Below are 510,062 nucleotides of genomic sequence, written 5' to 3' on the forward strand. Positions count from 1 at the left end.
GGCTATTGGTCTATAACTGGAGGAGAGAGTCCTATCCCCTTTCTTTTATATAGGAATAATATAAGACATTCTCCAGCTGTTAGGAAGAAGATGTACTTTAACAATGTCTTTAAATAGGAGAAATAATATTTTGGCCCATAAGTTTGAATTCCCCTTCATGACCCAGTTGCAAAACAGATTCGGTCCTGGTGCCCTTGATGGTGAGCTCTTTACAATGATGTCTTCAATTTCTTTTACACAAAATGGAAAGTTCCATGTGGCATTTTCAATAACTAACGGCACAACCCATGCCACTCTTGGGGGGCAATTAAGGCTACTGAAATTACTTTCCCATTTCTCTGAGTTTATACATGAAGCTTGGGTCTTAATTTGATCTTGCCCACCATTATTGACCAAAACCCAGAATCTACGGGTACTTACCTCACACAGTGAACTGAGCATAGATTCTGCATCTCCCTGGTAGATTTTTGCACGCAAAGATCTTAATTTATTTTTCCATTTGTTTTTTATGGCGTGGAATTCCCTAGATTCCAGCTCAGTAAGGGAGATTGCATGACATTTACAGAATCCACAGAGTTCATGATTTTTACCCAGCTTGAGTGATTTCATTTCTTCAGAGAATTAATGTTTATGCCGTTCTTTACTTTGAGCCTTTTCCTTTATACCCGCCTTACCTCTGATTACTAATTCAACATAATTCTGAAAGGTATTGTGACAATAGATCTTTTTTTCAGCATGCACATTATTTTGAAAATCGGCCTGGAATAGTATATTAGCTTTCTCAATATTTGTTTTGTGCCACGAGATTCTGTTCAATTGTACATTCGCTGCGACCTGGATGCTCAGATTTTGTGCCACACCTTTATCAGTGTCTACCAGAAGGGCCATCTTTAGCATTGTATGATCACTCTCTTTCGTGTCAATCAAACCAAAGTCTTGAACAAGATTAAAAGTATTCATATAAATGAAAACGTAATCTATGGTGGATGACCATCGCCCATTAGACCATGGTGATTTGTCCGCGGAGTCATCCAATAATTCATTCACATTTGACATACCCCATCCTACCAACAAAAGGGCCCAAATATCCCCCTGGAGACATTTCCGCTGGTCAGTTCTTCCACCAGTCAATCGTCCAAACCTACATTCATTATTCCCTTCGTCTAAACATATTTCGGAGTTGAAGTCCCCCAAGAAAATAATGTATAGCTCCTTGTTCATTTCCTGACATTCATGAATTACCACATCTATTTCATCGATATTAGCCTTTAGGTCGCATTCAGGTTGCCAGTATATGTTTATGATTAGAAGGAGCATAGGAGAATTTTTGCAAGCTATTTTCACCAAGACAGCTATACAACCTTTGTTTATGTTGTACTCCTATTCAGTAGTGAGGTCTGTATTATTCCTAATCGCGATTAATAGCCCCCCAGACGGTCTCCCCTTAGATTTTATTATGGCGGGTTCCTGAAAAATGGTAAAGCCATCCAAATGAATTGCGGTACCTGCCCAAGTTTCTTGTAGACATAGAAACAAATGAGTCAAGTGTCCCGCACACGTAACATGTGAGTACGCAGAGCTCGCAATCCCCTTGAGTTCCATGATAATAATGTGAGTTTCACGGTACTCTACGACGTATCCTTCATACATTGGATCTTAGAAATTGATTCCCTCAAGGTTGATGCCAACCACCTCAACTCCGCCACCTCTTCTGAGTGTGACTCAGCAGAGTTATCTCTAGCTCCTTCTCGATCATTTCTCATCTGCATCTCTCTAGGGAAACCTCCCCTCTCTCCTTCTTGAAGTTTCTTTGAGCCTTGACTAAAGTTCACTATATCATATCCAAAACGTTGCAACGCCACTCCTTTAGTGAGGGCAAGTTCGTATGTTGCCCTTGAGTGAAATACGATCCTGACACAATCGTATCTTGTTGGATGAATGTAATCGATGAGTTTAATGTCGCTAGAAGTAATTAGAGAGAGCCGGGGGATCTCGTTAAACAATGACAGTATCCTATTTCTGTTTAGAGGCGGATGTTCACCTATTGTGAGCATAAAATTTAATATACCTCTAGGGTCATCGACAAATTTCGGCTCCCTCCACTCTCTTGGGTCTTCTGGCCAAGCACTGGATAGACCTGGGTCTAGTCCTTCTGTCCTCTCGTGCCCTCCTAACTCCCCCTCCCTATTCTCTCCTCTCTCGCTCTCCCTCTTCACTTCCTTATGATGACTATAGTCTCTATCTTGTTCAAGACCCTGCTTTATATTTCACAATTCGGCTATCTCCCGAATCCTCTCTTCAAAACCCTTCCTCTCATTTTGGGGCTTGTTTGTTGTTATCCCCCCATAATTGTGATCCCCCATCCTGTCCCTCACGCTATCCTGTATAATTGCTAGGGTAGACCCTTGTTTGTGCATGCTCTCCCGAGACTCTTTGCCCTCATCGTTGGTTAGAGCATTTAATCCCTGTTCCGTCCATTTCCCTGGTTCCTCTTCTTCAACATTCTTGTCCCGAGGAGACCTATGCTCTACTTCCTCCGACCCTTGTTCGTCGGATAATAGAGATCCAGGTGGTAAAGGGTGTCCGTGCTTAGATGGCATTTGAACAATTTTGAAGAGTGCCTCTTGTACCAATTTTTTAATATCTTCACTGTGTTTCATTGGCGGCACACTGTTGTTAGCAGCCTCAATAACAAACCCTCCACTCAGCTCTCCTTCCTCGGGCTGCTTTGAGCTGCTACTCTCGTTGGGGCAGTCTTTTGCCTGAATCGCTGTTTTATCCTCTTCTACGGTCCCTGCAATTTTCTGCACTTTCTCAACATTTGTTTTTTGCATATTTTTAATAACAAAAAACTGCTGAATACTCCTTTCTTCCTTATATCCTTCTCCTTTACTTCCATTCGGTTTCTTTGAGTCTTTTTTCTTGTTAACTTCATTTTTTCTACATTTAGAGTTGCCCTTGCCCGTTGTTCCTTTGTGATTCATGGCTTCTGAGAGGGTGATCTTGGCTTCTCCATATTCCTGACCGTTTGTCACCAAAGGAGTGTCTTCTGTGCGGTCCTTCTTAATTATTCCTTGTCTATCCGTCACTTCCTTCACTTCCAAAGCTATTTTGCTTTCTTCGTTTAGCTGGGTGAAGTCTAGGTGACCTGCCTCTGATGATATACAGCATATGTCTTTAAAGTTTGTGTTAGTATTTTTCATCTTGGGGGATGGTTGATTTTTGGATTTTTTGGTTTCCGTTGTATTAACCCCCTCCTCACTCTTCGCTCTTCTTTTAAGGGCCCTTACCCGCATTTTCTTTTCTCTTCGAGTGATAACATACACAAACGGGGTCTCTACTTCAGGGGATGCCTCGCCCACAGCGTTCTGTCTCTGTTCTTGCGTTTTGGCCTCTTCATTTTCCATCGCTTCCAAAAGTGTCGAGGGGCTATCAGGCTTGTTCCCTGCTAGCTGCTCTGTATTGCTTAATGGAGTATTTTCTAGTTCCCCCAATTTTTTTTCACTTTGATTTTCAGCTTTTAAAATTTTTTCCTGATTGATTAATATCAATCTTTTTAATTCATTCAATTTTCCCATATTAATTCCCCTTCTTTCACACATGGTTCGTTCTTTGTTTGGGTGCTTTGATTATGGGTAATAATTTTTTCCCTTGGCAGATTTGTAAGGGATTTTTTTTATGCTTAAAGCGTGTACGAACCCTTCCAACCTACTTAGTTTTTCTGTACATTCAATCATCATACATCTTAGTTCCTGTATCTCCCCATGCGTCCTTTCGTGCCCTTTATCTAGAAGATTCAAGATCCTGGTTAATACAGGAAATGACTCGGGTTCATGCATGTTTTCATCCGCCTCAATTTCCTTGCTCTCCCATTTCCCCACCCTTAAACAAGCCCATCGATGTGCCCTTGATGTTCTCACAGGCCTCCTCCCTACTTTCCATAGTAGATTTGTGTAGATACACATTTTCAAGTCCTCCTCCTCTCGCCCTAGCTGGCGTTGAAGGGCCAGTTGAAAGCCTGACCCTCCTATCCAGTTCAGCAGACACCACAGGTGCCAGAAAGGACGTGTCCAGCATGGGTGTAGTGGGCATGGAATCATCCATGTTTAGGGCTGAGGGTCTTACAGATAGTTCTTGCACGCCTAGAAAACTTTTCTGCTGCGATCTCTTCAACGAGATCTATCTTTTGAAAATACTCCATTTGGGCCTTTATCCGGTCACTTACAACGTTGGGTAGGGGCGGGAAGTCAATTCCACTTAATTCCCATTTATCTGTCTCCCCCATCCTCTGCATGTCCCTAATGTCTTCCTCATTCATTCTGGGGGAACAGGGGTTTGTCGTTGGGGCCTTAATTGTTTCTGTAAACACAAAAGTCCCACTTGCAATAATTGTATTCTGCCTCTCAGTTTTATCTCTTTTATTTAGCCTCTTAGAATATGTTTGGGTCTCAAGTAGTGTGGGTGTCGTGCCACTCCTTAGAGTTCCCACCATGCTCCAGATGAGGGATAAACCTCTCACTTAGGTGTCTGTTCTCATTAGCATCTACTCTCTTGCCCGTTGTAACGTGTTTCCCCCTCACAATAGTAGCAAACTATTCACTGCAATCTTCTTTCTAGATTTAAGGTAAGTGGTCAAGTGCTGGGCAACTGAGAACAAGCTAACCCTGCCTATTTACATATTGACTACCAAAACACCACCAAATCACGAGCATCTATTACAACATAACTCTGATCCCTCAAACACACGCAGAGCTACAAATCAATTTTACACTCCTTTTTTGGACATAAAGTCACATATGAAACAGTAAGAGAACATTTCCCCGCCCACTAAATTGTGGATACAACAACCAGGCTCCTAATAGCAAGCAACATACGCCAATGGTATCTTGTGAAAATAGGTTTAGCTACCTGGTTTTGTTTACCCAGTGGGGCTTATGGATCAGGCACTGTCCAGATGCATGGGCAGCATGTACATATACACGACATCTCCCTCAAAAGGTCTTTCTAAGTGCATCCCCCAGAATCCCTAATTTACCTGATATTGAGGCAGATGCACATATAGTATGGTCACCTCCAAAGCCGCACAGAGTCAATATAATGGGGTGTTCCCTTTCAGAAGGATTTGTGGCCCCAGCGCCCCCACGCGCACCGTGAACAGTCAACAGTACTTCCGTGTACTTCATGGTGTGCGCGCGCGAGTGCGCTGGGGCAACGTGTTATAAAGCGCAGGCGCAGGCGTCGGCAAGCCAGGGGCGGAGCCATGTGCTGAAGACACATCTTAAAGGAGAAACAAAAACATGTAAAAGCACGTTTATGTTACGTGACTACGAGCAAAAGGATTAGAGAAGGGGCGTAATGAAAGCGGCCACGTGGGGACATCAAGTAGAATTCAGCAAACACAACGTGCATGTGTCACGGAAACACAACGTGCGTAAATCATACTGAAGCGTAGATTGATTCAGTCTATAACAAAGTTCAACTCATGAGCACCCGTGAGAGACAGTCACCTCTTTTGCTTTGTCCAAAGTCAGGCAATTGGTGTAGCGGTAGAGGATTGTAGATACGGCTCCGGCAGCACCCGCCAACAGTCAGTGTACTTCACGGTGTGCGTGCGCGGGTGCGCTGGGGCAACGTGTTATAAAGCGCAGGAGCAGGCGTTGCCATGCCAGGGGGCGGAGCCACGTGCTGAAGACACACCTCTTTTGCTTTCTCCAAAGTCAGGCAATTGGTGTAGCGTACAAAGACGTCCTCCAGTCTTTCACGGAGGCAAGATTGCACTTGTTAGTCCGGCGAGTTTTAAAACACAGTAGAGGATTGTAGATACGGCTCCGGCAGCACCCGCCAACAGTCAACAGTACTTCACATTCTTCGAAAATCAAAGTAGACAATTTTGAGAGATTTTGGAATAAATAGTACACCATGGAAAACCAAAAAAAACAGGTTTATCAATCATTATTTCTCAGTATAAAAAAAAACATTAATGAGACTTCTCCATTAGTGTTCCTATTTTCCAGATCGGTGGCCTGACGAATTTAGTGATCTTTCATGGACAGAACTAAAGTTACAGAGGAAAGACATTTTGCATTCTCATATGTAACGTTTGATGTGACCTTAATGATGGAGTCACAGCGCTATTTGGATTAATAGACAACTCATCACACAATGTTATTACCCTTGTGGTATAAAGTGAAAGCAACGCCATTGTATGACAAGACTGGAGGAGAGCATTATGCTTATTCTCCTTTATTACTGCTTAACAACAGCTTTTCAAATTGAACTTTATTTTATTTTTTTTCAACAGTATATAACTGACATAAAAAACAAACTTTATCCAATATGGATCTCCAAACCAAGTCCAGATTGAGAACCCACTACAACTCCCATGAGGCCTTAGCTGGCCAGTAGTCCTAGCCTCAGTCTCGTCCTCCAATGAGGATTCCCCTAATAGTATAAGTCCTTCCAGCTCAAGGTGCCTTCCTCTTCTTTTTTGCTGCTTTCACAGCTAAGTACAGTTTCTACCTCTTACATTTCATATCTTAATGAATTTGGTTATTTATCTTTAATATGGCTGTGAGTTATTCATAACATATTTACTGTCACAGGAATGTGCTGCGTTTAATCTGGCGGTAGAGTGCTTTTAAGAGCAAGCGTACACATATTGTAATTCATGTCTGAATTTATACTCAGTGACTATTGGATTAACAGTTCTGAGGAGAGAACCGCCCGTGAGCGTTATCGCTCGCTTTAGGGCTCGCCTCATCCTCATATCGAGCCAAACGCGTAATATGCCCCAGAATGCCACCGGAGCTGCAAACTGCTGAAGGTGGCTGTGGCGTTGTCTAACACGCCCGGAGCATTATCGCGCATGCGCAAAACATGTCACCTTTCCTCCAACGGTCGCGGATGATTACGAGAAGCCACGCAACACTGTTCTGTAGTCCGTACACCCATGGGAAACACCGTATTTGAGCGTTTGAATTCACATCCAGAGGCAGCACTTCAATTTAATACAAAAAAATTATATATTATAGTGAACACACAGTTCTATGAGGACTCCTGAACAAGCTTTCTGATTTCAGCACAGGTCATGTACTGCATACCCTCCAGACACAAGGCATACATCCCCTGAGTGCAGAAACAACCATGGCATGTGACAGGGATGATGATTATTGGGAGGAATATGAGGAGCAGGAGGCAGAGCTGCAGGAGGAGGAGATGGGCCTGTCACTCAGCTTCAAAAGACTTTTAGGTGATTCCCTGTGAGAGCAGTAGCTCAGGGAATGCAACCTATACAAGAGAGACTTCAAGTCCTCGAAAACTTACTGGGCACCAAAGCTGGCTGGCAAGATGATCCAGGTGAGGGGACCTCCACTAGACCTCTGGAGAAAGCTAATAGGGGGTGTAAAGCGGCCCAGAGTAGAAATCACTCTTCTACCCCCCTGAGCTCTGTCAGGGGAATAAGAGAGAAGCCCCAGGAAGCAGCTGATGCTTTCAATAGATTGAAAGAGGCCTTTCTGGCAAAATCAGCAGTGCCCTGCCTCATACCCTCTGCCCCAGGGGCGGATAATATAGTGGAAGCTCTTTCATCATCTGAGGAATGCGGACCTGAGGAGGAGGACTATGATGATAGTTTGAGCAAAGAGAAGGTAACAGAGCAACCCAAGGCAGCCTGTACCAATAAAGTCAGCGCAGTGGACAGTACCCCGGAAGATGACATATCCGATATGTTCAAGCCAGATGCAATTAGACACCCTAGGTCCACGGAATGGACCCCATCTCCATGAGTGGCAATATATATGGCACAGAAAATTAGGAAGCCATTAGAGAAGGAAATAAGGTTCCGGCTCAGATCTGAGTGCCCCAGACCAGAGCTCAGTGGGAAAGTCTCTGAGACTCTGGAGCTAGACCCTAAAATGCTTACCTTTGTCACCAAGGCGAACAAGGATGTCAGGAAGGGAATGGACTGCGCATGGAGATCTTGTCAAGACAAGGTACTACACATAACAGGGCCCATTGCAAAGATCATGGACCTAGCGGAGAGAGCAAAAGATACTGGAGAGCCAGTAGATCCTTTTATCCTAGCAGGCTGGGCTCAGCGAGCCGTATGTTTACTAGGGAACACAAACTCTGTCATATCAGCTTAACGGAGGAGATCTATGCTGCTGAAAATAGACTATAAGATAGGTGACTTGGCCTTGTATGAAGCGGGAGAAGGCGCTCAGGGTCTGCTCTTCGGAGACACATTTGTAAAAGAAATGAGGAGGGTCGTGGGAACCTATACGGCCCTCAAAAAAAGTGCGAGCTTCGATCAGAAAAGTTTTCCCTGGATGTGTTTTTTCCAGGACGGGTCGACACAGAGGCCGCTCGACTGGTCGCTTTAACTCTAAAAGAAGGCCGTTGGGTACGAGAGCCCAATACTGGGAATCGCGTCAACAAGACGCCTTTTTTCCAAATAGAAGCAGAGGCTTCAGAGGGAGAAGAGGCAGAGGATACTTCAGACACCAGAATAACAACTCAGTTGTGAGGGCGCAATGCGACATATCCGCCTGTAGGAGGCAGAACCTTGCTCTTTATACACAATTGGCGCAAGCCTTCGGCAGACGCATGGGTACTACAGACAACGCAGGGCTATCAGCTAGAATTCATATGACCTCCCATGCAGCAAAGTCCCCCACCGCGCTTACACAGCTGAGAAGCGGAGGCAGAGTTACTAGACAAGGAGCTGCAAGAGCTAGTGCAGAAGCAAGCCATAGAAAGAGCACAGCCTCATTCAATAGGTTTCTTGAGCAACATGTTTTTAGTGCACAGGAAGGGCAAAGTACGGCCAGTTATAAATCTAAAGGAACTGAACATCTGGCTAGTTTACAGCCTTTTCAAGATGGAGGTGATCCATCTTTTAGCAGATCTTCTCAGGAAGGGAGACTGGCTAGCACGTCTAGATTTGAAAGATGCTTATCTGAGGGTTACCATGGCTCCTCAGGACCGCCATTTTTTTCAGTTTATATGGAAGGAACAAAGGTGGCAGTTCAAGACCCTGGCCTCGTATCTGTCCCTTGGGCGTTCACCAAGCTGATGAGACCCCTCACAGCAGCTCTAAGAGATGAGGGGTTTCGAATGATCATCTATCTAGATGACATTCTCTTTATGGCCGAAGACAAGGAGAGGTTACTGAAGCAAGTCCAATGGACAATATCATTGATTTCATGGCTGGGATTTCTGGTCAATACAGAGAAACCAGCCCTAGTACCATGCAAGAGAATCGAATTTCTAGGTATCATGATAGACACAAGGAAAGCCATGCTAGAGCTCCCTGGGCCCAAGATCAGAGCGATAAAGAGAGATCTGAAGGCAGCTCTGAAGAGACCAGTTATATCGCATCAGAATCTAGCCAGGATAGTTGGACTTCTTGCAGCCTCTATCCATGAGATATTCCCAGGACCCTTACATTATCGAGCTCTTCAGAGGCTCAAAATAAGATACTTGAAGAAGGGATGGAGGTATCATCACCTAGGCCCTCTAGACGAAGACAGCAAGACAGAGATCCACTGGTGGCTCAGCAACATGGAGGCCTGGAATGGTTGAGCCATATTCGGAGATCTACCAGAGATAGTTATAGAGTCAGATGCCTGCAGGTCGGGCTGTGGAGCAAGATGCGGCCTCGTAGAGACGGGGGGAAAATGGTCACAAGAAGAGCTAATACTGCACATCAACTGTGTAGAGCTTCTAGCAGGATTGTTCACAGTCAAGGCTTTTACCAAGGATCAGGCGAACTGCTGCATCCTTCTAAAGATGGACAATATCTCAGCGGTAAGATATATCAACAAGCTGGGAGGCACGAAGTCCAAGATGTTAGCAGAGCTAGCCAAAGATTTTTGGCATTCATGCCTAGAGAGAGAAATCGCAGTGAAAGCAGAATATCTTCCGGGAGTGAAGAAATCAGGAGCTGACTGGAACTCCCGGTACTTAACAGACTCCAGCAACTGGAGGCTGCATGAATCAGTCTTTGAGAAGTTGCAGGGAAAGTGGGGCCCTTTCAATACAGATCTTTTTGCCTCAAGACTGAATGCCCATCTGCCAAACTACTTCAGCTGGAGGCTGGACCCAGGAGTGACAGGGACAGATGCGTCCCTGCACAGCTGGAAAGGTCACACACATTATGCTTTTCCCCCATCGTGATGCTGGCGAGGGCTATAGCAAAGACCCACAGGGACAGAGCGGATCTAGTCGTGGTGGCACCAGAGTGGAAATTGCAAGCCTGGTTTCCAGTTCTGATGGAACTTTCCATGTATTTCCAGCAGAGGATTGCCCACATAGTGGATCTCCTAGTCTATCCAAGAGGCACGCCTCATCTTCTGATACAAAACAAGACTCTGAACCTCATAGCCTGCAGAATTTCAGGTGCAGATGGTGTTTGCCAGGTCTTTCAGAAGAAGCCACAGAGCTTATCAAGGTATCATGGGCTACATCCACAATTCAGAGCTATAGTTCTGCTTGGCAAACCTGGGAGATATGCTATAGGGGGAGGAGTATTTCTCCCCTTTCAGCTCCAATAGAGCATATTCTGAACTGCTTAGCGTCTCTAACATCTAGCGGAAAGGCTTTCAGGACTGTGGGGGTGTATAGCTCATCCATCTCAGTGGGGCACAATCTAGTAGATGGAGCACCAGTTGGGGAACATGCAGCAGTAACACGGCTTCTTAAGGGAGTGAAAGTGAGAAGGCCTCCATTACCCAAATATTCAGTTCTTTGGGAGGTCAACAAAGTTTTGCAGTTATCTGAGCAGTGGCCAAGAAATGACCTCTTGTCGCGGAGACAGCTATCAGGGAAGCTGGCTACCTTACTCTGTTTAGTTTCTTGCAGAGGATATCATACTTTAAGGCTCTAGAAATTGACAGAAATATCTTTTTTTCCGGAAGGCGTTGCTTTTAACCTTGCGCAACGCACTAAGACTAATTCTAAGGTCATCACTTATCCCTATTTCCCTGATAACAGCAAGCTCTGCGTAGCACAGTGCATTTTTTTTGTTGTGTTTAGTTTATCAAATAACCTTTAGAATTTTCAAGTGCAGATACAATATAAAAATTAAATAAAAGGAATTTCATTCACATTCACAATTTCATAATGATTGATAAAACATATTATGCATAGAGAACAAACAGGATTTTAAAAAGGAAACAACAACTACTTTACAGAGGGAATATATATTGGTTGAAGTATCTTATTGGATAGATCTTCACTCAATGTTTGCAGCATTAAATATGAAAGCTTTTCTTAATTTATACAGTAGCAAGCAATAACTGTTCTTCTATCACTTCAAGGATTTTCGTTAATCTGATAACTAAATTGATACTATTTCCACACATACATGTGTTCCATAATGCGCTTCTATATATATCTGATCCTGAGTACCAATGAATCCCAAATTCCATTATTCTCAACAGCTCAAAGTTAGTGCAGAATATTACCAGATGTTTCAAGGTCTCAACCATTTTTGAGACACCACAGAAGCGATATTCACTACTTCGGATTCCAAACTTTTCCTTATATGTAGTCCAATTTTATACACGATCATAGGTGCAAAATTGGTTTAATCTAAAGCGCAAAATAAACCCCTTGCAGCCAAACCAAGAAATTGGAGAATATATCTGGGTAAATAACCAAATTTCCTTCTAAAATGTGCATATTCTTTATAAGCTTTATAGTTACCAATTCGATCTGACTGGAGACACCAGCTCCGCAATTGGAATTTTCACTTGTTGGAAGATAAGCAAGCCATAAGATCTTCTTGAGATATAGGAGGTCATTACGACCTTGGTGCTAGGTGCACCAACTTTACCACCATGGTGTAAACTCTGTTTACACCATGGTGGATGGCGGATTTACCGCCCCATTCCAAGGTGATTGGGGCGGTAAATCCCCATTTCCCATTTTCCCTTCCCCATTCCTATTTTTGCCCCATAGGGCATAATGGGAGTGGGGAAGGTGCTAATTACGCCGCCGTAAATTACGGTGGCGTAATTAGCACCATGGCAGGTTAGCGCCATGGATTTTAACGCCTGCTAAAAGCAGGCTTTAAAATCAGAATCAGGCGTTAAGGGTTAACGGTGGCGTTAAACCTTAACGCCTGAGTTGTAATGAGGGCCATAGCAATTAATTCTAAGATGTCATCCATTTATTTGGGATAAAGAGGGTAACAACCCTGAAACAATCAAGATATTCAAGTCCTCGTAGAGAAAGTTTTTCAGAGATAACATCTTACTGTAATTATTCAACAACCTCAAATTTCATTTGGCTGAAAGCGGTAAACGTCCTAGTTCATGCCAAATTATGTCATTAGGGATTGAAATTGACAGCCCTAACACCTTTTTCCATAATTTTCCCTGAGCAATGACTAACAGGTCATCAATCTATGCAGTACAAATATCAAAAATATACAAAATACATGGTTCAATTTTTAGCAGGTAAAATTGAATAATTGAATAATTGAATAATTGGGAGAACAGAAAAGGTACAGTATTTTCGATAAATGATGCACATCTGGGCAGTCAAAGACTTAAGTTTTTCACATAGCAACTCATTCCACCATTTCTTTGAATTCTGAAATATTGTATTCCCTTCACAACTTGAAGATCCACCATACCAATTGACCAATTAAATGTTTGTACTTTTTTCAGAAAAAATGATAATCTGTGATTTTGCCTGGTTTAGCTTCAAGTTAAGGGATTCAGCAAATTCATAAAAAGAATTCAATTTGTTCTGAAATCCAAATGGAGTTCTATCCAACAATAGCAGATCATCCGCAAAACTGATACTATTTAATTTAAGATCGGCTAAACAGGCGGGATAAGTTGTTAAATCCTTCCAATACCAATCAAGATCCGAGAGATAAAAATTGAATAATACTGCTGCTAAAGAGCAGCCTTGTTTTAACCCAACTTCAGTTTGGATAGGTTCTGTTAGTGTACCAAGTTTATTCAGATGGACCCTATAAGTGGTCCTTGAGTGCAATAGTGCAATTAATGATAATAAATGCTCCGGGATTCCACTCCGGATCATTTTATTCCACAACATTTCTCTTATCAAAGTGTCGAATGCTGCACTCAAATCGAGTGCCGCCACATATACTAATCCTACATCCTTTCACTTTGTTTGACACTATAAATGAGAAACAATAGTAGCGTTCAGTGGACAACCCATTGATTTCTGGAACCCTATTTTAAATTTAGACAGGATATTTTCATTGTAAAATCCTGTAATTCTTTTAGGATTAATTGGGAAAAGACCTTGGAGGAGGCATTTGTTAACGCAATTGGTCTGAAGTTCGAAGTATCGTTAATGCTGCCTTTTTTATAAATGGGACAATAATTGCTGACCACCGGAATCTGTTTGGTGCCAAAGATATTGTCAAATTTGGTTTTTAGGATCCATGCCCATAAATACGGGTTCATTTTTATTAGACAGGGGGGATCCCATCAGGGCCAGATGCTTTATAATCCTTTAATTTAGCTATAGCATCGACAATATCCTCCATAGACCAAGGACAACACTCTAGAATTAGTTCTGAATAATCACGGGTGCGTTCAATGCAAAATGCTATTGGAAGTTCTCATTTCTTAGTAATATAATGCACCCAAGTGGAGGCTACAATAGCTGGTTCATTTTGATTTTTAATCGGGGCACTTAGAGTTTTGATAAGGGTCCAGATCTTTCTTGTGTCATGTGCTAAGATATTATACATCGTGCGCTGCTTATCTTTAAGAGCAATGTCATATCTAAGTTCTTTGATCTGACTTTTGTATAGAAGAAGAATAAGATTGTTTTCAATGGTATACAAATCAGAACCCAATTCCAATTTAACAAAATGTCGTAGTTTAGCATTTTTGTTAATCTTTAGTTGGTGAATTTGTAAATCAAAGGCGTGTCTATGTTCCTTAGGAGTGAGAATCGACTTGGTGCCCCGGGCCATATTCATTACATGCGTATGAATACAACTACTGATTTGCCTCTCCATCTCCATATCCACACCTGTATAATACTTCCCATTAATATAAGTCTCATACATGTAGACAGATTCCATCTAATGGAGATTCCAGGTCTTTCAATCTCTATTCGTTGAAGCGTCAAATCTGTGAAAAGTCGCCAATTAGGGAGACTCAATTTTATAGAAATAGCAGAGTGATCCCCAAACCCACAGTCCGTAATTTGCACTGGCTCACAACTATCGAGAATAGATGTTGAAATAAAAAAATGATCTATGTAGGAACTAAAATCACCTCACCTCCAAGTTGAATGGCAATGGTTCGAAAAAGGCGGGACCAGCTGGATATCCCATCCTAGGAGGTATCTCACCCACTTCTGTCCATTCTTAACCATCGGCAGAACCTTTCTATTACACAGACTCTCATTAATAACATTGGTTTTATAACAAGTGGAGTTGAAATCACCTCCTATTACAATCCCCACTTGATTTGTTCTGACAAATATACTTTTGAGTAGTACATCTAATGTGTTCACCATTTGCTCCTAAGTAAATAACCTATTCCAATAAATGCATAGAATTACTATAACTAGATCCGTTGATTTCTGAGGGTTTAGTTGTATTGCCATCACACCCACATTCTCATATAGTAATACTGGATCCAATTTACATTCATTATTGACCAGCACTGCTAAACCACCAGAAGGTCGCCCCTTTAATCCTTTACTGGCCTGCTGGGTGTAACAGCCATAACCTGCAATGTCGAAGTGTGCTGTATGCATGGTCTCTTGAAGAGGAATAACCTCAGGGCGATTTTTTTAATCATTCTTACCAAACCAACGTAAAAAACGTGCTAGCCCACAGAATTCCATGACATTATAGTAAAGGGTTCCTCATTACGCTAGTATATCCGAGTTTCTCTTTGCAGGTGGAATTTCAGTTCCACTTGCTGCAGGTGTGATACCGTTAAGCGCAGCCGCTAATGCAAGTATTTTCTTGATTGTGTCTGCATTCATATTTAGCTGGGGACCATTTAGCATTGCTTCACTTTTTGTGCTCTCATTTTCAAGGGGTGTTACCAAGAACTTCTCAGCATCATTTTCATTCTGGAAAATACAAGGGATAAGACCTATAGTGGCATGATTTTCCCTCTGTTCCAATACCATCCTCATGATGATCAGAGATTGGAAACCACAAATCATGTGATGATTATAGTTTGTAGCAAGGCGACTCCATTCTATATCTTCAGAGAATAGGGTGCTTAGGGGGGAGAATTGGTTGGAATGTTTTGAGCATGAATGTTCTCTTTAAACTGGTTCTACCATTTATTGCAACATTGCTTTCCCAACCCATAATTATTGGGTTTCCTGAAGCCAGTGTCTCCTTGTGGATGGCATTCCCTTTTCCCAACTCTAAGTTACTCTTTTCTTTTGTCACTCCTTGCAGTACTTTCTGTTCAATCCCCTTTGGGATAGAATTTCGACCTAACTTGTTAAAGGGAAATTGTTTTTTTATTTGTCCTGTAGATGTAGGGTCTACCTCCTGGGATCCCTCCTCCATCTCTACCCCCCATCTCCACTTCCTCTCCTTGTTTATACCTTCCAACCATTGCGATCATCCAGGGCTCACAATTTTGCTCATCTATTGATCTAATAGGGCCGCTTGGGCCCACACTGTTAAGGGGTTCCTTACATTTATTAGCAATTGTTTTCTTATTTTTCACTGTATATATTTGTGATGAGGCTGTTTGAACACCTGAGATACCTACATCTAAAGGTGCGATCTGCCCCTTTTTCTGTGGCCGAAGATTTAACTCATCAGGGAAATTCACCCCAAATTGCCTGGATGCCACAGTCAGATGTTTTGTCTTTCATGTACACCTTTTCGCTAGTTGTGGTCCCCCTCGATGGAAAAACCTGCAATGGAATCTACCTATCGCCACTCCACACCTCCCAGAGTTATGAAGGTATTGAAACTAACTACCTTCAATTTTTGCTTGGTAATTTCAAACAAAATTTGACAATCAGTCAATACCTGTCTTTCTGAGAGAAGGACTACTTCCCTCGACGATTATTGTATGACATAATCAACCGCAAATCAAATTTTAGAACACATAATAATATTTACATGGTGCACACTTTGGACTGAGCTCTAGCTCACCTTCTGTACTGGGATAACCGCAATGGTCTTCTTTAAATTTGACCCCAGTAACATTTAGGTTTATCACTGATGTCGACCATCAAACTTCATCCAAATATGTTAGAGCAGGTTTTATTTTCAATCAAAAACTGGAACTAAAATGAGAGTGGAAACGCCACCATACTTAGAATTACCTAAGTGATGGTTACCCAGCAACCTGCTTTAGTTCATTACACCTCATACCTTTCCAATGTTACCTTTGATTGAATCTCTGTAAGAAATAGACGTTTTTGACTGTTTCTATGGGAGAGCACCCAATATGTCAATGAGCCCCTGACATCGACCGATAAAAGTAAATATAATTATCAATCATTTAATTCAGAGAGCAACATTTTACTAGTGCACATAATAGTCATTGTAAACCTAGTGTTATCACATCTGATAGATTTGTTTAATCAGCACGCTTGAGGGTTTGAATATTTGCAGACCCTAACTTAGGCAGAAAAGCTCTGTATGTCGTTATCACAGAGGGCATGTCTCCAGAACATTAATTATGTTATGGGCAAGACACATCCCGATTGCAGGCCTATTCCTCCTTGAAGGTTGACCGACTACCATGTAACCTGACACATACAGACGGGCCCCGGCAAAGGGCCATTGCCGTGCAAAGTAATTAGGCCAATAGCAATCAGCAAGTTGCTCTATCAGCAGTGCCAGCAAAGCAGTACACAACTTTTGCATAGTCTATATAGCCAGAAGAGTTGGTACCATGCAGTTTGCAGGAGCAGACAGAACATATCTAAATTTAGGACCAAGACATTGTATTCAGGAGATCAAATCAAACTTTTATATTCTGGAGAGGTCTGGTGAAAGAAATCTGTGTGGATTTTTGTCATATATGGCCAACTCTTGTGTGACCCAATTAAGTAGGTCTTCTGAAGGGACTGATACCACCTTGACACAATCTCCAGAGCTGCACTTTGATGGTAGACTTCCAAGCAAGGGAGGCCAAAGCCAGCATGTGTGGCCAGTGTCTTGAGTGTATGCATTGACTGTGCATGGGTCTTCTCATGTGACTGGTAAGATATTCCTTAGGCATTCCACTACTTGGTTTACAATTTTATTTTGCTCTCTGATGAGCCTCAGGATGGGTTTGTTTCAGTGATTTTATAATCTGGCAGGCTGCCGACCTCATTCCCATTCTTCATGATCCAGGGGAATTCTTTATTCAGAGCATCCTGTCAGCAGGAAGAAGGTTTTTCATGAACAAATGGTTAATTCAATGTGTTCTCTATTCTCTACTGCTGGCATGTCTAGGGCTACGTCAAGAAGGAATGGCGCTAACCGACACCCCTGCTGTGTTAGGATATGGTTTACTCTTCCTCTTGAGTTGCTTCCCAACTACATCCCTGTAACCAGGACTATTAATTCCTCACAGTTCATGAAAGTGAGTCACTCGAAAGGGAATCTCCAGCTGACATGTTTGAGGTACTTCTCATCATTCTTCTTCTCAGGGCCACTACAGGTTTGCTTGAAGTGGTTACATAGAATGGCTTGGAATCTGGTGTGTTGTTGGATGTCCCTGTTCTTTACATAACTAGCCTCCAACCTGACTCGTAATGAGGTCCCCAGCAAAGGGCTGCCATTATCAAGCATAACTAGCCAGGTTTGTAAGAGTCAGGGCGATATGCCTTCTTACCTTCTTGTAAGTATATTCATCATGATTTTTGTTTGTTTGTTTGTTTGTTTGTTTATTAATTTCTAATGCGCACCAAACCCAGAGGTAACAGGGTGCAGCAATAAGAAGGTGCAAGTCTTACAAAGTTTCAAAGTGGTTGACAATATAACATCTTGAATGTACGGTTAAAAATTACATATAAGACAGAGTGTAGGTATGAGTGTTCAGATAACAATGATGGGCAGCATGGTGTAGGCAGTTGTGACAGTTCAAGCTAGCCTTCAGTCAAGTTGAGATAAGTAATATAACTCCTTCTAAAGTGTAGGTAGAGTTGGACAGCTCTCAACTCGTAGGGCAAGGAGTTCCAAAGTTTGGCAACCTTCACAGGAAAGCAGTTACCATCAATTTTGGTTTGTCTGAATCTCGTTACCATAAGACCATTCGTATTACTAACTCTCGTAGGCCTGTTGGAGGTTCTACTCCTCAGTTTGTCTGTTAAGTAACTAGGGGCAGCATTGTTTGAAGCTTTATGTGTCAGGGAGGCGATTTTTAGCTGTATTTTGTTATGGGTAGAGAGCCACTTGTATTGATGTCCCGTCGAGGCCATGTGTGCTCTTTTGTTAATGCCTAGTGCGGCTCTTAGCGCGTTATTTTGCAGGATTTGTAATCTCTGGATAATGGCTTTATTAATGCCACTGTAGAGAGCATTACAATAGTCTAACCTGGAGAGAATTAATGCTCTATCCAGGATGATGCAGCTGTTGTTTGAAAGGAAGGATTTACCAGCTCTGATAAACTTGTACGTGTAGGCTGTGGTAGATGCCAGGGATTTCACTTGTTTATCGAAGGACATAGTAGAGTCCATGTAAAAGCCCAGGGTTTTAACCTCTTTAAATACTATAATGGTATTTCCATCAATAGTGAATGATGTATATTCATGACCTAGTTTAGTGATGTCAGAAGGGGTCAATAGAATGATCAATTCTGTCTTGTCATCATTCAGGCAGAGGCCATGGGTGGACATCCATGACTGAATGATGAGATAGACCCTATTCACCAATGCCAGGTCCTTACCATGATCCCTAGAAAGTGGAAGGAGATTCTGTGTATCATCTGCATAGTTAGTGTAGGTGATACCCAGAAGGTCCAGATCATCGAACAGAGGTTTGGTGAATATGTTGTATAGAGTAGGAGAAACGCATGAGCCCTGGGGTACACCGCACATGATCTGGGTGGGGTCTGCTGCTGCCGATGGAGAGAACACTCTCATGGTTCTATTGCTCAGGAATGATTCTATCCATTGGATAGCATCTATGCAAAAGTGGGCTGCTGAATCCAGGTGGCTGCAGAGGACATTGTGATCTACCAGGTCAAATGCAGCTGAGAGATCAAGTAATAGGAGCAATGCTGTCTTCCCTTTGTCTCTCAACTCATCTATCTGTGTTTTCAGATCAATCAAGGCAGTTTCTGTCCCGTGAAGCGGGCAGAAGCCTGATTGTCTGACCCCTAAGAGCATTTGAAGTTCAAGGTGTTTTTGAATCTGAGTATAGGAGATTGTGTCCAATATTTTAAGTAGAAATGGTACAGTTGTGATAGGGTGGTAGTTGGTGGCAATAAGTGGATCTAAGGTTTGCTTCTTTAAGAGTGGGAGAACCCAGGATTGTTTTAGGTTGGCTGGGATGGTGTTCGAGGAGAATGATTGATCAGTTTAGATATAAACGTAGAGAGGTCTCTGGCAGCATCTTTTATAATATGTGCTGGGCAGATATCTCCTTTGCAGTTGGTTAGTTTGAGGATAACATGTTTTTTCTACCTCTAAGACCGACGTTTTGGAGAAGCGGAATCTATTATTCTGATCAGTGGTCAAATTGTTAGGTGGCAGAGCGTTAGCAGTCTGTGGTAGATTCAGAGAATATTTCTTTAGTTTTATTTTATTTTGGAGATTGTTTATTTTGCTGGTTAGTGCTTGTTGAATATCTGAGCACCAGATCTTGTTTTTGTTACATATGTCAGGTATAGGGGTCAGGGACTCTTTTAGTATGGTAAACAATTCTTTCATACTTGAGTTAGATTTGGCAATGCGTTCATTGTAAGAGTTTGGTTTTGCCAGACAGATTTCGTTTTTGTAGTGCGCTGAGGTAGTGGTTAACTTATTTTTATTCTCACTGGAGGGGCATAGTCTCCAGGCAGTTTCACACTTTCTTTTCAGTAGATGTAGGTCCTTTAATTGGGGAGTAATTGTGGAGTGAACCACTTGTTGAAGTGATCTTAGTTTGAGGGGGGCAATTGTATCCAATGTGGATGGCATGATTTTGTTATATTCATGCACCAGGGTGTTCGGGTCAAGATTTTCAGGGAGAGAATTTAGGGTGGGAAGAATGGCAGGAATCGCATTGTCCACTGTGATATTCTTTTTATTTCTGGTTGGACAGGGTGGCGCCTTTTGCAGGGCCATATGTTGGGGTCTGGTAGTTGATAATGTGAATGACACAAGAGAGTGGTCGGTCCATGATTGTGGTGTGATAGAGGTAATAGTACCTGTGCAATTGTAATCGGCTACCCAGTCTATGGGTCTGCCCTTAATGTGAGTGGGTTTGTTTACTTTTTGCAACAAGCCAAGTGCATTGAGGGAATTGGCTATTTCTAGGGCATGCTTATCTGCTGGATCATTAAATCCTAAATTAAAGTCACCTAGCAACAGTAGTTGGGAGGTGGGTTTAAGGTTGTTGGCAAGTATACTATGCAAGTCCTCCTAAAATGTCCTGAGGCGACCAGGGGGTCTGCAGATTAGGTGCATAGTGAGTGATTGGGAATTGTTTAGCGGGTGTTTGGCAGAGAGGATTTCGCATGATTGCATGGTTTAGTGAGGGATTAGTCTCAATAATAGACTCTCTCTAGATATGATGGCTATTCCGCCACCTCGGGTTCCATCCCTATCTTCTCGGGAGATAGTGTAGCCATCTGGGATAGCTAGCATAAGTGAGGGTCCTGCGGCATTATGTAGCCAGGACTCTGTTATAGCGAGGAAGTCCAGGCTACCTTCTGTAATCAGGTCAGCTATGTCTATAGCATGGGCCACGAGGGATCTCACGTTGAGAAGAGCTCCTTGAAGGGGGAGATCCTTTATTTTGGCTGAGGTCTGGAGGGGAGTATAGGTGTCGGCAACCATAGGCTTGGTAGTGTATGTCATGGTCTGATTCGCAGTAGCACAGAGATCAAATGGGGAAATAAGCCGGTTGGTCCTATTAACGGCCATACTACGGTGACAGTTTGTTTTCTTATTTGTAGGTGGTAGAGATCTGGTAAGTAGTTCGTGCAGTTTGGAGAGTCTGGCTCGCAGTTTATGGTTTCTATTGAGCTTGGTGCATGGGGCAGTAGCATACTCTCCTGAGCCCATATCCAGGATATGTTTAAGCGGGGCAGGGCTAAGGTTATTTGAGCCCATATTTTACAGGCTGTTTGGGACTGATTTGGCATTAGCTAAAATGATCTTGCTAAGGTGGTCTGCGATACTGGTGACAAGGAGTATAGTGGCAGCAAAAATGAGATAGGTAGTACTTTATCCTAACATGTTTACCAGGGAGGAAAAGTATAGCAGAGAATGGAGAGGGGTGTAACAAGAGCAGAGGCAGGTGTCCTAGGCCCAGAAGTAGTTTAGGTATACTGTCAAGTGCAGTCAGGTGGGAAGCTGAGAGCAGGCACGTATTACAGATCACAGGATGTTACAAATAGGACAAATATGGAGCGTATGGAGTTCAAATGCAAGTTATAGTCAATGCAGGTCACAGGATGTTACAAATAGGACAAATATGGAGCGTATGGTGTTCAAATGCAAGTTATATTCATGAGCCATATGCCGGGCATATGTGCAGCGGGCAGGTATTCAATCCGTAAGCACAGGTGCATCAAACACAATATTTAGCACATTCAAGTGCAATATACATGGAAACAAATATTCAAGAACTGGGCTCGCAATTGAATGCCTGTGATATCTGGCCTAGTAGACATAGGTGCGTGGCGTAAGCATAGTGCAACGTGAGAACATTTAGTGGTAGGCTTGAAATAGGCACAGAGATGCAGTTGGCAGAGTGCGCATGAATGATGCAATTCTTACAAGTATAAGGGTGCACAGTAGAATTGAGATACAGTAAGGTGTATTAAAGATGAACGATTGGTAATTAGAACGACTATGTTGCATGGGCATTAGACGGTGTAATGTACACATTCTTGCTGGGTACAGCCGAGACTGAGTGAATGATTATGCTTGTACTAAGACTCTGTGTACACAGCTTCACTCACAGTACAGTCTTATCTGGGGCAAAGACGCAAAGTCCATGGGAACGCGGGAAGGCAGAACGGAAGGAAGGTAGGGGCGGTATCATGTTGGAAGCCCAAAGCAAGTTACTTGATGGGGTTATGAGGTGTTGCACACACCATGTGTGCTGGCGGCAATTATGGATGTCCATATGGCATACTTAGTAGCGATTGCAGGAGGTGATCGGAGAGAGTAGAAGTTAATAATTTGGCGGCAAGAAGGTACGTTGCAAATGCATAAGGTGACAGGCATAGCTTAGGAAAGTCGGCAGGCTTCTAAGGTAAGGTGAAATATCTTACCTTTGATATCTATTTTGATCAGACCAAACTGCTCCTCATCTCTTCCTGATTTCAATGAAATTTATATAATTGATTTAATTCATGCTTTACCGAAAAGTCCTGTAATCTTCCCATGGATACAAACTAAATCCTTTTGCATTAAATGGAATTTCCTACAAAATTCGGATGAAAGGTCCTGAGGGCATGTCCATTTATTCTGTTACAGACTGGCCAGGTTATTTAATCTTTGCTTTGCTGGATGAAGAAATTGAAGAGATGGAAATTGTGTCTATGAAATTGTGTGACGTATTTTGCAGTGCAGTTTTTTAAAGGATTTTGGAGAAGTTCCATATATCTGCTGCAGAGCTATTCTATGCCTGTCATGTCTTGGTGATTTGTGGTTGACCATACCATTAACCTTTGTGCAAATCAACATCCACATCTGCCTACGGCATCCATACATTTATGACAGAGACAGACGAGATGCCTTTCTGGTTGTTGTGTGTAAACCTGTATTAATTTCACAATTGCATTTCTACGTCTTCTCTTTCAGGAGTACATTTTTTACATCTTTGTGATGTTATCTCTCCAGCAACTTCTATTCCTTCCCAGACACTCTTGCTTCATGTGGGCGTCTTACCAGTTGATTGTGGTTGCATAATTTATGAACTCTTACTCAAGCCCATTTTTATTTGTATTTGGTATGAGATGAAATACGTTTTTTTGCTGATCTGACCCCCAACAATTTTCTTTTTTTTGGACTTTATTTTTCCTGTAACGTCATTTTATGTTCTTAAATCGTATTGTGTTTCTTGGAACTTTGTTTAAAGCTAGATGCTTTCATGATGTCCTTTGGTCGATTTGTTTCAATTTATTATTTTTCTTTTCTCGATTCAACGTCTAATTAACTTTTCTTGATGAAACAATATTTTGAAAACGTGAAAGATGCAATACAATTTAAACCTGTAAATAAATATTCATAGCTCAGGTTTTTAAGGTTTGCATATTTCCTTATAAATTGAATATGTTGTTTTGTTGAAAAAGTATAACACAATTGAGTGAATATCCAACTGGCATGACTCTTTTGGCATACTGTCTGCAATAAGCCTGATAGCCCTTGAGAGCGTATAATTCTAATTGTATGTTTTGGCTGCTTCTTGGACTTAGGTAGAAATATTCTTGGATGGCCTCACTTAGCTTTGGCACATATCCACATGGCTACATTCATTCGCCATAGTAGGCAATTTCTGTCGTCATCAACCATGGCAAGACATAAGGATATTGGACAGGATTCTGATACAACCTGGTGGCCTATTTCTGGGTACTGAGCTCTTTCTACAGCTGACTTTAATATAAGAATGTGTGTCGGAGTGAGGGTTCTGAGGTTCCAAGTAGAAGGTGCAATCCCTCTCTATGCGATAGTTTAACCACCATATGTATATGAGTTTCAGTTTCTTTCTCAATGTTCTGCCAATCTTCTCATCTATTGTCACTTGGGAGCTGAAGACTACACATATAGATCAGACTTGATTTAGGTCTACTGCTAACACAATGTTAGTGTCTTTCTACAAGTTCAGTTTCATCCGCAGATAGGCATTTTAGAGGAGTAGTTCAGTGTTGCTTAGCAGCATATGATCTGACTTCATCACGTTGAACATTTTTGTTCTTGTAATTAGGCTTTTTATGTAGCGGTGAATGTAAAAGTTAATATGGTAAAGTCTCAGTCCATTCTTTTATCATCAATTATAACCGTACACTGAGGGAATATGTTGCAGGAAATCATGCCTGACTTCCATTAATGCTTTAAAAATGCCATACATTACATTACAGTCACTATCCAACACTTTTACGCATGTATGCTAGGCCTGGAGTCCGACAGGTGTGCGTGTATCAAGGACAGGGTAGGATGGGGAAAGGTGTTACAAGGAAGGGGTTACTGCGTCTCAACCTTCGGTGTCCCACTTCCACTCCCCGAAGACCCCTCATCCAGGTGATCCTCCCCCACTGGTCCACCCCCAGGAACTGGATGGAAAGTGATTGCTGTGTCCTGGCCCACTGGATGACAGATCCCCAGGGACCAATAAGTGAGACATCTCGGGTTTCTCACAGTACGTAGGGTAAATTCATAGAATTGTGCCTTTGTAAGGCAATGATGTTTATTGCAATTATGACATGATTTAAAAGTGAAGTCAAATTTATGCCTTCTGTACAAGTTAATCATGAAGGAATCAATAACAAATTAAGTTGGTTCTTTGGGACATAACTTTGGAGAAATTGAAGGTTATAGGAATCAAGCTGATGATGTCATAAATTGGTTGGTGATCAAAAAAGATAAGTTGATAAGCTTCTGGGGGAAGGTGAGAAAAGGGAGAATACCTGTGAGGAGGAACAGCTGGAAATGAGCCTTCTTGGCAAGGGCCATGATGTGTGGAGCGAAGGAGAGAGTGGAGACACAGATTACCCCAATGTGTTTTGCCTCACAAGGGAGTAAGGGCAAAGGACCCATGGAGGACGGCCAGAGTGAGAGAGGAAAGTGGGAGCAGGGGTCTGAATGAGAAGGATCTCACTCTTACTGGCGTAAATGCAAAGATTGTTAGAGTCGCACCATGCCTGAATAGCAGACAGTCAGGGATGAGCAAGGAGGATGCCAATGTTAGTGTTACATCCCATTGCCGTTGCTGGTTGGTCCGGGGCACATGGAAAATAGCGCATTGCACGCCAACAACTCAGTGATGCGCTACACTGGCCAACCCTCCAATGGCCACCTCCAATCAAAAGATGGCCGGCATGCATCAATGACCTCAGGTGCACCAATGGGAGGAGAGCCTTCATCCGCAAACAAATACAGAATTCACAGCCAGCTCCTCGCGTTGCAACTTTGTTGCCCCAACGCTAGTTTCTCTGTGTTTTGTGTCGAGCTACCTTCTGAAAATTACACTGTAATTATGGTCACAGTGGATGCCTTTCCTAAAATTACAGCAGGCCAATATTACATGTGACCCAGTGACTGCTGAAACGGCCTTGCTCCACGCCCACTTCCTTTCCACTCTGCGTTTGTTTTTGCTAGCTTCCAATGCCCCTTTTCCTTTTGCTTCTTCACATGTTCACTATATTTTTCCACCTCTTTCCCACCCTCTCCCTTCTTTCCTTCCAAACCGTTGCCTTCATTTTTTTCTTCTATTTCATAATTGTGTCCTTCCACTTTTCTTTCCTTCCACTTCTCTTTTTTCCATTCCATTCTTTTTTTCTCATTCCAATTATTGCAATAAAAAACACAGGAGAGGTGCATTTGATATGGCAATCACAGGAGATATGGGAATCCAAGTGATGCACAGAGTGTCCCCTTGAATACTTCAGATTCTATGGTACTAAAGATTTAAAGGGGTCCCAGCATGTGCATTGGCACTGCAAGCGCATTTTGCTATAAAGAACCTGCCCCCACTTCTATTTATGAAATATATCTACATTTCTAATCTAGGCGATTGGTTAGAAAACTATGCTCACCTTGAACAACTAAAAAAATATCAATTTGTGAAATACATTCTGTATACATACAAAAAGCCCTAACAATATCGAAATTCATGCCCAAGAATAAGACTCAAACAATTTATCTTGCTAGTTGGATTAACCATCTCCCAGTCTTGGAAAACACTGGAGTAATAAATAAATTAACTAGATCTGAGCGCTGCTGTAGAACATGCGCAGATAAAGAATCAATTGATTCAGGGAAACATGTATTGACGTGCTGCCCGAGGATGCAAAACGCCTCTAAAATGTATTATGAGAAGTATATACATAATATATATCATATATATAAATTAGTAAATCTCCTGGTGGCGGAATCTTAACTCGATAAATCTGAAGTGCTTAATGGAAATGTATTATGTGTGTCAAGTGATTGAGACTCTATTAGGTATTTCTATCTGATTATAATTGATGTGCTTGATATTTGATCTTGAGTACATCAAGCTTATTATGGAATTTGAAACGTAGTATGTGTACCATGTATGTATATAAGATAATTTATGGTATATTTTACTGTATTTGAGTAATTATGATATGACTTTGTAAGTTTTATGAGTATTATCTGTTTTGGATATGTGAATTATTTTTTATTAGAATATGTATATATTATTTGTAGTTATGTGAAAAGTTTATTTATAAACTGTTTTATCAATCTGAATAGTATGTTTTCACAGGCTGAAAACCTGCCTCTCGCCTGCCTCTTGCTAATCCAGTCTTGTATGGCCTGTGCAGACCTGAAGCTCAACCCCTCCAAGACCGAATTTCGACTCCTCACCAACACAACTGAACACCCAGATATACATACTTTTCTATCAACCATGAACCCTGAGGGATTCACATCCAAGCTCACCTCCTGCACCAAGTCCATCAGGATCCTCAGCAACAAACAACATCAACAAACACCTCTCCTTCAAGACAAACATAGCTAGGACAACTCAGGCAGCTTGGTATCAGCTCTCCCTCTTGCTGAAAGTGAAGGAAGCCTATCCTCCATCTGGACAGCTTTAGATCCACTGTTCAAGCACTGGTCCAATCCCACCTTGATGGATGGAATGCCTACACACAGTTGCACGCCTCATCAATGGTCTATGCAGATATGACTCCATCACTCTGGCACTTATTGACCTTCACTGGCTACCACTGTATGTAAAAATCACCTTCAAGTCTTGTTGCATCATCTATAAGGCAATCACCCTCAAGTCACCCAGTTACCTTACAGAGAAACTGAGCATCTCCAGCAGACAGTGCACCACCAGAAGCCAGGACACGTGCAGGCTTGGAATCCTCCACTGCAAAAAGGAAAGTTCCAGAAAACAAGCCTTTTCTGCCTACACTGGAAGACTATGGAACCTCCACCCTGTTAGCATCAGCCTCACCCCCACACTTCTACAATTCAGAAAATAACTCAAGACCAACCTCTTCAAGGAGTCTCTCCTCCTCAACACCTACGCCAACATGTTGCCCCTGAACCAGCTGACTCACTAGACGCCATATGCCCCTCTCCTCCCCAACAACTGTACAGCTGTACCCCTCCTCTGTGCCCCTCTGTATCCCACACCCATTGTATAGCTGTTCTGTTACCTGTGAAAAGCACCTGGTTATGCATATGTACTGTTGCATACCTGTGTAAAGCGCTCCATTGTGTATCTGTGATGTTGAATAGCTCTCTAAAGCGCTCTGTTGCTTCAGGAAGCTAGGTATGTGCTCAATAAATACCATAATAATAATAATAATATTAATATTTTAAATAATAACTCAACAAATTAAAAGTGGTCCACTAACTTTCAATGCTGGCAAAGTCACCCATAATGTTCCATAAGCTTGCTTAGAGAAAATAGAACCTGCCTGCAATTAGGGATAGCTCAGGGGCAGCGAGTTTGTCTTGGACGCAAGACAACACAGCACAACACAGGTCTGAATCCTGATCCCGCGCTTAGAAACCACTCACTGGCATTATGCATGTTATAGATGAATAATTATAATCTTCCCAATGTTTAGATTTAGAATACAAACAAACATATGAAAGGGAAATCTGAGTAACTTTTCTAAGAAAAATTTTAACATCTGCTACAATGCAAACATACACATGGTCCTTGACTGTCAGATTCACAAAACAATCTCAAAATTAATTTTGAAACAATACAACTTCCTTATTTTCTGAAACCATCACCGGCAAGTGTTGGAAAAATATTGTTTTTTTTTTTTCCATAGGGTTGATTCAACTCTAAAATGTTGGACTTTATTTTTCCTGTAACGTCAGCTTGAATATAACTGCATGCATAATTGGTAGAGTTGACTTGGTTGCACAAATGCTAAAGGCTTGGGTTCAGGGTAGAAGCTTTTATTTTGGAGATCAACATATTTTGCTGAATAAAAGGGTCATACAAGCATACGATTTTTAAAATGTAGGAAAAAAAAAAATCAGAAAGTTAATTTTAAGTTCGTCAGGAATCCACTTTAGGGAGAATGCTTCGATTTTTATTTATTTTTTTATTTTATTGTTTAAAGCGCGGACCTTGCTTGAGAGCAGTGGAGCGCTGTACAGTGTGTGAGTAACCATGGTGTGAGCTGACATCTTTTAACAGTAGTGCAGTACTATAAGTTAGGGTATATGCATCAATCTGTACTTCGATTCGGATTAGTCCTTGGTCAGGTGTTGTTGAGAACACCGCATTTTGAGAAATTTGTGAAATTGGGGAATTGTGTGGAAATTCCGAGCCAATACCAGACCTGAATTCCAAAGGGTGGTTGTGCGACAAGAGAAAGATTGTTTGCGGGTCCTACCTTTGCGAGTGAGTTGTGGTTCTAGCTGGTCGATTTACTTTGCAAGGAGCATGTGCCGCCATATATGTGGAGCTTACCAGCCAGGTGCGCTGGTGTGCTACTTGTCACAGCTTTGTAGACGACACATGCATTATTGAACAATATCCTGGCCTGGAGAGGAAGCCACTGTAGTTGGTGTACAACAGTGGTGATTCAGTCATATTTCTGCACACCAGTAATAAGACTTGCTTCAGTGTGGCAGTGGACTACTTTTAGGGGAGCCAAGTGAGCTGCTAGGAGTCCCGTTAGAAGGGCATTCCCCCATCAATGTGCGAGATCACAAGGGAAAGTAGTCCTGTGGTGGGATGAAGAGTTTGATTTTGTAACAAGTGGAGATTTGGAGCCAAGAAATTTGGGCCTTCTTGGCAATGTGTTTCTGAAAGAGCAGGCTGCTGTCAATGGTGAGGCCTAAGGATTTTGCAGAATCTGAGAGTTGGGGACCAAATCCTCTTAGGTGCATATCATTGAGCCACTATTGGACAGTCTGTTGTTTAGTTGTGGGAACAATGGGGATGAATTCACTCTTGGATCTTGGATGGGTAAAGTTTGAGGTAGGCATTCGTCATCCAGGACTGGATGATTGCTAGGTAATCACGAAAGCGACTGATGTTCAGTGGGATTTTTACTCTCATGTACAACTGGCTATCGACGTTGTATAGATAAATGGTTATAGTGGGACCTTGAAGAGTGTGTCCAGAGGCTCCATGCAAAGGTTACCAAAGATTAAAGAAAGGATGGATCTTCGGGGACTCTGTAGGAGACTGAAAGTGGTTTAGAATGCAATGTGTTCATCTTGACGGCCTAGTATCTGCCCAAGAGGTAGGAGGTAAACCAATTCAGGACAATGCCAAAAATCCTTTCCTGTTAGCAAAGAGGGAGAGGAGGACACAGTGGTCAGTGTTGCCAAATGCAGCCAAGAGATCAAGGAGTACTCAGAGGCATATGTCGCCCGTATCTATGATTTTTGATGGCATCATCTATCGCTTGGATGGTGGCTGTCGTTATGATACACTTGGGGTTAAACCCCAACAGATAGTCATTGACAAGGTGATGTTGTTATATTATGGTGAGTAATTGTGTATCAACTACTTTTTCCAATATTTGTTCTAATAAAAAGGAGATTTGTAATGGGCCTTGACATCTAGGTATAGGGTCTGTTTTTTCAAAAGAGGTCGTATGAGACTGATCTTGAGAGTGTCTGGGAATTACCCTACTGTGAGCAATGAATTAATGATATTGAGGAGAGTGATAACAATAAACAAAAGCCACCAAGCGACATATCATTCTATCTAAAGCATACATACCACTGATTGAACATCGTAAATATTTATCCAGGACAGAAAGCAAAAACAAAGAGGTGATGGCTGGAAGGTTTAGAATGAATCTTAACCTCTGACATTGCTCTGGGCAGCCCTCCAGACCATTGTTCTTCACCTGCCAAGCCATTAAAGAAGAGGAAAGACCATATGCAAATCAGGCTTGGTCCCACCCCAAAAGGGGCAGTCCAGCCCAAACTGCTAGGTCACATCCCTTCAGCACAGGACCACAAGCAACCCCAGACATATTTCAGGACAGAAGAAATATCATAATCATGAATGTAAGCGGCCCATCATACAGTGAGCCACGGGATGTGCTTAGGACCAACATGTTAGCATGTCTACAAAACAGTTGGTCAACAAACCTGAAGATTATCATAGAACAAACAGAAAAAAGACATTTCAGGTCTTTGAAAAAAAAAGGGCTGGGTAGAATCAGCACATCAGGACAAGAAGAGCCTGATTGAACAGTGGATACAGAAGCAAATAGGTTCCACAATCCTTGCACCGGAACTTTATGAGCTTCGCTGCCTAAATATCATCTTCTTCAAGTGCCTCTTCTCCTTTTGTCCACCCACCCCAAACAATATGAATCACGATGGCTGTAGTCGCAGATCAGGAGTGAGGCACAAAAAATGACACAAATACCTAAATGAGGTTGCTTAAGCAGCGCTGCACATAACCACATTGCATATGTATCTAATCTTGGTACCCTTCCCTCCTAAATATCAGTGACACAATGTCCAATGTTACCTTAGAGTGTATACTTTCCTTCTCCCATGTTCCAACTTCTATTTCCCCATAAATACCACCCACAGTCCTTCATAGTATTCACTTCCTCTTTGCATTATATATGTTATAGTATTAACTCTGTTGTTTTTTTAGACTGAATCACCGAATGTCATAGGCAAAGCTTATTTTTAATAAAACCACAACTCCTTGCCATTTCCCACTTCATTTTCAAACGCATACTATACTGTTATTCAACTTAAAACAATCTGTAACAGTTCAGTGTTAGATATTCCTCACTTACATTTCCTGATTTCATGTACAAACTATGGACCAGGAACCTACACAGATTTGTATTGTCATTGGTGCTTGGAAGACTTAAACGCATAAATACGTACACTTGAAGAAACATTGTATACAGTTGGCCTCATAGCAAGAGTTTACTGATCTCCAGTAGGCTGCTGTTTGTTGGCCACATTTCATCGCATAAGATAGCCCTTTGTATTCATTTCAGGTTTGAACATGATGACGTAACATTTTGGGAGAAATATGCAAAATAGCAAAGAAGAACCTGAAGACAAAATAGCAAAGATCTCCATGGCTACCACAAACTTGCCCTTGGTGCTGAGATAGGCAGGAATGAATGAGATCCAGACGCTGAGGAAGGCAAGCATGCTGAAGGTGATGAATTTAGCCTCATTGAAGCTGTCAGGGAGATTCCTGGCTAGAAAAGCCACTAGAAAACTGATGGTGGCAAGAATCCCAATATATCCCAGCATGCACCAGAATGCCACAGGAGATCCATTTTTACATTCTGCTTGTATTGTTCGAGGATAAGTGTCATATACTAGGAAAGGTGGTGAGAGAATTAACCAGGTGGCACACAGAAGAACCTGGATGAGCGTACATCCACCTACAAACATATAAGACAATTGGGGTCTGATCCATGCCCTCAAGTCACTGTTTGGTTTGCTGGCATTAAATGCAAGAAGCACAATGAGGGTTTTAGCCAAGATACAAGAGACACATAAAGTGAACGAGATCCCAAAGGCAGCTTGGCGAAGGAGGCACTTCCCTTCACTTGGGAAGCCAATAAATGGTAATGAGCAAAGGAAACACATAATCAGAGCCACAAGAAGAACATAGCTCAGGACACGGTTATTGGCTTTGATGATGGGAGTATCTTCATATAGGATAAAGAGTCCAAGGATGGCCAAACAAGAGATGGACAAGACAATACCAATTATTGCCAGTGATGCACCTAAGGGTTCTTCATAGGACAGAAACACTATTTCCTTTGGAAGGCATTGATCTTGTGTCTCACTGGGCCAGTGCCCTACTGGGCATTGGCTGCACTCAACTGAATCTGAAAGCAACAAAGAAGTTAAATTCGTAGAGCACTGGAGTGACACTGTTTTGAATGTAATGTAATGTTCTCTGTGTCATTGTTTACTCACCACTTCTGTTAGAAATCTCCCCCTGAGGGCAAGGGATGCACACAAAGCAACAGACAGGTTTGCCTTCTTTAGCAGCTTTCCTAAATCCAGGTAAACAACTGGGACTGCACACCGATATAGGAATCTGAAATGCAAAATACTTTGGTGTATTCAAATATTAAGACTATTTTCAATAACAGAGTATAATATTTTTCGATTTTCGATTTAATTGATTGATATATATGAATTTCCTAGGTGAATTCATACTCTGGGCCCATTTATCAAAACGTTTTTTATGTTCTGTGTTCAAAGCATCCAGTATTTTGGAATACCAGGTTTTTTTCCGCATTGAGGGGAATGTTCTCCACTCAAAACTGCATGCTATTGTACCACCTGCAGTTATATGGCATTCCCCGATGGAGTCCAATGGCTTTTGTTCATGTAGGCCTTCACATAACGTCATGCTGATCATATGCGGTAACAGTCTACCAAACTTGTAATGAATTCCTTAGTGATGATAACTCTTGATGACTGAAATGTGCTTATGTACCCATCTCCTGTACCTACCTTGGACTGATTTGGCCTGTCGGATCCTTCCTATTCTTACTTTCTATGTTTAGGCCCTGCCTCTTATCCTTCCTATGTGCTGGTAACTCTTTCTGGCCTGGGATACACCCAACTCTAGTTGTTTGGAGGTTCCTCTGACTCATTACTGTTTCCTCCTGATGTTATCAACTACTTGGAATTGCTGCTAACTCACCCTTATATGCTTCTTCCTTCGACTCACTGCCACATGCTCCTCCTCCAAACTATGACTGCCTCCTGATGTTACCACATGCTTAAATGCACTAACCCCACGTCAAAATGTGTCCTCCTCTGTCAGCCTACAACCAACAAATCCTGATGTTACTACCGTCGCCCCCACTCACTGCCACCTCTTTCTTTTGTTAATAGTTCCCCCAACTTACATTAACCTCCTGTTGTTCGCCTCTCCTATAGCTCTCTAACACTTTCTCCGAGAGTTATGACCTCACCATCCATTCCTGCTCCCTCACGCCCCTGTCCTCTCCTTTATCTCAAATCCACCCCTTCAAACGCTCCCCAGCCACCTATCACAACCATCTCCAAGAACCCACCATTACCAACTGAGTCCTCAGGTATTTAGACTGATAGTGCACCCCTTTCTAGCTGGGTCCAAACGTAGAGTCCACATTTGTGCCTTCATATAAGGAAAGACTTGGCATTGGATACCTATCCTATGACCACTTGAGGATGTTTAGAGTGTAGTGGGTTGGGTTGAGGCTCGAGAGGCTGTTCAACATTCTGAATGTTAGTCTTCCCTTTATGTCCATCCCTGAATCTGGCAAAGATGGGTTGGGGTGATTTATAAAACTAGCATCCATATAGGATAGGCAGTGATGCTGAAACATTGCATCTCTGGCATCTTTTCCTCTGACCCAAAATCAATGGGTCGGGCTTTTCCATTTCCAGTTTGGTTATTATGATATTGTTACAATGTATCTGTGAAACTTCAATGTTCATTGCACGGCTTCCTAATGTCAAGATGTAACTACTTGTATGGAATGTGCAAGGCTATAATAGTATTCAAATACCTGTTACTGCTGTTGGTGACTGGGAGTCCTTGGTTTGAAAGGGGAAGGAACATGTTCCCACATTAAAGGTGCAGGATGCCTCACAGAAACATGCAGGCTCTGTCAATGGGGGGTTGGGTTGTCATTACTCCTTGAATGTGCTAGGTCACTGAAACGGGTCAGGGTTGGCTTAGGTCCCCACCCTAAAGTGGTTGCAAGGCACATTCAGTCCTGCAGGCTCTGTAACACTACAAATGCCTTTGTGATTGATACTTACCATGCACTAGAGGCCATAGCAGGCCTACAACAAAGTTGTTCCTGGGTACATAAAACATCTGAATGTACCACATGGAGTAAACTTTAAAGTGTGGTGCACTGTTTTAGTGCAGGGGGATTCCTGCACTGTAAATTATTTGATGCCCAAATAATTTACAGCAGACACCATGACTGTAATGGGGATTCACTGGATTTCCCACAGGAATTTATTCCTCCTGTGGTAAACCCAACACTTGGTGTTGAAGTGGAAGATTTGCCATCGGCATTTTTCTGGCTGAACAAATTCTCCACTTCAAGGCACAATGTGTGCTCTCCAGTCCAACAAGACTGGAAGATCCTAGATTATGTATCAAGTAAAAAAAGTGAGATTGTAAGTCATCATACATCTGAAAGAGAACCTACTAAGATGAGTAGCACATTTAAAGAACTGATACTGACATCCTCATTGTATGGCAGGAGAGGTAGAATTGTCATTTTATTTAATACATCAATTCTGTATAGTTTGCAGCTGGAAAAATAAATAAAAAGAATGGCCACTGCGGACTGCAAAATATAGTCGGTTTTCTCTTTCCGTGGTGGCCATAGTAAACAAAAAAAAAATGGCCACCACGGAAGTTGAGAAAGGACTACACGTAGTCCCTTCTTCCTTTCCATGGTGGCCATTCAAGTAAATGGAAAATAAATTGTCAAAAAAATGACCACCATTGAACAGGGAGAAGGGACACCCAGGCGGTAAGGGGTTTACGGCGGCGTAAACAGCGCCGACCCTTACCGCCTGATTCCGAGGTCCCTTAGCGCCATGGAGGATTTAACACCGGGTTTTAGCAGGTGTTAAAATCCATGGTGCTAAGGGACCTTGTTGTTAATTACGCCACCGTAATTTACGGTGGCGTAATTAATGCCTTCCCCACTCCCATTATGCCCTATGGGGCAAAAATGGGAATGGGGAAGGGTAAATGGGTTAATGGGGACTTAGCGCCCCGCCAACCTCGGAATGGGGCGGTAAGTCCGCCAACCACCATGGCGTAAACGTAGTTTACGCCATGGTGGTAAAGGTACGACCCAGGCGGTAACTTACCGCCTGGGTCGTAATGAGGCCCATATGTGTAAACGTAACCCGCGCCAGGTACTAATCTTCAACTCGTACTGCTTTTTTCAACATTTGAATTTAAAGGGGTGGTTTTGGAAATTTTATGTGAAGCACTGACATTGATACTGCCAAAGCCAGTCAAAGACCCCCGCTGAATTCCAGAACAGTCGCCATTATCTTATTAATTAACAAAAATTCGAATCTATATGCTAGTTCGCTGTCCACGATCCTTTAAACATTATGGATTCTCCTATGAACGCTGACAGCTTTTTCAAAAACTCATATGATAGACTCTACATAATGCCAGGCTGATGTGCCAGGTGATTGCAAGTGGCCAGCCCATCCCTGCAACCAGAACAAATGTGACTGAATGTATTGAGAATTTCTGTTTAAGACTTTGGAGGCTTTTGGGTTTGTACTAAAGTACATGACTATGGCTGACACATTTTATGCCTCCCCTTGTGCGCAATAATAGTTGTGTGTTTTCAATCCACGTATTTCTCACTGTCTGATGGCAGCAAGCAGGGTAGCACCCTGCACCTGATCTTATTTATAGTGTTGCTCTAACCGGTGCATATACATTTACATTCAAAGTATTTTGGTGTGGAACATTGAGGTGAACATGCCTACACTCGGTGAACCATCATCCTCTATGTCTCACAGCCAGAGCAGTCACAAACAGAAGTTTCCCATTAGATCATGCTCCTCTTTAAATAGAGCAAAAACTGAGATTTGCCTTCTGACACCATTGTGCACAACACTGCCATGCTTGTTTGAGTTTCTCTGCTTCACTATCAAGGATATAGTCAAGCTTAATTAATTTGCTTTCTCCCAGGGATTTTTGGAACATATTCCAGATGCCCCCCACATTTATCTCAGCTGATTGGATGCCTCCAACCTCCCCCCTTCCAAAAGTCATTTTCCATAACATTGACACAACTACGTTTTTTTGCGACAAGGGCACCAGTGCAGACTAGTGTAGAAGATGCTCATGGCATCTAGAAATAATAGGGTTGTAGAGATTCCAGACATATCACAATATCACAAAGCTTCCTCGTTCAGTGGGTGATGTCATGGCCTGAGGTCCCCATAGTTCCAAGATGTTAAAAATGCACATTTTTTCCTGTCGGCCATCCTAACAGGTCTCGGTATTCTGGTTCCTGACCTAAACCCAATCCTAAAATTGCAATGGCGCCCTTTCAAGCTACCAAAAATGCTTCCTTGAATTACTGTTGCACTTTATGGCTGCATCCCTATGGGGGAATTCGAAATAAAGATAGGAGGGAAATACCCTAAATCGGCCAACTAGGCAAAATAGGGGTTACAAACAGTGAGGTGTTACTACGCAACTGGTGAAAGGTTCTCTTTTGATGGGATTAAGTCTGGCTTTGGTATCCTGCTTTCAGAAATTGTCTCAACATAAAACGTGCTGTCCTACGTAGAGTGTAGAAGCTTCCGGGCCATGTGTTGTGCTGGCCTCAAGGATACTTTCCAGATAAAACAGTTGGATGTCGTTGGCACTCTATCACAGTCTGTGTGGATCACAAGTTCGAAGGCATAGTGGAAACTTGGAGATATGGCCAAGTTAAGTAAGGGTGGAAAGGTTTCAGGCCTCAAAGGAAAAGTTGTGCTGCAATATCACTTTCAGAGCCTCTTCCACTTGGGTTCCATGTTGTTATGCCAACATATATTACTTCGAGGTAATTTACTTCAAAGGCATTACTTCAAAAATGTTCTTCGTTTAAATTCTTCAAATTTGGTGGTCTCCCAAATCCCCCTTTCCCTTCACTACCAGACCTACCCTAAACCCCTCCACACCCCTGTTTACCCCTTAACCCAGCACTATATGAAGTAATGCCTTAAAAGTGAATTACTTCGAAGTAATGTTGTGCGTTTAAACAATGCGATACCTTCACTACTGCATTTCAGAACAAACATCTATGCCCTGCATTGGTGGCACTGTGTGGCTACAAAAATCAAGGTTGCACGATTAGAAATTTTGCTGGCCCCGAGATGTGACAAATACCACACTAGAACACATGCTTTTTAAATGGAGTAAGCTGAAATCATGTATGGGGGTGATTACTAGTATCCTCCAGCTTCTGGGCAATATTACACTAGACAACGTCGTTTGGAGGACAGCAGTCATACACAGGACAATGCAGCTCAGAGAGAGGACGCCTTAGTTATTCTACTGCCTACAACTGTAAGAAATATCTTTGGGCATCCTGGAAATCAGTGTAACACATCACAGTGCACAAGTGGTGAGCCCGTGTAGGCATAAGGAGAGGCAATACATTGCAGTTATTTTCATCAAGCCAGAATCCCCCGTTTGATAAAATGTGTGGCCATCGGAATTAAATTGGGGACCCTTATTAACCTAATTTTGTGTATGCTTTCTTCACTGTCCATACCTATATAATTGGATACCATGTGTGATCTGCCTTAGATTGTTTGGGTTGCTCATTGATAGGTCAATGGTAGAATGCTGCTGTCTGATGCATTTTTATTTCTAGAGCATGCCCCTGTGATTTCCTCATTGTAGGGATATTTAGTATGTGGGGGATTGGTCGATACACTGAACAATTGCAATTCTAAGATAAATGCCTGCAAACTCATCAGGGATTGATTTATGGAAGATTCACTACATATGCAGATGATTGCTTTGTGAGCCTCTAATTCATTCTGCCATCCTTTCCCCTTTCTCCCTCCCTCCCCATCTATCCTTTGCCTTCCGCCTTCCCTCTCTCTCTATGAAGGACCTAGGGGCAACATTTGAAGGCAATGGGTCTCATCACAAGTCTGGCTGTAATTGGCTATTTATGATGCGCTTAATACCCAGAGGTCTCTGAACGCAGAGCCGGCGATCAAACCTGTATTGTTCCACTTGGGCTTGCTTCCAAGGGGAGAGTGTTGCCCCTGAGCTATCCTCCCTGAGAATTACCAACAAACCATATTACTGCTACCTCCACTCAGTCTTGTGGCATTACCACAGGATTAACAATGACAGTAAAATGGTGTCAATCCCTATTTTTGCGGTCCATAGGACATATTTCTGCTAGTTTTAAATATTCCACTTTACCGCATTAACTCAGCGGTGTGGTAATGTCTAGATGCAGGTGCAATGCCCTGACATGGAAAGAGGTATAGGCTGCAGAACTTGTATTATCTAAGAAAGATGTCATTTAGGGCCTCATCACGAGTTGGGCGACTGGGATACTGCCCAACTTTATTTGCCTTAGAGCCCACCCGTCTGGCAGTATTACCACCGGATCAAGGGTTGGGTGCTAAATGTTACTTCCCATTGCCCATTGGGTCCATTTTCAGTGCAATTACTGTGTGGCAATACCGCTGTTGGTAATTGCAACACAAATGGGCATTTTCTCTGCATGTTTACCCCCAGCTCTAAGCTGGGGGTAAACATGCCAGACTTGTGATAGGGCCAGCCCTTAAATGCAGCAGTAACACTGTAACGCCACATTTAAGGTCTACAGCAAAACTCGTGATGAGGCCCTTAGTGTCAGTATTCATCTTTTTTGATAGGCAGTTCTGCGCACATGTCGTTTGTATTTAAGATTTGACACTTTAGAAAGCATCATAGAGCTGTACACGATGAAAAAGGATTAACAATGTGATAATGCCACATACTATAGGTGGAGGTCAGAGCTAGGGCATGTGTGATATGTTTTGCAGCTAGGAGTAGTGACCATATAGTGTTATGGTTTTATTAGGGATGTAGAGCAACTTTTGACATTTGTTAAAAGGCAGCTAGAGTGCCCAAGAGCAAGATAGGGCACACTGTAGAGATGTAGTAACATAAGGGCTGCATGCCGCGGTAGCAAGAGCGCTGCAATTTTGGAATAGCCCTCGTAACAAACATCAACTACAGAATTAGGCTGTTTGTTGGAGCTTTGTCTTTATCCATTTAATTAGAATGTATGCATCCTTCCCCCAGCGAGTGAGGGGCGCCACGCAGATACCAAGTTAATTGTGTCAGGTTGAGCAGCACAAAGGAGCTGGGAATGGAAAGTTGGTCATAGGCAATTAGAATAGGGATGCAGCTGCAAAGGACGTACTCTATGAGAACAGGGCTTTGTAACAGGCACTGCCAAGAGGTCCAGCTAGATTTGGATCAATAGTGTCTCAAATGAAAAGTGAACGGTCCATTTTAACTACATGCGTATAAAAATTCAGAGAATATAAATGTGAGAAATGAATTCCCAAGAATAACGCCTCGACTGTGTTTTTTAAAGAGTGCGTGGTTCCTGAGAGTGATAGTGTAGGAGGCAGTGTTAGGGGTGCAGCGTGTTCGCAGGCGTAAGTCGCAAGAGGTGATGCCTAAGCAATACAGCTGCAAGGTCAGGGAAACCATTTGGTCGAGTCAAATTGTCTGGTCACATGAGGAAGCCATTGTATTACCAGGTGGTGCTGACCTCATTATTCACACTAGCTCCATGATTGGATCCTTTTGGGCTATGCACATCAGTTTTCCCAAGTTGTCTTCATCAATACGGAGAATACATTATTGTAACAATTTAACTTGAGTATGATTTATTTATTTTACATTTATAAAGCGCTCACACAGCCCGCAGGCATCGAGACGCTGTTACAGGAATTGTTTGTTTTTCTTAGTTGCGTAATTATGTTTTTTTTTTTTGTCTTAGTTAGGCATTTATAACGCGCTTAAACACCCAGAGGTTTCTAAGCGCGGACCCGGGAATCGAACCTGTTGTTGCTTCGTGTCGTCTTGCTTCCAAGACAGGCACGCTGCCGCTGAGCTGTTCTCCCGGGACGGGATGATGAGCCAATCGCATCACAGTGTTTTCTGCTGACTGCACAATTAGGTTATCTTGTAAGGCATTGTATTTAGACATGCACGACCAATGGGGAAATGAACCATAGAGGATGTATACATTTTGGTATAGGTTTACTGTACCGCTGTACTTCTAATGAGGCTCAATTTAATTATCTAGAGTAGCAACAGGCCATGTAGGCTTACTGAATGATATCCCCTCCACTTCCTCACCCTACTCCTGTAACCCCACACCCAACCACTTTGGCTTGGTAGGGGGATTATCATGGTAGGCTTTAATTTGCATAATGTGTGTTTCTTAGTAATTCAATATTCTGTTGCATGACTACATGATGCCTGTTTTGTATTGTACTGGATATGTGCCAATTTACTTTTCAAACGTTAGATAGAACACACAAAATGGTGACTGAAGTCCATACGAAAAATCACATCTAATGCAAAGTCTGACCATTCATTTCAATACTACTTCTTCAAATGTGTCCTGCCAAGTAGGATCTGTGAGTTTCTAGACAGGACCAATTCTAGCTGCTAAATTATTTCTCTGGATCAGGATAGTGAATGCCTACTTCTTTGTTTAGCAAACCAAATAATACCTATCACAAGGCCATTCAGTTTATCAAGCAAAGTCTCCAGTGCAATTGCCAAAAAGAGTAAACAATATTATGCAGGTTTCATATTTTGTATCTGTTAGTGCATCCTACTAGTGCCAAAATTACATTCTGTAACCTAATACAATTTCCCAGGAATGGGCTGATGATTTATATCATAGAGGTTCATATTTGATGCAAATACTTGAACCCAAAAGAATGTTTAGATGCTGTTGAAAGGCGATCGTGAAGGAATAGCAGAAGGAAAGATGTAGCCAATGTAAATCAGAATAAATGACTAATTATATTACCAGCCATCTGTGAAAATCTAATGACCCCCTTCAGTGTTCTTTCTAGACATGGTTTCTAGTTCTGGTTACAACATATATGTGCCACAATTCGTTGCCACAGTAACTCAGTTTAGATACTATCAGGACAGAAATACAACAGCTCCCATCACCTGCCAGATCAGATACAGTGGAGATCTAGGGCACACCTGTCTAGTCCCACAATATGTGATAACACCTATAATGATATTATATATCATATACAATACAATAAAGAGTCATAGCAACTGGACTGGTAAGCCTATCGGATCCAGACGGGGCTACAGCAAGTCTCATTTCGATTCAATTTCACTCGTGATTTAATGATTTTAGCTATGCAGTCGGTCAGGAACTTGAAAATGCATTTTTATAAAAACGTGTTGAAGGTGTAATAGATTGCTAAGATGCATGATACCTAGAGTTTCTCCCAGGCCTTAGGAATATCACAATGCAGAATATTCGAGAAGATTACTATCTGCAAGCAAATTGGTAAACAAATAACTCATCACAGAGACCAGGCTTATGGTAACTGGAATCATACTGCTGATCTAATCAATCCATTACAATTGTCTTTCTACAAATTATTTAATCTTCCCTGTGGGTGGATTAACAGTCTCTTTGTAGGTAAAGCCTGCTATAGAACTCCTGATGAAAGAGTGACACTCCTGCTCTGTCCACAGATCATTCTCTAGATATGACTGCCTAATCTCATGCTACAGTTAGGATGATTGTATTTTATGAATGCTGCCCATACCCTGGAATGTATCACAAGTATTCATAGGATTGATAAGCACTCATGATCGGAATATGCTACTGCTCTTGAAGCAAATGTTCAGCTCATGTTGCTGAAGCCAGTCTCAAACCTAGATCCATCTCTGACCTAGATCCATGTTAATTTGTTCCTCTAAATGAAATAATTGACTAAGAGAAAGAACAGAAAGACTATGGGCCTCATTACAATGTAGGCGGTAGAGTGATAATGGCGCCGGTAGAGCTGCCGGCGCCATTATCACTCTACCACCTCATTACGAGGTCTGCTAGCGGGTGCCGCTAAGGAGGTCTGGTCAGACCAGACGTATTTAGCGGCACCTGTGAGAAGAACAGGATGCTAACAACGGACCCGTCATTAACATGTCCATTGTTAGCATCCTCCCCATTCCCATTGAGCCTTATGGGGGGTCAAATGGGAATGGGGATGTACCAGGTCCGGGTCCCGAGAATGTGAATTACCGGGCCCGCAAAAGTCGGCATGGCCCTGTAATTCCCTATATTTGGGACCCGGTACCCGGTTTGGGGGTAGCCATGCCGGTAAGAATGGCATGGTTACCTCCAACCTTGTAATGAAGCTCTATGTCATTCAGCGTAATGTGTGCATGTACTGGTACTAAGACCTGCAATTCCCTGCACAGAGAACCCTCTCAGTTCTTGGAATTACTAGAATAAGGCCAATGTGTGCTGAAAATAGCATACAAGAGTGCATTGTGTACCTCGTTATAATACAAAGTTGAATGTGCGATCTGAAAAGAAAAAAACCTGAGCTGTCACTATTACTGAGTTATATGTTTGATTCACTTCTATCTGAGATGTTTCAGGCATATTTCAGAGAGAATATAACGTTTTCTGACTTTGCACGTAAAGAAAATATGGTGCCACAGAATAACATATTTTAAATATTTACAATATTGTTCAATCAGTTGATCTAAATCTTTTAAATAGAAGAATACTGCAGTAAACTACATTGGGGAACACAATTCCTTTGTGAGAATAACTTTAACAGCAGCTATATTGTATGTTTAAAGATGGACTAATTATTTAGGCAGACTTGTTGTTCCTCTCAGATTGGCAAATGGATCAGCAAAAGAGTTAAATTAGAAAGAAAGGGTGGGTAATGCCAAGCATTGAAGAGAACTATGAATAAAAAATGGTACTCCTACCAACTGACATTCCTAATGGCCATGACAGATACTGTATCATCATTGCTGGAGTTGTTACCAACTAAGTCAAACAGCTATTGTTCTGGGATTCATCTGAAATTCTATTTGACAAATGAAAAAATCAAAGAGAAGTCAAAATCTGCAAGTTGTTTGTACCCAGTGATCGATAAGACCTTTTGGTAAGATGGCATACCTGACTGTTCCCTGCCCAGTGGATAGCACCTTCATCGATGACCAGGCTGTGCCATGAAGTGGTGTTCGCTTCATAGCTTCCCACCTTTGTTTGTTTGAGGTTGGTGTCTGAATTCACATGCCAGTTTATCACATCATAATGTGCAGGTGGGTTTCCTCTTGTATCAAAAAACAACTCTGAGCCATCAGCATTTTGAATGTGAACATTCTTAATATAGTGGAGAACCTGGAGAAGGCAAATAAAGAGAATGTTCAGCTGTCATAATCAATTTTCAAGCAACAGGAATATTGGAGTGAAACGATGTGTGTTCTCAATAGACACACAGGTTTTCACACTCGTTTTTGTGCTGTCACAAAGACGAGTAGGATCAACACAAAGCAGACATAAGGAAGCATAGTTAAACAGAGTCTATAACACATTGCTACAAGATTGGGCCACAATAAATAGCCGATGTAAAAAGGGGGAACAACATCATCAGGATGACTTCTCCTTGGGATGAACAGTTGCATTTATAACTTTCTAGAGAAGATTATTAGTTATCAGTTCACAGTCACTTGCAGACCAGTGGTAAATGTTATCAGTGCTTCTTTCTTGTCTCCTGGTTCCTTAGGTTCTAGTTTTCTGCTTCTCATCCTGGTTCTAGTGGAAATTCCCGTTAATGGATCTAAGGGCCTATGTGTGCCTACACAGAAGCCCTCACCAAAAGCAGAGGCTGGAGTTTGGTAAAGGGAGGAAAAACTACAAGATTGCCCATACAGAGACAGGTAATGTGATCATCACTACTTTATCTTGCTTGGCACATCCATTTATTAGGGACCAAGGTATGTCCTCTGAACCTCCAACCTAAATGACTAATAATCATCTTGTTCTTTAAGGGATATCTCCTAATCAACCTCCTCTCTTCACCATTTCACAGTCATATCATTCCTCCTGTGCCACTGCTATGCCATGCCATCTGATATTGCCTTCACACCACCAGCTCTGCCCCAAAGCAGGATTTAGGTGTGCCCTCTCTTGTTTCCAGCCTTCTCTGTTCCCTGCTACTCGGTTTGGTCCAATAGCTCTTCTATACGTATGCCTCCTGTGTTGTGGAGTTCACAGATCAATATTTGCAAATCTCTGTTGTGTGTATATTCCTGAGCCCAAAATATAAGCACAGGATATTACTCATTGAAGACCCAGTACAGCATTAAACAGAGCAAAATGTAGTTAAGTGACTATGTGAAAAGTGATAACACCAATCAAAGTTATATAGATTTAATTTTAACATAGACTGGCTGAAATGAAAGAATCTAATTGAGTTGTATGTTTCAATTCTAACTGAAAAACATGCTGGGGAAACCACAGGGTCTATCATCTGGTTGGGACCTGCTAGAACAGTATTACATGTAATGGTCAGGCCAGAGTTCATTTACACCACTCTGAAATGTTCCTCCTGTGTATGCAAGGCATATGTTTGAACAAGATAAACAAAATAAATTCACACCAAGCACTGACAAATGAGTACAAATCATCAATTTCAAAAGAAACGTTGTAACCCAGTTCATCATCCATCAATGTCAAGGATGCATTAGCTATGAGAGATGAACAGAGGGGAATAACATGCAGATGCACTGCAGAACAGACATCTGCCTAGTATTAGTCGAGGTGAAAGGTTATTTGGATATGCACACCAATTTAATGAATCTGCTATCGATAGCTGTTACCTGGAAAGGGACTATTTAGGTGATGTGTCATCTCTGCCCTGTTATGGAAAACAGATTCAACCACACACCAAATAAATAAATGCATTTAAAATTAAAAGAAAAATACTTAAAATGTTTTCAAACCAAATAATGCAGTGCATGACAATGAAAGCTCTGATTGATCGATCTGAACTTTGTATGCATTATAGATAAAAGTATGACCTATCATATTATCTCATTAAGTTGGGGTCATCATGTTTCAAATTGTCCTGGAAATTGTGAATTGTTAGCAAGGTAGCATAGGTGAGTTAGATATTAGAGTATCAAAACAAAATTAGTATTTCCTCATAAGGTGTACAGCATCCCTCTCACCTTTTTAGTAAGTGGTTGGCAATCCAAACCTCTGACAAACCAGGGATGGGATTAGAGGAATATAACAGGATACCCATAGACGGGAGAGGTGGAATATGGATTTGGGTGATGAAGACTAAGGAGGGGAACAACTGGAGATTGCAGAAAAAAGAGACTCATTTATCCAGAGAGAAGACTTATGCAGAGAGGATAACAGCCCACAGAAAGATGACCAGTCAGTACAGGAGTATTGACTTCCAAGTAAGGCACCTGAATTGAGTGCCTAAGGAATGACATCTGCCTGACCGGGTCCTTGGCTGGCCCTCTCAAAACCAGGAGCTGCATATTAAAAAAGGTAAATAAAAGGAAACCTCTACCAATTACCTAAATTGGCCTACTTGATCAGGGATAAATCTAGGAAGGTAAAAGGTCTAGGATTGCATGGAGGTGCAATCTGAAAACAGGGAGACAGTGGTTAAAGTTCAATTGTTCTATTTTCTGTGTTCCTTATATATATCAAATACAAAGTGAGTTTTGGTTATTTTAAGGATCAGACAACTTTGCAGTCAAAAACGAAATCCAAATCTGAAAGCATTTGGCTTCCATTATATGGTGGTATTGCTTGTTAAGTTAAGAATTATTCGCAATTATTGGCAATTATTCAATTATTCTTTGTTAAGTTAAGAATTATTGGCAAATACAGGCAGTGCTTTAAATTGTTTGAGAGTCCTTTGGGCCACGGTATCATTGCAAGTACCATCTCCTAGAAATATATAATAAGGCTGTAAATGCAGCCGGAGTGAGTCATTGGGCCTCATTGTAAGTTTGCCGGTCCAGTAGTAATGGTACTGGTAAGCTTTCTGGTACCATTTTGTTACCGGACTGCCAAACTACGAGGTCCGCTCCCGGGTGCCTTTTTTTTCGCCCACCAGGTCTGACCTAGCAGGCGGAACTGCACCTGCAAGCAGACCATGTCGGATGCACCGGTATTATTTACAAATGGTGCCTGTGCATTGGCCTGCCCATTCCCAATGAGCATATGGGGCTCAATGGGAATGGGGAGTAATGCATTCCGGTGACTGGCAATGGGAAATACAGGGTCCGCCAGGGCTATAATGGCCCCGTATTTCCCCATTGCCAGGCGCCGGAAAAATTTGCAAGTTCGGCGGCAGCCTACCAGTTTTACCAGCCAGGCTACCGCTGAACTTGTAATGTGGCCCAACTGTATATGTTGGATGTTGTACAAGGTAATACATGCTGAAATCATTATTTATATTCCTGAAAAAGTGTGCAAACTGTGCAAAGTGCAGTGCTCTGTATCCCCCTGTCTAAGACTGAGTCAGGTGTAATGTGGGAGGAACTAGTGTTTTCAACTAAGTATCTGTTATGGAGAATAGTGCATATACAGCCCAGAATATAAAGAGAATGATAGTATTATATTCAAGCCCTTTTAAAATTGTGCATGCACCTAGATTGAAAGGTACACATACATGTTAAAGGAAAGCCACACACAAACACACTCACATGTTTACAGATGGTGAGCAGAACAAATCCTTGTTTAATGAGAGCCACTTGTACATACATATAGAGATCTGCACACCCACATTCAGACATTGTAGGATACATGTGGTTTCCGAACAGAGCCTATAGATTCCCAGGAATATTACCTGTGAAATCAAGCATACATGTAATAATGCAAACAGATCAGCTTTTGCATGTGGCTTAACACATAGTCCTATGGGAGCTGGTTATTGATGATATGTTAAGTGGCCTCTACATAGTTAATAGATTCACTATCGCATACCTGTATAGTGAGGTTGATGGAGTAAAACAATCTTTGATTTCTATTTTAATTCTTTAAATTTAATTTTTATTTTTATTTCGTTATCATACTTGTCTCGATGCTGGAGAAAATTAATTGTTTAACCATATTTGCATCATGTACAATGTTCAAATGAGAGAATAGTCATCTTGACAAAATAGTTAATGCCTATCAGAAATGTTAGAATGCATAGTTTCTTTTAGATAGTCATAATATTTAAAGGGAAGAATTTGTGATTGAAAGTGAATGTCTTTATGCACATGTGCTAGGGAGATTCAAATAGGCAGCTACAATTTTATTTGTACTGATCATTTTTTTGCATATGTGTATACTGTAGTGACCTCCAGGGTACTGCTGGGGACTAACTCTGTTTCATCTGCTTCCATTTTTCTTTGTCAAATACATTTAAATGTTTGACTACCTCACTGTTCTTTGACCCTGGAGCTTGTAGTTGGGAATCTATAGATGGGAACATGGAATTGATATGTCACATCTGCATGCACCAATATTAAATGTATATAAATGCTCAACACTCTCCTTATTATTGTCTCCCAATTCTTCCTGAGATTATTTCCCACTTTCAATGTGATTTTCATTCCTCTCTTCTGATGTTATCTCCTACACTTTTGCTCCATCTCCTTCCACCTACCTTTTACCTCACTCTACCCACTTCTCTTTCTGCCACTATGTAATTCCTTCTAAGTGCTTTCTTACAACCTCCCTTGTACTGCTCTCTCCTCCTTCTCTCTGTTTTCACTAAGTAACCCTTTCAATGCTTCTTTTGCAATGTCCTCCTCCTGTTCCTTCCAAAACCTTCTCACACAATCTTTCTCCCTCCTTCCTGCCAACTCCTTAAACCATCCCATATGAAGTTCAAATGTGTTCATACCACAACCAGAGGACTCCACTTATGTCTCTTCCATCCTTCGTATTATATTATAAAGTGTTTTTATTTATTTTTTTACGGGTAAGCTGGCGCGAATGTTAGGACATATAAATCACTGGTGCACACTGATTTTGTGCAAAGATATCCCCATTCACCTAATTTACATAATGGCATATCACAAGATATTGTTTTACATTCAGCTGATACAGCTTTTCACCCTTACAATTCAAAAACAATAAGCCTCTGGGACCTTTTCGTTGAATGTTTACAAGCAGAAATATGATTCCATATGCCATTTAAGCAGTGTAATGTTTTTTCTATTTTACACAATATTACCTGGTAACAGAACATCGAAATCCGTTCCTTTCAGCTCAGAGCTGAGGCATTTATGACCCCATGGTGCTGCTGGCAAGGGGCATGTATGGCCATGTCACACCTCCTTCAGTGATTCCAAAACCTGCCTTTTATAGCATATTCTAGGCCTTTCAAGATGTGAAGTTGCATCTCCCTATGAGGACCTCGCTGATGGTGAGGTATGATTATTTGAGAGGGGACTCCTGCATGCCACTTCCCAGAGCAAATACACTGTATTCTTAATTAATTTTAGCCTAAGCTCAGAGACGGATTGAAGTTGTAAATGGGGAGCTTTTACTTTATTTCGCAGGCCTGTTTCTGAGGACAAGGCGGCAATCCGCATCATAAAATGTAAGGCCAGTGTTCACACTTTTCTCATAGGAAAGACAGTCATCCCCCTTCTTGTTGCACTGTTTCTGTAGCTGTGGGATGGAAGGCCATTTGGTTGTCCAGACCTATGTCGGTTCGGTCTACAAATGCATCTTTTACAGTACTTTTCTTTTCCCCCTGCTTTTATATTTCCACAAAAAAGGGCAACATTACTACATTTTATTTTAAATACAGTCCTGTACACATTTTGAACATCTATAGGTTTTATAATACTGATTGTTAATCCTGTAAATGAAAACAGACTATGCCACGCCTCCATTTGATTATTGTTTTACTTTCACCTAAAATGTTGTGCTTTTCATTCCAGACAGGACTGTTTTTCCATTTAAGAAGGTTGCTGGATACTTTCTGGTAACTGGTAGAACTTATTTTATTGCCATGTTATTTACTTTGGTCATATACGCTTGAAGATGGGGTGCAAATATCACACATTTTATCACTTGTGTCTTTTTCAAATGCTTTGTGCAGGTTGCATCTTACATGTGTTTTTCACATGATGATTTTCTTTCTTTGCATACTTTTCTTCAGTATAGAATTACCTACATAACCGCAATGCCTAGTCAGCTTTGGAGCTTTCCAGTGCCAACAAAAAGGCCACCCTTGTAGCATATCAAAATACCCACCATTTAAAAGTAACACTATCTAATGCAGCTGATTAAGTCTAGGGAACAGCACTCTGTCTTTGGAGATCAAGTGCACAATTATTAAATAAATAAATAGACATGCCCAGTTATTTGGCTACAGTGGTCCTATATGGAGTGTAGTACTGATTGAGCGTTATAATCAGTCAAGGCTCACCTACTTGAAGAATAGCTGCAACTTCTATAAAAGGCTCAAATACATCCCAAAGTGTCCTGCATGCACATCACTGACATTCACTTGTGGGCTGTCCATTTTTTGTTATCCAAAAAATACACCCTAAAATAGTTGAACTCTCTCACTATCAATATAACTGCATTGACATCTCAGTCACATTCTTGCTTTGCCCACACAATCATGATTTTAGACTTAATTGGATTTATTTTTAAATGCAAAATGGTCTAAAATATCTTGAATGCTGTCAATAACTCACAGAACACGATTTCAAATTTGCCCAAAATAACAGCATCATCCATGAACAAAAGAACCGGAACTGGGTGTTTACCTATTGTTTGTTTAGATAATGCACCATTGTCTCACCCTCGTTAATGTTACATGCTTTAGTTCTCTGGCCACTTAGGCCAAATCTGACCCATACCTCATTGTTCGTGTGAATTGCTATTGTGCATGCTAAGAGATGTTCAGGATCGCTATATCTGCAAGTATTTTCCAAAGCTTCGTATTTTTAGCCAGGTCAAAAGCAATGCTTAAATCTCTTGAAGGTGAGATGTCATTTCACTTTCTTAATGTCATGCTTTTGCAGATCAAAAAATACAAGGTATGACATTGATTAATAGTCTGTTATACAGAACTCTCCCAAATATTTTTGCATGACTAACAATTAGGGAAATTGGTCTGAAGCAGACAGGTGACCTCTAAGGGGAACTTCTGAGTTGGACTTGATGATTCTACAAACCTGAATCAGGATGGCACCTCAAAATACAAGGTATGTTTGGGAAACATCCGGGAAATGTCCTCCGGCATTGCACATGGATTGCTGTAATACTTTTCTGAGTAGTACAAGAGGGAGCATGTTAAAGATAAGGATGACACAGTAGTGGGTTGATTTGAGAGATTATGCAATTCCTAAAAGTGGGAAAAATGGTTAACGTGGAGGTGCGTGTGCCTAATGCAGACAGGTCATTTCAGTTCCATGCAAGTGCTTTCCAATTGCTTGTTTGGTCCTGTATATCTGCCACATTATGGAATAGTCATTTTAAGGCCCTCAAATTCTTCAAGCTTGAATACGAGGCAGTCTTGTCATGTTTGTATTAGGCCTGGCATTACAAATTAAACATATTCGTTTTTTTCTTTGGAGCACAATATGTTCACTTTTTCCACAAGTGAGGTGTACCATTCCAATATTGCCACTTTCTCTGTAGGCAAATTCAGAATTTTTTCTATTTCCGACAAAACAACACATTTCATTACAACCCAGGCGTTAAGGGTTAACGGCGCCGTAAAAGGTGTCGGCGCCGTTAAACCCTTAATGCCTGATTATGAGGTCCCTTTGCGGGTGGCACTTTAACGCCTGCTTTTAGCAGGTGTTAAAAAACCAACCCGCAAAGGGACCTAGGAGCTAATTACGGCACCGTAATTTACGGTGCCGTAATTAGCGCCTTCCCCAGTCCCATTGAGCCCTATGGGGCAAAAATGGGAATGGGGATGGGCCATGGCGGCATGGGGAATTACCGCCCCGCCAACCTTGGAATGGGGCGGTATTTCCACATTCCACCATGGCAGACTCATTACAACACCGGCACCAACCATGGTTTAGTGCCGGGGTTGTAATGAGGGCCACTATCATTTATCCCTAATCTCCAGAGAATCTATTAGACCAGGAGAAATTTCCAGAGACATAATTTTCGATGAGTCTTCAAAATTTAGAAGGACTATTAAGGGATTATGATCATGTTCAAGTTACTGTGTACAGCTACTTGGACATTGATTACTCTATAGCACAAGTTCAAATTAATAACCACTGAGTCTACTAGAGAAGATGTCATTCTGACAGCAAATGTGGGTGCTGCTAGTGCATTCAAAGTTGTTATGCTGTTTAGTGATTTCATGTTTTGACGTGTAATGATCTCAGGCCGTGTATGCAAACAGTTCCAATACCTACATGCCATTCTAGTCTGTTTTCAGTGTAATCTTTGATGTCATGGGTGTTAGTCTTGGCAGTGCATGTTGGTGGCGTGAGTTATGGTTGCTTAGCTTACCATAACTGGCAAATTTCTCGGGTTTTTCGATTTTACTTGTAGCCATAATATGGATAGGTTTTTATTAATGCAAAGTAACTATAACGTCCCTTTAACAAAGTTTTTGCACTGAATTTGATAGGTTTGTATTGGCGCAACTTAACCACAATGTCCATTTAACAAAGTTTTTTCACTGAATTTCATACGTTTTTTACTAGGACCCCTTAATTTGTATAGATGTACCATACAGCATACTGAACCCCATGGCCCCATGCTGATAACCAAAGGGTCTACAGACTATGCGACTTCCACAGACCTCTGGCAGCATCCACACTGCCCAAACCCTAAATGGTTGTTTTACAATCCATGCGGCAAAAGAAACTGAATATTTTTAATGAGTGACACATAAGTGAATTATAAGGAAAAATGAAGTAGGTCTACAAACTCTGTACTTATAAAAGCAGCAGTGCAATTGTATAGGGTGTTCAACATAACGGAATGCAACAAGGAGAAAAATGACCTGTGCTTCCAACAGTATTACCTCAGTGCTGCTTTACATACAAGAAGCAACTGTGAGCAGGACAAGTGCAAAGTAGTGACACCAGAACCGTACTAAAAAGTGGTAAGTACGCTATATTGTTTCCTATAACTGTGCAATTTGTTCTGAGTACGTAACTAGTAACTTGCACAGAAATGGCAAGCACCCTGGAGTGGTTTGAGGAGAATTTGTTGAATGAAATGAGTGAAGATAGTAACTATAATGGTACACAGTGCCATTTGAAAAATGTGAGAATTAATACACTTTCCTTCACATTGCTTCACATGTAACTGAAACATGTTTTTTGTTCAACAGTACATATGGGAAATGAAGCACATAGGTACCCAAACTGACAATGCAGCCAATGAACTAGTGAGCCTGGGGACAAAAATGGATGAATTGATGTACAGTTTTGGCGACTTAAAATAATTTGTACAAAGCCATATAATTGGAAATATAAAGTACCACTGCCCCACTTGCACCTGTACCCCTTCACACTTCCCGCTGTCCCAGCCTACCATCCCCCCAAATCCCCTGTAATTAAAAACGATGAGACCTCAATCCCTTCCTACCCTGATGACAAGCCTATAGAAAACTCCAATTCCCCTGATTATGTTTCCATTTCCGCTACCCCTTACCTTTCCTAATTGTGTGTACTTGTGTGTGTAAATAAAGTTATGTTTGTATACTGTTGCTGTGTGTGTGTGTGTGTTTTCTTTTTTAAAAGCCCGGTTAGGAGTCCCCGGACAGCGCGACTGTCCGGCCTGTCCGTAATCAAAATGGAGGTGTCATACAGATGCTGCACCTTTCCGGGAGATCAGCGATCAAAATGGAAGTGTACATATGACTCCGCCCCTGTCTGGGATGTCCGCAATCAAAATGGAGGTGTCCGTAGGACTCTGCGCCTGTCTGGCATGTCGGCAAAGCTGTGACAAACCTTTAATTAGTTTGAGGACCCCACCCCTTTCCTGCGGACACCTGGCTGCATGTGCATCACATTACACTCTTGTCTGGCATGTCGGCAAAGTTGTGGTGTACTTTCAATTAGTTGGGGGAGCCCAGCCCTGTCCGCCGGACACCTGGGGGCATACGCATCTCGTCCCTTGGATCCTATGAATAAAGGGCCTGTCTGGCATGTCCGCAAAGCAGTGACATACTTTAATTAGTTTGGGGAGCCAACCCATGTCCGGTGGACACCTGGCAAATGCACATTTCATCCCCCGGGTCCTATGAACAACAGGCTTCTCAGTTATGTCCGCAAAGCAGTGACCTACTTTAATTAGTTTGGGGAGCCCAACCATGCCCATCAGACATCTGGGCACATGCGCATTGCACCCCCTGGGTCCTTTGAACAGAGCGCCTGTTCGGAACTGTCCGCCGCAAGTGTGTCACACTTCTAATTAGTTCAGGGACCCCAATCTATTCCGTAGTACACCCAGCACATGTGCTCAATGGATCCTGCGCAATAGGTGTCCTACGGACAGCCGTCCCATGTGACCGCACCCACGCTGAGCGTCGACCCTTATTTGTGTACAGGGTCCAGGCCCCCGAACAGCAAAAAGGTGCTTTTTTGAGCAATTCAACGTGTTTTACTGTGAAACTTCACCCTTGCAGAGGTCCCAGACCATGCCCCTAGAAATCTGGACACTTTATGGAACTTTTTGAGCCCAGCTCGGGGTGCGAAGTGTCCGCACAGTGCATGACTGTTCGCAGACCACTCCTCAGGATCCCTATAAAAGGCAACACCCCAGTACTCCTCCTCATTTTGTTTCTGGCTGACGAGGACTACTGCTGCAGGTTGCTGTTTAGCTGTTTGGCAGATTGCTGTGTTCTTGCTGTTTTGCAGATACTTTTACTTAGATAATGGCATCCATGTCTACCTCTGCCTCAGGCATGAGATTGCAGAGTGGGAACAAGAAGATGATGAGGATGACGTAGTGGAAGTCCCCGCTACCAGCTGCAGACGTGAGTCTTGGGTGTGGAGACTTATTTCTGCTGTTTGGAGGGTAGCCAAGGGGCAAGCAGCCAAGGTGCGCTGCAATGAGTGTGGTACTCATTCGCGGCAAACCTGGGCTGTACAGTTATGCACCACCTCCATGCGGAGACACCTGCTATCCAGCCACAAAGCAGCAGTCCGAAGGGTTGTCCCCTTCGAACAGGGTAGTAGGTTCAGTTCCACTGCAGCATCCTCGACATCTGTTCCTGTCACCACAAGGGACACTCCATAGGAGCAGCAGATCCCTGGCTCAGCCTCGCTGGCCATATGCACTGCAGTAGATCCTTACCTTACAAAGATCACTGTTGTGTGTGTGTACAGCAATGCAGTATTCTGCAGGGGTGAGCAATTCAGCAGGCTGTCGTCTGGGAACACGAAGGAAAGTGCCCCCTACCTTGATGAGGCCCACCCAACATCTTCCTCTCTCCATCTGCCCTTTCTTATCTTTGTGGTTGGTGCCCCTTCCCTACTCTCCCTTCCATCCCTTGTGTGTCGTGTTTAAAAAAATCCCAAAAAATCACAAATCACAAAAATAAGAAAACATCTCTTTTCAGAGCCACCTTTCACAGTTCAAAAATAGAAGGGCCAATGAAATGGTGCAGGCCCCTGCTCACCCTGCGAAGTCCACGCACAGTCCGAAGACTTTTAAAAAAGGTAGGGGATGGCACCATCAGAAACATTGCATTCTTTTCCGGGAGAAAGCAGTGGCTCTGAAAATAGACTTTTTGGTTTTTGTTTTTGTTTTTGGAAGGTTTGAAGTGGTCAACACCTACTGCACAAGTGCTTGCTATACTTGCAAGAAGGGCTAAAAAGCTGTTTGGATATTGTGTCAAAAAAGGTAATTGCCAGCATCAGTAAGATGGACGCCATCTCTGCGGAAAATGTTGATGCTACGAAGCGTAATGTTTTTGTTGTGCAAAAATGCACCTGTCTTTCTACATTTGCAGACCAAATCATGAAGAACGCAGCTACATCTGTCGCTGGACAATGCGCACAAAAATTACTTGAGAGTTTGGAAACATGTCCATGACTTTCCCAAGTGCCTCCTTCATCACAAATTGCACAGAGATTCGAGTAACGTGGCCTACACTGTTCCCTCCACAATGTACAACAATAATAACTGGATGATGCTGTGTCACCAAAGTGGCACAAATGGAAAGCAAATCCAGCAACTTCATGTCACACACTCCATACCAGTGCACATCCACATGAGGGAATCCAAGATGTGCAGGCTCTCCACAGTGCTCTGCATACACCTGCAACCATTGTATCCGAGAGTCCCCGAAATCTGGACACTCTGCCTCCAGAAACACACAGCCATAGCCACATTCATCTACACTCCTCGCAGCAAACAGGGCCTCTCCCACATTTCCTTCTTGCACACCACACCCAGGGAACCTTCTTGACAAATCCCCAGGCCTCCACTGTCCCATTTCCATGCCTGCCATCTTTAAAAGTACTAGATGTGGCAAAGAGACATTTTTTTTTTAGTTGCTACTGAACAAACACCTTTGTTTTCTATATTTGGGGGGATTTTTTCTCTTCTTTTCCTCCTTACTGCCTTACATCAATCTCTGCAAAGCATCCCTTAGACAGCGGATAAAAAGAAGCATTTCCAAGAATGGACAACGAAACACCTTCTGCAGTAAAATAGTTCACACTAAGGGAGTCAATGTTGTCATTGGGGAAAACAGACATCTCAGCATGTTGCAAAACTATACCTATGCCTCTATTAACAAGGCACCTTCAAACATTTTGCTGGGGATTAAAGACATTGGGGTTGTTCCACTGTGCTCTTGGTAGTAACTCAGGAAAAAAAAACACCTTTGCAGTAAGGAAAAGCAGCATTAGTTCTTCCACCAACAACTTCAATACAGGGACCAAAATTGGAGCACTGATTTTGCAGGTCACTTATCATAAGTGGGCTAAATCAAACAACAGCATTCAATTTTGTTAAAAGGAGATCTCCTGGAGCCATTTTAAAAGGCCGACCACAGGATCCAAGCATCTGACACCAAAGGACCACCAGAGAGCCGCAGGAGGAGTGCTGCTGCAACCAGCACTTTCCAAGCCAAACGCTGTGTTTCAGCTCTCAAGTCTTCAAATCAACTGGGAAGACCTGAATCTGGGACCTTCCTCCTTTGAACTGGTGCGACCAACCAGTCTGAAGCCCTTCTCTGCATCCATTGCCATTTGAAGGTTGGTGTCCTCAACCGGTCTGCATTTGTCCTGTGCCGAAATGAAAATCATGCAGATTTCCATAGGCTCTTTGCGGCCTCAAAGCTGAAAACTTGCATACTCAGTGCTCTGCTGGTACCTTACCAAACCTTTTGTCTCCCACAACAAGAAAGGGCCTGCTGGATCCCAAAGTCTGACCATGCTGCTTCCATGGGCATGCCGGCCCTGTTCTGGTCACAACAACAGCCACTCCTGTCTGCTGCTCCTTCGGGGTCCTCCTGGTCCTCCTGCACTGTTGGAACCACATTTGAGCCTCCTTTTCCTTGTCCTGGGGTCTCTGGCTGAGCCTGACCTAACAGTCACTGGAAGCCTTCAATCCGCAGCCTTTGAACCGCCTGCAACTAAGCCTACAGTTAGACCTCTTTGACCTAACAAATTGCATGTCCCGTGACGTTGCAAGTCAAGTCCGGGGGTTGACATACCTCACATTGCTTTACGTACCCTTGTGCCTTTTGACTTGTACTGGTGCAAGGCCTTTAAGGTAAAAGTAGCCAGGTGTGGATTGTCCTATAGGGAAGTCTGGAGATCTCCGGGTAGGCCTCTGCACCCTGGGCCTCTTTGTGGTACCTTATTTTATTTCCAAATGTTCTCGTACGAAAAGGGGTGGGCATGCTGAACATTTTTAATGTGGGGCCACTTTGAAAATGATTTCCAGGGCCTCTTTTGGTTCCCAGTCCACCACTGAGCGCGGAGGCAAGTCTGATGCTGATGGGGAGGATGTTCCATCAGAATGGGGTGTAGGGAGAGAAGGCTTATTTTCTCGTACTGTCCTTTGTGCAGCAGTGAAAATATTCACATGCTATGAAGCATTCTGTACTCTGTGTCCCTGCAGTGCATTATGGGTACTGCTATTTTCTATCGCCATGCATTTTTGGCCTTGCCACTCTCCTGTGCAAACAAGCATGGCTAATATCATACCGTATCTGATATGGCTGTTCATATGACATTCTGCTTCCTCATTTTTTTCCTTTGATCTACCCCAGATCAGGCAATGATGTGTACTTAAGGCCTAAATAATCATGTGTCAGGCAATTAGCCAAGACTCAGTGATTGTATTGCAGCAAAGAGTGTGTCAAACATCAGCAGATAATACAAATACTGATGATGAACACAATATCTTGCAATGCACTTTTGCCCATTTTTCTGATTCCTCTTGCTGTGATTTCACTTCTTCTAATGGCGTTTCCAATGAGTCCAATGAATATTAAAGGCTGTGCTTTTTTATGCTTACTGTGAAGTCCATTCTTGTGATTTCAGCTCAGGGGATGTCAATCAGAAGATCTGCATATCAAGTCACCTGCACTTACATTTTTGCCTAGGACCTCACAAATCCTTGCCATGTAATCAAATGCATTATCTGCTTCACCAGGGACAGGTAAAGAAAAAACCTCCACCCCTAGCCCCCAAAAAACTACTTTAAAAAAATCAACTACTTTTCACAGCCCAAACACACAGTGAAACCGACGTGTCAGCTCTAACTTAATAAAAAACAGATGGCTTCCCATACATATTGTTGTGGGTGTAGATGTGTAGATGGCTATAACAAGAACATTCTTCATCAGACTCAGTCAGATCTCCATCCGTTCTCTCAGTCACGGGAGTGAGGGATGGCTTAGTTCATGTAACAGATGGTTACGTTTCACCCAAGCCTTGATGTCCTTGTTGTATTGCTCTGTAGATTAAGTTCTCCCTGGATCCGGATTCACAGAGAACGGTATTACCCAAATTGTTTGTTTACAATTGTTCGAATGAACAATTGACCAAATTTAAAGGGTCACAATTGACCTTTTCACAATTGACCGCATATATATATATATATATATATATATATATATATATATATATATATATATATATATATATATATATATATATATATATGGTTTTGGGTGGGTTTGGGTTGGGTGGGGGGTTGCGGGGGCTTTCCCCCCGCACATATGTTACAATTCGGTCAATTGTGAAAAGGTCAATTGTCATTCGAACAGTTGTAATACGAACAATTCGTATACAACCCAGAGAACAGCTTAAACTGTACCCTCATGTGACACTTACCTGGTGCACTGCAGCAACCTACCTGCACCTTGGGGACAGTGTATCGATGAACAATATCTGCACCTCTAATTGAGAAAATGTGTTTGCATTTCTGCAGTGCGCACCCGCCTTTTATGGTCTGGCACGATGCGGGGCACATGGCACAGCAATAATCAGGCAGACGCGGAGAGCTGCGAATCACGTGCGTCTATATTAAACATTCAACTGCCCTTCCCCGCCCCCTCCCGCGTCACTTCCCGTTCCTCCCGCTCTCTCTGTCCCTCGCGCCCCCGTTGTCCTGGAGTCGTCAATGTGACATCTCCCACCTTTTTAAACAGTTACCAGACCCTTTGCAACGGGCGGCCGTCTGAAGAGCCTCTAGTCCATTTCCTCAAGCCACCAACGAGGTTGTTGCAGCCATGCCAGACCTGACCTTGGCGATGCACCACTTTCAGTGTTTCCTTGTACTTCGTCTGGTTCTGGTTCATCCGAGTCCCACTGGTCCCTAAAGTAAGGGTCATCAGATTCATAGTCTAGATGAGCCTGCACTCTCCCACTCAGACGTCTGGCTCCCGTTTGTGGAAGTTCCTTGAAATGGGACGAGTTTCTTGTGACAGGTCCTCCTGACCCTTGGGCGGTGATCATGGACCCTTTCTTTTGCGTGATGAGAAGGGAATCCTCTCAAAAAGCAGCCGTGTGCTGGTGGGTTGGCGGTTGACGTACTGCCACCACGTCTCATATCTCTATTTGGGATGTCTGCGCCGTCTGCCGGTGTCGGCGTACTCTTTCATTCAGACCTTGGCTGCTTCATCTCGCTCTCTGATTTCTGGGTCTAGGGTGGGACGTGGGCTGATTGTTTCAGCTTGGGGGATGCACGTTTGCATGTTTCGCCCAAACATTAGCTCGGCAGGGGTCTAATCTGTCGTGCTATGAGGTGTCCCTCTGAAGTCCCTCATGAGCTGGTTCAATACCTGTTCATATGGCTGTCCTGTCAGGCGTGGGACTTGTAGGGCTCGCTTGAGGTTTGCCATAAATCGCTCAATCATTCCATTGGCTTGGGGCCATAGGGGAGTGATCTTTCTGTGTTGGAATCCGAGGTATTCTGCGAAATGGGTGAATTGATGCCCGCAAAACAGGGGCCCGTTGTCTGTCTTGAGCACCTTGGGTACTCCATAGGCTGAGAACATGTGGTCTAGAGCTGGGATGATGTGATGGGTAGCCGTGCATGATATCAGCCGCACGTCCGGATATCGTGACTACTCGTCCATCACGGCCAAGATGTACTTTTCTCCTTCGATGGGTCCAAACCAGTCACCGTGACTGCCTCCCATATTTTCTGCAGAAGCTCTGACAAGAGCAGCGGTTCTGGGTTCCGATTTGGTGTAATGAGGCCGCATGTGGGACACGCTTTTAGGGCGGCCTCTACTAGGGTGTCCATATGGGGGAACCATACCATTTGGCAGAGCATGCATTTGGTGGAGACCATGCCCCTGTGGATCTTGTTGGATAGATTAATGACCTTCGCTCTCATGGCTTCGGGGATCACTAATTTGCAGTCTTTGAGCAGCACAAGCTTCCCACACTGCCAGCTCTTCTTTCACTAGTAAGAGCCGTTCCACGTCCTCTCTTACATGGCCTCCTGTGGTGTTCCTCCTTTCTTTGGCTCTTCACCACTGTCCAGACTCTAGTCCTTCACAGATGATGCGACAGGCTGGGTCACTCTCCGTTCTCTGGCGAGTTCTTCCATATTGACTCCCACTGGTGTGGTCTGGTGGACAAGGTATCTTAGGTATCTGTCAGCCACTGATGGTTCTGGTTTGCTATACCCCCGTGGTCTTCTCAACAGGAAGTCACCTGGGTTCTCACCTTTTCCTGGCCTGTGGATGATATCAAACGCATAGTCTTGTAGTCTTAGCCAGCACCGGACAATTTGCGGAGGCATTTTGGCTTGCGGATTGCCGTACAGAAATAGTATGGCTTGATGGTCCATGACGACTTGGAATGGTTTCCCTTACAGTAGCAGATGGAAATGCTTGCACGCCCATACGACGGCAAGCCCTTCCTTCTCTGCTTGAGAGTACGCCTGTTCGCTGGTGGACAGGCTGCGGCTGGCATAGGCCACTGTGTGTTTCTGTGAGGGGTCCAGTGGATCAAGTTGCAATAGGATGGCTCCTAAGCCCACGGGGCTGCCGTCGACCGTCAGCTCAGTCTTCCTGTTGGGGTCATAATATGACATGTTTTCCGCTTTCGTGACTCTCTCCCTTATTATTTCTAAGGCCTTTTGTCAGTCGCCGGTCCACTCAAATTTTTCGTCCTGATGGGTTAACCTCCTTAGCGTTTCGCTGACCGACGCAAAGTCCCGAATATATCAGTTGCAATAGCTGGCCAGGCCCAGAAAGGTTCGAAGTTCAGACACATTGGTTGGGGCGGAGGAGTCATTCAGGGCCGCAACCTTGTCCGGGTCTGGGGTCATTCCCGATTCTGGGAAGACATGACTGAAGAATTTGAGTGTGTTTTTGCGGAGCTCACACTTGTCCTTGTTTAACGTGATATTGGCATCATGTAGGGCCTTACATACCTTCATTAGTGTTGCGTCGTGTTTGGTCACGTCGGCTCCAAAGACTAGGATGTTGTCTGAATAGTTAAGACAGTTCGGGATATGCGTAATAATATTGTGAACCTCTGCCTGGAATGTTTCTGCTACCGAGGACACCCGAAAGAGGCCGACGTGAGTGGCAAAATTGTTATGGTGCGGCTCTCGGGATGTAGTACCAACTGGTGGTACCCCTTTTGCAGGTCAAGCTTGGAGAAGACTTTCGCCCCGTTCAATAAGTGAATCATGTCTGTGATCCGGGACGCAGGGTATCTCTCCCTTTTGATGGCTTGAATTGGGCGTTGCATGTCTACATGTAGCCTAATGGCCTCAGATCCCTTCTTGGGGACTAGGACGATTGGAGATACCCATGTGGTGGGCCAGTGGCCTTTTCGATAATGTCTTGTTCCAGCAGTTTCTGGAGCTCGTCCTCAACTTTCTTTTGAATGTTGACTGGAATTCTGCAGTACGATTGAGCTACGGGGCGTAGGGAGCTGTCCATGTGGAGTTGATTTGCCAGTTTTTGAGTTTTCCGATTCCTTTGAATATTTTTGGGTATAGATTGTTTATCATTTCTACCAGGTATATGTATTTGTGGACCATTATGTGTAGAGTATGTGTATCAGGCCCATATCAGCGGCCGCCTTAAAACTCGAGATGCAGCCTCTGTCTGTCTCTCTGGCTAGAACATGCATCGGAACCCACATTTCCTGCCCTTTGTAGCGGCAGAGCCCACTGAATTGTCCCAAGCATCTCAAGGGTGTATGCGTAGGCGTATATGTCAACAGTAGCTGGATGGAGCTTGGGTTTTTGGGGAAGTTCAGAGTAGATCTTTTCACTTACCACATTGACGGTGGCTCCGGTGTCTATAAGAAACTCAGTTGGTCTCTCTTGTAGTTTAATGATGAGTGTCGGACTGTGAGCTGTCGACGTGGAGTTGCCCAGGGCGTAGACGTATGCCTTCCTCTTCTGGTCACTCCCCGATGAGCTGGGGTCAGACTCGGTAGGGGATTGTTCCACCAAGTATCATACGTGTCTTCTCGATCTACGTTCGGGTCGTGCGTGCATTACAAACCGCCTTCTTTCTCTCCTTTTCTGTCAGTCTTCTCCAGAGTCGCTGTCTCTCTGGTCACCCAGGGTTTGATTCTGGGTGTTGGAGATGCTTGGGGCTGGGTTGGTGTTAGACGATCCCCCGTATCGACTTCTCGGACGAGAAGTTTTGTCTTTGGGTTGGTCTCTCCATCGGTCTTGGAATAGCCTGCATACTGCCTTGAAATGTCCTTCTTCGCCACAGGAAGTGCAGTGTTGTCTGACTGTGGGGCATGTTCCTTCATGTGGGTACTTGAACCCGCACTTGTAACAGAAAAGTTCTTCCGACTTATTCTCTTGCTGCAATCTGTTTAGGTTCTCTCCGGCATTGGTGTTCCCAAATCTTTCTACTTGGGAGTCAATGGCCCTTTCAACCCTTGCTAGCACTAGGATTTCCTCCAATGTCCGGGATTTCTGGAGTAGCTTCCTGCGGAAGGCTTGTGATTCACACCCTGATATGATTTGTGACCTCAGGGCCTCAGTATTCGAGTAGTTTGCGAAGTCGCAGTGTTTTAGCTTGGTGCGTAATCGCATCACATATGCATCAATGGTCTCCCCTTTTGCCTGTTTGGTGCTGTGAAACAAGTGTCTTTCGTAGTCAACATTGGTGTGCGGCACAAAATAAGCTGCCAGCGTGTCTTTAAGATCTTGAATGGAGTCTATGAAATCTTGGGGCATTTCGTCGATGATGTCGCGTGTGGCAGAGCCTAGAGCTAGTTTTAGGAGGCACACTTGCCTTGCGTCAGCGACGGGTCCTGTAGCTCCCATGTACAGATCGAAGTCCCTGATCCATTTGGTCCATCTGGGAACCATGTTGCATGTGTCTGTCACGCAAATGCTCCTGGCATCTGGGCTGCCAGTGTGACTGGTAGCTAGTACGGCATGTGATCTGGTGTTGGTGCCGCTGGCGCTGGGGGCCCATTCCCTTGAGATTGAGCCCCTTGTCCATCATCTTGACCTGACATTCTTTTAGGAAGTGTGTTCACTTACTGGATCTGTTGCTAGTAGTTCTCTCTTCTTGATGGCCGCCGCTGGGGCATGAGCACCATCCATCAGGGCTGTGGGGTCTGGGTGAGGTCTCCTATGCAGGATCTGGCTCTGCCTCTCACTGACGTTGGATGGCCGCCTGGTGTGGCACAAGCACCATCTGATTGTTCTCTACCTCTTTGAGGTAGCCACAGCACCACGTGTGCAGCCACCCTCGTCACCATTGTTATGGTCTGGTGAGAGGCGGGGCGCGTGGCGCATCAATAATCACACGGACACCGGGAGCTGCGATTCACGTGCTTCTTTATTCAACATTCAACTTCAACTGCCCTTACCCTCCCCCTCCTGCGTCACTTCCCATTCCTACCGCTCTCCCTGTCCCTCCCGCCCCCGTTGTCCTAGAGACGTCAACGTAACACCGCCCTTGCATCAAAAGAGATAGGATTGTTGGTGTTATGGGGGCTTTGATGAGTGATGACGTGACGCTGTGAGGAATGGCGGCGTGACGCTGTGTACCTTGCTTCACTGCTCCTTATTAGATGCATTGCTGCCAGTGACAAATGACAAACGGAAAACTAAGAGGCTCCTTTTCAATACGAAATAGCTTGCTCATAGCTTAACTTCCGTACTTCCTCACCCAGCACACATAAATTGGCTTACCAGCACTGTTTTTCTGTGATGAACATCGAAGGACATGTTGCATAGAGTCTGCTTTCTGTTATCTGCAAATGACAATGTTCATGAGTACCAGCGATGGTATTTCTCCAAGAATAGGCTTTGAGTGTTATAAGTTTTCTTACTGTTTCAATAATAATCTGGTCTGATATTAATGTGTTCCTTCCTTTCTCTTTTGCAGGTCAATTTATCCTTTCAGAGGGTGAAACTCCATCGAGGTTATGAACAATCACAACGCGCACTGCAGTCTGTTGTAAATGAGCGATGATAGTAATTTCTTGAACGTTCTATGCTCACTGTAACCTTGCTAGAAATGCGCAAATGTGCTTGTTTTAGTGCGCATTTAAGATTCAGGAATAGTTGTCTTCACAAATCCTGTTTTAGTTCCGGAAGATGTGCGCACTGTAGTTAGGTGGTGCGCCAGAGAAGCAGGCCTGTTAACTTCAAGGGTTGGTTATGCGCAGGAGCGGCATCACGAGTAATTCTAAAAACATGTGCATTGCAACTTGGGCTGATAAACTGAAGCAGTGAGGGTTCGCGTGGGCCACGATTCAGCTAATGATCTGGTGTTGGTGCCGCTGGCGCTGGGGGCCCATTCCCTTGAGATTGAGCAACTTTCTGGGCTGCACGGAATACAGAGAACAACCCTTTGACTTCATAGGTGCCTAAGCCACTTACTCCTTGATGGCTTATACTCTGGAATGCTCAGAGAACGAAGCACGTTCTGAAAGTTTACAGTCTGAAATGGATGAACACAGGCTTACGTCAGATACTTCTTATGGGACCTCACTGGGATTCATATGGTGGGGTTGGGTTGGGGTTTATATAGTCCAAACTTCTGTAGCACTTCACTGCTTGTTACTGCTTGACTCTTTAGGACCAAACAGAAGCCATCTTGGTGGTTTTTCCAATTGCTAAACAGGCATCCATCTTAAAATGATGGTGGTGCAATAGGCATGCCCATGTCATCAAGATTTTAGATGCTGGAATTGTAAAAGCAAAAAGAGAATATCGAGGCTGAGTACCACAAAAGGAAATACACCAAACACGGGCTAACAAAGATACACAGATCTTTATTATACAACTGAACAGTTTTCAAAGGAGCAAAGTATCAGATAGCTATCTGGCCCTCAGTACATCACAGCGAATACCAGCCATTTCGGTGTGAGAAGTGAGTGGGGCTGTACATCAGAACACTCACTCTTTTTATACAATTTTCTAACATGATGTCCAGCCCATCTACAGGTTAATCATTCCTCGGGCTAGGGGTTCGTGCCGCGTTCACTTCTAATTTTTTCTCCTAAATGCAAATGGATTATTCCTAGTTTATACAGAAATAAGTCACAATGGCAGCAGTGTACCTTTGGATTTAACATTAAGCCTTCATACATATTTCATACAATGCAGTTTACATGACCCTAACATTTGGCCTGCGGGCAGTTTAGACATTAACTTACATATGGAGGTCAGGACGGCCAAGAAACAAACAGAAGAACAATGTCCACCATTTTAGAACTCAGGGTGACTTTGGAGTGAGAATCAAAATGGCGGATGAACCTAAAATGGCGGCTAAATCGATCTAAGGTTGGAACTTTGCAACGCGGATTTCTTCGCAGAACGACTGGGCTTAGGCCAATACATACAATAAAAGAGACATGATATAATATCCCATTTAACAAACCCTCCTTTTGGCCTAAGCTAAGCGCTAAACCACTTCTAGTCACTTTACGAGTAACTCCACATCTCAATATCCATACATCCTGAATCACTATCGGAGATATCAATTGCCATAAGATCAGATACTAAGATTTATTTTAGCACGTATTGCTTGGAGATCTTTTCTGGGACGTATACCTTATGTCCTAATGTACCCATCGCTTGTGCGCAACATCCTCCTAACATCAAACATATACCAGAAGACATTGTATACAACAACAAAGAAACAACAGAATACCCAAAATAATCAGCAAGACCAAAAGTAATTTCCAACCCCAGGATCGCAAGACGTCCCAGAACCAAGCACTAAGATCCCAGTTTCCCTCGGGAACATGCACTTCTGAACTTAGGACATACAGATTCTGTATTGCCTTAAAGATAGTTGCGGAGAAATCTGGTACGAAAACACAGCAAGCGGACCCCACCAATTTACATACCCACCACGCTCAGCCAGGATGACATATAATGCTATCCGGTTCTGAAGTGATACTAACCTTATTGCTTTGTGTTCTATAATCATGTTATAGAGTATGTCAGTGGTCCGGTTGATGGTCCTCTCCAGTACTCTCGCTAGTCTCCTGATATCTTCAGAGTTTATTATTTGCCCCCAAAATGGCACAAAGGATTTAGCTACATTGCCCAGAACTTGTGCTGAAGTGTCACCATACTCGCCCCGTCTTGGACGAGCCTTTGAAATCTGTACAGTACTTGCAATGAATACCCCGGGTAACAGAATCCCTAAATAACAAGTCCCCTGCCAATCCCTGGGTAACCATGGAAATGCTACATTACTGCAAACGAAGTAGACAGGTTCGCCTACATACAAGGATCTGTCCGCGCACAATATTGGCGCAAGCTTTAAAATCACCCATTAACCGAGTACCATTCCTTTGTATGCAGAAAGAAACTGAATTGGGGCTATGGTTAACAGCGTAGGAAGGAGGCGTGGCATCCTTATTGCCTATAGGATCCGTCTTGGTAGAGATCAAAGATTGAAAAGGATGGGACACTCTATCAGAAGGCCTAATAGAAGTAACATTAAGATTACTCCTATTTGCAAAAAGCGGGCATCCCAGGGACGTCCGAACACTTTTTTCAAACAAGTTCAAGTAAGTCCCATCGAAATTCCCCGAGATGCTATTGTTCCATTGGCCAAAGAATAGTGGTCTAAGAGAAGCATAGCAAGCAGTTGTCAAAGGTAAAGGATGAATATACCAACCTAACCCCTTATCCCCGTGTTGCGGTAAATGTGAACAGATCCAACAATTAGATTTGTTAAAAATGGCATGTGTAGCATTCCTGATGAGTAATAGTGTGTTGTGATAATTCTGTCTGTGCTGAGAGTCTCTAGGAGTATGCAGATGCATGAAAGGAGGAGAAGCAGTAGGTACATTTTCAGTAGGTAACAAATTCTCAAACGGATGTACTTCTTCTAGATACCAGAAACCTAAAACTACTGACTATTGTGAAACCAATTAACATTATCACAAGACAGCAATACGTTTTCGGGGCCCACACAGTGGATTGTCAATTTTCGCAGCAGGTCACACATGTTCTTATCTGTTCTGTGCGTGCGGGAGCAGTTGCAAGCATTGTATTCTTCAAACAAAAGCACAAATGTTATTTGCTGGCGTCCTCCAGGCCGAGCGTTTTCTTAATCTTTCCACAAACCCTAGCCTACTGAATCCCCTTATGTACAAATGATCGGGCCAAAAAGACAAGCCCTTCAATGATTTTCCTTGATGGCACAGCCAAACCGTGCAGTAAGTTTATTTCCTCGGACGCAGATCGTACCTTGTGGTCCCTGGTACTGAGTAATCTGTGAACAACGTGTCGTCACTTCTCACTGGAAGTGGCGAATGAATGGAAGCAAGATCAGAAACAAGAGCAACTTCCGGAAACAAAACTGTTGGAGAGTGTGAAGATGAAATGGCTGTTTCCCTAGACCTCACGGGCTCAGGGAGAATCTCTGATGCACTCTCGATACTGGCTGCTGCATCGTGATCGTTGGTTGCAGCATTGGTGAGGGGTTCTGCATCTTCTGTATCGTGGGGCACTGAGTGTGGAATCCTCTTGGTGTGCGACGCGTGTATCCAATGCTCCCGGCCTGCTACCTGCACCTCAGTCTGTGTGACCAGCAAAACTTGGAAGGGGCCCACCAGCAAAGTGCGAGGCAAGAAGATCACTCAAACGATTTCGTGAGGATCCACTCTCCGGGTCGTATGCTGTGACCGGGGCCCTCGTAACGTACAGGTAAAGCCTCTCGCACCTGATGATAAATCGAATACAGATTTTTAGTTAACTGGCCACAATAGTCAGAGAGAAGTACATTTTCGACGTCTCGTAAAGGACGAGACTTCAGAACATTCCAAATATTAAAGGGCCTACCCATAACCACCTCAAAGGGTAAAAGCCCAGTCTTAGTTTGAGGGGTTGTTCGCATAGATAACAACACGATCGGTAAGGCGTCCGGCCATTTTAGTTTGGTGCCGGCACACGTCTTAGCAAGCTTGTTCTTGATGATGCCATTGTGTCTTTCTTCTAGTCCAGCACTCTGAGCGTGTCTAGCCGAATGGAACCGTTTATCGATCTGTAATCCTGTGCATATCTGCAGAATTACAGCAGCGATAAAGTGTGGACCATTGTCCGACCAGATGACTCTCTGCATCCCAAATCTTGGAAAATATTCCTTTAACATAGTCTTTGCCGTGGTCATAGCTGTGGCATCTTTGACAGGATAGGCTTCAATCCATTTTCTGAAAGCACAGCTGACGACAGATAGATACTTGAAATTGTTGCAACGCTCCATCTCAATAAAATCAAAATGAATAACCTGGAAGGGGACGGAAGGTGGACCAAAACTACCCCTAGGAGTTGATGTGCCCTTTCCCACATTATGATGCAAACAAATCATGCACCCCTGAACGAAGCGTTCAGCTACTTTAGGGATTTTGTCATTTACCCACACATATTGCAACATTTTAGTGATTTTACATGCACATATATGAGTGGAACCATGAGCCATAACAACCACCATCATAATATATGCGTCAGGCAGTAACCACTTTCCTTCAACTTTGTCCAACCAAACACCCATCATCATCCAGTCTCCCCAAACCGTCAGCCCACTTCTTAGATTCTTCTAATGTGGCATCGGCTTGGATACCCCTTACGGAATCAATACCCTCATCCAAAGTACAGGCATTTGTGCCTTCTCTTGAAGTATACATTTCTGAAGAGAGATCAGTGGCAGTCTGTTTGGCTATCTGGTCAACAAAAACGTTCCCTTTTCCTACATGACCTATAATCTTCCGATGCGCTGCACATTTTATGATAGCTAGCTGAGTAGGGAGTGCAAGCGCTGAAAGTAACCGTACTGTCAAGGAGCCATGTTTAATTTTTGTACCATGTGAAGTCAAGAAACCTCTTTCTGCCCAAAGTCAACAGAAGTTGTGAACCACCCTGTCAGTATATATGTTTACTGTAAGCCCTTCGGAAAGTTCACAAGCACGGGTCAATGCTATAATCTCTGCCGCCTGCACAGAGTTATGCGTGATTCTCTTTGTTTCCACGAACATGCTCAATGTAGTGATTGCATAAGCAGCTGTGGATGTACTATCCGGATGTTTGAAGCAGGAGCCATCGCAAAACAGCTCCCCTTGTTGATTATCTTTCAGATCGATTCCACCCTTTGTCTCTTGTTTGGTAGTGTAAAGGCAGTCAGGTGACTCTTCGTCACTACAAGCAGTACCTTGCGGGAAAAGGAAAATTTCAGCCGGATTAAGAACACAACACCTCTTAATTTATATGTGCGGTGCAAACAAGATCAATTCGTATCTTGTTAATCATGCCGTGGTGAGGTGTTGTGTTTGTGTTCTGTTTAATAGAACATCTACAGAGTGAGGTACCATCAGAGTTAAAGCATGACCTAGGACCATTCCCTCGCTCTGTTTTACGGACACAGCAGCAGCAGCGAGAGCTCGCAAACATCTTGGCAAAGCGCATGCTACAGGAACAAGGGCAGAAGAAAAGTAGCCGCATGGCCTATTCTTCCCTCCATGTTCCTGCGTTAATACAGCCAAAGTACATCCATCACATTCATGCACATACAACACAAAGGCCTTTTCATAGTTTGGTGTGCCCAAAACTGGTGCAGAGCACAATGAAGTCTTGAGCAAATCAAATGCTTGCTGGTGTTCCAAGTTCCACGGTAATGGCGAAGAAATGCCCTTCTTCATCAAAGCCAACATTGTTTTAATCACTAGTGAGAAATTGGGGATCTCCTGCCTACAGTAAGAAGCCATACCTATCTAACTTCCTTCTGCGTATTTGGGACAGACATGCTAGAAATGAGTTTTATCCGTTCAGGCGTCAACCTTCTTCCTTCCTTTGACAGGAGATAGCCTTAATAGGAGACCTCCTGACAACAGTATTGACATTTTCAAGCAAACGCTTATGTTCCTGTTTAGCCAAATGAATAAACAACAACACAGTTCCCTTCCTTACAAGCGCTCTCTGAGTCAGCAGCTAAAAGCAAGTCATCAACATATTGAAGCAGTGTACAAGTAGAGGGCAACTCAAGGGTATCGAGCTGCTCTTTCAAAGCCCTACTATAGATACTAGGACTTTCCGTGTAACCTTACGGTGCATGGGTAAAGGTAAACGAACATCCCCCTAGGGTGAACGCAAACAGGTATCTACTGTCTTTGTGTATAGGAATACTAAAGAAAGCGTTCTTTAGATCCAAAACACTAAAATGAGTAGCTGAAGCCGAAATCATGGTTAATATTGTCATCACATCAGGCACAATTGGAAATTGTGGATGAACGATCTTATTGATGGCACGTAAATCAATTATGAAATTAAAAGGAATTGCATTATCGCCTTTTTTGTACACGGGTAAAATCAGACTATTGCACAAACTACCTGCAATTTCCTCAATCACCCCTCGATGCACAAAATCGGAGACGATGCATTTCAAAACTTGCTCACCATCGACTGAGATCTTATATTGGGGAATATGTGGCAGCTTTACTCCATGTTTCAAGATAATCTTAACAGGTTCGAATTGCAAGACACTGACGTCATTATCATCAATAGCCCACAAATACTCCGGAACATGACTAAATTCCGGCGGCAAAGGTCTGGTCAAGAATTGAGAGGCAGAAAGTTGCTGTGGTGAAATCGTCAAATGCACTCCATCAGAATAGCAATGAATTACCGCATTTAAATCCTTCAACAGATTCAACCCCAACAAATTCTCTCCACAATTCATAGTCAAAAGGAATGGACAATGGTCCGAAAATGGACCCAAGGTAATCGGTACCGGCGAAGAAACCGGACAGACAACTGGTGTGCCAGAAATCCCTACAGAAACATTGGTTTGCCCTGAAAGTGGAATATTTGGAACCCGTGAATGGTCAATGGAACACTTCTGTGCCCCTGTATCTATCAAGAAAAGATGTTTCCTATTTCCAACTAACATCTCAACGTAGGGACCTTTCTGATTAACGGGAATAGACGTTGGTTCCAAACCCTGTTTCGGGCAATCCTAGTGAAACAGAATGTCGTCAAAAGGAAGTTCTTCAGAGAGGTAAGCAGCAGAAAGATGATAAAAATGTTTCTATTATTCACACTCAATGCCTGATTGTCCTGCGAAAAAGATTGCTGTGAATCCTGTGAAAACTGACCTCTACCAGGACTCCCTAAACCTGGGTGACCTCTGGATGGTCTACCCATATTTCCAAATGTGTTATTTGACCTCTGCTGGAGGATCGGCCATTGTGCACGCCAATTACCCTCTTGTCTACAATAAGCACACTGGTTAATGTTTACAGGACCCAAGGGCGCATTTCCCTGCGGAACGTACTGACCTCTAAATTGAGAATTACCCCCTCTAGGGCCTCTAACAATTTGCTGCAATAGTACTTTCGTCTTGAAGTCTCCTTTTCTCTTTTCAACTCTTTCTTTTTCGTTATTGACACGATTCTCATAGTAATGAGCCATGTGCAATACTTCTGATTGAGACTTTTCTTGCCAAGTGCTCTCAGATGACATAATTTACGACTGGATGTCAGGCAGCCATCCACGCATAAATTTGTCCACGAATAATCTTTTACCAGACTCTGTCCCTAGGTCTTGTCCACTGAAATCTGAAAACACCTGTTCGAACCGATTAAAGAACTCAGTAGCACCCTCAGACTTCCCTTGGACACAGGCCGTAAGCTTGTCCCAAATAATTCTCTTTTCAGGAATTATAGTTTTCAATTTCGTAACTATTCTGTCAAGCAAAGTTAGTATTACCTGAGGCGGCCTTTCGCCAGCTAGCCTTTCTCCATCGAGTCTAACCATGTTAGTCCATGTATCTCCTAGCCCTGGTACATCATCTACAGTTCTAATCTGTTTCCACAAGTCAACAGGCAGGAGTACAGCAAATAACAAATCAATATCACTTAAGGTGAATACCGATGATTGCAAGACAGACTCTATTTCTTTGTAGAACCCTGTCGGATTCTTCCTAATGTCGGGAATAGATTGTTTAATGGTGTTCACTTCCTGTCTCATGAACAGGACATGAAAAAACTACGACACATAATGTGCAGGAATTTCATAGGCTTGCGCACTTGTTCCATCATCCGCTGGAACCTCGACTTTTGGGACAAATGTCGGAGGGACCTCTCTCATAGGCAACTGAGAAGTAGGCAACTCCGAACACTTACTAAGCAACAGAGCCAAATCGAGCGCTAAAGCAGCTGAAGAAGTGTCAAATGAAAAAGCCCTCTTATAAATACTCAATAACTCTGCGGGACAACAAATCTTCTTCTTTACAAACTCATCCTGTAGGTACTCTACCATTACCTGTATCACTTTACTCTGCATCTCTGGCGTATACTGACTATAAGTCTCATATACTTCTACGGGAGTTATCGACATATCTGAGATCCATCTAATCGCATCTTTCATACAAATTCGTGTTTCCTCAGTTATCGATTTCCGACAAGGAAGGAAACATTTCTGTACGAACATAACGTCCAAGCTATCACAATATTCATCTCCATTCTGTAACCTTTCCAGCTCCCTTCTATACTCAAGAATCCTCTCAACATGCTCTATCACCTTCTCTGCAGTATCTCTAGAGAAAGCTAAAGTATTCAGATCCCTCAATCCTTGTGGGAGATCTATGTCATTCAGCCTGTTCCACATTAGACATAAATGAATTCCTAATCCTTCACTAAAAACGTTTTTCTCAGGAAGATTGTCTATATTAGAAAGTGTGGCAAAAACATCAGCTTGTTCACCCTTCTCCATGCAATGCTTAGCCCACGCAGTTAACTCACGTTTTTTCTCCTGCTCCCCGATCTACTACAAGCGGTGTCAAACCACTTGGAAGAGGGAGGGTAGGTTTGAACATCAGGGAACAGAGGTGCTATTACTGGTACAGCAGGCAAAGGTGGAGGAACGGGACGAGGAGCAACGACAAGAGGAGGAACAACGACTGGAGGAAGAGGAACAGCAGGAGGAACTATGGGAGGAGGAATAACAGCAGGAAGAGGAACATATGGAGGTGGCGCAGTGGCACCAGGCCTTCGTTTAATAGTTTATCGATAAATTCATCAGATACATGAAAGTCTTTAGAAGGGTACATTTTCTGAATCCCAAGTGAAAAAGCCCTATCCATATTCCTAACTGACTCAGACTGTTTATTTTGGTCGTACAACACCGCTTTTTGGCATTCGTCATATGACGGCGCACGTACTTTTCTCTATTCTTAAACTGCTGCAAAGCTTCTTTCTTCCAATTCTGTAATGCATCAAATGCTGCAGGTCTAGCCTTTTTCTTCAATAGTATAGATTCTAAGTATTCAATGCGAGGGATTTCAAAACTACCAATGATTGGTCACTGAAGTTCGGAAGCATGTCTAGTTTGTCTGTGCCAAATATCATTAAATACTATACTACCAATGCCATGCTTACAGTTCATAGTACACGCCGGCGACCCCTTCATTGGTGCCGGTCGGCCAAATTCCAAAGATTGTCTATCCTTGCAGAATAATGCCCTGAAGCAGGCAGACAATTTCCCAGGCATATCAGAATACTGGTGTTACCTGGTCAATAATTGAACTTGTGAGTGCAATACGCCAAAACAAATTATCAAGATACTTAAGAATCGGGTCACGACTCACCTGATCAAATCCTAAGGAGGTTCAATCTGATTACAAAGTTTTCTAACAAAGATTTCCTCATGGTTGGTGATTTCGGCAAATCTGCCCGCCTCGATATATGGACCCTCGTCAAGATGCCGACTCGGACCATGTGCTCACCGTCCAGGGATCGGGTCGTGCAGCGCTGCTGAGGTGTCGCTTCTCATCCAAGAAAGGGGCCCCCTTTACAGCGTCCAATCCCGATCCGATAGCCGTGTCAACCTTCAACGAGCTGGCATCAATCTTGAGGGTCCCTATTCGGGCGCCATCTGTAAAAGCAAAAAGAGAATATCGAGGCTGAGTACCACAAAAGGAAATACACCAAACACAGGCTTACAAAGATACACAGATCTTTATTCTACAACTGAACAGTTTTCAAAGGAACAAAGTATCAGATAGCTATCTGGCCCTAGTACATCACAGCGAATACCAGCCCTTTCGGTGTGAGAAGTGAGTGGGGCTGTACATCAGAACACTCACTCTTTTTATACAATTTTCTAACATGATGTACAGCCCATCTATAGGTTAATCATTCCTCGGGATAGGGGTTCGTGCCACGTTCACTTCTAATTTATTCACCTACATGCATATGGATTATTCTTAGTTTATACACAAATACGTTACAATGGCAGCAGTGTACCTTTGGATTTAACATTAAGCCTTCGTATATATTTCATACAATGCAGTTCTGCAAGTGTTCACATTCAGTATTTAAACAACATTGTACTTAATATATGCTCGCGGATCAGTTTCGTTGGCACAGGTAATCTTTGATCTACAGGTCAACGAAGGACAAGGTCTCCTTACATGACCCTAACATTTGGCCTGCGAGCAGTTTAGACATTAACTTACATATAGATGTAAGGATGGCCAAGTTACAAACAGAAGAACAATGTCCACCATTTTAGAACTCAGGGTGACTTTGGAGTGAGAATCAAAATGGCAGATGAACCTAAAATGGCGGCTAAATCGATCTAAATCGGAACTTTGCAACGTGGATTTCTTCGCAGAGCGACTGGGCTTAGGCCAATATATACAATAAAAGAGCCATGATATAATATCCTGTTTAACAGAATGCTGCAAGATGTTCCTAGCATAGTCTTTGATGATGGATTCCTGACAGCACTCCTCCTCATACCCCCTCTACAATTATGTCTCTGGGTTTTGCTTTGTTTTGACATTCCCTATGGAAACATCTCACCAGTCTTGGAGCATGAACATTTGTAGTCCCAGGTTCTATCTACAGACCTGTAACCCTTCCAATCAATGACATAGTACAGATTATTTCTTTTTTTATCAGCTTATTGTTTGTATTGAGTTTTAGCCTGATGTGAATGTTGGTTAGTGTGTTGTATTGTGTGTAGAATGGTGTCCTGAAGTTGCTTCACAGCAGGCATTCCAAAAGCTTCTGGGTATGGTGTAAACGGATGTGTAAGGGTGCATGCAATGCATGCATGAGATAGTAGAGTGCATACCCGTTAGAGTTATGAGTGTAGTTGTAGTGAGCATATTCTACTACCCAAAGGAGGTCTACCTTATCCTGCTCTGTGTAATACAACAAACATCAAAGATATTTTTCTAAAGTCTGATTAGTTTGTTTAGTCTATCCATTGGTGGAAAGACACATATAAATTTGAGCTAATGAGCAACATCTCTTCCAGAATTTCAATATGAAGTGACTGCCTGACAATTTGCTGCAGGAAAGTTTGCGCTAGCACCCCTGCCATCGGTATCCCCTTAAGTGCAATGAAAGGGGCCCTCTTTGATAATAGATCTACCACCACTAGTACTTTATTGTAGTCATGCTTAGAGGGCAGGTCGTTTATGAAGTCAAGAGAAATAGTGTACCATGGTGTCGGTGGGGTTGGCATGGGTTGTACAAGACCTTGAGGTTCCTTCTGAGAGGATTTTAGTGTTGAGCACACACATCACAGGTTTCTATGTGATGGATAACTTCCTGCGGCACGGTAGGCTATCAGTAGTACAACTTGATTTGATTGTATTTGTGATAGCTGCTTCATACTTTGTACCAAGTTATGGTTGTTTGCACAACAGTCGCTCTCGAAAATATGGCAGTCCTTGTCTTCTTTGTCTTTCTGTGTTTTCTTCCACACAAGCTTGTCGGTTTTTAGGTGGCAAAGCCATGCAAATAACTTCTTGCAACGTTATGAATTCAGGAGTAGCTTTAATGATCCCAGAAATCGTCTGCGGTGGGTTAATATTCATGGGTTGTGGTGCTCTATATACTTGGTTGATTTCTTCTTTTTTCACATCCCAGTCTTTATAATGCTTTAGCTTTTACATTGTGTGATCCAGGTCAAGAGGCGTTGGTGAAATCGTATTAAGCCCCAAAAAGTACTCAATGGAATTGTATAGCAGTTTGGGCCTGTACTGTTCTCAAATATTGGAGGTTTGGATGATTCTTATAAACAGCTACCTGATGTTTTACCCCTAAGAGTTGGTAACTCCACTCCTTGAATGCTGCTTTTACGACTAAATGCTCTTTGTCTGTTATTGCATAGTTTCTTTTTGCAGGGGTAAACCTCTTCGAATAAAAGGCTACTGGGTGTATCTGACCTGACTGTGAGTCCTTTTGCACCATAACTGCCCCCATTGCTACACTAGATGAGTCCATATTTATAATAAAGGGCAGCTCAGGGTTTGCATGTACCACCAAAGAGATGTCTGGAATAAATCGTCTATAGAAATTGGCAAAACCAATAGAGCTTTGAACTGTTTTTACTGATATTGATGATGGTCATTGGAGAATTGCTTCTGAAGAGAGGGTCCCAAGGATGCCCCTCATCACCTGATATTCAATTCACAACGAAGAGCCAGAAATGCTCACGACTCCCATCTTATTTCAGATGAATCCGGAATGCACCAATCATTGACAAGTACATAGAAAGGTATCCTCTCAGCCAGCCATACAGACCAATCATGTACGCGTCTTCACAGGTATAGGAGAAGAAAAAGAGTTTGTGGACACAATACCCTTATGGACAGTCTCGACTAAACCACGATGCTGACGTCATTATTGACACCACAATGTAGCAGTGTAAGACATGAAGCACAATCACAGTTCTGCACCACTTTACACAAACACACACTTGTATACATGAAGAACTTGCTTACACAGCTTTATAGCCAACAGACAGATACATATACATATTGTCAATGCTTTTATCATTTTGTGCATAGCCAAATGCAGTAATGCAGAACCGCAAGGCACAAAAGATCCTGAACAAGCTTGCTGATGCTTCTAACAATGATCAAGTGGACATGCAGGAGTATACATGGAGCCTGATACAACCACATATCACTAACCTATACGGAAGCTAACATAACATGGACAATGCAGAAACTGCATTATAAAGGTTAGGAAAATTACAGCAGGTCTCAATCCACTGAGCATTAAACAATCAAAGCTGATTCAGGCTGCACAGAGAGCAAGGGAGGCTAACAGCCAAGGTCAGATATATTCAGACACATTTCACTCTCCAGACGACAAGGTGACCAACTGCAGAGAAACTGAATAAATCCTCATAAATGTGAGCTAAAGAGCTCATATTTGTGGGCTCAAAACACGTGATACAGCCAAATGAGACAATGGTCATTCATCTGTGGTGGGAAAGTGGAGCTGATCACAGCAAATCAGACGCAGACACCAATATGTGTTGCAAACGTGAGGTTTGAGTTCTCATAGACAAAGGTTGTACACACAAGTTACAATACAGACACATACACGTTCACATCACATTTCCGAAGATGAGAACTAAGTCAAGTCCCAGGCCTGGGGATATCAGCTCTAACCAATCATAGCTTAGAAAGCCTGGGGTAGATGGCAAAGGGAATGAACCAATAGTGAGCCCATTACTCTGCAACCTTGTAATAGATAGATTCTTGAGGATGGGACAGGCCGGCCACCTGGCATGCAAGGACCAGTAGAATAACCAGTAGAATAACCCCTATAGGGTCATCCTATAGGTTATAGTACTCTCGAAACCCAATCTCTTGTGATGATAGGTTTTTCAGGGAAGGGCCCAGGTAATGATGACATCCTTTTACAAAACTATGCCGCAAGCCATGAGGAGCTGAGATGTACCGGAGATTTCTGATTTCCTTGTATTAATCTTGCCGTTGGCTGAGTCCTCCAGTTATTCTGAGGAGGGTGTTGGGCCCTCAAAGTCAGACGGACAACCAGCCATACTCCTGCATACATGGGAGTCCATGCTCCTGCATACGCTTGAGATCCTGGGAGTCCATACTCCTGCATACGCTCGAGATTCACCTTCACATGACTAACATGTTCCTCGTGGTTGGCTGAAATATATCAAGGTGTCATCTATGTATACGATTGCGCACCCATCCAATAATTCCCACAAGATATAATTCATAAAGTACTAGAACACGACAGGCGCATTACAAAAGCTGAAAAGCATTACTTGGTACTCAAAGTGTCCATATTCAGTCCAGTTCCACCAGACACCCTTTGGGAACCAGGTGAGCATAACATTAGTATCTATTTGAATAGCACTTTTTGTAAGTGAAATTAATTCCCTAATGTTGGCATTCATTTGAATGGCAATTGTCTGTAAATTAAATGTATTCCTTTACGTGACAAAGAGTTTGTGGATTCTGACAAAACCTAAAGGCGAAAATATAGATAGTTTGTTCACTTGTTGCGATGTTGCACGTGCAGATTTTCTGTACAAGATTAGAGTTCATCTTAAGCCTGTCAGATTAATTGACATCCATTTGATATATACACTGTCTTTAATGAAACACCATATTAGGAAGTACTAAATGTTTATAACTTATTATACATTTGTTAGTCTGGTTTTAAAGAAAATATGTATTGATCTTATAAAGAGTTTGATAATAAAAAGAAACATTTAAAAAATAAATGTTTAGCCAACACTGATTCCTTGCTTCTTCCATTCCATGTGACTTAGGGTCCTTTTTGCACTAGAATTAAGATAAAGTAGTGTTGTTCCGTGAGACGTCATTTCTGGTTTTGTTCATGCATTTATTTAATTACACAATGTTTTAAAGTATTTTTATCGAAAGTGCTTGTCAAGGAATAAACAAAATGGTACAAAATGAAGGTGATAGATCATGAATCAAAAGCCAATACAACAAAGATGCTTCCAGGAAAGGTTTAGGAGACAAAATGTAAGAGATGGCGTTTCAGGGGTTTTTTGTATTGAAAAGGAGTAACACATGAGGAGATAGGAAAAGGCAAGGAATTCCAGAAAAAAGGAGCAAGCAGTTGGAATCAATGGAACTGAGAAGAAGGACAAGAGGCCGGAGAACAGAAATGCAAAACTGGAAAACAGAACATAGATATGTAGAAGAAGAGTACAAAGAAATCAGAGAACATACATATTAGAGAGTCTAGTCAAGGATAGATTTGAAAACTAAGAACAAAAACTGAAACTCAGGATGCTGTTTGCTTGGGATCCATCGAAGCCGAGCCAGATAAGGAAACATACTGGCAGTCCAAGGAAGACAAAACAGAATGAAAACAGAAGAATAAAGAATGGAGCACAGTGGAAGAAGAACATAATTAGGTAAACTGATGTAGAGGGACCAGAAGAGTTAAGACGTGATAATATTAAGGTTTGAAGAAGAGATTTTGTGGATGAAAAGGTAAGAAGAGGCATCATTTTCCTGATGTTATATAAATGAAACCGACAAAAATGAACGATATAAGAAAAAGTAGGGTTGTAGAAAAAAGAGAAGAATCAACAATAAATCCAAGATTTTGAGTCTGAGGGGAACAAGATAGTTAAGGGAGGGTGATGAGATGGGGTTGCAGGGAAGAAAACTATTTCTGTGTTTTTGGGATTCAAAAACCTAGAAGCCATTGGTAATTGAACCACAGAATGACAAGAAGAAAGCTGATGATGAATTTTGTCACTAAAAGAAAAGGGGATAATCTGAGTCTCAATGGCATACAAATGAACTTGAAAACTAAACTACGATGAAAACAGTCAAAATAAATACAGATCAAGACTAAAGCCCCGCTCTTGATATGGGTGGCAGGGGGAGAAAGTAGATTAAGATTATAGGCAAGAGGCAAAAAAAACAAAGGACAGGAAGAGGAACCAGATGAAGAAACACGAATATGAAAGTCAACAGAATTTAAGGAGTAGCAAGATTAGAGATAATAGCAAACAAGGAAGCAAAATCATCATAGAAGCATCGTTGGGAACCTTTGAGGCAGATAAATACCAGAACAGTAAGCAGAGTCTGACTGGGACAAGAAATAGGACAGGACACCCAAAAAGAAAGTGTCCCACCCATCACCTCAAAAAGTGTCCCACCCCTTTCCTCAAAACAGTGTCCCACCCCTTGCCTAAAAGAAAGTGGCCCTCAAACCATCATCCGTGAATCGCATCGCGTCAATTCACAACCTTACGGTCATGATGGGGAGGCCCTGGTCTCGTGCTGTGGGCCATGCTGCTCCAGAGCTTCTGGTTGCATGTGGGTAGTAGTCTGCATGTGTGAAGTGCTGCAAGTGATATTTTGGGATAAGATGGTGGGTGGTCCACTGCATGTATGGGTGGCTGGGGGATTTGGCGGAGGCGGGACCAGCGGCATTCAGAGTGCGGGTGAGTCTGATGGCGGCAGTATGTGCTACAAGAACATTTTGAGTAATTTGAGCAGTGGATGGGGCCCTAAAATGTCAATGTTGGTTGGGTATTGATTGACTGCTCAGAGGCATGCTAAACCCTATGGCCATTGCCACCCGGTTCCTGCCCTTCCCCAACCTAAACACTGCCTCATGGGAACTCGTTGAGCTTTCTTTAATCAAGCGGTAAATGTTAAACATTGCACTCAAAGGGCCTGCCAGTGTTTTTTTCAAAGCAGTCTACTGAGAGTTAATGACTTAATTGATTATATAAATGTGCTTTTGATGTAACAAAAATGCCTTAACGAGATCTGACTTCAGCCATTCGATTTATAAGCAATATCTGCATCCTTTACTGAAGTCATGTTAAAAACAATCATTGTCACACTCAACAGTTTTTGCTTGTGTAAGTATTAGGCATCTGCCAGGCAATGCAATGATGTCCACGTGCTCACACCATTTTGCAACTGCTTCCATCAATGGCCATTTAATTCCAATACCGAAATACCTGGCAAGACCCTTTCCCATGCTTACACATTATGGGTGATGACAGACGTATATATTTTGAGAACCCCAGCCAATCCACAATGTTGTGAGGCTATCACAAAACGGACATTTGCGTAAACATCTTGTTTGCTTTTATCTTCATAAGATAGTTGTGATTGTTGCAAAAACCTTTCGTGAGGCAGTACCTGAGATTGCTGGTGGGATCAGTACCACTGGGTGTTCAGTTAGCACCAGACAGAAAGGTCCCAATGAGCTTATGTTGCCCCTTGAACCCAGAAGCATAGAGATAACCGGATATATGGAAACGGGGGTGCAGAGAGTCTTAAATGTGTGGGTTTCAACAACAGCACTGTATCCCTCAGATGGCATTGCCTGGGTTTACAGTGCCCCCGGTGGCCCCATGCTTGCATTCTGCTGCACACCTGTGTGCTTAGCTTGCCTGCCCCTGGGTACAACATCCCTGGTTTCACATTAACCCTGTGTACCCTTCTGTTTACATGCCTCCCGTGCACATCTGTACTCCCATTGCCCTGCATACACTCCAGGGGTTCACCCCTGCTCTCATCTGCACGCATACCCGTGCCCCCCCCCCATATGCACGCCCTTTATTTTCTCTGTATGCCTGTGCACTGAGCATCACGCCCCTGGTGCCTTGACCCCCGGTGCCTTGAATCTCCATGCCCCCCTGCACCTAGGCCAGCTGTGACCTACCTCCACGATGAAGGTCCTTTCCTCCCCGCAGACGGACATCACCCAGAGGCAGACTTGCAGGCAGCAGAGCCTGGTGCCCCCGGACTGCCGCCTCCGGCCCCGCTGCTGGAGCCCAGCATCGGCCATCATCTCTCCCCGCTCTCAGCATTGATGGTGAGGGAGGGCCTCACATCCCGGGCAGGTGAGGCCTCGCGCCGCCTGCTACCCACATCAGCTCTCTCCACCGGTGTTTCCCGGCCGCAGCTACTCGATCCAGCGATCCTTCTGTCCAGAAAGGGACGTTGACCTGTAGTGATGTCACAGGTATGCTATCAGTACAGCAGTGACTGCTCCATGTGAGTGTGCCTGTAGAGTGATGTCACCTTAGTGATGTCACAGGTGTGCTATCAGTACAGCAGTGACTGCTCTATGTGAGTATGCCTGTAGAGTGATGTCACCGGTAGTGATGTCACAGGTGTGCTAGCAGTACAGCAGTGACTGCTCCATGTGAGTGTGCCTGTAGAGTGATGTCACCTGTAGTGATGTCACAGGTGTGCTAGCAGTACAGCAGTGACTGTTCAATGTGTGTGTGCTTGTAGAGTGGCAGAGGTAGTGATGCCACCAAGGTGCCTGCATGGAACGCTGTAGATGGTCCTTGTGATTGTGCCCGTAGAGTGACCTGCACAAGGAGAAGTAGTGATTCCTGCAGGATATTGGTGACTGGTCCAAATGAGTCCGCTTGCGCCCAGAGATATAAATATACTGCAACCTGTTGGAATCATGGCTGTAGATGGTCCATGCGAGTGCGCCTGTAGAGTGACCTGCGCCAGGAAGTACAGCGATGCCACAGATGGGCCTGCAGGTCATTGGTGACTTCCTTTGGGGTTACCTGTACCAGGAGGATAATTGACGGTCTACAGCAGTGTGTTTCGTAACGATACTGTAACCTTTGGAAATGTGTCTGTGGCTGGTCCATAGGTGTGTGCCTGTAGGGTGACCTGCACAAGGCAGTGCAATGATGCCATACACGTGCCTGCTGGACATTGGTTGCTCCATGTAAGAATGTGCCTGCTGAGGGACCTGCACCAGGCGCAGATGTGCCTGCTGGATTTAGCGCTGTTCCATGGGAGTCAGCTGCGTCGGGAGAATAATTGATAGTCTAGCGCTGTGTGCATCATGCCTGTGGCCGGTCCATCAGAGCGTCCTGTGCAAGCAGCTGCACTTTGAGCAGCTTCATTGGCGCAGCGTGCCTGCCTGTTAACTGCCAGTGAGAGAGCCGGCACCACCCTTGATCACACAGCAGATGCCCTTTGCACCAGCGCCTCCAGCAGCCCGTTCCAGCCAGTGCCAGTCCCAACCAGGAACCGTCTTTCTGCCAACATGATGCCACTGGGGTGTTTGCGTGTGCACTGCCTGTCTACTGGGCTTTTTCCCTCTCTGCCCCACACGGCCAAACCTCCCTCGCGCTCGCTCCCTACTCCCGACGCACTCCCTCTCTCTCTGTTTACTGCTATTCACTGGGAGGGGGCAGCCCAGCCCTGCCGCTCCCTCCCAGTGTTTTTCTGCTGGTGCCATGGTGTCGCGGGCTAGCAGGGCCGCAAATAATCTGTAAGTTATGTACGTGTACGTGTCTGCCAGAGTCGGGCCCAGGCATGGGCTTCAGGAACTGACCCAAAGGGCCTCATCATGATTTCGGCTCAGCCAGGGGCCAAATGGCAGATGGGTCAATCCGACCCTGACAGTAAGAGGAAAAGGAGCAAAAAAGGAGAGATCATGGAATTCAAAGGAGGAAAAGGATGGAATAAAAATGGAAAAAGGGGCAAAAATAATTCCAGTCCCACTGTCAGGACAAGTGAAACAAGGATCATGCTTAAAAAGAGGAGCAAGATGATGCATAGAAAGTCAAAGTTATGTGAGAGTAATAGATCAAGTACAAGATCAGTTTTTGACACAATGGAGTCAGCGATCCAGAGGTCACAATGAATAGATGAAGAAATACTAGTAGAGAGATCAGGATATATAATATTACAGTGTCTTACAGTACCTGGCGGGCAATGGCAGCAGGATTTTGACACAAGAACTGGTATGTTAATGAAGGAATGAAGAGTAACAAGGAAAAGAAGTGGATGCCAGAAAAAAGACATAATTCAGGAGAGGAGATTGTATCAGGCATGACCAGAAAAAGTCAACTGAATAGATGAATAGGTCCAGTTGGGAAGCAGAGCAAACAGGGGCAAACAGGGCTTCAATGTGCCCTTAGAATATCGACACTTTGACAAGGCCACCCGGGTGAGGGTCATCGTAGCAGGACTCCATGAACAGGATAGAGGATGAGTCACGTGGAGATGGCCTGGTCAGAGGGGGCGGGCCACTTGCTGCGAGTTGGAGGGTCTCAACAATTGCAGCAGAGTCAGCACTGCTACGATCAATTGACAAGACACATGAAGGTAACGTGGTCAGAGCTGCGCTGGGTCTCTTGCTGCGTAATGGAAGGCAGTGAAACAGCTGCACAGTCCTCTGTTAGGCACTCGATCCATCTCTAAGTATCACACGGGGCAAATGGCGATAGAAGGCTCCCTGAGTGAGTAGGTGTGGTCCTTTGGGCATGGCTCCAAACATGAGATAAGTCTCATGGAGTTGATGCAGACACAGGAGTGGGATGGGGCCGGAGGGTGGGTCAACAGCTGCAGGGCACTCTGTAAGGCACCCGATCTACAACCAAGAGTCATGCTGGGCAAATGGTAAAATGAGGTTCCCTCTCCAAGAGGATGACAGCTTTTAGGCATTGATCACGTTATAAGTCACATTGAGATGATATGACCACAGGGGGGCGGGTCCACTCGCTGCAAAATGGAGGTCAGTGACAACAGCTGCCGGGTCCTCTGTAAGGCACCGGACCCACCACCAAGAGGCATGCTGGCCAGTTGTTAAGAGAGTGACATGTGGATCTCTCTACCCACTCTTCCACAAACAGAATCAAATCACCTGAAGTTCAGAAAGAATTTGAAGACATGCTTGAATCACATCTCAAACAGCTGATCTTTTCCTTTTATAGTGACAAATACCCGATGTGAAAATAATGAATTTGCTTGCAATGTAGCGGAATGCAAAACACCATATATTTCTTCACTGAATAGAGATACTTATGAATAATAACATAAAAAGGTATGAGCTCAAATTTGGAGTTGGGTGTATTTTTTCATCCCAAATAATGCCAACTCACCTGGAGGACAATGCAGTCCACCATCCTTATTCTGAGCTACATTTGTATTGGTATAAGTAGTCTTTAAAACACTGGGACAATCAGAGGTGTGATGAAATTATTACTGCTGTGTAGGAGCACAGGAATGAGCAGTCCCTCAAGGTTGGTACTTGGTCATCTTCTCTTCTCTCTTTATATTGCTCTTCTCCCTTATCTCCTCTTTCCATCTTTCTTTTCATAATACGCCGATGACACTCAGATCTTTTTCTCTTTTTCTTCATTTGCTTCTGCTCTCCACTCTATTTTTTCAAACTGTCTTTCTGCGGTTCAGCACTGGATGTCCTCTCATTTTTTATATCTAGACCCTTCTAGAAGTGAGGTTCTTTCCTTCTTATACTATTCCACTTAGTCTTCACCCTCCATCTCTCTCTTTTTGTCCATTTTCTCTTTCTTTCTCACTTTCTGTGCGTAAATTGGGCGTTATCTTTGATCCTTCTCTCTCATTTTCTCTTCACATTTCTTCTGTTGCCCGCTGTTGTCGTTATGCACTTTTCAACATCTGTGGTTTTCACTCTATCCCTCTTTTCATGCCACAAAACTTCTTCTTTTTTCTCTTGTCCTTCCCGAATTAATTACTGCTCATCTCAATTGCTTGGTCTTCCTGCCTCACCTCACATCCTCTCCCTCTTCACTCACTTATCAATTCCTTGATGTGCCTTCTATTTTCTTTACCCATCCGATCTTCTATTACACCCTTCTTTCTATTTCATTAGTCCCTTTTGAATCCATCTTCTCTATCACTTTCAATTGTTTTCAAATATACCCATGGTCTGGCCCCTTCTTCTCTCTCTGCTTTACTTTTGTTTTTACGTCCCATTTCGCCCCCTAAGATCACAGAATGTATTTCTTTAAACTCTTCACAAACATCCTTGCTCTTCTTATCTTTTTTCCGTTTGTTGGCTCTCATATCCCCCAAACATTGGAACTCCCTTTCCCTCTCACTTTGTTCTGCTTCATCTCTCTGTATCTTTCAATAAACCCTCAAAACTCATCTTTTATCTTCTCTTGTCTACTAATCATCTGTCTTTTCCCTCTTCCATTTTTACCTATGTTTACATTTTAACATGATTGTGCTGTTTTTTTTATATTTTTTGTTCAGCGCCGTTGGCAAAAGGTGCTCTATAAATTCAATACAATTAATGAAATAAGTCTTTTAGCTTACTGTTGTTTTCCAACTAGCTAACAAAGGGTGGTTGTGCTCTTATAAAACTTTAATTAATCTGGGATGATACTGCTTCCTTCTTGGGAACCGTTATATCATGCCTTCGCTCCGCCAGCCCCATCCTCTCTTATTTCACTCTAACCATGTCAAAGTTTGCCAGCTATTCTCTGAGCTCTGCACAGAATTGTAATTTCTGTGGATTCAGCCTTTTGAGTTTTCTCGAGTTCTTCAGGTCTGTGATCGTTCAAAGGCATGCTGTGGCTTCAATTTACAGGGAAGATGGCCCAATTGCACCCTTGCTTCTATGATTAGCGAGCTATATTTCATGCTGCATTTACCTTACACATTGGTTCTGTTCGTGTTCTTCATGTCTGTGGATGCAATCTTAGTTTTCTTCATGTCTAAATGCATATATTACCTAATGTACTTGTTCCTCATGTGGAGAACAGGTTTGCTTTGCGTCTAATGCATGTACTATTACTGTTACAACGTTAGTTTGGATGCTTTTATCCTCTTCAGCTTATATTATCTCCAAACCATGTTGGACCAGTGGGGGATAAGGGCAGAATGGCTGTCTCAGCAAGCAACATTTCTCACCTTTGCAGTATTGGTGCAGTGGAGGGGCAGAAGCTATGAATGATGCATTAATCTGCCTCACTGGTAATTGACAGCATATGAATGGCACAAAGAAACATGTAAGCAGCTCAAGCGCAGCACTATGGGACCTAGTCAGCTTGTAGGTTTTGTCGAGCATTCAGTTCAAAAAGGTGAAATATCATTCTAGCTTCTCTTGTGCTTCTGGTTTGCTGTGATTTCCAGTCCAGGGGCTCCAGGAAAAGGTGAGCCCTTCCTGATTTGCAATCCCAGTTCAGGGAAACTGGATGGCACACAAACCTCACCTCCACTAAGAAGGCTGATTCCAGTGCAGCTAAAAGAGTGTCAGGCCTTGGCACACAGCAGTTCACCACAATTGTTCTTTTTAGATGGCTGGGGGACAGATCTTTTCCCTGCCTTTGATGCCTTCTGTCATCAAATCCCAGTGAGAGGACTTTGAAATGGACTGCATGCCCAACAAAGGTCCAACAGTGTGTCTGTCTTCCTTTTATTCGAGTCCAGGAATGAAAAAATAGAATGAGGGGGTCATTCTCTCTTTTAAAGGCAAAATGCCACAGAGAATTAGTTCAAAGCCTGCCTGGAAAGTGTTCAATCCCCATTCCTGTGACAAGTGTCCTTTGCCGTATGACATCACACCTAGAGTGCCTTGCTTGCAGGAAATGGAGGTGACAGAGAAGTGAAAAGAACCATTACTGAAATCAAGATCACGCCCTGCTTCTACAGACCCATCTGCACGCTCTCTCTACTCTAACACTACCCTCTTCCCATGTTTGCTGGCTTCATGGGCATGTGTGTGATTTGCACCCTGGTCTGAGGCTGGCTTTGTTTTGTCCGTGTTGCCTCTGAATCTGCATTCCCATGGTACCTCCTGGCAGAAGCTTCTATGCCCTGGGCAAGGTCATGCTTGAGGAATCAAAGGGGAAGTATCCTGGCTATTGTTTTACTGAGCAGTTGTGGGTACAGTAAGCATAGAGACCAATAAACATTGGTCCTGTCATAGGTAGCCCTGCAACAGAGTTGACAATGGTGTGACATCAAAATGAGCTGGCTTAATAATGTGGTGTCCTTAGCAGTCAGCATACCGCAATGAGGCATGGCTTACATTTCAAGAATTAAATGCCACCAGATTGTTTAAGCAATACACATATCAGTAGTTCAATCAGCGCTGTAGACAGTTACATTTCTAGATCTGCCTGCAGTGACCTTGTGTGGCAGCATCTGTTAGGCAAAGAGCGATGGTCCGGAGGGTTGCCCAGAGCCAATACCTTGTGGTCTCGTGCAGAAGTGATGTTTCCAAGCAGTTTGGGATGGACTGCCCCTTTTGGGATGGGACCAAGCCTGACTTGCATATGGTCTTTCCCCATTTCCAATGGCTTAGCAGGCGAAGAACGATGGTCTGGGGGTTTGCCCGGAGCAATGCCAGAGGTTGGGATTAATTCCAAAGCTTCCAGTCATCACCTCCTAGTTTTGTGTAAGTCACTCCAAGTGGGATGGGTATGCCCAGAAGTGGGTCCCGTGCCTGCTCGGCCTAGATACCCAAGCTATTCCTCACTGATGAGGCCCAAGAAAGAAAAAAACATATATGGGGATGCTTGTGGTCTCGTGCAGAAGGTATGTGACCAAGCAGTTAGGGCTGGACGGCCCCTTTTGGGGTGGGACCAATACTGATTTGCATATGGTCTTTCTCCTTTTGTAATGCCATGGCATGCGAAGAACAATGGTCTGGAGGGTTGCCAAGTGCAATGACAGAGGTCAGGATTAATTCCAAACCTTGTACTCATCACATCTTTTGTTTTGTGTAAGTCACCCTGAGTGGGACGGGTATGCCCAGACATGGGTCTCATGCCTGCTTTGCATAGACACTGAAGCTACTCCTCACTGATGAGGCCAAACATTGCTGTAACTTGTTTGGGGATGCTTGTGGCCTCATGCAGAAGGGATGTGAGCAAGCAGTTCGGGCTGCACTGGACCTTTTGGGGTGGAACATTGCCTGAATTGCATATGGTCTTTCCCCTTTTATAATAGCTTGGCAGGTGGAGAACAATGGTCTGGAGGGTTGCCCAGGGCGATGCCAGAGGTTAGAAATAATTCCCAACCTTCCAGTCACCCCCTTTTTCCTTTTGCAGAAACACAGCTGACCTTTGAACCTGCACCGTGGCACAGCAGAGATGGGGCTTTCATGTCAGTAGAGTGGTTACAGCAAGGCACCAGTATACTTGGAATGGAGGGAATTTGCAGAAATACTATGTTTATTAATTCTAATTTAAAAAGCATGGGAATTAACACCTGAGCCAGATGGCATTCTGTCACAGGGAGGCACACTAAAAATATTAATATTGCAAATGGACTTCCATAAAAATCTGCTTCTGATGAAAACATGAACACATCTGCCTCTGCTGACATTTTTTGATTCCCAAATAAATCAACAACCAACTTAGCGCAAACATGGTATTCAATATCAGGGGGCAACTCCAGAGTGCACAACATAAAATGCTTAGAGGTTAAACTTGTCATCCTAGTGGATGAAGATGTGAAAAGGTGACCACACCATTTTGGCCCCTATCATACAAAACAGCCATGGGACCACATGGCCAAGAAGGTACCAACAGTGGCATCCCAATGAAGTGAATAGGTATTGGAATCACTTTCCTAAGAGCGTCTGTTCCTTTGTCTCTAAGCGTAGGATGGGTTCAGCCACAAAATGCAGCATGGTTGAGCCGCTGGCTTTTAGGCCACGGTTACAGCAAGGTGACTGGGATCTTGGATGCAGCATCCATCTCAGGAATCAGGTATTAGGATGGCAAAGTGTGGCGCATGATACATAACAGATGCTGGTGAGTGCACGCATCCCATTTATGTACTCTGAATGTTGTCACTCAGACTCTGTCAAAGTGTGCCTGTCACATATACAGGATTGCTTTACTGGACACACATCTCAAGGCCAGATGTGAGACCCCTGGAATGTTACCAGGAGATTTGTCAGCCCTCATGGCCCATTAAACTTAGAAACATCACGCTAAATGTGTGCAGCCTAAGTTACTCAGTAGTCTGATTAACATTTAGTCAACCAGGTATATATATACATTGGCTGTAACTTGCAACACATTATATTTCTCTGGTGAATACAGATACTTACGAAGAAACATTAATAATAACATAAAAGGTATGAGGCCACATTTAGAGTCGGGTGTGTTTTTTTCATCCCAAATGCCCTTCAACAATAATACCAACTCCACTGGAGGACAATGCAGTCCACTATCCTTATTCTGAGCTACTGATGTATTGGTGTAGTATGTAAAACACTGGGCCCATAAGAGGTGTGATGACATGACTACTGCTGTGCAGGAGTACAGGAATGAGTAGTGGCTCAACCGCTTACTCAGCCCTACAATGCTACTACTATTTCAGCAGTGATCCCAATCCTAAAGCTGAAAAAGGCACAGCCGAAAAGCATACCTCCCTCGCAATGTTTGGTACTGCAGTTTGAGAACAGGGAATAGCTTCAGGATTTGTTTGAAGTGATAGCAGTAACAAACCAAATAGAAATAGTACACATGTAAGAATGACCAATCAATGTTCGATAAAGAATAGACTTAAACAATAAAGTTACAAATATCTAACTAAAACACAAACAAAAACCCTGTAAAGAAGCACATAACGGTTAAATACATTGTCTCTCTAAAAAGTGATTGTTTGGCATACTACTTGATGAGTGGTATCACGCTAAGGATTTTGATAGGTTGGCATATTGCTAACCAGCCTTAGGCACTAGACAGGTCATCAAGGTATGAGCCAGACATAGAGTAGGTGGAGAGAGGCCCATAGAGTGTTTCTCCTTCAATTAAAATGTACCATCTGTCATTCTCAGGCCATGCGACTAGACAATTCCTTTATTCTTGGCCTTGTGTAGCTCCTCGCGTCTATGTGTGATTTTAGGGAGTTTCGCAGGTGCCATATATGTGTTTGTTTCTAATAAATGGTCAGTGTTCTCCAATTATGGGTTGCGTGCAATGGGACAATGTTTGGAATAGATTTTCCTCTAATATTGCAGTTTTACCTAATATTAATGTGTGTGTAGTGTTTTCTGCTCGTTTAGCTTGTGCTCACCCTACTGATTCTCCTTATAATCCTCTTCCCTCTTATCTTATCCTTCAATTATATCCTCATCTTCTCTCATATCTCACCTCTCTTATTAACTCCTGATTTGCAACTTCTTGCTTTCCTACCACTTTTAAGTGGACACTCATTGTTCCCATTCTGAAAAAAACCCCTCTTGACTCTTCTATTCCTGCCAATTTCCATCCTATCTCTCTTCTGCCTTTTCTTTCTAAAATTCTTGAGCGGGCTGCTTATGCTCAGGTAACCCGCTATCTGGATCTTCATTTTCTCCTCCCTCCTCTTCAGTCTAGCGTGCGTCATTCTCGCTCTTCAGAGATTACTCTTCTACATGTCTCAAATCCTCTCCTCTCTGCTCGTCACTCCAATCGCTCCTCTATAGTTATTTTTTAGTTGTCTGCAGCGTTTGATACTGTTGATCACTCTCTTCTTATTTCCTCTATATCTACCTTGAGTATTTTGGGGTCTGTTATTGCATGGTTCCGTTCCTATCTTTCCCAATGGTTCTACTTTGTAAATTGGGCTTGGCTCTCTTCTCCATCACTCCCTTTTCCATGTGCTGTCCCTCAAGGTTTGGTAATTAGTCCTCTTCTTTTCTATCATTATACTGCTCTTCTCCCTTATCTCCTCATTCCATCTTTCTTTTCACAATACCCTGAAGACACTCAGATCTTTTTCTCTTGTTCTTCCTTTGATTCTGCTCTTCACTCTATTTTTTCAAACTGTCTTTCTGCTGCTCATAACTGGATGTCCCTTATTTGTTATATCTCAAATCTTCTAGAACTGAGGTTATTTCCAATTTCAACTATTCCTCCTAGTCTTCCCCCTCCATCTTCTCTTTCTTTCTCACCTTCTGTGTGTAACTAGAGCATTATCTTTGATCCTTCTCTCTCATTTTCTCTTCACATTTCTTCTTTTGCCCGCTGTTGTCATTACACACTTTTCAACATCTGTCGTGCTTACCCTATCCCTCTTCTCATGCCACGAAACGTCTTATTTTTTGTCTTGTCTTTTCCCAAAATTGATTACTGCTCATTTCAATTGCTTGTTCTTTCTGCCTCCCATCTTCTCCCTCTTCGCTCAGTTTACAATTACTTGATTTCCCTCCTTGTTTCATTACTCCCTTTTGAATCTCGTCTTCTCTATCACTTTCAATTGTTTTCAAATATACCCAGAGTCTGGCCTCTTCTTCTCTCTCTACTTTACTTTCGTGGTACATCATATTTTTCCCGTTAAGATCACAGAATGTATTTCTTTAAACTGTTCCCAAACCTCCTTGTTCTTCTTATCTTTTCCGTTTGTTGGCTCTCCAAGCCCCCAAACATTCCCCTCTCACTTTGTTCTGCCTCATCTTTCGGTATTTTCTAATCAAACCTCAAAGCTCAACTTTTATCGGTATGCAGTTTTTTGGGGGTGGGGGAGGGTAAAAGGCAGCAGAAATGGGGGGCTTGGGCGAGCCCCCAAATAATCAATAAAAAAAGAAATCAACTTGTTTTGTTATTCAGGTGTCGTTTTAAATGTATGTCATTATTTAGGGTGTTGTTGTAAAGGCATGGAACTCTTTTATCTTCCCTTGCATCCTAATCCTCTGGCTTTTCCCTCTTCTGTTTTACCTATGTTTACATTTGATCATGATTGTACTGTTTTTGATATTTTTTCTTCAGCTCCTTTGGCGAAAGGCGCTCTAGAAATTCGATAAAATGAGTGAATTGCATGAGTCTTTTAGCTTACTGTTGTATTGCACCTGACTAGCGAAGGCTGGTTGGACTCTTATAAAACTTTAATTAATCTGGGAGGATACTGCTTGCTTCTTGGGAACCGTTATCTCATGCGTTTGCTCCTCCATCCCCATCCTCTCTTATTGCACTCTAACCATGGCACTATTTGCCAACTACTGTCTGAGCTCTGCACAGAATTGTAATTTCTGTGGATTCAGCCTTTTGAGTTTTCTCGAATTGTTCAGGCCTGTGATTGTTCTGAAAGATTAAAAGAATATTGAGGCTTAATACCACATAATAGAAATACGACAGTCACAAGTTCTACGGTACAAGTACACTTTATTTTAGCAGAACAGCTGTCTGGCTCTCAACACCCCACAATGTGTGCAAGCAGACACCGTGAGATGAGAGAGTTCTGGACACTTCAAAAACATGTGTATTTATACATTTTTCTCCCAATCCCGGACACATCGTCCAGCCCCTCTTCGTATATCACATTTACCTAGGGTACATAACCTTTCCACATAACTAATACATGTTAAAACATTCTTGAATAACTGGTTGTTTTCTGTTAAACACTTCATATGTTTTTCAAACATTGAACTCAAAGGTAACAGTTCTTATTTCATTTACTTATTTGTGTCTACCATTTGTTCTTAAGTTTAAAGTCAGCCTAATTTCAAGGAGCGAAAAAAAAGATTTCTGCAAAAGCACATGTTCAGCTATTCATCATTCTGTTTCGCTATTTGAATGGCAAAGACACTGTTGTTACAGATGGCATCTAAATCACTGATTAGCATGGCTCTTGTTTAGCTCCAAGGTTTCCTTAGTGCAGGACAAACGTCCACTTTAGCAGCTTCAACATGCTTATCAATGTTGACACAGTACAAAGTTAATTTTGTTCTGCTGCGGCTGAAATACAAATTCTAACATAGGACAGAAAACAGGAGTTAATCAAAATGGCAGATAACTTAAAATGGGGGCGTAGTCAGCCTATTTCAGGTTAATTCAAATGTGATTTTCAGTGCGATGTGAATGTGCTTAGGCCAACGTTCACTATCAGGCGGTATTCATGCAAAATATACTTTTACAAACCCTCCTTTTGGCCTAAACCAAGAGCTTCACTCAAACATTAGCATCAACCGAAAACCATGTATCATCGTCTGAACATCCTGAGTGTCATGATCTCTGCTTCCAAAAGGTCAGGGTTTTCCCAACTCCCTTGGAAGCAGATCCATAACCCAGGTTCCGAGTGCCAACCAGTCCCAATTGGGACCTTTTGGACCCAGTCCTGGCGCCAGTGGCACCAGGCTCATAAATATGCCCAGTCCCAGCGCTGGAAGCGCCGGGCTCATAATGCTTGGGTGGATTTACCTGCAGCAGACCATGCTGCTTACTTGCCTGCCAGTTGAGCATCTGATCCTCTTCTGTTTGGAACTACTTTTCCTGTTGGGTGGGGCAGGAGCCACTCCCTAGGTTCAGAACACTGGAACTCTTCTGGAAAGCAGGAACTCTTTTCTTACCTAGGCGTGGCTGTGGAAGGAGACACCTAAGCACTACAGGAGGCTATTTAAACCACACCCGATGGATGAATCTTGCTTTGCGTTATTCTGCATCCTCTACAGAAGAATGCTCATCGTGTCTTCTGCATCTGATCCTGGGCCTAAGGAAAAAGGCTTACCATCCTGAATCCAGTCTTCAGCAACACCTATAAAGACAAGAAAGAACAGGTTAGCATTACGGTCTTCAGTGACAGCGCTTCACTTACCTGGTCCATCGGCTGTCACCAACGCCTCGCGCTGCATTCCGGCATCTGAAAGACAAAGGCTTACCTACTCTTCGTGCGCTCCGGAGGTCTTCGGCGCTGCATCCCGCATCTGAAAGACAAAACAAGGTGCGTTTAAAGACATTGGGGAACTTTAATACTCACGTGCCATTACTCCTTTCCACATCTAACCCAGTGGGTATTCCGGCACCCTGCAGCCGCTCCGAACTTGTACCTGCAAAATAAAAAGACAGTTAGAGCGCATCGTGAAGCAGGCAAAAAGCGCTTACTTACGTGCTTCCAGGCGCTTCTATTCATCACACGGGCTCCATCTTCAACTCACTTCAGCCCGTCATCCGCCATCGCCGGAACCTTGCAAAACAAGAGACATCATTACTAAAGACTTTTAAAGACATTAGGATTACTCGAAACTTACCGTTCGTGCAGTAAACGACGGACAGCAGTCCCCTGAAGTCAAGAGGCCTGCTCCCCTTATCCAGTGAAGAAACTGGTTACAGCACCCTGCCCCGAGGCAGATGGAGAGCACGGCGTTCACTTACCTAAGACATCTTACCCTTCGAGTCAGACATACAGTGCACAGAGGTCCAGCCCAAAGAGCCAGCCGTGTGTTACACATCACCTTTGAAGATACGGTATGCGCCCAGTCAAGACCAGCGCCTCTACGGGAATCAGGTGAGCGTTACAGAACGCAAAGCCTACCGCAAAACTCCCGTCCAGGCGCTATGGAAACCTCGGATACCGACCAGCTAGCCCAGTTACTTGGGGAACTAAGGGCAGAAGTGCATGCAGCCTGTCAGGAAACGAATGCTCTAAGAAGGGAACTGATTATTTCCAAGGAGCGAACAGATGATCTCGCTAGACAATTGCTACAGTCACAAGCCGGACATACCCCGTTACCCGCATCTGGGGGAAATCTACCTTCTACATCCTCTATGAATCCAGTGCAGATCAACCTACCTGGGAATGTACCTCTGGCTCCGCCCAAACGATTTTCTGGTGACCCAAAGAGGTTTGCAGTATTTATCAATCAGTGCCGGTTGCATTTCTTATGCCGGCCAGCAGCCTTTCCAACTGATCAAGCTAAAGTAGCTTTCGTGCTTTCGTACCTTAGTGGCAATGCGGCAGACTGGTCGATCCCTCTAGTAAATCAAGATGATCCGGTCCTCCATGATTTTCAAGCTTTTCAGCTCAGTATGGAAAAACTGTTCGCAAGACATGCACAGGGGCAGGCCTTGGACAATGAGCTTCTTTCGTTGCGACAAGGTAATCAAGACCTTTTGTCTTATATTGCGTCTTTCAACAGACTGATAGTGGAAACTCAATGGCCTGAGGACAAAAGGATTACGCTGTTTTATAGAGGTCTACGTGGAGAGCTCAAAGATGTGTTAGCCCAAGTAGTGAATCCCACACAAGATTGTTCGGACTATATAGACTTAGTCGTTCAAATAGATCACAGACTGCAGAACAGGAAGGCCGATCGTTCCAAGTTTGATGCTCGAGTATTTTCCAAACCGCCAACTCCTTCCAAAGGAGTAGACGCCGGGGAACCCATGCAAATAGGGGGCCTGAAAGGTCCTCTAACACAAAAGGAGCGGGAAAGGAGAAAACAGTTGCAATTATGCCTCTATTGCGGAAACTCAGGGCACTTTCTTCGAGACTGTCCGGTGAAACCTGCCAAGAAGGCAGTAGGAGCTGCAGTTACCAAAGTTACAAACTCTGAGCAGGGAAACGACCTCGCCCGACAAGAATAGAGGTCCTCTTGCCGAGCGTGAAAACCAGTTCCATGACCTCGCATTTCGTGATACCTATGGTCCTCATTAGCCCTGATAATCCGGATCGATTACATGCAATTGAAGCTTACGTCGACAGCGGTGCCATCGGCAATTATGTGGATCATGAAATGGTTTTGAGGATGAATCTAACTCTTTGTCCCAAGGCTGTAAAGGACGTCATTACTACGGTGGATGGTACGGAGATAGCCTCCGGACCAGTAACGCATACCACTCAAGAAGTGACGCTAGTAAGTCAAGATGGACATCATGAGATGATTGTGTTCGATGTGATCAAGGCCCCTCAGTTTCAGATTATTCTAGGAATACCTTGGTTAGAGAAACACAATCCTCTGATCGATTGGCGAGCCAGAATGGTCCAGTTTCCAGAATGTGTCTCTACTTGTCACCCTCCACCTGGTGTTGCACTGGCAGCAATTTCTTCAGAGACTCCCCAGTTACCTCCCGAATACCTAGAATACCAAGATGTTTTCCGGAAGGATCAGGCTAACTCTCTACCTCCTCATAGGTCTTATGACTGCCAGATAGACCTGATACCTGGATCTACTCCTCCTTGTAGTAGAATTTATGCCCTCACCGAGCCTGAGAACCTTCACCTTCGACAATACCTGGATCAATACCTGGCAAATGGGTTTATTCGTCCTTCCAAGTCCCCTGCTTCTTCAGCTTTGTTCTTCGTTCCAAAAAAGGAAGATGACCTCAGAACTTGTATAGATTATCGCTCCCTGAACCAGATCACCGTCAAGAATAGATATCCGTTACCTTTGATCCCTCAACTCCTGGACCAAGTCAGAAAAGCATGCATATATACAAAGCTGGATCTTAGAGGAGCCTACCACTTGGTACGAGTAAAAGAGGGCGATGAATGGAAGACGGCCTTCCGCACCAAATATGGGATATTTGAATATCAGGTCATGCCCTTCGGACTTTGCAATGCCCCGGCCGCCTTTCAATATGTTATGAACGATGTCCTCAGAGAGCTCATAGATGTGTGTGTTGTTGTTTACATTGACGACATCCTCGTTTATTCTTCATCGGAATCTGAACATCGGAAACACGTGAAAATGGTCCTCGAAAGATTGCGTCAACACAAACTTTTCGCTAAGTTGGAAAAATGTGTTTTCAACGTGACTGAAGTTGAATTCTTGGGATTCATATTATCACCTAGCGGAGTGCGTATGGATTCAAAGAAGGTCGATGCAGTTCTCAAATGGCCATCACCATCCTCCGTAAAAGGTGTGCAAAGCATGTTACGCTTCGCTAACTTTTACCGCAGGTTTATCCCCGAATTTTCTCGAATAGTCTAGCCCATCACTGCCTTGTTAAAGAAAAACAAACGTTTTGAATGGTCTACCGAGGCAGAACAAGCTTTCCAGGATTTGAAGACTAAATTTATCTCTGCACCAATCTTAAAACACCCTCGCCCCGAACTCCCCTACATCGTGGAAACTGATGCTTCAAGCCTTGCCATGGGGGCAGTTCTATCACAAAAGGACCCGGTAACCAATCAGTTGCATCCCGTGGCATTTTGGTCCCGCAAATTCTCGCCTCCTGAAATCAATTACACGATTACTGACAAGGAACTTCTGGCTATCAAGTCTGCCTTTAAGGCTTGGCGGCATTATCTGCTGGGGGCCCGACACACCGTTACTGTGATTACGGATCACCGAAACCTGCAATATTTGAAAACCGCAAAAGCCCAATCCTCTAGACAACTCCGTTGGGCATTATTCTTTGCCGAGTTTGACTTCATAATTACCTATCGACCTGGTACAAAAAACGGTAAAGCTGATGCCCTTTCTCGGATGGGAGTGGAAGAACACTTGATCAACCCTAAACCTGTACCAATCATTCCCGAACAAAGAATTCTGGGTGTAATCGCCACACAATCCATAGAGGAAGTTAAGGATAAAGCCAGGCAACTTGTAACTCCAGCAGACATACAGAATTGGCATCTGCAGGGAAAGGACTTTGCAGTAAAGGACAACTTATTGTATTTCCAAGAACGATTATACCTGCCCAGCACAGATTTACAGAAAAAAGTAATCTCTTGTTATCACGATTCTTTAATGGAAGGACATCCCGGTATGGCCAAGACCTCAGAAAAGATCAAGCGCTACTTCTGGTGGCCGTCTTGGAAAAAAGATATCAGAGACTTTATAATGTCCTGTGGAGTATGCGCCCAAAACAAGAGTCAAAAGGAAAGACCAGCAGGCCTCTTACGCCCTATTGACATCCCACCTCGCCCTTGGCATACGCTTTCTATGGACTTCATCACCGATCTACCTCCATGCTCCGGATACAATACGATTCTAGTAATCGTGGACTTATTCTCCAAGATGACGCATTTAATTCCGCTCAAAGGCTTGCCAACAGCAGCAACTCTGGCCCGAGAATTTCTCGAAAACATCGTCCGACTGCACCGTTTTCCTTCGGTTCTAATTTCGGATCGAGGTAGTCACTTTATTTCTCATTTTTGGAGAAGTTGCTGTCGGTCGGCTCAAATTGATGTGAGACTATCGACCAGTCACCACCCTCAGACCGACGGACAAACCGAGAGGACCAATCAAACTCTGGAACAGTATTTACGCTGCATGCTGCAACAAACTGAAAAAACTTGGAAAGACATCCTTTGGATAGCCGAATATGCCTACAATAACTCTGTCCATTCGGGAACTGGGAAAACCCTGTTTTTTCTTTTATACGGCAGTCACCATCGAACCTCGGAGTTGGATCCCCTCCAAGATCTTGAATCACCAGCAGTAGACTACCTGCATTCTACAATCACCCAAGCCTTTAAGGAAGCTGTTTCTCACCTTCAAAGGGCTAAAGAACAATACAAGAAGGGAGCAGATCAACATCGGAAGGAAGCCCCTCAATATCAAGTAGGGGATCAAGTCTGGTTATCCACCAAATATCTACCTCTAAAAGAGCCACGCACATTCAACCCAAGATACCTTGGTCCCTATTCCATCACTACCATAGTAAACCCAGTAGCGGTCAAGTTGGACTTGCCCCCGCACATGAAGATACATCCGGTCTTCCACATCTCTCTATTAAAACCCGTGCAACCTCAAACCCGACTAACTAAATCTCCAAAACCTATCCTAGTTGATGGAGAACTCGAGTTTGAAGTCAAAAGCATTCTGGACTCCAAGATCTCCAAATCTAAACTATTTTACCTAATTGACTGGAAAGGCTACGGCCCCCAAGAGAGATCCTGGGAACCTGCTGAATATGTCCACGCTGTTCGCCTAATCAAAAGATTTCACCGAACATTTCCTGACAATCCAAAACCCCCGGAGAAGCCCGGTTTGGGAGGGGCCTTGAGGGGGGCTACTGTCATGATCTCTGCTTCCAAAAGGTCAGGGTTTTCCCAACTCCCTTGGAAGCAGATCCATAACCCAGGTTCCGAGTGCCAACCAGTCCCAATTGGGACCTTTTGGACCCAGTCCTGGTGCCAGTGGCACCAGGCTCATAAATATGCCCAGTCCCAGCGCTGGAAGCGCCGGGCTCATAATGCTTGGGTGGACTTACCTGCAGTAGACCATGCTGCTTACTTGCCTGCCAGTTGAGCATCTGATCCTCTTCTGTTTGGAACTACTTTTCCTGTTGGGTGGGGGAGCCACTCCCTAGGTTCAGAACACTGGAACTCTTCTGGAAAGCAGGAACTCTTTTCTTACCTAGGCGTGGCTGTGGAAGGAGACACCTAAGCACTACAGGAGGCTATTTAAACCACACCCGATGGATGAATCTTGCTTTGCGTTATTCTGCATCCTCTGCAGCAGAACGCTCATCGTGTCTTCTGCATCTGATCCTGGGCCTAAGGAAAAAGGCTTACCATCCTGAATCCAGTCTTCAGCAACACCTATAAAGACAAGAAAGAACAGGTTAGCATTACGGTCTTCAGTGACAGCGCTTCACTTACCTGGTCCATCGGCTGTCACCAACGCCTCGCGCTGCATTCCGGCATCTGAAAGACAAAGGCTTACCTACTCTTCGTGCGCTCCGGAGGTCTTCGGCGCTGCATCCCGCATCTGAAAGACAAAACAAGGTGCGTTTAAAGACATTGGGGAACTTTAATACTCACGTGCCATTACTCCTTTCCACATCTAACCCAGTGGGTAATACGGCACCCTGCAGCCGCTCCGAACTTGTACCTGCAAAATAAAAAGACAGTTAGAGCGCATCGTGAAGCAGGCAACAAGCGCTTACTTACGTGCTTCCAGGCGCTTCTATTCATCACACGGGCTCCATCTTCAACTCACTTCAGCCCGTCATCCGCCATCGCCGGAACCTTGCAAAACAAGAGACATCATTACTAAAGACTTTTAAAGACATTAGGATTACTCGAAACTTACCGTTCGTGCAGTAAACGACGGACAGCAGTCCCCTGAAGTCAAGATGCCTGCTCCCCTTATCCAGTGAAGAAACTGGTTACAGCACCCTGCCCCGAGGCAGATGGAGAGCACGGCGTTCACTTACCTAAGACATCTTACCCTTCGAGTCAGACATACAGTGCACAGAGGTCCAGCCCAAAGAGCCAGCCATGTGTTACACATCACCTTTGAAGATACGGTATACGCCCAGTCAAGACCGGCGCCTCTACGGGAATCAGGTGAGCGTTACACTGAGTCGCTATCCTCAAAAACATTGATCGCCATAAACTCCTTTATAGCGATGTCCTGCATTACCAAGGCATTAGTAATCTTTCCAGGCATTTGTGTCTTAGGTTCTAGTTTACCAACCGCTTTTGCACAACTTCCCCCTATCATAGAACAAATGACAGGAAGGCACTGTATGCAACAGCAGCAAAACACTACAATGCAAGGATCACCATTAGAACTGTAATTTTCTAGCCCCAAGATCACAACAAGTCCCAGAACAATGTGTCAATATCCCAGTTTACATCTGGAACATGTACTTCCGTACTTAAGGTGTGCCATTTCTTAATTTGCTTAAATATGGTTTTATATGGCCGCTCTTTGACATATTGGACAATCTGGGTATCTCATACACAAATTATGCAGACGACACCCGGATCCTTATCCCTATGCAGGGTGATTATGAGAAGATACCAACCTCATAAACAAAATATATCAAATTATACAAACCTGGATGGCCACCCACGGCCTATGTCTTAATGATGAAAAAACTGAACTCTAAATCATTGGATACACTAGTAAACTAAACAACCTCCCCCACCTCTACAAAACCATTACCATTGAAGGTATTAAAATCAAAGTTGCCAAGTAAGTTAAAGCCCTAGGCTTCTACTTAGACTCAGCTCTTAACCTTAGCAATCAAGTAAATGCCACTGCGTCTGCAACAAGCTACACATGCAAACTAATCTACGCTTGTAAACCATTTCTGTCGATGGAAAACTGTACCACAATTGCACAGGCATTAATTTTATCAAAACTTGACTACTGCAGCACACTTTACCTCGACACTGGTAAACATAATACCAATAAACTTCAAACCCTGCAAAATAATGCCCTAAGAACAGCCTTAGGCATTCCCAAAGGCCAGCACATATCTAGCCAAAAGAGATCGGCCAACTGGCTAGCATTCAAAGACAGAATTAAACTCAAAACACTAAACCTAACATACAACTGCCTCAACAACAAAGCACCTGCATACCTTACAGAGAAATTCACTAAGCATACATCTGAATGTCCTATCAGAAATAAACAATCTAACAGTATCTGAATCCCTAACTTGAATCTGGAAAGAACAGGTGGTTCCAGCTTCCCAGTACTAACAGCTCAACTGTGGAATTCCATACCGGACCCCCTAAGAGCCTCGCCTTCCTACCTCTTCTTCAAAACCGAAGTTAAACTTTGGTTGCATACCAATGACTGCTGATGCTTGATTGCAGGACATGGTCTTATGCAACTATACTTGGGTACTCCCAGCATAACTACTAGAATTTCTAGACTTGAATTGTATATTTTTTATCAATGCACCTGTGTTGCACATGTATATACTATTGTAAATCTCCAGATTGTTTTTACTTTTTATACTCCTGTGTGTTGTTTTATGATGCAAATGTAACCTTAAATCTGTAACTGTAACCCAAGCCTTCAAAAGCGCCCAGATGCCTGACGGCCCGGCATGCTCTATAAATAAATAAAGAATACAAAAAGTAACTTTGCCTGTCTCCCCCTCTTATTGTATGCAGCAGAGGAATGATGAGGGACTGGCTCAACAGTGGATACTTGTGGATTTCTTGTGAGCACAGAATCCTAGCTGTACTTTCCTATTCTAGTACATTAATGTAATGTCAGCAGGCCCTAAATCAAAATCCTGTTCTCGTGATCGCAGATTGTACCTTACAACTCCAGGTACTGAATGATCGGTGAACAAAGCGTTGTTGTTTCCTGAAGAAGATGGAGAAGCAGAAACAAGATCGATCAATGGTGAAGAAGAAAATGAAGAAGCAGCAATCTCCCCACACCCCACAGGCTCAGGAAGGACTTTCATGACACCCTTGGTGTTGATCAAAGCAGGCTCGTTGTGAGCTTCGGGATCATCAATTCCCTTCTCCTATCCTTTGTCATAGGGCAGAGGAAAAGGAATACTTCACATATGTCACATGTTTCCAGTGTTACTTTCCGGTCACTCGTACTGCAGTTTGCGTAACCTAATGGATCTGGTGTGGTCCTTTCCAATGAGGTGCAAGGCAGGTGCCCCTCTCGAAATTCTTCACCACGATCCACTGACCAGGTTGGAGTCGAAGACCTGGACCCTCATATTTTACAGGGAAGGCTGCTTGTACCTATTGGTGAATCAAACGCAAATTTTGAGTCAACTGATCACAATAGTCAGACAAGAGCGGATATTCAATATCTTCCAACTGCTCGGCTCTTGGAGCATTGCATACATTGGCTGTTCTAGCCATGACAATCTCATAGGGGGAGAGCCCTGTCTTTGATTGTGCGATCACCTGCATTGATAATGAGGCTATTGGCAAACCATTAGGACATTTCAGATTGCTGTGCGCACACACCTTGGCAATTTTGTTCTTTAGAATTTTGTTATGGCGTTCCACAAGGCCGGCACTCTGCGCATGTCTGGCTGAGTGGAACCGTTTATCAATCTGTAATCCCGCACATACTGTGGACCATTATCAGACCAAATTACTCTCTGCAAGCCAAATCTAGGAAAATATTCCTTAAGCATGGTCTTTGTCTTTTACATTGCTGTGGCATCTTTCAATGGGAAAGCCTCAACCCATTTGCTAAAGGCACAGAATACAACTAGAAAATATTTATAGTTTTGGCAACGTTCCATCTCAATACATTCAAAATGGATCACCTCAAAGACATGGAGGGGGGGACCAAAACTGCATTTCGATGTCGGTTTCCCTTCCCAATGTTATGTTGCAAACATATCATGCAACTTGTGACCAAACATTCAGCAGTTTTCTGGATATTAGTATTATACCAGACGGGATCTAACTTTTTGCAAATCTTTTTGGCACATATGTGTGTTGGGCCATGAGCCATGGTGACCATAGCAGTGACATCGGCATTGGGTAGCATCCATCTTTGCTTTCCATTATCCACCCAACAACCCTCACATCTAGACCTGCTGGGCCCTCAGCCCACTGTTTAATTTCTTCTGGGGTAGCTTCAGCCTGAATTTCTTTTATACAGCTAATCCCTTCGTCCATCATACAAGTATCAGTAACCCATCTTGTTAGATCGAGCACGTACACCTTTGAGTGCAAATCAATAGCAGTCTGTTTGGCAATTCTGTCAGCGAAAGCATCCCTTTTCCTACATCATCCGTCACTTTCTGGTGCGCTGCACACTTCATTAATGCTAGTTGCGTAGGAAGCGCAAGTGCTGACAGCAACCAGACTATCAGAGTGCCATGTTGAATTTTTGTTCCATGAGAGGTCAAGAATCCTCTCTTAGCCCATAGTCGACCAAAATTATGAACCACCCCAAATGCCTACTGACAATCTGTATATATATATTTACACTAAGCCCTTCAGAAATGTCACAAGCTCTGGTTAGCGCAATAATCTCTGTGGCCTGCGCACAATTATGCAGAATTCGTTTAGTGTTTAACGTGGTGATTGCATAAGCAGCGGTGGATGTACCATCCAGAAGTTATAACAGGAGCCATCACAGAATAGCTAACCTTGTGAATTCTATAAGGGTATATAAATTAAATCTATTCTGCCCTTAGTTTCTTGTTCTGTAATAAAGAGGCAATCATGTGACATTTTGTCACTGCAATCCTTCTCTTGTGGAGAAGGCAATAGTTCAGCCGGATTCAATTGACATCTCTTAATTTGGATATGCAGTTGTAGTGTGGGGGCTGAACAGAGGACACAGGGCAGCAATGGATATACGAAATTATGTATTTATTAAAGTATAACTATACAGGGAAAGAGGAGGGAGGCAGCTCCCCCTGCGAGAGCTGGGATAATGTCTATCTTCAAACAGGGTTCTATATTCCAAACTACCAGCAAAGAGTTTGTGCTTACTCCACCGACAAGGAGTAGAACACATGGAACCATTACGTAGACAGGCAAGTCTCTCCTCAGTCAGGCATGTTTCCTTTCTTCATGTACTTGGGATGCTACAGCGGTGGAAATAGAATCAGTTTGCATCTTGTTAATCGGGATGATGTGAGATGTTGCGCCTGCGTTCTGTTTAAACATCTACGGAGTGGGGTACCATCACGGTTAAATAATTACCTAAAACCATACCCTAACTTTGTTTTACGAATGCAGCAGCAGCAGCAGCTACAGCTATCAAACATCTTGGCAACGCGTATGCAACAGGGTCTAACGTGGAGGAAAAATAGCTGCACGCACTATTCTTGCCCCCATGTACCTGTGTCAAAACAGCCAAAGCACATCCATCATGTTACTTCACATACACAACAAAGCCTTTTTTGTAATTTGGTGTGGTTAAAACTGGTGCTTAACACAGTGCAGCCTTAAGCAAATTAAAAGCATTCTGGCAATCCATGTTCCACACTAAAGGCAAAGAAATTTCCTTCTTTGTTGGCACCATCATAGGTTTTATCAACAAAGAAAAATTCAGGATCCACTGTCTAAAATATGAGGCCATGCCTATTAAATAGATGCTTTGTATCCATTCAGGTGGCAGTCTTCTTCCTCCTGTCGACAATACTGGAACTTCTTCAATGAAGCCTTATGCCCATGCTCTGCTAAATGAATAAGCAGTGACACGGTGCCCTCTTTGCTAGCAACTTCAGAATCAGCAGCTAGATGTAGATCCTCAACATATTGCAACAACGTGCAAGTGGAAGGTAACTCAAGCATATCTAGCTGTTCTTTCAAGGCTCTTCTATAGATGCTTGGACTCTCTGTGTACCCTTGCGGCACACTGGTGAATGTGAATGAGCGTCCCCCTAGGGTGAACGCAAACACATATCTGCTATCAACATGCACAGGGATACTAAAGAAAGCATTTTTCAAATCCACAACACTAAAATGTGTAGCCATGGCTGGAATCATAGTCCGAATTGTGGTAATATTAGGCACAATTGGAAACTGTGGAGCAACAACCTGATTAATTGCATGCAAATCAATAATAAAACAAAAAGTAATCACATTATCCCCTTTTTTATGAACTGGTAAATTTGGACTGTTACACACACTTCCCTCAATGTCCTCAATTACACCTTGGTGTACGAAATCAGAAATAAAACTCTTCAAAGCCTGTTCACCTTCATGGGAATTCTTATACTGCAGAATATGCGGCAATTTAACTTCTGGTTGCAATGCAATTTTAACAGGTTCAATTTGTAAAGTTCCAATGTCATTATCATTAACTGCCCATAAACATGTCGGACCTTATTCAATTCAATTGGTAAAGACATAGACAAAAATTGTGGAACAGAAGTTTGTTGGTGAAAAATCGTTAACAACACTCTATCTGGAGAACAGTAAATCACAGCATTCAATTCCTTTAATAAATTCAATCCCAACAAATTTTCAACACAGTCAATAGAATTTGGATAAGAATCAGTGAATGCTCCCAGTGAAATTGATACTGGCAGAGAGACCAGACTTACCACTGGCATACCAGAGAACCCTACAGACATGTTGTCCTGCCCTGGCAGTGGAATAACTGGAATTCGTGAATGATCAATAGAACACTTCTGTGCTCCTATATCTATACAAAAGAGATACTCCCTATTCCCTACCTTCATTGCAAAGTAGGGCCCTTTCTGATCAACGGGAATAGGTATCGCTTCCAGACCCTGTTTCCGGCTGTCCTAAAGGAACAGTATATCGTCAGATCCAAAATCCTCCAAAAAATATACATTCGAAAGATTATCAAAAATATCCCCACTAGTAACACTCTGTTGCTCATTATCTTGTGATGGTGTCTGTTAATTATGTGCAGACTGACTTCTACCAGGAACCCCTATCCCAAGACGGTCTCTGGATTGTCTACCCATGGCACCATATGTGCTGTTTGATCTCTGCTGAAGGATCGTACATTGTGCTCGCCAATGACCCTCTTGTCTACAATATGCACAGTAGTACATATGCACAGGACCCAGTTGTGCGCCACCCTGTGGTGTAAATGGACCTCTGAACTGTGTATTCCCACCTCTGGCTCCTCTAGCTATTGGCTGCATTAACACTTTACTTTTCAGGTCTCCCTTCTTCTTTTCCACCTTCTCCTTCTCTGTATTAACCCTATTTTCATACTGCTGAGCCATGTGTAACACTTCAGATTGTGAATTCGCTTGCCATGCATTCTCCGAAGTCATTATCTGTGATTGGATTTCAGGCAATAATCCACGCACAATCTTATCAATGAACAGCCTCTTTCCTGGCTCGGTTCTTAAGTCTTGACCACTGAAATCCGAAAATACTTGCTCAAATCTGTTAAAATACTCAGTTGCACCCTCTGATTTCAATTGCATGCAAGCCGTAAGCTTATCCCATATGATTCATTTGTCAGGAACCAGAGTTTTCAATTTAGTCACTATTCTATCTGGCAACATCAGTATCACCTGTGGTGGTTTCTCACCGGCATTCCTTTTCCCATCTATTCGTATTAAGGCATCTCATCCCTGCTTGATCATATAAAGTCCTAATCTGCTTCCACAAATCAGCAAGAAGGATCACAGGAAACAACAAATCTATATCACCCAGCGTGAAAACTGCCGAATGCAAGACAGATTCAATTTCTTTATAAAATCCTGTTGGATTCTTCCTTATATCTGGAATTGATTGCCTAATGGTATACATTTCCGGTCTAGAAAACTGAACATGGACAAACTGTGAGACATAATGTGCTTTAATAGTAGTGGCAGGTGTTCCTGCTTCAGCATTAGCTGGAATCTCTACTTTTGGAACAAATGTCGGAGGAACCTCCCTCATTGGCAATTGTAAAGTAGGCAAATCCGAACGTCTATCAAGAAACAAGGCTAAATCAAGTGACACAGTAGTCAAACCAGTATCGGGCAAAAAAACTCTCTTTGAAATAACCATCAAATCTGCGGGACAACGTTTCTTTCTCTTCATAAATTAATCTTGCAGATATTCTACCATCACCTGTAACACTTTCCTTTGCATTGCTGGAGCATACTGACTAAACGTGTCATGTACTTCAATGGGAGAAATTGAAACATCCGAAATCCATCGTCTCTTGTGCAAAAGCGCATTTATTCACTCATTGGTTTCAATAGAGGAAGAAATCACTTCTGCACATATGAAGCTTGCCGTTCATTACCATCCATTTCATCTTCCTGTAATCGATCTAGCTCCATTTTAAACTCAAATACCTTCTCTACATGGTCATATACTTTCTCTGCAGTGTCCCTTGAGCGGGCAAAGACATTCAAATCCCTCAACCCCTGTGGGACATTCATGTCTGTTAAATCACTCCATATATCAACTTAATACTTTCCCACTCGTTCTATCAAAATATTCTGTTCAGGAATACCCCCTTGGTCAGGAATCACAACTAAAACAAATGATTCATCACCCTCTTCGATGTACTTTTTAGCCAATCTATACAATTCTCTGTTTCTGACTTTACATACTTTGCCACAAGTCACTATACTTGGATCAGCTTCTGCCCCTTCAACCACTACAGATGGAGCAGAACCACCTGGCAAAGAGTCTATAGATAGTGGAGGCTATACTGCTGGCGGTGCAGATGGAGCTATGGGAATGGCAACTGTCGGCAAAGGTGGAGGTGCAGGAGGGAGAACAACAATGGGAGGAAGAGGAACAACAATGGGAAGAGGAGGAACAACAACAGGAGGAGGCACATAAGGAGGTGGTGCAGTTAAAACAGTTCTACGTTCATTCAATATTGTATTAAGTGACTCCTCTGATGTATGAAAATCCTGAGAGGGATATATCTTTTGCACATCTAGTTAAAAAGCCCTATCCATATTTCTAATGGATTCTGACTGTACCTGCTGATCATGCAACAATGCTTTCTCAGCATTCGCCATGTGTCTACGTGCATGCTTTTCTCTACTTTCGAGTTGCTGCATAGCTTCTCTCCCCCAATCTCTAACTGCATCAAATGCTGCAGGCCTAGCATTTTTTCTCAACAATACAGATTCTAAATGCTCTAGGTGGGCAATTTCAAAACTACCATGGACTGGCCACTGAAGTTCAGAACCACGTCTGGTCTGTCTGTGCCAAATTTCATTAAATACTATAGTTCCTAGGCCATAATTACAATACATAAAATAAGCCGGTGACCCATCGGGTGGCACCGGTTGGCCTTGTTTCAAAGATTGTCTCTCTCTGCGGAATAATACCCTGAAACAGGATGATAATTTCCTAGGCATATCAAATCACTGTCTTTACCTGACGTTGTTTGTATTTGCAAAAACAAAACTGCAACCAATAACAGGACTTTTAAGAATCGGGGCACGACTCACCTGATTTCAAACTTCAAAGGGGTCAGATCGGATTACAAATCTTCATGGCTGGTGTTTTCACGAAACCGGCCTCGATACGGGGACCCTCGTTGTGATGTCCTACTAAATGCTCCTCACCGTCCAGGGATCGGGCGTGCAGTATTGCAGAGGAATCGTGTCTGTCTTTGCAGGGCCCCCGTCACACTCTGATCCCGCTCCGACAGCCTCGTCTTCGTCTAGCGATGTGACATTAATCCTGGGGGTCCCTATTCGAGCGCCATCTGAAAGATTAAACAAATATCGAGGCTTAATACCACAAAATAGAAATACACCAGTCACGTGTACTAAGGTACAAGTACACTTTATTTTAGCAGAACAGCTGTCTGCCTCTCAACACCGCGCAATGTGTACAAAAAGACACTGTGAGATGAGAGAGTGCTGGACATTTATAGTATTTATACATTTTTCTCACAATCCCAGACACATCGTCTAGCCCCTCTTTGTGTAATACATTTACCTATGGTACATATCCTTTCCACATAACTAATACATGTTAAAACATTCTTGAATAGCTGGTTGTTTTCTGTTAAACACTTCATATGTTTTTCAAACATTGGACACAAAGGTAACAGTCCTTATTTCATGTACTTATATTTGTCTAACATTTGTTCTTAAGTTTAAAGTCAGCTTAGTTTCAAGGAGCGAAATCAAAGATTTCTGCAAAAACACCTATTCAGATATTGATCATTCTGTTTCGCTATTTGAATGGGGGAGACACTGTTGATACAGATGGCATCTAAATTACTAATTAGCACGGCTCTTGTTTAGCTCCAAGGTTCCCTCGGTGCAGGACAAACAATCCACCTTAGCAGCTTCTGCATGCTTATATCTATGTTGACACAGTACAAAGTTCATTTTGCTCTGCTGGAGCCGAAAACACAAATTCTAACATGGGACAGAAAAAAGAAGTTAATCAAAATGGCAGATAACTGAAAATGTGATTTACAGTGCGATTCGAATGTGCTTAGGCCAATGTTCACTATCAGGCGGTATTCTTGCAAAATATACTTTTACAGTTTAAACACATGCTGTGGCTTCCATTTGAAGGAAGATGGCTGCCCAAGTACACCCTTGCTTCTGTGGTTAGCAAGCTATATATGTATGTTGTTCATGCTGCATTCACCTTACACATTGGTCTGTTAGTGTTATTCATGTGTGTGGATGCTATGTTAGCTTTCTTCATGTCTAAATGCATAATTTACCTATTGTAATTGTTCCGCATGTGGATAGCAGGTTTGCTTCATGTCTAATGCTTGCATTATTACAGTTAAAACGTTAGTTTGGATGCTTTTACCCTCTTTAGCTTATATTATCTCGAAACCATGTTGCACCAGTGGGGGATAAGGGTGGAATGGCTGTCTCAGCGAACAACGCCACTCATCTTTGCAGTATTAGTGCAGGGAAGGGGTAGAAGCTATGGATGACATATTCATCTGCCTCAATGGTGACAGCATAGGAATTGCACAACGAAACAGGTAAGCAGCTCAAGAGCAGCACTATGGTTGCATGGTCAGCTTGTAGGGTTGTCGAGCATTCGGTTTAAAAAGGTGAAATATGATTCTAGCTTCTCTTGGGCTTCTGGTTTGCTGTGATTCCAACACCAGGGGCTCCAGGACAAGGTGTGCCCTTCCTGCTTTGCACTCCCAGTTCAGGGAGATTTGATTACACCTAGAGATGTTCCATCACTTCCAGTGAGAAGGCTGATTCCAGTGCAGCTAGAAGAGTGTCAGGCTGTGGCACACAGCAGTTCACCACAACTGTTTGTGGAGGGATTGCTGCTGACAGATCTTTCCTCTTTCATTGATGCCTTCTGTCATCAAATCCCAGTGAGTGGACTTTGAAATGGACTGCACGCCCATCAGAGGTCCAACAGTGTATTTGTCTTCCTTTTTTTGTGTCCAGGAATGAAAAAAAAGAATGAGGTGGTCATTCTCTCTTTTAAAGGCAAAATTCCACAAGGAATTAGTTCAATGCCTCACTGGAAAGTGCTCAATCCTCATTCCTGTAAGTAACAAGTGCCCTTTGCCGTATGACATCACACCTAGAGTGCCTTGCTTGCAGGAAATGGAGGGGACAAAGAAGTGAAAATAACCATTACTGAAAGCAAGATCATATGGTGCTTCTCCAGAGCCATCTGCCCGCTCTGTCTACTCCAACACCACCCTCTTCCCATGCCTGCTGGCTTCATGGGCATGTGTGTGATCAGCACTGTAGTGTGTGGCTGGCTTTGTTATGCCAGTGTTGCCTCTGAATCTCCATTCCCAGGGTACCTACTGGCAAATGCTTCTTTGGCTTGTGGCAAATTCTGAAACTTTCTGCTTGGGGAATCAAAGAGGAAGTATTCTGGCTATGTTTTCACTGAGCAGTTGTGGATAGAGTAAGCATAGTGATCAATAAACATCTGTCCTGTCATAGGTAGCCCTGCAACAGAGTTGACACTGTTGTGACAGCAAAAGTTGCTGGCTTAATAATGAGGTGCCCTTAGCAGTCAGAATGCCACAATCAGGCCTGGCTTACATTTCAAGAATGAAATGCCACCAGATTTTTTAAGCCTTACACACATCACTAGTTCAATCAGCGCTGTAGATAGTTACATTTCTAGATCTGCCTGTGGTGACCTTTGTGCAGCATCTGTAAGGCGAAGAACGATGGTCTGGTGGGTTGCCTAACAGCCAATGCATTGTGTTCTCGTGTACAAGTGATATTTCCAAGCAGTTTGGGCTGGACTGCCCCTCTTGGGGTGGGACCAAGCCTGATTTGCATATGGCCTTTCCCCATTTGCAATGGCTTTGAAAGGGAGCATTCCGTGTGACTCATGTAACTCAAAATATTATTTTCATTATGCGTCTTGTTCTTGTGACCCTTTTCCCCAACAATCACCCTCAGGGAAATACTAGAGGACATTAGTGATCGACATTTCTATCCCCCCTTTACCCAATCATGTACCTATACCAATTCTGAATTTCCCTAATTTTGTTTCCCACTCTGATTCTCTTTCCTTATCTTCGTTCTTTGGAATTTAAATTCATGTAAATAAGTGTAGATTTTTTTTAAACAGAATTTGGTGTCCGCGGACCTTATACCTAAATTCAAAGTATATGAACAATCATACATTTAAATTTGTTATTAATCACAGGTCATCAAAATGTAACATCTTGATATCTTGACCTGAGACACAGCTTTCACACATTCAAAAAGTGGTCCTCCGTACAAAGAAGTGGTTGGTTTAAATGTAACAACACTTCTGGAACTCAAAAGCAAAGGTTATCAGCAAACCTCACAAAAGCCCACTTAATATTCCTTTCTTCATCTATATATATATATATAAAACGCTACAATATGTTTCTGTACTCAGCTGATGCAACTTATTAGTGATAGTTTGCCCTCTGCTATCCAAATGCACCTCTGTGTGCCTTCCACTTCAACAATAGCTATCATTTTACCAAACAGAATGAGCACAGTTCTACACAGTCACCTTCACCTTCCACAAGTGCAAACATTCAGAATAATCTCAAGTTACTTCTTTCCCCACACTTCTTTTCAAACAGGGCACGGTGCTCCAGTGCCAATGAGCAGTTAATTAACCGCTCAATGTTTCAGTCTCCCAATAGCGAAACACTGTAGGACGAATGCCCCCTCACGAGCTAAAACTAAACGTATGTGCTGTAATTATGCTACTACACAATCGTATGCCATCACAGGGACTCCGCTATGGAACAAGGTTGACAATTATGGCTCTACAAAGACCTATTACGATGGCCTGTGTAATCGATGGAACTTAGATACTGTTCTTATACCATGGACCTCTCTTCCTGGAAGCAATGATAATTCCAATTTTTAAGAAAGGGGACAGAATTTACCTTATGAATTACTGACCGATATTGACCTTTAAGATATGCTAGAATGACGTATGTTACACCGTGAACGGCTAAATAATTATAATTTAAATTCATATTTACAATAATATACAGTTCGGTGCTGGACTGCCCCAGGGCAGGACAAAGACTGATATGCTTGGGATATTTCTTCTCTGTGAAAGATAGTGAGCTAAAGACTCTGGGTAAGGCTCTTGTAACCAGGACTCATGTCTGGCAGAGAGTCTCCCAGGATCCCCCTTGTTATTAGCATATTTCAAGTAACTTTGGGTCTCACCCTAAGTTACTAGGGGAATCCAGACGTGGACCCCTTGCTCACTATTCTTAGAGAGGCACAGCTACACCCTACTGATGAGGTTCAACCAGACCGAAACATGTGTATGGGGTTGCAGTTGGTACTCTTGTTCAGAGGAGATTTGCCTAGCATTTCGGTGCTGGACTGCCCCAGGGCAGGACAAAGACTGATATGTTTGGGATATTTCTTCTCTGTGAAAGATAGTGAGCTAAAGACTCTGGGTAAGGCTCTTGTAACCAGGACTCATGTCTGGCAGAGAGTCTCCCAGGACCCCCCTTGTTATTATCTAAGTATTTAAACCATCCATACTGTTGTTATAGTACTTTCTACTTATACACAATCTGTTTAATTGTATTGAGCTGGCTGGAACAAGCTGGTATTACTGGACCTCTCTTAGCATGGTTCACATCATTTCTTGATAGCCAATCTCAAACAGTTTCCTTTCAATTCAATCATGTTTTTCTCCTCCTGTGGAGTTATCTTGTGGAATTCTGCAGGGGTCAGCTTTGTAGCCCCCTCTCAACCTGTATATCCGTCTCCTAACTGACCTCATTGAGTAATGCAGATTCCTGTTTTATTCATATGCTGATGATACACAGTTGGTGTTTCGGCTGGACTCCTCTCAAGCAGCGCCCCCTAAGAAATTGCAGGACTTTTTGGAGCAAGTAGGCAGCTGGATGTCGGTTAATTTGCTGAAAATTAATGGAAGCAAAATGAAAGTTTTGGTGGTGGGTCCTTGGGGAATGTATCACCTTTGGAACTCACTCTATTGGCCTCAGTCTCTTGGCCCCTGTTCGGTTCCCTGTGCCTCAGTTAAAATCCTGGGGGTTAAACTCTTACCAAATGGATTGCACAAGGCCCAGATTTCTGCAATCGGTAATGCAGGTTTTGGGAGACTGAAGGCTTTGAGGAAGATTCTCCCTTTGCTTCCCCCAGCAAATCATTGGTGACGCCCACTATAATGGACTCATTGGACTATTGCAATGGTATATACCTGGGACAACCCAAGTACCAGATCCAACAGATGCAGGTGCTTCAAAACTCAGCAGTGCAACTGGCACTCATGACGCCTCACCAGAACCCCCTCACTAGCGCTTCTGTACCGTCTGCACTGGCTGCTAGTGGGCGCCCAAAATGAATTTAAGATTCTTTGTGTTATCCATCGAGCTGTACACTATGTTGGCCCCCATTATTTAAGAGTGAAACTAGAAAGGTACTGCCCAGTGAGAAATGTGTGCTCAGCATCCAATCCGCTTCTCAAGAACTCCAAATATCATCGAAAAGCGATTGCGTGGTCAAACTTTTACAGTGCTGGCCCCCAGCCTGTGGAATGCTCTCCCGTTTTCTTTGAGAACACTTGCTGAATATCTTCCTTTTAGAAGAGCGGTGAATACTCATCTGTTTTAAATTTCCCTTCTCCCTCCTCATGTCAGAGTATGAAGTATTGAGGGTTTCTGGGCTGTCGCCCCTCTTAGTGCCTAGATGTCCTCTGGCTTTAGTCTGTGCGCTATACATTTTCTAACAATAATAATAATAATAATAATTTACTTTCCAAAAATATCACAGTCTGAAAAAATGGAGATAAAGATAATCAAAATGAAATCCAACTTCGATTTTTTTCCAATGACACAATGGACCTCATTAGGAGTTTGGCGGCAGCCTTGCTGGTAAAACCGGCAGGCTGCTGCCAAACTCCTTAAAATATCTGGCACCTACAAATGGGCAATTACTGGGGTATTCAGGCCCCGCTGGACCTCGGTAATTGCCCTTTTGCGGGTGCTGGTACCAGCAGATCCCCATTCCCATTTGAGCCCAATAGGGCTCAATGGGAATGGGGATGCCTGTATCATCTGTACGGTTCATATAGGCTTGGTGCTATATGCCGGTGCTATAGGCTTGCTGTGCTCGCGGGTGCCTTTCATTCCACCAGGTCAGACCTAGCAGAATGAAAGGCACCAGCGAGCACAACTCAGATTTTGCCTGTCAGAATACAACGGTACCGGCAAGCTTACTGGTACCGTTGTATCCGGACCGGCAAACTCGTAATGATGCCCATTGATTAGAATATATTAATACAACAACAGTGTACCACACACAAATGTTATAGAAAACAAAGTTCATACAATGTACTATTTATGAGTGTAAAAAAGTGGATGTATGCATACAATTAAAGTATATGTATTTTCCATAACAGGTTCTACAACTAACTATACTTTCTCTTCTTTGCAGACAAAGAAACACACAGATGATACTTTGTGGCCATGTCCACTATTTGTGAACATCAATGAAATGTATCATTCCTTCCACAGGAACGGCAATGGCAATTAAAAATATATCATCCATTGTGATTGTAATCAGAGTAAGCATGGCTGTGGCCATGCCAGTGACCACATTCATGCTTAATCTTACTACTACCGTACCCAAACTCCTGAAGCCGCATTACAAAAGTATTCCGATTGATTCTCTAAATAGCATCATCAATTTGATCCATTGTCATAGTACTCAGTCAATCCAATATATCATCTCTTCTGTACATAAGGCCACAGTCATGCTTACTCAAACAACTGCTATCCAACACTCCAGAACTCCCATTACAGAACTGTTGGGAGGCAGACAAATATGTCATCCATAGCTTCTGGCCCTCCCGCTGCCAATGCCGCACAATTGATAAACATTACTCACTAAGACAACCGTTCCACCCTTATCCCAGGCAGGTACAGTAGGATAACGAAGTAACCTAAGCTAAAGATGGCAAAACAATCAAACATACATAATAACAATACATTTGCATTAGACACGAAGCAAATGTGCACTCTGCCTGCAGAACAAGTACAATCAGTAATACACTTATTCATGAAGAATACTAACAAAGCATCCACTAGAATGTAACATAACCAATCTATAAGCTGAATGTAAGATGAAAGACACACAAATACTGCTCACTAAAACACAAAAACAAGTATAATGGGGCAGCAATCTTCTCCAAAATGGAAGCCGCAGCACGCTGAGAATTCAAAATGCTAAATTCACAGAAATACAGATCTGTGCAGAGTTCAGACATTAGCTAACAACTGAGACAAGGATAAAGTGAAATATGGGAGAAAAGGAACGGCGGAGCAAATGCATGGGATAGTAATTCCCAAGATGCAAGCAGTATAATAATAATAATAATAATTATTATTATTATTATTATTAATATTATTATTATTGTTATTATTGTTATTATTATTATTATTATTATTATTATTATTATTATTCTTATTATTATTAATATTATTAATAATAATATATTCCAAGATTAATTAAAGTTTGTAAAAAACACAGATGACCTTTGTTAGCAGTCAAACTATAAGCCAAAACACTCCTTGAAGGATAACTCAAGAGTATCTCCAGCGGCAACATAAAGCACAACACATTAATGTTAGGTACATTCTTAATAAATACAGGATAAATCTAACCCGAACACGGTCCCATCACACGTTACCCACAATTGGAAAACATTGCCTAATCATTAGAAGCAAACACAGATAGGACACCTGCCATACTCCCTACATACATACAATGACATGGGGCACTGCACACGCGCAAGTACAAAGAGATCACCCTGGTTCATGGCCTAGACATACGGGATGGTTCACTTTTTTAAGTGGAAGAAAAGCAATCCCCTACTCTTCATCTGGCTCATGTCTTGATGACCTGTCAATTGTCCATGGTAGGTTAGCAGCAGGCCACCCTATCAGAGTCCTGGTGTTATGCTGCACGTCAGGTTATGTGCCAACCAACCCCTTGTCACAGAGAGAACATAGTTTAACCTTTATCAATATATGGGTGGTCTCAGGAGGAGCCATCAGACAAGTATATCCCAATTAGATGTTTCAACCATGTAGAGTGTATATGTAGCCACCACCACTAACCATTCCCCATTCCCCAGAGTTTTTCGTGAACTCATATAATGTGAGAATGTCCTTTATGATGAGGTTGTACTAATGAAATCATTGTTTGTAATGGATGTGCAGAGAGCGGTGAGATTGCAATACTTCTATACTGTCCCTGCTTTATTTGACTGATAAGTAAGCTGGATTTTGCCTTGAACTTTGTCTACCTTATCTTTGAGTATGATTTGGATTGACTCCAGGTCCTCTGGGCTATTAGGAACTTTTTTGAGCTGATTTCACAACACTATTAAACCCAAACCAACAAATACTGTAAACAAACAATAAAAAATTCACCAAAAGAATGTCACACATCCCCAACATATCAAAAGCAGTTTGCTAACTCTGCGAGTGCCACAAACAAGGGAGGAGTCTGCAATCAATGCGGAAAACATCTCTTTTCTTTTATCCAAAAACGTGTGTTCATTTCTTTCCTTATCTACCCCCCAGGAACTCTTTCCTGTTCAGCACAGCCACAACTCTGTTTTCCAAAACGTTTTTATGCCGCATAGTCCGCAAACAACCATCACGGACTGCTTACACCACATGTATTTTGACGCACCTCGAGTTTATTCTTTGACCAATCGGCTCCCCTGACCGGTGTCTGAGGACATGCAATGTAATGTTTTATGTAACTGCACGGCTCCATCATTTGTGCAGAGACCTCTCTGTACACCGAATCAGGAAGTAAGTCCACGGACCAAACGAAGATATCACTAATCGATTTGCACTTATTCCTTATCTGGTGTTTGTTTTAACATCAAACTTTCTAAAGCACACTTTCTGGGCCAGGCCAGCTTCCGACGTGCAAGTTTGGTGACCATCCATTCAGCAGTTTCAGGCTGTAGTGGCAAGGAACATATTTTCCTGCTCAAGTCAATCTGGATTTCGAAATATTTGGGAACCCCTCTACAAATGTCCCCCTGCTTGACAAACCCGCATGAAGCTTTTTGAAATCATTCAGATGTCAGGTATATATTTTTGTGCAAGTTTTGTCCAGATTCGTCAAATGTCCCCAAAGTTATAAATCACCCACAAACTGCTTTTCCTATTGGAAAGATAATTTAATCATAACTACAGCATCGCTATTGCAGACCCTGTAATATATATATATATATATTTATTTATTTCTACCGTGCCGTAGCCCGCAGGCATCAGGGTGCCACATGTACACTCAGAATCACATTATACAAAGAAGTCACGGGACAACATGTTGGTTTTGGCTTAGATTAAGGGAGTTATCTAAACAAGTGAGCCTTGAGTTTCTTTTGGAAGGTAATGTATAGAGCTCCAGTCTTATTTGTGGTGGGAGGTTATACCATAAGGTCGCAGCTTTGGTGTGAAAAGCTTTGCCGAGTCTGTTGGTTTTCCTGAAACTGGTGGTTATGAAGTTGCCCTACGCTTCAGACCTGAGTCCCCATCTCGGTAAATATGTAACTAGTTTCTTCTTGAGGTATGCTGGGGCTTTCCCATGGACGCCCCTGTGGGCTAGCGTCAGGGTCTTGAACTGTACTCTATCTTCGATAGTAAGCCAGTGTAGATTTCTCCTATCTTCACTGATGTGTGAATCTTCGGTGTATCATTTCCATATAGAACACTAATAAGGAGTTAAAAACATCTTACAAAAAAAACTTTTACCTGAAACGTGAAAGTCAAACAAGCCATTTGATCACATGCTACAGCACCACCCAGTAGCCATCAATTCTAAAGTCACACCTTCTGCTCAGTGCCACATGAGCACAGCATTGTGGGTATGCAGATCAGCCCACATACAAGCCTTCAGCGCTAGAAACATGGTGTTGTTTTACAGGGCAGTGCTATTTAATAAATAGCCTCTTCAACCCAAGACAGACAATTGACAAAGCTGGAGAAACCTGCAGACCGGTTTCGCCCTATTAGGTATCATTAGTGCAGAACCTTCTGACAGCCATCTGATTTCAGTATTTGACATGTGTCGCAAACACCAGCATTTTTATGGTGCGTTTAAAAAGGCTTGAAAAATTAACCCAGTGCACCGTGTTCACTTTCATACACTAGCAAACATACAGAAGCACTTTTAGCTTACATCATTATATTTTCACTGAAGCCTACAAAAATAGCCTTTTTTTTCCTTATAGAGAAGTGGCTAGTGAACTTCTTTTTTACTTTGTTTCGTTTTTTTAACACGTTTGATTGATATGTCAATGTAAATTATAATTAAGGCCATGTGGTGTTTAAAAGAGACCATTAAAACAGGGCATTATATTCAACCAAATAATCTGCCACACTATTGCATCCAGCACATCCAGCCCTCCCATAGCATCGCTCAAACAACATCAGAACATAAACTGAACAGGACAGATCATTACCCTGATTGCAATCTTACTTGCCTTTTTTTCTCCACCATCTTATCCTTCACTAGAAAACATGTTTCTGCAAGTCAGTTTTTCAAAGGGCAACTCCACACACAAAGGAAGCAAATTGTTGCACTCTACAAATATTTCAGTTTAATTCGACACATACAGATCCCCAGCCCCACCACTGGATTTGTGAACAAGCACATTACATTTGTTAGGCCAATGAAAGCGGTCTATATTGACACTTGCTTATTGACTTCCCTATATGGAACTGGAACTAACGTAGATATCCTATTTATCATTCACATTGACATTCACGAAAGATAATATGGATTCCATAGAGGCCTTGTACCACCATCACACAGAGCCTACACAGAACAACGGTTAAAGAAGCACACAGGGTACACCACACCAGCCTATATGTCAGCACTAAGGCCACACAGACAATGCAATGAACCTGTTGACAAGGGTTGTGTACAGTTTACAATCAATAGCATTCCAAACTGTTTAGAAAGCGTAGGAATTTTTTCTTTCGTCCCACCCCTTAAAAAGGAGTGGCCTATTTACAATTCCCAAACTTCTTGTTATATTGATGGATACATCAGTACCACTCTCAATGATAACACTGACATAGCCTTACACTTGCAATACAATTACTTACCTGCCATGGATCAAAATCAGAAATATCTGCACAGCTTCCATTAGGAAATGGCCCACCATCATTTATGCAGGAGTTCAGATCATGTAACGCATATGCAATGGCATACACTGCAATGTAGACATTATATGTTATTGTTAATTGTTGAACATCGTTGTAGATATTCTCAAGGCTGCCCAGCTCCTCCGCACCAGTGCACAGTTTAGTTTGGTTGCTCCTTGCAGTGTTGAAGGCTTTCTGGCCTATCCACTTACAGCCAAAAGCTTCTTCCCAGAATCTTGTTATGAACACATCAGGTTGAGACTTAGAAGGGTGCACTTGGGCAAGATGCTCCTGAAAGCCCGGCATCTCTCCACTGTGTATTGCAAACCCTATGGCCCCGGAAAGAATTCCAGAATATTTCTTCATTGAGAAGAGAGTAGAAGTTGACCATGCCTCACTGGCAACCCAAATCTTTCCTGTAACATTCCATCTCATTAGCTCCTCTAAGATGGGGACAAGATTTACATCATTGGAGAAAGTAACAATGACATTTGCAGTTGATCTTTTAATCACTTGAACAATATGAAATGCATTCCTGTGTGCAACGTTGGTGAGAATGCTCTCGGAAAAGGCAATGCACGTCTGAGAGTGTGCAAGGTGTGCCTGCAGTATTTGGATGCCTTGTTGTCCATAGTCTGTGTCCTCAGCCAAAAATCCCACCCAGGTCCATCCAAAGTATATGAGTAATTGGGCAAGCCCCAGGGATTGGAAGTCATCACTGGGAATTGTGCGGAAGAAGGAAGGGAATTGGTTACGGTCGCTGAGGAGCGGGTTTGTTGAAAAATAGCTAATCTGTAATTTACAGATGAAACTAAATTATCATCATAGACAACATACCACATTTTTTTAGCCGATTATGTCGAACCCAGTCATGCATGTGCATTGAAAATGATAGCATGTGAATGATTTCAACAGAACCTTCCGTCAGACATTACTTATCATCTCTGTTTGTTCCTTATCTGATCAGCAGACAATACATATTTTATAAAATAAGCTCATCGTTTAGCAATCAGCATTCGAATTCCCTTTTTTATGTATCTGCACACTATTTCAAAATATATTCTTTTTATTGTACAAAGGTTGAAACTAAACCTTACACAAAAATAATATTTCAATCTTCAAGTATAAAAACATTGTGAAAAATCCATTTATATTTAAAAACACGATTAACAAATCTCAAGGTTAAGATCAGTGAAATATGATTACTTAGAAAAAATATGTCCCCAAAAGGATTGCAGTATCGATCCTATCAAGATTTGCGACAAACATACTACGATGTTGTATCCTCCGCTTCTAGAGTTGCAATCATTGCACACAGATATAAAATAAGATTCGACTTTAAGGTGGTCTCACAAAAACGAAAACATTGCTCCACTTGCAAATAACCTCATCTTCCTATAATTTCATTAGTTAGGAGTAGGCTGAAACTAAACCATAAATATGCACTTCTCCAATGGGAATGCAGAAATTGTTTTAAATATACAGGCCAAGTCACAATGTAAATTGTATCCTAAAATTGATTCCCACATTATTAACCATTCAACATGCCACGCTTTTTTTTGTTGCAATACTTGATTGGTGACGAGGGTTTCAGAAGAGATCCACAGACTCCTCAGAACATCCCTGAGATGAGGCAAACATTCATTCCAAGCCTTATTTGCTTAATTCTGAAGACTATCATATAAAGAGAATTTGAGTGGACCTGGAAATATCCTATATCTTATTGCTTATAATGAGAACCTAGCCCAAGAGCATCAGACCACTTTGCAACAGGACTGTGCCAGTATTGGGCTTGGCCTTTTATACAGTATCAAAGTAGTGTTGTTGAAAGAGCCACAATGCTAATGTTTTGTGGAATTGGCAGATAGTGAGGACATTCTGAGTCTTTTCCCGGGATTGACTTCCAGATGGTTGGAGTGTGGCAGAAGGACTGCTTTCGTGTTTTCTTCTCTCATATGCTTTGCTATGTGAGTTGCAAGAGACTCCGGAGGTGTGGAGTCCATCCACCAAGTATATTCGCGTTCCATTTAAGACAGCTCTGTAGGTGATAGATGCCGTTTTCAATATGATTCAGGTGGGGAGGGGGTGCCAGTAAATCATGCACTGTGTTGGAGAGATGTGGTCGAATTTGTGGACACCTGTAATGAAGCTAGGTGTAGCGTTGTGTGTTGCTTTGAGAGGGCCAGGTGTATGACTGAAAACCCAGAAAGAAGGGCTTTTCCGCCTCGATGTGTGAGATAACGAAGGCTTAGACCACCGCACGCAATGCATTCATGGGTTTGAAGGGTTTGATTTTGCGGAATGTGTGGATTTATAGCTATGTGGTTTGGGCCTTTTTGGCTATGTGCTTTTGGAAGGAAAGGATACTGTCAGAAATGAAGTCAAGGAATTTGGTTGAGTTTGGCAACTGATGGGTGAATCCTTCATGACACATGACATCCAGCCATTTTTGAACAAGTTGTTGTTTGGTGTGGGGGACCAATGAGGATAAATTCAGTCTTGGTCGGGTTCAGTTTAATTTAAGTGTTTGATGTCCATGTTTGGTAGTAGCAAGGCCTACGTGGAGGCAAGCAATGTCATGGGGCCCACTGACTTTAAGGTACAGCTGAGTGTCATCGGCATACTGATGGATGGCTAGGCTGGAGTAGTTTAGGAGAGTTCCCAAGGGATCCATGCACAGATTGAAGATGATTGGGGATAGATAGGGCCCTTGGGGGATACCACATGTGACTGGGAGTCGGTTGGATCTGAATGAGCTCCTCTATACCTGGTGTCTGCTGGATAAGTAGCAACTAAACCATTTTAGGGCAGTTCCAGAGAAGCCCATTCTGTGCAAGAGGAGGAAGAAGAATATTTGGTGATCAACTGTGTCAAAGGCAGCTGAGAGGTATAAGAAGACTAGGCGATACAAGTGCACAGTGGCTGTGAATTTGAGCATATCATCCACCACTTGGATTGTTTCAGTCTCTGTGCTGCTTTTGGGTCAATAGCCAGACTGGCAATCACTGAGGAGGTCAAGCTGGTCGATTCTGGCAAGTACTTGGGTCGCAGAGACTTTCTCGATAAGCTTCCGATGAACGGGTGTCTGATGAGTCTTTAGTAGACAAGGGGCCTCATTATGACCCAGGCGCTAAGTGGTTAACGGCGCCGTAAAAGGCTGTGGCGCTGTTAACCACTTAGCGCCTTACTACGAGGTCCCTTTGCGGGACCCGACCTGAACGGCTGGTCTGGACCAGCCGTTAAAGTAGGTGGTTAAATGTATCTAGAAAAGCTGAGGCATTCCCTGTGATGAGGAATGTTGTGAAAATTGCATCTATTGTGTCTACAAAGTCTTCAATGATCTGTGCTGAATAACAGGGCATTTGGACTGACCATATCCTGGACAGAATTGTGTGCGATATGAGAAAGGAGATTGCTAGATGGTCAATCCAGCTGAGAGGAAGGGGGTTTGAGCATGTGAGGATCAGGCGGGAGATGGAGACTAGGTTGAGCGTATGACGTTTGACATGCAAGGAGGAGAGAATTATCTGTTAAGGTCCATGGAATCAGTGAAATAAAATGGGGAGTCATTTAGGTGTTTTGCTGGTTGGGACGTTGGGATGTGGAATCACTGAGGAGGATATTATTAGAGTAGCCAACTGTTGTAGAGGAAAGTCTGAAAGTTCATCAATGAAGTTACCACTCCCTTTAGGTGGGCTGTAAATGAAGAGGAATATAACTGAGCTGTAGTTTGAAATGGAAAACTGACAACCAATATGACAGGGATCCAAAGAAGCTGTGCATGGGGGTTGGGATCACCATACAAGGCCAGTCAATGTTATGGATACCTTCCACCACACCTCCAGTTTTTAACTTTAGTCGTGGGGGTAGGAGAGCATCCAAGATGTAGAGGGAGGACAGTGTAAACCATGTGTCAGTAATGGAAAGGCCATCAAGATTGTTGTTGTTATGGGGTAGCTGATAGCAGAAAGAGCAACCGCTGAGTGATCCTTAACCATTCTAACCAGGGTGTGTGAATAGAGGGCGCATGTTGCAGTGGTGTACGGGGGATATTGATGAGGTTTGCCAGAATAGCTGTCCGAGGCTGCTTTGGGTGTTTGGCTGTGCTACCCCTTGAGAGAATGCGAGTGGAGACACATGGTGATATTTACCTGACGTAGCAGTAGAAGAATAAATGTGGCTTGGCTCTTACCAGGCTCTAACAGAACCAACACGGTCTTGCCCTTTTCTTTGATTGCCCTTCACTTTGGACGCTCTGCCGAGAGATGCCTGCGTACTAACAGTAAAGAAGGCAAAGGAAGGAGCAGGCCTAAGCGGCGGGTGTGGTTTAGGTCACATCCCCCAGATCCACTTTCACCAGCTCACCAATTGCAAAATAAAAAGAGACTGGAAGGCAGCTTAAACAAGGGAAAAAGGCCCAAAAAAACGAAGCACCAAAATATTAGCAGTGGTTGACAGGTAGGAGAGGTTTAGGTCACGTGATACTAAACATATGTAAAATCCTCCAAATCATTATTGCTGACCATGCAAATAGGTCAAGCTCATATTTGATATTGATATTGAAAATTGTGATGCTATTAGTAAGCATCAGAAAACCCCTCAAAAGAAACTACAACCAGACATGATTTTTCATCTATGTGTGTTCCTTATCTGATCAGAAGATTATCAACATTTTAAAAAATAAGCTAATTGTTTGGCAATCATCATTAGAATTTCATTTGTTAAGTATCTGAAAACTATTTCAAATATGTATCATGTACAGTAAAGCAGAGATTAAGTTACAAAATCATGCGATTGATACAGTACCTTTGGCACTTCCATCATCCCCCCTCCGGGAATATGCAATCCTTTTTGTATTATATGATATCCAGAAACAATACTTCATTCACAGGTTACTTTATTTATTTGTTACGCACTGTAACTATTACATTATACTACATGTCCAATTAGATAAAATGAAGGGCATTATGTATAAATGTATATCTTTATGTTTGAATTCATACCACATTCTCTCACTATACTTTTATATCGGTGATATATAATTTTAAAACATTTGCATTTAACATCTCATTCACATTCCTATTACTTCCAGTGGCTTGGTAGCTGAAGAAATCTGTTAATAAAGAATACACTTCCAACATGCATTGGAATTTGGTATTTAACTGTTAGCTTTCACTTTAGCATGTTATTTCACTTGTTGCCCTGTAGGAGAAATACAAGTGTATATTCTTACTAAAACATTTTTACAAGAATGTTGTTACAATAAGGACTTTGTTTTGAAAAAGATGAATTCTTCTCACTCAAGGCGCAGTAATCTCTTGTAGTCTCATCAGTGGTTTAATGATTTTTATTGGAGACATGCTGATCCCTATGTACAGCCCTCTCTCTCAACTGTATCTACCTCAACGTTACTCCACAACATTCATAACTATAGGTTAGTGTTCACAATTCTTTCCCCCTCTGTATGCTAAATAATTAATGAGCTGTGACAATAAACTAAAGGTGTTTGGCTTTACCTCTCTAATCTCCCTCAGGAACATCCTAGCGTTCCCTACTCTAGCCAGTTGTTAGTGGTCTCAAAGGGATATTGGGAAATAGTGCCTTGTAAGTGCCCTGTTGGATTCAGATCTGGATCCAGCATGTTCCTTCTCATCTCACCCTTCCTACTCTGTCCTCATCTGGTTTCTCCTCACTCCCCCAACCAGTCTCCTGCCTCTTTTATGTTCTGACTCCTCCATCAAGTCTTTCCTCCACCCTCTGATGTTACACCTCCTTCCCTTCTACTACTTGATCCTCCACATTATAGTTATTATTATTATTATTATTATTATTAGTATTATTATTATTGTATTTATTGAGTGTGGACATAGCTTTGGGAATCATTAGATCACTTTACAATCAAAGGGGGAAGAACACAGTTAAGGAAGCAGTGAACATGTAAGTGGGGAGCTAACAACAAGGGAGTGTGGGGAATTGGCAGCAAGGCATCTACAAGCAACCAGTGGAGGAAACAGTTAGGAGCAGATCTCTGGGTCGCAGGTAAGGTGGGGAGTGGAGGGTGTGTGAAAAACTAGTACTCCTCCCTCCTCCCTCCTGCCACTTCTCCCTCCTGCACCCTACTACTCCTCCCTTCTACTTTTACTCCTTCATATTACTACTCCCATGTTGAGTCTTCTACTCATCCCTTCTGCTCCTACTCCCCCACATCCAAACCACTACTCCTACCTCTTACTACTACTAGTCCTGTCTACTACTACTACTTCCTCCACATTGACTCACACACCCTCCTTTCACTCACTACAGTTCTCTTCAAAACCACCCCTTACAATAACTTTTCAACACACTCGCCACACACGCATGCACAATTCATAACAGCATCATGCAAAGTATCCTGGTTTCCCTCAGACATATAATCTTACAACGTGTGGATGAGGTCCATATTTACACCAGCCGGTGGGAGGGCTTGTCCTGTGTATATTCTCATGTTGGGAGAGTGACATTTTGACCAGGTATCCAGGTGGTTCTACTATCTTCCCTTCTGTGCCCTGAAGGTCTTAAATCACCTCAATTCCTCAGTCCTCCAATAGCCTCTCTGACATACATGGCTCATTAGTTTGCATTGGCTGTTTGTATAGCTTCTCCCAAGGTGGGTTTCACAAAGTTGCCACATGGCATTTTGTAAATAAGGACATAAGGAGCATATTAATTGTTAGATCACCAGCATCTCCATTTAATCCTAAAAAGGAAAGTTGTCGGACAGTTACACCTTGACCTAAACATAAGTGTTGCATCCAAAATCAATAGTGTTCACCTTACTGTCTCAATCGTTCACTTCTACACAAGGGCTTCTCCCATCTGGGTAGAGAGACTGGAAAGCTTGTTGGGCCTCCCACACGTAGTTATGGGGTAAATAGCTAGCCCAATGATCCCAGTTCCAACCACCCATTTTAGCAACACCTTCAAAGTTTGTAAAGAAGGCAGTTTGGTCTTCACCTGATCACAATATTTTGGAAGGGATAGCTGTTTTTTACATTGTTCCTGAAAACCCCTTGGAGGGCCCACAATGTTTCCTAATAATTTTGACTGATGGCCATAAGTCTTCCATCTTTATCTTGTTGGAGATTCAGGTTGTTTGTTCAACAAAGTCGTCTCTACCATTATAGGTACCACCCTTCACCCCTAACACCATATGAAGTTGCACCGGCTGAACCTACCTCTGTAGTCTGCCACTTGGCACCTAACAGCCAGCGCAAATCCTATGGGACCAAGATCCACTCACAATGGCCAACTTTACTCTCACCTGCCCCTACCAAGCTACTGATACCCACAAACTGGCAATTGCCCCACCAAGTACCTGCTTTATAATACCTCCAAATACACATACACACTCTCCTTGAAAATGTCTTCTACACTTCCCAACTCACTAAGCATCCCACCAACTCCCTTCTTGCTCAATGCATGGCCACACTACACCACCACTAACCAGCAGACAACCGCAAACAAGATGGGCTCAAGGCCCAAGAAACCTTGCTTCCTCATTAATAGAAACAAGTGACTAGCGTCTCACCAAGCCACTCGCCAGCAGGACCTATAAACCGCCATCCCATCTGTCAAACAGAGAAATATGCATCTCACATCCAGAACCAAAGCCTCTCCACCCCATTGGACAAAATTACCTTGGGCCTCATTATGACCCTGGCGGTACGGAGTGAACAGCGCCGTAAAAGGTGCTGGCGCCGTTCACTCCGTACCGCCGCATTACGAGTTCCCCTTGCGGGACACGGTAAGCATGCCTGGGAAAACCAGGCATGCTTACAGGGTCCCACGAGGGAAAGAGGGAGCAAACAACAGGCCATCTCGTAATGGCCCGTTGTTTGCTCCCTCTCCCATTCCCATTCAGCCCTATGGGGGCTGAAATGGGAATGGGGAAGGACCGTGTCCGGGTCCTTGGAGGGAGGAATTACCGGGCCTTCCAAACTTGGAATGGCCCGGTAAATCCTCATTCCAAGGACCCGGACCCCGACGCGATTTTGGCGACAGCCATGCCACCAATAGCGGCATGGTTACCGCCAAACTCGTAATGAGGGCCCTTGACTACATCAGGCCCACCCTTCAGGCCGGACACTCATACAGGAACTTCTGAGACATTATGGAGCAGCCTTACAGACAAACAACCCACACTGTTGCTGCCTCAAATATATCTGGGTCCACTAGTAGCAACTGGAACTCTCCCAAACTTTCATCAGAGCCCAACATTCCTAATGCTGATGCCCCATTATGCATATCACTCACCAATACTCTTACTTGCGACAATGCCCCAACCAGTAACAGGTGTCACTACCACTGAAATAGCCACAGAAGCAGCAGCTAGAACTCTCACCAAATCACTGACTTTAACCAAACTGTTGATCACTGCTACCCCCAAATATACTCCTAAACAAGTGTGTCACTCCAAGGACACTAAAGCAGAGACAATAACCCACTTTAATGGAGCTCTTATTAATGCTAGATCCCTCCTGGGCCATGCCCTTGACATCACCAACCTCATCATGTCCAATAACCTAGACCTCCAGCGATGACTGAAACATGTCTGCACCCTGACACTGGCCCAGTCCTCTCCCTGGCTATCCTAAATGGATATACCATTCTCAGGAAAGACAGACTGGTTTTCAAAAGAGGTGGAGTATCTCATAACCAAAAGCACTTACCCATCAGAGAAGCACCCAATCAAACCTTCCTGTCAGGTGCACTGCTTTCAACCAAAATCTCTTTATCAGCTACAGCCACCCTCACCATCCACTTCATTTACACACCTCCAGGACCCTCACCCTCCTTCGAGAAAGACATTGTGAACCACCTCTCAGCCAACACCAAACCCTCCTCCAAAATCATTGTTCTGGGAGACTTCAACCCATGCTTCAATTACCCATTGGATCCTCATACAGAAGCTCTCATCAACACCATTGAAGCACAAGGCTTCTCTCATTGTATTTCCAGCCCTTTGTATGACAAAGTGCAAACACTAGATTGGCTAGCTGACCTCAACACCAATATAATAGCCAACAATCCCTGCCCGTGGACAGACCATCATTTCATCTCATTCACCATTAACGACTCATCTCAATCTGATATCCTGACAAAACCAGCCTTGGCCTCCCTCTCTAGAAACTCACGCAACATCACTCCAGACAACCTACCCCCTTTGCTACAACCTCTAACATACCAACACTGACCCTACAACTATGGTCACGCTGTACAATCAAAATCTCCTAGAAACCATTAACAAAGTAGCACTGCTAAGCAAACGCAAACCCAAACCAACAGACCTCCTAAACTCGTGGTACACCCCTAGTCTCAAAGCCCTATGCTCTCTAAAACAGCTGACAAGGCCTGGAAAAAAATATCCTCAGAAAAGAATAAAGAGCACTTCACTGCCCTATCCAAAAAATACAAACAAGCCATTCTACAGTGTAAGAGAATCAAAAAAGCAAACTCAGGCACGAGAGAGCTTTTTGCCATACTATGTGAATGCCAGCTCCTTCCCAAGATATTTGCATTAAAGACCTCCCCATGTGCAGGAATATCCAAAATGCTCTCCCCAGCAAAATCTCACTACTCCAAACTAAAATTGCTGTAAAGAGAATTAAACTTGTGTCAGCTTACCAGCCATCATACCAACTACCAGCACCCCCTAACACTACTCCTAGGTTCACATTCAGACTGGTCATGACTACTGAAACCACCCAAATCATCAAAGGCTTGAGACCTACTAGATGTCAAAGAGACATCTGACCAGAGTCTCTCATAAAAGAAACGGTTGCCCATTTCATCACATTACTAATTAATGACTCTTTTTCTTCAGGCATTGTACCAGAAAACCTAAAAGAAGCCTGGACATTCCCATTCCTCAAAGAAAACACCCTAGATGCCAACATTCCCACTAACTACCACCATATCACAACTGTACCATTCCTCCTGAAAATACTTGATAGTGTGTACTACCTGCAAATACAAAAATACCTTGAAAACCACAACCTTCTTGACCTTCGTCAATCAGGCTTTCGCCCGGGTCATGAAACGAAAACTGCCCTTCAGGACCTAAAGATCCAAATGGATGAAGTCAAAGACAAAGGTAACCTAGCCATCCTCTTTCTACTTGAGCTTTCAGCAGCCTTTGACTTGGTAAATAACAAAATACTGTGCCAACACCTCACCCTAGCTGCCCACTTCTTGACCAAAGCCATAACTTGGATAGATTCCTTCTTGCCCAACCACAAAAAGAGAGTGTTCTCCTCCATTGCGACAGCCGCCCTCCAGCCCCAGTCACTTGTGGAGTGCCTCAAGGATTATGTGTCCCACCGACACTTTACAATATCATCACCAAGCCACTCTTTGACCTCCTAGAAACTGGGCGCCACCTGCACTAACTGGGCAGATGACACCCAAATTCTCCTACCCATCAAAGGCAACTACGACACGGACTTGACCGCATTGAGTGAAACTTACCAAACCATCTAGGCCTGGAAGGCACAACATGAGCTTTGTTTAAAGGATGAGCAAAAGGAACTGCTCCTTATTGGATCACAATCCCTAAACAAACCTGCCAACCTCTACAGATCCTTTACTATTGATGGTAATACCATCACAGTATCCAAAGAGGTACAAACCCTAGGAGTCTATCTAGATTTCACATTATCCTTAACGAGACAGGTAAATGCAATCACATTGGCTGCAGCATACATTGCCAAATTCATCAATGTCTGCAGGTCCTTCCTGACCACTGACAACTGCATTACACTTGCAAGAGCCCTCAAACCTTCCAGGATTGACTACTGTAACTTCATCTTTACATGCTCCTACACCAGGAATATAAACAAATGACAAATTGTCCAGAATAACGCAGTAAGAGTAGCACTCAGCATCCTTTGAAAATAACACATCTCTACAGCCAGACAAAACATCCACTGGCTCCCGGTCAAAGAACGCATCATGTTCAAAACACTATCCTTAACCCACAAATGCTTAGCGAACAGAGCCCCTACCTATTTATCCAGACAAATCACCAAGACCCAATCCAACAGCTCTCTCTGGTCTGCCTACTCTCACCTTCTTACCATCCCCAGATACAGATGCCAGAATGCATGAGGCAGTAGTTTCCCTGTGATTGCGACCAAACAATGGAATGCCCTGCCCCTAGCGCTCAGACCCATCCTTGTGGTCCTTCAGCAAAGGCCTCACAACCTGGCACTTTTCTCAAGAAATCCAAAAGAGCTTAATTTGCCCAACTTAGCTTCTGTAAACCTTCACCTGTTATAGGTTAACTGTACTGCTATACTAATTTCTATTACCAAGTTTGTCTCTAAAACTACCTCTGTATGTAACCTTGCAACCTCCATTCTTACGCAACCTAACACCTACTGCCATTCTTATGTCTACAACCAAGTATGGCTATAAACTACCTTTTTATGTAACCTTGTAACTACCAATCATACGTAATCTAGCACCCAGTTGCACCTGGGTTCGGTGCACTTTACAAATGTCAAAATAAATAAATCAACAGACAAAGTTTGCACCCCTTGCTGCACAGCCTATGACCACAATGATGACATCAATGATGACATCACTGGTGACATCACTAATTGCATCATCTATGACATACACAAATGTCAATGCGGGTCATTATAGATTTGGCAGTTTTGAGTAAACTAGCAGTAATTCCGTTACAGCCACTTTTGCCGCACCGCCAAACTACAAGTTTGCCTGTCGGGGCTGACTGATTTACCTGAAGCCAAGAGCTGGCGGTAAATCGGTTCCCCACCGGCAACATACAGCTGGTAATACTGGAAATTCCCCCCATGGAGTCCTCCATGGAATGGAGAACAACCTCTGTTGCCGGCACCTGTAATATCTCAGAAATTCCGGGATATCAGGCACCGGTAACAGTAGTCTGTTTGCCAGTATCCCACCATAATTACTGGCAGGATCCCAGCGAACTCCTAATGACCCCCAATGTGTTAAAAAATTGGATACTATTCAAAGATTTTTTTTCCTGTGTACAGTATGTGTTTTATTTCACATGTTAATCACTTACAAAAGACACACAGAGCTATACTGTATGACATTGTAAATTCCTTCCGTTATAATATATATATGTCTTCTTGGGCTTTGCAACGGGAACGCACCGAGATAGGCCAGGCCTGAGTTTCCCAATATGCAATGTTTTTTCCTTGAATTTCAAGGATTTTGTTACTCCATTTCCCGTGCCACTGGCCATGGCCACTGTATATTTGAGAACACAAACTGGCCGTACCCACTGTATATTTGAAAACATAAACGGGCCACTTTGGCAATGGCCAGTGGGCACGGGCGAACACAAATGGGTCACTATCCATGGCCATCGGCCATGCTCGCTGTATATTTTAAAACACTTGCAGCAGTTTTGTCTTTGTGGTAGAGCAAACATTGATCTTTTTTGTTAATGGGAAAATGACTCTCCCCATGCTGAATCTGTATTTTTGTTCTGTTCTCTTAACAACTTTGAATTGTGTGACAAATCCTTCCCACAATTTGCAATCGAGAGGGGGCAATTATTTCCAACTCACCTTCACTAAACACTTTTTTTTTAATTCCTTTTTTTGCATAGCCCTAATAATAATTAAGGTTTTCTGTTTTCGTGTTTATTTTTCTCATGCATTTATCAATGTTTTCCCTTGTGCACCCTTCAAACAATCACAGCGTTTGCACTGGGAACCTGAGTAAAATCCTGGTATCCAAACACTTGAGCAAGCTTGCCAACTTCAATGAAACCCAATGGGTTACGTCAGCCCTCTGGAAAAAAGTCACGCTCCATCCACATGTGTCCTTTACTAGTGCCCTGAAAATCAGCCACAATCTGGGGAGAATAACTGCACCAGTGTCCAGGATTGCAACCTCTCTTGCCACCTCCTGGGCAAATACTCTTGACTTACTTGCGCTCTCATCATTTCCCCTCTTGACTCCAATGTCTAACTTTCAAAAATATTCTGCTTTATAAAGATAACTTGAAAAGTGCACATACCATAGTATCACATAAATATATACATTTGAAAGTGTTGTACTTGTTCCATGGCGTTCGGAGGATCTGCAGACTTATCTTCTCATTCATTGTGTGGAGTATTGCATTGCTGCTGTGCCTTTAAGAAATGTACCCAGAGGCACCTGCACACTTTATAATCCCAGACATTTGTGAAAGGGAAACAAAAGTGTTGTAAGTGTTCCACGGGTTTTCAGAGGATCTGCAGACTTATCTTCTCATTCATTGTGTGGAGTATCACATTACTAGTATGTGTTTAAGAAATGTACCCAGAGGCACTTGCACACTTTATAATCCCAGACATTTGTAAAAGCAAAGCAATAGTGTTGTAAGTGTTCCATGGTGTTCAGCGGGGTTCTGCGGGGCGGGAGTGAAAAGCCCTTCACCTGAAATGGCCGTTTGATGTGCCATTGCTGAGCCTTTACTTCCAGTAGAAGCATCAAATATATCATTTATGAATACAGAATTTCCTCTTGATTCACGTCAGAGTCCTTACTCTTCTGGCCATTCTTGAATAACATTGGCAAAAGACTCTGAGCCTTCCGGGGAGCCTAGAATGAGTGAACAATGTTTGGTTGGTATTTCCAGACACAGTGGTTTGGACTTCCTGGGCTTTGCATTTAATAGTGAAACACACTAATCACGGACCACTCTGTATATTGTTGGTAGAATAAGGGGCCCAAGAGCGGAAGTCTACATGGAGCAATATTGTCAATCATTATGAAATTGAGAGTGAGGGCAGAGGAGGAGCACCCTGTAGATAAACTCCAATGAAATATTTGCCCACACTGGAAATGGAACAAGTATGCCGCATTTTTGACTTGCTACAGGATAGGGGTGATTGCACAGACCAAAATCAGTTGGTGCTGGGTTTGAGGGATCAGACCCAAGTCTCTGCTGGAAAAATACCTATTCTTGACTACACCATCAATAGCCATTCTATCCAGAATGTTTCTCCCTTAATCCTGTAGAAAGGTCTAAAACTGGACTTCCATATGCTGAAGGCTTAATACTGAGCACGGAAGGCCTGAATGGTCCTAGTGTGAAGTGGAACCATGACGAAATAATTGAATGCCAAGTACCCGCAGAGACTCCTGAGGAAGGCCTCCAGTGGGATTCCTTGTCAAACACCCTTGAACTCTTCAACACCCCTAATGAAGACCAAGCATCTTGTGATCTTGATTTATCCAACCATTCAGACCTTATAGAATATTGTTTGTTTGTTTGTTTGTTTAATATTTATTATATGCACCGGACCCTGGGGTATAAGGGCACAGAAGGTAAGAAGATGTACAGCTTAGAGCACGGTTACAGGTTACAGGTTACAATAGTTTGTGGGATGTATTTACCCATGCATCCGAGCCCTACCTCAAAACTGTGCAGTACTGACATGAAAACATCATGATGGCCAGAGCTTCCCAGAAAATGCACAGGGAAATGCAGGAAGAATAGGCTGCCACCCATTTTTGCCGATGTTATGGGCACAGAAGGACACTGCCTAAAACCACCATTGGACTACCCGCACAGTAGTCTGAAACCATTGGGAATGGCAATGCTGATTGCCAAATGCAACCTAGAATTGTGGGGAATTCATTCTTCAATCCCAAAAATGGGTGCAGTACCACCACTCACCACTATCCAAAAGCCGGCGTTTTAAAACCACCCTGTGTTCCTCTGAAGGCAAGCCAAAGTGTCTATTTTAAACATTGCAACATGTGCAAAATATTCACTGAACACCAGCAGACATTTGGCAGAATGAGGTTTTGTGTGCTTACAAAATCTGGGAAATGAAGAGCCCAAAACAGTGCTTATAACAAAACTGCTATGGAGTCAGCAGTTTAAGTTGCACTGGATTTAAAGACACTAAAATCGAAAATGTTTAGATGAAATGAGTGACCTATGTTTGGTGTCACATGCCTTTGTAACTGTTGAAATGCCATAGTTTTGCACTTAGAATCAGCATTCTAGCTGCATATGTAAAAATGTTTAGTTTTATTTGAATGCAGGAACTGGGGAACAAAAAGTGACATTTTATCTGAAACTGGCTTAAAGAGATTCCAATTCTGCCTGGCAACTACCCCATCAGGAGTGAAACTTGAGTCACAGCTGTGTTCCCAGGCCTAGCTGCCCTTTTGCTGCTCACACTAAGGATATGCCATCTATCTGATAATTGAATTACCTGTGCTCTGCAGGAAAGTGAACAAAGCCCTGTCCTGGCTCAGGCAAAGGTTTTATTGGCAGGAGTCGTAAATGGTCGTAAAAAGTGGCTTCCTCCTGAGGAAAGGGGAGGGGCACTGCCTGTGAGAGCAAGCTGGCTTGGCAGAACTGGAAAAACCAGTATTTCTACCTTGTGCTGAGAGGAAACCACACCCCTTTGGAGCCAGAACATAACTTTAAAAAGATGAATAACTCATAGAGCGGACATGTGAAAATTTTATAAATGACACCATAATTCTTGTGATTTTTCTGCCCACATTTTAAGAGTTTTTTCGACCCGGTGGCATGTTCAGGGGGGTGTCAGCGGAAAAGTGGATATTACTCTAAATGTATGCATGTTAAAAATCTGAAACTTCATCAGTTAATGTCCATACTCCCTGCGCACATGTATGTAAAGTTGGGTCAATGTCAGAAATTGAAAAATCAGTTAAAAAGTCAATTATGTGCCATTTCTGAATGCAAGCTCTTAGAAACAGCAGATTTGGACAGAGACATGGCTAAATTCAGCCACACCATGTATATGTAATTTCAAGCAACTGTGTAACTGTGAAATATGTCTTTTATTATCAAATATAGAATGTGTGCAATCTGACAGAGGAGTGTCCTATCTGCAAGCCATAAAATGACATCCCTCTGACTCACAGTTCATTCCCCAATCAAATGATAAATGGAAGTTTGACCAATTAGAAGCTGAGAGAGAGGTAGGGTCAGTGATGCTAGAACACACCCACATTCTAAACACATAAAAGCAGACAGACAGGACAGATAGGGACCTTCAATTCCATCTGCAGCGGGACGCTCTGCCGGAAAAATCCATACTTACCTCCATCAATCTTCAAAGAGCCAACACTTAGACTCCAAGATAAACAGAGACTTCAGAACCTTAACCAAAAAGGCCACTGCCAGCAAGAGTATTTGTCAGCAGGCCTCAGAATATTTTTGCAACTGAACTCTTCAGACAGCCGGGCGAGCCGTCTGAATTTTGCCAAGAACTTTTGCAAGAACCCGGTGACAGAAATATCCAGAGAGAAAGCAGTGCTGTACCCAGAGAGACCCAGACCAGCAGAGAGAGCTGACCCAGATCACTGTGAAGTGCAGAGGCCAGACCAGACCAGACCAGAGTCCAGTTTAAAACCCTGACCAGATCCGTGACGAGGCCCATTTAATTCAAGAATATAGTGTGAGTACCCAGCAGAACTGTGTAGAACCAATCTCTTAGTTTACATTCATCTAATTCAATCTATTTAACCTAAGTAGAACTGCCTGATAGATCCAAATCTGTCACCTGTCATTTGCATAGCTGTCACTTGTCATTTTCTAGTTGCAAGCTGCACTTGTTTTTTTTTTAACTTTAAAATTTCAAATCTGAAAAACGACCTTCACTAAATCGCTCATATCTCCGCGACCGTTTGTGCTAGAGACTTGCAGTAACTTTTATTTGAAAGCTTAGAATCCTAGCTTTGAATCGCACCAAGAACCACCTTCCTACCCCTTATAGTTTTACCGCAATCGCGGAACACGCATCCGCGAATTTTACCGCGATTTGCAAATTTCTCCACATGTAAAATCAGCTGCTGCTTGCCTTCCATTTGCCAGAAATTCGTTTAACCTGCTAACTATCCCTGCATCATTGCTAGTGTGAGCCTGGACTAATATTAACTAGATACCACTCACCCTGAACCTCTGAAAGGGAATTGAAAGCATTTCCAGCATATTTCTCATCCATTGCTAGCACATATCAAAGTATTTTGCCTGTGTTTTCAAAACTCCTATCTGTTTTCTGTAGTGTAAGCTTGCTGGGGTGAACTGATTTACATTGATTGCATTTCTGAGAACTGTGTGTTTTCCTTCCATTTCCTTACCTTGCATCAAGGGGGGGAGGGGATTGCCAGAGAAAAGTGATTACATTGTTTGGTTGAAATCATATTGAGTATTTTCTGTACTGCATTCATTGAATATTGCATCCACCTGAGCTTACATAAAGCACCCTCTACCACATTATACTTTTGTTCCTATTTACCAGTGTGCTACCTTATCCATTTCATGTCAACTCATTAGTGATTATAAGAAGTGTGCTAGTGCCAGATTCTCCGTTGTTGATCTTTATCATATCAGATTAAGTGTGCTATTCAATTATTAATTTATTATAAAGTGTGATATATATATATATTTTAAATTATCAAATAAACCTTTTAAACTTGCAAAACAGAACTACTTCTTGGCTCAGTGGGGTCAGGGGGATTCCAAGAGAGGGGTGTTATATAGGGGTAGTCATCCAGAACGCATGAACTGGACATAAAGATATATCAATAAGGGTTTTCATTCAGTATTATAGACTAGGCGTTGACTTAGCTGTAGTGTTGAATTGAATCCTCTTACAAGTTGTAGGTTTACAGCGAGTAAAACATAGTAACAGACAGGTAGGAACACATTCATGCCTTCATTTATCATTTGTTGTTATCAACCAGTTGATCACATATTGTCTGAATTTGGTGAAAGATTGTTCAAGCCTCGCAGTGATAGGTAGTTCATTCCACAATTGGGCAGCTTTGACTGGGAAGCTAGCTCCACCTATGGTGGCGAGTTTGAATCGGGGTACTTGGAGGCGATTGGTGTTGGCTAGTCTAGTTTGTCTGGTGGAGTGTGTTCTGGTGAATCTGTCCTTTAAGTATTGTGGGGCTTTAATATAAAGTGATTTGTATGTGAGGGATGCAGTTTTGAGTCTGATTTTCTCGTAGGTGGAGAGCCATTTGTGTTTCCTTCTTGTTTCTGAGATGTGTTCTCTCTTGGGAATGTTCAATGCTGCTCAGAGGGCATTGTTTTGCTGTATCTGAATTTTGTTGATGGTGGATTTAGTAGCTCCTATGTACAATGCGTTGAAGTAGTCTAGTTTGGAGATGATAAGGGCTCTGGCTAGTGTTAGACAACTGTGCTGAGATAAGAATTGTTTTCCTGCTCTGATTAGTTTACATGTGTAAGCTGTTGATGAGGCTAGGGAGTTTACTTGTTTTGAGAATGATAAGGTGGAGTCAAGGTATATACCTAACGTTTTTACTTCTTTGGCTACTTGTATGCAGTTCTCATCAATGATGAAGGAAGAGTAGTTTGCATTTAGTTTTTTAATGAGGGATGCAGTGCCTAGGATAAGTAGCTCGGTTTTATCATCGTTCAGGCATAGGCTATGGGTTGCCATCCATGCCTGAACGATGCTGTAGATTTTGTTCACTAGTGCTGAGTCCTTTCTGTAGTCCCCTGTGAGTGGTAGGAGAATCTGGGTATCGTCAGCGTAGTTAGTATACACGATACCCAGGTGGTCCATGTCATCAAACAGGGGCTTAGTGAAAATGTTATAAAGCATTGGTGAAACGCAAGATCCCTGTGGCACGCCGCAGGTGACGGGGATGGGGTCTGCAGCTGCAGTGGGTGAGAAGACCCTCATGGTGCGGTCGCTAAGGAATGATTGGATCCACACTATGGCGTCAGTAGAGAAATGTGCTGCTGTGTCTAAGTGGTTACACAAGACTTTATGATCTACTAAGTCAAATGCGGCAGATAAGTCTAATAGGAGGAGAAGTGCAGGTTTACCAGAATCTCGTACATTATCAATTTGGGCTTTTAGATCAATCAATGCAGTTTCTGTGCCGTGTAGTGGACGGAAACCGGATTGACGGGAGCCAAGTAGTTGGTTTTGTTCCAGGAAGTTCTGGATTTGGATATATGCCACCTTGTCCAGAGTCTTCAGTAGGAACGGTATGGTAGTAAATGGTCTATAATTAGTGGGAATAGCTGGGTCTAAGGTTGCCTTTTTAAGGAGTGGGAGCACCCAGGAATCTTTTAGGTTGCTCGGGATGGTACCTGTGGTAAAGGAGGCATTAATCAACTTTGTGATGAACGGTGCTAGGTCTCGTGCAGCATCTTTGATAAGTTGTGCTGGGCAGAAGTCTCCTTTGCAATTGGATGGTTTTAGACCAAGTATTGCTTTCTCCACCTCTAGCATAGAGACTTTGGAGAAGTGGATGTGGTGGTTGGATTAAGGTTGGGAAGCGTTTTAGTAGAGGGTGATGTGGCCGATGCTAAGGTCTCTCGTTTTAGTTCTATTTTCTTTTGGAGGTTTAGGACTTTATTGGATAATGCATGCTGGATTTCAGAGCACCATTTTTTATCTTTAGTGCAGTTATCTTGAGGTTTTATGGGATTTTCCAGTTCTCTGAGTATGGAGAACAGTTCTTTTTTGCTTGAATTAGCTTGTGTAATTCTGTTGTTGTAGGTCTCTTGTTTAGCTGAGATGATTTCTTTTTTATATTGAGATGAGATTTTAGTTCATTTCAGTTTGTTTTCCGGAGTGGGGTGGGCTTTCCACATATTTTCCCATTTCCTTTTTTCTAATCTGAGATTTTTTAGGAGAGGGGTGAACCAGTTGTTCAGGTGGCTCTGTGGTTTACTGTTTCTAAGCTTAAGTGGAGCGATATCATTGAGGGTTTTGTTCATAATGTTATTAAATGTTTCCACTAATTTGTTGGGGTTTAGGTTAAGCGTTCAAAGTGGGCATGATACCGGGGAGTAGTTTGTCTAGTGTCATATTTTTTTTGTTTCTGGTGAGTGCAGGTGGTGCACAAGGTTGTTGCAGTTTAGGAGTTGTAGCGTCCAATGAGAATGAAATGAGATGCTGATCTGTCCATATTTGGGGTGAGATAGTGAGGGTGGAGATTTTGAAGTTATGGTCAGCAATACAATCTAGGGTTCTCCCTTTGATATGTGTAGGCTCAAACACTCTTTGGGTGTAGCCCAGTTCAGTCAGAATGCTGGTGGCAGCTATGGCATGTGGGCATCGATATCATTGAAGCCAAGTAATATTGATTGGGTGGTGTCCTTGAGATTTTCTGATAGAGTGGTAGATAAGTCTTCTATGAAAATCTTGATGGGACCAGGAGGTAACCAGTGAGGGCGCAGGTTAGCATGATAGCATAGTGAACGTACATTCGGATGCAGAGATCGTGCAATCATCCCCGTAACACTCGAAGGAAGGACGGTTCAATAGTTCGTATGAGGATAGGAGATGCTCGGGCATTAAGTACTGTTCTTTGGCGTGTTGAAATCGCAGGTGTTCGTCATTTAACATTGGTGGTGCGAGGGTGATGCAGCTGAGAGCCTTGACTCTAAGTAAAAACGCTGCAATGAAGTGGTGAAGTGGCCGGACAGGATTGATGAAGGGGGCTCACCTTGGTAGAGGGATGGTTTGCGCACTCACAGGCAAGCTCTCCGGAGCACTGGAGCACGGCAAGCTCGGTCAGGCTCAGTCAGGATGCAGCCTTTGTCGGTCACCTTCGTGGGGCCGGCTTCGCCTGCTGGTGAACGCCGAAAAGCTAAGGGGAAGCGGCCAGCCAATCACGAGGCAAGGCCTTAGGACCAAGTGGAGATCAAGCAGCCAAAGTGGCGGCGGCCATCTTAAAGTGGCAAAAACCTCGTGTTTTTGCAAATACGAATTTAGATTGCATTCGTTTCGTTTTCTGTTCAACAGTGCAGAGGGCCAGAATGCTTGCAGGGGCAACGCTTGGATAACGCCTCATTTAAATGGAAAAATATGGCATTTTGGACAGTGGTGATGAGCACTGCCTAATAATAAAAGGTGTAGCCTCCAGGCTTACCTTGCACCAGGCAGTGCTTGTGGATGCATGGGGCTGCTCCTGCAGCTCGGGAGAGAGGGAGCTCCTGCTCGAACCTCAGCCAGCCTTGAAGCAATATTGTAATCCACTGGCTCAATGTATGGGCCACCAGTCGTTGGTGGCGTTGAACTTTGTATTAACATCACTGGTGAATGTCTTTGACATACTAAAGGAGGAAACAAGGAGAAATGCTGTACAAATAACCAATATTACCACTCTCCTAGAAACACTGCCCAAAAGGGATGAAGTGAAATGTTTTTTTTAAAAATTAAGTCCTGGGAATTGTAAATGATTTGGTGGAAATACATAAGGAATTTACCCAGTTGCTATTTCATGGAAAAGTATTTGAATCTACAATCAAAATTTAAGACATTTGAAGACAAATCACATTAATGGTAGGTGGGAAACGATGCCCTTTGGGGGATTTTGAAGTTAAAGAACAGACCTAAGTGGGCAAATACTTTCCGGAGCCCCGGCCGGAATTAATACCCATTCATGAATAAAATCAAGGAGGAAATCCCCTTCATTTATGGACTCTGCCCCAGATGCCGAATTATTGGAAGAACTGTTACGGCAAATGGAAGTAGATATGGACTAATCTGTGATAATAAATTAACCCACCCTCCATCAGGAAAATCCTGATAACCTAGCGAAATAATTATAACAACAAAACAAAAACCAGCTAAAAGAACAAGGAGATAATTGGCTAATATGGAGAGGAAAGAAAACAAAAGGCTTATGTTCACTAAGGGACTTGGTAATATTAATTCAGGGCTTGAGAAGCTTAGATGTGACTCAGTAGTGGTGGGTGATAAAAACAAGGGCAAAAGAGTACATCACAGAAAGAAAGGCAGAAATTAGCCCCGCTATTTTTAAGATATGGCAGCTCAACAGATCCAAAGGGCTTCAGAGAAACAGCCTCACAATATTCATTAATAGACATTGACAGTGCGAAGCATTGTCAGCAAGACAAAGAAATACTATATGCAAGTATGGTGGACTCTTGGGTTCCTGAAATAGCTAATTTTCTCACCCTGGATCCGGGGCATGAATGATACCATCAAAGCCTGAAGGGGGAGAAATTGGTTGCCAAAGTTTGGAGCAAAATGTCTGGCTCAAACCTCAGCCTAATAAGCCGACAAATACGTCAAAAGCAGCCCACCATATGGGGCCTGATATACTGACCAATCTGGTTGGCCGTAAGGAATGACTCATAAAGCATGGGGCAGCATTAAAGGACTGGCTAATATCCACAATTACAAAAACACAGACCCCCCTAGAAGGAACGACACAGAAAAGTCCACGAGTGCTTCATATGAAGTTGATAATTCAGAAATATTATCCCAAAATCAGACCCAAGGGGGTGGTTATTTCATATCGGACTGCAAAATCTAGAAGGCAACGGGGGTGGAGCCCTTGAAAAAAGATTACATCTTCGAATAATACTGCTAGTTCCTTCAAACAGAGGCAGAAACGAATTTAGCAGAACTGATGGCAGCTCTTCCTGTCGAGACGAATAGGGGGCCTGTCTGATAGTATGAAAAATAGGGTCTATCAGAGGGGGGAGGCTACTGACATGTGGCAGAGTATCCATATGAAAAATAGTGCATGAATACATCCTTCAGGGTCGGGTGAGTCCTATGAATTTCCGGAAAGTTCTATTATGGAAGCAGTTTTTAATGACCCTTATCTAAAATACCAAAATAGACCTCAGATATTGTTAATCTTAAGTGACATACCGGGACATTAAAAAAACTCATACTAGTGACATTGACCAAGTAGAATGTTGTGATTGGGAGAGGTGGGATGTGGTAAAAATGACGGTCAACTCTCGATTAACCAGAGAAAGAATTTAGCTGTCTATTGATGAAATTCGTCAGAGAGGTTTCGATATTTGAACATAATAGAGACTCCGACACACCCCTCTTGGGAAAGTTATAATTAGAATGTCTGGAAGACTCATAACTGTATGGATGCATGAAAGATATGTGCAAACAACAGCACATGTGTACAGATTCAAACGGAAGCAAAAGTGGGGGTTTCACTGTTTAGTATCTAGATGCAACTTTTTTGAAATGGTTGCAAGGGCCAGTTTTTCAGCAACAAACCATTAAGCATTACTTTGGAAAAGCATTATTTTTAAAAGTATTTAGTTTGGCAGCATGCCAGCAAAATGGGGTTTAGTTTCAAAAGCATTCAGTAAAGGGGGCAGTCATTTTAAAATGTAGAAGCGTGCATATTTACAAATTGGATACTTTTATATCTGTGTGGAACTGCATTGGAAATATGTAACCAACTAATAACTAATACAAAAAAAAGTCCACTAAACAATTAACTGTCCCAATGAACTTTGTAATGCAGTTTGGTAGGCACAGTTTGAAAGTCATTCCAGTTTGTGTTTTTCCATGAGGAGATGGACGATAAAAAAAAAAAAAGAAATGGAAAGGCTGTTTGTTTAGTGCAAGGTTTTTTTTTTATGCAGGCTGAGAACTTCCATTGTCCTCGCAGGAAATTAATTGATACACAAACATTTTTGTAATATGATTGTTAAGAATCAAGAGGTGGTAGTGTTGAGGTCAGAGAAGGCTGATGTGAGTTTGACAGGCAGCCAGAGTTTTTTTAATGAGCTAAGCTGAGGAGAGTAGGCAGTACTTGCAGAGACTCGAGTGCTGTCGGTGTCTTCTTGGACAGGGCTCCCGAATGTAGCTTTGAAAACAACTGGCAATCCATGTAGAAGGGGTGTTGGGCTGCTTGCATTGAAGTAGAAGAAATTCCGAAGGCACTGTCCGTGAGCTGTGTGAGGGAGGTTCACATAGATAAAGCTCCGGCAGCAAAAGATTCAGACTTCACACATTTTGGTGAGTCAGGTTTTAAAAATGAGGAGCGTGAGAATGTATGATATGCATTGTACCTATTGGCAGACAGTGTAGTGAGCTAAATTCACCAAAAAATATTTCATGTTTCTCTCTGCATTTCTGCACTGGGTAAGAAAGTGATGCACACGAAGTTCATTTTGCAATGTGTTTTATTTTGATCTCTTTCTTGCTGCATTTGTTTCAGAAAAATTGCATATACTGTTGTAATTTCTTCCATGTTGCCATGTGTTGTTGTCTTTCTATATCTTAGAGAGTCCTAGCTCGGCTCGCTGTTGGTAAGGACATGTAATTCTGAAAGTAATTGATATATTGTTTTATTTTTCTATTGGTGCAACATAATGGTAGTAATCAAATCATAATAGCATACAAAAAGAAAACAGAATGAGGCTGTTGCTTGGTTTTTGTGTTTTATTTTTGACTCTGATGATCATTATGCCAGTGGGAAAGTCAGGGGGTGATTCTAGTGTTATAACACTGTGTTAAAAATGTATTACCTCATTTACCACCTGGGACAATGTTAGTAAAAGTAAATATATACAAATAAGCAAGATAGAAGGTTTTCTCTGCGTGCTGAAGAGAAGACATTGCCCCAGAGCACATAGGTTACTAAATGTAAATAAGTCTGTAACATGAGTTACATGCAATAAGTGGAATTCTGAATAAAAACACTGGGTTCTCAAAAGATGTGCTAGGTCCACGGAGTACTTGCAGTCAGCCAAAGGTGGGTCACGATTGTAATGAGGGACAGCGTGTTCTATGATGGGGCAGTAGACTTGCTCACCACTATACCACACATATAAGATAATTCTAAAATACCACCAAAAAAGGATACCACTAAAAATTACCACCAATATAAACTAACACTATCTTATCACAAAAATAGGGTAATACTGAACTACCAATAATGGTAAGGCTAATATACCACCAAAATACTGCTTTAAGAAAATACCGCCAAATCCGAAATTTGACCCAAAAGACAAAACCTCCTACAAATATGGTTCAGAAAGAACCACTGGACAGCATTTTTGAATAGGGCAGCATAATTCAGGTCTGTCTTCTGAGAGTATTTAATACTGCTGAAAAACATTCAGAGACAGACTGTTTGTTACGGCTCTGTGCCAAAACATGGTTCATTTTAAATAGGTCTCTGCGAATGCAAGAAAATGATGCTAAGCTAATTAGATGGAGCTAGTAAACAGGAGAAAACGATAAAAGCAGAACTGGAAGTATGTCAAAAAGGCATGCAATCAAAATTCAATGAATTTGACACCCAATTGTCTGAAAGAAAAAATTTGAGAACAGTGAACAAGAATTAAAACACCTGAAGGGGTTGTTAAGCCACATTAGACAAGACAAAGAGGAGACTATTTTAGAGATGCAAGCTTTACAAGAGAGAACCAAGAGAAAGAAGGTGAGCTCCAAGCTGTTGAACAAGAGATAGCTAAGATGTTTCAAGAAAGGGACAAGCGGGACAAAGAGTTTAATGAATGCCAAATACAGATGAGCGAGATGCAGAATGTGATTAATAAAATAAGCGATGAAAACAATTACCTGTGTCAGGAGGCAGACCGGCTCCTTAAAAAGTTCAAAGATTTGGAACAGCAGGTATGCAATTTCAGGTCTCAGGACAAGCGACAAGGCACCACTTTCAATGGGATTGAGGTTAACTCCATTTCTACACGGGGAAATAGTGTCCCGGTGGCTTTGCCAGTGTCTTGACTTGGTTGCAGCGCCTTTGGGGATTTGAATCACCCATTGGGGGTTGCCACCAATCCCACATACCTGAGAAAAGGGATGAACAATAAAGTAATGCCATTCCAAACATAGCGTTGAGTAGCCCTATCAAGATAATGAAGTCAATCAAGGCCCTAATTAAACTGTTCAAAAAGGGAGGGGAGTGCTGTATAGAAGACCACCTAGAAGCAGTACACAATATATCTAATGCCCTAAAAATACCCGAGGAAGAATACAGGCAATACTTTCACTTAACTCTGGATGCTCCCACAACGAGCATCATCAGAAGATTGAATGAACAGGAGAACATGCCATGGGAAGAATTTGAAAAGGAAGTTAGGCACCATTTTTCTCCATTTCAGTCATTGCAGGATGCAAAGAAAGCTGCATGCACAATGACAGCTGGGTCAAATGTGTCACATCGACAATTTCTCTAAGAGTTAAAAAGAGCCTTCCCTCCCTTTGAGGTGTCTTTCAATCCCAATTCCAATGAGTTTAAAACTGTTTATTTCTATGGGTTGCAGAAAGATATTATATCACAGTTAATTTGCAAGTTTGATCGTGAGAAGTCCCTTGAATTGATTGTGCACCAAATTACTAAACTATATGAGATGCTCTATTTCCAGAGTGGGGGGGGAGATGAGATAAAATAAACAAGACCAACATCTAAAGGCTCCTCAGCAGCAGTAATGGAGTTCAGATCTGCTAAAATGTCACTTGAATCCGCTCAAACATCAGGTAACACCCGAACAGAGGGGTAATCCACAGAGGCTGCCACCCCAAGCACCGATGTTTCAGTCTCATGATCCAAGTAATATAGAGAGTTGCATTAGTCCTAGATACCTAGGAGACAGACCTCCAGTAGGATACCGACCTGATATGTCTGGCATGAACAACAATCAGAGACAAAATCAAGATCAAAGAAGTAATAGTCCCTGCCAGACATTGAGGACACAGAGCAGATTTGACCCCAACACTATGGTATATGGTAACCAGGACAGACCACGGTATGTGGATCGATTTATTGAAAATGGGAATCAACATAGGGATCAGTACCCACAAAATGAGAGACAGAACATGAGGCAGAATATGAACTATGCTCCATGTCAATACAATCAATCACTGCCACCAGGGGATCACAACCAAAGAATGGGCACACCCGTTCCCCGCCTCATGTGAATCAAGAGTTCAGAAACAATTAAAATAGGAACCAATCCACAGAGAGATATCAGAACAGATTAAACCAGGGGGAGAACGCCTAGGCCGCAAAGTGTAGATTCTAGAGAAATTGACAGGTTTCAATGTCTTGAGGCCCAGGTAAAGATGTTGGCTGAACAAATAGGGAAACTATGTACAGTTCAAAACAGTCATCAAATGAGGGCAGAAGTTTATAGAAGTGACCTGGTGGTTTCTGATAACAAGTGACTAAGCGTACATGACAACTGCAATGATAAAAATACAGATTCCCATGAGCCAGTTGTGCGTAACGGACCTGAGCTGCTTGAGGATTTAACATGAAAATGCCTGCAAATGTACATGAGGCAGGAATTGCAACCACACCTAAAAAAGAGGTTTGGTTTAACCTAGCGTTGAATCAAACTTTGGAAATCTGTACAAATGAAAAAGATAAAGGAGAAACATATGAAGTTCCAAAGGAGCAAAGAGGCAGATCAAAAAAGACAACCTATGCACTGATAAAATAACTGATGTGGGAGTAGATGTGAATGTTAGAACACCCTTCATAGACTATGAAGATGCCGATCAAATACAGGAAGGAAAAATAAGTACTAAAAAGGAGGATATGGTTCAGTCACCTGAAGAGTTTTTTGAGCCACATATTTTTGAGGAAATCAAAAAGGCTGTTATCATGCCAGACACCAATAGATGCCCAGAATTAGAAAACGACAACCTATCATGTGATGTTCATGAGAATGTTCACTTGAAGAATTGCAGAGTGAACTCTGATGATTCCCGGGCAGAGGGGCGAACAGTAGCCACACTCCAAATGACCTCTGAACATGGGGATATGGGCAAGGTATCAAAAGGAAATGGGAAAAAAGGAGGGAAAAATATCTTTCCATTTACCTATGTGCTAAGAGTGAGAAGGGCCTGAGAAAAGTGAGCCCTGAAATCAGTAAAAATTCACACTTTCTGTGTGTATTGGAGGAAGTTGAGGACAGATATTATGCTCCCCATTACTGTGGAAGAGAAGTACAATGCGTTTGCAATGATTGACACATGTGCAAATGCCACAATTATGTCCAAAGAATTGATAGAAATTATCAATGAAGGAAGATCCCCACAGACTCAGATCAAAGTGAGACAAAATGAAGGTCCAGTTCATAACTTTAATGGTGAGGAGGGCCCATTCAGAAGTAAAAATGAGTACAGAACCACAGGGGTTTCGGAAGGAGAGGGAAGGAGCCAATAAGGAAGTAAACCAAAAAGACCAGATGTGGTTTCCCACTCTCCACCAATGAACCCTCCAGAAGGTCAGGGAAAATGTTCTAACCTTTAGCCTCTGCTCTTGGAATACAAGGGGATTCTAGTGGCAAAATGTGTAAATATGATTTTGTGATTTTACAAGAATCCTTTGTGGTGAAAAATGTGTTTCTTGATCGCTATTCAATTTGCCAACCAACTGCACTTTGTGGGATGGTAGTGAGTCCAGAAGGAGGGTTCTGATTGGGGCCAAAAATGCACACATTTCAATTTGGTGATTGTGGATGACTTGCTGGATGACTTGCTGCAAGGGGTATTGTCTGTCTGCCTAACTACGAGGAAGGGGATTTCCCATTTCCTTTTTATTGATGTTTACTGGAATTATGGGGAACATAGTCAAAGGGTCCTGCTTGATCATATAGACGAGACCCTGACGTGGTGGAAAGAGGTGCAAAATGAAGGTCTTCACATAATAGCAGGAGAATTTAATGTAAATTGCCATGATCATCCGAAGTATGAGGTTTTTTTGAGCAGTCACAAGGAGAATACTTTGAGAGATGTAGTACTTTTCTTGGAGGCTGGAATTTGAGTAGTCAGAATGGAAAGAATGAACAAGGGAGGATGTTTCCAAATACATGGAGTAGTGGGCATAAATCCTCTCTGACGGATTTTTTTTTTTTTTGTAGCTGAGGAATTGTGTAAAGGTGAATATAGTTTCAAGGTTGAACATGGTTTCCCAAACGATCATAAGCGACTGTTAGTGGTCTTCTCTTTACCAATGCTGGACTAACCTAGGATGACTATGTGGATGGTAGGCATCTCAGGTGGAACAAATAAGTTAGTTTGGGCACCGAATGACATAAGTAAATTTGATAGTAAATTGGAAAAAGGAACTTGGGATGGACGGGAAGAAATTGATAATAATGCACGTTCAGTGTACCAATTTCCGGTCTTTATAAAAAGCGCTCTGAGCAAGAGGCAACACAGAATGCCTTATCGGAGGCCAAATTATAATCCAACTGTACAACAAATCAAAAGGGAACACAAGAAAGATATTAGAAGGATTATTCAGGAGGCATGGGTCTCTCTGCAACTTAAAGGCAGTTTAAAGAAACTTAAGCAGCGCTACAGGAATACATTGAGAAGCATTGAAGCAAATGACTATCAAAGCAACAGTGAAAAAAATGGTGGTTTGCCTTATAACTAAAAGAGATGGCAATTATTGGAAATTAATAAAACAAAAAGAGAGTTTTCAAAATGAATCCCAATCTGACCCTATTACGGAGAAGAATTGGACTTCATACTTTTCGCAGCTATACAACAAACCAGTAGATCCTCTAATAAGTTGGGAGAAATTAAAATCAGAAAACTAGGCATTAGCGTCTTCTGTAGATACAATTAAACATATCATATGTAACAGAAGCAAATCTAGAGCACCGGGCTGAATGGCCTTTGTAACTAGGTCATGAAGGAGAACCCAGAGGTGTGGTCAATTATTTTGAGCAAATACTTGAGTTTTATTATTCAAACAAGGTGCACCCCTGAAACTTGGAAGGAGGCACATATAGTGGCCATCTTCAAAAAGGGAGAGAGAGAGGCACCTGAAAATTACAGGCCTGTGGCTTTGCTCGATGCAGATTACAAAATGGGCTAAAACAAATGATATTCTTAAACCAAATCCATTGGGGTTTTGAACTGCGGTGGGCATGAGTCTGGTGGGCTGGATGGTGAATTATGTCTAGCGTTTGGCCTGGTAGAGCATGCATAAAGAGATCTATGTGGTATTGGTCGGCCTATCTCTGGCTTTTGATCACGTGGATAGGACTAAGTTATGGAAGAAGCTTGCAGCCTGGGACCTTCCAAATGGCTTTTTGGCACCACTTGTCCGTCTGCTCGAACATTCAACAGTCAGGACATCTCTGAATCAGAGGGGTTTGATGTCAGGCAAGATTGGGACAAACAATGGCCTCCGACAAGGCAGCATTTTGGTGCCATTTCTTTTTAAGGCGTATATGGCAGATATAGGTATGCATTTAGAACAGGTCTCTTTCATTGCCCCAAAAGTTGTCGGTACCAGAGTTTCCTGAATAACTTTTGAGGATGATATCTTTCTGTTAGTAGTTAGTAGTTAGTAGTGGCCATACAGAGACTTTAAATAGTCTAGCTAAATATTGTAAAGAGTATGATTTAGTTATAAACATCTGCATAACTCATCTGATCACCTTGACAGCAGAAAAACGGGTGAAAAATAAACAGGTACGGCTTGGGCTGAGGTTGATAGCAAAAAACATTTGGGTTTTGACATTTTGAACACCCCATGTAAAAAAGAACTAATGGAAGGGATTTATAGAAAGGCAACAAAGGCAGTATCACAGATGAGAAATTTGAATTAGAAGTTCGGTAAATTCTCTAAAATACCTCTCTTGAAATGTTATAAGTCTGATGGTGACCTATGGCACCGAGATTCAACGATTTCATATCAACTGAGTAAATCTCTGTTTCAATTCCTAGTAACCATATAATTAGTTGAGTAGAGAACAGGAAAAACTAGATTACAGAGGGAGCAGGTATTTCGAACAAATTGGCCAACTGGTTTAAAATGTTTCTTTTAATGTAATTTGTATTATGTCATTTTACAATTTTATTCATTAACAATGAATTTGTTTTTTGAAGGGTTTTAAGGATAATCGATGTTTAGATGAAATTGTATGTCTTTAGATTTATCTACATGCTGAGTTAAGATTAATTTGTTTAAGCTTTTAATGCATTTTAAAACTGTATGCACAATAAATAAATTAAATAGATAAATCCTTATAGACCTATGTTGGGCATAAAGTTTAAAATTATGGCATTATTCCCTGCATCCTGACTAGGAGAACAAATACCAGAATGCAATTTAGTAAAAGGCAAAAATAGTGTCTCTCAGAGAGCATTGGGAACATAGAATATCAATAAACAATATTGGAGCATATTACATATGGGTATATATAACAAAAGGTTGTTCTAGTTTTCCTTGCACATCTAAGCTGGATTTGCAATACTCCATGCTTTTTACTCAAAGATGTATTTTCTTTTCATGAAGGCCTGATGGCAGCTTGCCATTTAAAGTGCAATACTTTTAAGGACTGACAATAGCACCAATAAAAAATAAAGGGGATGGTGTGTGTGTTTCTTAGTGTGTTATGAGATATTTAAAAATAAGAAAACACACGGCATTCGGGGTGGCAGACTGCTTCTCATTCAAGCAGTAACCAGGAGCGACTCTGCTTAGCTTCAAAGCAAAGAAGGGGCCAACGTTTTCAGGCCATGTTGCTCTAAGTGGTTTTGTGACTTGTGCTTGTAAAGGAGCAGCTGCATGCCTCCGCAGGAAACCCTGCCCCCTACCTCCCATATGTTGGAGACCTGAGACACCAGCAGTTATGCCAATGCCACAGCATGTGTTCAAGAGAAGATACCCATTGAGATAACACTACATAATGTATCCCTGAAGAGAGGACAACTTGAGGGAGGAACTCCCTGAAGGAATATGAGAAGGAGCAGAGAAAAGGAGCCAGTGACGTCACAAAAATTATGCACAACTTCCTGGGATACTGATTAAAGAGAATATATGTCTCCTGTTATGAGAGCCAAGGATGAAAATAGAACTCTCACTCCCATCTATTCTGAAGACAAGGATTCTTTTGAAAGGCCAATTTCAAAGACAATCTTCATGGCAGAAGGCATGGGTGATGAGAGATACTGTGCTCAATGGTTGAAGAGGTAGTGTCATGCCCCATCTCCTTGCACCTGGGTTTGGGCTTACGTGCTGCTAAATGAACCACATGTTCCAGACCTGGCACAAGCGTGCCAACTAATTGTAGTGGTCCATATAACCAAGTCCCTCATAGTTTGAAAACCAATGCCAAACTGTGTATCTAATATTTCTGAAGATGACCTGTTTTAGAGGTAGGCATGTGTTTTCCACCTGACAGTGGGCAGCAATCAAGATCCAAGTTCTTATAGAAAATATACTTAGATGTTCACCTTAAGCCAATCCTGACTCTTACAAGATTTTTCATTATTGCCACGTAGCATGACGTCTCCTCAGACATATTTTTCATATATAGTGATATATAAACTATGTTTTGTGTGAAGATCGCTGGGAGAAATCAAGCGTACGTTCATTGATGTTAGATAATTGTTAATAAAACAGTACTTTGCCATCTTCCTGAGTTGGAGATTGGAAGATACCCCAGGTTATAGCCGAGGGTATGGGTACCGAGGGTATGTGAAAATCATTTGATCCTTGTGTGGCAAACCTGGACCCTACACCCGCTAAAACACCAAATGTTCACCTGGTGTACTCTTACCTCCCCACCCTGATGCCATTTGCATGTTGTTTGTTGGCTTGCAAAAGGCTTTTTTCTGTGTTTCATTTTCCAATACCCTCAGCTATAACCTGGATATAGAAAAAAAAGATGGCCGCTGTTTTATTTATAAACACCCAGTTTCTTGGTAATTTACATGAGATACAGCTACCTATTTTGGAAAAGGAGGCACACCCTTTTCTGTCAAATATTTTAAAAAGTACTGAACGGAATATCCCCAAACCGCAAAAAGATTGTGAGTCAATAATTCATGCCAAGTTGTTTTGGACCTGATCGAAATCTGTCCAGCAGTTTTGGCTGTACGGTTTGGCAAAAACATACTTTTTGTATATGGGAAACTGAATGAGGACTCATTTTTATGTTTTCGTAATAACTTTCTCATGGGGGGCAAACTTTGTATTCATGTTTTCTATTTCACCACAGAAAATTGTTTTTGTCTTACACAGCCGTGCTATTTTAAACATAGCATATTCTACAGTCTGACCATCCTGGAACCTTTGGGGCAGGTTTAACACATACAGCTAAATTATGGTGGTTTCAAAAAGGCTTCACAAAACCCTTCCACCTGAAATGTGAGAGTGCAATAGTCCATTTGAGCCAAGTCACACATGGCACAAAGCCATCTTGTAACCATTGCAGTACGTACACCTCCAGTTAACAGCCCCATCAGCAATGCATTGTGGGTGTGCAAATTGGCTCAAATTAACTATGTTTGCTCCAGAATATTGCCTTTGTCTTACACGGCAGAGCTACATTATACACTTGAGTATAGGCCCGTTATGAAAGCCATATCATATCATATCATATCATATCATGGCTTAATCAACCCAAGACGGACATTTCTCAAATTGAATATTGCACTTTCACATTTCAGGTGAAAGGTTTATTTCCAAGCCATTGTAAACACACCAATTTAGCTGGTCTGTGTTATATATGTATATATATATATATATTGCATCACATGTCACAATTGGCACAAAAAACACTCCCAGTTTCAGAGGTGGGTCAAGAGTTTTTTTGGAAGGTTTGCTTAGCCCTTTGGTAATCCCTCTCTTTGTTTTAATCTCTCCTTCTGATCGAAGGCGTTCGTAACACCAGATTAGTGCACATAGTGCTAGTTATTGTTTCTCACTCAGTATGCTAAATTTTATTTGAGCTGTGATAATAAACTAATACTTGGCGTTAACTCTCTAAGCTCCCTCAAGGATTTCCTAGCTTTCCCTACTTTAGAAATGTGTTAGTGTTCTAACAGCGAGATTGGGCAATAATGCCTTGCAAGTGCCCTGTTGGATTCAGATTCCATCTAGCACACTCATTCACACCTCTCCCTTCCAGCTCTGTCCACTTCTGATTGTTCCTAACTCCTCCCTCCTGTCTTCAGATCCTTCAATGCTTTTACTACTCCTAGGTATTGCATCCACCCTTTGATGTTACTCTCTGTCCCCTCTTTGTCTAGGGAGGATAGTTCAGGGGCAAGGTGCTCGCCTTGGAAGCAAGACAACACGGAGCAACACAGGTTTGATCTGCGCTTAGAAACCTCTGGGTATTAAGTATGTTATATCTTATCATATCTCTTCTACATGCTCCACCACAATACTAACCCTTCCGCCTGTTACTCTACTCCCACATCCACTCTGATTGTCCTCCCTCCTACTATTAATTCACCCTCCTAAACTATTCACACCAGTACTCTACTACTACTCCCTTCTACTCATCATCTCCCTGCTACTACTACACCTACCTTCAAACAACTACTCCTCCCACCTCCTACTACGCCCTTCTACTAATAACCCTTCTTCAGCACTACTCAAACAACCTCCTTTCACTCAGTTCCATCTGCTTCACAACTACTAATATTTCAACATGCCCGCTACACGAACATGTATACCCATAGCGCAATACAATTTATACTCTGTAGCTAATACGTCACCTAAGCCACAATCTACTTCCACATCTGGAGCCCCTTCCTCCTTCCTGCTGGTCCTTTGGTCGTCCTACTACCCCAACGTGTACCTCACCTTGGTAACCCATGCTCTCTACTTCCTGAAGCTTTCTTCTATCCTATTACCCCTCATTGGAATGGGTTCCTGTACCGTCCCAATCCTGCCATCTCTTCCCCTCCCCACATAGAGAACAAGGAGATTTGATAAGTAGGCGCCATAGAACTGCCATGGTGGCCTGGGAGGGCTAATGCCGACTTTCCGTTTGTGGGGCTTGCGTTCTTAGCCCCTTAGTTGGCGAATATCAGACTCCCGATTTCATGTGCCTGGTGCTCTAGGATTCCAAACACAAGCTTGCTGGTGTTCCCGTGTCTGCTCTATTCAGTGTCGGAGTTGTTTGCCTGTGACCGCTGCCTGTAGTTCTTTGTGTGGCACTGCGGTATTGGACCACAGAGATGCTGCTGCTTCTTTGTCTCTCACTTGGTTTTTCTTTCTCCATGGTTCCTGGCAAACAATGAATGGCGGTATGATGTACTGTTTCAAGGCACTGGATCAGCTCTTGGTATGCTGCTCTGTGCGGATTTCTTTTTTTAAACTAATAGATAAACACTGCTGAGCATCTGGACTGCCATGGCTTGATATAAAAGTGGTCTTAATAGAAACACGCTGGCACCAGCGGGGAATGGGAAGTAGGTCCCTCTTGACAGATAGTTCCCTGAGGGATGGGGCTGGCTATGGTTATTTCTCCCTTTACCTCTGACCACTCGTGGAGAGATTCCGTTAACTCCCTTTGTCAAGGACAAGGACTTGGCCTTGCCACCTTTAATACCAATACATCACTTTATTATTCAGTTTTCCACCTGTTACTTTTCATGTTCTACATGTCTGTCATAGGTGATAGTTACATGTGCATATCAATTGTGGTGCATTACCATTTTATATCATCCCACGCTCCTACAATTCATAAAATAACTCAAGACCCACGTCTTCAAGAAGTCTCTTCCCTCAACATCTAGGCCATCCTGTTGCCCCCTGCACCACCTGTCTTGCTAGACGCCATCTGCACCTCTCCTCCCTGCCACCATGTGCAGCTGTACCCCTCTTCTGTGTCCTCCTGCATCCTTACGTCTGCTGTATATCTGTTCTGTTGTTACCTCTGAAAAGTGATCCATTTTGCACCTGTAATGTTGTTCACCTCTGTAAAGCGCTCCATTATGTATCTGTATTGGTGTATACCTCTGTAAAGCGCTCCATTATGTATCTGTATTGGTGTATACCTCTGTAAAGCGCTCCATTATGTATCTGTATTGGTGTATACCTCTGTAAAGCGCTCCGCTATGTATCTGTAAAGCGCTCCGTTATGTATCTGTATTGGTGTATACCTCTGTAAAGCGCTCCATTATGTATCTGTATTGGTGTATACCTCTGTAAAGCGCTCCATTATGTATCTGTATTGGTGTATACCTCTGTAAAGCGCTCCATTATGTATCTGTATTGGTGTATACCTCTGTAAAGCGCTCCGTTATGTATCTGTATTGGTTGTGTACCTCTGTAAAGCGCTCCATTATGTATCTGTATTGGTACATACCTCTGTAAAGCGCTCCGTTATGTATCTGTATTGTTGTATACCTCTGTAAAGCGCTCCATTATGTATCTGTATTGGTGTATACCTCTGTAAAGCGCTCCATTATGTATCTGTGTTGGTGTATACCTCTGTAAAGCGCTCTGTTATGTATCTGCATTGTTGTATACCTCTGTAAAGCACTCCATTATGTATCTGTAATGGTGTATACCTCTGTATAGTACTCCATTATGTATCTTTATTGGTGTATACCTCTGTAAAGCACTCCATTATGTATCTGTATTGGTGTATACCTCTGTAAAGCACTCCATTATGTATCTGTATTGGTGTATACCTCTGTAAAGCGCTCCATTATGTATCTGTATTGGTATATACCTCTGTAAAGCGTTCCGTTATGTATCTGTATTGTTGTATACCTCTGTAAAGCGCTCCATTACATATCTGTATTGGTGTATACCTCTGTAAAGCGCTCCATTATGTATCTGTATTGGTATATACCTCTGTAAAGCGCTCTGTTATGTATTTGTATTGTTGTATACCTCTGTAAAGCGCTCCATTATGTATCTGTATTGGTGTATACCTCTGTAAAGCGCTCCATTATGTATCTGTATTGGTATATACCTCTGTAAAGCGCTCTGTTATGTATTTGTATTGTTGTATACCTCTGTAAAGCGCTCCATTATGTATCTGTATTGATGTATACCTCTGTAAAGCGCTCTGCTGCTTCTCAATGCTTGGGCGGCCCTCAATAAATGCCATAATAATAATAAAACAACTTACCATTTTCTCACTTGGCTTGTGACACTTTCTATTAAACATTACTAAATACAATCTAGGTTATAAATATTTATGGAACTATCAGATCTTGATTATTAATTAAAGGTTAAATAAACGAATGTGATGGTATGTCGTGTTGCCAATGGTGTGAGCAAATACATAATTATTACCATGTACAGGCTTATTCTAGTCTGTGCAAAAGAGCCCAAAAACAGTGGAAAACACGTTTCCCTGATTTTTGTGTACATTCGCAAATTCCAATTCCAAGTGGAATGGTGAAGCTTGGTCCACTGCTTGGTACCCGACTCCATGCAACTTCTTGCAATACAGTTGCAGGAACTCTACACCAGTTGATATTCACCCTGCCACAAGGTAACAGTATTTGTATTTCTGCTCAATCAGATGATTTCAGAAAATGGAGCCTGATGTTTGTGCACCGGCAAAAACAAGACCAACTCCATAGAAATGATAATGGAAATAGTACAGTGATCTTTGCAGTATGAGGGATTTCTGCCAACCTGTCTCGTGGCTGTTCACTAATAAGTCACTAGTCCATCTCCACCATTTTCAAAGAAAGATCAGAAATGAAAGAGCCTGACCAAGCAGACATACAATTGCTTAGGTTCTTACCCTCTGTTCCCTAATTTAGATCAAAATGAAGAACATAGTATTATCGGAAATCTGGCAGATCCTTCTTCCAATTTAAATCTTATTGGGGTTGCTTATTTTCCCACAAACATTTGTTTTGTAGCCTTTGGGCCACTTGAATGCAATTTCAGAGATTACCATGGAGTGAAGGGAGAAGCAATGTTGGGAGGAGTGTCATCATTATTATAACATTATTTCTCCAGTTCACAGTAAATGTTCAATTCTGTATGCTGTTAGTCTCATGAATCTATTTTACATTTCCATTGCAATTTATGGTGCATAGTTTATCAAATGCTGTACTTCCCTACCAATATTTTAAATTGCTCTTCAAAATGGTTGTACAACTTCAAAGTGGTACTTTATTTCTTTTCTCATTAATATTGTAACAACATATCTAATATATTTTATTTTGTTGACCACATAATGTCATGGTCTGAGAGCTACAAATTAGGAAGTCACCTGCATATAATAAACCAACTATCAGCATCAGCAAACAGTGGGGAATACCACAATTATGTATTTTATGCCACAAGTGGTTGCGATCAACAACGTCAAAGGCCGCTGTAAGATGTACATGCAATGCCAAACTATAAGATAAACAGTAGCAAACTAGTGTAAATCCTTGTATGGTATGTGCACGTTATTGCTTGTTTATGACTAATGAAACCCAAGGTGCTTCATATGGACCCAGTTTTGATCCTAACTCAATATCGGGGCAGCACACTCTGTTCTTGACTTCGAAGTTTTTCCCCAGCAATCGAAATAAAATGCTTTCACATCATTCAATGAAGTTGCTAGTGCAACTTACTGTTCTTTGTGTGTGACTGAGTAAAGTTATAGTACACTTTATACAAGATTGTGTACACATTGCCATGGAGGAATTCTTGCTAAAAGGTTGGATTAAAAAAATTGTAGATTTGGAATATTACAAAGAGGGAGAGGAAGAGCATTCCAGAGTAGGGAAATGTGGGGCGGTAGAGAGGGGAAATGAGAGAGAGCGAAGGGGGCTCAATTAGTGGCAAGAGGATGAGCTGAGGATGATTGTAATGAGTGAGGAGGAAAGTGGAAGTGAGATGAGCAGATCGGTAGTGTGGGGCAAACCTGTGGATAGTTTTGAAGATGATGAGAAGATGGTAATACTTAGCTCTTTATAGGCCACAGAGGAGACTGGCAAAGTAGTCAGATCTAGAAAGGACTAAGAAGGGGGTTAGCTGTTTAGCAGTATTGAAAGGAAGAAGATGATGGAGTTTCCTTATATTGGTGAGGTTGTGTCTGCCTGCAGTGACAGATTTGGAGATAAAGATCAAGAAGCTGTGAGATAGGTCAAAGATGACACCAAGGTTACGAGCGGAACCGGAGTACAGAAGGTAGTTATGAAAGAAGAGAAGACGATGGGGTACAGATAGTCTGTTTGGCATGGATGTAGAGCACTTCAGTCTCAGTGGAGTTGAGTATGATCAAGTCAGACACCATCAAATCATGATAGAGAGCCAGTTTGCCATTTTGACAATAGCTTGTCTTAAAAGGAGGGAATGGGGAAGATCAGAGAAGTGTTCATAAGGGAAACCTTAAGAGGAGATCACGGCACCAAGAGCTGAAGTATAGAAAATGAAGAGACGTGGACCAAGGACAGTCCCTTATGGAATCCCAACAGTAAGGGAGGTGAGCGGAGATAAATACCATATGCTTCAAAATGGAAATTTCTTAAGTGTCTATAGTTTCTGAGTTGAGTTTTGGAAGAGTTTTAATGATGCTTGAAAAGGGCCGCATGCAATTTGTGTTTGTGCTGATCTGGGCAACGTTCCACCTGTAACCACTGATTCCCCATATTTATTTGGCACAATGATATTTTTCAATCAGGCTATGAGGAATGTGTGTAATGGTGGATGACTCCACAGAGCGTGGCCAGCCACTCCGTTTCAAGGTAAGATATCAGGGCTGTCAATGACTCTTAAGCGAGCAATAGGTCAGCTTCCAGAGAGCTGATGATGTTATGGTTTTTCTCTTTAGTCTCCATATTTGGGCCAGTAGCTCCTACAAAGGCTCTGTTTTGTGTAAAACGCTCATGCCTCTTACCTTGATGATGTGAGGACCTGTGTCCTGACACTCTCACCTTTGCATCCCTCTTTCATCATCTGTGCTTTGTGTCACTTTCACTATGCACTCTGACTTAATTTGACCAACACTACTCTGTTTGAACATTCACACCTTCCCATCCCCATGCTCAGCCTTGTATCACTTGTGAATTTCAGACCCTCAAAACAAACATGCACCGTGACTTACTATGCTGGCACAAATTGCAGACCACTACACTTCTGCTCACCTCCTTCCCTTGCTGCCTTTACCTTTTCACTGTACTCTTTCAAATCCTTCTACTTCACAAACCTAATATCCTCTTTTCACAATGACCTATGCCCTTTCATCTACTATCCAAGCTTTAGTCTGACCTCCCAAGCCAACATTCTTCACCTTGTCCCTTTCCGCTAATGGCGTTGTTCACCACATTTCCTTTAAAATATCTAACATTCATGAAATTGTCACATCCTCTGCCACTTTCCCTCACCAACCAGCCTCCTGTCAACCACCTCTCCCCTCTATCTTTTCCGATCTTGACTGCTTGTCCCCTCGCTCACCTATTGACTTAGAATCCAATCCATCTTACCCTCCTGTCAACCGTTTAGTCCCCATATGGTTAAAGACATAGGGGGTCAGTATGGGTTTGCCAGTATTCTGGCAGTAAATCCATAAGAATACTGGCAACAACTGCCACCTGGTCAGTTGTTATGTATGCTGGATTACGACTGGTGGTAGATGGTGTAAGACCCCATTTCATGGTCTCCCATTCAGAATCCATAAGAGATTGTTGCCAGTATTACAGGTGCTGGTATTACCGATTCCTGCAATACCTGCGATTTCTGCCAATGAGGTGGCGGAATGACCACCAACTCTTAGCTGGAGGTCAATCCGTCCACCTTACTGTGAAGCTTATAGTTGGCCAGTACTGTAATGTGCCGGTATACATTAATATTGCCATGTTATTTCCACAAAAGCCGAACTTTCTCTTATCACTCTGAGCTCTTTAACGTCTCTCTCTTTCCATCTGATGGACTCTTCGTTGCCATCCTTCAAATCTACTACTGTGTTACATTTATATATGTATTTATTTAATAGCTTTATTCTGGCTGCAAGCCATAAAACCAAAATACAACTCACTAAGTAGATAATACAAAGATAACATAGAAATAGCGTAATTCAACACAAAAAAACAAGAATACTAAATTACATTTAAAAAAAGGATTACATGTAATTAAAACAGGTAACTAATATTGCAATGTTAGATCACATTTTAGATAAAATATCATCAATTTAACAGTAACTATGTCCTATTCAATTTAAACCAATATAAGACTGGTTTCAATTTTACCACATATGCAATGGCATAGGTGTCCAATTCATGTTTCTGGGAAACTGAAGCAGGCGTTACATGGTAGACCAATATTTTTCTTCAGTATTTTTTTCTTACATCGCAATTGCATGCAAAAACACTTGTATATCATATTGCTTCAGGAAATGAATCACCACGTTGCCCCAACTAGCTAAGATCATAGCACTTTTATGGATCAGAGCAACCCATTCACCAGTTTTGCATTTGGGAATTCCCAGATAGATATAGTTGTCAACATCTTCAATGTCAACATTATTAATGGTTTAAGTCCTACAAAAACATCTAGGGAGGGGTTTTTCAAATAGAAACATGTTTATTTTTAATTTTTTATCCTTCAACCCCTTTCTTCTCATCTTATTGTGAAACTATCCACTAATCACTGTAACCCCATAGGGATTTTGGAGATTAAAATCACATGATCTGCTAAGAGCAATAATAGCAAGATTGTATTCCCAAATTTAGGTGCATCACCATTGACCACACTATATTTTACTGCAATGTCATTAGTAAACAGAGAAAACAGCAGAAGAGCCAACGCACATGTCTGTCTGACTTCTCTGCTGATATTGAATTGCTCTGTACATTCCCCGGATACTCACCAGGGTATCACGGCAAAATTATTAGAGCAATATAACTGAATTGCTTAAATTATCCACTCTGGGAAAGCTAATCCCCTTAAAAGTGCCCATAACTGTTTTCTCGGGATGGAGTAAAAAGCCATTTGGAAGTCTATATATGTTACAAACAAAGGAATTTTCTTGATGAAAACATTTTTGCCAATGAGCATAATTGGTCTAAATATGTTGGAGCTCAAATTTGCCTTTTTTCATGCCCGTCTTCTAGTTTGGCAAGAAGACTGCTTGCACACAGCTTTGATAGCAAGACCAAAAGTGATTTGAGGCGATAATTTTTCTTTTTTCTAGATGGGAATTATTATTATTTCTCCTTGCCAGCATCTTGGAATTACATTTAGAGTTGAAAAGAATGGTGCCCATTTGTCAACCTCATGTTTAACATATCAATGGGCATAACGTCTGAACATGTGTCTCTGTTAGGTTTCTGTTGGTTCGAGGCAACCTAGATGTCGTTTGTACTAAACATCATGGTAGAGAGAGGTGGGCTTGATACTATTCTAGTTGGTTGTTGCATGAAGGTGTTATCGCAGCAGGTGCTGTCCACTTCAGCCAGTTCTAGTGCATCTTCTCCTTGATAAATAGATCTGAAGTGGTCAAACAACATCACTTCTGTTCCAGATGATGGTATCATTTTTTAATGATTTTCCTTTGCGCTTATTTTAAAGAACTCTCTCCGATTCCAGAGCTCTCGCCAATGTTTTGTATTGGCTGCATTTTTTAGCTCTACCATTGATTATAGAGCTTCTATTTATTTACATAAGTTCCTTATAGCTTATATCAGTCTGGGGCATGTATTCGGGCATGGTTTTATTGTATTTCATTTATCAAGGCTTGCTTGACTAATCTACACAATGTATCATACCAGATGGGACTATCCACTGGTAGTATAGACCAATATACCCCTTTTTAAGAAACCCTCTTCTGACCCAAATGTTCTAGCTAATTATTGCCCAGTTTCCCTCTTTCCTTATTATTCAAAGATTCTTGAGCAGGTAGTCTTCAACCAAATCTTTAAGTACCATCATTGGAGATGCATTTCAAGTTAGCTTCCGTAGTAAGCATTGAGACTGCATGCATCTTTCTCTCTGATGCTCACCTGTCCAAACCCTCTTCTATACTCATCCTTTTTGGACTTATCTGCCACTTTTGACACTCTTTATCAGCCCTCTATCTGACCCATTTGCTAGGACCTTGTGCTTCGTAGGTCTGCTTTGCCTTGATCAACTCCTACCTCAAAGGTTGGTCCTTTAAAGTGTCCTGGAGCGCACTTTATTCTGATCCAATCCTTCTTCTGGTCTGTGTCCCCCATGGATCAGTCCCTGGATCTCTGCTCTTCACCCTCTAAACCTCTGTTGTAAGAATAATTATCTTGTCCTTTGGCTTCCACTATAACCTTTGTAGATGAGACTGAAGCTCTGGCATAGCTGAGGCCCCCGCAGCCCTGCCACCACATGTCCTGGGCGGGGCTGCCAGACTTAAAAAATAAATAGTTTATTAAAGTCATAGAGGCTTTCCTCCTTCCCATAACATGGAGGCCTCCAGATTCTCAGCGCATGAACGGAGCAAGTGTTGCTGGCTGCCGCTGGGAGTTGAAGACCTTGTTCCCCAGACCATCAGATTCAGAAAGGTAAGAACATTTATTTTTGTTTACATGCGTCTCCGTGCAGGTAAATGTGTGTCTAAATGTATAACATGAATGTACCAATTTCGGTTTGGGTGATATTGTATGAAAATATGTGCTCTGTAAAGCGCTTTGGATTAAGGCGCTATATAAATAAACATCATTATCATCATTATTAATGTGTGTGAATGAGTGACTGCATGATGTATGGGTGGCTGCCTGGGCGTGTGTGAGTGTATGGTGAAAAGGTACACATGTAAATGTATGGGTGGCTGGGCATGTGTGTATGTGAGTGTCTGGTGAATGGTGTATGTGCTTGTTTTTATGGATTCCTTAGTGGTAATCTTCATAACTCCTAGCCCTACTCTCCCCCATCCAAGTACTTCTGTATGAGGCACGTTGCCTCATACACAAGTACTGGCATGGGGTAGAGGGACATTGATGTAATTTCTAGCTTAATTAGTTACCTGTAATCTTCATTACTTTACATCCCAGTAATCCTCGTCCCAGTACTTACCTTTCAGGAAAGGTTCCTCATATGTAAGCACTGGATTGAGGCAGAGGGATATGGAGGAAATGAATAGCAAGGAGCTGATTTTGGGTGGCTGAGGTAGGGGGTGGGAGGGAGAGGGGATGTGTCAGATGTGGAGTCAGGCAGGGCTCATGCGCCAAATCGTAATAGTCATCCATGTCCAGGCTAAGCAGGTATGATATGTTATTAGTGGCCGACCGGCATTTTGTTGCAGCAAGTCTATTCATTTCTTACCTTGGCTTGATTTATTTTTTTAACTGGGCATCTCTAGTAAAGCAGTGCTACTAAGTGTAATTACCTGGCTGTTAGGGAGAATTCTCCAAATGTGCTGATTTCCCTTACCTTTTGAGACCCCCAGCAACTTTGCTGGATTTCTAGGATTTAATTTTTTACCTGGGAAGAGTGTGAGCCTTTTTTCCCCACTCTTCCATGTATTTTGTGTGTGTTCTACTTTTGTGTTCTTTGGTTATGGAGTTTTAAAACAACTCCAGCGGCATCATCTTTTTATGTGTCACACAGCACCGTCAGTGGAGTGGCACAGGGGTCTCTTTCTGACTCCCCAAAGTTTTAAATACCTTCCCTGAGAATGACTACTGTCTCTCAAGACATGTAAAGTTAAATTGACTTTACTAGTCTCTTTAAATGTACTGACCCAGCACACCCTATCTTACTATAGCGTGCTGGAGGGGTTGCTTGTAACTCGTTACTCATGTAACGGTAAAATGTTACCTTTTCCTATTTTAAATGGCTGGTGGCAGTGGTTTAGATCAACTACCGTGATGTTTCGCGACCGCTTACAATGGTAGCTCAAAATCAGGGGTAGACATGTTTTTCAATATGGCGCCCCAGACCTATCTGTAAAAACAGACTCTGGTCATCTTTTTTCGCCATGTCTTTTAGGAAAAGTCCTTCTTTTGTGTAACTGTTTTTCACCAAACCAGATTTTGTCCCTTTGTTCATGCCCTTTGGTGGGCTTCTGTACTGCAGCCCTCCTCTAGTGCCAGAGTGTCTGGGGTGGACAGGATGTGAGGGAGATGCCCGAAACTCCCTGTGCTTATTCTCCTAGGAGACCTGAATGCACTCTGCTGTGATTGGCTGGCTGACTGTCCGGCAAGGACAGCCACCCTGCTGGATGAGTGACAGCCAGGCTGAATTAATGGGGGAAAACTGTTTAAAAGCGGGTCTCTAGGACTTGGAAAGCACTGGAATAAAAGGAGAGGAGAGGAAAGAAGAGGCTGCTGCAACTCCTGGACACCCGGACGACCGGTGAAGCCCTGCTACAGGTCCGAATTGCCTGAAACTCGGACGACAGAGAAGCCCTTCAAGGTTAACTTCTTCCCTTGCGTTTGGTGGGAACAACCAACTCGCAAGCCACCTGGACTCTGTCCTATTCTGGTCCAATGTTCAGCAGAGTGCTGTTGAAAACCGCATAGCCAGAGGGAAGGGAACCAGGGGGACTTTAAGGCACTCAAACCTTAACCCCGACATCTTGCTACAGCTTTTGGCCTCTTCCCTGGGCAGTGCAGGAACCTCCTGACGTCCTCCTTCTTGTCCCCACTACTGAAGCACAAGAACAGCGAGAACTGCTCGAACTGCCAGGAACAACTGCCTCATCTACAGCTTTCTTTATTTAAAAAAGTACTGTGTAAATGCGGTCCGGAAATCTTTTTGGCCATCGAGAAAGTGTGTGAAACTTTCCCCAACTACGAAGGCCTTTCCTTCCATAAACATTCGTCAACCTTTTTCGTCTAGCCAAATTCTTTAAAAATCTGTGGCAAAGACTATGCTATCCTATACAAAAGACTCTGAACCATTGACTTTGGCCCAGGCTTTTTCAGTGGATGTTTGTGGTATATTGAGCTGCTTATGCTAGTGTAATGTTGTATAACTGATTGAGTGAATAAATGTATATTCTTTTACCAAGAAACCTTGAGTAAGTGTTTACTTGAATCACTTTATTAATTGGTCCTTTGTGTAAGTTTTTCTACTGCTGACTTAAACTCTTGAGATAAGTCTGGCTGCTCATCCATCGCTACCACTTTACTGTGTAGTACAGGCTTGTACCAAATGTGAAATTGTGCTTACACTTGTAGTCCTAATTGTCTGTAGTGTTCCCAAAGGGTACTGCAGGTGATTCTGCCTAACCCTGGTTACACTGGTATTTAGGTGCTGCCAGTCTAGCCATTTCTTACTGTGGCATTGTATATTTCTCTGGGCATCTGTGATAAAATAACCAGGATAAGTGTATTTGCTTTGACTGGCATTTTGGTTCAACCCGTTCTAGGTATGTCTTAACGTGGCATGTCATGTTTGATTGTAATATGTTATTGATGACTTGCATATTTTTAATTTTTTGGATTGGTGTTACCCTACAAAACAATTGCAAGTGCTCAGACTTTTTAGTAAATTTTTCTCTGAAAAGAGTCTTGTATAATGAATAAAAACACATAATTATATCGTTCTCCTAGTGCAGTGTGTCCATGCAGCAGCATGATCGTGTGTATTGTGAAACTGCTGTAGTCTAGCCTGGCCCAGAGTGTGGTGCGACCCATGATTTGTTCTCGAGATGGGGCGGTGGGCGTGACTTGCAGGAGGGGGCAAATAGTGTGCTATGACACTGCACTGAAATATTTGTCTCCATCCCCTCTTTCACCCCATCCATCTCTGAATTGATTACAAACTGTCTCACTGCATTTCATCACTGGATGGCTCTCCACTGCCTTTTGCTGAACTCTTCAACAAAGGGTATCATCTCTTCCCTGGATTCCGATGCCATTGCTACCCTCACCTTTCTGATCTCCTTCCTGCCTAACCTGCTGGCTCTCTCGCCCAATGCTCGCTTGAAATCTATGGGGTTTTCTTGGATAGAAACTTCTGACAGCAAAGATTCATCACTGCCTCTGTTGCTGGCATTAAACTCTTCATCATTCAGAATGTTCATCTGTTTTCAATCTCCAAAAACTTTAGTCTCGTGCTTAGCAATCTTGACTACTGCTCAAGCACACTGCTGGTCCTTCCTCTCTGCTTCTTACACCCACTAGACAAAGTCCTGTACGTTTCTACCCACACTCTCTATAACCAACCCAGTGCCTCCATCACTTCTACCTCCCAACAGCATGCTGGTGGGCTTTCCAAGCATAAACGCTCCCTTTTCAAGTTCATTTTTCAAGTCTACAAAGCTTTCAATGGTCTTGCTCCTCAGTAACTATTTCATTGTATCTCAGTTCCCTCCCCATCTTGTTCTCTCCAATCGTCCTCTGCACTCAACCTCACCATCCCAAACCCATCCTGTGCCTCCTCCCACTTCTGCTCTTTGTCCCTAATCTCCCAGCTACACTGGAACCTTCTGCCCATCAAAATCAAAGCCAGGGCAACAGTGGATCACTTCAAAGCTCAAGTTAAAAGTCACTCACCTAAAGAGGAAGCTGTACCTGCGCTCTCCACCATTCTCCCTATCTGTCCCCAGAATTCCCTCTAGTGATACTTACACATTTTGTATATTTACATAGTTTGCAGCACATTTCCCCTGCAATTTTATTTTTGTTGGTCATACATACATTATTTTGTTTTGTTTAGTCCCATGTATATATCACACCTTTGTACACCCTCATAAACAGGTTCACTACTTGTTCTCATCTTTATGCTATTGTACAGGCACCCTTTGTGGGAATGCCCGTGCCATCTATAACTGTGTTACTGCAGTTCATTTTTCACTGAAATTGACGTCCCTCTTCTTCAAATAAATACAAACTATATGATAGACATATGTGATTGGAGAAGATGCTAGAAGATGTGTCGTGTCATGGTACAATTAGTCACAGCATTGATATGATAGCTCAATATATTAGAACACAGATGGGATGTCACAGAAGATGGTTCGGGAACATTGCATTTGTGTGATAGGTATATATTTTGGAAAAGGTGGCGGTGTCAATAAGAACATTGTTTGTGTTCTATCTTTGAAAGGTATGTTGACGTGTGTTTTCTTTTAACTAAATAAATAAATGATTGTATAAACATACAAGGACACAATGAGTGAGGGGGGTTTCCATGCAGGAGGGATTGGGGTTTATCCCATATGAACTGCAGCAACAAATGACCCCACCCCTATGATATCATGCCTCTTTAAGCCCTCATATTTTTTTTCATTTTTGCATACTTTTATTGGGGTTTCCCTATTCCCCCTGTTGGCTAAAGTCAATGGCGGATAAGGACTTATGCCCCTCCACTGATGAGATGAGACTGGAAGCACTTCCTTAGGCATGGTATCCAGCTTCTGTCGTGTTACGGAACACAGGAAGTCCATCCGTAAATGGCTCTTCTGTTTATGGACATTGTAGTGGGACTTGTGTCACAGATGAATAGGTCATTTATTAGGCAGGAGGCGGTAGAAATGTGCTAGAAGGCCTAGATGAAGGTTTTCTTCAACCTTAAATGGTCATGTGACCAGACGTTTAGAAATGTAACAGGTTAGTATTCGGACCAGTTTAGATGCAAGACAATAGGCCTCATTCGGAGACTGGGGGTAAGGGGTTAACGGTGCCGGTAAGGGTGTCCGTGCCGTTAACCCCTTACCACCGCATTACGGGGTCCTTTAGCGGGTCCCGCTAAGGGTGGCTGGTTTTACCAGGCGCCCTTAGTGGGAGCCGCTAAAGGACCAGGGAACTAATAACGGGGCAGTTATTAACGGGCCCGTTGCTAGCTCCCTCCCCATTCTCATTGGGCCCTATGGGGGCTCGAATGGGAATGAGGATGGGTTCCCTGAATGGGGAAATACCAGGTCCTCCAAGGTTGGAATCGCCCGATATTTCCCCATTCATGGACCCCGAACCCGGTATGCGGTATGGTGGTATCCGTGGTGCTAATAACGCCATGGGTACCTCCTAACTCGACCCCCACTGTTTATATCACTTCTGTTTGCCATCAACTTAAATTAAAGTGTGAGCCTGGTTTTCTCCAACAGTTGTAAGAGCAATTACATGATGTCCTAGTGGAGATGTCCGACACTCGTGTGTGATACAATGAGTAAAAGATGTCAGAAAATCAGCAAAATGCTATAGGAGAACACTCATTCAAGGGCATTGGAGATGATGATAGAACACTGTGCGACATTCTAGGAGAAGATGTTAGAACACTGGTATGATGTCATAGGGTAAGATGGGACAACTCTGCTGAAATATCATTGGAAAAGATGATGTTAAAACTCTAGTATACAGCAGACCAAAGACATGTGATAAGTGCAATACAAGCAGGTATTGGAACATGAAAAGGGAAGGATTGTAAAAACCAAGAATATAATTCCCATATTGATGATTGACAGAGAGGGACAATGTAAGTCAGAAGATATCATATTGCTCTTCCCCTCCAGACATCTACTTAAATATTAATAATAATAATAATAATAATAATAATAATAATAATAATAATAATAATAATAATAATAACAATACTCATATTAATAATAGTACTAATAATTATATAATTTGTTGATCACAACTGCTGTATGGAAATCACTTGAATTAACAGTTCTAAAGGTTTTGCATAACAATATTGTAACATGGGTAACACAGTAAACACATCCTCTGAAAATTCGGTGATCATTTCATTCCTACCTGGGGATAACGTTGGAGTCCCAGTATTCTCGCCATCAGGATAGAGCGTGTTGAACTCGAATCCCCTACAATGGCTGCTGTTGGGATACTTCCGTTGCATTGGTAGTTTGGAATAGGAACTGCTTCCTGTGACATTATACACAGGGTCCCCTCCAGTGCATGCTGCACTGCAGCACAAGAGTCATAGACCCGGAAGCCCAGAGTGATATTGGGTAAGAGGCCCGGAGTTCTGTTAATCTTCTCAATTGCGAAAGACATGGCCTGGAGCCACTGATAGTTCTGGAAGGAAAACCTGTAATAACCAAAGTCTGATTACATGCTTGATAGTATAGTTCATGCACACTGCAATTAATTAATCCCATTAGATAAACAATGCATTGCCTTGTTTGTTCGTAATATAGGGGACATCACCCAGCTCCATATAAAGAGGAACTCTTTTTAAATAAAGAGCACACACACATTGAAAATTAGCCTGATTTAACTTTGACATACTCCAGCAGGGGTACACAAATTGCTTTTGAATGGAGTATCTGCCAGGTCTGCCAGGTCTCCCCAATCTGATTTCCTTGCACAATAAAAGTCAATGCAATGGTGAAGAGTGTGTCATGGTCATGAAGTCAGGCGCACAGGCATGCAGGGGTCGCATGCACAGGAGACCTGGGTGGACAGTGTCCTGGCGCCTTTGGTGCCAGGCTCATGAACAAAAGTAAACAAGAACATCCATTTAACACCAAAAAGCTTTTATTATGTACATAGCACTTCAGATGCTTGAACATTCCATTCATTAAGCAGCCCCAAGTGTATTCTTGGGTGTAGCAGCTAATGGATTGCCTTTGCACGTGCTTAATCTATTGGAGTGGCAGGGTGTGGCTGGTAAGCCGGCTCTAATGGGTGTGCCCACAATCTCAGCTATATAAGCTGACCGGATCCTCAAGACAGACGCTTCGCGTTATTCTGCACTTGCAAGCAGCGTAACGCTCACCGTCACCTGAGGTCGGACTTATATTTTAAGATCCTGCTTCCTGGACATCCTGCCAGGATACTTACCAACCGGGGGAAGCTGTTCTAACCTGTACATCTCTGCGGTAAACCAAGTATTCATCTTTGTACTTTCTGGAATGCTGAAATCTTCCTCTTGGCACCACAGCATGACATGTTCCATCGTCGACAGCAGCGCCTGCAAGGAAAGACAAGGTTAGATTTCGAAAAAACAGTCAGTTTAAGGTTGCGCTTTGCCATACTTTGCACTTTTTCTTAAACCATCACTTACCTGCTGTCGAACATTGCGGTAGCATCCATCTTCCATCCGGCCACATCTCGTGTCTCAGAGCTGCATTGAGGCTGCATTTCCATCTAAGGGAAGAAAAAATAAGAGAGACATTATTGCGGGCATAAATAGTAGCAATATATAAAGACATTAAACAGAACAAACTGCATCACAAGAGCTCAAGAAAGACTTACCAATCATAAGGAGAAGCATAGTCACAGCTGGACCGGACTAATCCTTATTAGGGATCAGTGAAGGAATTAGATCCCATTTGACGCGCTCCTGCCAGAAGTAGCAGGACGGAGAGCTTATCTTCCATAATTCACAGGTGAGCTTTATGGGCCGGCGTATGCTCACAGAAACCGTACTTTGGGGTGAAGGGTTCGAGAGGTACAACAATCACAGATTGGCGCACTCACACACTGTTATCTCCACGCAGGAGCAGTATCACCACGTACCACCGCTCACAGCTTTTCTACTGAGGGAGAGGCCTCAATGGGGTGATTCAATTTCAGGGGGGGCTGCAACCGTGCCCCAACGCCTCCACCCAGACCAGGTGAGCGTAACAGAGTGACAATACTGCTCTTGCCCAGAAGATGTCACAGTCCCCCCATGTTTAGTATCACATAATCAATTTCAGACAGCTGGAGACAGACTCTCTATGAAAATAATCATATAGGGAATACATTGATTGATTTTACATGGAGGGGCATAGGCCGTTATCCATCATTGGCTTTAGCCAACAGGGGGAATAGGGAAACCCCATTACAAGATCGGCAGGAGAGGAGTCAGCATGTGCCTTGTTTGATTTAATTTTGTTTTAATATTTGAACATGTTTTTTGTATTCACTGTTTATGGTGCATTTATTATATTGAATTTAACACATAGTTTTAAATAGTATTTATACCCTATAATCACACACCACGTTGGTTAGGCCATTCCTTCAATCTTTTAGATCACATGTATTTTTAAAAGTTCTTACTATAGATTCTTTTCCATGACATACACTTCTTAGGAACTTAGGGATGTCCCTTGATTTACTATTTTACTTAAAACACTGGTACTGAAAGAGCTCCACTGTGACTTCTTCACCCTTCTCATTTCTAGCATACCTCTCCCTGATTAAACATCCGTTTGTCTACTATCTTCCATATTGCACAATGCACACATGTGGCCTATTCAACAGAACAAAAATGTACTGATTTCCCTGTCTGATTACACTGAACTGTGCCACATTTAAGAAATACATAGAAGGAGGTAGAGTTGGGACACTAAGCATTGGTATTGGTGCTAAGAGAGACAGATGGCATTAAGGCGGGAGTCTGGATTGGGCAACTTGCCATTAATATATCAATCAGGCAGATGCTAATGGTAGACTACTCTTGGTTGGCGCTGGTACAGAAAAAATAACTGATGTGAACCTCAGGGAGGAGGATCAGGGGCAGATATTGAAACTCACATTAGTGTGGAGACAAAATGAATGAATGATGACTGTGCATATATGTAAAGCATATGGTGATGTATGTCCTTATTGATAGAAAATATATGGGTAAGAGAGTGAACCTCACAAACAAATTATAATCTGGGAAAGCTATTCTAAATCAACAGGCCCTAGACTCACGAAGTGACCCTCTGGTCAACAACAAAAAATCCCTTGGTATTGTATCCATTATCCCTCAAAGGTAGCATCAACCTGGAACACTGCCGATTTTGGGAAACCCATTATTCAGAGATTACACCTCCCAAAATTCTGCTAGGTGTCAAAGCTAAAATGAAGCTAAAATGAAGCAAAGATAAAAGAGAGTCAACTACTGATCCGGAAGGAGAAGAACTCTGGAGAAACCCTTTCAGAATTCCTATAATTCCATAAAGAAAACCTGCATCGTACTATTGTGATGCACTTATGGATTAATTTGCAGGAAGACAAATGAGTAGGACTGGGCACCCCATGAAAGTGCTTTGCACCTCAAAAAAGGATCGGCATTTGGAACCTGCTACTCTCATCTGCACAAGGAAGCACATCCTTCACCCATGCATCTACCAGAATCCCAGATAGATCTCCACTATATTCCCATACTACAGGGAACCTTGGGGAAAGGAAAGGTTATGTGTTCCTCAAAACTGCATGCATGAAGGCAAAATAGTCCTCTGCAGATATTCACTTCAGAAAAGGCAATGGGAGAAACACATATCAAACCACTTGCAGGAGAAATGGTTTTGCTGTCCCCAGTGTAGTGAGGAATTATTTGATGAGCCTGCTAAGGAGATGGGGAAAGAACTGCCATAATGAGAGGAGATAAAGCGATGGGGCTATAAAGAAGAGGAGAGGGAACAGACAAACCTGACAAAAGAAAATAAATGAATCATGGTGCAGAAGAGAGAATAGGATATGCAGGACAGCTCCCATTAGGTACGAGATGATTGTGAATCATCAATGAGGTAGATAAGGAAGGCGTATCAGTGACGAGAGACAAGGCGCTGGGAGTTGGCAAGGGTAACTGAGATAAGCCAAAAAAGAAATTGAAACTTCCTGCTCCTGCAGGAAGCGCTCAGATTCCCTGGAGAAGATCTGCTTCTGCAGAAGGGGATACCATAAAGAGAAGTTTGGAAAACTCAGACCTCGACTATGAGAGACTGAAGAGTATATCCTGGAAAAAGATATCTGATTTAAGGACTACCAACTCCTATGATATTTGTTGGACCCTAGAGACTTTTGTTGAACCCATTCTCATACGGGGCAGATTTACTAATTATGTTTATTTTAGGAATAAGTTACATTAAAAGTCAATTTGGCGTAAGTACAGTGTAAGCCAGACACAGAAATCTTCCAGAATTTACACTTTACACAAATATTAAGTCACACATGATTCTCTAAGAAAAAGGATGTATGCCACATAGAAGCCGATACAACTTGCCCCGGCGGGAACACATGCCAGTGCAAGTGAAGGTGGGAAGTAAATAACCAGCCAAACACAACAAAAATGTTTGCTTCCAAAACAAAAACTTGTTTCCCATACACCTACACACTTTCGCCATTCATCCCTGCCTTCACTGCGCAAATCCGAACACTTCTATACAACAAGTTCTGCACGCACACCATCAACCTCATGGAGTAAGTTACGCAATAGACCTATCATGAACCATGATCACTTAGTAAAACTTCAAACTTATGCTGGGTCACACACCACCCCTAACACACCCATAGAAACTGGAACAGAAGACCCATGGACAAACCCCAAAATGTATGACAGGCCCACCGACAGAGCCACCAAAAACAATGACAGACCCATCAACACAACCACAAATAAGGTGCACAATAGGTGCACAATAGATAACATGCAAGGGCTCAGACCACATATTGGTCCTAACACTTGCTGACTCAAACAACCAACGTGTTCCCTGCGATTGCCAGAAACAAACAGAATGACACACCCATCGCAGTTAGCTTCAAACATCTCCACCTCACCACTGAAAATCAATAAAAACCACTGCACCAGTCACTGAAGAGGTCATGGTATCCAGCATAATGGAAGGTCAGTAGGCGTGCTGGTGCAAGACGAAGTTCACTGAAGGAGAGGTGGACGTGATGGTGAAGTTCATCAACAGGAACCAGTCTACCATGATCAGGACCCCTGAACACTCCACCACACAGAACCAGTTGCTTGCACTCAGGGGCAGCCCAAACACAGGAGATCAACACCCTGGGCATCGACCAATGCACTGTGGGGGACCGCAAATTAAAGTAGGCAGGCAAGAAGTGTCTGGTGGAGCTGATGTACATCCGTCCAGGCTCTTGGAAGAAACACACCAGAGAGCGGCTGATGCCAAGGAAGAGTTGACCCTGAGCTAGATCCCGGAGGAGGCCTGCACTGGAAAACGAGGCATGCGAGAGGCACAGACTACCAAGGTAAGCACATGACCCTTGTCCTTACACTCTCAACAACCATCCGATGTCAACTTATGGGGACACACCAATCTCATGCAACGAACATTTTCCTCAACGTGTCACCATGCAATGAGTCTTGAGGCTTCCAGAAATACCAACACACATAAACACATCACACATCCACATGTTGCCATCACATTCACCACTCATGGCCAAATACTCCATCAATATGCTTGGTTGAGAGGGACCAATTTCCTGCAATTGCATAAAAACCATACTCAATAATGGAGTACTCGAAATGCACAGTAAAACCCAGCTTTATTCAAAACGCAGAATAAACGGCAGAGACAGTATACAACAATCTCTCATATACCAATAGGCGTAAGTGTTTTTTATATAAAAAAAACCTCATCAAAGACGTCACACTACACTATCGATTACAAAATGTATGAGTGCTTTTCATTGGTTAGTATCCAGAGCTACATAAAGAACAGATAGGCGTAAGTTCTATGATTGGTTTAAACATATCTGAAGGCTCGACCCAGACTCAGCCCCCTACAGACAACAGTTTCTTTACATCATTATGTTGGCCACTAATTGGCTGGCATCATACATCATGCGCGGTGTGGCAAATGGGTATTTAATTGGTTGGACATTTACTCACCAACCTTGGACACTTTGACAAAGCTTCAAGATATAATGGAGACACATGGTTGGAGGCGAGAAGTCTGTGGTCTGAAATAATTCCAAATCAAAGTATTCTCTGCATTCCTAGGACATGTGCCCTATCTGCTTTCTTTGTATTTGGCCTTGTGCACTTTCTCATGTCTGTGTGCATGTTATAGAATCATGCAGGTGTCTTATCTGTACTTGGCTCCTAATGAATAGCTAGTGTTCTTCATGTCTGGATCACATGTTGGGGACCGTGTTGAAAAATGGTTTTCATCTCATTTATTGAGCAATTAGCGAATTCAAACCTGCATGTTTTATTTCTTGTGGTCTCTTGGGACACTATTTACATATTCTCTATAGAGTTTTTGGCACACTAGGATCGTGCACCTGGACATCAATGGCTGTCTGTGTTCCTATTAATTCGATTAACTTTTAAGGCTACTGTATTGTCTCCCCTGAACTGTTATCTTGTATCTGTGTCCTGCATACCCACGATTCCCTTCTGTGCTCGACCTTGGCACTGGCTACAACTGTTGTCTGGGGCAGCTTCACAGCTCCTAAAATGTGTTTTTGTAATTTTAGCATCTCGTTTGAGGCCTTGCTAACTTCTACCTTCTGGGCCTGTTGAGGCATTTATGCTAAGAAAATGGGCAACAGTGGGCAACTGGGTCAATGGGAAGATGTTTGAGGGCAAGATGCATTTCAATATAGTGCAATATGTCCAAACAGTTATGTAAATTATGTGCAGACATCTACAGTATGCTTACATATCTCCTTTTCTTTCCATTTCCAGTCATTACAATGGAGTAAAGTGCCTCTGAAGAATGTTCTGACAGCAGTGAGGAGGGCAACAACAACAACTGCTACACCTGCATGTCAGGAGCATAATTACAGAGTAAACCCATGAGGAGAAGTACCGTTTGGAACACATCTCTCACACACATGAGGACCTCCATGCACAATCGTCATCTACACCCAGGTGCCTGGGCCTCCGAGTTGCCAAACCTGCAGAAGAGGCATGCTCAGGGGTGCTTGCTGAGGACAGCATGACTCTCACCCAAGCAGAAGAAAATGAGGACTATACCAGCAGTGGAGAATCTATGCACATCACGTCCTTGCATCGGCACTCTCAACAGGATGGCTCACCTGTGGAGCAACCAAAGACCTTGGGCTGAGTCGCTGCTGTTGGTGGCACCCACCCTCAGGCTGCACATCTACTGCCACAGCCTGCTGGACCATCAAGACTGTAGTCGCCTTAGTGGCTCCATGTTCCCTAGAACAGCAGTGGCTGATGGTCCAGACAGTGGTCAAGGGTGGCCAAGAATTCGCCGAGATAGGGTGCTTCATGCAGCATGAATTCGCTGCAGTGTCCAGCTTCGATTAAAGCCATCAACCACACTAGCCTTGACATACGTCACGAGCCAGACGTGCTGACTACTAGCACAGACACTTTATCTGAATCACAAATGGCAGTGATAATGAGACTTTCAGAGCCGGAGACAAAGCAGTGCGTGGAGAGAAGTAGACCCAAGATAGTGGAAAGGGTTGTGTAGGTGACTGACACCTCTAGTGCTTCAGCCTACCCTCAGGCCAACCACACGCCAGAGTGTCACTCGTCCTGGAGGCAGCCAAGCTTGCTGGCATATCAGGCATCCACAGGTCAATTGACGATGTGAGATAAGTTGCCTGCTACTCCCACCTTGGTCTGACCTCATGCCTCTCCTCCTACACATTCATTCCCCTCATATATTGCATCCTCCCCTGCACCACCTACCACCACATCCTGACACCCACACACCCAAGGGCATGCCACACAGTTTGAAACACTTGTGTGTAGGCGCTCTATAAATGCCATATCATAACCCATCACCTTCACACACCATCCTGCACATCCCTCACTGTGTCCTGTACAGCACCACTTACACTTATCAACCCACTTATTTTGTTATCACTAAATAAACTGCTTTGTATCACTACTACTTGTCAGTCATCACTTGCACTCTGCAAAGGCATCTAATTACTGTGATTGAGTGTAAATAGCTAATCAGGGATGGTGTGTCCTGGAACAAGACACATTGTGGACAGGTGAACTAGTTGCCACATTATCACATGTACATTTCAAACTAAACATCAATGCACACATCAATCTGCACCAACGTAATGGTCCATGTACGTACATGTGTAAATACCTGTTGGCATGCTCCCATGCATCAGATCTACTCATTACTTTTGTAACATCCAATGCTGTACAGTATTCCAGTTTCATCCCGGTGCGTTGCAGAAATAGCTTACTACCCACCAAAATACATGCATGGGTCACGCACATCGGCTGCCAAATGCAGGAGTGACAACACAGTGTTCACCGTACACATCATGTGGCAATACCACATGCAAGGGAGCACATAATAGTGTCAACAAAGACATGTGACCCACTCATCTCAGATCAATGACACATGTGCATACATGGGGATGCAGATCATACCAGATGCATGCAACACAATATGCACAGAGGTAACTCAAATATGTGTGAATCAGACAATGCTAGGGACAATGCAGGGCTCCGCAAACACTTCCCCTCCTGATGTCTTGAAATGGAAATGTCATGATCCCAAAACATGTAATATACTGCATGGGTCGGATGGGAATCATATACAGTAGTATCCGTCGAACCAGTCAGAACCAACAAACCCCGGCACTCCTATCAGTCAGTCCCTTAAAAGGGTTTTTGTTAATAATATTAGACATCCACACCATAGAGCAGGTTCAAAGAGCACCAGAAAGCACTGATTCCAAAAAGATATGCCGTACACACGTGGCACACAAACGTGCCAGTGCTCCTTTGTGAGCATTTGTCCATCTGAATGTATGCATGTGTGAATGTCCCCGTCCGTAGGTAGCAGACTCCATGTTCCCTGTAGGCAGCACTCACATGCACCTGTGGCATGTGAATGCAGCATTCAAGGTGCACCTCTGGAAGGCAGGAAAGCATGATTATTATTATTATTATTATTATTATTATTATTATTATTATTATTATTATTATTATTATTATTATTAAGCACAGACCTGGCTTCGGGACGCAATGGAGTGCTTTACAATCATAGTGTGAAGAACACTGTGAGGGAAGCAGAGAAAAAGGAACAGGGAGCTAACAGGGGATCTACAAACAACCAGGGGAGGAGACAGTGGGCAGCCTCGGCATGCAGGTCAAAGCGGAATCCCCACCACCCCATTGCATGAATTCCAGCTTAGTCGGGAACCATTACTGTTTCCCCTTTCTTCAACTCCATGCCAAAAACTATAATGTGCCCTGCTGCATCAGTAGCCTGATCCGTAGTGCCTGCTCTAATTGCGGCATATAGAAGGTTCAAAGGCCACAAGAAGTCAACTCGACTGCCGCAGTGACATCCAAGTCTCTGCAGCGCACGGGCAGCATTTTTTGACACAATGCATGGTACTACTTATAATTATGGCTGCTGCATCCCAATCAATAGTGCACTGATGTCAGGTCCTGTAAGTCAGCTCTGATTCGGAAGGTTATGTGTATTTTGATCAGCCGGGTTGAGACTGCCAATTGCAGGACAGGAACCTGGAGGACCTGTTAGACAGAAAATCATATTGTGCCTCCTTCATTGTACATATTGGCCTAAGCCCAGTCGCTCTGCGATGAAATCCACGCTTCAAGGTTCTGACCTTAGATCGATTAAGCTGCCATTTTAGGTTCATCCGCCGTTTTGATTCTTGCTCCAAAGTCACCCTGTGTTGTAAAATGGTGGACAGTGTTCTTCTGCTTGTAACATGGCCGTCTTGACCTCCACAGACGAGTTAATGCTTAAACTGCCAGTAGGCCAAATGTTAGGGTCATGTACTGAGACCTTGTCCTTCATTGACCTGCGGATAAAGGATTACCTGTGCCAACGATACTAATCCGCGAACAAATATTAAGCACAATGTTGTGTAAATACTAAACGTGAACACTTGTTGAACTGCATTGTATTAAAATATGTACTAAGGCTTATGTTAGATCTGAGAATATACTGTTGCTATTGTGATTTGTTGAACATGTAAACTGAAGGTGATCCATATGCATATAGCTGGGCGAGTCAGAGGTGAACTCGGCACGAACCCTAGATTGGGAATTTTTAACGTACAGAGGCGCTGAACATCATGTTACAAAACTGTATAAAAGAGCGAAATGTCTGATGTACAGTCCCACTCAATTCACACACCGAACAGGGCTGGTATTCACAGTGTTGTACTGAGGGCCTTATAGCTATCTGTTACTTTGTACTTTGAAAACTGTTCAGTTGTAGAATAAAGATCTGCGTATCTTTTTAAGCCCGTGTTGGTGTATTTCCTTTTGAGGGTACTCAGCCTTGATATTTTCTTTTGCTTTCACAGACCAGGCCTCTTCTGTGTTTGTTTGTTTGTTTGTTTGTTTGTTTGTTTGTTTGTTTGTTTGTTTGTTATTTGGTAATGCGCACTAAACCCATAGGAAGCAGGGCGCAGCAGATACAAGTATACCTAAGGCTAAGTTACAACATGGAAAAGGTACAGAAGCACAGTTTAGGAATACAATGGGTAGGGAGCATCATACAAAACAAGTGCAGTGGTTAGTTCAGCCGAGTGGTACGTTAGGAAAAAAGAATAGTCGAGCAGTCAGGTGCACATAAGGGTACATCAAAACAAGCAGGAATTAATTGTCATTTGTCCTCAGCCATTTTGCCACATTGTGTCTGAATCTGGGGAATGGCTGTTCAGTTCTGAAGGCTAAAGGGAGTGCATTCCAGGAAAGAGCTGCTTTAACTAGGAAGTTGGCTCTGCCAGATTTGGAGAGTTTGAACCTGGGTATTTCGAGACAGTGGGAGTTAGATGATCTGGAATGGTGGGTCAAGGTTCTTCTAATCATTCTATCTGAACGATATGGGGGTGCAGCGTTGTTCAGGCATTTGAAGGTGAGGGATACGATTTTGATATGGATTCTGTCTTTAATTTTTATCCAGTGCTGGTCTCTTCTGATGTTGGATATGTGATCTCTGCTGGATATGTTTAGGGCTGTTCTAAGGGCATTGTTTTAAAGTGTTTGCATTTTATCTAAGATATATTTATTAGCTCCTGCGTATAGAGCGTTTCTGTAGTGTAGTTTGGACATTATTAGAGCATTGGCAAGCGTGATGCAAATGGTTTTGGTGAGGAAGGGTCGACAGGCATTAATGAGTTTGCAAGTATAGGCAGTTTGAGGAAGCCATGGCGCTAACTTGCTTTTTCAGTGAGAGTCTAGGTAAAATCCCAATGTTTTTACCTCGGTTACTGCTTTAATTACATTGCCGTCAATATTGAATGCAGCGTAGCTGGGGATACATTTTTTCAGATTGGTGTCAGAGCCCAATATCAGGATCTCAGTTTTATCGTCATTCAGGCAGATGCCATGTGATGCCATCCATGCCTGAATGAGGAGGTATATCTTATTTACCAGAGCCGTGTCTTCAACAAAATTGCCCGGAAGGGATCTGAGGATCTGGGTGTCATCTGCATAGTCAGTGTAGGTAACACCCAGTCTATCCAATTTGTCAAATAGCGGCTTGGTAAAGATGTTATACATTGTTGGTGAGACACAAGATCCTTGTGGAATACCACAGGTGATGTGGATTGGGTCTGCCGATGCTGAGGTGGAGAACACTCTCATCGTACGGTTGGCAAGGAAGGATTGTACCCAAGCTATAGCATCACTTGAGAAATGGGCGGCTGTTAGGGAGAATTCTCTGGTTAGGCTGAATTTCCTAACCTAGTGAGTCCCCCAGCAGCTTTGCTGGATTTCTGAGGTTTGTTTTTTTCCATCCTGCCAAGAGTTTCCCACTCTTGGACATGAATGTGTGTAATTCCTTTGAATGTCAATGTGTTCTATGGGCTATGGGGTCTTTTACTCCATAGGGTGTCATATGTTTTGCTATGTGTGTTACACTAAACCCTCCGTGCCGTAGCACTGGGGAGTCCTAGTGGACCTCCATCATAGACTCCATACCCGGGGACTGACTACCTTCTCCCCGGGCATGTAAAGTCACCATTGGCTTTACTAGACCTACATTTACTAACAGAACTAGTACAAACCATCCTATTGTGGACGTACTAGTAGGGGTAATTCGATTACTCCTGGGTCTGTTATTCGAGGGGGCACTGTCCCGTCCCCCCTCGTCGAGTTTTGGCTGGTGGCAGTGGAAACTACTTGTTATATTCGACCCCGAATGTAACCCTATGGGATTCTTCCCATTGTTGGAGATTGATACCTTTTCTCGTTAATCTCTAACATACCACCGGTTTACTTATCTTAAATAAGTCTATCGGATGGTATTTTCTGCCAGAACTCGGTTTTTAAAATGGCGTCTGTGTTCGTCACTGTGACTCCTAAAGCAAAGGTTGAGCCCTTTGTTCCACTTTTGGCGGGCTTCTGTACAGAGACCCCCCAAAGTGGTGCCATTCTGTCTGGGTTACCACAGGGGTGTGGGAGGGGGTTTAGGCACCCTGGACCGAGTTGCCTTGCCAACTCCGGTCGCATTCTAGAGTGATTGGCCCGAGTGGTGAGCCTCCCCGCTCACCACTTAGCATGTGTTGATTGACAGCTAGGCTGAATGAATGGGGGTTTTCTGCATAAAAGCAGGGCTTTTGGGACTGGATCTTCAGAAGTCGCCACAGGACCTAAGAATCCGACGAGGGTAAAGCTGAGCCAACCTGCAACGACGACACCTCCGGTGGAGCCCTGCGGAACCGACTCACCACTTCCCGACGACAGAGGAGATCTCCCTGCCGGAGAGTCTCTTCCCCTGACTGGTGGGAACAACCAGTCACCTTTGCTTTTTCTTCGCCCAGGACGCAGTGGTCGAAATGCCCGTGCAGAGCACCTCGGCAACCAGATAGCCACTACCTCTGTACCGCGACCAAAAGGTGGTGCCTTGTGACGGAGCACTCCGCGGCTGGCCTCTTCCCTGGTGGTCCACCGGACTTCACTTTTCTTCGACGACGAGATCATCTCTACTCTTGGCAAAGACCCGACGTGCATCCACCACCAGGAACAACTGCCCCCGCCGGAGCTGTCTCTCCACAAACAAGGTACCATGTCCGCCTGGCTTCCCTTTCTGCCGGATAGAGTGAGGTGTCTTAATCCTCGCCTTTCCATTGGGTCGCCTCCAAGCTTTCTTTAACTTGTTGTTCTGAACTGGTCCAATCTTTCCATAAAAATTTGCGATAAAGACTCGAAGCGCATTTCCACTAAGATACTTTTTGGGACACATCGCCTTGCCTCTCTCCGAGTGGGCCTGGCCTCTGAACTTTGGAATCTACAGTGGTTCCTGTCTTCTTGCCTTGCATTTGTTCTTAAAAATATTGGTATCGAGTTGATTTCTTAACCCGCCTTTTCTCTCCCGTCCTAACAAATACTAGAGTGTCATCTAGGTTAAAGCATACACCTCTGTCTGCAAATACGTGATGCCGTTGAACCTAGACTTGTCGAACTATTGTTAGGGGGATTGATATTTCCTTCGTATAGTAATTGTGATTGAAATCGTTTGCCGTATTAGTGCCAGAGTGTTTTTTATAGATGTGTTCTTATAAATAAATAACTATATATCTTTACACCGAAGCCTTGTTGCGTGTTTGCTTGTCTTACTGTGTAGATTGCCCTATTTTGTATACTCCACATACTGCCTAACTCTTCTTGAGGGAAGTCTGACTGCTCAGCCACAGCTACCAAGTGAATCTGTGTGGTACAGACTGCTACAAAGTGGGTTTACTGCCAAACACCTGTAGTCCTAAATCTTTTGCAGTGGTCCCAGAGGGAACTGCAAAGGTTTCCGCCTAATACTGGTGTACAGCGGTGGGATTTGTATCGAGTATACAGTTTAGAGTGCTTTTCGACACTTTAGGATAACTAACCACAAAGCTTAGCACTAAAAAGCAACTTTCAAAAACATGTCTACTATGGAAGTTTACAGTCAAGAATCCTTGTCAGGTGAAAATACTGAGAATTTACGAGCTCTCTGTAGGCAAGAGAATCTTTCTGTAAGAGGCAAGAAGTTAGAACTGATAGCGAGATTGCTGGAAAATCAAAGTCTGGGTACTGGTTCAGAGGAACCAACTTCACCAGCAGATGTAGATAACGGTAATGGTGTTGATCTAAATTCTAATTCTGACGATAGTGATGAAGAGGCTGAAGAGGAAGGAGAGGCTAACGAAACTGTCTCCCCTGCTCCTCTACCTGCCTTATCAGCTGTACCTACGGGGCCCATACCAGGTCCCACATGTAACCCTGCTTATTTTGAACTTAAAAAATGAAGCTCGAATTAGAATACAAGTGGTTCTTGGCTCAATCTGAAAGAAACCAAGAGCTTGAGTTCAGACGGATAAATGCCCAGGCTGAGCAGAAGCAAGCTGAGTTAAGGCTCAGGGAAATAGAACTTAATCACGAGTTAGAGATGAAAAAGTTGTCTGTGGAAAATGCTTCTCTCTCCCCTGGTTCCTCTAGGAGCTCCAGTCCCAAAAGACCCCGGATGCCGAAGGAATTAGTGGGTATGTATGAACCGAGATTGGATGTGTTGGATTAGTTAAAACTGTTTGAATACAATCATGGGCTCCAGGACATCACCGGGAATGATCTACTTCCCTGGTTGTTCTCTAGGCTCCCCCCTGTTGCGACTGATGTGGTAATGGAGTTGGTGGAGGCGGATAAGACGGATTACGAAAGTGTGAAACTAGCTTTGATAGCTAGATTCGGGAAGACCCCTTCCCAGTATCTTAAGAGGTTTAGAACCCTCAAAAAGCATGATGGTACCCCTTGGGCTACCTGGGTGAGTGAAGGGTTGAAAAACTTAGAGGGATGGATTAAGGGTTACAAAGTGAACCCTTATGAGGGTATGAAGAATCTTTTTATGTTGGAGTCAATTTATGATGCCTGTTCTCCCGAGCTCAGACAGCACTTGGCTGATTCGAAGGAATTGGATTCCCGGAAGCTGGCTAAGGCTGCTGCTTTATGGGTTGCCAACAGGGCTACTCATAAGGATTCTGGGGCAACTCATAAAAAAGATGAGGGAAAACAGCCTAACAAAGACTCAAAAGAGAATTCCAATACCTCCCAACCCAAAGAGGGCCCCAAACAACAAAATAACCACGGTAAGCCCCAGGGAAAACCACAGCAGAATAGTGTACCTTCTGGCCACAAACCAGAAGGAGGTCAGAATAAGCCCCCATTCCAGAGAGCATTTGGAACATGCTATCTCTGTGGGGCAACTGACCATATCAAAGGAGATCCAAAATGTAAGGGTAAACCTACTGGGATCAGCACCGTCTCCTTGGCCTTCACTCCTGAGGAGGAAGTCCAAACGACTAGTGCTCACTTTGAAGTCTTTGCTGAAGAACCTTGGGCTCTGCAAGCAAGTGTATCAGTAGAGTCAATGGACCTGTTTAGTAATCAGAATAGGAGTGTAAATGACTCTATACCAGAAAACTCTAAATGTTATTATGTGGACAGTGTTCTTGTTAATGGCCAGGATACTCCTGCCAGGCGAGACTCTGGGGCCAGCAGAACTGTAGTGGACGAAAGTTTTTTCAGACCTGAGGATGTTGCTAAGGCACCCAAAGGTCCCACTAAGATGTCTGGAGGCCCTGTCCAACTGGTTCCAATTCTACCAGCCCTCATTCAGTGTAATGACATGACAGTGTTGATTCCTGTCAGTGTTCAGACTGAGGTGCCTGGGAGAGTCCTGTTGGGGAATGATCTAAAAACTCTAGGAGTAGTATCCAGTACCCCCAGGCCTCCCAGTATGGAGACCCAGAACCAAACCAATATGGCTAGAGAGGCCACCTTAAGGAACCACTCTAAGCCTGTGGTAACCTCTACTGAGAACCCCACTACAAGCCCTGGTGTTGTTAAGTTGACCTCTGACCCAGGCAAATTTCAGGCTAACATGTTAGGGAAATGGGAGCCCCAACCAAGCTCCTTAATTGCTCCCCCAGTTATAGAGTCTGCGACTCCCCCTGCTTCTGAGGAAGAGGTGGATAGACCTACTGGAACCCTAACTAGGCCTAAGAGAACTGGTAATTCTCAGTGCTGGTGGAAAACCAGAAAAGAAAAGTCAAAGGCCAAAACCCTTCAGACTGTTGGACTTTCCACAGAAGACTCCAACTCAAGTCCTAGACTTAAGGGGGAAACTCCTAAAGTAGGTAAGGTAAGATCTCAGAGGAAGGAGAAGCATGTACCTTGCTTATCTCCATCCCCTCCAACCAAGAGGCCTAAAACCCCACCTTCTCTCAACCGAGAGGTAGGGAAGACCTCTGGAGGCCCCTCTAGATCTAAGGAGTTTCTTTATAAGGACTCCTTGAACAAGCCAATCATAGGTTCAGTAGTTGTATCAACTTCTGAGGGACTGGTCAGCCAGATCCCCTATAAATGTAAAAAGACTGATGTTCCTAGGAAGGTTTGTAGGTCATATAGCTTACGAAGGAAAACCTGGGAACCCACTGAACATAGGTCACGGTGTGACCACCAAAATGTTGATGGACTCTCTAGGATGTATGTCATCGACTAGAGGTATGAGATTCATCCAGGAGTGGATTAAATCCTCCTGTCCCTTAGTCTTGGGGGGGGGGGGCGAGTGTTAGGTGTTAGGGAGAATTCTCTGTTTAGGCTGAATTTCCTAACCTAGTGAGTCCCCCAGCAGCTTTGCTGGATTTCTGGAGTTTGTTTTTTTCCATCCTGCCAAGAGTGAGACTCTTTTTTTCCCACTCTTGGACATGAATGTGTGTAATTCCTTTGAATGTCAATGTGTTCTATGGACTATGGGGTCTTTTACTCCATAGGGTCTCATATGTTTTGCTATGTGTGTTACACTGCACCCTCTGTGCCGCAGCACTGGGGCGTCCTAGCGGACCTCCATCATAGACTCCATACCCGGGGACTGACTACCGTCTCCCCGGGCATGTAAAGTCACCATTGGCTTTACTAGACCTAAATTTACTAACAGAACTAGTACAAACCATCCTATTGTGGACGTACTAGTAGGGGCAATTCGATTACTCCTGGGTCTGTTATTCGAGGGGGCACTGTCCCGTCCCCCCTCGTCGAGTTTTGGCTGGTGGCAGTGGAAACTACTTGTTATGTTCAACCCCGAATGTAACCCTATGGGATTCTTCCCATTGTTGGAGATTGATACCTTTTCTCGGTAATCTCTAACATACCACCGGTTTACTTATCTTAAATAAGTCTATCGGATGGTATTTTCTGCCAGAACTCGGTTTTTAAAATGGCGTCTGTGTTCATCTCTGTGACTCCTAAACCAAAGGTTGAGCCCTTTGTTCCACTTTTGGCGGGCTTCTGTACAGAGACCCTCCAAAGTGGTGCCATTCTGTCTGGGTTACCACAGGGATGTGGGAGGGGGTTTAGGCACCCTGGACCGAGTTGCCTTGCCAACTCCAGTCGCACTCTAGAGTGATTGGCCCAAGTGGTGAGCCTCCCCGCTCACCACTTAGCATGTGTTGATTGACAGCTAGGCTGAATGAATGGGGGTTTTCTGAATAAAAGCAGGGCTTTTGGGACTGGATCTTCAGAAGTCGCCACAGGACCTAAGAATCCGATGAGGGTAAAGCTGAGCCGACCTGCAACGACGACACCTCCGGTGGAGCCCTGCGGAACCGACTCACCACTTCCTGACGACAGAGGAGATCTCCCTGCCGGAGAGTCCCTTCCCCTGTCTGGTGGGAACAACCAGTCACCTTTGCTTTTTCTTCGCCCAGGACGCAGTGGTCGAAATGCCCGTGCAGAGCACCTCGGCAACCGGATAGCCACTACCCCTGTACCGCGACCAAAAGGTGGTGCCTTGTGACGGAGCACTCCGCGGCTGGCCTCTTCCCTGGTGGTGCACCGGACTTCACTTTTCTTCAACGACGAGATCATCTCTACTCTTGGCAAAGACCCGACGTGCATCCACCACCAGGAACAACTGCCCCCGCCGGAGCTGTCTCTCCACAAACAAGGTACCGTGTCCGCCTGGCTTCCCTTTCTGCCGGATAGAGTGAGGTGTCTTAATCCTCGCCTTTCCATTGGGTCGCCTCCAAGCTTTCTTTAACTTGTTGTTCTGAACTGGTCCAATCTTTCCATAACAATTTGCAATAAAGACTCGAAGCGCATTTCCACTAAGATACTTTTTGGGACACATCGCCTTGCCTCTCTCCGAGTGGGCCTGGCCTCTGAACTTTGGAATCTACAGTGGTTCCTGTCTTCTTGCCTTGCATTTTTTCTTAAAAATATTGGTATCGAGTTGATTTCTTAACCCGCCTTTTCTCTCCCGTCCTAACAAATACTAGAGTGCCATCTAGGTTAAAGCATACACCTCTGTCTGCAAATAAGTGATGCCGTTGAACCTAGACTTGTTGAACTATTGTTAGGGAGATTGATATTTCCTTCCTATAGTAATTGTGATTGAAATCGTTTGCCGTATTAGTGCCAGAGTGTTTTCTATAGATGTGTTCTTATAAATGAATAACTATATATCTTTACACCGAAGCCTTGTTGCGTGTTTGCTTGTCTAACTGTGTAGATTGCCCTATTTTGTATACTCCACATACTGCCTAACTCTTCTTGAGGGAATTCTGACTGCTCAGCCACAGCTACCAAGTGAATCGGTGTGGTACAGACTGCTACCAAGTGGGTTTACTGCCAAACACCTGTAGTCCTAAATCTTTTGCAGTGGTCCCAGAGGGAACTGCACAGGTTTCCGCCTAACAGCGGCTGACGCCAGGTGTTTGCATAACACTGCATGATCCACCAGGTGAAAGGCCGCCTATAGGTCGAGACGGAGTAGCATAGCTGTTTTACCTTTATCCTTCAGCTTGTCGATTTGAGTCTTTAAATCAATTAATGCTGTTTCCGTACCATGTTGTGGTCTGAATCTGGATTGGTGGCAGCCTAGTAGATGGTTCTGAATTTGGAGATAAACTACTCTGTCAATTATTTTAAGGAGGAAAGGGACCATGGTAATCGGTTTCTTTAGTAGCGGTAGAACCCATAATTCTTTTGGATTATTTGGGACAGTGCAGGTTTTCAAGGAGGCATTGATTAATTTAGAGATAAATGGGGTTAGATCTATAGCTGCATACGTATTTATTTGTGCTGGACAGCTGTCACCTTGACAGTTTGACGGCTTCAGGGATAGAATTACTTTTTCAGTTTCTAGTATGGACATTTTAGTGAATTTGAATGGTGTGTCAGTGCTGAGTATTGTGGTAGGTGATGTGGGTTGTGTCTCAATGGAGATCAGGGATGCCTTTTTATTAGCTATGTTGGTCTGAAGGGTGGCTATTTTGTTGGATAGCGCATTCTGGATGCTGGTACACCACTTCTTGTCTTTAGGGACATTGTCTGTGGGTGGAATGGGGGTTTCCATTTCACAGAGGATGGTGAATAGCTCCTTGGTATTAGAGTTTGCTTTGGAGATTCTGTCATTAAACGTGTTCCTTTTAGTGAGGATTATTTTTTTCTTTTTTGTACATGTTGGCAAAGTTGGTTAGTTGGACTTTATTCTCGTCCGTAGAGTGTCACCATATAGCATGGAGTTTTCTTTTTTGGAGTCGTAATTCTTTAAGCTGGGGGTGAACCAGGTGTTAAGGTGGGACTTCTGTTTGCTTTTACATTTTTTGAATGGAGCAATGATGTCAAGGGTCTTAGTCATAGTGTTGTTGAATGACTCTACTAGTGTGCTAGGGTCGGAGTTGTTAGTGAGAGAGGTGAGGGTAGGGAGGAGGTGAGGAAATGATTATCCGGCTGTGATGTCTTCTTTACTTCTGGTTGGGAGTGGGGGTGCCATGTCTATGTGTTTCAGTTTTTGGGGCTCTATTGTGGAGGAGAAGCCAATTAGGTGATGGTTGGTCCAAGGTTGTGGAATTATTTTAGTGATAGTGATAATGCAGTTTAAATTGGTGACCCAGTCTAGTGTTCTCCCTTTGGTATGCGTGGGAACGAGAACTTTTTGGGTAAGGCCGTGTTCAGCCAAGATGGATTGAACTGATACAGCATGTTTGTCCTTGGGGTCTTTGAAGCCCAGATTGAGGTCTCCTAGGAGTAGGAGTTGAGTAGAGTCCTTAGTGTAGTCTGTAAGGAGACTCGATAGATCCTCCTCAAAGTTGCCTATAGGTCCTGGGCGTCTATATAACAGGAGGATAGTTAGTGTGCAGTTAGATATGGGCAATTTGTCTGATAGTATTTCACACAATTTGATTTGGGGAGGTGTGGTGAGTATTACAGCTAGATCAGTTTTAGCTATGATGGCTATGCCACCTCCTCTTGCATTGGGTCTGTCTACTCAAAGTATTTGATAGTTATCTGGTATAGCTATCATGCGGGCAGGGCCTGCTGCCTCATGAATCCAGGATTCAGTAACTGTCATGATGTCTAAATCGTCAGTGAACAGTATGTCAGCAATTTCAGTAGTGTGTGTCATGAGAGATCTTGCATTAATAAGAACTCCAGAGAGGATTGCCATCTTGTTCTGCCCTTGAGGGGGTGAGGGTCTGTATTTCGGATGTTTGGTTCTCATATGGGAGTGAAGAGAAGGGGGGATGGCGCAGTTCTGTGTTTTGCAGATGCAGAGCATCTAGGACTGGGATTGAAGGTTCATGTTTTATGGTAGTATTGTTGTAGTCGAGGTGGGGGTTATGGGCCCTAATTCTCAACATTTTAGGTTCATGAAGGCAGGGTAGTCTTGCTCGGAGTCTGAGGTTTCTGTCCTGCAAGGAGCAAGGTATGAAGTTAATACAGGCCATAATCATAATAATCAAAATGTTACAGTAACCGTCAGCATAATGTAACAGTGGGCACATTACAACACCTCTCCCCCCATTCGTTCACCTCAACACACACAAAAGTGGAACACTAGACGTGGCTTAAATAAAGCACCCCAAAATAATATGGAGACAGGGCACAATGCCCAAATGCACAACTACAAAGTGACAGTCGTGTATTGGTTGACTGGGACTTTCTAATGTGCATAGTTCTGTTTGGCTGAAGTATTAGGTGTGCAGCGGGAAGTGTGTACGGGTGGATGCTAGTCACCTAGGCTGGCCACATTAGCTACAGTGGTAGCAGTCAGGTAGGCTGGTTTTACATATAAGATCAAAGATAGGCTAGTCCCTCATCAGTAAGCCAGATAAGCTAGGATATTCTAGTTCCACTATGAAGGGGTAGTTACAAGTCAAGAGATAGGCTAGTTTCAGATTAGCATAGTTACAATCAAATCAGATAGGATAGTCCCTTATTGGCGTGGTTATGTTCAGACTCAGGTAGGCTGGTCCCACATAGCATAAGATCTCTTTGTGAGGGCAGGTAGCACCCTGTGCCAAGGAAAGCCACACCGCAGGGAGCTGTCCTGAGCCTGAGCATCAACGGAGCACACCCATTTACTTGGGAATGTTTTACTTTCCAAAGCCCTCTGCCTGAGGTGAAGCAGGAGCAGTCCAAGGCAGAAGGAAGACCTGCCCTCTACCCACTCCGAGGGAACCTCTTGAGTGACCGCTGCTGTGGACCAGGACCTACCAGTCTGCACCATAATCTCTTAAACTTGGACAGATCTTTCCTGTCCTCCATTCCCCATGAGAGGGACTCACACCAACTGAAGTGCAAGACTAGCCGAAGCCACCTACTCTACCGCACCAAACTGGTTGCTCTGTGTTCATCGCTCCTTGAATGAGAAGAAACACACTGCCACTGGATGTTGCACCCTACCACCAAACCAAACTATTGCTTGCACTTCAAACCAGCTGAACATTGCATCGTGCCCTAGCTAAGCCCGTCACCTGCTAGGGCCGAAGCTGCTGCTCAAAGACCCGATATGAATCACTGGTGAGTCACACGCCGACTCTGACTGGGCTTTAACCACAGATTGACCCAGCTAGCCCTTGAATGGCTCCCTCATTGACATGCAAATCGACACACCCAAGATCGTCACTTTGACAACCGTCATCCACCAACATGAACCACTGGAGCATCACTTATCGACCCTTCCCGGTGGCTAAAGCACTTCTTGGTCTGGCCAACTGTGAAGTTATCTTGGAACTGCCCTGGCCTGCATCCTCGAGAGCTTCCCTTCGACTAGACAGAGTGACCTCCTTCACCCCTACTCAACACTTGCTCACTGCTTTGGCCCACATGATCCAACATGCCAGAACTGTGCTTGATCCAAATGCATCAACGCTTGATACCTGATCTGACTCTGTCAACCCACCAAGAAATTAAAACAGGTACTGTTGCCCTGAAATGCCCCCTTGGTATACTTGGACCCCAGAGGCTGGTTAGGTCACGATCATTCCAGTTTGCATCCTCGGCATTCCCTTTTTGTGCCTATTAACTTACCTACCATTCCTGCAACTATTGTCAGAGTGCTCGGGAACCGGCACCACAGTGGTGAATCCAGAGCACCCAGAGTGCCGATTTTAGGCTGCAGGCAGCATCTCCTTGGGCCAAGAAGTCACGACGGGCAATGTTGTTTCTTGGTCAAATGCCGAAAAAAAGAACAAATGGTGATGTCACCAATGCTGCGAGGAGCGTCGCAGCCATGTTGTCTGGAATGCAGAGCACACTCTACAGAGGTTCCTGCTCCTGCTACCGAGGATCTTGTTGGTGGCCAGCAAAGTATGGAAGGGCCTGTTGGCAGAGAGGAGGATGGAGAGAATGGAAGGGCATGAGGAGGAAGCAGTCGGCTGTTTCAAGTACAGCGTATGGCCCGGAATGTGATCTGAAGAGGCCCTGTTTTGCAGGTGCATCCCCGGACATTGGGAGCTCTGGTTGTACAGTGGAGGGAAGAGTTTTGTGAAAGGTGCAGCTGTTTCATAAACAAGTTAAGATAATTGCACCCAGACGTGTGAGGGCTATCTGTTCAGCTTGAGTGAATACTGATGATTTTAGGTGTCTGGGTGAGGCCAGTGATGATTGTTGTTGGTGTTGCTGTTGTGGCTTCTTGGTTAGCGTTTTAAGGGGTTGGCCATGTGGCTGATGTTTGTGTTGGGCCTGTATAATGTTATTTATTGTGTGTGGATGTGTACATTGTGATCCATGGTTGCCCATAGTTGGTGTAACTATGTATTTGACATTTTGCATTGTTTGGTGATTAACTATGTTTTCCTTTCAGGATGTGCCTTTGTTGACATGTGGGAAATGTGGGACATTTACCTTTTTGGACGTGTGGTTATGGGTGGTTTAGGATAATGCAAAATGTTCAGAATTTTGTAAGCATATTGTGCATTTAAAAGTATTTCTGCATCTATGCTATTTGCTCATTTACCACTTGTTTTTGTGGTTGTAATGGTGCTGTTTTCTCTGTTTGTGTAGTCAGTGGTGAATGGAGGATTTTTGGAGTGTGTGACTGTTGGCTAAAGTCATGGCCATGTCATGTGCAAGGCAGTGTTGTGGAGTGGTGGAGTAGAGTCTTGACTGTTGGTTACAGTCGTGGCCATGTGAGGTGCATGGCCGTGTTGTGGAGAGGGTGATTTGTGGAGTATTGACTGTTGGTTACAGTCATGGCCATGTCTGCACGGGAGTGTTGTGGAGTGGGTGAGCTGTGGAGTATTGAATGTTAGTTACGGTCGTGGTCATGGGAAGTGCATGGTGGTATTGTGGAGCGGGTGAGCAGAGGAGTATTGACTGTTAGTTACAGTTGTGGAGGGTGGTGTGTGTGTGTGTAGGCTAGACTGTAGGTTACAGTGTGCGAAGATGTGTGTTGTAGTTTTGGTTGACCTATACAGCCCTGGAGTGTGGTGTGTGTGGTGAGTTTAGACTGTTGGTTACAGTCGGCAAGGATGTGTGTTGGAGTTTTGACTGCCATATGTTTGGCGTTTGGGGTTTGACTTTTCTTTCTGTTGAGTTGGCATTGTCCAATAGGGGTTGCAGAATGGCATGATCAACTGCGTCGCCATTATGGCATAGTTCAACTATCTGGTGCTGGTCGATTTTATCCTATGCCGTTGGGCTGCGTGTCAGGGCGTTTTCACTGTTCAGCATCTGCAATCTCCCGTGTCCGGTGGATGGCATGGGTTGTCTGTGTTGCAGTGGTTGGATAGCTGTTGTCTGCTGTGCAGGCTGCTCAGTTTTCCATTTTGTTTGTATATCAACATCTTGGTTTGATCCGTGGTAGGGGTACTTTTCACAGTGGTGTTTTGTGCCAGAAATGTTCTGGTTGTGGCGTGAGAGGATGTTCTATTTGTTTCTCACCTTGTTGTGTATCTTGCTGGTAGGTTTTGTGGGTTGCTGGTAATGCGGCAGCAGTTCTTTGTAGTTGTGCATTTGGGCATTGTGCCCTGTCTCCATATTATTTTGGGGTGCTTTATTTAAGCAACGTCTAGTGTTCCACTTTTGTGTGTGTTGAGGTGAACGAATGGGGGGAGAGGTGTTGTAATGTGCCCACTGTTACATTATGCTGACGGTTACTGTAACATTTTTCTGATGGTGAGTCTGATGAATGAGCGGGGGGAGGATGTAGTAATATGCCTTCTGTATATTATGTCATGTTTAGCTGTCAGTGGGATGGCTGTCAGTGGAATGTGATGGTTTAATCGGAATGTTCGTGTTGTTTGAAGGGTGATGTATGTGTGTGACAGTTGGATTGACCTGAGCTGGGGTGTGGATGGACCAATATTTTCTTGTGCTACACTAGTACTTATGATGTACATCTGAGCACAAATAACATTGACTTACCTGATTTTCTGCATGGTGTTTGGAAGAAGAACCCCCACCTTGATTACTTCAAAATGCTTATGGCTATTCGGGTTAGCCTGTCACAGCTGCCAATACTGCATCCATCAATGCCATTAACATACCTAAATGATGTCTTGAGTGCTAATGGTTACAGCTATTGGGACGAGAATAGGCTCTGCACAAGCTATTTGTGCACAAAGAAATAAAATAAAATCAAAATGGCCATCAAGCACACTGGAAAGCGTTCTCAGAGCTGCATCCCTTTTCCATGTTCCTGGCAGTCTAAAATTGGTAAATCAGAGGCAGGAGGAAGAATGGGTCAAATATTCTTTGGTTCAAAGAATATTGAGGGGGCAGGGAATGGAATGCGTCTGAGGAGCGGAGGTAGCAGAGGTAACAGCTTCCGTGAACATCATCGGGTGCTATTGTCGAAAACAACCTTTTAGGGAATTAAATAGGTAGTGTGAGATACCAGAGGGTGTGTCACCCGCTAGTCCCTGGGAATCTCTCAGCTGGTCAGGGCACAGCCATCGCCTTTGGATCCAGACCCTTGGAGTGGACCAGTGCAGGAGGATCACATGGGTGAGGTGTCTGTGGGGAGTGAGGGTGAGGCAGCCGAAGTGAGACGCTATATTCCCCCTTTTTGTTCATCTACCCAATCCTATTTTGTAGGATTTTCTGAATCCCAAGCCCCGCCCCTTTTTACACAAACACTGGGCAGAGGAAGAGGGTGACTTAGAGTAACCAGACTAACTCTCTCAAATCGTACTGGACATGTCCGATTAATCGGGTCAGGCAAAGTAAGGCACTTTACACTAAGTGCATACACCTGATGCCAGTTAGCTCTCCTCACATGGATAAAAGGCAAAACCTAATGACACACCCTGAGCAAGGTGTTAGGCAGAATTATATTCAGTACCCTTTGGGAACACCACACACAATTAGGACTACAAGTGACAGTACAAATTCACCTTTGGTACAAGCCTGTACTACACAGTAAAGTGGTAGCGAAGGCTGAGCAGCCAGACTTATCTCAAGAGTAAAGTGAGCAGTATCAATAGTTACACAAAGGACAGCAATTACTATGATTCAAACAAACACTGACTCAAAGTTTCTGAGTAAAGGAATATGCATTTATTTACACATCAGTTATAAACATTTCACTATTATTAAGCCGTTGAAAAATCACGTTAATAATACACTACACCGCACCCAATAGATTCTGGACAAGTTAGGCTCAAAATGAAGTGTGAGCAAAATGGCACTCCAGCAATTTAAAAGGGAGGGAAAGACAAAGTGAGACAGAAATTGAGCAGCACCAACAAGTAAGTAAGCAGGGCAATCTAGAAAAAGGAACTAGAGTGAGGAAATCAAGTTCAAAGGGCCTGGCCCAAAGTCAATGGACCAAAGTCTTATGCAGAGGATCACACAGTTCAGAGTAGTTTACGGTTAAGTCTTTGCCAAGAGTTCAGAACAAAGTTGGTCAGACGAAAAGTTACTTTAAAGAATAGAGAAGGACAAGCCCTCGGTTTGGCGAATGATTTCACACACGTTCACTGCGACTGGATGAAACGAACAACCGGGTTAGCACAGTACCTTAAAAGCAAAAGAATGCTGTAGCTGAGGCAGACGTTCAGGCTCACAGTTCCTAAAGCGACTGTCGGACTGACAAGAAGGAGAAAGACTGGAGGGTCCTGCACTGCCCAGAGAAGTAACCAGCAGCGGAGCAAAACGATGAATAAAAGGTGCGCTCCTTAAAACGCAAGCAGGGTCCGTTCCTCCTGGCTATCCGGTTCACTGTAGCTCTGTACAGCAAATTCGACCAGAGAAGGGAGGCATGGATAGCAATTTGGTGAACTGGTTGTTCCCACCAGCTCAAAGGGAGAAGATTCCTTGCAGATCTTCTGTGTCGACGAAGTTTGGAGATTCGGACCTGCAGCAGGGCTTCACCGGGAGGTTCAATCGTGGTAAGGGTCCTCTTCTTCCAGCTTCTCTTCGGTTCTCGCATTCCAGTGACGACTCTGCCTTTCCTGCCCCAGAGACCTGTTTTTTATGCAGTTTTTTCCCCATTCACAAAGCCTGGCTGTCAATCACACAGCAGGGTGGCTGTCCCGCCGGGACAGTCACCAAAGCCAATCATACTAGAGTGTGACATGGTTCTCCAAGGAGACCCTGTGCAGGGAGTCTCAAACCCCTCCCTCACATCCTGTCCTCCTCAGACATTCAGGCACCTAAGTATGGCTTCGGCGAACAAAGGAATCAAACCTGGATTGGCGCACAGAGTAAAACACGAGAAAAACTTCTACAAAAAGAAATGGTGAATAAACCCAGCCGGAACCGTATTAACATCAATATGGGTCAGCAGGTTTAAGTTTGAGGCTATCAAGATAGCCTAAAACAATACCAACGCTATTTAAAAAACTGCGGTAGGAAGAATAGGGTAGTTACCACTACCACCAGCCAAATCTTAATGAAAAGGGAACAAAACAATGTTCCATGAGAAACAGACAAAAAGGGATGACTATTAACCATTTCCAGTACTTTATGAAAGATAGTTTGTTCTAGGTCTGTGAGTTTATGAAAACTAATAAAGTCAATGCCAACTTTAAATGTTTCTGGGAGGCAGTAGTCAGTCCCAGAAAATGGAGTCGGAGTTGGTAAGTCTGAAAAAGACAAACCTGTGTCACTGCACTGAAGGTACTGTGTAACACACAGTAAAAAAGATGATGCCTATGAAGTAGGTGAGACTCCACAGTCTATGAACACAAGAACATGTTAAACACACACAGCATAACACATGTAAGAGTGGGAAAACAAGGCTCACACTCTTACCAGGTGAAAAAAATAAATACTAGAAATCCAGCAAAACTGCTGAGGGACTCAGTAGGTAAGGGAAATTAGCCATTCTGGAGAATTCTCCCTAACATTTGCCCCCCCCACAGACTAAGGGACAGTAGGATTTAATCCACTCCTGGATGAATCTCTTCACTCTAGTCGGTTATAAACATCCTAGAGAGACCATCAGCATTTTGGTGGTGACATCCTGACCTGTGTTCAATGGTGAAATCAAACCTTTGCAGGCAGATTGACCATCTTATTAGTTTTGGGATCTCCCCTTTCATTTGCATTAACCATCTCAAGGGTTGGTGGTCTGTCCGAATCACAAAAGTAAATCCATACAAGCATGGTCTAAACTTCTTCCACACAATGGCAAAGCATTCACACTCTATGGTTGCCCACCTTGTTTCTTCTTCCTTCACCTTCCTTCTGATGAAGCAAATAGGGTGCTCCCTACCATTCTCATCCAGTTGACTATGGACTGCACCTATACCGGGATTGGGTGCATCTGTCTACACAATGAAGGGCAGGTGATAATCAGGAGCTCTTAGGACCACAGCTTGACAAAGGGCTTTCTTCAAGTTTTCAAAGGCTTAAGTGTACTCCTCATTCCATCTAGGGAATTTTGGAGAGGAGACTACATTCAAAGGAGAAGCTATGGTCCCATAGTTCTCTATGAAATTCCTGTAGTACCCAGTGAGACCTAGTAAGGCTCAAACCTGGGTTTGAGTATTAAGGGTGGCCCAGTTTTCTACAGCTTGTACTTTGCTAGGAAATGGCCTTATTTCACCTCCTCCTACCTCATGACCAAGGTAGACCACTTTGCTCTGACCATTTTGACATGTGCTTGCCTTTATGGTCAGATGGGCCTGCTCAAGAGCCTGCAATACATATATCAAGTGATCAACATCTTCTTTCCAAGTTGGGCTGAACACTGCAATGTCATCCAAGTATGCCATGCAGATTTCCTCCATCCCATTCAGAACTTGATTGACCATCCTCTGGAGTGTAGCAGGTGCATGTTTCTAATCCAAAAGCCATAACCTTAAACTGGTAGAGGCCTGCTGGGATCGAAAATGCAGTTTTCTACTTGGCATGGTCTGTCAGGGCTATTTGCCAAAAGCCTGACGTCAGATCAAATGTACGGAGGTACTTGGCTGCACCAGGTTTATCCACCAGTTCCTCTGTCCTTGGTAAGGGATGGGCATCTGTGTTTGTGACTGCATTTAGAGCTATATAGTCCACACAGAATCTCATCTTGGATCCTGCCTTTGGTACTAGAACAACTAGACTACACCATGGATTTGTATATGGCTCTATAACCCCCAGATAAGCATCTTTTTTGACCTCCTCCTTTATGTGGGTTCTTACATGTTCTGACATTCTGTAACCTCTGCTTTTCACAGGTAAACAGTCAGCAGTGAAAATTTCATGCTGGCACCAAGGGGCCAAGCCTGGTGAAAGTGAAAACAGGGAGGCAAACTGATTTAACAGAAACTTGCACTCCTACTGTTGTTCAGATGTGAGATTAGAAGAGGGATTAACTCCTTCTATTTTCTCATCCAAAGGTAGGCCTCTGAGTAGGTCAGGTAGAGGTTCACTCTCCTCCTCCTCTTGAGCTGAAACTGGAAGCAAAGCTGTTACGCTCACCTGGCTCCCACAGAGGCGTCGATCTGGACTGGACAGCTGCAGTCTCCACCAATGTGACGCGTAGGGCCGAGATGACGGACTGGACTGGCCCACCTAGCTTCGTTTGCTTGGTCCGTAGGAATATTCTTCTGCAAATGGAGAAAGGGAATTAACCACGCGTGGAGTTGAGCGTAAATCCCCCCACCCCGCTGTTCCCTCCACTGATCACCTTTGATGTCCCCTCTTATAGTCTCACCTGATGGTTTGAAAAGATGAGCTCTCCATCCTGCATTGAGTGCAGGGGCGCGTAGATAACCAGTTGCTTCACTGGCTCAAAGGAATTGGTTAGTTCCAGAACAAAATTGACTCCGATATTTCCAGCAAGACGCCGTAAGTATGTAGTTCGTAAGAGTTAACATGCCTGACTTTCACTCTTGTCCGATTGCTTGCAGGTTGCAGCTTGACCCTACTGAAGAGTTCCTCGTGGCAACCGGTAATATTCTGGTAAGGATTTGTATTATCCAAAACAGTTCGATAAAATAATGTCCATATGTAACCTGTTGCTTTCTCCCTTATTCAGGCGCTGAGAGAAAGTATGAAGTCTCGGGGAATAATGCTTCTGGCGGTAAAATCAGGTAAGTCTTTTGTGGTGAGGAGTGTTCCCCTTGTTAGTCCCTTTGTTTCACCTTGCTGTCCTTTTGTTTGCCCTTAGGGGCCGGGGTTCGGCTAGGATGCAGTGGAAGCTGCACCGACCCGTGAAGAGGAATAGTACCCCTGGTGGTAAAATCAGGTAAGTCAATGGGGGGTATTCCTCTGTGCATTCCCTTGGCTCACCTTGCTGTTCTTGTCTTCTCCTTAGGTGCCGGAGTGCGGCGGGAGCATGCAGGAGGATGAGGTGGAATGTGAAGATGCTGCGAAGGCCAGTGAGTTCAACGCGGCACTGCAGCAGGTGAGGCGATGCGTATAAAATAACTTCTTTCTTCCAGCTCGAAGGCGCGATGGATCGGGAATTCAGGTAAGGATCAACGGTATTGCTCTTGTTCTAACCTTTTCTCCGTCTTTCCCCCCTTTTTATAGGAGCTTCAAACTCGAGGTGGGCGTGGCAGTAGACTGGATGCTGACTTGCAGGCATGGTGAGCGTTACGCTGCTGGATGCAGAATAACACAAAGCATGTGCTGCTCTTCGGGCATGGTTTAAATAGCCTCCAAAGTAGGCCCAGGTAAGTATTCCTCCCCAGCCCCACCCGAGTAAAAAAAATAGTCCCTAGGTAAAATAGTCCCTTCCAAGCCTCTTTTGGCTTGGAGCTCTTGCATCATGGTCTGCATCAGGTAAATTTGCAGCATGGTCTGCATCAGGTAAGTTTTAATCTATGAGCCTGGCACCTATGGCGCCAGGACTGACTCTCCGTATGAGCATGGCGCCATAGGCGCCAGGACTGCACCCAAATTCGCCTCTAGCAGAGGTTGTTGGGTGTGCTTGGGGTAACTTGATGCCTGCTTCCGGGGTTGCTGGACTTGGTCTGGATCCCCGGGGGTAGGCATCATGACAAAAGCTCCCACTTCTGGTCTTGAGACAGATGCCTTCAAATGGTTGGTGTGAAAGACTCTGGGAGCCTCCTTAGGTCTGCTTAAGTCCACCAGACATTTCAACTCTCCATGTTTTCCCACAAACTTGAAGGGTCCTATCCATTTGTCCTGCAAGGCCCTCTGCCTTGTTGGCACCGTAACTAGCACAAGCTGGTCTTGATCATACTCAACCATGTTGGCCTTCTGGTCATGCCAATGTTTGACAAGAGCCTGACCTGCTTTCAAGTTATCACTAGTTTCTGCCAGCATGTGTGACATTCTCCTCAGGAGGACTATAACATAGTCAGTCACTCTAACTTGCTTTGGGGAAGGAGCACTCTCCGACCCCTCCTTAATCAGGGCCAAAGGTCTCTGACTGGATGGCCATAAAGAAATTCAAAGGGACTGTATCCAACTCCCTCCTGAGGGACTTCTCTATAAGCAAAGAGAAGGCATGGCAGTAGAAGGTCCCACTTTCTTTTAAGGGGTTCTTCTAAAGCACCTATCATGATCTTCATAATACCATTAAACCTCTCTACCATCCCTTTGGTTTGTGGATGGTAGGCTGTAGAGAACTTGTACGTGACACCACCGATTTTCCACATGGTTTGCATGCAGTAGGACATAAAAGTGGATCCCCTGCCAGATATCACTTCCTTAGGAAACCCTACTATGGTAAAAATACCAAGTAGAGCCTTAGCCACAGCCTGAGCCGTAACAGTTCTCATAGGTATTGCCTCAGGATATCTAGTAGCATGGTCTACTACAACCAGGATAAACCTGGTTCCTGAAGATGTGGGAGGGTCAAGAGGACCAACAATGTCGATGCCCATCCTCTCAAAAGGAACTCCCACCACTGGGAGAGGCCCCAATGGTGCTGCATTCTTGGCTCCACTCTTGCCAGAGGTTTGGCAAGTGTGACAGCTCCTACAGAATTTCTCAACTTCTGCACCCATTTTAGACCAGTAGAAGTATAAAGAGAGCCTTTCCTTGGTCTTTTTGAAACTTAAGTGACCAGCCAAAGGTATCTCATGGTCTAACTGTAGGAACTGGAGTCTGTTTTCTAGGGGCACTACAGGTCTTTTGCAGTCCCCAGGGATAGACACAGTCGGTTCACTGTAGAAGAGGCCATCTTCCCAGTTCAACCTATGCTTCCCAGCTTCTTGTCCATCAAGCTGAGAAGCTGCCTGTTGTCGAAGACCTTCCAGAGTAGAACACTCTCTTTGTCCTCTGCTAGTCTGCCCTGTTGGGTCCACCTTCTGCCAGTAAAGACTGCAGCTCAGGATGGTCAGAGTAATGTATTCTTCCAGATCTGATTCTTCAGAGACTGGATCAACCACGCAGGGTTGTACCTCACACTCAGCCTCAGCAGGTGGAGGGGTCACAGGTGTGACTTTGGACAATATTGGGGATGTCCTTGTTGGTAGCACAGGAGTGCTATCTGCTTTCTTCTGTGAGGTCGTTGTTTCCCCTGTGCCTCTTTCTTTCTTGAAATAACAGTGAGCAAGTCCTGTGGACATAGGGTGATAGTTTCCTATATCAAGTCCCTGGAGAGCCTCTCAAGGTCCTCTCCTTTGCAGGCCTAGTGAGCTCCTGTCTCCTTTTACTGGGAGGCCTAGGGGTGCTAGACACAACTCCAAGCGTGTTCAGGTCATTGCCCAACAGGACTCTCCAAGGCATACACTCTGCACACTAGCAGGTATCTTGACAGTCATGTCATTGCACTGGATAAGAGCTGGTAACTGGGAAGCATTTGCACAGGGCCTCCAGCTAACTTGGTTAGGTGTTTGGTTGCCTTAGAAACATCATCTACCTTGAAAAATGATTAATCAACCACAGTTATGCTTGCTCCAGTGTCTCTGATGGCAGGTGTCTCCTGACCATTCACAAGAACACTATATTTATAATACTCTTTAGTATTATCTGGGATGGAATTATAGACATCTAAATTCTGTTGTTCCCACAAACCCAGGGACACTCAAGAAACACTAGCCGAGACTCTCATGGGTTCATCAGCCAGTAGGTGAAAGTTTCCTCTTGCCATAGGTACTTCTTCCTCTGGAGAGAAGACTAAGGAGACAGGGCCTCATTACACGGACGGCGGTAAGGGTTAATGGTCACCGTTAATGGTACCGGTGACCATTAACCCTTACCGCCTTACTACGAGGTCCCTTTGCGGGTTGGAGGCTTTTTGCAGGCGTTAAAAACCAACCCGCAAAGGGACCAGGGTGCTAATTACAGTACAGCAATTTGCGGCACCGTAATTAGCGCCTTCCCCATTCCCGTAGAGCCCTATGGGTCAAAAATGGGAATGGGGATGGTCAATGGGGGAAGGGGGAATTGCCGCCCCTCCAACCTTGGAATAGGGCGGTAATTCCCCTTTCCACCAAGGCGGTGCCGGTATTTTACCAGCATGGACCAAGCTGCTAATAGCACCTTGGTCCTCCGCCTACTGTGTAATGAGGCCCACAGTGTGGACCCCTGAAGGTTTACCCTTACATCTGGGATCCCATTTCACATGGTCAGTTGACCCACAAACATAACATTTCCCAAATGTTTTGATGAATGGGGGCTTGTTCTGACCTCCATCTGGTTTGGGTCCAGATGGTACACTAGCCTAATTCGGTTTCCCTTGTGGTTTACCCTTATGTTGCTGTTTGGGCCCTCTTTTCAATTGGAGGTATTAGAATTCTCCTTGTTATCTTTCTTTGGCTGCTTTCCCTCATCATTCTTCTGAGTTGCCCCAGAATTCTTGTGAGTAGCCCTGTTGGCAACCCACAAGTCAGCAGCCTTAGCTAACTTCTTCGGATCTATCTCCTTAGAATCAACCAAGTGCTGTCTGAGCTCAGGAGAGCAGGAATCATAAATTGACTCCAACATAACAAGAATTCCCATACCTTCATAAGTGTTAACTCTGTAACCCTTAACCCAACCATCTAAGTTTTTCTAACATTCACATACCCAAATAGCCCAAGGGGTACCATCATGCTTTTTGAGGGTCCTAAACCTCTTAAGGTACTAGGAAGGGGTCTTCCCAAATCTAGCAATTAAAGCTAGCTTCACACACTCATAATCCATCCAATCCTCCTCCCCCAACTCCACCACAACATCAGATGCAACTGTGGGTAGCCTAGAGAAGCAACTGATTCCCTGTAATGTCTTGAATCCCATGGTTATACTCAAACATTGCCAACCAATCCAAAATATCAAGATTAGCCTCATACATACCCACAATTTCTTTAGGCATACATAGTCTCTTAGGAATGGAAGACCTAGAAGACTCTGGGAGAGAAGCATTCTCAATAGACAACTTTTTCATTTCTTGTGCATGGTTCATCTCCATTTCTCTAAGCTTAAGTTCTTGCTTGTTTTGTTTAGTTTGAGAATTAATACATTTGTATTCCAATTCAAGCCTCATCTTTTCTAGAGCAATGAATTCAGGACTGAGTGTAGGACCTGTAAGTGTCTCAGTGGATAAAGGTTGAGGTTGCTGAGCAAGCAGAGGTGCAATAGGGCCTACATTGTGAGACTCATCTAACTCATCTAGTTCATCGTTAATATCTGACACATTATCATCCTCATTATTTTCCACATTTGCTGGGGGTTAGGTATTGCATACCCACTCCCCAGACTTTGTTTCTCTAACAACCTTTCAATTAATTCTGACTTTTTGCCTTTAACAGAAAGATTCATTTCTCTACACAGATTTTTCAAATAATCAGCAGTGTAACTAAGGAGGGTCTCCTGACTGTAGCTTCCCATATCATACATGATTAAAATTTAGCTTTTAGTGGTGTTTAGCCTTGTGGTTAGTTGATCCAAGGTAATAGCAGCACTCTAAGTGTAATCACTATACTTTATCCTCACCACTGTACACCAGTGTTAGGCAGAATCATGTGCAGTACGCTTTGGGAACACCAACACAATTAAGACTACAAGTGCAAGTACAAATTCACCTTTGGTACAAGCCTGTACTACACAGTAAAGTGGTAGCGTTGGCTGAGCAGCCAGACTTATCTCAAGAGTAAAGTGAGCAGTATCAGAAGTTACACAAAGGACAGCAATTACTATGGTTCAAACAAACACTGGGCCTCATTACGACTCAGGCGGTAAGGGTTTTACGGCGGCGTAAACAGCGCCGACCCTTACCGCCTGAGTACGAGGTCCCTTAGCGCCATGGCGGACTTAACACCTGCTTTTAGCAGGTGTTAAAATCCATGGCGCTAAGGGACCATGGAGTTAATTACGCCACCGTAATTTACGGTGGCGTAATTAACGCCTTCCCCACTCCCATTATGCCCTATGGGGCAAAAATGGGAATGGGGAAGGGTAAATGAGGATTGGGGACTTACCGCCCCGCCAAGGTCGGAATGGGGCGGTAAGTCCGCCAACCACCATGGCGTAAACGTAGTTTACGCCATGGTGGTAAAGTCACGGCCCAGGCGGTAATTTACCGCCTGGGTCGTAATGAGGCCCACTGACTCAAGGTTTCTGAGTAAAAGAATATACATTTATTTACACCATCAATCATAAAACAGTTCACTAATAAGAAGCAGCAGAAAATCACAATCTTAATACACTACGCTACACCCAATCAATTCTGGACAAGATAAGCTCAAAATGAAGTGTGAGCAAAATGGCACTCCAGCAATTTAAAAATGGAGGGAAAGAACACGGTTATCAAACATCAACAACACCAACAAGTGATAGGTAGGGCAATCTAGAAAATGCTTACTACAACTAGGATTCAAATCAATAGGTTTGGGCCAATGTTAATGGTTCAGAGTCTTTGCAGAGGATCACACAGTTCAGAGTAGTTTGCAGTTAAGTCTTTGCCAAGAGTTCAAAACGAAGCTTTTCAAAAAGTAATTCAAAAGAGTAGAGAAGGACAAGCCTTTGGAGAGGCGAAAGATTTAAAACACTCTCACCGTGGTCGACGGAACGAATGACCGAATTTGAACAGTACCTTAGATGAATAAGAATGCTGTAGCTGAGGCAGTAGTTCCTGGCAGTTCCTGCAGGCTCACGGTTCCTGATGCGACTGTCGGACTGACAAGAAGTAGGAAGACTGGAGGGTCCTGCGCTGCCCAGGGAAGAAGCCAGCAGCAGAGCAAAGCGACAAATGAAAGGTGCGCTCCTTAAAAGCACAAAGGGATTCTCTCAAGCTGGCTATCCGGTTTCATGTGGCACAGAATATTTGACCAGGCTGAAGAGGGAGGTCCAGGAGGTTTGTGAGCTGGTTGGTCCCACCAGGCTCAAGTGGAGAAGACTCCTTGTGGATCTCCTCTGTCGTCGAAGTTTCAGGCGATTCGGACCTGCAGCAGGGCTTCATCAGGATGTCCAGTAGTTGCAGCAGTCGTCTTCCTTCAGCTCCTCATTGGTTCTCATTCCAGTAGCGACTCTGCCTTCCAAGTCCCAGAGACCTGTTTTTAAGTAGTTTTCTCCCATTCACACAGCCTGGCTGTCAATCACACAGCAGGGTGGCTCTTCTGGCAGGACAGCCACCTAGCCAATCAAACTAGAGTGTGACTTGGGTCTCCAAGGAGACCCAGTGCAGGGGGCCTAAAACCCCTCCCTCACATCCTTTCCACCCAGACATTCAGGCGCCTAAGGAGGGCTTCTGTGCAGAAGCCCGCCAAAATACAGCAAACAAAGGAAGGAACAAAACCTGGTTTGGTGCGCAGAGTAAAACACGAGAAAGACCTTTACAAAAAGAAATGGTGAGTAAACCTAACTGGAACCAAATAAAATTAAAAGGGTTCCAGCGGATTCAAGTTCGAGGCTATCCACCATAGCCTCTAACAGTACCAAGGCTATACCTCGCAGTAAAATAAAAATGGTAGATACCACTGCCACCAGCCAAATCTTAGAGATAGGGGAATGAAATGATGTTCAATGAGAAACATACAAAAAGGGATAACTATTAACCCTTTCCAGTACTCTATGGAACATAGTTTGTACTGGTTCTGTACATTTAAAAAGACTAGTAAATTCAATGTCAACTTTACATCTTCTGGGAGACAGAAGTCAGTCCCAGAAAATGGAGTTTAATAGTGGGAAGTCAAAAAAGACAACCCTGTGTCACTGCACTAAAGGTGCTGTGTGACACACAGTAAAAAGATGATGCCTATGGAGCAGGTGAGACTCCATAGTCTATGAGCACAAAATGTATAGCATACAGCAAAAACACATGTAAGAGTGGGAAAAACTCTCACACTCTTACCAGGTGAAAAAAATGAATCCTAGAAATCCAGCAAAGCTGCTGAGGGACTCAGTGGTAAGGGAAATTAACCATTCTGGAGAATTCTCCCTAACAAATAGCAATTGATTCCTTCTGTGAGAGACTGAATAGTACCACAGGGGGATTTTTTTGATAACATGTTTTTTTTTGATAACATGTAATGCAAATTGTGCAATTTAAAGAAAATGTATTCAGCAACAAAGGTCAAAACTACTAGCCGCACAGTGAAGTAACTCATAGTTAGGCGGAAACCTGTGCAGTTCCCTCTGGGACCACTGCAAAAGATTTAGGACTACAGGTGTTGCGATGAACCCACTTGGTAGCAGTCTGTACCACACAGATTCAATTGGTAGCTGTGGCTGAGCAGTCAGACTTCTCTCAAGAAAAGTTGGTCAGTATAGGGAGTATACAAGATAGGGTAATTCTTCGCAGCAAAACGAGTAAACACGCAACCAGGCTTTAGTATAAAGATAGTAAGTTATTTATTAATAACAGAACGTCTACGAAAGAATACTAAACTGAACCACGGCAAACAAATCAAAATACAATTACTCTGCAGAATGGAATAAAGCTCAACCCCCCGAAACACAATATCGACAACTCTAGGTTCTACGGCACTACTTATTTTCAGACAGAGGTGTATACCTCAACCCAGATGACACTCGAATATTTAGTGAGGAAGGGAGAGAAGAGAAAGGCAGGTAATGAAGTCAACACGGTTCGTACTGAAGCGGGTAAAAATGCAAGGCAAGAAGGCATTAATCACACTAGATCATACAGTTCGGCGGCCAGGCCCACTCGGTGAGAGGCAAGGCACGATGTCCTGGAAAGTCTCTACGGATGATGCACTCAAGTCTTGTTTAGCAAATTGGTTAGCGACAGGTTGAACCAGTTCAGAACAAAGAGTGAATAAAGCTTGGAGGCAACCCAACGGAACGGAGAGGAATCAGATACCTCACACGAACCGATCGAAAAGGGAAGCCAGGCGGTTACGGTACCTTGTTGTGGGAGACAGCTCCGACGGGGGCAGTTGTTCCTGGTGGCGGATGCAGGACGGGTCTTGGCCAAGAGAAGAGATGCTCTCGTCGTCGAAGAGAAGATGTCCGGTGCACCACCAGGGAAGAAACCAGCCGCGGAGTGCTTCGTCACAAGGCACCACCTTTCGATCACGGTGCAGGAGTAGTGGCTATCCGGTTGCCGGGTGCTCTGCACGGGCAATTCGACCACTGCGTCCTGGGCGACCAAAAAGCACAAAGAAGAAGAAGACTGGTTGTCCCCACCAGCCAGGGAAAGAGACTCTCCGGCAGGGAGATCTCTTCTGTCGTCGGGAGATTGTGAGACGATTCCGCAGGGCTTCACCGGAGGTGTTGTCGTGCAGGTCGGCTCAGCGTTACCCTCGTCGGATTCTTTAGGTCCAGTGGCGACTTCCTGAAGATCCAGTCCCAAAGCCCTGCTTTTATGCAGACGTCCCCCATTCATTCAGCCTAGCTTGTCAATCAACACATGCTAAGTGGTGAGCGGGAAGGCTCACCACCTGGGCCAATCACTTCAGAGTGCGACCTGAGTTGGCAAGGCAACTCGGTCAGGGTGTCTAAACCCCCTCCCACACCCCTGAGGTAACCCAGACAGAATGGCACCACTTTGGAGGGTCTCTGTCCAGAGGCCCGCCAAAAGTGGAACAAAGGGCTCAACCTTTGGTTTAGGAGTCACAGAGAAAAACACAGACGCCATTTTACAACCCGAGTTCTGGCAGAAAATACCACTCGATAAACCTATTTAAGATAAGTAGATCGGTGGTACGTTGGAGATTAACGAAAAACAGTATTAATCTTCAACAATGGGACGGATCCCATAGGGTTATGCCCGGGGTCGAACATAACAAGTAGTTTCCACTGCCACCAGCCAAAACTCGACGAGGAGGGACGGGACAGTGCCCCCTCGGGTAACAGATCCAGGAGTAATCGAATTACCCCTACTAGCACGTCCACAATAAGATGGTTGGTACTAGTTCTGTTAGCAAATTTAGGTCTAGTAAAGCCAATGGTGACTTTACATGCCCGGGGAGACGGTAGTCAGTCCCCGGGTATGGAGTCTATGGTGGGGGGACCAGCTAGGGTGCCCCCGTGTCACGACACGTAGGGTGCGGAGTGACACACATAGAAAAACTTATGAGACCCTATGGAGTAAAAGACCCCATAGCCCATCGAACACATTGCCAATTCAAAGGAATTCCACACATACATGTCCAAGAGTGAGAGGAAAAGGGTCACACTCTTGGCAGGATGGGAAAAACAAACTCCAGAAATCCAGCAAAGCTGCTGGGGGACTCACTAGGTTAGGAAATTCAGCCTAAACAGAGAATTCTCCCTAACACTCATCAAACAGGCCCACATGAACCAAAAAAGGGTCCCACTTAGACCCCCAAAAAATGGCCCACACTTGGATTTTGCACTTTTAGTTCGGGCATTGACATATTGCCTTATAGGCCAGTCCAAGCCTGGTTAATGATAAACTCAATCTTTGCAAATGTAAACTGTTTGGATCATATTGCATTAAGCTTGGCTGAATCTCTGGAAGATAACCATCAGCATCACATCCGGCCTTACCAAAATACCAATAGGAATACTGATAATGACTTTTGTCTAAATGAGGTCAATCAGAAATCTAGTTAGTTCTATTCACAATCCCCAGTGATGGCCCTGCCTACTAAGCGGCTGCTTGAGGCCATTCATCTTGACATGCCAGGACCAGTGCTTAATTTGTGAGGGTGTTTGCCAGGGATCAGCCTGGCACTTATTTTGCAGCCCTGGCCTTTATTTTCTGAGACTCAGTTTAATAATGAGGTTTTGTTTGAACAACTGTATTACTTTAACTGTCAATCGGTAGTAGTTACAAACCTAGCAACAACAATTTACCCTGGTCCTGAGCTGGTAACTCATGAACATGATGAACCGCACTGGAGCGGCTCTGCTAGTTATTCATTTGGATGAATACCAATAAAGTGGAAAATGACAATGCCATGCACTCATGCTGGCAATGTCTGCGCACCACTCCAGTCAGCCTGCATACATCCACTGCTGTGATAACCAGTAGCAATTCCACAGCAGGGTGTGTTGATAACAACAGGAAAGACAGCAGTACCAACTTCAGGGCAATACCAGGGAAAAGGCCATTGCAGAGGGGGTGGGCCTGTCCCGAGTGCCAATCTACACAAGAATATCTTGCTGCAGTGTTTGACAGAAGAGTTCATTTGAAGTTTTGCCTGCATGTGTACATCAATTAACTAGAGGGGAAAGCATATTTGCTGTTTCCTGTGACTAGATCAATAACTTCCTTTTGCCACCTAAAGAATCATTGCAAGATGCTAACCATGATTTGTTTAAAGAAGCATTTAATGATGTGTCTCATTTCAAGACATAACTAGCATGCAGTATTGTTTGCAGATTGTTTTTGTAAATCACACATCTGCCATAGTCAGTGCATCAACAATGTGCCAGTGTGACTTGCAGTTTTAATCCCACATATGATGAGGTGGGCAACTGTTGCCAGTGGCAACAATGGTGCAGGGCAGCCTGCCCCAATGCGACACAGGCATTCTAGGAAATATTTGGGCCCTGCCACTTATTTTTTTGTAAATTGAACACTTGTCTGGACTACTGCACTCGTAGGTAAGGCAATATGAGATTTTTCAGTTTACTCTCATAATACTGAAGCCTTTTTACTGAAATAAAAAATACAGATTTTTTTTTCATGGGGCGGTTTCCCCCCAAACCCTCCATTTACTTGTGTTTTCTACCACACCCTAACCCCCTCCCGACCCCCTTTCAATTCCCATCTCCCTCCATATATAATTAAATGTCAGTATTTTTTCAGCAATATTTGCCTCAGTAAAAAATGTCGGTAAAATGGCTGGGTACCGATTCTTCTTGCACAGCTGATCCACAAAACACAAGTCAGGTTCCCCATGGGAAAAGGAATGAGGGATTGCCTCACTCTAGCACGGAAATCTCTACAAGGACTGCGCTTTGCACAAACCAAATCGCATTAATTGGGTGAATAACCTGTATAGCCCTCGAGTGTTACAACCCAACAAAGATTCTGTAATTAGAAACTAAAAAGAAATCTGTTTCCAATGGGAGGAAGGAATTACCACACGTAAAACCACAAATATGCACACATCTACCACAGGCATTAAAACGTCAAGCAAATAACTTAAAACTCGGTAAAGTGTGAACTATTTAAAAAAGTATTCATAATAAAGGGCTCACCTCAGACATAGGAAGGCCTGCAATTCACAGGATTGAATCCTATCAGGGCCGACTCAGCGCTTGGTTCTTACAAGGGGAATAAATAGAGTAGTATATAACTGAGCAATATTAATACTAACAATGATAACGCTCAGAAGCAGTATAAATCAGGCATGAAGTGCTAAAGAAGAGCGCACTATTAATTGTATTAATTAATGGGCAAAATAAGGATTTTGCTCAACTGACCCTGATTGAATTTTACAAGCGTTCTACCTACTTTTGTGCTACCATCTAGTCCTGGATTTTGACTTACTGTCTCAACCCTATCCCTTCCAAGACCACATGTTGTCCTCATCAGTATCCCTGCTAAACAGCAACTCAAATGAAAATGGCCCAATGATTTGCATCTAGAAGGATTTTACGTACAACCTTTGGATTTATCAAAATCCTTAAGCTTCACCATTAATAGCAGCCTCTTCAAACAGTTATTCAGCAGGCTTTGTCTACGCCCAGTTGTACTGTATACGCCACATTTATTGACTACAGCGCAGCGTTTGACTCTGTCAACCACAAGAAGCTCTTGCTAAACTATCTGCCTGGAGCATCCCTGCAGGATCCAGGCCATTCTGGTTTACCTTCATTCTGGCACATGGGTTAAAGCCAGACTGGACCAATCTGGCAGCACCACTGCATTGATCCCAATGACCAGTGGTCTGAAACAAGAGTGCAGAATAGCTCCCATCTTGTTTAATGTATATCTGGCAGATATGGGTGAGGCCGTCTCTATGTCGATTCCTCCCAAGTTGAGCGTATCCCCAGTCCAATGGATGGGATACGTGGATGATATCATCCTGCTGGACATGACTCCCTTTGGTTTGCAGGCTGCGCTGGAGTCATTGAAGCAATACTCCAGACTCCTTGGACCTTGCGATTAATATCCAGAAAACCAAAGTTTTGGCGTTTCATCCCCCAGGCCAGAAAAAGGTCATCATTCCATGGCATTTGGGAGGTGAAACCCTGGAGATGGTCAGGGAGTATAAATACTTTGGTTTCTTATTTGACAAGGCCTTACATGGTGGATCCCATTGTGATCAGATTAAATTCATGTGCTACTAGGCCATTTGGACTTGGGTAAAATGTCTCGAATTGGAGGAGGTTACTCTCTTGGGATCCTTGCTAAATTATTTCAAGCTAAAATTAGTCCCATTATAATGTATGGGACCGTGCTTTGTCACACTGGCAATTTGGCGGAAATCTCCAAATTGGAAGCCTTCCTCCTTAAAAGTTTATTTTGTCTCCCTACACACACCCAGGTACAGTGCATCCTACTTGAATTCGGCATCGTCTCATCCGCGGCAAAGTTTACACTTTCATTTTTTAATATTCTATGGCAACTTACCAACTCTGAGGCTGGTACTTTGAACTCCCTTATTTTAAACGCTGGTTTGACCAGGGTTCATGTATGTAGGGCAGTGCCATTCATCATGTCCTTTCGGCTGGCGACAGATGGCCGTCTCTGCCCTTAGATGCTGCTCTGCACTGGACTCGCTCGCGATTTAAAGTGTCTATGAAAGCAATACATTATACAATTGTGCGCAATGTCAAATAGTGCCTTGTTCATTGGTCATATTCTTGCACGCGAAGGGCGTCCCAGATATATCGACTGCTTAGTGTGTCATTCATTGCTATGGAATTACCTAAAAATCAAATGCAATGCTGTTAAGAACTTTGAAATCACATGTGCCTTGTTTGACATTGCAAGGCTACCCGCACGCCGCACGTGTCGTTTTTGTGGTGATGGTGTTCTCGAGACTGCTCAGAACTTGTTGTTTTATTGCATGTCATTGCAACCCTTCAGGAATATGGCCCTTTTTTTTCGACTGGATTGAACACGCAACTTGCCCCACAGGAGCTTTGGGACACAGTCATGGTGGGGAAATCACAAAGCTTTCTATCATATTTTGGAAAAAAGTTGTGCCCATTCTTGAGAACATTCAACAATTGTTTGCTGGTGGGAAGATGATGTGTTCTTAGCTTGGAATCTGTTTCCTTTTTATATTTTTATCTTGTTGGCAAGAAGCTGTTATTATATACCAGAAACACATAGCCAAATAGCCCAAATGGTTTGGTTTGCCTACAAGTCTCCACCTTCTGCAATATCAAACCTTTCATCCCATCACAGGGCTTCTGGACTGTAGTGCAGGCCCTAGTGATCTTGCACATGATTGGCTCCCCAAGAATTAGTCAAGCATGCTGCTGGATGCCACATTATGTGTGTGAAAATAACATTCAAATAACAAGGGGGGTCCTGGGAGACTCTCTGCCAGACATGAGTCCTGGTTACAAGAGCCTTACCAAGAGTCTTTAGCTCACTATCTTTCACAGAAGAGAAATATCTTAAACATATCAGTCTTTGTCCTGCCCTGTGGCAGTCCAGCACCGAAATGCTAGGCAAATCTCCTCTGGACAAGAGTACCAACAGCAACCCCAGACACGTGTTTCGGTCTGGTTGGACCTCATCAGTAGGGAGGAGCTGTGCCTCGCTAAGAATAGTGAGCAAGGGGTCCACGTCTGGATATGTGAAAATAACATTGACTGAATCACCCCTATCCTACGCGAACGCCACAGGCTGCTTCTCCAGGTCATGATTCTATTCATGGCGGCATATATCATCTTCAAATTAGCCACAAGTAGCACACCATTGTACCTAGTGGTTAAGCTCCACACTTCCGGTAGCGCACACTCCCCGTGCAGAAAATCTATCAGCCGCTGGAATCATGAAGTGTCTTCAAAGATATGCCCCACAAACAATTCTATTCTTGTCATGCACCGGCCCTCTGGAATTCGATCCTCTATATATCAGCCCAGAATGCCCCACAATTCTCCTATTCTGCAAGGTCTCAAAACGTGGCTTTTTCAGCAATATGTGCAAAAGGAGTTATTCGTACAGACTGATGCACCGATCCGGCTGACATTAATGTGCTACTGTTTAAAAGACGTCAGCCAGCTGGCAACCCACACCCTGTACAGCGCGTCACTGCTCCCGAGCAAGGTACGCGCTTTAAACAAGAACTAAAAATGGGATGCCCAAATGTTTGAGGGCCACTAAATATGTTGAGCAATTTTGGGAATATTCACTGAGCCTTAATAATAATCCAGAAATAAAAATAAAATGAAAAAAAGTGAAAATGAAGAAAAACAAATGAAGAGGTGCACATATCACATTTCTAATTAAAATGGCATAACACGGTTCAAATAGAGACAGGAGAAACAAAGAGAGAAAATGAGCATGCTATACTATACAAATGAACATATTTGGTATCAATACCACCAGATAAAAACATAAAACGTTGTCAATAAATCAAACAAAAATATTCATTTTAATGGGGTGAAACCACTCCTCCCCACATTGGGGCCTCTTACTAACAATTCCACCCTTCACTATCACTGTGTTCAATTGCGTTCATTCAGCAGCAGCATCTCCGAAAATGACTGTCTGTAATGCTAAACATGTTCCTTACATGTTTTTTTTTAATGTGCTTCTAAATTTCTGGATGATATTTTTGTAATAATTATCTTTTTATAAGTTATTTTTTCAAAGTTGTTTTACAATCTTTAATATCTTATTCAAATAAATTGACCTGAAAAAGTAAATTGCATTTTTTGAAATGATGCCATAAGATTTATTATTTCGTTGTTTTCATAAAACCTGGTTTTAACTTCTTCATGTCAAACAAGCACAGTGGTGTGCTCAGGTGCAATTAGAGTGGAAGTGACTACACCACATCTTGATGTGGTTCTTGGTTTTGCAACCTCTCCTCCTCACTTGACTCTTTCTCATTTACCGTAGACACTATTCAGCACCGGCTATTGATTATAGGAAACAAATATGAAAGGAAAGGCACAAAAAAAATGACATGCTATATGACAGGAAATTCAATGTAGCGAACAGAGCCTTACAGTTGGCAGATTAGCTGTGGCGGCTCTTCCGTGAATGTTGTTTCCGGGTAAATCCGGTCATCATGGACTGGGAAAATCCCTCCAATCAGGACCTCACCCGCTCTCGAGAATCCCGCCCCCTCGGGGCTGTGTAGCCAGCTATCTGGTGCCAGCAGCTGACTGAATGAAGGAGGCAACACACAAAGCACCGTGACGCAGAGCAGCCCACACGGAAAAAGGTTGACGTTTCTGTGAACAGGTAACACCTTCATCCCAACAAAGATCATTTTGAAATTTGCAGGGAAAACTTTAAGGTCTTCAAACAGCTTTGCTTTACCTACTTTCCATGAATTGTGTGCATGCCAGAAAGGCAGAAGCAAGCCAAACTTGAGAAAAAAAGGTTGCCACTTCTGACCTAAACATTCCCAAGACTGCACATTGTTGTACAATTATGCAGAGTTAATCATGTGCCATTTCTGAGTGGGGGGGGGGGCGGTCTTCCTCTTGGCTACTTTTGGATTCAATCACTGGAAGGGTCATTTAATAATTGTAGTTTATCAACCACATTAGCACATGTTATCTTGCATCTGTGAACCCAGTTCGCATGAATGATAAGAGTTAGCTTTGATGTTAACCGGGAATCCACATAAATCGCTACACGGTGCAGGACTCATACAGTCCAATGCCTCAAATGAGTGAGATCTTTGGAAAGTGGTACAAATGATGGGTACTTCAGCAGAAACATGCACACACTCCCAGGTGCCAGGCTCCATTAGAGTCTATGGAACTGATAGGCGCTTCAAGAGGATGGTGGACTTCCAGCGCGCAAGACTCGCTCCCAGTAAGAGAGGCTTTAGTTGTTTTGGAGGTGACACCACCAGTGTTCCAGGAAGTTTCACTGTACCGTTGACTCTGAACAGCTTTTATAGCACAGACCTGATGTTCATTCCACCTGGGCCCAGCTGTTATAGTTTGCCTCAGACCTGAGCTATAAAAGCGAGCAATTAGCCAAAGACCTCCTCTCCCAAATGTGCCATACTTAGGGGAATAGTAACACAGTAATTTCAGGCACGTATTAAGTAGTTATTGCTAATGTGGAAGAGCCCTTTTTCTTCATAACATAGCGCATGCTGTGGGCAGGTTCAACATTCATTGATCATCATAGTGATTAGGCAGTGATAGCAATAACAATCGTCTCCTATCAATTGTATGTGTTCCAGTTGTTGTCGCACACAGCTTACTGCACTAAATATGCAGTCAGTCAGCTATTTTAAAGTGCACTCTGCGCTACGTTAGCACGAATTATCTTCAGTTAGTGGCTTAAAACGGTTTATACGGACTGTTTCGACAGTCACATTTTCGAATGACACAAAAGTGTCGATAAAAAAGTTTCAAATGTTTTTTTTTTTTATGGGGGTCCCCCCAAACCCCTGTTTTTCTTTTAAAAACACTTATTTAACTATACGAAATAAAAATAAAAACTATTGTTTCGAAATTTTGACAGGACAGCCTTAGAACAGACACCTGATATAGAAAAGGCTGAAATCATTATTCCAGTGAGCAGTAGCATCTACGTTCAGATGCCTACACAGTTGTTATTTGTTACACAGTTTAAGGTTCTGGGCCCATGTTTCTCGAAGAAGTGAGGGGTCATTCCCCATTGTCAGCAATTTATCTCAAAGGAGTTGCTTGAATGAAAGGTCCGCCGGTTCTTCCGGCCATTTTATATTAGCACGCGGGACGGGCGCTGCAGACAGTTTGATTGGATTGTGGGCTGAACCTCATGCTCATTGCTGCCCACCTCACCCACCATCATCACTCTCTCCATCGCTTCTTTCATCCATTCTACCCTCCCTACATCTGCCTCTTGTCTGTTGGTGGTGGCACTGCCACACCATTCCGCTCTTATCAAGGCCCTTGCCTGCCATGCAAATGGAAGTGGGGCTTCCATTTGCATGGCAGTTTGAAAAGAATTTATCGCTGCAAGCATACGACCCGTTGTTTAAAAAATACTAAAATTGTTGTCATCATCCCGAAAAGTCAACCTGGGGTGCTAATTGCAATAATCACTTTGTCCGTTGGCTCCATGGACTGGTAACGGAACTGGGGCCTAGAGTTAAGGCCCTTGCTCCACTCGTTCCTATAACTTAGATCCAAGCAATTTCCAGTCCATAAACCCATCAGGCCCATTCATTATTGCTATATTAGTACCGCAGGGAGTGACGTGGCAGCTTCTGATTTGTTAAAATTGGAGCTGTAGTTCTGGATACAGCACAACGTTTCTCCCACCTCACAAACCTCACTGGGGACGTGCTCGCTGGGGACGTGCTCAGTCCACAACTGGACCTCTCCACCTCTGCCTCTGCTCTCTCACCTGTTCCACTCCCCACCCACACTTGACTTGCCACTGGCACCACATTGCTTTCTTTTGCGATTCTCCTTTCTCACCCCTTGCCCCCCATCTCCTGGTCCTCACACAACATGTACATAGTTTCACACCAACACCAGCCCACCACAGTTGCACCCCCACTTCCTAGTTCGATAGTTTTCTAAGTCACTGAAATACACACAGCCTGTCCAATCTGATTTAACATGTTTACAACCCACCGCCATAAACTACACGAGCACAAAGAGGCACTGAGCTTCAGACAATTATGAACCAGTCATTTCAAGGCTGAGAGCTAGGAGGAATTAATTGCACCTAGTGCAGGAGTGACAGCCAATCAGGTTTCTTGGTTTGTGGGCTAAATCTCATGATTTGTACCTGTGTTCTGAGCAAGCTCAAAGCTGCCCACCCTTGCGATCTTCTCACCCTCTCCCTGTGGCTTCCCCGGTCCATTACATCATCCTAGTCCACCATCAACTTACCTGTTGGTTGCTGTGCCGCAATGCCCCACGCTAGTCAGTGGACCCTTGCTGGCATGGAAATTAAGGAGGGGCTCTGCACACTGCCCTGTCTCAGTTCTATGGCGGTCATGTTATGTGAGGATTGGTGTGACAGAAAGGGTTACTACAACCGCGCATACCATTCTTTCGAACAAATAAATAGGTGTCTTCACCCCGGGACATAAATCTGGTGTGCTAATAGCAATAATCACTGGAACTGCTGGTTCACAAGCTGGTAACCGCACTGGCACAGATACCGGGACGAGATGCCTCCAGACTTACTGATTATTGTTATAGTCAATCAGGTGGCTGGAGACATGGGCAAAAACACACAGGCCCTGTACGCTTCCTTAAGCAGGGGTGATTGCTACATCTGAACATTGGAATTCTGTCAATTCCATTCCAGACAATCAAGTAGCTGAGGTAGTATCCAGTGATTTTTTCGAAAACCTTTACAGAGAGGCATTTTTTAATGAAACTATGGGCCTCATTATGGGTCCGGCGGTAAGAAATCGTAATTACCGGCATGCCGGTGCTACCGTGTCCGTGAAGTACAGCTGCCGGAAACAGCTGATTCCGTGTTGGCATGCACGCGCTTTCTGGCATGCCGGATACGATGGTACCGGCATGCCGCTAATTACACCAAACATTCCTCAAAATCCCAACACCACCACCCTCGGTGATGGTAACTCCGATTCCAGCATCACACTCTCAGGTCCACCGGCACTGGTAACAATGTTGCCGATATTACCGTTTCCTGAAATACAGTGTTCGGCGGCCATTAATAAAACACAATCCATTGCAATCCTCAGAACACTGGACTCATACACATGTCCTAATTACTGATCTTGCCAAATCAAGATGACTTCAAGGGTACCTGCAACGCAACACAGAGGCGCAAGACACGCTAAACATGTTGGCGACACCATTGTGAAGAATGCTGACCAACTGTTCTCCACAGACCTACGCAGGCAGGAACACCTGAGAAAAAAGGCTATCGGGGACGAGGTGGCACAGAATGTTACTGCAGTTGGCACAACCCCCTGCACTGTGCATGACTGCCATAAAAGGTGGAATGACTTGCACTTGAAGGTGTGCAACCTCCTCTTGGCCCAGAGAACCCAGGGTATGGCCACAGGTGGCAGCAGCACACCCCCCATCCACCTTGAATCCATTGAGGGAGTTGATGCTGCGGAGGCCGGAGGCATGACATCCAAGGAGGCTGATGAGTCCAAGTAACCCCAATGTCACATCAACCTCCCTGTCCCCCCTGCACACCGTAGAGTTGCAAAACATGTCAAGTGAGTTGTGCACAACACCAGTGCAGCCCTGCCAGATTCCCCCCCTGCAACCTGGTTGCAATACAATGACATACACCTTCACCCCACACATAACTCATACCCCATTCACACATACAACATATCACAGGCAACCTGTATCGACAACACAACATGCTCCTGCTGTGTTGTTTCCGCTGTGCTAGCACAGACACAAAGTCATGTCAGTGCCAAGCACCTACACCACCCACAAGTGACCAGCATCATACACCAAGGAGACATGTGACTCCCTCATCCCATCCAGCCTTACCCATGATGTCAAATGTCCACCGACGCAGTAAGTGCCACAGGCAGCATGCACATGGGGAACACATCCATGGCACAACCCGCCACAACACAACATCATACAGCGCATATGCCACACCCCTAAGATCCTACCCAGAAATCACAAGTACACCATGATAGTATCTCCAGCACTGCACACACTATGTAGGCACATAACACATCCACCCGCACAGTATCCATGACAAAAGCATGTGTGCACCATGCCATGTCCCCCGCCATGTCCCTGACACAGCACTGCCATCACAAAATCAAAGCATTAATGTCTGTCCCTTCAATCCACACGCTTCACTGGTGCTCTACCTTTCTGACTCTCTCAGGCACATCATCTGGCAATGAGGACGGGCAGCCCAGTACATTAAAGGGTACCAGTCATCGACGCAGAAGGACCAAATACAGGACTCCACAGCCTCAACAGGCAGACCTCCAAGTGCTACCCCAGCTGCATCCCTCCAACTCCACCACAGCCCCCTGTGGCATCTCCACCACAGCCACCACAGGTCACTGTGGCACCTCCACCACAGCCACCACTGATCCCTGTGGCATCCCTACCACAGCCCGAAGGACATGCACATGGGTGTCTTGGAGAGAACTCAGAGGACAAGGGTGGTCTCGAAACTGGTGACACATGACAAAGCATTGAAGAGGCCCTGCCCTTAAGCCCCATGGGCCCAAGGAGCCCCCAACCCCAACCCTTCCACAGTGTGAGGGATATAGAAGGCCATCTAAACAGGATGGAGCAACACCAAGATGCACTCACATCGCTGGTGCAGCAGCACCTTCAGGAGGCACAGCTAATGCGAGAGAGCATGCAGGCCAGTTACAGGCGAAATGCATGGGCACTTGGGCGATGCACACATGACATGTTTCAAATGTCACGGAGGGTTAAGGAGGGCAACAGCGTAATTCAATCACTGAAACTATGGCTATGTTACTCCAGGCTTTCCTGGATCGACGGCCACTGGCAACACCACCCTCTCCCTCAACTAGCACAAGCCCAGGGAGTTCAGTGCCTAAAAGGGGCTGCAAATAGGCCATGGACACATAGGGGCCCTGTCCGTGACTCGTGTCAATGTACTAGGAAAACAGGACAGGAGTTGGCTACAGACAGTTGGGGAGGGGGTGTGTGGAGAGATAGTTGGGGAGGGAATGTGGGCAGGGATAGTTGGGGTGTACATTATTAGGAGTGTAGTCATTTCACATTTGTACATATTTTCATTTCACAAAATATAGTTGGGGTTGCAAACAGAATTAATGACTGGACATTGATTATTCAGTGTGATTGTTTTTATTCATGTTCAGTGCCCAGTTCACAGTGTACTAGCTGGCCAGTGGCACGTGTTTGACAGGTGATTATAAGTAGGGCTGTATAAGTTCATCTTGTGCAAAACCTCCCTCCATACCATCATGGCACTGTGCAATTGCCTGATCATCATCACTGTCATCCTCAGCCTCTGGTGGCTGCATGTCCATGTCGGAGGGCAGGGGGACGTTGCGCCTGATACACATGTCGTGCAACATGGCACAGGCAAGCACTATCTTTCCCACCTTTTCTGGGCTGTACATCAATGCTCCCCCTGATCTGCTCAGGCAGTGGCAAAAGCAAGGGTACAATGTCATTCTTCTGGCCATGTCATGTTGGCCAAGTCTCTATAGTGTTCATTGAGTGGACAGACATGCACATGTAAAATGTCATTTAGTTGGCATATGTCCTTTTTCAGGTACCTGAAATGCACTATGTCCAAATGCATGTGGGGTGTGTGGTCTGCAGTGGCATTCACTTTGCCCATTCACAGACAACATGACCGCTGACCCTTTTAGTATAACTGGGTATGTCATTATTGTGTTACAAAGAAATAATAAGATGTACATGTACTAGGGTACTTTTAGATTTATAATGAGATGCATGTGGGATTGTGTGGTTCTAACAGGCAGGGGACCTGGACAATTGGTGTGCTGACAAACACTGTTATGTGGGTGGGTGCAGAAGTATTCTCTGTCTGTGCATCCCGTGTTGTGGGTTTGCTTGACTGTGTTAGTGTTTTTGTCCTCAGTTTGTAGCGGTGCATTCTGGTACAAGTATTTCTTTTGTTTGTACCTGTATGGAATTGATGTTCTCATGCATGCACTGGATCTATTTCCTAAATTGTGACATGCATGTCAAGGCCTTGCACTCAGGCATGCTATTACTGTGTAGCACCTTGAGTGACACCTGTACACTTTCATGTTTAATGGATGCCCAAAATAAAGTAGGTACTTCTGAACTTTCATTTAGTTACTGTACGTGTTGTACTATTGCTACGAATAATGATCATTACTCTTATTCATGATCATCCTTCCCCTTAACCTCCATATCCAGCCCCTCTGCAATGTCATGGTGTTTTTGTAATTTCTGAGCGCAGAGAATTGGGATGAAAGATGGATTGAATCATTCAATGTGCACAGCCATTGGTGATGGATGTTATACATGGGCATGATTCAACAGTGCACATGGCCTTGTAGTTAGACTCACCCAGCAGCCAGGTAAGCTATGCTGTTTTCAACCCCACCCCACATTCAACAGTGCACATGGCCGTGCAGTTAGACTCACCCAGCAGCCAGGTACGCTGTCCACCATGACGTGCCATGTACCAAGGCAGCGTAGAGTTGCGCAGCACCATGGAGTCATGGGTGGAACTGGGAAATCTGGCATTGCAATAGGTGATGATGTGACGGGCATCACACACCATCTGCACGTTCAGTGAGTGATAAAGTGTTCTGTTGCGATAAACAGCCTTCATGGCCTGCCTGGCCACCAGTTCCACATTTGTGCAGTCCAATGCACCAATGACGTTAGGCATGCCTGCAAAGGCATGGAATGCTATTTTCGTGCCATTAACTTAGTCGGCTGTCCTGGGTAGGCTGACGTGATCTCGAACGTGGCGCAGGAGTGCATCAATGACCTGGAAGAGGACACGCAAAAAACAGGGTTTCTATATCCCATGCAACTCACCAACAGTGTGCTGGTATGTGCCCGTGGCAAGGAAGTGTAGCACAGACACTACCTTGAGCAAGGGGGGGTGTGGCTTTGGCTCAGGTTGAAAGGTGTGGCCCTTAAGAGTGGGATTGGTGGCTGCCTGTGTGGTGCAACCGTCTGGAAAATGGGTTTTGCTGGGCCATGATGGCCCTCCTTCTCCTCAAGCGCCTCCGCTGCATCCTCTGACTCCCTGCCTCTTCAAGTAATAGTCCTGCAGGCATGGCATTCAGCTCCAGTACTGCTACTGATAGCATTGTGGTGTTGTAAGGGGTGTGGGAGTGGCCTTTTTGTGCTGTAGTACTGCTCATTTGTTCCACCTGTGCTGTTTTTGTGCACCTGTGGCATGTTTCTACACACATGAATCTACTTAACGCCTGGTCTCCGATGCCAATGTTTCCGGCATCATTTTCACATTGTTCCTGGCATGTCCATGCTGGTAATTGCGTGTCCGTGCTGCTCGGAATATGCACTTATGACATGGCGGTATGTCAGGCAAGAGTGCCGCATCTCTCCGCAGATACCGGCGACGTTGTTTCCAGGTGAGGTGGCTCACTTCTGGTGCCGGTGTTACCGGCATCGCAATGCCGGTCTGTAAAAAGGTACCGGTACAGAACTACTGCCAACGCTATTTCCAGACTGGCATACTTGCAAAGAGGCCCTATATCACCGAAAATATAGAGATTTTTTATAAAAATAATATATGGGGGTGGGTTAAGGGGTTAAAATGGGTGCTTAGGGTGTTGGGACTCTCGGAGGACCCACCAAATAAAAACAGAATATTGGTATTATAGTTTTGGTAACAAATGTGTCTCTGTAAGAGCTTTCAAAAACATCACATAGAACCGTAGAGGTCAATAAAGACTGGTATAAGTCTTCTGCCCCAACATTCTATTGTTGTGACAGAAGAATGTTTATTCTTTTTTAAACAGTACATTCTACCCTCAATGAGTAGAATTGTCTAATGTCAATAATAACCCCCTACACCCACTCATAATCTGGCCATGGCCTGATGGTAATAGCCCTTGACCCTCATCATTAACTAGGGAAAGCGCCAGATAGGAGGACTATCTGTACCTATTTCAGTTACTTCCTGAAAATATAGGACTCCAGCTGCTGTTACCCCATTCATTACATTCAGTGCACGAGATATGGTTGCTTAACTTACCATAACATGCACATTTCTTGGGTTTTTCGGTTTTACTAGTAACCAAAACGTCCCTTTAACAACGTTTTTTTCCTGAATTTCATAGATTTTTATTAGCGTAACTTAATCCAAACGTCCCTTTAGCAAAGCTTTTTCAGTGAATTTCATAGGTTTTTATTAGTGCATCTTAACCATAACATCCCTTTAAAGTGCCGAGGGTCAGGCCCAGTGTTCATGCACCAAAGTTATATCGCTATTTGCAAAAGCATGCTTTCAGGTCCTTGCTGATGCTCCTCGCGTAGGTTTGTTGGAATCCAGTCCAGCACTTCAGGCTGTAGGCGTAAGCAGAATACTTTTTCCCATTCATAGCTAGGGCTTAGGCCAATGTGCATGCCCCAATAAGCAAATCAGAGTATACATTTTTCCTTGCTCAGGGCCAAGCCCACTGCCCTGGCACCAAAGTTATATCACTATTTTTGTACTTATATTTTGATACTTGGAAAAAATAAAGCACAGGGCAGATTTGGAAAACCATGCTTTGAGGTCCTCGCTGATGCTCCTCACGAATGTTTGTTGCAATCCCATCCAGCACTTCGAGCTGTAGCCACGAGCAGAATTTGTTTTGCCATTCAAACCTATCCTGATTTTTAAAAACTATACTACATATGAAAGACCAAGGAAATATCAAGGCTTAGTACCACAAATGAAATACGCAAATCACAGGTTGAAAAGATACAAGTATCTTTTATTTCTGTACAGTCAAAGCAAAACAATTAGCTATGTGGCTCCCAACACCTCACAGTGTGTACCAGTAGACACAGTGAGGGGAGCGAGTGCTGGACATCTAAAAACAGACATATTTATACTATTTCCAAAACATTGTTCAACCTCTCTCCAAGCTAATAAGTTACATGCTAGAGTTCGTGCCCAGTTCACATGTCAAATATTACAATATTGTACAAAGAATTAAACAAGTTTGCATGTCCATGAAGTTAAAATGATGCTGTTGGTTCTCTGATCCAAGGTAAGCCTTGTTCCAAGAATCGCTAAAATTCAGTTCAGCAAGAACACACAATCTAAGTTTGTTCTACGTTGTCTCATTGTTTATATAAGGATGAGGCTTGTAAGCGCAGACAACACTTGGATGGCAGTTCATTCGAGTCACAAGGTTTCTTTACATTGGTCAAACACTCTGCTCTCGGTCAGCCAAAACATTAACAGAACTCAAAGGTCGTTCCGCTCGGCTGCAAGTTGAAAACACAGTCCACCATTTTAGAACACAGAAACAAGAGTTGAAATCAAAATGTCAGACGATTCTTAAAATGGCAGCGACATCGATCGAAAAGCAGAGCATTTCAGATGCAGTATTCTGTGTAACGCAAATGGGCTTAGGCCAATATTTATAACAAGGCAGTAATATTCAAAATCCTCCTTTTGGCCTAATCCAAGAGCATTACTCAAACATTTGCTTTACTCAAAACCCCACACATCAATGTCCATACATCCTAAATCACATTGTTCAGAAATATCAATTGCCATAAGATCATTAATAGTGATATCTTTCATTACAAAAGCGCTAGCAGTTTTATCGGGTGCATGCATCATTGTTCATAATCTACCCATAGTTTGCTCACAACATCCTCCTAACATTGAGCATATGGCAGGTAGACATTGTACACAACAACAACAAAACAGTAGAACACCAAAAATGTTCATTAGGACTGAAAAGAGCTTCCAACACCTTGTACGAAGAAAGTCCCAGAACCAAGGCACTAAGATCCCAATTTCCCTCAGGGACATGTTCTTCCGGACTCAAGGAATGCAGATTTTGTATTATCTTGAATATGGTAGGTGTTACGCTCACCTGGTCTCGGCAGGGGTGTTGGGGCACGGTTGGAGCCCTCCCTCGACTTGCCTCCTCTGGATCGACTTCCTCTCCCAATTGGTGCAGAGCCTGCTGTTCTGGATACTCGTATTGCCCCTGAGAGAAGATAAGAGCTAATGAGAATGGCATGGGGGTGTCATGACTTCCCTCAACCCTCTCGTGCCAAAATGAAGTATGCAAGTGTTTTCCCATGCAAGCTCACCTGTTGTGTTGTAACATTGAGCTGTCCATTCTGCTTATCATAGCAGGGTCACGTAGAGCGGACCAAGTTGCTTCACTGGTCCGTGGAAGTGTTGATCCAGACCAGCTGCGACCAATCCACGTAGAAGGTAAGTCTTTTGGTTGTGATTATAGTTTGTTTATTATAATGTCTTTGTCTTGTTCAAAAATTATTATTGCAATGTCTATTATCAGCCTTATATGTATGAAGATGCAGATCGGAGTTGTGAAGCGAATCCAGGGAAGTTCTATGAGCCTGATGGAACTGGTAAATTGGCCTTTCTAAAGAAACTCTAGGCACTGGTATGGCGGCCAAGCATTTGTTATTGTTATGAATTATAACCTGTTGTTCTCTCTTTTCCCTTGCAGAAGGCCGACGGTGAAGAACGAAGTCTGGATGCTCGATGCTGCTCCGCGGTTGCAGGGTGAAGACGTCACGAATAAAAGGAACGAAGTGGATCTCCGGTTAGCTGGACGCCCGGATCAGGTGAGAAGAAGCCCGACTCTGGTAGAGATGGGATGCAGGTAAGAGGCACACACAGCGATGGAGGGGCTGGGAACAGGAAGGAGCGCCTTCGGCGATGGAGTAGCTGGATTCAGGTAAGAGGCGCACACAGCGATGGAGTAGCTGTATTCAGGTAAGAGGTGCACACAGCAATGGAGTAGCTGGAATCAAGTAAGAGGCGCGTACAGCAATGGAGTTGCTGAAAGCAGGTAAGAAGCGCCATCCTCAGTGGAGATGCTGGACTCTGGCAAGTTGTCTTCAGAGATGAAGCAGCTGGGATCAAGTGGATGTGCAGGTAAGGACAGCGGTAAGCATTACACTGCAAAAGCAGAACAACATGAAGCTGAGGTATGTGGATGGGTTGGCCTAATATAGGCTTGCCCTGGCCCCTCCCTTTAGCCCCACCTAGTGGCTCCACCTTGCTCCACCCAGAGACTTCTACGCATGCCTTCCAATGTTGTTCTATGGCCACGCCCGACCCTGCTGCATGTGCTTTGGCACAGAGTGTGCTAGGCACACTTTTACATGAGCCTGGCACCAGAGGCGCCAGGACTGGGTCCATTTGGACCCTGGGGATGAGGGAGGACTGGCCCTTAGTTCTGAGGCCATGACAGTAGGGGAGGAGTCAGGTACAAAAACACAGCAAGCAGATCTCACCAATGTACACACTCCATCACGCTCAGCTACAATGACGTCTAACACCATTCTATTTTGAAGGGCCACTAATCTAATATCCTTTTGCTCTAGCGTCATGTTGTACAATATATTGGTGGTTCTATTGATGGTTTTTCATCAATATCCTTGCTAGTCTCCTTGTATCTTTGCAGTTGATTATTTGTCCACAAAATGGCACAAAGGGTTTTGCTACATCACCCATGACTTGTGAAGGAGTATCAACATTCTCGTCCCATCTTGGACGAGCTCTACAGACCTCCGAGGTGCTAGCCACATAAACCTCTGTTAATAAGATACCCAAGTAACAAGTACCCTGCCAATCTATAGGCAACTAAGGATAGGCTTCATTGCCACAGACAAAGTAAACAGGATCACCTCCATACAAAGGTCTGTCCTCGCTGGTTAAATTTGCAATGTTAGTACAACCCTTGAATATACCCTTTGGCTGAGAAACATCCCTTTGTATGCAGAAGGAAACAGAATTGGGGCTATGATTGATGGTATAGGAAGCAGATATTGCATCCCGGTTGCCTATGGGAGCCATCTTGAAAGAGATCAGTCTAGAAAGTGTATCGGAAGGCCTAATAGAAGTAACATTGAGTTTGCTCCTATTTTCAAAGAGGGAACATCCCAAAGGTGTCAGGACTCATTTCTCGAGCTCATTCAGATTAGTCCCATCGAAGTTCCCAGACATGCTATTGTTCCAAAGACCAAAGAAGAATGCCCTCAGTGAGGTGTAGCATGCAGTAGTCAAAGGAAGAGGATGAATATACCAGCTCAACCCCTTTTCCCCGTGTTGTGGCAAATGTGAACACACCCAGCAATTCATGATTAGTAGGAGAGTGTTATTGTTATAACTCTGTCTATGTTGGGAGTCCCTAGGAGGTAGAGTGTGCAGATGCACGAAAAGGTGAAGACACAGTAGGAACAATTTCAGTAGGTAACAAAGTCTCAAGTGGACGCACCCCTTGCGAAAATACAACTGTTAGACCAATTAGTACTGTGACAAGAAAACAATGGGTCTCATTACACGGAAGGCGGTAAGGGTTAACGGTCACCGGTAAGGGTACCGGTGACGTTAACCCCTTACCGCCTTATTACGAGGTCCCTTTGCGGGACCCGACTTTAATGCCTGGTGTAGACCAGCCTTTAAAGTTCGGACCCGCAAAGGGACCTTGGTGCTAATTACAGTACCGCAATTTGCGGTACCGTAATAACTGCACAGTCTATTCTTCCCTCCATGTTCCTGCATCAACACAGCCAAAGCGTATCCTTCACATTCATGCACATACAAAACAAAGGCCTTATCATAACTTGGTGTGCCCAAAACTGATGCTGAACACAATGCAGCCTTGAGCAGATCAAACGCTTTCTGGCAATCCAAGTTCCACGGTAAAGGCAAAGAAATGCCCTTCTTTGTCAATGCCAACTTTGGTTTTATCATTAATGAGAAATTTGGGATCCACTGTCTACAGTACGGAGCCATGCCTATCAAGGCTCTGACCTCTTTCTGTGTGTTTGGGACAGACATGCTAGAGATGCTTTTTATCCGTTCAGGTGTCAGTCTTCGTCCCTCCTTTGACACGAGATAGCCTAAATAGGTGACGTCCTGTCAACAATACTGAAACTTTTTCAATGAAGCCTTATGCCCATGTTCTGCTAGATGAATAAGCAACAACACAATGCCCTCCTTGCAAGCAACTTCTGAGACTGCAGCTAAAAGAAGATCGTTGAAATACTGTAACAACGTACAGTGTATCGAGCTGTTCCTTCAAAGCTCTGCTGTAAATGCCTGGACTCTCAGTGTATCCTTGCGGCACATGAGTGAATGTAAACGAGCGTCCCCCTAGGGTCAAATATTACACTATTGTACAAGGAATTAAACAAGTTTGCATGTCCATGAAGTTAAAATGATGCTGTTGGTTCTCTGATCCACGCTAAGCCTTGTTCCAAGAATCACTACAATGCAGTTCAGCAAGAACACACGATCTACGTTTGTTATACATTGTCTTTTTGTTTATATGAGGATGAGGCTTGTGAGCGCAGACAACACTTGGATGGCAGTTCATTCGAGTCACAAGGTTTCTTTACATTGGTTAAACAATCTGCTCTCGGTCAGCCTAAACAGTAACAGAACTCAAAGGTTGTTCAACTCGGCTGCAGGTTGAAAACACAGTCCACCATTTTAAAAAACAGAAACACGAGTTGAAATAAAAATGGCGGATGATTCTTAAAATGGAGGGGACATCGATCGAAAAGCAGAGCATTTCAGATGCGGTTTCCTGTGCAACGCGAATGGGCTTAGGCCAATATTCATAACAAGGTGGTAATATGCGAATATGGTTTGACACATAGCGGGTCCCTGGCAGCCATGTCCACTTTAACCCCATTTCCGGTCCCTTGTGGTCATCTCCCCATGGCCACAGGCTATACCTCAGTCACCAATGGTATATATCACTGTTTTGTATACCTACATTAGGACACTTTTCAAAAAGTAAAACACGTACACATTTGCAAAACCATGATTTTGCGTTCTTGCCAATGCTCTTGCACGAGTTTGCTGAAAATCGTCCATGTTTTATTTTTTGAAAAGTGTCAAAATGTGCATACAAAAAAAGTCATATAACTTATCACTTGCTTGACAAAATCCATTCAGACTTTGCATACACATTCAAGGTTGGGACTATCATTTGTCTGCAAACTCCTGTGCAGATTCGACAAACGGCAGCAAAGCTATAAGCCATCTAAAAATGTGAGACCCCCATACATATTTTGACCCCTCTTGACTAAATCCCACCCAACTTTGAAAACACATTCAAATCTGAGTCTTAAATGTTTCTGCAAACCTTTGTGCAGATTTGTCAAACAGCACCACATTTATAAGCCTTTCTAATATTTTGGGACTCTCCCTCTAATTTTGCCCCCTCTTGGCAAACTTTGCAGAGGCATTCAGGGTTCGGCCTACAATGGAATTGCAAAATTTCATACAGTTTTACTGAGTGGCGCAAATAGTATGAGCCATCTAAAAAGTGCTTTTCACTGACCCTATAAAGCAAAAATATGCATGGATGATCCCCAATTTATGAGATGTTCGTGTAAAACACAGGATTGTCCCCGAACTTCTGAGATGTTATCGGACTATGGAAATGAAAAAAAAAACAGAATTTTGGTGTTTTATGCCCATATCCCATCCCATCCTCATCACCCCTCACCTCCCCAGAGATTGTTGATCTGTTTTTTAATGTTTTTGCTGCGATGTCCGCATACTACATGGCGCAGTTCGCAAATGCAATAGCGTGTCGGTTTCAAACGTTTGTATGCACCACAGATTTTTAATTGACCAATCAGTGGGCATGTCCGTGAACATCATGCTGCTCTCTGATTGGTCCAGAAGTACCCAGGGACTCCGAATCAGGAAATGAGTCAGCAGACCGAACCCAGATATCACGATTGGTTTTTACCTAATTTTTGGACATTTTAAAAAATACAACAGGACAGATTTACACCAAATTTGCAAAAGCACATTTTCAGGAGCAAGCAACCACTACTTTCAAAAGTTTGGAGGAAATATGTCCAGCGGTTTGCGCTGTAGGCGTGAGCAAATATTTTTTTCCATTGTGTCTATGAGGATTTCTCGGAACCCCCAATAACGTTTCCCCCCTTGATGAAACTGCACGAAACTTTGCATAATCATTTGGATGTGGTCATTTACTTTTTTCACAGAGTTTGGTGAGGATTCGGACTTTGCTTGGCACATGATTACTAGACATGTGCATCTATATAATTGGATAATAAGATGGCAGTAAATGGGCATGTGAGGCTGAAGTGGCATTCATTCATTGCCCCTTGCTTATGTTGGATCTGCTCGGTCTATCCCGTATCTAAAAAAGAGATATGTCTGCTTTACCACTGGTTTGGTATTTCATGAAATGTAAGGTTATGTAAAGATGTTTACACCATCAGTCACTTTAGGCGAAGTCATTGGGGTTAAATGTGATGCCATGTTATTTTGTGTGATGTCATCAGGGTCAACGTTCATATGAACACACTTCCATTTATGTAATCAGGTCTGTGATATCACTTCCGCTGCCCCTGTCACTGTGTTGAATTTTCGTCCCTGCCTGTATGTTGACTAATTGTATGTCACTCCTACCTTGAGCATCCTCCATTAGACTTGCATGGCAAGTGGCGATGTACGCAGTATGTGCAGTGCATCGACCGAGCGTGCAATAGTCTACAGCCCGTTTTGTGTGGTTTGAATGAAGTTTTAATCGATTTGGGACACAATGCCCTAACACCACTAATATAACATAAACTCAACTAGCTAGGCTCTGTTTGTTTCACGCTTTATTTTAGCTGAATGGAATTGTGCTTGCTTTCTTCAGCACAGGGATGATACTTGGGGCCTCATTATGACCCAGGCGTTAAACCATGGCGCTATTAGCGCCATGGTTGACGCCGGAATCCGCCATGGTGAATGGCGGAATTACCGCCCCATTCCAAGGTTGGCGGGGCGGTAATTCCCCATTCACCATTGGCCCTTCCCCATTCCCATTTCTGCCCCGTAGGGCTCAATGGGAATGGGGAAGGTGGTAATTACGGTACCGCAAATTGCGGTACCGTAATTACCTCCAAGGTCCTTTTGCGGGTCCCTTCCTTAACGGCTGGTAAAACCGGCCGTTATGGTAGGGACCCGCAAAGGGACCTCGTAATTGGGCGGTAAGGGATTACCGGAACCAGTGCCCTTACCGGTACCGGTAATCCCTTACCGCCCGGGTTGTAATGAGGCCCTTGGTCTAGTTCAGTGAGACATGATATTGAGCTCCGGCTTCGGTTATGCCCAAACTATGTGATCCTGAGCTACCCATTTTTTTTTTGTTGCCATTTAATTTTCTGCAGTAAGTGTGGGCTTATAAAGTATTTGATATTAATAGTGCACATATCCCTCTCAATAATCCACCGAGTCCTACAGTGACCGATGCCCGTCAATGGTCAGTAAAGAGCAAAAGTGAATCTTCATTGGGGATCAAATGCCATTCATTTGAACGTTGCCTTGCAAACAGGCTCGAAATAAATACAGCACGTGCAGCATGGCAGCTAAATGGCCATTTGCTTAGGTCACGGTTTGCTTGCCCAGGCCTCTCCATTTCGAACAGCCTTGTGTGCACCGTGGCAGCAGAGTTATCAGCTGTAAAATAATCCAAGGAGCCGAAAATCCAACATGCTGAAAGTAGGTGAACGAACTGCTCAAACATTTCACCTACGTACGCCTGATTGTGCCATACGCCTGCTATGGAGTTATCAAAATAGTGCACTGTAACTCCATCATGGCATACATTTGAGCATCTCATTGTGAATGTATCTGAGAGGTGCACCTGTGAATGTTCCCTCTTATTAAGGTCTGACGGAAGGGAACCACGGGAAGGAGGGAGGAAGTGGGTGGGACTACAAGAGCCAAAGAGTGTCAAACCTGGAGATGAGAAATAAAGAAGGTTCTAAATATATGTGGCTCCATCTCCTTCCTGAGCCCTATGCCCATACGATTCCTAGAGCGCAGACCTGTCCACCCAGGCACTCCGTGGGCCAGATAACAGGGCCGCAACAACTGACAACGAGGGGAAACAACCCCCAGGTGTGACTACATTGCTTCAGAGGCATCCATCCACCTCATAAGAGAAGGGGGAAGGGTATTCCTCTCTCTGATGATCCCAGCATCCAGAAAATAAACGGATTTCCCCCCCTGGTGAGATGATGGGTATTCTGCCCTAAAGAGATACTTAAAGGGTTTTCCGACCTACAGGATATTAAGCCGTACCTCCTATCCCCGCATCCGGAGAAGAAACATAAGGGTATTCCACCCTCAAGAGTACAAGGGTATTCTGTCCTAAAGAAATTAGTTAAGGATATTCCACCCTACAGGGTATTGCACCCTAACATATAACAGGGTAGTCCGCCCTCCAACGATCAGGCAACCAGAACAGAAGAAAAGGGCATTCCGCCCTCTGCCAATCCAGGACATGGGAAAGATATACCAGGAAGGGGCATTCAGCCAGCATCATTCCTGCCTGGCACCAGATAAGAAAGCAGTCATCTGACCCTGGCATACACAAAGGATCTGCTCTGTTCACGGATCAAGGTGATCCACGGTCCATGTGAAAGCATTGGCCATCTGCATCCTGCTCGGGTAGGGAGCTGCCTACAAATAACTGTCTAGCCCCCACATAGTGGCTCTGCCGCACACACAACATTCTGCCATCCTGGCGCCTAATAGGGGCACATCCAGCCATGTCAGTAATCTGTCGATCCCCAGCTGATCGGCTATGAGGTACGCTGCAAGTAGCCGATCCCATGACAATGAGTGCCGCACCAGCACCAAGCCGCCTTCTGCACCCTCCAGCGAGAGCAAAGCAGAACTAAAAGTAGTGGAAGAAGTCGGCCTTACTCCACCAAGCAGACAAGGATAGTCGATACCCTCCTGCTATCTGCTCGATAAAACGGGGGTTGAGGCCACAACAATTCAGGAAGTGAGTAAAGAAAGGCACTCACGCCCTGCAGTCATAAGGCTTCTCCAGCACCCTGAACAAAGGCAGTTTCAGCCTGATGTGCTGCCATCATTCAAACATCATGGTCTGGGGGAGTACAAACAACAATCAGCACTCCTTGGGTCTTCCAGCATTTCACCATCCAGAGACGACAGACCACTGACACACCCACCGCCATGTAGGCAAGACACAGGGCCTCATTACACGGAAGGCGGTAAGGGTTAACGGTCACCGGTAATGCTACTGGTGACCTTTGACCCTTACAGCCTTACTACGAGGTCCCGTTACGGGACCCGACCTTAACGGCTGGTGTAAACCAGCCGTTAAAGTAGGGACCCGCAAAGGGACCTTGGTGCTAATTACGGTACCGCAATTTGCGGTACCGTAATTAGTGCCTTCCCCATTCCCATTATGCCCTATGGGGCAAAAATGGGAATGGGGAAGGGCCATGGCGGCATGGGGAATTACCGCCCCGCCAACCTCGGAAAGGTAAATTACCGGCATGAACCATGGTGCTATTAGCACCATGGTTTAACACCTACCATGTAATGAGGCCCACAGTCTCAATGGCTCGTGAGATCTCTTCATTGGCTCAGGGTTGAGGAGAGAATCCTCTTCAAATCCATGACGCTGGTGCATAGATGTTTACATGGGGTGGCTACGCCGTACCTCAGATCCAAGTTCACCCGATACATCCCTAACAGGGCCTTGAGATCACAAGCAATGCCGGGTCCAGGCGGCCCGGCAGTGGAACAACCTCCCAGCGACAATGCTAGTAGAACCGAATGACCAAATTTTCAGGAAAAACCTGAAGAAGGACCTTTTTAAGTAAATTCACGACTATACAGTATTCCTACTAGCATCTGACTGTCTATCCAAATCTGGTCTTGTCTCTCTGTGCCCTGATGCCCACGGGCTGTCTACAAATGCAAAATACAAAATACAATGGTAATCCAAATGGCAAATCCTTCATCTGACTGGGTGAGTGCCAACAAACCCTTAAAAGGCAAAAACCCGATAAGACACCACAGAGGTCATGAGAAGCTATTCAGAACACCATATGTGTCGGAAAACAGGCCACAACAAGAGGTGCATGCATACAAAGAACAGTTCTAGGTGTGGTGGTCCCTCCAAAGCCACTGCATTTCAGCCACCATCCCTGCCACAGAAAGAGAGCCAAAGAGCACCCACAGTCCTTGTCCAGTAAAATTACTCCACCAGTAAAAAGGTTATAGGTGACAAGCACAATAAAGAGCACAAAGCAACCATCCAACCCAAGGCCCAACTGACAGTAACCCATCAGAAGAAAAGGGCACTGACAAGGCAAGTATACCGCTCCTACAGCTCCGAGACCAAGCCACAAAGTATGAAAGCATCAAAGGAAAAACTCAGGACACTCCTCCCTGTACAACCCAGCATACAAAGCATGGAGTGGCAGCAGGACATCTCACCACATGGGCACATTTGTCTCAATTGCCAGGTGGGTCCAAACAACAGTGACACACTACCAGGCAGCACCATAGGAATACATGACAAAAGGCACATCCTGCCCTGGAGACACAAGACCTCCACTGTCCGGCAACAGTGGAAGAAAGATATTGTCTACCGAAGGAAGAAATAGTGGATAACATTGATGGAAAGAGATATCGAGCCATTGAAGAGCTCCCACTCTGGTTATGTGGAAGGCAGCTAAGAAGCCAAGCAATATCCAAGTGCGAAAGACAAAAGGAAAGGAATGGTCAAACAATGTGCACAATTAGCTACTGGCAAAAGAGACAGGGGTGTACAAGTCGACGGTAGCAAGAATTACACATGTGGCTGCTACTAACCAGTGGAGAACGCCATTGGAAGATTTTGGAACTAGGAAAGACCAGAAACGAAAGAAGTCAAACAAATCTGGAGATGAAGCTTCACATACCGAGGAATCGATGGTAGGTCCTATGTTGCCCATCACAGAGGAACACGACAAGCCAATTTCCCGGGTGGAGACAAAAACAGAAGAGAGAGGATCTGAGACCACCAAGAAAGCAACTGCTGTTTCAATGGAACAGATCAAACAAATAACACAGGAACTAAGGGTGAATAAACAGAAGAGCTGCAGGGTCAAACATAAAAAGGATAACCCGTAGGGGTAAACAAAGGAAGGCACATGGAACTGTGCAGAACCGGATGGATGTAAGCTGCCAAGAAGACCAGCAGTTGCAAGTCAAATTCCGACAAGTGCCCAAGTGACAAGAATGCTCAGGTTGAAAACGAAACCAGGAGAACTTTGTATTAACTGTTAGATATATTTTCTGGAGGAGTTAGATCTAACCTTGGGGTGTTTTAGTATTGTGATGGTATTTTATTGTGGTATATTATTATTGTAGTGATGCATTGGTGGCTTCCCTTCATAGTGGTAAAACTCCCCTCAGAATCTAATCTAACACTTCATCCCATTTTTTTTTTTTCAGTTCCAGCTACCGGACTTATAACACTTACTATGTGATATTATCACTTTCTCTCAGCAATTTATCTACAATGCTGATGTAGGCTCTAGAAGCCAAAGTGCTAAACACATCATATTATAAACAGGTGACTGTATATACATACACCATCCACTCCTAAACTCACTTACTAGGAACACTAAAAACCTACTTCATATTTTACCACCTGTGACAAAATGAATAACCACCTGTCGTAAAATAAGCCTAGTCCCTGTGAACTCTCAGTCTCAGTGCTAATGAGTGCAGCCACGGAAAGAAAACCTAAGTCCATATGTTTTAAGTTTCAATTTTAACATACTAATGATGTTCAGAATTTTTCAGATAAAATACATCATGGGGTATAAGCCATGCGTACAAAAAATAGATTATATTTTACATTACAAAGTTCACACCCTTCAAAAGGCTCCCCAGAGCATTATCTTACCCAATGTCCTTGTACACGAAGACATTGGCAGGAAATGCAATTTGAGAGAGAGAGAAAAAAAATCACAACAGCAAAGCAACTTTTTCATGAACATTTGAAACTGTAGTTTTTTAAACATTATTACACATAATACATGAAAACATTCTGCTAACTCTCTGGCTATCTGCCATGCATTCATGCAGCAAATCCTCACTTATGACACATATTTACCTACAAATTGGTGAGATTCCTGATACCGCTGACCATGGAAAACCTTCTCACTTGGTTCGCCCACCGATAAGGAATGTCACGATCCCAGCAAGCCTGCTAGCACTGTCTCAGGCCAGCCCTCAAGAGTGTCAACCCCTGGATGCCAGTGGATGTCTGCCTCCCAAAGGGTTCCGCACGTCTGCCCAGCACACCCTCTCCCAGTTCCTTTAAAAACCTACCACTGCCACTCAAAAAGAACACTTCCCCTTGAATTAGATCATGTCACCTCATTCATCCTGCCCAGTATTTTTCCCATTGAAAACTACAGTTTTGCTAAACTACAAATGTAACATTTCTGTCCTTCTCAAACACAATAATGTTATTTTAGCAGCACATATTTCTATTGATTTATTTATTTATTATTGGTTTAGCTGAATGAATCAACTTTACAATAAGTTATCACATTTGTATAACAATAATTACAATATTCATAAAATGCATATAGTATACACAATTTACAGATACAAATATTATTTAAATAAAGCACAAGCTAAAAGAGCTGGATATCTACATAGTTTCATCTAATTAAAGGAAATTAAATTAACTTTTTGTTGCCTTTTTTTGCCTTCAACTGCACCCAATCCGATGTTTAACATAATGGTTGAAACAGATTCATTTGGATCCTAGATCTAATTCATGATCAGTCATCCTGATGACAGGAGGGTTAGTCTGCAACTCTTAATTTACCAGTAGTTGTCATCTCATCTAATTTCAATGCATGAGCATTCTCAGAGTGCCTATTCCCAGAGAAACTAAATGTCCGCTAAATATAGGGCGCCACAGTTCATCCGACGTTAGAATATGATATTGTTCTAACAGCGGTTTCAAATATTGAATTCTCGTTAATAAAAGTACATTGCATTATGCCAGTAGATGTTGCAAGTTCTCTTTTGTGTTCGGGGTTTTGCAAAATCGACATATATTTTCCTGCAGCTCGATCAATCTACGTCTAGCCTGAATGTCTTTGGTATTCCATAGGTTAAATCTCACTCGCATAAAATCTACGTGATGCTGCAGGGAAGGAGATTGACACAAATACTGCTCAATCACGCTTTCTTAGTTATGATTAAACAGATTTTTAAAATCATTATAGTTCAAGCATTTAGTTCCTGTTACGATCCAATTGTGCTGGAACAATTTTGTTTTTGCTCTAGTTGGATCCTGAATGAATAGTTCCAAGGTGATGCCTGTGTCAGCAAGAGCCTGTAGCACTGCCAATCTCCATGCTCGCACAAAACGATCCTGAGATTTGAACATATGACTTAACAAAGCACATTTAAGCAGTGTTGGAGAAAAGGCTAATAAAACTATTCTGAACAACGATATAACTTGCCAAATGAGTCTTGCGTAAAGAGAAATAAGAACTAATTCTCTCGGGATTAATACTCCCAGAACTTTGCTAGGAAGCTTCAAAAGTTGTTTCCAGTTTTTCGACTCCAACTTATCCCAATTTTGTGTCAGAATAGGTGATTTAGACTCTGACCCATACAGTAGGATACAAGTGACTTTTTGCATGTAAAATTTAAGTGTTGGTAATATTGTACATTTCCTGTATTTACTTTGGATGGATTATTATTGATTGAGCAATCAATCTTTTTAGCTTAATATTTAGAGCCCCATAGTGAGCTTGATCATCCGCGTGATCTGCCAACAGCACCCCCAAGTACGTGTAATGTCTAATTTATTCTAGCTCCTTTCCCTGGAGCGTCCATCTGTTCGTTTTTTTTCTCGCATGTATAGTTTGACCATCACAGATCTGGAACTTGGTCTTCTCTAAGTTAACAGATAGTAAACTATCCTCAGTATACGCTGCCAGTGCATTTAACAGTCGGTGTAGGCCTTGAGGAGATTTGGATAATAATACCAAATCATCGGCATATAGAATGGTGGAATTTGTCGAAAGGACATCTTTGGAGCTTCCCAACTACTCCCTCAAATGCCCTCTGTATATCTGCGATGAATAAATTAAAGGGGGCTGAGGCAATTATACAGCCTTGCCTCAGTCCTCTTTTGGTTTCAATATGGGATGACAAAGTGCCCTTGAGGTCCAACCTGATTTGCATCGATGTATTAGTTTGTAACGCTCTAATGTAATCTACCAAATATACTGGGCATCCCGATACAGCCAATTTTTCAAAGAGCCTTTCTCTCGATACTGAATCAAATGCCACCCTCAGGTCGACAAAGACCATATACACTGGCTGCTTCATAGGAATGTGAAGAGATAACATTGCCCTCAAGGTCAAGAGATTATTTTTTGTTCCCTTCCCAGCAATAAATCCAGTTTCAAATGGATCACGTTGGGCGTGCTTGATTGCCCATTGGTTGAAAAAATGCAAGATAAATCTAGCAAAGATTTTTCAAGGGGCATCAAGAAGGGCGATCGCCCTATAGTTGGTCGGACAAGACTGATCGCCCTTCTTAAAGATGGAAACAACAATTGAACGTCTCCACGAGTCAGGAAGACAGTTGGATTGCAGTCTTTTTTGGAATATTTTATAGAGAATCTGGGACCATATGTGAGGGTAAAATTTGAGCATCTGATTGCTCAACCGATCAGGGCCAGGGGCTCTGGAATTGCTGGACCTCATTATGTATAACAAGGTGTCTTCTTCCAAAATCTATAGATTGCTATAACTGTCGAGTTGCAAGAGATTAGATTCTATAGAGTTAGTCGGGAGCGTGTACACATTGGAAAAGTGATCCATCCATTGATGTTGTGTAACACCATTCATTTGCACCCCCAACTGTCCTGATTGTGACGCTCGGTTTAGCAAAATCCAGATTTCTGCTTTATTTTTTTGTAAACATGGCTTCCAAAATAGCCTCTCCAACATTCTGAAGGAGACACATTTTATAAGATCATAGACAATTTTTATATTTACAGCGCGAAGACCCCTTTGCAGAAATTCGCAATGGCAACAATAGGTAAGAAATTTGCTTTTTGTTCCTACGAGACTCACTTTTGCGAGACTGGACCTCAGAATCAAAGACCTATCTCGGTTGAAAGATATATCTAGGCATCCCATTGTATTGCTGCTGAAATAATTGTAACGTAGATGTGTATTGTTCACCCATCCACACCAAATTCTTAAATGAATATAACGTACATTCATTCAGCGAAAACCTGTTCGCCCATTGTTAATGATTAATTGTGGACAATATCTCTCTAAATTGGCCTTTATTTCAAATGTTTCTAATGTCCATTTTACTGCGAATAATTCATGAATGCTATGATTTTGAGAAATTATTTTAAATTCCACTATGCGGCTCTATGTAAATCTATCAGTAAAGATGTAATCAATCACTGATTCACTATTAGTGCGCTTCCATGGACTTGTTGGGGAATGTCACTTGAAAAGGCTCCATTGAGCATGATAAATTGATGATCTAACATTAACCCCAACCACCTTGCCACAGCAGGATTATTTTTGGCAATGTTATAGGGAAGATATTGTAGATTCAGATCTCCAACTATGAATGTGTTATTTGTCTCTGGGGTTTGCGAGATCATATCAATTACATTTTCCAGGTCTCTAAAGAAAGCATTGTCTACAATCGCCACTGGATTACGTTGTACATTTATCAAAGCAATTGTATTTTGATGGTATTTGATTTTTACCATTTGTTGAAACTGGTTAGGAGCAGCCGATGGGTGAATCTCTAGGCCTTGATTACTAGCTACGGCAATCATTTGGCCAGAGGACGCACATCCTCTATTGTTGGCTTTGGCTGGATTTAGTATAATGTCATATCCACCCCAAACCGGTTGTTCAACCAGCCAGGTTTCTTGGAAAGCTAATATTTGGAAGGTACGGAGGGAATTCGCACTAGGGCCAAACAAATGGATAAACCCACGAGTGTTCCAACTGGCGAGCGAGACTGCCTTGTTATTCTGGCCATTAGCTAGTTATAACGCGGAGTACTGCTCTCCGTATGATCTACAATTTTGACCTAAATCCGCTCTTTGCTCATAGGTTTGTGATGTTCTATATTGCTGCTTGTGTACAAAATTCTTCGTGGGGCCCATCTCGTGCCTTTCCTTTCATTGACACAGGATCTTGTGCCAATAGGAACCTCATTTTCACCTCCCGTATGATATTTCTAACTACATTTGAGGCAAGCCAAATTCTCACTATTGAGTGATTTTCATCATCCAAAAATTCGACCTACAAGATGTCGACCGAAGTTATATCTTGCAAGCTGCTAATTTCCTCAAAGATAGCTAGAAGTGAGGAGCAATTCAAATCATAAGCAGGGAATGAGGCAGCTCGACATTTCAAAATAAAATAATGATTATGTTGATTCGATGTGGGTGTTAAAGGTAGTTGCGGATTGTTAGAATGCACTATTATATAAGATTGCATAGTAGGAACGGTCATTTTTTAAATTCTTACTGATAGTAGGGACCGGCAAAACAGTATGGCCCCCATTACGACCCTGGCGGAAATCAACCGACCGGACCGCCATAGCGTAAATAGCGTTTCCGCCATTGCACGATGGAGCAAAGTGCGGCTCATTCCGACCCATCGGGCACGAGCACCACGCCATGGCGGAAGTGCAAAGTCCGCGATGGCGGAAATGACCCCAAAACGGCCCACACCGCCGCCGTACGGCGCCCTAGGTGCAATACCGCCACCCATCTTAGCGGACACCGCAGTGAGCGCCAACCGGAAAGTACGGTGACCGTAAATATACTAAAACGGAAGTAAAAGCATGGTCCCGGAACGGGAAACATCACGCCGTACACCTATAAAACCACAAATTCCACACAACCATTAAAAATACTACCCTGAGACACATCCCAACCCGTCATCCACCCTAGTGAAACCAAGAAAAATGGGAAAAGTAGCGAAGAAAGCGTGCGACCGCAAGCGGCAGGTCCACTTCTCCCGTGAGGAACTCACCGTGCTCACAGAGACCCTCCAGGAGAATGCTGCCGCCGTCTTCTCCACGCAAATGACCAGGACGGCACTTGCGAACAAGAAGGCCATATGGGCCCTGGTGGCACAGCGGGTAAGTGCGGTGGGGACCGCACCCCGCAACCCACAGCAATGCAGAAAGCGATGGGACGACCTGCGGATACGCGTCCGTAGCATACTTTCTGCAAACCGCAACATTGCCACAGCTACCGCGGGAGGATCGGAATCACCCATCAAGTTGACCCCCTGGGAAGAAATCTGTGCCTCCACCATTGGAATGGAGAGCATAGAGGGAGTCGGAGGGATGGAGAAAGGAGTGCAGACATCCGAAGAATCAGGTAGGTGTCCCAAATAAAACAATGCCAAAACCACAATGTCCAATCAAGTGAAGTACCACGTGCCCACATAGTGCAACAGTAACACATGTCCAGGAGAACGTCCACATACATTGGCCTGATAGCACACTTTAAAACTCACATCAAATACATAAATAATTAAAAATCCTAAAAACACCCTCTACACGTGCAGCAGGCACACCCTAACTGCAGGCTGCCAAACAACTGCACCCTCACTCCACACACAAATGAAACCACCTCCAAGGCCCCGACCCAAATCACCCTCAGGTACCACCCCAATGCATGTGATACATTGCCATTCCAATTCCCACAGACCCATTAATAACGCTCGCCCTCCTTTACTCCACCACAGGGTCCGATCCAAACGACGAGCTCCAGGACACCCCTACCAGCACACCTGCAAAGAGGGCCAAGACCAACGGCCAAAGACCCTCCACCTCAGCTGCACGCATCAAGACACGGAAGCAGCACAAATCAAGTGGCAGCACAGAGGAGGGAACTCCAACAGGCACCCCAGCAGCCAGCATGCCCACAACAACACCACCACAGGTCCCCCCAATGGATGCCACAGTAGGCACTGCTTCTGGTGGCAGCAGCACCATAGGTGACACTGCATTAATGGCAGCATGCTCCGACACAGAAAACGGGGATGTCGAAGTTAGATCCATCCATGACCTGTCTCAATCCCCCTGTCTGTTCCATCCCGTACACCATGAGGATACCACGCAGGGGCACCCACAAGACGACGACTGGCCATCCCCCACAAGCCCTGTGGCAAGGCAACATGAGGTGATCAGCCACTCTGTGACACCACCGCAAATGGCCATGGCCCAGCAGAGGCAACAGTCCCTCGACCAGGTAATCGTGCAACAGCAGCAACTGGCCACGCTCCTCAAGGACCATGCCGATGAATGTGGGGGCACTAAGGCAGACATAGAAACATCAACTGAGACACTTAGGGCAGAAATGGAGAGAAGTACAGAGACACTAAGGGCACAAATGGAGAGTAGCACCGAGAGCCTGAGAGTACAAATGGAGAGAAGCACCGAGAGCCTGAGGGGGGAACTGCATGCGACGTCCAAAGACGTATGTGCCGAACTTGCCGCAGTGCGCCGTGTGCTCACTGAGCTCTCACAAACCCTTAGGGACATGCATGGACGTGAGCAGGCAGAGACATCATCCGTTGCAAGTTCCGTCCAGGGCAGCCCCCAACGTAGATCTGGGAGGAACCTGCGCTCCACAGGCAGGGGTGCCCCTGATACCCGGAGAGGGGGCTTGCAATAGCGACTGCCCACTGACAATGAGCATCTTTGGACACTGGTGTTCGGGGGGGAGGTAGGAGGGTGGAGGGGGTGTGTTGGGCTCACTTGGGTGGCGGGTCAATAGGGTGTTTAACATGATATCACATATGCCATAAACAACGCACGATCATCCAATGAGATGTGTGGACATTGATCTTTGTGTACGAGGCCATTATAGGCGTACAGTCCATATTGTGCATGTTCCAGACACACACAGTGCCACGAGTCCCGTGTCCATGTATCAGCCACCAGGCGTGTGTGCTAGAAGCATGCATCTATGAGATGCTGACGAATGTCACGGCCCTCCTGTGCCTCGCGGACTCCTTGAGGTGCTGCCACATCCCCACCCTCATCATGACCATCTTCAGGTGCTTGCAGTTCTGCGTCAGGGGGCATGGGCACATTTCTACGTACGCACATGTTGTGTAGCATGACACATGCCATCACCATCTTTGCAACCTTCACATGGCGGTACAGGAGTGCCCCGCCAGACCTGCTGAGGCAGCGGAAACGAGTCTTCAGTAGGCCGAATGCCTGTTCTATGACTACACGGGTACGTGAGTGGGCATGGTTGTAGTCCTCCTCATGCTGGTCCCGTGGGTTCCGGACTGGTGTGAGGAGCCATCTCTTCAGAGGATACCCGGCATCACCTGTATGTGGACAATAAAGGTATTTTGAGGAATGCCATTGCTACGTACGCACCCCCCCCCCTTCCTGCCAGGTCATTGCCGCATCACATACCCCACATCATCATGAATGAAATGAGACTCACCGAGTAGCCAGGATCTGTTCCCTGCGTGTCGCTCCATGTAGCGTGGTATTGTAGAGTTCCTCAAGACCATAGAATCATGGGTTGATCCAGGGAATCGGGCCAACAATGTGTAATGATCCTGTTGGAGTCACACACCATTTGTACATTCAGAGAATGAAATTGTTTTCGGTTGCGGTACTGGGCCTCCATGGCATGTGGGACGACCAATTCCACATGGGTGCAGTCGATGGCACCAATGCAACCCGGTATGCCGGCAAGTGCATGGAATCCCACTTTTGTGTTGGTAATTTCCTGCTCCGAGCGTGGTAGAGAGATGTAGTCGTCTGCGTGCTGCAGGAGGGCATCGAGCACTTGCAATAGTGTCCGTGAGAACAGTGGCTGTGAAATGCCATGCAACTGTCCGACTGTGTGCTGGTAGGTGCCTGTGGCCAGGAAGTGTAGTACAGACACCACCTTCAGTAGGGGTGGGATGGCGGTTGGGCTATCTATCATGCTGACAAGGTCAGCCTGTGTCATGTCCACAATGGCGGTTATGGTGTCCCGGTCCAAACGGTAGAGGGTGTGGATCTGCTCATCCGTGAGGTTGAACGGATGTGCTCGGAGGCGTGGGATTGCGGGCGGCCTGCGTGGTGGTAGTGGCTGTGCTGGCGGCCCTTGCTGGCCCTGCCTTGCCCTCCTCCTCCTCCTGCGTCTCCTCCGTGCGGCCGGTTGTAGTTGGTGTTCGTCTTCTTCTTGAAGTTGTAGTACTTGCAGTGCTATCAGGTCCCCCAGGGCCAACATAGCTAGTCCTGCCGGTAGCATTTCGGAGTGGGTGTGGTTGTGGGAGGAGACTGGGTGTGCAATTTATGTGTTTTCAGGCTGTATGGCCTCCACCTGTGGTGATTCATTCCACCTGTGCAAGCTGCTCTCCCCTTTGGGCGAGCACGTCCCGCACACAACGCTGCAATTCGACGAATGGCATCTTGCTATTACAATCATGTATTTGTACCCGATGGCAGTGTAACATTGGTTGATATGTTCATTCAGCTATGGTCCCATTGTTTCACATGCTATCTTTGCAGTCGCGAACAGACTTGTGAAGGGTCAGTGGAACGTAGTACTCGAGTAACGGTGGACCCTCATGCAACACTGTACCTAGGTTCACCGACGGGCGGGGCGTCCCATTTGTGAGTGAAGGCAGTTGCCATTTTCACACACAGCCGCACTAGATGGATTAATTTGTGATTTCAAGCGGCCACAGATGCCTTTTCGACGTGATGTTGCAAATGAGGAATTCGAAGGGCGGCGCTTTCGGTTTTCAGCTAGCGGCGAGGAGATGCCCACAGGTCTGACTGCAAATATAACGTTCTATTGTTCAATGTCCTTGGGACAGGGGCCATGGCGAGGATGCAATGATTGATATGAATAGTTTGGGATGCGCAATGGCGAAGTGGGCGATGAGGCCGGACGTTCCCAAATACATGTTACTTCACAACACTGGAATTACGGGCTGGGGCACAGTGGATTTTGCAGGCTGCATAACGCACAGACTCAATGGAAATTTCACATGTTATGTGAGTATGGAAACAGGCGTTTTCATTACGGGATGAGGGAATGATGTATGGATGCATGGACAGATGATTTGATACTGAGTTTGCCATGTACAGGGCTTCTTGGAATCTATCCGCCTCCCCTGCGCTATGTGATGCAGGGCTGCCATAGTGGGACCATCGTCTATCTGGCCTTGTTGAGCCCTCCCTGTCTCGACGCGCCTTCAGACACTTGTGTCTATGCACGTTACCAATCCCATCTGATGGATTCTGTTTTAACAGACGCATGCACAGGTACACTCGTTTGTGATAGTGTTTTCACCTTGATATAGATAGTTATGATTCGCAAGTGGTTTTTGGGTGGTGATGATCCTTTGGAGTGGGCTAGCATGCATATGGCTGTGGATTTGGTGTGATCATTGAAGTGAGTAATTCAAATGTAGTTCTGATGGCCATACTATTCTTTTTCATTTCTTTTGGGTGACAGGTATCTCCTCCCCTTTTGCCACTGCCATCTGTATGCCACTCCTGCAGATGGATTTTACTCCCGACACCTGCTGCTTCGTGTTAATCAGTGGAGCAGCATTACGATCTTATGGGACGATCGCCAATGGGCCACATGCCCTTACGCAGTACTAGTGGCTAGGAGCAACATTTCGGCCTTTCAGCTGGACTAGTGCCTCCCTATTGGGACGGCCCTGCGGTTCTAGGCGCTTCCATGTTGCCTTTTTGAACGTGAATGTAGCCCCTGTGTACCATGAAGGAACAGGGCGTCACACAAGAAGAGGCTGGTCATTTATTGCGGATGCAGCCCACAATGGTGAAATGTGTTTTGGAGTTCATGGCCTAATAGCTGTATGGGCTTGGTGAATTTGTTGTGCATTAAATTTCTATTCTGATATGAACCGTGTAGCGTTCTTCTTTGCAAGTGATGTGGCATATTCCTATTTGGGGAGCGATGTATTGTGAGGAGATCTGCATTGGGTTCCAGCTTCGGAGTATGGTTGCGTGGTACTGTGCTGGGCGCGTTTGCCTACGAAGCCCAGTGAGGTCAGGGATAAGGGCTGCCAATATGACTGTTTTGATGATGTCATGCTCAGGGGCGGGGGATTAGCTTTTGTGTAACAGATGCCGGTCAGCCAGTTGGATTGGTGGAATGATGTGATTATCGGAATATTGCTGGTCACAGGTGCCTGTGTTTGCGTGCGTTTCTTGGTGGGAGACTGAGGTCATGTCCATTTGTATAGCTTCTGTATTCGTGCCATCTGTGCCCTGCAGCTCCCATTGGCCCCTCTTGAGATTCATTTGTTCGTTGGCAGGCATGGATGACTAGTACATTTCACTGGTTGCATTGTGTGACTTCATTGCACCTACGGGGAGTTGTACAATGTGGCCAGGGAGCGGTGTACAGGCACTCAGTAGGGCCGTTTACGGTTGGTTCGCGATGCCGTACTTCTCACCATGGCGGAATGGTACTTTCCGCCGTGCTTGATGGCGTTAGGTGCATGTCCGCTAGGGTCAGAATTCGCGTACCGTTGCGCCATGGTGGTAATTACGGTTTGGCATGGCGCGGGCGCGCGTACTTGGTGCAGTTAGCGTTGGCGTTCACTACGGTGTCGCTAATGACATCGTACTTTGCGGTGACGGGTCATGATCGCACCGAGCGCTATTCGATGGCGGTATTGCATTTCCGCCATCGTTTTTCGATTTCCGCCAGGGTCGTAATGAGGCCCTATGTGTTGAAAATGGCAAAATGTGCTGCTCTGAAGAATTCACTTTCTTATGATTCTGCTGTTTGAAAATATCTTAAAATGAAGCTTGAATGAGTGCTTTAAGTTGTAAAGTGCTATTTTTATCAAGGTTATAGTCAATAGCTTCAGGCAGCACCATCGGATGTGAGACATTGGCAGCTGGAGCCGCAGGTATCTCCAATTGCAAGGCCACACTAGGTCGACTGGACAAAGGGCCTGCGATTGAATTATTTCCTTTTTTACTCTTTAATGTAGGCACTGCAACAGGTTCTATTGCTGATTGTGGGTGGAGATCCTTTCGACTATTCATTTCTGCTAAAGCCACAATCAATTCATTCAATGGAGCATGCTCTATTGGAGAAGATTTGTTCTTCTTGCCGCGTATAGCTTTGCTTTTGTTGCTATATTTTAGTTTGTTACGGGCACCAGGATTTGGTTTTAATTGAGTGGAAGCCGAAGCAATTACCCGTTTTTACAAAATGTTTTACACTTGCTTTGATTGTGAACTTATGTTTTTTTGATTCTAAGTTTATTTTTACTGCAACAGCATTCTCATCCTTTTTCTTCAATGCCACAGCATGAAACAAATTGAATGCAGTCAAGCTTTTAGGATCACCATTCTTATTCAAACTAGGATCAATCATTTGAGGCCAGGAGATGGCACCAATCTTCTCGCTAGTAACCACTACCGGCTTGCCAGCAAGGAGAGTGGTCACTCCTTATAGTTTGCATTTACACCCTGGTCACTGTGTCCATTCACTAATTGTCACCTCCATGTTGCCCGGAGTCATCTGATATAGATCAAATTTTTTTTGGTATTCTAGGTAGAATAGACACATGAAACTGAACTGACTCTGTGGGCAACTTAGCAGACACCGCATTTTTGACACCATTCGGATTACGGACTCCACAATCATACTTTCTGTCAAAGTTTGACACCCATCGACCAATAGCATACATCTGTTTTGCCTGACGAGAGAGCTTGAGGTCTAAAGTCTCAAACAATCGAAACAAGGCAGCAATAGATGAATTCATGGCTTGTAAAGTAATTTGCATTAAAGAGGACCAGTTCAAATCGTCCGCCTTTATTAAACGTATAGAAGTCGATGTTTTAGCAGTAGGCTGAGGTCTTCGTGGCATGGGTTTTGAAAATGACAAAGATTAATTCATGTCATTATGAATTGATTGGTCAAACATACTCTGGGAGTGAGCGGGGCGTTCATTTACTGGAAAGGCCGTTACAGGAGGAAAGCAATCAGGCATAACAATCGATAGATTCATTTTACATCTCTCATTCAATAATTTCATAGACTGATTTATTTCTTCTGGCAGTTTAATGCCTGTGACTTTCTTATCCTGAATAAACGGAATAGTATTAAAAGCTTTTGGTTCACCCAGATTGGTTGGCTTATTCGAATAACCACTCGCCCCTGATATCAATTGTGTGTCAGTTAAAGAAATATTAATTATTTCGTTGTTTGGGCCTCAAGGGGCACTGACAAAGCAACCTTGACAAATTCAGAGCCCTCAACAAAACTCTCTAATATCTTCAGAGGCATTCCTTTTGTCAAGCATGAAGGAAGCTAAGCATGTTCGTTTCTTTCTACTAGCAATAGTCAGTGATGGTCTCACTGGAGTGGATATTAGCAACACTGAGGCTCTTGATATTATTAAGTGGTTAGACATTCCGGATGTTAACGTATAAAACCTTGTTTGCATGTACAAATAAGTTCTAGGTGCTCAATCAGGTTAACATTTAAACTGTGACGTTTCTTCAATGCTAGAACTCACATACGCAGGGGAGAAATAATATTCGCAGCCCCCAGGTTAGTGACTAAAAACAATAAACGAGAAGGTTGGGTGTAAAGTGCTAATTACTTGTTATGTCAATACAACAGTAGCTGACCAACTATAATCACCGCAATGTTTGTTTCCTAATTATCATCAAATCGAAACACGCGTTTTATGCTTGCTATCATAATAAAGCGCATATAAGGGCTGTTGTGCTTGTTAAAAGTTAAAAGCAAATCATTATGCTCAATATCAATACATTTAATAAAGTCAAAGAATTTTAAAGTCAATTTACAACTCTAGTTAGTAATGGCAAGACTTCACTCCTTGCAAAAAATCATGTGGTTATGGCAATCACTGAATCACCAAAACTGCACTTTAATAGTATAATCATTCAGGAAAAAACGCCGGACAGCTTGAGGAGCCACCAGAGTCCGTCTCTCCTCCCTTTCCCTCTAAGAAGATATACAAGCCCTCTAGATTGTGCGTGTAAGAAAAGCCGAGGAGTTTGTTATCGGAAACTGAGTGTGAGGGTAGTTGTGCTTCGGCTCACCGCCCTTCGTTGAAGACAGTTGACTATGTCTCAGCCTCAATAGGTCCACCCAGCCGAGATCGCTCCCTCTGTCACCCGTCCCGACAAACAGCCAAAGAGTTGCTCCTCACTCTTTCTCTCCTCAGAGCTGAAACGCTGCAAGGGTGTAGAGATAGGTCTTTTGTAAGGAAGTGCCTTCTCCACTGGCACAGCGTCACAGATCCTTAAAGGGGCAGATGTCCAAAACAAACACTCACCGAGACAGCTTAACGTAACAGATGAGTAGGTAAGTAGGAGACTGTTCAAGAGGAGAGGAATTCACTGACGGGCTCATAAATCAGCGCTCACCCTCTAGAACTTGTAAGACAAGATAGCTGCACCATGTGAGGACAGGGGGTGCAGGATTCACTTGCTCCAACACGACTCAATAATGAGGACAAAGGGGAGTCTGTTTAATGACAAGTAAATCAAACAGAGAAACAAATGTAAATCAGCAGCATTGAGATCACCTGTCTCACTCCGACTTCCTCGAACTTCAGTCGAACACCCCCCATCTAGGGAACACTTCGCTCACTAGGAACTTGGCAGCACAGGTAGCATCTGGATGTGTACAGGGACCTGCTTCTATCCATCTAGAGAATGGACACACCACCACAATCAAATACTTGTACCCGTTGCACACTTGAATCATGTTGACGTAGTCAATATGCAAGTGCTGGAATGATCCATTCGGCCACGGGATAACTCCTCTCACTACTTTTAATGTGTGCCCAGCAGTGAACTGTTGGCAGATAATGCAGTTCACCATGAAAAATGCAACATGCTCTGCTAAATTCGGTGTGAACCAGTCTTCTGTGAGCTTTCCAGCAAGATTTTCTTTTTTTCTTTTGACAGATAGATGGGGTAGTCTAGTTGTTCTAATGCTACCTTTAGCTGGGCGACAGGCATCACTGGTTTACCAGTGCTGTCTTGCCTCTACAACCTGTCAGATGGGTTTAAAGAACACCCTTGATGCTTCCACACATTTTTCTCTTCCTGAGGTGCCTCAGGTGTGGCTTGCGCTACAATCATCCTCTCATGGGTACGTGCCACCTCCACGTCCATGATTGTTTCAGTTTTGGATGCCATGCGCTTGGCTTCCGTGTCCGCTTCATGGTTTCCACATGACACAAAATCTGTCCCCTTGGTGTGGGCGGCGCATTTCACGACCGCTATGCCCACTGGGAGCTGTAGTGCCTTCATCAACCTGTCCAGTAAGGCTGCGTGTTGCACTGGCGTGCCGTCCGCTCGGCAGTAGCCTTTCCTTTTCCAGCGCGCTAGACCTGCATGTACTGTGGACATCTGATAGGCTCAGTCACTGTACACAGTTACTTCATGGTCTGCATGATTCTCAATGGCGTGGATCAGTGCTAACAGTTTTGCAGCTTGTGCAGAATTGTGAGAGGGTATTCGCGCACTAACGAGTACTCAAAACTCTCCATTCGCTAGGTGTTTTAACACGGCCATGCCTGTATACCTGTGTCCGTCTTCTTGGTCGATTCTCGAATAACCGTCAATGAACACGATTTTGCCACCTGCCAGGGCATTTTCCTTTACCCTGGGGATTTCATCATAGAATTCCTAATAATTTGCACAGTCATGTATAGATTCTCCTTCTGCGACTGGCTGAGTTATGAATGTAGCAGGGTTGCCAGTTTTACATCGAACTATTTTGATCGATGGGTTAGAGATAATCACCTCATAGGTGGATGCTCTCTGAGATGTCAGTGTGCCCTTTGGCTTCTCTAGTATGGCGAACAGCGAATGTTCAACATACAATGTCATGGAGCACCCCATCACGATGGATGACGCCTTTTCGATAGCAAATGCGGCAGCAGCTAGATTTTGTTCGCATCGGAAGTGGCCCTTCATAACCGGGTCCAGACTCCCGCTGTAATATGCTAGGGGCTTGTACCCCAGCGAGTTTCACTGCGCGAGCACTGCCGTCATAAAATTACCATCAGAGTGTGAGAACAGGTAGAATTCCTCTGCATAATTAGGAATCCTGAGAACTGGGGCCTTACAAATTGCCCCTTAAGTCCTGCAAACCCTTTCTCCATTGCCTCAGTCCATTCAATTTCTCATTTTGTTGCCTGGGCTTTCTTCAAAGCCTGAAGCAAGGGCTTGGTATACGAGCTGTAGTCAAAGACCCATGCTCTGACATAATTGTAAAGGCCTAAGAAGCTCTGCATTTGTTTTATCGTGCGCAGCTTGGCCGTGTTCATGATAGCTTCAGCCTTTCTGGCGTTACCTTTTTCCCCTCATGAGAGATTAGTTGCCCTATGTACAACACCTCCTGTTGACAGTACTGCAACTTTTCCTTATCAACCTTGTTTCCCTTTTCAGCCAGTATTGTTAGTAGCTGGACAGAGTCGCGCCTGCATTGCTCTTCAGTGGTGCTGCAGATCAGAATGTCATCTACGTACTGCAAAACAGCACTGACCACTGCAATATTGCTTAGGTCCATTTGCAGGATCTGTTGAAAATAGACAGGGACTCACAATACCCCTGTGTCAACCTCGTACTTTTCAGGCGCATTTGTCTGAAAGTGAATGACGTCAGGTATTGTGAGTCACGGTGCAGTGGAAGTGAGAAAAATGCGTTTTTCAAATCGATCACCGTGAAATATTTTGCCTCAGTTGGTATGTTACACAGTATTGTGGATGGATTAGGGACTAGAGGGAATTTAGCTTCAACAATATAGTTTAATGCTCTTAAATCTTGGATTAAATGCCAGGACCTTCCCTTTGATTTTTTGACAGGGTAAATCACTGTATTGCAAGGTGATTCTGACGTTACTAGGATGCCCTGCTCCATCATGGCGGAAATTGTCTTTGTGGTCCCTTCATTGTCGTGCTCGTGGTAAGATTGCTCCTGGTTTCAGTTTAATTTTCACTTCACCTGCCCCCTTCAGGAGACCTACGTCATAGGGCCCTCTAGTCCATACTGTGGCAGGCACTTGGCCCATGTCGTCATCAAAGTATTCTGGACGTACCAGCGCCAACATCATTCTCTGTGGCACATCCCGTTTGATCACTTTGACCTACAATGTGAGACTTACTTCCACTCTTGTCGCTTCTAGGTCAGGGTGCCCTTCGAACAGATCGTCATCGGTGACGTTAGTCACTCGGTACCCTTCTTCGATGGCAATAATCGCACACCATTGTCTGCCTTCGTCATCATATCCTTCGACCACTACCACTTTCCCACGCACTGCGGCAGATTGTATCATTAAGGGAAATACTTGTCCCTCCTCTTCGTGCATGGGTATTCTTGGTCTGAAAAGAAACTCATCAGGGGTTCTCATAGTTTTGTCTGTGAGGCCTGGCAGTCCCGTCATAAGCACCCGCACGCCATATGCAAAGACTTCTGGCTCTAACAGTACAGCTCCCATGGCTATATGTCCTGAGTATGCTCTGATCATTTTGCACACGTTTGAATTATGCATTCCTGGAGTGGAGCACACTATACCATTCTCGGTAAACAAGATGGTCCTGTTTGATTTAGTCATCAGGTCTCGGGCCAGAATATTTATTGGGGTCTGATGTGAATATAATAGGGGTACATTCATTTTGCGCTCTCCCACTGAGACTGGGAGTGCGTCTGTAAAGGGAACTCTACTATGAGCTCCAGTGAAACTCTGAGTATCTATAGCCTCGCCGGACAAGGAAAATGTGCCCTCTCGTGTGCACGAGCGCCGTGCACCCATGCCAACTAAGAAGGAATATTCTTTACCCCCTATGACGACATTCACCCTAGGTTCCCTGTTAGGGTCTGGTGTCACTGATAGGATAGAGCACATCAGAGTCCCCCGTGAGCTGTCCTATTTCATATACAGGTTCGGTCCACTGTATATGTGTGAGTTTCCTCCATTTCCAGGGCTAATTCCCACTCCGCAATTAGCGCCCTGAGCCATTTGCGATGGTGTCTGCTGGGATTGTCCCTGTGGCAAGTTCCCCATGTTCGGAGGTTGAACCACTTGCTGTCCACCTTGCTGCACGCCTGACGCCTGCTGCTGTACTGTGTAATTTTTTGCACAGCCCTGTTGCGGGACGGCTGGCTGATTCACCAGGCCTGCCCCCATCCCTTGGCTATTTTGCCACATGCCTTGGCTTCTGCACATGCGCACCATGTGTCCTGTCATTCCACACAGCCAACACACTGGCTGTGTGGAATGACAGAACACGTGGCATGCATGGGCAGTCCAGCTACGCCAGGTGGTTGGGCCATCCGTCCATCTGGCATATCTGGACTGCCCATCTGCGCGTTCTGAAAGCCACCTTGAACATTCTGAAAACTTCCTTGGTTTCCTCAAAACCCTCCTTGATTTCTCTGCCAACCTCTTCCTCCAAAACCCCTTCCTCTTGGGTAAAATCCTGCATCACCCTGATTATTCTGTGCTGGGTTGGTCGCTTGTTGTGCGCTTGGTTTAGCTGGGCTGGTGAGCATGGCTCCCTCGAGAGCATACTTCGAGAGCTTCTTTTGCACCAGCTTTGCCTCCTCGCCCTTACGAGTTGCCTCCTTTTTCCGGTTCTTTTCTTACAACAATCTACAGTGGTGTACAATTGTCAACTGTATTTCGGCCCACGGTTTAGCTTCTATTCCTACCAATTTCTTGAGCTGTTTTTGCACCGGCTCTGGTAACCCTTGGCACAATATATGGTAGAATACAGGGATAGATTTTGTCCAAGACTCATGCGTTTCCAGTACCCATGCGTCTTGAAAATTCTGGATATAGATCAACGGGTCCTCTGAATCTTTCATTTTTCGAGTCATTATAGCTCCCATATCGGACGTGTCTGGATATAGCATTCGAAGCACTGCTCTGCAGTTATAAAATGCCGCTCTGTCATGGGAGGCATCGGTTAAGGTTACCCTAGGGTAGCCTGCCCGCTTCCATACATCATATGCTCTTTCAGCAAGTATAGAAATTAGGAGGCCCTTAAAGTCCCCTATGGATAAGGTGATTACCCCCGTCATTTTCTCTAACTCATGTATCCACTTCCCAGCTCCTGATGTCAGCATTGGAAGCTTATTTTTAAGGTTCTCTCTGTCCATATGTGGCCATGGTATATATTGTGGCCTTGCTCCCCCCTTTTCTAGCAGTGGGAACTGGAACGCACAGTCTTCCTTTTCTTTTCCCACAGTTCTCTTGTCTATTGGTGGGGCAGTATTCCCGCCTTGCCGTCTACCCGGCAGTGCCCTCAATCTGCCTGCATAGGTAGATGCTGTCTCCCTTTCTGTCTGTGGGGAGTTCCCTCATGTTAGCCATGCACTGTGGCAGGCTTCGATGTACTGGGCTCAGATTTGCTAGCTTTGGACCATCGTACCCCATAGCCCTTCGGGAACCGCTTTTTGCACCGTCTCCCTTCCTCTTGTGCCTCGTCCTCCGTTTCCCGACCGGAGTTGGTTTCCGAATGATCCCAGTTCACGCAACCCCTTGCATCCTTTTCATTCTGTCTGACCTCCAGCCTGTCAAGGGACAGTCCCCGGCTCCCACTACTTTGGGTGATATCCTCAGTGTCATATAGATGAGTGCTCTCTAAGCGCTCATCTTCCCTTCCCCCTTGGTAAATTAGTTCCAGCCCCATCTCATCATAGATTTTATCAATCGGTTCCCCGATGCTTCTGGTGTCGAAGTCATCTTCAATGTTTGTCCCGCTTGTACCGGGTACTGCATCGCTTGCAGGAAAGAATTCTTCTACGTCTTCCCATTCTACTGTAGGATTGGGTTTAATCACTTCCCGCTCCAAATATTCAAGATCCCGTGCCCTCTGTCTGCGCTTGCGTTCTACTTCCTCATCTATTTACTTTCACTTCTTCGCTTCTTCTCTAGCCTTATCTACTTCCCTCATCCGTTCATTTCTACGTTCCTTTGCCCTTCTAATCTCGTCATCTTCCTGCTTTTTTACCTTCCTTTTGTGCACTCTCCTTTCTTCCTCTAACCTTAACATGTTCTGGCTGTATTTTTCATAGGCTGCATATTGTGTGCGACTAAGCGGTACTCCTTGCTCTTCGCGATATAGTTGTTCTCGCCTCAGCCTATCCTTTCTTCTTATCCTTTTGTCCCTCATTTCCTTCTCCTTTTCTTTCTCCCTTCTTTGTGCTTCATCAGGCCTTTCTCTCGGCCTTACATCATCACTTCCCTTTCCATCTAATTTCAAAAGTATCTGTCCTCGCATCCATTCGTTTTTTGCGAATGCTAACTCATTACTTCCTTTCTGCTTCTTTCCCTCTCTCTCTTTCTCGAGAGATGCACTAATCTGTGTCTGATCCTTTTTCTCACCATCGCGTCTCTCCTTGTCCCTCGGGACTGCAGAGGCAAGATTACTTTCCTGCTCCTTCTTCTTGATCTCGTCACTACTGCACGTAGGTGACTCATATGCAGGGTTACTATACCCCGAAGCTGCCTTGAGTTCTCTTAGCGGGTACAGACCCTCTAACTTACTTCCTTCGATCACTGGCTCAGGCGGGGCTGGTGGCGCGGTAGGCATCTCACCCCCCCTCTGTACATACATTTAATATCCAATCTGCGGGTGGTTCTTCCTCCTTCGTATGCTCGAACATTTTCCAAAGTTCAGAACAGCAAGGCGTTTTCCTAATTTCTTGCCGGTATATGTGGCATGCAGGAAAGTCGTCATATGCTGTAAAATGGCTCTAGAGAGAGACCCGTTCTGGGGCCAAGGCATAAACATCTTATTGGCGGTACCCTTAACCCACTTCGTGCTGTATTTCTTTAGTTTTGGTGCATGCTTGGGCAGCTGTTTGCACAAATGCGCAAGCAGGGTAACTTCCTCCATCTTTAATTTCGTCACTACCTGTATTTATATAGTTCTTTGACTTCTCAATAGTATGAGCGAGCACCAAATACGCAAGCTCCAATCCAACCTTTTCCCGCCAAAATGTATACCAACAATTTCCTCAAAACTCATCAATTCAATGGTGATTCCCTCTTAGTTACAGAATCACGTAAAGCCAAAATGCATTTCAAACAATAATTAATACAATTATTTTACATTTGACATACAGCAAGACACGTATTACAGATACTTGACAGACTAAACGAACACCAGCTGGTCATACGTATACCTGCCTTCTAATCAATACCCCGTCATGGGATCTAAACAAACTCCCTTGATGACGTCTTTAATCGTCACCGTAGCCTAATCGTCCTCTCTCTGTGGGCTGGGCTCTGAGTTCACGTTTCTTCTGACCACTGTTTTAAAACGCAGGAATAAGGCGAATGCTCATGTTTTTATCTCGGGTGTTCCCCCCCCGGTAATCCTCATGTTTTTATCTCAGGTGTCCCCCTGGGTATCCTTACGTTTTTATCTCAGGTGTCCCCCTGGTAATCCTTACGTTTTTATCTCAGATGCGCCCCTGGTAATCCTTACGTTTTGATCTCATACTCGAGTCATTAACCCCAGATATATACAGTCTTCTCTACTTCTAACAACTTTATTTTTTCTCCGCCACCCTCCGTTACCTTTCCCCTGCTTGCTTTACTGCCTACAAGACATTTGCCAAAGTTACGAGTTTGTTGTTTCACTCACTGATCGCATCTTTTCATCTCTGGAACTTCAGGATCACCGCCCCTTCCTCTTCCAGCCTTTTAAGGTTTTTTCGTCCGATTGACTGCCCGTGGGAATGAGAAGGGTTATGCTTGGAAAGGCGGGTTCCTTCCGACCCACAGCAGGTTTTTGAAATTTTACTCTATCATTGTTCACGGGAAGCTTCTCAGTCTACTCAGCCGGAATGGCGAAAGGACTTGTGATATTGCCGAAGGCCTGGAGTTACTTTGTGCCGTCGGTCTAAAGGTGTCTTAGTATTATGTATTATATATTCAATAATCAGTGGACGAAACCATCCTCACGCTACCAAGTGTTCAAGAGGAGAGGAAATCACTGACGGGCCCATAGGTCAGCGCTCACCCTCTAGAACTTGTAAGGCAAGATAGCTGCACCATGTGAGGACAGGGCGTGCAGGATTCACTTACTGCAACACGACTCAATAATGAGGACCCAGTAAGTTGGCAAAGGAAAGTCTGTTTAAAGACAAGTACATCAAACAGAGAAACAAATGGAAATCAGCAGCATTGCGATCACCTGTCTCGCTCTAACTTCCTCAAACTTCAGTTGAACAGTCATTGTTATAGGCAAAACCTGTCATCACTGACGTCTAATTCTATAAAAAATCATCATGCAATATAATTGGTTAGGAAAGGTAACTTAAATATAGGTGTTATATCTGTATATGATAATAGGGCATGCGGATTGGATAACTCTTATTGGGTGGGCATCTACGCCCATCCCTCTACATCACGCATGATGGACGTCACTACAATTACAACATCTTATTGGATCTACTATCTATAGGACTCCAGATAACTTGGTCCATTGTGATTGGGCAGGTTACACCCCTAGACATAAATCCCCATTTTAATTAGCGGCATGCAGAATGGACACCCATGTGCCTGGTGTCCCAGGTTTCAACCTGCCTCCCTTCCATCAAACAGTGTTTTAGGGCGATGTGTCAATTAGTTGGCTAAGTGTGGCCTCGAAACTGTAGTCTCTTATCGGGAAAAGTTATGTCATCCTCGGGTCCTGGATGACATCAGGCGGTGGTACTTCTTCACACCTGGCTGGTCATGTGTTAGTTCACCATGAATATGCCTCAGTTTCCAGCTTTTAGTGCATTTAATTATATTTCATCCTCACCACCTGCATGGACCCCCTTATCTTGACCTTCATGTGGCAGGCTGGTATGCTCTGAAGTTTGAGTCTTGTTAGCTGACGCTCTCCTCCCTTTCTCTGGTTTACCTCGATTTCCTAGGCCTGAGCCGCTCTTTGTTGAGTTTCGATTCCGTTCCTTCTCTTGCCTTTGGCTGGGTTACGAAACTGGCAGCCTGGGTACATTTCTGCTTTTACAAAATGGAGTCACACTTGTATAATGTGCTTTATTGGGGTAGATATATGGTTGGCGCTTGCCGCTCTATCTTCTACTAAGCTTTGCAAGCAGTATCGATTTCTTAGCATCTTGCGTTTCAAGCCTATTTACACATGGTTAACAGGTTGGTTGCTTCCAGCTTGTCTCGTAGCACCGTTTCCTCACGTTTTAACATCGTCTCTTCTCTGTATCCATTATATTTATTTTCGTAGTTACTCGCACTGCCGTGTTATCTGTGATAGCTGCTTTTGTTCATTCGCAAGTCTGTTCAGGCCCTTGAGTCATTTCCACTGGACTTCCATTAGGGCTCTTTGGGTCTCTTCATGGACCGTCTGTAGGTACTCTTCGTTTCGTATCAGCGGCTGGTACGGCTGTCTGATAGGGTACCGTGCTGCACAGGGTTGTCTGGTTATGGGCGCTTCAACAGGTATGGATCTTCTGATGTATACTGGGCAGAGTCCCAGTGCAGCTCTTTGTTGGTTCATTTGCTCCTCATACATCACATACCTTGGCGAGTACGCTCCTGGTACCTCGAAATGAGGGGAAGGGGTGCAGGCCATGTCTGGAACCTCCTCTACAAGACGCCACCTGAGCGTGTCAGTCACAGGAGAATACACCACGCCAAAACATGCCAAACAGCTGCTCCTCGTTCTTTCTCTCCTCAGGGCTTAAACGCTGCAAGGGCTTGCAGGCGAGTCTTTTGTAAGGCAGTGCCTTCTCCACCGGTGCAGCATCACAGACCACAGATTCTTAAAGGGACAGATGTCCAAAACAAACACTCAGTGCAATGCTTCACCGAGACAGCTTAACATAACAGATGAGTAGGTGAGTAGGAGACGCCACCTAAGCGTGTAAGTCACAGGAGAATACATTATGCTAAAACACGCCAAACAGCTGATTCTCGCCCTTTCCCTCCTCAGGGCTTAAGCGAGTATTTCATATGTCACAGCTTGCCACACATACTGCTACTCTGCTGCACGTTTAAGAAGATCTCATTGAATGAAGCCACACAGCTTAACCTCATTGCAGAAGAGCATTTCACAATCGTTTCAGGTTATTTCATCTGGACCAATTTTCACTAATTTATGTTAAGGAGATGTTACTGTGAATTGTTATTCTGTTATTTTATGTTAATATTAATATTAATATTTAGATAGAGTGCAAGCCAGTCTTATGAAATGTTACCCTGAAATAGAACTTTTTTAAACATGTGCTATCTGCAATAATGTGTTTCCATCTGGTGTGCGCCTGCTGCAATTGCCATTCATGATGTTTGTATTTCTATGTTTCGGTACAAAGCCCACACTAACACTACATGTGCATGAACCCCTGTAACTCACCGCCCCCAGTTATCCCGACATACTAAATGCTGACAGTTCAGTTTCAAACAACGCATCTCAGGAAGATATTCAAAAGAAGAACATGGACCAGAACATGGTACAACAGCAAGAGTCAAAGCTCAGAAGAGAAGCAATAGAGGAATATCTAAGGGATAGAAATTCACAACGTGACTATTCTCGACAAGACATACAGTCCACTTTGACAGCAAATGAGAATGAAGGTCGAAACATGCGCAATAAGTCTGATACAAGACAGTATAAACAACAGTGAAAGCAGAAGGGGTACACTTAATAGTAGCTGAGAGAAATAAAAACATTTATTTAGTATAAACATTGTACCAGTAACCTACTTGGTACCACTTACCTGGTACTCAGGAGCATGGAATAAACCTAACTGAAGAAGCTTGGGTCTAGCATCTTGTTATCCACGGAAGCTACTATATATTGGCAATCAGCTGGTTTTCAGGTGTCCCAAGGGTGCCAGGACTTGGAGCTGTGGAGGATGGAGGAGCAGGGGCGCAGACACTGCACTCCAGGATTCCAACCCACACCGGGAAGTACTAGCACGGGAAGCGGAGGGACCCAACTAGTTGGTGTTGAAGTCCCTGTGTGCTGGCAGGCCAGGTGGTGCCAGAGCCAGCAAGGCTCACTGGCCGGATGGTATGAGTGTCCCCCGCGGCTGGTTTCATCCCTGTGCAGTGCAACGACTCCACGTTTCCTCCTCGACGAGATCCTCTCTTCCCCTAGTCGAAACAACAAACTGCAACCACTGCCAGGAACAACTGCCACTGCTGGAGCTTCCTCTCTCTTTAAGGTACTGTGTCCTGCCTGGCCTCCCCTTCTTCGGTTTGCCCAAGGTGACCCTTACATCTTTGGCTTTCCAGCTGGGTTGGCCCCAGATCTTCTAACTTTAACTTCTTGATTCACCCCAACCTCTTTTGAACATTCTGCAAAGACTTTTTGTGCATTTTAAACCGTGTGATCCTGGGCACATTTTGCTTTGCTCCATTTAAAGTGGGCCTGGCCTATAACCTTTGGCTCTACAGTCATTGTTTCAACTTGGGGAAGAGAGGATCTCATCGAGGAGGAAACGTGGAGTCTTTGCACTGCACACGGATGAAACCAGCCGCAGAGTTTTGTTTTTTTTTAACTTTGGTTTTATTAGTAGTTTTTAGAAGGAAAAAACAAACGGCAACGCTGGGAGCGTTGTTATCATCACTTTTAACATTGACATAAAACCCCCAGGTTCCCTCCCCCCCCTCCCCCCCCACCCCAACTCCTCCCCTCCCCCCAGATCAGAGTCACTTCGAAAGTCGGACAGCTGGGGCTGCCATCGTAGCTCCTTGTACGTTGCCACAGAGGTATGCTATGCTCTCACGTCCAAATTGGCTGGATGAGATCCGCTGTCTCCCGGGTCCTGGGCTACTCCTACATCCTTGGTTGAAGCATTCCAAACCCACCCCCCGCCAACTCGCCAGAGTGTTCTCATGTTGTCAGTGGGGGTCCCAACCCCATGCCCCATAGACCCCATACCAGTTAACCTGAAAGGAGCCCAGTTCATTATTTACCATGGCCGTCAGTTTATCCATTAAGAACATGTTTTTGAGTTTCTTAAGCCAGTCTTCTTTGGATGGGGTCTCTGGGCTCTTCCACCTTTGTGCAAGGGCCACTCTACCCGCCCGTAACATCGTCTCCCACATTCTTGGGTACCTATACAGCTCAGTGTCCTCCGGGGGGAGGCCCAGCAACATCGTTAGGGGGTTGAGTGGGATTAGTTCCTCAGTGACCTCGGCCATCCACCCCCGTACTTTCTCCCAGAACTCCTGCACCTTGGGGCAGGACCACCACATATGCCCCCTCGACCCCACTTGGCCACAGCCCCTTGGACACCTGGGGGACACTCCCGAAAACATCCTGGACAGTTTCAACGGGTCCCTGTGCCAGCCCTGTAAGATTTTGAAGTTGTGCTCCATGTCCGATGTAAATAGGTTCCCATGGAATGCTATCTTAAAGACTTTGGACCACGCCTCCTCTGTAAGTGGTTCTCCCGCCAGGTCATCCCAGAACCCTCGGAACCCTCTTCTCCCCTCCAAGTTAACGGTGTTCAGTATTCGGTACATTTTGGAGACCGCCCCCTTCCTTGATGTGGCCGTGTCCAGAAATTTTTCGAAGGGGGTCAGCTGTCTCTGTAGGTTCTGGCCCCATGATTGGTCGCAAAGGATGCCTTTCAGGCGCAGATATTCAAAGATTGAAAGGGACTCCCGCCCCAGTGCGTCTCGCAGGGCCTCGTATTCGAGGAACTTGCCCTCTTTGAACAGTTGTCCCGCCCATTCCAGACCCCCGTCCGACCAGGACTGGGCACTCCTGAAACCTCTGCTACCTAGTTTGAGCGGGTGGCCCCAAAGCGATGACATTGGAGAGGGCCATGTCGTGAGGCATGAGGTTGTGGGTCCCTCTTTCCAGAGTGTCCAAAGTATTCCCAGGGTTGGGTGGGCTTTCAGTTTGCTAGGGATGAGTCTGCGCGGCAGCCACAGGAGGTCGCGCACTTTCAGAGGGTGGGCATCCATATCCTCAAGGTATGACCAGTAGGTGCCCATCCCCTCCTTCATGTGCTCCAGCAAGACCCGCAGCTGGGCGGCCCGGTAGTAAAGGAGAAAATCCGGTAGCCCGAACCCGCCCTCCTCTCTGGGTAGTGTTAGAGTGGCCTTTCCTATCCTCGGGGCCCGCCCTTGCCATATAAACTCGCGGATTGCTTTTTGTAGATCGCGGAGCAGCTGGGTGGGGACCTCCGTTGGGAGTGCGGTGAATAAATATAGTAATCTCGGCAGAACGTTCATCTTTATCGCTGTCATGCGCCCATACCAGGACAGAATCATACCACCCCATCTCCTCAGATCTGACGTAACCCCCGCCAAGGTAGGCCCATAGTTCACCGGGGCCAGTCTCGAGAGATCTCTGGTCAGGGTTACCCCCAGGTACCTGATGGAGTCCTTCCCCACCGCAATCCCCGCACACCTGTCCCGGGGGTCCAACCTCGGGTCCTGGACCCTCATGGGTAGGAGCTTTGATTTTGCTGCATTTATTTTTAGTCCCGAGAACTGCCCGAAGGCTGTCATCAGACGCAGTAGGGGGGGGAGCGAGGAGCTGGGCTCCACCAAGTACACTAGGATGTCGTCAGCGAACAGGGAGAGCTTGAACTCTACTTCTCCCCTTTTGATCCCTTTGATGTCGGGGTGGGCCCGGACCGCTATGGCCAGAGGTTCCATCGTCAAGACGTATATTAACGGAGAGAGTGGGCACCCCTGTCGTGTTCCCCTCGTGAGGGGGAATGAGTCAGAGAGTTCCCCGTTCACCTGCACTCTCGCTGTTGGGGCTTCATAGAGGGCGGAGACCCAGGTCCTGACGTGAGGCCCGAAGCCCATTCGACGGAGGAGGAGTTGCATGTACCTCCACTCGACCCTGTCGAATGCCTTCTCGGAGTCCAAGGAAAGCAAACTAGCCTCTAGGTCTGATTCCTGGGCATAGTGGATTAGGTCAATAGTCTTCCTGATATTATCTGAGCCCTGCCTGCCCTTCACGAACCCCACTTGATCCCCGTGTACTAATTTGGGCATTATCCCCTCTAACCGTGTACCCATCACCTTGGCTAGGATCTTTACATCTATATTTAAGAGGGAGATCGGGCGGTAGGAGGAGCAGTCAGTGGGGTCCTTTCCTTCCTTGGGCAGTACCACTATGATGGCTCTCATCATCGTTTCCGGCAGGGTGCCCCCCTCCAGTACTGCATTGAACACCCTCGCCAGGTGTGTGGCCAAAATAGACCGGAACCTCTTATAGAAGAGTACTGAGAACCCATCTTCCCCCGGGGACGTTCCCGCCTTCATCCCACCGATTGCATTCTCCACCTCCTCCTCTGTGACCCCTCCCTCTAGACCTTCTGCCATTTCGCCTGTCAGGTACGGGATCTGAATGGAGTCCAGGAACTCCTCAATCTGAGTGTCTTCCCCGGCATATTCTGACGAATATAGTTGTTCATAGTAGCGTCGGAAAGCCGCTCCTATGACTGGGGTGCCATGGTCTAGTGAGCCCTGTTCGTTTCTGATCGCCCTCACCATTCTGCTTCGCTGGACCTCTCTGAGTTTCCAGGCCAGGATTTTATCGGCTCTATCCCCCTTCTCATAATATTTTTGTTTCACTAGCTGGAGGTTGCGCTCAGTTTTATGCAACAAGAGATCTTTCAATTGAAATTTGTAATTTTCTAGGGCCGTGATCTGTTCCATAGCCAAGGGTGCCTCCGGGGGGCCTCCCGGCTGGATCTGTGCGATCTTTTCCCTAAGGGATTTTTCTTGGGCCTCCCTTTCCCTTTTTTTCTGAGCCCCCATTCTTATGAGAACCCCGCGTAAGGTCGCCTTGAAGGCGTCCCACAGCACGTGCGCACCCACCTCGCCATTGTCGTTCAGCTTAAAGTATTCCACAATGGCGTCCTGCACTTCCTGCACCAGGACGTCGTCCTTCAGCAGGGAGTCGTTGCACTTCCATCGCCCTTTTCTGCCACCTCGCCATTCCCCTATAATGGTGGTACGGACCAGGTCATGGTCGGACCAGGGGACCGGGTCAACCTCATAGCCAGAGACATATGGGCGCAGGGACTCGTCTACCAGGATGTAGTCTATACGGGAGTATGATGTGTGGATTGCAGAATAGTATGTGAAGGAGGGGTGTTCTGCCCTAGGGGTCGGGATGGTGTCCACTAGGCCCAGCTCTGTGTTCGCCCTTTGGAAGGAGCGGGCCATCATTTCGTCTGCAGCCCTGGTGGGTTGGGATTCCAAGCGTTTCCTATCAATTTTCGGGTCCAGGACCATGTTAAAGTCCCCCCCCACCACCATTAGCCCGCGTACGAATAGTTTCAGTCTGTCCTTCACTCCCTCCCAAAATTGCGCCTGGCCTTCATTGGGGCTGTACACAACTGCAAGTGTTAAAGGGGAGCCCCGCAGGGAGCCCCTCGTCAGCAGGAATCGTCCCTCTGGGTCTTTCAGTGAGGCTTCTACTTCAAAGCCAATGTCCCTCGCTAGCACTATGGCCACCCCCCTTTTCTTGGTCTTGTGGGAGGCGCTGAGGACTTCTCCAATCCCCCCCCCTCGTAGCTTTGGTTCTTTCCCCTTCGCCCAGTGCGTCTCCTGAAGGAAAAGCACGTCTAGTTTAGCCCTCCTGAATTCCCTGCAGACCAGGGATCTTTTGGTAGGGGTGTTCAGTCCCCTCACATTAAGGGAGCCCACGCCCAGGGTAGGCAGATCCTCAGCCATTTTCTAAGAATAACCAGCTACCGGATAGCTGACTCGTGGCACTTTCCTTGTCCGGCTCATTTCGTGTTATCCTCTGATCTCCCATTTCCCTTCCCCCCCTCCCCCGCAGGTGGTCCTGTAACCTTTCCCCAACTGACCCCTGGTCCCCCCTGTGAACGTAACAATATCAACATACCCCCTACCCCCCTCCCCCCACCCCGGCGTCCAGCCAAATAGTTCTACCATTGTTGGTAACTGGCCGGACCACCAGCCTACCGCCTCCTGCTGGGTGAATATCCAAATTAGAGCCTCCATGAGCCCCCCCTACCCCCTCTCCCCCCCCTCAATGTAACTCTCATACTTGCTGTTCCGGGAGGATCCACAAAAGTTCGGACCCCATGGTCCTGGAGCCCGGCCTGTCTGCAGGCCGGAACAGATGGTGAGTCCCCGTGATGAATTCTTTACACAGTTCCCCCGAGGCTGATGACGCCTGCCGTGAGATGCCTCAGCTCCCTTCCTCGCCCGGGTCCGACAGTCCCGCTCCACCCTGGCCGGGATCCGTGTCATTCCTGTCCGTCGATGGGGACGGAGGGTTCAATTTTTTAAATTTCCGTGGGCCAGTCTTTTTTCTCCTCTCTCCTCGTGACCGGCGCGCTCTGGCTTCATCCGCGGCGAACCCGGAGGGTTCCCTTCGCGGGGTCGGGTCCGTTGTGTATTCCTGTATTGCTCCCCTTATATCTTCCTCTGTAATCAGGTTCACTCGTTGGCCTTCGTATTCGAACATGAGGGAGAAGGGGAACCCCCATCTGTAGCGTACCCCCTTTGTTTTCAGCATCTGGGTCAGTGGGCGGCACATCCTCCGTTTGGCCAGCGTGTATGATGAGAGGTCCTGGAAGATGGCCACCTGAGCGTTGTTATAGGTTATCTCCCTGGATTTCCTGGCCTCCTCTAGGACCTTCGCTTTTTCAGTGTAGTAGTGGAAGCGGACCAGAATTGACCGGGGGCCCCCAGCTCTTCCCCCCGCTCTATGGATCCGATCAAACGTCGGTTCGGTTGTCATCTCATCCGAGAAGAGGAGGGTAATGATGTCCCTCACCACCCTGGTTAAGTCTCTTTCCGTCTCCCCCTCCGACTCCGGCACCCCGAAAATTCTGAGGTTGTTCCTCCGCTCTCTATTTTCAAAGTCGTCCATTTGTCTTGCCCTCTCCTCATCTCTCTTTTCCAGGGCCGTTAGTCTCAGGGCCGTGTCCAGCTCCTGGGTCGCTGCTGAGGACTGGTTGGACTCTAGTTGTGACAGTCTATCCTCGACTTTGTCCACTCTGCGGTCCATGTTTTCCATTTTTTGGGCGATGTCTGCCCGCATGTCCCTGATCTCCTGCAAGACCGAGGCAAAGCCCTTTTCCATGGTGAGGGTGGGCAGGGGTGGGGTCTCGGAATGGGACATGCCGGCCCGTTGGTCTGGGTCGCTATTCTCCCTGCTGGTGCCTTGGTAGCGGTACTCCTGGAGGGTATGGCGCCAACTCATTCTAGCCGCAGAGTTTTGTCGGTAAAAGTGCGTTCCTTTTATTCGCGGACAAAGTGGTGAAGCTTAGCTATCCGGCAGCCAGGGTGCTTGGCACGGGCGATTCAACCAAGAGACGTCTTTGGAAGGAAAAAGGGGTGAACTGGTTGGTCCCACCAGCTCAGAGGAAGAAGACTCGTCCAGCAGAAGATCTGCTCTTGTCGTCGGGAAAGTGGTGAGGTAGTTGCAGCAGGGATTCACTGGTGGTGTCGTCGTTGCAGATGGCTCAGCTTCTTCCCTCTTTGGATTCTTAGGTCCTGTGGCGACTTCTGAAGTTCCAGTCCCAAAGGCCCTGCTTTTATGCAGAAAAACCCCCATTCAACAGTCTAGCTGTCACTCAAACATGCTAGGTGCTGAGCCGGGCGGCTCACCACTGGCCCAATCAGAACAGAGTGCGACTTGAGTTGCTAAGGCAACACAGTCCAGGGTGCCAATTCCCCTCCTCACACATCCTGTGGAACCCAGACAGAGTGGCACCATTTGGAGGGCTTCTGTGGAGAAGCCCGATAAAAAGTGGAACAAAGGGCTCGACCTTGGTCAAAGTTACAGAGACGGACACAAACGCCATTTTAGAAAAGAGTTCTGGCAAAAAGACCCAACCGTTGATTTAATATTAAAGGATAGTTCCGGGACTTTTTTTTTATTGTCCCTACGGTTCGGCCATGTGTTTTTAAGCATAACTCGGTAGATCGTAGAAAACTTTCCTATGGACCTTACCCGACTTTTCGTCCATTAACGCACTCGAAATCAGCCGCCATTTTCTGATAATCTTATCATTTCCCCCCATCGCCCTGGCTCACCTGCTTTTGCGGCACTAAATCAAATCCCCCGCCCCTGAGCCTGACATCAGCAGACGCGTACCGCCCATTTCCCAACGCCAAAGCACGTTTCGTGTCAACAATCGCTGCGCCTCAGCTAATGAAGTGTCGCCATGGAAATGGCAGGACGCCTCTTTCCTCAATAAGTATAAACACACCGTTTCACAACACACAGCAGCAGATTTTCGATTCCATTACTCTCTCTGTGTTACTTTGAGTATTCTGTGACTCGTTTCTGTGCTCTGGTCAGCTACCTTCGCCGCTTCTAGGCCTTGTGAACACCTGTACCATCTCTGTAAATTATTTTACTTTCTTTACCACACAATGGCTACAATAATGCCGTATATGTACGAGCCCGAGTACACCGAGGAAGAACTACTGGAAAGGCAAGCACGCGAAAACGATGGGGATTCGGACAGCAGTTGGGAGGACCAGTCAACGGATGAAGAGCCTGGACCATGTCGCATGGACGGTGTCTCCACCTGGTGCACGTGCAATCGGTGCGAGCTAATGCCAACTGAGGAGGAGAACTGCTGCTGCCGTGAAAATTCCGGGTGCTTGGCCTACATTTCAGAAGGCGAGCCAAGTCCGCAATGCATCACCGAGCTGGCAGAGTTCAGGGAAGCCTGCCTCTCACGGACCGTGTTGAGGATGATGATGGTGCTTATGCACGAACTTCGCGGCACTGTTCGTCCGCGTAATCCGAGTAACGAGTAAGTATACTCTGGTTGTGATGTCAGTGATGCCACTACTATTTCATGGTCGTCTCCCAGATATAAAATTACATCTACATATCATTCGAATGCATGTAAATTGGTCCCATATTGTGTATTTTCTAGATAGAATTTTTTTCAAAGCAGAATGACATTTTTTACCTGAATCGACAGTGATAAGAAAGTTTTGTCATTTTAATACAGTTTGCATCTTTCTTTTTCACAGGTGGTACAGGCTGGTGGCCTATCGTTGCTTCACTTGGTGGCTTCACGGGAGGCTCGGACACCGCGTTCGGAGAGTAATACCTGCCTGTGCGGTACTTGCTATTAGACAACATTTCCCCAGCGACAGTGGACAATACCGCAGATTTTCCCTGGATGTGCTGCAACCGAAACTTTACAATGTGTAATGTTTATTATTTATGTTCAATTGAAATTAAGATCTAAAATAAAACCCAACATATATTTTAACAATGGTTGTTTTGATTTTTTAAATGAATCAAGTGTGTCTCCATTGAATAGTCTTCCTGTGCCTTGTCTTCTCACACCACATGTCTCTGGCCAGCATCCTCCCTCACGCTGGCCGCCCACCTTCATTCCACATAACCGTTGAACCCATATGCAGCAGACATACATATGTTATTTTGCGGGTTGGCATCAAGCCTCCCGGCCTTGCCTCCTCCCCCAAAAATACTTACCACACCACTTTGTTCAAGCGTTGGCAATAAAAGGCTGTTGGATTTTATTGATACAAAACATGGTTATAGGTAAATAATCAATATGGTTGATCATAATAAATCATCCTTTTGGGCACCGGGTACAGAGATGACCCCCTCTGGCCCGTGCCGCCTTGCCACCACAGGCCGCCTGCTGCTGACTAACTGCCTAGGCATCCAGGGTCTCCAGGGTGAACTGCACCCATATATTCTCCTGGGAGGGTGAGGTATTTATAAACTCACCCCCCTGCCTTCCATGTACTAGATCCTGCAGCCTGCCTCTTACATGCAGTTAGATGGCCTCTCCTTGGTGAGGCCCTGCGGCAAACGATTCTTGTCTGCACGACCACCGCCCTAATCCACCTCCCCCCGCCCTATCAAAGGCAGTTCGCACCGGGGTACTTGTGCTGCCAAGTGGAGCTGTCAGGGAGCGATAAAGGCCAAGAGGTGCCAAAGACCATGTACACTTCAAAGTGGTCTATAGAGCATGGGTTGTTGTTCCCATGTCTACCTCCAGACCCCGTGTCTCCTGCCAAGCATCCCCCCTCACGCTGGACGGCCCCCTGCAATCCACATAAGTGTGTCTCCATTCACGAGTCTTCCTGTGTCTTGTCTGCACGACCACCGCCCCAATCCACCCCCCGCCCTATCAAAGGCAGTTCGCACCGGGGTACCTGTGCTGCCAAGTGGAGCTGTCAGGGAGCGATAAAGGCCAAGAGGTGCCAAAGACCATGTACACTTCAAAGTGGTCTATAGAGCATGGGTTGTTGTTCCCATGTCTACCTCCAGACCCTGTGTCTCCTGCCAAGCATCCCCCCTCACGCTGGGCGGCCCCCTGCAAACCGCATAATGCCACGACATATACACGTCATTCATTCACAAACACACCCCTGTTTCGAATTCTTTATAACCCACTTCATATTTCTAATGTGAACTTCTTTGCGCTTTGCTAGTCAACCCGTGAAGGTGCTGGTTATCTGCTCTTCGTCTCTGTGAACTTCCGTGACCACTTCGAGGAAACTCGTCAGTTTGCAACCTGTGAACTGCTCCCTGTTCTACGACAAGAAACTACTCTGATGCCTGCATCTAACTGTTTGTTCGTCAAGGTAAGGCCATGTACCATAATCATTTTGCGTCCAATTTCTTTTCGTTCAAGACAGTACATGCAAGTAACTAGTCACATGTTCTGAGTTTAGTCAAATTATTTTTCTATTTTTTTAAAGTTATTCAAATACTTATCCGCATGTGAATAACGTGTATAGTTCCAAGAACCAAAATGAACCTTGCATTGAACCTTTTATGTGTCATTTAATTTTTTAACACATTGGTATTCATAGAGAATTGTTGATCTTTACTTTTCAGAACTTTCCACAATGCCTGCATGTTCCATTGGCGGTTGCCCTTCAAAGACCCATAATAAATCTGAAGGTACTATAATGCATGTTTTCCCTAAGACAATAGATCAGATAAGAGAATGGGTCCGATATTGCGGATATCCACCGTCTGAGCTTGAAAGTAGAGTCCTAGAAGACTTTGCGGACAAGAGGGGTGATCGATACCGCATCTGCAGCAGGCACTTTACCTCTGACATGTACTCCACATCATTGCTAATAAAGAAGAACACACCGCGAGCGAGGCGAAAATTGCTCTCAACCGCTATTCCCACTCTATTCGTCCACATCCCTCCACTGGTGAGTCAAGTTTACGTATTTATCTCTCGGCCTTGCGGTAGTGTGTAGCATTAGCTAACAATAATTTCCCCATTTATGTATCCACTCAATATGAAGGCGGAAGATTCTCCATCCGTGTCGTTATTGCAGTCATCAGCCACTTCAAGCGCCTATCGGGTAATCTTACTTGGCTATTCTGCCACTGACTTGTTTTAGGCATGTAAATCAATAGTTTTAATTTATCGTGTAATTATTTTACCTAATGGTACACCCTTGTACTCGTCCTCTAGTCTTTGTTTTCAGTTATAATTATTGTTATCCAAAATAATGCAAGTACTGTCTTTCAGGGAGATGCTGAGGAGTCCAACGTATTGACGACTACCGTTGATGTCACTCAGATGCTCGAGGTACGTTTCCGGACAGTTCCATCGATGGAGATCATCAGATCTTGCATTCTTGTAGCGTGATTGTTACACACAATGTTTCTTTCGTTTTTAGCCATTGATATGTCCTTCTGTCGTCGCCCTCCTATGTGTCTTCTTTTTTCAATATTGTGTTCATTACTAATGAAAGTCCTATGTTTCAGGGAGTCGATGGAGCATTAGTCCAAGAAGAAGGGGGAGCATGCAGTTACGGGTCGGCGCAACAGCTTGCAGAAGTGTGCACCGCAGTTACATCGTCCCTTGATGTTCTTATGCATTTCGAGGTATGGATACTGACAGTTCGATCAAGCGAAATCATATGACGTGATTACATCCGCTATACTTCCTTCTTTATTAACGCAAGTACTATGTTTCAGGGAGATGACGGAGCTTCTTCTACAAGAACATCACCCCTAGTAGTTGATGCAGATCTCTGGGTGGTGAAACTTCATACGATCAAGCAAATCGAATCATATTTAGATATCCATTATTTATTTTAGACAACTGTTCATTTGTGCAGGTCTATTTAGATGAGCCGTTGAGGCCTGCTCAAAGTTTATGTTCTTTTTAACAAAATAGAAAACCATACTAATGCAATTACTGTGTTTCAGGGAGTTACTGAAGCATCATCTTCAATAATATCATCAATGGAAGTCTATGAGGAGCCCGAGGTATGGATCTTGACAGTTCCATCTAACTAGATCAACTATGCGTGAATAATTGTCATTTGAATGTTCTACACAAAGCGGTCATTCGTGTTTTGCTATTGAGATGTACGTGGGTATTGGTCCCCAAGTACATTTTGTGTTTTCAATATTATTATACATACTAATGAAAGTTCTATGTTTCAGGGAGTCGATGGAGTGTCAGTGCGTGATGAATGTGCTTATCATGAAAATATAGTCGTTGCAGCGCAAGAGGAAGTGGAGACATGCACACACGAGTCGGAGCAACAGCGTCCTGATGTTGAAGTTCGAGGCAAGAAAGTTTCAAAGAAAAGAAAGCAAAAGAAGGTTAGTGTCCTGGTCACTATATTATGTTGTTTTTCACTGTTAATAGTTCAATACTGTAAGTTGTGTTTAAACTGAACATCCCTTTTCCAATCTGTCCTCTAGTTGCGAGTGGGTGTATGAACTAGATCTACACAGACAGTGAAGCGAACGAGAGATGTTGCTTGTCAAACCTTTTGGCAGGGACTTGAGACTGGAGATGCATCGTGCCAATGGGAAGAATATGAAGTGATTGACAACGGAGCTATACCACCACCAGCCATTGATAGTGAATGTCCTCCTGGTAGTTCGGATGCAGTCGGAGATCAATTCACAGAATCCACACCCGCAAAAACTAAGACCGCGAGAAAGTTGAAGAAATTGTTTTATTCACCCATCGCCGGAGAAGGAACAGATGTTGCAATGGAAGAGAATGAAGTGGACGACAATGAAACACCATCAATATCACTGAACATAGCGGAAGACGATATCAGAGATTCTACCTTTCATGTGAGTGACATGTCCTCAACGTTACAGGCCGAACCAGCTGGGATGCAGAGTGACAGTATAAGGAAAGAGGCCAAATTCATTGTATTCGATAGTTGTTTGATTGATATTATTATTCGGATGAAATGTGGGCATTCGGTTGGTGGGGAAGTATGTGGGGAGCCATTGATTAATGTGACTCGTGCAATTCGAGGCACTAACCTTAAAATACATGCCACCTGTACAAAATATCATCCTTTCTCATGGTCTGCACAACCCATGCTGGGGCAACTGCCAGCAGGCAATCTATTTTGTGCAGCGGCTGCACTTTTTAGTGGTTCAAGTTTTAAAAAGTTAGAGTCTTTCTTTCAGTTTGTGGGAATCCATTTCATTGCGAAAACTCAGTTCTACAAATACCAAACCGATTATCTATTTCCAGCCATTAGCGAAGCTTGGAGAATGGAAAAAATGTCTATTGATAGTACATTCGCGGGCAAACGGTTTAGGCTAGCCGGTGATGGACAGTGCGACAGCCCAGGATTTTCAGCCAAGTACTGCACCTACCACTTTCAGGACATGGAAAGTAAGAAAATTGTGAGTTTGGTGGTCGTGCAGGTGTCACAATGCACATCCTCAGTGGCCATGGAGAAAGTTGGCTTTGTAGCATCATTGCAAGAACTACAATCGCGGGGAATGGTGATCGACCTGATAGCCACGGACAGACACGTTTCAATTGCCAAGACAATGAGAGAAGAGTACAAAAATATAAATCACCAATTTGACGTTTGGCATCTTGCAAAAACAATCAATAAAAAAATGTCGGCTGCAGGTAAAAAAAAAGATATGCAAGGTATTTCACAGTGGTCCAAGTCAATCAGCAACCATCTTTGGTGGAGCTCAAAAACATGTGGAGGGTCGTTGGAAATGCTACTGGAAAAATGGCGGTCAGTAATGCTACACTGTAGCAACGTTCACCGCTGGACCACAAACCAACATTTCCACAATTGTGAACATGGCCATTTGTCCACAGAGGACGCACGGAAGAAGAAGTGGTTGATTCCTTCATCACCCACTCACAAAGCCATTGAAAAGATTGTATTTGATAAAACTATAACAAGAGATTTGAGGGGACTCACGGAATTCTGCCACACAGGCGATTTGGAGGTGTTCCACAATATGTGCCTAAAGTACAGGCCAAAACGATTGCATTTTGGCATCGAGGGCATGATAAATCGGACTCTTCTAGCGGTCTTGGCACATAACCATAATGTTGGCCGTCAACAAAGTAGGACGACCGGAACTTTAGGGACGCTTCGCTACAATAAGGCCTTCACTAAAAGAAGTAAACAATGGGTGATCAAACCAGTGTTTCAGGATATGCAATATGAGTTTATTGAGAGACTTATTGTTGATGTCCTAGATAGGCACATACATGGAGTTGTGAACGAACCTGTGCAGGGGACAACGGCATTGCCACCCAACATTGCCTCTGTTCCATGTCCACCTAAAGAAGAGCTCATTGAGAAATACACATCACGGTTTAAATGATTGTAATTTGATTGTCTGTTCTCTCGAGTCTCCTCATGTCGCAGGCCCATTGAATATGTTATCTATGTAATGTGTAAATAAAAGTGATTGCTCAGTGTACATTCAATGTGTCTCTCCACCGTTGCCCCTCCCTTCACCGTGCAGTTGTGCGAACCACCCGGGTGTCACCTGTGACTTTGCTCTGGAGTCTCCTCATGTTGCAGGCCCATTGAATATGTGTAACTATGTATTGTGTAAATAAAAGTGATTGCTCAATGTACATGCAATGTGTCTATCCAACCTTGTTCATTTGCGCATTAAATTAAACCAAACAGTAATATAAATAATTTTTCAAAAAATATAGAATGTCTCCGTATTTATGGTTCTCTGGGGCTGCAAATGCACGCAGACAAAATGCAAAGATGGAGTGTAAATTTCAAGTCCTGTGAGATGGCCTTACACTGAATGTAGCTAACTAGGAATGTGTGCTCGTTCAAAGTGAAGGTCAGCTGCTTTGATTTTTTGCTCGGGTGCCGGAATGGCCCACGACTCAGTATAAGGTTCTATTGTTATTTGACCTTGACAGGCCGGGACCATCCCGAAAGACTTCTTTTTGGGGGTGTGGGGCAATAACGTAAGAAACGATAATGAATATAATTTCAGAAACGAAAGCCATTTAATGTTCGTTCATTAGAAGAAATAACGTCGGCATAGAAGGAGTGGTATTTCGGGGCTGCCCTACGCGCAGACACAATGGAAAATGCAAATATAATGTAAGTAACTCTTTAGATGAGTTTATACCGCAATTTAATTACTATACAGTAGCTTTAAAGACGGGTTAAGTTGTACTTGTTCGTTCTATGTGGCATATTGTTTTGTACCGCGCACTATCTTGAGGAGAACCATCTCCTTTTACGGAAGCACCTCAAAACCTTCCTCTTTGCTTCTGCTTTCTCTCTCCCTCTCCCCTGCCACAACTGGTCCACTGTCTGCGACCTCGGTCCTGGGCCCTTCCACTCTCCACCTGCACTGCCTCCCTGTCAACCCCTGCACTGGGGGACTGTCTCAGTATCCTACAGCCCCCCCTTGACGTATAATACCCAGTTGCACTGTCCTAGCTATGAAATAATTTCCCGACCTAATATATAAAATGAATAATTTTAATAAAGATCTGATGGTGAGACTAATTTCATTTTTTATGTTTTTAAAACAGGTACATCCTTCATTATTGTATGTGTCACGAGTACCAGACACCGGCTGATGGCTTTTTCAACCGCCAGCTGCTTCTCCGCGTGAACAACGTTACCACCCTGACCATTTTATGGGACGATCGCCAAGTACAAGTATGCCCTTACGCGGTACTAACGGCTGGATGCAACATACAGACCGTTGTGGTGGCCTAGTGCCTCGTTGTTGGAACAGCCATGCGATTATCAGTGCGACCGAAGAGCTTATTTTATCGTAAACCAACACCCTGTGTGCTGCACACGAACATCGCTTGCCTCAAGACAAACTATTTTGGATCGAGAGCAAAGAAAAATGCAAATCGCTGAATATTCTCAAAACATTTGATGTCAAATAAATGTACTTTGCCAAATGTACAATCTTGCCGTTTGCTTTTAAACCACAGTTTCATATTCCGAATTGTGGCGCTGTATTGTGAGATGATCTAAGACCCTGTGTACAGCAAAGGAACATCGCGTGCCTCAAAACGAACTTTTTGGAACGTGAGCAAATAAAAATGAAAATCGCTGAATATTCTCAAAACATTTGATGTCAAATAAATGTACTTTACCAAATTTACAATCTTGCGGTTTAATTTAAAAGTACAGTTTCATATTCCCAATTGTGGCTCGCTGTGTTGTGTGAGCTCATCTGTGTTGATTTCCGGGTTCTGTGTGGAGTCGCGTAGAAGACGCCTGGGCGCGTTTGCCTACGCAGCTCAGTCACGTCACGGATAGAGGCGGGGAATATGAATGTTTTGATAAAGTCTGTTTCAGGGGCGGGGGATTTGATTTAGTGCCGCCAAAGCAGGTGAGCCAGGGCGATGGGGGGAAATGATAGGATTATCAGAAAATGGCGGCTGATTTCGAGTGCGTTAATGGACGAAAAGTCGGGTAAGGTCCATAGGAAAGTTTTCTACGATCTACCGAGTTATGCTTAAAAACACATGGCCGAACCGTAGGGACAATAAAAATAAAAGTCTCGGAACTATCCTTTAAATAAATAAACCAGCGGTATCTTTAACATTGCACCAAAAAGTGGTGCGCTTAAAATCAATGGGAAAACACTATAGAAAATATTCCGGTGGAATATTTCGCGTGGTAACCACTGCCACCAGCCAGAAATTCGACAAGGGGGGACTGGACAGTGCCCCCTTGAAAACAGACCCAGGGGCAATATAATTAACCCCTTCCAGTACTTACACAATATGATGGTTTGTACTTGTTCTGTTCACAATCTAGGACTAGTAAAGTCAATGGTGACTTTACATACCCTGGGAGACAATAGTCAGTTCCAGGGTATGGAGTCCATGTTTGGGGATCACTATGACACCCCTGTGTTACTGCACTGAGGGTACTGTGTAACACATACACAAAAAACAGATGATACCCTATGGAGTAAAAGACCCCATAGCCCAAAATCACACAGATAGTCAGAGAATGCCTCAAATCATGCCTAAGAGTGGGAGTAAAAGAGTCTCACTCTTAGCAGGAGAAAAAAACAAACCCCAAAAATCTAGCAAAGCTGCTGGGGGAGGCACTAGGTTTGGGATATTAGCCTTATAAGAGAATTCTCCCTAACACTCGCCCCCCCAGACTAAGGGACAGGAGGATTGAATCCACTCCTGGATGAATCTCATTCCTCTAGTCGGTTATAAACACCCTAGAGAGACCATCAGCATTTTGGTGGTGACACTTTGACCTGTGTTCAATGGATAAACCAAAGGTTTTTGTCATGATGCACACTTACCTGATGCAGACCATGCTGCAAGAAGATCCAAGCCCATGTGAGGCCTGGAAGAGACTACTTTACCTTAGGGACTATTTTGTTACTCGGGTGTGGTCGGGGAGGAATAGCTACATGGGACTACCCCCGGGCATCCAGAACACGTCCATCAGCCCCGGGAGCAGGCATCATGTCACCTTGAGAAAACCCAGCAACCCCTCCTAGGGGCTGTCTGGGTTCAGTCTTGGTGCCTATGGCACCAGGCTCATATGGGACATCAGTCCTGGCGCCATAGGCGCCAGGCTCATAGGTGCACACTTACCCAATGCAGACCATGCTGCAAGAAGATCCAAGCCCATGTGAGGCCTGGAAGAGACTACTTTACCTTAGGGACTATTTTGTTACTCGGGTGTGGTCGGGGAGGAATAGCTACATGGGACTACTTTGGAGGCTATTTAAACCACGCCCGAAGAGCAGCACACGCTTTGCGTTATTCTGCATCCAGCAGTGTAACGTTCACCGTGCCAGCAGCAGCATCCAGCCTTCTGCCATGCCCGCCTCGAACCTGGAGCACCTAGAAAGAAGGAAAGAAGCAAGGTTAGAACAAGAGTATTACCTGATTTCTTACCTGATTCTGGATTCATTGCATCTTCAAACCAGAGGAAAGACTTTGTTTTAAACGCGTCGCATTGCCAGCAGCAGCGCCTCGCCATACTCACCGTTCCATGCAGCATCTCTTCGATCCAGCGCTGTCTCCATATTTACATCGCCGAATCCCGGCACCTAAGGGGGACAAGAAACAACAAGGTGAGCAGAGAGAACAGACAGAGACAATCTCTTTAGCCGCCATATGCTTACCTGATTTTACCGCCGGAGGTATAATTCATCAGCACACCACATCTTCTTATGCCGCACCTGTAAGATAAGGAGAAAGCAGCAAGTTTAACCCTTGGCATTATTTACCGGACAGTGTTGGGTAACACAGACTTTTACCGGAGCGCTTTCAGTTGTCAATCTTCTTATTGGGTCAACGCTGCAAGATAAAAGAGGAATTGGACAGGAGTGAATTCCAGACATTTTGAACTCTTACGAACTATATACTTACGGCTCTTTGCCAGGACCTTTTGGAGTCAGGATTCGTCTACAACTCTTCCAATATCTTCAGGCCAGTGAAGTAACTGGTCATCAACGCGCCCATGTGTGCTTCGCAGGATGGAGGGCTCATCCTTCAAGAATATAAGGTGATATTGCTGACAGGGCGCTTCAGAGGTGATTAGTGGGGAGGACAGTGGGGGTGCTATCACTTGAACCCACAAGTGGCTAACTCCATCTCTCCACTTGTAGGAGAATATTTCTACAGGTCAAGCAGATAAGATTAGGAGGGCAGATCCAGTCAGTCATCGCTGCACTACGCATCATGTGGGTGGAGGCCGCAGCAGTCCGGGTCCGACCGATGCCCCTGTGGGAGCCAGGTGAGCGTAACAGTTTTCCTTTGTAAGCTATATGACCTACAAACCCTTTGAGGAACATCTTTCTTGTTAAATGTATAGGGGATCTGGTTGACCAGTCCCTTTGAAGTTGGTAAAACTTCTGAACCAGTGTTAGGCTTTTTCAAGGGGTCCTTATAAAGGATTCCCTTAGAACTAGAGGGGCCTCCAAGGTTCCTCATCACCTCTCTGTTGGGAGCAGGTTGCATCTCAGGCCTCTTGGTTGGAGGGGTTGGGGTTAGGCAATGTACCTGCTTCCCATTCCTCTTAGATCTTACCTCACCTACTTTAGGAGTTTCCCTCCCAATATAAGGATTTGAGTTGGAGTCTTCAGTAGAAGATCCAACAGTCTGAAGGTTTTTGGCCTTAGACTTTTCTTTCCTGGTTTTCGACCAGCACTGAGAATTACCAGTTCTCTTAGGCCTAGGTAGGGGTCCAGTTGGTCTATCCTCCTCTTCCTCAGAAGCAGGGGGAGTCAGAGACTCTAAAACTGGGGGAATAATGATGGAGCTTGGTTCAGGCTCCCATTTCCCTAACATACTAGCCTGAAATGTGCCTGGGTCAGAGGTCAACTTTCCAGGATTGTAGTGGGGTTCTCAGTAGAGGTTCCAACAGGCTTAGAGTGGTCCCTTAAGATGGCCTCTCTAGCCAATTTGGTTAGGTTCTGTGTCTCCATACTCGGAGGCCTGGGGGTACTGGATACTACTCTTAGAGTTTTTAGATCATTCCCCAACAGGACTCCCCCAGGCACCTCAGTCTTAACACTGACAGGGATCCGCACTGTCATGTTATTACAATGAATGAGGGCTGATAGAATAGGAACCATCTGGACAGGGCCTCCAGAATTTCTAGGGGACCTTTGGGTGCTTTAGCCACATCCTCAGGTTTGAAAAAGCTTTCATTCACTATTGTTCTGCTAGCCCCAGAGTCTCTCCTGGCAGGAGTCTCCTGCCATTGATTAAAACACTGTCCATGTAATGTATCTTAGAGTTTGATGGTAGGGAGTCATATAATTCCCTATTCTGGCTGCTAACCAGACCCATAGACTCTAATGATACACTTGCTTGAAGACTCAAAGGGTCTTCAGCAAAGACTTCAAAGTGAGCACTAGCCACTTGTACTTCCTCCTCAGGAGTGAAGGCTAAGGAGACTGTGCTGATCCCTGCAGGTTTACCCTTACATCTGGGATCTCCTTTGATGTGATCAGTTGCCCCATTGAGATAGCATGTTCCAAATGCTCTCTGGAATGGTGGCTTGTTATGACCTCCTTCTGAGTTGTGACCATAGGGTACACTAGGCTGATCGGGTTTCCCTGGTGGCTTACCCTGGTTATTTTGTTGTTTATGGCCCTCTTTGGTATGGGAGGTATTAGAATTCTCTGGATTCACTTTTGGTGGCTGCTGTCCCTCATCCTTTTTCTGAGTGACCCCTGAATCATTGTGAGTAGCCCTGTTGGCCACCCACAAGTCAGAAGCCTTAGTTAGCTTTCTAGGATCTATTTCCTTTGAATCAGCTAAGTGTTGTCTGAGCTCAGGAGAGCAGGCATCATAAATTGACTCCAACATCACAAGATTTCTCATTCCCTCATAAGTGTTCACTCTGTTATCCTTAATCCATCCCTCTAAGTTCTTCAAACTTTCATTCACCCAGGTAACCCAAGGGGTACCATCATGCTTTTTGAGGGTCCTAAACCTCTAAAGGTACTGGGAAGGGGTCTTCGCAAATCTAGCTATTAAAGCTAGCTTCACACATTCATAGTCCATACTATCCACCTCTCCCAACTCCATTACCACATCAGATGCAATGGGGGGAGCCTAGAGAACAACCAAGGAAGCAACTGATTCCCTGTGATGTCCTGGAGCCCATGATTATATTCAAACATAGCCAACCAATCCAACACATCCAATTTAGGTTCATACATACCCACAATCTCTTTAGGCATCCAGGGTCTTTTGGGCCTGGAACTCCTAGAGGAACCGGGGAGAGAAGTATTTTCAACAGATAATTTCTTCATCTCTAGCTCATGCTTGAGCTCCATTTCTCTGAGCCTTAGTTCTTGGTGCTTTTGTTCAGATTGGGCACTAATTCTTTTGAACTCTAATTCAAGTCTCATTTTTTCCAGTTCAATGAATGCAGGACTTAGTGTGGGACCTGACAAAGGTCCAGTAGACACAGGCTGAGGTGGTAGAGCAGGCAGAGGGCCAATGGGAACAGTTACATTAGTTTCCCCTTCCTCTTCTAACTCTACAACAATACTATCATTACTTTGATTCATATAATCCTCATGACTGTGGTTTCCATTTGCTGGCGAGGTAGGCTCCTCGGAACCACTACCCAGACTTTGATTCTCTAACAATCTTTCTATAAGTTCAATTTTCTTGCCTTTTACAGGAAGATCCTTATGTCTACAAAGAACTCTTAAACAATCAGCAGTTTTTGCAGAAAGGGACTCCTGGCTGTAACTTTCCATAGTTGACTTGTTAAAAAAATAGCTTTTACAGTGCTAAGCTTTGTGGTTAGTTGCACTAAAGTATCAGAAGCACTCTAAAATGTAAACTCAATACAAATCCCACCCCTGCCACCAGTGTTAGGCAGAATCCTGTGCAGTTCGCTTAGGCAACACTGCAAAAAGATTAAGACTACAGGAGTAAGCAGTAAACCCAATTGGTAGCAGTCCGCACCACCCAGATTTACCTGGTAGCTCAAGAGGTAGTGGGTCCTTCAACATGGTATCGGGAAGCCTGTGGACAGGTGGCCCAGAATGAGCCTGTCAGGAAGATCTGACGGCAGGGGCTCGGGGTCCAAGGGAACAGCCCAGAAGATTATTTCCAGGTGGTGCAGAGGCTTTGATACTTCTATGGCTAGCAGGTGCCGGAGATAAGATTGGAAGGAGATGGAGTTGTGAATGTGGCTGTCTGCAGCGGTGTTGTGCCATTGTGAGCAGGTCCATGCCTGTGGTGTAGGTTGGCCAATGGGTGGCCAGTGCAGCTCAGGCGAGGTCCATCACTAGAGCAGGTATGGTGATGTCTTCATCAAGTGATGTGTGTGCATAGCCGTGAAAGTCATACTCCTCTGGTTTCCCTGGAGATGATGTAGCTTGTGACACTGCACATAGTGGAAAGCAGAGTCGGGGAGGCTTCAGAGAGCCCTGTGCAAGATGTGGTCAGGTGCATGAGGAAAAGAGAAAATAAATCGCTATGAGCACAGATTATAGTTGCGGGCCTACATCCAGGTCCAACCTAACAGTGGCCGTCACTGGGGACATTTGCAAGCAGCAGTGGGGAAAAAGTGCTGCGTCTTTGGAAGGTAGAGCGGTCAACAACCAGAGCTTTAATGGCAGATACAGCTGTGATCATTGCATGTCGCATCACTGGGGCAGTATTATTTTTGCAGCCTGGGAGCAGCCTGTGGGCCTCAGAACATTTCTACCCTCAGATTTACAAGTCGGAACAGAGTGAAGGTGTTTTCTGTTCCAAAGGTTTAACAGCATTTCGTGTTGGAGCTGCATTTTTGTTCTGGTGTTTGTTTGATGTTTTGGCCTTTGGTCGGGTTAGAACATTATGTGGGCTGCTAGTGGGACTGTTTAAGGCCTGTTGTTTTTAAAAGCTGTTGTTGTTGTGTTCTGGCCTTTTTTGGGATATTCCCCTTATGCATCCTCTATGGATCTGGGGTATCTTTGGACTTGTGGGTACAGAGTTTGCATTTGGAACCCATGTATTTTGGCTTTGTTGTATCTTGGATTTAGGACATGTGGGTGCAGGCCATATATTTGGGACACATGTATTTGGGAGTCTTTGTGCCTTGGGTAGAGGGCATGTGGGCGCGGGGAAGCATGGCTATGCTTTTTGGGACCTATTCAATTCACTGTTATGGAGTTTTTCAAGATTTCTGGGGGTTGTATGTGGTACGTATCACACATAGTTTGTTTTGTACCATTTGTAGGGATCTTCCCCTGGTTTTGGGGCATCTGCAGTGAAGTTCCGCCAGGGTTCAGAATAGCCAGGTGGGTTCTGAGTGTTTGCAGTGAGGTGGTGTCGGGTTTCAGAATGGCTGGGTTGGTTCTGTCTATTTTTCAGTGTGCTCTGCCAGGGATCTAAATGGCGTGGTGGGTTCTGAGTATTGATTCTACCAAGAGTTTGGAATGTCTGGGCGATTTTGGAGCATTGAAGTAGGGTGCTAGTGGGTTTGGCGGGATAAACATGTTTTTCACATATACAATGGCTATGCTTCGGACGTAAGGCACAGGGCCTAGACTTGCTAGGCTTCTGGTTTTTAATGCTTTCATTTGTCAGGTTCCAGTGTTGCCAGCTTGCTGTTAGCATCATTTGTGGAGTTGCATGTGTGGTCCTTTCCTTTTTGTTGTTGTTGGTTGTTTAGAGGTTGGAGGTAGAGGAATGGGTTGTGTTTTCCTTTTTTCTGTTTCTGGAGGAGAGGAGTCTATTGAGGCATTGTGTGGAGTGGAGTTTTCGTTTAATGTTGTGTTCTTTTCTGTCAGGTCATGCTGAGTTTATGTCTGCCATTCTGGTATGGTGTTTCATGATTTGATATGCCAGCAGTGGTGTATGTTGTTTATTCTTGCTGTTGTTATCACAGTTGTTCTAGTGTGCCATTTGTTGTTCCAACATTTTTGTCATTGGCATTCTGGTTGTAGAGAGGAGTGGAGTTGGTCTACTTGGAGTTAAGTCCAGGTTTGCAAATGGTATTGTGGGTGTGGTGATATGGGTTGAGTTCTTCTATTTGATGTGCATGCTGGCCACATGTATGCTGAGTAGTGGAATTGCTTTCCGGTTGAGGTAGTGTCTTGTGGATTTTCCATAGGTCCCTCTTTGTTAGGCTTGATTGTGTTCGTCTTGTAATGGGAGGAAGTGTGTTGTAGGCTTGCTCTGGAAATGTATTTCACTGCGAGTGGAATAGAGTGATGTTGTGTAGAATGTAATGGTCTGACTGTGTGAAGGTTCTGACAAAGGCAGTTATATCTGGCTGCTGGCTAGTGCTCGATGTGGCATTTTCTGTCCACATATTACTGTACTTGATACCATTTACCTGGTACTCTGGAGCATTTAATAAACCTACCTGAAGATGTTCGGTCTAGCATCTTCTTACCCGAGCAACCTACCAAAAAGTGCATACTACCCATTATTCCGTCAGCAAATACAAACCTAGAAAAGAGACATTCAAACTACATGCATACATATACATGCTCACAAAAAATCTGCATTTTCCTGCTGCACACCAGCTAACCATACAGGCAAGTCACACATCACCTACAAGAAATATATTATGAAACCTAGACATATTCCAGTTGGAAGTGGTTACTCAGTGGGGTGCATTTAACACACCCAGAGCCTCACCTGGCAAAACATGAAACACAACATACCCCATCCAAGGATCATAATCTAGCAACACATATGCAATAGAAACACTTCATGACATTCAATTGAAAGTTCTTTTCTCTAGTAACTCGCAAGATTATTTCTGGGCTCTTGTCACTCAATCATGTCATAGGGCCTCATTCCGAGTCCGGCGCTAATGGAAAAACGATGGCGGTAAAGTAATACCGCCATCATTTACCGACGTGGACTATTCCGACCCTTCACACCGTAATTACCGCCACCGTAAACTACGACGGCGTAAATAGCGTACCAGTGTCGCGCGCCCGACACACCACGTCGGAATTAACGCCAAGGCGTAAACCAGTGCAGATCCCAAGTAAAGCGGACACGGTAAAAACGGCCTCCACAAGGGCGCAAAGTACCTCCACGCCATGGCGCAATTACCGGCATCGCAGAGAAGGTGTTAACAACCCTGAAGAGTGCCAGAAAGAGGAACAGGTGCACCCAATCAGCACAGGTGGAGTCCATAGAGTCAGGCACAGCACAAAAGGAGCACACCCACACACCACACCCCCTCCCACACCAAGATGATACCAATTCTCGCAGCATTCATGGAGCTGGAGGCCCTGCTTGCAAGGCAGCAACGACGACAACATCAACAACAGCAACCACAGCAACCACAGCCCCCACCACAGAGGATACACAGGAGGAGAAGGAGGCAGAGACAGGGCCAGCATGCCCCACCGGTGCAGCCACAATTACCACGCCGTCAACCCCCAATCCCACGCATCAGACCCACCCCCTTCAACCTCACACCAGAGCAGATACACACCCTGTACCGCCTTGACCGGGACACGATAACCACCATAGTGGCCCTGATACATAACGACATAGTGAGCCTAATAGAAATCAGCACTGCCATCCCCCCTCTACTAAAGGTAGTGTCTGTGCTCCACTTCCTTGCCACAGGGACCTACCAGCATACAGTGGGGCACATGCACGGCATTTCACAGCCCATATTCTCACGTATACTCAACCAAGTGCTCGATGCCCTCCTCAAGCACAGAAGGGACTACATATGCCTCCCCCGGACTCCCCAGGAGACATATGATACCAAAGCTGCCTTCCATGCACTTGCAGGCATGCCAAATTGCATAGGTGCCATCGACTGCACCCACGTAGAATTGGTGGTGCCCCATGCCATGGAGGTGCCGTATCGCAACCGCAAGCAATATCACTCCATCAACGTCCAGATGGTGTGCAATGCCAGTAAAACCATCACACAATGCAATGCCCGATACCCTGGATCAACTCATGACTCCTTGGTCCTGCGCAACTCTACACTACCACGCTACATGGAGCGACATGCTGAACGACGTACCTGGCTGCTTGGTGAGTAACCGGAATGGGCCATGGCAGTCCATTGGGGCTGTGAGTAGGCTGCCAGCATACTCCACCCGGGTGGTAAAGGGTGGGGTAGAGAGATGCATAAGGTTGGGTCAGTCAACGTCATTGTACGCTGTAATGGGGTCACTGTATCCTGGGAGCTGTGTGCATGGCCAGTGAACACCTGCTGCAATGTCAGATTAGCCCATTTCTCCACCATGATTGCACGAACACTTACCTTCATTCCACTATCATGCAGGTGATGCTGGCTACCCATTGAAGGCATGGCTCATGACCCCCGTCCGCAACCCACAGAACAGGCACCAGGAGGACTACAATAGATCTCATACCCGTACACGGGTGGTGATAGAGCAGACCTTCGGACTACTGAAGGCACGATTTCGTTGCCTCAGCCGGTCAGGTGGGGCCCTCATCTACAGCCACGAGAAGGTGTCCAAGATCACCATGGCATGTGCAATGCTGCACAACATGTGCATCCAGCGGAACGTGCCACTGCCCCCTGACGTGGGTCTGCCCCCACCAGAGGAGGAGGAGGAGGAGGAGCAGGAGGAGGAAGGAATGGCAGGACAGCATCACGGGGCCGATGCACAGGAGGGACGTCACGTGCGACAAGCATTGATTGACCAATATTTCTGAGTCACAAGTCAGCTGAGGGGGTGAGGTTGACAGGACATTGGGCACTGGGTGTGGGGATACGTGTACTACATGCACTGTGAGACATTAAAAGACACATGCACAATGATCAATGTCCACTCTGTTTTCAAGTAAACACCAAACTGTGTATTGTACAATCATGTGAACACGTGTACAAATATTCCTCCACCTTCACCCCCCTCCCCCCCAACTCCCACGCACACCCTCACCCCCCTCCCCCCCAACTCCCACGCACACCCTCACCCCCCTCCCCCCCAACTCCCACGCACACCCTCACCCCCCTCCCCCCCAACTCCCACGCACACCCTCACCCCCCTCCCCCCCAACTCCCACGCACACCCTCACCCCCCTCCCCCCCAACTCCCACGCACACCCTCACCCCCCTCCCCCCCAACTCCCACGCACACCCTCACCCCCCTCCCCCCCAACTCCCACGCACACCCTCACCCCCCTCGCCCTCCCCCCACAACAGCCCCACAATGGTCCCATCAAGTCTACATAGGCCACATGTGTGTGGCTTCATAGTCAATGTCCACGCCCCGAGCATGTGGATTCATTTACGCATTGTGCGTTGTGACCTGCGGACCGGGCTGGTCTGCGTGGAGGAGCACTGGGAGGGTGGTTCCTCCTGCTGGGGCTGAGGCCTGGGGGTAGCTGCCTCCAGGGCATCAGCAATCCTGCCGAGCACCTCACATAGCCGGTTTGTTGATGTTGTGATGACCTCGCCCAGAGCCTGCAGGTCATTGTGATGCACCAACCCTGATTCCCGGTTGTCCCGCAGAAACTCCTCAATCATGGACGTGAGGTTCTGGGAGTGCACAGCTTCTGCGGCCGTTGTGGGGGATGTGGTTTGCAGGCTCGGTATGGTGCCTGCAGGCCTCTCAGGTGTTGCGCCAGGGGATGTGGGCTGATGTGAGACAGGTGTTAGCCCTTCGCCTGTGAGGCCTGGCCCATCACTCGACCCGGAGTCGCTATGTGCAACCTGGCTGTATGATGGTGACTCAGGGCTGCAGACGTTGGTCTCCTCAACGTTGACCCCGGAATGGGATGTGGGGCTGTCTGGCACACTAAGGAGGCACATGGCAGCATTCTCCCCTGACATGCTGGATTCCTCAGGGTGTAGCGTGGGGCTTGTTTCCTGCGGAACTGCAGCCATTTCCAGGTGCGCGGGTGGGGGTTGTGTACCCTCCATGGGGGTTGCTGGAGCAGGTGGTGTGGTATGGGCCTTGTGTCTGCCAGCAGGTATGCGCTGTACCCTGCCCCTGTGCCGGGAGGTACTTGGCCGGGAGCCTTCCTGCTCCTCACTTTCATGACCGCTACCTGTGGGGGGCAAGAGAGAGAGAGACAGCATGATCAATGATCTGGGGGTCATCATGACTCCAAGCCTATGGTAACACAATGGGAGAGCAGCGTCTTGGTGATATATAGGTTTGTGTGAGGACTTGGCTTGGATGGAAAAAGCATACTATTGGCGGGGTCAATCATGTTGGCGGAGTACAGTGGTGAGTGACATTGGCCAGCTCTCTGTGTGGAATGGCCAATATGGGTGTCAGCCTTGCACCTGACATCATCCTGGGTCACACTTGTTACGACATGTTGGGGGGGGGGGGGGGGGCTACGAAGCAAACTTCATGTGACTCTTAGGGCGGCCCTTAGCGGTGATTCAAATTAAGGATGCATGTACTGTTTGGACTCATGACACTCACCTGCATCAGCGGATGAGGGGTCACCGCAGTCCATTTCGCCCACACCTTCGATGGCTTCTGTGCCCATCATCTCCGCACATGTTTCCTCCCAGGGCATCATTTTAATGGGTGAGCCTGGGCCTCCTCCTGTCTCCAGGGCCTGCTGACGGTTTGCTGACATGATGGCCCGCACCCTGAGACGAAGGTCATCCCACCGTTTGCGGCAATGCGTTGTGCTGCGGGGGGTGTTTCCAACGGCGCTCACCCTCTGCGCGACCAACTCCCATATCTCCTTCTTCCTGAGGATGGTGGGCCTACGCATGTCGCTGCAGAATACGATGTCTGCATGTTCATGCAGGGTGTCGACCAGGACCTGTAACTCATCCTGGGTGAATCTTTCTTTTCTGATGCGCGCTGCCCCCTTTTTCAGAACTTTCGGCATGATGATCTTCTCTGTTGTTTGTTTGGTCGATCTGAGTCCTGTATGGAGTCCTGTTTGTCCTGTATGGTGTGGATTGCAATGGATTGTGATTTTAAATATGGCCGCCGTGATGCTTCCCGTTCCTGTGCGATGACGTTATTTCCGTTTCCGGTATTTAGCGGTGGCCGTAAATTACGGTCTGCGTAACTTACGGTCACCGCTAATTACGGATTCTATCGAAGGCGGTGGTGTTAATTGCGTCTAGGCTTATGGCGGTAAGGGGTTTGACGGGACCTTTTGCGCTATGCCGCAAGGGAGTTTACCGCCATGGCGGAATACTCGTGCACGCGAAGTCGGAATATGGTGTAAATAGCGCCTTCCGACCACATCGTACATGGTATTTACGCCATGGCGGTAATTACTGTTGCTTTCCGCCGGACTCGGAATGAGGCCCATAGAGTGATGGGAGGAAGCAATTGGGAATAGAGGCAGAGGCAAGCAGCAAATCATGGCTTTTGGTGTGTCTAGACTGGTACGTCACATTGTTTGTGAGCCATATTGTTTCTGGTTTTGTGGTCCATTTTCTGGTTGTTTGATATCCAGATGGTATAGCCAGGAAAAGGTGTAATGCTTTTCTGGCCAATAACAAAGTTTTGCCTTGAGTGTGAGGGTGGGTTGGTGGTTTCGGGAGGGCTATGTGTGACAAGTTGGTAGACGTGTAGATGCAGGACAGGGGTGAAGCCACATATCTCAAAGCATGACATTTAAAGTTAATGTATGATAAGGTAAAACAAGATACAACAGACCCTACTTATCAGAATCTTACAACATTTATGTGCAGATATCTTCCTTTGTCACATTATGGCATGACCACTAACAGACACTCTGGCTCGCCTCTCTCTCTCTCTCTCTCTCTCTCTCTCTCTCTCTCTCTCTCTCTCTCTCTCTCTCTCTCTCTCTCTTTCTCTCTCTCTCTCTCTCTCTCTCTCTCTCACAGTTTGCAGGTATGAGACACAGTTTGCAGATATGAGACATGAGCCAGCAAGTACAACATGTAAAAGTACTTTATTAAAGTTTCAGGGCATAGTTTATAAGAAGAGCGAGAGCATAGGGAACATCATCCTCCAAGCTGTGTCTCCCGTCCTGAATGGTAACAGTCATCCATAGAACCCTGAGGGAAGCCAGGGTTCAGCCTCTAGCAAACATTGCATGGTTTACATTGCATATGGCAATGCAAGACCCACACTACGCCTCCCCATATCTCATAAGACTATATGTAGTGGTCTACACATGCACATTCATACCAGACAGGATCCTCTGCACAACCCCACTGCAACAACACCACATTCACAACCACCAGAGCATATTCCACAAACCACATAACTAACATCCTAAATCAACACAGGACACATACCACAACCTCTCCAGGACTGCCACCCCCAGATCTCGAAGCTACCACATTCAAGCACAAATCACTCTATGCAACATCCACAGCCATCTCAGTGTTTTCACCTCTCACCCCACCTGCCACACCCAAGCCCATTTGGGAGCACACTCACAACCCACACTTAGTAACCTACCATTACTCAGGAACCGAGACATTTGCTACCACCTATGAAAAACTACACATGCCAAACATACCACCAACCTTGCCTCACACCCGGAGCCTGTCACACACCGCACAGAGGTTATTACTACCACACTACTCCCAATGAGTACACAGAAAAGATAGGAAAAGACTAAAAGTGACAAACAAAACAAGGGTAAAATAGGGACAGTTAAGAGATATACCTCCTTTGCCTTTTGTGGTAAAGAGGGCTAAGGGAAGACTAAACTCTGAAGAGGGGTGTGAATATGATTCAATAGTGACCCAAACAAAACAGTATCACAGTCCAAAATAAAGGTAAGGTCCAAACCAGGTTCTATACACATGTATACTTTAATGAAACATACCATCTGCAATATAACTAATAGAAAAGACTGTGAAGAAATCCCCTCCTCCCCCCGTAGAACAGAGAAGATGCACCATACTGAAGAGAGTAGCACTCTGAACATGAATGCAGGGGTTCTAGGCAAAATACTAACCATGAAAAGGATATGTCTTTGGATGAAAGAAGTTGTTGTGGTGACCTAAGTAGTCTCTACGGCTCAAATGGACCTAGGGGATAGTTTGTGGTCAGCAGTACCTAGTTTTGGTTCTTTGGTGACATGACAGTGACAGTGTCAAACACAGTGTTGAGCATTGAGGCATGCGGATTAAGATCAGTTCGGATACAATGGAACATGTGAGTCCAAGAAGCAAGTAGGAAAAAAGCAAGGACAAATGCAGTTGCTCTGTGTGTAGTAAAGGAGTGCTTACAGCAATCATGTCAGGGTATTCACTAGGATCTTCCTGAGGTTGGGACAGGCCAACTCGGGTTGTAGATGCTGGGAAGATCAATGCGTGATGCTCCAGCAGTTCGAGTCAGCGGGTAACAGCCATTGAATTGGTGTTTTGGTTGCTCCTATATGTGGGTCGGTGAAGCAGCCGTTCAAGTCTAGACGGTCACGCCATGGTTGTAACCCTTGGTTAGAATTGGCATGTGACTCTCCAGTGGTTTGGGTTGGTTCCTGGCATTGAGCAGTGGATTCGAGACTAACAGGTGAAGGGCTCAGCTAGGTCACAAAGCAGTGTCGAGCAGTTTCTAGATGCAGACGGTACAGTTCAAATGGGTGGAGGAGCGTAAGAGACAGCACTGGCGACCTTTCAAAGGTCTAGAAGTCAAAGAATTCCTGGTAATTAGTGAAATGATGTACACTATCTCAGATCCCTGTCAAAATCTGGGATTGAATTAATTTGGCTAACTGCTGAATGATATTATGTGCCCTGCGCAATCAGAAATTCAGGGGCATAATAATTTAAAAACACTTCCACAACATTTACCTTGCAGACTAGTCCCCATTAAGGGGTCTAGATTGCAAAGGATTCCCTTAAACGTCTTTCATATTCATCCAGTGGTTTTAACACATTTTTGAAACATATATTGAAATGCACAGGTGTTATTACACTCACTTGTGTTTTGTCTTGTGAAGGCACGACACAGGTAGGGATATCAACTGCTCACATCAAATCAAACACTGATCTAAGTCTCTCCCCTGTTTTCAAAATCCCTCTCAGGCAATCTGATTCTGTCTTGACCAAGGCAAACGCATTATACACCCTCTGTTAAAAGTCTTCTTATGGGGGATTCTCATCAACTACATCCCAGTTGGAAACCCTCACAACACCTCTCCTGATAGACAAGTGCCTTTTGTCTGCAGATTTCCTAAGAATTCTCCTTATTTTCTAGGTGTTTAGCCTTAAATATTGATAGACTCCACCCATGCAGCAATATTTGATGCAGCGTTTTCTCATTGTACCAAGCCTATTATAGGCTCTCTTCAGATACCGATACTTTGAATAATCCTGCCTTTTACTTTGATTGGTCCAATGCATTTTGCCATTAATTCCACAGACATTAATAGGTTACGTTTATATGTGTATGGTAGGGAATGTTTAGCTTAATTAAAATCAGTTTTAGTTTTTTAAATAAAGCAAACACATTTTATTTTGTAACACTTGTTTCAATTGGTGTGCATAGCATGTTGCCATTAAAAATAATGATTAACTTCTAATGCTTGCTTAGGTGCCTTGGTATCCCAGGCACTGAACAATTTATATAGAAGATACTAATAGAAAGCAATGGTATGGTTCATTTTTCTTCTAATTCAGATGTTTGGAATTATAATTTAATTGTAAAATGGCTATTGGTAGTTTGGTTAAATGTAGATTATAAATGTGACGTTATACATTTCCTTAAGTAAACACGTGTCTCAGTTACATTATATACAGCTCCAGAGTTTTCATGTGCAGTTCACATTGCACCACCATATTTCGCAAGATGCAGCAAGTCAATATGATCTGGCACACCTTTTGCGGTTTATATGACATATTTCTGTGGTTTAAGCTCCAGCACTTGGATTTGATTTTCTCAAATGTGCTCTCAATTAGTGCATGTATTTAACTGTGTGCTGAGTTGTTCCTAATCTATGCAGGGCTTCAGACGGGTGTCAACAGGTACCTACCTACTGTAGGGTGAATGACCCAAACCCCGATTGATGAAAATCTATCCGAAATAATCGATAGACCATTTGCAAGGAAAACAACATTTTGTTACATGCAAAAGCATAGAAGATCCTGTTGAACCGAACTAACACAGAGCTCGCCCCACCCAAAGAAGCTGCATCTTTTATGGCGGAAAACTGCAAATGAACAGAAGTATGCATACAAAATATAACACTGTGATCCTGCACTTTCCATTGGCGAACACCTGTACACGATTCTAATTATCCTCTATAGTCTATTACCCTATTGGTCATACATTAGCTAAACACATTCTCCTAAACATGTGACCTGATACATTGTTACCATAATATATTTCTTTAATGAGTAAAATGTTCCTGACCACCATCATGTGATGTGCACACCTCCCTCGGATCCTGATCAAAGTGTGAATAGCGAGGTCAACTCTGCTTTGATAATACAATGGCCCTCATCATTATACCGGACTTCGTGGCACAAACAAACAGCTCCCTGACCTTGTAGATACATGTATTGGCATCACCTCTGTTCCTCCCACCCCAAATCACAGTACAGCCCCCTTGTCTCTGGGAATCCCCATGCCCATCAATGACATGATCGGTGCACCACTCTTATGCCGGTATTTTGCATATTTATTTGCCCCTAGTGTGTGGTGCCTGCAGTCCAAATAGGATGACCGCTCTTTGGGTGCGGTCAGTAGAGTTCTAAATCTTCACAAGACCTCTTAGCATCACAGAACCCCATGAACTGCTCACATGAATTTAACCTTCAAAAGGCACATCCCTACCCTTCCTCCCTGGACACAACATTCCTTCCCCAGCTACTCCGAGCTCTGCAGCTAGACACAATTAACTGTTATCAAAACAGTGCAGCTGCCTGTGACCTTGACATAATAACCTCTCTCTGGGGGAACAAAGGGGGACTTGTCTCAGGACTAATTATACAGAGCTGCAGTCCCACTTTGAGCCTGTTTCTCATACTTTCAAAAACGTATCATCTAACATGCCCTAGAATTGAACATGGTGGAACTCCTGCTATCTCAGCACCCTGACTGTGCCTCTATCGGAACACTTCTCTGATCCATCTCATATACCCACCTAGGTCAACTACCTACTCGCACATTCCTTAACGTATAACACCTTACACTACCTCTAAATGCAAGATACCTCCCCCTATCTTTACCTTCTGCAACTGCAACACAAATACATTGTTGTTCTTTCTGTATAGCTATATGGTGTGTCTAATATGTGGAAAAGCTTACTACATATGGGTACATGAGCATTCTTGCACGCCCAATGAAAACTGCTAGCACTAGAATGCCTGATAATATATCTTTGCAGTCTAAATTTCTTCGCCTGACTCAGATGTAGTACTTGCATCCCAACCTCACCCCTTTAATAAAAACTCCTTTAACTAATCGTGCCTCCCTTATTCTATTATCGTCATCTTTGGGCACCCACACTTTGAACATGTGGCATAAACCTTCTTCCATCTTCCTACTAGGGTACACGTCGTAAAAAAGCATCCCCCATCTCCTGCCAAATCTACCCAATGCTCTGCATAATAGTCTTGATCATGTGGGAGGTGAGACAGTGTCCTCAGAGGACTCACCAACCCAAGTAGGACAGTTGCTTGAAATGCACATAACAGGTTATGGCCATGCTAAAGATTTCAACATGAAAGAAGGGGGGACATATCCAATTCGTGCCTGGGATCGACTATCATACTCAGCAATCTAGCTGGTTTAAAACAATCCTAAAGAGAGATAGGATTCATCAGTGTGTAGAGAAATATGGCCTATGGAGTGTCCTGCAAGTTCCTATTGTGTAGTTATTTGGTGTTGTGAACCGAGGATAGCACAGGGGCAATGTGCTGGTCTTGCAAACAAGACCACGCAGTGCGGCAGTGGTTTGAATCCTGGATCTACTCTAAGAAACCGAGTACATGTATTAAGCGTGTTATAAAAAAACAATAAATAAATGAAAACATATTATTTAATAAGTCTCGAGTGCAACTCGAGCAATAAGAAAAAAGGAAAAGGGGTACAGATAATTTTGCTAACTTGCCCTTCCTATACCAGGGGCTAGCTTTAGTTTGTGCTGGGGAGGGGCTTGTCTATTAGTGGACAGAATGAGAAAACATTTAGGATAAACAAATAGGTAATGTTTTATTGTAAACAAGGCAGAGTGTGTAATTTTATAATTTCTCACAATACTGCTTTCCAACAATGAGTAGCTGGCTGGGTCCTCTTTTGCACATAAAAAGGAGGGGAACAGTATAAAGTGTAAGAGGATTCAATTCAACACTACAGCTAAGTCAATGCCTAGTCTGGGATACTGAATGGAAACCCTTATTGATATATCTTTATGTCCAGTTCATGCGTTCTGGATGACTACCCCTATATAACACCCCTCTCTTAGAATCCCCCTGACCCCACTGAGCCAAGAAGTAGGTTTGTTTTGCAAATTTAAAAGATTTATTTGAAAAAAATTAAACAATGTATAGATATATCACACTTTGATAATAAATTAATAATTGGATATCACACTTAATCTGATATGATAAAGATTAACAACGGAGAATCTGGCACTAGCACACTTGTGAATAGGAACAGAAGAAGAAGGTGGTAGAGAATGCTTTATATAAGTTCAGATGGATGTAATGTTGAATGAAAATGCAATACAGAAAATACTCAATATGATTTCAACAAAACAATGTAATCACTTTTCTCTGGCAATCCCCTCCCCCCTTTATGCAATGCAAGGAAATGGAAGGAAAGCACACAGTTCTCAGAAATGCAATCAAATGTAATTCAGTTCACCCCAGTAAGCTTAGACTACAGAAGTTGGAAACACAGGCCCAAAATGCTATTATATGTGCTGGCAATGAAGTGAAAAATATGCTAAAATGCTTTTAATTCCCTCTAGAGGTTCAGGGTGAGTGGTATCTAGTTAATATTAGTCCAGGCTCACACTAGCAATGATTCAGGGATGATTAGCAGGTTAAACAAACTTTTCTTTAACGGAAGGCAAGCAGCAGCAGATTTTTACACGTGGAGAAACTTGCAAATCGCGGCAAAATTTGCGAATGCGCCGGGCGTGATTACAGAGGAACTACAAGGGCTAGCAATATCGTTATGGGGTCCTAGGAAAGCGTAGGATCACAGCTTCCAGATGAAAGTGACTGCAAGTCTCTAAGACAAACGGTCGCGGAGATATGAGCGATTTTGTGAAGGTTGTTTTTCGGATTTGCAATTTTAAAGTTCAAAAATACAAGTGACAGTTTTACAAATGACAGGTGACAGTTAGGAGGCAGTTCTACTTAGATTAAAATAGATTGAATTATATTATTTTAACTAAGAGATTAGTTCTGCACAGTTTGCTAGGTACTCACACTATATTCTTGAATTAGAATGGGCCTCGCCACGGATCTGGTCAGGTTTTAGACTGGACTCTGGTCTGGTCTGGTCTGCGTCTCTGGTTCTGCTAACAGTGATCTGGGTCAGCTCTGTTCTCTCTCTGGTTCTGGAAATTTGATAGATTTGAAGTCTCTATGTTGGCTCTCTGAAGGTTGATGGAGGTAAAGTATGGATTTTCCCGGCAGAGCTTCCAGCTGCAAATGGATTTGAAGGTCCCTATCTGTCCTGCCTGTCTGCTTTTATGTGTTTTGAAATGGGTGTGTGTGAGCAGCATCACTAGCCAGCCCCTCTCCACTTGTCATTGGCCCAATTCTCCCCTCTCCCATGATTGGGGAAGGAACTGTGAGTCAGAGCGATGTCATTTTACAGCCTGCAGAAAGTCCACTCCTCCTGTCAACTTGCACACAAATCTAGATTTGAACCAAATACATATTTGCAGAGGTACATATTGTTTTAAAATCATATGCACCCATCATGCATTACAGGAGGTATACCCTGTCCAAATCTGCTCTTCCTGGGGGCTTGGGTTCAGAAATGGCAATATTTTGCACTTTTTAACTGGTTTGCAATATCGGACATTACCCCAAATTTACACACATGTGCGCAAGGAGTATGGACATTAGTTGATGAAGTGTCAGATTTTTCACATGCACACATTTTGAGTAATATCCTCTTTTCCGCTAAAACCCCCCTGAACATACCACCGGGTCCTAACACGTCTTAAAATGTGGGCAGAAAAATCACAAGAATTATGGTGTCATTTAAATAATTTTCACAAGTCCGTATTATGAGTTATTCATCTTTTTAGAGTTATGTTCTGGCCCCAAAGGGGTGTGGTTTCCCCCCAGCACAAGGTTGAAATTCTGGTTTTTCCAGTTCTGCCAAGCCAGCTTGCTTTCACAGGCAGTGTCCCTCCCCTGTCCTTCCAGGAGGAATCTCCATTTACGACTCCCGCCAATAAAACATTTGCCTGAGTCAGGACAGGGCTTTGTTCAGAGCTCCTGTATTCTGTGGGGGCTCCCCTTAATTCAATTATCAGAGAGATGGCATATCCTTAGTGTGGCCAGCAAAAGGCAGATAGGCCTGGGAACACAGCTGTGACTCAAGTCTCATCTCCTGTCGGGGGTAGCTGGTGGGCAGAATTCAGTTCCTTAAGCCAGGTTTCAGATAAAATGTCACTTTTTGTTACCCAGTTTAAGTCAAGACAATGTTTACATATGCAGCTAGAATGCTGATTCTAAGTTTAAAACTATGACATTTAAACAATTGCAACCTATGTGACATTCAAAGTAGGTCACTCATTTCTTTTAAACATTTAGATTTTTAGTGTCTTTCAGTCCAAATTTACTTAAACTGCTGAAATCCACAGCTCAGCCAGTCTTGTTATAAACCTTCAAGTCACTTCAGAATATAACTTTACATTGTATCCACCTCTCAGTAAGTCTTTCTTTGGCATGTTTTGGGTTCATTTATTCAGTTTTCTACAAAAAAGTAAAATCTGGTGTTGTTTTAAAACGCCGGCTTTTTGATAGTGGTGAGTACTGGTACTGCACCCCTTTTTGGGATTTAAGCAAAAGAATTCCCAACAGTTATGGGTTTGCTTTTGGCAATCAGCATTGCCATTCCCAATGGTTTCAGACTACTGTGTGGGTAGTCCAATGGTGGTTTTAGGCAGTGTCCTTCTGTGCCCATAACATCGGCAAAAATGAGTGGCAGCCTATTCTTCATGCATTTCCCTGTGCATTTTCTGGGAAGCTCTGGCCATCATGATGTTTTCCATGTCAGTACTGCACAGTTTTGAGGTAGGGCTTGGATGCGTGGATAAAAACATCCCACAAGCCCCCCTCTTGCTATGGCCATTCTATTTCACTAATGGGACTCGCAAGACCTGGGATGTTTCCTCATCTTCTTCCAATAGATGGCACAGTTCAGCATCTTCCTCTCCATCCGGTCGGATTGATCGGTTCTCCTCGCCGGTCCTGATGGGAAGATTGGGCGGTACCCCGGGCCCGTTGCGTCTCTGCTCCCGGTCTCCGGATCGTCCTCCTTGTCCCGTCTCCAGGTTTTCTTTCTCCTAGGACGACAAAGGAAGAGCGGCAATACCTATTCATAGACGTTTTTTCCACCACTGTTGAGATAGTGGGGCAGCATATGCATTTCATCATAACGAAACATTACATTCTTATTTTGAAAAATAAAACAGTATAACTAAGAGACAGTTTCATGCAAATCACAATATTTTAGAGACTAGATGTGGTATGTTTTATGGTTGGAACAGAATTAGTCTGAGACAGTACCCGCTAGGATTCCAGAGGATTCCTCCAGTTGTTGCAGAGTGTGCCTGGGATGGCAACACTTCAACTGGTTAATGTGGACCCACTTGTCTCCCCCTTCTGCCAAAGGACCTTTGGGGATGTGGATTTTGTAGGCCACAGGGGAGATTTTGTCGATGATCTCAAAGGGTCCCTTCCATGTAGGCAAGAATTTCCGCTGTTTTGCCTGGTTTCTTTGGAAGTTGTATAGATAGACCCGGTCCCCCACCTGATATTCCTTCCTGGAAGTCTTCAGGTCATAGTGGGTCTTCATGCTATCAGCCGATCTTTCTAGATTCCGCTGAGCATAAGCAAAAGCATGTTGAAGGTGTTTCCTTAAATTCTCCACATACTCATGAGTGGTGGAGGCATTTATCAGTGTCTGCTCTTGGGTCCTGTAGAGCAAATGCTGAGGAAGCACCATCTTGCGTCCAGTCATCAACTCAAATGGTGACATTTTGGTTGCAGATGAAGGGGTAGATCTGATGGCCATTAGGACCAGAGGTAATCGGATATCCCAACTTGGCCCAGAATCTGCCACAAACTTCTTTAATATGCTCACAATGGTTCGGTTATATCTCTCTACTGCCCCAGAAAAAGCTGGCCGGTAAGCAATATGTAACTTCCTCTTGACCCCCAGTATCTCCCACATCTTTGTCATTACTTCACTGGTGAAGTGGCTACCTCTGTCTGACTCAATCCTTTGAGGTAGACCGAAACGGGAAAAGATGTGGTTAATCATCAGGGCAGCTGCAGTTTCTGCCTTGCAATTTGGGGCTGGGAGACATTCCACCCACTTGGTAAACAAGCATGTCACAGTCAACATGTACTTATTCCCCCTAGCCGAGCGAATCACGGGGCCTACAAAGTCGATTTGTAAATCTGACCATGGCAGTGTCATCCCCCTCTTTTGGAGAGGCGCACGGTGCGTGAGGGATGATGGCTGAAATTGTGCACACACAAGACACCCCTTCAAGTATTGGTCGAGGTCCTGCCCCATGTGTGGCCAGTATGCAACCTCTCTTAAGATTTCCAATGTTGTGTGAAACCCCCTATGACCGGCGGTGGCCGCATCATGGGCGTGACTTAACATCAGGCTTCGGAAGGAGGTAGGAACCACCCACTGATCGTGGCCAGCTTTGGATTTCCTTACCAACAAACCGTCTTGGATCCAGAACATTTTTGGACATTTCATCAACACTCTTAGGTCCTCTTTCCCAATGTAATCGGTATCCGTCAGGGGAAAGTTCTCAGGGTCCTCAAGGTGTTGGTAAAACTTACCAATAATTGGATCCCCCTTCTGAGCTGTAATCAAATCAGCATCAGGGGTCTCCTTACTCCATTGTGCAATTGAAAGGTCGTTGTGAGCATTTGTCTGGGACCTAGTGATAGCAGTGACCTGGATCTCCCCCAACAGGGACTCAATCTCAATTAGATCCCCTTAGATGGCCCCGGTTTTGGCCAGCTGATCAGCTAAGTAATTTCCAGTTTTGTCTGGTCCCTCTACTTTGGAATGACCCTTGATCTTTTTCCAATAGATGGTCATCTCATTCGAGGTGACCAGATCATCAATGTTTTGGATCAACTTCCCATGTTTCAAGGGTTTGTTGTTAGCACATAACATGCCTCTGGTTTTCCAATTAACCAGGTGCTCCACGAACCCGTTCCGTACATAATCCGAATCTGTGATTATGACCAGTTCGTGGAGTTGATGCTGGACAGCAGTGAGGATGGCCTGATGCACAGCCATCAATTCTGCCACCTGACTACTTCGGGGACCAATTTTGTATCCAGCGGAGGGTTCTGGGGACTCATTCACCCATGCATTCCCTACGCCGGCCACCAGTTCTTTCTCCCCGTTGTTGTCAATATGGTAAGAGCATCCATCCACATACACAGTGGGCATTCCCTCACACTTGTCCTCTACAAAGACTTTGTGTGGGGAATTAAGGTATGCCTCCGTGTTGTCCTTGATTTTTAGACTTTCGTCCTCGAGACAGTTTTCTCTGGCACAATCATGCAAGTCAGCCAGACCTTGCACGAGGGGACTCTTCTTATTTTGGCCATATCTGACATCCACAGGAAAGCCTTGCATTGACAGAATCCAGGAAGTAATTCGGGAATTACTCACATTTCCGGCCCGGATTCTGTCACTTTGGAGATATTGCAGAGGCTGGTGTGGAGTCTCCACTATGATGTGTTCACCCTGGATAAACGGGCGGTAATTCTTCAATGCCCACACCGTTGCCAGGAGTGCCTTCTCACAATCGTTGAATTTTTCCTCCATAGAGGATAAAGTTTTGCTCGCATAGGAGATTACTTTATTGACCTTGTCATGCTTTTGGTATAATACTGCCGTCAAGCACGTATTAGAGAACCCCGTCTCCAGGAAGAACTCCTTGTTTCTGACCGGGTAAGCTAGGCAAGGCGCTTGTGAGAGGCTTCTCTTGAGTTGTCTTACTGCCTCGGTTTGTTCTGGACCCCATTCCCACTTGACCCCCCCTTCAGGAGATGAATCAGGGGTCTGGTGATCTCTGCGTAGCCCTCAATGAACTTTCTGCTGTAATTCGTCAGTCCAAGGAGGCTCCTTAGTTCCCGCAGAGTTGTGGGGTCTTTCAGTTTCTGAAGTGCTTCCACTTTCTTTTCCTGGGGACAGAGACCCTGAGGAGTAATCTCATGCCCCAAGAAATTAACACGGGTTCTACACCACTGTGCTTTCTGAAAGGAAAGTTTTGCTCCGGCGGCCCTCAACTGTGTCAGAACATAACGGATCTCCGCTATGTGTTCCTCCACAGTTGAGCTTTTTATGAGGACATCATCTACATAAGCCAGGTTACCCCTCGCACCCAAGTCGGGCATGGCCTTGTGTAGAAAAATGTTGAATTCATTGCCGGAGTTGAGGTATCCGAAGGGAGTCCGGGTCCATGTGTACTGCTGGCCCCCAAAGGTAAAAGCCAGTTTGTATTGGTCCTCCCTGCTGACAGGCACGGTCCAGTATCCATTGGTCAGGTCTATTGCAGTGAATACCTGTGACCCCTGAATCTGGGCCAGCCCTTGGTCAATGTAGGGAAGAGGCCATCGGGAAGTATGGACCCGTTTGTTGAGCTCCCTGAGGTCGGCACAGAGTCTCCACTGGCCGTTTGGCTTCAATATTCCCAGCACTGGATTATTGAAGGTGCTGTGGACTGGACGGATTATTCCCCTGGACTCAAGGTTCTTAATTATTTCAGTAAGGGACTCCATGGATGCGAGAGGCAAACGATATTGCTTCACAAACACTGGAGTCATGCCAGGGTCCGTGGGGATTGTTGTTGTGTGGATGTCGGTGCGACCACAGTCATATGAGTCAACCGCAAAGAGATCTTGGAAATCCAAGAAAACTTGTTTCAACTTTTGCTTTTGTTCCAGAGTCACACAGGCATCAGCTAGGTTGACTCTCTCTTCCACCATCTGCCTGAAGCCTGGAAAGACTTCTGGTTTGGCTATCTCCGCGGCCTCCTCCACTTGGGTGGAGAAGTCCCTGGTCAGAGTGCTGATTTGGACCGGAGGCTTCAGGTGGGAAAGGCAGCCCTCATGGACCTGGAAAATCACCTCATCCCTCCTGAAGTCACAAGTCACATCTTCCTTACCATAAGGGCAAGAAGTGTACACCAGGAAGTTCCCCCCGTGCCGGGTAAAAATCCTGTCTGGTGTTGGATTGTCATCACTGTCACTGTCAAAGCAGTCCTTGGGGATTGGCCCTAACAGTTCATTACCTAAATGGATGGAAAAATGTCGGTCATCAACCGCCATTCCAATAATGGTGCCTGCGGCTAGAGTAATACTCTTTAAGTCGCTGTTATCCACCTCTATTAGAATGGTGTCATGTGCTATGTTGACTAATGGTGTTGGGTTTACCCCTAACCCTTGCTGTTGGAGAGAAGCGTTTAGATGTATGTAAGCATCAGGGTTTTGCAAATATTGTCCTCTTTTAACTTTCAGTTCCAGGGAGAATTGTCGGGTCCTTTCTGGGATGGTGACTTCCTCTTTGATCTGAATTTCAACTGCATAAGGTAGCAATTGAGCTGACCTAAATGCTTTTTCTGGATCATCAAAGCCCATGGGATTATCCGCTAATCGGGACCAAGCTTTGAGGTTTATTAGGTCCAAACTAATGGCAAAGCGATTGAGAATGTCACTGCCTAAGTAAAAGGCGGCAGGGACGTCTCGCACGACCCAACAATTGTAGACTATGCTCTTGTTGCCAATGGAGATTTTGAGCATACACCTGCTTGGCAGGAGATGTTTGGAATTAGGTGCTTCCAGGTCCATTTCCCATTTGTCTATCAGTTTGAATGTGGGAATGGCTGGATCTTTTGGGAGTTGGCGGAACATGGCTTCGCTGATGAAGCTCTTACCGTTGTTCACACACACTCGAGCGAGAACAGAGTCCTTCCCATCATTGAACTGGACAGGGATGAACAACTGCTCTCCAATTTGCTGAATATCAGCCAGGCTCTGAGCTGATTTCACATCTTTCTGGACTATAGGAGGGGGAGTTTCTGATTGTGGATTAGTATAGAAACTCAGAGTGTTTCCTTCCAGTGTGGAGTACCACTTTAGACTGGAAGGAAGGTTGATTTTCAGAAATAGAGAGGACCCTCCATCACCAGTCTGTTGTCCTACTGCTATTACTGTAACATCTGGAATTTGGCTATTCTGGAAGTGAAATTCTACTTGGTCAGATTTTTGTTCAACCATGTGGCAGGTGCCGTTTAAACTAACATGGTTGACACTCTGTTTTAATTTTATTGGTCGGCTAGTCTGGGTCCAGAGGACCTTGTCTACGCAATCTATTAGGGGTGACAACCTTCTCAGGAGGTCATTCCCTAGTAAACAAGGGGTGCCCTCTGGAGTCACAACTATGACTGGGTGTTTCAGCTTGTGTCGCCCAATTTTAATGTCCAAATCTGCCGTCCCCTTGATGGGAATTTCCTTCCCGTCAAAGTTCTGGAGTTGTCCAGGAAGTGAGGTGAGAGGAATTTGGTAATTCTCTCCCCTTCCTGCATTCAGTTCGTCAAAGGCCCTTCTGGACAGAAGGGTAGCTTGAGATCCAGTGTCCACCAGTGCCAAAATTGTACCCTGCCCCTGTACTTGTACCGGGGCATAGTATCTTCCCTCCTTCTCCTCAAGGGGGCACAGATAATGCACATTTTTGGACAACTGGTGGGCTAACTTTCTGGTTTTGGACATTGCAAGAGAAGAAATTTGGGCAGAATTCTGTGGAGAGCCTTGGGAATCTGAAAGAAAAAGTTGGCAACTGGAGATCAGAGCCATTGTGGGTTCCCCTGGATCCAGTTCAGGGCCACCCCCAATTTGTAAGAGGATTCAATTCAACACTACAGCTAAATCAATGCCTAGTCTGGGATACCGAATGGAAACCCTTATTGATATATCTTTATGTCCAGTTCATGCGTTCTGGATGACTACCCCTATATAACACCCCTCTCTTAGAATCCCCCTGTCCCCACTGAGCCAAGAAGTAGGTTTGTTTTGCAAATTTAAAAGATTTATTTGAAAAATATTAAACAATGTATAGATATATCACACTTTGATAATAAATTAATAATTGGATATCACACTTAATCTGATATGATAAAGATTAACAACGGAGAATCTGGCACTAGCACACTTTTGAATAGGAACAGAAGAAGAAGGTGGTAGAGAATGCTTTATATAAGTTCAGATGGATGTAATGTTGAATGAAAATGCAATACAGAAAATACTCAATATGTTTTCAACAAAACAATGTAATCACTTTTCTCTGGCAATCCCCTCCCCCCTTTATGCAATGCAAGGAAATGGAAGGAAAGCACACAGTTCTCAGAAATGCAATCAAATGTAATTCAGTTCACCCCAGCAAGCTTAGACTACAGAAGTTGGAAACACAGGCCCAAAATGCTTTTATATGTGCTGGCAATAAAGTGAAAAATATGCTAAAATGCTTTTAATTCCCTCTAGAGGTTCAGGGTGAGTGGTATCTAGTTAATATTAGTCCAGGCTCACACTAGCAATGATTCAGGGATGATTAGCAGGTTAAACAAACTTTTCTTTAACGGAAGGCAAGCCGCAGCAGATTTTTACACGTGGAGAAACTTGCAAATCACGGCAAAATTTGCGATTGCGCCGGGCGTGATTACAGAGGAACTACAAGGGCTAGCAATATCGTTTTGGGGTCCTAGGAAAGCCTAGGATCTCAGCTTCCAGATGAAAGTGACTGCAAGTCTCTAAGACAAACGGTCGCGGTGATATGAGCGATTTTGTGAAGGTTGTTTTTCGGATTTGCAATTTTAAAGTTCAAAAAGATAAGTGACAGTTTTACAAATGACAGGTGACAGTTAGGAGGCAGTTCTACTTCGATTAAAATAGATTGAATTATATTATTTTAACTAAGAGATTAGTTCTGCACAGTTTGCTAGGTACTCACACTATATTCTTGAATTAGAATGGGCCTCGCCACGGATCTGGTCAGGTTTTAGACTGGACTCTGGTCTGGTCTGGTCTGCGTCTCTGGTTCTGCTAACAGTGATCTGGGTCAGCTCTGCTCTCTCTCTGGTTCTGGAAATTTGATAGATTTGAAGTCTCTATGTTGGCTCTCTGAAGGTTGATGGAGGTAAAGTATGGATTTTCCCGGCCGAGCTTCCAGCTGCAAATGGATTTGAAGGTCCCTATCTGTCCTGCCTGTCTGCTTTTATGTGTTTTGAAATGGGTGTGTGTGAGCAGCATCACTAGCCAGCCCCTCTCCACTTGTCATTGGCCCAATTCTCCCCTCTCCCATGATTGGGGAAGGAACTGTGAGTCAGAGCGATGTCATTTTACAGCCTGCAGAAAGTCCACTCCTCCTGTCAACTTGCACACAAATCTAGATTTGAACCAAATACATATTTGCAGAGGTACATATTGTTTTAAAATCATATGCACCCATCATGCATTACAGGAGGTATACCCTGTCCAAATCTGCTCTTCCTGGGGGCTTGGGTTCAGAAATGGCAATATTTTGCACTTTTTAACTGGTTTGCAATATCGGACATTACCCCAAATTTACACACATGTGCGCAAGGAGTATGGACATTAGTTGATGAAGTGTCAGATTTTTCACATGCACACATTTTGAGTAATATCCTCTTTTCCGCTAAAACCCCCCTGAACATACCACCGGGTCCTAACACGTCTTAAAATGTGGGCAGAAAAATCACAAGAATTATGGTGTCATTTAAATAATTTTCACAAGTCCGTATTATGAGTTATTCATCTTTTTAGAGTTATGTTCTGGCCCCAAAGGGGTGCGGTTTCCCCCCAGCACAAGGTTGAAATTCTGGTTTTTCCAGTTCTGCCAAGCCAGCTTGCTCTCACAGGCAGTGCCCCTCCCCTGTCCTTCCAGGAGGAATCTCCATTTACGACTCCCGCCAATAAAACATTTGCCTGAGTCAGGACAGGGCTTTGTTCAGAGCTCCTGTATTCTGTGGGGGCTCCCCTTAATTCAATTATCAGAGAGATGGCCTATCCTTAGTGTGGCCAGCAAAAGGCAGATAGGCCTGGGAACACAGCTGTGACTCAAGTCTCATCTCCTGTCGGGGGTAGCTGGTGGGCAGAATTCAGTTCCTTAAGCCAGGTTTCAGATAAAATGTCACTTTTTGTTACCCAGTTTAAGTCAAGACAATGTTTACATATGCAGCTAGAATGCTGATTCTAAGTTTAAAACTATGACATTTAAACAATTGCAACCTATGTGACATTCAAAGTAGGTCACTCATTTCTTTTAAACATTTAGATTTTTAGTGTCTTTCAGTCCAAATTTACTTAAACTGCTGAAATCCACAGCTCAGCCAGTCTTGTTATAAACCTTCAAGTCACTTCAGAATATAACTTTACATTGTATCCACCTCTCAGTAAGTCTTTCTTTGGCATGTTTTGGGTTCATTTATTCAGTTTTCTACAAAAAAGTAAAATCTGGTGTTGTTTTAAAACGCCGGCTTTTTGATAGTGGTGAGTACTGGTACTGCACCCCTTTTTGGGATTTAAGAAAAAGAATTCCCAACAGTTATGGGTTTGCTTTTGGCAATCAGCATTGCCATTCCCAATGGTTTCAGACTACTGTGTGGGTAGTCTAATGGTGGTTTTAGGCAGTGTCCTTCTGTGCCCATAACATCGGCAAAAATGAGTGGCAGCCTATTCTTCATGCATTTCCCTGTGCATTTTCTGGGAAGCTCTGGCCATCATGATGTTTTCCATGTCAGTACTGCACAGTTTTGAGGTAGGGCTTGGATGCGTGGATAAAAACATCCCACAAAAGCACAGGCTGTGCTTTTTATGGCAATGTTTACCTTTATTGGCCTATAACCTAGGTGTTTTAACCTAGTTAAAACACATGTTCTAAATACTAATCAGTACATGTGTAGACTAATAGACTAATCAGCTAGTCACACAGTGTGGTAGGTAGTCAGCCTAACTGGTATTACGCAGTCTGTGGCAGGTATTTCCTAGCCTTCACTATCTGTATGTCAACCGGTTTTCGTGGTTACTTTTGTGGTGTCACCTGCTTCTGGGAAGTCTTTGGGCCGTGTAGAACTCCCATTTGTTTAAAATTGGCATTTCATAATTAGCCAAATACTTTTTACAACCACTTTGCTTGCTAACCCTATTCTTATGCCAGAAAATCAATTGGAAAGGTCTTGCCTTCTGCTTCTTGGGTGAATCTTTTCTTGTTGTGTGTTTAGTTGATGCACAAGAAAACCAGCACAAGTTGTCACATAGTTTTCAATCTAACCACAGCCCCAATATATTGAGCTCCAAAACGTGTTGCCAGGAGACCAACTGCTTACTCTACTCTTAACATTGTGTGCTCCATTTCACACTTCCAATTTTCAGTCTCTGTGTACACGTATTATGTGAGGGGAGCCTCTTTACCTGTTGCAATGGACACCACCATCATCGTTGCACTCTTAGGCAGAGTCTTGAAACAGCACCGTAGAATCATTTGACACAAACAAAAAATTACAAGAAAAAATACCAACCAGGAGGTGGCCCCTGAAAACCTTGAATCCAACCAGTCTTCGTCACTCGGTCTAGCCTCCTTTTCCATGGACCCTCAGTAAGGACCCCTGTCCACTTTATTTTGGAAAACTGCATAGCCTGCAATGATTAGGTCAATCGTTATCCAACATTCCTGCATTTAAGGACATATAATATAGCATGTTTTGCAAGCATATACTAAAGCATTTTTTGCCAGTATATAATATATAGTGTTGTTGCCAGCATGCAAAGTACAGGATTTATAACACAGCCAGGCCCAGTTTGAAATTGCAGGCATTCAGAGCTCACATAAAAAAAACTTAGTGTGCTGCCAGGTGAAACTAATGAGGTGCACCATGTATTTTGGATGATTCATGTATGAAGACTACATTAGAATACATAATCGACTAACATTACTAACCTAACTCAAGTACTTAGTGCTAACTTTTTACATGAGAATGTAGTCTTCTATGCAAAATGAGGTACAGTACATGTGTTGGGTGCACTGTTTAAAATTCATTTTTTACATGAGAAAATGAGCACTAGCGTTTTCTTCAGCTCGTGGAGAACAGAAAATATCCAAGATGCAGGAAGCAAAAACGAAACAGTTACTTTGGATATGAAGATTTCATTGTTCTGAAAACGAAGGCTGGCACAGAGCACATTATTTTAATTATGATTGGTAGGAATTGTAGGCAGACAAGCCATGTCAATAAAGGGCTTAGTAAACGATTTTCAGAGAAAGAGAAAGGAGGAGGGTTGGCAGTTCATGCTGGGTTCAGGAGATAGACGGACGGTGCTGTCTAAAGGGGGTCGTGCGCTGACTGAATCTAATCAGTTGGTGCTCCCCCACACAAGTTTACAGGGGAGTTTCGCGCTGACACTGGGACAGCAAAAGACAGCGAAGTCGTGCTGGAATCAGATAACTGGCCTTGATAAGAGATTTGTGCCAAGTGAGGAATAATTTGTATGCTGTGCGTGTGTGGCTAGGATTTTTGCAGTGCAGAGAAGTTAGAAATCATTGCATGTTTATTTCTCTCTATATTCAAAGTGTGGGAACATTAATTCATGTTTGCAAAATACCTGGTTGTTCTGTTTTGTTCTTTTATTTTGCAGATGATGCTGTAAATAACATGGTAAGATTTGGTGACTTGTAAATGGCATGCAATACAAAAAGTATATATAAAACCAATTGAGACTTTTGTGTCATTCATGGATCTGTGAATCATTTATATGAGTGAAGTACAGAGGGGAGGTTTATACCAGTGCAGCAGTGTATTTACCAATTCATCACTGTACCTAAAATAACAAATAAGAGAAAATCAGTAATAGACACATACAAAGTAGAAAGTTGTGGGTGGTGTGATGAATGTTTCCTTCCTTGCATGCTGATGGGAAGGAGTGCCTAATCTGGCACATAGGTTACTAATTGTACATAGGCCAGTAACACCAGCCACAAACTGTACTGTAGATAGCGCTATGGATAAACTCATTGGGTTCTATGAGATGTGCTAAGTCTGGGGCTCTCTACAGGCAAATTGAAAATATTCTAATGGAAAGGAAATGTTTGTTTTTATAATGGGGTTATTGTATAAAAAAAAGAACCATGCTCACCACCATACCACAGGAATAAGACAATTCTGAAAATACTGCAAAGCAAGATACCACTAAAATTACCACCAATCAAGCTAACAAGGTAGGGTCACTAAAATAGTATGACACCAGGCCCACTCTAAATGTAAGACTAATATACTGCCAAATTACCGCCAATATTTTTACGGTAAGAAAATACCACCAAATCCAGAATTTACCCCAAGAAGACCCCAAGGGGGTAATTCATAGAATCCAGCGCACAAGTGGCGCACGCGGCTGGCGCACAGTGTGCGCGTGCGAATCCCTGCGCCAGCCGCGTGCGCCAAAATCCATTTCCGCGCACAGCGTATTCATGGATTCCAGCCACCAAAACCAGCCGTGGCGCACAGTGGCGCAGTGACCCTGCAGCAGCGCCAGTTACGCCCCCAAGAACGCCTCTCGCGCAGGGAAAAGCCATCAATATACCCAATCCAGCGCAAAGTGCTGCGCTAACCCTGTACCAGCACGGCACGCGGGCTACGTGTATCACTGGGGTGCGCGGGAAGTACCTCACGCAATTGGCCCTGTGCGAGCTGGGTACGTGGATCTCAGGGGTGCACGGGAAGTCTCACACGCGATTTGGCAGGGTACGTGGATTTCAGGGGTGCGCGGGAAGTTCCACACGCGATTTGGCCGGGTACCTGCGCGGGAATTTCCACACGCGATTTGTCTGGAGTACGTGGATCTCAGGGGTGAGCGGGAAGTCTCACATGCGATTTGGCAGGGTACGTGGATTTCAGGGGTGCGCGGGAAGTTCCACACGCGATTTGGCCGGGTACGTGCGCGGGAATTTCCACACGCGATTTGCCTGGGTACGTGGATCTCAGGGGTGCGCGGGAAGTCTCACACGCGATTTGGCAGGGTACGTGGATTTCAGGGGTGCGCGGGAAGTTCCACACGCGATTTGGCCGGGTACGTGCGCGGGAATTTCCACACGCGATTTGCCTGGGTATGTGGATCTCAGGGATGCGCGGGAAGTCTCACACGCGATTTGGCAGGGTACGTGGATTTCAGGGGTGCGCGGGAAGTTCCACACGCAATTTCAGCAGGGTACGTGTATTTCTGGGTGCGGGGGACGTTCCACACGCGATTTCAGCATGGTACGTGCATTTCAGGGGTGCGCAGGAAGTTCCACACGCGATTTCAGCAGGGTACGTGTATTTCTGGGTGCGGGGGACGTTCCACACGCGATTTGGCCGGGTACGTGCGTGGGAATTTCCACACGCGATTTGGCTGGGTACGTGTATGACAGGGGTACGCGGGAAATTCTACACGCAATTTGGCTGTGTGCTCCCAGGTATTCCCTGTTCACCCTCCACGGCCCCTGCAGGCAGCCGACACCACAGGGGACTACCCTGCACACCTGCCCATGTCACCCAGCACCCCCACCCCCCAGCCACCATGGGCAGCCCCCACCAGGCCCCCACTCATGTCTCCCACCACCCCCACCCCCCAGCATCCAGGGGCAGCCCCCACCAGGCCCCCACACATGTCCAACTCATGTCTCCCACCACCCCCACCCCCCAGCAGTGCAGGGGCAGCCTCCACCAGGCCCCCACTCATGTCTCCCATCACCCCCACCCCCCAGCCACCAGGGGCAGCCTCCACCAGGCCCCCACTCATGTCCCCCTGCACCCAGGTCCTCACAATCCCCAATCATGTGCGTTATGGTCAGCCTCCACAGCCAAAAGGCTCTACCAAGTAACCCATTCACCCACATGGAAATGGAAATTACATGTTACACCCCCAATGTTCATAAAGCAAATGAACCCATGTCCGTCACACACAATGGTTGCAAATGAATGGGAAAACACCCAACATGACATGCATGAAACCAATGAGATGATACCACACAGTGAAGTATGAAAACAAAATTGTATTAAAAAAAATTGAATGCAAAATAAATGAAACAAACTACAATGGCAATGAAAAAAAGATAAGCTGCATGTCCGTCCAAAAAAATCAAAACTACAAATCCAAATCCAAAAAAATGTTGTTCAAAGTCACATAAAAAATAAAATCAATCCGAGAGATAAAAATAAATGCAAAGACCATTGCTCCATGGAGAATAAATAAAAAATAAAAAAATAAAACAATCCAATGAAGAACTATGTACAAAACATCCAAGGGTCCATGAGCCCAACTGAACAAAGGAAACCTACAAAAAACCCTAACTAAAATGCAACTAAATACAAAAAGTGGAGCTGTGTCCGTCGACTCCAAATCATAAGAAGAAACAAAGGAAACCTAAAACTAAAGAACTATATACAAAGGCGGCGGGCAAGTCCAGCGGCTCACTCCGTGGTGTTCCGGGCCAGGGCATCATCGAACTCCTGTTCGATGTCCCGGAGGCGGTCCTGTTCCATGGCCCCGAGGGTCCGCAGGGATGAAGCCGTCTCCTCCTCCAACCCCCTGCAGATTGCCTCGAGGCACTCGGCCTGCCTCAGGGCCCTCCGCATGGAGTCCTCCGCCCTGACCATTGTGAGCCGTGCCTCTTCCGCCCGCCGCCGCTCCGCACCTATCTGCTGGCCCAACCTCTGCCACACGGAAGACACTTCCCGTCCTGGGTCCTCCTGCCCTCCTGCCGATGCCTGCCCCTCCGATGTTGATGGCCCCGAGCCATGATGCCTCCCACGTTGACTCCGCTGCTGCCTCCGAAGCCACTGCCTCTGCCAGCACGACGTCATCCAGGCTGATGGAATCCACCGACGCCGTCGTGCACGTGCCCTGCCTGATGATGCCGGCACATCCTCCATCTGCTGGGGTACAGTTGCTGTGGTGTTCCCCCCTGCTGGACCTCTGACTCCCGACTGTGGCAGGGATGGGATCCCCACCGAGCTGGCTGCATGGGTCAGGGCAGGTCCACAGGGGGCCCTGGTGGCATCTGGGCCGGAAGACGGCAAGGAGAACGACTGGTGTATAGTCTCCACAGAGGAGGAGAGGGCCGCCAGATTGGCCGACACATGCAGGAAACCCCCGAACATGGACGATCCCAATTGGGGCACGTCGGCACGGTGCTCTTCGTGATGACGTGCGTGCTCCTCCTGGGAAGCACGCACGGCATCACGAATCACAGCCGTGCGCATCACGACCCCAATCAGGCCAGGGGTCCCCTCGTCCGCAGGTGGAGGGGAGTCAGATGACATGGACATCCCCTCTACCTGCGGACGGGCCTGGGACGGGGCATCCCTGCTGGTGCATGGTGGTGCACCCACAGGGTCAGGGACAGCGACATTCACAGGCCCCTCCACGGTGACCTGTGCTGCCTCCTGCCCCTGCCCCTGGACTGCACCACTTCCACCAGCAGGGATGCCCCCACCAGGCCCCATGTGCGCCTCAGTGGCGGCCTCCTCCTTCTCTGTGGAAACCACCAACCTGGATGGCTCCTCACCATCTGCCGCCGTAGCAGGCCCCTGTGGGGGCTCACCCACCCCTTCCGCTGCAGCCGTGGGGGCATCCCCGCCGCCTTGCTCCACAGTGCCGTCTCCGCCCTCTTCTTCACTAGCCGCTGCGTAGAGGGAGACATAGAACACAAGCATCAGGGTACTGTACAATGGTCCCCTAGACAGGAAGCAATAGCAGATGAGTGCCACTGTCAAAGTACACTTCCATCATGTCCCTCCACAACACATGTGTCAGTCCAGGCAAAACACACACAGTAACAGTCATGGTGCATGCCATGGACATTTCCATACATGTCCAATGGACTCTCGAAACATACAATGTAATGGAACTCACATGCATCATGGGTCATGCCTATCACATGCACACACTTCACCTCAGTCACATCCATCTACACCCCAATCACAGTGGATACAAGGATGACTAGGCTGCATCAGTGAATCTGTACATTGTCACAGACATGTGTCATGCATCCATGGCATTCACAAGTCACAGACACGCAGGTCAGGCACACAGACATGGATACCATATATGTACCTGGCATCAGCACCCATCCCTCACCCCCACCCATGTCCAGGAACAGAGACTGCCATGCTCTCATGTGTACAATCTGCATAGGGCTCCCCATGTCGCATTTAAACACATGCAACAACCGTGCGGTTCACACATTACTGGTCGCACATGCATTACCATGATGTCCCTGCACACATACATGCGTACATGGCCTATGTCACACATACAGGCAAGTATCAGACAACCAGCACACTGCAACATGCCCTGTCTCACACAGCAATGCTTGGCCACTTACCGCTCAACTCCAGACGGGTCTCCCTCTCAAGGACCTGGGCGTGGAGTGCTGGGTGTATGCGTTCCAGGATCCTCATCTGGATGGAACTCATGCGTCCCCGGCCCCCCTCCACGAGGCGCCAGGCCTTTATGAGGGTCCTGGACCTCAAGTCCTCCCAGCGCTTCTTGACCTTCTGGATGGTGCGGGTTGCCACCCCCTCCGCGTTGATGGCAACCACACAGTCGGCCCAGATCCTCTCCCGTCCTTCCTTGTTGGCGCGGGACGATCCGAAGAGGGCATCATACTGCCCCAGGACTTGCTCCACCAGGACACCAACTTCGGTGGCAGTGAAGCTGGTGCCCCTCTGCCCCTCTGGCCGGGGGTTGCCACTGGTGCCAGATGTGGATGTGCCCGACATGGCAACCCCAGGGGCAGGAGTGGGTGGGCAACTGGGTCCTGGGGCTGGGCTGTGGAGCGATGTTATCCGAGTCGGGAGTCTTCTGTTCCAGCAGGGGTGGACACAGCAACTGGACCCCTGCAGATGGCTGATGTGCAGGCACCAAATGGCAGGGCACGGTGGCAGCAGGCAGGCAGGCAGGCAGGCAGCAGCAGATGGCACGTGGGAGGCTGCTCGGGGCACTGGGGGGCAGTAATTCGGCCTTCTGGGCAGGAGCGTGGTCTTCCGTGTGTTTTCGCGTGGCCAGCTTGATACGGAGTGATTTGGCACGTGAAAATCCTGCAAGTCAGCGTGAAAATCGAGGAAAGGCTCTTAGCGCGTAAGCGCGTCAGCACGCGTACGCGATTTCATTGGACCAAAGGCCCTTACAGCGTAAGCGCGTCTGTGACGTTTTGCGCACGGGCGTTGCCCTGGCAGGGCTTGGAGATCCTGCGTGCCTTTACACTGTTCTGTACGTGCTTTTCGTGCGGGGCGTGTGTTTTCCATCCGTTGGGGTTCACACGCTATTACTTCACAGCGGGTGTTGGCTACGCGTTCTTCTACACGCAAGGCAGACGGTGAGTGGTACCCCGCTCCCCCAGGCCCGATCGTGTGAGAAAGTTCATGCGAACCCCTGAAATACACGTAGCCCGCTCCCCCAGGCCCGATCGCGTGAAAAACTTCACGCGAACCCCTCCCCCAGGCCCGATCGTGTGTAAAACTTCACGCGAACCCCTGGAATACACGTAGCCCGCTCCCCCAGGCCCGATCGCGTGTAAAACTTCACGCGAACCCCTGGAATACACGTAGCCCGCTCCCCCAGGCCCGATCGCGTGAAAAACTTCACGCGAACCCCTGGAATACACGTAGCCCGCTCCCCCAGGCCCGATCGCGTGAAAAACTTCACGCGATCCCCTGAAATACACGTAGCCCGCTCCCCCAGGCCCGATCGCGTGTAAAACTTCACGTGAACCCCTGGAATACACGTAGCCCGCTCCCCCAGGCCCGATCGCGTGTAAAACTTCACGCGAACCCCTGGAATACACGTAGCCCGCTCCCCCAGGCCCGATCGCGTGAAAAACTTCACGCGAACCCCTGGAATACACGTAGCCCGCTCCCCCAGGCCCGATCGCGTGAAAAACTTCACGCGATCCCCTGAAATACACGTAGCCCGCTCCCCCAGGCCCGATCGCGTGTAAAACTTCACGCGAACCCCTGGAATACACGTAGCCCGCTCCCCCAGGCCCGATCGCGTGTAAAACTTCACGCGAACCCCTGGAATACACGTAGCCCGCTCCCCCAGGCCCGATCGCGTGAAAAACTTCACGCGAACCCCTGGAATACACGTAGCCCGCTCCCCCAGGCCCGATCGCGTGAAAAACTTCACACGAACCCCTGGAATACACGTAGCCCGCTCCCCCAGGCCCGATCGCGTGAAAAAGTTCACACGTAGCCCGCTCCCCCAGGCCCGATCGCGTGAAAAAGTTCACGCAAACCCCTGGAATACACGTAGCCCGCTCCCTCAGGCCCGATCGCGTGAAAAAGTTCCCGCGCACCCCCGAAATACACATACCCCGCTCAATCGCGTGTGTTACTTCCCGCGCACCCCCGAAATACACGTACCCCGCTCAATCGCGTGTGTTACATCCCGCGCACCCCCGAAATACACGTGCCCCGCTCAATCGCGTGTGTAACTTCCCGCGCACCCCCGATATACACGTGCCCCGCTCGCACAGGCCCAATTGCTGTATGTTGCCACTTTTGTAATGCGCAGGGACGCTACCGCCTGCCTTCGTGTGGCGGACGTGTTTCGGCTTGTGCGTGTCTTTGGCTGTGCGTGGCTTTGCCCTATTCGATTCCATGAATACGTGTGGTTCGAGTGCGTGTGGGCGTTCCGTCTGCTTCCCTGCAGTACATCCCCAGTTACGCCCTTATTTTCGCGCGTTGTTCCCCATTCCGTGCGTTACGCCCCGTGTTCCGCCCACTTTCTGGTGTATGCGCCGAGGTTGTGCGCTTTCACTGTGCGCGTCGCGCACGCCTTTCGGGATGTTGCAGTGACTTGTGCGCCATGCACAGGTTTGGCGCACATCCCGAGGTAAACACGTGCAGGGACTTCCATGAATCGCACACGTGCACGTGCGCCTGTTTTTTTGCGCTTGCGCCTGCTTGCGCCTGCTTGCGCCTGCTTGCGCCTGCTTGCGCAACGATTTTCGGCGCACGTTTGTTCCATGAATCGGCCCCAAAATCTCTTACAGGCGACATATTTCAATAATGTTAGCAAGCTTTGGACGTCCAACAAATTTATTTCCATGGGTGTTCCAGGTTAGCCGCTCAATTCACTCATTATTCAAAATGGTTTTGGGTAGAACTTTTGGAAGCCATTTCCATCCTTGGAGGTCATCTATAGGTGTTCTGTGGCACTCACATGATTAAAGTTTCATTACGTTTCTCTTTTGTTATCCATCCCCTTTTTAATTTCAATAATATCCACACCTTTTAATTTGAGGTCCTGTATTATGAAATCCAATTTAAAAAATGTAGCATTGTGAGCTCTTATAGGGTCAGCGACAACTAGTCAGGTACAATGGATGTGGGTGGTATTTCTCATTGTTCCCTCTAAAATCTCATCAAAATCTAAATCTGTAGTACTTCGTACCCTCAGTGTAGGACAGATCGATTAATGAGCTGGTCACTGTGGGTGGAATAAATGGCAGATATTGTCACTATAGTAGGCTCGATAGATTTTAAGTTGTGTTCAATACTTTTGTCTGATTCATGTGTCAGCTTAGTGCACAATTTCTTTCTTGGTTCCCGGGTAGAACATCTTTCAATTATTGATTTAACATTAGTATCAAAGTCAGTTAAGTGAGTTAATTCTTCTTTTGCACTGACAGTCTTATTCCTCTCATTACTAATGTGTTGTTCCGGTAAAAGCCAGATTTTCAGATTTTCTCCTTCTCTTATGGTTCTTATCTCCCAAACCTGTTGGTATATTTACATTATTTGGGACAGTTGTGACCACAGCTGTTTTACTTGTTTTACCAGGGTTCCCTGTTTCCTCTGTTGCCTGTTGCGCCTTCAATTGTGGTTGTTGTTTCCGAGTCAAAAATGCCTCAGTATTTTCCACCTCACCGGCATTAATTGTATGCTCGCTGATCAAATTATTTTGGATACATTCAGACAGATCTGGCTATAAAGATGTGCCCAATACCAGCAGTTCTTGCTGACCTTTAGAGCTTGCTTTAGATTCAAGGTGCTTGCACTCTTGTTTCATTTACAATTCTTGAAGTGAATTGCATTGTTGAGGAGACAGATAATAAGTCCATCGAGGGGTTGGTGCTCTGATTCAATTGTTCTTCATTTGTAGAATCCGGATAGAGCAGAGGTTTAGTGCTCAATATTGTTGTTGGCCCAGCGGAAGCAGTAATATTGTAATGATTGGTGTGATGGTGAGGTTAATTATAGGGAGTAGTATCACCTGTGCTACTATTTTCGATTGTAATAAGTACGATGAATTAAGTCTTGTGCATTAGTAATTTCAGCAAAGCTCAATTTTGCTTGCATAGACGGGTTCTCCTGTTTCTTGTCCGCTGTAAAGTATGAGTAGATTGTACTCCCTCCCTTAACCTGTGTTAGCGACTCCTGATTCCTGATGGGCCTGAGCCTTGCCAGAGCTGGCAACATGTACTTCATTGGCTCCATTACAAGCCATTAGATTATTCAACCTCTTTCTTGCCTGTAGGTTATACACCATTTTTTTAGATTTTGATTTATTCACCATAATGATTAGCCAACTCTTGCATTAGCAATAGTTTGGCTCCTATACACAGCGGTGTTCAGAAGCACACATCAGGCATATGATTATCATAAAAGCAAAAAGCAAATATGTTGGCGAAGGAATCCATGTACCTTATTGTTTTACCTCAATCAAATTTCAAATTGCCAACCACCAATCTGCTATGACACGTGCTGACACTTGGGTGTCTACGTTGGATAACCAATTTGGCGTTCACTAGTAAGTGCTGTTGTTCAATTTTAAGGGAGAGTATCATCCTCGGGTACTCCCCACCTCCCAATCTCCCCGAACACACCGGAACACTTTACCACACTTTGCAATGCTTCGCATCAGTACATGGTTTTTAAGGACAAAGTTCTTAAAGGGGAATTCTAAGTACTCTCTTTGGTAGCCAAAACAGCAGTGTGCGCACCTGTAGCAATCTACAAGGGCCAGAGAGAAAATAGCCGGTTCTTGATATCCACCACCTAGCCAATTATAAACATGGACAAACAATGTGAGCCAATACAATGATAAGTACATATTACTGACACCATCCAGAGCGGACAACACACCGTTCAGGTAAGCGTTCAACAGAATAGACTAGCAAACTAAATTAGCTAGAGAGTGAATTTCAATTTGCTCTCCAAGTCACCGTTCCACTGAGCATGAGGTCTGTGGGAAGGTGCACACTAACAGACTCGTAATTTACTTTAAGAACATTGTAAACTCGGCTGTGCAGCAATCCGTGTTTTTTCCTCTTTATGCCTGAGTAGACAAATGCACCTTATGCACTACATTTATTATATGAGCACATCAGTAAGAGCCTCGATTTGATCATAAACCATTAGCATTTTATTTGTTCTCATTCCTGTAGCTTGCACAAGTCCTATTTATGAAGACACGTAAACACCAAATCGAAACTTCTTCATGCTGAGAGAAACTACATTGAGCACATAGCAGACCTGACACAACTACACCCGGTAAGACCGAGGCTCTAGACGTATGCATTGCCTCTCACCAGATGAAGTGGATTGAATACAACTGATACGACAACTAAAAAAAAAACAAAGAAATGCAATATCATGGTAGGTCAATACCAATAAAGCTGCATATTATAAAATGCATAATATTGCCTCAGAAAATAAAATTCAATAGGCACTATTGAATTCAGTTAATACTGATATTGCTAATGGCCAGCTATCAACCAAATAAGAGGATAGGTGTCTTTTAAAACCACTATTGAGAGCCATACATATAATCTTTACTCTCATTGTAGAAACCAGATAAAATCTACTGGGACACTGGGGCCATTAATTGGACACACCTCAAAAAATACAGTACTGATAAAGGCTGCAGGAATTCAAGGGAGCATGCTACAGTTGGCTTAATAAGGCCGAAACACAATGGGTCTCATTCCGACCCGGGCGCAAAGAGATACCGGGCACCGGTAAGGACACCGGTGATCCCATTGAGCCCTATTCCGAGGTCCCCCAACGGGACCCGTAAGGTACGTTTGGTCGGACCAAACGTACCATACGGTGCCCGTTAGGGGACCAGGGCGCAAATAACAGGATTGCCATTAGTGAGCCCGTTATGTGCGCCCTCCCCATTCCCATTGAGCCCTATGGGTGCTCAAATGGGAATTGGGATTGCCATTTTCAATGTGGATTTACCGGTCCCGCAAAGGTCGGAATAGACGGTTAAGTCCCCATTGAACGAGGGAGGACTCATTACCGTTATTGGAGGCAGTCATGGCGCTAATAGCATGGCTCCAATCTCGGAATGAGGCCAAATGTAACAACATCCCTCGTTTCTTACTTGTATTGCTAGATGCAAATAGGGTGTTTTAATGAAATAACACACCAATTTGGGTGTACAGCGGTTGTGATTGACAATTAAAAAACACCCTTGTTGACCAATTAATTCATTAGTATCTACCCAAAGATATATACTGTCTCATTCCCATGTCTTTCTTACGAATGACTTCTTATGAATGTTTTGTATGAAAATATTTTAGTAAGTGAATTTAGTGTCAATATAATATGCTGTGATTTTGATAAATATGATGATCCGCAACATAGTCAGATTAGATTATAAATAAAAAAAAGGAAAATAAATCTTTGGAAGAAACATTTTGTACCTATACATTTGCTTATAATAGTTGTCAGCCCTTAATAAGATCTTGACCAAGTGTGTTGATGTATATTATAATGGTTCTTGAAAGGACAGGGTTTTTCACCAAATACCAATTTTTTAAAAGATATCCATACCTGACTACATATCTGTCTCTATATATAAATGGGACATTTGTGGTTATATGTGTGTGTGTATGTTCGAAATGCTCACCATACCCCCCACCATGCTACACACATGAAATTTGGCATGTGGGTAGGTTCCATGGTGTAGACAATGTAACACGTATAACAAATCACTTTTTCTCATGTTATTTTGTAAGCGGTCTGCAATGCTTACTCCTGTCATATGGTGCTGTAGTTCTGCCATAGTTCTAAGTTCTACATTCATTGTTCTTAAAGTTCAGCAGTTCATGAAAACTTCAGCAGTTAATTGTTCCTAAACTTTTCACACTGTCATCATTCTAGCTGACATTAGCGGAACTCACTTTTGAAGTCATTTTGTTGTCATAAAATGGTGGTTTTGTAGTCATGTGGTTGACAGGAAACGGTACATGTCTCTTCAATAGTGTCTGCAATTATGTTGTCCAACCCATTATAGCAAATCTCTCATGATAATTACAGAAACTTAATTTACCACAGAAGTTGATGAATGCATTGACATCTCAACAGTTCAAAGCGTACATGCTGCAGCCATACACGTAAGGGTGCAGCACTTCAAGCTTACATGCTTCAGCCCTTTCCGTACAGCACTTTTGTTCACACTAGCTAGTACAGGAAAGACTAGGAATATTGTTTACGTAGAATCATTGGTCTAGTTCATTAAATGAAATAAAAACATATTACCGTGCGAAACATGGATACACCTACTAGTATTAAATATATAAGTAGAATTAGAGCTAAGCAAGACCCTTATATTAAAATGGAGAATGATTATGTGCAAGGCTCCAATTTCCATTCCGAAAGGGGTTGGTTCAGAGCCCAAAGTAATTTGTTACACAGCAAATAGCTTCTGCCCTTGTATAAACTGAAAATGCCACAGACATGCAACAAATGCTTATGAAAACAGAAGCGCAAAAAATTGCTTTGTTAAAAGCTCATAATAATAGAATAGCATAATTAGGGGAGGTCACAACAGAGTACTAGTGCAAGAGAAACGAAGTGTGCCCAGCTAAACTGAAAATTGTCATAGGTTGTTGCTATGTTCTAATGGAAGTGGTATGAGGCAAGTCTGGCGTGAAAGCAAAGTCCTTACTTGTCCAGCTAGACCTAGTTTGCATGGATAGCCATGCCTGTGGCAGATGTGCACCTAAGTGGCCATGTATATATAGCTTAATCTCAGATGGAGCTTACGTTTGATATTGCTGTGTGTTATCTTTGTGAAGAAGACAATCTACACTCATATTCTGTTCTAGGCATTATAGACAGGCTACCCTCAAAGTCCACTCACGCAGGGTAGGCCGGCTATCTTAAGCCATCTTCTAAGCGTGGATGCAAGGCTGCCTTCACATCTAGAGTCAGAGATTTTCTAGCACAATTAATAAACTACCCTTATAATCTTATTCTATATTTTCCAAGTTCCATAATACATCGGGCATCTTCTAGTGCTGTAATAAGATTACCTGTGTATATCGTTATGAGTTACAGTGGCTGATTTATGGATCTTCTAATTGCAATGGATCGATTACCATCATATATCTTGTAGCATGATGGACTGGGTAATAGTATAAGGTGCTGCAAAAGTGTCCACTCCCAGATCCAACTGTGTGCAGAATATAGCTCACCCATCTATCCGTCTAACCTTAAAGGATTTTCTAAGCGAGATGCCTGTGCTAGGCTTAGGGACACAAGACTGAGGATCACTGTCCACATTCAATTGGATTCTAACTTTCCTGTAAATTGAGAAGCATTATTTGTATCACTTACAGCCTTGACATTACAACAACGTGATATCTACTACTTTACATTTCTACTTATAAACACATTCATAAACAGCTTACAGAATAGATGATTAGGTGCAATCAAGAAAGAAATGCATAGCATCTGCCGATCTTCTCATTTTCCATTACCGATATCCATGATTCTGTCTGCAGTCCTAGCTGTTTTCCTGGAATTCAAAAACATAGATTTTAATTTTTCCAAAGATTACTGACCTGGGGTACCAATCTGCTTTTTTCATTGTGTTCAATGTTTCTGGTGAAGAGATTTTCAATGAAACAGGTAAGCAGATCAAAGCATTGTGTTAAGCCTTATTCCACAATGTTTGACCACCTGGAAGTAAGGTTAATAAGCTCCTCAAATTATTTTTCAGATTCTATTGAATGCATCAAATATCCATCAGCATTTTGCCCTAATGAGAAACAAGACCATTGCATCCCAAAGACCATATATTTCCTCTCCTAAAATGAACTTTCAGGGAACATTCTGGCATGCATCAACCAGTGTTTTCTTTTAATTGATTCCTTGTGGACACTTGGCACTCTTTATCAATTACAGAAACACTGCTATTGTCAAAGCAAATAACCACTCCCTCAGCAACCTCCTGCTCTTGTCACTCACCATTTGCTTTGTCTCTTCATTGGCTTTCATTGGTAACCCAACCTCAAAGAAGTGCCTCCTTTGCCTGACAGCCATCACATTTGCTCTTTTAGTCTCTTGCATCTTGTCCAAAACCATCATGGTGGTCATAGCTTTCAATGCCACCAACCCAGTAGTGACTTAAGGAGATGGACTAGTCCACACTTGTCAAATGTGGATGTTAGTGTTTTTAGACTCATTCAGGTTATTTTGTGCTTTGCTTGGCTGATTCTCTCTCCTCCTTTCACAGAATTCAACACTCGCACTCAAACAGGAAAGATAACAGTTGGATGCAATGAAGGACTTTCCATTGCTTTCTGGTGCTTGTCGGGATATCTAGGACTTCTGGCCATCATCAGTTTCAGAGTGGCTCTTCTAGCCAGGAAAATTCCAGACAGCTTCAATGGGCTCAGTTAATCACCTTCAGCATGCTCGCCTTAATCAATGTCTGTTCAAGCACGTGGGGAAAATACATGGCGGCAATAGAGATCTTCGCTATCCAGTCCTCCACTTTAGCCTTACTCTCATGTATATTTTTTCCACATTTTTACATCATCCTGGTGAAACCAGAGATGAACACAAAAGAGCGTTTTATGGGAAGAGGGCCAGTCATCACGGTCCGTTAATATTATCACTTCTTTGTACCGTAAACACATTTCTATTCTTTTTCAGGAAGCAGTTCAGCATTGTTTGTGGTCTATTTTCCTACTTTGAAACACTTCCCTTGTATACTGCCCCTGCACATGTAAACTACTTTTGTGATGTATTACCGCCCAGCCGAAAAGCAGCAATTCTGGTGCCTGGCACTATTGAAGAATTGAAGACCTTGCCAAAAGAAATGTGCCCTGATGCTGCATACCCATCGGTTTCAAATGCATGTTTTCATGCATGATATTCTTCAGTAGCAAGATATGATATCATATGATATGGCATTTATAACGCGCCAATACACAAGTGTTTCAAGGCGTGACGAGGCACGGGAGGGAGAACAGAGGGAGGACAGGACAACGATCCTACTAGGCCAGGTGTCATTCAGATAGAGCAAGTGCATGGGAAGGGGGCAGGGACAGTGCAGTACATGGTAAAAGATAACAAGTAAAGAAACGGCCAGCATGTGGCAAGTGCATGGGTAAGTGTGGACAACAGGTGTCGAGGGCTGGTAGGGGGACTGTAGGGATACAGAAACAGTCCCCAAGTGTGGGGGTTGGCAGGTGGTACCTCCCAGGTACCAACTTTAGAGTCTGTTACTCAATCCTGGTTCTTTGACAACAAAAATGTGCATTTGTAGATTAATGTGTGTCCTACATGTTGCTTGGGACATTGAGAATTACTGCTCGGATGAAGTGCATTGATTTGTCAATTATTTGGAGAGCTGAATTTGGCAATCAGCAGTGACCGCAGGGGAGGGAGGTAAGGTTGTGATGGTAGAGTGGCAATGAATCTGAGAATATGTGGTCAGGAGTGTAAGGAATGTGAGCCTTGGCAATCCATCGCAACAGGGACATGTACGAGTGGATATTTGTGCTTGGGTAAGTGTGACAAAATAGCATCTGCATGGGTGTGTTTGTCCTAGCTTATTTGATTTGTATTAACATAAAATGATGTAGTTAATTCTGTTGCTGAAAGGAAGGTCAGTTAATCAGACACCCTTCTCCTTTCAAAATGCCCCATGCCAAAATTGTAATGCAGAAAGGTGCTTTGATATATCCAGTCTGGCATGACAGCACCAGCTTTGCAGTGGCAGAGAGTAGTTTCAAAGTCCACATCTGCATCCCTTACACCTTCTGGGATACCAACTCCCTGCAGCAGTCGTAGCAAGTTAACATCTGATCTAAATGACTAAGGGCCTCATTACACGGAAGGCGGTAATGGTTAACGGCCACCGTTAATGGTAACGGTGACCGTTAACCATTACCGCCTTACTACGAGGTCCCTGAGCCGGTTGGTGCTTTAACGCCTGCTTTTTGCAGGCGTTAAAAACCAACCCGCTAAGGGACCTCGGAGCTAATTACGGTGCCGTAATTAGCACCTTCCCCATTCCCATAGAGCCCTATGGGGCAGAAATGGGAATGGGGAAGAGCAATGGCGGAAGGGGGATTTACCGCCCCACCAACCTTGGAATGGGGCGGTAAATCCCCTTTCCGCCAAGGCGGTGCAGGTAATTTACCGGCATGGTCCAGGGTGCTAATAGCACCCTGGATCACCGCCTTCCGTGTAATGAGGCCCTAAATGATTAATTTCTGATCTAAATTCTGATAATTGTATGCCTTAAACAATTGGACGGCAGACTATTTTCTAAATGTATGCCATACTTGATACGTCTTGATGAATTAAAAAGAGCACACATCTATGAAGTCAAATCGATTTGATGTCACAACTGTGTCAACTCTATAATCATGATTTAACCATGACAGGACTTATGTTTATTGCCGTATATGCTGAAGGTATCCACTGCTGCCTTGTGGAACAATAGCCAGGATGCTCTATACATTTAGATTCCAGTAAGAAGGGACACGTCTCCCCCAGAGCCATAAGACGTTTCCACACAAGGTCCCCGGGAATGATGCTAGAGATAGCACTTACATGACAAAGCCAGCCTCATAGCAGATTTCTGATCAATGGAATATCTTTGAATCTATCAGGTATGGGTAGGGGGTGAGGTACAGTAGACAGAAGGGAAAGATGGGCCTAGAGGAGAATACAGCCATCTTGGTTTTCTGTTATTGTTCTCTCTCTCTTGTCTATTCCCTTCATTACATGCAAGCAAAACACTCAGTGTGTGAGGCCATAAGCTATTTGCACTTCTTACAACAACAGGTGTTGGGCACCTTACCTCATGTTTGCTGTTAGCCAGTCCTCTTCGACATTTCCCCTATAATAGAAGAGGATCAGCCCTTCTTTCCTTGATTCATTCCTGTGCTCTGAGTAAAGCAAGACAAATACATGTCTGGCGGTCTATTGGGAGTGCAGTCAATTCCAAAATCCTCTGCCAGGGAGGAGATGGCACAAAGCATCCAATGCAGATGAAAGCTCTGTACCCCAACCATCCCAAGGGAGCAGTAGGGATTACATTATTTTTTTTAAAAACATTTTTTATTTTGAAAACAAATAAACAATACAAACCAAACTTGCAGCATTATTTACAACAGACTCGTGAACATCAATTAACGCTCATTGCTGCTCCCCAAATCCCCCCCCCTCAAGAGCTTATTTGCATTTCTCGTTCTGTATCTGCTGCGTGTTTCTGGGTATCGCTTCCTTCTGAAGCTGCAGAATCCACTACTGCGCCAAACAGTCCTGTTATTAACATTCTCCAAGCCATCAGGTTACCCACATCTTCTTCCCCGCACTTGCTACATGCCTCCTGCCACACCACCGTTTCAGCCTCCACCCATTTTTGCAAGTCCCGCCACCATACCTCTACCCGTGGCTTGTGGCATTGCTTCCAGCCCATGGCAATCCTTCGTTTAGCAAGCACATATGCCAGGCCCCTCAGTTTCCCAAGGTGTTTAGTATTCCGTGGTCTGGGAAACCCTCCCAACAGGCAGGCCCAGGCCGTATCTATGTTGAGCGTGACCCCTTTAGCCGCTAGTTTCCGTGCCACTTCCCACCAAAAAGCTTCAATCACTGGGCAAGACCAGAACATGTGTGTCATATCAGCATCTTCTTCATCGCATTTTGGGCATGCTTGTCTTCCTGCGTTTGCAAACTTAGATATTCCCTTCGGGGTCATATAGGCTCTATGCGTTATGTATAACTGTATCTGCTGCAATCTAGCATTTCTGGACACCTTCTTGTGGTATCCTATAGCACGTTCCCACATTCCATTGGTCATCTGTGCCCCCACCTCCGCTTCCCAGTCCAGCCTCAAATGAGTCAAATCCTTCCCCACCCGGGTCATCACCATCTCATACAGTCTAGAGATCTCGTGCCCTCCTTCTGATATATCATATATTGTTCCCATTAGGACGTCTGGCTCTTCCGCCAGTACAGTCTCTGGCCAGGTTTTGCGAATAGTCTGCACTAGCCTAAGATACGTGACATATTGGCCTCCATGCAAACCTGTCTCTTCTCCCAGTTCTTCGAAATCTTTAATAATCCCTTCTTGCCACATGTCTCCCAATGTGACCAGCCCAACCGATTCCCAATAGGTCCTGATTATCATCCTGAGTTGGTTGTCTCCCCTAGCTAAGGCGACTAGTGGCACCTGTGGGGAACACGGACACGGGTTCTCCATCAGTTGGCATACTCTGTGCCACATCTTCCACCCAAGCAACAGCAACCCGGGCGTTCTTTTATTTCGAGTCTAGGCACCCAGATAATCTCCTTTAGGTAAAACGGGGTGCAGTCCTGCCCAAACAGCCTAGATTCAGGAGTTTCTTCATCAGAGAGCCATTTGGTTACATATTGCAACTGACAAGCTACATAATAGACCTCAAAATTCGGCAGCTTAATGCCCCCTCTATCATGGAAGTTCTGTAGCTTCCATAGCGCCACTTTGTTGCGAGTGCCGTGCCATAGGAAGTCCCTGCACATGCTGTTCAGTTTGACAAAAAACTTTTTGGGTATCAAGTATGGTATATTACTGAAGAAATGTAACAGCCTAGGCAGGACCACCATTTTGGGCATCGCCCCCCGTCCCATCATCGCCAGCGGCAGCTTCTCCCAAAACTTCATATTTGTTCGAATTTTTTTCACAGCCACCTCGGTGTTATGCAAGTGTTCCCTCTCCACCGTATGATATACATCTATTCCGAGGTAGCGGAAGGAATCAGCCGCCCACGGTACAGACAACACTGGCAACCGTTCCAGAGGGGCTCCTATGTAGCTCCCCAATGGGAACATGCTCGATTTTTGGGGGTTTACCGCTATGCCGGACAGTTCTGCATACTTTTCCATGACCTCTAGAATATACTGAAGATTTTCCTCCAGGTATTTCAAATACAGTAGTAAATCGTCAGCATACAAGGATATTAGGTGTTTCTCTCCTCCCGCCTCAATACCGACCATGTCATATTGTTGTCTGAGGTACATTTCCAGGGGCTCTAGGGCTAGAATGTATAACATCGGGGACCAGGGGCACCCTTGTCTGGTGCCTCTACTGAGTTGCCACCTCTCAGATATCACCGATCCTGTACGTACTCTGGCCAGTGGTTCACTGTACAATAATTTTGCCCACCTAACATAACCCGGCCCCATCCCGTATTCTTCCAGGGCCGCCAGCAACCATGGCCACCTCACTGAATCAAAAGCTTTGACTGCATCTAGGGACACCACAGCCATTTCCCCATCGCTCCTGTTTCCCTCTTCAATCACCCGGTGGAGTCGCCTGTGGTTGTGGGTTATATTTCTGTTGGGGACATAACCTGTCTGATCCGGGTGTATCAGTTTGCTGATGACGCTTCGCAGCCTATTGGCCAGGACTGCCGTCAAGATCTTGCTATCCTGGTTCAACATTGACAACGGCCTATAGGAGCTACAGCTATGCCCTAGCTTGTTGGTCTTAGGGAGCGGCACAATTAGCGCTTCTCTGAGCGATTCCGGTAGCCGACCCTTTTCAAAGGACTCATTGAGCATCTCTAGCATAGGGGGGAGTACTTCCACTTTATATATTTTGTAAAACTCACCAGGGAGTCCGTCTGTGCCCGGGGTCTTGCAGGTGGGCAGCTGCTTCACCACCTCCTCTAATTCCTCTAAGGTAATCGGTGCGTCCAGCTCCTCCCTTTCTTCACCACTAATCTTAGGTAATTCCATGTCTTTTAGTGTTTCTCTAATCTCCTCCCGATTGCCCCCTCCTCTGTCCTCATATAATGTTCTATAATAGTCCAAGAATGCCTCGTTGATTCTTTCCTGGGTGTCAACCACCTCCCCGTCTTCTCTAGTTATTGTCCTAATCGGGGGCCTGGGGGTTTCGCTCTTATATAACCACACCAACAAGCGGCCAGTTTTATCCACACCTGCATGTTGCCTCTCGACATACTTCTTGTAGTTAAGGTTGCAGAGCCTTTCCCAAAGCTCTGCGCACCTCTGCTACAACTCGAGTACAAGTTCTGCGTCCCCACCCGCCCTGTTGCTTTCGCACTCCAGTTTCACTTCCGCTTCCTCTAGTTCCGTTAGGACCCCACCCTGTAGGCCTTTTGACTTAGCAATAGCAGCACCCCGCAATACCACCTTAAAGGCTTCCCAGAGTGTGCACGCTGAATCTACGCTGCCTGTGTTTACCTCAAAGTACTGTGAGATCGCATCCCTGATATCTTCCCTGAAGACTGGGTCTCGGAGCGCCTCCGCCCGGAGGCGCCATGTCGGTTTCCGCGCCCTGGGGCGGCAGTGCTGCCAGGTCAGCACCAGAGGCGAGTGGTCCGCCAGGACCCTCGCTCTATATTCTATATGGGTGGTCTCTATCATCACATCTGGCTTGGCAAAAAAGTAATCCAGCCTTGTGTGCAGGTGCTGCGGAGCTGAGTAGTGCGAGTACTGTGTTTCATTAGGGTGTTTCAGTCTCCAAACATCCGCCAGCCCAAAGTCGTCTAGTAATGTCTGCAGAACCCTGGCCGCTGGGGTGGGCCTATCAATCTTCCCATCAGATCTGTCAGCCTTTGGGTTGAGCACACAGTTGAAATCCCCTCCCCAAATAACCGCTCCTCCCATACACGCGCCCAGATGAGTACATAGGGTTCTAAAATATGTCGCAGTGTTTTGGTTGGGGGCATACGTATTTATAATGCACACCTCTCTATTCTCTACCAAAGCCTTTAATATGACCAACCTCCCCTCTGTGTCCACCACCTCTTGTGTAAGTTGGAGCGGAACATGCGGTGCCACCCAGACCAGCACTCCCCTAGCGTAGGCAGAGTACAGAGAGCCCACTACAGTACCTCTCCACTTCTTCCCCACCAGTTCCAATTTTTGCTGGGTTAAATGTGTTTCCTGCAACAACGCAATATCAATCTTCTGTCTTTTTAAGTACATCATGACTTTGTTTCTCTTTAAGTAACTGTTAAGTCCCCTGACATTCCATGTTACGATCTTAAGGTCTCCCATGGCTCATGAGTGTCTTCTTGCCTCCCACGTAGCGACTCCCCTTTGCCCACGTGATACAGATACAGCCCTCCATCTTTGCTTGTAGCTTTTCATACCAGCTCAAACTTCCCATAACTATGTACACGGCAAATCCCCAACTTCCCTCCCCTCCCCCACCCGTCCCTTCCCCAACATCACACACCCCAACCGATGCCCAGCTCCATTCTCGGAACTCAGGCACCCCCACATCTAGCCCTGCAAGCACCAAACAATGCACAGAGCTCAGTAGGGTGAAGTCGCCCTAATGGCCACTTAACTAAAACTGTTGTGGGTTAGAGAGAACCGCTCTGAAAGGCTCCCATTAATTCAACATTAACTACAGTGCTTATAACATATCTAGTGCAATAGCCTGACCTTCTCTACTGAAGGGTGCGTGCATCACTTGACTCTTCCGTGCTCTTTCTCCGTCCGAACTTCTGACTCCTGGGGACATCCTTGCGCGTCGAGCCATCCCATGGCATCCTCCAGGGTCTCAAAAAACAAAGTTTTGTGTTTATGAATGACTTTCAATTTTGCCAGATACAGTAACATATATTTGTGGCCTGCCTCTCTCAATCTCCGCTTTATCGTCCCAAAGTTCATGCGGCTACGCTGCACAGACAGAGTGTAGTCCGGGTAGGCCGTGATGTTTGCCGCTCCTCGTGTGTTCGTTCCTCCCTTACGAAAGTGTTCCAATATCCTCTCCCGATCTCGGTAGTTAAGAATTTTGGGCGGGTTCCCCGGCGGCGGCCTCCGTGTTAGAGCTCTATGTGCCCTTTCCACTGCAAATCCTTGGGATAGTGTCAAAATCTCTGAACTTAAGGGAGAGTGGTTTTCAATCCTCTCTCCTGAACCACAGAAGTCAAATGGATCGACCCCTCCCACCGTGGTTGGCACGGGCGCCTGACTATAGAATACAGGTAGCCACGTGGCAGCCAATGGGGGGAAGATGGAGTTAGGGAAAGGGGATGGATAAATAAAGGAAAGGAAGGGAAAACAAAGACATATACAAGCAAAGAACACCTAATGAATTGAAGGAAATCTTCAATAATGACTCCTACAACCTGACCTGACTCCTGTATTCACGTAACCGTACACTAACTTGTGCATATACAAAAAACCATCTGCATTACAAATCATGACTTGTCAATATTGCGTGCATAATGAACTAGACAGCATTGACCCACTCCGATACTTCATAAATCATGAAACAGTGTACTTGGAAGGCACCTAGTGTCCATGTTAAAAGACTTTCTAGACACAATATCTCTCTTGTGTCCAGAACATAATATCTCTGGCAGAAACCTTCCGCACTAATTAGCTTCAAAAGATGGAAGCACCATTAGTGTGCACATAATTCCGGACTTTCTTCATTAAATCGCCTGGACTCAAATGAAAATTACAATGCCTATCAAACAAACACCGTCACAGCCCAGCGAAAACATAAATGCATTGAAAGTCAGTGTTTTTTCCCCAAAATCACAGCCGCAGCCCGGCAAGTACATAAACATAGGCACCACTTAACTTTATGGCCCGGGGAGTCATCCGTGACAGACCCGGACCTGCAATAAATGAAGCAGTAAGAAAGTTTTCACCGCCGCAGCCCAGGAATCAAGATTACACACGGCATGGCTAGCGTGACTCCTTCACGCCTCTTCTAAGTGGTCTGCTTTTGCTCCTGCCTGCTGCCGTCGCCGCCGCCGCCCGTGCTCTCCAAATCATTAATCAACAGCACTGAAGCATGGGCGAGCGGCCGTTATGAAGACCCGCACTAATTGCAGATCACTAGCAGCTGTGACCTAACGGCCCAGGAAACTACATTTTCCCCATGCCTACTGGGAAGTGTAGTTTATCTATGCCGTACCTGCTTTCTTTTACCCCACAATCCTTTACTCCTTACAGATAGGGCTCCTCCGGGTATCTATTGCAGAAGCATGGATTCAATTAATTCCGTGGGATCGTGGCCCTCCAATCCCTCCGGCAGGCCCACGATACGGATGTTGTTCCGTCGGGCTCGTCCTTCCGCCTCCTCCGCTCTGCTCTCCAAGTTGCCCACTCTTTGTATCAGGGCATGCAATTCAGCCTTATGGGAGCCGCAATCCGCGGTATTCGGGCTAACTTCCTTCTCAAGGGACTCCGTGCGCTCCGCCAGGGCCCTGACATCCTGTTGGAGTAGATTAACGTCCTCCTGCACCTCTCCGACCTTGAGGTCCAGTGCCATTTTCAGTTCAGTGACGGCTAGTTTGAGTTTAGATTCCCAGGCGGCCCTTAGGTCCGCAATCGCAGCTAGGACTTCTTGGTTAGCACTCGAAGTCGTCATGCCGCTTGCAGACGGCTTGTCCCTGCTCTTGGTATTGTCTTGACCCGGGGACGTTTTAGCGAAGTCGTCTAAGGTGGGTTGTTTCGCCTTCGGCCTCACCATTCTATTCAACATGACCCAGAGGATCTGTATTTTGCACAAGTGACAAATGTGCACTCTGTACGCCCCTTTCGCTAGGTCACCGTGCGGCCTGCTTCTTTCTTTGTTCCAGACATTGGTCGGCCATTTTGTGTCGCCTTTCGTCTCCGGCGCTCCCTATCTTTTCCGCACCGATCTCTGCCGCCGTTCCTCCTGCACCATCCAGAAGTTCACCACGCGTGGCCCAATCATTCACACACCGACATGTGTATTGTCAGTGGTCGTCGGCCCATCATCACGTGCTTTTTTGCCCGGATCATTACAGGATCTCGGGAGCTCCTCCAGATCACGTCCTCCTACATGGCCCTCGTAGCCACGCCCTCAGGGATTACATTATGTGCACTAAGACCTACCACTCTGCCAGCTACACTGGAACCAATATTATCTCTCGATGTGAAGGAACCCCTGTACATGCAAGCCAATTTCACTGGACTGGGAATGCTGAGCAAGAAGGACTCACCTTTTCATGTGATCCCTGGAGCAAATCAGAAGACCAGAGAAGCTGGAATCATGTTTGCCTGTTTTAAACCATCAAGGAGCTGTTGTAACCGTATTTAACCCCTTTTGAACTGACTCATGAACCTCTGTGCTGCTTTTGGCTATCAACAAAGTTCGAGCTGCTTGCTTGATCCTTTGAGCAATTTCAACACCGTCTCACACCCACCTTGACTTGCGTATGGCCTCAATGCTATGGTAGCATAAGACTTGTTGCACTTTGAGAATAACATTGATCCACCAGAACATTGCTCAACCTGACAGCTAACTCAAAACTGTTGGAATGTAACAACCAGCCCCATTTCGAGAGCGACCCAATCTAAGCAGAGTCCCCTCTTGATGCTCGCTGAACGCTGATTAAACGCTGGTTCAACATGGTTCAATTCGTCTCAATCCCGGCTTGACCACAGGAAAGTGCCTAGACACCTGGCATGAAGCTGTTCAGAAGCCAAGACAAAGGATTACAACTCTGTCAGGAGGCCATATCCATCTAGTCAACCTTCCGGACCATATTTACTTTTAAGCCCCCTTTTCTGTCTTTTTATTACAGGTAATTTAATTTAACAGTGGCCTTGTGCCAATGGATTGCTGATCTCCCCATCTCACTTCCCTAGAGTGCTTTTTTAAACAACAGCTTGCATTTTCAGTGTTTAATTAAGGGGTGGATTTTTGCTATTGGATTTAGTTAGTTATTTGCATTTTTATAAGTCTATATTTGTATGGAACATTGAATGAACAGTATTTCTACTATTGCTGTATAGGTAGCTACTGTTATCAGCTCACATCCCTCCTGAAGATGTAGCCTGCCCTCAGCCTGCACTACCACATGTATACCAAAGAAGATATACATGTTGGGCTTTGCCTGGTTCACATTTATGATTAGAATCACTGACGGTTTAATAGTAGTGTGGGGCTGAGTAGGTGGTTTGGCCACTATCCATCCCTGTACTCCTTCAGAGCAACAGCCATTTTGTCCCAATATGACAGGCCCCTGGAAATGCCTGTCATCTACTGAAAAAAGATTGTATGCTGATCAATGCACGCTGACACAACATGGTTCCTCTCTGGCATTCCCTCAGCATTTTTTGAAAAAGAGACATCGTCAACGCAACTAAACTTCCCAAGAATCCATCATATGCATCGAAATCACTGAACCCTGCAAACGTATGCCTCCACTTAACCAACTTATAAATTTTATGATTGCAATGACATTATACTCTATTATCTCTATCCAATATTGGGAGTTTTCTTGGTTGCAGTCAACGCAACATATTAACCTCATTTGATTTGATGTTATACATTTGTGTAAAGGTTTAGGATATGCCATCTCTAAAAAACACGATCCTTTTCTTTTTTTAAATGACTTTCATAAACTCATGCGAAAGATTCATCTGAAGGAATTCTTTGCAGATGAACAGGGCCGTCATGACGGAGGTGCAGGGGGGGCAAATTGCCCCAGGCCCCGCTCTTGGGAGGGGCCTCGCTGCACACCCCTGCACCAGAGCGGAAGGCAGCACAGTCCACCTGTGTTTTTTATTGACATGGGGGACGTTGCTGCCTGCCTCTCAGCAGTGTCCTGTCCCCTGCAAAATGTTTTTTTTTGTTTCAACTGAGAAATGATGAGGGGTGGCAGGGCTCAGAAGTGAGCTTTGCCACCTTTCATTACTGTGCTGACAGCTCAGCACTGAATGACAGGGGAAAAGGCCTCTCCTGTCATGTTCATGATGTGGAGACCAGCAACATGAACATGCTGACTGACAGGAGAGGACTCCTCTCCTGTCAGGCATTGTGTCTAGGTGACTGGGGAGGAGGGAGGGCCATCCGGTCCTCCCGTGTGGCTGCGCCGGCTTGTATGAAGAAGGGTGCATGTGTGTGTGTATTTAAATTAACTTTGTATGTGTGTGTTGGTGTCAATGGTGTGTTTATTTATATGCATGCGTGCATGCAAGGAGTTGTGTGACTGGTGGGTGAATGCGTAGGTAAAAGTGTTATATATATATATGTGTCATCTACCTCACCTAAATTTACTGGCCCAGTGGGACACTACATTTCGGTGTGGGGGGCTGCTGGGTTGCTCTATGGAGGTAACTAATTAACTGTGTATGTATGTGCTCATAAATGTCGGTGACAATGATGTGTTTGTTTTTATGTATGCGTGCATGCAAGGAGTTGTGTGACTGGTGGATGAAAGTGTTGTATGTGGCGGTCCTCACCCCTAAATTAAGGGGACAGGGCTGTTGGGTTACTTTACCCAGGATGCATGGAACCATGCATCAAGGATAAAGTAAACATAAGGGAATAACTAGGGACAGTGTTAGGGCCTTTCAGACTTTTCAGTTGAAAGGGTCCTCGGGGGACCACAGCAAATTTCCCCATGTTGCCAGTCAATAGTCTTGTAACACAGCACTATCTTCCTTTTTACATTCCTTTTATTCTGGGGCTTGAAATTAATGCTTTCAAATGCTCGCCTTCCAGTCTGCGATTGATTAAACCCTTCCGGCCGTCGCTTTCCTGAGGTACACATAAGTATTATCACCTTGTTACCTTTTGACACTGGTTCCTCCACATCAGCCACTTACTGACAAAGGAGGATTTAAAGATTTTCAGCAGGCATTTGGTGTTTCAGCTCCCTGCTAGCTGGCTGTCTCACCGCCACCGGGGCCTTTCAGCCCTTTCAGTTGAAGGTGGCTTTGGGGGACACCAGCAAATGCCTCCATTGTGTCAGTCAGCAGTCTTGTAACACAGTAATATATTCCTCTTTATATATTGCTTTTGTTCTGGGGCTTAAAATGAGCGCTTTGAAATGCTCACCTTACAGCTGCCTTTGTTGGAACCCTTTCAGCTGTCACTTCTATGGGATATACAGAAATGTTATCACCTTGTTTCCTTTTAACACTGGTTCCTCCACATCAGCCAACTTCTGACAATGGCGATTTAAAGAATTTCAGTGGACATTTAGTGTTTCAGCTCCCTGCTGGCTGGCCGTCTTGTGATAATCAGCGGCTATTAACTCCTGGCTGTATTTCTTTGTCTCTATTATAATGTATGCACCCAATGGGTGCCTCAGTCTGTTTCCGTTCTAAGCAATTGGGGGCCCCAACCGTTATGTTGAAATGGGCCCCAACACATCTTCAGCCAGGCCTAGGTAAAGAAAATATAAGTGTTTTCGGTGGCTAGTCTGGCCTACATTGAATATTGCCCAGTCTAGCCAGTAATAACACTTATGGGGCTCAGCCAGTCTGGATATACTTTTCGTGGCATGGTATTTTTTACCGGCTATGAGTCCTTATAGGTAATACTGGCATATATTGGTGCAGCCTGTATGGACATGTATGGGAACAGCCAACATTAAAAAAAAATCCTACTGGCATATTTTGTGGAAAGAGGCGGCATGAAATGCAATGGAAAATGCTCCTGTGCGCGGTTCATGACTTACATCTATTGTTTTTTTCCATGTTCTACCATACAAAACATATTGCAAACTCTATGGCCTTTTAACCTATTTTTTCAAAAAAGTGCTATCAAATGGACCATTTTTGGTTTAAAAACAATTTTGGGGCGAGAAACCATCTCAAGCATCCCTTGTTTGGTTTGGGTTCCCTCACTAAGCTCTGTCAATCCCACATAATTGGTGCAAACACTTAAGCCTCTCCAGTTCATAAATGTATTGGCCACCACTCAACATCATCTACCTGTCACTATTTATGATGTGTGTTTTAATGTGCACAAAGGGGCAGGGCGCTTCCTGAAGGTGGCGTCATGCACACCACGTCGTCACGCCATCTTATATTTATACATATGACAAAACTGTTAGTCTGGAGTGTACTTGTCTTCAGTACAGAAACTTATCTTTGCTGTAGTTGATTTGCTGTCATAATAATGAACCATATTTGGGTTCCTCCACACAAACTCAATGGGAGATTTCTCGTGTCACCTGTTTGTGGTGGCAGCGCCGCTGGTCCAGTGCAAAACATTATAAGGGGGCCTCTCCAAACGTTTTGCCCCGGGCTTCACCACACCATGTGACAGCCCTGCAGATCAATCTCTTGAGATAGAGAATTTACCAAATGTCAACTACACTGGCCTAAAAAATCCCTCCCAGTTTTGTTCACCGAGTTATACTTTTTCAACTGAATCAGCTATTTTTGAGAAACGAGTATTGGCTGAAGTTGAAAAATTGGAAAAGAAGCACATTCAGTTTTTTCATGCTCTTAGTCGTAAAGAAGGGAAAGCATTTACCGACAAGATCATCATATAGAGAGCGGATAAAGGAGGAGGCATAGTGATACTGGATAAAAGTAACTATGTAAAAGAATGCCTCACACAACGTAATAATAACATGTACTATAAAAAGTTGTCTGAGAATCCTAGCACAGAATTGCTACAAATGATCGAATCTAAAGTGACAAAAGCCAAGGAACGCGAGTGGATAAGTAAACAAGAAAGTGAATTCCTGGTGAATAGGGATGCAACTATTCCCACTTTCTACTGCCTCCCCAAGATTCACAAGACACTGCTGAACCCCCCCGTGGAGACCTATTGTAGCGGGAATAAATTCCCTTCTCGAGCCATTGTCAAAATTTGTTGATCACTATCATAGACGTTATGTACCCCAGATAAAATCCTATCTAAAGGATACTAAAGATGTGATTAAACGATTTGAAAATGTACCCTATGATGTTACTACTTACTTCCTAATAACTTTTGATATTTTTTCATTATATAATAACATACCCCAAAGGGCAACCCTAGATACAATTGAAGAAATTCTTCTAACTTGCATCGATAAAGATCCGGTGCCGACTTCGTTTATATTATGGTGCCTAGAAGTTGCACTGACAAGACATTTTTTTTAATTCCAAGGTCATTTTTATCAACAAATCGAGGGAACCGCGATGGGGGCAACAATGGCCCCGAGTGTGGCCAATCTCTATGTAGAACATTTTGAAAAGCGATTTATTTATACAGATCACCCTTATGAATCTAATCTTACTTCATGGGCTCGCTACATAGATGATATCATTGTAATTTGGCACGGCACACAAAGGGAAGCTGACGAGTTCCTCCTATGGCTTAATCAACATAATCGGCATTTGCAATTCACAATTACCATCAAAAATGACAAAATTATTGTTCTTGATCTTACAATCTTTCATCAAGAGGGACTCCTTTTAGTGAAGCCATAACACAAAAGCACTGATAAAAACTCCTTACTACATTACCAAAGGCACCATGTGAAACCCGTAAAAGATAATTTGCCCTATCGTCCATTTATACGGCTGAAAAGCAGCAGCAGTAAAAAGGAAGCATACGAACAGGAAGCTAGGGTTCTATCGCAAAAACTGAAGGAGAGAAAGTACCCAAAAAAACTGAAAAGAAAAGCTTCCAAGAGAGCATTTAATAATAACCGTGACTCTCTTTTGGATGACAAGGTTCAAAAACCAAGAGATGACCGTATAGTGAGTGTAAATACATTTACTAACTTGAGTGTAACCATCAGGAACATCGTTCGAAAACAGTGGAAGATTTTTGATAAATCTACCAGAAAATGACCTTGTCCACTGTTTGCATATAGAAAATCTACTACTACTGGAAATCATGTCAGTAGTAGCAGACTAAAAACCAGGCAAAATCAACCAGAGACATTTACTAAAGCAATGGGTTTGTGTCCACTGATAGGACACTATACATGCGGTCATTGCTCAGTCTGTAAGTACACTACCAAATCTGAAGAAATAGATATTGGTCTTAGTACGAATTGGCAACAAACACATTTTTCAAGCTGTAATACAGGTTTTGTTATCTACATGATTACATGTCCATGCAAACGTAGATATATAGGTAAAACTCTCAGGAAAATAACAACTCATATAATAGAGCACCGGAGCTGTATAAAGAATAAAGTACTTACAGCACCGATGGTTAAACAATAATTGGAAGAAAATCATACAAGTGAAGACCAAAAATTGACAGTACTTCTGACCCTGGAAGGAAAAGATACCAACAAAAAGAAAAAGGACTTACTGGAAAAAGAACAAAGAGCGCTATCTATAGTGAACAGTGTGCATATTTACTATGAGGGGAAGACACTAAGTGATATAATAGCATTATTGAAGCAATCCCGTGCCAGTGGATTCAGTTTGTAAAGTAAAGTATAAATATATATAACAGATCGCATAGCTTTGGAACTGAAACTAGTGAAGAAGTAGGTTGATTTGTGTATATGGCATTGTATACATCTCACTATATGGTTCGTATAGGGTATTCTTTCATTAAGCCGACAGAATTAGAAGTTTTACATCCTTAAACTTTGGCGTTTAGAGACCGAGAACTTTCCACTGTTTCCACTATGTCTCTGGTTCTCCATTAGTAGAAACAAAGAGAGGTCTATGCCCGTTTCTATTTATACATCCAAGATGGCGTATGCACGCCAATGTCCAGAGTAAACACAGCGTTTTAAATCTGCCTCTCACCTAAGGACTACGGTTCTGCTTGACGAACAAATACATTTTGATTCGAAGGTAAGGCCCAAGGCGACACTTCTAGACGCTGCATGATCACTCTATACCTGTAGTTTAATCTTGTAATATGTCATACGTTTTGTAGTAGCCACATTGGACCAAAGGGATTTAGTGCTCCCCACATTTAATTTTACAGGTGACGTTGGTCGCCCCCAAGATGGACGGGGACTGTCTATAATCACATGGCAGCAACTCCTGTTTCTAAAAACAAGACTCATTAAGACGCAACGTATTACTGCGACAAATAGTTTATGAAAACCACAGTAGGCATGATAGTGATCGAGGCTGTATATTGTTACTCCCTATATTACCTATTAGATTGGGAACGTATACAACATTGATTCGCTCATCTCTCTTCTTTCTTCTCGCCCTAGACTTTAGAGCTTTGATTAATGAATAGCTTTCAAAGTCTTCATGTTAATCTATATATGCCTCTGCGACTAGACCTATTATTACACTTCACAGGTTCAAAATGCCTTTGTATATGCAGATAATTTCCTGACTCCGTTACTGCGAATTCTCCAGTGCAATCGAAAACTGTAGCTTCGAATCACGGGCTGTAGGTTATGTAAATCCTCTTTACAGGTCTGGATAAATCCATTTTTGTTTAACTCGGACCATAGATGATAACCCCTGCTTGAATCAGGTTTACATCTTCCTTAAGATTGCCCCACGGACTAGAACAGGTCATTTACTTCCTAGGTCTAGTTAATGATTAAATTCAATCATAGAGATATGTTGAAGCAATAATCGCCCTATTTTCTCTTTTTATTTTTTGTTTTCTATCAACACTCACAACGTCAAAAACAGACGTTTTTTTCACTGTCAACTGATGTAATTGTCGTTTGTCTTGTTTTATTGTAGCAATTGTGTGGTGACAACACTCCTGAAGAAAGTTCCAAGAATAATAGACGAGAACTGAAACATGTCGAGTTCATCAATTTGATCAAAAAGTTAACCAGATAAAGGTATAAATCCTAATTTTAGGACAGAAACTACACTAAGACGTTCAACAGAATCTCACCATGACAGCTGCCTATTTGATAAGGCACTTCTTTGTCACCATTGAATTGTATTTTTTATACAGTGTTTTAGTATTTAATGTTTTGGGTAACTTGAAATTTTATATGAATTTATTGAATAAAATAATTATGTGTATTGAGAAACAGTATTGATTTAGGGGTCGATTCATGGCACAAACGTGCGCCGAAAATCCCAGCGCAAGGTGGCGCAAGCGTGAGAAATCAAGCACATGCGCACGCGTGCGATACAAGGAAGGCGCTGTGCTAGTTTCCCGCTGGTCGTGCGCCAAATCCATACATGTTGCATACGAGCACACACGTCATCAAACGGCGTGCGCACACATAACAAAAGTGGGCGGAACAGTGGGCGGAACACGCGGAATGGGGAACAACGCGTGAAAAAGAAGGCGTAACTGGGGAAGTACTGCAGGGAACTACATGGAACGCCCACACGCACGCGAGCAACCCGTATTCATGGGTTCGAATACGGGAAACCCGCGCACGGCAAAAGACGCGCACAGGCATCGACGTGTCTGCCACACGAAGGCAGGCGGAAGCGTCCCTGCGCTCAGTATAAAAGTGCGCGCAAACAACAAACACGTATATACAGCTAATATGAATGCCCCATTTGTCGCAGCACTGATCGTGGGACACCGCAGGAGGAGGAGAATAGCCAGGACACGCATTTTCTCACCACGGACAAGCCTTTTTGGGGATGCCTGACGACCAGGTCTACAGCAGGTATAGGTTTCCACCCCATATCATCCTAGACCTGGTCAGGGAGTGGGAAGATGACCTTACATCCCCCACCCTTTGCTCCCAAGCATTGAGCCCCTTGGAGAAGGTGCTCAATGTCCTGCATTTTTTGGCCACTGGGTCATTTCAGCGGACCACTGCCATAGTGGGGGGGTCTCACAGGCCACGCAGTCACGCTGCCTATACCAGGTCTTGGCAATCATGACAGTCCGCAGGCACATATACATGCCCAGAACACCCGCAGAAAGGCAGGCCGTAGTCCTGGATTTTTACAGGGTGGCACACTTCCCCAAAGTGCTCGGTGCCATAGATTGCACCCATGTGGCCCTACGTCCACCTAGGGCCACTGAGCACATCTACCGAAACTGCAAGCACTGGCATTCCATCAACATACAGGTGGTATGCGATGCAAAGGGAATCATCACCTCTGTCTATGCAAACTATCCTGGCTCCACCCATGACAGTTTCATATACAGAATGTCCGCCCTGAGCGGGGCCCTGGAAGCTGGGCAGCATGGCGACACATGGCTCGTAGGTGAGTACAAATGCCCTTGCACATGCATGCATGTCACACACACACACACAAATACACAAACCCCAATAATCACAACCATTTTCACCTCCCCAGGGGACAGTGCCTACCCTCTGAGCAACCACATGATGACGCCAATCCGGAACCCCACCACACCACCCCAGGTAAGCTACAACGCGGCCCATATTGCAACCAGGGCCATAGTGGAGCGCACATTCGGAGTGCTCAAGTCACGCTTCCGCTCCTTTGACCGCTCTGGCGGGCAGCTACTCTATGCACCCTCAATAGTGTGCAGGATCATTGTGGCAGCATGTGTCCTGCACAATGTTGCAAAACGGCAGGGCATACCGGTGGACATGGTGGTGCTCCCACATCCCCAACCAAAGGCACAGTAGCTGCCCATGGGAGGGGATAGGGCACGTGGCGAGGAAGGCCGGACCTAGCTTGTGGCCACATTTTTCACCTAAACTCCCACCCCTGCGGAGTGCACATAGGCCTGGCACATAACAGGTGACAATCGATGATGACAAAGAGACAGTCAACTGTCACAACCTTACCACCCTGAGATTGTTGCCATGGAAGTGCCACATTGTGGGCATCCGTACCTACTTAAACACAAGCTATCCTGTGTGACCAAAAGGCACACATATGATATATGATAGATATGATATGGCATTTGTAACGCATTTGTAACGCGCCTATACACAAGTGTTTCAAGGCGCGACGAGGCAGGGAGGGGGGAACAAGGGAAGACAGACAACGATCCTACTAGGCCAGGTGTCATTTAGATTGCGCAAGTGCAGGGGTAGGGGGAAGGGAAAAGTGCACGGGGAAGGGGAGCGGGGCAGTGCAGTACAGGGTAAGTAGAATAAAAAATGAATAAATAGGCCAGCTGGTGGCAAGTGCAAAGGTAAGTGCAGACAAGTGCTGGGAAGGGGGGGCTGTAGGGATACAGAGACAGTCCCATAGTGCAGGAGTTGCCAGGGAGGCAGTGCAAGTGGAGAGTGGCTGGGCCAGGGACCAAGGTCGGTGAGAGTGGCCCAGTTGCAGATTCAGTGCAGTTTCAGTGAAGAAATTAACAAGGGAGAGGGAGAGAGAAAGCAGAATCAAAGAGGAAGGTATTGAGGTGCTTCTGAACTGGAGATGGTTCTCCTCAAGTTTCAGGGAGGCAGGAAGGCTGTTCCAGGAGGAGGCCCCTGCCGCGGAGAGAGATCTACCCCCAGCTTGTTGCTTCGAGAAGTGGCTGACCCTGACATGCAAGGTGTGAATCACACACACCTGCAAAACAGGCCATAACCATCACTGTTATGTCACTCAAACCCTCCCAAACCACAACATGACATGGGAAGCAATAGCCATACACCAAAACAGTACCAATAAGGTACACATTGCCATGTGAAAAATGTAAATTGGCATCAGACAATGATGCCTGACATGGAATCAGATGAAATGACTGACCAACAACCTCCCACCCAAAATAAGTCATTCCCAAATGCATCACAAAAGTAGTAGCCGCAACATAACAATGAATGCCTGTCTACATGCACATTGTGCATTGCAAAATCAACACTGCAGCTTCTGTGTGCTGTGTCCAACTCCTGCAACACACTGCTCAGCGCACAGCACAGTGAACAGCCATTGTGTGAGATGCACACCCTGAGCATCACATCTAAGCGACAAACTACATCAAAAAGCAAATTAGGCATGTACAGGATCCATAATTGGTCACAGAACATGTGCTGCAGGGACACAGTGGGCAGCAGAAGGCAAACAGAGTGTACACGTGGATATCAAACGGTGGTTGTAAATGTAGTGGATCATAGTGCGAGTATGCGGGTCAGTAAGGACATGCACTCAACATATGCATGTGCAATCAAGTGACCATCAGTGTCCTCTACACATCACATGTGAACATTCACCACGTGTACACCCCAGCATGTCAAACCACAACTATCCCCTCACACCTGAAAAGGTAAACACAACACATGAACATGCATTGATCAGCAGAACACATCATGTTCATAGGATACCACAATTACAATGTCAGGGTTCCCATCACACTGCAGGGCAATGCAACTATCAACAACAAAACACCCCCCCCCTCCCTCACAAATGACTATGACCCACTGAACAACTGCACCTGGGTCATGGAGCCTTCAACCCTCAATTTCACCTGGTCACAGGATCACCCTTTCCCTTCGTCACCATCTCCCACCTTGTGTGTAAAAAATTGCCTGCACCCTCAGAGTCCACCTTCATTTGCAAAGACACAAAATCCAAGGCAGAGAAATGAACCAGAACAGCCTCCAGTAGATGACTTGAAGTAGCAGTACCTCACAAAGGCCAAGTACTACCACAATGATGTAACAACCAAGGTAGCACAGTAAAACAATGTCACAACAGGATGTGAACCATGTGTGGTACATAACATAGAATGATGCACCACAAACGGATGTGTACTGTCACAGCTCCCGTGTACAGGCGCAGGAGTGGCACGAACCAACCACCCCCACCGTGGCCTGGGTGCCTGCAAGGTCAAAGTCACACAGGCCTCTGAGACCCTGGTGGGGAAGGAGGGTTAGGGATATGCAGTCGGGACAGGTGTTGGCATACTGGATAACAGGAATGAGGGGCAGGAGAGGGGAGTAGGAATGACACGTGAAAGTAGGGAATGCACTAAAATGTAGTACTTGCATTAACACATACACAATCATAACAAACTTGTACATCATTGTCAGGGCCTTCCGGAGTCCAGGCGCAGGAGTGGCACGAATCTACCACCCCCTCTAGGGTTTTGGTGCCTGCAAGCTTGGGGCTTACACAGGCATCCGCAACCCCAGCGGGGAAAGAGGGTTAGGGAACGTTGGTTGGATAGCTACGGGAAGCAGGAACACCGGGTAGAGGGTACAGGCTTTAGAATTGGATAGGACTCGAGTTGATTAGGGAACAAAAAACATACCAAATTGAATTACACATTCATCCATGCATCAGTGCACCCCCCAGCAAGCCTATGTAGAGCAGTTTGAAAGAAAAACAACAAGACACTCAGCTCTGGTTTTGAGTGCTGGCCTCCGGCCTGTGCACTCTCAGGTCCGGTTACAGGAGCACTTCAATGCTGCAAAGAGAGCTACAGTTAATAATCGGTGCGTGCCCATAACACACAAACACACCACCAACTATGCCCCATAGCAACAAACTACTCTACAAACAGACAATCTGGTGTGTATGCTTCGTACCCATACGTAACATTCCCCCTGTGATGGTTCATACACAGTCAATGCAGTAAGTCAGGCGCCGGTGGGTGCGTGGCAAATGGAACACCAATGTGTCACGATTCACACAACATGCAATGTTCCCTGTGTAAACAGACAGACGCATATAGCAAGGTATGACTTCAGAAAAAGTCATGTCCCACCATGACCGAAAAAAAAATAGGCAGTGCATGTTTTAAAATGTACATGGAAATGAAATGCACTGCACCCGAGTCTGTCCCTTGCTGTATGTCCCTGTGAGCTGCTCCTTTCCATGTCTCAGAAGGCTACATGGGTGATACAAGTGCCTCAATGGCCCATGGTGGACCGGTGGGTATGTGCCACTGCCCCTGCAGGTGCCCCAGACAACGTTACAATCAACTAGCCATCAGTCCACCAACACATCTGAGCTGTACTGTGCGCTTCAACACCAATATTCGTCCAAGCTCACCGTCAGTGCTGCTACTAAGCCTGCATGTGCAACTGGCCTGGTAGAAGCTTTGCTGTGTTGTGGCCCCCCTGTGCGGCTCACCTTGCCTGGAGTCCCTTGAAACACGTCAGCAGTTCTAGGATGTATGTCTGCAATCCCTGTGCCTCTGCTTGCGCACACATGTGCACGTGGGCACAAACAAACGTGTCCAGAATCCAGATGTCCAATGGGCCATGTCTGCTGGCAAAGGTGGTCTGGAGGCTCATCCCCCTGCAGAAAGGGCATGAAACACATGATTAATGCTTTAGGGTCATCTGTGTGTGTCTCTTCAGGCACCTCATTACTGGACCATGTCAGAGACGTACACCAGAAATCACACCATCAGTCCGTCTTTCACATCCAAAGTGTGGAACACACTATCTACGGCATGAATTCAACAAGCATGTGTACAGTAAAGATAAGAAACATACTACACAATGCATAGCAATGAATGTACACATTAATCATGAAACACTCCCTCTAGCAAAAGCAGAACAGTGGTCAATAACACCGCAATCATCCCCACTAGGGGTGTTAACACAAGTTACACAGCACCAGACATGCCACAGATATGACAGTCCAAATCCCTTGTGTAATAGGCTGTTACACCAAACCATCCTTGCAAGCCCATGGATAAGGGAAGCAGGAGTGGCATATGTGAGTCAAGGACCCCAAGCAGCAAACACATACACAAGACAAGCCTGAAGGGCCCAGCTGGAACAGACAGTGGATCCTTTCAAAAGCCACAAAGCACCACACCGTCACATGAAAGCACAATAGACAAGCAATTTTAAACATTTTAAACTATATTAACTAATTACACTAACTATGAAAAACCTACATTACCTAAGTAAACTAACTATCAAACAGAAACTTAACTAACTAAACTAAAAGAAAAATCAAAAATGGCCACATACGACCCGGGGGGGGGGAGGCACCCAGGAGGAGGGAGGTACAGGCTGCTGCTCAACACCCACATGCGATGATGCTGAGCCAAAAAAAATACCTCCATGGGCTCAACGCCTGCACAGCCCGACCTATGTGGGAGATAGATGGTCGTCCGAGTCTGGCTCATCCTGAAAAGGAGGACGTGGCACAGTAGCCTGGCCACGCCTAACCACAGGCTGCGCCTCGACAGCAGCAAGTCTGCCGGACGGGTGAGCCTGGTTCTGTGTGGCAATGTGATGTAGGTCTGCATGCAGAACCTCACTTGATACACGTGCTTCCTCTTGCAAGGTAGCACCTGTAACACAGAGTTCCTCCTGCAAGGCCTGGCTGGACAACCGCTGCACCTCCCGGCAAGCCTGTAGCTCAGCCGAGATGGTACGCTCAAGCTGTGCAAACCTCTCCCCTGCCCGCTGCCTCTGGGACATCAGAAGGACACCCAGAGTGGATCTGAGGGAAGCATACTCCTCCCTCAGGGCCTCCATGTGCGCCTCTGCGTGAGCAGCAATTGCTTGACGCAGAGACAACATTTCAGCCTGGCGTGCCCTGTCTGAGGCCGCCATGCCCAGCCTGAGCGAGCGGGCCAAGGACCGTGCCGCCTGCTGCTGGAGAAGCACCTGCCTAGCAGGGGGGAGCACAGATCGGGCCACACGCTCCATGCTCTCAGCGATGTTCTCCATTGCTGCCCCCTGCTGTTCGGAATTGGCAGTCATGTCTTGCTCCCACTCAGTATACTGCGGTTGCGCGCGGCAACCGCGTTGCTGGGCTTGACCCCTGCGGGACCCAAGGACTGGGTGTCCTTGCTGTGTTGGCACCGCCCACGGCTGCACGACTACATGCCCCCATCGACATGATGTCCCAGGCACATCAGTGACTGGTGTGGAGGGTGACCCTGCGTCCCGATCCACCACATGCGTAGGTACCAAGACTGTCTGACCCCTCAGTGCAGGTGTCACGGACAGAGGAGTGTTTACATCAGAATCACTTACCTCTGACACATGGACTTGATGCTCATCCAACTCAACATGGACGTCAGAGTCGTCATCAGGGCTGGACTCATAGGCAGCCAGAGACAAGATGGACTGTAGCACTTGGGGGTTTTAGTGGCCTACCACCCCATGACCCCCACTTGTGCCGGGTTGATGTAGTGGTAACAACCCTGTGTCTGGCATGACAACACCATCCTCCGGCTCCATTGCGTCATCATCTGAAAAATATAGAGAAAAAAGGTCACTACACATGTCAGAAGCAAACAACACACACACACACCGACAACAAACACATCAGGCAGACATGTGACACACAAAATAGAACCTGGCATGCATGCTGGGTCAACTTTGAATTGCTTCTGTGATCAGACCTGTTGAAACGTGGCAGTTTGCATAGAAGTGGGTCTATGCAGTGCAGCAAATGTGTAGGTCACTCACTACCTACATGTACAAGGACTTCATGGTGTGTGTCAGGAAATGTGAAGGCAGTGCAAGGTCAAATTCAGGCATCACGTGCAATGTGCATTCAATGGGTAGCATATCTACGAGCAAAGCACCCCTCCACCCAAGTGCAAAAGCAGGGATGCCTAGCATGGTATCAATAGGCTGACCACAGACCTGTGTATTGACAGGCAGTGTTGACTGGCATCAACAGCTTTATGTGATTCAAGTGACAACACTGCAAATGATGATGGGACATTAAGCAGGACACATGATGAAAACTCTGGAGGCCGCCCACGTGTGAAGAAGACACGACAACAGTCGGACAGAGTCATTGGCCATTAAACAGGCTGAGGCCTGTGAGCCACATAGATTGTCAGACCCTAAACATGTGTGCAACGCAGTACTGAGCCACAGTTGACATGGGAAGGCTGATGAGATGCCATGCAATGTATGTCACCCAGGACTTGTATTACAGTGATCATCCAGTCAAGGACACATGGGGGCATGCGTGCAATGCACATGGTGCATGAATGGGCACTCATGTCCCTGCGGGGCATCTGACCTATGCACAGTACAAGTGAGATACCCTGCATCAAGTCCTAAGGCTGTACCACACAGCGTATGTCTGGCAGATTGTCCGCTGGAAGTTAGCATGTACACAGGGCGCATGAACAGGAAAGTACCCAATGGCAAGATTGAAGCAGACCAGTGCAAAGGTGAAACTGGGGTACAGAGTGGCGGAGGAGGGGCAAGGGAGCATGCCTACATGGAGTACCCGCATGCAGGCAGAGGACACATGCACGTCAGTCATGCTATGACATTGTGCCTGGGCTGAGAGGAAGGTCACCCCATGCCACATGCAGAAGGGCCAGTGAGCTGGAACATGGACCGGAGGGGTATACTGGTAACCAGCATGTGAGTAGGGTGCAATAGTGGTGATGCGGACAGTCCCCGTCTGCTCCACATGTCCACCATCCAGCAGAGCAGACATGCATCATGGAAGCATTGCATTACTTGCACATCAGAACCATGTACACATCACATGTAGTGGCAATCATGCACAACACATCCCACAAGTTAAACACACACGTCCTCAACAAACACGCATCAACACTCACTGGACTGGGCATCAAAGTCCAGCATCTCTCCCACTCCTTCAACCAATTCAGGTGGTATGAACTCCACAACGAGTGACTCATGCAGAGTGAGCTCTTCCTTCTCTGGTGCAGGCCCACCGCCAGTCACCAGAGTCAAGTTGTAATTTGAGACACGCTTAGCCTTAGCGCTGCGTTTGAGGTCATTCCAACGCTTTTTGCACTCTTGCGCCATGCGCACCTCATGGCCGAATGAACTGACATGTTCCGCAACTTGCTTCCAGTGGGTGTCATGGTGGGCAGCCGTAGTGTGACTATTGGCACCCACTAGCATGTCACGGCTGTGGCCCTGCACGTAGTCCACGAGGAAGTCCAGTTCCTGCTTGCAGAAAGGCTTCTTCCTCGACGTGCAGGAGGTCGTGGCTGTGTGTGGGGTCCCAGCCTGTGCTGCAGGTGCAACCTTCCTCCTCTTGGACTGTGGCGCAGACCCTGGCTGGCTAATGCCGCCCTGACCAGTATGGCCAGTGGGTTCGGGGAATTGAGCCAAGGGAGCGGCAATTGGAGGGACGACCAAAGGCCTGACTTGTGTCAGTGGCAGCTGGGTGCCCTCTAATGGACCATGCGCAGCAACATCCGCTGTGGCAGGGTCATTGACCGCAACGGTCCTGGTTGGCAGACTCACAACCGGGGTGTTGTTGGCTGCATCTGCCCCTGTACTTGCCAACACCTGGCTGTTCGGGGCAGCAGTTGACATAACTGCCCCAGGGACACATGTCTTGGTCAGAGCAGCCCTGCTTACCCCTACGGTTTCCCTCCTGGCTTGTTGGAAATCTTCCAAGGGCTCCTCAAGTGCCAACGCAGCTTGCGCTGGCAGACCCTGAGCCTGGGTGGCGGTGTCCACAGCTGCACCTGCAGCTACTACTACCCTTGGGCCCGTGGCAGTCGATGGAACGGACTGCCGGGTCACACGGGCACCAGTGCCAGATGCAGAAGCTGCATTTCCCGGAACCACAGGGGGTGGTGGCATGACTGCAGCGACACATGGCACAACATTGTGCTCAAGTGGCTCACCCCTTCCTCTTCCCCCTCTTTGGCCGCCCTGGACACCCTGGAGTCCCCCTACTCCCTGGTCACCACGGCCACGTCACCGACCATGCCCGTCACGAGGAGTACGCCCAGCTGAGGCGCCCCTCACCTTTGCTGGCCTCCCAACCATGGCACAGATGTAGTAGTGTCGGCACAGATGGAGTAGTGCCAGTGGGAGGTGTACAGCACAATTGACCTGGGCAATTGGGGTGAAGGGGGTGGGAAGCAAGATGTTAACAGCCCCCCTGCACCTGCAAGGCTGTATGTGACCCCGGTGATGTAGTGACGGGTCACGCAACGCTCAGGCACCCCAAAACTGCAGTAAAACCGTGCAGGCAACCCTGCAGCCTACGTGCGTGGAATCAACCTCCCACAGTACGCGGAGGCACCCAGTAAAACGAATAACGCGTACGCATGGGACACGCAGGCTACCATGACCTCGAAAATGGGTGCGATACACAGGGGCACCCGCAGTGGGAAAAATAGCGTGTGCGACTCACCGTCTGACTAGCGCGATGCAGAAAAACACGCGTAGCAATTACCCCCGCCAAAAGAAGAGATACGTCCTTGATAGCTGTGAAGTTGTGATGGCACGCGAAACAACAGGAAACAGCAACACACGTCGGTCTCCACGAAAGGCACATACAGCGAACTGCTGCCCCTGCTCACCTTTAACCCGTGCTGAGGGAAACGCCTGCACACGTCACGTCTATTTGCTGCCTGCACATCAGCCAGGGCTGCAGTTGCTGTGACCACCCCTGCTGGAACTGAAGACTCCCGACTGGGATACCATCGCTCCACAGCCCAGCCCCAGGACCCAGTTGCCCACCCACACCTGCCTCTGGGGTTGCCATGTTGGGCACTACACCATCTGGCACCACTGTCAATCCCCAGCCAGAGAGGCAGAGGGCCACCAGCTTCACTGCCACCAAAGTTGGTGTCCTCGTGGAGCAAGTCCTGGGGCAGTATGATGCCCTCTTCAGAGCAAATTGCGCCAACAAGGAAGGATGGATTCGGATCTGGACGGACATCGTGACTGCCATCAACGCGGAGGGGGTGGCAGTCCGCGACTTCCAACATGTCAAGGAGCGCTGGGAGGACTTCAGGTCCAGTACCCTCAACAAGGCCCGGCGCCTCTTGAAGGCAGCGGATGCTAAGGGGCGCCGGGGCCACCTGTCGGAACATCAGATGAGGGTCCTGGAACGCATATGCCCTGCGCTTCCTGTCCAGGTCCTTGAGAGGCAGACCCGTCTGGAGTTGAGCGGTAAGTGTACATGCATACTGATTGGAAGCTGTGCGTGTGGTGGTGTGCAAGTCCTTTCATGTGTGAGACACATGGATGGTGTATGTGTGGGTAAGCATGCAAGCCAAATGCAGATGTGTGAGCACAAATGTTTGGATTACTGTGTATGTCAGTTGGCATGGTTGTGGTGTCACACATGGATGTTGGTTCCAGCTGCATGTATCTGCACCGTGTACATGTGCATGAGTGTGTATTTGACAAGGGTGCAACAGTGATGCAACATGGATGCATATGACACTGATATGTGGAAGACTGATTGGCGCAGATGTGACATGGATGCCGATCTCAACACTGCGACAGTTGGCGCAGGTGTACACATGCATGTAACTGTGGTGGCGTGTGTACATGTATAGTGCACTCCCTGTGTTTCATGTGATGTCTGGCTCACCTTTGGCTGCTCATGCTGTTGTATATGTATGGATGGTGCTGGCTGTTGTGATATGGCTGTGGAATAGCTCATGTGTGTGAGTCGAAATGACACGTGTGTTGGGGATTGTGATGCCATGTCTGAAGTTTGACAATGCCACTCATGTACAACTGTCATGTGTGTATGAGTCCATTGTACAGTGCATGCCTGTGTTTTATTTCTCCCTGTCTGCAGCGTCAACTGATGAAGAGGGCGGAGAAGGTGCTGTGGAGCACAGCGGCAGGGATCGCACCACCAGCCGGAGACGCAAGGCCCGGCTCCCCTCCCAGGTTGTCATCTCGTCGGGGAAAGAGGAGTCCAGTGCCGCGTCCCAGGCCGCAGCTGCCGAGGGGAGGTCCAAGAGGCGGAGGTCGGAGTTGGACTCCTCGGCAGCAGAAGGGGCAGCTGAGACCCCACAGGGCCCAACGGAGGAAGATGGCATGAAGTCATCCAGGTTGGTGGGGGGTTTGGTGGAGGAGGAGGCCGTGCAAGGGACAGAGACGGGGTCTGGAGGTGGGGATTCCACTGGTGCTAGTGGTGCAGTGCAGGACCAGGGACAGGAGGCAGCACAGGCCGCCGCGGAGGTGCCTGTGTGGAATCCTGTCCCAGATCCTGTCACTGCATCATCTTGCACCAGCAGGGATGCCTACATCCAGACCCGTTCTCAGGGAGGGGATTGGTTTACACCAACTGGCCTTCCTCTCCCTGCGGATGTGGCTATCCGGCAGCGGGTTGAGCCTGTCCTGGGTGGAGTGGCGTTGCGTCAACATGCCATGCGAGGTGACCTGCAGTCTTTTCATGAGGAGACTGCACGTCTTCTCGCATGGCTCGTTGACCGCGGTGACCCACTGGGACAGCTAACCAGGGCCGGATTCCTCCGTTTCCTGGACCTTGTTCCGACCCCCTCCTCAACTGAACCCCCTTTGCCCCAGTCATCCTCCATGCCATCTTCCCACCCATGTATCACCTGGGTGCCCTGTGGAGCTGCCTCTGACCCTGCGGCCAGGCTGGTGGACAACAGATCCTTGCCACAGTCGGGAGTCGGACGTCCAGCAGGGGTGGCCACCTCAACAACTGCACCCCAGCTGGAGGAGGATGTGCAGGCAGCAGGAGCCAGGGCACAGGCAGCGGCATAGCAGCAGCAGCAACAAGGTGGGAGCCATCTTGGCTCGGGGCCTTCATCATCGGAGGGGCAGGCATCGGCCGGAGGGCAGGAGGACCCTGGACGGGAAGTGTCTTCCGTGTGGCAGCGGTTGGGCCATGCGATAGATGTGGAGCGGCAGCGGGCGTAAGAGGCACGTCTCACGATGGTCAGGGCGGAGAACTCCATGCGTAGGGCCCTGAGGTGGGCTGAGTGCCTCGAGGCCATTCGAAGGGACCTGGAGATCCAGATGTCATCATCCCTGCGAACCCTCGGGGCCATGGAAGAGGACCGCCTCTGGGACATTGAGCAGGAGTTCGATGATGCCCTGGCCCGGGACATCAACATGTGAGCCGTTGGACTTGCCCGCTGCCCTTGTGAATAGTTGGGTAGTGTTAGGTTTCCTTTGGTTTTTTCTTTATTTTGGACCTTTTGGACAATGGACCACATTTTTGTATATAGTTTTTTTATTAGGTAGGAGTTTTTGATAGGTTTCAGTTCTTCAGTTGGGATCATGGACCCTGGATTATTCATCTGTATTTAGTTAACTGTTGGATTCTACTTTTTTTGTTTGGATTTCCTCATGGAGCAATGGTTTTCACTTTTGTTTTTCCCTTGGATTTCATTTTTGGAACTGTGACTTTGGAAACCTTTCCTTTGGATTATGATTTGTTGTTTTTCATTATTTTACAGATATGCAGCTTTTCTTTTTTAATTTCCATTGTCGTTTGTTTGATGTGTGGTATTATCTCATTGTTTTCATGCATGTCATGAAATGGGTTTTGACATTCACTTGCACCCATTGTGTGTGTGTGACGGACATGTGTTCATTTAGATACTTGCCATTGGGGTTGTATCATGTAATTGGCATTTCTATGTGGGTGGATGCAATACTTGGGTGGGTCTTTGGCATGTGGAGGCTGCCCATAAGGGCCAGGGATCTAGATTGTGATGACGTGTTGGCTGGGGGACATGTGTCAGGGCCTGCTGGCAGGTGCCCCGCACTGCTGGGGGTGCAGGGGACATGTGTCGGGGCCTGTTGGCAGGTGCCCCGCACTGATGGGGGGTGGGGGTGCAAGGGGACATTAGTGGGACATGAGTGGGTGCCTGCAGGCAGGTGCCCCGCACTGCTGGGGGGTCGGTGTGCAAGGGGACATGAGCGGGGGCCTGCTGGCAGGTACCCCTCAGTGCTGGGGGGTGGGGGTGCAAGGGGACATGAGTGGGGGCCTGCTGGCAGGTGCCCCTCAGTGCTGGGGGCGCAAGGGGACATGAGTGGGGGCCTGTTGGAAGGTGCCCCACACTGCTGGGGGTGGGTGTGCAAGGGGACATGAGTGGGGGCCTGCTGGCAGGTGCCCTGCACTGCTGGGGGGTGGGGGCGCAGGGGGACATGAGTGGGACATGAGTGGGGGCCTGCTGGCAGGTGCCCCCCACTGCTTGGGGGTGGGGGTGCAAGGGGACATGAGTGGGGGCCTGCAGGCAGGTGCCCCTGACTGCTGGGGGGTGGGGTACTGGGGGACATGAGTGGGGGCCTGCAGGCAGATGCCCTCCACAGCTGGGGGGTGGGGGTACAAGGGGGTAATGCGTTGGTGATCACTAGTGCAAGGTGACATGTGGCTTGGCTGGTGGGGCATGCCCATGGTGGATGGGCTGCCTGCGGGACATGCCCAGGGGTGCAGGGTACTCCCCTGTGGTGTGGTCTGCCTGCAGGGGCCGTGGAGGGTGTAGAGGGACCACCTGGGAGGACCCACACTGCCAATTCACGTGTAGTAATCCCCTGCACCCCCGAAATACACGTACCCAACTCGCACAGGGCCTATCGCGTGCGGAACTTCCCGCGCACCCCAGTAATACACGTACCCGGCTGAAATTGCGTGTTAAACTTCCCCGCACCCCAGAAATACACGTACCCTGCTGAAATCACGTGTGGAACTTCCCACGCACCCCAGAATTACACGTATCCTGCTGAAATCGTGTGTTAAACCTCCCCGCACCCTAGAAATACACGTACCTTGCTGAAATCGCGTGTTAAACTTGCCTGCACCCCAGTAATACATGTACCCTGCTGAAATCGCGTGTTAAACTTCCCCGCACCCCAGAAATACACGTACCCTGCTGAAATCGCATGTTAAACTTTCCCGCACCCCAGTAATACACGTACCCTGCTGAAATCGCGTGTTAGACTTCCCCACACCCCAGTAATACACGTACCCTGCTGAAATCGCGTGTTAGACTTCCCCACACCGCAGGAATACACGTACCCTGCTGAAATCGCGTGTTAAACTTTCCCGCACCCCAAGAATACACGTACCCTGCTGAAATCGTGTGTTAAACTTCCCCGCACCCCAGTTATACACGTACCCTGCTGAAATCGCGTGTTAAACTTGCCCGCACCCCAGAAATACACGTACCCTGCTAAAATCGCGTGTTAGACTTCCCCGCACCCCAGGAATACACGTACCCTGCTGAAATTGCGTGTTAAACTTTCCCGCACCCCAGGAATACACGTACCCTGCTGAAATCGCGTGTTAAACTTCCCCGCACCCCAGTAATACACGTACCCTGCTGAAATCGCGTGTTAAACTTGCCCACACCCCAGTAATACACGTACCCTGCTGAAATCGCGTGTTAAACTTCCCCGCACCCCAGAAATACACGTACCCTGCTGAAATCGCGTGTTAAACTTCCCCGCACCCCAGGAATACACGTACCCTGCTGAATTTGCATGTTAAACTTGCCCGCACCCCAGAAATACACGTACCCTGCTGAAATCGTGTGTGGAACTTACCGCGCACCCCAGAAATACACGCACCCTGCTGCGATCACATGTTAAACTTCCCCGCACCCCAGAAATACACGTACCCTGCTGAAATCGCGTGTTAAACTTTCCCGCACCCCAAGAATACACGTACCCTGCTGAAATTGTGTGTTAAACTTCCCCGCACCCCATTAATACACGTACCCTGCTGAAATCGCGTGTTAAACTTGCCCGCACCCCAGAAATACACGTACCCTGCTAAATTCGCGTGTTAGACTTCCCCGCACCCCAGGAATACACGTACCCTGCTGAAATCGCGTGTTAAACTTTCCCGCACCCCAGGAATACACGTACCCTGCTGAAATCGCGTGTTAAACTTCCCCGCACCCCAGTGAAGAGGGAAAATCGAGACCAAACCCATGCCCCCTCACCCCAGGCGCATATACAGAAGAACAGCAGGAAGAACAAGGAGCGCACTTATCATTTGAACCAGGCCCCAGCGCACCCATGGGTGACAAATATGCTGAAACACACCCACTTCACCAACAGTGCAACTTCCATGCTACATTAGAATCAATGCTGCAATATCAGAATCTACAAACACAAAAATCCCTGTTTGAAGGCTTGCAAATGCCTATATGAATTAACATGGTCTAAATGCACAGTGTAAAGCCATGTTTCAGGAAAATTACAGCCAAGTTCATTTCTCTCACTGAACACTGGCTGCGGGAGCCTTCAGTAATGTTCCTCGCAAAACATCCGACCTGCCAAGGCTGCACATTCAAGATAAGATTTGTTTCTGCCGACAGACATTTTTTAATTATCCACAAATGCGAATAAATCACGGCAACCCAGTGTGCTTTTTTTCTTTCTGGGAAGGAAAGACACTTTCTCAAGGACTAGCACAACATTTGAAACATAAATTGTAACAATAATGGCACAGCCCAGCGCCCAGAGCCCAGGTGCGAACTGCTTGTTCAGCTAAAAAGTTATGGGAACAAGGTCATATTGCAACAAGGTAGAATTAGGTAATGGGGGCTGGCACAGCTAAATCAACCCACTGACGCAAAAGGTTAATATCCAATTGTCAGTCTCCCTATAAGGGCTACATAGGTAACCTACCACTTAGCAGCCAATAGTAGGAGGAGATAGGTTTCTGGGAGCTGATCCAATTCTGTGAGGTCAGCCTGCAGTGTGATTACAAAGCTGGCTTGCAAGCCAGCCCTGGGGGAGACGGCGCCTGAACTCTCAATGTGCACGATGCTCTGCGTGTTTTTTTTCTTTTTTGCTGCCCAGAAATAAACGCAGTTTGGAACATGCTGCTGCCTGCTTGGGACTCTGTTGCATTTCTGGGGGCCATATGGGAGTTGTTGCGGTCTCCCATAGATGGTGAGGGTATGGCTGCTGGCCCCCACTGCCCTGGTGGGGGTTGTAAGGATATTTGGCATGTTACAGCACAGAGTACAGCACTACTGCACAAGTAGCACATTTTTTTTTGCAGCACCACCACAAGGGTGCGGTGCATTGCTATATGGGTTACCAGATTAACAAGGAAAGACAGACTATTCAGTCAAAAACGATTTTAACATATAAGATGCAAATCTATTTTTACAGTTAAAAGCACACGTGCTCATTTAAAAATGCACACTATTTTCACCTGAAATGCCTATGGTGCGAGAGACACATTTGAAAATTAACAGCTAACCTATTAACCATTAACCTGACTAATAAAACCTTATTTAACATAACCCACTAATAAAATGTGTTCTCCACTGCAGAATTAGGCATACTCTGAAAGCCATTTAAATGTGTGTGCAGATTTTTTCTTCTCTTCTCTGCCTGCTTCTCCGTGTTTTTGTGCACAGTAACTGCAGGAAGAAGGAAGTCAGATTTGCAACAATTGCAAATGTATAAGCGAAGCTATTGTTGAGAGTAGGAGGATGAGAGATGATGGATTTCATTGGGACACGTCATACAGAGGGCTGGGATGAAAGTTTTAGTGGGCAGTATCGGGGAAAAAGACAGGCAGACATTTTTCTGCACTACTGGGGAGAAGACCTGGCTGTGGGACTCCTGACTGAATGCAGATTCCTGCGTCCTGCTACAGTCCAGATTTGGCAGAGCTGGGAGGAAGACCTTTTCCTGGTTGGAGGCATTCCTATCTGCAAAAGCTAAGAATTCCAGGCAATGACCCCGGTTTGAAAAGGAAAGGCGATCCTTTTACTGGGGTTAATCTTCAAGGGAACTACATTCCGAAGGAGAACAGCTGAAGAAAACTTTGAACAGATAAGGTAATTACATAAGCGTGGGAGCCGTGTGTGCACGAAAATATGCAGTCAGTGTAGGAAAGGGGATTCCTGTGCGTGTCTTAATCAAATACCAATGTTGCAATTTGAGTTCTGTTCTCCGCCACTCTCTTTGCAGTGTGTCATAGACAATGCTTTTACTGTACCATTTTATTTATTTCTGTAAAGAATGAGATCGTATTTAAATGCAACTTTTATAATACAGAAAAATATTTGAAAACAGACGGGTGGTGTATTTACTATTTACCATTACAATGCCGATGATGTGGGGAGATTTTTAAACAGTGCAATGGTCATTTTAAGACAGATGTGTGCATGTCAGAATCAGTATGAATAATTGTGAGTGACTGTAGCATAGCTTGTTGGAGGTACATGAGCCAACGGGAAGAGAGACTCTCTGAACATAGCTCCCTACCGTATATAAGGTAGTGGAAATTACCACAAGACTACCATATATAGCTCTCTGTCGTAAATAAGTCAGTGAGTTCGCCCATGGTGGCACACCAACACTATCACTGAAAATGTGGTATTCCTAAAATGTAGGTCTGAGGTCTCTCTAGTGATCACATGAAAAATCTAAGCAAAGATAAGGGATTCTGGACATTGGGGCCACAAATAAAACAAGGGAATTATGCTCACCAAATTACCACCAACCACGTATACCAAATATGCTGGTCTGGGTGCTGAAATAATGCATGTCCATTGTATTATTGTTGCACATGGCCAAATCTGAATACAAAGAGTGATTATTGCTAAGTTATTTTTCGGCGGTAATAAAATACCGTCAGGCCCCAAATCTCCACAAAATACCCTACATATTTATGGTGCGTTGCAGGCCGGGAAAGTGATCATAGAGTACCTACTGGGCGTGGCAAGTGTGTCTCACACTGCCATTTGCACATTAAAGGGAACCCATTTTATAATAGCAGTGTGCCACTAAAAACGAATTTCAGAATGTCACAAAGGGAAACCACATTCTCAGATCTAGTGCAATATTTAGAGGCAAAGTTATTTGCACATGGGAATTGGTCTTCGAATAGCACGTTAGAATGGAGTAACCGCATTCAGGGTGAGGTGCAGAAAGAAAAACTAGACAATATTTTTGCAGAAGGCAGCATAATTCAGGTCTGCCTTACAAGATTATTGACTGCAGCCGATAAAAGTGCAGAAAAAGACTGTTTAATACGGCTATGCGGCAAAATATGGTTTATTTTAAACAAGTCCCTGCGAATGCAAGAGAATGATACTCAGCTAATTAACAGGTTAAAGACTGAATTAGAGGGGGCAAGTAAAAATCATGAAATGTTGAGAGCAGAATTGGATGTATGCCTCATGGAGCAATGGTTTTCACTTTTGTTTTTCCCTTGGATTTCATTTTTGGAACTGTGACTTTGGAAACCTTTCCTTTGGATTATGATTTGTTGTTTTTCATTATTTTACAGATATGCAGCTTTTCTTTTTTAATTTCCATTGTCGTTTGTTTGATGTGTGGTATTATCTCATTGTTTTCATGCATGTCATGAAATGGGTTTTGACATTCACTTGCACCCATTGTGTGTGTGTGACGGACATGTGTTCATTTAGATACTTGCCATTGGGGTTGTATCATGTAATTGGCATTTCTATGTGGGTGGATGCAATACTTGGGTGGGTCTTTGGCATGTGGAGGCTGCCCATAAGGGCCAGGGATCTAGATTGTGATGACGTGTTGGCTGGGGGACATGTGTCAGGGCCTGCTGGCAGGTGCCCCGCACTGCTGGGGGTGCAGGGGACATGTGTCGGGGCCTGTTGGCAGGTGCCCCGCACTGATGGGGGGTGGGGGTGCAAGGGGACATTAGTGGGACATGAGTGGGTGCCTGCAGGCAGGTGCCCCGCACTGCTGGGGGGTCGGTGTGCAAGGGGACATGAGCGGGGGCCTGCTGGCAGGTACCCCTCAGTGCTGGGGGGTGGGGGTGCAAGGGGACATGAGTGGGGGCCTGCTGGCAGGTGCCCCTCAGTGCTGGGGGTGCAAGGGGACATGAGTGGGGGCCTGTTGGAAGGTGCCCCACACTGCTGGGGGTGGGTGTGCAAGGGGACATGAGTGGGGGCCTGCTGGCAGGTGCCCTGCACTGCTGGGGGGTGGGGGCGCAGGGGGACATGAGTGGGACATGAGTGGGGGCCTGCTGGCAGGTGCCCCCCACTGCTTGGGGGTGGGGGTGCAAGGGGACATGAGTGGGGGCCTGCAGGCAGGTGCCCCTGACTGCTGGGGGGTGGGGTACTGGGGGACATGAGTGGGGGCCTGCAGGCAGATGCCCTCCACAGCTGGGGGGTGGGGGTCCAAGGGGGTAATGCGTTGGTGATCACTAGTGCAAGGTGACATGTGGCTTGGCTGGTGGGGCATGCCCATGGTGGATGGGCTGCCAGCGGGACATGCCCAGGGGTGCAGGGTACTCCCCTGTGGTGTGGTCTGCCTGCAGGGGCCGTGGAGGGTGTAGAGGGAACACCTGGGAGGACCCACACTGCCAATTCACGTGTAGGAATCCCCTGCACCCCCGAAATACACGTACCCCACTCGCACAGGGCCTATCGCGTGTGGAACTTCCTGCGCACCCCAGTAATACACGTACCCGGCTGAAATTGCGTGTTAAACTTCCCCGCACCCCAGAAATACACGTACCCTGCTGAAATCACGTGTGGAACTTCCCACGCACCCCAGAATTACACGTACCCTGCTGAAATCGTGTGTTAAACCTCCCCGCACCCTAGAAATACACGTACCTTGCTGAAATCGCGTGTTAAACTTGCCTGCACCCCAGTAATACATGTACCCTGCTGAAATCGCGTGTTAAACTTCCCCGCACCCCAGAAATACACGTACCCTGCTGAAATCGCATGTTAAACTTTCCCGCATCCCAGTAATACACGTACCCTGCTGAAATCGCGTGTTAGACTTCCCCACACCCCAGTAATACACGTACCCTGCTGAAATCGCGTGTTAGACTTCCCCACACCGCAGGAATACACGTACCCTGCTGAAATCGCGTGTTAAACTTTCCCGCACCCCAAGAATACACGTACCCTGCTGAAATCGTGTGTTAAACTTCCCCGCACCCCAGTTATACACGTACCCTGCTGAAATCGCGTGTTAAACTTGCCCGCACCCCAGAAATACACGTACCCTGCTAAAATCGCGTGTTAGACTTCCCCGCACCCCAGGAATACACGTACCCTGCTGAAATTGCGTGTTAAACTTTCCCGCACCCCAGGAATACACGTACCCTGCTGAAATCGCGTGTTAAACTTCCCCGCACCCCAGTAATACACGTACCCTGCTGAAATCGCGTGTTAAACTTGCCCACACCCCAGTAATACACGTACCCTGCTGAAATCGCGTGTTAAACTTCCCCGCACCCCAGAAATACACGTACCCTGCTGAAATCGCGTGTTAAACTTCCCCGCACCCCAGGAATACACGTACCCTGCTGAATTTGCATGTTAAACTTGCCCGCACCCCAGAAATACACGTACCCTGCTGAAATCGTGTGTGGAACTTACCGCGCACCCCAGAAATACACGCACCCTGCTGCGATCACATGTTAAACTTCCCCGCACCCCAGAAATACACGTACCCTGCTGAAATCGCGTGTTAAACTTCCCCGCACCCCAGTAATACACGTACCCTGCTGAAATCGCGTGTTAAACTTGCCCGCACCCCAGAAATACACGTACCCTGCTAAATTCGCGTGTTAGACTTCCCCGCACCCCAGGAATACACGTACCCTGCTGAAATCGCGTGTTAAACTTTCCCGCACCCCAGGAATACACGTACCCTGCTGAAATCGCGTGTTAAACTTCCCCGCACCCCAGTGAAGAGGGAAAATCGAGACCAAACCCATGCCCCCTCACCCCAGGCGCATATACAGAAGAACAGCAGGAAGAACAAGGAGCGCACTTATCATTTGAACCAGGCCCCAGCGCACCCATGGGTGACAAATATGCTGAAACACACCCACTTCACCAACAGTGCAACTTCCATGCTACATTAGAATCAATGCTGCAATATCAGAATCTACAAACACAAAAATCCCTGTTTGAAGGCTTGCAAATGCCTATATGAATTAACATGGTCTAAATGCACAGTGTAAAGCCATGTTTCAGGAAAATTACAGCCAAGTTCATTTCTCTCACTGAACACTGGCTGCGGGAGCCTTCAGTAATGTTCCTCGCAAAACATCCGACCTGCCAAGGCTGCACATTCAAGATAAGATTTGTTTCTGCCGACAGACATTTTTTAATTATCCACAAATGCGAATAAATCACGGCAACCCAGTGTGCTTTTTTTCTTTCTGGGAAGGAAAGACACTTTCTCAAGGACTAGCACAACATTTGAAACATAAATTGTAACAAGAATGGCACAGCCCAGCGCCCAGAGCCCAGGTGCGAACTGCTTGTTCAGCTAAAAAGTTATGGGAACAAGGTCATATTGCAACAAGGTAGAATTAGGTAATGGGGGCTGGCACAGCTAAATCAACCCACTGACGCAAAAGGTTAATATCCAATTGTCAGTCTCCCTATAAGGGCTACATAGGTAACCTACCACTTAGCAGCCAATAGTAGGAGGAGATAGGTTTCTGGGAGCTGATCCAATTCTGTGAGGTCAGCCTGCAGTGTGATTACAAAGCTGGCTTGCAAGCCAGCCCTGGGGGAGACGGCGCCTGAACTCTCGATGTGCACGATGCTCTGCGTGTTTTTTTTCTTTTTTGCTGCCCAGAAATAAACGCAGTTTGGAACATGCTGCTGCCTGCTTGGGACTCTGTTGCATTTCTGGGGGCCATATGGGAGTTGTTGCGGTCTCCCATAGATGGTGAGGGTATGGCTGCTGGCCCCCACTGCCCTGGTGGGGGTTGTAAGGATATTTGGCATGTTACAGCACAGAGTACAGCACTACTGCACAAGTAGCACATTTTTTTTTGCAGCACCACCACAAGGGTGCGGTGCATTGCTATATGGGTTACCAGATTAACAAGGAAAGACAGACTATTCAGTCAAAAACGATTTTAACATATAAGATGCAAATCTATTTTTACAGTTAAAAGCACACGTGCTCATTTAAAAATGCACACTATTTTCACCTGAAATGCCTATGGTGCGAGAGACACATTTGAAAATTAACAGCTAACCTATTAACCATTAACCTGACTAATAAAACCTTATTTAACATAACCCACTAATAAAATGTGTTCTCCACTGCAGAATTAGGCATACTCTGAAAGCCATTTAAATGTGTGTGCAGATTTTTTCTTCTCTTCTCTGCCTGCTTCTCCGTGTTTTTGTGCACAGTAACTGCAGGAAGAAGGAAGTCAGATTTGCAACAATTGCAAATGTATAAGCGAAGCTATTGTTGAGAGTAGGAGGATGAGAGATGATGGATTTCATTGGGACACGTCATACAGAGGGCTGGGATGAAAGTTTTAGTGGGCAGTATCGGGGAAAAAGACAGGCAGACATTTTTCTGCACTACTGGGGAGAAGACCTGGCTGTGGGACTCCTGACTGAATGCAGATTCCTGCGTCCTGCTACAGTCCAGATTTGGCAGAGCTGGGAGGAAGACCTTTTCCTGGTTGGAGGCATTCCTATCTGCAAAAGCTAAGAATTCCAGGCAATGACCCCGGTTTGAAAAGGAAAGGCGATCCTTTTACTGGGGTTAATCTTCAAGGGAACTACATTCCGAAGGAGAACAGCTGAAGAAAACTTTGAACAGATAAGGTAATTACATAAGCGTGGGAGCCGTGTGTGCACGAAAATATGCAGTCAGTGTAGGAAAGGGGATTCCTGTGCGTGTCTTAATCAAATACCAATGTTGCAATTTGAGTTCTGTTCTCCGCCACTCTCTTTGCAGTGTGTCATAGACAATGCTTTTACTGTACCATTTTATTTATTTCTGTAAAGAATGAGATCGTATTTAAATGCAACTTTTATAATACAGAAAAATATTTGAAAACAGACGGGTGGTGTATTTACTATTTACCATTACAATGCCGATGATGTGGGGAGATTTTTAAACAGTGCAATGGTCATTTTAAGACAGATGTGTGCATGTCAGAATCAGTATGAATAATTGTGAGTGACTGTAGCATAGCTTGTTGGAGGTACATGAGCCAACGGGAAGAGAGACTCTCTGAACATAGCTCCCTACCGTATATAAGGTAGTGGAAATTACCACAAGACTACCATATATAGCTCTCTGTCGTAAATAAGTCAGTGAGTTCGCCCATGGTGGCACACCAACACTATCACTGAAAATGTGGTATTCCTAAAATGTAGGTCTGAGGTCTCTCTAGTGATCACATGAAAAATCTAAGCAAAGATAAGGGATTCTGGACATTGGGGCCACAAATAAAACAAGGGAATTATGCTCACCAAATTACCACCAACCACGTATACCAAATATGCTGGTCTGGGTGCTGAAATAATGCATGTCCATTGTATTATTGTTGCACATGGCCAAATCTGAATACAAAGAGTGATTATTGCTAAGTTATTTTTCGGCGGTAATAAAATACCGTCAGGCCCCAAATCTCCACAAAATACCCTACATATTTATGGTGCGTTGCAGGCCGGGAAAGTGATCATAGAGTACCTACTGGGCGTGGCAAGTGTGTCTCACACTGCCATTTGCACATTAAAGGGAACCCATTTTATAATAGCAGTGTGCCACTAAAAACGAATTTCAGAATGTCACAAAGGGAAACCACATTCTCAGATCTAGTGCAATATTTAGAGGCAAAGTTATTTGCACATGGGAATTGGTCTTCGAATAGCACGTTAGAATGGAGTAACCGCATTCAGGGTGAGGTGCAGAAAGAAAAACTAGACAATATTTTTGCAGAAGGCAGCATAATTCAGGTCTGCCTTACAAGATTATTGACTGCAGCCGATAAAAGTGCAGAAAAAGACTGTTTAATACGGCTATGCGGCAAAATATGGTTTATTTTAAACAAGTCCCTGCGAATGCAAGAGAATGATACTCAGCTAATTAACAGGTTAAAGACTGAATTAGAGGGGGCAAGTAAAAATCATGAAATGTTGAGAGCAGAATTGGATGTATGCCTCATGGAGCAATGGTTTTCACTTTTGTTTTTCCCTTGGATTTCATTTTTGGAACTGTGACTTTGGAAACCTTTCCTTTGGATTATGATTTGTTGTTTTTCATTATTTTACAGATATGCAGCTTTTCTTTTTTAATTTCCATTGTCGTTTGTTTGATGTGTGGTATTATCTCATTGTTTTCATGCATGTCATGAAATGGGTTTTGACATTCACTTGCACCCATTGTGTGTGTGTGACGGACATGTGTTCATTTAGATACTTGCCATTGGGGTTGTATCATGTAATTGGCATTTCTATGTGGGTGGATGCAATACTTGGGTGGGTCTTTGGCATGTGGAGGCTGCCCATAAGGGCCAGGGATCTAGATTGTGATGACGTGTTGGCTGGGGGACATGTGTCAGGGCCTGCTGGCAGGTGCCCCGCACTGCTGGGGGTGCAGGGGACATGTGTCGGGGCCTGTTGGCAGGTGCCCCGCACTGATGGGGGGTGGGGGTGCAAGGGGACATTAGTGGGACATGAGTGGGTGCCTGCAGGCAGGTGCCCCGCACTGCTGGGGGGTCGGTGTGCAAGGGGACATGAGCGGGGGCCTGCTGGCAGGTACCCCTCAGTGCTGGGGGGTGGGGGTGCAAGGGGACATGAGTGGGGGCCTGTTGGAAGGTGCCCCACACTGCTGGGGGTGGGTGTGCAAGGGGACATGAGTGGGGGCCTGCTGGCAGGTGCCCTGCACTGCTGGGGGGTGGGGGCGCAGGGGGACATGAGTGGGACATGAGTGGGGGCCTGCTGGCAGGTGCCCCCCACTGCTTGGGGGTGGGGGTGCAAGGGGACATGAGTGGGGGCCTGCAGGCAGGTGCCCCTGACTGCTGGGGGGTGGGGTACTGGGGGACATGAGTGGGGGCCTGCAGGCAGATGCCCTCCACAGCTGGGGGGTGGGGGTCCAAGGGGGTAATGCGTTGGTGATCACTAGTGCAAGGTGACATGTGGCTTGGCTGGTGGGGCATGCCCATGGTGGATGGGCTGCCAGCGGGACATGCCCAGGGGTGCAGGGTACTCCCCTGTGGTGTGGTCTGCCTGCAGGGGCCGTGGAGGGTGTAGAGGGAACACCTGGGAGGACCCACACTGCCAATTCACGTGTAGGAATCCCCTGCACCCCCGAAATACACGTACCCCACTCGCACAGGGCCTATCGCGTGTGGAACTTCCCGCGCACCCCAGTAATACACGTACCCGGCTGAAATTGCGTGTTAAACTTCCCCGCACCCCAGAAATACACGTACCCTGCTGAAATCACGTGTGGAACTTCCCACGCACCCCAGAATTACACGTACCCTGCTGAAATCGTGTGTTAAACCTCCCCGCACCCTAGAAATACACGTACCTTGCTGAAATCGCGTGTTAAACTTGCCTGCACCCCAGTAATACATGTACCCTGCTGAAATCGCGTGTTAAACTTCCCCGCACCCCAGAAATACACGTACCCTGCTGAAATCGCATGTTAAACTTTCCCGCATCCCAGTAATACACGTACCCTGCTGAAATCGCGTGTTAGACTTCCCCACACCCCAGTAATACACGTACCCTGCTGAAATCGCGTGTTAGACTTCCCCACACCGCAGGAATACACGTACCCTGCTGAAATCGCGTGTTAAACTTTCCCGCACCCCAAGAATACACGTACCCTGCTGAAATCGTGTGTTAAACTTCCCCGCACCCCAGTTATACACGTACCCTGCTGAAATCGCGTGTTAAACTTGCCCGCACCCCAGAAATACACGTACCCTGCTAAAATCGCGTGTTAGACTTCCCCGCACCCCAGGAATACACGTACCCTGCTGAAATTGCGTGTTAAACTTTCCCGCACCCCAGGAATACACGTACCCTGCTGAAATCGCGTGTTAAACTTCCCCGCACCCCAGTAATACACGTACCCTGCTGAAATCGCGTGTTAAACTTGCCCACACCCCAGTAATACACGTACCCTGCTGAAATCGCGTGTTAAACTTCCCCGCACCCCAGAAATACACGTACCCTGCTGAAATCGCGTGTTAAACTTCCCCGCACCCCAGGAATACACGTACCCTGCTGAATTTGCATGTTAAACTTGCCCGCACCCCAGAAATACACGTACCCTGCTGAAATCGTGTGTGGAACTTACCGCGCACCCCAGAAATACACGCACCCTGCTGCGATCACATGTTAAACTTCCCCGCACCCCAGAAATACACGTACCCTGCTGAAATCGCGTGTTAAACTTCCCCGCACCCCAGTAATACACGTACCCTGCTGAAATCGCGTGTTAAACTTGCCCGCACCCCAGAAATACACGTACCCTGCTAAATTCGCGTGTTAGACTTCCCCGCACCCCAGGAATACACGTACCCTGCTGAAATCGCGTGTTAAACTTTCCCGCACCCCAGGAATACACGTACCCTGCTGAAATCGCGTGTTAAACTTCCCCGCACCCCAGTGAAGAGGGAAAATCGAGACCAAACCCATGCCCCCTCACCCCAGGCGCATATACAGAAGAACAGCAGGAAGAACAAGGAGCGCACTTATCATTTGAACCAGGCCCCAGCGCACCCATGGGTGACAAATATGCTGAAACACACCCACTTCACCAACAGTGCAACTTCCATGCTACATTAGAATCAATGCTGCAATATCAGAATCTACAAACACAAAAATCCCTGTTTGAAGGCTTGCAAATGCCTATATGAATTAACATGGTCTAAATGCACAGTGTAAAGCCATGTTTCAGGAAAATTACAGCCAAGTTCATTTCTCTCACTGAACACTGGCTGCGGGAGCCTTCAGTAATGTTCCTCGCAAAACATCCGACCTGCCAAGGCTGCACATTCAAGATAAGATTTGTTTCTGCCGACAGACATTTTTTAATTATCCACAAATGCGAATAAATCACGGCAACCCAGTGTGCTTTTTTTCTTTCTGGGAAGGAAAGACACTTTCTCAAGGACTAGCACAACATTTGAAACATAAATTGTAACAAGAATGGCACAGCCCAGCGCCCAGAGCCCAGGTGCGAACTGCTTGTTCAGCTAAAAAGTTATGGGAACAAGGTCATATTGCAACAAGGTAGAATTAGGTAATGGGGGCTGGCACAGCTAAATCAACCCACTGACGCAAAAGGTTAATATCCAATTGTCAGTCTCCCTATAAGGGCTACATAGGTAACCTACCACTTAGCAGCCAATAGTAGGAGGAGATAGGTTTCTGGGAGCTGATCCAATTCTGTGAGGTCAGCCTGCAGTGTGATTACAAAGCTGGCTTGCAAGCCAGCCCTGGGGGAGACGGCGCCTGAACTCTCGATGTGCACGATGCTCTGCGTGTTTTTTTTCTTTTTTGCTGCCCAGAAATAAACGCAGTTTGGAACATGCTGCTGCCTGCTTGGGACTCTGTTGCATTTCTGGGGGCCATATGGGAGTTGTTGCGGTCTCCCATAGATGGTGAGGGTATGGCTGCTGGCCCCCACTGCCCTGGTGGGGGTTGTAAGGATATTTGGCATGTTACAGCACAGAGTACAGCACTACTGCACAAGTAGCACATTTTTTTTTGCAGCACCACCACAAGGGTGCGGTGCATTGCTATATGGGTTACCAGATTAACAAGGAAAGACAGACTATTCAGTCAAAAACGATTTTAACATATAAGATGCAAATCTATTTTTACAGTTAAAAGCACACGTGCTCATTTAAAAATGCACACTATTTTCACCTGAAATGCCTATGGTGCGAGAGACACATTTGAAAATTAACAGCTAACCTATTAACCATTAACCTGACTAATAAAACCTTATTTAACATAACCCACTAATAAAATGTGTTCTCCACTGCAGAATTAGGCATACTCTGAAAGCCATTTAAATGTGTGTGCAGATTTTTTCTTCTCTTCTCTGCCTGCTTCTCCGTGTTTTTGTGCACAGTAACTGCAGGAAGAAGGAAGTCAGATTTGCAACAATTGCAAATGTATAAGCGAAGCTATTGTTGAGAGTAGGAGGATGAGAGATGATGGATTTCATTGGGACACGTCATACAGAGGGCTGGGATGAAAGTTTTAGTGGGCAGTATCGGGGAAAAAGACAGGCAGACATTTTTCTGCACTACTGGGGAGAAGACCTGGCTGTGGGACTCCTGACTGAATGCAGATTCCTGCGTCCTGCTACAGTCCAGATTTGGCAGAGCTGGGAGGAAGACCTTTTCCTGGTTGGAGGCATTCCTATCTGCAAAAGCTAAGAATTCCAGGCAATGACCCCGGTTTGAAAAGGAAAGGCGATCCTTTTACTGTTGTTAATCTTCAAGGGAACTACATTCCGAAGGAGAACAGCTGAAGAAAAATTTGAACAGATAAGGTAATTACATAAGCGTGGGAGCCGTGTGTGCACGAAAATATGCAGTCAGTGTAGGAAAGGGGATTCCTGTGCGTGTCTTAATCAAATACCAATGTTGCAATTTGAGTTCTGTTCTCCGCCACTCTCTTTGCAGTGTGTCATAGACAATGCTTTTACTGTACCATTTTATTTATTTCTGTAAAGAATGAGATTGTATTTAAATGCAACTTTTATAATACAGAAAAATATTTGAAAACAGACGGGTGGTGTATTTACTATTTACCATTACAATGCCGATGATGTGGGGAGATTTTTAAACAGTGCAATGGTCATTTTAAGACAGATGTGTGCATGTCAGAATCAGTATGAATAATTGTGAGTGACTGTAGCATAGCTTGTTGGAGGTACATGAGCCAACGGGAAGAGAGACTCTCTGAACATAGCTCCCTACCGTATATAAGGTAGTGGAAATTACCACAAGACTACCATATATAGCTCTCTGTCGTAAATAAGTCAGTGAGTTCGCCCATGGTGGCACACCAACACTATCACTGAAAATGTGGTATTCCTAAAATGTAGGTCTGAGGTCTCTCTAGTGATCACATGAAAAATCTAAGCAAAGATAAGGGATTCTGGACATTGGGGCCACAAATAAAACAAGGGAATTATGCTCACCAAATTACCACCAACCACGTATACCAAATATGCTGGTCTGGGTGCTGAAATAATGCATGTCCATTGTATTATTGTTGCACATGGCCAAATCTGAATACAAAGAGTGATTATTGCTAAGTTATTTTTCGGCGGTAATAAAATACCGTCAGGCCCCAAATCTCCACAAAATACCCTACATATTTATGGTGCGTTGCAGGCCGGGAAAGTGATCATAGAGTACCTACTGGGCGTGGCAAGTGTGTCTCACACTGCCATTTGCACATTAAAGGGAACCCATTTTATAATAGCAGTGTGCCACTAAAAACGAATTTCAGAATGTCACAAAGGGAAACCACATTCTCAGATCTAGTGCAATATTTAGAGGCAAAGTTATTTGCACATGGGAATTGGTCTTCGAATAGCACGTTAGAATGGAGTAACCGCATTCAGGGTGAGGTGCAGAAAGAAAAACTAGACAATATTTTTGCAGAAGGCAGCATAATTCAGGTCTGCCTTACAAGATTATTGAATGCAGCCGATAAAAGTGCAGAGAAAGACTGTTTAATACGGCTATGCGGCAACATATGGTTTATTTTAAACAAGTCCCTGCGAATGCAAGAGAATGATACTCAGCTAATTAACAGGTTAAAGACTGAATTAGAGGGGGCAAGTAAAAATCATGAAATGTTGAGAGCAGAATTGGATGTATGCCAAAAAGACATGCAATTAAAATGCAGAGACTTTGATACTCAGTTATCCAAAAGCAAGAAACAATTTGAAGATAGTGAGCAAGAATTGGCACACTTAAAAGCCTTAGTGGATCACATTAGGCAGGATAAAGATGAGGTTGTTTCAGAAATGCAGATTTTACAAAAAGAACATTGCGAAAAAGAAGGTGATCTCCAGAGTGCAGAACAAGAAATGATTAAAATGATTCAAGAAAGAGACAAGAGAAATAAAGAGTTCAATGAATGCCAAATGCAAATGTGCGATATGCAGGAGGTGATTAATAAAATGAATGATGAAAATAATTATTTGCAAAATTAAGCAACCAGACTCCTTAAAAAGTGTAAGAACTTAGAACAGCAAATGTGCATTCAGAGGTCCCAGGAGAGGCGGCAGGGCACCACATTCAATGGAGTGGAGGTGAATTCTAGCTATGCCCAAAGAGCTAGTGCTACAGTGGCTGGGCCGGTGACTGAACTTGGTTGCAGCGCCCTTGGGGGATTCAATACTCCATTGGGGGCAGCCACCAATCTCATACACCTGAAAACAGGATTGAGTCACAAAATAGTGCAATTCCATGCATTGCAACAAGTAGCCCCATAAAAATAATGAAATCCATTAAAGCCCTGATCAAACCATTTAAAAAGGGAGGTGAATGCTGCATTGAGGATCACTTAGAAGCGGTACATGACATTTTTAAAGCACTCCAGATACCTAGGGAACAGTACAGACAATATTTTCATTTAACTTTAGATGCCCCGACGGCCAGCATCATAAGGGGATTAAATGAACAGCAGAATATGACATGGCTGGAGTTTGAAAAAGAAATTAGGCGTCATTTTTCTCCTTTTCAGTCATTGCAGGAGGCAAAGAAAGTCGCGTACACAATTACTGCTGGACCTAATACATCCCCTCGCCAATTTTTACAAGACTTAAAAAGAGCATTCTCTCGCTTTGATGTATCTTTTGACTCAAATTCCAATGAGTTTAAAACCGCATACTTCTATGGGCTACAGAAAGACATCATATCCCAATTGGTCCATGAATTTGACCGTGACAAGTCCCTTGAATGGATTGTACATCAAAGCACAAAGCTATATGAGGTACTCTATTGTCAGGGTAGAGAAAGTGATAAAATGAAAGATACCAGGCCTAAATCTAAAGAACCCTCAGCCACAGTAATGGAAATCAGGTCAGCCAAAATGTCCCTTGAGTCTGCTCAAAGCCAAGGTAAAAATAATGTGACACCTGAACAAAGGGGTAATCAACAAAGATCGCCATTTCCTGTACCAATGTTCCAAACACATGATCCTAGTAATAGAGAGAGCTACATCAGCCCTAGATATTTAGGGGATAGACCCCGGGTAGGATATCGGCCTGATATGGCATGTATGAACAATAACCAGAGACAAAATCAAGATCAAAGAAATGATGGTCCCTACCAGTCATTGGGGACACAGAGCAGATTTGATCCCAGCACCATGATATATGGTAATCAGGATAGGCCCCGATATGTGGATCGATTTACTGATAATGGAAATCAACATAGGGGCCAGTACCCACAATCTGAGAGACAGGACATGAGGCAAAACGTGAACTACAATCCACGCCAGTACAATGATTCCCCACCAGGGGACTATAATCAAAGGATGGGTGCAACCCGCTCCCCTCCACAAATGAATCAAGAGTTCAGAAACCATCCCAACCGGCATCAATCACCTGAGAGGTATCAGAATAGATCCAATCAGGGGGAAAACAACCAATATCGACCTAGGCCACAGAAAGAGGATCCTAGAGAGATGGAAAGGTTCCAGTGCCTTGAGGCCCAAGTGAAAATGTTAGCTGAGCAAATAGGAAAGCTCTATACAGCGCAAAAACAACCTTCCAAAGAGGGGGCTGATGGCCATAGCAATGACCGGGGGGCTTACGAAAAGTGACTAAGTACTCATGATAATCGCAGTGCCAAAATGACAGATTGCTCTGATATAATTTTGCATAACGACTCTGAGATGCCTAATGGATTAAAAATGAAAGTACCAGTAAATGAAATTGTGATAGAAAGTGCAAATATTTCTAAAAAAGAGGTACGGTTTAACTTAGAGCTAAATAAAACAGTAAAGATTTGCACAAATGAAAAAGAAACATTAGGAATTCCAAAAGAACAAAGGAACAGATTTAAGAAAAATGACTCATGCATGGGGAATACCAGTGAACAGGGAGTAAGTGGGGATGCCATAGCGCCTTCCCTGGGCAAGCAAAACAATGACCAAACACAGACAGAAAAAGGAAATACTCACAAGGAGGGTACAAGTCAATCACCTGAAGAATTCTTTGAGCCACATATTTTTGAAGAGGCTGAAAGGGCTGGTATTACACTAAATGATCACAAATGCACAGAATTAAAAAATGACAAATTGCTGAATGATGTTGTTACACATGTTCAGTTGGAAGGTTGTAATGTGGTCTCTGATGTTACCCAGATGTATGGGCGAACAGTGGCCACACTCCAAAAAACCTCTGAACATGGAGAAATGAATAAAATATCTCGCACAGAAATGGGTAAAAAGGAGGGAAAAATGTCTTTTCATTTACCAATGTGCTTAGCCAAAAGTGAAAAAGATCTGAGAAAGGTGAGCCCTGAAATCAGTAAGAATTCACATTTCTTATGTGTATTAGAGGAAGTTGAGGACAGATATTATGCACCCATCACTGTAGAAGAAAAATGCCACACCTTCGCTATGATTGACACTGGCGCACAGGCCACAATTATGTCCAAGGAGCTGGTAAAGAGTATCAATGAAGGGAGGCCTCCACAGAGTCAGATCACAGTGAAGGCAAATCAAGGCCCAGTGCATAACTTTAATGGGGAGGAGGTGCCCATCATAGGTGTAACTGAGGTTGACATAAAAATAGGAAAGCACAGAATGAAACAAGAGGTATTGATCACATCTATTTGTGAAATTCCATTTCTGATGGGGACAGATTGCCTGAAAAGATTGTCTCCTCTCATAGATGGGGTGAATGGAGTGCTGTGGTCCTTAACCAAAAAACCATTGAGGCCTAAGAAACTAAAATCACAAAACAGCAATATAAATGAATGTCACACCGTTGCCAAAACAAATGATGCTGTGGAGGTATATCTCCAGAATAGCTGCATACCTAGTGTCACTGTTATATTAATGTGTCAAGACAAAATGCAGAGCGACAATGAAAAACTACCTGTACAAGTATACTTGGACCCAAGGAAAGATTGGCAGACTGCCATAGATGAGCACACATTACGTTTCTATTTAAAAGAGAAAACATGCAAACAGAATATTGCTCCCAAAACAGATTCAGAAAAACACATTACCACTCTGGCAGAAATACACATGGAAGATGAGCAACCATGGGTTCATGTTGGTATAAATGATTATCTTAAAACAATAAAAGCCACTTTAGCACTTGAACATGAAAGGAGTTTCATTAATGAGAAATTGTTGCAAAAAATTATGGAGAGGGAAGAAATCCCGAAATTTAGGATTAAAAACCAATATGTTTCTGGGTTGGACAGTCCAGACTTTGAAAACCGAATTGCAGGCAGATGCATGCTTAAAATTAGCATTGGGCAGAAAACAATTTACCATAATGTATGGATAGTGAGTGGAGCACAAAATGAATTTTACATGGGCAATGACATCATGCACAGAATGTGTATGGTGTTAGATTTACTTAATCAAAAAATATGGTCACGCCTAGGTGGTCCGGCACCTGAATTTGAAGACAAAAGAAGGGCTTATCATTGTGCACAACTGGTTCCTTATGCAGTCGAATTACAAATGAGGAAAAATACTATTATTCCTGCATTTACAAAACAGTTTGCAATAACACTGAAATGCAAAAATGGGCAGCAGATGAAAGGCTCTGATGCATTTGTATGCCTGAATGAATCCATAAAACAGCAAGGCCTGGATTATGAATACATTCCATTGGTAGACATTGGTGAGGGATCTGTAAAAATCATGGTAAATAATAAAGGTTGTCAGGATATTCATTTAGAGGAAAACTCCCCATTAGGAATGGCCATACAAAAATCACATTATACGGCAGATTTAAATAACATGGTGATTGGGAATATTCCTGAAAAATATGTAGATGCCAAGGGCGAGTTGCCAGAACACCTGGACTCTCAGCCCAAAGGAATATTTAAAATTCATTCTGTGTATCCTTATGATTCAAATGAGACAGTGTGCTGCCATCAAGAGGATTGCATAATATTTAATTTAAATGAAAATGAAACAGGAAATCAGCCCATTGAAGTGGAAGCTTATATGCCAAAATATTTAAAAGTGGCAGCTCTACAAAAAGACACAGCCACACAGTTAGAGGAAAGCGCTGAGATTCCTTTACCAGAAGAGTTTCCAGAATTTTCCAGAATGGTAGAAGAGCAGATCTCCTTAGCGGATGCATGTGACAGCGATAAGGATAGAGACGACCAGAGGGAAATATTTATGGAGTTTAAGGATGTATTTGCAAAAGATGCTTATGATTGTGGTTTAACTGATTTACATGTGGCCACACTACCAGAAGGTTGTAGCAGAAATCCAGTGTTTGTACGCCAGTATAGACTACCGCTGGCATATTTAGAATCATTGGCAGAGATTATTAAAAATTTGGAATCACGGGGAATAATCAGGCCCATTCATAGCACATCCAATACGCCTATTTTAGGTGTGTTAAAGCCAAATGGTCAATGGCGGCTGTGAGCAGACTTAAGAGAGTTAAATAAAAGAGTACCAGTATCTAGATGGCCACTACCATTCATTGATCAGGGCCTAGCTCAGATACATGGTTCAAATGTATTTACCACGTTAGATCTCACATCTGGATATTGGTGTGTGCCATTGGCAGAGGAGATACAACACTTATTTTCCTTTACATTTGACAGGACTCAATGTGCCTGGCGTAGAGCTCCGTTCGGGTACATCAATAGTGGGAGTGAATTTGGCATATTTTTGAGAAAGGCCATGCCGGATGCAGCGGAAAGAGGAACAATAGTTTATGTGGATGATGTCCTGATAAAAAATGAAAGCCTGAAAAGCCATTTTGATGAAATAAGACATGTACTTGGCCAATTGCAGAAAGCAGGCGCCAAAGTATCTTTGCAAAAAGCACAATGGTGCAAGAAAAAAGTGAACTTTCTAGGGCATGAAGTGACTGAACGTGGGCTAAATCCACAAAGGAAGAAAATAGAGGCCATACAAAGATTAAAAGATCCTAAAGATGTGAAAGGAGTAAAAAGTTTATTAGGGATGACAGGCTATAACAGAAAGTTCATTGAGAATTATGCAGAAATCACTCAACCATTGAATAAACTGCTTAAACTAAATACTCCCTGGAGATGGGAAAGAGAGCAGTCTGATGCAGTGGCTAGATTGAAGGAATGTCTTGTAAAGGCACCATGTTTAGCATACCCCATAAAGGACAGGGATTTCTTTATAGAAATAGGTTTTTCTGAACATTGTATGTCAGCAGTATTATCACAAAAACACGATTTGAATCACAAAACCATTGCATATGCAAGTAAGGCATTTTCCCAAGTTGAAATGAAATTTAATGAATGTGAAAAGGCCCTATTAACCACTGTGTGGGCGCTACAACATTTCCGCCCCATTGTTCAGGGAGAAAAGGTGATTATTGAAACAAATCATCAACCTTTGCAATTTTTAGAGAGTAAAAGAATTAGATCAGGCAATCTAGCGCAATCCAGAATCACTTCATGGACGCTGGCATTACAAGGTTTTCCCGTGGAAGTGAGATATGGACAAAATAAAAAGAGCCCAATTGCTCAAGGGTTAGCTGACTTACATGATTGTGCAGCTGAACAAATACCAAATGAAATGGAAGTGGAAACTAGTTTGCAGGAATTTGAACAATCATCACACAAAGCTTTTGATGAAAAAACATGCAAGGATTTGCCAACTGTATATGTGGATGGTTGTGCTTTTCACATTGAAAATGACAGTAATAAACAATTAGTGGCAGGAATAGGAAATGTCTGGTTGAAATGTGAAGGCGTCCCCAGTATAGGGATGAGGATTGGGGATAGGAGCAGTCAGGTGGCGGAATTGGCAGCCATCTATAAAGCAATTGCTACTGCAGTTGATAAAAAGTTCAGTGAAATTGTCCTGGTGACTGATTCTGACTATGCACGGAATAGCTTTGTGGAGTATTTGCCTGGTTGGAAAGCAAGAGGCATGGTTACATACAACAAAAAGCCACTTAAACATGGAAAAATGATACAAGCCATAGACAAATTGTTGTCAGAAAATAATTTAACAATATACTGGAGAAAAATTCGTGGGCATTTAAAAACACCAGGAGAGGATAAGGAGGGAAATGATAAGGCAGACCATCTGGCTAAGATTGGGGCTGTGATGGGAGAATTGCTACATATTGATTATTTAATGGGTGAAATACAAATTGATGCAGTGACACGTTTAAAGCAACAAAGGAGGTAGATCAACCGGTGGTGCAGTGGAGTCATGACACGCCAGACCAAGATTTGATTGAGGCACAAAAGAATGATCAAATTTTGGGAATCTATTATAATCATTTGATAGATCCTGAACAAAATCCTTTAACAGAAAATGATTGTATGGGAAAAGAAGAGTTGAGGGTGTTATTAAAGAACAAAACACGAATCAGATTACAGGATGGACTCATGATTAGAGAGTCCATAACAGGACAAATACAGTGGGTAGTACCCCTTTCATTCAGAGGACTGATGCTACACCATGCACATGATGCCATAACTGCAGGCCATAGAGGTTCACAAAAAACATTAGAAATATTAAAAGATTATGCTTACTGGCCACATATGTCCCAAGATGTGGAATTATATACTAGAGGATGTCTAGTATGCGCCCAATTTAAACCTGCTTCACCAATGCATAGAGCACCATTGATGAAAAGAGGCCTAACTCTCCCATGGTCAGATTTGCAAATAAAAAGGTCGAGCAGGGGACACTGTTATATTTTGAGTGTGGTATGTTTGATGTCAAAGTGGATTGAATGCATTCCTGCACCAGATTGTAGTGAGCAAACAGCAGCCACATTGCTGTTGAACCATGTGTTCTCAAGGTTTGGGTTGCCACAAAGAATTGAGTCAGACAGAGGAAGTCATTTCACAAGTACTCTAATGAGTAAAGTATGGCAAATACTAGGTGTGAAAAGGAAACTACATATCGCATATCGGGCGGCGTCTTCAGGTACAGTTGAAAGAAGCAATAGGTCTGTTGTGGATATTTTAAAGAAATTTGTGGCAGAAGCAGGTTCCAGCTGGGATTTACGTTTACCGTTGGTTCTGATGGCAATCAGGTCGACTCCTGCCAAAGCAACAGGTGTTAGCCCCCATGAGGTCTTGACAGGTAGGAAAATGGTGTTACCACAACACCTACTATACAGAACACATGAGCAAACTCTAGTGAGTGCATCCACAGTTCATGAATATATTGATGAACTGAGGAGGCATTTGCAACATGCATTTGCTTTTGTGCAGAGAAATCTGGAAAGAGCTGCTGACCGTGCAAAGTCATATTATGATAAAAAGACATCAGCAAAGGAATACAGTGTAGGGGATCAGGTGTACAAGTTTCATTTTGGAAAAAGTAAACAGAAAAATTCTAAATTTCTAGCAGCCTGGCAGGGGCCATTTCGGATTATAGATAAGGTCTCTCCTGTAGTGTATAAAATTTTGAAAAATGAAGGTGAAACTGCAATAGAGCAGTTTGTCCATGTAAATCAAATCAAACCATGCCATCCCAGACATGAGATCAGGCGGCTTGAGCATGTAGAAACAGATAAAATCCCTTGAACACAAAAAGAGAAAATAAATGGGTACAATCAGGAGGCAGTGACAAAGAAGTTAAAAAGTTGATTGTTATGAAGGCACATAAACACTGTAGTATATGTAAAATATAATATAAAATAAATATAAATAAATAAATAAATAAATGCACATATAATGGAAGCTCATGGTTGGTGTGCAGAGAGAAAGTGTGTTAAATATTGAATATCTGCTTATTTTCTTTTAACTTGTATTTAATTTCAGAAAAAAAAAATGAAATATTTTTACCAAGCATGTTTTATTTTTGGCAAAAGGATGAAGTTAGTATTGTGCTATGTACTTAATTTGTTTATTTTCTATTTTGATTTAGAAAATTAACATTATTTGGTCGGAGGTTCTGGGATCAGAGCCCACGGGAGACGATGGAGTCCTGGAGCCCACGAGGACGGATTCCGGGAAAGCCCCAAAGAGGGGTGAAGACCAAGGCTACAAAGCGATCAGCATTGAAGATGATACCGATGATCTGGTTGATGATGATGATATTTGGAGGGATCTTCAAGAATTCAGAAGCACAGGTTGTCATTGAACCTGGACCAGCATCTGGTATCGCGGTGGAAGAGGCACCAGGATTCATCATGAGTGATAGAAGGATGATTTTCCAAAATATATACATTCCGTTAAATCCTGAGATTTTGATTGAAAAACACTTGAACAATACCGGAATTAAGATTGAACAGACTAAAGAGTGGCTGGAAATAAGAAAAGAGGACACTAAGCAGTCAATAAGAGATATATTAATGCAATTGGAAAAAACATTTGTGAATTCAGCAGACATTAAGAAGAAGAGAGGAAAGAGAGGTGCGGTGATGCTCGCGATATCAATGGTAATATCTATAATTGGAGCAATAATAGGTACCACAATATCAACAGCCAATTCTATTTCGGTAGGAACACTGAGTACTAAAGCACAACAACTGAGTATTGACCTAGAAATAATACAAAAGACATTAGATGGAATTAGAGGGGGACTGGATGAACAAGTAAGATTCATAAATGAAACTGCAATCATTCTAAATGAACAAGCGGATGTGATGCAACGGGCGACTAAAATAATACTTAAGCATGACAGAACTTTAAATGAAATATTGAACATAATGAGTCCTGTTGATAGACTGTTAACGAATTATATGAGAGAAGTTCAAACTGCAGTTTCACAATTGATTCAAGGACATATTCCCTTGTATTTTGTTTCGCAGGATATCATTCGTCAAATGATAGAAAGATTGACCAGGAGGGAAATTGACCTTATACAGGTAAAAATTGCATTCGAAATGGGGAATGCAATGCCGTTATATGTGGACTTGGAAAGACTAGAGATCGGATTTTTGCTATGCATCCCATTTGTAGCCCCTGAACTTATTTATCAAACGAAGTGGGTACACAACGTGGGATTTTGGCAAGAGGACAAATTCATTAAGATTAAGACTCCAGAAGTGGTGGCATTTCAGTCATGGGAACCTGAAGTTTATTTAATACCAAACCTGGAAACATGTGTAACATTTAAAGAACAAAATTATATGTGTCCAGGTAAACCGTTTGTTCCTGATGCCACAGATGCTATTTGTGGGTTGAAATCTGACCCAAGTATATCAGAGGGATGTGAAGTGATTATTAGTAATATGGGGAGTGAAGAAATGGCACAGGCTAAGATGGTCAGAGGTAAATGGTTGGTCAGCACCTGCTTAAAGAACATGACGGTAGTACATTTAAACCATGGAACATACGTGGTTAAACAGGCCAAATATAATGTTTTTTATTTACAGGTTCCAAAGGATGCAATTGTGTCAATTGGGGGATTAACATTGTTTCATGTAACAAATGATGTTTGGGAAAGCCAAGTGGAAAATATCGATTTTTTTCAAAGGGATACTTTTCCAATAGATCCGGATGTGGAATATTTATTGAATCACAAAGAAAGACATGTTATAAAAATGAATTTGAGAAAAAACAATATTACAATTAGTAATCTGGGCATAATAGAAGTGGAAAGATTTAATTGGGGAACCTGGGGGGAACGCTCAATAGTGGGTTTGGCTATCCTGGTGCTAATCATGGGTGGATGGTTGATTGTGCTATCAGTAGAAATGAAAATGTTACTGATTTTACTGACTACGTCAGGAAGAGAAAGATATCCCAATACACATGCATTTTAAAAGAAAAAGAAAGAACAAGTTGTTTTTAGGAATTGGCTTGGATTATAGCCAAGTTCTAAAAACAAAAGGAGGGTATATGTAAGGATATTTGGCATGTTACAGCACAGAGTACAGCACTACTGCACAAGTAGCACATTTTTTTTTGCAGCACCACCACAAGGGTGCGGTGCATTGCTATATGGGTTACCAGATTAACAAGGAAAGACAGACTATTCAGTCAAAAACGATTTTAACATATAAGATGCAAATTTATTTTTACAGTTAAAAGCACACGTGCTCATTTAAAAATGCACACTATTTTCACCTGAAATGCCTATGGTGTGAGAGACACATTTGAAAATTAACAGCTAACCTATTAACCATTAACCTGACTAATAAAACCTTATTTAACATAACCCACTAATAAAATGTGTTCTCCACTGCAGAATTAGGCATACTCTGAAAGCCATTTAAATGTGTGTGCAGATTTTTTCTCTCTTCTCTGCCTGCTTCTCCGTGTTTTTGTGCACAGTAACTGCAGGAAGAAGGAAGTCAGATTTGCAACAATTGCAAATGTATAAGCGAAGCTATTGTTGAGAGTAGGAGGATGAGAGATGATGGATTTCATTGGGACACGTCATACAGAGGGCTGGGATGAAAGTTTTAGTGGGCAGTATCGGGGAAAAAGACAGGCAGACATTTTTCTGCACTACTGGGGAGAAGACCTGGCTGTGGGACTCCTGACTGAATGCAGATTCCTGCGTCCTGCTACAGTCCAGATTTGGCAGAGCTGGGAGGAAGACCTTTTCCTGGTTGGAGGCATTCCTATCTGCAAAAGCTAAGAATTCCAGGCAATGACCCCGGTTTGAAAAGGAAAGGCGATCCTTTTACTGGGGTTAATCTTCAAGGGAACCACATTCCGAAGGAGAACAGCTGAAGAAAACTTTGAACAGATAAGGTAATTACATAAGCGTGGGAGCAGTCAGTGTAGGAAAGGGGATTCCTGTGCGTGTCTTAATCAAATACCAATGTTGCAATTTGAGTTCTGTTCTCCGCCACTCTCTTTGCAGTGTGTCATAGACAATGCTTTTACTGTACCATTTTATTTATTTCTGTAAAGAATGAGATCGTGTTTAAATGCAACTTTTATAATACAGAAAAATATTTGAAAACAGACGGGTGGTGTATTTACTATTTACCATTACAATGCCGATGATGTGGGGAGATTTTTAAACAGTGCTATGGTCATTTTAAGACAGATGTGTGCATGTCAGAATCAGTATGAATAATTGTGAGTGATTGTAGCATAGCTTGTTGGAGGTACATGAGCCAACGGGAAGAGAGACTCTCTGAACATAGCTCCCTACCGTATATAAGGTAGTGGAAATTACCACAAGACTACCATATATAGCTCTCTGTCGTAAATAAGTCAGTGAGTTCGCCCATGGTGGCACACCAACACTATCACTGAAAATGTGGTATTCCTAAAATGTAGGTCTGAGGTCTCTCTAGTGATCACACGAAAAATCTAAGCAAAGATAAGGGATTCTGGACATTGGGGCCACAAATAAAACAAGGGAATTATGCTCACCAAAATACCACCAACCACGTATACCAAATATGCAGGTCTGGGTGCTGAAATAATGCATGTCCATTGTATTATTGTTGCACATGGCCAAATGTGAATACAAAGAGTGATTATTGCTAAGTTATTTTTCGGCGGTAATAAAATACCGTCAGGCCCCAAATCTCCACAAAATACCCTACAGGGTCCAGCTTCTCCGCAACACCAGTAATACACGTACCCTGCTGAAATCGCGTGTTAAACTTTCCCGCACCCCAGGAATACACGTACCCTGCTGAAATCGCGTGTTAAACTTCCCCGCACCCCAGTAATACACGTACCCTGCTGAAATTGCGTGTTAAACTTGCCCACACCCCAGTAATACACGTACCCTGCTGAAATCGCATGTTAAACTTGCCCACACCCCAGAAATACACGTAACCTGCTGAAATTGCGTGTGGAACTTCCCACGCACCCCAGAAATACACGTACCCTGCTGAGATCGCATGTTAAACTTCCCCGCACCCCAGAAATACACGTACCCTGCTGAAATCGCGTGTTAGACTTCCCCGCACCCCAGGAATACACGTACCCTGCTGAAATCGCGGGTGAAATTTCCCGCGAATCCCAGTAATACACGTTCCCTGCTTGCCGTATGCTGTGTGGCGGCCCTGTATACTGGTCCAGGGTTAGCGCAGCCCTTTGTGCTGGTTTGGGGATTTTGATGGATTTTCCTTGCGCGAGGGGCGTTCTTGGGGGCGTTACTGGCGCTGCTGCAGGGTCGCTGCGCCACTCTGCGCCGCGGCTGCTTTTGGTGGCTAAAATCCATGAATACGCTGTGCACCGAAATGGATTTTGGCGCATGCGGCTGGCGCAGACTATTGCACGCGCACATTGTGCGCCAGCCGCGTGCGCCACTTGTGCGCTTAATTCTATGAATTACCCCGGTAATGTCTGTGACTGTTGATAAGAGCTAACTACCTCTTGTTTATGCAATCTTCTATTACCCAAAAAAGGTAGAGCTTCCACTACGGTGGAGCCTTTGGGTTCCCCCCTTAATAGTTTAGTGTATACATTTGTAAAGTGCATACCCAAGAGGGACCCGGCAGAAACATTCATCTGGGCGTAGATGATGATCAAACAAAAATCATGCAGAATTGAAGGAGCTTGCTAGAGAATGGTTTATAGTAACAACCAGGTCTTCAGTTGTTTCCTAAACATGCTCAGTGACTTCATTTGTTGTAAACTATCTGGTCTTGAGTTCCATGTACGGGGGCCTTTGCAGGAGAAATGCCTGTCACCCCATGTAGAGGTTGTAGAAGAGGGAACCACCAAAAAACCTCGTCCAACAGATGGTTGGCACAGTATCTAGTAATCCTGTATGATAGGTAAACTGGGGCCAGATCATGGACACTCCAAAAGACCATGCATAGGATCTCGAGCACGATCCTCTGCTGCACCGGGAGCCAAAGAACGTTCCTTCGAAAGGGAGAGATGCCCATTTTTCTAGACAGATTGAAAATCAATCAGACCACCACATTTTGGGCTACTTACAGTCTTTGAAGTTGGTATTTAGGAATGCCAGCCAAGAGGGCATTGCAGTAGTCTATCCTGGCATTGACTAATGTTCCCACTACTATCGGACGGTCTTTCTCCGAAATAAGAGGCAGCAGTGGTTTCAATAGTTTGAGCTGAATGTAAACTGACTTCACTGTCCAATTAACCTGTAAATTTCATTTCAGACTGGTCTTCCAGATGGATCCTAGGTTTATGATGTTCTGAGAATATTTGGTAGGTCCTCCAAATAGGGTGGGACAGCAAATGTTTTTTAGCACATTTTCCACTTTAGTTTTTGAACCAAACATGATAATCTCTGTTTTTGTGGATTTAGTTGAGTTTGTTCACCAACATCTAATTTTGGATGTTGTCAGCACAAGATATGATTCAGTCCAGCGAATCCAGAGGATGTTTTACCCTGACATAAACCTGTGTATCGTCAGCATAGGAGTGATAACAGAGATTAAATTGCAAAATAATGTCGAGCAGAAGGCAAATGTATAAATTACACAGACCAGCAATGGAGGGATATTTGGATAGAATTGTATAGTCCAGAGTTGGCTTTTTTAGTAGAGGGGTGAGGTAGGACTTCTTCAATTCTGGCGGTACACAGCCTTGAGTTAGTGAAGCATTAATCAAAATATGAACTTTTTGACTAAGCACCATTGCATGTTGTTTCGGAAGAAAGGCAGGGATCGGATCGTATGAATAGTTAGTGGGATTCAGATTACTTATTAAGTTAGTCATAATCTCCAAACTGACCGGTGAAAAGGCAAATTTAGATAGTGACTTCTGATTTCCAGGTTGTGCCACCTTGGAAGTTATATACGAGTGTGGACTTACACATTGAGCATTAGTAGTCATCCTGATAGACTCAAATCTCTCTGTAAAGAAAATATTGAAGTTGTTGACCACTTTTTGAGACTTTTGGTATTGATAGTAAGGATTGATAAGAATGTGTAATGACACTGATCAGAGCTTTAGGTCTGTTATCAACCAGGTTTATCTGGCCCTGAAGACATACAGACTTGGCCTTAAGAATCGAGGCCTTGTATGTCATCAAGGCAGCTTTCACCTCCATGTGATCGTTACAATTCCTACTCTATGCTTATGATAAAGTGAATCATGCATGAAACACATCTCGTGTAAATAATGTAAAACATGCAATGACTAATGATATGATATGATATGATATGATATGATATGGCATTTGTAACGCGCCTATACACAAGTGTTTCAAGGCGTGACGAGGCAGGGGGAGGAACAAGGGGAGACAGATAACGATCCTACTAGGCCAGGTGTCATTCAGATTGGGCAAGGGTAGAGGGGAATGGGGAAAGGTGCAAGGGGAAGGGGAGAGGGGAAGTGCAGTACATGGTTAGTAGAATACAAGATAAATAATAGGGCCAGCTGGTGGCAAGTGCAAGGTAAGTGCCGGGAGAAGGGGCTGTAGGAAACAGAGACAGTCCCGTAGTGCAGGGAGGCAGTGCAGGGAAGAGTGGCTGGGCCAGGACACGAGATCGGTGAGTGGCCCAGTTGCAGATTCAGTGCAGGTTCAGTGATTTTAGCAGGGGAGAGAGGGAGCGAAAGCGGAGCCAAAGAGGAAGGTTTTGAGGTGCTTCCGGAACCGGAGATGGTTCTCTTCTTATTTTAGGGAGGCAGGAAGGCTGTTCCAGAGGGAGGCCCCTCCTGCGGAGAGAGATCTACCCCAACTAGTTGCTTGGAGAAGCGGCTGACCCTGAGGTAGTTGGAGGTGGATGAGCGAAGAGCTCGCGAAGGAAGATATTTAGGAAGAGAGTTGAAGGTATTTTGGCCCAAGGCCCCAGAAGGCCTTGTGGACAATGCAGAGGGTTTCGAACTTAATCCTCGCAGCCACTGGGAGCCAGAGTAGTGATTTCAGTCCTGGAGAGATACGGTCCCTGGGCTTGAGGCCAAGGACAAGTCTCGCAGTCCTGTTCTGGATGAGTTGCAAAGGGCGGAGAGTAGAGGCAGGAAGATTTAGATAGAGGCTGTTACAGTAGTCCAGCTTCGAGAGAACCAAGGCTCTGGAGACAGTGAGCTTCTAGGGGAAGGAGAGGAAAGGGAGGATACCTCTGCGGAGGTGTAGCTGGTAGTGTGACTTCTTAGAGACGTCAGAGATGTGAGGAGAGAAAGAGAGTGTGGAGTCGAAGATGACCCCGAAGTTTTTTGCCTTGAAGGTAGTAGCAGGAAGAGGGCCAAGGGAGGCCAGCCAGAGAGCTGCAGGGAAGGAGGGAGTGAGTGTGCCGATGAGTAGAATCTCAGTCTTACCGGCATTAAGGCAGAGGTTGTTGGCGGCACACCATTCCTGGATAGCAGAAAGACAGTCAGAGATGAGGGAAGGGGAAGAGGAGGCCCAGGGTAGCCTGAAAATGAGCTGGGTATCATCCGCGTAGTACTGAAAGTTGGGACAACGAGCAGCGATGCGGTGAGCAAGAAGTGCCAGATACTGGTTGAACAACCAGGGGGAGAGGTTAGATCCCTGGGGGACACCACAGGTAGAGAAAAAGATGTCAGAGAGGAAGGAACCCAGTTGGACCTGGGAGGGTCGATTGGAGAGGAATGAGGTCAGCCACGCCAGAGCCTGACCAGTGATACCCAGGTTATCACGGAGACGGTTGAGCACGATGGTGTGGTTGACAGTGTCAAAGGCAGAAGAGAGATCGAGCAAAATGAGAACACAAGGAGTGTTAGAGTCAAGGTTTGAGAGCAGGTCCTCACGGACGTTCAGGAGATGTGGGCTGTGTTATACATACAAAATAAATCCCAATCAGTGGATGTGCATTTATTACACAAATTTGTATATGAGGATTTGAGGTTTGAAACCGTAAGGCTTAATCTGATTGGCATCCGAGTTCTACAAAATGAACATAAATAAATTGGGTACTAATGAAATATGCTACACCATTCCAGTAAACTCATGCAAGGAGTTTTCAGATCCAGCAATTCTCTCATAGTAACATATTCACCAGATAATGCATGGCATCCTTGAATGTTAAGGTGAATGCACATATTTACCTTGGCAATATTTGAAACTATTTACTTACCGTGTTATACTGCATGCTAATTACAGTATATTGTTGCTGCCTTCCTGTAATCTCCCGCTTAATACCCCGTTATTGCGCCCTAATATGTATGTAGGTCATTGCCTTTTCAATTCTTTATATACTATGTACGCTAATCTGTCATAGGCTAATCCTTGATGTAGCTCCACGCAACAAGAGGCAAGATTTCCCTAGTATGCCTCCTATACACCCATCATGTTGCTTTTGTACTCTGATGAAGCTCCTTGTAACAAGAGGTGATCTTTCCTAAGTACGTATTCTATGCATGTACTATGTCCTTTATATACTCTGACGTAGTTCCCCACAACAAGAGGTGAGCTTTCCCAAGTATGTAGTGTATGCACCTATTATGATGTCCTTTATGTACTCTGACGTAGTTCCCCGCATCAAGAGGTGAGCTTTCCTAGGTATGTATTCTATGCACCTGTTATACCCCTTATGGACTCTGATGTAGCTCCCGTAACAAGAGGTGAGCTTTCCTAAGTATGTATTGTATGCACCTATTTTGTCCTCTGTGTACCCTGACGTAGTACCCCACAACAAGAGGTGAGCTTTCCTAAGTATGACTTCTATGCACCTATTATTATGTCCTTTATGTACTCTGACGTATTTCCCGGCAACAAGAGGTGAGCTTTCTTAAGTATGCATTCTATGCACGTATTATTATGGCCTTTATGTATGCTGACATAGCTCCCCACAGCAAGAGCCGAGCTTTCCAAAGTATGTACTTATTTACGCAGTACCCATCCCTATTGTAAGCCGGTCTTGTATCTATTGTAATTGGTCTGTCTCCAGCACTAATTGTAACCCTATCCTTAAGTTAAAGTGCCTTGATGCCTCTGGGCTTTGCCCGCTATATAAATAAATAAACAAATAAACAAACACACAGTCTTCTCAAATCTTTACACTGACCAGTACATGGTAGCAGGTTGCATGATCTAGATGTCACAAAAAGCCTTCTGTCACTCAGTTCTGTAGAGACATTGGTGTTACAATGCAGGCGACTGGAGGGAAGTCTCAGGATCCAAATCTTAAGTTAATACATTTGTGTATAATGCATGTAATACCAGAGACCTGTCTCTAAACGCATCGCTCTGCGTTGTCTTGCTTCCAAGACAAACACGTTGCCCCTGAGCTATCCTCCTGTCCCGGGATCAGAAAGACCTCCCAGTAGATGGGTTCTAGAGGATCAGTGTTCATTAGTTTCAAGGTAGATCTTTGAATCTCCTGGTGTTACAGTACCATTGTGTAGTCTCTGATTTACCTTTGAAAATACCATTGTGTGGCCTATGTATATTGTTCCAGTTTGCTCTTCCCAAAGATCTGGTTTCATGAAGTTACTTCGCAAACATAACGACCAGATCATGTTTATTTGAAGAATAGGATTTCGTCTGGGGAGGATAGCTCAGGGGCAATGCGCTCACCTTGGAAGCAAGACAAAGCTCGATCCCCGGGTCCGCATTATAGATAACCAATTATAATATTACAATAGTATTAATTCATTGTGAACTGTACCGAAAATAGTAAGTACACATCCGGTGTGCTATGCTTGCTCACCATCATCATACCAATACACATTTTGCAATATATGTCTTGAGGCGACCAACATATAACAAAGACCTCTGGTTCACTTCTTTGTGGAGAAGCCAGAAAGAGTATTTGCCTCTGTGCAGCCTGGGAGTCTTAAAGGACAGGAACAGAACATGTTGAAGTTCTCTTGGGCGGAGAGCTGCAAAGGGATGGTGGGACCATATGATATGATATGATATCATATGGCATTTATAACGTGCCTGTACTTAAGTGTTTCAAGTGACTATAGGTTGACTTTTCACAGTGTTGCATAGGTTCAGGGATAATATGAAGCACTTAGATCTCCTGAGCTCCTCTGAAAGCATTGGCACATCATGTACTACTTACACACCCAAGGACTTATTAAATAGGGTGGCATGTTCCTTATTCCCGAATTCCTTGTATGACACTGTGTTTGTGGGTACAACGCTGTCCCCCTGAGATCTATTTTGAAATGTAGACTTCCCTCCCTTGTATTATCCATTTTAAAGTGACAACGTGTTTCCATGAGCACTGTTTTCTGTTTTGTGTTTATCATTCACACACTTTTCAGCAACTGCTACGTAAGTAAAAGTGACCTTTTCTTCTGAAAATAGTGGATTGAGGACTGCACCCACAAATCAGAACAATGATCGCGTTAAAAAGGCAGCTGGTTGCCATGAGACCCCCAACATGCCTGTCTCTTCTCACTAGCACTTCCAGCGCAACCCATTTTCGAAAGGAAAACATGAGCCAATTCATCAATGTCTGTTAAAATGAAGTGCTTCCTTTTATCATCCCTCCACCCACTCTCCACTATAGATTCCAACCTTGCAGTTCTAAGATATACACTGTGTCTGATGCTGAACAGCGTGGTAGGAAATACTGTGCCAGAAAACGATGAGTAGCTATGTTTCTCCCTAATGGTAGCCTTCCCTTTCCCAAACTCTCAATTGAATGAATTGTGAGCTCGGAAAATGGAAAATCCTGTTTTCTAAGCAGCAGATGTGGACTGCCTGATAAGTTTTATTCAAGATATTTTCACATTAGAAGGAAGTACTAAAAAAATAAGAGTTACGAAGTGTGGTTGTTTTAGATATAGGAAAGTAGTGAGTTAGGCAAGGGGCATTTTCTTCTCTACCCCCTTCCTTAGATAAGCGGCACTTCAGTGCCAACTAGGGAAAGACAAACCATCGAGGGCCAGTTAGACTTCCCGATAGGGAAATGTGGTAAGCTGTAGGCCACTATAGAAGTAGTGAATACAATCTCGAATAACTTTTTCTGTGTTGTGTTAAGAAATTTGAGCATCAGGCAGAAGTTGCTGCTCGTATGCCCTTGGTTATGATCTCCCTACTGATAAACATGTCTGCTGTCATGAATGCAGCAGTTCCTGCCCACTGTCTAATTGGAAGATACATCTGGAAACCTTCTTCCCTCTGTCTCTCGCCAACTGAGATGTCCCACAAGAGACAATCATCATAATGCCTCCTAAATTAAGCCATTCCCTGAGTCCCTATTGACTCAAGGAAGCTGTCTATAAATGCCTGGAGTTCTCTGTGCTAGTTTCGTCCATCTGGTCGGACTATGCTGGCAGAGAATTATATCACGAAGCTTTTAGTGAAGGGTTTTGAGATTGGATTCCACAGCCCCCCGAGAACGCACAAGAAATGCTGATGAAGCATTCTAGATGTGGGATACATTTGCAAATACATGAGCTTGGATTCAGCATGCATACACTCCACTTCTGAAGCCCCTTGGACACTGTATGCAATCTTGTCCATTTAACTATATATCCTTGAGCCTAAATTACTCAGCTAGAAATCCAGACTTTTTAGGATTTGCATTTGCCACCGGTCAAGTGGGTTTTTTAGGTCGGAAAAAAAGTCTGCCATTTCTAATCCCTGGAACTACAACACACGCCTATTCCCATCCCCACAAAGTATGATCTTGCAAAATGGCGTCCCTCTTCTCTCTCGGATGTCTCTGCTTCTGTTGCTGATGTCCTGCATGATGCCCGTTACTGCTTCCCAAAAGATGGCGCCTGGCTGCTCTATTCGGATACCCAAGGCACCAGGATATTCAAGGTCGGGGGATATCCTAATTGGCGCCACATTCCCCGTTCACACGCAGAAAGTGTATCCCCACAACACGTTCCAGGAGGAACCTTCTCCAATCACCTGTCATACGTGAGATATCCCAATATATGGAAAGTGTCTCTGTATGGTTCTCGACATACCTGAAAAATGCATTACGCATCAACGCCCAATAATTCCCTCGCTTGAGCATGTATGCAGTCATGTGGTGTGCATGCTATGTGATTCTTATACAATTAAAATAGCTAGTAACCTGAAAAAGGGGTGGGTATATAATGCAGACATCAATGTTGAGATACTACCTACCACTGCGAGGGTAATCCAACTATTCTGCTCATGCAGTATTATTTAAATACTATGTGCCAGGCTTTTTGCAAATTCTAAACATTGATTGCCTCTCCAGCTGAGGGCCGAACATGCATATGGGACAGCAGCAAGTAGGTAGAAGAAAAACATCACATACAGTACTGACTGTTCTGTGGATTGTGGATCTCCATGCAGGATGTGTTGACCATGTGAGCGTCACGGGTTGCCCATGCTGACCCCCTATTGTTTCCTTTTTCCTTTTTTATATGGTGTATTTTTGGTTAGCACATGACACCATATTCATGCTGCATTTACTGCAATATTGTAAGTTGTGCATGCAGTAAACCGTACACGCATTAACAGCCCATACTGTAGTTTGCATGTGCACCATTTATTTGAAAGATCTTGAACTGTGACTACAAGAGTTTTACCTACAGTCATATTGGCAGTAATGGCAGTCACATTGCAGGGACCTTACCAGTGGATAATGTGTTGAAGTTGAAGTTACGTAAACCTGTTGGTGAAGAGGAAGGAGGTGAGCATATACTTATCAGTTGTTATGTGCACATGTAAGTGTGGAGACTGAGTGGTGCATCATAGGTGAGGGATGACACCACCTTGTGGCACAGGTGTTGAGGTGATTCTTGATTGTGAGCTTTAACCACGTACAATCCAGGATCATTTTGATTTCTGGAAGGAGATAATTCTGGTAATGTGGAGTTCGGATGTTTATTGTGTAAAAGAAGGTGGCAGAACATTCTGGAAAATGGACTGTACCTTTAAGGAAGGCTTGGGATCCAGTCATTTGGATGGATGAATAGCAGGTGATACTCTATGGAGTCCGACATGGGGTTGTCCATCAATGGACTGTAATATGACATTGAAGAGGGAATGATTATGGCTGGAAAGTTGCACCACGTGGCGGCAGCGCGCAGAGGAGTATGCAGAGCACTAGAGGCAAACCAGCAGGTTGTGCAGAAAGTTTAGTCGTTTTGGTAGGGACACACGTGAGGAAGTATAAGGAGGCAGATTTATCCAAACAACTGAAGGCTAGAGTGAGCATCAGAGTTTCTGGTATAATGAAATAGTAGATGAGTTTTAGAAGAGAGGCAGCGAAGAGTGTGACGAAGAGGGCACCCAGGACAGACATGTAAGGAATTGCTTCCGATAACGGGGTTGTGTAAGAGGTAACAGTTCTCCTGAATCTGGACAAAGAATGATTGCCAAGGTAAAATCATGTGACAAATGCAGGGCTGTGTTCTTAATATGGTTGCAAAGTATTTAGGAGGAAAGAGTGATGATCAGCCATGTCAAGGGAAAGGAAGAGAAACATTGAAATGGGAATAGATTATCAAGGAAGGGGGAGTTGTGGGGGGAGTGCTGTATCCACTACTATATTGGTGGGGATCACTCAGTCATTTAGCCACGCCAAAACCTTGCAATAGTGTGAGGGATGGGAGCTAGGTTGCTTTGATGTATGTGGTATAATTTAGTTTAGTTTATTATTTGTATAGCGCCGCCTAGCCCTGGGGCATCCAGGCGCTTGAATTGATTACAACATAACAATATAATACAGCATGGTCCGTAGGTGGACACCACAGAAAGTTTAGAGCATTACTAAACAGTTACAGGTAATGTACAAGGTATTGCAAACAAGGCAGAATTTACACGGGTTGCAGGCAGTAGGTGCGATAATAGGGTAGAGATGGGCGTTCTAGGCTTCTTTGGTCAGTAACCAGGTTTTGGCACTGTGCACTGTATGGAGTTCTTACACTGTTTACTGTTTACTACGAGACAAGAAAGAGAGGGAGATAGAGAGCGAGAGTGTGGCATTCAGCTAAGGATTGGAGGCAACGAGAGAAAGCATTGACCAACTTGACCAGGAATCATGGTTAACTAGTGAGGGTAGGTGTAAAGAATCGAGTCGTACAGGGATTGGTCACTGAGCTTTGAATGCAATAAAAACGTCTGGTGGCTTGCCTCATATTTTCCAACACAACTCTGTGGAGCGAGCTTTGAAAAGGTGCACAATCAATGTTTGATTCTACTCCAGGCTGTGACTCCAAGGTTCTGCTGGTAGATTCTCTGAAGATTTTACCAGTGATCAAAAAGAAGTTCCTCGTGGTGCGCTTAGCACTAAAGCATTGTTGAAAAGTATCAGTAAAAAAATCGAAAATTTCAAAAAGCCGAAAATGTTGAACAAATATCCCATTTCGTGCCATTATAGTAAACAAAGAGAGTGGAATTTGCGGGGGTGGCCTAGCTAGTGACTGGAAAGAAGAAATGCAGTGTTTGGTAGATGTGATTCTGGGAAGAATAAGGCATTAGAAACAGACCAGGTTTATGTAATTTATATATTTTTATGATATAAAATGAAGATGGTTCCCTCATTGCAGGTAAGAGACAACCATCTGGTGGCATAGCCAGTTCTGTATTATTAAATCTTGATCTGTATATAGGTGCATTCTCTTTTTTAGTATAGCCATTGCATTTCTATTAGGTGCACTTTTGAGTATAGCCCTTGTATTGAATTTATTTGCATAATTTCGTAAAGCCACTGTATACAACTTTAACAGCAATGTTAAACGCAGCCACTCTGTTGAATTTAGCACCTCCTCTGAGAATTGCCTCTGCAGAATTCCAGCTGCATGCCTTAGGTATAGCCACCATATTGGACCAGGTGCACATTGAGTAAAGCCAATGTAGTAAATGTACCTGCATACCTGAGAATGGACTATATATATATATATATATATATATATATATATATATATATATATATATATATATATATATATCAGCTGCTTCTTGTGTGGAATGTAGCTGCATTGAATTTCAGCTGCATGTTAAATCCAACACTGCATTATCTCTAGGTGCTCTTGGGTATAGCCACCTGCACTGAAATTAGCTGCAATTGGAGGCAGCTCCTGTTTTTTTTTTTTTTTCTAGTGGTGCTTGATCCCTACTATGTGCAGTCTCTGTTTTCCTTGAGCTGTGCCTGAACTCCTCCAGCAGTCTCACTCTAGTAGTGTTTCATAGTTTGCCACAGTGTTATATCTAGTTTCCTGCTGAAAATAACTATGGTATCAAATCTCACAGTAGCCACAAACCTGATTACATCAGCGCCTCCTGCCCTATTCTGGAGTCGCTATCCTTCTAGCCGACAGAGCAGACGCAACAGGCAATCCACCATGCCGGCCTACTCTCAGATCATAGGGGCAGTTAGGCACACCAGAAACACAGCCAATTCCTTGTAGGAATGGGCCTTTGATTACTGTAACCTAAACCAGGCCCACCCTTAAAGAGTAAGGGCACACTTGTCCATAAATCAAGGTTAATGTACAAACAGCCGGGAGGGTTTATATGACCTCAAAGAGTCAAACTAACCTGCCTCCCTGAACCACACAAAGAACACGCATTTTATAGAATTTGTCACAGGTAAAACACTCCCAGAGGTTTTGTTACAAAGTCAACCCCCACACATGATTGGATAAACTGATACTATGTAACCATATTCCCTTCAATTCCCACAATTCTTATTGGATACATTCATGTAAGCGCCATCCTTTTTAAATTAAAATTGCATGTTTCATATTTACTCTACACCCCTCTCTGGGGCCCTTCCATATTTGGACATAGCCCCATCTCCTAGTTACACATATTACACAACTTACAAACAATTTCAATTATCACAGGTTCCATCTGGTTGGAAACCTTTACCCATTAATTGTGACACACACGGCTATCCTATGGAAATTCCATTGATGTGAAGAGGAGGGGGACAAACACATTTCTTTTTGATCTATTGTTGCTCGTTTTATCGCCCAAAGTGTTGGTGTCCACATTTAATTCGAAACTATGCGACTTACCAACCCAGCCCACATGGTCCCAACATACGCCTTGACAACTCGATTGAAAAACCATGACCTATCAGTGTACATTTCCCTGCAAGCAATGATTGCATTGGGTTTCGATTCTCTGGCCCTAAAATCCAGCCCTACCAGTTGGCGGAAATCTCTCCATCATTCACTAACAGACTCCCACATTCTTAGAGAGATTTCATCTTCCCATCACAATGCACCAGGCCATAAAGGGGCCTGCCCGAAACTGACCATCTGATATTCATCACAACTGCTGCAGCCTTTCCCCAGCCTGCCTTGTAAAACTAGTTTCTCAGTCACACAGAGTTCAATTTCCCAACCCAGCTATTCAGTCAGCACAATTCCTAGCTTATCAGAAAATTCTGCGGCAAAGCAGATCTGGATATTCATACTGGCCAAAACCTATTTCCCTAACAACCCACATCTATGTGTATCTATACATGTATGTTCAGATCTAAAGCATACTCTCACACTGATTTTCGCATTTCAAATATCCTACCTTGAATGCACACATGGAGCTCATCGCTGTCCGATTGTTAGGTGCTATGTGGCACGACACACCTATATTGCGTTTATATTGTATCAGCAGTTTTTACATGTATCTTGCTGCGCACATGTAATTAAAAAATGTATCAACTAAAACAACACAAATAATAACACATATCTTATTCCCATTAGCTACACTGGATTCATACTAAATTTTCAACATCATGTCAACATTGCTGTCACCCTAGCCACCAATGTTGCAAGCACAATTAAAATTTCTATTTACTTGTGGGACCCTTATAAACCACCCTGCGCCCTCCACACAACCAGCCCCCAGGGGGAGTACTCAGCCCCTCTGACATCTCCCACTACTCCCCCACTGATTCTCCTCCTAATCTTCCCTCCCTGCCCTCTCTCACCCCGATAATCTCCCTCCCCCAACCATTCACGCCTCTGATTTTGCATCCCTTAGCTCTGCTTGGGCTTTCCTCTCCAATACCCCTTCCTCGGCCTCCCCGCAAACCCTCACACACACTCCACAGGTATTCAAGAACCCCCTCAAGCACAGAATCTACAACATATGGACCCTCTCATCTCTGCACTCCTCACCATATCTATCCCATATCCCTGTCTTCACCGCTCAAATACACCATTCTGACATCGCTGTGAGATCCCACTTCAGCACAAGATATCGGGGGTAAATCCCTCCTACTCTTCCCCTAAATGGTTCACCCCTTCTCTCAAAACCTTCAACACCCTAGAACGCAGATGGTGGCCCAATCTATCTCACCTCAATTCAACTGCCTACGCTCATCAGATTCATGTCTACAAGATGGAAATCCAGAAGGCCTAAAAATCTTTCTTTTCAAATAGAATCTCAAACACTCCTAATGAACCCATGCCATACTTTGAGTTATTCATTGGCATCTGACAGGCAGGCTAGGGCAGCTATGAACCTGCAAATAATATGATACCGAACGACATAGAAATAAAACTCCTGCTGACCACAGGACAGAATCCACGCCACATTTATGAAACCGAGAAACCAGTCAGAACATAGGGGTACGTATCGCCCTCCATGCTTGCTGAAGTACTCTCGAACACATACCCTGCTAAACTCACTTACGTCTAACTGTCATGTCATGCAACCTTAAATGTAACAACGCCTTGATACCTTTGGGTTTAGTGCACGATATAAATGTAAACAAATAAAATGCTCATGGAAGATAGCGAATGGCAAGGCCACCCATCTGAACACATCTATCACCAGACACCACTCTTGAGACACATTGCACAACAGCTCTGCCATACATTTGCAGCTATCGATCAGGACCAAAATGCAGTCATGCTGGATACATAATGAGTCTCCAGACGATCTCACAGCACCCATCCACATGCCAGCTCGATATGGATAGCTAATGGGGACACCCCTAAACTCCTTTGTATTGGCTATACTGCACACAAACATTCTAAACTCCTCCTACAAATTTCTCATTCCTTGGACTTCGGTCCACAGTGGGTGTTCACCTACAGCAGTAATTGGTTAATTAGTAATTGTATAATGTAACAATATGCTATACTCAACTAATAAGAGACAAGATAGGGCATATTTTTGTATGAACTATTGTATGACACAGAAAATTACTTCCTGGAAAAGAATCATGGTTTCTTATGTAATATTGTAGGTGCAAGTGCCACAATAAGATCAGAAGAAAGTAACGTATTACCTACAAAGGCTTTGGGTATGATGTGAATGTGGATGCCTAAATAAAGATTGTTATGGTTGTAGGAAGATGAGGCAGGACCGATGCACAACGTAGTGATCCGCAAGAGCCTACACAATATGCTTTTCCAGCATGCCGCTAACTATTTTCACCTACACTTACGAATGTGCTAAAACATTTCTAAGAAATTCACATGCTCGTGTCAGCTATCGTGCTAAATTACGTTGTGTGTGAGCGTAGGTTAATGAAAAGCACCCAAGCATAACATATGTGATGTTATGTTGTGTTAATATGCAGGAAAGTTGGGCCTGATAGACGTGGTCAAATCTGCTCCAAACAAAATCCCAAAGCCCAAGAAAGGATTGCGAAGGGGGTGACAAGGGAGCAGTCTGCAGTACGTGCCGGGTAAACTGCTGCTGTGTTTCTTTGCTTGCCATTGTTTTGGAGGCGTGCGCCTGGAGGCGTGTGCTATTCTGGCTGTGAACATTTAACCATTCTCGCCCGCGAAGCGGACCGCGAAGGGAGTGACAAGTGAGCAGTCTGCAGTACCTGCCGGGTAAACTGCTGCAGTGTTTCTTTGCTTGCCATCGTTTCGAGGCATGCGCCTGGAGGCGTGTGCTATTCTGGCTGTGAACATTTAATCATTCTCCCCCGCAAAGTGGACCGCAAAGGGAGTGATAAGGGGCAGTCTTCAGTCCGCGGGACCGTGGGACGTGCTATGCGGCTGGAATTCTCAGTTACCGTTTACTATGACCGATTTATCGTGAGGATTAGCCTACCCTTGCCCCGAACAAACATTCAGCGGATTCTAATCTACTTACCCAAGGGAGCAGTCTGCAAGTCCCCATGAGCGTGGGCCGTGCCGTGCTGACGGGCTTTTCAGGAACCGTGTTCTCTGATTTGTTCTGCCTTGATTGAGGACTAGCCCGCCCCCGTCCTGAACAGTCACTTGTTGGTTTCTCTTTCACTTGGCCTCTTAACACCTCTTGGGTTCAGCCGTAAGACTGCGGGGTTCGCCCTTTGATCACGGCTGCACCTCTGAATCTAAGTTCGCTATTGCGTAGCCTATTATCAGCAGCTTCAAGGGCGGGACCTCATACACAACTTCCTTACGGTTAGGGTAAGGAACTTTTGAAACTACAAATTGACCGCGCCTATTTAATTGCGCAAGGTATATGCCGTTTTACAGGCAAGGACCGCAATCGAACTATAACCTTCAGAAACGTAATAGCAACTTCCCAGAAACTGGAAGAAACAGTAGAATGGCCAAAGCTAAACTAAAAAGGAAAGAACCCCCTGTGAAAGGGGCTATCACAGACTTTTTTCCACCTAACGTCCTTCCTGAAGTAAACTCCATCGCTACGGAAGTAGAGGAACCGGTGAACAATCCCACTGCGGCACCTCATGAAGTAACTAATTATGACGACATAGATAACAATTCACTTCTTGATCTCTGCCTATCAATGCAGCGGGCTATGACTCCAGCACACCCGCGCCAGTTATGTGACATCTCACAGAATCCCCTACCAAGTGCACCATTTTCACAGAGGGATCACGTTGAAAGACTATCTACATCTTCCAATTTGGTTCCGTTTCAGGAGCCCTCTGTATAGGGAACCAACACCGAATCCAGCCGAGTGTCTACTACGAACACTCCCGCCTTGGCTGAATTGCAATCCTCAGTGGCTTCCTTGCAGTTCGCCCTAAAAACCCTTCTGAAATTGTGTGGGTGTATCCTAGAGACCACTTTCACTATCGCAGTAAGAGAAGGAGGCAAAGGTACCCCTGGAGTAGAAGAAAATCCGGTCCCTAGGCTTATGGACAGCGACCCTGTATGTCCTCCTTCTGACCCCATACCTGCACTTGAACCTTCAGAGGAGTCAGAAGTATATTTCTCTCGCAAACAAAGAAGGCAGGCTAGAAGAGCAGCCATGAAAAAAAAGCTGTGTGTAATAGCCTCTCCTCTGCCCACGACCGCTCCGCTGGGGAAACTGTCAAAAAAGGCCAAAAAGAGAGCAACTAGGGCGTCGAAACATAAAGCAAAGGGCCCAGGCTTTCTCACAAGCTGGCTTATTCCAGACATTGCGTTTGAGTCTATATGTACAGAAGAAAATCTATTCAATCTCAAATCATCTCAATTGAACAACGACTTGGAAAAGATCTCCTCCACTCCTAACAAAAGCCCAATCATGGCTCCTTTGGCAATAAGTATCTCTAATCCACCTACCATCAATGAGCCCCCACAAACTGACTATTCTAATAATCGCATTTGTATTATCAAACATTTGTATCAGCAACACGAACGAAACTGGCTCACCCGGTCGGCCCTCATGACCAGGCTCCACTCATTGCCTCAACTTAGTGTTCTCAGTTCTGCAGACTTTGAATACGTGGAGCCTCTCCATGTTACCAACCCTAATGTCTCTGCAGTCCACTGCAAATTCTTAGCCACAGCTCAATTGATGCGAAGCTTCAAACAAAACCTGTTAGTTGTAGACAATGAGATTGATGCCGACCCTGAAATGGAAGACCTCAGCTGCCCACGTAAGGTGGTTTCTCTGCCGGAAAAATCTCCCACGACTTCAGATCTATCTAAGGTGGACAACGGTCAGATGGCGGACGTACAGAAAGTTCTAAGTTGGCGGGTTGAATCCCTCCCTCTAATCATAAATAAACAATGAGACCATACCATTGTCTCATGGAATTGTAGAGGTTTTAACCATTTACTATCCTCGCAAGGAACAGCAGATATCCTAACAGACCACTTGTGCATTTGTTTACAGGAAACATGGCTGGTCTCTCCGGTGATCCTCACTGGATATACATTATATCAGTCTTTTGCCAAGAAAGGCCCCAGGGGTAGACCATTTGGAGGGTTGATTGTGGGTGTGAGGCACTCTGTCCAATCTCGCCGAATTAACACCAGCCAACCTGATAACATCTTAGCTGTGGAAATTGTAGTCCCTTATGAAGACACCTCTGAAAGAATTCTACTCATAACCTCATACAACCCTCCAGGAGCTGTATGCAAAGAATCATTAGAAGAGTCTGCCCATGAGCTACTTAGCGAATGGACTACGATACCGGGGAGTAATTCAGTTATATTCGCAGGCGATTTTAACTGCCATATAAAGGGTAAAAAAGGCACTACACTCAATCCCCTATTACACCCCAAGGGGTGTATGCTTCACAACGTAGAAGATTCTGAAGGCTTAAATTGGCTACACTTTTTTTCTGATTGGAACTTGGAACTCATTAATGGGAGAATGCAAAGTGACTATCCCGGTAAACATACTTGGTGTAACGCCACTGTAAATAGTACCCTGGATTACATATTTGTGAGTCCGAACATAGTCAGCAGAACTAAAGACATGAAGATCACCTCGAACAATTGGAGCGATCACAGCCTTCTAACCTTGACTTTTGCAGCTGAGTGGTCAAGACCGAGCCCCAGCTCTATGGGTAACTTGATGACTTATCAAGCTGGCACCTTTATATGTTGGCACCCAAAAAATATCAAAAACGCGGCTCGTTCAACTCATGCTCTCCCGCTCTATGATATCCAAGCCTTTACCAAATTCACTGCTAACGATATTGAATCATGGATTGTGGCCTTTTCATCATCACATGCCACAACAACTTCTAGCATGATGATCCAAGATGGAAGAAAGACCATACCCTTTGATAAAACCATCCGTGACGCTAAACGAGCACTAATGGCTTCTATTCAAAAAGCAAGAACTGCTACAGTTACACTCGAATCCTTTGTAACCCAGCATAGAACCCTTAAGAACAAATATCGTGCCTGGATTAAGACCAAGAGAATAGCAGAGAAGTTAAGTCACTGGCAACAAATGGTACCTTGGTATGCTCCAAAAATACAAGAAACATCTGGGGTGTATTAAATGAAATGAGGGGTTCTACTCAGCACACCATGGTTAACCCGATAGGTGCCCAGCAATGGTCTGAATTCTTGTCTACACGCAATGCTACAATAACATCAGTCCAGCACAGCAGCTGTGAATTGGTCCCTCTTGAAAAACCCTTTATAGTGACTAACGAACAACTCTTCGCCAAAATTAAATCATTAAAACCATCTAGAGCGCCAGGACCCAACGGCCTAGCCAATGCTGTATTGAAAAGCAATCCCGATTTCTGGCCCAGCCTGATTAAGATCCAATTTGACAACATATTGGAAACTGGTAACATACCGACCTCATGGCAAACCTCCATACTGATCCCAGTCTTCAAGAGAAGAAACAGACTTGAACCAGGAAACTACAGACTACTGTCCATGTTGGACTATACAGGGAAGTTATTTGCATCGATGCTTCTAGATAAACTGGAGACATGGGCAGATAGAACTGGAATATTCAATCAATTCCAAAGTGGATTCAGGAAAGGCTATACAACCAACATGAACCTGACGATCATCGATCTACTGAGGACTGGAGCTAAGACCAGTGGAAAACCTCCTCTATATGCACTCTTTATAGACTTTTGAGTGGCTTTTGACACAGTTCCCCGTGATAAACTCTGGTCAAAGTTGAAACTATTAGGTTGTCCCAAAGAACTCCTCTATTACTTGAGAGCCTTACATCGAAACACCATGGCTAAACTCCAAGGCCATATGAGCCCTCCAGTTCCACAGAATTGCAGAGTGAAACAAGGCTGTGTCACAGCTCCTTTCCTATATAATGTATTTACATACGATCTTCCCATAGCGGTATGTGCAGTAAACAATTGCCCTCCACGGATCGGATCCGAGCACTGTCCTGTGCTCGCCTAAGCTGATGATCTGATCATCATGGACCACACCTTCAGCGGCCTATCTAGATCGGCAAACGCGCTCTGGGAGTATGCCCTTAAAAACGATCTGGTTATCAATAGTGAAAAAACCCAAATAACGGTATTTTCGGCAAAAATTGCCAGACCCAAGCTAGTCATGCAGGGGACTGAGATAAAATACACCACCACAAACAAATATCTGGAGATGGAGGTTGATGTCACAGGAGAATACACTAAGTGCATACAAACTCGAATCACCAGAGCTGCCCAACTAACCGCATTAATACACCGCTTTGCAATAAAAAATTGTGGTTATACTATGTAGGGTGTGCGCCAGCTCTACTTGCAGATCTTGGTCCCCATGGTCACTTATGGATTGGAGGCACTACTACACATCAACTTAGGCTGGCTCCAAGTCATAGAGGGCAAATTTTGGAGGCGGATATTGGGCCTCCCCCAATGTATTCCAATGGCGATACTAAGACTGGAACTGGGGCTAACTTCCCTTAAAGCTACTGTACTTAAAAGAAGAGCTGAGATCTATTCTAAGATGACCAACCAACCACTGAACCCCTTGCTAAGATCATTGCAACGATAAATCTCTAGGGAGGCGACTCTCTATCACCTAAAAGCCCATATGGAAAACCTGTATAAGGAGATTGTTTGTATCCCAGCATTGAGGGACACAAGTGATGCATCGAAGAAGGCTCTTTCTAAATGAATAGATCTTTGGGATTGGCTCGAGAACTACGATCATCTGAGCAAACTTACGAAGTATCAATTCGTACAGTATAGACTTTACACCTATCTTTAACCACAGCTGTACTTTAATCTGAGTCCCTCCAGTAAACTTAGATGCTTCCTTCTTTTGCTGCGTCTTGACTGCTTACTGGTAACAGCCAACAAGTGGATAGATAACCATCTACTCTTGCATGAAAGACATTGTCGTATGTGCAAGAACACCTCCATTAATGAAACAGCTATACACCTTCTAACAGCCTGTCCGATCATGCTCAAAACCTATGAACTATGCTCGGGGGAAGTGGTCCATAATCTGGAGCACATAGAAGAACCATGGTTCTGGTACCATAGCCTGAACTCGACTTCTATAAAAACCCACATAGCTATGTATAGCATATGGCTGAATATTGAGAAATCCCTGGCTATTACCATCTAGCCCATCCAACATTTCAATTTTATCACAGTATACTGGGCTAACAGTTACGCCCTCTACCATATGATATGTAGAGTTCATTATCATCTTTGAAGGTTACTGGGGTACGATGCCTGAACCTGTGAAATTAACTTAATGTATTTACAGCTACACTGATTGGGGGAAGGGAAGGCTTAGATCCCAGAGGAAAAAACATAATGAAGTGTATTTACATGATGCACGGTATAGGACTACTAATGGTACCTACTGCCTTTCTGTTTTTCGTTGCAGTGGCATCACAATATTATTGATATGTAGATTGACTCTTCATCCTTGGAAATTTCATGTCAAGAATAATCAGTTTTAAATGAGGTCTTTGCCTTCCCAATTTTGTCTGATCTTTCCTGATTTTGTTTCTCTTTATATAGTTTAATTCTTTCTATTTTCACTTTATTCTCATCTCTTTTTATATTCTCTTTGTATTGCTTGTTTAATATTCTATTCTTTTATTAGTATACATATGTGTAAAGTTTATATTTAAACTGTCTCACATTATTAAATAAATAAATAAGTAAAAAATCAAAGCGTTAAAATCAATGCATAAAAACACTGCCAAAAGTATTCCAGCTCCCAAAGAGCACAGGACATTACCATGTTCGTTCTCTGAATGATCCCTAGTGACTGTTGAGGAGCTATTGAAGCAAATTTCTTATATACACAGGTGAATCTGGCTCTCCAAACTCGATTACCTGAATCTATTCGAATCTAGAAGTCGGCACATTTGGAATACAGTGGATATTTGTGTGATCCAGGGTTTGGCAGAACTTATTCAGCCAAACATAGCTAATGACAGGTATAGAGAGGGCTCAGTTCAATCTCTGTGGGTCCTAGAAGAATTACCCCTCTTCCAGCTGACCTACAACACTATTTTATTTATTGTGATGGTTATTGTGTTATGGTCTGTATCAAAACGTACACAAACATAACATTTTTTACAGTTGATTAAATAACAATGAAATGCACGCAGTACAATCCTTTACATAGATAATATACAATATAAAGAAATTGTGAACATTCATTTGGTGTAACATTATATAAAGACATAATAAAAACAGGGCAAATAAGTAATGTGATGGAAAGGGATAACAGCTGGGATATGTCAGTCAGGTACTTTAGAGTACACGATTAAAGCCACTTGCCTCCCCCCCCCACCCACTCATCAACAATTCATAACCAAAAACTGAACCGGGAATTAAAACTTAATCAAGTCATAAAATCCTTAAAATATTTCCCCATTCTCTCATAAATCTTTGGACATTCAAAGAGCAAATTATTCTAGTGTTTTTTATAACCTCAGTGACCAGACAAAAATGACATGCAGGACTTCTCGTGCCTACAGCTTCGTAGGTATAGCTATATGTGTGTCTCTGAGCAGTCCCTCCACATGAGGATCAGTTTTTCAGGACACTGCCTAGATAATTAGGATGTGGTTATCCAGCCCCAGTCCTCACTCTCCTTGCTCGTATGTAATCATGGTTCCATTGCCATGGCAATGCATGAATAGCAACATAGGTTATAGATGGTGCTATACACCCTGCTTCTATTCCTCACCATTTTCTTGACATGGACTTTTGAGGTTTGATCTGTATTTGGTATTTTTTATACATTCTTACTAATCATGTTTATACTACCAAAAGACCCCTATGGGGAGGATGGGTGGAGTAATTTGCTATTTCTTTTTAATTTTATTTATTGTGTATTAGTCCAAATCATAGAGTTTTCACAAAATACATTAAGCCATACACTCTAATCCATATAATGTAAAGCATCTCAATCAGAAAATCAGGAAAAGAATAAGAAAAAATGAAAGAAGAAAATAAAAGAAAAACAACAGAATAGCAATAAAAACAAATCTAACATTGCACAGTTCAATCATAATTAAAAAGAAACAAGCAAAAAAAAAATCTACTCAACGGAATTAAATTGAAGTAAAACGTCATAAGAAATCATTCATCAGTAAAAGCAAACACAAGAAGAGACTGATGACATTCATAAACTTCTTCCATAATCAAATCAGCAGATTCATGATGAGGACCAAGCAACTTCCAGTCCCTCAATAGCCTAACATGTTTCACTGTAGTGATTTATTATAATTTGGATCATATACACGTTCCAAAATTAAGCAGAATGGCTGCATCTCGCAGGAGGTTTCTTGGAAAAAAATGCAACTTGATTATAAGGGACAGGCAGGAACGGGGTCATGAAGACTTGTGTTGCTTGCAGTTGTCCTTTGAAGAAGCAAGTGCTGAAAACATTGATACAGCACTGAGCCAAACACTTTTCTGGTGGTGCTGTGCCAATAGGGCCCAGACACACTCAGAGCAGTGCGTGTAGTACATTAAAGAGTGATGCATTGGCACCTGTGAGATAGTCGTAGAACTCTTAGTGTAAACAGGCTGCAAGTCTACATTGTGGTTCATCAGTAAAGCTTTATCTGCATGTCTTATGAATTGAGTAGTGTGGCGTGATGCAAGTCAGGTTTGAGGAACACTGTCATGTGTAAGTGTGGGTCCTGCGGGGTAGTTTTTGGTACAATGGAAGACGTATGAGCAGGTTTGCCTTAGCACAGGGAAAGCAAGATATGCAATGGGCCAGTGCTAAGCAGCATTGCCCATGGATCTACATGCACGTTATCAAAGTTGATGGAATCTCCGAATCGGTTGCATGCATTGTGACCCTTGGACTTTGTCACTGAAATGTGTATGGATTGTGTGTGTTTTAGATTTGGATTTCTGGACTACCAGTGGCTACAGGGTATGACCTTCGCCATTGAGGAGATCAACAGTAACCCTGACCTGCTGCCAAATACAACCCTGGGATTCTGGATGTATGACTCCTGCAGGGTCTTCCAGAAAGTGATGGAGGGAACCCTGTGGATGCTGACAGGTCGAGATGAGGCTGTAGCAAATTACCGGTGCCTGCAGGAACTGCCGCTGGCGGGCATCATTGGGGACTCAGGATCCACGCCCTCCATTCTCATGGCAAGAGTGCTCGGACTGTACAGAATCCCTCAGGTGAGTGACTTAAAACACACAGCGAATGGGGCCATTGGAAAGGAGACGTCCAGATGTTCACACAATATGCATGCATTAGTGGTAACTCTTTACATCCCACATTCTTTAAAGACTCCGATTGACTAGGCTGCCACGTGGCTTCAGCAGAGACCCTTCGATGTACAGATGCTCCCTCGGTTTCCTGTGGCTGACAAACCATCACATTTATTGTAGCATTTCTGCGTGATAGAGAGTATTGGAGCTCTGGAAATAGCCAGAAGGCTGCAGGTTAGTTCTTTCTTTATGGATCCCCTAACCAAAATGAACAAACAAAAGGGGTATCCATTAAGCTCCAGCAAACCATCCTATCCAGGTGGATGCGTCAGTAAGACCATTCCAAGAAGCGGCATAAGGAGCACCATGAAATGCCTGTCCTGTACGCCTCCCATCACCTTTCAAAACCCGCCACTGCCCTCCTCTGCTGCTCCTACAGAGAAATCAATGTCTTTCTGGTTTGAACTACTTTCATAAATAAATATTAAAGTGAGTTCACCTTTTTCAAAATAACACCTCGTTATTTTCTTTTATTCATTAGTATATTATTTATTTTAAGTACATATGTTCATGGTTTTATGTTGTTGTGTTTCAGTCTGGTGTTTTTATTTGCAATGACCTGAATTGGTCAGTATGTTGCCTCTGTGTTGAGTTATCTTTACTGAGTGCTCATGCTTTGGTAATTTGGAAAGTGCTCCAGAAGTACATTTTTATTTGCCTATATTATAATTCAGAGTTGTGCATGGCTCTTGATTCGGTTGCCACCTAAACAGATAGTAGTGTGCCCCTATAGACAACTGGAAGGTTCAATATCTCTGCCTTTTGCGTATCACCAAGTTATTGCGAAGAAGAATCTGAGGGTATTAAGATTAAGAATTGCATGTCAAGAAATTGCAATACAACATATACTCCAACGCACCTTCAATGTGACAGGCAACTTGTGGTGAATTAAATACCCACTAGCAACGTGAAATAGTTGAAAGTCGCCTCCTATTTGGCTTTTGGTCACTTTGCAGAAATTATAGCACACCACCTATTTTGTGCACCAAGCTCTCTGTATGGAATCAGACGTTTTGGGTGGTTTCACTTTGTCCCCGTGCAAATGCTTCGCAATTGCCTGTCTTTGGGCAAATACGCACCATGAAGTCTGCTTTTACGTGGGTTTTACGGAACCTTAATTGTTCTTAGTTAAAAGATTGGGGAGTTGTCAAACCTTGTGGGTTTTCACATAGCTGCTTTGGCCTGATGACTCTGGGTCAGAGAGATTTTGATTAACCTATGGCATTTTAAGTATGTGAGGTTGCACAGGTATTCAGCTAGCGTGGACCCTGGAAGAAAGGGGTTGATGAGCGACTGTACAGGGAGGGATCACAGTAGAATACTCATGCAGGCAGACGGATAAGAATTGCAAGCCTAAGTAGTTATTTTCTTTCTGACTGAATTGTGGGCTTATGATAGGGAGCTCAAGGGTATTTCTCGTGTACCTTATCCCTTGCATAACATCTCTTTTGATAATATCATGGTATGGCACAGTGTTGGGAATATCCTTCGTAAACATGCAATGTGTGTGTTTGTGTGTCCCCTCCTATCACTGTACAATTTGCTCTTGGATTCTGCAGTTCTGGCGTCTTATATTTGCGTTGCCTCTTCAGCATTGTAAATGACATTTGTTGTAGACATGTGTGCAGACTTATGTTTGTGACACCACTCATATCATTGTTATACAGTACAAGGGGCCAAGAGGTATATTTTGTAAGAAAGCCTCTCTGGTGCTAATAGCAATTCTTAAGATGCTTTTCAGGTAGAATAATCAAGTAGGATAGCCACCAGCATACGCTATATGGCCAACCACCCTTGCTTTCGCCAATATCAACAAAACAGATGGTGCTTCAGAGGACTTGCATTGACCATCCTAGGCACCAGCAATGGCACTTTCACCTGGGCTTCACCATGGCCAACAAAAAGCAGACGCAAAGGAGACAGATGTCAAACAAGTGAGCTTGCTGAACAGAACAGCAATAGTCAGAACTGGGGACGAGGAGAACTTCCTGTTGAGAGTTCTGCGTAGAGTTTTGCCCATCCTGCCGAGCATTTGCGACCACGGGTGGTGGCTTCTATTGTCACCAGTCAGATCGATTATTGCAGCGCACTCTATTTAGCGCAGCCTCTTGGGCTGATACATCGGTTGCAACTGCTGCAAAATCTGGCAGCGAAGGTGGCTATGGCCTCCCCCTTAGGGCACATATAAATCATGTGCTCCGTTCTTTGCATTGGCTCCCAGTGGCACAGAGGATTAAGTGTAGGGCTCTGTGCCTGGTGCATCGTGCTTTTTCTAGGCAGGGACGGTGATTTTTGCAGGAAAAATTCCCCCTTATATTCCTGGCAGGGTTCTCCGTTCCATTGAGGCCACATTAGTGGTCATCACTAAAATCTGTCTGGCGGGCGTGCTTTTTCTTACGCAGCTAATAGACTGTGGAATGCGCTCCCTACTTGCCTTAGAGGCCTGAGGCATCATTTCGAATTTAGAAGGGTGCTGAACACTTTTCTGTTTTAAGGTCACTGTCAGGGCCAGTATCTCATCTTATCCTCGCGCCAAGAGCCCTTTGGGTGACTGTGCGCACTACAAGTTTGCATAACGTAACATAACATGAGGAAGACTATCATGCTGAGTCTCCATGGCAGCGGTTCCATGTCTTAAAATTGCGGCAAAAATGGCAGTGATTACAAAATATCGCCGCAAAAATGCTGTGGTTTTGCCGCAACAATCATGTAAAGGATGCGGCACATTATACCATTTAAGGGAAGCGGGGGACACCCCCGCAACCCCTGCAGCCCCCGCTCCCTTTAAATGGTATAATGGGGTACACCTTTACCGGGTCAAACCACAGCATTTTTTCTGCGATTTATTTTTTTGCCGGTGACATTTTTTCCCCGATTTTATTACCTCATACCATTGCAGCCTGCTGCCACTGGCTGACAAGGAAAAAGCAAACACTCATTGGACAGAGGTTTATGACATCTTTGGTACTACATGCTCTAAACACAACCACATGCCTGTACCTCTCTGGCACCAGCTCCACAGCCACAAACTGAATGCATCCATCAAATCATCTCATCCCACACAAAGGCTGCAGTGCAGGAACACTTCACTGTTGACAAAGTATGGACATGAAGTGGCAGTTTTCTTCCTTCATAAAAAGAAGGAGGGGGAAGAGTCAAATTAGGTCCCCTTCTTGGTACAACACATGAACAACCACAACAAGTTAATATAGTTCCAAGCCGGCAGGAAGAGTGACAGCACCAGTGGACTGCTAGCACAGAAACAGACAGTGCAGGCTGTGGCAGTGCTAATGCACCTGAGTGGAGGGAATATGCAAGAAGCTGACACTAACAGAGGCATTGTATAAGCCAAAACCCATGAATGAAAACATCCAATTGCTTAACAAGTTGAGACACTGACCACGAAGATAGATCTTGCTGTTGTTTCCTTTTGTTGAAAACGTTGGCATCCTCGAACCGAACGTGTACATGGCACCAAGGAGGCTGATTCTGAATCTTCACTATTTCTGAAGGATTGCAGGCAATGAGCTGAATCAAAAGGCCAATCAAGGGCCACAGAAAGCACTCCAAGAATTGTAGTCAGAGAAGGAGCATTGAACCATGGTTCTGTGGAAGTCTGCAACGATCTCTCTAGGGATGCGATCACTCCAGGGGCCAGATTCTCAAAATGTAGCACTAATGAAAGGAGCAGGGAGAAGGCGCTCATTTCATTTGTGCTACTTTCAGAAATGCTCAGGTCACCTTATTCTCAATGGTGACTTGTGCCTTCCTGTAGGGGCTAGACAGTGGTGCACAGATGCTCTGTCCAGTCCCCTTGTATATGTTATTATTGGGAGCACGTTCCCGGCGTTTCACAGAGATGGGGATTTAAAGGAGAAAGAAAAGCATCCACATATTTGAGTGTGCAGAATATATGCCTCTTTGGGGCCAGGTTTTCGGGCAACAAGTTGTGAGGTGAGCATGAAGCACACAATGTGTGTTCAAATATTCTTGGGTACATTGGTATTTATTTCCACCTGCTCCCTACTCACCCAAAGGGACCAGAAGACATAAGAGACGTTTTAAAAATAAAATGTGTGTGTGTGTGTTTGTGCATGCAAGAGTTTTGAGTTAGTCTGTGCTTGTATGTAGTTGTCTTTGTGTGTGTTTGCGAGCATGTGTGCAGATGTTTGCCTGACTCAGTGCATGGGTGTCTGGGTATGAGTGTGAACATGAATGCAATGGACTTGGGTGTGTGTATGGAGTGGGTGGGGTGGGTGTTGTAGTAATCAATGTTGAAACGTATTGTGGCCTCACTTCGTTAAAGGGATTTACAGTTACCATTACTGGAACAGATAGATTGCTGCCACTGCTTCACAAAAGTGATTTACAGTGACCATTAGAAACATAGATTGATGTTGAACACAGCTTCATGAAAGTCATTTACACAAGATTAATCACTTTCATAAAGCTACAGCCACAATCTAGTCGGATTCTGTTTACAATTATGTTGTGACAGATGGTGTCGAAATCAACTGTGATGTCCAGGAGTACGAGTCCTCTCTTTAGTTCTCATCAGCATCATTCTTCAGAGCGTTGCAGATATTCTGTGCCCTCTGATGTCATGAAGTTGTGTTGAGCCTCATCTAAGAGAGTATTTGTTTCAATGAAGTTCTTGAGTTTACCATACATGTTTGTTTCCCAGTGCTTTGTCAATTCAAGGTGTGTTTGAGATAGGGTGGTAGCTATCAGGGCCATTTGCTTTGAAAGTAGATTTTCTGAGCAGTTGTCTGGTGAAAGCAGAATTCAATAGAGGTGAGACACCTCCCAGGCTTATGGAATCATTAAGGATGAGTAGCAATACACCAGTCAGTCAGTTTGGGATGTTTTATATTGGATGTGTATACATTTGAGGGAAAGGATTCTCTGGAAATACTGTAGGGTAGGGTTGCAAGAGTCAATAGTCACAGCAAGGCGCTCAGCAGAGAAAAGGCAGAAGGAGGATAAAGAGGGGCATAATGGAGACATGAGTAAGTTGTCATTTGTGAGGTGTGACGGTGTGCATCATGTATTATGTATGTGCTCTTGGATTTAGAGAATATTTTTGTTGTGGGTTGAAATAAAATGGAAGAGTTCTTGAGTTGGTGTTAGGATTATGTACCATGCTGTCAGGTTTTTGAACTCTCTGATGATCTTAAACATTTCCATCTGGCTGAATAGTTTTTTACGGGTTGGGAATAATGGTCCTTCTTGGCATTGTTTACTTCTGCCTTGAAGAAATGTAGCTGCTGATGGTGAGCAAATGTGTTAGTTTGGCAGTTTTTTTTTTCTCAAGATTTCTCCCATTTTTGATTTTCCTTTTTGGTGTTTCAGTTTGACTGTGAACCATTTTGACACTTTTTTGGGGGGAGTTTTTTAAAAAGGTTTCTTTGTAGCAATGTTGTCCACGGTCGAAGTGATTCTCTATGTTGTATGAATGTTACACAGTGTCTTATCTCGTGTCGTTGTTAATCTCTCTGAAGTGAATGCTATAATTTGTTTGCTTCTAGCCTTCTAGCCTTTCCAGTAAAGTTCTTTATTTGATGTTTATCGTGGATCTGGTCATAGTTGGGGCACCTTTCGATAGTTCCATGGGTAGCGGTGCCTTAGGGAATGCTGTGAATGGTATAAGTGAGTGTTTGTCTCACAATGATGTATTGTGGCTTTTGCTTCCATAAACAGATTGTGACTGCAGACTCATGCAATTGACTTTCAATGTGTTTAGATGATAGAAACATGTGCTGGACACTCCACTTATTTGACGATTGAGTGAAATGGAGATCCGAACAGAACCCCCAATCCCTCACTGTGTGAGAAATACTAGGTCAAGGACTAAGAGTGTTGTGGCAGAAATCTTTTACCTCAAAACTAACACCAGCAAACGTGGACGTGAGCGTTGAGCCTATCATAATTTCAGTTGTTTTAATATTCCATTTTAGATGATTCATTTTCATCCATGTAATGACTATCTTTTGTCTGACTGGATACCACTACCAAATGACGGTCTGATAGGAATCAATGATATCTGTAAAAGGTCTCATAAAAAGAATTGAACAGCAACGTAATCAGTGGAGAACCCTGTGGAACTCCACTTTACTGGAATTTTAGCAGATCTGAAAGGGGGTAGCGCATCTGATTGAAAACCACCTGTTAGAAATGGAGAAAACCAGGCCATGATCTTCTCCCTTGTGCCATGATTATGAAGGCAAGAGAGTATAATGGAATGGCATGGAAAGCTGCCTGTAGATCCAGCAGGATCAGGACCAACTTACTGCCAGCATCTATTATATGTTGCAAGTTGTCCAATGCAGCCACCACTACCAATTCAATACTATGTCCTGGCCAGAAACCTGCCTTCACATCATATAACAACCCATGATTTGATATATTGTGGTTTTGCCTCATGAAAGCAATTTACTGAGTCCATGAACGCATTGATATACTGTTGCTACAGCCGTTGAAAGTGATTTGCAATTACCGTGACTGGTATACATTCTGGCTGCCGCTTCATGCAAGTGATTTAACAAGTCTAGTTTGTACTGCTGGTGATAAGCCTAAGCTAACTTTCTCAAAAAGTGATATGTAGGGTTCTGTGCATCTCCTAGTGAGATTCAATTAGATTAGCACATACCCACTGTTTTGTCTCGCAGTTCGAAGCTGCCAGATTCTCCTTTAACAGCCAAACGTTTTTAGGAAGCTTAGTGAGAAGTTTGGGAAAGTTAAGGTAGTGGAACGCAAGACTCTGGTGAAGCTGAGTGGGGGTGAATGGGGATTTTGCAAGATTAAATGGAGCCCTGTGCATCTGTGAATGGCATCCAAGTAGGACAACACATTCACCGCAGCAGTAACTTGTCTAAGTCAATTAATGGAAATACTGCATAGATGTATGTGTAACTTTCAGGTCCTAGGTTTGATTAGGGATATGACGCCTTCAGAATGTAATCCTTCTGAAGTTGTTTAATACGGTCATTTTATGTTTGTATTACTTTTTGTGAATGTATAAAATAATGTTTTTTTAAAGATTACACATTTGTTTGTCAACTGCAAATAAAAAGGGAATTTCGATTTCTATAATAAAGAAAATGCAGATGCAAGCCATTAGTCATTTAGACCCTGTGTTTTCTTTGGGCATCACTGACAGGAAGGATTCTGAACGTCTGACCCATTCTATTAACATTTTACTTTGATTGCGTTTAATGTGTACAGGCAGGAAAACATGTGACCTCTTCAAATCCCATGTTTATAGCAACACATCATCAGCATGAACTGTCATAAGCTTAACCTGGATCTGTCATCGGAATCCATCCCAAACCAGAATCATCCGAATACAGTGAAACCTCAGGTGATTCAGGGTTCCGCAGAATAATTTAGCACTGGATTATCGGTGACATGACATATCCTGTTTTATTTGAATATGTTACCCTGGAGAACCAATTGTAAATCGTATGGCTTTTTTCTACATTGTTTTCGAGGAGAACACCCCAAAACCTGTTACATCCTCAGTATGCTCAGTTACTCACAGTCAGGGGCGTTGCTAGGGGGGCGCTAAGGGGGCTATAGCCCCTGATCTTTTGGTTGTAGCCCCTGATAGAATCTCAGGTGCTACAGCCAAAAGGCTAGCTAGCCCCCAGTCCCAACAGTTCCGACATCAGCTTAGCCCCGGGTCTTTTCCAGACCTAGCAACTCCCCTGCTCACAGTTTGGCAATATGCTTACAGCCTACCTCTGAAAATATTCACCAGCCTTGACTCACATTTAATCATTTAGAATCCTGGGACATCTCAGGTGATGGATGGCCTGTTACCCCAACATCAAAACCTGTCTCTAAAGCTAAAATGGGTCCTCATGCACACAAAATTACAGCAGATCTGCCAGCACACAAATCGGACATACAATGCTCTGCTTGCAGAGTTATGACCACATGCACACCAAGCAACACATATTTGCTCTAAACTTGAACTGGTGACCACAAGGCCACATGTTTTGGTCATATAATCAACCCCATTGTTGCATTTATGATGCTGTCTGCTTCTACTTCTACATGGCTCATGATGAATTGTCCCACTTCCAAGACACGCACCCCCTAAAATATCCCCAGGGTGAGTTGAGAGAAATGGGGCCTCAGTTAAATCCTGCAATTCATTTTCCTTCTGGTGACATGCCTTTACAACATGCATCATAGAAACTCAGGATGAGTGCAAGATGATTAAGAAGAGAACAAAGAACTACAGATCTTATATGGAGAAATGCTCATGTGTTTGAAGGCAGACCCACGAATCTGTGCACTCAAGGACAGTAACATTCCAATTCTCAATTCGTATGGGACTCTCTAGCAGTTTGTGGTGAAGATCAGAGCCCACAGAAAGAACTAAAAATATTGGTGATGAAATAACAGGACAATTTAAAGGAGGCAGACATTAGAGATAGAGCAGCCACTTCATTGCTGATATGATCTGCGCCCAGAAGGATATGATCCACAACTCTCAGACTAAGCAAAATCCTTAGGCTTCACCATTGACAGCAGCCTGTCCTTCCAGAAACGCATAGTAAAGAAGGCCCAAATAACCTTGACTCAGAATCTCTACGCTTAGAAAAATCAAACGCTTCATCCCGCTGCAGGACTTCCTGATCGTATTGCAGGCCCTTGTCGTCTCGCATATAGATGGGGGCAATGCTTTCCTGATAGGACACCCAGCTGCTTACTTGGCTCCCCTAAAAGCAGTCCACCATACTGCAGCACGTTTTATTACAGCAGCACAGTTATTTGACTTAATGACCCCCATCCTATGCGTACTACATGGGCTTGGAGTGGAAAACAAACTGCTAGCATGCTCTTAGAAATAACACACTTTAGAAAGAGATCTACACTGGAATGGGGGAAATGAACAAGAGGTTGCAAGCACCAGTAAAGCAAAATCCAATTGGTTATTGGGGGTAGACTGAGCATAAAAAAGAGGGAGAGAGAGACAAAAACAGAGAGGGTGGGAGACAGAGAAAGGGAGAGAGGGGGGATATCCTGAGTGTCTCAGAGAGAGAAAACATAACTTTTTGGGGTTTGTGAGTCACCAAGAAAACTCAACTGTCTTCTTCCAGTGTTCTCCAATACAATCACATAACCCACTATTGCCACCTCCTTACCCCAGGAAAGTACAATGTTTTTGTGTATTTTGCAAAATCATTGTTTTCGCAACTCCCTTTGCGCTTGGCTCTTCATTCAAAAGGAGTTGCAAAAAGGATCCCTTTGCTCCCGCTCGTCCCCCAACACCTCATCCCACCTAGACTCTCCAGGGGACACACCCCATCCCTCCTCTCCCCTGCCAAGGGAGGTGAAGGAAAAGAGTCACTCAGTTAAGGACATTCTCCAGTGAGATCGAGAGAGAGCAAGAGAGCAGAAGTGAGTGAGAGAGTGAGAGAGAATGGGAGAGATTGTGAGGGGGAGAGAGAGAGAGAGAGCGCGAGCGAGAGAGTAGAGTAGAGTATGACAAACAGGGATACCCCTGTGATGATGAGTTCTGTTCTCCATGCTGGGTAACCTACGCCATCTCCTCCGCTTCAGCCCCTTCAAAGTGTTTGTCGGTGTCTTCTCACTGATGTCCTTCTCATTTTGTCTTTCATTCTATTACTGCACTAGGCAGTGTTCTAATCTATTCCCTGTGGATAGCCCACATGCTGCCAAGCACCATCTTACCCCATCATACCAGTAATCCACACACCAGCATTGTACGACCAGGGAGCCAAGGAAAGATTTGCAGACCTTCAGTGATTCTTCTGGGTTTCCTCACCCCTGGTACCTTATAAGCCAGTTTCAGTGGCATGCTGGTCATCACTACGCGGGTTTACAGGCTCCTCGCTGATGCACCATGAGAAGTGCTGGCGGCAGTCTTTATTCTCGGTGGGTGCTGTGCTGATGGTGGTCACTCTGCCGGTGGTGGCTGATACATCTCCTGTAGTCGCCCAGCTGGTAATGGTTGCATTGCTGGTGGTGGATGATGCTCGGGCGCTACCATGCTTTGACAGAGGCACAGGTGCAGGGCCAGGGCTGATTTGTCCCGCAAATATTAACTAGAGAGTACACCCTTCCAGATATCCAGGGAGCATCGACTACAGATAATGGTAGGTTATGGTCTGATGTCTGCATCTGCTGGTCTGCTGGCAGCACCTACTAGTCTGATGGCAAGAGAAGGTGTGAATGGGGAGGGGTAAAGCTCACTTACATAGCCTACGCATCACAATCCAGTCTATCAGTTCACTTCATGGCTTTCCTCTTTCTTCATCACAAGTGATGGGCAAAATCTTTTCCAGCAGAACAATGTCATGCAATGCGCATGTGAGAACATGGGAGCATGCTTTGCTTCACCTGAATCAATTGACCTACCGTGCATGTACAAGAGAAGCAGATTTTTTTCTTTGCCTGAAGCGATGAATGAGGTCATGCCTATGCACAGGAAGGGATCCCAACTTCCGATCACCCAAGTTGTTTGGCCAAAGTGGATCATGGCACATGAGGCTGTTTTGATTCACCTGAACTGATTGGGCCAAGTGAAGTGTGATATTCACTGCATGCACGGTTCACGGTTCCCCTGATTGCTTGAGGTGAAGTACGTTTTAATATCATTGTGTCTGCATGACTTTCTACTAATGCGCAGTCGGGGCAGTAGGGTGGGGGAATTTTTCATAGCCAAGTCACTGATGCTTGTATGATGGGATACAAAACAAAATGGTGGAGCGTGGCGTACATTTTGATTTTGGGTGTGAATTTGGAGGAGTGAAATTAGTTAATGTCGCGTACCCTTACAGGCAACATCCAATTTTATGTATGAAAGTGAAAGCTAATTATGGCACATCTCTTAAAGGAAAACCATTCAGTCCTACATTACATGTTTCCAGTTCCAGCAAATGTTTGATTAAAATGTTTACCTCATAAAGGAATCCGACTTACATATTACAAATTAAAACCACATCTTACTAACACGTTCATTGAACTTTATTTGCTCAATAATCTACATGTGTATGTCTATATTGTAACTCGAAACACCTATATCGCTATTACCACTGTGTGTTGGTAGCCTTGTAGCACTCATGTAAGGTCATTATCACTTGGGATAGCAAATTGTTCAAAGTCATGAACCGAGGTGCACTTCCGATCCGTCAATTTGGTTTTGAGGGGGCTACTAATGACTGACCTGCTAATTCTAATGGGTTGTTCTTGAAAACGTTAGTCTCTGCTGAAGTCAGTTAGAAATGATTCTGACATCTAAGCTATTCCGTTGATTATGAATAAAGTGGCATCAGAGTCATCCATGTTTTATTTGTGTAGCCTGTCGGGGCATTAAAGACGGTAATGTGGGTGGAGAAGCGAACAGATTAGGGTGTGCCAAACAATGATCAACCCCCTTACTGTCCAGTTTATGTTACTTGCGGTGCATATCTGGTGTTTTGTCTAATACAGTTTGTTTACTTTATTCACAGATCAGCTATTTTTCGACAAACCCAATTCTCAGTGACCGCAAACAGTTCCCTTCCTTTTTCCGGACCATCCCCACTGATGACTATCAGTCCAGAGGGCTTGCCCAACTGGTGATTCACTTTGGTTGGACCTGGGTGGGCCTCCTGGCCGAGGACAGTGACTACGGTCAACAGGGTATCCAAATAGTGAAGCAGGAGGTGATTAACGCTGGGGTGTGCGTTGCTTTCTCTGAGAATGTTATCCTGAGCCGAACTGACAGGAACGCTTTCCACGTTGTCCAGGTTATCAAGAATTCTACCGCCAAAGCCATTGTGGTCTTCTGCCTTGATGCAGACCTGGCTCCTGTTCTGGATGAGATGGTGTGGCAGAATGTGACCGGGAAGATTTGGATTGCCAGTGAGGCTTGGTCCACTTCCAAACTTCTATCTGAGCGGAAGTACTGGGACATCCTCGCTGGTACCATTGGCTTTGCCATCCACAGTGGAGCGATGCCAGGGTTCGATCAGTATCTCAACAACATCAACCCTACAAAATATCCAGAGGATAACTTCACTAGAGAGTTCTGGGAAGAAGCGTTTGTCTGTACGTGGTCAGACCCAAACATTTCCTCTGGACTTACGAATAACAACAGGAAACCCTGCATGGGAGATGAGAAGTTGGACAGCCTGCCTAATCTTTATGATGGCACCAATCTCAGAGTCACGTACAACACCTATCTCGCAGTGTATGCCATCGCCATTTCTTTACAAGATATGTTGTCTTGCAGACAGAATAGAGGACCCTTCATTCATGGGTCCTGTGCAGATTCTCTGGATTTCCATCCTTGGCAAGTAAGAGACAGTGCCCCCTTCATAGTCATTAAAGAGCATTCTATCAAAGTGGTCATTTAAGGAAATATAGGGTGTAATGTGCTCTATGGTCCAGAACACACGTAATTACAATACACTGCATATCAAACCAAAATGCATGTCTATCAATACTCTAAGGCAATGATCTATGCAAGTTGGTCATGTATAGAAGTATGGTGCAGGATAAAATGGGGTGTGTAGTAGAGTAGGGGAAGAGGAGACATGGTTGGCTGGTGTCAAGCGATATTAGGTTATTTAAGCTGTGAGCTAGGTATAATTCACGGTAACTTAATAAAATAACAATCATTACAAATAGTTCAAGCATCCATGTATTCAGTCCTAAGTGGAATCTTTATAGTCTCTTGCAGGATGAACTCCAACACAGACTGGATCCCCAGTAGAACCATCCTCCAAATCAGAGAGAAAGCAACCACAGGGAGAGTTGCTCTCTCATTAATGCTCATTCTGGGTCCACTCCTTTAGGGCAGCACACGTTTACTCTTTGTTCTAATTGATTAATTGATAAAATTTAGTCAACCTCACCAGCAAGAGGAGGAAGAAGAACCACCCTCCTAGAAAGATTACCTCGACAATGACATTGCCACCCAATTATGAATGGCGCCTGCATTTCATGTCATGGTTACCAGAAGGATGTTATACTTGACCAGGCCCTAAGCCTGTGCTTTTGTGCACTCAAAGCCTCTCTTTGGCTAAACAGTAGTCAGATTTGTGAGCCTTCCACAGTGTCATGGTGAGCCTCGGCATGTTGAAGCCATGCCCAAAACAAAACAATGCCAAAGCCCTTCTATTGACTTCCCTAGACCCCTAACAATATTTGGAAGGGTGTGTGTGTCGTAAATTCGATTTTGCCAAGTTTGGAAACCATCCCACCATCCCTGAAAAGTGAGCAAAACAACATTTATTTTTGTTTTCTAATGTATGCCATGTTTCCAGTAGGATTCTTTTTTTTATTTCACCAAACCCTAGGCTTGTGCTTCTGGATAAAGTGCTTAAAGGGGAAGTTCACTCAAACATCTTATTGTCTCAGAACATGGGCCATATTAAAAAATATATACAAACAATATTTTTAAAGAAAGTTTCTATATAAAATTTTGAGCAAACAGGGTTCAAAGTAAATAATTTCAAGCACTAGGAGGCATCCATTTTGTGAAAAGAATGAGCCTCCTCTGTTCATGTTAAGCTCTGTTCTGGCAAATCAAGCAAAAGCCCTCTACTGAGAGCTTTTGCTTACTGCTGCCAGAGCAGAGCTTAACATCAAGAGAGGAGGCTGCCTTGACTTTTATTTTATGTTTTCTGCACTCCCCTAGCCCGGGGAAGCACAGAAACCATAAAATGAAAGGCACAGCAATTATAAATACTTTGCAGGCTGCCGGTGAAGTACTCATAAGTGCGTGGACTTTGTTTTTAAGTCTACCAGGCCTTAAAAACAAAGCCACAGCACGGTTGGATTTATAATTGCTGGCACTTTTGCTTTAGCTCTCCTGGACTCGGGGGAGCTTGGGAGACTTGAAATGAAAGCCACAGTGATCATAAATACAACATTGTTGTATTTATAATTGCCGGTACATTCTTTTTAAGTCTCCCAGGCTAGCCCGAGCCGGGGGAGTCCAGGAGAGCTAAAGCAAAAAAAAAAAGAATCTAAAAAAGAATCTAAAAAAAAAAGAGTCTAAAAAAGAATGTACCGGCAATTATCAATACAACGCAGATGTATTGATAATTGCCAGAACTTTTGCTTTAAGTCTCCTGGGCTCCCCCTGCTCAGGGGAGCTTGTGTGACTTGAAACGAAAGCCACAGTGATCATAAATACAACAATGTTGTATTTATAATTGCCTGGACTTTCGCTTTAAGTTTCCCCAGCTTCCCCTGGTCATAGGAGCCGGGAAAAAAGGAAAACATAACAATGAAGCACTCACCAGCAGCGCAGGGGATTAAGGACCCTGGCAACATTCACTGTTCTCCAGTTCTAATAAGCAAAAGCTACCAGCAGGTGGCTTTTGCTTCATTATTTCCACGAGAGCAGAGCTTAACACCAGCACAGGAGGCTCATTCATTTCACAAAATGGATGCCTCTAAGTGCTTTAAATTGTTTTACTTTGAGCCCCATTTGCTCAAAATTGTACATAGGAACTCTCTTTAAAAATATTTTTTATTATGGCCCATCTTTTCAGAGAATAACATTTTTGAGTGAACTTCCCCTTTAAGGACAACAATACAGTCTTTTTCTCAGCCGTGGTCAGGCTTGTGAGCCTTACACACGGTCATGGTGTGCCAGGACATGCTGAAACCATGAAACCATGCCCAAGAGAACACAGAGTTCAAAATCCATCAACTTACTCCCATATGCCCCCAACAACATTTTGGAGGGGTTGTATGGCAGGAATCCAAATGTGGTAAGTTTCTAAAAGCTACCTCAAAATTAAAAAAACAACCAATTTCTTTGTTTCCTCATTTATGTTATGTTATGTCATGTTTTCTTGCATTTGTATAGTGCCTCCTGCCATAGGTTATGGCATTGATGTACATTACCTGTCAGGAGTTATAAAATTGCGGCAAAAATGTCACCTTTACAAAAAATCGGTGGTTTAACCCAGTAAAGGTGTACCCCATTTTACCATTTAAAGTGTGCAGGGGTTGCAGGGGTGTCCCCTGCTCCACTTAAATGGTATATTGGTTCTGGGGGTCACAGGAGTGTCCCCTGCATCCTTTACATGGATTGCGGCTGCAAAACCGCTGCCTTTTTGCCGCAATGTTTTGTGTAAAGGGCCATTTTTGCCGCGATTTTAACACATGGAACCCCGTGAGAGAGGCAAAGATAAAATATGATAGGACATGCAGTAGTGGTAGGGAGGAGAAAAGTCAGGTAGATAGTTGGGATGGGATCGGAGGATAGACTAGATGCACAGGTAGGCATGCAAAGGGAAAGGTGGAAGAGGTATGTGCACAACTGAACCAAATGTATCATTGGACACAACTGTATTTGATGAGGCACACCACCAAATGGAGAGATAGCTGGAGGGCAGTGTTTGCCATGCCTGGGGTATGTCTGGGATTTACTCATCCCATTAAGCTTGTATGTTATGTTATCCAATATTTATATGCGCTGATCACCACCATAGGGGTCTTATGGCGCCTGGCCGTAGGGTCTTACAGCACCTAGCCTTGTCTGAAAGGTGGCATATTGTGACCCTGCCAGGTTGACTGCAGAACTTAGTCTGTGGAAGGAAAGGGGTGGTTTGGGGAGGTAATGATAGAAATAAAACTATTCAAAGGAAGGAACAACCTCAGAGAGGAAAATGAATTGTGATAAGTGGGATGGACAATGGTTCTCAAAGCAGGGATGCTTGTTTGTCAAATGCAAAATATATTGGTAAGCATGAGTGTTTTACTTAGGTCACTTAGCTCACTTTAGAGCAGAGTTGTTTTGTGATGGCAATATCTAGAACAGAAAACGCATCTTTGATGAGCATTGGGAGACTGAGAGTGAAGGCTAGACGGGTGAGCCATTGCTGGCAGTGGGGTAGTACCTAGGCCCTTGATGGCAATGGCTGGAAAATGGGTATGTGCCTGAGCACTTGATGGCAACCCATGGACATTCACTTAGTAGGTAGACAGTCGATGGCAATCCTAGGTGATGTTGCCAGTGGCTGCACAGTTCTTGGAAAAACTTGGCAACGGGGCAAGCAAGAAGCTTCCGTGCATTCCGTGTACGTCCTTGCCATTGGAGCAAGCAGCTGTGGAATTGGTGGCAATTGTTCACACTTAGGCAAATAGCCAGGAGTGTATTGACAATCTTTGCAAAGTGGCAAGGCGACCATCTTTCTGCACCCATTTTGGCAGCCACCACATTCTCTCTACCGGGGACTTTGGACAAGTCCACCATGGACACAGTCGATGGCTGGAAAAAAAAAGCCAAACTGTTGCCTTTGCCTATGCATATGTAATAAGGGCAAAGCTTGTTGAAATGTGTTATGACACTGTCTAGCTTTCTCGGGTGTCGTAATATATGTCTGGCGCTGTACTGCTCCCGCCCTTTTCTGCTGCAGCTTCTTCACTATGTAAAGAACGTGCATTTCAAGACTAAAGCTGGTGCTGAGTTTGATTTCGACATCAACGGGCGATACGATATTGTAAACTGGCAAATGAATGCTGTCGGTGCCATCCATCATGTGAAGGTGGGAAACTATGACTCTTCTGCTACTGAGAACCTCAAACTCAACACTAGCACAATCCAGTGGGCAGCTGGCAACAATCAGGTAAGGTGACTGGAGCTTGTTGCATCTGCTCCCAGCAACAATCTTATAAGTGGGTTGGTGTTATCGGGGCATCACAGAGATATATGGTTCTGTTGGGTTAAGAATTTAGGGGTGGGTGTACCTAAAATACAATTTGTTTCAAATGCATGGTTTTAGCGCAGACTGGTTACAAATACAAAGTGGTATGCTTCTCGGAATCGGCTGCTTTTTCTAACAGCTCATCATGTGTTCAAAATGACGATGCAGTGTGAATGTATTTTGTTTTATTTTATTTAATTACTTTTCTTTTTTGAGATGCCTGCATAGTATAGCTAGAGAGTGTTTGTCTTGCCAAGGGGTTTATGAAAGAGGAGCAGAAAGGTGTATCATTGTGACAAGTGGACTTCTGCCCTTCGAGGCAGTGTTACAGAATTATTTTTTGTTGTTTTTGTCTTAGTTGCATATTTATAACACGCTTCAATACCCAGAGGTTTCTATGCACCGACCTGGGGATTGAACCTGTGTTGCTTCGTGTAGTCTTGCTTCCAAGGCAAGCACGTTGCCACTGAGCTATCCTCCCGGGACTTTGAGTAGTGGTGCCGTGACAGTGACCTTTTTATTGGAACTAGATTCTGACATTTCTTCTTACAATGTTACACTCTGCTCCCCAATGCACTGCCTCCGGGCCACCCCTTGCACTGGGGTCTGTATCTGTACCCATACACCCCCCCCTTTTTTCTTCCTGCACTTATCAGACATATCCAGCCTGCTGCCTTAAACCCAGCACTTGCCACTTGCTGGCTGCACTCCCACTGTTTGTTGCCTTTTTATTTATTAATTTATTATTATTTATGGGTTTTTTTCCTCCTCGCTCTGCACCATCCTTTTGTTCCCTCTTCCATGCACTTCTCCCCCTCCCCCACTACCATCCATTTGCGCGTTCTCAATCTCTTGGCCTAGTAAAATCGTTGTTTTTGTTCTCCCCTATTCCCCTTCCCTTGCCTTGTCGTGCTCTGAAACACTTGTGCATGAGCACGATAGAAATAAAATATCAATCAATCAATCAATGGGACCTTGCTTTGGATCCCCCAAATCAGGTACAAGCCGCGATTATTGCTTTAATGTGCAGCTAGGTGGGAGCTGGCAGCCCCTCAGTATTATGCTCCCCTCAAAGACACTCCATACTGTGCATAGGAGGCAGACACAGTATCTCATCCCCTTCAGAGGCGCTCTATGCTGTTCATGGAAAACATCTCCTAGTGCTGTGCTGCCTATGCATGGATGGATCAACTTGGGGCCCGTCCCCCTTCATAAGTGCTCCATAATGTGCCACAGGAGGCAGATACTGAGTGTTCTCCCTCTCTTCAGTAGCACCCTCTATTGTTTATATAAGGCAGCACTTCAGTGCCTCTTTCCCTTCTGAGGCAGTCTATGCTGTGCGGGGATGCATAACCTCATACCTACAACCTTCTGAGGAGCTCTATATTGTCATAGGAGGCAGAACCTCAGTCCTGCTCCCTTACTTTTCATGCAACAACCACATGTATTTTCTTTCCATTGCATGGCATAATTTGGCCTTGAACGTCTGCTTACATACACAGTAATTTGGGTAATATGGGCCTCTACACACTGATATTAAAGTTATTACATACAGGGATCCATTCTTCTATGAAATGTATATCATATTACAGTGATATCATATCTATATTTTTCTTAGTGTACTGAGGAACAATGCTATGTGATGCCACTTGCTGTTATGTCAAGGGGTGAAAGGTTGTGTGCCATCACTCCTCGTGGTGTCACTTAGGGGTGGGGTCAAATGACAACACTTCCTGTGATGTTATCAGAGGTCAACTGTTATGTGATGTCACTTCCGCTACTCCTGACATTTTGGTGGAACGTCATCCCTGTATAAAAGGAGATGTTACTTACCTGTAGGCCTGGACAAACATTTGGAAAATGGCCCCATGAATGGACACATTCTCCCTACTGTGAGTTTTGGATAGGTCATTAGATACTGATTAAGCACTGACAAACACATGGAAGGCTTCTGGGTCTCAGCAATGATTTTTCGTCCAATCTGGAGTGGTACATTGCTTGACAAATGGCATGTTTATTTGTCAGATTTGCGTAGCCAATAAGAGACATCTCAGGTGATTTGTTGTCTTTGTCTGAGCGTGTACAGCTAATGGAATGTCATATTTCTTATTTTATTTCCGCGAAAAAATGCTGTAAAAAAAGCATATCATTCAAACAATACAACAAATACAAATTAAAAAAACATTTTCATCAAACACAATCGAAGGATCCATAACAGCAGATAAAGCGCATACCTTCCAATAAAATAGAAGATGCCAATTGCGCCAGTTGTTATAAACAATGCGCCATGAGACAGCATATGGAGTACCAATTACAGCTTACTTTAAGAGAATCCTTCTTTTCTTAAAAGCAAATTAAAAAAAAAAAGGTTAACACTGCCACAATAACTGCATGAGCAGGACATTGTTTAAGAGCAGCATAGATAGTTCTTACGTTAGACTGGATTCACATTGGTTTTAGTCAAAGGAACATCTCAAATAAATATGTGGGACAGTGAAAAATAAAACGCAGCTCATCTTCAATCTTAGTGGGACAAAAGAGGCAGCAAGGAGAAAGGTTGTTATCCCAATTGGCAGTAAAATGAGTAAGTGGCAAGATTCCTAAGCGAAATTTGGCGAAAATGCTTTTCAACTTGAAACTTACGTGATAATCAAGATACAGTCCTGCGCCCCAATTTGTATTAACTAACAAATAATTAGTTGTCATCTTTCCTTCATAGCAAATGTCAATCATCTTTCCACATGCCCAACAATTAAAATGATTCATGGTACTACATTTGTATATGATGCCAAACTTAATGTATACCAACATGGTTTTCTCCTGCCTAAACCACTGCACTGGCTTTCCTCCTGGACCATGCAACACCGCCCACATTCCTGCTCTCTGCAACGCAAGTGCCTTTGAGTTCCAAATGTTAAGCCAGTACAAAACTGATTGGAGCATGTTAGAGAGATTAATCATGCCTATGCTTCATTTGCTCTGACTTTGGGAACACTGTTCTTTGTGTTTTAACTTTCTCATGGACTCTGATTTCCTCCATTTCCCTTTTAAGGCATCTCTGTTTTACTTTTGCAGCCCACAGCGCCCTATGTGTAGTGTTGCTGGTTCCTCCTTTGAGATTCTGTAACTATCCTCGAGTAACTACAGTTCTTAAGGATAGACGGATACATGGGATTCTTCCTAAAACGTTATACTATGAGAGATTAGCACACACCACCCCATGTGGAGTGCTAAGGGAATACCTAGTACTCTCTGCTTCTGTGACGTTTTAGTTACATAGACATCCTTCTAGCTAATACTGTAGTAGTGGAAGCCTTCTAGTAAATATGGTGCTAATTTTTACCGCAGACTTTTCACAGTCCCGGTTGTGCACGACAGGGTCATCTACGTACTAACTTGGTTGCTCCTATCTTTTTTGCTATTTGTAGCCTGGTTGTTCTTAGTTAGCCCTTCTACTACCATTCTGGGAAGGGGGTGGGGGGGTCTTGAGGGTCCCTACCTAGGCTCCAGTGTGTCTGGGCAGGCAGGAAGTAAGGGAGGTTCATTTTACTCTCTGCCCTTTGTCTACCTGAGTGCTTGAATGGAACCACTGCCCACTGGAGGGCTGGTTGTCCTGACTGAACAGTCACCAGTCCCTTTTTGTAAACTGCTGAGAGAGATTTCAGAGGAGTGTGTGCTGAAAATGGATAATAGGTGATGTTCCTGAGGTAAGAGGCAAGTCGACCACTTTGAAACCCTGTGAAGTGCTGTCCTGACCCCATTTTCTATGTGACAGAAGAACTCTGAAGAGGACGACTCCTTCTGGTTAGCTGAAGAGACTAACCAATAGATTGACCGGGTGAATCATGTCCTTTGTTGGAGATGCAGAAAAAATGCAGAAATGGCACAAAAACCACAGACTGACCAGAGAAGTTGCAGAAATATGTGCCAGAGGTCCTCTCTCTCGAGACTGCTGTGAGACATCCCCTTCAGTGTCCTGCCTTTCGTCACCAGACCAAGGAATCCACAGAGTGTGTTGATCACTGCTGCATCCAGCCACAACACACTCTGTGGATTCCTTGGTCTGGAGGAAAATCCAGCCACAAACATTTCTTCTAACCTAAGGTACTGTGGGGTGAAAAGGCATTGCTTACCCTAAGCAGAGATGCCGCTCCAGAGCATTGGATTCTACAAAGAGGTGTCCAGGGAGTCCACTCTTACCTCTGACTCAAGCTGCCATCTTATGTCCCTTTTATGAGTCCTTTAACAGAGTCTCCAACATTATGTTTTTCTTCTGGCATCCTTCTCTAGAGAATGAAAGTATCCATAGCAACCTTTGCTGCTCGGTTGCTTCATAAGTCTTTGAGCGATCTTTTGCATAGAGTCAGGGATCTGACTTTAAAAGCATCAGCTTGCTCTGAATCTGCCTCATGCACCTTAAGCTCTGCTAATGTTTGACTAACCAACTGTTTTCCTTTACAAAAGACATTATTTTATGTGGTTTTGCTAACTAAATTCAATGACCATATATCATTGGCTGTGCGTGGAATTACCAATAGTACGGCAGAACTGTCATTAGTGTCAAACGCTGTAACAAATGTAACCCCAAGCAACTATAAACTATGCAGCGGCCTTTGAAAAGTATTTACAAGTAATCCTATGTTTGTTGGTTTAATGAACTTAGTAGTTCAAGACATTCCTTGTGTAAATATAATAAATATATATATTTTTGTTATAACATTATCTGTGTAAGGGTGTCTTTGGACTACTGTACTAACTGGGTTCTGTGGGATGTTTTTATCCACGCATCCAAGCCCTACCTCAAAACTGTGCAGTACTGACATGGAAAACATCATGATGGCCAGAGCTTCCCAGAAAATGCACAGGGAAATGCATGAAGAATAGGCTGCCACTCATTTTTGCCGATGTTATGGGCACAGAAGGACACTGCCTAAAACCACCATTGGACTACCCACACAGTAGTCTGAAACCATTGGGAATGGCAATGCTGATTGCCAAAAGCAAACCCATAACTGTTGGGAATTCATTTTCTTAAATCCCAAAAAGGGGTGCAGTACCAGTACTCACCACTATCAAAAAGCCGGCGTTTTAAAACAACACCAGATTTTACTTTCTTTGTGTAAAACTGAATAAATGAACCCAAAGCAAGCCAAAGAAAGACTTACTGAGAGGTGGATCCAATGTAAAGTTATATTCTGAAGTGACTTGAAGGTTTATAACAAGACTGGCTGAGCTGTGGATTTCAGCAGTTTAAGTAAATTTGGACTGAAAGACACTAAAAATCTAAATGTTTAAAAGAAATGAGTGGCCTACTTTGAGTGTCACATAGGTTGCAATTGTTTAAATGTCATAGTTTTAAACTTAGAATCAGCATTCTAGCTGCATATGTAAACATTGTCTTGACTTAAACTGGGTAACAAAAAGTGACATTTTATCTGAAACCTGGCTTAAGGAACTGAATTCTGCCCACCAGCTACCCCCCATCAGGAGTGAAACTTGAGTCACAGCTGTGTTCCCAGGCCTATCTGCCTTTTGCTGGCCACACTAAGGATATGCCATCTCTCTGATAATTGAATTAAGGGGAGCCCCCACAGAATACAGGAGCTCTGAACAAAGCCCTGTCCTGACTCAGGCAAATGTTTTATTGGCGGGAGTCATAAATGGAGCTTCCTCCTGGAAGGACAGGGGAGGGGCACTGCCTGTGAGAGCAAGCTGGCTTGGCAGAACTGGAAAAAACAGAAATTCAACCTTGTGCTGGGGGGAAACCACACCCCTTTGGGGCCAGAACATAACTCTAAAAAGATGAATAACTCATAGTACGGACTTGTGAAAATTATTTAAATGACACCATAATTCTTGTGATTTTTCTGCCCACATTTGAAGACGTGTTAGGACCCGGTGGTATGTTCAGGGGGGTTTTAGCGGAAAAGAGGATATTACTCAAAATGTGTGCATGTGAAAAATCTGACACTTCATCAACTAATGTCCATGCTCCTTGCGCACATGTGTGTAAATTTGGGTTAATGTCCGAAATTGCAAAATCAGTTAAAAAGTGCAAATGTTGCCATTTCTGAATGCAAGCCCCCAGGAAGAGCAGATTTGGACAGGGTATACCTCCTGTGATATGTGATGGGTGCGTGTAATTTTAAACAAATGTGTACCTGTGCAAATATGTTTTTTTTTATCAAATATAGATTGTGTGCAATTTGACAGGGGAGTGTCCTCTCTGCAAGCCATAAAATGACATCACTCTGACTCAAAGTTCCTTCCCCAATCATGGGAGAGGGGAGAATTGGGCCAATGGCAAGTGGAGAGGGGTAGGGTCTAGTGATGCTGCACACACACCCATTTTCAAAACAGATAAAAGCAGACAGACAGGACAGATAGGGACCTTCAAATCCATTTGCAGCTGGAAGCTCTGCCGGGAAAATCCATACTTTACCTCCATCAACCTTCAGAGAGCCAACATAGAGACTTCAAATCTATCAAATTTCCAGAACCAGAGAGAGAGCAGAGCTGACCCAGATCACTGTGAAGAGACCCAGACCAGACCGGAGTCCAGTCCAAAACCTGACCAGATCCGTGGCGAGATATATTTTAAAATATATTGTGAGTACCTAGTAAAACTGTGCAGAACCAATCTCTTAGTTAAAATAATATAATTCAATCTATTTTAATCTAAGTAGAACTGCCTCCTAACTGTCACCTGTCATTTGTAAAGCTGTCACCTGCCATTTTCTAGTTGCAAGCTGCACTTGTCTTTTTGAACTTTAAAATTTCAAATCTGAAAAACGACCTTTATTTAATCGCTCATATCTCCGTGACCGTTTGTGCTAGAGACTTGCAGTAACTTTCATCTGGAAGCTGAGATCCTAGGCTGTCCTAGGACCCCAAAACGATAGTGATAGTCCTTGTAGTTCCTCTGTAATCGCGCCCGGTGCACGCGCGAATTTTACCAAGATTTGCCGATTTCTCCACGTGTAAAAATCTGCTGCTGCTTGCCTTCAGTTAAAGAAAAAATTTGTTTAACCTGCCAATCATTCCTGAATCATTGCTAGGGTGAGCCTGGACTAATATTAACTAGATACCACTCACCCTGAACCTCTAGAGGGAATTAAAAGCATTTTAGCATATTTTTCACTTCATTGACAGCACATATAAAAGCATTTTGGGCCTGTGTTTAAAACTCCGATCTGTAATCTAAGCTTGCTGGGGTGAACTGAATTACATTTGATTGCATTTCTGAGAACTGTGTGCTTTCCTTCAATTTCCTTGCATTGCATAAAGGGGGGGGGGGATTGCCAGAGAAAAGTGATTACATTGTTTTGTTGAACGCATATTGAGTATTTTCTGTACTTCATTTTCCTTCCACCTTGCATCCATTTGAAACCATAAAAGTATTGTTGCTATCTTATCCATCCTATAACCACTCATCATTGATTATAAAGAAATGTGCTAGTGCCAGACTATCCATTATTGATTACTGATCAGATTAAGTGTGATATTCAATTATTAATTTATCATAAAGTGTGATATATATCTCTACTGTTTAAATTATCAAATAAACCTTTTAAACTTGCAAAACAGAACTACTTCTTGGCTCAGTGTGGTCAGGAGGATTCCAAGAGAGGGGTGTTATATAGGGGTAGTCATCCAGAACGCATGAACTGGACATAAAGATATATCAATAAGGGTTTTCATTCAGTATTCTAGACTAGGCGTTGACTTAGCTGTAGTGCTGAATTGAATCCTCTTACAAATTGGGGGCTCGTGCCGGACGTTTGGATTAGATCTATCACTTGTGCAGATTAATACAGCGTGCCAGCTGACCAGATACACATATCCGGTCGGATCACACGCTGTGTTACGCTGTAAAGCACTCCTCAAAGGAACGCTCTAAGAAAAAGGTCTGTTTTGCAAAAATAAAATACTAATTTCTGTAAGTCAGGACAGAGACCAATCTCTAGAATGACGACCTTAGTAGACATGAAAATAGCCAGAGAGCACTTCTTACATAAGTTATTTGTGAGAGGTGAGTGGACTCACCAGGACCGCATGGTCTGGTTGCAGGCCATCACGCAACAGGTCACGGAAACAGGGTCAGATAAATGGAGAGATCAGGGTCCCTTACATGTGGCCCTGAGTGAACTATGCATGGCTCCTAAAGCTAAGGATGAACAAGACAAGATGGTTAGGATAGCGGCATACCTGTACCTATATATGGGAGACATGCAGGATAAATGTACTGAAAGCCAAGATCTGGCAAATCAGCGACAGATGGCGTTAGAGAAGGTCCAATCTGACCTGGTCTCTTCTGAGCAGAGGCTGCAGGGGAGCCAGGAGTCAGAAAATGATAGTAGACAGCACATCATTAAAATAAAGAAGGATATGGACATCCTGCAACAGGAAAAGGCTGACCAGGATACCAGATTTCTGGCCTTGCAGAAGGAGTACCAAGAAGGTTTGGACTCCCTACTGCAGAGCCAGAAAAAGCTGGAGCAACGTTAGACTTCAATATGGCATGTGCTGAGCAGGTAGTCACCCTGCAAAGCCACCTAGATAGGGAGAAGGCAGAGAGCAATAAACTGATTTTGAAAGACCTGGATACCCAGGCAGAGTTTGACTAGGAGCGCCAGAAAGCTGGTGCCTTCCAAAGGCAAAGGGACGACCTGGCGGCACAGATGCAGGCTCTTAGTCAGGAAAGGGATACCTTAGGCCAGGAAGTCTGCCACTTAAAAAGGAAATTGGAAGAAAATCACCTGGCCCACCAGGGACTGGGTGACCTCCAAAAAGAACACCAGGACTTGCTAGAGCACACCAGGAGGGTGGAGGATGCTCTGGCAAGACAGGAGCAGGCCAATAGGGACACAGCTCAGGAGGTAACCCTCCGGCAGCAAAGACTGGCCCAGTGCTCCAGGACCAATCATGAAACGCAGAGAGAGAATGAGGCTCTCTGCCAGCACAATGATAGGCTCCAACAACAGGTAGCGATGCAGGAGAGACTGATGGAGTCTAGTAAGGCCTTAACTGAGGAACTGAAGGCGCAGGCTCTTGCATTGCAACAGGGAGCAGGGGCGAATAGAGATGAGGTTCGCTGGGAAAGAGAAACTCCTGAGCATAACCCCAGGAGCCCTAGTACCAGAGGCCTTTATTTCTCTCAGTCCCTGGACTCTGCCACCCCCATGTCCCCTGGCGCACATGAGCACAGGGCCACAGGGATGGCAGATTACTATCCAGCAAGAAGCATGGGGCTCATAGGCCAGTACCACCCAGGAATGGAGGGGCGGGCATCCGGGTATGGGCACCCAAGCACAGTGCAATTTGATGGGGAACCCCAGGAGAGTAGGCCCATTAAGGGCATCCTGAAAACCTCTGCCCAGTTAGGTCAGTGGGGGGGGTACCCATCAAATCCTGGCAGCAAGGAGGGATCTGAAGACTCCTCTGAGCGGTACAGGACACAGGAGACCAGGTCCCCACATTCTGCCAGCCATTCCCAGGCTTGCAGAATCCGGGAAAACCTGGAAGAACAGACGGGAACCTCTGGGAGCAGTGCCTCTGAGTCAGAGGATGAATGGACCAGGGTTACCCGGACCAAAACGGCCAATAAGGCAAAAAGGGCCTTGCTTAAGGACCCATTGAAGCAGATTAAGGCAATCAGGAGTGTCATCACGCCTTATCATAAGAACGCCAAGTACTCTGTTTGGGAACACTTGGAGCTCTATGAGCAAATGATGGAGACTTTCCATTTGAAGGACAGCAGTAGCTGCATCCAGTACGTCAAATGGACATTCTCCCCAGAATACTCCAGTTTCTTTGCGGGGCTGGAGGACCAAAATCATTTAAGATGGTCCACCTATAAGGCGGCCATCTTGAAACATTTCTCTGTGCACCGAAATCCTCAAGAGGCTCGCAAGGCAGCCTACAATTTGCAGTGTGGGGAGGATCAGGCCCCACAAGAGTTTGTGCAAGAACTGAAACGTGCCTTTGCGCAGACCACTAGAAGGGTGCGCACAGACAGCAGAGAATTTATTAATACGTTTTTTCATGCCTTGCCCAAATACATAATGACCCAGCTCGTGAGAGATTTTCATGAGAAAAGATCTTTAGAATGGGTCATTGAACAAGCCACCCGCATCTACGAGGTGCAGAAACCGGTAGATAGCAAAAGTAATGCCCAGAAAAACCCCAAAGCCAACAACACCCCTGCTGCTGCCAAGGTGGCAGAGGTAAAGGTCACCCCCGTTTTAGAGTTGGAGATGGGGGGGCCTAAAAACCTACCTGCACCTAATAATGCAAGGCCCAGAAGGTCCTCGGGCCAGTCACAGATAGGGAGCCAGGGAGGCAGCCCCACAAATGGGGTCCCTCGCTCTCCTGATTATGTAAGTCCCCGTTACAAGGGAAACAGACCCATCCTGGGTTATGTGTGGACTCCTCCAGCCCAAGGGGGGGGATCCAGCCAAGCACCTAACCCAGGGAACTTCCCTCCTAACTTCCCACCGGAGGGCAGAAACTCACCAAACCCTGGGCAGAACTTCTTCCCCAGGTATCCACCCAATTTCCAGCCCCAAAATCCTCCACCCTTCTTTCCCCAATTCCCTGAGCCCAGACAACCTAATCCGGGAGAGGGGAGGCCAAGGGTGGAGGGGTATCCAAATGTTCCCAACCTGGGGTACTACCAAAGAAGGGATAGCTACCCTTCCCGGGATCAGCCCAGGGGAGAAAACAGGGCCCCGTATCAGCCTGAGCGGGTTTCCCAGTTAGAGCGCCAGGTTCAAAACATGGCGCGGGATCTGGGTCACATACTGAGGGCTCAGCAGAACCCTCAGATCGGCATGCCGGCACAGAACGCACCCAACTCTGGACCTGGTGCTCCAGAACAATGACGGGGCAGCACCCCGATAACTCACCGGTTCCCGGGGAGGAGGCACAAAGGGAAGGGGGGTGTAAAGCCTTGGAGGAAGCTTCCTTCCTCACATGTAAACAGCCCCTGGAAACCCAGGAACCGGAAACAAAATCTCTTGCCCCTGAAAGTCTGCCTCCTAAGGAGCAGAGGGGGGGTAGGATAAACAAAAGACCCAAACAGACTCAGTTTGAGGAGGAGGTACAGATCTTCCAATTTGAGGGAGAGGGATCCTCAGAGGATCCTGGGAAAAGGATCTTCTCCTTCAGAGAGGGGGGAACTCCTCCCAAAGAAAAATGGGTCCCTAGGGATGCAAATCCAGGCTGGGGAGATGTGGAGACTGAGCTACCGCCGCCCACCATCTCATCCCAGAACCAACAGCAAGAAAATCCCCTGGTTCAAACCCATCCTGGTGACTGCCTCCAAAAAGGGGGGGGCGGCCCAGAACCGGAGCCAGGGGAACCCACAATGGCTCTGGTCTCCAGTTGCCAACTTTTTCTTTCAGATTCCCAAGGCTCTCCAAAGAATTCTGCCCAAATCGCTTCGCTAGAAATGTCCAAAACCAGAAAGTTAGCCCACCAGTTGTCCAAAAATGTGCATTACCTGTGCCCCCTTGAGGAGAAGGAGGGAAGATACTATGCCCCGGTACAAGTACAGGGGCAGGGTACAGTTTTGGCACTGGTGGACACTGGATCTCAAGCTACCCTTCTGTCCAGAAGGGCCTTTGACGAACTGAATGCAGGAAGGGGAGGGAATTACCAAATTCCTCTCACCTCACTTCCTGGACAACTCCAGAACTTTGACAGGAAGGAAATTCCCGTTGAGGGGACTGCAGACTTGGACATTAAAATTGGGCGACACAAGTTGAAACACCCAGTCATAGTTGTGACTCCAGAGGGCACCCCTTGTTTACTAGGGAATGACCTCCTGAGAAGGTTGTCACCCCTAATAGATTGCGTAAACAAGGTCCTCTGGACCCAGACTAGCCGACCCATAAAATTAAAACAGAGTGTCAACCATGTTAGTTCAAACGGCACCTGCCACATGGTTGAACAAAAACCTGACCAAGTAGAATTTCACTTCCAGAATAGCCAAATTCCAGACGTGACAGTAATAGCAGTAGGACAACAGACTGGTGATGGAGGGTCCTCTCTATTTCTGAAAATCAACCTTCCTTCCAGTCTAAAGTGGTACTCCACGCTGGAAGGAAACACTCTGAGATTCTATACTAATCCACAATCAGAAACTCCCACTCCTATAGTCCAGAAAGATGTGAAATCAGCTCAGAGCCTGGCTGATATTCAGCAAATTGGAGAGCAGTTGTTCATCTCTGTCCAGTTAAATGATGGGAAGGACTCTGTTCTCGCTCGAGTGTGTGTGAACAACGGTAAGAGCTTCATCAGCGAAGCCATGTTCCGCCAACTCCCAAAAGATCCAGCCATTCCCACATTCAAACTGATAGACAAATGGGAAATGGACCTGGAAGCACCTAATTCCAAACATCTCCTGCCAAGCAGGTGTATGCTCAAAATCTCCATTGGCAACAAGAGCATAGTCCACAATTGTTGGGTCGTGCGAGACGTCCCTGCCGCCTTTTACTTAGGCAGTGACCTTCTCAATCGCTTTGCCACTAGTTTGGACCTAATAAACTTCAAAGCTTGGTCCCGATTAGCGGATAATCCCATGGGCTTTGATGATCCAGAAAAAGCATTTAGGTCAGCTCAATTGCTACCTTATGCAGTTGAAATTCAGATCAAAGAGGAAGTCACCATCCCAGAAAGGACCCGACAACTCTCCCTGGAAGTGAAAGTTAAAAGAGGACAATATTTGCAAAACCTTGATGCTTACATACATCTAAATGCTTCTCTCCAACAGCAAGGGTTGGGGGTAAACCCAACTCCATTAGTCAACATAGAACATGACACCATTCCAATAGAGGTGGATAACAGCGACTTAAAGAGTATTACTCTAGCCGCAGGCACCATTATTGGAATGGCGGTTGATGACCGACATTTTTCCATCGATTTAGGCAATGAACTGTTAGGGCCAATCCCCAAGGACTGCTTTGATAGTGACAGTGATGACAATACAACACCAGACAGGATATTTACCCGGCATGGGGGGAACTTCCTGGTGTACTCTTCTTGCCGTTATGGTAAGGAAGATGTGACTTGTGACTTCAGAGGGGATGAGGTGATTTTCCAGGTCCATGAGGGCTGCCTTTCCCACCTGAAGCCTCCGGTCCAAATCAGCACTCTGACCAGGGACTTCTCCACCCAGCTGGAGGAGGCCGCGGAGATAGCCAAACCAGAAGTCTTTCCAGGCTTCAGGCAGATGGTGGAAGAGAGAGTCAATCTAGCTGATGCCTGTGTGACTCTGGAACAAAAGCAAAAGTTGAAACAAGTTTTCTTGGATTCCCAAGATCTCTTTGCGGTAGACTCATATGACTGTGGTCGCACTGACATCCACACAACAACAATCCCCACGGACCCTGGCATGACTCCTGTGTTTGTGAAGCAATATTGTTTGCCTCTCGCATCCATGGAGTCCCTTACTGAAATAATTAAGAACCTTGAGTCCCGGGGAATAATCCGTCCAGTCCACAGCACCTTCAATAATCCGGTGCTGGGAATATTGAAGCCAAACGGCCAGTGGAGACTCTGCGCCAGGGCTTTAAGTGGGCTGGGGCCTGCCGGGGCTGGGCCCCGCCAGGCTCTGAAATTTCGTTTTGAGGCGGGGCCCTGCCGGGGCCCACTAATCTCCCCTGGCAGCCCCAGCCACTACACAAAAAGTCATTTTTTCTACAGCCTGAAGCTCTCGCTCGTGTGCGAGAGCTTCAGGCTTCAGAAAAAATGCCTTTCAGCCATAATGGTGGCGCCGCACCTGCGATGCATCCCTTTAATCAAGAGATGCACGTGGGCCGGCGCCACCATTATGGAGAAAACATGAGGCCGCTGGAAGCAGAGGCCTTGCTTTCTAAATACTGAAGCTCCCGCGGATTCGCGGGAGTTTCAGTCTTTAGGAAAAAGGCCTCTGCTTCCAGTGGCCTCACCCTTTCAGCCTTAATGGTGACGCTGCCCCTCCCCAGCTGGCGAGGGGCAGCACCACCATTAAGGCTGAATAGGCGAGCACTGTCCCTTGCCAGGCAAGCCTATACAAAATAGATGCAGAGATCAGCACCCTCTCCCCTATAGGGTAGAGGGTGCTAATCTCTACAAAAGGCTGCCTGGCAGGGATGCCAGTAGCCCAATGAGCCGGGGCTTGTCAAGGGGGCGTGGCCTAACGGGCCATCAAGACCCCCGTTGTTAGGCCACGCCCCCTCGAGGAGCCCCGGCTCGATTTATAGTGCCACTTAAGGCACTGCTCTGCGCCGACCTCAGGGAGCTCAACAAACGGGTTCATACTTCCCGATGGCCTCTGCCCTACATTGACCAAGGGCTGGCCCAGATCCAGGGGTCACAGGTATTCACTGCAATAGACCTGACCAATGGATACCGGACTGTGCCTGTCAGTAGGGAGGACCAATACAAACTGGCTTTTACCTTTGGGGGCCAGCAATATACATGGACCCGGACTCCCTTCGGATACCTCAACTCCGGCAATGAATTCAACATTTTCCTACATAAGGCCATGCCCGACCTGGGTGCGAGGGGTAACCTGGCTTATGTAGATGATGTCCTCATCAAAAGTTCATCTGTGGAGGAACACATAGCGGAGATCCGTTATGTTCTGACGCAGTTGAGGGCCGCCGGAGCAAAACTTTCCTTTCAGAAAGCACAGTGGTGTAGAACCCGTGTTAATTTCTTGGGGCATGAGATTACTCCTCAGGGTCTCTGTCCCCAGGAAAAGAAAGTGGAAGCACTTCAGAAACTGAAAGACCCCACAACTCTGCGGGAACTAAGGAGTCTCCTTGGACTGACTAATTACAGCAGAAAGTTCATTGAGGGCTACGCAGAGATCACCAGACCCCTGATTCATCTCCTGAAGGGGGGGGTCAAGTGGGAATGGGGTCCAGAACAAGCCGAGGCAGTAAAACAACTCAAAAGAAGCCTCTCACAAGCGCCTTGCCTAGCTTACCCTGTCAGAAACAAGGAGTTCTTCCTGGAGACAGGGTTCTCTAATACGTGCTTGACGGCCGTATTATACCAAAAGCATGACAAGGTCAATAAAGTAATCTCCTATGCGAGCAAAACGTTATCCTCTGTGGAGGAAAAATTCAACGATTGTGAGAAGGCACTCCTGGCAACGGTGTGGGCATTGAAGAATTACCGCCCTTTTATCCAGGGGGAACACATCATAGTGGAAACTCCACACCAGCCTCTGCAATATCTCCAAAGTGACAGAATCCGAGCCGGGAATGTGAGTAATTCCCGAATTACTTCCTGGATTCTGTCAATGCAAGGCTTTCCTGTGGAGGTCAGATATGGCCAAAACAAGAAGAGTCCCCTCGCGCAAGGTCTGGCTGACTTGCATGATTGTGCCAGAGAAAACTGTCTCGAGGACGAAAGTCTAAAAATCAAGGACAACATGGAGGCATACCTTAATTCCCCACACAAAGTCTTTGAAGAGGACAAGTGTGAGGGAATGCCCACTGTCTATGTGGATGGATGCTCTTACCATGTTGACAACAACGGGGAAAAAGAACTGGTGGCTGGCGTAGGGAATGCATGGGTTAATGAGTCCCCAGAACCCTCCGCTGGATACAAAATTGGTCCCCGAAGTAGTCAGGTGGCAGAATTGATGGCTGTGCATCAGGCCATCCTCACTGCTGTCCAGCATCAACTCCACGAACTGGTCATAATCACAGATTCGGATTATGTACGGAACGGGTTCGTGGAGCACCTGGTTAATTGGAAAACCAGAGGCATGTTATGTGCTAACAACAAACCCTTGAAACATGGGAAGTTGATCCAAAACATTGATGATCTGGTCACCTCGAATGAGATGACCATCTATTGGAAGAAGATCAGGGTCATTCCAAAGTAGAGGGACCAGACAAAACTGGAAATGACTTAGCTGATCAGCTGGCCAAAACTGGGGCCATCCAAGGGGATCTAATTGAGATTGAGTCCCTGTTGGGGGAAATCCAGGTCACCGCTATCACTAGGTCCCAGACAAATGCTCACAATGATCTTTCAATTGCACAATGGAGCAAGGAGACCCCTGATGCTGATTTGATTACCGCTCAGAAGGGGGATCCAATAATTGGTAAGTTTTACCAACACGTTGAGGACCCTGAGAAATTTCCCCTGACGGATACCGATTACATTGGGAAAGAGGACCTAAGAGTGTTGATGAAATGTCCAAAAATGTTCCGAATCCAAGACGGGTTGCTGGTAAGGAAATCCAAAGCTGGCCACGATCAGTGGGTGGTTCCTACCTCATTCCGAAGCCTGATGTTAAGTCACGCCCATGATGTGGCCACCGCCGGTCATAGGGGGTTTCACACAACATTGGAAATCTTAAGAGAGGTTGCATACTGGCCACACATGGGGCAGGACCTTGACCAATACTTGAAGGGGTGTCTTGTGTGTGCACAATTTCAGCCATCATTCCTCACACACCGTGCGCCTCTCCAAAAGAGGGGGATGACACTGCCATGGTCAGATTTACAAATCGACTTTGTAGGCCCCGTGATTCGCTCTGCTAGGGGGAATAAGTACATGTTGACTGTGACATGCTTGTTTACCAAGTGGGTGGAATGTCTCCCAGCCCCAAACTGCAAGGCAGAAACGGCAGCTGCCTTGATGATTAACCACATCTTTTCCCGTTTTGGTCTACCTCAAAGGATTGAGTCAGACAGAGGTAGCCACTTCACCAGTGAAGTAATGACAAAGATGTGGGAGATACTGGGGGTCAAAAGGAAGTTGCATATTGCTTACAGGCCAGCTTCTTCTGGAGCAGTGGAACGCTACAACTGGACAATTGTGAGCATCTTAAAAAAGTTTGTGGCAGATTCTGGGCCAAGTTGGGATATCCGATTACCTCTGGTCCTAATGGGCATCAGATCTACCCCTTCATCTGCAACCAAAATGTCACCATTTGAGTTGATGACTGGACGCAAGATGGTGCTTCCTCAGCATTTGCTCTACAGGACCCAAGAGCAGACACTGATAAATGCCTCCACTACTCATGAGTATGTGGTGAATTTAAGGAAACACCTCCAACATGCTTTTGCTTATGCTCAGCGGAATCTAGAAAGATCAGCTGATAGCATGAAGACCCACTATGACCTGAAAACTTCCAGGAAGGAATATCAGGTGGGGGTCCGGGTCTATCTATACAACTTCCAAAGAAACCAGGCCAAGCAGCGCAAATTTTTGCCTACATGGAAGGGACCCTTTGAGATCATCGACAAGATCTCCCCTGTGGCCTACAAAATCCACATCCCCAAAGGTCCTTTGGCAGTGGGGGAAGACAAGTGGGTCCACATAAACCAGTTGAAATGTTGCCATCCCAGGCACACTCTGCAACAACTGGAGGAATCCTCTGGAATCCTAGCGGGTACTGTCTCAGACTAATTCAGTTCCAACCATAAAACATACCACATCTAGTCTCTAAAATATTGTGATTTGCATGAAACTGTCTCTTAGTTATACTGTTTTTTTTTCAAAATAAGAATGTAATGTTTTGTTATGATGAAATGCATATGCTGCCCCACTATCTCAACAGTGGTGGAAAAATGTCTATGAATAGGTATTGCCGCTCTTCCTTTGTCGTCCTAGGAGAAAGAAAACCTGGAGACGGGACAAGGAGGACGATCCGGAGACCGGGAGCAGAGACGCAACGGGCCCGGGGTACCGCCCAATATTCCCATCAGGACCGGCGAGGAGAACCGATCGATCAGTACCGGATGGAGAAAAAGATGCTGAACTGTGCCATCTATTGGAAGAAGATGAGGAAACATCCCAGGTCTTGCGAGTCCCATTAGTGAAATAGAATGGCCATCGCAAGAGGGGGGCTTGTGGGATGTTTTTATCCACGCATCCAAGCCCTACCTCAAAACTGTGCAGTACTGACATGGAAAACATCATGATGGCCAGAGCTTCCCAGAAAATGCACAGGGAAATGCATGAAGAATAGGCTGCCACTCATTTTTGCCGATGTTATGGGCACAGAAGGACACTGCCTAAAACCACCATTGGACTACCCACACAGTAGTCTGAAACCATTGGGAATGGCAATGCTGATTGCCAAAAGCAAACCCATAACTGTTGGGAATTCATTTTCTTAAATCCCAAAAAGGGGTGCAGTACCAGTACTCACCACTATCAAAAAGCCGGCGTTTTAAAACAACACCAGATTTTACTTTATTTGTGTAAAACTGAATAAATGAACCCAAAGCAAGCCAAAGAAAGACTTACTGAGAGGTGGATCCAATGTAAAGTTATATTCTGAAGTGACTTGAAGGTTTATAACAAGACTGGCTGAGCTGTGGATTTCAGCAGTTTAAGTAAATTTGGACTGAAAGACACTAAAAATCTAAATGTTTAAAAGAAATGAGTGGCCTACTTTGAGTGTCACATAGGTTGCAATTGTTTAAATGTCATAGTTTTAAACTTAGAATCAGCATTCTAGCTGCATATGTAAACATTGTCTTGACTTAAACTGGGTAACAAAAAGTGACATTTTATCTGAAACCTGGCTTAAGGAACTGAATTCTGCCCACCAGCTACCCCCCATCAGGAGTGAAACTTGAGTCACAGCTGTGTTCCCAGGCCTATCTGCCTTTTGCTGGCCACACTAAGGATATGCCATCTCTCTGATAATTGAATTAAGGGGAGCCCCCACAGAATACAGGAGCTCTGAACAAAGCCCTGTCCTGACTCAGGCAAATGTTTTATTGGCGGGAGTCATAAATGGAGCTTCCTCCTGGAAGGACAGGGGAGGGGCACTGCCTGTGAGAGCAAGCTGGCTTGGCAGAACTGGAAAAACCAGAAATTCAACCTTGTGCTGGGGGAAACCACACCCCTTTGGGGCCAGAACATAACTCTAAAAAGATGAATAACTCATAGTACGGACTTGTGAAAATTATTTAAATGACACCATAATTCTTGTGATTTTTCTGCCCACATTTGAAGACGTGTTAGGACCCGGTGGTATGTTCAGGGGGGTTTTAGCGGAAAAGAGGATATTACTCAAAATGTGTGCATGTGAAAAATCTGACACTTCATCAACTAATGTCCATACTCCTTGCGCACATGTGTGTAAATTTGGGTTAATGTCCGAAATTGCAAAATCAGTTAAAAAGTGCAAATGTTGCCATTTCTGAATGCAAGCCCCCAGGAAGAGCAGATTTGGACAGGGTATACCTCCTGTGATATGTGATGGGTGCGTGTAATTTTAAACAAATGTGTACCTGTGCAAATATGTTTTTTTTTATCAAATATAGATTGTGTGCAATTTGACAGGGGAGTGTCCTCTCTGCAAGCCATAAAATGACATCACTCTGACTCACAGTTCCTTCCCCAATCATGGGAGAGGGGAGAATTGGGCCAATGGCAAGTGGAGAGGGGTAGGGTCTAGTGATGCTGCACACACACCCATTTTCAAAACAGATAAAAGCAGACAGACAGGACAGATAGGGACCTTCAAATCCATTTGCAGCTGGAAGCTCTGCCGGGAAAATCCATACTTTACCTCCATCAACCTTCAGAGAGCCAACATAGAGACTTCAAATCTATCAAATTTCCAGAACCAGAGAGAGAGCAGAGCTGACCCAGATCACTGTGAAGAGACCCAGACCAGACCGGAGTCCAGTCCAAAACCTGACCAGATCCGTGGCGAGATATATTTTAAAATATATTGTGAGTACCTAGTAAAACTGTGCAGAACCAATCTCTTAGTTAAAATAATATAATTCAATCTATTTAAATCTAAGTAGAACTGCCTCCTAACTGTCACCTGTCATTTGTAAAGCTGTCACCTGCCATTTTCTAGTTGCAAGCTGCACTTGTCTTTTTGAACTTTAAAATTTCAAATCTGAAAAACGACCTTTTTTTAATCGCTCATATCTCCGTGACCGTTTGTGCTAGAGACTTGCAGTAACTTTCATCTGGAAGCTGAGATCCTAGGCTGTCCTAGGACCCCAAAACGATAGTGATACTCCTTGTAGTTCCTCTGTAATCGCGCCCGGCGCACCCGCGAATTTTACCGCGATTTGCCAATTTCTCCACGTGTAAAAATCTGCTGCTGCTTGCCTTCCGTTATAGAAAAAAATTGTTTAACCTGCCAATCATTCCTGAATCATTGCTAGGGTGAGCCTGGACTAATATTAACTAGATACCACTCACCCTGAACCTCTAGAGGGAATTAAAAGCATTTTAGCATATTTTTCACTTCATTGCCAGCACACATAAAAGCATTTTGGGCCTGTGTTTAAAACTCCGATCTGTAATCTAAGCTTGCTGGGGTGAACTAAATTACATTTGATTGCATTTCTGAGAACTGTGTGCTTTCCTTCAATTTCCTTGCATTGCATAAAGGGGGGGGGTTGCCAGAGAAAAGTGATTACATTGTTTTGTTGAACGCATATTGAGTATTTTCTGTACTGCATTTTCCTTCCACCTTGCATCCATTTGAAACCATAAAAGTATTGTTGCTATCGTATCCATCCTATAACCACTCATCATTGATTATAAAGAAATGTGCTAGTGCCAGACTATCCATTATTGATTACTGATCAGATTAAGTGTGATATTCAATTATTAATTTATCATAAAGTGTGATATATATCTCTATTGTTTAAATTATCAAATAAACCTTTTAAACTTGCAAAACAGAACTACTTCTTGGCTCAGTGGGGTCAGGAGGATTCCAAGAGAGGGGTGTTATATAGGGGTAGTCATCCAGAACGCATGAACTGGACATAAAGATATATCAATAAGGGTTTTCATTCAGTATTCTAGACTAGGCGTTGACTTAGCTGTAGTGCTGAATTGAATCCTCTTACAGTTCAGTGTACTTATCTACAGCTCACATCTTCCTCTCATGAGAAACCTGACTGCTCTGCCACTACACCAAGTTTCCTTGAGTAGTACAGACTGATACGAAGAGTTGGGGACCTGTATATAATTGGGATAGTTTGATGAAGTCTTAACTCAAGAAGACTTTAGGAAAGTTCCCCTAACACTGGTGTTACATTGAATCCTGGTTGTATTGTGTTCAAAGAATCCATCCAAGGTTACTTACTATATTATAACGTAAATCAAAGGGGGGTCTTTGAGTCTCTCTACCAGCATATACACAGCCCAATGACCTGGTCTTGCGTGGATGGCCCCTGGGAGAGACTCTTCCAAGTCTTTAGCTCACTGTCCCTTTCACAGAGAAGATATTTCCTTGCATATCAGTCTTTGTCTTGCCCAGGGGCAGTCCAGCACCGAAATGCTAGGCAATTCTCCTCTGAACAAGAGTACCAACAGCAACCCCATACACGTGTTTCAGCCTTGTTGGGCATTATCAGTGAGGTGGAGCTGTGCCTCTCTAAGAACAGTGAGCAAGGGGTCCACGTCGGGATCGCCCTGGTAATTTAGGGTGAGACCCAAAGTTAATTTATGCAAAACAAAGGGGGGTCTGTTAGTCTCTCTATCAGCACAAAAACAGCCCAATGACCTGTTCTTGTGTGGATGGCCCCTGGGAGAGACTATACCAAGTCTTTAGCTCACTGTGCCTTTCACAGAGGAGACATTTCCCTGCATATAAGTCTTATTCCTGCCCAGGGGCACTCCAGCACCAAAATGCTAAACAATTTTCCGCTGAGCAAGAGTACCAACAGCAACCCCATACATGTGTTTCAGCCTTGTTGGGCATCATCGGTGAGGTGGAGCTGTGCCTCTCTAAGAACAGTAAGCAAGGGCTCCATGTCTGATTCGCCCTGGTAACTTAGGGTGAGACCCAAAGTTAATTCATGCAAAACAAAGGGGGGTCTGCGAGTCTCTCTACCAGCACAAACACAGCCCAACAACCGTTTCTTGGGTGGATGGCCCCTGGGAGAGACCCTAGCAAGTCTTTAGCTCACTGTCCCTTTCACAGACGAAAATTGTCCCTGCATAACAGTCTTTGTCCTGCCCAGGGGCAGTCCAGCAACAAAATGCTAGGCAATTCTCCTCTGAACAAGAGTACCAACAGCAACCCAATACTATAAAGTACTCAACCATGTCCACTATGGAAAATTATAAGGCAGAAGCAGTTATTAATCTTACTGTTGGTAACGTAAAACGATATGTGTAAAGACAAATGCCTTAGTGCTAAAGGGAAGCATGCTGAGTTATTTCAAAGCTTGGTGGATTACCAAACTGTTTATAGGCATGTAATGCCTACTCCCAGAATTGATCTGGATAATAATGATGATTATAGTATGACTCTCAACCCTCCTCTTCCAGTATGATATGAAAAAGTTGTCTTATGACTCCCCTTCAGATTTGGAGTCTTCTATGTCTGACAACTCCAGGTACAGGAAGCCTCGTATCCCCAAGGATTTGTTGAGTGCATGTGATGCTAAAACTGATATTCTGGATTGGCTGGATACATTTGAGTTTACATGCAAAGTACAAGGTATATGTGAAAGGGAGTTTGCTCCATGGGTAATCTCTTGGCTCCCCCAGAATGGCTGTGATGCTGTGATGGAGTCCAATGATGCTTATAGACACGATTACCAGTTCATAAAAACTGCTTTCATAGCCAGGTTTGGGAAGACCCGTTCCCAATAACTAAAAATGTGTAGGTATCGCAATAAGAGAGATGGTAACATGTGGGCCACCTGGGTGTGTGAAAGCCTGAAAAAACTTAGATGGGTGAAATATGGGCTACAAGGTCAGCCCTTATGATGCTATAAGATATCTAGTCATGCTAGAAAGTATTTGTGATGCATGCTCCTTAGAGCTGAGACAGCACCTTGCTGACTCTAAGGAACTGGACCCCAAGAAGTTAGCACTGGCTGTTGACTTATGAGTAGGCAACAGGGCTATTAAGAAGGATTCTGGGGCTACTTGCAAGAACGTGCATGGGAAGAAGCATAAGAAAGATGAGAAGAATGGTTCCAAAAATCCCCCACCAAAAAAGGACCACAAACATAAAAAGGGTAAATAGCCCCCTAAACAACCTTATAGGGTTAGTGAAACCTCTGTGCCCAAACCAGAGAGAGGTTACCAGCAACCGCATTCCAAAAGACATTTGGGAAATGTGTGGTTTGTTGGGGTGGTGACTATGTGAAAGGAGATCCCAGATGTAAGGGTAAACTTTCAGGGATCGCATCTGTCAGCTTAGCCTTCACACATGATGTGAATGTACCATTGACAGGTACTAGCTTTTGCACTCCAACTGAAGAACCCATTGTTGTTCAAACTGGAGATTCTTTAGTATCTCTGGGATTGTGGGAACAATAGAATATTGAAGTATATAAATCCATTCTTGAGAATACTTAAGAGTATTTATAAAGACATTGTGCTTGCTAATGGTCAGGACACCCCTGCCATTATAGATACTGGGGTGAGCATAACTGTGGTAGATGAAAGTTTATTTCATCATGAGGAAGTTGCTAAGGCTCCCAAAAGGCTAGTTAGCAGTAGGTCCAGTCCAAATGTGTCCAATACTGCCAGCTATCATGAAATGTAATGGTATGACTGTAATAATAACTCTAAGTGTTCAGTCTGAAGTGCCTGGCAGGGAACATTTAGGCAATGACTTCATCATCATTTTATTATTATTTTATTTTTATTTATTTGGTTTTTTATAACGCGCTTAACACCGGGATAAGGTTTCTAAGCATGGATCCAGGATTCAAACCTCTGTTGCTCTGCCAGCACACTGCCCCTGTGCTATCCTCCATTCATCATCAAATACCTTTATTTGTCCGTCAAGCCATCAAAGTACATCCTAACAATGAATCAAGTTTAACATTACACCATGTCAGTATAACATAGATTGTGACCCCCGAGTCCTGCTAATCGCACTGGCACACAATAGTTTAAAGAAAGGAGGGCTCCGGCTCAATTTCACAATGGATGACATTTTTCATTTTCCCCCGGGGTATGAGATTTGCACTGTATAAAACAGAGGTGGATGGACCATTACTGAGTGGGCCAGAGTTGCTAAAGTAAGGGTAGGGTCTTATTACAATTCTACTGTTCGTAGTCCGGTGGTTACCCCATTTGATCTGCCCAAAACACTGTTGGCCACTCTTTGGTCCCGGAATTCAAGCTTGACTGAGTCACCTTCTTTATACACTATATAGGAGCTTGCTATGGCTTCCCTAGTCACATAAGCACAGCCCCTAGCAGTGTGAAGCCAATGCAGGCCTTTATTTAAAAGAGCATCCCTTGGTTCTTAATGGTTCAGCGGTAATTTGGGTACCCCATGTAAAAATACTGTGCCATTCCTTGCCCCCCCAACCCCCCCGGACGTTATCACTTTTCTTAGATTCCCTAGTCCGGTGTCTGCATACTCGCACTGGGTCCGTGGTTTACCACAGTAGTAATATCCCGGACCTCCCATGTAGTATGAGTTGTGCTAACAGTAAGGGCCCTATTGACTCTGCTGTGCTGCAGGAAGGATTGTTCATCTTGATAGGGTATCACATAGATGTGCACTTTAGACTCACAATCGGTTGTGGCCGGCGCTTGTTTCATAGTATCATATTTGTTGGAATCAAACTTGTCTTCATCAATCAAGGGTCCATTTATAACTAACTCACAGTGTGTTTCCATGGGTCAGTTATACGACCCCAATGGGCCGGCAAAGAGCCCCCATAAGATCCTCTCCACTGAATTTCTATCAAAACCAATAATAGATTTTTTTAACATATGCGGGTTCAGAGAACACCTGAGAACAGTTACATCCTTGAGCGGAGCAGACCTCTGTGGCAGATAAATCAGCAATGGGCCGAATACATTGATTGATTTGCTTTGAACCCCTAAGCAGGGTTACACAAAGAAAGGCAGTCTTCCCTGAGCACATGGTCATCATATTCTCACTGCAGGCACTACTGGGAGTGAAAGTCTGTTATCAAGCACATCCTTGGCCTCCAAGTCGATTAGGGTTGTCTCCTCCAGGGGAATTAGATTCTCTACAGGTATAGGCAGAATATTGGGCACTTCCATCAAACCAGACACAGACGGAATCTCAGGGACCAGGCAGTTGTTTGGTATAGAGTACTTAATTGGCAACACCTCCAAACCCCCTGTATCCAAGAGGGACGGTTGCCTGTAAAAGCGGCTGATGTGATATCTTCCATCACTGGTGCTGATATTAGTTGTCGCTATTATAGGGGACCAGAATAGTTGTGGACGGTTTATAATACAAGGGAATTTCAGCCACAGTTGTTGAGAAAGAGCCATTTCCACTGCCAAGTCTTTGCCCATATCTTTGTCAGTGCAGGTATAGGAAGCTATTGTGATGAACGGGCCCTCATTCATTAATGGCGCAGCTTGGGCTTTATCAGAGGAGCTTTCTACTGGGCACACACCAGTTACGTCCCCCAAGCTGCTAGTTGACTCTGGTCTGTGAGGGATTCCTGTTTTATTTCCTATCTCCCCAGAAACATCCAGATTAATTTCATTGATGAATTTCATTTATCAGAAAATAGGCCTCTCTTGTAAGCCTAATGGGACTGCAAACTTTTCCCTCAGAAACAGTGTCAGTATCAGTGTTACACTCTGCACCATGTCAAAATGGGTGAGTTCCAAATTTACGGTTTACAGGCAGGATCTTGCGCTTAGACTCTGGGCAATCCTGCATTATTATATGGGGATATACTGTACATGGTGAGAGTGTATATGGGGAGAAAAAAAAGGAGCTATTAAATATTGCCCACACAGCGATTGGATCAAGCAATAACCACACTATAGCCCCCTGACTCAACCCAGCCTTTTCCCACTCTCACCTCACAATCCAGTTCCATGAAAATGCCTCTGTTGCAGTGCCAGTGCATGGGGTTCAGATGTATAGTTTCCACCTTGGCAGATCACTGCTCACCCTGCTGCTGTCGCGGAGCACCCCTGCTGGAGCACAAGAGCCCGCGCTCTTGGACCCTGGCAGGCTTCGGCCCTGGCGGGGTATGCGGCTCATGAAAGAAGGAAGGGGGCGTGGCCTGCAGCCCGAACCTGCAGAGTATGGAGGCCGTCCAGGGCCAGACAAAAGTTGGACCATGACACCCCACACGCTTGGTCACCAGCAGGCTTGTAGGGTACTTTTAGGCAATAACTTGAAGGCTCTGGGTGTAGTTTCCAACACACTAATGCCTCCTTCTAAAAAGAGAAGGGAGCTAACCAGAAAAGCAAGGCAGGCAACCTTAAGAGACCTTCCAACAGAGACCAACGGGAAACCCAGAGTCTCCAAAGGAAAGAAGTGCCCCAACCCCAAAACTTCCCCTGCAACCGAACCCACAGAGATTCGTAATTCACCCACTCCAATTTAGTGAAATAATCAGACAGTGCTGTGTAATCAGTGCCACCCGTAAATCTACTTCTATTAATAGGTCCCAGTCACTCACTACCTCAGCCTACCTTCTTTCTACAACTACTCTAAATTTCCTTTGCTTTCCCAAAATATGCTATGTCTGCCACCAGCAATGATCTCCTACCTTGATGAAAGCTGTGCAAGACTGTACTGAAGCTTCAGCCACATGTGTCCGTGTAAACAAGGTATATTCATTTTTCAAATGGTTTGTTTGTCATTCTTGACAAAAAAAACAAAATTCAGGGAATTTGTGTTCGCTGCCGGAACATTCTTCCAGAGCTAGATGTAAAAATAATTCTTCAACACGGGTGCCCTTCACAGATTACCTCTTCATCGTGCCACCTTCTGACGGAGGAGAAGAAAGGCTGAATCTGATAATAGCAGTGTTATGAAAAACCATTGTCGTAAACCAATCACTAACTGGGGTTTTTTGTAATTTTTCATAACACTTAATATAGGGTCAGAGGAACACCAGTGCATTGTCAGAATGAAAACAATGGAAAGCATGTTAAGAATGTGTTCTGCTTTCTTTCACGATCCCATGCAATTATGATACTTACAGTTCATTATTATTTCGAATCCTATGCATAAAATGCAATATTTGTATAATAGCCATTATTTTTTATTTCTTTCTCGAGGTCCCTAGATCTGTGTGTACCATGAGCTGTTCTCCGGGCTATTATAAAGTTACCATGCCAAGTAAACCAGCCTGCTGTTTCCAATGTGTTCAATGCTCTCAGGGGGATATGTCCAACCAAACTGGTAAGTGGATATGAACATCTTAATGCATATCGTTGTTAGGGAGAATTCTCCAGAATGGCTAATTTCCCTTACCTACTGAGTCCCTCAGCAGCTTTGCTGGATTTCTAGGATTCACTTTTTTCACCTGGTAAGAGTGTGAGCCTTTTTTCCCACTCTTACATGTGTTTTGCTGCGTGTGTTTAACATTGTTTTGTGGAGCCTCAGCTACTCCATAGGCATCATCTTTTTGCCATGTCTTACACAGCACCTTTACTGCAGTGACAAAGGGTTGCTTTTTGCAGACTTCCCACTTTAAACTCTATATTCTGGGACTTACTCTTGTTCTCAGAACATGTAAAGTTGCCATTGACTTTATTAGTCTTTTTAAATTCACAGAGCCAGTACAACTTATCTTACTTAGAGTACTGGAAAGGGCTAATAGTCATCCCTTTTTGTCTGTCTCTCATGGAACATTGTTTCGATCCCTTTTCATTAAGGTTTGGCTGGTGGCAGTGGTATCTACCATATTTTTCCTACCGCGGTTTATTTAAATAGCTTTGGTACTGTTTTAGGCTATCTTGGTAGCCTCAAACTTAAACCCGCTGGGCCACATTTACTTTAATTTGGTTCTGGCTGGGTTTATTCGCCATTTCTTTTTGTAAAGGTCTTTCTCGTGTTTTACTCTGCGCGCCAGTCCAGGTTCGGTTCCTTTGTTCATGGTCCTTTGGAGGGCTTCTGCACAGATGCCCACCTTAGGCGCCCGCATGTCTGGGTAGGCAGAATGTGAGGTTAGGGTTTTAGAACCCCTGCCATGGCTTCCCTTGGTAACCCAAGTCGCACTCCAGTTTGATTGGCTAGGTGACTGTCCTGCCAGGACAGCCAACCTGCTGTGTGATTGACAGCCAGGCTGTGTGAATGGGGGAAAACTGCATAAAAAGCAGGTCTCTGGGACTAGGAGGGCAGAGTCACCACTGGATCGAGAGAACCGAAGAGAAGCTGACAGAAGAGGACCTCTACCACGACTGAACCTCCCGGTGAAGCCCTGCTGCAAGTCCGAATCTCCAAACTTCGACAACAGAGAAGATCTGCAAGGAATCTTCTTCCCCTGAGCTGGTAGGACCAACCAGTTTGCTAAACACCAAGCAAGGCCTCCCTCTCCTGGTTGAATTTGCTGTGCACTGCTACAGTGAACCGGATAGCCAAGAGGCTCAGACCCTGTTTGGGTTTTAAGGAACGCACCTTTTCTTTGTTGCTGTGCTGCTGATTTGTTCCCTGGCCAGTGCAGGACCCTCCAGTCTTCCTCCTTCGTGTCAATCCGACAGTCGCTTCAGGAACCGTGAGCCTGCAGGATCTGCCAGGAACGTCTGCCTCAGTTACAGCCTCCTTCTTCATTCAAGGTGCTGTTTAAATGTGGTCTTTCGTTCCGTCCGACCGCAGTAAAAGTATTTGAAATCTTTTGTCAATCCGGGGGCTTGTCCTTCTCTACTCTTTTGAATAACTTTTCTGCCAACCAACTTCGTTTTGAACTCTTGACAAAGACTTAACCGAGAACTACCATGAACTGTGTGATCCTGAGCAAAGACTGTGACACACTAACATTGCCCCTGGCCTAATGATTTCAATCCTCATGGTAGAAAGCCTTTTCCTTGCCTACTTACTTGTTGGTCCTGCTTAATTTTGTATAACCTTGTCTTTCCCTCCCTTTTAATTGCTGGAGTGCCATTTTGCTTACACTTCATTTTGAGCTTAACTTGTCCAGAATTCATTGGGTGTTGTGTAGTATATTAAGAGTGTGATTTTCCTGCTGCTTTACTTAGTGAACTGTTTTACAACTGATGTATAAATAAATGTATATTCTTTTACTAAGAAACCTTGAGTCAGTGTTTGCTTGAAGCATATTCATTGCTGTCCTTTGTGTAACTCTTGATAAACTCACTTTACTCTTTAGATACATCTGGCTGCTCAGCCATCACTACCACTTTACTGTGTAGTACAGGCTTGTACCAAAGGTGAATTTGTATTTGCACTCGTTGTCTTAATTGTATGTGGTGTTCCCAAAGGGTACTGCATATGATTCTGCCTAACAATCGTTCCCTGGTCAATCTATAAAACTCTAATTTGCTTTTACTTTCAGATTCGATAGAATGCATTAAGTGCCCATTGGAATTTTGGCCTGCTGGCAAACAAGACCGTTGCATCCCAAAAATTACAGAGTTTCTTTCCTCTGAAGAATATTTAGGAATTGTTCTGACAGCTACTGGTATTTTATTCTCATCAATTCCGTCTGTTATTTTGGGACTTTTCATCCATTTCAGGAATACTCCAATTGTGAAAGCAAACAACCGCTCTCTCAGCTACCTCCTGCTTCTGTCTCTCACTTTGTGCTTTCTCTCCTCATTGACCTTCATTGGATATCCAACGCAAGAGAAATGCCTCCTCCGTCAGGCCGCCTTTGGAATAAGCTTTGCTCTTTGTGTTTCTTGCATCTTGGCTAAGACAACCATGGTGGTAATCGCATTCAATGCCACCAAACCCAACAGTGACTTAAGGAGATGGATTGGACCTCAAATGTCTTATTTGGTCGTCTGCATCTCTACACTCATTCAAGTGCTTCTCTGCATCTTATGGCTGTCTCTGTCTCCTCCTTTCTGTGAAAAGAATACCCAAACAGAGCCTGGAAAGATAATCATTCAATGTAATGAGGGGTCTCTCATAGCATTCTGGTGCATGCTGGGATATCTAGGACTCCTGGCCTTTATCAGTTTCATAGTTGCATTCTTAGCCCGGAAACTACCTGACAGTTTCAATGAGGCCCAGTTCATCACCTTCAGCATGCTGGCCTTCCTCAGCGTCTGGCTTTCCTTTATTCCAGCCTATCTGAGCACCCGGGGCAAGTACATGGTGGCCATGGAGATCTTCGCCATTCAGTCCTCCAGTTCAGCTTTGCTTTCATGTATCTTTTTTCCAAAGTGTTACATCATCCTGGTAAAGCCAGAGCTAAACACAAAAGAACATTTAATGGGACGCGATCCAGCAAACATAGTGCATTAAAGGTCCATTTCTTGTTTTTCGGTGCTCAATATCAAAATTAAGAATGTTATTCTAGACTGCATACAGTGCATGTCAGTATAGACCAGCACATGTTCAGCGTACGGAAGAAACAGGTACTTTTCAGTAAGAAGGTTTCCTTTCCTTTTTGAGTGCCATTGTTTGCATGATCTAGCCTTTGCTGCTTCAGATATGTGGTTTTTGCCATTGGCCCCACTCCTATGTTTGGTGGTTATGCTGCTTCCTGCTTGCTCATTCCCACCCCCATGTTCTGCTCAGACCCTCTTCCCCTTTGTGCTGGGGGGGTTCTGTCTTGCTCGAGTTTATTTGAGAGCAGCCATAGTTCCAGACATGTCTCTGGGCCTCATTACAAGTACGGCGATGCAGTAAAAACAGCAGTAACATAGAAGTAATTTGGTTATGCGTGCCGTTTTAAAGATTTAGAATTGAGATGGAGGATTTTCCTCTAGCAAAAGGCTGAAGGTAAACCAAAACTTTACTGCTAAAAAAATCCAGTGGACTCCAAAAAATGTGGATTTAGACTGCCCACCACCACTTGTAATCCAACAGTAAATCTGCCAGACCAAGTGGTGCTAACACTATTTCTGTTTAGGTATTGTGGCTGAATTAGTGCCGGAATACCACCAAACTTGTATTGAGGCGCCCTGTCTTGACTCTGAGCTACTCTCCTGCCAGTGCTCTGTTTTGATTGCCTATCTATAGAGCCACAGGACAATCTCATCCACCGCTTGAGATCTGACATGGATTATACAAAAGACAGTGAATCCCACCCCCAATAGCCTAACTGAAGATTGTAAAAAGAAGACGTGTACAGAGAGTGCAGTTCGATAGCTCCATCATTTTAAGAAAACAGAATGTTGAAAGGGTCTACATACAATAATATGTATGCCAAAAGTAACTAAGGGAAAGGTAAAAACGAAAACTGATTGTGTCTACAATATAATGCAAACATTAATGATAAAGACATTTACAATAAAGAAAGTAAAATCACCCTTTTAACATTTTTTATTTCCTGTAATGTTTTCACAAATAAAAGGTTAGCAAATATATGCATGGTGTTTTAAAAAGAATTTCTATTTGTTATTGAGTCAGTTGTACACTAGAAATTCCACAGACCTTCCATTTCTACTCACAGGTTCTTCCTTAGCATTTGCCTAGTTCCCTGTGTGGAGGTGTACTTTCAAAAGTAGGAGACCTCTCTATCACCCCGCACCTTCTCACTCCATATCTCCTGACCAAAAGAGTTTCTTTTCGTTTTGACTGTTTTTCCTCGTTTTTGTTGATCCAGTTTTCTGTGCACGTTTTTGAATTACAATGAAGCTCATGTTAGTGACATTAATAATAACCACTCTAGCTGAGGCCTGGTTGATTGGAAGAACTCCAGCATTTGTTTTGGCATCAACATGAAACTTGTTAGAGATTCGGAAGAAATCTAGAAATCTAGAACAGCAAGGACAGAACAGAACTGTGGGGACAGAATCTTCTTCCCGTTAAACAGATGGACTGTCGTTGCAGCAGATCACAAAAGGTGTATCAGAATCGGCCAGTGCAGCTGGTGAACATTTTAATTGGAGGAGACAGTGACCGAGCATAGCAAATCTCTGGGTAATAACGGTTTGAAAAGGCACATTTTACAGTACACTTTCAGTGAACCATTTGGTAAAAAGCCATACAATGTACAATTCATTTTGCAGGGAACAAGTGAAGAAAAAAATCCAATTGATGCCAGATCACAAAGAGTACACAGGAACATTTACCAATGCATTTGTCCACAATGTACGCCAGCATCACAAAAGTCCATGCTGGCTCTACCAATATATGACATTGTTGGCATGTGTTTTGAAAGATCACTCTTGTTGGCTTTGTCAGAATTCCAGTAATGTCAATGAAGACTCTTCTATGATGTCTGTGTCAATATATTCCAGAATTGCCATGCAAGAATTCTCATGCTGGCTTTGCACATAGTGCCAACTAAAACATGGCTGCATAAACTGTGCTACTAGCTGAAGCTGCCCATCCACATTAACAGCGGTATTTCTATAATGGAACTCCATGGCCTTCATTACGACCCTGGCGTTGGACCATGGTGCCAATAGCACCATGGTCCATGCCGGTAACTTACAGACTCCGCCATGGTGGAATGGGGAATTACCGCCCCATTCCGAGGTTGGCGGGGCGGTAATTCCCCATGCCGCCATGGCCCTTCCCCATTCCCATTTTTGCCCCATAGGGCTCAATGGGAATGGGGAAGGCGCTAAGTACGGTGCCGCAAATTGCGGCACCGTACTTAGCACCAAGGTCCCTTTGCGGGTTGGTTTTTAACGCCTGCAAAAAGCAGGCGTTAAAGTCTCCAACCCGCAAAGGGACCTTGTAATCAGGCGTTAAGGGTTTAACGGCGCCGCCACCTTTTACGGCGCCGTTAACCCCTTAACGCCTGGGTTGTAATGAGGGCCCATGTGTGGAAGTGCTTTATGTGAATTGTAAATGTGTGGTTAATTGTCCTGTATTCCCTTTGAACAAGAAGGATGCTGCTAAAATCGAATGGAAAAGGAACTTCCAACGGAGGTCCTGTGTTAAGCCTTGCATGCCATTTTTGTTCCTATCAAATGTCTTCTCGCCCAGGTCTTGGGTGCCTGTTTGATATAATGATTGTTGTACAGTGCTTGGTTGGCATGCTGGGAGAGCTCAAAAGCAAGGGATGTGTGTTGTGTAGTGCTTGGATGGATGCAAGGAACTTATGATGTAAGATAGAATGTTGTGAGAATGTTGCTGTAAGGGTGAAAGAGTGTTATGGGTGATGGTTCTATACTCAGGCAGTTGGAGGGATCAAGCTTGGGTGATGGGTGCCGTTGGGCTCCTAAGAAGTAACTTGATGTAATCTAAAATAACTACAATAAACAAACTTGCCTGTAACTTATCTCTAGTGCCTGCCGGCCTGATTTATTTCACTGGCGATGAGCTTTAAGAGCCAAGGCATGCAGAAACTGAAAAGAAGAGAAAAACAGGAGAAAAGTGAGCTGTTGCGTGTGGTGCAGCAAGCAGAGAGTAGGACCTGCTACCCCTAAAGTGTGCAGCCCATCACCCAGGGTGAAGGACGAAGATTCAGGGCAAAAGAAGAAGACCCAGGGTGAAGGAAGAAGGCCCAGGGCAAAGAAGCCAAAGTAAGACGCAGGGCAAAGAACCAGAAGTAAGATACCAGTCAGAAAAGACCCAGGGTAATGAATAAGTGAGACCAAGGGTGCAGAAAAATAAATAAAAACCCGGGCAAAGAAGATAAAGTAAAAGGAAAGAAAGCCACCGGGGGAAGGAAGGTGAAGAAAACGCTCAAGGCCAAGAAGTAGTGAGCCAGCACCCAGGGAGAAGCAGCAGGCTGTTGTGCATCACCTAGGGCAGCTCAAAGAAGAGGGTGACTTCCGTGCAGACGTAACTGGCATAAACGGGCTGTGCTATGCAAGAAGGTCTAACACAGTGAGAAGTAGGAGAAAAGGGCTGGTCGTGGTGCACATGGGCTGGCTAGGTGTCCAGTACACGTTAGCTTCAGTCAAAGAAATGATGAGCGAAAAGAGGAGAGGAACCGATTTTGTGGTGTAGCTCTACTGGCATACCTAGGACAGGCATTGGGTGTCGGAGTAGAGATCTGTGCTATTCCTGTGTGGATAGGAGAGTGATTTGAAGAAAGGACCTAGTGGTGTCTGTTTAGCGGAAGAAGGACAGACAGTGGAAGGGCTGTGTGCTTGTGTCCTATGAGGACAGGCTGGGCTCTGGTTGCAAAAGCAGCAGAGGAGGACGACAGTGTGACGAACAAGTGGCACAAGGGAGGGGCTGCCATTACGAGGCTGTTTGATAACGGGGGAAGGATGTGATCTTCTGGAGGATGGCTGATCCACGGGAGGCCTAGGTAGTGAGAAAAAGAAAAAGAACTGCTATCAAGAAAACAAACTCACGAGAAACAGCCAAGTGATGGGAATTGCCTGTGAATGGCAATGATGATAGCTTTAGAAGTTATTTGTGTGCATTTCCAGCTCTTGATATGTCTGGCAATGGCGAAGGATTGTAGCGTGGTATGGCCACTGTATAATGGATGTTGTTTACTATGGTGTGGGGCCAACATACATGTAAATGTGTATAATGTAATGTTAACAGTTTTACAGGATTCCCAAGTTGGCTAGAGCTGCTAATCTCAGCATCGACTCTTAAGCATATCATCTGCCATCAGAGGGCGCTAGAGAGCCAACCAAGATGGCCACTCTCCTGTGATCTCCCGTGTGGCTCTTCATGAATCATGTTTCATCGCTGATGCTTCGGTGGTTAATCAGCCTCATCCATCACCCTTGAGCAAAGCTAAGGGCTGACGTTTACATTTCACCCATTTTGCAGAGTTCTGAGCCTCCAGTGAACGTAATCCCGCCCTGTTGGGAGACTCTGTGAGTGACGGGCGGCTGGGCCCCCAATACGCTGCTGCCGCCTGGAAGACTTCCAGCGCAGGCACAAACGAAGCCCCCGACGAGAGACGGTGTGTTGCAGAGCGTTTTAGAGGTCGTTTTAGAGGTGGCGTTGCAGCGACTGTGCCTGCTCCACCAAGAGCCCCACTGGCTGCACTCTGAACAAAGGGACATTTTTACATATCTCCCTGGTGGTGTCTCGTGGACGGACCCGCTGTGGCCTGCCCGCCCTGGTGGTTGCTCGGAGGGCCCGGGGCCAGGATATGCCAGGTGTGATCCCTGTGAAGTGGGAACAAGGCAGTGAAACCCAGCCCGACTTCGGAGCCGTGCCCCCCACACCTGTCGCTCTACGCCACAGGATTCGACGCAGGCCCACCCGAGGCCCACCAGCAAATGCCCGACTGCAGAGTCGGCCCCCCGGCATGGGCGGCTGCAGGAGCCTTCAGTGTGGGCCTGGTCCCCTCACTCCGTGTCAGGTCCCAGTCAGAGTGGTAACAAAGGAGGTACTTCACCCTAGATCCATCATTGAGAAGGGAGGGTGCTCCCCCCTACATCCTAGACCAGCAGAGCCGCCACCTGTGACAACCGCGGATGAAATCACCCCCCAGATCAGTGCACCGCGAAGCGGGGAGAAGATCCGGAGTCCCTTACGCATCGCGGCCCCTGGGGTTCGCACAAAGCCCGCTCGCATTGGAAGGAAGGCTAACGTGTTGTAATCCTGCAACAACAAAAAAACATACAACGTTTCTTTACAATGGACGAAGAGGATCACGGCGACTACAGTGGCGGCCAACGCCCGTGCAAAAGGTACTGTGCCCTAAACGTACTACACCATCAGCGATTTCTGCTAGGCTGGGAGCTGCGATCCATACTTCCCGGTGCCAATCTCCTCTATAGATATTTTCCCCGGCATCATTGGTTGAACGTTGTTTAAGGGTACATACCACATAGTAATCAGTCCGCCCCCCCTGGCACGACCACACCGGATGAACGGCAGAGATTGTCCGGGCAATGCTCGATCTGAAGACAGCTGGGCACACGGTCTTTCCTGTCAAGCCCTCAAGAAACACAAATTAGGAAACATGCAGACATCCAATAGCACAGGCAAGGACTGCAGTTAACCGGTCACCACCAGCCTACATTTAAAAGCAGCCTTGTGTGACCCTCACAGCACCAGCCTTGACTTTTACTGGAACCGCGCATAATCAAGAGACTTCGCTTAATGCATAAAATAGCCCATTACTCCTAAAGAGCGATTTAAGTCAAGGTCACCCTGGCAGCTTGACTTCCCCCTGGCACCCATGTGAACAAGTGGAAATATCTAGGCACTTCACATACTACAGCTCCTGGTGGCCCTGTGACATTCACCCACATTGAAACAAAGACAACCAATTTGTACGCCTGCAGAAAACCCACATGAGGGGTTACTACAACGAACAAGAAAGCATACCGCGACTAAAGTACTGACTACCATCAGTACGTAATACTCCTGGGACTCCCCAACCCTACTTGGTCTGCGTAGGTGACAAGACAACAACTCTTAGGCCAATCCGGACCAGATTTGTCTTACCGGCCAAACACCTCCTTTGTACTCAGGGGATCGGGTCCAGGGGGACTTCCAGAGATCCACCCAGCATCAAAGGTAAGAGGAGACACCCCACTTCTATCACTAGTCCCTGGTCAACCTCTGACCCGCTCACATGCACCATGGGGAAGTCAGATAAGTCACAACGCAAGCTAAACTTTGAGACCGGGAACACATCTTGAACTCCCTGACCTAACAGTGGACCAGAGTCTTCTACGCAAGACGCATAGCTGAAAGCTGGGATTGGGAATCTCAACCTCAAAATAGATGGACTCTCCTGCTAAGTCGACCAACTGCAACATCGGCTTGACAAGCACTCTGATCGTCTAGACCCAGTGGAACAGCGGGTGTCCAACTTAGATGATGGCACGACAACTTTGACAGCTACGGTGTCGACTCTAGCAGCTCAAATGAAAATTGTGAATGCAAAAAATGAGGACCTAGAGGGGCGCGTCAGGAGAAATAATGTGAGGATAGGCAGGGTCAGAGAACAACAACTACAGTCAAGAATAGAAGACCACATTGAAGGACTATGCACAGAACTCTTCAGATCGGATGCGCTTTCACGTCTTTTTCATGTCTTTTTCTTCACTATCAACAAGATCGGTCCCAGGAGCCCCCCCACCCCCTCGCCCAATCATCACAAAGCTACTAAATTACAAAGATAGGGACATGATGCTGAGACTCGCAAGAGAGAAAGGCGACCTACAGTATGATGGTGATACCATTCATTTATACCCAGATTTCTCGCCGGCCGTCCATGCACAAAGGAGATCCTTTATGAATGTTAAACACTGACTACGGGATAACCAGATACCTTACTCGATGCTCTTCCCTGACAGACTTCGAGTGCAACACAATGGTAGGGCCCAATTCTTCCAGTCACCTGAAGAAGCCAGCACGTATCTCGACCGGGCCGGCTGTAGAGCGTCTAACATCAACCCAGGACTACCACAGAGAGAAAGAGCACGAAGAAATCCGCCATGATCAAACACAAGGTACTGAGGAAGTGACATAAACTCAGCAAAAATACGCCCGGACACAGTAAAAAAGTACTTAAATGAGAGCCAAACTACTTGGGAGGCTCCTAATGCTCCTTGCACAGTTTAGTTATAGTCCACCAGTTGGATGTTAGCTGGGAGGGTAATGACGACGAGCAAGTTGGGGGTTGCTCGCGAGTTAGGGTGGGAAAAAGTAGGCAAGTTAGGGTTACCAAGTTGAGACATGTTAGTTATTTGACACATGCACCGGTCAAGGCCGAGACACCACACGCCCGGCCCCGCTCAAGATTACCTCGTCCATACCTGCCTGCGTGACAGATGACCTTTAATGAATGCATAAGGAAAGAAGACCGCTCTGAACCCATAAACAGGGCAGCCATCAAAATCTCAGCCAAAATAGCGAGTGAAAGTCTGGCATATTCAATCTAGCCACATGGAACATTAAAGACGGCAATCAACCAACCAAAATTAGGAAAATAACCCAGTACCTGCGCCAATACAGAATCAATGTAGCCTTTATCAGGAGACACACCTATGCCCTGCCTCCAAAAACCTTTGGGCCAGAGATTGGGGATGCCACAGGTATTTTGCTTCCTTCTGCTCCTACGCCAGGGGGGTTGACATCTTAATCAATAAAACAACTAACTTTAAGCTGATACTGACTCGAAAAGATGCGCAAGGCAGATCACTAATGGTCCATGGGACTATTAATGGGGTAGAAATTATTCTTATCAGCTCCTACGGCCCAAACACAGACGGCTCCAACAACTTCGACTGGGTGTTGACACACCTTGAATCCAACAGGGAAGTCACAGTCATCTGGGGAGGGGACCTTAACACACCACTAAACCCCCGTAAAGACAAATCGCACAAAACAACGACTCCACCCTCCAAGGCGAGTCTACACATTATCGAAATATGCAAAGCCTACAATCTCAAGGATATCTAGAGATACAAACATCAGGAAACCCGAGAGTACACCTATTAATCTTGGGTCCATAAATCCAGCTCGAGTCTCGACTATCTTCTTGTATCCTCACATTGCAGATTTCAATAGGGAGAATGCTGCATCCTTCCCAGGTCTCTATCGAAATATGCAAAGCCTACAATCTCAAGGATATCTAGAGATACAAACATCAGGAAACCCGAGAGTACACCTATTAATCTTGGGTCCATAAATCCAGCTCGAGTCTCGACTATCTTCTTGTATCCTCACATTGCAGATTTCAATGGGGAGAATGCCGCATCCTTCCCAGGTCTCTATCAGACCACTCAGCAGTCACCCTCGAATGCATCACGTCCTGAGACGGCAACAATAAACCTCCTTGGAGATTCAAGCAAGGAGCCCTCCTAGACCAGGTCTTTGCTGATGAGCTAAGAGCCGAAATATTATCCTTCATCGAAGCAAATCAAGGCTCTGTGTCCTCAGTGGGTACACTTTGGGAGATATTAAAGTGCTTCGTCAGAGCAGTATGCCTAGCGAAAGAAAATGGGATTCTCAGGTTGATAAGGAGAGAATTAGCCTCAAGCGAGACCCGCCTTAAAAAACTCAAACAAAACCATTTGTCCGCAATCAAACCCTGCACTTTAACAGCACTTAAAGAAGAGCTAGAAACCTTTAGAGCAACGACGGAGAGAGAGATTACATTTCTAACTAGCCATCACAAGATCCGTCAGTATGGCGAAGGGCAGAAACCTGGGGCGCTCCTAGCCAGATGTGTTGCAGCAGAGAGGAAACATACAATGGTCGAATCAGTACTCGACCGCACAGGCAGTCCCGTCTACTCTGATGACGACATAGTTGAAACATTCTGCAAATTGTATCTGTAACGCTCACCTGATTCCCGTAGAGGCGCCGGTCTTGATTGGGCGTATACCGTATCGGCAATGGTGATGTGTAACACACGGCTGGCTCTTTGGGCTGGACCTCTGTGCACTGTATGTATGACTTGAAGGGTAAGATGTCTGCAGATAGAAAATATGGGATTAAGGAACTGGGTTATTGAATGTCTCTCTCTTCTTCCCTTTCTCTTCTCCTGTAGAACCCCAAAGGTTAACACTCTCACCTTAGGTAAGGGAACGCTGTGCTCTCCATCTGCCTCGGGGCAGGGTGCTGTAACCAGTTTCTTCACTGGATAAGGGGAGCAGGCCTCTTGACTTCAGAGGACTGCTGTCCGTCGTTTACTGCACGAACGGTAAGTTTTGAGTAATTCTAATGTCTTTAAAGTCTTTAGTAATGATGTTTCTTGTTTTGCAGGGTTCCGGCGATGGCGGATGACGGGCTGAAGTGAGTTGAAGATGGAGCCCGTGTGATGAATAGAAGCGCCTGGAAGCACGTAAGTAAGCGCTTGTTGCCTGCTTCACGATGCCCTCTAACTGTCTTTTTATTTTGCAGGTACAAGTTCGGAGCGGCTGCAGGGTGCCGGAATACCCACTGGGTTAGATGTGGAAAGGAGTAATGGCACGTGAGTATTAAAGTTCCCCAATGTCTTTAAACGCACCTTGTTTTGTCTTTCAGATGCGGGATGCAGCGCTGAAGGCCTCCGGAGCGTGCGAAGAGTTGGTAAGCTTTTGTCTTTCAGATGCCGGAATGCAGTGTGAAGACCTCCGGAGCGCACGAAGAGTAGGTAAGCCTTTGTCTTTCAGATGCCGGAATGCAGCGCGAGGCGTTGGTGACAGCCGATGGACCAGGTAAGTGAAGAGCTGTCACTGAAGACCGTAATGCTAACCTGTTCTTTCTTGTCTTTATAGGTGTTGCTGAAGACTGGATTCAGGATGGTAAGCCTTTTTCCTTAGGCCCAGGATCCGATGCAGAAGACACGATGAGCGTTCTGCTGCAGAGGATGCAGAATAACGCAAAGCAAGATTCATCCATCGGGTGTGGTTTAAATAGCCTCCTGTAGTACTTAGGTGTCTCCTTCCACAGCCACGCCTAGGTAAGAAAAGAGTTCCTGCTTTCCAGAAGAGTTCCAGTGTTCTGAATCTAGGGAGTGGCTCCTGCCCCACCCAACAGGAAAAGTAGTTCCAAACAGAAGAGGATCAGAGGCTCAACTGGCAGGCAAGTAAGCAGCATGGTCTGCTGCAGGTAAGTCCACCCAAGCATTATGAGCCCGGCGCTTCCAGCGCTGGGACTGGGCATATTTATGAGCCTGGTGCCACTGGCACCAGGACTGGGTCCAAAAGGTCCCAATTGGGACTGGTTGGCACTCGGAACCTGGGTTATGGATCTGCTTCCAAGGGAGTTGGGAAAACCCTGACCTTTTGGAAGCAGAGATCATGACAGTACCCCCCCTCAAGGCCCCTCCCAAACCGGGCTTCTCCGGGGGTTTTGGCTTGTCAGGAAATGTTCGGTGAAATCTTTTGATTAGGTGAGGAGAGTGGACATATTCAGCAGGTTCCCAGGATCTCTCTTGGGGGGCCGTAGCCTTTCCAGTTTATTAGGTAAAATAGTTTAGATTTGGAGATCTTGGAGTCCAGAATGCTTTTGACTTCAAACTCGAGTTCTCCATCAACTAGGATAGGTTTTGGAGATTTAGTTAGTCGGGTTTGAGTTTGCACGGGTTTTAATAGAGAGACGTGGAAGACCGGATGTATCTTCATGTGCGGGGGGCAAGTCCAACTTGACCGCTACTGGGTTTACTATGGTAGTGATGGAATAGGGACCAAGGTATCTTGGGTTGAATGTGCGTGGCCCTTTTAGAGGTAGATATTTGGTGGATAACCAGACTTGATCCCCTACTTGATATTGAGGGGCTTCCTTCCGATGTTGATCTGCTCCTTTCTTGTATTGTTCTTTAGCCCTTTGAAGGTGAGAAACAGCTTCCTTAAAGGCTTGGGTGATTGTAGAATGCAGGTAGTCTACTGCTGGTGTTTCAAGATCTTGGAGGGGATCCAACTCCGAGGTTCGAGGGTGACTGCCGTACAAAAGAAAAAACGGGGTTTTCCCAGTTCCCGAATGGACAGAGTTATTGTAGGCATATTCGGCTATCCAAAGGATGTCTTTCCAAGTTTTTTCAGTTTGTTGCAGCATGCAGCATAAATACTGTTCCAGAGTTTGATTGGTCCTCTCGGTTTGTCCGTCGGTCTGAGGGTGGTGACTGGTCGATAGTCTCACATCAATTTGAGCCGACCGACAGCAACTTCGCCAAAAATGAGAAATAAATTGACTACCTCGATCCGAAATTAGAACCGAAGGAAAACCGTGCAGTCGGAGTTGCTGCTGTTGGCAAGCCTTTGAGCGGAATGAAATGCGCCATCTTTGAGAATAAGTCCACGATTACTAGAATCGTATTGTATCCAGAGCATGGAGGTAGATCGGTGATGAAGTCCATAGAAAGCGTATGCCAAGGGCGAGGTGGGATGTCAATAGGGCGTAAGAGGCCTGCTGGTCTTTCCTTTTGACTCTTGTTTTGGGCGCATACTCCACAGGACATTATAAAGTCTCTGATATCTTTTTTCCAAGACGGCCACCAGAAATATCGCTTGATCTTTTCTGAGGTCTTGGCCATACCGGGATGTCCTTCCATTAAAGAATCGTGATAACAAGAGATTACTTTTTTCTGTAAATCTGTGCTGGGTAGGTATAATCGTTCTTGGAAATACAATAAGTTGTCCTTTACTGCAAAGTCCTTTCCCTGCAGATGCCAATTCTGTATGTCTGCTGGAGTTACAAGTTGCCTGGCCTTATCCTTAACTTCCTCTATGGATTCTGTGGCGATTACACCCAGAATTCTTTGTTCGGGAATGATTGGTACAGGTTTAGGGTTGATCAAGTGTTCTTCCACTCCCATCCGAGAAAGGGCATCAGCTTTACCGTTCTTTGTACCAGGTCGATAGGTAATTATGAAGTCAAACTCGGCAAAGAATAATGCCCAACGGAGTTGTCTAGAGGATTGGGCTTTTGCGGTTTTCAAATATTGCAGGTTTCGGTGATCCGTAATCACAGTACCGGTGTGTCGGGCCCCCAGCAGATAATGCCGCCAAGCCTTAAAAGCAGACTTGATAGCCAGAAGTTCCTTGTCAGTAATCGTATAATTGATTTCAGGAGGCGAGAATTTGCGGGACCAAAATGCCACGGGATGCAACTGATTGGTTACCGGGTCCTTTTGTGATAGAACTGCCCCCATGGCAAGGCTTGAAGCATCAGTTTCCACGATGTAGGGGAGTTTGGGGCGAGGGTGTTTTAAGATTGGTGCAGAGATAAATTTAGTCTTCAAATCCTGGAAAGCTTGTTCCGCCTCGGTAGACCATTCAAAACGTTTGTTTTTCTTTAACAAGGCAGTGATGGGCTGGACTATTCGAGAGAATTCGGGGATAAACCTGCGGTAAAAGTTAGCGAAGCCTAACATGCTTTGCACACCTTTTACGGAGGATGGTGATGGCCATTTGAGAACTGCATCGGCCTTCTTTGAATCCATACGCACTCCGCCAGGTGATAATATGAATCCCAAGAATTCAACTTCAGTCACGTTGAAAACACATTTTTCCAACTTAGCGAAAAGTTTGTGTTGACGCAATCTTTCGAGGACCATTTTCACGTGTTTCCGATGTTCAGATTCCGATGAAGAATAAACGAGGATGTCGTCAATGTAAACAACAACACACACATCTATGAGCTCTCTGAGGACATCGTTCATAAAATATTGAAAGGCGGCCGGGGCATTGCAAAGTCCGAAGGGCATGACCTGATATTCAAATAGTCCATACTTGGTGCGGAAGGCCGTCTTCCATTCATCGCCCTCTTTTACTCGTACCAAGTGGTAAGCTCCTCTAAGATCCAGCTTTGTATATATGCATGCTTTTCTGACTTGGTCCAGGAGTTCAGGGATCAAAGGTAACGGATATCTATTCTTAACGGTGATCTGGTTCAGGGAGCGATAATCTATACAAGTTCTAAGGTCTCCTTCCTTTTTTGGAACGAAGAACAAAGCTGAAGAAGCAGGGGACTTGGAAGGACGAATAAACCCATTTGCCAGGTATTGATCCAGGTATTGTCGAAGGTGAAGGTTCTCAGGCTCGGTGAGGGCATAAATTCTACTACAAGGAGGAGTAGATCCAGGTATCAGGTCTATCTGGCAGTCACAAGATCTATGAGGAGGTAGAGAGTTAGCCTGATCCTTCCGGAAAACATCTTGGTATTCTAGGTATTCGGGAGGTAACTGGGGAGTCTCTGAAGAAATTGCTGCCAGTGCAACACCAGGTGGAGGGTGACAAGTAGAGACACATTCTGGAAACTGGACCGTTCTTGCTCGCCAATCGATCAGAGGATTGTGTTTCTCTAACCAAGGTATTCCTAGAATAATCTGAAACTGAGGGGCCTTGATCACATCGAACACGATCTTCTCATGGTGTCCATCTTGACTTACTAGCGTCACCTCTTGAGTGGTATGCGTTACTGGCCCGGAGGTTATCTCCGTACCGTCCACCGTAGTAATGACGTCCTTTACAGCCTTGGGACAAAGAGTTAGATTCATCCTCAAAACCATTTCATGATCCACATAATTGCCGATGGCACCGCTGTCGACGTAAGCTTCAATTGCATGTAATCGATCCGGATTATCAGGGCTAATGAGGACCATAGGTATCACGAAATGCGAGGTCACGGAACTGGTTTTCACGCTCGGCAAGAGGACCTCTATTCTTGTCGGGCGAGGTCGTTTCCCTGCTCAGAGTTTGTAACTTTGGTAACTGCAGCTCCTACTGCCTTCTTGGCAGGTTTCACAGGACAGTCTCGAAGAAAGTGCCCTGAGTTTCCGCAATAGAGGCATAATTGCAACTGTTTTCTCCTTTCCCGCTCCTTTTGTGTTAGAGGACCTTTCAGACCCCCTATTTGCATGGGTTCCCCGGGGTCTACTCCTTTGGAAGGAGTTGGCGGTTTGGAAAATACTCGAGCATCAAACTTGGAACGATCGGCCTTCCTGTTCTGCAGTCTTTGATCTATTTGAACGACTAAGTCTATATAGTCCGAACAATCTTGTGGGGGATTCACTACTTGGGCTAACACATCTTTGAGCTCTCCACGTAGACCTCTATAAAACAGCGTAATCCTTTTGTCCTCAGGCCATTGAGTTTCCACTATCAGTCTGTTGAAAGACGCAATATAAGCCAAAGGTCTTGATTACCTTGTCGCAACGAAAGAAGCTCATTGTCCAAGGCCTGCCCCTGTGAATGTCTTGCGAACAGTTTTTCCATACTGAGCTGAAAAGCTTGAAAATCATGGAGGACCGGATCATCTTGATTTACTAGAGGGATCGACCAGTCTGCCGCATTGCCACTAAGGTACGAAAGCACGAAAGCTACTTTAGCTTGATCAGTTGGAAAGGCTGCTGGCCGGCATAAGAAATGCAACCGGCACTGATTGATAAATACTGCAAACCTCTTTGGGTCACCAGAAAATCGTTCGGGCGGAGCCAGAGGTACATTCCCAGGTAGGTTGATCTGCACTGGATTCATAGAGGATGTAGAAGGAAGATTTCCCCCAGATGTGGGTAACGGGGTCTGTCCGGCTTGTGACTGTAGCAATTGTCTAGCGAGATCATCTGTTCGCTCCTTGGAAACAATCAGTTCCCTTCTTAGAGCGTTCGTTTCCTGACGGGCTGCATGCACTTCTGCCCTTAGTTCCCCAAGTAACTGGGCTAGCTGGTCGGTATCCAAGGTTTCCATAGCGCCTGGACGGGAGTTTTGTGGTAGGCTTTGCGTTCTGTAACGCTCACCTGATTCCCGTAGAGGCGCCGGTCTTGATTGGGCGTATACCGTATCTGCAAAGGTGATGTGTAACACACGGCTGGCTCTTTGGGCTGGACCTCTGTGCACTGTATGTCTGACTTGAAGGGTAAGATGTCTGCAGATAGAAAATATGGGATTAAGGAACTGGGTTATTGAATGTCTCTCTCTTCTTCCCTTTCTCTTCTCCTGTAGAACCCCAAAGGTTAACGCTCTCACCTTAGGTAAGGGAACGCCGTGCTCTCCATCTGCCTCGGGGCAGGGTGCTGTAACCAGTTTCTTCACTGGATAAGGGGAGCAGGCCTCTTGACTTCAGAGGACTGCTGTCCGTCGTTTACTGCACGAACGGTAAGTTTCGAGTAATTCTAATGTCTTTAAAGTCTTTAGTAATGATGTTTCTTGTTTTGCAGGGTTCCGGCGATGGCGGATGACGGGCTGAAGTGAGTTGAAGATGGAGCCCGTGTGATGAATAGAAGCGCCTGGAAGCACGTAAGTAAGCGCTTGTTGCCTGCTTCACGATGCGCTCTAACCGTCTTTTTATTTTGCAGGTACAAGTTCGGAGCGGCTGCAGGGTGCCGGAATACCCACTGGGTTAGATGTGGAAAGGAGTAATGGCACGTGAGTATTAAAGTTCCCCAATGTCTTTAAACGCACCTTGTTTTGTCTTTCAGATGCGGGATGCAGCGCTGAAGGCCTCCGGAGCGTGCGAAGAGTAGGTAAGCCTTTGTCTTTCAGATGCCGGAATGCAGCGCGAGGCGTTGGTGACAGCCGATGGACCAGGTAAGTGAAGAGCTGTCACTGAAGACCGTAATGCTAACCTGTTCTTTCTTGTCTTTATAGGTGTTGCTGAAGACTGGATTCAGGATGGTAAGCCTTTTTCCTTAGGCCCAGGATCAGATGCAGAAGACACGATGAGCGTTCTGCTGCAGAGGATGCAGAATAACGCAAAGCAAGATTCATCCATCGGGTGTGGTTTAAATAGCCTCCTGTAGTACTTAGGTGTCTCCTTCCACAGCCACGCCTAGGTAAGAAAAGAGTTCCTGCTTTCCAGAAGAGTTCCAGTGTTCTGAATCTAGGGAGTGGCTCCTGCCCCACCCAACAGGAAAAGTAGTTCCAAACAGAAGAGGATCAGAGGCTCAACTGGCAGGCAAGTAAGCAGCATGGTCTGCTGCAGGTAAGTCCACCCAAGCATTATGAGCCCAGCGCTTCCAGCGCTGGGACTGGGCATATTTATGAGCCTGGTGCCACTGGCGCCAGGACTGGGTCCAAAAGGTCCCAATTGGGACTGGTTGGCACTCGGAACCTGGGTTATGGATCTGCTTCCAAGGGAGTTGGGAAAACCCTGACCTTTTGGAAGCAGAGATCATGACAGTATCAAAACCTATATGACTCTCATTACACCACAGATCCTAATGAGCTGGCGCAATACCTGGACGCAGTCAAACTCTATTTCACAAGTGCCGAACTCTGTGAACAATTGAATGAACCTATCACTACAGAAGAGATTCTTAAAGCAAATAAGGAACTACCGAACACAAAGCCTCCCGGCCCAGACGGCCTAACGGGCAAATTCTACAAATTCTTCTCGGACCTCCTGACTCCGCATCTGCTGCAAGTCTATGATGAGGCCATGGCCAACGACCAACTACCACCTACACTTTACATGCCCAATATTATTCTTCTTCACAAGCCCGGCAAATCGAAAGAAGACTGTGCTTCATACAGACCTATATCTCTGATCAACCTGGACAACAACATTTTTGCAGAAATCCTTACTAAAAGGCTGTTGCCACTGATGCCCGCCATTGTATTGGCTGACAAAGCCGGTTTTGTCCCAGGCAGAAACACATAATTCGGCCTGAGAAGGATGTTCGGCGTTATGGGAGCCCTCAACCCAGAAAGCCAAGCAATGGTGGTTCTATTGGATGCCGAAAAAGCATTTGATTCTGTTGAATGGCCCTTCTTATATGCAGTACTGGAACAAATGGACCTTGGCAAACGGTATATACAACTGATTGCCCTCCAGAAAAAAATGACGAACATCCAATATTACGCTAGGTAACACACGCTCAGCCGAAATATACCTACTACAAGGGACGAGACAAGGCTGTGCGCTGTCGGCATTGCTATTTGCCCTGGTTATGGAGCCTCTAGAATCGGAACTCAGGCTCTACCATTACACAGAGGCCTTTCCCCAGGGCCACACAAAATGATCGTATCCCTGTACACAGACGTCACACTTATTCTTCATGATCCCAAAGAAAACCTAAACCCTGTGATGCAAGCAGTGCTCAAGTTTGGCAACTTCTCTGGGCTGAAACGCAAAATCTCTAATCTTTCCCCTCACTGCTTCCACCAAGGAATTCTCAGACGACTTTGGCTTCAAATGGCAACACTCAAAAGTTAGGTATTTAGGCATCCTTATGTCCAGATCCAGCAGCAACATTATACAGGACAATTATGAGAGTGCAAAGGACGCAATCCAAAAGAAAGTGAACAGTTGGAAATGGCTCCCGCTCACGCTTTGGGGAAGAGTATCCCTGGTCAAAATGGTTATCCTCCCGAAACTGTTATATCTTTTCACAAACACCCCCTTAATATTGACACAGCGGTTCCTACACCGAATCAGGAGCATGATCCTCGACCTGGTATGGGCGGGCAAGGTTGCAATAGTAGCCAACACCACTCTATCTCTTCCAGTGACACATTGAGGACTCGCCCTCCCAGATATAGAGCATTACTAGTGGGTGGCTCAGGCTCAATTTCTCAGTCACTGGTACGCCGTACACTTCATTAGACCCCATGTTCAGATTGAGAGAGCCCTGGCGACACCCCATCTCCTTCAGGCTGTGATCTTTGGCCAACTACAAGCACATCGAATGCTGATGAACATTGTATTCACAACATTCACAATCTGGAAAAGAATAGATACACGAAGCGGAATCCAAACCAGATTCTCCCCTCTCCTCCCAGTGAGAAATATACCAGGATTCCCAATTACCTCAGAAAAGGGTCTTCCAACAATGGACTGAAAAGCTACAAGTGAAAACTCTAGGCAACCTATTTCCGGAAGGCATGTTTTCGCCTCGCAACAGGCTTGCGATATGGGGTGCAGTAACGCTTTGGATACGTTCATCTATTACAGGCTCCAACACACTCTTCAGGCCATTATTTCTACCTTCCCACGTCCACCTCCCACTTGGCCACTGTTGAATGGTGTAATTCATGCTCAAGGAGCGGGCCGCCTGGTGGCAAACATCTAGAAAGCACTCCTGGCCGAAAAACCCCTACTGAACTCAAAACCCAGAGGAAGATGGGAGAGAGCACTGAACATCACAATATCAGATGAAGACTGGTAATATATTCTCAGACTCACTAAAAAAATTGCGATCAACACGAGATATAAGCAGATTCACTTTAATTGCATCCACCAGGTGTACCGTACCCCTGCAAAATTCCACGCCCAGCGTGCTACCATATCCGCAGCATGTAACAGATGTGGATTTCCTGAAGCAGACTTCGTACACCTCTCATGGTCATGTCCCGTGGTGGCGGCGTTCTGGAACTCTGTGTTGGAGAAAACGTCAGCAATAATTGGAAAACAACTGAACCCTTACCCTACACTGACACTGCTGGGCCTAACCAAACAATTGCCAGATTCTGTTCAGAAACTGATGAATCTTCTGCTTGTCCTAGCACATAGAAGAATCGCAAGCAGCTTGTTAAAAGGACCACCACCAAGTCTGCGGCACTGGCTGCGAGATGTCATGTATTGCCAAGATGTAGAATCCAATTTCATTAAGACACTTCGCCTGCATGCCCGTCCTCCAGACACCTGGGGCCTATACATAGCTTACCTGATATTAACTGAAGGTGAACTGGCTCCACGGACTCCGTCCCCAACACACAGTCAACGGTTGCCGCCACAGAGTGCTGCCACACTCCCAGATGTCCCGTAACGTTAACTTTTGTTTCGAACTGTTCGATCAGCCAGTGTGCATGATGGGGGAGAACCCCGGGAAGGAAGGGGGGAAGGGTCTATGGGGAGACTTGGTTTATGAGGGCCGGTGCATGGCCTCTGTTTTTTCGTTGTTTAATTTTGTGAAAAACTCAATAAAGTAAAAAAAAAAGAAAAAAGCATATCATCGGCCATAGTTGTTTGGGGGAAATGATGTCTAATGTTAAAATTGTTCTTATTAAGGAAGGCTAGTTTGACTTGCTGTGATGCTGACCTCCAGTACACAAGAATAAGCACATCAGAGAGCATGATTGTGCTTAATATATTAGGAAAGTGAAGAGGTAACTATTGTGAAGATGTGCATGTATAGAGTGACAACTATGAAAATCTATGGCTATGTCAAGGTGTTAACATGTCATTGTGTGTGTATTTTATGAAAATATTGAGAACATTTTAAGAGATGTGTTTGAGAAGTGACACGTATTGATAAAGTGTATGCAACTGCAAAAGACCTCTGTGTTTGTATCAGTGAAGCGACACTGTGCTCGTTAACTGAGCCATCAGTATGGTGAATGCATGGGATTACTGCTTCCGATGTTTGGTGTAGTCAATGGAAAAGGTGTGGAATTTGTCTCTCTTGCGTGCGAGTTGGAAAGTGTTTTCAGAGCAGCACTGCTTCAAAATAGGATGCAAGAGAGGAGTGGAGAGCATGTATGTGGGTTGTATGGGCACAGTTTGTGTGTTAGTGAGTGGCTTGATTAGCATGTGGTGAGAGCTTGGAAAGGAAGGTAGATGTGTTGCATAGTGCTTGACTGGCATGTGTGAGGAGGCAAATGTGTTGTATAGTGCTTGGTTGGCATGTGGTGAGGAAAGGAGATGTGTTGTATAGTGTTTGAATGGATTCATGGAAGTTGGGCCCTTAAGAAGTAACTTGATGTAACCTCAAGTGACTACAATACAGGACTTATCTGTAATTTACCTGAAGGGCCTGTCGACCTGCCTTATTTCAATAACCATACCACTTTCATGCTGGCTTCCTAATAACCTTTTAAGGCATAATTCGAGTGGCCCTAGAAGTTGACATTTTCTTTGAATTATGGCTGGTATCTCAAAATATATGTGGGACTGTAAGTCATATATTTATTTTGCCTGCCTCAGTAGCAATACACACTTTTGGGAAGGAGCTAGTGCTTTTCTTCATTCCCAAGCTTCCCAATCACTTTAGAATTAGGCAAGACTTCTGTTAACTGTTTTCTAAGCACTACAAGAGTACATGGGGGAGGAGGATCACTAAATGAAGATAGTTAAGATTTAAATATAAGGTGTTTGTAAAACTGTTAAGTTGAAGTTAGCTTTTTTCAAAGCACAGTGAATGCAGCCTGTGCTAAAAATAGACTACAGGCATTGCCTGGTGTTGCCTAAGGCTGGCAGATCAAAAGAGGTAACTCAGCAGCTGTTCCCTGTCTATCAAAACACACAGTCAGGCTGGGGCTCATCTACACAATGTAACAGTATGGGAAAATAGGGTTTTTAGGAGAATTACTGGACCAGATGAAATATACGAATATCGAAGTGTTGAGAGTGTGGCGGGAAGGTGTGTTTATATATAAATGTGCATAATATAGTACAATGATGAAAAAATAAGCGACAATGTATTTTTGCATAGGTTATCATTGTGTTAAGTAGCCTGTCCCAAACATAAGCCCAGCCTTGCAAGAATGAAGATGGCAGCCCTGCTTATAAGGGCAGGATGACAGTTTTGGAGGGAGCCATGCCAGTATCCAGTAACCAAGTCACGAGTATTTGAGCTCCCTGCCCAGCACCAGTCTTCAGGACCTGGGAGCGGTTGAGGGACAGAATAAACTGATTTGGAGCAGAGTCCTTTGCCCATCCTCACTTCTGTACAGATTATATGTGTTATCCTTTGCAAGATAGACTATTTACCTTAATTCCCTAGAGGGGTGCATTTATTCTGGTGTGCGAGTGATCAGGGGTACCCCAATATATTTAAGGGGTGCCCCTGTAAGTTTGGTTTCACTTTCAGTGGTGACGACCCAATGTGATACTTAGTTTCTTGCCCCCGTACTTTTGCGAAGCCCCACGCCAGTCAGCCACGCCCATCTGTAGTGTTCAGACTCCTAAATCAAAAAACCCATATATCCTGAGTGACTTTAGTAGAAGCCATTTTAAAAGGAATCCTTTCTGCTCACTGAAGCAGACCGTGGCTCCAGACAGACAGGCCAGCATGGGGACTTTGTAATGGAGGAAAAACTCAAGTGAACAACGCCTATGTGAGTATACTCTTGCAAGTGATAACACAATGGGTAGATTTATGTATAATATGGTGATGTGAATGATAGTATGGTGATGTGGAGGATGTACGAGGTCAATGGAATAGATGGAATAGGACTTGGTGACGTATTATGGAATAGGACTTTTGGTGATGTAGTAAGGAATAGGACTTTTGGTGACAAGGAATAGATTGGATAGGATAGATTGGATTGGATTTCAGGTGATGTGTTAAGGAGTAGATTGGATAGGAAGTGGGTTATGTTTTGAAATTGTCACATATTTCTGTTTTTCTAATTTTTATAATGGAATAGAAACATCAGCATATAAAAGACTGAGATGAAAGGGATCCTCAGCATATAAAAGACTCAGATGAAAGCGATCCCCAGCTTCTAAGGACTGGAGGTAAGGGATCCTCAGCCATAACAGGCTGGGAAGATAGTACCACACATTATTCTTTTATGATGATAAAAGCAATAGGTTGTAATATAGAGGATATAAGTTAAAAAAGTTGTGGCTCGGTATAAAGGAATGGGCCTGGATTTTAGTCAATTATTTATTGTATATTTTCTCTTGTTGTCTTTAGTGGTAAAAAAGGAAGGTAGGTGGATGAGCCACGGTGTGTATGTGTGTGTATGTGTGAAATCAAGGTGGAGAAAGTGTAAAGGGGTGGGGGGAATGTGGGTTGATCTGCATTGTTGTGTAAAAAGCTGAAGCATGCAATCGGGTCTAAGTGAAGCATTAGGGACGCACGCAACATTATGGAAGAAGAAACTCCAAAAAAACACATGCATAGGGTTCTGCCACTGTGTTGTGATAGAATAAATAAACAATGGATAGTAGAAAAAAAGGAAGGGGGAACGTCCTGCTCCTGGCCAGAGTAGGGCTCCCATAACAGAAACATGCCAGAAAAAATGTCCATCTTTGTAGCAGCAAAATATGAAGGGAACAAGCCCTAAAAAAGAAAAGAGATTCTAGATCTCTGACAATTAGTTGAGGATATGGAAGATCAGGAAGGTGAAAAAGAGATCAAATATAAGGGGATATACCCTGTAATGCCTAAACCTTCAGTAAGGTATACACACCCAGTCTATAAGCCACCAGTGGTAGAGAGAGCGTCAACATGATTATCAGGATTAGCAACTAGGGGGAGAAGAAGTAGAACAAATAAGGGATAATGGAGGGGAAGATCAAGGTAGTAGAAATAATGAAGAGGCAGGGCAAGAAGGAGATCAAGGAGAGGAGGTGGCAAGAAACCCACCCCTGCCACAAGAAGAAGTGAGGAGGTACAGACCAAGGAATAGACCAGATTCAATCACGGCAGTACAAGATCAGAAGAATACTAAAAGGGTAGAAAACAAAATAAAGATGTATTTGCCTCTAATACATAGAGGTGTAGGGATAACGCAGCATGCGCCATGGCCTTAAATGGACAAAAATAATGTGATTAAAGCTCTCCACAGGAGAGGAGGAGGAGGAGGATTGGGAACATCACAGTGCTGGTATTGCTGGAAATGGGGGCATTTCGCAAGAGAGTGCGGGAACAGGTCTGGATGAGATTTAATTATGGGTCATCACCTCCAGGGAAGGTATTCCCAGGGCCCTAAGGAAGGAGACAACAGCAATTTGGGCGAGGGGGCTGACAGGCAAGGACTACAGTAGGCAGCAACTACAGTAGGGTGAGGTGACACCGTTTAACAGAATGGCAGGAGGTACAGACGCCCCATTCCAAGGAGTTAAAATGACAGGGGCGACCCTTTTTTATTCCCTTTGACAAATATTCTGATTAGGACATTGTGTTTGAAGAGTTAGAACTTGACACAGTAGCCGTTTCACGTTAAAGACTGATCATTCTCCTCAAAGGTTTATTCTCTTTTGGGAACACATTTGGCTACCGCATTTTGCAAGTGTGTTCTTACTCAAATCCATTGAAAAGGATTACTAATATAAGCGGCTGATATCCGGCTGGATGTGATTGTATTATTGGCGACATTGGATCCTTGGAATACACAGATCCCAAGATTGCATTAAGGATCAAGTTCAGATCCATGCCCACCAGGACTGGAGGGGACGATCACTGTAGAATTTTAAGAAGAGCTACGATGAATGTCAGACATCTAAGAGTCAACAGACAGAAACATGTTGGGTTATATATAGATTGCAACAAATTAATTTTTCACTGATATTTGTATGGTAAATGTAGTTTTTTTAGTTAATGTGGTATGGTTATTTTTTTATTTTTACATTGATGTTGTGTATGTAATCTTCCTGTTTTTGGATAACCTGGTTTTAGGGTTGTTCCTTAATCTGTGTATTATTTAACACAGTTTTAATGAGAATTATGTCTTTTTTCTATAATAAAATATTTTTCTTTATGATATAGCTTTTGTGTGTTACACCTTTCCTTCCCATTAAAATGTGAATTTGAACTGTTTTCTTCTATACTATAAAATATTGTCTTGGGGTCCCCAGACAGTGAAAACAGTAGGTCTATGTAACGGACCTTGCTGTGGGGATTGTGTTTGTTTTGATTTGACCTCATTTGTACTGCCTCCCTATACTGCACCATGATATCACAGAGGAAGCAGATTCCCAAAATAATCTCCCCATGTTGCTCACTGTCCTCAAATAACTCCTCATCAGTCATTTTCTTTAATTGTAACGTCGGGTATATAAATAATATTGGGTGCCACTCTATATTTCAGCGTTTGTGTGTTACACCTTTCCTTCCCATTAAAATGTGAATTTGAACTGTTTTCTTCTATACTATGCAGTATAGGGAGGTACAGTGCCCCCTGATGGCAGTGGTGACCCAGTTGTTTTTATTTTTTGAGGAGGACATGCAATATGTGCCAGCATAATTATGGGCTGTTATTCCACATGATGATGGGTTGCTGAGATATGGGACCCTTGCACAGATTACATTGAAGTAAGGTGTTTAACAAGAACATCCAGAATGTGGATAATTGGTTGTTACGTAGTGAAATTGAACATCAGTGCCGGAGGGATAGTGTTGCATTATTGTAATTGCTGGCTCATAAAGGGTACAAGCAGATACAAAGAAGCTATAATACAGCCAAAAGGTGGGACTATACTAGGGGCAACTCATTTTTGTAATGGGGAAAAAGTGATCTGTTATGCATATGAACATTTGTATACCTCTGTTAGGCACTCTGTTGTGTATGTGTATTGTAGTATACCTCTGCAAAGTGGTCTGTTGCTTCTCAAATCGAGGTCCGTGCTCAATATACACCATAATAAGAATACATCAAAAGAAAAAGTGTATGTAGGGTTACCTCACAACAACCAGACAAAGAATGAACAAACAACTAGGTGCACCCTTTTTCAAGCAGAACAAGAGCTTTATTTTGAATACATAATGAAAAATGGGAGCAGGTTATTATAAGGCCACTGCCACGGTGCTCTTTGTCTTCATCAAAGCAAACATCACATTATAAACTTAGAAAGCGTCATACATGACTCATTCAGTATAAAGTGTTCACGCCGACCCTCATTGACTACCTCCTATTTACATGCCAAAATTCACATATAGGTCCCTCTCCCATTTACTGTATCATCTTCTCCGTCATGTTCTCACACATGGGAAACAGCCTCTTCACCTCCGGTTATTTTGTAATGGTTGGTTAGACTTTACAATGCACCACCCTACCATGAGACCTAACTAAATGCGGTTCACCTGGCCATCAATAGAAGATCAGAAGATAACTTCGAGGTCAGCCTGGCCCTGGCAAAGCAATCCACTATTACCTCTTCCAAGACCCGCAGGCGCCCCCACCATGCCTCGCACCTGCAATCTTATAGGCATTGGCATCACCTGTTGCCCTCTATGGTACAAATCACAGATCTTGTTCTCTGCTCCCCCTTTATCAGATACTCCTCCATACATGTCCAAATAATCCAATAATCCATCCAGTTCAAGAAGGAATTAGGCGTCTTATTCCTGGACATCTGGTAGTTGAAATGGAATGACCATTATTCTAGTGGGCGCTTGTCTCCTAAATCTCAGCTCGTATTTTGGCAGCTCAGGACCTCAGCCCTGGCTCCCATGAGCGTGGATTTTGTACTGGGCTGCAGCCCTTCTCCCATTTGGCTGCTCACATTCCTACTTAATTGCACAAAATTGTAGCTGGATATATTTGTATGTGGGTGTAGGTGCGTGTCCCTGCAGTTCCTGGGAATTGGAATGTAATAAACAAGCAATAGAAGGGCACGCGTAGTTCTGTGTTTCCAACACGGCCTTCAAGGATTCAGACATAATCTCAAATACAGTGTTAGTTCATGTTATAGATATCATGCGCATGCAATGTATTCTACATGACACTATTGCAAAGCAAATGGTTAGTTTCCCTTGAATATATATATAAACTTCAATATTACATTTATCTCCCGCCAGTCACCTCTACATGTTCCCCACGTGTTGACATGGTGTCCGCAATCTAAATCGTTTAGGAGGGGCTGGGATCTGAACGTGGATCTCAACATGTTCTGTAGAGGTGCACTCTATAGTCAACTTCTTCATAACCCGATTAGCAGTACTACCATGCGTGCTACCATTCTCCAGCTTTTTCACTTTGTTTTATATTATTAAAATGTGTGATTTGCAAAATGGCCCAAAAATCGCATGTCTGTCTTTCATCCACTATAAAGTGGTAAAATAAGTGTCAGTATGGATGGTTGTAGCACCTCTTGGGAAATCAAACATTATCTGCCTACTACAGTGATTCTATAAAGCATTGCATAGAATGCTGGTAAACAGTAGCCTAAAAGCCCTACCAAAACATGGGGGGCTGTGCAGTTTAAAAAACTCACCTAGGGAAAGAGAACACATCAGTTATAATCCATCCCAATAAGAAAACCATGCATATCAATGTGCCTGCTGCAGATCATTTTCTGTCATTTAATGATTGCAGGCTCACATCAGTTGGAATTGGGATACAAGTGCAATTTCCCGTGCAGGCGATTTAGATTTAGATTGTGCAAGACATATTAGCAGGCAGCATAGTCTTAGCAGTTTGCATTGGACGCGGCAGAATGCACATGTATTCATTTGTAGTAAGTTTTGACACATATTAGAAGCACCCTACAGCCACACAGAAACAGGAACACTGTGTTCACACTGTGGTTGCAGAGGATACAGACAGGTTGAAGTAGCTTGCATTTAGCAGGAGTGTGTGATGTTAGGTTTCAAGGGATGTGTGAAATAGGTAGCTGGCATAGGTAGGCGTTTGAGATCACCTCAGGAAAGTGCTGTGGTAAAGGCGAGGTCCTGGGGCTAAGGTAGCAGGAGTTCCGCCATGCAGGATTCTGGGCCATGTTATGAGATGCGTTTGTAAAAGGATGAAAAACAGGGCTAACATGGAGCTGCCTCTCTGTTTAATTGATTCAGAGATGAGAGGATTCACCCTTCCATCCCCAGGAGAGTGTAATACTGGCAAGATCGTAGGAAGCAGTGCTGTGGCGATTAAAGTTCATTTGGTACATCTGCAGAGCACAGAATCATTGGGCAGGGAATTTTGTGTTGAGGGGAGGAAGGGCAGTGTTGCACCTTTGCAGGTTAAATACATGTGAACAGGGCATGGGGATTTGTGATGCCAAGAGGCCTGATGAAGAAGGGTGGTCATCCTATTTGAACTGCAGGTGCTGCACTCTAGGGAATCAATAAATTAGCACAATTCAGACATAAGAGCGATGACCCAATAGCGTTGTTTTGGGCACCTGGGCTCCCAGAGTGATAAGGGAGGAGACGTGCTAGTGCCGTTCCATGATTCAAGACGGGAGGAGGTGATGCCAATACATTCATTTGTGAGGTCATGGAGGTATCTGTGCGGGTTACAGTGTCTGGTATACTGAGGAGGACCATTGTATTAGCAAAGCAGAGTTGGCCTTGGTATTCACACTTTGTTCAGGCTCCGAAGTGACTGCTGCCGCTCGTTGAATACCAAAGTGGTTAGTAGTTCAAAAGCCTTACTGTACCAACCAGTAATTTAAACAATGTTTGAATCGACCCAAAATAATTAAAAGCCAGAAAGAATACACAGACCAAATATCAGATATTCATAAAAGGTAAAATATTGTTTAACTAATATTTATTCAATGATTAAGAATGTTACATAACATTTCAGAATGTATTTATAAAATTGCACAATTCAACATCCAATACTCAACATTTTGTGCCCGGTATTCTTAGTATATATCTACAGTAAATAAGGTATGCTGTGGAACCCAGTGGAGTGCACATCACATGGTGGTCACAAATGTGTATTTGTCAACTAAATGTGGCAACAATGTACGTTGTAGTTAATAAACTCTTACGGTTCATCGTGACCATGTAGCAGGTCACGTGTTTAGGGGAATGTATTTTAGATTAAATCTGACCAATAGGGTAACAGACTATAGGGGATAGCTGGAATTGTATATAGGTGTTAAATAATGGGTAGTGTGGGATTACATAATTGTTGGGGTTCTCGGAAGATGTAGTTGCACATGTCAACAAGAAATGTTCTCAAATTTGGAGCACCAATGTTTCTAAACTCACCTGGATTAAACTGAAGGAGAATCATGCTAATGTGCAGATATTAACACACTGCTCCTTTTGCTTCAGAGGAAATGGCACTGTATTTGTGGACACAAGGCGGAATATGCACAAGTCAGGCAACCCCGGCCTACCAAGGAATAAGGCTTGGAATGGCCTCACCCGAGGTGCTATAGCAACAATGCTGGGTTGGACTCTCTTGAGAATTATGCACTATAGCCTCTGTCCAATCAGTTCTCTAGCACACCTGACTCGATGGGACTAGGTTGCTGAAATATAATTCCACACTTAAATGTGAGGAATTACCCAGCCACCCACCATAAACCATGACCAGGCACGGTTGCCAGTCATTTGGTCGAAAAAAATTGGTCGACCAGACAAATGGTCGAACCAATTTGATCGAAAACCAAATGGTCGAATTTTTTTTTTTTTTTATTTTAACCCTTTTTTTTTTTTTTTTTGGGGGGTCCCCCCCCCAACCCCCTTTTTTTCTCTAAAAACCCCTTTTTATATTAAACGAAAACCCGAAAAATAAATATATAAATAAAAAAAAAAATTCGACCATTTGGTTTTCGACCAAATTGCGTCGACCAAATTGCAGTCGACCTGTTTTTTTTCGACCAGTTGACTGGACACCACCAGGCACCACAGAAAATGGGCCCTCTGACACCTAAAATAGAGTCTCAAATACAAGGACCCTCCAACCGGGCAAACACAGCATGCTCTGCACCAACCTGAGAATCTCTACTCAATGATCCACTACTGTGAACCACCAGGACAGACACGGCCTGACAGACACGGCCAGCTCATCAGGTTCTGAAAGTAACCAGTAACAGAGGCCTACTACCCATTAGCACAGACACTCACTCCTTCCAATATGTTCACTCTAAACTTTACACCAACAAACAATAGAAAGCAGCTATACCCCTCGATCAATGTCGGCCTAGCTGCACACATACCTATACTACTCCTTGAACACCTCAAAAGTCTGTTAGGACGCAGTTATACTGCATGAAAAAATCGGCCTAGCTGCACACATAAATCTCTTACACATATTTGATTGATTGATTGGTTTTTTATAATACGCTTAATTCCCAGAGGTTTCTAAGAGCGGACCGAACCTGTGTTGATCCATGTCGTCTTGCTTCCAAGGCGAGTATGTTGCCCCTTTGCTATCCTCCCGAGTGTGACAAGCACCAAATGCTACCCTACTCTGTCCACTGACCTGGATTTGGCTCCCCAAGGGCGTTCAACCCACATCGCTTTGAGATTATACCAATGGTATAAAAGGGGCTATACAAATGGACAATAACATAACATAACATTGCAAATGAAAGATGCAATAAGAATGTGTTTATTCACTATCTGACTAATGGCACATCTGCATTGATGGACATGTATTGGGTGTCCAGACAAAATGCATACCTCCACCTCCCCCATTCCTGGATAGGTATCTGCTCATTCACTACTTTGCATTTAGGCATACTCATTCAACATTCAAGGCAGGTCTAGATATTTAGATTCCGCAAGATATTGATCGTCATAGCATACACCAACTGCGCCGACAATACACAAGTCCTAATTCCTCTCACTTGCATCTATGAACAAGATACTGCAACCCTTAAAAACATCTACACTGCCATCCAAACTTGAATGGCAGCCAATCGTCTCTGTCTCAATGGAGACAAAACAGAGATTCTTGTCGTAGGTACCAAAGAAATCTCAACAAACTCTTCCCTCACTACAGCACCTTTACCGTAGACAACACCATCATCAAAGTATCCTCAGCAGTAAAAGCTCTAGGTGTGTACATCGACTCTACCCTCTCCATGACCCACCAGGTCAATGACATAGCCTCCTCCGCTGTACTCACCACTAAAATCATTAATGCAGTTAAACCCTTCTTATCAACAAATAATTGCCTTTATATTGCCAGAGCTACCATCAGCCAAAACTAGACTACTGCAATGCCCTCCTTCTGGGCACCACTGAATAAAATCTACACAAACTACTAGTGACCCAAAACAATGCTCTAAGAGCTGCACTGAGCATTCCTAAGCGCAAACTCATATCCCAGGCTAGGAAAGACGCTCACTGGCTGCCTGTCAAACAGCCAATTCTATTAAAAACACTGGCTATTACACACAAATGCCTGTCACTCAAGGCCCCTCCATACTTATCCAAAAGGATCACCCTGTGCACCTCTTCCAGACCTAAGAGATCCCACCTCACCAACCAGATCTGCGTCCCCTATTCAAAAGAGCCACAGCAGGCGGTGCTAGCTTCCAACACCTGGCACCAAAAAAATGGAATGCGTCTCAGAAATGAAAACTCCTACTCCATCTTCCGCAAAAAGTTGAAAACCAATCTGTTCTATTAATCCTGAACCAACCATCTTTGACAGCATGCACCGCAAATTCTATGTTCCACTGTAACCAAGGAACTTGCACTTCTGTCCTTTACTATTTGTGAATGTTGACCAAGCTCTATTGTGTAAAATGTAATCCTAAGCCTTCTGCAACAAGCGCTACGATGCCTCATAGCCGCTGTGCGCTTATAATTTTAAAGAAATAAACAAATATATTAGCAGGCAGCATTGTATTAGCAGTTTTCATTGGACACGGCAGAAGGTGCATGTATTCATTCGTAGTTAGCTTTGACACAAATTAGAAACACCAAATAGCCACACAGAAAGAACAACAATGTATTCAGGTTGCAGTTTCAGAGGCTATAGATAGGGTGATGTATCTTGAATTTAGCAGAATGATGTGATGTTAGGTTTCAATGGATGTATGAAATAGGTAGCTGGCATATGTAGACATATGAGATGGAGCCAGGAAAGCAATTTTTTAAAGACATGGCCCGGAAGATAATGCAGCAGGCGTTCAGACATGTTGCATTCTAGGGCATGTTATCAGATGCATTTGTGAAAGGATGAAAAATAGACCTAACACTCTGCTGTGGCTTCGGGTAGTTGATTCAGAGATGAGATGAGTCATTCTTCAATTCCCCAGAATGAATTTATGCTGGCACGGTCGCAGGCAGCGGTACTGTGGTGATAACAGTCAATTGGGTCGAGCTGCAGAGCTGACTGGCAAATGGAAGCTAATTTTGGGTAGCGGGGAGGAAGGGCAGGAATGTGCCTTTGAAGGTAAAACTCATTTGAACAGGGCATGAGGTTTTGTGATGCCAAGTATTTAGAGCACTACTGCCCACACCAGAAGGACAGTCATCCTATTTGAACTGCAGGCACTGCACTCCAGGGGATCAATAAATAAGCAAAATTATAACATAAGTGTGGCGCCCCGATTGCATCTTTCATGGGCACCTGGGCTCCCAGAGAGATAAAGGAGGCGACGTGCTAGGCCTGTACCATGATTTGGGATAGGAGGAGCAGAGGTGATGCCAACACATTTATGTACGAAGTCAGGGAGCTGTCTATGCCTACCACAGTGTCTGGTATAATGAGGAGGCCCATTGTATTATCAAAGCAAAGTTGGCCTTGCTATTCACACTTTAATAAGGCTCTGATAGGGGCTGCACATCAGGTGGTCAAGAATGTTTATTCATCAATAAAATATATTATTGGAACAATGTACCTGGTTGTCAATCAACTCTTAAGTTTCATAGTGATGAAGCAGTAGGTCACGTGATTAGGGGAATGTTTTTTAGATAATGTGTGACCAATAGGGTAATGGATTATAGGGGATAACTAGAATTGTATATAGGTGCTAGCCAATGGGTAGTGTGGGATCATGTTGAATTAATTTCCACTTTGAAAGATGTAACTCCTTTGAGTGTGGCAAGCTCTGTGTTAAAATGTTTCAATGAACCATCTGATACTTTTTGCATGTGATAAAATGTTGTTTTCCTTGTTTCACCCTAAATATTCCAGAAGGTTAGCTCAGCTGACAATTGCTTTTAATGCAGAGATGCTCAAGAAGTATGTGCACCATTTCTCGGTGGGCTCTCAGAAGTGTAATCCAGCCCTGCTTTTGAGGTCTTAATGTTCCAGGAGAACATCCTATGCAGAACGCTATCTCTCTGTTATTAATGAGGCCTGACAAGCAAATTACAACATGCAACTGCTGATTTGATAGGGAATACAAATTAGCAAAAAAACACATGTTTGTCAGAGAGAAAATCTTTTTATGATCAAAGCCACTAATCCCTTGTCAGGCGAGTTGTAAGAGACTGATTTTATCTAGAAAGAAAAAGATTTACTAATATGGGAAACCTTAAAAAAGGCTCAACGGTGAGGGATCAGCAGAGTTGTTGGTCCATAATCTCAGATGTGACACCCTGCACATAACCGTGAACTAGAAACTTTGATTACTGAGGATGAATGGTTAGATCACTTTAGCAAGCTACACCAACTTTAGAGAAGAACCACAAATTTGCCTTCCTTTTTAAACTTTTTTTAAAAAAATACCTTACACACAGTCGACTTTGTCCCCTCCAGCTGGCAGAAGGCCGTAATAGTCCTGATCTTTAAGGAAGTAGACCGCCAACATTCAGGGAATTACAGGACGAAAAAGCTTAGTTGATACCATCTCAAAGAATATTTCTCAAAAAGCAAGAAAATTGGGTTATCTGAAAAAACAAAATCTCTGATCTGCAAGCAAGCTTTAGATGGGGCAGAGGTAATGTGAAACGGGCCTTTTGAATCCACCTAATCCTGAGAAATATAGAAATGATCTTTGGAATTACCTTTGCTCCTAATATTTGTCAATCTCCAAACAGCGTCACTTTGGTGGACAGTATCACACTATGGTGCATTCTAACTGACATCAAAACTCCCCCTAAAGTGTATAGCCCAGCCAAGAGACTCTATGATAATAATACAGCAGCTATCAGATTCAGACAAGATGGAGCAACAATCAGGACTTCCTGGTGTCTAGCAGACTGCACCAAGGCATGTGTCCTGGCTCTTCTAGTTTTAGTATTATATATCAACAATCTGGCTGACAGAATATCAAATTTAGAAGTAGATTAATCATTGTTTATTGTTTATTGTTATTGTTATTGTTATTGTTATTGTTATTGTTATATGCTGATAATGCCATGCTGATCACAAAAAGTAGGTTAGGACTGCAAAAAACAGCTAGAGATCATCTTACATTTTTGTAGAGATAGAAATCTGCTTCTAAACTGCCAAAAGGTCATGGCTACACTATAGTCTGTAACCACTCTCACCAAATTAAGGCAACCGTTGAATATGAGGATGAATTATTTAAGGACGTAAACCCTACTTTGACTACTTAGTTATCAGATTCCACCAAGATGCTGAGTGGATCATTAGTGCACAAAAAGTGTACTTATTTTAAAAAGGTGTGCCAGAGTTCGTATTTATTTATTTATTTGTACTTTTAAATAGCGCACTTAACCCTGAGGCATCTGGGCGCAATTCTTGACAGGTGCAAAAAGGTTACAGCAGCAAAAGATTAGAAAGCGCAGTTACATCACAGATAAATGTAGTTACCTAGTAAATACAGGATACGAATACAAGTGTGGTTGAAGAAGGATAATTTTACAGAGCAGTCTAACTATGCAATAAAGGTGATATGTTCAGGTAATGGGGCGGATACAGATAACCGTTAGTGTGCAAAGAGCCATGTTTTCAATCTTTTTCTAAAGGTCCAGAAGGAAGTATCAGCTCATAATGTCAGTGGTTGAGTGTTCCATAGTTTGGCAGCTATGACAGGGAAGATGTTGCCTCCTGCTTTCTGTCATTTTAATCTAGGGATAGTTAGTAGATGTGCCTGGGTAGATCAGATGGGTCTGTTAGTTTGGTGTTTGGTGAACTTGTTAGCAAGATATTTGGGAGCTGAGTTGGACAGGCATTTGTGCATCAAGCCAAGAGCTTTGAAGGAGATTCGATTGTGCACTGGTAGCCAGTGGACGTTGCGTCTTGCTGTGGTAATGTGATTTTTTCTAGGGATGTTGAGGGCCGCTCTTAGAGCATTATTTTGGATCACCTGGAGTTGTATTAGATTGAGACTGTTAGTGCCCGCATGCAAGGATTTGGATATCTTGGCACGCTAAATCGACACCACAGTTGACACTTACAATTAATAGTTTTAGAAGGTTACTATGTGCAAGCTTTACCAGCAGGAGTGATTTATGGAGGACCATCAAATACAATAGAAAATAAATGTATCAAACAAATATTTGGTCTTTTATTAAGCATCCCCACGATCCCGCTATTCACAGAAGCAGGCGCACACCGGGCAGTACCGCTAAGTACAGTTGACTGTTGCGTGGTGCTTTTCAGCTTGGATTCTTTGGTACTGCACTGAGCGGCATTGCCGGCAGTATCCCTGGAGGATTGTTATCACTGCGACACCTGAGTGCTTCTAGCTCTTTAAGAAAAAGGTGATCTTGTGAACTGAAATGAACTGGACTGAATGTTTGTGCTTTCTTTATTTCACTCGAAGTTGAACTGCTAAGTCCTTTTTTTGTTTTTTGTTTTTTGTTTTATGTTTTTGTGTTCTCCAAGGACTTTTCCTGTTTGGTGGCCCCACCTCCGGATCTCAGTCACTCCCATCTACTTCCTATCAGCTCTATTTATACCCATGAAGCAGCGCACCCACGCGCGCACCGGGAAGTACCGCTAAGTACTGTTGACTGTTGCGTGGTGCTTTTCAGCTTGGATTCTTTGGTACTGCACTGAGCGGCGTTGTCGGCAGTATCCCTGGATGATTGTTATCACTGCGACACCTGAGTGCTTCTACCCCTTTAAGAACAAAGGTGATCTTGTGAACTGAATTAAACTTGACTGAATGTTTGTGCTTTCTTTATTTCGCTGGAAGTTGAGTTGCTAAGTCCCTTTTTTGTTTTTTGTTTTTGTGTTCTCCAAGGAATTTTTCTGTTTGGTGGCCCCACCTCCGGATCTCAGTCACTCCCATCTACTTCCTATCAGCTCTATTTATACCCATGAAGCAGCGCAACCGTACGCACACCGGGAAGTACCGCTAAGTACTGTTGACTGTTGCATGGTACGCGGCGTGCAGTGTGCTGGGGCATTGGTAGGTTCTTTGTGCATGTTTGTGTCCTAATCATCAAGGTGTAGTATTAGAGAGGTTTTTAAGCCTCTGAAGCGTTCCCATCCTCTTTATTCTGTCAGTGAGGCACTTCGCCTCGTGTTAACTGGCACACCCTCCCATGAAAATGATGCCATCCACTCTTAAAACTGGCATGCCTTCAAAGCTAGCTCCACTGTCCCTGAGTGTAAGCCCTGCCCGCTCTTCTCGAACCTCAAATCATGAATATTCTACAGCTGTTGGTGGAAAGAGTAATGGTCTTGGTCTTGTTAATGCGGACATCTGCTTGTTTTGCAAAGGCTTGCTGTCAGCCCACAGAGCCAAAAACTCGCTGGAGGTAATTCTGCATGTAATGTTACACACAAGTGTCAGCAATATGCAAATTACCCCCTCATCCACCTTTGTCCCTTTGAAACGTTTGTCACCAGTGTCTATCATAGAGGATTGTGTGGTTCCTGTGCCTCACAACCACACCTAAATAACATGTCCCTAACTGACACTGGCCCTCATTACGACCCTGGCGGAAATCGAAAAACGATGGCGGAAATGCAATACCGCCATCGAATAGCGCTCGGTGCGATTATGACCCGTCACCGTAAAGTACGATGCCATTAGCGACACCGTAGTGAACGCCAACGCTAACTGCACCAAGTATGCGCACGCGCGCCATGCCAAACCGTAATTACCACCATGGCGTAATGGTACGCGAATTCCGATCCAAGCGGACATGTACCTAACGCCATCAAGCATGGCGGAAAGTACCATTCCGCCATGGTGAGAAGTACGGCTTCGCGAATCAACCGTAAACGGCCCTACTGAGTACCTGTACACCACTCCCTGGCCACATTGCACAACTCCTCATAGGTGCAATGAAGACACAAATGCAACCAGTGAAATGTACAAGCCACCCATGCATGCCAACGAACAAATGAATCTAGGGGCTCCAAGTGCCTTGTGAGTGGCCATCCATTTATTCAGATAATCACATCATTCCACCAAGCCACCTGGCTGACCGGCATCTGTTACACAAAAGCAAATCCCCCGCCCATGAGCAGGACATCATTAAAACAGTCACAATGGTAGCCCCTATCCCTGACCACACTGGGCTTCGTAGGCAAACGCGGCGAGTACAGTACCACGCAACTATACTCAGAAGCCGGAACCCAATGCAGATCTTCTCACAAAACATCGCACCACAAATAGGAATATGCTACATTACTTGCAAAGAAGAACGCTACACGGTTAAAATCAGAATAGACATTTAATGCACCACAAAATCACCAAGCCCATACAGCCATTAGGTCATGAACCCCAAAATACATTTCATCATTGTGGGCTGCATCCGCAATAAATGACCAGCTTCTTCTTGTGTGACGCCCTGTTCCTTCATGGTACACAGGGGCTACATTCACGTTCAAAAGGGCAACATGGAAGCGCCTAGAACCGCAGGGCCGTCCCATTAGGTAGGCACTAGTCCAGCTGAAAGCTCGAAATGTTGCTCCTAGCCACTAGTACTGCGTAAGGGCATGTGGCCAATTGGCGATCGTCCCATAAGATCGTAATGGTGCTCCACTGATTAACTCGAAGCAGCAGGTGCCGGGAGTAAAAGCCATCTGCAGGAGTGGCATACAGATGGCAGCGGCAAAAGGGGAGGAGATACCTGTCACCCAAATGAAATGAAAAAGAATAGTAGGCCATCAGAACTTGATTCGTATTACTCACTTCAATGATCACACTAAATCTACAGCCATATGCATGCTAGCCCACTCCAAAGGATTATTCCCACCCAAAAATCACTTGCGAATCATAACTATAAAAATCGAGCTGGAAACACTATTACACACGAGTGCTTGTGTGCATGCGTCTGTCAAAACAGAATCCATTCGATGGGATTAGTAACGTGCATAGACACAAGTGTATGAAGGCGCGTCGAGACAGGGAGGGTACAACAAGGGCAGATAGACGATGGTCCCACTATGGCAGCTCTGCATCACATAGCGCAGGGGAGGTGGATAGATTCCAAAAAGCCCTGTACATGGCAAACTCTCCATTAAATCATCTGTCCATGCATCCATACATCATTTCCTCATCCCGGTATGAAAACGCCTGATTATTTACTCACATCACATGTGAAATTTCCATTGAGTCTGTGCGTAATGCAGTCTGCAAAATCCACTGTGCTCCAGGCCGGGATTCCAGTGTTGTGAAGTAAGATGTATTTGGGAACGTCCTGCCTCATCGTCCACTACGCTATTGCGCATCCCATACTAATTATATCAATCATTGCATTCTCGCCATGGCCCCTGTCCCAAGGACACTAAACAATAGAACGTTATATTTGCAGTCAGACCTGTGGGCGTCTCCTCGCCGCTAGCTGAAGACCGAAAGCGCCGTCCTTCGAATACCTCATTTGCAACATCACGTCGAAAAGGCATCTGTGACCGCTTGAAATCACAAATTCATCCATGTAGTGCGGCATTGTGTGTAAATGCAAACTGGCTTCACTCACAAATGGGACGCCCCGCCCGTCGGTGAACCGCGGTACAGTGCTGCATGAGGGTCCACCGTTAATCGAGTACTACATTCCACTGACCCTTCACAAGTTTGTTCTCGACTGCAAAGATAGTATGTGAAACAATGGGACCATAGCAGAATGAACATATGAACCAATATTTCACTGCCATCGGGATCATATACATGATTGTAATAGCAAGATGCCATGCGTCGAATTGCAGCGTTGTGTGCGGGACGTGCTCACCCAAAGGGGATTGCAGCTTGCACAGGTGGAATGAATCACCACAGGTGGAGGCAATACAGCTTGAAAACACATAAATTGCACACCCAACCCCCTCCCACACCCACACCAAAATGCTACCGGCAGGACTAGCGATGTTGGCCCTGGGGGACCTGATTGCACTGCAAGTACTCCAACTTCAAGAAGAAGACGAACAGCAACTACTACAACAACCGGCCGCACAGAGGAGACGCAGCAGGAGGAGGAGGGCAAGGCAGGGCCAGCAAGGCCCGCCAGCACAGCCACTACCACCAAGCAGGCAGCCCGCAATCCCACGCCTCCGAGCACATCCGTTCAACCTCACGGATGAGCAGATCCACACCCTCTACCGTTTGGACCGGGACACCATAACCGCCATTGTGGATATGACACAGGCTGACCTTGTCAGCATGATAGATAGCCCAACCGCCATTCCACCCCTACTGAAGGTGGTGTCTGTACTCCACTTCCTGGCCACAGGCACCTACCAGCACACAGTCGGACAGTTGCATGGCATTTCACAGCCAGTGTTCTCCCGGACACTATTGCAAGTGCTCGATGCCCTCCTGAAGCACGCAGACGACTACATCTCTATACCACGCTCGGAGCAGGAAATTACGAACACAAAAGTGGGATTCCATGCACTTGGCGGCATACCGGGTTGCATTGGTGCCATCGACTGCACCCATGTGGAATTGGTCGTCCCGCATGCCATGGAGGCCCAGTACCGTAACCGAAAACAATTTCATTCTCTGAATGTACAAATGGTGTGTGACTCCAACAGGATCATTACACATTGTTGTGCACGATTTCCTGGATCAACCCATGATTCTATGGTTTTGAGGAACTCTACAATACCACGCTACATGGAGCGACACGCAGGGAACAGATCCTGGCTACTCGGTGAGTATCATTTCATGCATGATAATGTGGGGTATGTGATGCGGCAATGACCTGGCAGGAAGGGGGGGGGGCGTACGTAGCAATGTCATTCCACAAACATCCTTTACTGTCCACATACAGGTGATGCCGGGTATCCACTGAAGAGATGGCTCCTTACACCACTCCGGAACCCACAGAACCAGCATGAGGAGGACTACAACCATGCCCACTCACGTACCCGTGTAGTCATAGAGCAGGCATTCGGCCTACTGAAGACTCGTTTCCGCTGCCTCAGCACGTCTGCCGGGGCACTCCTGTACCGCCATGTGAAGGTGGCAAAGATGGTCATGGCATGTGTCATGCTACACAACATGTGCGTACGTAGAAATGTGCCCATGCCCCCTGACGCAGAACTGCAAGCACCTGTAGATGGTCATGATGAGGGTGGGGATGTGGCAGCACCTCAAGGAGTCCGCGAGGCACAGGAGGGCCGAGACATTCGTCAGATTCTCATAGATTCATGCTTCTAGCACTCACGCCTGGTGGCTGATACATGGACACGGGACTTGTGGCACTGTGTGTGTCTGGAACATGCACAATATGGACTGTACGCCTATAATGGCCTCGTACACAAAGATCAATGTCCACACATCTCATTGGATGATAGTGAAATGTTTATCGCATATGTGAAATTATGTTACACACCCCATCGACCCGCCACCCAAGTGAGCCCAACACACCCCCTCCACCCTCCTACCTCCCCCCCGAACACCAGTGTCCAAAGATGCTCATTGTCAGTGGGCAGACGCTATTGCAAGCCCCCTCTCCGGGTATCAGGGGCACCCCTGCCTGTGGAGCGGAGGTTCCTCCCAGATCTACGTTGGGGGCTGCCCTGGACGGAACTTGCAACGGATGATGTCTCTGCCTGCTCACGTCCATGCATGTCCCTAAGGGTTTGTGAGAGCTCAGTGAGCACACGGCGCACAGCGGCAAGTTCAGCACATACGTCTTTGGACGTCGCATGCAGTTCCCCCCTCAGGCTCTCGGTGCTTCTCTCCATTTGTACTCTCAGGCTCTCGGTGCTTCTCTCCATTTGTACTCTCAGGCTCTCGGTGCTTCTCTCCATTTGTGCCCTTAGTGTCTCTGTACTTCTCTCCATTTCTGCCCTAAGTGTCTCAGTAGATGTTTCTATGGCTGACTTAGTACCCCCACATTCATCAGCATGGTCCTTGAGGAGCGTGGCCAGTTGCTGCTGTTGCACGATCACCTGGTCGAGGGACTGTTGCCTCTGCTGGGCCATGGCCATTTGCGGTGGTGTCACAGAGGGGCTGGTCACCTCATGTTGCCTTGCCACAGGGCTGTGGGGGATGGCCAGTCGTCGTCTTGTGGGTGCCCCTGCGTGGTATCCTCATGGTGTACGGGATGGAACAAACAGGGGGATTGAGACAGGTCATGGATGGATCTTACTTCGACATCCCCGTTTTCTGTGTCGGAGCATGCTGCCATTAAGGCAGTGTCACCTATGGTGCTGCTGCCACCAGAAGCAGTGCCTTCTGTGGCATCCATTGGGGGGACTTGTGGTGGTGCTGTTGTGGGCATGCTGGCTGCTGGGGTGCCTGTTGAAGTTCCCTCCTGTGTGCTGTCACTTGATTTGTGCTGCTGCCGTGTCTTGATGCGTGCAGCTGAGGTGGAGGGTCTTTGGCCGTTGGTCTTGGCCCTCTTTGCAGGTGTGCTGGTAGGGGTGTCCTGGAGCTCGTCGTTTGAATCGGACCCTGTGGTGGAGTAAAGGAGGGCGAGCGTTATTAATGGGTCTGTTGAAATTGGAATGGCAATGTATCACATGCATTGGGGTGGTACCTGAGGGTGATTTGGGTCGGGGCCTTGGAGGTGGTTTCATTTTTGTGTGGATTGAGGATGCAGTTGTTTTGCAGCCTGCAGTTAGGGTGTGCATGCTGCACGTGTAGAGGGTGTTTTTAGGGTTTTTAATTATTTATGTATTTATTGTGAGTTTTAAAGTGCGCTATCAGGCCAATGTATGTGGACGTTCTCCTGGACATGTGTTACTGTTGCACTATGTGGACACATGGTACTTCACATGATTGGACATTGTGGATTTAGCATTGTTTTATTTGGCCCACCTACCTGATTCTTCGGATGTCTGCACTCCTTTCTCCATCCCTCCGACTCCCTCTATACTCTCCATTCCAATGGTGGAGGCACAGATTTCTTTCCAGGGGGTCAACTTGATGGGTGATTCCGATCCTCCCCCGGTAGCTGTGGCAATGTTTCGGTTGGCAGAAAGTATGCTCCGGACGCGTATCCGCAGGTCGTCCCATCGCTTTCTGCATTGCTGTGGGTTGCGGGGTGCGGTACCCACCGCACTTACCCGCTGTGCCACCAGGGCCCATATGGCCTTCTTGTTCGCAAGTGCCGTCCTGGTCATTTGCGTCGAGAAGACGACGGCAGCATTCTCCTGGAGGGTCTCTGTGAGCACGGTGAGTTCCTCACGGGAGAAGTGGACCTGCCGCTTGTGGTCGCACGCTTTTTTCGCTACTTTTCCCATTGTTATTGTTTTCACTAGGGTGGATGACGGGTTGTGATGTGTCTCAGGGTAGTATTTTTAATGGTTGTGTGGGAATTCTGATTTTATAGGTGTACGGCGTGCTGTTTCCCGTTCCGGGACCATGTTTTTACTTCCGTTTCCGTATATTTACGGTCACCGTACTTTCCGATAGCCGCTCATTACGGTGACCGCTAAGATGGGTGGCGGAATTGCACCTAGGGCGCCGTACGACGGCGGTGGGGGGCGTTTTGGGGACATTTCCGCCATCGCGGACATTGCACTTCCGCCATGGAGTAGTGCTCGTGCCCGATGGGTCGGAATTAGCCGCACTTTGCTCCGTCGTGCAATGGCGGAAACGCTATTTACGCTGTGGCGGTCAGGTCAGTCACTTTCCGCCAGGGTCGTAATGAGGGCCACTGACATTTTAGACACTTTGGAATCGGCTGCCAAAGTCACAGTTTTCATCCCAGAAGTTGCTCTCTCAATCAGTGTCATTGCTGATTCAGAAATGGTTCCCAACGCAACAGCCTTTGTTTCTGGTTCTGCTTTATCCTCTGGTGATGTTGCAATCATTGATCTCGATCCTGATGATTCCGTATTTTCAGACAAGTGTTTGTCTGATAACCTTTCCCGTTCACCAGTAATGTTCTCTGAGGTCTCATGCATTTCTGTCAAGTCTATCAGTATGCCAATGCATTCTCAGCCTGACATCGCTTGTAGTTACTCACACTAATACATCCTTGCATTCACGCAACACTGCTCCTCAGGCTGATGCTACATTAATGGCAATGAACTTTGCTCTCCAAGTTCTGAGTAACTTATAAACTGTCCTTGATCGTAGGTTATTGACTCAAGAAGAAATGTTAAAAAAGATTCTGACCTTGCAAACGGAAGGGGAAGTCAGGAATAAGCAATCGCTAATACCGTGTGTTCATCCTGTCCCCTCCAAAATAATAGTTTCATCTATTGCGTGTCAAACAAATAAGAGATGCTCCAACCAGTCCTTGCTGTGTCCCTCCCAAGCAAGTTCCAATAGTGCATTGGTGGGTGTCCTCCCTTGCTTTAAAGAGAACATCTATGATAACCCGATTGATTCTCCTTCATTGCCGGCCCCCTTGCTCCTTGCTCCCTCCCCACAGGGCCCTTGTTGGATGTTTTGCCAATCCAGCCTAAAGAATTATATTCAATCTTTACCCAATCCAAAGTTGTGCCTAAAGCCTTGGATGGTCTGCTGCCCCCTGGTAATCCTCGAGGCGGCTTGCATTTGGGCTTGCACAATGCTCTTAAACTACCAAAAAATCAACCTGCTCCTAAGATTGCGGGGAAGGTGGTGGCTAAACAATTTTTCAAAGCAATTTCGTTGCCCAGTAAAACCAAAATCACAGTATTCAAATCCATCAAGAAGAAATATATGCTATTGAATCAGGCCAAATTTAAAAGCAGTCTCACTGGGTTTAGTCCGGTGCAGGCTTTATCATAGCCGCCTTTAGATGAGTTAGTGAGAGAGATCTCACACCCGGTGTCTGTGGAATCTGCTTCTTTGACCAGTGCTCAGACCAGCAAAAAAAAGACAAAAAAAGGCCAGGTGTTTAATAAGAGTCTAAAGGGGACTCGGTGAGTGAAGTGGCGAGACACAGAGTTGAAATACGGAGGGCTTTGGATGAGTACATGGCTGGCCACACTCCTCCTCATAGAGAAATATGTGTTAAACCTACCCTTCTAATGTCGGATCAAATTTTAGCTAACAAGTCCCTCGGTGTAAGCTTGCCTGAACACAGGGAATGAGTTATTTCTCCTGCCCCTTCCTCTGGTTCCTTAGAGACTCCCTTGCCTCCCTTTGAGCCTCGATCTATCACAAGTGGCGTGTCTGAGTCTACTACCCCCTCTTTGATCCCCATTGAGCTTTCCAAAGCTATTGTAACTCTTATTGAAAATGCTCTGCACCCCAAGAAATCTGCTGAATCTCAAATAGAAATGGCAGTTGAGGTGGTCAATCAAAAAAAACTGAGGACGAAAGGGGTTAGCTCGTATGCAAGAAAGAGGCCTGCTTTATGTTCTCTTATTTTAAAGTGTAGGCCTATTCCGAGCACACAATTCGATTTGAATTATAGAGCTGTAATGGCAATATTTTCAGACATCCAGTCACTAGAGGACATAGTGTCTTCTGACTTTGGTAGAGTTTGTTGAAAAGAGAAATCTTAATGCTGTAAGGATGGATGCAATCAAGGGTGGTTCAAAATGTGATATGGCAAGCAAAGGGTTCATTACATGATTTGGGCTTTACATTACATACTGACAATGATGGAATCACTGCATCACTTAGTCCGCAGGCCCAAGTGTAAATTGTATAAAACAGACGACAAGAAGCCAGAGATTCTAAGGGGTCTCAATCATCGGCTAAAACATGTGTTTGTGAGTGCACCCTAAAGTCGAATTAACTAGGATCTCCTCTCTCGCAGCATCTAATATCCCGCTTGAGCTGGAATACAAGAGGCTACAAACATCTCTTGAATAACGATCTGAACATTTTGAACCAATATGACATTGTTCTTTTTCAAGAGACCTGGTTGACACTATCCCCTTTTGGGATGGTCATGAGAACCATTTAAATCCTGCATCGAAAGCCTATTTGGGAAGACCTACCTCTCTTCTCTTAATAGCTGTTAAGATCCAAAATGGGATGTCTTCTAGTTTTTGGGCATCTCTGAATAGGTTCATGCTGTTGATCAAAGTGAGAGATCTAAGGGCCTTTTATGCAATTTTAATGTGTATTGGAACACGGCTGGAATCACTGATGAGTGCTTCTTCAGGGATGTGAACAGTTTATTAGACCTGATATCGCAAGATCAGAGCATCACGTATGTCATCTTGGCCAGTGATCTAAATTTAAATTGTTTTACAAAAAAGGGTAAGCAACTCAGTGAAAGACGTATGCGCTGGAATTGTCTTGTAAAACATAGGAGTCTATATGTGTTGAATGGGGCTTTTTCATCTGATATTCCACCTGCCCCTACATGCCATAAAGGCAAGTCCTCCTCGACAATTCATTATATTTATGTAAATATGGCATTGTGGTCCATAATGCAAACATTTTACATTAGTACCAATGCTGCGAGTGATCACAACACACTTTGTGCCAAATGGCTTGTTAATGGGGTAAATCAACCTGTCCAGCATTTGCATGCACAGGGTTGCTTGGTAGTGAATTCGGGTGGGAATCGGCTCTGATCGACAGAGGATGCTATTATCACAATCAAATGTGAATGATGACAACACAGATCTTGGAATGGGGTTGTTGTATAGTGACGCAATACAATCCATTAGCTGTTGTAACACGACCGCTGGCAATTATGTGAGTCATCTTCACACGTTTGATAAATTTGTTTATCTAAAGAAAAAACTGTACCAAGCTGAGCTTAGAAAGCTCGCAGGGCTTCCTGCTTCCCTTCGAGCAATTCTCACTTGAAAAATTTGAACAGCTCATAAGAACTGGGTAAAGGGCCACAGGGCTTTGCTTTACCAGAGTGATGGAGCCAATATGTTGAAGATCTTAGCAGAGAAAAATATCACCAAAATGTGGACCGTATTGAATAAAGATCTTGGTGTTCATCAAGTAGATCTACAGATTACCCCGGTTGACACCCAACAGTGGGTTTCGTACTTTGAATGTTTGTATTCGCCTCCCTTATGGTTCTAGAGGTTTCGAACCTTCAACACCAACAATAAAGTTTCATCTTGAGTTTGATCAGAGTATAATTTTGAGTTTAATCAAATCAGCTAGTAATTCACGGGCGGTAGGTCTGGATGGTATTTCAAATCACACCATGAAGTCTTACCCTGAGATTTGGACGCCATATTATCAGCTGTTAATCTAGAACAGGAACTGCCGAAAACATGGACCCAATCAATTACGGTCCCAATTTATAAAAAAGGTGACCGTAAACTACCAATAAGTTACCGGCCAATTTCATTACTCGATGCCCCGGGGAAGATTTTCGCAAGGTTAATTCTGAACAAACTCAACACATGGGCAGACGCAAAACATCTAAAAGACCCTCTACAATCAGGCTTGGTAAAGGGATTGGGCACGATACCAAATATTCTCGCACTTCAGATGATACAAGCGCACCAAGCAGCGTGCGGTCAACCGATATACTTGGCCTTTATTGATTTCAAGGCTGCATTCGATTCGATAGACAGGTCCTTATTGTTTGCGAAACTGCGTAGAGATCATTGCCCTTCCCTCTCTGCTAACTTTGATAATATTGCTCCACACTGATACAACTATGCGGGTAAGTACAGATTTCAATTAAAAATTGTCCCCAATAATAACAACTCAAAGAGGATTGAAGCAAGGTGGTGCCTTAGCCTCTTTTCTGTTTCATTGTTTTATTCTCGACATTGGGAACTCGATTAAGAACTGCGTAGGTGATCCTCCACGAATGGGAGGTCTGAGAATTCCATACCTACTATATGCTGACAATCTGATATTGTCCCAAGGGGCTGCAAAATATGCTTGAACGAGTAGGTTCCTAGGCATTGGACAACGATCTAATTATCAACACACAAAAACACAAATTATGGTTTGTGAAAGTAATTGGGTGAGGAAAAATAGAGTCAAATGGCAATTACAACAATGTGAACTTCGAAAGTGTGGATCAATATAAGTACTTGGGTGTAACCATTCAGTATAAGAAAACAATGCAACAACTTACTTGTGAAATCCAAAATAAACTACGATCCCTCATATCCCAATCAAAATATTGCAAATGAAATTTGGGAAGTTCCCGCTAAAACACACCCTAAGCTTTTATAAAATGAAAGTTACACCAATCATCCTTTACGGTGTGGAAGCTTCTCTCCATCAAGGTTTCTGTTCTGGGATCTTATTGAGTCTAAGTATTGGAAAGAATTCTACAACTACCCTGCCGTACACCAACAGCGATATTACGTTACGAACTGGGTGTATCATCATTATCTTCGCAGGTGACTTGGAAGCAATGTGCCTTCCTCTGTAAAATGTTAGAGGGTTTAAGGAAAACGATAATCCTGGAAATATTAGCACATGACTTAATGACTTCCCAGAAAACATTTGCAACGAGGTGCAAGCAGCCGATGCTGCGGTAACTATAGACCTTCTAATCACCAACCCTCTACTGTGGGCAGAAGGGATACTGTAATACCCAAATCCAGGGGCACAGAATGTTTTGGATGAAGCACATGGGTGACCCAAACCACTCAGGCACACACACCCTCACCTGGCACTCAATCAGAACCCCTCACACACACAACATACACATGGATCACACACACATGCATGTGCACTCACCGGACCATGCCTCGTAATCTGGCAGTTCTCCCACACCTTGGATCTGTTCCTCTGTGACGTAGGTCCCAGCAACATACTCATGCAGAGTGAGTTCAATGTCCTCTGCTGGAGACCCACCTCCAGTCACCAAAGTAGCGGCATGACTTGAGGCCAGCTTTTTCTTTGCCCTGCGTTTAAGGTCATTCCAGCGCTTGTAGCAAACATTAGATGCACCGCCACACGTGGCCTAGACTTGCTGACCTGGAAGTCAGCCAGGGAGTCACTCTGTGCCAGGTCAGGTGCCACAATGGGCCGGTCCAACAAGGGCTGAGCAGGGATGGTGTCAGCCACGTTTCCCTCAACCATGGGGGGGGCATGGGTGTCCCTGACTGGCCCTCCACACATGGGGGCTAAGGGTACCCTTCAAATCCTGGCCACGTCCCCTACTGCGCCCACCACGCCCACCTCTTGAGGCTCGGCCACCTTTGCCACCATTACCGCTTGGTCGCCTCCCAACCATGGCACTGGTGTTGCTGTGCGTATGGGATTTGCAATAAACTATTGTCCAGGGCAATTGGGAGTCAAAGGGGTAGGGTACTAGATGGAATTCGTACCCTAGTGCTCTAGAAAGTCTGTATGTGACCCCTGGGGAAAGATGATGGGTCACGCAACACACAGGCACCCCAAAAACAGAAAATAACGTGCACGCAACCCCTCGTAGACCGCATGCATGGAAAAATGAAACCGCACTACGCTGTGGCACCCAGAAACACAAAAATGAACGTACATGTGTGACACGCAGCCTACAATGACCTCTGAAGGGGTACGCGACACACGGGGCAAGCACAGTTGGTCAATACGCGCGCGACTCACCATCTGCCTGGAAAAAGAGCGTGAAAAATACGCGTGTGTGTGCGTTGGCAACACCCCCGCCAAATGAAGAATTGTGCGCTTTCTGAGGAGACAGGACAAAAGAAGAAGTGAACGCTGTTTGAGGAAACAGGCCCAACAGAAAATCAGAAAAAAGCTGTCAGAGGTAACAGGGAGTACGAACTAGAAACGCTGTGAAGTAAATCGCGTGTGAACTGACAAGAAGTACAGAATTCACCTACTCGCTCTCCACGAAAAGCACGTACAAGCAAATGGCATCATACATTTACCTTTTAAACCAGCCCACATGTCCAACGTCACTTCTGCGTGTACGCGCTAAGGGCCTATCCTCCAATTACATGAGCTGACACTCGGACGTGCAGTTTTTGGACGTGTGACATGCACCCCCCGTGTTCAGGGAAACGCCTGCACGCACATCACAGATGCGCTTACGCGCTAAGGGCCTTTGGCCTTTGATCCAATGAAATCGGATACATGTGCTGACGAGCTTACGTGCGCGGGTCTTTCCTCGAATTACACGCAGACGTGCTGGATTTTCACGTGCCAAATCACTCCGTATCAAGCTGGCCACGCGTAAGCACACGGAAGACCACACTCCTGCTCAGAAGGCCGAATTACTGCCCCCCAGATCCCCGAGCACGCTCCCATCTGTCATCTGCTGCTGCCTGCCTGCCTGCTGCCCACGTGCCCTGCTATTTGCAGCCTGCACATCATCCAGGGGTGCAGTTGCTGTGACCACCCCTGCTGGAACTGAAGACTCCCGACGGGGATTCCATCGCTCCACAGCCCAGCCCCAGGACCCAGTTGCCCACCCACTCCTGCCTCTGGGGTTGCCATGTCGGGAACATCTCCATACGGCACCACTGGCAACCCCCAGCCAGAGAGGCAGTGGGCCACCAGCTTCACTGCCACCGATGTTGATGTCCTGGTGGAGCAAGTCCTGGGGCAGTATGATGCCCTCTTCGGAAGTTTGCGCGCCGACAAGGAAGGACAGACCAGCATCTGGAAGGCATCATGACTGCCATCAACGCGGAGGGGGTGGCAGTCTGCCAATTCCATCATGTCAAGAAGCGCTGGGAGGACTTCAGGTCCAGGACCCTCAAGAAGGCCCGGCGCCTCTTGAAGGCAGCGCATGCTAAGGGCGCCGGCGCCACCTGTCGGAAGATTAAATGAGGGTCCTGGAATGCATATCCCCAGCGCTCCACGTCCAGGTCCTTGAGAGGCAGACCCGTCTGGAGTCGAGCGGTAAGTATACTTGCATACTGATTGTAAGCTGTGCATGTGGTGGTGTGCCAGTAGTGTGCAGGTTGCACATGTGGTTTTGTAGGGCCGTGTATGGATATGTGTGTACAAGGCCGTGAGGCTAACACATGGGAGGCCTCCCATGTGTGACACATGGATGGTGCATGTGTGTGTAAGCTTGCATGCCAAATGCAGATGTCTGACCACACATGTTTGAATGACTGTGTATGTAAGTAGGCATGGTTGTGGTGTCACACATGGATGTCCGTTCCAGCTGCATGTATCTGCACCGTGTACATGTGCATGTGTGTGTATTTGTAAGGGTGCAACAGTGATGCAACATGGATGCTTGGGACACTGATATGTAGAAGACTGATTGCCAGATGTAACATGGATGCCGATTTCATCACTGCGACACTTGGTGGAGGTGTACACATGCATGTCAGTGTGGTGGCCTGTGTGCATGTCTAGTGCACTCCCTGTGTCTCATGTGATGTCTGGCTCACCTTTGCCTGCTCATGCTGTTGTATGTGTATGGATGGTGCTGGCTGTTGCGATACGGCTGTGGAATAGCTCATGTGTGTGAGTTGAAATGACATGTGTGTTGGGGATTGTGATGCCATGTCTGAGGTTTGACAATGACACTTGTGTGCAACTGTCATGTGTGTATGAGTCCATTGTACAGTGCCCTGATGCCTGTCTCCTATCTCTCCCTGTCTGTAACGTCAACTGATGAAGAGGGCGTAGAAGGTGCTGTGGAGCACAGCGGCGGGGATCGCACCGCCAGCCGGAGACGCAAGGCCCGGCTCCCCTCCCAGGTTGTCATCTCGTCGGGGAGTGAGGAGTCCGGTGCCACGTCCCAGGTCGCAGGTGCCGAGTGGAGGTCCAAAAGGAGGAGGTCGGAGTTGGATTCCTCGGCAGCAGAAGGGGCAGCTGAGACCCCACAGGGTCCAACAGAGGAAGATGGCACGGAGTCATCCAGGTTGGTGGGGGGTTTAGTGGAGAATGAGGCCGTGCAAGGGACAGAGACGGGGTCTGGAGGTGGGGATTCCACTGGTGCTAGTGGTGCAGTGCAGGGGCACGGACAGGAGGCAGCACAGGCCGCCACGGAGATGCCTGTGTGTAATCCTGTCCCCGATCCTGTGACTGCATCATCCTGCGCCAGCAGGGATACCTACGTCCAGACCCGTTTTCAGGCAGGGGATGAGCTTACGACAACTGCCTGCCTGTGCCTGCGGACGTGGCTATCCGGGACAGGGTTGAGCCTGTCCTGGGTGGTGTGGTGTTGCGTCAACGGGCCATGCGAGGTGACCTGCAGTCTTTTCATGAGGAGACTGCACGTCATCTCGAATGGCTCGTTGACCATGTCAGCCTACTGGGACAGGTCAGCCAGGCCGGATTCCTCCGTTTACTGGGACTTGTTTCGACCCCATCCTCACCTGGACCCCCTATGCGCTAGTCATCCTCCGTGCCATCTTCCCACCCATGTATCACCTGGGTGCCCTGTGGAGCTGCCTCTGCCCATGCGGCCAGGCTGGTGGAGGAAAGATCCCTGCCACAGTCGGGAGTCGGACGTCCAGCAGGGTGGCCACCTCAACAACTGCACCCCAGCCGGAGGAGGATGTTCAGGCAGCAGGAGCCAGTTCACGGGCACAGGCACAGCAGCAGCGGCAACAAGGTGGGAGCCATGATGGCTCGGGGCCTTCGACATCGGAGGGGCCATGCCATAGATGCGGAATGGCAGCGGGCAAAGAGGCACGGCTCACAATGGTCAGGGCAGAGAACTCCATGCGGAGAGCCCTGAGGCGGGCCGAGTGCCTCTAGGCGATTCGCAGGGAGTTGGAGGAGAACATGTCGTCGTCCCTGCGAACCCTCAGGGCCATAGAAGAGGACCGCCACCAGGACCTTGAGCAGGAGTTCGATGATGCCCTGGCCCGGAACATCCAGAAGTGAGCCGCCGGACTAGCCCGCTGCCCCTGTAAATAGTTCTTTAGTGTTAAGTTTCCTTTCGTTTTTTCTTTATTTTGGTTGCACTTGGACAATGCACCACGTTTCTGTATATATTTTTTTAATAGGTAGTATTTTTGATAGGTTTCATTTCTTCAGTTGGGCTCATGGACCCTGGATTGCTGGATTGTTGTATTTTTATTTTTTTTATTGAAAAACTTCAATTTGAATTCAAGAGACAAACTTTTGTTTCAACAGAAAGAGATCAATTCATAAACAAGAAATAGATTCCACCAGTCTTCTAGAACAGACTCTCGCTGGTAATTCTATTTCAGAGAGTCTATTTTCAGAATCAAGTGAAAATAGTTCACGGTCGCACATACAAGTCTTATGTTGCTTCCTGAAATGATCCGCCCCCACCACCTATCCATATCTTCATCCAGAGGTGCAAAATTTCCCAGATGTAATAAGCGTTGTCTGACAGTTTGAGTACATTCGATTAGCAGATGTTTGACTGTTTCAATTGACTGTTTGCAGAATCGGCAGAGATTATCGTCAATAGATTTAACCTTTCTTTGCCAAATAATTCCTTTTGTTTTTAAAGCATTGACTCGAAACCTTAAAAATTGGGTTTGATGATGACGAGATGGACAGTGCAATAAATATCGCGCTGGTTCGTTTAATTTCCTGTGAACGCCTCTCGTTTCTTCTGTTGATTTTAATTTTGACCTTGCTTCATTATTAACGATCCATGCCCAGTTTTCAAATTTCTTTTTTGCAAGCTGTGGGCAATTCAGCAGTTCTTGATTGCTTATTTTTGCAGCTGTAAGGAAAGCCGACAGTTTGCGAAACCATAGATTGAGAAGTTTGCTTTTTTTTTAACTGCCATTGCTGGCAAAGATTTTGTATGCCGGTGCCAGTGAATCGAGGGCCATTTTTCGCATTGTTAAGATTGAGTTCCAGACCACTCTCATATGAAGAGAGTTAGTTGCTAGTTCTTGTCGCAGACTAGTTAGCGGTGTTGCCTGTGGCAGCTGCAGGACTTTCCGCCAAAAGCGTCCTTCCAAAGCATGCTAAGTTTGCACGCTTATGTTCCAAGCCGCCTCAGCCCCAAAGATTATTATTGGGGTTACCTTTTGTAAGTAAAATTTGAGTACGGGTTCCAATGAAAATTTGGATTGCTAACTTCGACATTTTGGATGTTAGTTCTGCAGCCCATTGTTGTTCGCAAACGGAGTTGTTAAATTGTATCCCCAAGTACTTTATTGAATCGACAGATGTTAGGTTAATTTTTTCGATTTTCCAACCTGAAACCTTTATCTTTTTTGCTTCTGATGTTTCCAATGGACATGATCTTAGTTTTTTGTGAGTTTATTTCCAATTGGTTTATGCCCATGTAGGATTTCAAGCCTAGTAAGAGACGTTGTAAACCAATTTGGGTTCTGTCTATCAGAACCAAGTCATCCGCGTAGACTATACAATTAATTGACATTTAATTTATTTTTGGTGAGAAGCATATAACTTTGTTCAGGTATATTGGCAGATCTGCTAGAAATAGTTAGAATAATTCTGCAGCTAGGGGACATCCTTGCTTAACACCCTTGTGGGTAGCTATAGCATTGGATAACAATCCGCTATTGTTTAGCCAGACTTTAATTGAAGTGTTTTCATGTAGAGCAATGATAGGCTCTAAAATGGATGCCGGACATTGCCATTTTGACAATTTTTCCCATAGTAAGCTTTGATTCACACCATCGAATGCTTGTTTCATATCGATGAAAGCTAGGTGAATCTTGCCATTTTTATTTAAGGTTTCCAGCTTTAGAATCGTCAGAATGAGCAGATTTACGTCGACTCCGGTCCCTTTTGTAAATCCAGTTTGCCGTATGTCGTTGATCTGTGACATCTCGGCCCATTTGGCGAGTTTGAGGCGTAAATTCGACCCAAAGATCTTTCCAATGGTGTCGAGCAAGGCAATTGGGCGATAGTTGTTCGGATCGTCCCAACTGCCTCGCTTATGAATTGGCACCACAATCGCGGATGACCAGGATTCAGGCAATTCTTTGGACCGACTGATTTTTATGAATAGCTTACCAATAAAGTCAGCCCATTCATTTGGATGTTTTTTTAGATCAATATTTGAAATCAAGTCAGGTCCAGCAGCATGTGAGATCTTTAGAGCGTTGATAGCACGGACGATTTCATCATGGTCCATCTGCACATCCCATTGAGTATCAACAGAGTGCATTGGTATTGGGACCTCAGATTCCGGTTTTTTAAACACCAGAGAGAAGTGCCTGTTCCAAGCGTCACCTGTTATGGTGTTTGTTGGGATTGAGTTACAATTAGAGAGATCCATATTTAGGATTTTCCAGATTTCACGTGTATTTTTAGTCATAATTAATTCTAGCATGTGCTCTGCGCGATCTTGCTCAATTATGGCTGCATGTGACTTTGCCCAATTTCGGTATATCATGCTTCGTGTCTTTAGTTCTTTTTGGGCGTCCAACTTGGAATTGCGCTTCCTTATCAGTCTCAAATCTTTCAGCAAGGCCTTTTTTGATTCATATAAGACCTTGCAATATATGTGGCGATGAGTCTGACCAAGATTTGATGAGTTTTTTCCAGGAATGGTGAAATCTGTCAACAATGGAATGTAATCAGGTCTTTGATTACCTGGCTCGGTCATTAATTTCTCCCCAAGTTGTTGAATTTGATTGCTATTTAGTCGTAGGCGATTTCCGCGACAGTTTGTTTCTAGTAAAGCTTTGAATGGATTTGTTTGCAAGTTCGTGTCCATCATAATGCGTAGTTGAAGAAGGCTGTGATCACTATAGTTCATTTTCTTTATTTGCAGATCCACTAGCTTGGGCACCTGGTTCCTCGAGATCCAAATATAGTCGAGAATGCTATGTGAAGCATCTCAATACCAAGTTGGTTTGGCAGGCACGTCTCCTTTGACGTTTCCATTTAACATTACAAGATCGCGCACACTCATGGCAGTTTGCCATCTTTTTGCTCTTTCATCGAGCGCCTCATTTTCGAGTTGCTGGTACTGTTGCGACGAATGATTTTGTTGGAACCACGTGCAATTCATATCGCCACAACAGATAACTGTTAGGTTGTTGTAGGCTATCATCGCGTCATCAATTAGTAGTGATATTGCCGAAATTATGCCATCTGTGCTGATCTTTAGTGGGTTCCAATAGATGTTTATAATTAATAAATGGAGTTTCTTTGTGGTATTTTTTTCCAATGTGTGTATGATAGTTCCTTGTACGTACGGATTTGGGTTTAGTTATATCGGAGTTGACCAAGATTGAGTTATTCTTACCAGTGTAATTAAGCCTGAGCTTGGGCGACCTTTAGTGTTTTTGACTGCTGTGTTTAATAGAACGGTGAATCCATCTCAAGTAGGCGGTGTGCATAGCCATGTTTCCTGCAAGCAAATGATGAAGATATTTTCAAGTGGTGTCTCAAAATCATTGAATAGATGCTTATAGCCACGTGTATTCCAGGATAGAAATACCGTCGGCTTTCCCCTTGTAGCTAGTCATGGCTAATGTTGTGTCCTTGTTTGGTTTTGGTTATATTTTTTCGATGTAACATTTCTTTTTGAGGACTGACCTGGACTTGAGGACATAGTGATACTCATTGACTGTCTTAGTGCATCCGAATCAATTGGGTTAGATTGTAGTTTTTTCCCCGTATTTGATCTTTCAACTCGAATAGACTCTTCTTGATCCGGTTTCGGTGAGTTTTCGAACCCAAAGAATAGCAGTTCATCAACAGCCTTTAAGAGTGTGCTACGCACGCTTGCTGAATTGATGTGTAATAAAACCTGATCTGAGTTTTTTTCAGTCACATACTCAACAATGCATATGTCATCTGAAACGATTGTGCGTAACGACAGCACACATTTGAACAGTTTCATAATATTTGTCCTATTGAGGTTGACCTCATAATCATCGCACTGTATATTTTGCAGACTTAGTTTACGACATCCGTGTGAAATTTCAGTATGTGTTTTCTCGTGCACTTTACTTTTAAAGTGGACTCGTTAAGTTTGTTGGTTGGATGTGAATTTTGGATTCAACTGTTGATCCCCGTATGATCCTGAGTGGAATTGGCAGAGCCCCCAAAACTTGGTTGCTTTCCTTGTGACACGGATTTTTCTTGTTTACCTAGCCGTTGTTTTACGGCCTGTGCGGAAGTCAGTCTGGGGGACTCTTCCTTGCCCGGTAACCTGCATTCATCAGGCTGTTCCTCGCCAATCGAATATGTGGACAGATCACATAAATCGATTGAAGTGGATGCGATTGTGGTGGAGCTGGACTCAGAGTCCGAGATGATTCTTCTTCGTTTCAAGGATGGTTTATGAATTCCTTTAGACGAAGACACTGGAATAGCTAAGTTTGAAGCGAAGCAGGATCAGATTTCTTCTTCTTTAAACTGTTATTACGTTTAAACAGACTCAGACGTGGCGGAGTTGATAGGTTTCTTATGAATTCTTTTTTCTTAGAAGAGCCAGCTCTTTTTGCAACGTTAGTTGTTGTCCCACTTTCTTTTTTACCAAGTGATTTAATTACATCTACAGTAGATGTGGTTGCAGTTGTTTTTGCAGAGCCAGAAAAGATACCAAATGAAAAGAAATGACATCCCGGTAGGGCAACTTTCACTTGTGGGTCTTTTTGGTGCGGTACAACGGTGACATCTTTTGTACTATTGTCCATTGATTCGCTTCCATGGGTACCAGTTTGAGTTGTTTTTCCAGGAATAGTCGCTGCGTCCCGACCGATGTTCTGAAACTTTGTTTCTTTTGTCGTTGTTATGTTAGTAACTGTTTGGCGACATCCAGTAGCTTCTGGTTGTGTCGCACTCTCGATCTCCAATATGACTTGACAACGTTTTACGGAGGTTTCATCCAATGTCGTGGTAGAGGTTTTTGTGCACATCGTGCGAGCATTTGAGCTCTCATCCTTACGCATCACATGACTATGACAGTTTTGCATTGTATTCAGGGCATTAATCAGACCATCGACTAGTTTCTCCAATTGAGAGCTGTTGTGAACAGCCAGGTCATGTTGTCTTTGATGCCATGATGTTGATCATGATGTTGATCGTTCGGCCTCAGCCTGTATTTTTTCTTTTAAGTTTATATTGGACTTTTCCATTTCTTCCATTTTCTGAATTAAGTTCGACAGCATGGCACCTTGGTCCTGCAACCGTTCACTTAGGGCTTCATAAAGTTTAATAAATGGAATCATGGCTAAAGAGGATGCCGCCAGAACATTGTGATGTATTTGCATTGCTGCGGCTGACGAGATGCTGGCTTTTGCTGGAGTTTGTCTGATGGTCTCTGCACCGCTTGCTGAGAGGCACGATGCGTCCTTAGCTTGCGCACTCATTTCAGGAGTCAGATCAGCTTTTCGCAATTGGAGGTGTTTCTTGTTGTGGTTTGCGTGTTTATGACAGTGTCTTTGTCTCGACTTAAAGACGTGGGTGCCCTCGGAGCTGTAGCAACTGTGTTTTGTGAAAATGTATCACTTTCCCTCCAGATGGTGCTGACCCCCCATGGGTTGCATGGAATTGTATCTGATGCAAATTTCTCGTGGTGGCATTTATCGAGGCTCATGGGAGATCTTGAGTGCTTCCAATTTCACTACTATTCGCCTCACCCACCTCTGGATTGTTGTTATTCATTTTGACAGGTTGGAGACTTTGCTGGATGTCAATGTCTACATGGACAGTTTGCCACTCGTTTTGTTCGCCAGCTGTAGTTTGGGTTGGCACCGTGTACTCAGACTCTAATGGAATAGGTATGGCATGCTGATCACAAGTAATGCCTTCCTGACAGTCATGCAGTGACATGTGTGCCATGTTAGCTTTTACGCAGCTGATTTGAGTCGAATCAACATGTGCGGCTGCCATCAAGTCGGCATCTGTAAGTTCAAATGGTGAAAAAAATGCCTCTAGCGACATAGGAGAGCAATGTTTCTCATGTGACTCACATGTTGACTGTGAGAGGGATTTTAAATTATTTAGGGCCTCATTACGACCCAGGCGGTAAGTTACCGCCTGGGTCGTACCTTTACCACCATGGCGTAAACTATGTTTACGCCATGGTGGTTGGCGGATTTACCGCCCCATTCCGAGGTTGGCGGGGCGGTAAGTCCCCAATCCCCATTTACCCTTCCCCATTCCAATTTTTGCCCCATAGGGCATAATGGGAGTGGGGAAGGCGTTAATTACGCCACCGTAAATTACGGTGGCGTAATTAACAACAAGGTCCCTTAGCGCCATGGATTTTAACACCTGCTAAAAGCAGGTGTTAAATCCTCCATGGCGCTAAGGGACCTCGGAATCAGGCGGTAAGGGTCGGCGCTGTTTACGCCGCCGTAAACCCCTTACCGCCTGGGTCCTAATGAAGCCCTTAGTGTTAGTAGAATAATTTTTGGGGGCGTTGTCATAGAAGTAGTAGCCGATACATTCATAGGTTGCATCGCTTGTGTCTCTTGCAGGTCCACTTCCGTCTTCGACGAGACAGGTTCTTTGCCGCAGGCTGGGCGGAGCAGGATATCATTGCGATCATGTACGTCGTCAGTTAGTTCAGCTCTGGCTATTGGGCTTTTTTGAGAAGTCAAAAGAGACGTATCAGATATGGTTATGACCCCATTTAAACCTGCAGATGAACTAATGTTTAAGGTTTCAGGCGTCACGTTTGCTGGGGTCTCGCTACGTGATTTTGTCGCTTCTTTCGAGACTCCTTTTTCCCCCATGCCAATAGGTGACTGTAAGTGTACAATGTGTTTGCTTACCTTCCCGTCATGAGGCAACTCCTTGCTCAGGACAGTCCAGGGATTTAGCATGCGGCATTGCTGGAGGGTTTTATTACGAGTCTGAGGCCCTGACTTCTTGCTCGGTGTGTTCGCAGCGTCCGGCATGGAGCGGCTAAGGGCGGTCTTAGCTGCACTTACCAAATTGGTGTGTCTTTTGCGCTGATTCTATATTGAGTGTAGGATGGTTGGGTTTTCTTTCGTGGAGGCTCTCAGGGATTAAAGAGATGGTTTCTCTGCAGTCTCCCCTATACGCATCAGGCGCCACCAGTGCCAAACAGCCGCTCAACAGCCGATGCCCTCTACCCCTGCCGGGCTCAACACCGCGAGGGTGAACGCGGGTGCGTTTTCACTGGTGTGCCGATCACGTGACCCTTCACGTGAGCTCAAACAGGCTCCGCCCCTCCAGGGAACGAAGCAGCGAGCTGCGAGTGTTTTTGCAGCTCGAGCAGAATAAGTTCGCATTGCAGCGTCCAAACGCGTCCAGAAGCACTGGGTTCCAAGCGGGAAAGTCTTTTGCCCAAAGAGCGCACCGCTCGCCTGAACGCAGGAGCGTTTTCACTGGTGTGCCGATCACGTGACCCTTCACGTGAGCTCAAACAGGCTCCGCCCCCTCCAGGGAACGAAGCAGCGAGCTGCAAGTGTTTCTGCAGCTCGAGCAGAATAAGTTCGCCTTGCAGCGTCCAAAAGCGTCCAGAAGCACTGGGTTCCAAGCGGGAAAGTCTTTTGCTCAAAGAGCGCACCGCTCGCCTGAACATGGGTGCGTTTTCACTGGTGTGCCGATCACTTGACCCTTCACATGAGCTCAAACAGGCTCCGCCCCCTCCAGGGAACAAAGCAGCGAGCTGCAAGTGTTTTTACAGCTCGAGCAGAATAAGTTCGCCTTGCAGCGTCCAAAAGCGTCCAGAAGCACTGGGTTCCAAGCGGGAAAGTCTTTTGCCCAAAGAGCGGATTGTTATATATAGTTCACCATTGGATTCCTCTTTCTTTTTTTTAAATTTCACCATGGAGCAATGGTTTTCACTTTGTTTTTTCACTTGGATTTGCTTTGTTGGACTGTGACTTTGGACACCATTTCTTTTGGATTTCTTTGCATTATGACTTCTTTCACGGACATCCAGCAATTCTTTTTTCATTCCCATTGTTGTTTGTTTGATTTTAATTGCATTCAAGTTGTGTTAAATACATTTTTTTCTTCATACTTCGATGTGTGGTATTATCTCATTGGTTTCATGCAGGTCAAGATATGGGTTTTCACATTCACTTGCAACCATTGTGTGTGTGTGACGGACATGTGTTCATTTACATACTTGCCATTGGGGTTGTATCATGTAACTGCCTTTTCTATGTGGGTGGATGCAATACTTGTTTGGGTCTTTGTGCTGGGTAGGATGGCCATAAGGGCCATGCTTGGGATCGTCATGAGCTGGGGGCAGGGGGACATGAGGGGGGGGGCCTGCTGGCAGGTGCCCCTGACTGCTGGGGGGTGGGGGTGCTGGGAGACGTGTGGGGGCCTGCTGGCAGGTGCCACTGACTGCTGGGGGGTGGGGGTGCTGGGAGACATGTGTGGGGGCCTGCTGGCAGGTTCCCCTGACTGCTGGGGGTTGGGGGTGCTGGGAGACCTGTGTGGGGGCCTGCTGGCAGGTGCCCCTGACTGCTGGGGGGTGGGGTGCTGGGAGACATGTGTGGGGGCCTTCTGGCAGGTGCCCCGCACTGCTGGGGGGTGGGGGTGCTGGGAGACATGTGTGGGGGCCTTCTGGCAGGTGCCCCTGACTGCTGGGGGATGGGGGTGCTTGGAGACATGTGTGGGGGCCTGTTGGCAGGTGCCCCGCATTGCTGGGGGGTGGGGGTTCTGGGAGACATGTGTGGGGGCCTGCTGGCAGGTACCCCTGACTGCTGGGGGGTGGGGGTGCAGGGGGACATGAGTGGGACATGAGTGGGGGCCTGCTGGCAGGTGCCCCTGGCTGCTGGGGGTGGGGGTGCTGGGAGACATGTGTGGGGGCCTGCTGGCAGGTGCCGCGCACTGCTGGGGGGTGGGGTGCTGGGAGACATGTGTGGGGGCCTGCTGGCAGGTGCCCCTGACTGCTGGGGGGTGGGGGTGCTGGGAGACATGTGTGGGGGCCTGCTGGCAGGTGCCCCGCACTACTGGGGGGTGGGGGTGCTGGGAGACATGTGTGGGGGCCTGCTGGCAGGTGCCCCTGACTGCTGGGCGGGGTGGGGGTGCAGGGGGACATGAGTGGGACATGAGTGGGGGCCTGCTGGCAGGTGCCCCTGACTGCTGGGGGGTGGGGGTGCTGGGAGACATGTGTGG

General features: G+C 44.8%; 3 protein-coding genes across 3 annotated transcripts; 1 reads left to right on the plus strand and 2 right to left on the minus strand.

The window, feature by feature from the left end:
- Positions 1-31,260: 31,260 nt before the first annotated feature.
- Positions 31,261-59,687, minus strand: LOC138467487 (vomeronasal type-2 receptor 26-like). Its single transcript, XM_069607570.1, has 4 exons — positions 59,441-59,687; positions 32,712-32,740; positions 32,239-32,362; positions 31,261-32,147 (listed from the first exon to the last, which is right to left on the minus strand). The coding sequence occupies exons 1-4, from the start codon at positions 59,685-59,687 to the stop codon at positions 31,261-31,263; spliced, it is 1,287 nt and encodes a 428-aa protein (XP_069463671.1).
- Positions 59,688-67,398: 7,711 nt separating this feature from the next.
- Positions 67,399-217,476, minus strand: LOC138467544 (extracellular calcium-sensing receptor-like). The gene is made up of 8 exons (XM_069607691.1): positions 217,387-217,476; positions 170,222-170,304; positions 168,952-169,243; positions 138,133-138,411; positions 119,750-120,580; positions 106,349-106,475; positions 73,537-73,685; positions 67,399-67,485 (listed from the first exon to the last, which is right to left on the minus strand). The coding sequence occupies exons 1-8, from the start codon at positions 217,474-217,476 to the stop codon at positions 67,399-67,401; spliced, it is 1,938 nt and encodes a 645-aa protein (XP_069463792.1).
- A 232-nt stretch (positions 217,477-217,708) lies between these two features.
- LOC138467613 (extracellular calcium-sensing receptor-like) lies at positions 217,709-450,698 on the plus strand. Its single transcript, XM_069607806.1, has 8 exons — positions 217,709-218,082; positions 225,100-225,255; positions 403,484-403,775; positions 415,355-416,182; positions 420,266-420,457; positions 428,843-428,860; positions 447,545-447,668; positions 449,782-450,698. Exons 1-8 carry the CDS (start codon positions 217,709-217,711, stop codon positions 450,696-450,698), a joined length of 2,901 nt encoding a protein of 966 aa, XP_069463907.1.
- Positions 450,699-510,062: the final 59,364 nt, after the last annotated feature.

This window comes from Ambystoma mexicanum, chromosome 1p (assembly GCF_040938575.1).
Source record: "Ambystoma mexicanum isolate Mex_15411 chromosome 1p, UKY_AmexF1_1, whole genome shotgun sequence".
NCBI lineage: Eukaryota > Metazoa > Chordata > Amphibia > Caudata > Ambystomatidae > Ambystoma > Ambystoma mexicanum.

What these genes read in the sequence shown, in the direction of transcription:
- LOC138467544 (XM_069607691.1), bottom strand. Translation starts at nt 217,476, where the DNA reads ATGCCGGTACCATCGTATCCGGCATGCCAGAAAGCGCGTGCATGCCAA. An exon ending in GCATACAAGTAGCCAAAGAA is followed by an intron (nt 120,581 to 138,132) that starts GTAAAAACGTTA and finishes TGTAAATTACAG; the next exon opens with ATTAGCTATTTTTCAACAAA. An exon ending in GAAGAAGGGAGACCTGAAAA is followed by an intron (nt 73,686 to 106,348) that starts GTAAAGTGTTAA and finishes TTGCTTTTACAG; the next exon opens with ATGGCGCCCGAATAGGGACC.
- LOC138467487 (XM_069607570.1), bottom strand. Translation starts at nt 59,687, where the DNA reads ATGAGAGCGAAGGTCATTAATCTATCCAACAAGATCCACAGGGGCATG. An exon ending in GGACCCATCGAAGGAGAAAA is followed by an intron (nt 32,741 to 59,440) that starts GTACATCTTGGC and finishes TCAGTCATCAAG; the next exon opens with AGTTATCATCACTAAGGAAT. An exon ending in CACTAAGGAATTCATTACAA is followed by an intron (nt 32,363 to 32,711) that starts GTTTGGTAGACT and finishes TTTGCATTTCAG; the next exon opens with ATTCCTATATCGGTGTGCAG.
- LOC138467613 (XM_069607806.1), top strand. Translation starts at nt 217,709, where the DNA reads ATGACTTCAAGGGTACCTGCAACGCAACACAGAGGCGCAAGACACGCT. An exon ending in AAGGAGGCTGATGAGTCCAA is followed by an intron (nt 218,083 to 225,099) that starts GTAACCCCAATG and finishes TTTCCCTTGCAG; the next exon opens with AAGGCCGACGGTGAAGAACG. An exon ending in GGATATGTCCAACCAAACTG is followed by an intron (nt 447,669 to 449,781) that starts GTAAGTGGATAT and finishes TTTTACTTTCAG; the next exon opens with ATTCGATAGAATGCATTAAG.